Source organism: Ornithorhynchus anatinus, chromosome 11 (genome assembly GCF_004115215.2).
Source record: "Ornithorhynchus anatinus isolate Pmale09 chromosome 11, mOrnAna1.pri.v4, whole genome shotgun sequence".
NCBI classification, from domain to species: Eukaryota; Metazoa; Chordata; class Mammalia; order Monotremata; family Ornithorhynchidae; genus Ornithorhynchus; species Ornithorhynchus anatinus.
In genome coordinates this window covers 55396320-55973035 of record NC_041738.1, presented here as the reverse complement: position 1 = coordinate 55973035, position 576716 = coordinate 55396320, and the positions used below count along the sequence as shown (strand labels likewise).

General features: G+C 49.9%; 5 protein-coding genes, 3 long non-coding RNA genes and 4 other non-coding genes across 17 annotated transcripts in view; 5 read left to right on the top strand and 7 right to left on the bottom strand.

Moving 5' to 3' along the window:
* Positions 1-10826, top strand: part of REXO2 (RNA exonuclease 2) — a 12667-nt gene extending 1841 nt beyond the window's left edge. Inside the window, exons 2-7 of the mRNA XM_001513977.6 lie at positions 2474-2557; positions 6574-6651; positions 7812-7923; positions 8446-8554; positions 9406-9459; positions 10405-10826. Of these exons, the coding sequence (XP_001514027.2) occupies positions 2474-2557; positions 6574-6651; positions 7812-7923; positions 8446-8554; positions 9406-9459; positions 10405-10534 (567 nt within the window). The 3' untranslated portion in view covers positions 10535-10826. The remainder of the gene's footprint in view (positions 1-2473; positions 2558-6573; positions 6652-7811; positions 7924-8445; positions 8555-9405; positions 9460-10404) is intronic.
* Positions 10827-51962: 41136 nt separating this feature from the next.
* On the top strand, positions 51963-55802 carry LOC100073754 (NXPE family member 1-like). Its single transcript, XM_001505429.4, has 4 exons — positions 51963-52639; positions 53848-53909; positions 54342-54557; positions 54880-55802. The coding sequence occupies exons 1-4, from the start codon at positions 51963-51965 to the stop codon at positions 55413-55415; spliced, it is 1491 nt and encodes a 496-aa protein (XP_001505479.2). The 3' UTR covers positions 55416-55802.
* A 2141-nt stretch (positions 55803-57943) lies between these two features.
* Positions 57944-58081, top strand: LOC114815305. The gene has a single exon (XR_003763069.1). It is a non-coding gene; the product is annotated as a small nucleolar RNA SNORA7 (small nucleolar RNA).
* Positions 58082-62906: 4825 nt separating this feature from the next.
* On the bottom strand, positions 62907-66379 carry LOC100073717 (NXPE family member 4-like). The gene is made up of 4 exons (XM_029075726.2): positions 65637-66379; positions 65067-65128; positions 64247-64465; positions 62907-63974 (listed from the first exon to the last, which is right to left on the bottom strand). Exons 1-4 carry the CDS (start codon positions 66374-66376, stop codon positions 63439-63441), a joined length of 1557 nt encoding a protein of 518 aa, XP_028931559.2. The 5' UTR covers positions 66377-66379; the 3' UTR covers positions 62907-63438.
* Positions 66380-71308: 4929 nt separating this feature from the next.
* On the bottom strand, positions 71309-81576 carry LOC120638675. The gene is made up of 3 exons (XR_005660523.1): positions 81454-81576; positions 77241-77353; positions 71309-71444 (listed from the first exon to the last, which is right to left on the bottom strand). It is a non-coding gene; the product is annotated as an uncharacterized LOC120638675 (long non-coding RNA).
* A 4889-nt stretch (positions 81577-86465) lies between these two features.
* On the bottom strand, positions 86466-93114 carry LOC100085134 (NXPE family member 4-like). Of its 2 annotated transcripts, none has more exons than XM_007663888.3 (5): positions 93003-93114; positions 88691-89385; positions 88123-88184; positions 87337-87567; positions 86466-87055 (listed from the first exon to the last, which is right to left on the bottom strand). In XM_007663888.3, exons 1-5 carry the CDS (start codon positions 93096-93098, stop codon positions 86520-86522), a joined length of 1620 nt encoding a protein of 539 aa, XP_007662078.2. In that variant the 5' UTR covers positions 93099-93114; the 3' UTR covers positions 86466-86519. The 2 variants fall into 2 exon arrangements, with proteins under 2 accessions (XP_007662078.2, XP_028930452.2); XM_029074619.2 differs by lacking the exon at positions 93003-93114 and adding an exon at positions 92804-92995.
* Positions 93115-107294: 14180 nt separating this feature from the next.
* Positions 107295-107432, bottom strand: LOC114815295. The gene has a single exon (XR_003763059.1). It is a non-coding gene; the product is annotated as a small nucleolar RNA SNORA7 (small nucleolar RNA).
* Positions 107433-113869: 6437 nt separating this feature from the next.
* Positions 113870-114007, bottom strand: LOC114815274. The gene has a single exon (XR_003763038.1). It is a non-coding gene; the product is annotated as a small nucleolar RNA SNORA7 (small nucleolar RNA).
* Positions 114008-140293: 26286 nt separating this feature from the next.
* LOC114815221 lies at positions 140294-142365 on the top strand. Its single transcript, XR_003762990.2, has 2 exons — positions 140294-140865; positions 142190-142365. It is a non-coding gene; the product is annotated as an uncharacterized LOC114815221 (long non-coding RNA).
* Positions 142366-176543: 34178 nt separating this feature from the next.
* CADM1 (cell adhesion molecule 1) lies at positions 176544-510924 on the bottom strand. Of its 5 annotated transcripts, XM_029074757.2 has the most exons (12): positions 510743-510924; positions 245921-246067; positions 241834-241986; positions 230512-230649; positions 227817-227972; positions 215546-215645; positions 212351-212523; positions 208412-208486; positions 197526-197558; positions 188647-188700; positions 178615-178746; positions 176544-176856 (listed from the first exon to the last, which is right to left on the bottom strand). In XM_029074757.2, the coding sequence occupies exons 1-12, from the start codon at positions 510891-510893 to the stop codon at positions 176738-176740; spliced, it is 1431 nt and encodes a 476-aa protein (XP_028930590.1). In that variant the 5' UTR covers positions 510894-510924; the 3' UTR covers positions 176544-176737. The 5 variants fall into 5 exon arrangements, with proteins under 5 accessions (XP_028930590.1, XP_039769549.1, XP_039769550.1 ...); XM_039913615.1 differs by lacking the exon at positions 188647-188700; XM_039913616.1 differs by lacking the exon at positions 208412-208486.
* On the bottom strand, positions 278576-278713 carry LOC114815339. The gene has a single exon (XR_003763102.1). It is a non-coding gene; the product is annotated as a small nucleolar RNA SNORA7 (small nucleolar RNA).
* Positions 332947-333834, top strand: LOC114815013. Its single transcript, XR_003762800.2, has 3 exons — positions 332947-333046; positions 333146-333282; positions 333480-333834. It is a non-coding gene; the product is annotated as an uncharacterized LOC114815013 (long non-coding RNA).
* Positions 510925-576716: the final 65792 nt, after the last annotated feature.

The window sequence follows — 576716 nt, the reverse complement described above, 5'->3', positions numbered from 1 at the left end:
GCTTACTGTGTGCAAAGCACTGGACTGAGCGCTTGGAATGGACAATTCGGCACAGATAGAGACAATCCCTGCCCAGCAACAGGCTCACAGTCTAGCACTGTTCTAAGCACTGGGGTAGATACGAGGTATTCAGGTTGTCCCACCTGGGGCTCACAGTCTCCATCCCCCTTTTATAGATGAGGGAACCGAGGCACAGAGAATAATAATAGTAACGATGGGTATTTGTGAAGCGCTTATTATGTGGCAAGCACTGTTCAAAGCACTGGGGTAGATGCAAGGTAATCAGGTTGTCCCACCTGGGGCTAACGGCCGTCATCCCCATTTTACCGATGAGGGAACTGAGATACAGAGAATGATAATAATAATGGTAATGATTGTGTAAGCGCTTACTACGTGCCAAGCAGTGTTCTAAATGCTGGGGTAGATACGAGGTAATCAGGTTGTCCCACTTGGGGCTCACAGTCGTCACCGCCATTTTACAGATGAGGGAACTGAGGCACAGAGGAGAATAATAATAATGATATTTGTTAAGAGCTTACTATGTGCCAAACACTGTTCCGAACGCTCCGGTAAATACAAGGTAGTCAGGTTGTCCCACGTGGGGCTCACGGTCTTAATCCCAGTTTTGCAGATGAGGGAACTGAGGCACAGAGAAGTTAAGTGACTTGCCCAAGATCATAAGAACCCATAACCTCTGACTCCCAAGCCCGGGCTTTTTCCGCTAAGCAACTCTGCTTCTGTGCTGTTGATTGTTGTATTGTCCTCTCCCCAGCGCTTAGTACAGATAATTGCTCTCCCCCACTTCAGAAGCAGCATGGCTCAGTGGAAAGAGCCCGGGCTTAGGAGTCAGAGGTCGTGGGTTCGAATCCCGGCTCCGCCACCTATCTGCTGTGTGACTTTGGGCGAGTCACTTCTCAGTGCCTCAGTGACCTCATCTGTAAAATGGGGATTAAGACTGTGAGCCTCACGTGGGACAACCTGATTAGCCTGTATCTACCCCAGCGCTTAGAACAGTGCTCCGCACATAGTAAGCACTTAAATACCACTATTATTATTATGATTATTCAATGCCTTATTGAAGGCACATCCCCTCCATGAAGCCTTCCTGACTGAGCCCTCCTCTCCTCCCACTCCCTTCTGCGCCACTCATACTCGCTCCTTCATTTATCCTCCCTCCTTTCCTCACAGCACAGATGTATATATCTGTATGTGTCTGTAATTTATCCATCTTCATATTAATGTCTTTCTCCCTCTCTAGACTTTGAGCTCATTGTGAGCAAGGGAATGTGTTTGATGTTATATTGTACTCTTCTTAGTACAGTGCTTTGCGCACAGTAAACACTCAATCAATATGATCCTCATTATTATTATTACAGCGCTCTGCCCACATTAAACGCTCAATAAATACGATTGAGTGGGTGAGGAGGCAGGTTACTTGGACACCTGGCTTAGGGGCTCATGCATTGGGAGGGGGACGGCGCTGGGTCGTGGGGTTCCCCTGGATAAGAGGGGATTTCCCCCTCACCTCCCTCAAGCGATCCAGCTTGACACTGTTTATTGCTGTATTGTACTGTCCCAAGCGCTTAGTACAGTGCTCTGCTCACAATAAGTGCTCAATAAATACAGTTGAACGAAATGAATGAATCAGAGCTCTGTCTGGAAGCAGCAGGGAGGTCGAGCTACCGTCTGACCCCTAACCATCCCATGGTGCCTGCAAGAGAGGGGTGGGTGGCCAGTGTCAGAGTCCCCCTTCCCCCCTTCCCACGAAGGGCACAGCCCAGACCCAAGAGTCCGTGTACTTTTTTTTTAAAAATGGTATTTGTTAAGCGCTTACTATGTGCCAAGAACTGGGGTCCATAATGAGAGATGAGAGGCGCTGGAAAGAAAGAAGGGAGAAAAAGATGAACTTGTAGAGAAGGGAAATAAAAGAGGGGAGGAGTGTGAGAGGAAGAATTATGGGAGGCTAGGAAGAAGAATTTAATCCCCATTTTACAACTGAGGAAACTGAGGCTCAGAGAATTTAAATGCCTTCACGTAGGACATAGTCCAGGTCCCGCAAGGGGGTTACAGTCTTAATTTTCATTTTACAGATGAGTTAACTGAAGTACAGAGAAGTTCATTCATTAAATCACATTTAATGAGTACTTACTGTATGCAAATCACCGTACTAAGTGCTTGGAAGAGTACGACATAACAATAAAAAGACATTCCCTGCCCATGTCGAGCTGATCCCACAGCAGACAAGTGGTGGAACCTGAATTAGAACCCAGGTCCTCTGACTCCCAGGCCCAGTCTCTTTCCACTAGGCCACGCTGCTTCTCAATTATCAGTCAACTAATCATTGGTATTTATCGAGCGCTTACTGTGTGCAGAGCACTGTACTAACCTCTTGGGAGAGTACGGTATAACAGAGTTGGTTGACACGTTCCCTGTATGTAACGGGTTTACAGTCTTGTTCTTTCCTTTGTTGCAGATGACCGGATTGGACATAGAGAAGGACCAGATCATTGAGATGGCTTGCCTTATAACCGACTCTGACCTGAACATTTTGGCCAAGGTAGGTGTTGTTAAGTTCAGTCGAGCGGTGCCCAGCCAACAATGCTTTCCGGTCGATTCATGAAATCTTTGGCTCGGTCGGGCAATCCGTGATTTCTGTCGAGTGCTTATTCATTCAGGCGTATTTATTGAACGCGTACTGTGTGCAGAACACTGTACTCAGCTCTTGGGAGAGTACAGTACAGCGGAGGTCGTAGACATGGTCCCTGCCCAAGATGAGCTTTCAGTTTAGAGAGGAAGCAGACATTAAAATAATCGATCAATGCTGTTTTAGTGCAAACTGTGCAGAACACTGTACTAAGCATTTGGGAGAGTACAATACAGTAGGGTCGGTAGACACATTCCCTGCCCGCAAGGAATTTACAATCTAGTGTCGGGGGTGAAGCAGACATTAATATAAATAAATGAATTGTGGACGTAAGTGCTGCTGGCCCGACGGTGGGTTACAGATCCAAGTACACAAGAGGTGCAGAAGGGAGAGAGAGAAGGGAAACTGAGGGCTTAAGGAAGGTGTGACGTCATTTTAGTAAGGCTTTGAAGTCGGGGGAGAGGTGATTCGTCTTTTATGAAGAGGGTGTAAGACTTCCAAATGACTTTTTTTAACCAACCCACAAAGTTAAATAACCTGTGTGGAACATTTTGGATATTCAGGAGATAGAATATTATAATAACCCCCTAGATCAGGTGGTTGGGCAAAACTCCCTGACTTTAGCTGGGCTCTAGCTGCCTTCGTAACCACTGGGAAGCACTAGAGCAGTTAATCAATCAGTCAATTATCAATGGTAGTTATTAAAAAACGAGTGTAAAAAACTCCGTTAAACATTTGGCTGAGTGCAGCAAAAGGAAAACACACATTCCTGCTCTTTAGGAGCTTAATGGGGTGGGGTTTTTTTGTCCTTTTTTAGTGGTATTTTTTAACGGTCAAGTTATCAAAAATGGTGTTGCGTTAACCGTGGTTTCAGGAGAACAGCAAGGCCTGGTGGAAACAGCATCTGGTTTCTAATAGCAGCTCCGCTGCGTATCTGCTTTGTGACCTTGGGCAAAGTGCTTAACTTCTGTGCCTCCTTTTCCTCATCTGAAAGTGGGGACTTAAATACATTGTCTCCTTTCCCCTTAGATTGTCAGCCTTATTTGGGACAAGGTCTGCGTCTGTCCTTGTATCTACGCCGGCTCTAAGCACAGCGTTTTTTTAAAAATGGTATTTGCTAAGCAAAAACTATGCACCAAATACTGGACTGAGTGCTGGAATAAATGCAAGCTCTTCAGGTTGGACACAGTCCGTGTCCCACCTGGGGCTCAGTCTCCCCATTTTACAGATGAGGAAACTGAGTCAATCTGTTGTATTTATCGAGTGCTTACCATGTGCAGAACACTGCACTAAGCGGTTGGGAGAGTGCGGTATTACAATTAATAGACCCATACCCTGCACCACAACAAGCTTACAGTCTAGAGGCCCAGATAAGCTAAGTGACTTTGCCAAGGTCGCCCAACAGGCAAGTGCTGGAGCTGGGATTAAAGCCAAAGTCTCCTGACTCCCAAGCCTGTGCTCTTACTGCTAGGCCACACTGCTTGTCTTGTTAAAGTGAGAGGTAACATTTGGATCATTGGTGAGATTCCACCGTTGATTGAGTTGTTTGCTAAATTCCAGGAACGTGGCGCACTTTAATAAAAATAATGTTGGTATATGTTAAGCACTTACTATGTGCCAAGCACTGTTCTAAGTGCTGGGGTAGATACAAGGCAATCAGGTTGTCCCACATAGAGCTCAGAGCCTTAATCCCCATTTTACAGATGAGGTAACTGAGGCACAGAGAAATGAAGTGACTCACCCAAGGTCACACAGCTGACAAGTGGCAGAGCCGGGAGTAGAACCCACGACCTCTGACTCCCAAGCCCGGGCTCCTTCCATAGAGCCACGCTGATTCCCCATTTTACATTTTGAGGGTCAGGGTCAACTTGGTACAGGGGCTCTGGGCTTTTGGGGAGAGAGTGGAAGAAATGGGGGAGAGAGCGAGCAAAGGGTAGAGGGACAGGATGAAAGGAAAAGGTCAGGAGAGAGAGGAAGGTAAGAAAGTTCTTGACTCTCTTACATCTGTTGTAATCAGTCATCAGCAATGCCATTCTTTGAGCACTTACTGTGTGCGGAGCACTGTACTAAGCGCTTCCTTCCCAAAGTCTCTTAGGCCTCAAGTCTCCTAGGAGACCGAGGCTCACGTGTCGTTTTCGACAGGAGGCCCCATTCTCATCATCAGTGAACTTCGGGATGGAGCCCCCCCTCAGGAATGACTAAGGAGCCTTGATCTCGGACTTCGTACAGGTTCCATAGTGCAGTGCCCAGTACCCAGTGGGCTGCTGCCCTTCTCCTCCTCCTCTTTCTTCTCTTCATCCTCCTCCCCGCCCTCCTCCTCCTCTCGTCTTCCTTCTCGCCCTCCTTCTCATCCTCCTCCTCTTCCTCCTCCTCCTGCACGGCCTAGCTCATCGCCACTGGGCTGCCGGCCTGGACCAGAGCCTGCTCTTGTCCCCAGACCCAGTGTCAGCGGGGGCAGGCCGACCCTTCCGTGCCCCGACCGCCACCCGCTGCTGCCATCAGTGCTCACGGCGCCGCCTTTCCCGCCCGGAGCCCCGCTCACCCACGGCAGCTCCGGCTATCCCGCTCCGCCTGCCAGGCCGTTGCTGATTACCAGTGGTGATAGCGGGCAGATGGTGCCCTGGGCAGGGCCCGGGAGCGGCCTCGGCCTCACCCTGCACCCCGGTGAGGACGACGGGAACCCCACGGACGTCTGGGCTGGGCCAGGGCCCGCATCTCTCCCTACGAGGGGCTGGGGGAGACAAGAAGTGGAGCCTTCATTTCAGCTTCACTTTTAGCTCCTTTTGGCTCCAAGGGGTCGGGGCGGGCTCCACTGGGGGTGGGGAAGCTGATGGGGCAGAGCCTCCATCCCACAGTGGAGTGGAAGTCCACAAACTGAATTCATTGGTGATTCTTTCAGAGGGAAAGATGGGCCTTTTGGTTATTGACTGAGACCCTGCAGAACCAACCCCGAAGGCTTTGGGCGGTCACCCTCTGTGAGGCCGTACTTATTGTTCACAAATGTAAAGCTGTTGAGAGGCATAATAATAATAATAATAATGATTGTATTTGTTAAGCACTTACTATGTGCCAAGCACTGTTCTAGGCACCGGGGGAGATACAAGGTCATCAGGTTGTCCCATGTGGGGCTCATAGTCTTGATCGCCATTTTACAGATAAGGTAACTGAGGCACAGAGAAGTTAAGTGACTTGCCCAGGGTCACACAGCTGACAGGTGGCGGAGTTGGGATTAGAACCCACAACCTCCGACTCCCAAGCCCGTGCTCTTTCCACCTGATGATTAATTAATTGATTGACTCCTGACTCCAGGGGAGCTACCGCCTGAGCCTGGGGTTACATTTTCCGTGTAGCTTGTGGACTCCTCCCCCAGCGATCCCAGACAGCGAAGCGAGCACCCTGATTCTCACCCCCTCTGTAATGGCAGGGTCCCCCTTGGATGGTCCCAGGACCCTCCCTCCTTCCTCCTTCTGCAGACTGTAAGTTAATTGTGGGCCGGGAATGTATCTGTTAATAGTGTACTCTCCCAAATGCTTAGTACAGTGCCCTGCACACAGAATGCACTCAATAAATACAGTCGACTGGCCGACTGACTCCGAAGACCGTGGGCTGCTATCGGTTCCCCCATCTGTTCTCCTCAGAAAACCCCTGGAAGATGAGCCAAGGGCAGATCCCTGTCTATAAATGGGGAAACGGAGGGACAGGGAGGCGGTTACGGTGGCCCAAGGGGCAGCGCCCAAGCTGAAACAACCGCTCGGCTCCCCGGTCTCCCCGCTCAGTTCCCCACCCAGCCTTTCTGCAAGCTTTCAGGCCGTCGTCCTGTTGGAGCGGGAGGCCAGGAAGCAGAAGCTTGGATTCCGTCCCCTTCCCGCCTCAACCCGAATCTATTCCCCGGCCTCTGTCGATGACCACTTTCTTTTCTCCCCCCACAGGGTCCTAACCTGATCATAAAACAGCCCGATGAGTTGCTGGACAGCATGTCCGAGTGGTGCAAGGAACATCATGGGAAGGTAACAGTACCCACCGTGGGGAAACCTGTTTGGCGTAGACCGTGGGTGACCTTGTTACTCAGGTCTTGGGTCCTATGTCCTCGTTGGAGAATCGAGCTGAGGTCTTGCCAGCTCCCGGTGGTGTTTTTCTTCCTGGCGGGCACTTGAGATCAGTTCTCCGTCTTCTCCTCCATTTGGCCTAACTCTAGCACGTCGTGAGCTCTTGAGCTTTGCATCAGTCAGGCTCGAGGAGACAAGTCGGTTTTTGTTGGTGGTGGTGGTATTTCTTAAGCACTTCCTATGTACCAGCCACTCTACTAAGCGCTGGGGTGGTTACACGCTAATCAGGCTGGACACGGTCCATGTCCTACTTGGGGCTCGTGGTCTTAATCCCTGTTTTCCAGATGAGGGAACTGAGGCCCCCAGAAGCAAAGTGACATTCCCAGGTCACACAGCAGACAAGTGGCAGAGCTGGGCTTAGAACCCAGGTTCTTTTGTGACTCCCAGGTCCGGGCTCTACCCATTAGGCCATGCTGCTTCTCTTTCCTCTTAATTTCAGCTTTTAGAGAAGAGGGCCGGCAGTTAATAATTATTTGTCTAGGGCGTCCTGGGTGCCACACACGGCTAGTCACTGGAGTAGATGCAACACAAGTAAATAAGAAACAGATCCTGTCCCATATGGGGCTCACCGTTAAAGCGGGAGGGGAAAAAAGGCCTTTAATCACCATTTCATCAGCGAGAAAGCAGAGGCCCTGAGAAGTAAAAGTGACTCGCCCGGGTTCCCTCACTGAGCTTGGGGCGCAGCTGGGATTAGAACCCAGGTGTGTCCCACTCCCAATCTTGTGTTCTATCCATTAGCCACTCTACTTCTCTGCTTCTGACTCCTGTGACTTTAGTCATGGCATTTGGCTTCCAGGAGGAGCAGTGGAAACACTCCGACCATTCTCAGGCCCTTATTTGTCACCCGTGAATTGGAAGTGGTTCATTAATGCTAATATCAACCGACGATTTAAAAACAAGAGAGTAAGGGTGGACAGATTTGTGAGCTTTGCCCTTTTCGGAGCCGAAGTTTCCTTTTTCACTATTTTTCTGAGCTCTCGCCGGGCGCCTTGGGAAACCTGACTTCATACGTTTTCATATGTTTTTGGTTGGTGGGGGCGGGGTGGGGCTGTGTCTTTCAGTCCGGTCTGACCAAAGCCGTGAAGGAGAGCACCATTACCCTGCAGCAGGCAGAGTACGAATTTCTGTCCTTTGTCCGCCAACAGACACCTCCCGGGCTCTGCCCGCTTGCAGGTAAAGCCCAACCCCCACCGGGTATCTGTTCGCCGCTCCCCGCTGGATAAAATGACCCACTAGATTGCAGGTTCAGAAATTGGCCAGGCACAACCCCGCCCCTCAGTAGCTAGTCCAACCAGTGGTACTTATTGAGCGCTTACTGTGTGCAGGAGCACTGTACTAAGCGTTAGAGCGTTTGAGATTCGTTCCCTGTCTGCAAGGAGCTCACAGTCTAGAGGGGGAGCCAGATATTACTAGGTAGTTCAGAACCTGGGCATATGGAAAGGGTATCTCAGGTGGGAGAACCAGATTTCCGGCCCGGAACTTCGGAGGAGCTCGGTTTCCCGCAGTGAGCTCTGATGCAATGAAATCCGATTTTGTAATGTCGAAGTGTTTGAAGAAGCCACCTTTCCCTTTGGCTCATCTCCATTTTGGGTAGAGGCTCCCGGTTCCACTGATTTTCCCTTGCCCCCCACTCCCTTCACCCCGTCCTGCCCCAACCACGAGGTACCTATTGTGTCGATGCTTGGGTCCCCGTAGGAAACTCCGTTCACGCCGATAAGAAGTTCCTCGACAAGTACATGCCCCAGTTCATGAAGCACCTGCATTATAGGATCATCGACGTGAGCACTGTGAAAGAGCTGTGCAGGTAAGGCCAGGGCCCGGGGGGCCAGATGGGGTCGGAGGAGCTCGCCCCGTGTGATGGGGCGTTATTCACGGGTAGGGGACGGGGATAGTTGCCCTGAATGCGGCGAACGGAAGGGCCGCACTAGGATTTCCTCCCGCTCGTTCCGTTGGGCGGGCCGAAGGCGGAACGCTCGATGCGAGCCTCGAAGCTCGAGCTTGAGCCAGGTGAACCGTGAGCCCCGTGGGGAGCAAGGACTATGTCCACCCTGATTAACCTCTGTCTCCTCTAGTGCTTAGCACATAGTAGGTGCTGAACAAATGCCACGTCTTATGCTGTGGAGTCGTTTCCGACCCATAGCGACTCCGTGGACACACCTCTCCCAGAACGCCCCACTCTTCTGCGATTGTTCCGGTAGTGAATCCTTGGAGTTTTCCACAGTTGTTATTCTTATTAGAAGTCCGCAGCCGGGGGTTGCGGTGTTTATCAGTCCCTTCCTGCATGCCGGAGGGCCTGGCAGACACAAGATTGTAGTCGGATTGGACGCAGTCCCTGCTCTCTACGGAGCTCCCGATCTGTGGTGAGAGCCGATATCTTATCCCCATTTTACAGCCGAGGACAGGCCCAGAGGCACCAAATGGACTTGTCTAAGATCACCTAGTCCGTCATCACCAGTGTATCTTCTCCTTCCTAAAGTCCCTCTGGGTAAATTGAAAGGGGGAAGGGAGGATGTTGACTCCAAAAGGGTTCAGATTCCAGATTCCTTTGCCAGGAAGAGATCCTGCCATTTACGATCGCTTGAGGGGAGCCCCTTTTTAACTCCCCATGGTACGTGAGAACATTGTGGTTGAAAATTCCGTTTCTGTTGCGGGTAGACGCTGGTATCCGGAAGACTATGAATTCGCACAGAAGAAGACCGCTTCTCACAGGTGAGTCCTCAGCTTTTTGGTCCCGGCAGGCAGGCCGTCAGTCGGTGGTCTTGAGCGCTCGCTATGCACTGTACTAAGTGCTCGGGAGAGTAGAGTACAACAGAGTTGTCCCCTGTCTCTGAGGAGTTTACAGTCTGTGAGGGAGACACGTTAAAATAAATCTCATTCATTGGTTCAGCCGTATTTTTTTGAGCGCTTACTGTATGCAGAGCACTGTACTAAGCGCTTGGATTCTACAATTCGGCAACAGATAGAGGCAATCCCTGCCCAACCACGGGCTCACAGTCTAAAAGGGGGAGGCAGACAACAAAACAGAAGTGCTAAGGGACTGAAGGTGGAGCAAATATCAGTCACTTCACCCCAAGAGCCACAGAACCACAGGATGAATGGTTAGTCCCACTCTGTTCTCCAAAACCAAGCCGGAGGGGCCGACAGAGAAAGTTCCAGATGTGGAGGTGAGCGAGGAAATTGCTCCAAGAGTCTTCCATTACTTTCTGAAGTGGGAAGACACGTGACCCACTTGTTGGAGGCTGGGAGACATCTAAGGTTCTGATCCTCTGCTTTCATTTTCTTCTTCATTTCCGTCTCTTCGAATAGATCTGTGGCCTTGAAGTGAGTTTAGGACCCGATTTTTAACATCAGTCAGTCTGGTGTTTATTGAGCACTGACTGTGTGCAGAGCACTGAACTAAGTTCTTGGGAGAGTACACTGTATAACTGTATACTGTTTTGTTGCTGAATTGTACTTTCCAAGGGCTCAGTACAGTGCTTTGCACAGAGTCAGCACTCAATAAATATGACTGAATGAATAACAGACCCATTTCCTTCCCACAATGAGCTTACTTGACCGTATTCAGTGCTGCTAGGCTCCCCCAAATTCTGGGCCCCTCTTGCATCTCTGTCAGGGCTTTGGGGCATCCCTTAAACCTGAGAAATTCCATTTCAGGGCCTTGGATGACATCAGTGAAAGCATCAAAGAACTCCAGTTTTACCGAAACAGCATCTTCAAGAGGAAAACAGAGGAGAAGAAAAGGAAAATCATAGAAAATGGAGAAAACGAGAAGACAGCGAGTTGATGCCACCTCTTCCCAGGCTGGGCCGCTCCCAGAATGCGATATCGGGATTATTTTGGACAGCGGCACCTTAAAGTTAGGATGCAGTTTGTTGGAGCAGGTTTGAGTCTGTGCTCCCCATTTTTCTTCCTCCCCCTCCCCACCGCCTTCCCATTTTAGTTTAAATCTCAGAAGCTCTTTTCTATGGAAGTATCGGGACACTTCCTCTGCTTGGTACCTGTGTGTATCTGCTTTTAGGCCAAAATCCTTTGTTTTGTTAAAAAAAAAAAAAGATAAAACTAGTATTGAAATGCAAGCTGCTGTTTATGCCTCTATTTATTGGGTGCTTACTGTGTACAGAGCACTGTACTAAGCTCTGGGGAGAGCACAAAACAACAATAATCCTTGCCCACAATGAGCTTAGAGTTTAGTAGTAGTAAACTTTTGGGGTGGGGACTTCCTGGGCTTGGTACCCACTGTGTGCCACACAAGCTCAGATCAGGAAGTTGGTCCTGAACCCCAAGAAACCCAGCTCAGAGAGTAGCTAATAAACCAGTGGTATTTACTGAGTGCTTACTGAGTACAGAGGACTGTACTAAGTGCTTGGAGGAGGATAGAGGATGGCCATGGTCTAGGTCTATTGGGCATGTCCCATCACCCCTTCTGCAGAAGTGAATTCACTTATTCAATTGTATTTGAGTACTTACTATGTGCAAAACACTACTTCCTGACCCTGCCTGCCTGTCCATCAAGAGGATAGTGAAAAGGCATCTACAGACCCTTGTTTTATGTGCTCCCTCCCCACCCCCAATCCCATCCTAAACCCATTCGTTGATAATTGGAGCTGATTTTCAGAAACCAACTCAGAGTCAGAGGACCTGACTTCTAATCCCAGCTCTGCTGATTATCCGCTGCGTGACCTTGTGCATGTCACTTAACTTCTCTGGGCCCCAGTTCCCTCATCTGTAAAATGAGGATCAAGACGGAGCCTTATTTAGGACAAGTACTATATCCAACCTGATTATCGCATATCTTCCTCAGCTCTTGAGTACAGTGCCTGATACCAAGTAAGCTTAACAAATACCATTTTCATAAAAATGAGGAGCTGATAATAAGATGGTATTGTTGAGCACTTACTATGTGCCAAACACTGTTCTAAGCACTGGGGCAGATTCAAGGTAAATGGGTTGTCCCACTTGGCACTTGCAGTCTTAATCCCCATTTTACAGATGAGGTAACAGGCACATAAAAGTGACTTGCTCAAAGTCACAGAGCCGATAAGTGGCGGAGCAGGATTAGAACCCATGACCTCTGACTGCCAAGCCCGTGCTCTTTCCACTAAGCCACACCGTTTCTCACCGTGTTCCATCATTGAGGCGGGGCTCAATGATGCCTTTAAAATGCACCATCTCCCTTGAGTATAGCCAACATCAACAGCTTAATACTGAGACATGGAGACATTGGGGTCAAGGAAGAGAATGAAAGCTATTCGGTCTGTAATGCTCCTCAGGGATTTGATCACTTAGGAAGTTTTAATGGGAACCATCCCATGGTTGTCTGTTGCCTGGGTGCTTGCCCTGGATAGGGCCCAATTCCTGATTTCCAAGGATGACTTAATTAAAAAGCAAGTGCGGAGAGGCCCTGGCGGAGAGAATTAATTTAGCGGTGAGCCCTGCCGCCTAAAGTACCCTGTCTGATTTCAGCAAAATCTAGCCTGTCGCAGTACTTACCATTCATTGTGGTGAAAGCATGTTGATTTAATTCATTCATTCAATCGTATTTATTGAGCACTTACTGTGTGCAGAGCACTGTACTAAGCACTTGGAAAGTACCATTTGGCAAGAGGTAGAGGCAATCCCTACCCAACAACAGGCTCACGTTCTAGAAGGGGTAGACAGACAATAAAGCAAAACAAGACAGGCATCGATACCATCAAAGCAGATATATAAAATAGATATATACACATCATTAATAAAATAGAGTAATAAATATGTACAAACATACACAAGTACTGTGGGGTGGGGAAGGGGGTAGAGCAGAGGGAGTAGGAGTGATGGGGAGGGGAGGAGGAGCAGAGGAAAGGGGGGGGCTCAGTCTGTGAAAGCCTCCTGGAGGAGGTGAGCTCTCAATATGATTTTGAAGAGAGGAAGAGAGCAAGTTTGGCGGATGTGAGGAGGGAGGGCGTTCCAGGCCAGAGGGAGGATGTGGGCCAGGGGTCGATGACAGGACAGGTGAGAATGAGGCATAGTGAGTAGGTTAGCAGCTGAGGAGTGGAATGTGCGGGCTGGGGTGGAGGAGAGAAGGGAAGTGAGGAGGGGGCAAGGTGATGGAGAACTTTGAAGCCAATAGTGAGGCGTTTTTGTTTCCTATGAAGGTTGATTGGCAACCACTGGAGATTTTTGAGAAGGAAGGTGAGATGAGCAGGTTTTGGTGACGGATTGGATGTGTGGGGCGAATGAGAGTGGTGTCAAGGATGACACCAAGGTTGCGGGCCTGTGAGATGGGAAGGATGGTAGTGCCGTCCACAGTAACGGGAAAGGCAGGGAGAGGATGATTTGGGAGGGAAGATAAGGACATGTCTTGGACATGTTGAGTTTTGGGTGGTGGGTGGATATCCAGGTGGAGATGACCTGAAAGCAGGAGGAAAATCGAGCCTGGAGGGAGGGAGAGAGAACCAGGGAGGAGATGAAGATTTGTGTGTCATCTGCGTAGAGATGATGGTTGAAGCAGTGGGAGCGAATGAGTTCACCAAGGGAGTGAGTATGGATGGAGAACAGAAGGAGACCAAGAAATGACCCTTGAGGCACCCCTACAGTTAGGGGATGGGAGGGGGAGAAGGAGCCCACGAAGGAGACTGAGAATGAATGGCCAGAGAGATAAGAAGAGAACCAGGAGAAGACGGAGTCCATGAAGCCAAGGTTGGATAACGTGTTGAGGAGAAGGGGATGGTCGACAGTGTCAAAGGCAGCTGAGAGGTGGAGTAGGATTAGGATAGAGTAGGAGCCATTGGATTTGGGAAGAAGGAGGTCATAGGTGACCTTTGGGAGGGCGGTTTCGGTGGAGTGGAGGGGACGGAAGCCGGATTGAAGCGGGTCCAGGAGAGAGTTGGAGGAGAGGAATTCGAGCCAGCGAGTGTAGACGACTCACTCTAGGAGTTTGGAAAGGAAGGTAGGAAGGAGATAAGGCGATAACTAGAAGGGGCAGTGTGATCAAGAGAGGGTTTTTTTAGGATGGGGAGACGTGGGCATGTTTGAAGGCAGAGGGGAAGGAGCTGTTTGAGAGTGAGCAGTTGAAGATGAAAGTTAAGGAGGGGAGGAGAGAAGGGGTGAGAGTTTTTATAAGATGAGAAGGAATAGGGTCTGAAGCACAGTTGGAGGGGGTGGCACTTGAGAGGAGGAAGGAGATCTCCTCTAAAGATATTGCTGGGAAGGATGGGAAAGTAGAGGAGGGGGTCAAGAGTGGGGGAGGATGGAGAAGGGGGAGGGGTGACTTTGGGGAGCTTAGACCTGATGGTGTTCATTTTCCTAATGAAGTAGGTGGCCAGATAGTTCGGGGGGAAGGATGGAGGAGGGAGAGGGACAGAGGCCTGAAGAGGGAGTTAAATGTCCGGAACAGCTGACGGAGGTGATGGGCGTGGGTGTCAATAAGGGAAGAAAAATAGTTATGCCTGGCAGAGGAGAGAGCAGATTTAAGGCAGGAAAGGATAAATTCAAAATGAACAAGTTTGGCTTGGTGTTTAGATTTTCACCAGCAGCATTTAGCATTTCGAGCATAAGAGCGAAGGAGGCGGACAGTGGTGGTGATCCAGGATTGTGGGTTAGTGGAGCGAGATCAACGAAGGGAAAGTGGAGTGAGCGAGGTGAGTTGAGTAGAGAGGGTGGAGTTGAGCGCAGTAATCTGGTCAGCAAGAGTGGGTAGAGAGGATAGGGAGGCAAGGTGGGGTGTGATGTGCTGAGAGATAAGGATGGGGTCAAGAGAGCATAGGTCTCTGTGAGGGAGTAATACAGATTTACAGTGGGGAGGAGTGTGAGAGAGGAGGCAGGTGAGAAGGTTATGGTCAGAGAGGGATTTCAGAGTTGGTGAGGATGGAGATAGTGCAGTGGTAAGAGATGATGAGATCGGGGGGGTGTCCAAGTTGGTGAGTGGGCGAGGTGGGGTGGAGCAGGAGGTTGGCAGAGTCAAGAAGTGATAGGAGGTGGGTGGCAGAGGAGTCACCAAGTACATCCATGTGGATGTTGAAGTCTCCGAGGATCAGAGTGGGCATGGAAAGAGAAGGAAGGGGAGAAAAGGGTCAAAATGGTTAAAGAAGTTGGAGGTGGGACCAGGGGGCGGTAGATGATGGCTACAGGAATCTGGAGGGGGTGGAAGAGGCAGATGATATGGGCTTCAAAGGAGAGGAAGGAAAGGGAGAGGAGGAATAGTGCAAAAGCAGCATTGGGGTGCGAGAAGGAAGCCGGCACCTCCTCCTTTCCCAGTGAGTCTGGGAGAGTGGGAGAAGAAGAAGCCTCTGCTGGGAAGAACAGCAGAAGAGACTCTGTCATCCAGATTGAGCTAGGTCTCAGTGAGGGCGAGGAGGAGGAGCGAGCGGGAAAGGAACAGGTCAAAGATGAAAGGGAGCTTACCTTTAATGGAGTGGGGGTTCCATAGGCCACACTGGGCAGCAGCTGTGGAGGGAGGGCAGAGAGGAGGAAGGGTGAGGGTTGTGGGGAGCATTTACATGGGAATGAGTTGGCGGGGGCTTGGGCGGGGAGAGAGGGATGAGGGGTGGTGATGAGACAGGAGAACTGAGATGGGATGGGGGTAGGGAGGAGGGGAGGGAAGAGGTTAGAAGGGAGGGATTTGGCGGGGAACTGCGCAAGGGGATGGGGATGAGGATTGGAGTTGGTACAGAGGGATTCTAGGGAGGGGGCAAAGAGGAGGGGTAGGGGTGGAGCAAAAGGAGGGAAAGAGAGAGGAAGGGGAAGGTGAGGACTGGGAAGGGCAGATGGGAGAAAGGGAATTGAAAGGTCATGGTGAGGTCAGCCAAGCATGACAGCACTGAGAGCAGTTAATTAACATACAATAGCAACAATAAAATAAGCGGGAGATGCCCAGAGTAGAAGGTTGAATTGTCCATGGGTCAAACAAACCAAAAAGGCTAGTGGCAAGGAGCATCCAGGGGCTCTTGGCTGAGTTGTCTCTTAGGGGGTGGAGGAGGGAGTTCTGTAGATGGCAGATCTGGAGAAGGGTGAAACTGTTATGGGGGACATAGGAGAGGAAAGGCCTGGGGAGAGGAGTAAATAACTAAATAACATGGGTGGGCTGAGTAGGTGCGAATTCAGGTAGTTGCTAAAAGTGACACAGTGAGACCACGGGCATTGCTATCCCGGGGAGCTGGGGAATCAAATGCGATCATAACAGAGGGAAAGAGGGAATGGGGGCTCCCCAAAGAAGGTCGCTTTGGGGGAGGGGGGGAAGGCAGGGGAACACATTGTCCCACGGCCCTGGTTGGCACCTGGATGATAGAGGTCGCTTTGAGGGTGATTCTAGTGATCATGGGAGGGGTCCCAGTAAAGGGGAATTGGATGGTCAGCAGAGAGATCAACTCATTCATTCATCCAATAGTATTTATTGAGCACTTACTATGTGCAGAGCACTGTACTAAGCACTTGGAATGTACAATTCATCTCAAGAGTCATCTGGGAGATATACGAGATTCTCACCGGCCCCGGGGCCTGCGGCAGCAAGAGGGAAGAGGCGGGCCTTGATGTCCTCAACTGGGGATGCAGATGTCTGGGAGGGGGACGACCTCCCAGACATCTGAGAGGGGGATGGAGGCAGGTCATTGGAGCCCAACAGCGGGCTTCTCAGAAAGGGAGATCATGGCATCCTCGGGGCGGCATCTGGAGGGTAAAGATCCTTCCGGGAGAAAGGAGGACTCGTGGTCAGAAGGCGGGTTCCTCAGGAAGGGAGATCTCTATTTCTGACTGTGGAATCAACCTTTTGTGGTTTACAGATTGGCCCTATCCAATCAATAAGTCAATCATTGGTATTTATTAAGTGCCTATGTGCAGAGCACTGTACTAAGTGGTTGGGAGAGTACAAATAATAATGTGGGTATTAAGTGCTTATTATGTGCCAAGCACCGTTCTAAGCAGTGGGGTAGATACAAGGGAATCAGGCTGTCCCACATGAGGCTCAGAGTCTTCATCCCCATTTTACAGATGAGGTAACTGAGGCACAGAGAAGTTAAGTGACTTGCCCAAGATCACACAGCTGACAAGTGGAGGATCTGGGATTAGAACCCACGACCTTAGACTCCCAAGCCCGTGCTCATTCCACTAAGCCACGCTGCTTCTCAACCAAGTTAGCAGACACATTGTCTGTCCATAAAAAGGCAGTGGAAATAGCCTCTTTTAGACAAGGAACCTGAAAGGTCCTTCATCCTAGAGGACTAAAATCCCAGCTCTGCCTCATGCCTACTGTGTGACCATGGACAAGTCATTTAACTTCTTTTAACTCATTAATTCATTAATTCATTTAACTCAGTTACCTCATCTGTAAAATGGGGATTAGGACTGTGAGGTCCATGTGGAAAATGGACTATATTCAACCTATCTTAATACAGTGCCTGGCACATAGTAAATGCTTAACAAATGCCATTAAAAAAAATCTTGTATCAACCCCGGTGCTTTAGTACGATGCTTGCTTAAGAAATACCATAAAAAAGCAAAGGTAATTTTATCTGCTCTTTTCAGATTTTCATCCTTGGTGCTTACTTTGGTGTCCCCTAAGGGGGATATTTGTACTTACTATCTAGGCAGCATTCGTCCTTCCTGGAAAAGAGCAGGTGGCAGTGAAAATATGTGGTAACATTTTGCAAGTTAACGCCACGGGGTTAATGAAAAACACCTGCACTGGAGCAGATGCGGGTCTGGTTGGGTGAAAGTCTCAGTCCTTCCTTTTAAATGGCCTTTCTCTCCCTAAAATTGGACACCCTCCAGAGGGCAGCTGCTGGATATGTCTGATTATCTTGGGTCCAAAAGTTCCAGCTACTTTCAGAGAAGCGGGTAAACTTGGCTTCCAGGGTTGACCAAGTTTCTTTGTCTACAGCGTCATCTGGGCTGGAAGGTGGTGCGAGGCTGAATTGGCCCGTGTGTGTAGATGTGAGAAGCAGCGTGGCCTAATAGAGAGACTGTAAGCTCACTGTGGGCAAGGAATGTGTCTGTTATATTGTTATATTCCCTGCTCACAACAAGCTCACAGTCTAGTGGGGGAGACATACGTTAATATAAGTAAATACAATTGATTGATTGAGAAGGACCTGGGTTCTAATTGAATCTCTGCCCTTGTCTGCTGTGTGATCTTGGGTGAGTCATTTCACTTCTCTGGCCCTCAGTTACCACATCTGTAATATGGGGATTAAGACTGTGAGTTACAGATTGGTCCTATCCAATCAATAAGTCAATCATTGGTATTTATTAAGTGCCTATGTGCAGAGCACTAAGTGGTTGGGAGAGTACAAATAATAATGTGGGTATTAAGTGCTTATTATGTGCCAAACTCTGCCACTCGTCAGCTGTGTGACTTTGGGCAAGTCGCTTAACTTCTCTGTGCCTCAGTTACCTCATCTGTAAAATGGAGATTAACTGTGAGCCTCACATGGGACAACCTGATTACCCTGTATCTACCCCAGCGCTTAGAACAGTGCTCTGCACATAGTAAGCGCTTAACAAATACCAACATTATTATTATGTAGGTCATGAACGGTGTCTAACTTGGGTAGAGCACAGGTCCTGGAGTCAGAAGGACCTGGGTTCTAATCCCGGCTTCGCCACATGGCTGCTGTGTGACCTTGGGCAAGCCACTTCACTTCTCTGTGCTTCCCCTTATTTGTAAAATGGGGATTAAGACCATGAGTCCCATATGAGACAGGGACTGTGTCCAACCCGATTTGCTTGTAGCCAACCCAGCGCTTAGTACAGTTACTGGCATATAATAAGCACTTAGCAAATACCGCAGTTATTATTAATATGTGGGACAGGGACTGTGTCCAACCCAATTATCTTGAGTCTACCCTAGTGCTTAGAACAGTACCTGGCACATAGTAAGTGCTTAACAAATATAGTTATCATTATTATTACAGTACCTAGCAAGGAATAGGCCCTCAATAAATCACACTGATTATCAATCACTTGTAATAATAATAATAATAATGTTGGTATGTGTTAGCACTTACACTGTTCTAAGCGCTGGGGTAGTTACAAGGTAATCAGGTTATCCCAAGCGGGTCTCACAGTCTTAATCCTCATTTTACAGATGAGAGAACTGAGCACTGTTGTAAGCGCTTGGGGGAGTACAATATAATAGAGTTGGGAGACTCATTCTAGAGATTACAATCTCAAATTACTCAGAAATACAACAACCCTCAATTATGCACTTGCTTTGGTGCCAGGTTAATCCTAACTGACTTCAGAGCTTGTAGCCAGAGGCCTTGGGTGGTTACATAATTGTAATAATAATGATGATGGTATTTGTTAAGCACTTCCTATGTGCCAAGCATGTTCTAAGCACTGGGGTAGATACAAGGTAATCAGGTTGCCCCAAATGGAGCTCATAGTCTTAATCCTCATTTTACAGATGAGAGATCTGAGGCACAGAGAAGGTAAGTGACTTGCCCAGGGTCACACAGCAGACAAATGGTGGAGCCAGGATTAGAACCCACCTCCTCTGAGTCCCAAATGCTCTTTCCACTAAGCCACGCTGCTTTTCTATCCTCATCCACAGTCAGTTTGCTTTCATGTCTCGCCAAAGATCATTTCTGAGAATCAATCGGTGGGATTTATTGAACAGCTATGTACACAAAGCACTTTATAGAAGAGCCTGGGAGAGTTCAATACACTAGAACTGGTAGACACAACGAGCTTACAATCTAGAAGAGGCAGTTGTTGGTTAGCTAGAATGTGTGATGATATGCAGCCAGAAATCAATCAGTCAGTGGTATTTAGCATTGGCAGGGTGCAGAGCACTGTGCTAAGCACTTGGGAGAGTATAATACAATAGAGTTGGTAGATACGATCCCTGTCCACAAGGATCTTATAATTTAGATGGGGAGACCAATATTAACATGATTGACAGGTAGGGAAAATGGGAGAGTATAAGGATATCAACATTGGTTCTGTAGGGCTAGGATGGGGTATAATAATGATGGTATTTAAGTGCTTACTATGTGCCAAGCACTGTTCTAAACACTGGGATAGGTACAAGGTAATCAGGTTGGACACAGTCCCTGTTCCACATGGGGCTCACAGTCTTATTCCCCATTTTACAGGTGAGGTAATTGAGGCATGAAGAAATAAAATGACTTGCCCAGGGTCACACAGCAGACAAGTGGCAGAGCCGGGATTAGAACCCAGGTCCAGATGCTTAAGGTGTATCAATCCAAGTGCTTAGGTGATGCAGAAGGGAGGGCGAATAGAGGAAAAGGAGGGTTTAGCTGGGGAAGGCCTCTTGGAGGAGATGTGATTTTAGGAGTGTTTTGAAAGTGGGGAGAGTGGTGGACTGTTGGATGTGAAGGGGGTAGGAGGAGGTCCAGGCCAGTGGGAGGAAGTGGGCAGGGGGTCAACAGTGAGAGAGAAGAGATCAAGGCACATGAGTAGTTTGGCGTTAGAGGAGCGAAGTGTGTGGGCTGGGATGTAATAGAAGATTAGTGAGGTAAATCAGGCTGAGAGAGGAGGGATAAACCAGATTAGAAAAATCTCCATGAGCCATCACTATTTTCCACTCAGGGAGATGAGAACAAAATGAACTGGAATCGGGAAAGGACCTATCTAGACCTCGGGAGTACATTAACTGAGGCAAAAAAATCTCAAAGTTGAAAGGAACCTCCGGAGTTTTCCCTCTTGCTTTTAGCAGGATTTTTTATGGTATTCATTAAGTGCCTACTATGTGTCAGGCACTGTACTAAGTGCTGGGGTAATAATAATGTTGGTTTTTGTTAAGCACTTACTATGTGCAGAGCACTGTTCTAAGCGCTGGGGTAGACACATGGTAATCAGGTTGTCCCACGTGAGGCTCACAGTCTTAATCCCCATTTTACAGATGAGGGAACTGAGGCACAGAGAAGTGAAGTGACTTGCCCACAGTCACAAAGCTGACAAGTGGCGGATCAGGATTCGAACCCATGACCTCTGACTCCCAAGCCTGGGCTCTTTCCATTGTCATTCATTCATTCATTCAATAGTATTTATTGAGCGCTTACTATGTGCAGAGCACTGTACTAAGCGCTTGGGATGAACAAGTCGGCAACAGATAGAGACAGTCCCTGCCGTTTGACGGGCTTACAGTCTAATCGGGGGAGACGGACAGACAAGAACAATGGCACTAAACAGCGTCAAGGGGAAGAACATCTCGTAAAAACAATGGCAACTAAATAGAATCAAGGCGATGTACAATTCATTAACAAAATAAATAGGGTAACGAAAATATATACAGTTGAGCGGACGGGTACAGTGCTGTGGGGATGGGAAGGGAGAGGTGGAGGAGCAGAGGGAAAAGGGGAAAATGAGGCTTTAGCTGCGGAGAGGTAAAGGGGGGATGGCAGAGGGAGTAGAGGGGGAAGAGGAGCTCAGTCTGGGAAGGCCTCTTGGAGGAGGTGATTTTTAAGTAAGGTTTTGAAGAGGGAAAGAGAATCAGTTTGGCGGAGGTGAGGAGGGAGGGCGTTCCAGGACCGCGGGAGGACGTGACCCAGGGGTCGACGGCGGGATAGGCGAGACCGAGGGACGGCGAGGAGGTGGGCGGCAGAGGAGCGGAGCGTGCGGGGTGGGCGGTAGAAAGAGAGAAGGGAGGAGAGGTAGGAAGGGGCAAGGTGATGGAGAGCCTTGAAGCCTAGCGTGAGGAGTTTTTGTTTGGAGCGGAGGTCGATAGGCAACCACTGGAGTTGTTTAAGAAGGGGAGTGACATGCCCAGATCGTTTCTGCAGGAAGATGAGCCGGGCAGCGGAGTGAAGAATAGACCGGAGCGGGACGAGAGAGGAGGAAGGGAGGTCAGAGAGAAGGCTGACACAGTAGTCTAGCCGGGATATAACGAGAGCCCGTAATAGTAAGGTAGCCGTTTGGGTGGAGAGGAAAGGGCGGATCTTGGCGATATTGTAGAGGTGAAACCGGCAGGTCTTCTGCTTCTCTAGATACAAGCTAATCAGGTTAGACACAGTCCCTGTCCAATATGGGGCTCACAGTTTTAACCCCATTTTACAGATGAGGTAACTGAGGCGCAGAGAAGTGAAGTAACTTGCCCAAGGTCACACAGCAGACTAGTGGAAGACTCGGCATTAGAACTCTGGTCCTTCCGACTCCCAAGCTCTTATGCTTTCTTTTAGACAGTGCTACTTCTCCTTATTCTTTGAAATTCCTTATTCTTATATAATCCATTTACACTATTAACACTTCAATCAAAATCTTTGGCCTTTATTGAACAGTTACTATACAGAGTACTGTACTAAGCACTTAGAAGAGTACATTATAACATAAGGAATGGATGTTAAACTGGTGTCCAAAGGGGATCTAACAGTCTAGAGGGTGACAGACATTAATATAAGTAAATACATTACAGATATGTACATAAATGCTGAGAGTGGGTTGAATAGCAAATGTTTAAAGGGTACAGATCCTTAGAGAAACAGTGTGGCTTAGTGGAAAGAGCCTGGGTTTGGGAGTCCAAAGTGATGGATTCTAATCCCAGCTCAGCTACTTGTCAGCTGCGTGACTTTGGGCAAGTCACTTGACTTCTCTGTGCCTCACTTACCTCATCTGTAAAATGGGGATTAAGACTGTGAGCCCCACTTGGATGAAGAATGTGAGCCTCATGTGGGACAGGGCTTGTGTCCAACCTGAATACCTTGTATCTACCCCTGTGCTTAGAACAGTGCTTGGCACATAGTAAGCACCTAACAAATGCCATCATCATTATTATTATTAGGCCTTGCCTCCCCTTTCCTTTCTTTAGGTCAGGAACTTTATCTTTCCTTCTTTTCAATCAATCCATAAACTGAGAGGCAGTGTGGCAGAGTAGAAAAACTCTGGGATTTGGAGAACCCCTGTCTGCCACTTGCCTACTGTGTGACCTTGGGCAAGCCACTGAAGAGAAGCAACGTGAATTAGTGGAACAATCCCAGACCTGGGAGTCAGAGGACTTGGGTTCTAATCTCAGCTCTGCCACTTTTCTGCTGTGTGGGCAAGTTGCTTCACTTCTCTGTGCCTTGGTCTTCTTGTTTGTAAAATTGGGATTCTTCTACTTAGACTCTGAGCCTCACGGGGGAAAGGGACTGTGTCTGACCTGATTCTCTTGGATCTATTTCAGTACTTACTATAGTGGTTGGCACATCAAATGCCATCATTATTATGCTTTAACTCAGAGTGCACAACCAGTACAAACATGGTGCTTGACACATATAAGTGCTAAACAGGTACATGAAAGAGAAGCTGCATGGCCTAGCGGGTAGAGGTCAGGACTGGGAGTCAGAAGGACCTGAGTTCTAATCCCTGTTCTGCCGCCTTTCTGTTGTGTGACTTTGGGCAAGTCACTTCACTTCCCTGTGCCTCAGTTACCCCATCTGTAAAATGGGGATTAAAACTGAGCTCCATGTGGGGCATGGACTGTGTCCAACCTGATTATCTTGTATAATAATAATAAATCCCTCTCTCTGAGCACAACCTTCTCATTTGCCTCCTTGTTTCACACTCCTCCTTCCCATAAATCTATACTCTTCCCCCACAGGTCCGCTCTCTTGGCCCCATCTCTTTCAGTGTTATAGCCTCCATACCACTCTACCCACTCTCAGTGACCAAAGAGATGCTCTCAACTCCACCTTCTCTACTCAACTCAACTCACTCGTTCCCCTGTCCCTTCGTCACTCTCACACCTATAACCCACAGCCCTGGATCACCTCCACTGTCCGCCTCCTTCGCTCTTATACTCAAGCCACTGAACGCTGCTGGCAGAAATCTAAACACCAGGCCAAGCTGTCCACTTGAAGTTTGTCCTTTCTTGCCTAAACTTTGCCCTCTCCTTTGCCCGGCAACACTATTTCTCTTCCCTTATTGACACCCATGACCATCACCAGTTGTTCCGGACATTTAAATCCCTCCTCAGGCCCTCTGTCCCTCCCCCTTCCTCATATGTCACCCCCAACAATCTGGCCACTTACTTCATTCGAAAAATTAACACCATCAGGTCTGAGGTCCCCCAAGTCACCCCTCCCCCTCCTCCATCCCCTCTCCTCTTGACATCCTCTTCTACTTCCCCATCTTTCTCAGCAGTATCTTTAGAGATCTCCTCCCTCCTCTCAAGTGCCATCCCCTCCACATGCACATCAGCCCCCATTCCCTCCCACCTTGAAAAAACTCTTGCCCTTTCCCTTCTTCCCTCCTTAACTTCCATCTTCAATTGCTCACTCTCCAACGGCTTCTTCCCCCTGCCTTCAACATGCCCACATCTCCCCCATCCTAAAAAAAGGTCTCCCTTGACCCCACAGCCCCCTCCAGTTAACACCCCATCTTCTTCCTATTCTTCCTTTCCAAACTCCTGGAGAGAGCCGTATATACTAGCTGCCTCGAATTCCTCTCCTCCAACTCTCTCCTGGACCCCCTCCAATCTTGCTTCCTCCCCTCCTCTCCCCTGAAACCACAGTCTCGAAGGTCATCAATGACCTCCTTCTTGCCAAATCCAACGGCTTCTACTCCAATCTAATCCTCCTCGACCCCTCAGCTGCTTTTGACAATGTCGACCATCCCCTTCTCCTCAACACATTATTCAACCTTAGCTTCACTGACTCCATTCTCTCCTGGTTCTCCTCTTCTCTCTCTGGCCATTCATTCTCAGTCTCCTCTGTGGGCTCCGCCTCCCCCTCCCATCCCCTAACTGTAGGGGTTCCTAGAGGGTCAGTTCTTGATCCTCTCCTATTCTCCATCTACACTCGTTCCCTTGGAGAACTCATTCACTCCCACGGCTTCAACTATTATCTCTATGCAGATGACACTCAAATCTATATATCCACCCCGTTCTCTCTTCCTCCCTCCTTGCTTGCATCTCCTCCTTCCTTCAGGACATGTCTACTTGGATGTCCTTTCGCCTCCTAAAACTCAACATGTCCAAGACAGAACTCCTTATCTTCCCTTCCAAACCCTGTCCTCTCCCTGACTTTCCTGTAACTGTGGATGGCGCAACCATCCGTCCCATCTCACAAGCCCACCACCTTGGTATCATGCTTATCTTTCTTCGGAAACGCTCTGGGCATGTCACCCCCCTCCTCAAAAATCCCCAGTGGTTGCCTATCAATCTTCGTATGAAGCAAAAGCTCCTCGCTACTGGCTTCAAAGCTCTCCATCACCTTGCCCCCTCCTACCTCACCTCCCGTCTCTCCTTCTACAGCCTAACCCACACACTCTGCTCCTCTGCTGCTAACCTCCTCACTGGGCCCCGTTCTCACCTGTCCCACCGTCAACCCCTGGCCCATGTCCTATCTCTGGCCAGGAATGCCCTCCCTCCTCAAATCTGTCAATCACACTTCCCCCCTTCCAAGCCCTCCTGAAGGCTCACCTCCTCCAAGAGGCCTTCCCAGACTAAGCCTCCCTTTTCCTCAGCTCCCCCTCCCCTCTGCGTTGCCCTGACTCTCTCCCTTTGCTCTACCCTGTCTCCCTGCCCCACAACACTTGTGCATATATGTACATTTCTATAATTCTACTTATTTATATGAATGCCTGTTTACTTGTTTTGATGTCTGTCTCCCTTCTTCTAGACTGTAATCATGTTGTGGGTAGGAATCGTCTCTATTGCTGAATTGTTCTTTCCAAGCACTTAGTACAGTGCTCTGCACACAGTAAGTGCTCAATAAATACAGTTGAATGAACGAATGAAGAATGATGGTATTGGTTAAGCATTATGTGCCTACGAGAGGCTCACAGTCTTTATCCCCATTTTACAGATGAGGTAACTGAAGCACAGAGAAGTTAAATGACTTGCCCAAAGTCACACAGCTGATAAGTGGCAGAGCCAGGATTAGAACCCACTACCTCTGACTCCCAAGCCCATGCTTTCTACCCCAGTTCTTAGTACAGTATCTGGCACATAGTAAGAATTTAACAAATATCATAAAAAAAGAAACCTGCATTACTCAGTCCCAGATAGACACAGCTATCAATCATAATCCATGAAAAATTCAGCTCTATTGTTAACTTGGCCATAGATTAATAAGCCTCAGTTTCAGAAGGCAAAACTGAAGGTTGCCAGATGCTCAAACAGCAAACACACCAGGGTTTCAAAAGACTCTTTATACACAAACACAATGGAATGGATTGTTAGCTGCACACTGGTCTTTTAAACCAGATCTCCAACGTGGATAAAATCCCACCACCGACACAGCTCTCCACTCACCTCAGACCACTCCTGTGTGTCGCTAATATAAATTTGTCTTATTTTTGGCTAAGCTCATTTCTCTTATTTTGATTATATCTGGAGATGAAAATTAGCTGGTTGTTCTAGAGTAATCTGTTCTAATTTTTTATCTGTCTCAACCTCCTTGGCTTTAACCTCTTCCCCCTCAGATCCTGTTTTCTTAATGTTTTCATTGTTCCTTTCTGATTCCCGTTCATGGAGTGGATGAACAGTGAGTTAACCTACTTATTGTAGCTCAATCTCTGCTGACCCCTCACCCATGTCCCGCTTCTGGCCTAGAATGTCCTTCCCTCTTCATATCCCACCCTTCCTACCTTCAAAGCCTTATTGAAGGCATATCTCCTTCAAGGGGCCTTTCCTGACTATGCCCCCCTTTCCTCTTCTCCCACTCCATTTCATTGCCCTGATTTCCTCCCTTTACTATCCCTCCCTCAGCCTCATAACACTATGTACATATCTGTAATTTATTTATTTATATTAATGTCTATCTCCCCCTCTAGGCTGTAAGCTCGTTTTGGCCAGGGAATGTCCCTCTTCATTGTCATATTGTACTTACCTAAGTGTTTACTACAGTGCGCTGCACATAGTAAGCGCTTAATAAAGGATTGAATGAATTCAACTGGCCAAACATAAGTCATCAAAAGGAGAAATAATAATAATAATGGTGGTATTTGTTTAGCGCTTACTATGTGCCGAGCGCTGTTCTAAGCGCTGGGGTAGATACAGGGTAATCAGCTTGTCCCACGTGAGGCTCACAGTCTTAATCCCAATTTTACAGATGAGGTGACTGAGGCACCGAGAAGTCAAGTGACTTGCCCAGAGTCACACAGCTGACAGGTGGTGGAGCCGAGATTAGAACCCGTGACCTCTGACTTCTCAGCCCCTGCTCTTTCCACTGAGCCACGCTGCACAACTTTCAAGGACCTGGTCGCTTATTGAAGGAGAACGGGGAAGTTCATTAAGACTGTAAGCATGTTGTGCGCAGGGAACGGATCTACCAACTCTGTTGTATGGTACTCTCCTAAGGGCTTAGTACAGTGCTCTGCGCACAGTAAGTGCTGGATAAAAATGATTGGTTGACTGATTGATTGAGTGGCAAGGGCAAAGAGGAAACTCTTAGGAGGAGGAACTGTTAGGAGGAAACTCTTCAAAGGAATGACAAAGATAATATTAAAAGATTCTTACATTATAGTGCGATCGGGATATTGGCCAGGGAATCAGTGTGGAATCTGATCATCAGGAAATGTCACAGAGGCACTGGGAGGTGGAAAGTAGCTCAATGAATCTTATTTTGATCTTTACTGAGGAAGTTATTAAGGAAAGTTCCAACCCCCACTAAGCAGGGTGGCCTAGTTGTAAGATCCCAGGCCTAGGGGTCAGAGGACATGGGTTCTAATCCTGGCTCACCCACCCACCTACTGTGTGACCTTGGACAAGTCACTTAAATTCTCTGTGCTTCAGTTCCCTCAACTGCAAAATGGGGATTCAAACCTGTTCTCCCTCCTACTTAGACTATGAGCCCCATGTGGAATCTGATGATTTTGTAACTATCCCACTGCTTACAGTGCTCGGCACATAGTAAGCACTTCACAATACCACAATTATTATTATTCATAAAAGGATGTTGTAGCTAACAGGTTACGTAAATTGGATAAAAGTGGTTACCAAACAGGATATTTTGTGTGTGTATATATATATATATATAAAACTCATCTTCTTTGAGTTAGAAGGTTAGATGTTTTTATATATACACATATATACATATATATATACAGATATATACATATATATACACACATATATATATACATACATGAGAGGCAGTGTGGATCAGTGGAAAGAACACACGCTGGGGAGTCAGAGGTCATGGTTTCAAATCCCAGCTCTGCTGCTTGTCAGCCATGTGACTTTAGGCAAGTCACTTAACTTCTCTCTGCCTCAGTTACCACATCTGTAAAATGGGCATTAAGACTGTGAGCGCCACGTGGGACAACCTGATCATCTTGTATCCTCCCCAGCGCTTAGAACAGTGCTTTGCACAAAGTAAGCCCTTAACAAATGCCATCATCATTATTATTATATAGAGAGACAAATAGATATAGCTATAGATATAAAATCTTTGAATTAACTGTCCTTCTGACTCAAAGAAGATTCATTCAATAGTATTTATTGAGCGCTTACTATGTGCAGAGCACTGTACTAAGCGCTTGGAATGTACAAATCGGTAACAGATAGAGACAGTCCCTGCCTTCTGATGGGCTCACAGTCTAATCGGGGGAGAGGTGGTGGTCGTGGTCTAGGCTCGTGGTCTAGGTGGGTCTCAGGACTCCCCACCCTCGGTAAAATGGGATGGGTCCTAATCTGGCTCTGGCCACTTGCTTGCTGTGTGACTTTGGGCCAGTCACTTCACTCATCTGTGCCTCAGTCATCTCGTCTGTAAAATGGGGATCAAGACTGAGCCCCACATGGGATGCCATGGGTAGGATTACTGCATCAGCCTCCTTGCCGACCTCCCAGCCTCCTGTCTCTCCCCACTCCAGTCCATACTTCACTCTGCTGCCTGGGTCAATTTTCTACAAAAACATTCAGGACATATCGCCTCGTTCCTCAAAAAACTCCAGTGGTTGCCCATCCACCTCCATATCAAACAAAAACTCATCTATCTCCTTGGACACTCCACGCTCTGCCAGTGGATGGACTACTTGGTGAAACAAGTCCCAAGTGGGTCTCCCTTTCAGTTTCTGTCTGTTTTGATCTGGGAAGACCAAGCCTCACCCTGAGCCTTGTTCTTCTCCATAATCTCCTCCTCTAGACTAGAAACTCCTTCTCAGAGAAGCAGCATGGCCTAGTGGATAGAGGACTGGCCTGGGAGACAGAGGTCATGGGTTCTAATCCCAACTCCACCTCTGGTCTGCTCTGTGACCTTGGACAAGTCACTTTACTTCTCTGTGCCTCAGTTACCTCATCTGTAAAATGGGAATTGAGACTGTGAGCCCCACCTGGGATAAGGACCCTATCCAACCTGTGTTGCTTGTATTCACCCCAGCACTTAGAGCAGTGCCTGGCACATAGTAAGTGCTTAACAAATACCAATATCATCATTATTATTAATGATAACAACTCGCATGGCTCAGTGGAAAGAGCACGGGCTTGGGAGTCAGAGTTCATGAGTTCGAATCCCGGCTCTGCCACTTGTCAGCTGTGTGACTGTGGGCAAGTCACTTAACTTCTCTGTGCCTCAGTTACCTCATCTGTAAAATGGGGATTAACACTGTGAGCCTCATGTGGGACGACCTGATTACCTTGTATATCCCAGCGCTTAGAACAGTGCTCTGCACATAGTAAGCACTTAATAAATACCAACATTATTATTCACTGATTAGAACAGTGATCTGCACAAAATAAGCCTTCAATTTATCTAATGCTGTCAAGTCATATCCGACCCATAGTGACACCATGGACATATCTCTCCCAGAATGCCTTACCTCATCTGCAATCGTTCTGGTAGCGTGTCCATTGCGTTTTCTTGGTAAAAATACAGAAGCGGTTTAGCTTTGCCTCCTTTCACGCAGTAAACCAAAGTCTCCACCCTCGACTCTCTCCCGTGCCGCTGCTGCCCGGCACAGGTGAGCTTTGCCTTATAAGAGATTGCCCTCATGCTAACCACCTGCCAAGCTAGGAATGGAATGGATATGCCTCTGCTTGACTCTCTCTCCCATAGTTGAGACTGGTAGAGTACTGGAAACTGTCCAGGTGTGACCCTGAGAGGGAAAGCATTCAATAAATATCGTTTATTTATTTGTATTGATGTCTGTCTCCCTGCATCTAGACTGCGAGCTCGTTGTGGGCAGGGAATGTCAATGTTTATTTTGTATTGTACTTTCTCAAGCGCTTAATACAGTGCTCTGCACACAGTAAGTGCTTAATAAATTGATCGAGAAGCAGGGTGGCTCAGTGGCAAGAGCTGGGGCTTGGGAGTCAGAAGTCATGGGTTCTAATTCTGCCTCCACCACTTATCAGCTGTGTGACTTTGGGCAATTCACTTCACTTCTCTGTGCCTCAGTTCCCTCATCTGGAAAATGGGGATTAAGACTGTGAGCCCCACTTGGGACAAGCTGATCACCTTATATCCCCCCAGCGCTTAGAACAGTGCTTTGCACAGAGTTGGCACTTAACAAATACCATCCTTATTGAGGCAGCATGGCTTGGTGGAAAAAGCCCAGGCTTGGAAGTCAGAGGTCACGGTTTCTAATCCTGGTTCCGCCACATGTCAGCCTGTGTGACTCTGGGCAAGTCACTTGACTTCTCGGTGCCTCAGTTACCTCATCTGGAAAATGGGGATTAAGACTGTGAGCCCCATGTGGGACAATCTGATCACCTTGTATCCCCCCAGCACTTAAAACAGTGCTTTGCACAGTTAGCACTTAACAAATACCATCCTTATTGAGGCAGCGTGACTTGGTGGAAAAAGCCCAGGCTTGGGAGTCAGAGGTCACAGTTTCTAATCCTGGCTCCGCCACTTGTCAGCCTGTGTGACTCTGGGCAAGTCACTTGACTTCTCGGTGCCTCAGTTACCTCATCTGTAAAATGGGGATTAAGACTGTGAGTCTCACGTGGGACAACCTGATTACCTTGTATCTACCCCGGCGCTTAGAACAGTGCTTGGCACATAGTAAGCGCTTAACAAATATCAACATTATTATTATTGTTGAATGAATGAATGATTTATTGCCCAGGTAAACAAAACAGTGGGCAAGTCACAACTTCTCTCGGCCCCATTTGCTCCATCCATAAAATGGGAATAAAATGCCTGTTCATTTATTCATTCAGTCACATTTATTGAGCAATTACTGGTGCAGAGCACTTGTACTAAGCGCTTGAGAAAGTACAATACAGCAATAAAGAGAGACAATCCTCCCCACCTTTCTTAGACTATTGGATTTGCATTGCATGTGCCTCAGTGCTTAGTACAATGCTTGGCATACAGCAAGCACTTGACAAATACCTTTGTCATATATTGTTTTTGAAGCTGGTGGTATCGGTGGTGAGATCTCATCCATGAGAGCGGGAGTGAATCGACAGACCGATCCATGAACAACAGCCTCCACAAACCGTGAATGACAACTCCTCCTGCACCGTGACCACAAAATAATAATAATGTTTGTAATCATAACCATAATAACCATGGTATTTGTTAAGCACTTAGTATGTACCAAGCACTGGATTAGATGCAAGATAATCAGGTCAGTCACAGTTCTTATAGCACACGGGGCTCACATTCTGAGAAGGAGAGAGAATGGGTATTAAATTCCCATTTAACAGATGAGGAAACAGCAGCCACTTGAAACCAAAGATTGATGCATCTGATGGAACACCCATGGATGAGGGTTCCAGCCTTGACCCTGGGCAGGATAGACCAGTCTTTCTTCTTCTCTTCCCCAAAAAGCAGCGTGGCTCAGTGGAAAGAGCATGGGCTTGGGAGTCACAGGTCAGGAGTTCTAATCCTGGCTCCACTACCTGTCAGCTGTGTGACCTTGGGCAAGTCACTTAATATTTCTGGGCCTCAGTTACCTCATCTGTAAAATGGGGATGAAGACTGTGAGCCCCACGTGGGACAACCTAATCACCTTGTATCCCCCCCAGTGCTTAGAACAGTGCTTTGCACATAGTAAGCACTTATTAAATGCCATTATTATTGTTATTATTATTCTTCATCCAGCAAACAACCAGTGCAGTTTAGTTTCAGTGAGCCCTTGGGCAAACCACCTGTTGGAAGAACAGTCACCGTGGACTGTTTCTGTATCTTAAAATAATCCTCACTGCTTTCCTGGAGTCAATAAAACATATGGATGAAGGAGAATGGCGTACAAAAAATATTTAGATTTTCAAAGTCTTTGACAAGGTTCCATGCCCAGGGCTTGCAAGTAATCCATACGTAATCTTGAGATGGGAGGGAATGATCCACTAGGAATTGATAATTGCATTTAAAAAAAAGGGGAAACAGCCACCTTGTAGAAATCAGCACTATAAATAGTGTGGTTGTCTAGGGTTTAGTACTAGGATTGTTTTGGCTTAACATCTTCATAAATGAAATGGAGGAGGGAGGAGCAGGCAAACATCCCTGTTTGCAGATGAAACAAAGCTCTTCCGGGAGTCAAAATACCATGAAGACAAGGATGAATGAGAGGAAGAGGTCATGCAATTGAGTGGATGGGCAGAAGAGGTAGAAAAACAGCATGACCTATAGGAAAAAACATGGGCCTGGGAGTCAGAAGGACCTGAGTTCTAATCCCGGCTCCACCACTTGTCTGCTGTGTGACCTTGGGCAAGGCACTTCATTTTTCTGCACCTCAGTGACCTCATCTGTAAAATGGGAATTAAGACTGTGAGCTCTAGGTGGGTCAGGGACTATGTTCAACCTGATCATCTTCGATCTATCCCAGTACTTAGAACAGTGCCTGGCACATAGTAAGGGCTCAAAATCCATAACTATTATTATTATTATAAGGGGGAGTGGCATGTCAATGCTGGTGGTGTGGACTAGTTACCTCATCTGTAAAATGGGGTTTAAGACTGTGAGCCCCATGTGGGACAGGGTCTGTGTCCAACCTGATTAACTAGAATCTACTCCAGCACTTAGTACAATGCCTGGCACAGAGTAAAAGTGCTTAACAAAGCACTTGCATACATATCTGTAACATTTATTTATATTAATGTCTGTCTCCCCCTCTAGATTGTAAGCTCGTTGTGGGCAGGGAATGCATCTGTTTAATGTTGCATTGTACTTTTCCAAGCTCTTAGCACAGTGCTCTGCATAAAATAAGTGCTCAATAAGTACGATTGAAATGCCATAAAAAAAATTGGCTTGGCTGACTGCACCTCACACTCTACGCTGAAGCCATCGGAGCAAGGACTGGGAATCAAAGGCGCCGTGCCCAGCTCCTGCCTCTGGGCTATCTCCAGATTCCTCAGAACCAGCCCAGACATTATACCACGTCAGACTTTTGCCCCTGGACTTCTGCCCGTCATCGGAGACCGATTCCCCTCCACCGGGACTGAAGCGGGATCAATGTCAGGGAAAAGGGGCCAGCTAGGTAAGTGGGTGAAAATAGCCAATTTATCTCTTTTCTAAAGTACAGAGAGAAGAATCTATAGATCTCCCCTTCTAGACTGTAAGGTTGTTGGGGGCAGGGATCGTGTCTGTTTATTGTTATATTGTATTCTCCCAAGTGCTTAGTACAGTGCTCTGCACACAGTAAGTGCTCAATAAATATGATCAAATGAATGAATTAAATGAAGGAATGAAGACTGAGTGCCATGTTTCCTGGCCACCGTCCTTCCCTCCCACCCCCCATCCAAGGTCGGGACCACGCGGCTAGTTGGGTTATGGTGTTAGTTGTATAAATATTTAATAAGCGCTCATTTTCTTTTTTCTTTCCTTCTCTTTCGTTTGAGGCAGCAGAAAGGGTTGAGGGAAGGGAAGCTATAGAATGAAGCAGGAGTGTTGAAAATTGACTTATGACCAAGAATGGGTATTTTCATTTGGGAGTGTACGATGCATCGACACTTCCTTCTTCCCAGGTGATAGACCAAATGGTTAAATGTACTGGAAAATATCATTCATTGAAGGGATTATCACAAGCATGGCTTGATGGAAAGAGTCTGGGATTGGGACTCAGGAGACCCAGGCTCTAGTCCTAGCTCTGCCACTTGCCTGCTGTGTGATTCTGGGCAAGTGTCTTACCTTCTGTGGTTCTCAGTTTTCTCAACTGTCAAATGGGAATGAAGTATCTGTTCTCTCTTCTTCTTAGACTGGGGCTGGGATCGTGTCCAGTCGAATTATCTTCTATCTACCCCTGCATTTAGCAGAGGCCTTAATAGCAAGGGCTTAATAAATACAATAATTAGTAAGTGCTCCCAAACAAAATGATGATAATGATGGAGTTTCCCCCTTGAGAGTGATGAAAGACCCTTTTCACAGGGCTTGGCATATAGTAAGGACTTAAAAAACACTCTTATTATGACTCTGCCTGGGGAGGGATCAGGGTCCAGAAACCACCCCCCCCCCCCCCCGCCCAAGCATGGCTCTGGGTTCAGTTCAGAGCTGAGAAGGAGAGTGGAGACTCCATGGGCTCATTTGCCTTTAGGAGGCTGTAACTGTCCATCAGGGGATGGGGGCACAATTTCCTGAAGAAATCTTGGGCGTTCCTGCAGGGCAATCTCCTGGAAGAGCCCAGGAGGCCAGGGATCTTGAGATGATGACCAAGCCAGATATTTTGTTGGTGGAAACCTCCAGGCTGTTGTAGATTGTTTCTCCGGTCCAGTGCTGGAAGTGACACAGTTAAACCCTATCAGACTTTTCTGACTGATAATGGCCTGTGGCAGTAGAACAAACACATTCAGCTTGAACTTGGCACTGCAAATGCCACCTCACAGGAATCCTACAGCGTTCCAAGCCCCACGCAGGGGCACCTGTGCTACTGGAGTTTTCTCCCAATGGGTAAGAGAGAGACTGGAGAGATAGAGGCAGGTAGGTATGTGAGGAGGCTAATTCGGTAGTCAATTTCAACTGCAGCCACCGTATTGAACTATTCACTTTCCAATGGCTGCTTGCCCGTTGTTTTCAAACATGTATCCCCCTAAAATGAAAAATAACCCTCACTTGATCCCACCTCTCCCTCCAGTTATCACCCCATCTCCCTCCTATCATTCCTCTCCAAACTCTATGAGTGGGTTGTCCGCACCTGCAGCTTCCACTTCTGCTCCTCCAATTCCTCCTTAATCCCCTCCAGTCGAATTTCCACCCCCTTCACTCCAAGTAAACTGCTCTCTAAAAGGTCTCCAATGACCTTCTTTTTGCCAGGTCTAATGGTGTATATTCCATCCTTATCCTCCTTGACCCCATAGATGCCTTTAACAAGGAGGTCCACCCTCTTTTCCTGGAAACATTATCTAACCTTGGCTTCACTGACTCTCTCCTCTCCTGGTTCTTCTCCTATGTCTTTGGCCACTCATTCTCAATCTCTTTCACAGGCTCTTCCTCTACCTCCCACCCTGTAACTGGGAGTTTCTCAAGGTTCAATTCTGGGTCCCCTTCTATTTTCCATCTACACCCACTCCTTGGCGAACTCATTCACTCCCAAGGCTTCAACTGACATCTTTACATGCTAATTCCCAAATCAACCCCTCCAGTCCCGACCTCTCTCTTTCTTCGCAGTCTCACATTTCCTCCTGTCTTCAGGACATCTCTACTTGCATGTCCCGCTGACATCTCAAATTTAGTATGTCCAAAACAGAACTCTCCAACCTTCCCCCCAACCCCATCTTTCCCTTGATGTTCCCTTCACTGTAGACAGCACCACCATCTTCCCTCTCTCACAGGTTCATCACCTTGGCATTATCCTCGATTCATCTCTCTCATTCAACCCACATATTCAATCTGTCACCAAATTTCCCCGAGTCTACCTTCACGGCATCCCTAAAATCTGTCCTTTCCCCTCTATCCAAATTACTATCACATTAATCCAAACATTTTTCCTATTCCTCCTGGACTACTGTATCAGCCTCCTTGCTGACCTTCCTGACTCCTGTCTTCCCCTGTTCAGTCTACCACTCACTCTGCTGCCTGGATCATTTCTCTACAATGATGCCTGTCTTCCTACTCCTCAAGAACCTCCATGATTGCCCATCCACCTCCACATCAAACTGAAACTTTATAAATGGGCTTTAAAGCACTTACTCACCTTGCCCCCACACTCTTACCTTCCTGATTTCCTACTACAACACTTTCTGCACACTTTCTTCCTCCAAAGTCAACCTCACTGTACCTTGATCTCATCTATTTTGCCACCAACAACTTGTTCCCAATCTGCCTCTGGCCTGGAACTCCTTACTCCTTCATATCTAACAGACCATCACTCGCCTCACCTTCAAAGCCCTATTAAAGTCATTTAACTTCTTGTCCCTCAGCTACCTCATCAGTAAAATGGAAAGTAAGACTCTGAGCCTTATGTCGGAGAGGAATCATGTCCATCCTGCTCGGCATGTATTGACTCCAGTTCTTAGTACAGTGCCTGGCACAGGTTAAGCCCTTAACAAATACCATTAAAAAACAAAAATAAGCAGAACTGATTGACTGACTGGCTTTGTGTAGAAGGCCTTGGGTTCCCCGACACGTTGCCATGTAACAAACTTCATGATCAATCAATCAGTCAATGGTATTTATTGAGTGCTGACTGTGTGCAGGGCACTGTATTAAGTGCTTGGGAGAGTACAATACAATAGAATTGGCAGACACCTTTCCTGTCTTCATTGAGGTTACAATCTATAGGGTCTGACCAGGGAAGAAAGGGTCAAAAACAGGAGACCTGAGAGTTTTTTACAGTCCTTTGAGTAACAGTGATAGTTTTGCCTCTAACATGGAATCTGCTTTGTGGGAAAGGTACCATAATGACTGAGATGAACAGTATCTAAAGACAGACTGAATGTGGACGCCAAAGTCAGAAAGCAGGCTCACATCAAGTTGTGAGCTCCTGGAACAGGGAGGATAAATAGTAGTGGTGTTAAGATGAGAGGTAAGTTTAGGAGGAAATATGAAGAGTTTAGTTATTGGCCTACCTGCTGCTGCTATCCTACTGCTATCCTGGATGCAGGAAGTAATTGCAAGATTGAAAGGGGGGAAAGCGGTGAGGGCTGGAAGGTAGCTTAGGGAGTCAATCAAAGAGGAGGAGTAGCTGAAAGCAGGTGAGCTGATGAGCTCCCCAGAAGAGCGAGTGTCAAGTGAGAAGAGTTATGGATCCAGAACGGAGTCTTGTGAAACTCCCCCAGTGAAGGTGAGTAGAAGAGCCAACAAAGGAGATGAGAAGGAGCGGTCAAGGAGATAGGACGAGAACCGGGAAAGTACTGTCACTGAAACCAAGGACAGAGAGAATTTCTAAGTATGGAGTTTGATACACAGTGTTTAAAGGCAGCTTGGAGGTCAAGGAGCATTAGGATAGACTAGACATTATTTAACGTGGCCAAAAGGAGGTCAGTGGAAAACTTGGTGACACAAGGATCTGTGGAGAGAAGCGGTTGAGGCTCAAATTGTAGGATTAGAGAAGGGAGTCAATAGACAGGAAGTGAACAACAGCTTTGCACATTATCATTGGAGGACTTTGAATAGGAGTGCCCAGAGAGAGTTGGGTCAGTCAGGGGAGTGGCATGGTGTCAGGGAAAGACTTCCTTAGTATTTGAGAGACACGCTTGCTTTAAAGCAGAGAAGGAGCCAGAGGAGAGAGAGAGGTTGAAGATCATAGTAAGGTAAGAAGGGAGGACCAGAGAGGTGAAAGGAAATGAAGTTTAAGGCACAGGCAGAGGGGCTAGATTTTAAGAGGGGGTGGGAGACCTCCTCTTGATAGGAAGCCTGGAAAAAGAGGGTGGATGTGGCAGCAGGAGATCATTCAAGAGGCCAGTGGTCCTTAGAGAAATGCAGATCAGTTAATCGGTGGCATTTATTTAACACTTACTGTGTGTAGAACACTATGCTAAAATGCTTGGGAGAATATAACAGACATGATAGATGTGTTCTCTCTCCCCAAGGAGCTGGTTTTAATGTTATTTTAATAAGGTTTTCGAGGTGGGGAGAGTGGTGTTTGGTCATATATGAAAGGGTAGAGAGTTCCAGGCCAGAGGAAGGACAGAGAGAAGAGGTCAGTGGGAAGACAGACACGATCAAAGAATAGTGAGTAGATTGGTTATGGAGGAGTGAAGCGTGTGGACTGGGCTGTGGTAGGGAAATCAGTGAGGTAAAGTAGGAGAGGGTGAGCTGACTGAATGCTTTAAAGGTGATGGTAAGGAGTTTTTGTTTTACGCAGAGGTGGATGGTTTACGCAGTGGTGTTTTATGCAGTGGTGTTTTACGCACCTCAGTAAAACAGAGGTATTTTATTCTGGAGGTCCTTGAGGAGTGGGGAGAAATGGACTGAATGGTTCTTTAGCAAAAATGATCTGGGCAGAAGAGTGAAGTAAGATCTGGAGTGGTAAGAGAAAGAAGGCAAGTTTGTCAGTAAAGCGACTGATGCAATAATAGAGGCAGGATAGAACAAGTGTTTGGATCAACACAGTAGAAGTTTGGATAGAGAGGAAAGGGTGAATTCTGGCAATGATGTGAAGGTAAAACCCACAGGATTTAGTGACAGATTGAATACGTGGTATTTGAATGAGAGAGATGAGTTGAGGATAGTGCCAAGGTGATGGGCTTGTGAGACAGGTAAGATGGTGGTGCTGTCTACAGTGAAGGAAAAGTCGGGGGAAAAAAAGGACTTGTGTCTGAAGATGAAGAGTTCTGTTTTGAACTTGCTAAGTTTGAGGTGTTCGCAGGATATTCAGGTAAAGGTGCCCTGAAAGCCGGAAGCAATGAAAGATTGCAAAGGAGGAGAGAAGTCAGGGCTGGAGAGGAAGATTTAGAATCATTGCCTATAGGTGGCATTTTTTTAATGGTATTTGTTAAGCACTTACTAGGTGCCGGGTATTGTACTAAGCGCTGGGGAAGATACAAGCTAATCAGGTTGGACGTAGTCTGTGTCCCACACGGGGCTCACAGTCTTGATCCCCGTTTTTCAAATGAGGTAAATGAGGCATACAAAAGTGAAGTGACTTGCCCAAAGTCACACATCAGACAGGTGGCAGAGCCAGGATTAGAACCCAGGTCATTTTGACTCCCAGCCCCGTGCTGTATCCACTAGGCCATGCTGGCAATTGAAGCCATAGGAGTGAATGAATTCTCTCCAAGGGAGCGGTGTAGATGGGGAATAAGAGGGGACCCTCTCTAGACTATAAACTCACTCTGCCCAGGGAACATGTCTACCAACACTCTTGTATTGTACTCTCCCAAGCATTTATTACAGTACTCTACCCACATTAAGGCATTCAGTAAATATCATTGATGATGATGATGGTGATGATCACCTAGTCCTGAACCTTAAGGGACTCCCACAGTTCAAATCTTGCTCACAAAGCAATTATCAAGGCTATCAGGGATTGGCTAAGAAGAAGGTGGAGACACTTTGGGAGGGAGTTAAAGGTCTGGAACAATCAGGTGGGGCTGGAGATTAAAATGAGGGGCTAAATGCTGTTACTGAGCAGAAAGAAAGGCAGAATTAGAGCATATGAGAGGGTGAAATGCAGTGGTGGAGATTGGCCTAATTTCTGGATTTCCACCAACAACTCTCAGCTGCATAAGGACAGGAGAGGAGGAAGTGAAGCCTTGGGGTTGCCAGGTAGAATAAAAGAAGGGGAAGGGGTGGGGGGGCAGTGGGGCAAGTGAATCAAGTTTAATCCAGAGGTCTGTAACAGAGCACAGTCTAACGCTCCCCACCTGGTGACCTCTATGGCCATGAGGCATAAGGTCACACCCACTCTGGGCCCCAGTGCCCGTCAGCTTGGTCACAGTAACTACCCTTGACTGTATAGCCCCCAAGAATTTCCACTAGGACAGACCAGTGGTCCACTTGCTCTTGGCACCAACCTGATCCTGAATCTGTGGCCGGTAATTGAAGACTAGCCTGCAAAGCAAACTCCATTTCCTTAACAACAACAATAATAATAATAATAATAATGGCATTTGTTAAGCACTTACTATATGCCAGGCACTCTACTAAGCACTGAGGTGGATACAAGCTAATCAGGTCAGACACAGTCCCTGACAGTAATTCACTCATTCAGTCATATTTATTGAGTGCTTAATATGTGCAGAGCACTGTACTAAGAGCTTGGAAAGTACAATTCAGCTACCAATAGAGATAATCCCTACCCAACAACGGGCTCATGGTCTAGAAGAGGAGAGACAGACAACAAAACAAAACAAAACAAGTAGACAGGCATTAATAGCATCAATATAAATAAATAGAATTATGGATATATATATGTCATTAATAAAATAAATAGAATAATGAATATGTACGTATATACACAAGTGCTGTGGGTCGGGAAGTCCTAATGGGACTCACACTCTTAATCCTCATTTTACAAATGAGGTAACTGAGGCACAGAGAAGTGAAGTGACTTGCTCAAGGCCACAAGCAGACAAGTGACAGTGTGGCGATTAGAACCCATGACCTTCTGACTCCCAGGCCTGTGGTCTATTCAATACTCCATGCTGCTTCCTCAAAACCAACTGGGTGTTCCCAACTAGTTGGTGCAAGAGAACAATGCTTCTTTGGAGAACCCACACTGCCTCCTCAGTCTCAGCAAGTCTGACCGGATTCCAGTTGTTTGTCACATCTTAGGTGAACCCCAAGGGGCTCTGGATGAGTATGGAGCTGGTGCTCGATCAATAATTGATTAAATTACATTTTAAAGAAGAGCGTTTGGAAGTATTAGACTTATTTTCCTCCATTTAAGCAGGTCATTTCATTCATTCATTCATTCAATCGTATTTGTTGAACACTTACTCTGTGCAAAGCACTTTATTAAGCGCTTGAGAGAGTACAATATAACAATAAACAGACACATTCCATGCCTGCAATAAGCTTACAGTCTAGGGGGAGCTTCCAATCGTTTCTATAGTGGCTGATGGTTCCCCATGACACTCAGCTTAATTGTCAGCCAAAACTCAACAGGGCCATCCCTTAGATTGTAAACTTCTTGTGGGTGGGGAACATGTCTACCAACTCTGTTATACTATCCTCTCCCATGTACTTAGTACAGTGTTCTGCACATAGCAAACAATAAATACCATTGAATGATTGGACTGTGAACCCCATGTGAGTCAGAGACCATGACCAACTTGATTCCCTTGTTATCCTCCCCAGGGCTTAGAACAGTGCTTAGTACAGAGTAAGAGCTTAACAAATAACACTAAGATGATATCTGCCATCAGAACAGTAAAAGATTGGAAAACACCAGGTGGAATGCAAAAGTACACAAGAACATGTACAAGCATAAGGAAAGAAAGGAAACCAAGGCAGTCCCAATGACCAAATGCAGTGGAAACCCCAGAATGTGTGAACAATGAAAAAAAAATGCCCTGATGAACCATAAACAAAATAACCCAAAATATAGGAGGTCAAATACAAATCACTAATGATGAATAATTATGGTAAGGGGCAGATGGCACAAAGGAACAGGGGAGTTGAGGAGAACCAATACCAAGATCCAGAAAAGTGATCACCTTAGTCTAGTTCAGGAGGCAGTCTCTTTGCTCTTCTTGTCAGTGGGCTAACCTGGGTTCTTGAGTGTCCACATGAGGGGACAGCTCTCCAGAGTTGTCCATCGAGGTCTGCCCGGTGGCCGTAGCCTCCTGAGGTCAATGACCACCAGGGTTTGGAGGTACTCTCTCCCCTCTCCCCATCTTGTTCTCCACTTGTCTATAGTAGAGAGAGGGCCAGGTCTTCTTTCTGGAACTGGGGAAAATTCTGCAACTGCCATCTGAGCTGAAATGGTTTCTAAATAAATAAGTTTGAGAGGTCAAGGTCCGTGCCAGGGCCCCAGTGACTGCTGGCACCTGCAGATGTCAGCTTCCTAGTCCTGCCAACCCTGGGGAATGCTCCAGGGCCTGGGATTTAATGGCGACTCAAAGACCATGCCTTGAGACCTGGGAGGGCAGAGCACCCCTGAGGTCATGTGGCCCTGCCAGGGACCCTTGCCCATCATATGCAGATTCTGGTGCCCCAATCCTGCCATCCCTGCGATCCCTGCCAAGGATGGGGAAACATGGGAGGCTCCAAGACTGCTCCGAGGGTCCTCAACCATGGAGTGGCCTAGATCGAGGCCCGCAGCTGCACGCGGGGGGACACCACCATTCCTGCTTGTTCATTCATTCATTCAATCGTATTTATTGAGCGCTTACTGTGTGCAGAGCACTGTACTAAGTGCTTGGGAGACTACAAAACAACCGTAAACAAACACATTCCCTGCCCATAACAAGCTTACAGTCTAGAATGGGAGAGACAGATATTTATATAAATAAATAAATTACAGGTATGTATGTAAGTGCTGTTTGGCTGGGAAGAGGGAAGAACAAAGGGAGCAAGTCAGGATGATACAGAAGGGAGTGGGAGAAGAGGAACGGGGGGGCTTAGTCAGGGAAGGCCTCTTGGAGGAGATGGGCCTTCAATAAGGCCTCTTGCTCAATGCCATAGTGCCCTTTGCCCTATATACTCAGCCTTCTGGAAGACCCCCAAATCAGGAAGGGACATACACCGAGGTAGAGAGTGGAAGGAAGAGATTGTGAGACAGAGGGAGACACAGAGAGAAAGAAGGGAAGAGAGACATACCCACACACACACACACACAGATTGAGACAGACTCAGAGAGAGAACACCTGACAGAGAGAAGCTGTATGGCCCAATGGATAGGGTATGTCCCCGGGAGTGAGAAGGACTTGGGTTCTAATCCCAGCTCTGCCACTTGTCCGCTGTCTGACCTTAGGCAAGTCTCTTTACTTCTCTGTGCCTGTTACCTCCTCTATAAAATGGGGTTTCAGACTGTGAACCCCATATGGGACATGGACCATGTTCAACCTAACTTGAATCTACACCAGCGCTTAGTACAGTGCTTGAAAGTAAGCCCTTAAATAATAAAAGGGAGAGATTCAGAAAGTAATGAATGAGGAGGCAGAGAGATGGAGAGCAAGTGAGACACAGGGACAGAGAAGACTAGAGAAAGAGAGATGCCAAGAGATAGAGACCACCACAGAGACACTCAGGACAGGGAGACAGAGAGGGACAGCCCGACCCACACCTGCAGAACCAAAAAAGAGATCTTCTGTGGGAGGGGACCGCCATAACCGGGGATGGGGTGGGGGGACCTGAATGGATGAGCAGCTGACATGCACCTTGGTTTCTTGATCCAACACACGTTGGTAACTCTCCCACCTACAGAAGCCCATAGATGGCCAATAGCAAAGCCTTACCTAGCCATGCCCACACACCAGTAAGTTCACCCACCTGACTATTAATCTCCCTTTCACCAACGAAAATCAGTCAGTCAATCGTATTTATTGAGCACTCGCTGTGTGCACAGCACTGTACTAAGTGTTTGGGAGTGTGCAATATAACAATAAACAGAACATTCCCTGCCCACAAAGAGCTTACTGTCTAGAGGGGGAGACAGACATAATATAAATAAATAAATTACAGAAACAAAACCTTGAAATGCACCTGCAACAAATCAGGCTGGTTTGCCAACCTCGTCCATTTGGGCCTACTGGTCAATCTCAGTCCAAAGGGTAGGCATATTGACTTCAGCCCAGTGAAGTACCCTGGGGGTCCAAAGGCCACACCCTCGAGTCCCCGAAAGGGATGGGCACCCATCGTCATGTGGGCTTTATGAGAACCCTGGTCTACCATTCGCAGTTGCTGACGTCTGGACCCTGCAGCCCTCTGGAATCCTGCCAGGGATTGGGGTTCAGCTGGGTCTAAAAGCTGGGCTTCAGGGAGCAGAAGGGAGGGGGGTCCCTTCCACCAGAACCAATATGCACCATCTGCGGACATGAGGATTCCAGCCCCACCACCCCCGGGGAATCTGGCACAGATCAGAGGGTGACAGAGGCCTAAGGGCATTGCTGCAAATCCTGGAAGGGAGGGGGCCCTCCCACCGTCCGTTGGACGTGCCTGAGACCAACTTCCACCATTTGCATATAGGGATGCTCTAGGTCCATGGATCATGGGGACCCCTCCGAGGACAGGGGTACAGTGGAGGACCCAAAAGCAATGCCACCAAGTCCTGGAGGGGGTGGACACCTGCTGCAGAACTGACCCATTCAGGGCTCTAAACCACCAACCGTGGATGCCGGTCCCCTGAGTCCCATGCTCTAGGGGATCCCACCAGGGATCGGGGTAGTCAGTCAGCCAGTCAATCATATTTATAGAGTGCTGACTGTATGCAGAGCCCTGTACTAAGCACTTAGAAGACTACAACAAAAAATAGACACATTCCCTGCACTGAGGACTATAAGATAATAATAATAATAATTACGGCATTTGTTAAGTGCTTACTATGTGCCTGGCACTGTTCTAAGCTCTAGGGTAGACACAAGATAATTGCATTGGACACAGTCTCTGTCCCACACAGGACTCATAATCTTTATCCCCATTTTACAGATAAGGGAACTGAGGCATAGAGAAGTGAAGTGGCTTGCTCAAGGTCACCCAGAGGACAAGTGGTGGAGCTGGGATTAGAACCCATGGCCTTCTGACTCCCAGGCCCGTTCTCTATCCACTAGACCATACTGCTTTAGGTTTCGTGCCCCTTCCAAAGACCTTCAGCAACCATCTATGGACTCCAGCTTCCTGGCTCCACTACCTCTGGGGACCTAGGCAGAGATTTGGGTACCCCAGGACCCTGAAGCCTGTTTTGCAAGGCCCAGAAAGGAGGTGATCCCCACAGCAGATTCAACCCATCTAGGACACTCATTCATTCATTCAATCAATTGTACTTATTGAGTGCTTATTGTGCACAGAGCACTGTACTAAGCACGTGGGAGAGTACAACTCAACAGTAAACGAACACCCTCCCTGCTCACAATGAACTTACAGACTGTCATAGTGGATAGAACTCGGGGCCTGGGACTCAGAAGTTCATGGGTTCTAATCCCAGCTCTGCCACTTGTCTGCTATGTGACCTTGGGAAGTCACTTTGCTTCTCTGCCTCAGTTACCTCATCTATAAAATGGGGATCGAGACTGAGCGCCATGTGGGATTTGCTTGTATCCACCCCAGCACTTAGTACAATGCCTGGCACATAGTAAATGCTTAATAAATACCATTACAGGGTGGGGGGGAACAGTCTGACGGGGGGCTCTAGACTCTCTGGATCCTGGATCAGAGTGGACCACTTCACCCAGGTGTGATGGCCACTGTGCTAGGCCTCATACGGGAGTGGCCACTTACTATCATGGTGATTTGGGTACATCAGGGGCCTGAACTCTATGTCATCAGGTCCATAAAAGAGGCAGCCCCCAACCTCACATTCAACCTACCTGGGACCCTGGCCCACCATCCCCAGATGCTGGCCTCCAGGCCCCACAGCCCCTGGGACCTGATCCCTGTCCATAGGAGCTTACAATCTCCAGGGAGAGAGAGACATTAAAATAGAAGAAAGAGAGGGGAACTAGTTGAGTAAAAGAATATTTACACAAGTAGTGTGGGGCTGGGGTGAGTATCAAAGTGCTTCATAATACACAGCCAACTTCGTAGTAGACACAGAGGGGAGAGCAGAGAGGGGAAATACAGGGTTTAATCATGGAAGGCTTCTTGGTGGAGCTATAATTTTTAGGAGGGTTTTGCAACTGGAGACAGTGGCGAATTGTTGGATATCATCATCAGTGGTATTTTTTGAATGCTAACTGTGTGCAGAGCACTAGACTAAGCACTTGAGAGAGTATAATATACACAAGTTGGTAGACACGTTCCCTGCCTACCAGGAGCTTGAAGAAGAAGGGAGAGCCAGGCTAGAAGGAGAACATGGATAAGGGGTCAGCAGTGGTATTGACAAGACTGAGGTACAGAGAGTAAATTGGTGTTACAGGAGTGGAGTGTTTGGGTTCAGTTTTGGTAGGAAAACAAAGAAGTTAGGCAAAAGGGAACGAGCTGAATGAGTGCCCTAAGCCCAGTGCTAAAACTATAAGCCCGTTGTGGGCAGGGAAAGTTTCTGCTTTATTGGTGTTTATACTCTCCCAAGTGCTTAGTACAGTGCCCTGCGCATGATAAGCACTCAAGAAATATGATTGAATGACTGATTCTGTTTGATGCAGAGGTGAATGGGCAAGCCTTGGAGGTTTTTGAGGAGTGGGGAGAGAGGGGGGAAGCAGTGAGGAGTAGGGAGATACGATAAGACCTTAAACCAGACTGGGGAAGGTTTAGGTGGAGGGTGTGAGTGGATCCAGGAAATGTGAAGGAGAAACCTGCAGGATGTGGCAATTCTTGAAGGTGAAATCTAGGAGGGCATGGCTTTGCAAAAAATAAGATAGCAATCTGTTATTAGTAATCATTAGTATCAAGGGCCTGGAGAACCAATTTACAAGTGTTTAAAGTCAGTTTCCTAAAAAAAATACATTTCAAATAGTTGCATTTGAGAAGCAGCGTGGCTCAGTGGAAAGAGCACGGGCTTGGGAATCAGAGTTCATGGGTTCGTATCCCAGCTCTGCCACTTGTCAGCTGTGTGATTGTGGGCAAGTCACTTAACTTCTCTGGGCCTCAGTTACCTCATCTGGAAAATGAGGATTAAGACTGTGAGCCTCACGTGGGACAACCTGATTAGCCTGTATCTACCCCAGCGCTTAGTAAGTAGACATAGTAAGTAGACATAGTAAGCGCTTAACAAATACCAACATTATTATCAAAGTTTTTAGAATGCTTTGTACATAAAATGTAATGAGTGTATGAAGAAAGTTTGATTGAGAGGGGCAGTGTTTACAAGCTGTGATGAAATTATAACCAGTCAACAGAGTCCTTTACTCCCTCGTGTTTGTCTCCTCCAGGACGTCCATTATGTTTCCAGACCTGACAACTCGGAAAATGATGTTGGTGCCCATGTGTGTGTTTATTGTTCGTGTGGTTTATATTTTTTCTACCAAATCAGTAAAGGTAATTGACAGACTCTTCTCCACTTTCCTTCTGGAGCAGGGACTTCTCTGGGGGCCGGGATGTGGGGCTGGTTCTTGTACAGGCTCCCAGGGATCAGCCCTCCCGGTCATTGTCTCTGGAGGAGATGGCGGTGCCCCCGGCTGAATCGCAAGCCCCACCGGCCCTAGTAGAAATGTCCTCGGGCTTAGGGTATGTATCCAAAGAGAAGGGTCCAGAATGTTACTTTCCTTAATTCACAGTCCCCACCCCACGTCTGACAGACCATCCCTACATTCATAACCTTCTAATCTTTGCTCCTCCAGAAAGCTTTTCCTGATTAACTTCCCCTCACTCTGAGCCATCTCAACACTTCAGCCATCTCTAACACTGAACTTATTTTAGCACTTACATATATATACATTCACACGCACACATATATACATATACATATATACCACATACATACATATGCAAATATATGCACTCCATTCCTTTTTTGGTCTCTCTAGTTATAAATACTTTTATATCGCTCTCCCACATTAGAATTTTGTTCTGTTTGTAGGCAAGGAATTGCCACTTCGTTATTCTGCGCCGTACCAAGTTTCTGTTCAATAAATGCTCCTGCTACTACAGCTCTTACTATTATTACTAATAACTATTGGGTATTTCACTATATACATAAATGCAGAAAAACCCCAAGAAGTGGTTTCACAGAGTAAGATCCTTTTTATTTTGCTGGTAAAGCAGATGATCTTGGAGCTAATCTTCTGTGTTACCATCTTAAGCTGTCGAGTCGCGGCGACGTCATAGACACATCTCTCCCAGAATGCCCCACTTCCACCTGCAATTGTTCTGGTAGCAGCGTGGCGCAGTGGAAAGAGCACGGGCTTTGGAGTCAGGGCTCATGAGTTCGAATCCCAGCTCTGCCACTTGTCAGCTGTGTGACTTTGGGCAAGTCACTTAACTTCTCTGTGCCTCAGTTCCCTCATCTGTAAAATGGGGATTAAAACTGTGAGCCCCACGTGGGACAACCTGATTCCCCTGTGTTTACCCCAGCGCTTAGAACAGTGCTCTGCACATAGTAAGCACTTAACAAATACCAACATTTTTTTTTATCTTCAAAAATGGAGTAATTTCTCTCTTACCCCCTGTCTCTTCCTCTCTACCTCTCCCCCTTTCTCTCTGACCCTCTCTCACAGTGCTGTCAGCTCTATCTAAGAGCTCCAACGGATTAAAGTGAAAATAGGATAGTAGTTTCTGCCAAAAGAAGTGCCTAAAGGTATATACCAAGAAGGTCTGGGACTCCCAGTGGGTCATCCTTCCCCAGACCAAAGGGTCAGGTGCAGTGGCAACATGGGGTCTTCTCAACTTTCAGAGCACCAGGAAGATACTGGTTGCTGCCGGGACTGTGACTGTGGCCACTGCTGGGACTGTTGGACTCTGAACTGTGACTCTGGGCCCCAAATTCTGCTCCTTGAATCACAACACCCTATTCCTCTTGCCGTGTGTATCGTTGTCCTTGTCTTTGATGCTGTTTTGTGTTTATGTTGTTTCATCCCCTCTTAGGTATCTGCCGCCCACCCCATCTCCCTTCCCTTCTCAGATTGTGAGCCCCTTGAGGGGCCAAGGATTATGTCTGGTTTTTAATCTGTGGATTTTTCCTCAGGGTTTAGTACAGTGCTCTGCCTAGAATAAGTGCTTAATAAATTCCTTTGTTACTAGTACGGTCTTATAATATCAAACCAAATTTTGCAAATAAATGCCTTTGGAATTTTTAAAAATTCAAACCCTGGCTCTGCCTCTTACCCTCTGTATAAGTCACGACTTCTCTATGCCTCACGGCTGTCATCTGTAAAATGGGTATTCAGTACCTGTGTTCCTCATACTTAAAGTGTGAATCGTAGTTGGGGCAGGGACTGTGTCCGACCTGAATACCTTGTATCTACCCCGTGCTTTGTACAGCACTTGGAACATAGTAAGCACTTAACAAACATCATTATTATTGTTATTTTTATCATTATTTCTGTTATATTTCACTGTCTAGCACTATTCAAATAGTAGTCGTATTCCCAGCTAGACTACTGTATCAGCCTCCTCACAGGTTTCCTTGGCACCAGCGACTTTTTAACTCGGCTGCCCGGATCCTCTTTCGGAAATAATTCTATACATACTTCTGCACCAAACTATATCTCCTGTTCACAGACAAGGAAATATTGCCAGTGTACAAGCTATTCATAATATCGCTATCCGATGTTCATACTCCAACTATAACATAGTTGTCTAACCTACTCGAAGAGGACATCACTGATGGCGGAACTCACTTTGGGGCGCATGCATGACTGAAAAAGCCCATGTGGGCCCACAATCCCAGCCCCACTGTCCACATAGAATGGCTGTCATTCAATCAATCATATTTTATTGAGTGCTTACTATGTATTAAGTGTTTGGGATAGTACAACAGAATTGGCAGACACATTCCCTCCCCTTAATGAGCTTATGGTCTAGAGGGGGACTCAGACACTAATATGAATAAATAAGTAATTTATAATATATAATATAAGGATATGTACATAAGTGCTGTGGGGTGGGGGGTGAATATCAAAAGTCCAAAGGTCATAGATCCAAGTGCCTCTAGACTGTGAGCTCTCTGGGGGCAGGGAATGTGTTTGTTTATTGTTGTACTGTCCTCTCCCAAATACTTAGTTCAGTGCTCTGTGCACGGTAAGCGCTCAGTAAATTCAATTGAATGAATGAATGAATGGATGCAGAAGGGAGAATGAACTGGCCAGAAAAGGGCTTAATTGGGGAAGACGTCTTGGAGAAGATGTGACTTGTCCCTTAGTGTGTTGTCACATTTCAAGTTTGCAGGAGCTGGTGTTGTTTTTGCTTGTAATTTTGTCTCTCCGACATTAGGTAACCTCAGAAAGAGTCACTCCTTCCCACACGATGGTCTGGTCCGGTCTTTCTTGACGGGCCGGTCTGGTCTTTCCTTGCCTATAGATTCCCTGATTTCAGTGGGGGGACAGCGTGGTCTGAGACTTCATTTTACCCTGTCCTTAAAAAAGTTCCTCTGCCCTTCTTCCTTGCTGTTTCCCACTTTTAGGTCTCCCTACAGTGCGGGCCTCCTGTTGATGTTCATTCTCCTAACATGTGCCACCCCACATGGGTACTTTGAGGTGAACATAGCTCCGACGCTAGTGACTGCTTTCATTCCAAGACTTCATGCTGGAATGAAATGCCCATGAATGCTGATGGAAATGCCCAAAGTCAAACATGGTACTTGTGCGGGGTTCAGGTCTCACAGCCGAAGAGAAGTCTGCACAGCACCACAGCTCTGTAGGCCTGCCTTTGTAGGCCTGAAGTTTGGTTTGGAGCCTGACGCTCTACTACCCCCACACTCTGACGGTTCTGCACATATTAGATGCCTAGAAATACTATTGATTGATTGATGTTCGTCGCACTTGGTGGCATGGGACGTTTTAAACGGCGCAGAATCAAGGGGAGAGTTTGAACTAGGAAGTGGGGGCAGAATCCAGCTGAGACATCTGGTGCAGCTGTTTCAGGTGCCTGGATTCCAGGGTCTTGAGTGGACTTGAGGGGCCCCAGTGGAATTTCAGGGCAAGGCCCCAGCTCCAGGCAGAACCAATCTGAGATGGTTCCATTTTGGCTGGGTAGTGGGTGAATTGGTATAACTTCTCCAGTGATTGAGCTCTAAACCCCAAAGGGCTATAGGCCTCAGAAGCCCCTGGGGCTGGATTGGGAGGCAGAGTGACCTAATGGAGAGAGCATGGGACTGGGAATTATGGACCTGTATTCTGATCCCAACTCCACCACTGGCCTCCTGTGTGATCCTGGATGAGTCACTTAACCTCTCTGGGCCATTTTGGTTTATATTTTACCTGTGGTTCTAGGGAAAGACAGAGGAAAGACTTTCACCTGACTGTTCAGAAGTTTTTGAAGTATTTATTCCAGAAGCCAGTGTTGAGACAGTGATGAATCTCATCTCTGCCACTGGACTGCTGTATGACCCTGGGCAACATTTAACCTCTCAGGTCTCATCTATTACTGGGGTTTCGATAGCTGCTTTCCCTACTTCTTAGATTGGGAATGCTGTCTGGGACAAAGTCAGTGTCTGATATTGTTATCTTGAATCTACCCCAGGGCTGAGATCAGGGCCTTGTTCATAGAAAAGCAGGATGGCCTCATTGAAAGAGCAAAGGCTTGGGAGTCAGAGGACTTGGGTTCTGATCCCGGATCCATCACGTAAGTGCTGTATGACCTTTCACAAGTCACTTTACTTCTCTGTGTCATAATACCCTTATTGGGAAGCAGCGTGGCTCAGTGGAAAGAGCCTGGGCTTCGGAGTCAGAGGTCATGGGTTCGACTCCTGGCTCTGCCACTTGTCAGCTGTGTGACTGTGGGCATGTCACGTAACTTCTCTGTGTCTCAGTTCCCTCATCTGTAAAATGGGGATTAACTGTGAGCCTCACGTGGGATGACCTGATTACCCTGAATCTCCCCCAGAGCTTAGAACAGTGCTCTGCACATAGTAAACACTTAACAAATACCAACATTATTATTATTATTACCCTCATCTGCAAAAATGGGGATTTGATACCCATTCTCCCTCCTACTTAGACGGTGAGCCCCATGTGGGACCTCATGATCTTGTATCTAGCCCAGTGCTTAGTACAGTACTTGGTGCATAATGAGTGCTTAACCAATACCAAAATTAGTATGTTATTATTACCACTTAATAAATCCCCAAAATACCATAATACCATAAGGACTGAAAATGAAATAAATCTTTCCCCCTAATGGCTCCTTGGGAGAAACCATCCTAGTGGGTGGGCCATTCATTCATTCATTCATTCATCCATTCATTCATTCATTCACATTTATTGAGTGCTTACCATGTGCAGAGCACTGTAATAATAATTATGGTATTTGTGAAGTGCTTACTATGTGCTAAGCACTGTTCTAAGTGTTGGGCTAAGCACTTGGGAGAGTTCAATACAACAATAAACAAGATGTATTCCATGCCACAATGAGCTTACAGTATAGGGTCTGGAGACAGACCTCGAGCTTCCTAGATGTCCTGGTGGATAGTATCCTTGTGAATAGATGCCCTAGTCGATAGATCTCCTGGTGGGTATAGGCCCTGGTGGATCAATGTCCTGGTGCATATATGCCCCGGTAGAACAATGTCCTGGTGGAGAGTTGTCCTGGCAGATAGATGTCCTGGTGGATCGGTGCCCTGGTGGATAGATGTCCTAGAAAATATGTGCCCTGGGGGGCATATGCCCTGATGGATACATGCCCTGGTGGTTGAATGCCCTGGAGGATAGATGACCTGCTAGATATGTGCCCTGGAGGAAAAGAAGACAACACTAAAAGATGGCAATGATGTGGTCTCTGGAAGGTCATGCTCCTCCCATTTGTTTTCAGTGGACACCGCCGCTTTATCAACACTCTGGCATGCCCTCGCACCCGACCTCAGCCACGCCAACCAAACCGCCCACCAAGGTTGATCTGGAAATCCAAGAAATCATCAGGAGGCTGGACCGGCTGGTGCCTGACCACTCATTCACACACGTGAATGCCACCACCAGTGCCCAGCACAGTGTGGCCACCCTCCTCCATCCCCGAGATACATACTGTGTCGGGGAAAGGCTCGAGATCCGGGTGGAGGCCCGGGACCACTGGGGACGCCCCAAGGAGTATGGCGGCGACTTCCTGAGAGCCAGGATCTCCACCCCAGCCAGAAAGGCAGGCGCCTCAGGAAGGGTGGAAGACTTCCACAACGGCACCTACCTGGTCTCCTTCACGCTGTTTTGGGAGGGCCGAGTCTCCGTGTCCCTGCTGCTCGTCCACCCCAGCGAAGGGACATCCGCGCTGTGGAGAGCCAGGAAGAGAGGCTACGATAAGGTCATCTTCACAGGCAGTTTCCTCAACGGATCGTCGTACATCAGAACTGAATGTGGCTTAGTTCCTCTTGCAAACACTGAACAGTGTCGGTACCTGGACCAGCGAGACCAAGAAGCGTTTTATTGCAACAAGCCCCGACTTACGTCTTGCGATGCTTTGACCCACATGATGACCAGGAACAGACCACTTTCATATCTGAGCGTTGAAGAGAGAAGTCTCTTTGTCAGGTAAAAACCTTATTAATTAATTGGCAGAATTAGTAGTGATAGAAGTCATAACTTGCCTATCAAGTGCAGTACACTATGCTAAACACATAGGAAGTCCAAATGAAACAAGAAACATATTCCCTGCCTACAAGGCACTTACACTCTAATGGTGGTGGAATCACATAACCATATTTCAGTATTATCAAGGCATCAGAGTTTGGGGGGCTTTGGAAATGGCTGATGAATCACTACTCAGTTCCGTATTTTTTCAGTAGGTTCATTGGTGGGTTTTTTTTAATGGCATTTATTAAGCGCTTACTATGTGGCCGGCACTGTTCTAAGCACTGAGGTAGATACAAGACAATTGGGTTGGACACAGTGCCTGTCCCACATGGGGCTCACAATCTTAATCCCCATTTTACAGATGAGGCAAGAGGCACAGAGAACTGGTGTCTTGCCCGAGACTGTGAGCCCCAGGTGGGACAGGGACTGTGTTCAACCCAATTTCCTTGTATCCATCCCAGTGCCTGGCACATAGTAAGTGCTTAACAAATACCATAATTATCTCCTCCAAGAGGCCTTCCCAGACTAGGCCCTACCTTTCTTCTTCTCCCATTTCCTTCTGTGTCATCCTGAGTTGCTCTCTTTGTTCTTTCCCTGTCCCAGTCCCACAACACCTAAGTACGTCTGTAATTTATTTAATTGTACTGATGTCTGCCTCCCCACTCTAGACTGGAAGCTCACTGTGAGTAGAAAATGTGTCTTGTTTATTGTTGTATTTTCCCAAGTGCTTAGTACAGTGCTCTGTACACAGTAGGTGCTCAATAAATTCAATTGAATGAATGATTATTATTATTTTTATAATTCAGGTCACACAGCAGGCAAGTGGCAAAAGCAGGATAAGAACCCAGGTTCTTCTGACTGTCAGGCCTATGCTCTATCCATTAGACCACACACTTTCAGGGACTGTTTCTTCCAATGGGCACCATTAGAACCTAGTTTTCCGGCTGCTAATCATGGCTCTAAGAGGTCCAAGAGTGCCCTCTGACCCTGGGACCGGCCCTGTTGGGGGTTTGGGCCAAGCCCTGATGTGGTATGTGGAGGAAACCCATCCCGAGTAGCGAGCATGAAGGGATGGGTCTGGGTGGAAATATAGCAACGAGAGTGCATGCATTGTCTTTGCTGCAACCCTCCTGATCCTGGGGTGTTTTGTGTTCTCTCCACTGAAGATCCAAAATAGGTGTTCCCATCTCGACGACATTTGGCTCGGTCAACGTTCAGAGTTGTGGCAGTGAGTGCCTCCTGTGGCTGATGGGGCATCTGTTGGGGAGGGTTCAGTACCAACCAAGTGCCCACACTGGGCCAGTGGAAGGTCAGGTATTCACCTTAGGGGTTTCTGGGCCCCTATGGCCCGTTGGAAGGGCCCCCTTCCCCCAGCGTGTCCCCCACGAGGGTATGGGCTACTGCAGAAAGTGGGTTCAAGGGCGGAGGCCGGGGGGCATCTCACGGTTGCATCACCCACAAGAGGAAGCATGGACAGATGCTGGGGGTTGGACTCTGCAGCTGGGGAACGAGGGACCTTCATGGTCCACCTCATCCTACCTCCGTCCAAAGGGAGAACATATTTCCGCCTGGGCCGAGGCTTCGGGGTGGAGAAGCCCAGGCAGAAGGTCCCCGCTGGTCCAGTCCCCGGATCTGCCAACTGGATTTCCTTTCCTTTCAGGGAGTGAAACTGTGACGGAGACCTGCCGTGTCGGAATGGACTCCCCCTTCCCCAGTGGCTTCGTCTTGGAAAATGAGTGGAGGTCGGCACTTTGCAGACTGTCCCGTTTAAGCACCCTGAATGGGACTATCAACTGCCTGACGGGAAAACTGATTTACCTCATGGGAGACTCCACGCTTCGTCAGTGGATCTACTACTTCCAGAAATTCGTCACCAGTACGTCCCTCTTGTCTGCTGGGTTCTAAGTTTGAGTAGAAATTGTCTCGACTTTTTCCAGGTGGAAAACTCCGTAACCTCCTGGTTTTAACGAACATCCTCTCTTTTCACTGAGAAATATTTTCCTATAACTTTCAGAGCAAACACTGAACTGTTGCAATGGGTTTTATTTCACAGATTCATACCCTGCTTCTGGGAAAAAATTATTTTGGCTCTACCCCAGTGAGTCTTCCTAAAGAGGTGGTTATTTATACAATTGCTCCCGCTCTTTAAAAGTTCTGTAGGCTTCCTTTTATAATTTATCTTTCTTTTTTTCCACCAGCCCTAAAATTGTTTGATCATCATGGAATTGGAGTTTTCGGGATACACGTACTTATGGATGTTGGGAAACACATAAAGATTCAGTGGAAGAAACATGGAGAACCATTTGTGACCCAAAAATTATATGAAGTGAAAGACGATGAATATGTCACCCGTGAAATTGACAAAGTTGCAGGAGACAAACGTACAGCGGTCGTCTTCACTTTGGGCCAGCACTTCCGGCCCTTTCCCATCAACATCTTCATCCGCAGGGCCATCAATGTCCGCCGAGCCATCCGGCGCCTGCTCCTCAGGAGCCCGGATACCAAAGTCATCCTCAAGACCGAAAACACCAGGGAGATGTTGGCAGAGTCAGAGAGATTCGGCGATTTTCACGGCTACATGCAGTACCTCGCCATGATGGACATTTTCCGGGACGTCCCTGTGGGGGTCATCGATGCCTGGGATATGACTGTGGCGTTTGGCACGAACAATGTTCACCCTCCCGAACACGTCATTGGGAACCAGATTAACATGTTCCTAAATTACATTTGCTAGTGGATTGGCATATAAAAACAAACAAAATGAAATCCCAGCCTGGGGCAGACCATCCAGCTCCTTGCTCTTTTTCCAGCTGTCCTTGATTCTGTCTCTGGCTGTAGCCCGGGAGAACATTTGAAGACCTGATGTATTGGTCACCTTTGGTATCCATCTACCTCTTCCCCTGAGAGGACACAAACTATTATTCATGACTTTGGGAACTCTTCTCAGTCGCTCGATAGATTCTGCCGCCTGCATTCCTGAAGTCCTAAATCCGCTCAGCTAACTCCCTTTTCGGTATAAAAGGTTTTCCTCCTTTTGTCCCTCTTCACTTACCCCCAAATTTCCATAGGTGCCTCAGTGGTTAGGATTTAGTAAGTAACAATTCTAAGGTCACCTTTCCCTCTCTCTACTCCCGATTTTGGAGATGGAAGTGGTGCTTTCTCGCTGGCTGCATCTGCCCAGGCTGAAGCATCCAAATCTTTTCAGCCTATCGACTCACCGAAGCTACTCCCCACCTCCGGTCATTTTGTCTGCCCTTCCCTGTACTGTTCTTTGGACCTTTCTCTACTCTGTACCATTCCTAGTTTGGTGTATCCTTCAACCTAAGGTGTGCCGATCGGAACTGTATATTAGAGGTATGATCATCCCATTACTCCTAGGAGGGGGATCAATCTTTCCTCTTTGCTTCCCTTTCGATTCTCGTCCTGGTGCTGTTGGTTATTTGGCCAAAATTCCTTCTCTAGCAATAGCAGTAAGCAGTGGAAAGAGCCTGGGCTTAGGAGTCAGAGGTCATGGATTCTAATCCTGGATCCGCCACCTTTGGGCAAGTCACTTAACTTCTCAGTGCCTCAGTTACCTCATCTGTAAAATGAGGATTAAGACTGTGAGCCTCACGTGGGGCAACCTGATTACCCTGTATCTACCCCAGCACTTAGAACAGTGCTCAGCACACAGTAAGTGCTTAACAAATACCAACATTAGTATTAGTAGTAGTACTAATCTAATTTATTGACTATAGACTGTGTGCAGAGCACTGTACTAAGTGCTTAAGAGAGTCCAATACAACAATAAACAAACACATCTGGAAAGTACAATAAAAGCACAAGACACATTCCCTGCCTTCAAGGAGCTTACACTCTAATGGGGGAAACACCTGTAAATATACCTTCAGAGAAGTCAGAATTAATAAACTGAATGCTCTGTTGACTAGCATATTCATCCAAAGTCAAGCTTCAGCATGTAGTCCCTTGGATGGATCACTCTGAAGTCAAACTGAGAAGTACCGTGGCCTAGTGGAAAGAGCGCGGGCCTGGGAGTCAGGTTCTGCCATTTGCCCTGTGCCACCTAGGGCAGCTCACTAAAGCTCCCAGTGCCTCAGTTTCCCGATCTGCAAAATGGGGATGAAATGTCAGTTCTCCCTCGTCCTCAGACTGTGAATTCCGTGTGGGACAGGGACTGTATCTTATCTGATCATCTTGTATCTACCACAGGTTGCAGTACAGAGTGTGGCAGATGATAGGCACTTAGCAAGTGCCACAGTAATTGTGTCTAACACAGGGCCTAGTACAGTGCTGTGCACGTAGAAGCAGCGTGGCTCAGTGGAAAGAGCACGGGCTTTGGAGTCAAAGGTCATGGGTTCGAATCCCGGCTCGGCCACTTGTCAGCTGTGTGACTTTGGGCAAGTCACTGAAGCAGCATGGCTCAATGGAAAGAGCACGGGCTTGGGTGTCAGAGGTCATGGGTTCGAATTCCAGCTCTGCCACTTGTCAGCTGTGTGACTGTGGGCACGTCACTTAGCTTCTCTGTGCCTCAGTTACCTCATCTGTAAAATGGGGATTAAGACTGTGAGCCTTATGTGGGACAACCTGATAACCTTGTATACCCCAGTGCTTAGAACAGTGCTCTGCACATAGTAAGCGCTTAACAAATACCAACATTATTATTAACTTCTCGGTGCCTCAGTTACCTCATCTGTAAAATGGGGATTAAGACTGTGAGCCCCACATGGGACAACCTGATTCCCCTGTGTCTACCCCAGCGCTTAGAACAGTGCTTGGCACATAGTAAGTGCTTAACAAATACCAACATTATTATTATTATTATTATTGTTATTTAGTAAGCACTTAGCAAAGGCCACAGTTCTTCTATCTACTGCAGGGCATAGTACAGTGCTCTGCATCTAGCAAATAGCACAGTTATTCAATTGAATGAAGTCTTTATTCTGTGAACCAGTTCATTCATTCATTTATTCATTCAGTCGTATTTATTGAACGCTTACTGTGTGCAGAGCACTGTATTAAGTGCTTGGAAAGTACAATTCAGCTACTAAGAGACAATCCCTACCCACAGTGGGCTCATGGTCTAAGAGGGGAGACAGACATCGAAACAAGCAAACAGGCATCAGTAGCATCAATATAAATGAATAGAACTGATGAATAGAATAAATGATATAGAAATAGAATAAATGGGTATATACACGTCAAACCAAGTAAACAGGCATTGATATAAATAAATAGAATTATAGATATGTACATGTATACACCCACCTCTCGGGGTCGCACCTGGAGAGTTTCCAGTACTCTACCAGTCTCGACTGTGAGAGGGAGAGTCGAGTAGAGGCATCCCCATTCTATTCCTAGCTTGGGCAGTGGCGAGTGAGTGGACGGCAATCTGCTACAAGTCAAAACTCACCCATGCTGAGTAACAGTGGCATGGGAGAGAGTCGAGGGCAGAGACTGGAGTTTACTACACAGGAGACAATGGTAAGCCACTTCTGTATTTTTACCAAGAAAACTCTATAGATACACTACCAGAATGATTGCAGATGGAGGTGGGGCATCCTGGGAGAGTTGTATCCATGGCGTCGCTATGGGTGGGACATGACAGCATAAGGCAACAACAACAACATATATACACAAGTGCTGTGGGGTGGAGAGGGGAGGAGTAGAGCAAAGAGAGCAAACCATTGGGGGAAGAAAAAGTCTTTACAACTTTGAGAATCTCGAGGAGATTGTTGGTGTCTCTCAGCTTCCCAGTGCCCTGGGAAGAGGTCATGTATTGGACGATTTGCCCTCAACCCTCAAGTGGACTCTCCCTCCCTTCTCCACATTTCTGTTCTAGTATCCCCACTGCTCCTCATCCTCCCATCCCCCAAAACATTGTCAGTCCCCTCACCTTGTCCCTGCACACCCAGTCTCCATTCTCTTTCACCTCCTCCCTCTTCTCCTATGACACTACTCCCCTGTGCTCTGGGGAACACCAAGTTCAACAGGAGCACATTACTCTCCATTACTGAACTGATCCTAGGCCCACTCATGCTTCCTTCTCACCACCACCGAGAACTGGCTCTGGCCTGGTGATCCCGTTTTTCCTGTGGCTCTTCCTCTCGAGGGGACTCACATTGTTTCCCCATCTCCCAGGGAAAGGGGGGCCGTAAACCTGTTTCTTGCCCCGCCACTGACGCTCCTCCTCTTTCTCACCCCCCTCCTCTCACTTTTCTTTTCATTTGAAACCCACATCATCTTCCTCTATTACACTCCACAGCTAATAGGCACTATGATTTATCTTCTTCCAGGTCAATCAATTGGTGACACTTATTGAGTGCTTACTGTGTGCAGAGCACTGTATTAAGCACTTGGGAGGGACAATATAATAGAGTTGGTAGAGTCCACAAGGAGCTTACAATCTAGAAGAGGAGACAGACACCAAAATAAATACAGAAAGGAGAAATAGCACTAGTCCTGCTTTTGTATTTCTGCCTGGCTTTGACCCTTCTCTCTCCTTCCAACTTTCATTTCCTTCTCTAAACCTTGGGAACCTCAAACTTCACATTGATGATAATAATAATAATTGTAGTATTTGTTAAGTGCTTACTATTTGCTGGACACTGTACTAAGTGCTGGGGTAGACACAAGCAAATTGGTTTGGACACAGTCCCAGTCCCATGTAAGGTTCACAGTCTCAATCCCCATTTTACAGATGGGGTAACTGAGGTCCAAAGAAATGAAATGACAACCAAGTTCACCCAGCAGACACGTGGCAGAGTTAAGATTAGAACCCATGATCTTCTGACTCCCAAACTCATACTCTAGTCACTACACCACACTGCTTCTCCAACCTCTCCGACCCCACAGCCAGATGCTTCCTCTCACTGCTGGTCTCTGCAGATTTGTCAAACATAGAGCTCTGCACACAGTAAGTGCTCAGTAAATAAGATTGGCTGACTGAAAAGGTGGATCCACTCATAAACCCAGTAGCCTCTCAGGAAGATCACCAAATGGGTTTATCTAGGAGGACACCCTCAAATCATGGAATATCAATAGGGTCGGTGGGGACACAAAAAGAGAAGTGACATGGAAGAGGGGAAGAAGGGAAAATGAACCTTTGGGGACACTTCTCTTCCCTCTGAGAAGCAGCATGGGCCTGGGAGTCAGAGGACTTGGGTTCTAATCTTGGCTCTGTCACTTACCTGCTGTGTGACCATGGGTAAGTCACTTAACTTCCCTGGGCTTCAGTTTCCTCATCTGTAAAATGGGGATTAAATCTTACTCCCTCTTACTTGGACCGTGAGTCCCATTCGGGATAGGAACTGTGTCCAACCTGGTTATCTTCTGTCTGCCCCAGTGCTTAGTACAATGCTTGGCCCAAAGCAAGGGCTTAACAAGTACCATAACAACAACAAAAAAGAAAAAGGAACTGGAGGGAGCAGAGAGTGAAGATTTTGATGGGAAAATAAAGAGACAATGTAAAAGCAATGCAGGAAAAAGAATGCTCTCACAAACTAGTTTCAAGGAGTCAAAAAGGGTGAGTGAAAGCTATAATGTTCAGCAACCTGCCTGTGTCACATCGGGAAGTTATTCTGGCACTGGTTCTGAGAGACTGTCTCAGCATGGGGCACACCTATCCACAAAGCCAGGAAAGAAACAGTGTGGTACAGTGGTTAGAGCCCAGCCCTACCCACTAAGAGGACCTAGGCTCTAATCCCAGCTACTTTACTTTTCTTCTCTATAATTCTGGCTAAATCACTGAATTTTTCTACACCTCAGTTTCCTCCTTTGTAAAATGGGGATCTAAAACCTGCTCTTCCTGCTGCTTTGACTGTGAGGTCCATATGGGACAGGAACTGTGTCCGATCTGATCACCTTTGTATCTACTCCAATACTTTTGTACAGTGCTTGGCACATAATAAGCCCTTAAATATCACTATTACTATTATTATTATTATTATTTAATGGTATTTGTTGAACACTTACTATGTGCCAGGCACTGTACTAAGTGCTGGGGTAGGCAAAAAACTAATCAGGTTGGACACGGTCTTTGTACCATGTGGAACTCACAGTGCCTCAGTTCCCTCATCTGTAAAATGGGGATTGAGACTGTGAGCCTCACGTGGGACAACCTGATTACCTTGTATCTCCCCCAGCACTTAGAACAGTGCTCTGCACATAGTAAGCGCTTAACAAATACCAACATTATATCTTAACCCCCATTTTACAGATGAGGTAACTGAGGCACAGAGAAGTTGTGACTTGCCCATGGTCACAAAACAGACAAGTGGAGGAACTGAGATTAGAACCCAAGTCAATCAATCAATGAATAGTACTTAGTGAGAGCTTACTGCAGAACACTGTACTATGTGCTTAATATAGCAGAGGTGGTAGACCTCTGACTACCAGGTCCAGGCTCTTTCCTCTAGGCCATGCTGATAATAATGATAATGACAATAAATAATAATGAGAATGAGAATACTAATAATAGCAATAACAATATGTGGTCAGAATGCAGGAAGAAATGTTGGAAACAGATCAGCCTTTTGGCCAGACACGCCCTCATGGGTAGGATCTCACTGCTAATAATCCCATCTTCAAAAACACTTTAGATGTCCGCAATTGGACCGTGGATATTCTCCCTATAGTGGGTGTATCTAGGGTGCAGTGGGAAGAGTCATTGGTTTTTTAGTTCTGTGAAATTGTGTGTGTCACATCTCAAAGATGGATAGACAAGGAAGTAGAGGACAAATCAAGGAAACCACCACATCCTCTGGGAGAGTGTCAAGCAGGGTGGGACAGCAGCGTGGTTTCGTGGAGTCAGCCTTCAGACGAAACCAAAGGTCTACAGAACTGCAGCGCTGTCCAACCTTCTCTACGGCTGGCAGACCCTGACTCCGCTCAGTCCCCACATCAGGCTCCTGGAACCTTCCATCTGGCTCATTTCTGGGCCACACTCAACATCAAATGACAAGACAGAATTACAAACAATTCAGTGCTGGAACTAATAGATGGTATTTATTGAGTACTTACTGTGTGCACAGCACTGTACCAAGGCCTTGGGAGTGTACAATACAAGAGTTGGTAGACACCTTTTCTGCCCACAAGGAGCTCATGAAGTCAGTTTTGTAGGATTGAAGGACTACTTAACTCAACATAGCTATGCTGGGTGGGATCCAATGAATCAATTAATCATTCAGTAGTATTTATTGGTTTTTTACTCTGGGCAGAACACTCTACTAAGTAGTTGGGAGAGTACGGTAGTAGTTGGGAGAGTGGAAAGAGCACGGGCTTTGGAGTCAGAGGTTATGGGTTCGAATCCCAGCTCTGCCACTTGTCAGCTGTGTGACTGTGGGCAAGTCACTTAACTTCTCTGTGCCTCAGTTACCTCATCTGTAAAATGGGGATTAAAATTGTGAGCCCCACGTGGGACAACCTGATTCTCTTGTGTCTACCCCAGCGCTTAGATCAGTGCTCTGCACATAGTAAGCGCTTAACAAATACCAACATTATTACAATAGAGTTAACAGGCCTGATCCATGCCCTCAAGGAGCTTTCAGTTTAGGTGGGAAGACAGACAGCAACATATGTAGCAGCTAAGGGGAAGCCAGGGAGAAATGGATTTGGAATTTAAAGGGTCCATCCTGACACCCATCACCCATGCAACTCTCCCGGTCACTTCCTTGTGGACACGCAATGGCCAATGCCTGGATGGTTTGAGGCCACCACAGTCAAGGCCCAGCCCATTTCCCAGAGCCACAGGTGAGGGGCAGGAATGAAACAGCCTGTGGAGTCGGAGGGAGGGACATGGGGCTGGTTCTGGGTTTGGGATTGGGAGAGGGCTGTTACTTCCTGCCCCAGGGATGGTTTGCTCATTGTACATTACTATTAGTTGCCCAGTGGGATGGGGGAAATCCCGGAGGAGGATGGTTTATCCACAGGTTCAATGTTAACATGAAAACTTAGTGGATTGGTATTCCGTCCTCTGGAGCTGGGGGCCGATTCACACCTGTTCCTGACCCAGCCCGCTTAGCTCTAAATGTCGGGAAAGCTCAGTTAGGCTGTTACCCATGAGTGGAAAACCACCACTCCTCAAGTACCCCTGTCGTGTGCTCAACTGCTTTCCTGCTGTGCTCTGAACAACTAGCACCACTTCAATCCAACCAGGCAAGTACACTGCCTCTTCCCCCACCCCAGGGTTGGTTGGCTTTGGGCCTTCTCTAGCCCCTCTCCCCACATCCCAATTCTTCCCCCCCAACAATCTTCCTGCACCCTTAACTACTCCAAGTCTACTCTGGCATCTTCCATTCTAAAGCAACAGATCCCTCCCCTTCCACCACATACCTGGAGTTGAAAGATCAGGTTGGACCAGAATGGGACAAAGGAGAAAAAAACGTGGTGGCTGAGGAGGAAGGGGAGAAAGATTGGAAATCTCCCAATTACCCTGCGCCACTTCCCCCAAGAACCTACATTCTTCTTCTCTTCTTCTCTGGTGCTGCCATCAGCACCAAATGGCCCCTGACCAACTGCAGCCCCCTGAGTTTTTGGTCACAGGGGTGAGAAGCCCCAGGCCAAGAGGCTTGGAGTGAGGGTGGTGACATTGAGGCCCGCCATGGTGGCCAGGGCCAGTTTCTGGACCTAAGTGAGAGAAGTGGCCATCTTCTTGGGCCATTGTCCGAGACATAATTGAGGATGGTTGGAAAAAAAATAAGGAGCTGGATGATATGCCCCAGGCTGGGATTTCTTTTCGAATATTTTTGTGTGCCTATTCATTAGCAAATATAGTTTAGGAACATATTAATCTGGTTCCCAACCACGTGTTCAGGAGGGTGAACGTCATTCGTGCCAAATGCCACGGTCATGTCCCAGGCATCGATGATCCCCACAGGGATGTCCCGAAAAACTTCCATCATGGCGAGGTACTGCATGTAGCCGTGAAAGTCGCCGAATCTCTCCGGCTCTGCCATCATCTCCCTGGTGTTTTCGGTCTTGAGGATGACTTTGGTGTCCGGACTCCTGAGGAGCAGGCGCCGGATGGCTTCGCGGACATTCATGGCCCTGCGGATGAAGATGTCGATGGGGAAGGGCCGGAAGTGCTGGCCCAGGGTGAAGACGACCGCTGTGTTTCTCTCGCCTGCTATCTCGTCGATGACCTGGTCCAGATATGCATTGACTTTGACCGAATAGATAGCTGATCCGATCAAGGGGTAGCTGTGTCTTTGCCAATGAACTTGGATCTTTCTTCCCAAGTCCAGGGCGAAAAGAGGCTGGAGCTTCCCAAACTCGTGGAGACTCATAGGTGTCAGTGCTGATGACAGACAACACCAAGAAAACAAGCGAGAAAACCATCATCTTACAGTCGGGGATCCAATCTCTTCCAACTCCCCTCACCCCTATTTCCCGACAGCAGAAGGACTATTAAATGCTCAGTTATCTCTGGAAAGCAACTCTTTCTCTGTCCCCAAAGCCACAGTAGGGTTTGGGGTTTAAAGGCTTGAAAACATCACTATCTTTGTTTCATTTTCCTGGAGGATGAAGCACCTGGTAAGGAGCAAGGACAGAACTCAAAGGGAAACTCACTGGGGACGTGTTTCACCAAGTATTCCATCCACTGGCGGAGCGTGGAGTCTCCGAGGAGGTAGATGAGTTTCCCCGTCAAACAGGCGTTGATCTGGTCCAGGGTCTGAAACTGCGTCACGAGGCAGGAAACCGGAGTCCACGCGCCTTGCCAGGCGAATCCAGTGGGGAACGGGGAGTGCTGCCCGATCTTGCATTTCTCCCGTGGGCTTGTAATTTGGTCTACCAAAGGAGCCATGGACACAGTTTCACATATCACCCGTGTCTTGACTATCACCTGTCCACTCTCCCAGGACACCTCTACACTGGGGAATGGATCATGGAGAGGGAGGAGGCCTGCTTAGTGGAGGTAGCTCCATGTCTTGGTACAGTGCTCTGCACACAGTAAGTGCCCAACGAATATGATTTAATGAATGTTCTCACTACCATACTCTATGTGGCCAAGTGAATTCTCCAGTGGGAGACACTGAGTCCTTAAGAAATTCCAAACAAACTGCCAAGGGTCTCCATGTGAAGAATTCATCAGATGGACAGCTGGGGACCCCCTGGCCAGCAGCACATCATTTCATAGACATGAGGTGCTGGTCACTCTCCAGACCAATCTTAGGTTCTGTGGGGGCCAAGCGGGAAGGGCTCAGGAGCGATTTGGCGCACTGAGGCCCAGAGCCATGGCGGACCCTATTTCACATGACCTTCAGTTCTGGGTCAAAGGGCCACCCATCCCTCAGGTCAGGAAAGTGGCAGCCAGAAGTAATGTCAGATCGGCATAGACCCACCCCCCCACCTCAAGTCCCAGTTGTCCCCACCCCCGGAGTAAACTTACTGTTACACTGCAACACCTCAATGGCTCCAAATCTTTTCTCAATGGCACCATTCACGTTGGCCCTTCAACAGACAGAAATTCCAGTGGACCACCTGCCAGGCTACATGCCACGCTACACTCTATGGGTGCTGTGCGTTTGACTAAAAAGACTTGATTGGCACAGCCTCCAAGAGACAGGACTTCAGGGCCAGGGATGGGGTGGTGAGAGAAGGGTAGGCATGGTGGGGGTTGTAGTCAGTGGCCGGAGTTCTCTAAGGCGGGGAAAAGAGTAGGTGGAAGGGAGAGCGTCTAGCTGGAGTTGAGAGCGACAACTGTGAAGGTGGGCAGGGACCTCAGTCACACATCACTGGGAGCTCCAGAAGTTCTGAGACCTCATGAGATTTTTCAACCTCCTCAAGAGGCCACACTGCAGCTCTGTGGGGCAGAGATGGGTCTCCAAGCCCTCAGCCTTGAACAACACTTGGGGACATAAAAAGACCTAACTAAACAAGTGTTCCTAGAAATTCTGGGTCCACATCGTGTCTAATTGTACCCTTGCCAGACTGGATAGGATGCAGGGGAGTTCATTACCTGACCAAGAGGCTGTGTTCCTGGGGACTGAGATAAGACAATGGTTTGTTCTTGGACTTCATCTGGAACAGGGCACCACATGGCACGTGCGGTGGCTTCACACAGTAGAATGCCTGCTGCTCATGCCGATCCAGGTACTCACACCACTCAGCCCCTGAGTCGAGGGCGAAGCCACATTCGGTGTTGACGTACGACGATCCATTGAAGAAACTGCCTGTGAAGATGACCTTATCGTAGCCTCTCTTCCTGGCTCTCCACAGCGCGGACGTCCCTTCGCTGGGGTGGAAGAGCAACAGGGACACGGAGACTTGGCCCTCCCAAAACAGCGTGAAGGAGACCAAGTAGGTGCCATTGTGGAAGTCTTCCACCTTTCCAGAGGCACCCGCCTTCCGGGCTGGGGTAGAGATCCTGGTTTTCAGGAAGTCGCCGCCGTACTCCTTGGGGCGTCCCCAGTGGTCCCGGGCCTCCACGCGGATCTCGAGGCTTTCTCCAACACAGTATGTGTCTCGGGGATGGAGGAGGGTGGCCACACTGTGCTGGGCGCTGGTGGTGGCATTCAAGTGTACGAATGGGCGGTCTGGTGCCAGCCGGTCTAGCCTCCTCATGATTTCCTGGATTTCCCAATCAACTTCAGAGGGCAGCATGGTTGGCTTGGCTGTGGTTGGGTGTGGGGACTCGTCGGGGTGTTGGTATGGCTGAAAACAAATGGGAGGAGCATGACCTTCCAGAGACCACATCATTGACATCTTTTGTTGCTGTCCTTCTTTGTCTCCAGGGTCTCTACCCACCAGGGCATCTATCCACAGGATACACTCCCCCCGCCTTCAAAGGCTTATTGAAGGCAAATCTATTCAAGAAGGCTTTCCAGATTAAGTCCCCCTTTTTCTCATCTCTCACTCCCTTCTGCATCACCCTAACTTGCTCCCTTTGCTCTTTCCCCAGCCCCACAGCACTTATGTACATATTTGTTAACTATTTGTATTGATGTCTTTCTCCCCCACTGTAGACTGTGAGCCCATTGTAGGCAGGAAATGTGACTGTTTATTGCTGTATTGTACTCTGTCAGGTGCTTAGTACAGTGCTCTGCACACAGTAAGCACTCAAGAAGTATGATTGATTGAATGAATGAATTAATGAATGAATCCACCAGGGCATCTATCCAACCAAGCATCTATCCACCAGGGCATCTATTCATCAGACATCTATCCTCCAGGAAGCTCAAGGGGAAAAAAAAACCACGCACCATGATGGTTTCTCTCAAGAAGCAATTACAGGGCAAGATTTCTTTCATTTTCAGCCTTCAGTTAGTGCCAGAATTGAGAAGTAGAGTGGGCTAGGGGAAAGAGTCTCAACAGGCAAGTCAGAGGACCTGGATTCTAAACCTGTCTCTCCTTTGCCTGCTGTGTCACCTTGGGCACCTCACTTATCTTCTCTTTGCCTCAGTTTCCTCATCCGTGAAATGTGGATTCAATTCGACTCCCTCCTCTTTAATGGGTGAGTCCCATGAGGGACAGGGACTGCATCAGAGCTAATTAACTTGTATTCACCCCAGCGCTTAGAAGAGTGGTGGACTCATAGTAAACACTTAACAAAAGCCACAATTATTACTATTATCAGTATTTAAAAATTAGTTATAAATGGTAACTATGTACAAGGCACTGGGCTAAACGCTGGAGTACAAGCAACATAATGATTAGACACTAACCCTGTCTCATGTAGGGTTTCCAATCTAAAAGATGGGGAGAGCAACTATCAAAACCCCAGGAAAAGATGAGATCCGAGAGGTTAAGTAACTTCCCCAAAGTCATACAGCAGGCCAGTGGCAGAGATGGGATCCATCACTTTCTCAGCACAGGCTTTTGAGGTAAATTCTTAGGAAAATCATGACCTGCCAGGTGAAAGTCTTTCCTCTGTCTTTCCCTAAAACCATGGGTCAAACCTAAACAGAAAAGGCTCAGAGAGATTAAGTGACTTGTTCAGGGTCAAACAGCAGGCCAGTGGCAGTCAGAATCAGAACCCAGGTCCCTGACTCCCAGGCCCATCTCCCTCCGTTAGGCCACACTGCTTCCTAATATCATTCCAGAGGTTCCCGTGGGCTCCAACCCTTGGTGGGTTTAGAGCTCAGACACTGAGGGAGCTGCTCTAACTTACCCACTACCCAGCCAAAATGCTGCCATCTCAGATTGGTTTTACCTGGAGCTGTGGCCAAGCCCTGGCATTCCACTGGGGCCCCTTGGCCCCCCAAGACTTCAGAATCTGGGGACCCTGAAACAGCCGCTCCAGTTGTCCTAACAGAGTTCTGTCCCACCTTCCTAGATCAAGTTCCATCCTTGATTCAGTAACATTTAAAACTTCCCTTGACATCAAGTAATGCCATCATCAACCAATTATTCCGTGGTATTTTTTAGACACCTTGAGTGTGCAGAATTTTCAAATGGGATGCGGTGGCAATAGAGGGTCAGGCTCCACAGCAAACTACAGACCCATAAAGTTGTGGTGTTATCTAAACTTCCTTAAGACTGTGAGACCTGAACCCCCAGAAGTGCCATGTTTGACTTTGGGTATTTCCATCAACATAATTTCTGGCCCAGACTCAACATCAGATGGTAAGACAAGATCACTAAGGATGAAGTCTTGGAAAGAAGGCTGTCTCCTAGCGCTCAAGCTTTGTTCACCTCAACATAAACATGAAGGGTGGCAGATGCGAGGAGAATGAGCAATAGAAGGAGAAGCAGCCTAGTCTAGTGAAAAGAACATGGGGCTGACAGTCAGATGACCTGGGTTTTAATTCTGGCTCTGGTACTTGTCCTCTGTGTGTGACCTTGGGCAAGTTTCTTAACTTCTCTGTGCCTCAGTTACCTCCTTTGTAAAATGGGGATTAAGTCTGTGAACCCTATGTGGGACAGGGACTGTGTCTGACCTGGTTATCTTATAACTATCCTGGCACTCAGTGCCTGGCACATAGTAACCGCTAAACATTTACCATTAAAAAAGAGAGAGTCACCCAGACAACTATTGTAGGGGTAGCTGAAATTGGGAAACTGGAAGTAAGCCGGTCAGAGGAACCGTTTTAGAACATGGTAAAATGAAGACTCAGGCAATGTTGCATTCTCCCAGAAACCTGGGAATCCATAGCCAAGAACAGGCCAGCCTGACATGGCAGAGAGTGATTCTTTTGAGGCTATATGTTGTCTGTCTCCCCCTTTTAGACTGTGAGCCCGTTGTTGGGCAGGGATTGTTTCTATCTGTTGCTGAATTGTACAATCCAAGCACTTAGTACAGTGCTTTGCACATAGTAAGGGCTCAATAAATACGATTGAATGAATGAACGAAAACCGAACCAACTGCTATAAACATGAAACATGACAACACCCAAAGAGACAGCCATTTTATGTGGACAGTGAGCTGTGGGACCCGCATGGGCCTTTTGCGTCATGGGTGTGCCTTGAAGTGAGCTTCACCATCTGTGCTGTCCTCCCCGAGTAGGTTAGACCACTACATAAATGTTGGAGAAAGAACATCGGGTAGAGGTATTATAAATTGTTTATACACCAGCAGTATTTCATTGTTTGTGATTAAGACATTTAGTTTGGCAGAAAATGTGTACAGAATAATGTTTCTGAAAGAGGATCTGGGCAGCAGAGTGAAGAATGCTGGAGGCTGGGGGAAAGCAGTGAGGAGGCTGACTGGGATAGTATAGCTGCTAATAATAATAATAATAATTGTGGTATTCATTAAGTGCTTACTATGTGTGAGGCACTGTACTAAGCGCTGGGTGGATACAAATTGTGTTGGACTCAGTCCCTGTCCCACGTGGGGTTAACACTGTCAATCCCCATTTTATGGATGAGGTAACAGAGACCCAGAGAAGTGAAGTGATTTGCCCAAGGTCATTCAACAGATAAATAACGGATTTGGGACTAGAACAGATCACTTTCTGACTCCAGGCCTGTGTTCTATCCACTACATCATGCTGCTTCTCTGTGCCATGCTGTGCTAAACACTAAATTATAAAATTGTTCCATTGGCATGGTACTTTTACTTGAAAAATTTAGTTTCATATTATAAGATAATAGAAGTAATGGGGGTATTTATTAAGCACCTACTCTGGGAAGGGCCTTGGACTAAGCCCTGGGAAAAAATCAACAGGTAAAAATCAGACACCAACCTTAGCCCTCCAGGGGCTCACAATATCAGAAGGAAGGAGAGATGGGGTGGGTGGGAGACACCTAAGAGAGGATGAAATACTATCAATGTACAACGATGTCAAAGATGAGACAACGATACTTGCAGCTAAAAGGATAGAGCGCCATGAGTAGAGAAAGAGAATTTGGGGCCCAGAGTCGCGGTTCAGAGTTCAACAGTCCCAGCTGTGGCCACCGTCACAGTCACGGCAGCAGCCACTGGCTTCCCGGTGCTCTGAAAGTTGAGATGACCTCACGTTGCCACTGCTTCTGACGCTTCTGGATGGGAACCCAGTGGAAGTCCCAGTGGCTTCTTGGAATATATTTCTAGGCACTTCTTTTAGCTAAAAATACTATCCCATTTTCACTTTAAGCCACTGGAGGTCTTATATATAGCTGACAGCACTGAAAGAGAGAGAGGGGGCGAGATAGAGTGGAAGAGACAGGGAGAAAAGAGAGAAATTACTCGATTTTTGAAAAAGACACTTCAGATGATAAGCTCCAAGATCATCTACGCTTTACTGGCAAACAGGAAAAGAATCTAACTCTGTGAACCCACTTCTTGGGGTTTTTCTGCATTTATGCATATATTGAAATGTTCGGTAGCAATAGTAAGGGTAATAGTGGTACTGGTAAGAGCAGATGGAGCAGCAACACTTATTGAACACCCACTTAGTATGGTGCTCTCTATTAGGTACTCGGGAAGTACAGAATAACCAAGTGACACATTCCTTGCCCACCCACAGCTTACATTCTAAAGGGGGAGGTCGACATAAAAATATTTACAGCTAGAGAGGTCAAAAGTGAATGAATTGACCACACTTATATACATGAGTGTTAAAGGGAGACTACGCCATAAGTGTTTGAGATGGCTGAAGGGATGAGGTGGCTCAGAGCGAGGGGGAATTATTGAGGGAAAGCATTTGGAAGGAGGAATGATTTGAGGAGGGATTCAAATGTTGGGAGAGCTGTGGTCTGTCAGATGTGGGGAGGGGGATTGTGACATAAGGAAAGTCAGGTTTTGGATCCTTCCCTTTGGATACATATCATTCATTCATTCATTCATTCAATAGTATTTATTGAGCGCTTACTATGTGCAGAGCACTGTACTAAGCGCTTGGAATGAACAAGTCGGCAACAGATAGAGACAGTCCCTGCCGTTCGACGGGCTTACGGTCTGATCGGGGGAGACAGACAGACAAGAACAATGGCAATAAATAGAGTCAAGGGGAAGAACATCTCGTAAAAACAATGGCAACTAAATAGAATCAAGGCAATGTACAATTCATTAACAAAATAAAATATCCCAACCCCAAGAGCATTTCTACAAGGGTTGGTGGGGTTTGCCCCGCCCCAGCCCCCAGCACTGACCTGTGAGGCGGCCGGGGGCACCGCCACCTCCAGAGACAATGCCTAGTGGAGGGGCTGGTCTCTTGGAGCCTGTACGAGAACAAGCCAAATATCCCGGCCCCTCTGAGAAGTCCCTGCTCCAGAAGGAAAGTGGACAAGTATCCGATTACCTTTACTGATTTGGTAGAAAAAATATAAACCACACGAACAACAAACACACATGGGCACCAACAGCATTTTCCGAGTTACCAGATCTGGAAACATGATGGACGTCCTGGAGGAGATAAACACAGGTGAGTAAAGGATATAGTTGACCAGTTACCATTTCATCATTACTTATAAACATCGTTTCCACATCCCACCTTTCTTCAAACAATGCTTTAATTACACTGTGTCCAAAGAGCTCTAAAAGCCTTACACATATCATCTCATTTACACTTTTTAAAATGTATTGTTTATAGAAAACTGACTTTAAAGTGTTGCAAATTGGCCCTCCCTGCCCTTGGTGTTAATGGTCATTAATAAGAGAGATTGTTATTACATTTTTTGCTTAGCCCTGTGCTCCAGGATTTCGCCTTCATGAACTGCTACATCCTGCTGGTTCTTCCTTCACATTTCCTGGGTCCACCCCTCTCTCTCCACCCAAAAAGTCACCAGTGTGGCTCAAGCTCTCATCCAATTTCTCCTCTCCTCACTTTTGCCCCACTATCTCCCCACTCCTCAAAACCCTCCAAAGTTGCCCATCCACCTCTGTATCAAACAGAAACTCCTTAATATTGGCTTTAAAGCACTGTCCTGTATTCTCCCAAGCATCTCCCAAAAGTCTCCCAAGGGACTGTGTCCAACCTGATTTGCTTGTATCCACCCCAGCGCTTAGTGCAGTGCCTGGCACACAGTAAGCACTTATCAAATGTCATTACTATTCCCTCTAGACTGTGAGTTTGCTGTGGGCAGGGATCATCTCTCTTTATTGCTGCACTGTACTTTCCCAAGTGCTTAGTACAGTGCTCTGCACACAGTAAGCAATCAATAAATATTATTAAATGAATGAAAGAATTTATCTCTATCTCCTGTTACCCCTCTCAGTCCATTTTTAATAATGATGGCATTTGTTAAGTGCTGACTATGTGCCAAGCACTGTTCTAAGCACTGAACGCTGTTCTAAACTGAGTTCTGTTTTCACCTGCTGGCTCTCCATTTCTCCCTGCCTCCCAGCTTTTCGTATCTCTCTTGGGCTTTCTGTTTCTCTGTCTCTGTCTCTGTGTCCATCCCTCTTTCTCTCTTTCCCTCTGTGTCTCTCTTTTTCTGTCTCATTGTCTCATTCTTTGTCTCTCTCTTGCTCTCTCGTTCTGTGAATGTCTCTCCCTGATTTGGTGGTCTTCCAGAGGTCCCAGTATAGGCGGCAAAGGGCACTCTGCCACTGAACAAGTGCAGCTGTGGGCCTCGATCTACCCCACCCCATGGCTGAGGCCCCCCCAGAGCAGTCTTGGAGTCTCCCATGTTTCCCCATCCTCAGCAGGGACCTCTGGGGATGAGAGGATTGGGGCACCAGCATTTGCAAATAATGGGCAAAGGGCCATGGGTGGGCCCACATGATGACAGGGGTCTCAGCCTACCCAGGCCGCTTGGCACGGCCTTTGAGACCCCCCAATGAACCCAAGGTCTTAGAGTGTTGTCCAGGGATGGCAGGGTCGGGAAGCTGGCATTTGTATTAGCCAGCAGTCACTGGGGCCCTGGATCGGACCTTGACCTCTCTTAAACCTATTCCTTTAGTAACCATTTCAACTTTGATGGCAGTTCCTGAATTTTCCCCTGTTCCAGAAGGAAGACCTGGCCCTCATTCTACTGTGAACAAGTGGAGAACAAATGAGGAGAGGGGAGAGAGTACTTCCAAACACCTCCAAACTCAGGGGGGCTATGGCCGCTAGGCAGATCTCAATGGACAACTCTGGAGTGTTGCCCCCTTCAATGGATATCCAAGAACCCAGGATAGCCCACTGACAAGAAGAGCAAAGAGACTGTGTCCTGAAATAGGCTTAAGGAGATCATTTTTATGGTTCTTGACATTGGCTCTCCTCGATTCCCTCGTTCCATTGTGCCATCTGTCCCTTACCATTAGTGATTTGTGTTTGACTCCAAAATTTTGGATTATTTTGTTTATTGTTCATTGGGTTGGTTTTTTCACTGTTGACTGTGGCTTTCTTTGCCACTTGGTCAATGTGACCGCCTGATTTCCTCCTTGCATTTCCTCCTTACCCCATGGTTGTAAATGTTGTATGCTTTCAGATGCTACTAGTGTTATCCAAACTTAGATTGTTCCAACGGCAGATATCATCATGGCGGTATGTGTTAAGAGCTTGCTCTGAGCCAAGCACTGTACTAAGCACCAGGGAGGATACAATGTAATCAGTTAGGACACAGTCCCTTTCCCTCATAGGGCTCACAGTCTTAAGGGATGTCCCTTATGAGCATTGGCTGCAAGTCAATTAAGCTGAATGTCACGGGGATTCATCACCCACCACAGAAATGGCCTGCTTAAATGGAAAGAAATGTCTCATACCTCCTCCCAATCCCTTTCTTCTAAAATATAAATTCATCAACTGTTGATTAAGCACCAACTCGACACTCACCCAGAGCCCCTTAATCAATCAATCAATCATATTTATTGATCACTTGCTGTGTGCAGAGCACGGTACTAAGCGCTTGGGAGAGTACAATATAGCAATATAACTGACATATCCTCTGCAAACAGTGAGCTTACAGGCCAGACACGACATCCTGCTGGAATCTGGTCAGGCTTGCTGAAATTGGGGAGGCAGTGTGGCTTCCCCAAATAAGCATTGTTCTCTTGGATCAAGGGGTTGGGAACACCCAGTTGGTCTTGAGGAAATGGAGTTTGCTTTGCAGGCTAGTCTCCAATGGATAATAATAATAATAATGATAACAATTGTGGAATTTGTTAAGCGCTTACTACATGCCAAGTACTGTTCTAAGTGCTGGGGTAGATACAGGGAATTCAGGTTGGACACAGTCCCTGTCCCATTTGATTCACAGTTTTATTCCCCATTTTACGATGAGGTAACTGAGGCACAGAGAAGTGAAGTGACTTGCCCAAGGTCACACAGCAGACATGTGGCAGAGTTGGGATTAGAACCCGAGGCCTCTGACTCCTAAACCTGTACTCTTTTCACTAGGCCACTCTGCTTCCTCTGCCAGATGCAGGATCAGACTGGTGTCCAGAGCAAGTGGGCCACTGGTCTGTCCCATTGGATATGCTTGGGAGCTGTACAGTCAAGGATGGTTACTGTGACCAAGCTGACGGACACTGGGGCCAAGGATATGTGTGGCCTCATGGCTCATGGCCATAGAGGTCACCAGGTGGGGAGCGTTAGACTGTGCTCTGTTACAGCCCTTTGAAATAAATTTGATTCACTTGCCCCACTGTCCCCCTGTCTTTTATTCTACCTGGCAACCCCCGAACCCTGTGCCCCTTCTTACCTCATTTCCTCCTCTCCTGCCCTCATGCATCTGAGAGTTGTTAGAAATCCAGAAATTAGGCCAATCTCCACCACTGCAATTCACACTCTCACAAGCTCTAACTCTGCCTTTCCTTTTGCTCAGGAACAGCACTTTGCCTCTCACGTTGATCTCCACCCCTACAGCCCCACCTGACGGTTCCAGACCTTTAACTCCCTCCCAAAGTGTCCCAGACTTCTCGTTAGCCAATCCCTGATGGCCTTGATAATTTCTTTGTTGGCAAGATAGAGGACTAAAGATAGAGTCTCACATTTGAACTGTGGGAGTCCTCCAAGGCTCAGTTCTGCATTCCCTTCTATTTTCCATTTCCACCTATTCCCTCAGAGAACTTGTTCACACCCAGTTCTTCAACTGCCATCTCTATGTGGATGATTTCCCAAATCTTCATCTCCAGGGCTGATCTCTCTCCTCTCCAGTCTCACATTTCCTCCTGCCCTCAGGACATCTTTACTTGAATATCCCACCAACACATCAAATTAAATATGTTTGAAACAGAATTCCTCATTTTCCCACCCAAACCCTGTCGCCACCCTGATTTTCCCATCACTGTAGATAGCACCACCATCCTTCCTGTCTTAGCCGCCCATAACCTTGGCGTTTTCCGCTACTCAGATCTCTCATTCAACCCACATATTCGAGATGTCACTAATGCCTTTTGGATCTACCTTCATAAAAGGGCTAAATTCCCTTCCATCCAAACTGCTATCAAGTTATTCAAGCACTTATCCTATCCCACCTTGACTACCGAATTTGCCACCTTGCTGACCTCCCTGCCTCCTGTTTCTCCCCACTCCAGTCCATACTCGATTCTGCTGCCCAGATCATTTTTCTAAAGAACCAATCAATCCATATTTCCCCTCTCCTCAAGAACCCCTAGTGGTTGCCCATCCACTTTTGGATCAAACAGTATCTTCTTACCATTTGCTTTAAAGCACTCAATCACCTTACCCCCTCCTATTTTACCTCACTAATTTCCTTCCACGACCAAGCCCGTACACTTCACTCTTCTAATGCCAACCTACTCACTGTACCTCGATCTCATCAATCTCGCCACCGACCTCCCTTCCACATCCTGCTTCTGGCCTAGAACTACCTCCCCCTTCACAACTCACAGACCACCGCTCTCCCCACTTTCAAATCCTTATTAAAATCCCATCTCCTCCAAGAGGCCTTCCCTAAGCCTTCATTTCCCCTACTTCCTCTTTCTTCTGCATCACCCTTGTACTTGGATTTGTACCCTTTAAGTACTTCATATGCACTCCACTTTCAGTCCTGCAGCACTCATATATATATGAGTATATATGTATATATATATATATACATCCAGAATTTACTTTAATGTCTGTCTCCTCCTCTAGATTGCAAGCTCCTTGTGGTCAGGGAAAAGTTTTTTTTTAAATGATATTTGTAAAGTGCTTTTTATTTGCCAGGCACTGTACTAAGCGCTGGGGTAGACACAAATTAATCAGGTTGGACACAGTCCATGTCCCACATGAGGCTCACATTATTAATACCCTTCTACAGATAAGGTAACTGAGGTACAGAGTAGTTCAGTAAGTTGCCCAAACCACACAGCAGACAAGTGGCAGAGCCGGGATTAGAACCTAGAGCCTTCTGACTTCCGGGCCCGTGCTCTATCCACTATCTACCAATTCTGTCCATGTATCTACCAATTCTGTTGCACTGGACTCTTCCAAGTGTTTAGTACAGTTCTCTACACTCAGTAACCACTCAATAAATACCAGTGATTGAGTGATTCATATTTTACTATGGACCACTAACCTCTTCAGTGATCTCCTGCTACCCCATCCACTTTCTCCTTCCCGGCTTCCTCTCAAGAGGAGCCCTCTCATCCACTCCGAAAATCTAACCCCTCTGCCTATGACTTCAATCAATCAATCAATCAACGATATTTATTTAGCATTTACTGTGTGCCGAGCACTTTACTGAGTGTTTGAGAGAGTACAGTGCAACAAAGGGGGTAGACACATTCCCTGCCCACAACGAGCTTACAGTCTCAACACCTCTCATCTCTCTGGGCCTCCCCTCTTACCTCTCTGTGATCTTCAACCTCTCGCTCTCCTTTGGTTCCTTTTCCTCTACCTTTAAGCAAGCTCGTCTCTCACAAGCTAAGAAAGTCTCCTCTTGGCACCACCCCACTCCCCACTGACTGCCCCATCTCTCTCTGGGCACTCCTGTTCAAAGTCCTCCAATGAAAATATAAAGCCACTACCTTCACTTCCTCTCTACTGACTCCCTTTTCTAACCCCCACAGTCTGAGTTTCCCCCGCTGCTCTCCACTGATCCTGCGTCACCAAGGTCTCCCCTGACCTCCTTTTGGCCAAGTTGTCTAACTTCTACTCTGTCCTACTCCTCCTTCATCTCCCTGTGGCCTTTTAACACTGTCCATCAAACCCCACACTTAGAAATTCTCTCTGGCCTTGGTTTCAGTGATAGCAGTTCCCTGGTTTTCTCTCTACCTCTTTGACCACTCGTTCTCACCTCCTTCGTTTCCGCTTCTTCTTTTACTCACCTTTCAGTGGGGTGATCCACAAGACTCAGTTCTGGGTCCACAGTTCTTCTCACTTGACACTCACTCTCTTGGAGAGTCTAATATGCTCACACGTCTTCAGCCACTAGTCCTCTCTTTTTTTGAAAAAAAAAATTGTTTATTTCTTACTATGCGCCAGGCACTATGGCTCATAGAAACAATATGGGGTAGTGGATAGAGCAAGGGTTTGGGAGTCAGAAGGTCAAACGTTCTAATCCCAGCTCTAATCCATTTGTCTTCTGTGTGACCTTGGGCAAGTCACTTCACTTCTCTGTGCCTCATTACCACATCTGTAAAATGGGGATTGAGTCTGTGAGCCCCATGTGGGACAGGGACTATGTCCAACCCGATTTGCTTGTATCCACCCCAGTGCTTAGAACACATAATAAATGCTTAGAGAAGCAGCGTGGCTCAGTGGAAAGAGTACGGGCTTGGGAGTCAGAGGTCATGGGTTTGAATCCCGGCTCTGCCATTCGTCAGCTGTGTGACTGTGGGCAAGTCACTTAACTTCTCTGTGCCTCAGTTACCTCATCTGTAAAATGGGGATTAAGACTGTGAGCCTCACGTGGGACAACCTGATTACCCTGTATCTACCCCAGCACTTAGAACACTGCTCTGCACATAGTAAGTGCTTAACAAATACCAACATTATTATTATAACATTATTATTATCATTACTAAGCACTGGGCTAGATACAGGCCAATCAGTTTGGACAAAGTCCATTTGCCACACTGGGCTCACAGTTTTCATCCCGATTTTACAGATGAGGAAATTACGGCACAGAGAAGTTGACTGACTTGCCCATGATCACACAGCAGACCAGCGGTGGAGCCAAAATTAGAAATTCCTTCTACAAGGTCATGCTATCTCTTCGATTGATTGCCTAATTACTTTCCTCTCTTTCAATCTTGCCTTATTTCCTACATCCAGGATAGCTCCACATGGGTGACTCTCTGGCCCCTTAATCACAGTAGGCCAATAACTAAACTAATAATGTTAATAATAATGTTGGTATTTGTTAAGCGCTTACTATGTGCCGAGCACTGTTCTAAGCGCTGGGGTAGACATAGGGGAATCAGGTTGTCCCACGAGGGGCTCACAGTCTTCATCCCCATTTTACAGATGAGGGAACTGAGGCGCAGAGAAGTGAAGTGACTTGCCCACAGTCACACAGCCGACAAGTGGCAGAGCTGGGATTCGAACTCATGAGCCCTGACTCCAAAGCCCGTGCTCTTTCCACTGAGCCACGCTGCTTCTCCAATCTTCATATTTCCTCCTAAACTTAGTTCTCTTCCTAACTTGACCATCAGGGGTAACACCATTACTATCCTCCCCGTTCCAGAAACTCACAACCTTGGTGTAAAAATTGCCTGCTCTCTGACTTTAGCCTCCACATTCAGTTTGTCTCTAGATCCCGTTCACCTCCATCATTATGGTACCATTTTCACAAACCAGGTTCCAAGTTAGAGACAAGATAAATCGATCATCAGATTTGCTCAGAGTCCCAGCAGAGATCTTGCAATTGGAAGGACTAGAGAGAAAGCTTAGATTTCCTGGTTCTGACCCTTCCTGCCCAGGTCAGACCTTCTACACTGTAAGCTTGTTTTGGGCAGGGAAAGTGTTTACCCACACTGCTCTATTGTACTCTCTCAAGGGATTAGTATAGTCCGCTGCATGCAGTAAATGTTCAATAAATACAATTGATTAATTGCATGTGGGTGGTCCACCTCGTTGAAGGCATCTGAGTGGTTGAGGAGAATTAGGATGGAATATAGCAAAAATGAGGTCTTTGGAAACTTCTCAAAGGGCAGTTTACTTGGAATGAAGGGGACAGAAGTTCAACTGGAGGGGATTAAGGAGGAACTGGTGGAGATGAAGTGAAGGCAGTGGGTGTAGGCAACTCGCTTAAGGAACTTGGAGAGGACCGATAGGAAGGGAGAGAGAACTGGAAGGAGCCATGTTGTCAAAGGAAGTTTTTTTGTTTTTTTTTTAGGATAGGGGAATACATGAGCATGTTTGAAAACAGTGGGAAAGCAGCCTTTGGAAAGTGAACAGTAGAAGTTGGTTGCTGCAGTTTTTTTTTTTCCCCCTAAGGTATTTTTTAAACGTTTACTATGTGCCAGGCACTCTACCAAATGCTAGGGTAGATTTGAGATAATCAGGTTGGACAAAGTCCATGTTCCCCATAGGGCTCACAGTATTAATCCCTATTTTGCAGGTGAGATAACTGAGGCACAGAGAAATGAAGTGACTTGACCAAGTTCACACAGCAGACAAGCAGCAGAACCGGAATTAGAACTCAGGTCCTCCTGAATCCCAGGTCCTTGTTCTATCCACTAGGCCATGTTCTTTCAACGAGGTGGACCACCCACATACAATCAATCAATCAATTGTATTTATTGAGCACTTACTGCATGCAGAGGACTATATTAATCCTTTGAAAGAGCACAATAGAGCAGTGTGGGTAAACACTTTCCCATCCCACAACAAGCTTACAGTCTAGAGGGTCTGACCTGGGCAGGAAGGGTCAGAACTAGGAAACATAAGCTTTTTCTCTAGTCCTTCCAAATAAGTACTCATAACTCACATTCCTCCCCCACTCTACCTCTCCAGTTTCTCTCCTGACAGGAAGAAACTCTTCTAGCACTGTTGCCCTTGCGTTCGGCTTGGAACCAAGCTTATGCTGCAAGCTTCCTGTGAGGTGGCACTTCCTGTGCCAAGTTCAAGCTGAATGTATGCCGAATTGTATATTCCAAGCGCTTAGTACAGTGCTCTGCACATAGTAAGCACTCAATAAATACTATTGAATTAATTAATTAATTAATGAACGTGTTTCCTCTACTGGCTCAGGCTACTGTCAGTCAGAAAGGTCCAGTTCCGGCATTGATCCAGAGATGCTACCTACAACAGCCTGGATGTTCCCCTCTCCAAAACATCAGACATGTTCATCATCTGGAGGTTCCAAGATGCCCAAGCTTCTCCTCTGGGATATTTCCCAGCTGGACCCTCTTGAGATTCTTCCAAAAAAGCATGCCACCAACCCAGATGGACAGTTACAGCCCCGAAAGACCCAGGAGCCCGTGGAGACTCCACTCTCTGCCTCTGCTCTGAGCTGGACCGAAAGCTCTCGGTTCATCTGTGCTTGGAGGGGTTTCTGGACTTGATCCCTCCCTGGACAGAGCTAAGCCCTGTGCTGAGACTCCTCTGTCACTCTCAAGGGGAGACTCCATCATTATTATCATTATTGTTTGGGGAGCAGTGTCCTAAACCCTTAATAATTATGACATTTACTAAGCCCTTGCTGTCCGCCAAGGCCTCTGCTAAGTGCAGGGGTAGATAAAAGAAAATTCAATGGGACACAGTCCCTGCCCCTGTCTAAGAGGGAGGGAGAGCAGGTATCTCATCCCTATTTGACAGTTGAGAAAATGGAGTCCCACAGAAGGTAAGGGACTTGCCCAAAGTCACACCACAGGCAAGTGACAGGGCTGGGACTAGAGCCCGGGTCTCCTGAGTCAATTCCAGGCTCTATCCATCAAACCATGCTTGTGATAATCCGTTCAAGGAATGATATTTTCCAGTACGGTTAACCATTTGGTCTAGCGCCTGCGAAGAAGGAAGTGTCAATGCATTGTACTCTCCCAAATGAAAATGCCCATTCTTGGTCATAACTCAATTTTCAACACTCCTGCTTCATTCTATCTCTTCTCAACACTTTCTGCTGCTTCAGATAAAAGAGAGGAAAAGAAAAAGAAAACAGGTAGGACCCATTAGACTGTAAATTCCTTGTTTACAGGCGGGAAATGTCACTTTGCTTTGTAATGAGCATGGGTGCTCATTAAATATTTATACAGCCAACACTACAACCCAACCGACCGAGTGGTCCGCACCTGGGATTGGGGGTGGGAAGGAAAGAAGGTGGTCAGGAACCACAGCACCCAGTTTTTATTCATTCACTCATTCAACCATATTTATTGTGCCCTTACTGTGGGGGGTGCTTAGTACACAGTACTAAGCATTAAGTAGTAAGTTCTAAGTACTAAGTACAGAGCACTAAGTGCTTGGGAGAGTACGATATAACAGTAAAACAGACACATTCCCTGCCCACAACGAGTTTACAGTCTAGGGGGGGAGTTCTATAGAATCTTCTCTCTATAGATGAGAAAAGAGATAAATGGGCTGCTTTCACCCACTCACCTGGCTGGCCCCCTTTCCCCAGGGGTGGTCCGGCAATTCCACGGTGGAGGGGAATCAGTCGCCGATCATGGGAACCGGCTCCAAGTGCAAAACTCTGACATCATCATGGCACGGTGCCTGCTCTGACTCTGAGGAAACAGGTTAGATCTTGGAGGCAGAAACTACACGCAGAGCCTTTGATCCCCAGCCCCTCCCTGAGAGCTCCAGCTTGAGTGTGAGGTGCAGACCGCCAAGCGGCTTCTGTTCCCAACCACATCCCGGTTCCTCGTCCCACCTCCTGGGACCACTGCAGCAACCTCAGCCCCCGAGGATCCTCAGGTCCTGCTTCCTTTTGTCCTTTCTAGTTCAGATTGGAAGCCCCCTGCCTCCGCACCCCTATATTCCCCTTTCACTGAGTGCTAAAGAGTTGCCATTTAATCAATCAATCAAATAATGGTATTTATTGAGCACTTACTGTGTGCAGAGCATCTGTGCCATCTGTCATCTCCGAAGGGTACGCAGAGAATATGTGCCGCTATAGAGAAGCATTATGGAACAGTGAACAGAGAATGGGCCTGGGAGTCAGAAGGTCATGGGTTCTAAAAAGGCTGAAATCCTCCTCAATGGGTGTGTTATCAATGATGCACTAATCGTAGATTGTGCGTGGGTGCTGTGTGCCCTAGGGGAAAGAGTCTGGGACTAGAATTCAAGAGATCTAGGTTCTAATCCAGACTCTTCCACCTGCCTTGTGTGGGTAACATTTGTTTGTCTTATTTTATGGTATTTTTAAGTGCTTACTATGTGTCAAGCACCATACTAAGCGTTGGGGTACATACAAGGTTGTCAGGTTGGACAGAGTCCCTGTCCCGCACAGGACTCACAGTCTTAATCCCCATTTTCAGATGAGATAATGGAAGCGCAGAGGAGAGAAGTGACCTGACTAAGGTCACCCAGCAGACAAGTGGCAGAGCTGGGATTAGAACCCAGATCCTTTTGACTCCCAGGCCTGGGTTCTATCCACAGGGCCATGCCACGTCTAATGGAACATGACATGCAATTAGGAGCAGGAGGAAGAAGGGAAGATGAATCCCGGCAGTCCCTTTTACAACTGAGAGCAGAGGTTGAAGAAATTTGCTTTCTGGAATATTTGTTTCCCATGGGAGTGGTGTTTATATACTGAATATGATCTCTCATAACTTGTGGTCTGTCTGCCACCTGCCTTCTCACAGTATTTGCCTATGTTATATTGATGAGATGGTCTCTGTGTTATTATGATTTGGGGAATCAGATATAGAAAAGCTGGGTGTAAATAGGGGCTGGGGGGAGTAGAGGGAAGATTTGGATGTGAAAAAGAAGAGCGCTAAAGCAATGCAGAAGGAAAAATAATCCTAGTTTCAAGGGGTCAAAAAGGGTGAGGAAAAGTTATCAAGAACATCGATTGTCCTGCCTGTGTCTTCCCAGAAAGTTATTCTGATGCTGATTTTGTGAGACCGGCCTGGGGTGGAACACACCCACCTGCTCAGACAGAAGCAGTGTGGCCTAATGGATAGCGTTTATTCTTGGGCATCAGAGGACCTAGGTTCTAATCCAGGCTCCACCACTTGTCTGTAGTATGATGTAGAGCAAGTCATTTAACATATCTGTGCCTCATCTGTAAAATGGGGATTTAATACCTGTTCTCCCTCTTAAACTGTGAGCCTGATGAGGGACAGGGTTGTGTCAGAACTGGTTATCTTGTATCTACCTCGGCACTTAGTAAATGCTCAACAAATTTCAGTAGTACTCTTAGTGTTCCCCTTTCAGGGTCACACCTGGAGAGTTTCCAGTACCCACATCCGGCTCCTGGAACCTTCCATCTGGCTCATTTCTGGGACACTCAACATCAAATGGCAAGACAGAATGGAAAGCAGCGTGGCTCAGTGGAAAGAGCACGGGCTTTGGAGTCAGATGTAATGAGTTCGAATCCCAGCTCTGACACTTGTCGGCTGTGTGACTGTGGGCAAGCCACTTAACTTCTCTGTGCCTCAGTTCCCTCATCTGTAAAATGGGGATGAAGACTGTGAGCCCCACGTGGGACAACTTGATTCCCCTGTGTCTACCCCAGCACTTAGAACAGTGCTCTGCACATAGTAAAGCGCTTAACAAATACCAACATTATTAGAATCACAAACAATGAGGTGCTGGAATCAACCAATCAATCAATCAATCCATCAGTGGCATTCACTCAGCACTTACTGTAGACAGAGCACTATACTAAGCATTTGGGAGAGCACAGCAGAGTTGGTAGACATATGCCCGCTCACAAGGTAGTATGGCCTGGTAGATAGAGTATGGGATAGAGCAGGGCCTAGGGTATAAAGCGTGGGCCTACGAGTCAGGCGGACCTGGGTTATAATCCCGGCTCTACTACTTGTTCACTGTTTGACCCTGGGTAAGTAATTTTACTTCTCTGTGCTTCAGTTACCTCATCTGTAAAATGGGGATTAAGAACGTGAACCCTATGTTCAACAGGGACCCTGCCCAACGTGATAATATTGTATCTGCCTCAATGCTTAGTATCTTACTACCTAGTACATGTTGTTGTATTATGCTGTCGAGTCGTGTCTGATCCATAGTGACGCCACGGACACATCTCTCCCAGAATGCCCCACCTCCATCTGCCATCATTCTGGTAATGGATCCATAGAATTTTCATGGTAAATATCCGGAAGTGGTTTACCATTACCTCCTTCCGTGCAGTAAACAAGTCTCTCCCCTCGACTCTATCCCATGCCGCTGCTGCCCAGCACAGGGGAGTTTTGACTTGTAGCAGCTTGCCTTCCACTCGGTAGCCACTGACCAAGCTGGGAATGGAATGGGTAGGCCTCTGCTTGACTCTCCCGCCAGTAGTCGAGACTGCTGAAAACTCTCCAGGTGTGACCCTGAGAGGGTATCTAGCACATAGGAAGCATTTAATAATATAAAAAAAGGAGCTCAGTTTCATAAGGTTGAAGCTCAGTACAGCTACGTTGGGTGGTACCCAACCAATCAGTTGATCAATCAGTAGTATTAATTGATCATTTACTCTGGGCAGAGCACTCTATTAAGGACTTGGGAGAATAAAATAGAGTTAACAGACCTGATTCCTGCCCTCAAGAAGTGTACAGCCTACTGCTCAGTGTGCACCACCTAATTCAATCTTTGTGGTCAGGGAACATGTCTGCCAGCTCTGTTACATTGTACTCTCCCAAGGGTTTAGTAAAGTGCTCTGCATACGGTAAACACTCAATGAATACAGTTGATTGATTGATTGACTTGAGAGAGGTCAATAGAGTTAGTAGACACATTACCTGCCCTCAAGGACCTTTCAGTCTAGGTGGGAAGACAAATGCTAATATAAATTATGGGTAGGGGGAAGTCAGAGAGAAATGGATTTCGAGTCTACTGGGCCTGTCATCCTGCCACCCATCATCTCTGCAATCTTCCCGGTCACTCTCTGGTGGACACACAGTGGCCACTGCCTGGCTTGTCCAAGTCCATCAGACCAAGACCCTGCCCATTCCCCAAAGCCACGGGTGATAGGAGAGAATGCGACAGCCTGTGGAGTCGGAGGGGGTGACCGTGGGGCTGGTTCTGGGTTTGGGAATGGGATTGGAAAGGGGTTGTTACTCCGTGCCCATGGGATGGTTGGTTCATTGTACATCATTATTCATCACTCGATGGACTGGGGAAATCCCCGAGGAGAACAATTTATCCACAGGTGCAATGTTAACCCGAAACTGTAATGGACTGGTAATACTTCCTCCGAAGCTGGGGGCTGGCATCCCATCTCCTTCTGACCCACTCTGTCTCGCTCTAAACATTGATAGAACTTACTTGGTCACCCATTATAGAAAAACCACCTCTCCTGGAAAAACCCCAGAAGTCATGTGCTCGACTGCTTTTCTGCCGTGCCCTGAACAACTAGCCCTGCTCCAACCAGGTATGTACCAGGTATGCCTGTTTCCCCATCCCCACCCCCAGGGTTCGTTGATCTTGGGTCTTCTCTAGCCCCGCTCTCCACATCCCAGTCCTTCCCCACAGAAGTCTTCCCGCACTCCCAAGCGATCCAAGTCCCCTCTGGCCTCTTCCGTTACCTCTCAGTGTTCCAAAGTGACAGATCCCTCCCCCTCCACCACATACCTGGAGTTAAAAAGTCAGGTTGAGCCAGAATGGGAAGAGGGAGATGTGGTGGCTGAAGAGGAAGGGGAGAAAGATTGGGAATCTCCTGCTACCCACCAACAACTTCCCCCAAGAACCTACTTTCTTCTTCTCTTCTCCTCTGGTGCTGCCATCTGCTTTCTCCAGTAATAATAATAATTAATTATGGTATTTGTTAAGCACTTACTTTGTACGGAGCACTGTTCTAAGCATTGGGGTAGATACAAGGTAATCAGGTGGTCCCTCCTAGGTCTCAAAGTCTTCATCCCCATCTTACAGAGGGAGAACTGAAACACGGAGAAGTGAAGTGACTTTCCTAAGGTCACACAGCAGACAAGTGGCGGAGCCAGCATTAGAACCCACGTCCTCTGACTCTCAAGCCCCTGGCCTTGCCACTAAGCCATAGTCCCTGTCCCAGTGGCCCCTGACAGACTGCAGCCCCCTGAGCTTTTGGCCACAGGGGTGAGAATAATAATAATAATAATGTTGGTATTTGTTAAGCGCTTACTATGTGCAGAGCACTGTTCTAAGTGCTGGGGTAGACACAGGGGAATCAGGTTGTTCCACGTGGGGCTCACAGTCTTAATGCCCATTTTACAGATGAGGTAACTGAGGCACAGAGAAGTGAAGTGAATTGCCCACAGTCACACAGCTGACAAGTGGCAGAGCCGGGATTCGAACCCATGATCTCTGACTCCAAAGCCCGTGCTCTTTCCACTGAGCCACGGAAGCCCCAGGCCAAAGGGCTTGGAGCACTTGTGGTGGCATTGATGCCTGCAGTGGTGGCCAGTGGCCATCTCCCTGGGCAACTGAGGGAGACAATAGAGGATATTTGGAAAAATGGTATGCAGCTGGATGGTCTGCCCCAAGCTGGGATTTCTTTTCCTATGTTTTAATGTGCCAAACCATTAGCAAATGTAGTTTAGGAACATGTTAATCTGGTTCCCAACCACGTGTTCGGGAGGGTGAACATCGTTTGTGCCAAATGCCACAGTCATGTCCCAGGCATCGATGACCCCCACAGGGACATCCCTGAAAATGTCCATCATGGCGAGGTACTGCATGTAGCCATGAAAGTGGCCGAATCTCTCTGGCTCTGCCAACATTTCCCTGATGTTTTCGGTCTTAAGGATGACTTTGGTGTCCGGGCTCCTGAGGAGCAGGCGCCGGACGGCTTCACGGATGTTGATGGCCCTGCGGATGAATATGTCGATGGGGAAGGGTCGGAAGTGTTGGCCGAGGGTGACCACAACCACCGTGTTTCTCTCGCCTGCTATCCCGTCAATGACCTGGTCCAGATACGTGTTGACTTTGGCCGAATAGTTAGCTGACCCGATCAAGGGATAGCCGTGTCTTTGCCAATGAACTTGGATCTTTCTTCTCAGGTTCACAGCGAGCAGAGGCTGGAGCTTTCCAATCCCTTGGAGACTCACAGACTTCAGTGCTGATGACAGACACCACCGGGAAAACAAGTAACAAAACTGTCACCTTACAGTCAGAGATCCAACTCTCCCAACTCCCCTCACCCCTATTTCCCCAACAGCAGTGGGAAATATCAAACGCTCCGTTCCCTCCGGAAAGCAAAGTCATTCTCTGTTCCTGGAGTAACAGTGCTAAGAGTTTGGGGTTTAAAGGCCTGAAAACACCCCCATCTTTTTTTTATTATCCTGGAGAAAGACAAAGCCCAGGGTGAGGAGCAAGGACAGAACTCAGAGGGAAACTCACTGGGGACATGTTTCACCAAGTATTCCATCCACTGGCGGAGTGTGGAATCTCCGAGGAGGTAGATGAGTTTCCCCTCCAAACAGGCATTGATCCGGTCCAGGGTCTGGAACTGTGACATGTGGCAGAAAACCGGAGTCCACCTGTCTTGCCAGGCGAATCCACTGGGGAATGGGAAGCGCTGCCCGATCCTGCATTTCTCTCGTGGGGCCGTAATTTGGTTTGCTGAAGGACCTAAGTGGCACAGATTCAGATATCCTAACCCCACCTCCCCCTTGTCTTAACCATCACCTCTCCACCTGTCCACCCAGGGGGTCTCTACCCTAGAGCGTGGTGAGGGGGGAGGGAGGAGGCCTGCTCAGTGGAGGCAGCTCCGTGAGTATGGTGTTCTCACTGCCATAGTCTGCGGGGCCAGGTGAATTCTCCACTGGGAGAGAGTCTTAGAGAAATTCCAACAAACTGCTGAGGTTCTCTATGGGAAGAGATGATAAGATGGACAGCTGGAGACCCAGTGGCCAGCAGTACATCATTTAAGAGTTATGAAGTGCTGGTCACTCTCCAGATGAATCTTAGGCTCTGTGGCGGCCACCCGAAAAAAGGCTCAGATAGGATTCAGCCCGTTGGCGCCCAGAGCCACGGCGAACTCTATTCCAAATAACTTCCTGTTCTGGGCCAAAGGGTCGCCCGGCCCCCAGGTCGGGAGAGAGGCGGCCAGGAGTTCTGTCAGATCGGCATATACCGGCCTCAAGTCCCGATCGCCCCCACCCCAGGAGCTGGGGGAAAACTTACTCTTACACTGCAACACCTCAATGACTCCAAACTTTTTCTCAATGGCACGATTCATGTTGGCCCTTCAACAGACAGAAATGTCAATGGACCACCTGCCAGCTCACATGCCACATCTAATGGGTGCTGCAGGTTAGACACCATAGACACACCTGGAGCAGCCACAGAGGGATGGAACTCCTTGGGCGCTGGGTCAGTTGACCCCTTTGTGTTGGATTTCTTTAATCTCTGGCCAGGGAGAGTACTGGGAGGGAGGCTGAGGTCAGTGGCTGGAGCTCTCTGAGGAGGGTAGAGTGTAGGTGAAGGAGAGGGGGTCTAGCTGGAGATGAGGGCACTGAAAGTGAAGGTGGGCAGGGGTCTTGGGCACAGCACTGGGTGCTTCAGGACTACCCAGACCTCATGAGGTTTCCAAATCCCTTCTGAGGCCACACTGGGGCCGCTTCACTATGGAGAAGAAATGGAGCCCCAGACCCTCAGCCACGAAAAGCACTGGGTAACAGAAGTTCTGGGTCCACATCATGTCTAACTGTGGCCCTGACAGGCCGGTAAGGATGTGGAAAGCTTCACTTACAAGACCAAGAGGCTGCTTTCCTGGGGACTGAGATAAGACACCGGTTTATTCTTGGACTTCAAGTGGGTCAGGGCACCACATGGCACGTGCGGTGGCTTCACACAGTAGAATGCCTGCTGCTCGCGCCGATCCAGGTACTGACAAGACTCAGCCCCTGAGTCGAGGGCGAAGCCACATTCGGTGTTGACGTATGACGATCCGTTGAGGAAACTGCCTGTGAAGATGACCTTATCGTAGCCTCTTTTCCTGGCTCTCCACAGTGCGGATGTCCCTTCGCTGGGGTGGACGAGCAACAGGGACACGGAGACTCGGCCCTTCCAAAACAGCGTGAAGGAGACCAGGTAGGTGCCGTTGTGGAAGTCTTCCACCCTTCCCGAGGCTCCCGCCTTCTGGTGTGGGGTGGAGATCCTGGCTCTCAGGAAATCGCCGCCGTACTCCTTCGGGTGTCCCCAGTGGTCCCGGGCCTCCACGTGGATCTCGAGCTGCTCTCCGACGCAGAATGTGTCTCGAGGGTGAAGGAGGGTGGCCACACTGTGCTGTGCGCTGGTAGTGGCTTTCATCTGTGTGAACGGGCGGTCAGGCGCCAGCTGGTCCAGCTTACCGATGATTTCCTCGATTTCCCGATCGACTTCAGAGAGCGTCACGGTTGGCTTGACTGTGGTTGGGCACGGAGACTCGCTGGGGTATCGATATGGCTGAAAACAAAGAAGAAGAGCATGATCTTCCAGAGACCCCATCATTGCCACCTTTTGTTGTTGTCCTTTGTCTCCAGGTTATCTATCCACAATGGCATCTATCCACCAGAATATCTAACCCCAAGGACATTTATCCACCAGGGCATCTCTCCACTTGAGTATTTACCCACCAGGGTGTATGAGAAACAGAATGGCGCAATGGATAGAGCACAGGCCTGGAAGTCAGAAGGTCATGGGTTTTAATTCCGGCTCTGCCACATGTCTGCTGTGTGACCTTGGACAAATCACTTCACTCCTCTGGGCCTCAGTTCTCTCATCTGTAAAATGGAGATTGAGACTGTAAGTCCCATGTGGGACAGGAACTGTGTCCAACCTGATTTGCTTGTATCCACCCCAGGGCTTAGAACAGTGCTTGGCACATAGTAAGTACTTAAATAGCACAATCATTATTATTATTATATATCCACCAGGGCCAATATTGACCAGGGCATCCATTCACCAACTATCGATCAGGGCACATATCAACCAGGGCATCTATCACTCATTCATTCATTTATTCAAATGTATTTATTGAGCACTAAATGTGTGCAGAGCACTGTACTAAGCACTTGGGTGAGAACAATACAACAATAAACAGACACTTTCCCTTCCCGCAACAAGCTTACAGTCTAGAGGCAGGGAGACAGAAATCAATACACGTGAATAAAATAACAGATATGTGTGTAAGTGCTGTGGAGGTGGGAGCAGGGAAGAGCAAAGGGAGCAAGTTAGGGCAACGCAGATGGGAGTGAGAGAAGAGGAAAGCTGAAGCTTTGTCTAGGAAGGCCTCTTGGAGGAGATATGCCTTCAATAAGGCTTTGAAGCGGAGGAGAGTGGCTGTCGGATTTGAGGAAGGAAGGAGTCCAGGCCAGAGGCAAGGCATAGGCTAGGTGTCGATGGTGAGATAGGAGAGATGGAGAAACAGTGAGAAGGTTAGCACTAGAGGAGCGAAGTGGGTGGGCTGGGCTGTAGGCGTAGAGAAATAAGGTGAGGTAGGAGGAGGCAAGGTCAGGTCCTTCTGACTCCCTATCCATAAGGGCATTTACCCACCATGGCCCATATCCACCAGGGCAACTATCGACCAAGGAATCTATCCACCAGAGAATCTATGGGCCAGAGCGTTCTTCCACCAGAGTATCGACCAGGGCACATACCCACCAGTACATTTATCCACCACAGTATCTCTCCACCAGGGTATCTACCCACCAGGGCCTCTATCCACCACAGATTCTATTCTTTCATTCATTCAGTCAGTCATTCATTCAATCAATCCTATTTATTGAGCACCTACTGTGTGCAGAGCACTGTACTAAACATTTAGGAGGATACGATACAACAATAAACAGACACATTCCTGCCCACAATGAGTTTAAGATTATCTATCCTCTTTGGCACGTATCCACCAGGGCATCTATCCTCCAGGAAGCTCAAGGTAAAAACTACCCACCATTACGGTTTTTCCCAAGGACCAATCACGGATAAAATTTATTTCATTTTCAACTCTAAACTGGTTAGTTATAGGATTGAGAAGCAACGTGGCCTAGTGGAAACGGTCTGGGCCTTGAAGTCAGAGGACGTGGATTCTAATCTTGACTCTGACACCTGCTGCGCACCCTTGGTCAACTCATTTAATTTCTCTTTGACTCAGTTTCATCAGTAAAATGGGGATTAAACCTTATTCCCTCCTCTTTAGAGTGTGAGTCCCATGTATGACAGGGACTGTGACTGACCTAATTAATTTGAACTACCTCAGCACTTGGAATAATGCTTGACACAGAGTGAACACCCAACAGATACCACATTATGACTATCATTATTATTATTCATGGGATTTACAAAGTATTAACTATGTACAAGGCACTGGGCTAAGCAGCGGGGTAGATTCAAAGAAGCAGCGTGACATAGTGGATAGAGCATGGGCCTGGGAGGTCATGGGTTCTAATCCTGGCTTCACCACTTGCCTGCTGTGTGACCTTGGGCAAATCACTTCACTTTTCTGTGCTTCAGTTACCTCATCTATAAAATGGGGATTGAGAGTGTGAGCCCCACATGGAGCAGGGACTGTGTCCAACTCGATTTGCTTGTATCCACCCCAATGTTTAATACACTGCCTGGCACACGTAGTAAGCACTTAGCAAATACCATCATTATCATTATTGTTATTACAACATAATGAGATCAGACACTGACCCTCTCCCACGCAGGTAGAGAGAGCAGGAATCAAAACCCGAGTAATAGATGAGACCTGAGAGGTTAAGTGACTTGCCCAAGATCATAAAGCAGGCTGGTAAAGCTGGTATCCATCACTGTCTAAGCACAGGCTTCTGGGATAAATCCTTAGGAAACTCCTGATCTGCCAGGTGAAAGTTTTTCCTCAGTCTTTCCCTAGAACTACGGGGCAAACCTAAGCAGAAAGGGCTCAGAGAGGTTAAGTGACTCCCCCAAGGTCACACAGTAGGCCAGTGGCAGAGTTGGGATCAGAACCCAGGTACCTACTTAATCCCAGTTCTGTGCTCTCTCACCTAGGCCAAACTGCCTCACAGTACAGCTGCAGGGGCTCTTGAGGGGGTTTACACCTCAGGCACTGTGGGAGCTACACAAATTTATTCTACCCGGCCCAAATGCAGCTGTCTCAGATCGGTTCCGTCTGGAACTGGGGCTGAGACCTGGAATTTCACTGGAGCTGCTCAAGACCCCAGAATCCAGGGACCCTGAAACAGCTGCTCCAGTTGTCCCAGCAAAATTCTGTCCCAGCTTCCTAGATCAAACTGCGTCCTTAATTCAGCATCGTTTAAAACCTCCACTGCCCCTAAAAGGCTTTCCTGCACAAAGAAATAGTCTCAGATGAACTCCTCAACACTGAACTAGAAAATAATGTCAACAGTGCTGAACTTGGATTTCAGAATTTGGTTTGACATTGCAAGCTGACAAATATTACAGTTTACTGATATTCTTGCCAAATGGGGTTTAGTGGAATATATTTCTTAAGACAATATTGGCTATCATAACATTACAGTTTCACTTTTAAGTAGCTGAAGATCTCATCTCTCTCTCTCTCTATATATATATATTTATATATATATCTGTATAAGTGAAAAGGAGAGAGAGGAAAGAGAGAAGGAGAGAGGAGAGGGTTGAGAGAGAGAGAGGGAGAGGGATGAGAGAGAGAGAGAACTTCCTATGTTGTAGAAAATGACAGTACAGACCATTAAATCTAAGATCTGATCCTGCTTTACGGGCAAACGATGAAAATAATCTCTCACGGTAAACCCTTTTCTGGGTTGTTTTTTTTTGTCTCTCTGCAGTGCCCAGCCTGGGGCTGTTTAGCACTGCGACACAACGAGAGTTACATTTTGAACCCTGCCTTTTGGATACATACCTCAATCCCGAGACCGTGGCTACCAGGGCCAAGGAGGTCTGGTCCCCAATCCCAAGCACTCATCCCTGAGGCAGCCGGGGGCACCGCCACCTCCAGAGTCAATACCTCTCGGGAAGACTGTGAGAGAACCAGCCCCACATCCCGGCCCCCTGGGAAGTCCCTGCTCTGAAAGAAAAGTGGAGAAGAGCCCATCGATTACCTTTGCTGATTTGGTAGAAAAATTATAAACCACAGAAATAACAAACACACATAAAAGCACCAACAGCATTTTCCGAGTTTCCAGTTTGGGAAACATGATGGATGTCTTGCTGGAGACAAACACAAGGGAGTAAAGGACAATGTCCACCCACTGGACTTTCATCCATCTGTAAACACCCCCACCATTTCACTCTGACATAACTGTCCTGCTCTTCCAAAGAGAAGAAAGAATTTTACATATGCATCACCCCTCTAGACTGTAAGCTCACTGTGGGCAGGGAACGTGTCTCCCAACTCTTTTGTATTGGGTAGGGATTGTCTCTATTTGTTGCTGAATTGTACTTTCCAAGCATTCAATACAGTGCTGTGCACACAGTAAGCGCTCAATAAATGCAATTGAATGAATGAATGTTGTAATAATAATGTTGGTATTTGTTAAGTGCTTACTATGTGCAGAGCACTGTTCTAAGCACTGGAGTAGACACAGGAGAATCAGGTTGTCCCACGTGGGGCTCACAGTCTTAATCCCATTTTACAGATGAGGTAACTGAGTCACAGAGAAGTTAAGTGACTTGCCCAAAGTCACACAGCTGACAAGGGGCAGAGCCGGGATTCGAACCCATGACCTCTGACTCCAAAGCCCGGGCTCTTTCCACTGAGCCACGCAGCTTCTCTCCCCAAGCACTCAGTACAGTGCTCTGCACACAGTAAGTGCTTAATAAGTAACAGTGATGATGATGATATGATGATGATGATGATAATGGAAATGTCCCAAATGCAGAAATAAAGCAGGTTTCTCTGGGATCTGAATATTCATCTGTAGTTCTATTACTGTTGTTGGAAGCCAACACAATGCTGAGAGAAATACTGTGGCCAAATCACTTGTCAGCTGTGTGACTTTGGGCAAGTCACTTAACTTCTCTGTGCCTCTGTTACCTCATCTATAAAATGGTGATTAAGACTGTGAGCCCAAGTGGGACAACTTGAAAACCTTGTATCTTTCCCAGTGCTTAGAACAGTGCTTGGCACACAGTAAGTGCTTAACAAATAACATCATTATTAAGTGGAAAGAGCAAGGTGCTGGGAGTCAGGAGGATCTGGGTTCTAATCCTGGCTCCTCCATTTGCCTGCTGAGTGACCTTGGGCAAGTCACTTCACTTCTCTGGGCCTTATCTACCTCATCTGTAAAATAGGGGTTGAGACTGGGAGCCCCATGTGGGACAGGGACTGTGTCCTACTTAATTAACCGCGCTTAGAACAGTTCTTGGGACATAGTATCACTTAACAAGTACCATAATTATCATTATTATTATTATTACATATTATCACTACTACTAGCATCCCTAGAGTTGCAGGAGTAAATCTGACCCCTGGGACCAGTTGCCTGCAAATCCAGTTTGGACACAACGTGGCCTTGTAGAAAGAGCCTGGGAGTCAGAAGGTCATAGGTTCTAATCCCAGTTCCACTTCTTGTTTGCTGCGTGGCCTTGGGCAAGTCACTTCACTTATCTGTGCCTCAGTTACCTCATCTGTAAAATAGGGATTGAGACTGTGAGCCCCACATGAGACAGGTTCTGTGTCCAATTTGATTTGTTTGTATCCACCTCAGGGATTAGTACAGTGCCTGGCATATAGTAAGTGCTTAATAAATATCATCATTGTTATCATCCCCCTGGCCATCCCCACTTCCTATCCCTTGCTGGACCACCAGTGGTATGATTAGATCAAACCTACTCTTGAAAAGCAAAGGGCTCTCCCAGATCATCCTTAGAACTTCAGGAAGCAAACAGCAAGCCAAACTTCCCCACCATGCTCCCTCCCACCCTGCCACCCTCTGACCATCGGGCAACTGATAGGTGACAGGTCAATAACAGTAATAATAATAATAATATTGGTATTTGTTAAGCACTTACTATGTGCCAAGCACTGTTTTAAGCTCTGAGGTAGATACAAGGTAATCAGAATGTCCCACTTAGGGCTCACAGTCTTCATCCCCATTTTCCAGATGAGGTAACTGAGGCACAGGGAAGTTAAGTGACTTGTCCAAGGTCACACAGGTGACAAGCGGTGGAGCTGGGATTAGAACCCACAACCTCTGACTCCCAAGCCCATGCTCGTTCCACTAAGCCATGCTGTTTCTCTAAAATGCGTTCAGTAAAATGTGAGAATAGGAAGTGATCCAACAAGTTTGTTGCCCCATGGTGCACCTTGAAGGGCCACCTGTATGAAAGTTCTTGATGGGGTGGAGGTAAGCAGAGCCTTTGATCTCTTCCTCTTGGACAGTCCACCGCCCACTCCCAGTGAATTGATGGTGAATGGGAGTAGGTGAAGGGGGACAAAAGGAAGAAATCTTTTTGCTCACAAAAGGAGTTAGCTGAGGGAATTCAAGACCACGGGAACTCAGTAAGCAGAATCTATCAAGGGATCGAGAAGCATTACCAAAGGCATGAATAATACTCTGTGTCCTCTCAGGGGGAGAGGTTGATGGATACCACAGATGATCAACACATCGGGTCTTCAACTGTTCTCCTGGACTATTGTCGGAGACAGAAGTGAGGATGGTTGGAAAAGGAGTATAGAGCTGATGGTCTGCCCCAGGCTGGGATTTCTTTTCATATGCTTTTATGTGCCGATTCACTAGCAAATGTAGTTTAGGAACATATTAATCTGGTTCCCAACCACACATTCTGGAGAGTGAACATCATTCGTGCCAGATGTCACAGACAGGTTGCAGGCATCGATGACCCCCACATAGACGTCCCGGAAAACGTCCATCATGGCGAGGTACTGCACGAAGCTGTGAAAGTGGCTGAATCTCTCCGGCTCTGCCAAAATCTCCCTGGTGTTTTCAGTCTTGGGATAACTTTGGTGTCTGGGCTCCTGAAGAGTGGGCTCCGGATGGTTCCGCGGACACTGATGGCCCCGTGGATGAAGAGGTCGATGGAGAACGGTCGAAGCTGCTGGCCCAGAGTGAAGACGACTGCTGTGCGTTTGTCTCCTGCTACTTTGTCAATTTCACGGGTGACATATTCCCCCTCTTTCACTTCATGCATTTTTTGGGTCATAAATGGTTCTCCGTGCCTCTTCCACTGAATCTGAATATGTCTCTCTGGGTCCAAAAGTACGTGCTTCTTGCGCTTTCCATTTGCATGATGATCAAAAGCTTTTAGGGCAGGTGGGAAAAAACAAATATTTGAAATGAAAGGATGATCTACAGCACTTTTAAGAGATGGACACAATTGGATTTTTTAAAACCCCAAAAACCTGTTTAGGAAGACTCACTAGGGTAGAGCCGGAATAATTCTCTCCTGCCGGGAGAAGAGGGGGACTAGCCCATTAGGATTAAAATGTGACAAATTTTTTTATTGGGAGATGCAAGAAGGAAGCCGCAGTTCAATGTCTGTTTTGCAAGTTAAAGGAAATTATTTCTTTGTGATAAAAAGAGCAAAACCCGCTAGAATTGAACAGAGCAACCATGGACTAGTGGAAAGAGAACGCAACTGAGAGTCAAAGGGCCCGGGTTCAAGTCCCAGCTCTGCAACTGGCCTGCTATGTAACATTGCCAAGTTCCTTAACCTCTCTAAGCCTCAGTTTCCTCATCTGGGAAATGGGGATAAAATAGATTGTGTGGGATAATAACTGTGTCCGACGTTTTAACACTGTATCTACCCCAGTGTGAAACTCACTGTGAAGATTTAATCAACATCATTATTAACAATAGAACAAAAGACTTAGAAGAAGCTCCTCTTAGAAAACCCCAAGACAATTCCAACTTGACCTTAGCACTGAGTAGACGTTAGGGATGTACTGGTCACGAATATCTGGAAGTAGTGGAGCTACCGATGAAGCGTGGATCCTCCCGTGAGGTATATCGGTTTTCCCATCAGGCAGTCTTGGATCCTATTAAACTGGGACAGTATGCAAAGTGCCGGCCTCCGCTCATTTTCCATGATGAAGCCACCGGGTTAGGGGGAGCTCATTCCAGCCCGGCCTTTCTCCATCACCATTTCACTCCCTGAAAAGAAAGACAATCTGGCAGAGAGCATCTGCCTGGGCTTCCCTGTCCACGAAGCCTCGGCTCAGGCAGAAATGGGTTCACTCCCTGGCCAGGGAGTGGGCTGAAGTGGATCATGAAGGCCCCCTGCCCCCTGCAACCTCCAGTATCAGTCCATGCTGCCTCTCAAGGGTGATGCAGGTTATGCGAGCCCTTCTGTCCCCACCCCCACTTTCTCCAGTAGCCCATTCCTAACAGGTCTTAGAGCACAGAACTGCAACTTTCCACTGGCCTAGTGCGAGCACTCCATGGGCACTGGACCCTCCCCATCCTCCACAGAGGATGCTCACTGACACGACTCTGAATGTTGACCGAGCCAAGCGATTCTGGGCTGGGAACACCCATTTTAAACTTTCAGTGGAGAGAAATATGTGTCCCATAATATCAGAAGGGTCTCAGTGAAGGCAATGCATGCACTTTCTCACTGCTAAATTTCCACCAATCCCTTCCTGTTCACCACCCAGGGCGGTTTCCTCTCAGGCCACGTTAAGGGTTCGGCTCGAGCACCTAACAGGGCCGGCCTAAGGGACAGAGGGGACTCTTGGGGCCATGATTTATATCAGGAAAGGTAAGTTCCAACAGTACCCACTGTGAGACTAATAATAATACTAATGATCGTATTTGTTAAGCGCTTACTATGTGCCAAGCACTGTTCTAATCTCCAGGGTAGATTCAAGCTAATGAGGTTGGACACAGACCCTGCCCCACATAGGCTCACAGTTTTAATTCCCATATTAGAGAGAAAGGAACTGAGGCCCAGGGAAGTGAAGTGACTTGTCCAAGGTCACGAGCAGACATGGAATGGAGCCAGGATTAGAATCCAGGTCCTCAGGCCCGTGTTTTATCCCCTAGGCTATGCTACTTTCCCAATCGTTCCCTGATAGTGAACTTAGTGAGCCACCCAAAAACTTCCACATTTATTAAGCATCCACTGTATGGCAAAGCATCATGCTAAGCACTAAGATAGATACAGGATTATCAGATGGGACTACATCCTCATTCCATCTCGAGCTCACAGTGTAAGTGGTGAGTAGCAATAGAGCAACCCCTACAGATCCTCAGAATGCTTCAAAATTAAACATGGTATTTTTTAAGCACTTACTATGTGCCAGGCACTATAATATGCAGTGGGGTAGATACAAGCTTATCTGGATGGTCACAATCCATGTCCCACGTGGGGCTCACAGTCTTAAATCCCATTTTACAGATGAGGTATCTGAAGCACAGAGAAGTTACCTGACTTGCCAAAGGTCACACAGCAGACAAATGGAGGAGCCAGGATTAGAACCCAGGTCCCTCTGACTCCCAGGCCCATGCTCTATCCACTAGCCCATGCCCCTTCTCATTTAGAGCATAAACTCCCCATGGGTAGGAAATTCAAATCGTGACTCTGTTGTATGTTTAGCGCAGTGCACCGCACTCAGTAGGAGCTCAGTAAATCTTACTTCTACTCCCACTAAATTCACTAGATTTTTCCTCAGTGGGTGGTCAGGCCCTGAAGCTCTGGGATCCCCATTTTCCTCTCTTCAGTTCCCTATGCTTCCCTCCCTTCCCTCCCGAGAGCCTGTTGGCAGGTGGACAGAGGAATGAAATGACATGGAGCTCTGGCGGGGAGCAGTAGTAAGATCCAAAATCTGATCCTGCTTTCCCAGCAAACAATGAAAAGAATCACTCACGGTGAACCGTGAGTGAACCATTTTCTGGGGAGTTTCCTGTCTCTCCGCACGTATTACAAGGCACAGCCCAAGGCTGTCAGTACTGCAACACTATTAAAGTACAGAATGTGCCCTTTGGATACATACCCCGATCCTGAGAACATATCTACGTGAATATATCCGAAATTTATTTATTCACATTAACGTCTACTCCCCCTCTAGACTCTAAGCCCATTGTGGGCAGGGAACGTTGTGTCTACCCGCTTTGTTGTACTCTTCCAAGCGCTTAGAACAGCGCTCTGCACACGGTAAGCGCTCAGTAATACCACTGTTAGATTGACTGGTACCAGGAACAGTGGGGTTTGGCCCCAATCCCCAGCACTGATTGGGGTCACCACCACCCCCAGAAACAACACCTCCGAGGGAGACTGTAGGAGAATCAGCACCACATTCCTGCCCCCTGGGAAATCCCTGCTCCGAAAGAAAAGCAGAGAAGAGCTCATTGATTACCTTTGCTGATTCAGTTGAAAAAAATATAAACCACACAAACAACAAACACACACACACGAGCACCAACAGCATTTTCTGAGTTTCCAGATTCGGAAACATGATGGATGTCCTGGAGGAGACGAACACAAGGGAGTAAGACACAGTCGACTGGTTCCACTTTCATCTCTGTTTATAACCACCCCCCACACTTCTCCCTACCCTGATGTAACGGTCTTTCTCTAGCAAAGAACACAAAGAGCCTTACAGATCCTCCCACGAGAACGGGGTTTCATGTTAGAGGCTAGATAGATTGGCCATCAGAATTGTTCAGAGTCTTAGCACAGGCCTTGCATTTGGAAACTTTGTTAATAAAGCTCGGGTATCTTGTTCCTGACCCCTTTGGCTCCGGTCATGGGAAACGTGGTAAGTGTCCACATTCTGGGGAAGCAGAATGGATAGAGTAGATAGAGTGTGGGCCTGGGAGTCAGAAGACCTGGGTTCTAATCCTGGCTCCACCACTTCTCTGTTATGTGGCTTTGGGCAAATCACTTCACCGATCGGGGCCTCAGTTCCCTCATCTGCAAAATGGGGATTAAGACTGTCAGCCCCAGGTGGGACAGGAACTGCGCCTAACCCTATTGGCTTGTATCTACCCCCGTGCTTAGTACAGTGTCTGGCACACAGTAAACACTTAGTAAATACCACAATCATTGTTATTATTATTAATTACAATAATAATATTAGGCCTTCTGTCCCATTGGATTGTAATCCTTTACAGGGCAGAGATAGTGCCTCGTGCTTCTAGTGCACTCTCCTAGGTACTTAGCACAGGGCTCTGCACACAGTAGATGCTCAATAAATACCAATGATGATGATGATGATGATGATGAGAATGATGGAATGTTCACAGCTTGTCTGAACTGATGGCAGTTGAGTTTATGCCATCAACCCGAGTTACCTGTGAGGAGAAAACTACGTTAGCACAGGTGCTCTTGAGTGGGGAGTAGGACCGAATTTACATTACAGGGTTCCTGTGAGGTGGTATTTGAGGCTTAAGTTGAATGTGTTTGCTCTCCTGCATCAGGCCACTCGCAGGCAGAAAGGCCTGATGAGGTTTATCTGTGGAAGTTCCGATACCGGTCCGGAGATGCCGCCTACGACAGCCTGGATCTTCCCCTCCCCGAACCTTTGGGCTCTGTCGTCATCTTGTGGTCCCCAGCTTCCCAGACCCCTCCAGAAGTGTCTGCTGCCTGGGACACCTAGATTTCTCCGGGATATGGCTGCCGCCTTCCCCTAATGCAGTTACACAGGAACCTCTGCTCCGTTCCTCTCTGCTCTGGGCTTAGAGCTATGTTCTGAGGAGTTCCTGGATCACCCCCATCCCACCAAAAGTGAGGTCACAGCTTCGGTGGCTGGGGAGAACTCAGGATCCCCAACACCCAGGCTTCCCCCACGACACATCACAAAAGAGGAGAAAGGTGTTTGTTTCACTGGAGCTGTGGTAGTCACAAGAGGTGGAACTTGCATTGTCGAATTTAAGCTGAACTTTTAGATCTAAACTCTACTGCCTCAGGCTGTTGGCAATCACAAAAAGTCTGATTCGGTTCAGTGGGCTAAAATTAACGGGCAGGGAATGTGTCTACCGACTCCGTTATATTGTACTCTGTCGAGAGCTTAGAACAGTGCTCTGCACACAGTAAATGCTCAATAAATAACATTGATTTGATGGATTGATTGATTCTTTTTATGTTTGATCTGTTCCTTCTTCAGTAGCTGAAGAAAGCAGGGATCTTGGCACTGTGTCCGACTTGTTTATCTTATACCTACTCCAGCATTTAGTACAGTGCTCTACCCCTAGTAAGTGCTGAACAAATAACACAATTATTATTATTACTATCATTATTTCTGATCGGGGAGAATTATGCAGCCTGTGAGTTTGAATTTTATTTATTCGCGCTGATGTCCATTTACTTAAATTGATATCTGTCTCCCTCCTCCAGACTGTGAGCTCATTGTGGGCAGGAATTGTCTCTCTTTATTGCTGTTTTGTTTTTTTCTGAGCGCTTAGTACAGTGCTCTGCACACAGTAAGCATTCAATAGATACCATTGAATGAATGAATGACTCCTTGTAGCCTCCCAAAGTCTTCCCTGGCTTGGTTCTGTTCTTTCCATTCAGACTCCACCAGTCCCTCCAGACACACTTAAAAAATATTTGTCTGGCCTCAGTCTGGGAGCCAGTGGAGCAGGGTTCTAGTTCCAGCTCAACCCTTGGGATATTGGGTGGCCAGTAGCAAGCCTCAGGGCCTCAGTTTCCTCATCCGTAAACTCGGGATAATAAGATCAGCCTCTACCTAGAAGGAGATGGTGAGGCCCACAAAAGACAGTGATCTAATTCCCCACTGAGTATTCTTTCCCAGAGCTTAGTACCATAAGCTGCACACAGTAAGTCCTTAGTTAACATTACTGCTACTGCTAAAGGTCGGGCAGACAGAATGAGGTAAGGCAGATGAAAGTGCTTTGGAAACATTAAAATGTATGGCAACTCAAGATGTTGTTGTTGTTATTGTTGCTGTCATTATAGCACGTGTTTGTGGAGTTTTACCTCTATACTCATTGGACTTTATATTTGTGCCTCTGGGCCTGTCCAACTTCCTCTACCGAGGGAGTCAGTCCTTTCAAGGCAGACACTTAGTTTCCTCCCCCTACCTGTCCTCAGGGTCGGTATTGTGTGTGTATGGGGGGGGTGTGTGTGTTTGTGTGTGTCCTGTCTCCCCCAACTGGCTATCAGTCCCTGGAGGGCTGGGACCCAATGTCCAGTACGGTGTGATGGTGTGTGTGTGTGTGTGTGTGTGTGTGTGTGTGTCCGGTGACCCCTATCAGACACCCAACTACTCTTCCACTGACCCTTCTGTTCTCTTCCCCCCCACCCTTCTCCTCTCCCTCCCCTCCTCTCCCTTCCCAGCCGGGGGCCGGAACCTATGACCCCTGGACCTCAGCTGATTTCCCGCCTGTCCGGGTCGGTCAGCTGGACAGAGGGCAGTGACCGGCGCCAGCTGGCCGGTCTCTCCCTCTCCCCCACGCCTGCCCTCAAAGCCCCGGCCTCGACCTGCAGGTGATCTGGCTCTGTGGATGGAGCTTCTGCAGCCCCTGGGGGTCAAGACTGTGGGACACGTGGCAGGGTGGACAGGTGCACAGTGCCCAGAGCAGGCCCCGGGCGAGCGGTTGTGCATGTGAGTGTGTGGGTGGAGGTGAGGGGGATTCGGATGTGGGGTGCACGTCGCACGGTGGGCTGGGCCCCACGGTGGGTGGGGGGTGCACAGTGCTTAACATTCAGCAGAGGACAAATAAGGGAAAATTAAAAGGCCGGGTTTTAGCAGGAGATGATTGGTTTCCATTCCCCGTAATTACCAGTGCTTGGGGAACCTGCCCTCGTAAACTCCTCCACCCTTAGAGTTCCCTTTTAATGCCTTTTTAATGAAGTGGCTGTTGGGAGGGAGGAGGGAAGGAGGAAGGAAGGAGAGGAGCGAACTCACCCTCCTCATGGAGGAGCCGGGATTGCAGTGACCCCTGCTGTCTTCCCTTAGCAAAGCCCCTTCCGAAATAATAATAATTGCGGCATTTTTTAAGTGCTCACTAGGTCCCGAGCACTGTGCTGGGGCAGATGCAAGAAAATCATCATCATCATCAACATCATCAATGGGATTCCTTGAGCGCTTACTACTTGCGGAACACGTCAGGGAGGGAACAGTACAGGTGGGACGGGATCCCTGTTTCCCACGACGGTCACAGTCTAAAGGGATGAGAGAACAGGAATTGAATCCCCATTTTGCAGATGAGGGAACTGAGGGACAGAGAAGTCTGTGGCTTGCCCAAGGTCATGTAGCAGGCAAGTGGAAAGAGTCTGGATTAGAACCCAGGTCCCCTGACTCCCTGGCCCAGGCTCTTTCCACTAGATCATGTTGCATTTCTTAAACCCACAAGTTCTCCAGAATCAAGGCTGTATGGGGTTTAGCCCCTCTCCAACTCCCCGAGAAGTCATGCGCCTCATCACCTTGGCTACTAGGTCACAAGATTTCAATCAATCAAACATTGGCATGCACTGAGCACTTATTGTGTGCAAGGTAATCCATAGTACAACGCAAAGCCCTTGGGAGACTACCGCCCTGCTCCCTGGTCTTCCCTGAGCTCCAGGCCCCGCAGAGATGATGGTGATGATGATGATAGTATTTGTTAAGCGCTCGCTATGCACCAAGCAATGTTCTAAGCTCTGGCTCTAGACATCTCTCAAGATTCTCCAGGCCTTCAGCCTTGGGAAGCCTCAGGGGTCGGGACCCAGAGCTGTCTCCCCACTATCCCCTCACTCCGGCCTCCACCTTCTGGGCTGGAGAGAGGAACTCCAGGTTTGTCCCTGCGGATTCCCTGCCTTCTCCGCCCCTCCCCGCCAAAAAACTCACTCTTCCAGACTCCCCAATGGACTCTTCTTGCCCCTCAGCCAGCTCTCCTCATCCTCCTCAGACTCTCCTTGCCCCATTATCAGCTCCTCCAACTACCTCACAAGCTCTCTTCCTGCCCCTCCAGCTTTCCCGTTCCCCATAGACTCTTCTTGTTCCACCACAGGCTCTCCCTGCTTCCTGAGACTCTCCAGGCTTCCCACTCAGCTCATCCTGCCCTGCCACAGGTTCTCTCTGCCTCCTATCGGTTCTCCTTTCTTTGCTACAGGCTTTCCCTGCTCCTCCAGACTCTCACAGCATTCTCCATCCCACCATGGACCCTCTCTGGCTACCACAGGCTCTCCTTGCCCCCTCATCAGTTCTCCCTACTCCCCCACCGATCCTTCCATGCCCCTCTCAGTCACCAAAGCAGAACTCTCCAGAAGCAGGTGATGCCTGCCGGTTTCCCCGGGGCTCAACCTGGGGCACTCAGACCCTCTGCTCCTCCCCCAGCGCTTCCCAGTATCGGTGACCTTTGTCCTGGGGTCTTCTAGGTTGGAGTGAGCTTTGTTGGGTGGTGAGGTCCTGCCTCTGAGGCAGGGGCATGGATGAGAAGACCTCAATGAACTGCAGTTGAGGGGGTTGTTTGATCCTTGGGTGGGTCGATGGGCTCTCATTCCTCTGTCACCTGTGGCGCTGACCTGTTGACCAGTTGGCTAGCTTCTTGGCTAGGTGACCAAAGTTTCTTAGTGGCAGGTGGAAATAACTCAGAAAATAATAATAATTAAAAAAATGACTGTGATAGTTGTTAAGAGCTTACTGTATGTCAAGCACGCTTCTAAGTGCTGGGGCAGATACAAGATAATCAGATCAGATGCTAAGCCTACCCCCATGGGGCTCACAGTCTAAATAGGAAGGAGAATAGGAAGGAAAATCCTCATTTAACAGATGGAGAAACTGAGGTACAGAGAAGTTAAGTGACTTGCCATAGTCTCACAGCAGACAACTGGTGAGCAGGGATTAAAACCTAGGTCTTCTGACTCCCAGGCCCATACTCTTTCCATTATTTGTCTGCTCGCTCTCCCCAGTCCCCTTCCTTCCATATAAACTACCTACAGAAATGGTCCTTCTTGTTCCCAGATTTGGTCTTTGAGAGGGATCGAAAGCTTCTAGAAAATTTACTCAGGAAATCTGAGTCCCAGCACCCCTGGGGCTGTGAGGGTTCAACTAGTCCAGCCCCCTGCCTCCACCTGGGGCCAAGGGGCATCTGTCCCTTCTAGAAGTCCAGGGACCAGAGTGCCTAGGTACTTCCCTCAATCTTCGGTTTCAGTAGCCAATTCCCACTGAGAGCCAGAGAGAGATGGGACCGCTCATCCCCGCTCACCTCTCAAAGACTCTGCCTGCCTGACCTGCCCTTCTCATCTGGCAACTGTTTCTTTCTGCAGAACCGACCCTGCTGGGAGAGGGAAGGGAGAGGAGGAGAAGGGAGAGGAGGGGGGAGAAGGGAGATGAAGGGGAGGAGGGGGAGAAAGAGGAGACACATTCGTGGCAGTCCAAAGGGGGAGCTCCAGGATTAGAAAAAACTCTGGGGTCGTGAGGGAGAAGGCGGGGGGGGGGGGGGGGGGGGGGGGGGGGGGGGGGGGAGAAAGAGAGAGAGGCAGGGAAAGAGAAAGGAGAAAGAGAGCAGAATGAGAGAAGCAAGAAGAAAGAGGTGAGAAGGGAGAGAGAAGGCAGGAAGGGAGAGAGTGGATAGAGTGAAGAGTGTGAGGTGGGAAGGGAGAGAGAGAGAGAGGAGAGAGAGGTGGGAAGGGGGAGAGGAGGGAGAGGTGAGAAGGGAGAGAGAAGGGAGAGGCAGGGAGCTCTAGAGAGGAAAGAAAGAGAGGAAGGAAGGGAGAGAGAGAAGAGAAAAGTGGGAAGGGTTATAGAGAAGAGTGAGGCAGGAAGGGAGAGAGAGGAGAAAGAAGAGAGAGAATCAGGAAGAACGAGGATTGAGAGGTGGGAAGGGAGTGGGAGAGGAGAGAGAAAGAGGAGAGAGATGTGGGAAAAGAGTGAAGAGAGAGAGGAGAGAGAAGGGGGAAGGGAGAAAGGGAGTGAGAAAGAGTGGAGAGAGAGATGAGAGAGATGGGGAGGGAGAGAGAAGGAGAAGGAGGAAAGAGGTGAGAAGGGAGAGAGAGGAGAGAGAGATGGGGAGGGAGAGAGAAGGGAGAAAGAGGAAAGGTGAGAAGGGAGAGGGAGAGAAGAGAGTAATGGGGAGGGAGAGAGAAGGGAGAAGGAGGAGAGAGGTGAGAAGGGAAAGAGAGGGAGAAAAAGAATAGAGGGACAGAGGGAGAGACGGAGAGGTAGAGGGGGGAGGGGGAAGAGGGAGGGAGGGAGAAGGAGGGAGAGATAGACAGGTAGAGACCCACATCAGGCTCAGAGACGGAGAGGTCCAGAGACACTTCCTCAGCACCACAAGTGTACAAGGAACATAAGCTGGTGCCTCTGGCTCTTTAGGTGGAAAAAGTCCTTTGTGGACCCGGGCTTGACGGGCACCCGTTTCCCACTGCCTTTTCCATTTCTGGCTGCTGAGCGGCAGGAAATTGCAGCCAGTGCGACTAGCATGGGAAGGGTGAGACAGACACGGCCCTGCGGCTCCCGGCTCTGGCTCCGGGGGTGCTGAGCCAATTTAGGGTGGGGGCGGGGGATGCTCTTGCTCAGAACCAGTCCCCCAATGGAAGCGAGGAGATGGCGTCACTCCCGGTCTGTGCTAGCAGCTCTGGCAGGCCTCAGCCTACAAATGAAAAGGGTTGCTCTTGCTCCCAGCCCCCGGGCTGCCAGGCGTGTTGGATGTGAGGAAAAGCCTCCTAATAACCTCCTATTTGTTAAGCACTTTACTACGTGCCAAACACTGTACTAAGCACCGGGGTAAATACAAGATCATCAGGCCCCACGATGCGCTCACAGTCTAAGTCGGTGGGAATACGGGGTTTGAATGCCCATTTTAAAGATGAGGAAGCCGAGGCACAGAGAAGTGAAGTGATTTCCCCAAGGTCACACAGCAGACAAGAGGCAAAGCCCGGATTAGATGCCAGGTTCTCTGACTCCCAGACCCCGGGGTCTTTCCACTAGGCTCTGCTGCTTCTTACGCTTGCAAATAGCTTACCAGCCCACATCCACCTTATCAATCTGTCCTCTCCCAGGGTCGGAAATGAATTCTCCTGGATCTTTGGCTGGCCCCCAGGGCCATCGGAGTAGGACCACCTTGGGGGGAGTGGAGGGGCAGTGGGCTGCTTCCTCAAGTCTTCACGTTGTCTGGGGTCTTCCCCTTCTCTAAGCAAAAGGGACCCCCAAGTGTGTGTGTGTGTTGGGGGGGAGGGGAGGAGAGGAAGAGAAGAATTTCAATAAATATGACTGACTTTGTTGAGTGATGATTAGCAAGAAGGGCAGATGGCCCATTTGTTGTTGCTGTCTTATGCTGTCGAGTCGTGTCCAACCCATAGCGACGTCATGGACACATCTCTCCCAGAATGCCCCACCTCCATCTGCAATTGTTCTGGTAATGTATCTACAGAGTTTTCTTGGTAAAAATACGGAAGCGGTTTACCACTGTCTCCTTCTGCACAGTAAACTTGAATCTCTGCCCTCGACTCTCCCATGCCGCTGTTGCCGGCACGGGTGAGTTTTGACTTGTAGCAGATTGCCTGCCACTCACTAGCCACTGCCCAAGCTAGGAATAGAATAGATAGACCTCTGCTTGATTCTCCCTCCCATAGTCGAGACTGGGAGAGTACTGGAAACTCTCCAGGTGTAACCCTGAGAGGTGGACTCATTTGTACCGTGGAGAATAGAGGGGGCTAGAGTGGGGGGAGGGCGACTCTGCTCCCGAACCTCGGTAAATCTCATAGGAGGATGTATGTGTGCGAGTGTGTGTGTGCCTGCCTGTGTATGATTGTATGTGTTTGTGTGTGTGTATGTGCATGTGTCTGTCTTCACGTTTGCGCATAATTGGGTGTGTTTGTGCAACATGGCATAGTGGGAGTCAGAAGGTCATGGGTTCTAATCCCGTATCTACCACTTATCTTCTCTGTGACCTTGAAGTTACTTTACTTCTCTGGGCCTCAGTTACCTCATCTGTAAAATGGGAAATGAGAAAAATGCGAATAGAGACTGTGAGCCCCACATGGGACAGGGACTGGGTCCAACATAATAGTAATAATAATAATAATACTGGTATTTGTTAAGCTCTTACTATGTGCCAAGCACTCTTCTAAGTGCTGGGGTAGATACAAGGTAGTCAGGTTGTCCCACCTGGGGCTCACAGTTTTCATCCCCATTTTCCAGATGAGATAACTGAGGCACAAAGCAGCTAGTGACTTGCCCAAAGTCACACTGCTGATTAGTGGCAGAGCTGGGATTAGAACCCACGACCTCTGACTGCCAAGCCCGTGCTCTTTCCACTAAACCACGATTTCCTTTATCCATCCCAGAGCTTAGTACAGTGCCAGGCACACAGGAAGCACTTAACAAATACCAGGATTATCATTATTGTTATTATTACTATTGTGTGTGAATGTGTACAAACATATAAATCCAACCACACAGTTCACAGATGCCTGCACATGGCCATATTTCCCTTCACAAAAGGACCCAAGCAAAAACACGCATCTGCGGAACCACCCGCTTAAGCAGTTTGACACAGATACAGACACATAGGATCACACAGAACCACTCACGCAGGTGTAATGGATACGGGTATCCACCCCTACACACACAAGGTGCATAGACACATGCACCCTCAGAATTATACTCACTTGAGCAACACACACACAGACACATAAATGCACACACAAACATCACCAGGGTTGTGATGACCTTCCTCGGGCAGCTATGTCTGGCCAAGCCTGCCCGGTGGCTGCCTAGAACCCAGCTCTGCCAAAGACACTGATGGGGAAACAGTAGCCTGGAGGTCAGTCCAGTTAGCGACTAGTGTTCCCAGGCTCCTGGCCCTGCTTGGGCAGCAGCCACTGGCTCAGAGTGGGACTTCTTTAATGGTATTTGTTAAGCACTTATTACGTACCAGGTAAAATAGATTCTAAAAGCTGGGGTAGATATAAGCTAATCAGGTCGGACACAGCCCATGTCCCACATGGACCTTACAGACTTACTCCTCATTTTACAGATGAGGAAATTGAGGTGCAGAGAAGTGGAGGACTTACCCCAGGTCACACAGCAAAGAAGTATTGGAGTTGGAATTAGGACCCAGGTCCTTCTGACTCCCAGGCTCTATCCACTACACTACGCTGTTTGGGATGAAGCCACTTGGTCTCCAGTCCTGGGAAGTGGAGTCGTGTAACCGAAGGGGAGGGTTGGGCCCAGGGAATGGGCCTACACTGCAGCAAGAGAGACTTGGGTTAGACATGAAGAAGAACTTTCAGAGCAGCGTGGCGCAGTGGAAAGAGTACGGACTTTGGAGTCAGGGCTCATGAGTTCGAATCCCAGCTCTGCCACTTGTCAGCTGTGTGACTGTGGGCAAGTCACTTAACTTCTCTGTGACTCAGTTCCCTCATCTGTAAAATGGGGATGAAGACTGTGAGCCCCACGTGGGACAACCTGATTCCCCTGTGTCTACCCCAGAGCTTAGAACAGTGCTCTGCACATAGTAAGCGCTTAACAAATACCAACATTATTATTATTATTATTAAGACAAGCCACAGGGAGCAGGGGATGAGGGGAGGGAACGGACTTGGGTCCAGGAGGCAGAGAACATGTCCCCAGGGGAAAATCCCTGCAAATGTGGTTGGGTGGGGCCAGGACTCTGCTCAATTCCCTTCCCCCGCCCACTCCCCAATTTCCTTCCACCCCTCTGCTCAATTTCCTTCCACCCCAGTGCTTAATTTCTTTCTGCCTCCCTATCCAATTTCATTCCACCCCTCTGTCCAATTTCTTTTTGCCTCATTGGCTGATTTTCTTCCACCCCTCCACCCAATTTCCTTCCTCCTTAATGCCCACTTTCCTTCTGGCCGAGTCACATGTTGGTATAAGGGACCAATGGATGTGATTTGTTTTGGCACATGTCTGTCTTGGGCCACTCTGGAACACGGTAATTGGGACCTGGGATCCGGCCACGGGCCACAACTTGCTGAGGGAAGAAGACTGTGAGCTGAGAGGTGACATCTGGATTCCAGGCCCCAAAACCCTGAGGACACTCTGACCCCAGTATCCTGGGGATGTCCTGATCCCAACACCCTGGGGCCGGTTTGTTCCCCAAAATAATAATAACTGTATCATTTGTTAACCGCTTACTGTGTGCCAGGCATTCATTCATTCATTCAATAGTATTTATTGAGCGCTTACTATGTGCAGAGCACTGTACTAAGCGCTTGGAATGAACAAGTCGGCAACAGACACTGTGGTAAGCGCTGGGGTGGATACAAGCAAATCAGGTTGGACACAGTCCCGGTCCCACATGGGGCTCGCAGTCTTAAACCCCGCTTTAGGGTTGAAGTAACTGAGGCCCAGAGAAGTAAAGTGACTTGCCCAAGGTCACATAGCAAACAAGTGGCAGAGCCGGAATTAGATCCCAGGTCCTTCTGACTTCCAGGCCTGTTCTCTATCCATTAGACCACACTGCTTCTCACAGAGCCAACACCCTGGGGACAACCTGACCCCAATACCCTGGGGAACAAACTGAGAACAAATAATGGTATTTGTTAAGCACTTACTTTGTGTCAAGCACTGTTCTAACTGTTCTAACCCCAACACCCGGGGAGCAACCTGACCCCCAAACCCTGGAAATGGCCTGGCCTCAAATCCGGCCCCGACCTCAGCCCCGGCCCCAAGTCCAGTGAACCCGTGCCCACACCTATGCCCCCAACCGGGTTCCCACCTGGTCATTCAGCAGCATTTGACCCCTCTGCAGTGCTCCACCATGGGCATCCACCCTCTACCCCGTCAACCACTACCCACCCGGTCCATTCGCTGCATGTCCTCTCCATCCCCCGCCCCCTCCACCCCCACTCCCAGGGCTGGGGCCTGCCGAATCTGGGAGCGAGCTGGAATTTTAAAAAAAGTCCAAACTGATTAGTTGATAATTACATGTTGGAACATCTGCTCTGATTTGTTTGATTATTTCTATTTTGGAAAGTTGGAATTCATTGGGGTTTTGCCTCCTGCGATTGTTGATCCAGTGCCCAAGGCACTTCTGGGCTCTCTGACCTAGTCCACGGCATTGTTGGGGTACCGAGTGCCCCATTCCCAACTTTTGGGTCGCCACTTCCTGCCACATCCCCCTGGCCCAATTCCTCTTCCCCCATCCTATACCCTCTTCTCCCTACTTTACTCCATCCCCAGCTCCCCTTCTGCTGTTTCCAGTTTCCCCAGCCCCTTCTTATCCCCTCCCCCTTCCCCTCTTTTCCCACCCCCACAGATCCATCCCACCTCGACTACAGCACCAGGCTCCTTGCTGACCTCCCTATCTCCAGTCTCTCCCCTCTCTGGTCCATACTTCACTCTGCTGCCCAGATCATTTTTCTACAAAATCATTCTTTGTACACCTCCCCACTCTTGATAAATCTCCAGTGGTTGCCCATCCATCTCCGTATCAAACAGAAACTCAGCTTCAAGGCACTCAATCAGCTCTTCCCCTCCTACCTCACCTCAGTCCTCTCCCACTACAACCCAGTCTGCACAGTTTGCTCCTCTAATACCAATCTGCTCTCTATGCCTCAGTCTTGTCTCTCTCACCATCACCCCCTTGTTCACATCCTCTCTCCTGCCTGAGATTCCCTCCCCCTTCATAATTGACAGCCCACCACGCTCCCTGCCTTCAGAGCCCTACTGAAAATCACATCTCCTCCAAGAAGTCTTTTCTGATTAATCTTTCATTTCCCAATCAATTAATCAATCTATCAATTTGTTTTGTTTTGTTTTTAATGTCATTCATTAAATGCTTCCTATGTGCCAGACACTGTACTAAGCACTAGGGTAGAGGCAAGCTCATCGCCTTGGACACAATCCATGTCCCACATGGGGCTTTCAGTCTTAATCTCCATTTTCCAGATGAGGTAACTGAGGCACAGAGAAGTTAAATGACTTTCCCAAGGCCACTCAACAGACAAGTCGTAGAGATGGGATTAGAACCCAGGTCCTTACGGCTCCCAGGCCCATGCTCTATCTACTAGACCACACTTTACTGAGCACTCATTGTACTAAACACTTAGAAGTGTTTAATACAAAAGATTATGATGTTGCTGATAATGGCACTTGTTAATTGTATACTATATGCCAAGCACTGTACTAAGTACTGGGGAAGATACAAGATAATCAGGTCCGATATAATCCCCCTCCCTTACAGTTTAAAAGAGAGAGAGAACAGGTATTGAATCCCCATTTTACAGATGAGAAAACTGAGGCACAGAGAACTCAAGTTTCTTGTCCAAGGTCACACAGCAGACCAGTAGCAGAGCCAGGATTGAATTGGCAGACAGAATTCCTGCCCTCAAGGAGTTTACAGTTTAGAGGGGAAAGCAGACATTAAAATAAATCCCAGGTAGGGGAAGCGGCAGAGTATAGGGATGTGTACATAAATGCTGTGGGGCTGGGGGTGGAGTGAACATCAATATGCTTTCCAAACGCTTAATACAGTGCTCTGCACACAGTAAGCACTCAAAAAATGCGATTGAATGAATGAATGCTTAAGGGGTATGGGCCCAAGTAATAATAATAATAATGTTGGTATTTGTTAAGCGCTTACTATGTGCCGAGCACTGTTCTAAGCGCTGGGGTAGACATAGGGGAATCAGGTTGTCCCACGTGGGGCTCACAGTCTTAATCCCCATTTTACAGATGAGGGAAATGAGGCGCAGAGAAGTGAAGTGACTTGCCCACAGTCACACAGCCGACAAGTGGCAGAGCTGGGATTCGAACTCATGAGCCCTGACTCCAAAGCCCGTGCTCTTTCCACTGAGCCACGCTGCTTCTCCAAGTGGGGGGGGGGAGGAGATGCAGAGGGAAGGGTGAACAGGCTGAGGAAATGAGGGAGGTTAGTCACGAAAGCCTTCTTGGAGGAGATGTGATTTTAGTAGGGCTTTGAAGGTGGGGTGAGTGTTGGTTTGCTGGGCGTGAAGCAGGAGGGAGTTCCAGGCCAGAGGCGGGATTTAGGCAAGGGTTCTGTAGGGAGACAGATGAAAACAAATTACAGTGAGTAGATTGGTGATAAAGAAGTGAAGTGGGTGGGCTGGGTTGTAGCAGGAGATCAGCGAGGAAAGGTAGGAGGGGGAGAGCTGATTGAGTGCTTTAAAATCCATGGTTTTCAACCAAAAGGAGTTCCTGTTTGATGTGGAAATAGATGGACAACCTTTGGAGGTTTTGAAGGAGTGGGGAGAAGTATGCAGAATGCTTGTTCAGAAAAATGATCTGGAGAAGCCAAGTGAAGTATAGACTGAAGAAGGAGAGACAGGAGACAAAGGGGGTCAGGCAGGTTGATGGAATAGTTGTGGTGGGATGTGTCAAGTGTTTGGACTAGTATGGTAGAAGTTTGGATGGAGAGGAAGGGACAGATTTCCTCAACACCCCTGACCCATTTCTAACCCTGAATCTCCCTCCAGTGACCCAGCATGGACCATCCAACACCCCTGACTCTCCTTCCAGGGGTTGGAGGATGGTTATTCATGATGATGATGGTATTTGTTAAGCGCTTACTATGTGCAAAGCACTGTTCTAAGCACTAGGGGAATACAAGGTGATCAGGTGAGCACATGGGGCTCACAGTCTTAATCCCCATTTTACAGATGAGGTAACTGAGGCACAGAGAAGTTGAGTGACTTGCCCAAAGTCACACAGCTAACAATTGGCAGATCTGGGATTAGAACCCATGACCTCTGACTCCTAAGCCCACGTTCTTTCCACTGAGCCACCCTGGGTCATAACACTAAGTCGACCCAGACCTTAGGCACACTGAGGCACACTTTGTGGGAGAGACTTGGAGGGATATCATCTTTAAAGTTGTTTAGTTATTTGTGGTAATTATTCACTTGTCTTGTCTTTTGCTGTCGAGTCATCTGCGACCCATAGCGATGCCATGGGCACACCTTTCCCAGAACTCCCCACCTCCATCTGCAATTATTCTGGTAGTGGATCCACAGAGTTTTCGTGGTAAAAATACGGAAGTAGTTTACTAATGCCTCCTTCCACGCGGTAAACTTGAGTCTCCAGCCTAGAATCTCTCCCATGCCGCTGCTGCCCAGCACAGGGGATTTTTTGACTTGTAGCACATTACTTTCCACTCTCTAGCCACTGTGCAAGCTAGGAATGAAGTGGGCATGCGTCTGCTTGACTCTCCCTCCAGTAGTCGAGACTGGTAGAGTACTGGAAACTCTCCAGGTGCGACCCTGAGAGGGGAACTATTCACTTACCATCTGTCAAACACATGCATCCCCCTTTTTATTTTAACAGTATCTGTTAAGTGCTTATTATGTATCAGGCACTGTATTGAGTGTTGGGGTAGATGCTAGCTAATCAGGTTGGAACTGTTCATGTCCCCCCATACACAGTCTTAATCCCCATTTTACAGATGAGGGCTCCGAGGCAAAGAGAAGTCAAGTTACTAGCCCAAGTTCACACAGCAGAAGTGGCCGATCTGGGATTAGAACCCAGGTCCTCTGATTCCCAGACTCGGGGTCTTTCTACTAGGCCATGCTGTTTTCCAAAATCCCATTTCCTTCAGAAATGTTTCCTGATTAATTCACTGTATCTCAGTTGCTTCAACCCAATGGCCACCCTTAGCACATATGTATTTTAAAGCTATCCTAAGTACTTACATAATTTTATTTTGATTTTCTGCTACAACCCAGCCCACTCCAAAGTAGAAAGAGTAGGTTGGCATTAGAGGAGCGATCTCATCTACCTTGCCGCCGACTCCTTGCCCAAGGCCTCCCTCTGGCCTGGGTCAACCTCCTGCTTCATCCAGGGCAGGCCACCACTCTCCCCAGCTTTGAAGTCTTAATAAAATCACAGCTCTTCCAAGAAGACTTCTCTACCTAAGCATTCCCTCTATTCCTTCTCCCTTCTGCACTGCCTATTCACTTGGATCCGTTGGGGTCGTTCTGAGCTGGGCTGGGTGGGGCTGGATCTGGGCTGCTAGCTCATTTCTAGACTGTAAACTCATCACTAGACTGTAAACGCGTGGGTGGGGAACTTGTCAACCAACTCTGTTATAATATACTCACCCAAGCGCTTAGTTCAGTGCTCTGTACACAGTAAGTGCTCAGTAAATACCATTGATTATGATGATGATGATGATGAGAGGAGGAACGAGGAGAGCAGCAGTGAGAAGAGAAGCAGTGAGCTCTCTTCTCCCTGAAGCAGTGAGCTCTCTTCTCCCCTGCAGTCCTGAATTTCCTCCTGCCTTCAATTTCCTCCTGCCTTCAGGACATCTCTACCTGAATGCACCTCTGACACCTCAAACTTATCAAGTCTAAAACAGAACTCCTTATCTTTCCACCCAAACCCTATCCTCCCACTGGCTTTCCCATCATTGTAGAAAACACCACCATCCTCCCTGTCTCAAAAGCCCATAACCTTGGCATTATCTTACACACATCTCTCTCATTCAACCCACACTTTCAGTCTGTCACCAAATCCTGCCCATTCTTCCTTCACATCTCTAGAATCCATCCTGTCCTCTCTATCCAAACTGCTACCAAACAGATTCAAGGACATATCGTGTCCCGCCTGTACGACTATATCAGCCTCTTCACTGACCTTCTGTCTCTCCCTCCTCCAGGCCCTACTGCACTCTGCTGCTTGGTTCAGTTTTCAAAAAAAGCATTCAGTCCACATCTCCCCACTCCTTATAAACTGCCAGTGGTTGTACATCCCTCTCCTCATCAAACAGAAACTCCTTATCATCAGCTTTAAAGCGTTCAATCAGCTTTCCCCATCCTACCTTACCTCACTAATCTCCCACTACAACCCAGCCCACACACTTCACTCCTCTAACACCAATCTACTTGCTGTACCTCGATCTCGTCTGTCTCCACGACAACTCCTTACTCATGTCCTCCCTCTGGCCTGGAATTCCCTCCCCCTTCATATCTGACATGCCATCACTCTCCCCACCTTCAACCACAACTCCTCCAAAAGGCCTTCCCTGACTATCTCCTCATTTTCTCTCCAGACTCTAAGCTCCTGGTGGGAAGGGAGCTAATCAATCCACTCTGTTATATTGCACCCTCCCCAAGTGCTTAGTACAGTGGTCTGTACGTGGTAAGTGTTCAATAAATATTGTTTATTAATTGAGTGATTGATTTCCCCAACTATTCATCTTCCCTCCGTTGTCACTTTTGAGCCTGGGTGGGTACTACTACTAATAATAACGATAGTATCTGTTAAGCTCTTACTCTGTGTCAGGCACTGTTCTAAGATCTGGGGTGGATACAAGCAAATCGAGTTGGACACAGTCCCTGCCCTGCATGGGGTTCACAGTCCTAATCCCCATTTTACGCATGAGGTAACTGAGGCACAGAGAAGTGAAGTGACTTCACTCCAAGGCCATTTAGCAGACAAGTGGAGGAGCAGGGATTAGGACCCACGACCTTTTGACTCCCAGACCCATGCTCTATCCACTACACCATCTGTGCTCCTTAAGCACTTTGATTTTCACTTCACCCCAGCCCCACAGCACTTATGTCCTTATCCTTATACTCTGCCGCTTCTGCTATATGTACTTTATTTGACCGCCTGTGTCCCCCACCAGATCACAAGCTCCTCAAGGGCAAGAATTATATCTACTGACTGCTTCTCTTCTCTTCTTAGTATAGAGCTCTGCACCTAGTAAGCTCTCAGTAAATACCTGTGATTGACTGATTGACGGGCTTGCAAGTGGTTGCGACGGGAGTCTCTCAGGGAGAGTTTCAGGGAGATTTGCAGACCAGAACTTGCTCCTCCACTATTCCCTATTTCTGGATCCCATGGAGTTCTTTCAGCCCCTCCTAACGTACATACACATACACCACTTCAAAAGACAGGCTCAGGCTTTGAGATTACTGAATTCTTTGAGAGCTCTGTCTTACCTCTTAAGAAAGGGCAGTTTGGGGAATCACTTTAATCTGGTGAGTGAAAGAGAGAAACAGAGACAGAGAGACAGAGACGGACAGGGAGGAAGGCACACTGTGAGCGAAAGGGTCTCTCTCTCACACACACACAGACCCCCACACACCTAAAGACAGAGACACTAAGAGAGAGATGGAATGGAGAGAGCGGATTGTTAATTTCAATTGATTTTCTGATAAGGTTTCATATCCTGAAGTGTGCTTCAAATCTGAAAAGTGACAGCTGCTGAAATGGCCCATCAGTGTCTGAATTCTCCCGAATGTAATTAGATCTGAGACAAGATAGAAGACTCTGTACGGTGGCCCTTAGGGAGAAAATGGTCTTTGAAAAGAATTATGTTAATCAGACTAGCCTTCTTCTCGCATCTGTGCCGCTGTTATTCTGGGTAAAATTAATAGGTCTAAGGAAGGAGCTGATCATATGCACAATCTGGTCTTCCCAGCAGGAGATTTTATAAAGGAGCTGAACTGTGCCTTGTTGAAAACACTTAAAGTAATTAGTAACAGGGCTACTCACTTTCTCTCCTTTTTAATAATAATAACGGTTATTAATGTTTACAAATTAAAGAGTTCCACTCCTGGCAAAGGGTGCAAGGAAGCTGAGATTGCGGAGGATGGGGGGCAGACTTTAGGCATTTCTCACCCTCCACCATCTCCCTGAGATCGGGGGGTACCTTGAGGTGGTCTTCCCTGCTAGATTCCTGCCCTCCAGCCTGCCGGCCGCCGGCCAGACACCCTGGTCTGTAGGAAGAAGGGGAAGGGTCATGATGGAGACTGAATTTCCTGAAGCCAGAGCCCTCCCATCCTCAGCCCTGCCACCCACGTTAATTAATAATAATAATAATAATAATAATGTTGGTATTTGTTAAGCGCTTACTATGTGCCGAGCACTGTTCTAAGCGCTGGGGTAGACATAGGGGAATCAGGTTGTCCCACGTGGGGCTCACAGTCTTCATCCCCATTTTACAGATGAGGGAACTGAGGCCCAGAGAAGTGAAGTGACTTGCCCACAGTCACACAGCCGACAAGTGGCAGAGCTGGGATTCGAACTCATGAGCCCTGACTCCAAAGCCCGTGCTCTTTCCACTGAGCCACGCTGCGGCAAACACTCCCTAATTTAACTGTAAGCTTCCTGAGGGCAGAGACTGGGTCTTCTGCTTTTAGGCATTCAATAAACAATATTGAATAATGAATAATAGATGCGGTCCTCATAAATAGGTAATAATGATTGTGGTATTTGTGAAGTTCTTACTAGGTTGTAGATTCGGCAAAATCAAAGCAGACGTAGTCCCACGTGAGGCTCACTGATAGATTTTAAACTCCTCGAGGACAGGAATTGTGTCTACTAATACTATTCTACTCTCTCAAATGCTTTGTCACTCACACATAAGGTGCTCAATAAATACCACTGATTGGCTCTCACCTCTCTGAGTCTTGGCTTTCTCTATCTGGGCCATGGGAGAACTCAATAGGCATTAGGGGATGGAAGGTCCATTATGTTGAGGGTCTTTTCTAAGGGTGATTTCTTGGGCAAGTTGGTTAAAATCAGGTGGCCACGGTCAGATCGGCCACCAAACATCAACGCTTTCATTATGATCGTCAACCATGCCATCATCATTGATATCATCACCACCATCATCAAAGTCATTGTCATCACTGTGTCATCATCATCCTTAACACCATCAGCGCCATTACCACCATCAATATCATGTCTGTCCCAGTTATCATCATCATCATTTGCTTCCCCATGTTCACCCTCATCATGTGGATCTTCATCATAATCACCCTCACCACCACAGTTATAATAACAGTGATGGTATATGTGAAGCGCTTACTTTGTGCCAACAGCTGTTCTAAAAGCTGGATCATCATGACCACTGTCATCACCACCGTTATCATCGTGATCGCTCTCATCATCGCCGTTGTCATCATGACCACTGTCATCGGCGTCATTATCATCATTCAGTCAGTAGTATTTCTTGAGCACTTACTGGGTGCAGAGCACTGTACTAAATGCTTGGGAGAGTACAATTTAACAATACAACAGACACGGCACAACAATATAACCGTGATCATCATGATCACTCTCATCATGGACGTTATCATCATGACCACTCTTATCATTACCGTTATTATCAGAATCACTCTTATCACCACCATTATCATCATGACCACTGTCATCACCACCGTTATCATCATGATCATTCTCATCATTGTTATCCTCATTCAGTGAGTTAATTGTATTTATTGAGTGCTTACTGGGTACAGAGCACCGTACTAAGTGCTTGGGAGAGTGCACTATAACAATATAACAGATATGACTCAACAATATAACAGGCAATGTAGCAGCAATCATCATGTTTGCACTCACCTCCGCGATCATCATGATCACTCTCATCACCACCATTATCATCATGACCACTCTCATCATTTTTGGTATCATCAAACTACTCTCATCGTTACCATTATTATCATGATCACCGTTATCACCACCATTATTAATTCATCCGTTCATTCGATCATATTTATTGAGCACCTACTTGTGCAGAGCACTGTACTAGATGCTTGGAAAGTACAATTCAGCAGTAATATCATCATGACCACTGCCATCACCACCATTATCATGATCACACTCATCATCGTCATTTTGATCACCCACTCAGTCGTTCAACTGTATTTATTGAGTGCTTACTGGGTGCAGAACACCATACTAAGTTCTTGGCAGGGTAGCCGGAGAAGTAGCGTGGCTCAGTGGAAAGAGCCCGGGTTTGGGAGTCAGAGGTCATGAATTCGAATCCCGGCTCTGCCACTTGTCAGCTGTGTGACTGTGGGCAAGTCACTTAACTTCTCTGTGCCTCAGTAACCTCATCTGTAAAATGGGGATTAAGACTGTGAGCCTCATGTGGGACAACCTGATTACTCTGAATCCCCCAGAGCTTAGAACAGGGCTCTGCACATAGTAAGCGCTTAACAAATACCAATATTATTATTATTATTACACTATAACAATATAACACACATGACACAACAATGTAGCAAACAATATAACAGTGATCATCCTGTTTGTTCTCATCACCTCCGTTCTTATCACCACCATTATCATCATGACCACCGTCATCACCACCGTTAACATCATGATTACTCTCCTCGTCGTCGTTATCATCATGACCACTGTCATCGCCACCATTATCATCGTTTAGTCAGTCAGTCGATTGTATTTATTCAGTGCTTACCGGGTGCAGAGAGCTGTACTAAGTGCGTGGGACAGTACACTATAACAATATAACAGACACAACACAACAATATAGCAGACAATATAACAGTGATCATCATGTTCGCTCACATCACCTCCGCTATCATCATGATCACTCTCATCACGGCCATTATCATCGGGATGGCTGTCATCGTCATGACCACTCATCACCGTCATTATCATCACGACCACTGTCATCACCCCCATTATTATGACCACTCTCATCACCAACACTATCATCATGATCACTCTCATCACTGTCATTATCATCACGACCACTGTCATCAGCGCCATTATCATAATCACCATCCGATCCGGTCCTCATCATTGTCACCGTTATCACCCCTCCCCCCACCATCATCTGGTGGTTTTTCCGAGAGTCCCATTGGTGGTGAAACTGGTCTGGCCACAGCTCCTCGGCCCAAACTGGGGCCTCCAAGAATCCAGATGAAGAGCAAGGGCTTTGGTATGCCAGCTCCTGGGCCACAGGGATAACCCCAGGCCGCCACTGCTGTAGGATTTCTCGCATGGTACAGCTAAACCGGAAAGGGGTGAGAAGGCTTCCGAAGCCAATTCTTCCCAGATGGGGTCGTTCTCCCCACAGCCACCCCAGCCATGCAGTCTCGTGTCACAGGGGCCAGACAGGATGGATGAGAACCACCCAAACTGTGGCCACTTGGCTCTTAGGGGCCCCTGGATGGATGGGGAGGGAGGGAATCAGGATGGCCTTCCGGTCAGCCCAGAGCATTTCCAATCCAGATGCCACTTATCCAGAGACCCTTCCAGAAACCCCAAAGAATCCAGCATCATCTGGGCACCTGGACGGCAGAACAGGAGGCATAGAGCCAGCTGGGTCTTTGGTCCAGTGTCGACACACCCACGAGGAGGAGGCAGTGGTGGCCAAGGGCTAGAGGGAAAGAGTCACCCCTAGGCAAGGCTGAGGGCCATGGGCTGGCGTCCGAATCAACTCTTCAATTCCCTTTTATCAACAAATGACTGGGGCCTCCCGGTTCCGGCCTCCTCTTCCACGTCTGCGGCTGCGGCTGTCATCGTCACCACTGCTGGGACCAGTCAGACCGTCGCTCCCTCCGTCTCCTGGCCGGGGAAGGGGAAGGCTCACTGCAGGAGGTTCAGACCCATAAATATGCAGAAGAAAGACAAATCAACCTGAATTCCAGAAAAATAATTAAAATACTAATAGACTTGTTTGTTCCGAGGGTTCACGGTGCACGTCAACCAGCGCTGAAGATGAATTAACGAAGGGGATAATGCGCTCGCATGCACACGTACACATTCGTACAGATGCACACACACACACATTCATATGCACACATTCGTGGACACGCTTTTGCTTACGGACAAGCATCCGTGCACATACATGACTCAAACCACATGAAGACCCCCACATATATCCACACATGCACATATATATATGCACACACGTGCCGCACACACATATACATAACTCCACATGTTCATATATGTATGCATTCACATGTACCAGACACATATATACCTGCACATGTACACATATGCATGCACATCCACCCACAACCATATGCACCACACACGGCAGCATGACCTAGTAGAAAGAACACAGGCCTGGGAGTCAGAAGACCTGGGTTCTAATTCTGACATTGCCAATTGCTTGCTGGGTGATCTTGGGCAGGTCACTTAATTTCTCTGTGCCTCAGTTTCCTTATCTGTAAAATGGGGGCCCAATACCTGTTCTTCCTCCTACTTAATACTGTAAGCCCCCATGAGGGACAGGGGCTGTGTACCTACCCTAGAATTTGGAACAGCATTTGACACATAGTAAGCGCTTAACAGGTACCATAAAACAAACAAACTAAACACATGCATAGTCCACACACCCACCACACAGATGAGTCTCTGCCCATGTTCCTCCCACCTCTCACCAAATAGGTCGTCAGCAGTGGGCCACTTCCACCAGCTGTGGAGGCCGTAGGATCTCAGAGACGGCGCTGGGTGCTGGATGCTGGGCCAGGCCCAATCCTCTGGGACTCCCCCTTCTCAGAGATCTGACGGAAAGGGTGCCAGGAGAGAGCAGCGCCTCTCTGTCTGGGATGGCCTTGAGTGCAGGGGCATGACGCAGAAGGAGCAGAATTTCAGGCTCCACGTGGCTCCGAGTCCAAAGTCACGATAGCAGCGGCAGCCACGGTCTTCTGGAGGTTTTGTGGAGGCGGGTCCAGGCTGTGGCTGCTTTTCTCCACCCTGCCAGGGTGGTGGGAGTCAGGTAGGGGTAGAATTTCCTAGGCGACGGGGAGGACAACCAGTGCCCCTATGAGTGCTGGGGGGAGAGGAGGTTGTTCTCAGCGGGAGGGGCACAGATGGCCCTTCAGACCAACTGGCCAAGTCCCCTGGGGCATCAGAGACAGGGACTGATGAGACGGGGCTGACCCAGGCCTGGAATCGGATCGGTCCAGCTGGGGGCTCCCAGCTCTTGACCTGCACCGCACCCCTCTCCTCCTCCCCGCATGAAACCAGCCTGTGCAAGCTTTCTCTCACCCACTCAGTGGCTGGAGTTGCTGATCTAACAGTCGATGAGGAGGCAGGGACTGACTGGGGACATGCTCTTTTGTGTCTATTAGCTCTTCAGGACTTAAGGCATGAGAAGCGGCATGGCCTAGTGCGTGAGCCTTCGGAGTCAGAAGGACTTGAGTTGCACTCCCAGCTCCACCTCTTGTCTGCTGTGTGACCTTGGGCAAGTCTCTTCACTTCTCCATGCCTCCGTTACCTCATCGGGGATTAAGATCGTGACCCCACAAAGCCCTCCTTCAGGAGACCTTCCCAGACTAAGCTCCCCTTTTCCTCAGTTCCCTCTCCCCCTCATCACCCTGACTCGCTCCCTTTGCTCTACCCCCGGTCCTACAGCACTTTTATATATATATACATATCTATAATTCTATTTATTTATATTAATCCCTGTTTACATGTTCTGATGTATTACTCTCCCAAGCACTTAATACAATGGTCTGCACACAGCAAAAGCTTAATAAATACTATTATCGCTGTGAAGCAACATGGCCTTATGGAATAGAGCACGGGCCTGGCAGTCAGAAGGACCTGGCTTCTAATCCTGCCTCTGCCCCTCTTCTGCTGTGTGACTTTGGGCAAGTCACTTCACTTCTTTTTGCCTCAGTTACTTTATCTGTAAAATGTGGATTAAGACTGTAAATCCCACATGGGACAGGGACTGTATCCAATCCAATTTGCTTCTATCCACCCTGGCACCTAGTAATAATAATAATCATTATGGCATTTGTTAAGCACTTACTATGTGCCAAGCACTGTTCTAAACAATGGGGTAGATTTGAGGTAATCGGGTTGTCCCACATGGGGCTCACAGTATTAATCTCCATTTTAAAGATGAGGTAACTGAGGCACAGAGAACTTAAGTAGCTTGCCCAAGGTCACACGGCAGACACGTGGGACATACAGTGCCCGGCACATAGATGGTGCTTAATAAATACCGCAATTATCATTATTACTACAACCCGAGGGCGGGGGAGGGGAGGATGTTGAGCTGAGGAATGTTAGGAAGACTACATCAAAGCGGCTGTTAGTGTATCTGCAGACAGACAGGTTCAATAGCGCAGGTCAGAGAGGGGTCGGGGCTCCTGCAGATAGCGAGAACCGAACCCATCAACTCAAGGTTTGCTAGCGATTTTCATGAATCGGGAGGGAAATGTCATCGCGTCATCTCGCAGCGAAGCGGCCACAATCCAGAAAGCAAGTGTTGCGTCTTTTCTTCCTCCTCTGCAGATGATCTCGGGAGTAGAGTGTGGCATGTCCTTATGCAGAGGAGATTGAGATTCCCTGTCCTAACTCTGCCTTTGGACAGAATGTTTTAGGATCCTCTACATCAGCACATCCTTCAGAAAACCTTCCCAGATTAAACCCTTAACCCCATAACCCCGGGCCCTACCGGAGGCCCTCAGCACTGAGGGGCACTTCTGAACAGGCACGTCGGTTGGGTTTCTGCTCTTGATGCGGGCAGAAGTCACAGAGGCCCAAAGAGCACACTCGTCTAGACTGTAAGCTCTTTCTGGGCAGGGTCGTGTCTGCCAACTCTGTTGTACTGTACTCTCCCAACCACTTAGTCTAATGCTCTGCATGAAGTAAGCGTTCAATAAATACCATTAATTGATTGACTCTTCATTCAGAGCAGCAGGCCATATCTGAGAGCCTCACTGGGCCATTTCCCCAACGCTCCCCCAGTGCAACATGGCAATTGGGGTCCTGGGACTGCTGGGTAAGAGCGGAATAACGGAACCATCCTCCAACTCCCCTCCCAGTGCACCACCGGAACTAGAGCCCTGGCGCAGCTAGGAAGGGTGACCTCGCCGGACCATCTGCTAATACAACCATGGCGCAACGTGGGAACTAGGCCCTGGAGCTTCTGGGTTCATTCAATTCATTCATTCAATCATATTTATTGAGCACTTACAGAGTGCAGAGCACTGTACTAAGAACTTGGGGAAGTAACAATAAACAGTGACATTCCCTGCTTACAGTGAGTTCGCAGTCTACGGGGGATAACAAACAGCCACATCTCCGTGGTGGGGAGTGGTCAGTTTTAGAGTAAGGGGGCTTGTCTGGGTGGAGGGCATGGAGGGACCTAGGAGGGACCCTGAGGTGGGAGATGGGTGGACATAGGGAGCCGCTGGGGCTCGGGCTGGGAGCTCAAGTTGGAGGTGTATTTATTGCCATTGTTCTTGTCTGTCCGTCTCCCCCGATTAGACTGTAAGCCCGTCAAAGGGCATGGACTATATCTGTTGCCGACTTGTTCATTCCAAGGGCTTAGTACAGTGCTCTGCACATAGTAAGCGCTCAATAAATACTATTGAATGAATGAATGAAAGGTGTAGTGTGGGTGCGGGTGGAAGACGCTGGGAGAGGGCGGGGCTGGGGGACGGGACACGGCTACGCAGGGACCACAGTGTAATGACCGGATGAAAACGGGCAGTTCAGAGATCTCTATACTGCCTGGCTGGATCGCTCGGACGGCCGCCCGTGGCTTCTGTCACTGGGAGAGGCAGCATGGCCTAGTGGATAGAGTGTGGGCCTGGGACTCAGAAGGTCATGGGTCCTAATCCTGGCTCTGCCACTTCTCTGTTCTGTGAGGACAGGTCATTTCAAGTAGACTTGCCTGTCTACTTGTTTTGTTGCCTGTCTACTCGTTTTGTTGCCTGTTTACTTGTTCTGTTTTGTTGTCTGTCTCCCCCTTCTAGACTGTGAGCCCGTTGTTGGGTAAGGATTGCCTCTATCTGTTGCCGAATTGTACTTTCCAAGCGCTTAGTACAGTGCTTCACACACAGTAAGCACTCAATAAATACAATTGAATGAATGAATGAATGTATGAATTTCACTTCTCTGGGCCTCAGTTACCTCATCTGTAAAATAAGGATTAAGACTTTAAGCCCCACGTGGGACAACCTCATATCGACCCCAGCGTTTAGAACAGTGCTGGGCCCATTGTAAGCACTTAACAAATACCATTATTATTTTTATTACTGTTATTAGTCTGACCTGGAAAGTACTATTACTAAGCACTCACTATGTGTCAAGCACTGCTCTAAACCCTGGGATACATACAACATAAGCAGGTTGGACATAGTCCTTGTCCCACACGGGGCTCACACTCTTAATCCCAATTTTACAGAAGAGGGAACTGAGGCCCGGAGAAGTTAAGTGATTTGCCCGAGGTCACACAGCAGACTCGTGGTGAAGCCGGGATTAGAACGCAGGCCCTTTTGACTCTCGGGCCCATGCTCTGTCCACTAAACCATGCTGCTTGTGGTAATAGTGATGATAATAATAATAATGATACTGTTGGTATGTATTAAGCGCTTTTATGTGCCAAGCACTGGGGTAGTTACAAGATTAGCAGAATGGATAAAGGCCTTGTCCCACATGGACTCACAGTCTAAGGAATGCGAAGAAAACGTATTAAATCCTCATTAAATTATACATTATAAATTATTTATGTCTTTCGCCCCATGTAGACTGTAAACTCTTTGAGGGCAGGAAATTTGTCTGTCAACTCTATTGCATTGTACTCTCCCAATTGCTTAGTACAGTGCTCTGCACATAACAGGCACTCGATAAACACCTCTGATGATGAAACACCATTGCTGATAATGTTGACTGGTGAACATTTTACAGATGAGGGAACTGAATAGCAGAAAGGTGAAGTGACTTACCTAATGCCACCCAGCAAGCAAGCCAGAGGACCTGGGTTGTAATCCCGGCTCTGCCACTTGTCTGCTGTGTGACCTCGGTCAAGTCACTTCACTTCTCTGGGACTCAGTTCCCTTATCTATAAAATGGAGATTAAGACTGCGAGCCTCATGCGGGACAGGGACTATAGGGTTGAGGGGGCTGGTGTTCCACTCACCCTCATTTCAGTCCGCCTTGGCAAATGATAATAATAATAATGATAATTGGTATTTGTTAAATGCTTACTATATGCCAGGCACTGTACTAAGTGCTGGGGTAGACACAAGGTTGTCAGGTTGGACATAGTCCCTGTTTCACATTGGGCTCGCAGTCTTAATCCCCATTTTACAGATGAGGAAACTGAAGTACTGAGTAGTGAAGTGACTCACCCAAGGTCCCACAGCAGACAAGGGGCAGAGCCAGTATTAGAACCCAGATCCTTCTGATTTTCAGGCCGTGCTCTGTTCACTAGGCCGCACCGCTTGCCTGATCTGACTCTGCCCAACAAGTTCTACAGTCGCAGCTGCCCGGTGCAGGGTGAGGAAGGTGGAGGGAGAGGAGGGTCGGGGCAGGAGGGCTGAGGAGTGCAGAGCCTTCTAAGCAAACGTGAGGCTCCCTTGATTAGCCGCCTTTCCGACTCCTGTCTTGTTCAGACAGATAATTGCCGGCTGATTTTTATTTTACGATTTCATCCCCCTCCTCCCCGGGCAAAGCGGCAATCTCGCTCCCGCACGCCCGTCGGCGGAGAAAAACCCTTGAAAATAACTCTTCAGGAGAAATCTAATTTACTTTTTAATCTGGTTCGGAAATTTGCCGGAAACATTTCCTCCGGGCTGGGCTGCGATTGGCTGGCACTTACCCCCCGCCCTGGCGGGCTCCCCTGGGCCCGTGGAGTGATCTGAGGGGGCTTGATTGCTAATCACATAAGGTCCCTTCTGGAGACGCCTCCTCCCTTCTGCCTGTGAGGAGAAAACCTCCATACCTTCCATGGGGTGTGCGGGCCCACACGTACACACACGTGTATGCACATGAGGGTGGGCACGGGCCTAAATGCATGTATGTGTTTGTGTATGCAAGGATGGGCATGTGGAGATGTGGCTGTTTGTCATCACCCAACACCCCCAGTGCTCCAGTTCCCATGATATAGACTTCTGCGTTCCTGTGTGAATACGTGCCCGCCCAAGGGTGAATGTCTGTGTCCAGAGGGTTGGGTATGCACGCGTGCACGCCCGTGTTCCTGTGTGGATGTGGTGCACACCTATGTGTGCATGCACATGTTTGGTTTTGTGTGTGTGTGCTTGCGCATGGCTCTTGTTGCTTTGGGCTGAAAGGTGTTGCGAGCATAGGGAAGGGTGGAAACAGAGCTTCAATGGGGAGAGAGACAGGATTAGAACTCAGATCCTTCTGCCGTCCAGGCCCATGCTCTATCCAATAGGCCATCCTGCTTCTCAGCTTGGCCTTTGTTTGCTGAACCCTCTGCCCAGCACAGCCTGGTCCACTCGGCAGGGGTTAACTCCCTTGAAAAGGCGGGGGGGGGGGTCCATCCTTACCCACCTCACAGGACCTGGGCTTGAATCCCAGCTCTGCCACTGCCTGCTGTGGGATCTTGGGCAAATCCCTTATGTTCTCTATGCCTCAGTTTCCTCATCTGTCAAATGAGATTCCATACCTTTCATTCATTCAGTAGTATTTATAGTCTCTCTCCTATTTAGACCATGAGTCCCATGTAGTACAGGAACTGTTGCTGACCTGATTATCTTGATTTTTTTACTGTATTTACTGGCGCATACTATGTGCCAGACACTATACTAAGTGCTGGGATAGATTCTAGCTAATCAGGTTGGACAAAATCCCTCTCCTATGTGGGGCTCATAGTCTTCATACCCATTTTACAGATGAGGAAACCCAGGTAAAGAGTAGTGAAGTGACTTGACCAAGGTCACCCAGCAGACAAGTAAGTGGCAGAGCCGGGATTAGAACCCAGGTCCTTCTGACTCCCAGGCCGGTGGTCTTGCCACTAGGCCATGCTACTTCTAGTGTCTATCCCAACACTTTAATGCAGTGTTTAACAAGTGTCACAATTACTGTTATTACTCTATTCCAGTGTAAGCTCCTCGTGGGCAGGGAATGTATAATAATAATAATAATGTTGGTATTTGTTAAGCACTTACTATGTGCAGAGCACTGTTCTAAGCCCTGGGGAGATACAGGGTGATCAGGACGTCCCATGTGAGGCTCACAGTTAATCCCCATTTTACAGATGAGGTAACTAAGGCACAGAGAAGTGAAGTGACTCGCCCACAGGCACACAGCTGACAAGTGGCAGAGCCGGGAGTCGAACTCATGACCTCTGACTCCGAAGCCCAGGCTCTTTCCACTGAGCCACGCTGCTTCCTCAGTGGATCTGTTTATTGTTGTATTGTACTCTTCCAACCGCTGAGCACAGTGCCCCGCACACAGTAAGCACTCGAAAAATGTTTGAATGAATTGAATAAGTGAATGAATGAGAAGCTCACATGCCCACTCCCCCACCGCTTCTTGCCATCTCTCCTCTCTTGGTAGTCGGGTGGGCTCCCTCCGAGGTACGTTTGCTGGGGGGTTTCCTCACCCTACTCTCTCCCTCCCTCCTGGAGCTTCCACCCCGTCCCCTCCCCCCTCTCAGGCCGCTGCCCCCTGTGGGAAGGGTAAATATAGAAAAGTGACAAAATGTACATTAGCGCTCGTTAGAATGCCATCATTAGCCCGTGCGCTGTGTCTGCCGTCGGGGTCCCCGGGGGACGCTTAGACAGAAGCAGCTGCTGCAGATTTGTTCCAGCTGACATCTCAGAGAAATGACATTGAGATAAATACGGGACGTGGCTTGGCCTCCGTGGACAGGGGGAAAGGGCCTGGACACCGGGCGTGGGTGGGGGCTGGGAGCGGGAGCCCAGAAATTCAAGATGGGGCCAAAGGGGTGGGAAGCTCGGGACCGTCAGGGGCCTTGGAGACCCCAAAGGGGTACGGCTGGGTGCATGGAGAGGGATCGGGGAAGCATGAGGGATGGGAAGCCTATGGGTTAGAGGGCTAATGGAGAAGTAGCATGTTATAGTGGATTGGACACTCACCTGGGAGTCAGAAGGATGTGGGTTCTAATCCCGACTCTGCCCCCTGTTTGCTGTGTGACCTTTGGCCAGTCGCTTCATCCCGACTCCGCCACTTATCTGCTGTGTGACCTTGGACAAGTCGCTTCGCTTCTCTGTGCCTCAGTTACCTCATCTGTAAAATGAAGATTAAAAGTGTGAACCCCATGGGAGGCAACCTGATTACCCTGTATTTATCCCAGTGCTTAAAACAGTGCTTGGCACATAGTAAGTGCTTAACAAATACTATTATTATTATATTTTCTCTGAGCCTCAGTTTACCTCAACTATAAAATGGGGATTGAGACTATGAGCCCCAGTGATTGTGTCCAACATGACTTGCTTGTACCCCTCCCAGCACTTAGTACAGTGTCTGACACAGAGCCAGTGCTTAACATATACCACAATCATTATTATGATTATTATTAAAGATAACTGCCTCCCCAGACCCCGATCCCCCATCTCTCCCCCATTTGGCCCAGGGATGATAGTAGCCGGGGGGAGCTGGGATCAGAATGCGTGATCAGAGCCAAAGTGGGATTGGGGGGAGAGAGGAACGATGTGGTGGCCGGGGGAGCGGAAGGGGAAGAAGGCGGGAGGATCAGGTCAGACTTCTCAAAGAACCCCTGACCTATCACCGTCCCTTGCTGCAATAATGATTCCATTTTCAGTCATGGTAACATTATTCCTGATGCTAGAATTGTCTGAAGACTGGGGGTGAACTTGGAAACGGGACCACCGAGTCCCCCAAACCTCCTCTGGTTGGGCCCCCAGGAAAGAACGCCAAATCCGGGATCTTCCCGATGCTGATGTTCTGACTAACTTTGTTGCGGGTGATCCTGTTCACTCCCCCAACTCCCCTCCCCAAGCAGTGTGACCTAGTGGATAGAGCAGGGGCCTGGGAGTCAACAGGACTTGGGTTCTGATCCCATCTCTGCACTTTTCTGCTGTGTGACCCTGGGGAAGTCACTTCACTTCTCTGGGCCTTGATCCCCTAATTTGTAAAATGGGGATTAAGACTGGGAGCCCCATGTAGGACGGGAACTGTGTCCAACTCGATTAGCTTGTATCTACCCCAGCCCTTAGAACTGTGCCTGGTACAGAGTAAGTGTTTAACAAAAAGCAGTGTGGCTCAGTGGAAAGAGCACTGGTTTAGGAGTCAGAGGTCATGGGTTCTAATCCCGGCTCCGCCACCCGTCAGATGTGTGACTTCGAGCAAGTCACTTGACTTCTCAGTGCCTCAGTTACCTCATCTGTAAAACGGGGATTAAGACTGTGAGCCTCACGTGGGACAAATGATTCTCTTGTATCTACCCCAGCGCTTAGAACAGTGCTCAGCACATAGTAAGCGCTTAACAAATACCAACATTATTATTATTATTTATTATCACTATTATCAATCGATTTTACTTATTGAGCACAGCAGAGGTGGGGCAATCCCAGAGAAGGTGCCTGTGAGCAGAACACACCATGAGAAATCGACCTGCTCTAAATTCTGAATCTCTGACGACTCCTGGAGTCACTCTTTGACTGTCCATTTCTCTCCCGTCAATGAGACAAGTTGAAAGATACAGGTTTGGGGATTTGCTGATATAAGCTCGTTGTGGACAGGGAATGTGTCTATTTATTGTTACAGTGTACCCTCCCAAGTGCTCAGTACAGAGCTCTGCACACAATAAGCGCTCAGTAAATATGATTGGATGAATGAATGAATCCTCTTTGGCATTCTCTTTCCCTGTTGACTCTGGACTGCCTTCGCCCAGTTTATGGTTTAACCCTCCCTTGTGCGGGACCTCTGGACCACCCAGGATTCCTGATTGACCCTGACGCCCCAACCCGATCGGGTTTCCACTTGGTGTTAACTTTTTTTTATGGTATTTGTTAAATGCTTACTATGTGTCAAACACTGTTCTAAGCACTGGGGTAGATACAAGTCAATTAAGTTGGACACAATCCCTATCCTGCTTGGGGCTCACAGTCTAAGTAGGAGAGAGAACTGGAGAACTGAAGCACGGAGAAGTAAAGTGGTTTACCCAAGGTGACCCAGTAAGCATTTAGTAGAGCTGGGATTAGAACCCAGATCCTCCGACTCCCAGGGCCTTGCTCTTTCTACAAGGAGGCGCTGCTTCACAGCATGCACATTTTGCCCTAGTTCCTGTCCGGAGTGACCTTCCCTAGGTTCAATCCTCATCGTCCAAGTAGGATCATATTGGCCCCTGCTCACACCAGATGTCCCTAGGCACACAAACACCCTCCTGGCAAGGAGACTCTGTGAGGGAGAGAGGGTAATAAGAATAATAATAATTATGGTACTTGTTAAGTGCTTACTATGTGCCGAGCACTGTTCTAAGCCCCGGCGTAGATACAAGTTGATCATATTGGACACAGTCCCTGTCCCACATGGGGCTCACACTCTTATTCCCGCTTTACAGGTGAGGTAACTGAGGCACAGGGAAGTGAAGTGATTTGCCCAAGGTCACCCAAGCAGACATGTGGCGGAGCCGGTGTTAGGACTCAGGTCCTTTTGACTGCCAGGCCAGGTCCATGCTGTGTCCACTAAGCCATTCTGCTTCCCAGTTTCTGGTGACCAAAATGGTAACAGCTCGACAAATGGCGGGTGCTCAGATGAGGTGGGCAGACAACCCCCCCCCCCACGCAGCAGGGTACCCCCCCCGGGCCCCGGACCCCTGTCCTTCAGGGACACCGGAATAATGCTCAGCAGCACAAGACATCTCACCCTAATCCCCCAACACAAACCCTTCTCCGGTCTGTTTGCCTGGACCTAATCCTCTAATATTTAAAGCAATTTCAATCCTGTTTGAAGAGACTTCCCGGCAGTTCTGAGTCATGAGCCTCCAGGGGAGAGAGGGAGGAAAATGGAGAGAAGAAGAAGAAGAAGAAGAAGAAGAAGAAGAGGGAGGTTGGGAGGCGGGGGAGGGGGGAAGCTGGAAGGAAAGAAGGAGGGAGGGCTGGTAAGTTTCATCGGTCTCTCCCTTCTCACAAGCCTGTCGTCGTCATCGTTCCTCTGGAGGTGGGCTGGGCGCTTGACCCAGTCCCTCCACCACCCCCGGGCCGGTCTGTCCTGTCCACTTGAGGGTGAAGGGGGTCACTGTCCTCCCTGCCCCCATCCCCCATCCAACTTCAAAACAGGCCTCAACTTTCAACTCCAAAATGCTCTCCCTCACTGCACCCCGTCACTGCACCCCACTGCCACGGCCTGCCACTGTGCCCCATCACTGCACCCATCCTTGTGCCCTGTCACTGCTCCCCATTACCACACCCCGTCACTGCGCCCCACTGCTGTGCCCCATCTCTGTGCCCGTCACTCCACCCCATCACAGCACCCGTGTGGCAGTTCCTATCGTTGTTAATCACAACCCTCTTCCCTGCCCCGACTCGGTCAGCTTCTTCTCCTCCCCTCCATCACTTCACCATCCCCCAGCACCTGCGATCCTGAAGTCCCTGAAGGCCGGGCTGGGTTTCCAGAAACTCAAACCCCCCCCGTCCCTCCCCCCCGCCCATGACCCTTCACCCTTCCCAACACCCATCCTCTCGCCATAGCCACACTTGGCAAACCTCGGCATGCCCGCTGCTACCTGGTGGTCCAACAGCCACATCCATGTTCTCCACCCTCCCCAGTGGAGGCCACTGCTCACAGCAGATGACCCCAGAGGGAGGCATCTCACACCCCCTATTTATGTCCAACCCAAAGTTATGGCCAGTTGATGGTCACTGGTCTGTGTGTGTTCGTGTGTCTGTGTGTGAATTTAAAATAATAATAATATTTGTTTAGCACTTACCACGTGCCAAGCACTATTCTAAGTTCCAGGGTAGATACAAAGTAATCAGGTTAGACACAGTCCCCGTCCCAAATGGGGCTCAGAGTCTCAATCCCCATTTTACAGATGAGGTAACTGAGGCTCAGAGAAGTGACTTGTCTAAGGTCACGCAAAAGACAAGTGGCAGAGCCTGGATCTGAACCCATGACTTCTGACTCCCCAACCCGTGCTCTCGCCACTAGGCCATGCTGCTTCTCTTAAAAGGGTATGGTGTGTAAAAGCGAATTTATGTGTACGCGTCTGCGTGTGTGTGAAAGTGCATGTGTCTGGCTAAATTTGCAAGAGTGTGTCTGTCTTTTTCCCTGACTACATAACAGTATGTATTGCATTTTAAAATGTGGGTATAAAAGTGTCTGTGTGGGAGTGCATTTGCATGTGGGTGTCTGTATTTTTTCATGTGTGCATGTTTGAGTGTCTGTAGGTCTTCACGTGTGAGGGGCTTCCTAGCCACGTGTGAGTGACTGTGCACGTCTCTGTATCTGTCTGTGTGTGATGTGTACGTGTGTGTCAGAGAGAGGGTGTATCCGTGTGAATTTGGGCACCAATATGTGTGGGGGGGGGGGGGTGGTGAATGTTTGCCAGAATGTGAGAAAGGCTAAGAGAATACCTGACTCTCTATTGGTATATGTGTGTGGGTCTGTGTGTATATACGAAGTCTATCTATATCTACATTCCCGCCAGGCAGGCTGGCAGGTTAACTCATCCCAGGAGGCGAGAGGAAGAAAGGAGAAAAACCAGCTGAAGATGACAGCACTTCCCGGCCTGCAGAGAGAGCACCGACAAATCCATCCCCGGCGATTCCGGAGGAGGAGGAGAAGAGAGGCACGAGCAGATGCTGAGTAAACACATCTGGAAATCCCTGAGGGATTTGGGGTTCAGCGAGGGGAGGGGAAAGGAGCAAGAAGGAGAGAAGATAGATGGTCTCTCCAGCTTCCCTCAGGGAAGCCCAGGCCCACGGGGGACCCCCATATATTCACACAGCCGCACACTCACGCACACTCTCACACCTCACGCTAGCAGCTCCCACATAAACACACACTCTCACACTTCATGCTCACACCTACATACTCGTTGTGGCTAGGGAACGTGTCTACCAACTCCGTTATATCGTACTCTCCCAAGCACTTAGTACAGAGAAGCAGCACGGCCTAGAAGATAGAGTACAGGCCTGGGAGTTAGAAGGTCCTGGATTCGAATCCCAGCTCCACCACTTGCCTGTTGTGTGACCTCACTTCACTTCTCTGGGCCTCAGTTCCCTCATCTGTAAAATGGGGATTAAGACTGTAAACCCCATGTGGAACAGGGACTGTGTCTGACCCAGTTTGCTTGTATCCACTTCAGTGTTTAGTACAATTCCTGGCACATAGTAAGTGTTTAACATATACCCCAGTCATCATTATTATTATTATTACAGCGCTCTGCACATAGTAACTGCTTGATAAATGCCATTAATTGGTTGATTGATTGATTGGTACATGCACACTCTCACACCTTACACTCACACTCACACCTACACTCGCCCCCCACCCAAACCAGTCTCCAAAAGACACTCCCAATCCCCCGGCCCCCACCATGCCTCTAACAAGCACCTAAGCTTGACAATTAGCCTTTGCCTGGGGCAAAGAGGAATCAGATCAGGCCTAAAAGAAATTGGGCAGCTGGTGGTCATGGTGGGGAAGTGGGTGGACAGGGAGAAGCAGAGTCCTGCTGAATATCCTGGAGCCTCTGGCTGAGGCGGAGCCCGGGTCTGGGGCATATGGGCTGACTGGGGGTCGGGGGAAAAGGTGGGAGGGTGATATTCTGGGAATAGGGGCTGTGGGGCTGAATGGTAGATGGAGTGGGGGTGTCACTCCAATACTGGGAGGGCACTGTGCAGAGGCTACGGGAGAGGAGAGACTGCATACAATAGGGCTCATGCCAGTACACAAAGGCACCTTAGCACAGTGTTAATTGCTTACTACAGTGCTCTGCACACAGTAAATACTCAAAAAATACAGATGAATGAATAAATCTTCACTCAGACTCCACCTGTGTGCACCTCCAGGCCGCTTGTGGGTATGTGGAAGCCCATGGCTCCGAGGTCAAGGCGTTGGGCATGGAACTTTCATTAGGAAAGGCAGGGGGGACAGTTGGAGACCCTTTCCTTGCCAGCAAGCACAGCCCCTCTCCCGGGGCTCCTCTGACTTAAGTTGGGGAATAGACAGGTTGACTTGGATTTCCCAGGTCCGGGGTGGGGGGAAGAGAGACAAGAAGAACAGATGCAGAGGATGGAGGACTTTGGCAAGAAAGGAGAAGCTGGTGAGATCAGGGGAGAGACCTGGGCTTGGCTTGGCTTTCTCCAACCCCTCTCCTCTCCTGACTACACTCACAGCCGGGATCACTTTTCTAGAAAAGCATTCTGCTCGTGACTCTCACCTCCTCAAAATGCGAGCTCCATATGGGACACGGATGGTACCTGATCGTACTGTATCTACCCCAGTGTTTAGCATGTAGTAAGGGTTTAACAAATACCACCATCATTATCGTTATTAATAACAATATTACTAACTTTAGGTGGCTACCCATTTCCCTCCACATCAAGCGTACACTCTAACCATTGGCTTCAAGGCTCTCTACCACCTGCTCTCTCTCTGTCTCTTCTCTCTGTCTCTTTCTCTGTCTCTCTCATCTGCCATCTTCACTCAATACCCCCAACCCACCCTTTGCTCTGCCCAAGCAAAACCAACTGCAACTGCAACTGGGAGTCAGAAGGACATGGGTTCTAATACTGACTCCACCACTTGACTGCTGTGTAATCTTGAGCAAGTCACTTCACTTCTTTGTGCCTCAGCTACCTCATCTGTAAAGTGGAAATTAAGACTGAGCCTCATGTGTCCAACCTGATTAACTTGTATCTTACCCCAGCTCTTAGAACAGGGTCTGGCATACAGCAAGTGCTTAACAAATGCCATAAAAAACCCCAAAATACTTGCTCTTCACTTTTCCATCTCAACTCAATCAATCATATTTATTGAGCACTTGCTATGAGCAGAACACTGTATTAAACTCTTGAGACACTACAGTATAACGATACGACAGAGTTGGCAGACATACGCCGTGTCCACAATGAGCTTACAGTCTAGAGGGGGAGACAAACATTAATAGAAATAAATTACAGATATTTATTCAACTCGATCAATGTTTGAATTGAGCCCCTATTGGGCTCAGAGCACTATACTAGGCATTTGGGGGAATACTTTAGATTTGGAAGGTATAATTCCTTCTCTCAGGGAACCTGTAGTCCACCAAGCAATAATATTTACTGAGTGCTTATTCTGTGCAGAGCATGGTACTAAACATTTGATGCTCATTGATTGATTAATTGTTAACAGAGGAGGTGGTGGAGGCTGGTCTCTTTCCTGGACAGCAGCAGGGGAATAGAGGGGAAACTGACTGTTGGGGGAGGGGGCAGTCGTGGTCTTGGCCTCAGTGCCCCCCCAATCTCTCTCATTCCCATAGCTGCCATTAATCTCCAGGGGGTCTCCCCACCCCACCCCACTGAGGCCCCTGACCTGGGAAACAAGATGTAATCTTCCCCTGCAATTCTGCAATGTAATAAATATTTCACTTTCAAACCAGGCTCGGGAGGGGATGCCCGAGGGGAAGGCATAATAAGGTGTCGCTTGGCTGCTCAAAGATACCCAGGCTGGAGCAGGGGGAGGGGGCTCTGGTGGGAGGATGGAGGAGGGGGATAGAGGATAGGAGCAAGGCCAAAAAAGAGGGAGGGGAAAAGGTGGGGAGGAGAAGGGACAGTGGATGGGGAAGAGGGGGTGAAGGAGGAGAAGGAGCTGGGGGTGGGGGAGAGGAGACTGGGGGTTGTTGAGGCAATTAGTCAGATTGGGATCTGAGGGGAGGGGAGGCTGGGAAGATAGGGTAGAGGAGAAGACACTGCGGGGAAGAGGAAAGGAGATGGGGTGAGAGGAGAAGGAGTGGAGGAGAAGGAGATGGAGGTAGGGGGAAAATCAGTGGGAGTGCTGGGAAGACGGGGGTTGGAGAAGGAGCTGGGGGAAAGGGGGAAGGTGTTGGAGGGACTGGGAAGAGGGGGTGGAGAAGGAGCTGGAGGTAGAGGGAGGGTGGAAAGGGGAAAGGATGGAGCTGCTTCTGTCTCACTCCAGAGGGGGTCCCATGCATTACTGTCAGCGCCTCACCTGAGAAGTAACTTTGGGGATTGCTTTCTGCCATCCTCCTCCACTCCCTCTATGCCCTGTGCCCTGTGCCCCACTCCCCACTGACTATCAGCCTAAGGTGGAGATCCTGCAGGAGCCCGGCTGGTTCTTTGCCCCCAGGGGCACCTGCACACACACGGGTGTACCCTCAACTCAGCAGGACATACGGGTGCACTTCCATCCCGGCATGCACACACAAATGTACCCATGTACATTTCTTCATTCATTCAATTATATTTATTGAGCAAATACTGTGTGCAAAGCACTGTTCTAAGTGCTTACTAAGCAAATGATCTTCCCACATCCATGGGCACCCTCAGGGACTCACACATTTTCCCCTCCCGGCCCTTTGAGCCATCCAAGATCATGGGATCGGCCTGCACTTCTGCCTGGAGCTGACTGCTCCTTCCCGGCCCCCAGTCGATACAATTGATCAATTGTATTTATTGAGTGCTTACTAAGTGCAGAGCACTGTACTAAGCACTTGGGAGAGTACAATACAACAGAATTAGCAGAAGCGTTCCCTGCCCATGACGAGCATGCAATCTAGAGGGGGAGACAGGAGTTGGGGGCACCTCCAGCTACTGGACCGCATCCCCAAGTCCCGCAGCGGCGGCCGGAACACCAGACCATAAAAGCTGGACCGGAGGACTAGGGCCGCCCTGGGCCAGGGAATAAACCCCATGGACCCGCAGCCTCCGTAGCCCCGCTGGGCCAAATAGTTATAGCACTTGTCAGAGTACTTGCGAAGCACTTAATGGGTGCAGAACACTGTTCTAATTGCTGTGGTAGATACGAGTTAATCGGGTTGGACACAATCCCTCTCCCACATGGGCTCACACTCTTATCCCCATTCTACAAATGAGGTAACTGAGACACAGAGAAGTGAAGTGACTTGCCCACGGTCACACAACAGACAAATGGAGGAGCCGGGATTAGAATTTAAGTCCTTCTGACTCCTAGCCCGTTCTCTATCCACTAAGTCATACTGCTTCCCTCTTGTTGCCGCCCCCCATGCCCCCAACCCACCTTGACAGAACAGGATGGGTAACTGGAGGAGGGAATTTCATTAGGGCTTATCTTTAAACTATATATTATAAATCACTTACAGTAATGTTTGTCCCTCTTCACTGAGGGCGGGGAATGAGCCCGCTAACTCTGTTGTGCTGTACTCTCCCAAGCAATTAATACATGCCCTTGCACCCATTAAGCGCTCAGTAAATATCACCGATTGATTGGCTGATTGATAGTGCGGCTCCCAGTGATTACTGGGAGGTGATGGGTTGGGGATTGGTTGTTGTCCAGCTGGTCATTTGTCCACGCTGGGTCCATCGAACTGCAGCTGGCCGTGGTGCATTTTTCCCCTGCAGCAAAGGCCCTCAAAGACTTGCCCCTAAGGAGCAGAAATCAGCCTATTGGAAACTGAACTCCCTACCACAAATCCTCTCTTCCCCCTAATTTTCCTCCCTTAGTCGATTCCTTTCTTTTTTTAATGGTATATGTTAAGCACTTACTATGTGCCAGACACGCTACTGAGCGCTGGTATAGATACAAGCTAATCAATTTGGACACAGTCCATGTCCCATACGGGGCTCATAGTCAATCCCCGTTTTACAGATGAGAGAACTGCGGCACAGAGAAGCAAAGCATCTTTTCCAAGATCACACAGCAGACAAGTGAAGGAAGCGGAATTAGAACCCAGATCCTCTGACTCCCAGGTCCATGCTCCTTCTGCTAGGCCACGCGGCTTCCAAGACATATGGTGAAGCTGGACTATTTGGCTATGGCATCAGCCTCTCGCAGATCTCTCTGTCTCTAGGTTCTCCTCTCCCCAGTCCACTTTTCACTGCTTCTTGGATCATTTTTCCAAAAACACCCTTCTGCACACCTCTCCCAAGTCCTCTAAAACCTCTAAAACCATTCCCCTTTGCCTCAAACACAAAATCCTGATTATTCCCTCTGAAGCACTCAATCACCTTTCTCCCTCTCACTCATTCACTCTGTCATTCTGAGGGACAGGGATGCTGTCTTAGTTCACATCTGCGTATTCTCTCCCAAGCCCTTAAGTGCAGGGCTCTGCACACAGTAGCACTTAATAAGCACCATTACGACTGTTACTAAACACCAGAGCTCGCCCACTTTGATCATCTCAAGCAAAACTACTCACTGTGCCTCATTCTCTTCTCCTTTCCCTCTTCTGACTTCTTGCTCATTTCTTCCCCCCGCCCCCCTTCCTTTCCCTTCTCCCCAGCAGATCTCTGCTCTCGATTATTCTCTCCCCGCCTTCTTTCCCCACAACTGCCAATACAGCATTCTACTGGTCCTCATAACCAGCACTTTTGTACCTATCTTTATGCTTATTTCTTTCCTTCTATTTATAGCTTGTTTCAGTGTCTGTCTCCCCCGCTAGATTGAAAATTCCTTGAGGACAGGCACGATGTAAACTAATTTCTGTTGTAGTCTCCCAAGTGCTGTGTACATAATAAATAAATATTAAATAAATGCTACTGATTTGACTGATTGAGCTGAGGGTGGGAGGGGAGAGATGGAAAGAAATGGAGAAGGGGAAGGTATGTGCCTGGAGACTTTTTAACCTCTCTACTCTCAGAAGTGACTTAGAATCTTGCAGAAGGGTTGTGCCAGCTGGTCTCAGAAGGGTTTGGACAGACCGTAGATGAGTGGTCTGTGCGGGGTCACTGAGTAAGAGTCAGGGATGGAGAGGGGAAAGTCAGAGATGTGGGTTGGTCTGTGCTGGGTCACTGGAGGGAGGGTCCAGGGTGGAGAAGGGAGAGTTAGGAGTATTGGATGGTCTTTGATGGGTCACTGCAGGGAGAGTCATGGTTGGGGAGAGTCAAAGCTGTTGGATGGTCCATAGTGTGTCACTTGGGGAGAGTCATAGTTGGAGAGGGGAGAGTCAGGAATGGAGGAGAGGAAGTCAGGGGTGTTGAATGGTTCATGTAGGCTCACGGGACAGAGAGTTAGGGATGGAGAAGGAACAGTCAGAGATAGAGGAGGGAAGATAAGGGTGATGGACAGTCCACACTGAGTCACTAGAGGGTGTGCAGAACCAAACAGTTATACAGAATAGGTGAGCTTGGAAGACATTTGTATCCAAGGAGGGACAGATAGGGAATAACCTAGCTCTACTCCCCAAATACACTGTGGGATTATAGCCAACTCACGAGGAGGAATCAAGCCCGCCAAGGACATCCTGTGCACGGACAACACACAGATGGCCCCATGGAGCAGACGGGCCCACCAGCTCCGCCTCCACCTCGGAGGATGTTACATTTGTAGAACTGGATCAAGCCAAAGATGTCCATCCTCTTGGTCACTGTCGTTCTCCACCCCAACCCCCCCACTACCTCTGCAGTGTCTGGGTGGAGAGCCAGAAATAAGCACATGTAAGACAAGCCTCTGATGGCCACGCTACAGAGGGCCAGACTGCTGAGAGTCATCTGGAAAGCCCACATTTCCCCAAGTATCATGTGGGTAATTATTCCTAAATAATTTTGCTTGTGATATTGATTCTATATCTCTGTCCCACAGCCAGATCCTTGAACCAGACTGTAATAGAGGAAGAGGCGGGGGTGTTGAATGGTCTGTGCTGGGCCATTGGAGGGAGAGTCAGAGATGAAGAGGGGAGAGTCAGGGGTGTAGAATGGTCTGTGCTGGGTCAGTGGGGGAGATTCAAGAAAGGAGGGAGGGAGTCAGGAGAGTTGAGATAATCCACTCCTTACCATGAAGGTGGATGTCCATGAGGGCACCCAGCACACAATTCCTCCAAGATTCCTGGTGCTACTGTCAGAGGCAGCATCTTGGGCTGGGTAGGCCATGGAGCTGACTCTTGGGGACATTACTCAGGGTGTCAGTGGAGAGCTGTGGATGGAGAGTGACCAGGGCTAGTTGTTTGGGGCTCAAGCTGCCTGCTGGCATCCTTAATTCCAAACCCCTCCCCAACCCCGCCCCTCCCTCGGGCCAAAAATAAAATCCAGAGGGCTGTGTGAGCAGCATCTGCAGGGAGACAATAATCACTAATCAAGTCAAAGTTTCACCGTAATCAGTTCCGTTGTTAGGAAGATCCAGTGAGTACTGGGCTGGGTGAATTACCCTTCACCCCTGCCAAGAACCAGGCACCAGGCCCCAGGGTCCAAGGCCTGATGCCACTGTTTCACTGCTTTTCTGGGCACCAGACAAGCTCCAAACTTACCGATCAGCAGTGGGGCAGGGGGAGAGTCAGGTGGAAACTCTCCATGCCCCACACTCCTGCTCCATCCCCCTTCCTCCTCTGTGCCCGTCCTCTCCATGACTAGACTCCTGGAATCCTCAGAGTGGAGAGGGTGGAGTTGGGAGGACAGGGTGAAGAGGGAGAAAGGGAGGAAGAGAAAGAAGAAGAAGAAGAGGGGAGAGAGAGAGTCATATAGAGAAGGAGAGAAGGAAGGAGGGGGAGGAAGAAGGGAGTCAGAAAGGGAGGGAGAGGGAGAGGGAGAAAGAGGGAAAGAGGAAGAGCAAGAATTAGAGAAGGAAATAGGGAGGGAGAGAGAGGGAGAGAGAGGAAGAAAGAGGGAGAGAGAGAGGAAGAGTGAGAAAGAGAGAAGGGGGACAGTGGGAGGGAGAGAGGAAGAATAGAAGAGAAAGAGTAGGAGGGATATAGGGAGGGGGAGAAGGAAGGAGGAGAGGAAGGGAGAAAGAGGAAGTGAGGAGAGGGAGGAAGAGAAGGAGGGAGAGAAGAAAGAGAGGAGGGAGAAAGGAGGGAAGGGAGAAAGAGAAGGAGAGAGAGATCACTTACTCCATTCCCCTGCCTCTGGACAGGTCCCCAGATGAGCCTCCCCAACCGTGGAGAGGATTACATCTGTGACGGCCCTGGTATTGAATAATTGGCTGTGGAGAATATTGGAGAGAGTCTCAAACAGAGGAGGCGGGTACGGTGGGGAGGTTCTGATTTATAACCAACTTTGGAAATGAAATTGAATAAATCTCCGAAGATATATGATCTTTCCTGGGCTTGTTATATGAATTGTTTGTAACCTTTCTTCTTTTTTTTTCTGGCCTGGCCTCCTATTAATCAGAGAGCCTTAGAAAAGGTGGGGGAAGGGACCCCAGATTCCGCTGTTCTCCCGGGCTCTTGGGTCGAGGCTGATCCCCGCCAGGACTGTCTGGGGGAGAATCTGGGGCTGGATGTTGGGAGACATGGTTCCATTCTTGACTCTGCCAGAGTAAGCTGTGTGGCTTTAGGTGAGCCTCTTGCCCTCTCTGGACCATAAGCTCATTGTGGGCAGGGAATGTGTCTGTTTATTGTTATATTCTACTCTCCAAGTGTTTAGTACAGTGCTTTGCACACATAAGTGCTTAACAAATATGATTGAATGAATGACCAGAAGTTAAGAGTGGGTCTTCCACTTCATTCACCCCATGGGCCAACCCTGGGGTGGGAAAGGGCGTTTGACAGGTTTTGCCCAGGTGCCAACATCCCTGGGGGGCTCCATGGCCCTGGAAAGGGGCTCAAGACAGCTGTTCCCTCCCTTCTCCTCCAGACTGGAAGCTCCTTCTGGGCAGGGATTTTGTCTACCAAGTCTGTTGTATTGGACTTTTCCAAGTGCTTAGTACAGTACTTTTCACAGAAAAAGCACTCAGTAAATACTACTGATTGACTGATTCTCCTTCTAGACTGTAAGCTTGTTGTAGGCAGGGAATGTGTTTATTGTACTATACTCTCCCAAGCACTTAGTACAGTGCTGTGCATACAATAAGCGCTCAATAAACCCTAGCTCTACTCTGAGTGTGAGCCCCATGTGGGGCAGGGACTCAGGGACTCATACTATTCTAGTGCTTGGAACAGTGTTTGACACATAGTAAGCGCTTAACAAATACCATTAAAAATACGGTTGCTTGATTCTTATGTCCATATCTGTAATTTATTTCTTTATATTAATTTCTGTCTCCCTCTCTAGACTGTAAACTCCTTGTGGGCAGGGAATGTGTCTATTGTTTTATTGTACTCTCCCAAGGGCTTAGTACAGTGCTTTGCACACAGTAAGCGCTCAATAAATACAATTCAATGAATGAATGAACAGTAAACGCTCAATAAATCCGATTGATGGATTGATTAACGGACTTGGTGACTCGGATTGAAAACCCAGGGCCCTGGGGAAAGAAGACGGCGAGGCAACTAGTGTTGAACAAGTTCACACAGCACAGACCCACACTGCACAGTCCCACACCACAGCCCTGCACTGCACAGGCCCACAATGGATTACACAGTCCCTCACTAAAAGAACCAGCACTGCATTCAATCAATCAGTGGTATTTACTGGGTGTTTACTTTGTGCAGAGCACTGTACTAAGGGATTGGAGGGGTGCAATAAAGCACAGACCCACACTGCGTAGATCCTGGCTGCACTGCACAGGTCCACACTGCTCAAATCCACACCCCATAGACCTGCTCTGCTCAGGCCCACACTGTACCGACCTACCTTCGAGCCCTCACTCACTGCACAGGTCTGCAGTGCTCAGACTTGCACTGCACAGGCCCTCATTCTAAAGATCTTCATTACACAGGTCTACGCTGCTCAATCAGGGTATTTACTGAGCACTTACTGTGTGCAGAGTTCTGTACTAATACAACAGAGTTAGCAGACATGTTCTCTGCCCACGGTGAACTTACAAGTCTAGAGGGGAGTCAGATATCAACAGGTCCAAACCGGTCAGACCCGCACTGCACAGGTCGGCACCGCACAGGCCCACACTGCCTAGACTTGGGCCGTGGAAGCCGGGAGTCCCTCCCTCTCCACTGGGATTCCCTCACTCATGGAGCCTCATTTCCCTGAAAGCCGATCAGGTTTCAGTTTCATCAGCGAGAAGTGGATTTAATTAATGATCCAATTCATTTTGGAGGTGGCTGAGTGTTCCTAGAGGTGTTTTCCCAGGAATTAGATGCCTAATACAACAGGCCACAGTAAGCCAGCTTTGTATTAGTGATCCGGCTGCTCCTTTGCGCACAACTGAATAAATTACCTTTCCCTAGGAATTGCTAATCCTCATCGGTGAACAGGATAACTGCAGTTTGTGAGGTCCACGACAGACCCGAGCAGAACCAGGCCCTGGTCTGGGGAACCAAAGGCCAAGACTAGAGTAGATGGCCAGAGGAGGTTCATTCATTCATTCATTCAATCGGATTTACTGAGCGCTTACTGTGTGCAGAGCAATGTATTAAGCATTTGGGAGACTACAATATAACAATAAACAGACATATTCCCAGCCCACAATGAGCTTACAGTCTAGAGGGGAAGACAGACATTAATATAAATAAATAAATTACAGTTATGTACATAAGTGCTGCAGGGCTGGGGAGGGGGATGAATAAAGAGAGCAACTCAGGGTGATGCAGAATGGAGCAGGGGAAGAGGAAAGGATGGCCTAGTCATGGTCTCTTGGAGGAGATGTGCCTTCAATAAGGCTTTGAAGGAGGGGAGAGTCATTGTCTTTGAGATTTGAGTAGGGAGGGAGTTCCAGACTAGAGGCAGGGCAGGGCTGTGAGTCGGTAGTGAGATAGATGAGATGGAGATACAGTGAGTAGGCTGGCATTAGAGGAATGAAGTGTGTGGACTGGGTTGTAGAAAGACAGCAGCGAGTTGAGGTAGGAGGGAGTGCCCAGGTACAGCAGCTAGAGACAGCGGCAGAGGAGAGAAAAAGGAGCTGAGGAGGGGGGTCACAGAGCTGAGGGGAAGTCAGAGAACTGAGGGAGCATGGGGAGGTGAGTGGCGCTCAGAGATCTGAGGGGAAGTTAGAGAACTGGAGGAGCTGGGAAGCTAAGGAACGGTCAGGGAACTGAGGGAAGTCAGAGAACTGGGGGAGCTGAAGAAGGGTCAAGGAACTGAGGGGGAGTCAGAGAAGTGGGGGGCTGGGGAACTGAGGAGGGGTCAGAGAGCTGATGGGAGGTCAGAGAGATGGTGGGGTCAGGGAGCTGAGGAGGGGTTGGAGAGCTGAGGGGAAGTCGGGGGTTGGGAAGTTGAGGAGAGGTCAGGAAACTTGATGGGGTTTGGGAACTGAGGGGAGGCCAAAGAGTTGGGAGGACTGCGGGGCTGATGGAGGTCAGGGGGTTGAGAAATGTTCAGGAAGTTTGGGTGACCTAGGAGCTAGGGGAGGGGCTGTCTACCAAAGTTGTGCCCACCAATTCTATTGTACTCTCCCGTGTACTTAGTGCACACAGAAAGCACCCAATAAATACCACTGATTGATTGATGGTTGAAGCAGCAAACTCTAGGTGACAAATCTTGGAAAAAAAAATCAAGCCCTCCCCACTAATGTTCAAGCATCAGTCGTCATGATTCTATAGCAAGGCCAACTATCAGTGTTCAATCATCATGAAAATCTGTTCCTGGAGAACAGCGTTCCCCGGTAGACTTTAAGGCCCCTCCCCTAGATGGTAAGCTCGTTGTAGACAAGGAATGAATCTGCTTTGTCGTTATATTGTATTCTCCCAAGCTCTTAGTACAGGGCTCTGCACACGGTAAGCACTCAGTAAATACCATCGATTGATTGATTGGGTCAGGGGTCAAATCCAGAGCTTTGGGTCTCTCTTTGCCTGCCTGGTAATTCTGCATGGTTCCATCCGGTGAGGGGCAGGCTGCTCTGGCCTGCCCTGACTGCCCTGGCCTGGCTTGACTGGAACGGATCCAGGATCCTATTCTGGCGTGCCTGAGTAAAGGCAGGTAGAGTTTGGAGGAGGAAGGAAGCACTGAAGGCTCTGGGGACGATGAAAGGAGGAGGCTCGTTCACTTTGTCACTTAAAACAAGCTGGCATCCCATTAGCATGCAGCCGGAGATGCCGATGGCAGCGAGGAGGCTCTCTGAATAACTTAGGAAACGCTGGGTCTGGGCGGGCTGGGGCTACCGCCGGGGAAGCAGCATGGCTCAGTGGAAAGAGCCTGGGCTTTGGAGTCAGAGGTCATGGGTTCGACATCCGGCTCTGTCACTTGTCAGCTGTGTGACTGTGGGCAAGTCACTTCACTTCTCTGTGCCTCAGTGACCTCTTCTGTAAAATGGGGATTAACTGTGAGCTTCACATGGGACAACCTGATTACCCTGTATCTACCCCAGCGCTTAGAACAGTGCTCTGCACATAGTAAGCGCTTAACAAATACCAACATTATTATTATTACCGCCATGAGACTGACCAGAGCAAGGGGGAATCTTTGGCCCTGAGCCAGCCCACCTGACCCAGCCCATGAGCAGGCACCAACCGCCCAACGGGACTCCTGGGGGGGGGGGGGGTTCTTGATTTACCATGTAAGTGTCCAGGGATGATGATGCTGATTTTAGTTCATTTCCTCCTTGCAGGACCAGGCGTCATCAGCAGCGCTGCAGTGGCCACTGTGGACAGAGTCTTGAAGGGAGGGAGAGGGAAAGACACAATTCCTTCCTGGAGGGATGAGACTATTATTATTAATAGTAATAACAATGATAATAATGGCATTTATTGAGTGCTTACTGTGTGCCAGGCACTGTCCTAAGTTCTGGGGTAGATACAAGCAAATCGGGTTGGACACAGTCACTGTCCCACATGGGGCTCACAATCTCAATCCCCTTTTTACAAATGAGGAAACTGAGGCACAGAGAAGTGAAGTGACTTGCCCTAGGTCAAACAACAGAAAAGTAGTGGAGCTGGATTAGAAACCATGACCTTTTGCCTCCCTGGCCCGTGTTTTGTTGGGAGACAAGACACACACACACACCCTCTTCCCCCCCCAAACCCCATCACCCCCACCAAACTGGGCACTAGGGGAAGGACAGAGGGAGAAGACACAATCTCTGCTCTCAAACAATTATACCAATCAATCAATCAATGACATTTATCGAGCGCTATACGCAGAGCAGTGTATTAAAGTGCTTGGGAGAACACAGTACAACAGAGTGGGTAGACACATTCCCTGCCCACAGTGAGCTTACGGTCTAAAGCGGGGAGACGGACATTAAAATAAATTACAGTTATGCACCTAAGAGCTGGGGCGCCAAGATTGGGGTGAATAAAAGGTACAAATCCTTGTGCAATGGGGATTCAGATGGGGGAGAGGAAGTAGGGGAAATGAGGGCTTTTGCTCCTCATTTGCTTTTGAGGGGTTGAAGTTCTGACTGGGATACGGGACACTCTCTTTCTCCACCTCTCTCTCTCTCCCCCTCCTCCTACCCCGTCCCAACCCACACACTGAGTCTGGCAGGGGGAGGCAGGGGGCATTTAAAATTGACCCTGTCTGGAATCTGACCCAGGAGGGAGGGGGGAGAGCAGGGAGGACAGAGACCCCAGCCCAGCTATAAAGAAAGTTGGACAACACTACATCTCAGTCCACCGTGCGTACTGTCCAGAGCCCGATTAGCTTACCGCCGGCCCAAACTGTTGGACGGTCTTCCAGAGGAAGTTCTGGCTTTTTCCATTCGGTTTTCTGCTTCCTGACCAGGCTGATACCTGGAGGCAGGTGGACATTAAGGCCAAGAGAGGCTGGGCAGGTACGTCACCTGTCCACCCTCTTCATATTCTCCACCGGGTGGGAAGGGTTGGGGAAGGTAAGTGGGGGCGGGGCCGGGGGGGTCCCCGGCTCTGAGAACATCTGGGAAAAGCCCCTCCCTCAACTCATCCTGCGGGGTCGTAGTTCATTGACCGACCCAACAACAGGGCCCTGTCATCCCCCTTCTCCTTAAGGGAAGATTGTCTGAGAGCCCCTGCCGAGGCCTCTGGGGTAATGATAATAATAATAATGTTGGTATTTGTTAAGCGCTTACTATGTGCCGAGCACTGTTCTAAGCGCTGGGGTAGACACAGGGCAATCGGGTTGTCCCACGTGGGGCTCGCAGTCTTCGTCCCCATTTTACAGATGAGGTCACTGAGGCACCGAGAAGTGAAGTGACTCGCCCGAAGTCACACAGCTGACGAGTGGCCGAGCCGGGATTCGAACCCATGACCTCTGACTCCAAAGCCCGTGCTCTTTCCGCTGAGCCACGCTGCTTCTGGGGTGACAGGGGTGACAGGGGGCTTAATGTCCAGTGTCTCTAGACTGTGAGCTCGTTGTGGGTAGGGATTGCCTCCCCTTATTGCTGTACTGTTCTTTCCCTAGCGCTTAGTACAGTTCTACACACGGCAAGCACTCAGTAAATATGATTGAATGAATGAATGGATAAACAGGCAGCCACCCACTCCCACCTCCCCAGCCGGCACCCACTCAGGAAGGGTGGGTGGGTAGAGAAGCAGCGTGGCTCAGTGGAAAGAGCCCGGGCTTGGGAGTCAGAGGTCATGTGTTCGAAACCCGGCTCTGCCACTCGTCAGCTGTGTGACGGTTGACAAGTCACTTAACTTCTCTGTGCCTCGGTTACCTCATCTGTAAAATGGGGATTAAGACTGTGAGCCCCACGTGGGACAACCTGATGACCCTGTGTCTGTGCCTCAGTTACCTCATCTGTAAAATGGGGATTAAGACTGTGAGCCCCACGTGGGACAACCTGATGACCCTGTGTCTGTGCCTCAGTTACCTCATCTGTAAAATGGGGATTAAGACTGGGAACCCCACGTGGGACAACCTGATTCCCCTGTGTCTACCCCAGCGCTTAGAATAGTGCTCGGCACATAGTAAGCGCTTAACAAGTACCAACATTATTATTATTATTACCCCAGCACTTAGAACAGTGCTTGGCACATAGTAAGCACTTAACAAATACCAACATTATTATTATTATTCTCTGTGCCTCAGTTACCTCATCTGTAAAATGGGGATTAACTGTGAGCCTCACGTGGGACAACCTGATTACCCTATATCTACCCCAGCGCTTAGAACAGTGCTCTGCACAAAGTAAGCACTTAACAAATACCAACATTATCATTATTATTATTATTACTTCCGGCAAAACAGAAACCTAGTTTTTTTTGATGGGGCAGATGCTGCAGGCAGAGCCGAAGGAACTTTGGGAAATGCTTTTCCCATTTTAAGGTGGTCCTGCCGCCCTTGCCAATCAATCAATCAATCAATCAACCAATTGCATTTATTGAGCACTTACTGCGTGCAGAGCACTGTACTAAGCACTTGGGAGTTATGGGCAGGAAATGTCACTGCTTAATGCTGTATCGCCCTTTTCCAAGCAGTTAGTACAGTGCTCTGCACATCGTAAGAGCTCAATTGCATTTATTGAGAGTACAGTACAACCAATTTGGTGGGCACATTCACTGCCCACAAAGAGTTTACAGTCAAGGGGGGAAGAAGACATTAATATAAAGAAATAAATTATGGATATGTACTAAAGAGCTGTGGGGCTGAGGGAGGGGTAAATAAAGTAAATTATCCAAGTACGGAGGTATCACAGAAGGGACTGGGAGAAGAGGAAATGAGGGCTTAGTCGGGGAAGGCCTCTTGGAGGAGATGTGCTTTTAATAAGGCTTTGAAGCAGAAGCAGTAATGCCTAGGGGATTGAGCATAGCTCTGGGAGTCAGAAGGACCCGGGTTCTAATCCCGGCTCTGCTTGTCCGCTGCATGGCGTTGGGCAAGCCGCTTAACTTCTCTATACCTCAGTTTCCTCATCTATACAATGGGGATTAAGACTGTGAGCCTGATGTGGAACATGGACTTTGTCCAACCTGATTAGCTTGCATCTACTCCAGCTCTTAGTACAGTGCGTGGCATATAGTAAGTGCTTAACAAATATCATAAAAAAAAGTGGGGAGAGTGATAGTCGGCCAGATACCTCCCCTGGGGTAAACCTGCCCTGTAACCCTCAGGACTTCTGGTCTCTGGATCCTTGTCACTCTTGCCCCACCTCCTAAGTCCCCCCGAGTCTCCCCCAGCCTCTCCCCCAACCCCATCCTCCCCAAGTCAATACATCAATGCCCTCCTCGAGCGGAGAGGAGACAAAGCTGAAATTATGGGGAATGATTTCCCGGGAATTGTTTCTCTAACAATAGCAATCCGTGCTCGGGAGGTCGCTCCTTTGTTTAATATGTTCTCGCTGGAAAGCGGGAAAATGTGACAGCGAAATCACTGAGAAACAGCAGGGAAGAGCCACCCCCCCCCGAAAGGCACACAAGGGGCTCGGCGGCCAGGGAAGCACGAGGGTGGGCATGTGTGTACGTGCTGGAGGTGCGCACGTGTGCAGGAGGATAGGAGGGGAACACCTGGCGGTGAGCTGTGCGTGTGTAGGGGGCGGTCTGGTTGTGAAACATGAATAGTCTGGGGGTTCCCTCTCCAGTCCAGCCACCGCTCGACGTCACCTGGAGGAAGAGCCGTGTGGCCCGGTGGAAAGAGCCAAGGCCTGGGAGCCAGAGAATCTATTGATCAATGGCATTTATCGAGTTTTTATCTTCTTACTTTGGTAAGCATTTACTATGTGCCAGTCAGTCAATCGTATTTATTGAGCGGTTACTGTGGGCAGCGTCCTGTAGTGAGTGTTTCGGGAGAAGACGATATAACATGTTCCCTGCCCGCAGTGAGCTTCAGTGCTGGGGACGATAAAAGGTTAGACAGGGTCACTGTCCCACATGGGGTTTACAGTCTTAACCCCCCAATTTACAGATGAGGTAACTGAAGCACTTAGAAGTGAAATGACTGCCCAGGTTCCCACAGCGGACATACGGCAGGGCCAAAATTAGAACCCAGGCCTGACTCCCAGGCCCATGTTCTATTCACTAGGCCATGCTGCTTCCCAACACTTACCGTTTGCAGAGCACTATTCGAAGCGCTTCGGTGAGTATGGGACAATAGAGTTGGAAAAACATTTCCCGTCCACGGTGAGCCGTCCACGGTGAGCTCACAGTCAGGAGGGGAGAGAGACATGAATAGAAACAGATAATTTACAGATATCCTAGCTCTGCCCCTCGCCCACTGTGTGGCCTTGGGCAAGGCACGTCTCGGTGCCCCTGTTCCCTTATTCTGTAAAATGGGGATTCAAGCTCTTTGTGGGCAAGGAATGCATCCATCCCAAGCGCTTAGTACAGTGCTTTGCACGCAGTAAATGCTCAATAAATAAGAATGAATGGATGACTACCTATTCTCTTTTCCCTCAGTTAGATTGTGAGCTCCCTGTGAGTCAGGAACTGTATCTGACCTAAATTGCAAGATTGCTGTAGGCAGGGAACATGCCTACCAACTGTACTGCATTGTACTTTCCCAATGCTCTGCGCACAGTAAGCACTCAGTAAGTACGACTGATTGACTTGTGTCTACTCCAGGGTTTAGTACAATGCTTGGCACCCAATAAGTACTTAACCAATGTCACAGTTATTTCTATTATTATAATTATTGAGGAGAAATATCTTCCGCCACTCTGTTCCAGGGGCACAGCCCCCTGGCCTCCCACCAAGCAGCTGAAGGAAGAGAGACCCCCCTAAAAGGGGGATGGCTCCCGGCTCTGAGACCCTGGAGCCGGGAAGTTGGAGGATGTGGAGGAGGGGACTGTCCTTGGCAGGACCGAATGACAATAAAAATAATAAACAGCATGGCGTAGTGGATAGAACACGGACCTGAGAAACAAAAGGTCGTAGATTTTAATCCTGGCTCCGCCACTGGTCCGCTGTGTGATCCTGGGCAAGTCACTTCACTTCTCTGGGCCTCAGTTATCTCATCTGTAAAATGAGACTGTGAGCCCCACGTGGGACAGGGACTGTGTCCACCTCGATTTGACTGTATAAAAATAAAAATTAAAAAATGGTGGTATTTGTTAAGCGCTTACTATGTGCAAAGCACTGTTCTAAGCGCTGGGGATACAAGGTGATCAGGTTGTCCCACTTGGGGCTCACAGTTTTCATCCCCATTTCACAGATGAGGACGCTGAGGCACAGAGAAGTTAAGTGACTTGCCCAAAGTCACACAACTGGCAAGCGGCGGAGCCGGGATTAGAACCCACGACCTCTGACTCCCAAGCCCGGGTTCTTTCCTCTGAGCCACGCAGTATCTACCCCAGCACTTAGTATAGAGCCTGGCACACAGTAAGCACTTAAAAATACCATTATTAATATAATAATAATGATAATGCTGATAATAATAATGATAATAATGATTTTTGTTAAGCTCTTACTATGTGCCAAGCACTGTGTTATTATTATGGTACTTGTTAAGTGCTTACTATGAGCCAACCACTAAGCACTGTACTAAGCACTGAGCTGGATGGAAGATCATCAGGTCCCACATGGGGCTCACAGTCTAAGTAGGAGGGAGAACAGGTATTGAATCCACATTCCACCCATGAGGGAACTGAGACCCAGAGAAGTGAAGTGACTTATCCAAGGCCACACAGCAGGTACGCGGCAGAGCTGGGATTAGAACCCAGGTCCTCTGAGTCCTAGGCCCATGCTCTTTCCACTAGGCCACCCTGCATGTCCCAGGTCCAAGATCCAAGATCCGGGTACCATGACGCTCTTCAGATTCCCACCCAATCCAGCTTCCAGGCTGACAGGCGGGGTATAATAATAATGTTGGTATTTGTTAAGCGCTTACTATGTGCAGAGCACTGTTCTAAGCGCTGGGGTATACAGGGTAATCAGGTTGTCTGATTACCGCTCTCTGCCTTCCTTTTTAGAAGCAGCGTGGCGCAGCGGAAAGAGCACGGGCTTTGGAGTCAGAGGTCATGGGTTCGAATCCCGGCTCGGCCACTCGTCAGCTGTGTGACTTTGGGCAAGTCACTTCACTTCTCGGTGCCTCAGTTCCCTCATCTGTAAAATGGGGATGAAGACTGTGAGCCCCACGTGGGACAACCTGATTCCCCTGTGTCTACCCCAGCGCTTAGAACAGTGCTCTGCACATAGTAAGCGCTTAACAAATACCAACAGTATTATTGTCCCACATGAGGCTCACAGTCTTAATCCCCATTATACAGATGAGGTAACTGAGGCCCAGAGAAGTGAAGTGACCTGCCCACAGTCACACAGCTGACAAGTGGCAGAGCTGAGATTCGAACCCATGACCTCTGACTCCCAAGCCCGTGCTCTTTTCACTGAGCCACGCTGCGACCCTCTGGCCACCCCGGTTGAAGCAGAGGCCCCTCCGCCCTCTCCGCCCCTCTGGGCCCAGCTGGACTCTGGGCTCCTTTGCCCCGAAAGTCTTCCCCGTCACGGACCCGCAATGAGCCCGGACACGCGTGTGACAGCGATGCGCCGGGTTGAAGGGCTCATCCTAAAGGCGTGGAGCGTGGCGGTCTCGGGGGTCTGCCGTGGTAAGGGGCCAGTCACAAAAATAACTCGCCGGAACGGACGGACAAGGCAGCGAGAGGGTAATTGAGTTTTTAAACGTCAGAAGCAATCCGAGAGAGAGCTCAGCGGATCGAGCCGGCGCTTCCCCTGCCCCGGGCCACCGGTCGCCTATAACATCCTCCCCGGTTCTGGCCCCAGAAATTCGAGGAGTGGGACAGGGAGGGGGTGGGCAGATGCCCCAGTTCTGGAGGCCGAAACCTCCAGCCTGTGACCTCCATATTTCCTTTGGAAATATGACCGAACGTGCAGCGGGAAGCTTGAGACGGTTCAGTCCAGCCTCTCATTTCCATTTATTCATTCATTCAATCATATTTACTGAGTGCTTACTGGGGGCAAAGCGTTCATTCATTCACTAGTATTTATTGAGCGCTTACTATGTGCAGAGCACTGTACTAAACGCTTGGAATGTACAAATCGGTAACGGATGGAGACAGTCCCTGCCCTCTGACGGGCTTAATTGGGGGAGATGGACAGACAAGAACAGTAGCAATAAATAGAATCAAGGGGATGAACATCTCGTTAAAACAATAGCAAATAAATAGAATCAAGGCGATGTACATTTGTATACTAAGCACTTGGAAGAGTACGATATAACAATAGACACATTCCCTTCCCACAGTGAGCTCGCAGTCTAGAGGGGGAGACATAATAATTACGCTATTTGTTAACGGCTTATTATACACCAGTCACTGTACTAAGAACTGGGGTAGACACAAGGTGATTGGGTTTAACACAGTCCCTGTCCCACCTGAGGCTCACAATCTTAATCCTCATTTTACAGATGAGGTAATTGAGGCACAGAGAGTGAAGTGACTCGCCCAAGATCACACAGCAGGCAAGTGGTGGAGCCGGGATTAGAATCCAGGTCCTTCTGACTCTTTATCCACTGGGCCACACTGCTTCCGTTCCCCCTTTCCTGATAGATTCCCCAGGGACCAAGAAAGCATTCCCTGTCGGGTGGGAAGTTCTACTCTTTCCTGCCGTTTGGGGTTCTTTTTTAGTGGTATTTGTGGATTATGGCAGAGGACAGGACATTCTGAAGAAAGTATATCCAAGGAGTCGCTATGAATTGGAAACGACTCGACGGCACTTAATAAATTTGTTTAGCACTTACAGAATGTCAGACACCGTTCTAAGTGCTGGGGGAGATACAAGTGAATTAACTTGGACACGGTCCCTGTCTCACGTGAGGTTCACAGTGTAAGTAGGAGGGAGAACAGGAGAACTGAGGCTCAGAAAAGTTAAGTGACTTGCCCAAGGTCACAGAGCAAAAAAATTGGCAGAACTGGGATTAGAACGCAGGTCCTCTAATTCCCAGTCCTCTGCTCTTTCCACTATGATAATAGTAGCAATAATAACAATAAGAACTGTGGTATTTTTAAGCCCTGTACTAAGCACTGGGGTGGATTCACGCAAATTAGGTTGGACGCAGTCCCTGTTCCTCTCGAGGCTCACAGTCTTAATCCTTATTCTACAGATGGGGTAACCGAGGCCCAGAGAAGTGTAGTGACTTGCCCAAGGCCACACAGCCGACAAGTGGCGGAGTCAGGATTAGAACTCGTGATCTTCTGACTCCAAGGCCCGTAATAATAATAATAATGTTGGTATTTGTTAAGCGCTTACTATGTGCAGAGCACTGTTCTAAGCGCCGGGGTAGATACGAGGTAATCAGGTGGCCCCAAATGAGGCTCACCATTAATCCCCATTTTACAGATGAGGTAACTGAGGCACCGTACTCTACCCACTAGGCCATGCTGCTTCTCCTTGCTGTTGAAGGAGTGGTTTTTCCCCCCCGATAAACACTGTTGCTCCTCTCGGGTCTCCAGCCCTGCCCCCGCCCGTCCCGTGTGAGCACCGAGGTTGGGGAGGCCGGCCTCTCTGCGGGCATCTGGACACCGGCCGTGTCCTCGCTGTCCGTTTCTGAGTGAGGCTGACCTCCTCTCCGAAGCCCGCAGAGCCCAGACGCCGAGGGAGTCGTGCCCAGCCCCAGCCCCAGCTTCCAATCCCGGCCCAGCCCGAGTCCGGCCCTGCCCGAGCCCAGCCATTCTTCCGGGGAAGCGACGGCCGATCCCCAGCTCATTTCCCCGTCGGCAGTGCCATCCTCGGCCCAGAGCTGCCTCAGTCTGTTGGCAGGCACCATCCAGGGCCAGGAAGAAACTGGGGACAAAAATTCAGGCTGGGCTGGGGCTGGGCTGGACTGGGGCAGGGTTGGGACTGGAGGCTGGGGCTGGGTTGGAGCTCAGTTCCACCCCAAAATCTCTCTCTCTGTCTCTCTCTCTGTCTCTCTCTCTCACACACACACACACACACACTCTCTCTCTCCTGCATGCATCGCCAGAAGCACACTTAACCCTCCTCCAATTTTCCTGCATCTGTACCCACACTCACACCCCCCCATTCTCCTTTCTGTATCCACACAAACACATTCACAAACACCCATTCTTCTGCATATAACCCCAAGGTCGCACCCATCCGTTCTCTCGCATGTAGCCCCACAAACACACCCACCCATCCATTCTCCTGCAGATATCCTCACTCACGCACCCCCATTCTCTTGCCTGTATCCCTACAAACACACACACACACACACACACATTCTCCTGTGTATATCCCCACATACTCACACATCCCCATTCTTCTGCGTGTGTTCCCACAGACCACACACACATTCTCCTGCATGTATCCCCACACTCACACCCTCCCATTCTCCTGCATGTACCCCACAAACACACACTCCCATTTGCCTGCTTGTACCATCACATTTTAACATTCTCCTGCAAGTATTCCCCACAGATACACACACGTAAATTCTCCTGCACGTGTCCCCACACTCCCATTCTCCTACGTGTATCCTCACACTCGCATACCCCCATTCTTCTGCATGTATCCCACAGACACACACAACATTCTCCAGCTTGTACCATTACACTTAAACATTCCCATTCTCCTACATGTATCCCCACAAATACACACACACACACACACACAAATTCTCCTGCGTGTAGCCTCACAAGCGCACACGCACACCCATTCTCCTGCATGTACCCCCACACTCACACACATCCCATCATCCTGTGTGCCTCCTCACGAACACAAGAACGCACCCCCATGCGTGCCCTGATCTTCTCAGGGAGCAGTTTGCCTGAGAAAGGGGACCCTTAACCTTCTGCCATCCTCGGTGAAGGAATCTCTGGGTCACCCTCATCCTCCCATCCCCTTCTTCTCCAGCAGAGACCCCGGCCCAGGGCAAATCGGAGTGGACCCCCGCTTCTTCCCGCCTCACACGCATCCAGGAGCCCGTTTCCATGGCGCCCAGCGCGGCACGTGCCTGGATGGAGCAGCGTGACCAGCGACTCACGGGGGGGCCTGGCTCTCCGCAAAGCTCTTCCTCCCCCTCCCCAGGGCTCATGGCCCTAGACCGGGGGCCGGGGCAGGGGGGCAGCAGGTTTTCTGCCCCATATCTCCAGTTTCCTACCCAGCTCCTCCCTGATCTCAGCTCAGTGAGAAGCAGCGTGATCTAGAGGACAGAACACAGGCCCGGGAGTCAGAAGGAACTGGGTTCTAATCCCGGCTCCGCCACGTGTCTGCTGTGTGACCTTGGACAAGTCACCTCATTTCTCTGTGCCTCAGTTACCTCATCTGTAAAATGGGGATTGAGACTGCGAGCCCCATCCGGGACAGGGATCGTCCAATTCGATTAGTTTGTAGCTACTCGAGCGCTCAGAACAGTGTCGGACACATAAGAAGCGCTTAACAAGTACCACAATCATCATCATCAGCTCCAGGAGAAAAACTGGTGGGCTAGACCGATCACATCCTAAGGGGGTCAGGTTCCTGCCCCTCATTGGCTGCTTTGCTTTCGGGGCTGGGGGAGAGTCGGGGAAGGGAGGAGTTGAAAGGGGAAGAGGAGCTATTCTGGGGAGGTTTCGGGCCTGAGAGAGGTTGAGGAGATTTGAGGCGGCCTTGCGTAGAGGGACTGAGGCTGAACGTATCGCCAGCCTGCACAGGGGTATCTGGGAAGGCCCAGCTTCAACTGGCAATTGGCCCGGTGGTTTGGGGAGGGAAGCGTGTTGTTGGGAGGGAATGTGTCTGCTCTATTATTGTATTGTAATGGTATTTGTTAAGCACTTATTTACGTGTCAAGGACTCTTCTAAGCGCTGGGGTAAGTACTTGCTAAGCACATTGGATACAGTCCCGGTCCCACATAGGTTCAGAGTCTTAATCCCCACTTTACAGATTAGGTAACTGAGGTCCAGAGAAGTTAAGTGACTTGCTCAAGGTCACACAGGAGAAAATGAGCAGAGCTGGAATTAGAACCCGGATCCTTCGAGAGGCAGTGTAGCCTAGTGAATAGAGCTTGGGCCTGGGAGTCAGAAGGACCTGGGTTCTAATCCCAGCTCCCCCACTTGTCTGCTGTACAAATTACTTAACTTCTCTGTGCCTCAGCTGCCTCATCTGTAAAATAGGGATTAGGACTGTGAGCCCCATGTGGGACAGGGACTGCGTCCAATCTGATTAACCAGTGCTTAGAACATTGCTTGGAACACAGTAAGCACTTGGTTGTGGGCAGGGAAAGTGTCTGCTATATTGCTTTACTGTACCTTCCCAAGAGTTTAGTACAGTGCTCTGCACACAGCAAGCACTCAATAAATATGATCGACTGCCTGGCTAACAAGTACCGTAGTTATTACTATTGTTATTATTATTATTCTGCCTCCCAGGCCTGTGCTCTATCCATAGGCCAAATTACTTCACTAGACCACGCTATCTTGTATCTAGCCAGTACCCCGTCCTGAGTCCTCCCAATCCCCCTGGCCAGAACTGTGCGTTCCCCCTGCCTCTCCTCCCTGGGGTCTGGGCAGCTGAGGATCCCCCCACCCCTCCCCAGTGTGGGTGAGGGGAGTGTGCCCACCCCCCGGGCCGGCCTGGAGTGTCCCCCTACTCTGTGCCCCCCAGGACAAGGAGAGAGCTGCCCTTCTGGGATTAAGCTACAGTTTGATTCCCATCAAATCCAACGATTTGTTTAGTGTCGGACCTTCCAGGCCCATCACGTTAACGAGCCCTGACAGCTTGGGCTGAAGCTCAGAAACCAGGACAGATCTGCCGCGCCGCAGGGGCGTGGGGGCCGGGGAGCGCGGACAGACCTACTGAAGTCTGCTGCTTATGTGTGTGTGTGTGTGTGTGTGTGTGTTTGCGCATAGGGGTGGGGGGCTGAGCTCTCCCCAAAGCAACTGAAAGTCAGGGATTAGAAAATGTCTCCCAATTCTGTTGTATTTTAATAATAATAATAATAATGTTGGTATTTGTTAAGCGCTTACTATGTGCAGAGCACTGTTCTAAGCGCTGGGGTAGATACAGGGGAATCAGGTTGTCCCACGTGAGGCTCACGGTTAATCCCCATTTTACAGATGAAGTAACTGAGGCACAGAGAAGTGAAGTGACTTGCCCACAGTCACACAGCTGACAAGTGGCAGAGCAGGGAGTCGAACCCATGACCTCTGACTCCGAAGCCCAGGCTCTTTCCACTGAGCCACGCTGCTTCCTGAGTACTCTCTCCCAAGTGTTTAGTACAGTGCTCCGCACATAGTAAGCACTCAGTAAATGTCATTGATTGATTAGAGGGACTCAGGGGTTAGGGAGCACTGATTTTCATCCTCCCAGAGGAATGTGGCTTAGTAGATAGAGCACAGGACTGGGAGTCAGAAGGATCTGGGTCCTAATTCTTCCTACTCCACTTGTTTCTTGTGTGCCTTCAGGGAAATCACTTCACTTCTCTATGCCTCAGTGACCTCATCTGCAAAGTGGGGATTAAGACCGTGAGCCCTATATGGGACAGGGACCCTGTCCAAACCGATCATCTTGTCTCTAACCGAGGGCTTATTAAGGCACCTGGCACAGAGTAAGCGCTTAACAAATACCATACGGAAAAAGAAAAAGACAGTGATCCGCCCACTGGGAGGATGGAGATCCAACTCCCGCGGAGAAAGACGGTTGAGCCTCAGGGCTGAGGGTCAGGAACAAGAATCTGAGTTGGGGAATGGATTAGAGAGGCAGCAGCCTGCACGGCACCATTTCCACTCTCTCCTCCCTGCCAGTCTTGATTGATCAGTCGATTGATGGATCGAAAAGTCTCTGGGAAAATTACAATGGGGAATACAAATTCCAGATGTGAATATTCCCTCGCTCTAATATTGTAAGTTCTCTACCCGATTCCCTGTGGCTCTCTGCCTGGTTTCATTCAGGCTGCTCATTGCGGACAGGGAACGTATTTACCAACATTGTTGAACTGTACTCTCCCAAGCGCTTAGTACAGTGCTCCACACACGGTAAGTGCTCAATAAATACGATTGACCGATCGATTGACTATGGGTCCATGTAACTTCTCCACCTAAACTGAATCCCCTGCAGGCGGGGAGAGACAGCTGGGAGGAGCCCCAACTTTTATTTTTATTTTGGATACCAAGGAGAACAATGACTTTGTTTACTGGAAATTAATTTTTTGGAAATTACTTTGTCATTTGTTTAACTCTTCTTAATTAAAATGCACTTGATGAAGAGAACACCCCATAAATTAGCTCAAACACAATGGCAGATTAATTAGCACTTAGTTACCAGGCACCGTTCTCTCGGACAGACGGTGGTGTTCCAGGAGGAGTCCCTGTCTGCCTTCAGCGGAGCTGGGGGTGGACTCATTCAATAGTATTTATTTATTCAATAGTATTTATTGAGCGCTTACTATGTGCAGAGCACTGTACTAAGCGCTTGGAATGAACAAGTCGGCAACAGATAGAGACGGTCCCTGCCGTTTGACGGGCTTACGGTCTAAGCTCCGTGATTAACTAGCCCCTGGCCCCGGCACTTCCTTAAACCCACCCTAGAATTCCCTTCCTCAAAAAATGTGTATTATCAATCAATCCATCCATGGAATTGATTGGTTGTTCACTGGATGCAGAGGACTGTACTAAGCACTTGGGAGAGTACAACTTGTGGGCTGGGTGATCCTGGTCAAAGTCACTTAACTTCTTTCTACCTCAGTTTTCTTATCTGTAAAATGGAGATTAAATCCTACTCCTACTTAGGCTGGTAGCTTAAAGTGGGACAGACACTGTCTAACCTGATTAGCACGCAGATTCCCCAGTGCTTAGTATAGTGCTTGGCACATAGTAAGTCGTCAAAAAATACCACTAAAAAAGCAGAGTAAATAGGCATGATCCCTGCTCTCAAGGAGCTTAGAATCTTGTATGGACTGAGTCCCTTCTCTGAGAAAGCACTGTGCTAAGCACTTGGGAGAGAACGCTACAATAGAGTTGGTAGACATGATCCCTGCCTTCAAAGAGAGGGCAGCATAGCCTAGTGGATAGACCATGGGCCTGGAAGTCCCGGCTCCACCATTTGTCTGCCGTGTGACCTTGGGCAAGTCACTAACCTTCTCTGTGTCCCAGTTACCTCATCTGTAAAATGGGGGTCAAGACCGTGAGCTCCATGTGGGACAGGGACTGTGTCCAACCTGATCGGCTTCTATCTACCCAAAATGGCTAATACAGTGCCTGGCACATAGTGAGCATTTAGCCATAAGACCATAAGACTCCCAATCTTAATCCCCATTTTACAGATGAGGTAACTGAGGCCTAGAGAAGTGAAGTGACTTGCCCAAGGACACCCAGCAGACAAGGGGTGGAGCTGGGATTAGAACCCAGGTCCTTTCTTTATGGTATTACAGTCTAGTAGTATTGAGTGGCCCTCTCAGGGTTGCACCTGGAGGGTTTTCAGTATTCTAACAGTGTTGGTTAAGGGAGGGAGAGTCAAGCAGAGGCCTACCCATTCCATTCCTTGCTGGGCCAGTGGCTAGCGAGTGGAAGGCCAACTGCTCCAAGTCAAAACTCACCCGTGCTGGGCAGCAGCGGCACGGGAGAGAGTCGAGGGCAGAGACTCGAGTTTACCGCATGGAAGGCGGTAATGGTAAACCACCTCCAGATTTTTACCAAGAAAACTCTATGGATACACCACCAGAATGACTGCAGATGGAGAGCGGGGCGTTCTGGGAGAGATATGTCCGTGGTGTCACTATGGGTCGGAAACGACTCGATGGCATAAGACAAGTATTGAGTGAGTGCGTACGGTGTGCACAGCACTTCGCTAAGTGCCTGGGAAAGTACACTACAAAAGGCACGATCCCTGCCCTCAAGGATTTACAGTCCAGGCGAGGAGCTTCTAGTCTAAGTATTATGAGGGAATCCTGGGGAAAGGGGAGTCTTGACTGGAGGCAGGGGAATGGGAGAGACCACCTCAGGAGACTCTCTCCTCCCCCTGCCAACTTGGGTGACCAAGGTCCTTGAAAACGCAGAGATGGAGAGCTGACATAAGTCCCTGTCACCGCAGAGAAAATGGGCTGAAATTTCAGCAAGAGGAATTGACTGGATTTTTACCAGCCTTAACAGGCACTGATGTAGCTATGAGATAAAGAGGTTGGATCCAGTCCCTGTCTCACGTAGGACTTCCAATCTTAATCCCCGTTTTACAGATGAGGCAACTGAGGCCCAGAGCAGTAAAGTGATTCGCCCAAGGTCACAGAGCAGACAAGTGGCAGAGTCGTAACAGAACCCCGGTCCTTTGACGTCCAGCCCCGTGCTTTATCCATTAGGCCACGCTGGTTCTCTTAGCACTTGGTACAGAGAAGCAGCGTGGCTTAGTGGAAAGAGCCCGGGCTTGGGAGTCGGAGGCCCAAGATTCTAATCCCGGCTTTACCACTTGTCAGCTCTGTGATTTTGAGCAAGTCACTTAACTTCTCTGTGCCTCAGTTACCTCATCTGTAAAATGAGGATGAAGACGGTGAGACCCACGTGGGACAGCCTGATTACCTTGTATCTACCCCGGTACTTAGAACAGTACTTGACACATAGTAAACGCTTAACAAATACCATTATTACTATTACTTGGGGCCACATCTTTATACTCTCCTATTCCCCCTCTCTGTAATATATTTAAACATCCGTCACCCCCTGTAGACTATAAACTTCTTGTAGGCAGGGATTGCGATTATCAAATTCTATGGCATTTTCCCCAACACGGAGTGCAGGGCTCTGCATATAGTAAGCGCTCAATAAATTCCATTGATTGATTATCTTGTGTCAGAATCAGAGGAAGCTGAAGGTCTGATTGCCATCTCCAAGAGCACCATAGGAGGAAAGGGGTTAACCTCTCCTTCCTCTCCCCTCTTGCCCCTCTACCCTCCCCCCAACCCCCGGCCCCCCCAGGGGCAGATCAGACCATCCAGCCAACAGCCTCCCCGTGTCCACTGAGGGACGGTTCTTCCTTACAGCTAACTTACGTCCCTCTTGTTGCGCTGACAGCCCCATTCCTCCTCAGAAGCCTTCTCCCCGCCCCCGTCCCGAGGAAACGCAGCGGCAAGAAGTTGGGGGGTCTCACGATTAAAAAATTGGCCGGGCGATGTTTTATGCATGCATCTGTTATGCTAAAATAACCATCCTTTCTAACTAGGCCCACCTGCTGTCTTTTTCAATTTTAAGTATTTCTAAGTAGCAATCAAATCAGTATAATTTGTTCTTTATCTCGGCAAAACCATTGTGAAAGAAAAATGTGACCATTATGTTACATCAGGGAAAAATACAAGCCTTTTACTTGCAGACTTCTCTGTATTCTATCAGATCTCACAGTTGTCATTATGCCAGTTGTATTTAATGTTGTTCAAATGAACAGTGCTTTCTTTAATCACTCCAGCCTTCTTTCCTTTAAATGCTTTTTCCAAGGTTATGGTTTTTCGAGATAAATACATAAATACCAGTGTTATGAATACGTTAAGGGTATCCAAGAGACGGCTCTCGGGAATCCAAGTGAGATTTGCCGTCCCCCGAGTTCTGCAATAGCTGGCCGCCGCACTGAGCTTTGAGCTCCCTGGTCTCAGGAGGGGGTCGATGGCTATCTGGAGCCGGTCGTGCTGGCCCTCTCGGCCCCCCTGCTAGCCCCTAGATTGATCACTCATCCCACCTTTGAAACCTTATTAAAAATCTCATCTCCTCCAAGAGGCCTTCCCCGACTAAGCCCTCATTTCCTCTTCTCCCACTCCCTTCTGTGTCACCCTTGCACTTAGATTTGCTCCCTTTAATAATAATAATCATAATAATGGTAGTATTTGTTAAGTGCTTACTCTGTGCCAAGCACTGTTCTAAGCGCTGGGGGGATACAAGGTGATCAGGTTGTCCCACGTGGGGCTCACAGTCTTAATCCCCATTTTACAGATGAGGTAACTGAGGCACAGAAAAGTGACGTGACTTGCCCAAAGTCACATAGCTGGCAAGTGGTAGGGCTGGGATTCGAACCCATGACCTCTGACTCCCAAGCCCAGGCTCTTTCCACTGAGCCATGCTGCTTCTTTATTCACCCCTTTCTCATCCCCATGGCACTTACGTACATAGCCGTAATTTACTTTATATTAACGGTTCAGTGGAAAGAGCCCGGGCTTGGGAGTCAGAGGTCATGAGTTTGAATCCCGGCTCTGCCGCTTGTCAGCTGTGTGACCGTGGGCAAGTCACTTCACTTCTCTGGGCCTCAGTTACCTCATCTGTAAAATAGGGATTAACTGTCAGCCCCATGTGGGACAACCTGATTACCCTGTATCTACCCCAGTGCTTAGAACAGTACTCTGCACATAGTAAGCGCTTAACAAATACCAACATCATCATTCATGTCTTTCTCCCCCTCTACACTATAAAGCTCCTTGAGGGCAGGGAACACGTCTACCAACTCTGTTATATTGTACTCTCCCAGGTGCTTAATACAGTGCTCTGGACACTGTAAGTGCTCAATAAATACGATTGTTTGATTGGTAAGCATAGCTGGCACATCCAGGAACCTACAGTCCAGAAATGGGGGATGCGGTCCATTTCAGGCCTCCCTCCAGCTCTGGGGCTCTCTGGCTCTTTTTGGTGGTCCAGCATTTTTTTTGGGGGGGGGGGGGTGGTATTTGTTAAGCGCTTACTATGTGTCAAGCACTGTTTTAAGTGCTGGGTAGATACAAGTTAATCTGGACCAGACACAGTCCCCGACCCACATGCGACTCACAGTCTAAGTAGGAGGGAGGGCAAAGATTGAATCCCCATTTTGCAGTTGAGGAACTGAGGCACAGAGAATTTAAGTGACTTGCTCACAAGGTCATGCAGCAGATAATAATAATAATGATATTGGTATTCGTTAAGCGCTTACTATGTTCAGAGCACTGTTCTAAGCACTGGGGTAGATACAGGGTAATCAGGTTGTCCCACATGAGGCTCACAGTCTTTAATCCCCATTTTACATACAAGGTAACTGAGGCACAGAGAAGTTAAGTGACTTGCACACAGTCACACAGCTGACAAGCGGCGGAGCTGGGATTCGAACCCATGACCTCTGACTCCCAAGCTTCTGGATTAGGACCCAGTTGCCCTGGTTCCCAGGCCCTTGCATTATCCAATAGGCCACACTGCTTCCCTAAAACACTTAATCCCTGGAGGACAGGGATCATGTCGACCAATTGCACTTCCATCTCCCAAGCACTTAGTATAGTTCTTGGTGCACAATAAGTGCTCAATAAATACGATTGATTGATTGATTAAGGCTCCCATCCGCTGCCTCCCTCTTGTCTGTCTGTCCATTTAATGAAGCAGTCAATCAATTAAATCCTAGATTCTATTTATTGCTATTGTTCTTGTCTATCCGTCTCCCCCGATTAGACCGTAAACCCATCAAAGGGCAGGGACTGTCTCTATCTGTTACCGATTTGTACATTCCAAGCGCTTAGTACAGTGCTCTGCACATAGTAAGCGCTCAATAAATACTATTGAATGAATGATATTTATCAAACACTATATGCCTAGAGCACTGCATTAAACACTTGGGAAGGGTACAGTAGACAGCTCTTCATTGCTAGTTGAATCCCAGCCTGGCTCTTGAAGGGTTTCTCCCAAACGTTGAGTACATTGCTCTGCACAATAATAATAATAATAATGTTGGTATTTGTTAAGCGCTTACTATGTGCCGAGCACTGTTCTAAGCGCTGGGGTAGACATAGGGGAATCAGGTTGTCCCACGTGGGGCTCACAGTCTTAATCCCCATTTTACAGATGAGGGAACTGAGGCACGGAGAAGTTAAGTGACTTGCCCACAGTCACACAGCCGACAAGTGGCAGAGCTGGGATTCGAACTCATGAGCCCTGACTCCAAAGCCCGTGCTCTTTCCACTGAGCGACGCTGCTTCTCAGTAACCGCTCAATGAATACGATTGATTATTGATTGATTCCAGAACCCCAGTGTGGCTTCGGCTCAGATCTCTGCAGCCCGGATTCCGGAAAAATACAAGGAGCAGTACCAAGACCCCTATGTGGTTTTCACAGACGTGAAAAGTAGTCCTCCTCTAGAGAGTAAGGTCACTGTGGGCAGAGAACCTGTCTACCAACTCTGTTGTAGTGTGCTGTCTTAGTACAGTGCTCTGCACACAGTAAGCACCCAATAAATACAACCGATTGATTGACTTGACCAATGCATCTCATAACAATAATATTACCACTGCCAATAATAGTGGTGTTTATTAAGTGCCTACCAAGTGTCAAGCATCGGACTAAGTCCTGAGGTAGATACGATGCAATCAGATCAGACCCAGTTTCTGTCCCTTCCGGGGCTCACAGTCAACGGAGAGAACACGCTTTGAATCCTCATTTTTCAGATGAGGAAATTTAGGCACAAGGATCCCACAGCAAGGAAAAGTGGCAGAGCGGGGATTAGAACCCAGATATTCTGATTCCCAGGCCCGGGCTTATTTCCACTTGGCCACTCTGCAGATGAAACAACTGAGCAACTCCAGGGGACAAGGCCGGGGGGGATTTTCCCCAGTCCAAAGAGACCAGGCAGGGAACCCAGTGGGGTGAGGTTTGGGTGTGGCGGGGTATCAGGAAGGAGAAAAGCCCCCACCTGCACTGAGTTAAAAGTCACTCCCGCCTGGAGGCAGGGGGCTGGACTGGTTGAATTCAGGGAGAGTTCCACATTCTTATTCTGTTCTTCTGAAGCGTCACGTCACGTACACAGCCCTGCACCAACTCAGAGCCTCAAAGCTGCTGTTGCTATCGCCGCTACTGGTTAGGAGTTGGATCTGGGGGCCCCTGCTCCCTCGAGCAAGGGCTGGCCCTGTTGAGCATCCTCCGAGGGGGGGGGGGGGGCTTCCCGCGCCCACCCGCCAGCTCCCTGCTGTGGCAGTAGAGAAAGGGGAGGTTTCCATGGCAACCTCAGGACCACTGGCACCAATTCCAGCTGCTTCTGAAACGGGGAAGGGGGGTTGGCAGGGATGGGCTGGATGTTGGGGTGCCGAGGTCAGCCTGGCCTCCAGACCAACCCATCAGACACACACACACACACACAAACACACATGTGCACACGCGTGCGCTCGTACAAACACCAAGGATTACATGTGGCGCACACATTCTTCAAAGGAAAAGACTCTTACCTTCCTACAGAGAAAGAAAAACAAGCCAAATCAGCACCCTTCCTCTCCAAGATCCTCCCTCCGCTCCACTTTTCCACAACCTCACTACCCTACACCCCTGCTGTCTCCACACCTCCTCTTCCCCGCCCCACCTGCCTGCCACGGAGATGAGAATTTCTCATGGGGGATTCAGAGAACCAGATCATTCTGGACATCGGCCAGAGCAGGACCAGTTCTGGACCCACTCTTTCTCTTTCCAGTTCCACCTGGCTCCCTCTTCCTGCTTCCCCCCCAAACCCTCATCCGCTCCTCCGAACTTGGCCCTCAGCCCCTGGGACCAAGTAGCCAGTGTGTGTGTCGGGGGGGGGAGGGGGAGTGGGTTATCCCTGGGGCGGGACCATACAATCACATCAGACACAGTCTCCGTCCCGCTCTGGGTTCCCAGCCAAAGGGGAGAGAGAACAGATGGGTCTGGTTGGACAGAGAGGGGTCTGGTAACAGCTGGCTTCACCCCCTCCCCCAAACCCAGACACCCCGATCCCCGCCTTCCTCCTTCCCACCACTCCTAGAGCAAACCAGATGCACGGCACAACAGAGAGCTGGGATACAGGGAGACAGATGGGGAGAGACTCTCTCCCTGGCCCAGTGGGGTGGAATGTGGGGAATGCTGTCCTTCCGGTTCCCAGCTGTAGGGTCTGGGCTCCTCTGGGCTCCTGCTGTGGGGTTGAAGCCATTCTCACACCAACAGCTGCCCAGACGGGACTCCCAGAGCGACTCGCCCTAGGACTGTGACCAGTTCCGAGGGCCACCATGTGGGCCTGCATGACTCTTGACCGGACTTGCCTGGGCTGGGAGTTCTGCCCCGCGCCCTTGGCTCAGAACCTCTCGGGCCCTTCCCATCACCTTGGAAAGAACAAGAGGTCACATTTCATTGACAAGCATCTACCGGAAATGGGATCCATCACTGAGAAGAAGAGGACGGAACTAGGAGTGAGAAGGACCTGGGTTCTAATCCGACCTTTGCCTCTTGACTGCTGTGTGACTTCAGGCAAGACATTTCACTTCTCTGTGTCTCAGTTCCCTCATCTGTAAAATGGGGATTAAGATTGGGAGCCCCGTGTGGGACATGGACTGTATCCAACCTGACTAGCTTGTATCATCTACCTCAGTGCTTAGTACAGTGCCTGGTATATAGTAAGCACTTAACAAATACCATTAAAAAAATCTTTCCTTACCCAGGCGTCCTTTCTTTATGGCCCCTGGGAGGAGCAGTAGCGAGTTGCAGTCGGGGCAAGGGGAAAGGTCTCCCTGGAGCTGGGAACTTTTTCTTTTAATGCTATTTATTAAGTGCTTACTCTATGCCAGGCACTGTACTAGACACTAGGGTAGATACAAGCTAATCAGGTTGGACGCAGTCCCTGCTCAGCATGGGGCTCACAGTCTTAATACCTATTTTGCAGATGAGGGAACTGAGGCCCAGAGAAGTGAAAGTGACCTGCCCAAGGTCCCACAGCAGACAAGAGACGGAGCTGGGATTAGAACCCAGGTCCTTCTGATTCCCAGGCTCGTGCTGTAGCCACTAGGCCACGTTGCTTCTCATTGATCGACCCTGACCTTGGGAACAGGCCCAATTTGGCCTGGCTTGGTGTGGCCCAGCCTGTAGGGACACCCTAGGTGTGGAATGATCCCAAGTCACCCCTCCTCCCTTCTCCACATCTTGAATAAAATAATAATAGTAATTGTGAAGTCCTTATTATGCACCAAGCACTGTGCTTAAGGTTGGGGAAGATACAATAGAAGCAGGCTAGGCACCATCCCTGTCCTCCACAGGGCTCCCAGTCTAAGGAACCTCATCTCTAAAATGGGGATTAAGACTGTGAGCCTGATGTGGGACAGGGATTGTGTCCAACCCAATTTGCTTGTGATCCTCCCCGGCGCTCAGTACAGTGCCTGGCACACAGTAAGCACTTAACAAATACAACTAATTATTATTAGTATTACCAGCTGCCCATTATTGGCTGAGCACTCCCCCGGGAGCCGGGAGCCTTCCAGAACAGTTCAAATCTGGTCGCTCCCCCCGGGGAGTTTAAAGTCTGCTGGAGGAGAAGCGAGGTGGAACCCTCGGGGGGTGAAAGAGCAGAGATATAGGGGAGCAGGACAAAAGAAGAGTATCGGATAAACGGGGAACAGAAAGATCATCACGCAAGACTGCAGGAGGCTGGGGGAGATGGCATGGCTGGGAAATGGGAGAAAGGGGTCAGCGGGGAGGCTTCCTGGAGGAGGTGGTGTTTGAGGAGGATTTGGAGGGGGGGAGAGGAGGGCCACGGCCTGGGTGATTTGGGGGTGTCAGAGGTCGGTGCAGGGGGATCCCAGGCAGCGGGGACAGGGTGGACACGGAGCTCACGTCTGAAGGAAGGAGCCGGGAGGCAAGAGCTCGGAGCCCACCTGGCAATCGATACCGCCCGGGGTGCGCATTAGAGCCAGAGGAATCGTGCCGGGCTCGGCCTAGAAGCCGGGATTGGATCTTCAGAAAAGCCCATTAGAGGGTTGTCAGCGCTTCTGCTGATAACGGACGCGCTCCCCGCAATCGATGGGCCGCACTTGTGGAGCGCGGGGCTTTCTAACAGCATAATTGTGTTTTTAATAACTCGCGTCTCCTCCCCCGTCCAACCCCCCTCGTCCACCTTCCTCTCCCAAAGGCGGCTCTGCCGCAGATGTTTCTGGAGGGCGACGAGGGAGGGGATGGAAGCTGGGGAGGTGTCTCTCGCCCCACGAACTCATGAGACACTGGGAGCAGATTCCCGCCCCCAACGCCCCCACCGCCAGACCAAAGGAGTCAAGACTCAGACTCCACATCTGGTCCAGCGCTGGTCTCCGAGAAGTGGCTTGGGAAAAATGGAGGCAGAATCGGTCAGACGAGAGATATGCACACGTGCAAAAACACACACACAGATACATTCAGAGACAGGCCCCGAGAGGCAGACAGAAGAGACGGAGTGAGACGGCAACCCAGATTGAAACACATATACCATGACCGCCATCTTCAACCCAGATTGAAACACATATACCATGACTGCCATCTTCTAAACTGTAAACTCATAGGCAGGGGATGTATCTACCAACTCTGTTATACTGTACTCCCCCAAGCGCTTAGTACAGTGCTCTCCACACAGTAAATGCTCAATAAATATGACTGACTGATGCCTCCGAGACTGAGATATTGAGACTGAGACATTCTTGCAGCCAGAGACACACAGAGAGACCCTTTCGTTCAGAGAAAGCCAGAGACACCCTGGCAAGAAGAGGCTGCGTAATAATAATTGTGGTATTTGTTAGGTGCTTATTGTGTATCGAGCAGCGTTCTAACCGCACAGAGAGACTCTCATGATCATAGACACGCAGAGACACATAGAGACACACAGAGGGATCTTTGCATTCAGAGTTAACCCGGGAGGCGGCTACGGATACATTGAAAGACTCTCGCAGTCATGGACACACAAATACCCAGAGAGATACCATCACATACAGGGGTCCAGATGGGCAATTGCTTCTCCAGACAGGAAAGTGATGGGTATGGACGGCTCTCCTACTACGACCCAGCCCGCACGCTCTGCTCCTCTAATGTCAACCTTCTCACTGTCCCTCCATCTCATGTATCTCGCCACCAACCTCTTGACCCCCGTCCTGCCTCTGGGCTGGTACGCCCTCCCTCCTCACATCCGACAATTATCGTCTGCCACTTCAAAGTCTTACTGAAGCCGCATCTCCTCCAAGAGGCCTCCCCCGACTAAGCCCTCCTTTCCTTTTCTCCCACTCCCTTCTGCATCGTACTGCTCCCTTTATTCACCACCCCGTCTCCCACAGCATTTATTACATATCTGTAATTTAATTCATTTACATTAATGTCCGTCTCCCCATCTAGACTGCCAACTTGTCACGGGCAGGGAATGCGTCTGTTGTTATACTGTCCAAGGGCTTAGTACAGAGCTCTGTACACGGTAAGTCCTCAATAAATACGATTGATCGACCGGCTGACTGATTCTGTCCAGAAACCCTGCCCCATCCAACCCGCTTCAGGACGTGAGTGATTGTGTCCCCCTAGACCGTTAAGTTTGTTGTGCGTAGGGAATGTGTCTGTTTATTGTTGTACCCTCTGAAGCACTTAGTACAGTGTTCTGCACACAGTAGGTGCTCAATAAATGTGACTGACTGAAAGAAATGAATGAATGGTTGGGGGGAGGAGGGGACTTGGGAGAGAGATGTCCAGACCCAACCAGAGAAGCCTCAGCTCCCGGCCGAACATGAAGGGACCGGCCCGGTGAGAGGAGGAGCTTCTTTCCCCTCCAAGTGTTCAGCCTCCGTTAAGGATTTCAATATTTGTTTCCATTAAGTCCGCGTCTCTCCCAACCCAGAAGTTGGGAGATTGGAATATCAATTACAGATCAATTTTCTCCCTAAGTAAACACTAATGCAGGATAAACAGCGTTAGAAGATGCAATCGTAACATTGCTGACTTCGCAATGGACTTCCCGCTGCTAACAGCAAGTTTAAGCTGGTGACTAATTAACCTGAGCGGATAGCACTTAGAGAAGATTTAGGCCTTTCCCTGGGAATTCTGCACCCCAGCGGGGCCTACTGGCTAGAGGCAAGCAGAGTCCCCTCGCAGGCTGATTCCTGGCTCAAACCTCGGCCCCGTTCTGGGAGTCAGGAGATTCGGATATTAATCCCCGGCCCTGTCACTTGCCCTTTGTGTTACGTGGAAGCAGCAGGGTCTAGTGGATAGAGCATGGGCCTGGGAGTCAGAAGGACCTGGCTTCTAATCCTGGCTCCGCCACCTGTCTGCTGTGTGACCTTGGGCAAGTCACTTCACTTCTCTGAGCCTCAGTTCCCTCATCTGTAAAATGGGGATTAAGACTGTGACTGTATACAACCTGATTAGTTTGTATCTATCCCAGTGCTTAGAACAGTGCTTGACACCTAGTAGGCGCTTAATACCCTCATTATTAAGTCACTTAATTTCTCAGAACGTCAGTTTCCTCATGTGTAAAACAGAGATTCAATCTCCATCCAGCCTCCCCGTGATGGACAGTCCAGTTGACCCCCACACTTAAGAGGAGGAGGGAGCCAGCAGAGTCACTTCATGGTGTCCCTCCCTGAGAGAAGGGTAAATGTTTATCCAAGCCAATCGGAGAGAACTGGGGAGGAAGTAAGAGGGCCAAATAGTTGATGGACAATAATTATAATAATAAAAATTGTCTATCGGATATGAGGTCGAAAGGCCAGAGGCAGGGTGTGGACGAGAGGTCAACAAGATAGACGAGATCAAGGTACAGAGAAAAGGTTGGCATTAGAGGAGTGAAGTGTGCGGGTTGTGTTTGTTAGTAGGAGAGTAGCAAGGTGAAGTAGGAGGGGGCAAGGTGATTGAGGATTTTAAAGCCAGTGGTGAGAAGTTTCCGTTTGAAGCGGAGGTGGATGGGGACAATGGAGGCTCTTGAAGAGAGGGGAAACACGGCCTGAGCATTTTCATAGAAAAATGATTCAGACAGCAGAGTGAAGTATGGCCTGGGCCCTACCAGCCGCTTCCGTTAGCTCCACTCAGAGCTTCCCTCTCTTCCCGGGTACTGGGGTGCCCGCCTCCCCTTCCAGAAGGGTTTCTGCTTGACGAGCGGGCATGACCAGCGGGTTTGGCCCAGTTTAGGCTCAGAGCATTTAGCTCCTGCCGAGTGAGTCCGAGGATCCACGGAGGGACGGGGGGGGGGGGCGTTGGCCGAGGGCCGATCCCTGCTCTCTGGCTCGATCCCGACGTTCGGTCTTTCCCTGGCCTCTGGCCCGCGGGAGGGGGCCGGTGCCAGGTTCTGGATGGCGACATCTTCGCAACCGTTCTCCCAGGCTGTGCGGCGGCCGTGCAGGGCAATGCTTCCGCTCCGAGTCGGCGGCCGACAGTGAGGGATGGCACCAATTAGCACCTGCACAGCACCTTAGGGCCCGGCCTGATGGATTGGGGAAACGCAACCAGCCCCGACAGCACCAGCGACTAACAAGCCCTCCGATCGCAGAGCAGGGATTTGCTAACCCTCCCACCGAGTGCCGAGATCCGCGGCTCCTGGAGGCCTGGCAGGATCTCACAGCTGCAAGCCCACACACACACACACACATACACACACGCAGAACATTTCCAAGCATCAGGGTAGCCCCCTTTCCCCCTCTTGGTGGCTGCTTCATTCCCACGATGTAGGGGATAGAGAATGGGCCTGGAAGTCAAAAGCACCTGGGTTCCAATTCCAGCTCCACCACTTGCCTGCCGCGTGACCTCGGGCAAGTCACTTCACTCTTCTGTGCCTCAGTTACCTCTTCTGTAAAACGGGGATTGAGACGGTGAGCTCCACAAGGGACAGGGATGGTGTCCAACCTGATTTGCTTGTATCCACCCCCTTGCTCAGTAAAGTGCCTGGCAGAAAGTAAGTGCTTCACAAATACCATAATTATCATCATTATTGTTATTACCGCAAGCCATACTCAGGGCCACCTTTTGGGGCGTGTCCACTGTGGCCGGCCCTGAGAAAGGTCCCGAGATCAGAAAGCTGACCTCGGAGGTGAGGACCGGGGAAGACTTCCTGTCCACAGCCGGCAGCCGATCGAGCAATCAATGGTATTTATTTAGCACTTCCTGGGTGCAAATCGTTGTACCGGGCTGGGGGAGTCTGTTACGTCCACCGTGCGGTCAGCAGGGAGGACGGGAGGGCTGGGAGGCCACGTTAATATTAACGTCTCTCTCCTCCTCTAGACCGTAAGCTTGTTGTGGGCAGGGAACGGGACTGTTTATTGTTATATGGTACTCTCCCAAGCGCTCAGTACAGTGCTCTGCACGCGGTAAGTGCTCAGTAAATACGACTGACTCCCCAGGGAGACGCCAGATAGGGTAGGAAGCGCCTCAGGTCGACTCCCCTCCACTGGCCGAGGAGTCGGAGTCGCGGAAGGAGGTGGACAGGGCACTCGGTCACATTAATTTTTTTATTAAGAAGACAGATATTTTATAGTACTCCTTTTTTGTTTTGTAAAAATGGTATACATGAACCAATACAAAATGCGAACGGGAACATATGGGTATGTAGCATCTTACACTGTAACTTCGTCCATGTACACCTTAAAAACAGAACTGGCCTAGGGGAGTAGGGGATGTGGGCATGACTAAAGAACAAGCTTATTTGGCATCAATTATACATCCTTCATTGTTTCGACTCCTTTAAAAAAAAAACACAAAAAACAAGTTTGTTCTTTCTTCACTCTAAAAAAAAAGCTCAACCTGTACAAAGTGATACTCAACAATACATTTCCAACAGTGCACTGTATACTTAAGAAAAAAATACATAAACCGATATACAACTAAAATCCAGAATCTCCTGTTTTTTGCGATTTTATTTTATTTTCCAATGTGTGGGGCCTACACTTTGCAATCTACCTGAGACGGAAAACACCAATCAAAACACATGAACCTGAGACATAAAGTTACATCAGTAACACTGCACTACTGTACACTTTTTTTTTTTTTCCAAACCAAGATGAGCAAGTTTCCAAAACAAGATGCCAATTCTGTGAGTGATGTTAACAAAAAAGAAAAATAAAATAAAATAAAAAAAAAAGGACGATCAAAACAACCGAAAAGCCTCTCGACGACATGCTAAATAGTTCCTCACCCTGTGATGCGGCTCTCGCTGTGGTCACAACTGCTGCTAGAGGCTCAGAGCCGCCCGCCACGCAACTGGTTGAAGAAAAAGATCTCGGGTGAGAGCTTTCAATGTTGGCTCCGGGACGAGGGACGGGAGAGGGGAGACACACAATCACACGCACACACAGGAGCGCGCGCACACGCACACACACCCAGACCCACAACACTCCGCTCGGTGACGGACCGGACCCCCGTGGCCGCGGTCCCGTGGGAAGGTTCAAACTCGAGACGAGATTAAGGAAACGCACGATAGAGAACAGAACGACGACACGACGTTGGTTTCGTCCCTTAAAGAAATCGGCGTCGGGTTCCACACGTGATGTAACAAGAGTAAAAATGCACCTTGCAAAATCCAAAATTACTCACCGAAAGTGTAATCTGTATTTATATATTTATAGGGGGATGGAGCGGACCGTTCCCTTGGAGACGGCTCTCGGGGTGGGGAGTGGTGGGGTGGGGAGGGCAGAATCCGGTGCCCGTTTCCGAGCCGCGGGCTGAGTTTTCGTGCCCCGGGGTTGGAAACCTCACATGCTTCCTCGGGACTGAAGATCGGGTGGTCCCGGCTCGGGTTCCTTAGGTGCCCCCGGCCCAGGGTGCGTTGGCGAGAGTCGGGGGGGGGGGGGCGGCGGGGCAGGGGGGTCCGGCCTGGCTCCCCGCATGCAAGGGTCAGGGACTGCTTTGGCAGGTGGTTCTTAAGGCTGAGGAAAGAGGCCAAGGCTAGTGTATGAAAGGTAAAAAGATAAAAACGCTCCCGGCGGGGTCTGGGTTCCAGAACCGAAAGCCCCTCCGTGCTACCGTCCCACCTCCTTCCCCCCCACCGCCGCTGTGACCCTTCCGGGGCTGGGGAGACCGGGCCCTGGAAGGCGGGAAGGGGCGAGGTTCCCGGGGGTCCCCGATGACCCTCCGGCCTGCCAGATATCTGTAATATACAGTACGCACAGGCCGCTCCGCACCGCCCCCTTAGCTGGGCCCCCGAACGAGCCCCCCAGTTCCCTCGGTCCCTCCCACCCCAGCAGGTCCTCCTCTTCCCGATACATCGGGAAGAAGGGAGGCCGGTTGGGAAAGGTGGATGAAATCGCTTGGGACAGAACTAATCGGGGCAGAAGTCCGTCAGTCTGTCTGTCCATCTGTCTGTCTGGCACTCCCCGCCTCTTCCCCTCCTGGGGCAACTCTGGCATGAGCACTTGTACGGAGCATTGGCCCTCAGCTCTCAGGCCCGCTGAAGGTCCAGTGCTCCGATCCCGTTTGCCCGAAGGGGTCTCCCGGGCCCAGAGCCCGGCACGTTGACGTCTCCGCTCTGGGTCCGGGTGGACGACGCTGTCTCCCCAAGGCAGTGGGGAAGGGGTCCCCTCTGGACCACTCGTCAGGACTGGCCCGACCGCAGGTGGGAGAGGATCTCGGACCCAATCCGGGGAGCGGTGGGGGCGCCGACCCGGGCCGGGCTCGGGGGGGGCAAAAGCGAGTCCCGAACAGAAGGAACTAAGCAACAGATGACGGCAGAAGGACACCGGCAGGAGGCCGCCCAGGCCGGAGGATCGGAAGGGGGGGAAAAGAAAAATCAATGCCCGCACGCACACACACACACACACACACACACACAGGCACACACACATACGAAGAAACCAAGGCACAGAATCGTCTGCAATGACTTAACTAAACTAGATCCAAGTTTGACTTGGTGGGAACCCTCCCCCCAACCCCCCTCCCACCCCCCCCCCCCCCGCCAGAAATCGAGGTGTCGAACAGCAGAGCGCACTTTACAAACATTTTTACACAGCAAATTCCAGCCCCTCCCAGCCTCGCACCTCTCCACCCATTCTTAAAAAAAAAATAATAATAAACAAACGAACAAACAAAAACCACGGCTTTTTCGCGGGTTCCAGTATCACTGTCTCTTTAACATCTACACCGTGCCAATCGGCGTCCCCTGGACCCCAAAAGCCGGCCTAGATGAAGTACTCTTTCTTTTCTTCCGAGTTGTTCTGTCCTCCTTCTGCGTTGATGATCGCTGTGTCTGCATCCGCAGCGTCGTCGGCGCCTTTGGCTTCGTGAGTGAAGTATGTGCCTGGAGAACAAGGGAGGGGCAGATAGTGTGAGCGCCTGGCGGTGCGGCGGGGGAAAGGGAGACTGAGGTGGATGCAGCCTTCCTGGGGGCCACCAGCCAGGACTGCTGGGCAGCGGTGAGGGGGGGAGGAGGAGGAGGGGATGGCAGGGAAGGAAATGGGAGCTTGAGGGAACAGATAAATGGGAGTCTGGGGGGATGGGGAAGAAGGGTGGGGAGGGAAATGGGAATTTGGGGAAATGGAACGGGCAGGGAAGGAAATGGGAATTGGGGGAATGGAGAAGGGCAGGGAGGAAAATGGGAGCCCAAGGAGATGGGGAAGGACGGGGAGAGAAATGGGATCTTGGGGAATTGGAGAAGGGCAGGGAAGGAAATGGTAACTGGGGGAATGGAGAAGGGTAGGGAGGGAAATGAGAGCCTGAGAGACAAGGGAAAGGGAGGGAGGGAAATGGGAGTTGGTGGGGAGGGGGAATGGGGAAGGGCAGGGAAGGAAATGGGTGCTTAACAAATAGCTTTAAAAAAAAAAGGCTCAGCCTGCTGGTCTCTGGCCCCACCTCTCTTTTAACAATGCAGAGGCTCTGCTTCAGAGGGACAGAATAGCATTTTGGGGGAATGGAGAGGGCATAGAGAGAAATGGGAGCCTGGATGCAATGTTGAAGGGCAGACCAGGAAATGGGAGCCCTGGGGATGGGAAAGGACAGGGAGAGAAATGGTAAATGAAGCAGCATGGCTTAATGGAAACAGCACGAGCTTGGGAGTCAGAGGTCGTGGGTTCTAATCCCAGCTCCGCCACTTGAAGTGGGACTTTGGGCAAATCACTTAACTTTCTCTGTGCCTCACTTACTTCATCTGTAAAATGGGGATTAAGATTGTGAGCCCCACGTGGAACAACCTGATTACCTTGTATCTCTACCAGCGCTTACAACACTGCTTGGCAGATAGTAAGTGCTGAACAAATACCAACATTATTATTATTACTCGAGTGGTTAACAGTGCTTGGTACATAGTATGCCCTTAACAAATACCATCATTGTTAATATTATTATTATTATTAAATGGGAGTTAAGTTTAGCACTTGGAGCTAGACCCTCTGCATCAGATAGGTTGTCTTCCTATTCTCCTGACCAGCTCCAAGGCCGAGCCCTATCTCGGCAATCTCCCCGGGAAAGAGGAGGCACGAGGGCAGCTGAAGGGGGAGATAAGAGATTATTATTATTATTGTAAGAGGGCGAGCAGCATGGGGTGGAGGGGGGAGCCGAGCGGACGACTGCACATTTAACAAGTGGCGTGATCTGGGGCGATTTAAACCCACTGCTGGATCAGTTCCGGGAGCCCTGATGATGGGGAGATCTGGGGTGAGTCCTCTTGGACTCGGTCCCGGAAATGGCTCCGGGCTGCCCGGTGGGCTGCTGGGGGAGCTGGCTACCAGACTGCTCGGGATGTTGATGCTGCCGATTCCTCCCCTGCCTCTTTCCTCTCCTGCTGGCGACCTGCCAGAAGCAGGCCCATCCCTCCTGGAGCGCCTTCCTACAGGAAGCGGTCCTGCCCTTCCAGCCACCGGGGCCCCGGACGCTCCAGCTCCCCGGCGATGGTGCCCGCTTGAAGCCTCAGTGGAAGAGGTTCCCGCTGCCAGATCCAGCTAAGCCTGGGCTACTCCCTCCTTGCCCTCAGAGGCCTTCGAGCAGGCCCAGGGCCCAGGCAATGTAGCCCAGGTCAAACGGCGGACTCTGGGGCTGGTTACCGGGGCTCGGCCCCGCCTACCTTTATGCCTGGCGAAATACCGGCCGAGGACGATGAGCAGGCACAGCATGGCGAACACCACCACGGCCACGACGCCGCCGATCACCGCGTGGTCCACCGTCTGGATGGAGCTATTGTCGCTCGCCCGAGAATCTGTCAAAACCAAGAGGGACGGGGAGGGATGCGGCGCTGGGTCCCGGGCTGGCTTCTTGGGCTTGCCGGCGGTCCCGCCTCTGGGGCCGGGCCGGCAGCTCTGCGACAGAGGGAGAGTCGGAGAGGATGACCGGATCCAGGGTGGGGGGCCGTGTCCACCTGTCCGGGGTGAATCGTCCTGCCCTCCATGGACGGGGCCGGAGGTGGACACCCTGGCCGCCACAAGGAAACAAACAACTTGGTGACGGGGGCTGGGAACGGGACAGAGGCTCGCCGATCCTGATCCCCTCTCGTTGTGCCCCACAAACTAATCGGAATGGCAACCTCCGGGCATCTCTAGGTGCCGGAGGCGTGGGCGGTGCAGGGAGGAGGAGGAGGAACGGGATGAGAACAGAGGGAGACGGGAGACACGAGGAGGTGTGGGTGGAGTGGAGAGAGGTGAAAGAAGCTGGGAAAAGCGGGGAGAATAGTCAATCGTATTTATTGAACACTTCCTATGTGCAGGCCACTGTACTAAGCCTTTGAGAGAGTATAGTATAACAATTTAACAGACACAATCCCTGCCCACAGTGAGTTTCCAGTCTAGAGAGGGAGAAAAACATTAATATCAATAAATAAATTATAGATAAGTGCTGTGCTTGGGAGGGGGAATGAGTAAAGAGAGCAAGTCAGGGTGTCGCAGAAGGGAGTGGAAGAAAAGGTAAAGTGGGTTTAGGGAAGGCGTCGCAGAAGGGAGTTGAAGAAAAGGTAAAGTGGGCTTAGTCAGGGAAGGCCTCTTGGAGGAGATGTGCCTTAAGGCTTTGAAAGCGGGAGAGTAGCTGTCTGTTGGATATAAGGAGGGAAGGCATTCCAGGCCAGAGGCAGGACGTAAGCAAGAGGATGGCGGCGAGACAGACGAGGGAGGGAGGCCCACACCTCCAAGGGGCTACCGACTCTTTCGTTCTCTTCCAAACACTTAGTTCAGTGCTCTGCACACAATAAATCCCACTGGTTGACAGGTCAACTCCCCAGGCCCTCCAGCTGCCTGGATCGTGCCATCCCAGTGAGCTGCAGGGAGGGCGGCCAGGATTACTGTAGACCCTAAGTTTGTCTCTAGACTGTAAGCTCATTGCGAGCGGAGAATTTGTCTGTTATATCATTAGACCGTCCTCTCCCAAGCACTTAATACAGTCGTCCGTACACAGTAAGCGCTCAATAAATTCGATCGACTGACTGACCGACTGACTGCAGGGTTTGGGCCCGGGCCACCCAAAAGCTGTAGTGAGCAGTCGGCCGGGGCCCGAGCCCGCCCAGTGGGGCAGTGAGGGAGGGCCGTGGCCTGCCTCCATTTCGATCACCGTCATCTGTTGCTGTGCCTTGAGATTCATTCTCTTCCCTAGGTGTCCTTCCCTCCGGACGCCTCCTCCTGCCCGGGGCGGGTCCAGGCCTGAGTGACGGCCTGGTACCGCCGGGGAGCGGCAGTGTAAACAACTTTAATTTAGGGACGTGGCTACATCACCCTCGCTGAAATCCTAACGGCAGGCGAGATTTATAATCGGGTGAAAAACAATTATTCTCCCGTTGATTAATACATTAACATTTTCGAATGAAAGCTAAACCATTGTCTTTTTTTTTTTATTGAGTCAAGTAGGACACCTCCATTAAAATGATTTACTAGCTGTACCTTACAATTTAAGCACAGCAGCAACAGAAACGGTAAAAATCTTTTAACTTTACATGATTTGTGAAGTCATATGTGAAGGATTTACCATTTAAATCTTTCAGAACACGCAGCACATGGCCTATAAATCTGTCCCCCTTGCAGGAGCAGGGCACCGAAGAGAGATGCGTTTCACCGGGAAGACTAAGAGCGCCAAGTCAAGTCAATTTTTAAGAAAGATTTATCTCCGTCTCTCTCCAAAGAACAGTGCAAATCTCCGATGCCTCCACCTCTAATAATATTTGAAGTTTATCGATCAAGTGTGCGGATCCGTGACAGCTCGAGGTAATGGTGCTCTTTTGAGCTGAAACCTGATAGCACGCTTTCAGCAGGAGGGCACGAGTTACTCTTTCCATCGATACGTCCAATTCTGCGCCCAGATTAAGCACCGGAGGGGGGAGGGAGGTCGGCCCGTGGCCGAGGGTTCCATCAGACCACGTTTTAATTAAGAGAATTTTAATCGGGCAGGGAGCCCGCGCCCCATCGTGTAACGTCTGAAGGGGCCGAAGGAGCGCCACCGAACGAACCCCCTCGGTTCCCACCCCCACGGGTCCCCAGGGACCGGGAGGGTTGAATTGAGGAAGGCCTCTCGCTCAGGTTGGGGCTGAGTTGGTCGGCTTGGGGGTGAGGAATCTCCCTCCTCGTCCCCAAAGAGAGGGAGGGCACTCCCCGCCGCCCTGGGGCGATCATTCCAACTCTCACACTGAGCGGGATCATGGGGCACCCAAAGGGCAAGGAGGAGGCGGGACAAGTCACCGCGGAAGTGTTACTGCCCAACGCCCGCCACCCTAGAGCCCTCACCGAGACGAACTGCCTGGGGGTCGGCCTGGCCGACGACGCAGGGTCCGGAACTGCAGGGGTTGCTTTGGGAGGGCGGGGGGAAGCCCCGGCCATGAGGGTAGGGAAGCCACCCCCTCAGCTAGGGCTGCCCGGGACCTGTGAGGGGATCCTAGCGCTGATCCCCGAGGTCTGGGCTGCCCGACTCAAGACCAGTGACTGAGGCTGACCGGATCAGGCTTGGTGGATGGGGTCAAGAGTCACCCAGTCCTCCAACCCAAGGAGGTCCGGGACTCGTGGCGTGGGGATTTTGCAAGGATAACCTCCGCGGACTCCACCGATCTCCACTAGGATCGGGGCCTTTACTACCGCCAGCTCATCCCCCAGGCTCCTGCACCCTGCTCCTCTCCGTGGACGGACACGTAAAGTTACCGACGGTTAATTTACTGGGGAGGCTGCCGGGGAGAGTGCTTTCCCCCCTCCTCCATGGCCCTCCTCCTCCTCCTCCCCCTCCTCCTCCTCCCAGGCCTTCTGGGAAACTCTTAATAGAGCTGTACTAAACACACCATCTGCTCCCGGTGCCGGGCGGCCGCACAGATAAGTCAGATCTGGAAGGGGGCTGAGGCAGCAATCGCTGGCATTGTCCCGGGAAGCGCACAGTTGTATAGAGAGCTGCCCCTGTTCCACTGGGGCTCCCGAGACCTGGGACACATTCAGACTTCCCACTGAGGGGCCTTGGCTGGGACTGGACTAAGACAGAGTCGGGCGCCCGCATAGGAGGTGAGCTCTCTATCTCCAGAAACGTCGCTGGCTTTGGCCACCCAGCTGTAACTGCCCTCCTTCCCCTTGGGACCAACTGGACAGGCTGGACAGCTGGAATCTGGAGCACGTGTCCCCTCCTAACATCTGGGGTCTCCGCCATCTTCCACAAATGGCTCGTGCCTCATGGGATTCCTCCAAATGCAGACTACTTTTTGATATTCGCCCTCGCTGGGCCGCCCCTTGCCTCTACCCTGTTGGCGGCACGAACCGGGTGCCCAGGGGAAGGGCCAGTAGCGTGGTCTTTCAGAGGGGGGTGCACTCCTCTTTAGTGCTTCGCACATAGTAAGCGCTTAACAAATACCATCATCATGTCCCGCAGGAGGCCTCCCGGAAGCCAGCCCGATGACCAGTCCCACACAGCCTTGGTCTCGCTGACGCTGTTCCTTCAGGTTCTCCAAGGTTCTGCCCTCTCGTCATAGGCCGGGATCTGGCCTTGAAAAAGCCCGTTTCCTCTGACCTCAGTGCAGAGTCGGCTCCCAGGACCCCAGGCAGGGGCGCCTTTTGGGGAGGAGCAGATGGAGGAGAAGACGACCCTCCAGGGGGGCTGCGATCACCCCTTTTTGAGAGGACCACAACTGTCTCAGGGACTCTGCGGGGAAAAGTTTCTCCCACGAGGAGGAACTGAAACTGATGCAAGTCCGAGAGCCGCTCGGTCTCAGGAATGCTAAGCTAGTCAGAAAGTCCCAGCTGCCCCAGCCCAGCTGCTTTGGGATCTCAGCAACTGGCAAGGCACAGGAGAGGGGACACTCCATGCAGAGGCCGGTGCCCTCCCAGGCTCAGGCGATGGAACCTGGTCCTTCTTCTGTGGGTGGTCTGGAGGTGAGGCTTCCGGTAGGCCTTCTGGAGCCAGGCTCTGAAGGTTTCTGGAAAGATGGGGGTCGGTTACCACGGCCAGTTGCCGGGCAGACGAGTGGGCCTCAGCTGGTGGTTCTGTGAGTGGTTTGTTTTCCAGGCATCGCCTTCCTCGGAGGAGCCCCGGGTGGCCGTGACCTAGTCGGAGTCCAGGCCTCGGACCCGCCCCCGACTGGATGAGCCACGATCCTCCCCGCCCCCCAACTTCGCCCGGCCACTAGCCTGTCCCCATCGCCCCCTCCATGCAAACAGCCCAACTTCAGCACACACTCGGGACCCCTGACTGTCGGGGGCTGACAAAATGCCACATTATTCGCTAATCCTAATATGTTATTCTTCTTTAAGATTTGCTTTTTCTCAGCACCAATTCAATTATAGATGCTGCAAATCCTTCTGACATTTAATTCCCTCTTGTCAGAGAGTAGTAAATGTATCCAGTACAAGCCCAGCGTTCCCATTAAGATGTTAATATATATTGGAGCGCCCCGGCCTCTAAACAGCACAGCCTTTCTTCGTCCCAGCGGGAGCAGCGGAGCAAGGAGTGAAGAGGAGGTGGCCAGATGGCTTCGCTGGAACCTGCCGCTCCTCTTCAGGCACCGTAGCCTCGGGCCACAGCCTTGGGTCACGGGGACGGTAGCCTCGCCAGCGTTTGAGGAGATGACATCCGTTCAGTGGCTGAGGGTAGGGTTTCTGCTTCTATCTCTGGCCGGGGCCGGGCCCATTCCACGTGGGGCGAGTGGGGTGAGTTGGAAGTTTCGGCCCGCCTCTTAACAACTGCGGGAACGGCAGGGTCATTGCATCCCGTGGGGGGTTGCGGGGGTGGGGGCCCTCGGGGGTCCTGGATGTGAGGGTGGGGACCTTCTCCATCACCCAACGTGTCTCTCCCTTTGAGAGTTCCGTGGAAAGTCACGTTTGCCGGGCCGGGGAGTGGCAATCTGAGTTGCCGTTTCTCGCCTCCTTCATCAGGCTCCAGGCTTGTCGCTGGGAAAGATGGATTGATGGCAGGTCGGACTCCGTGGAAGGATCCTAGTGATTGAGGGGTGTCCTCCTCGGGGAGTTGCTGGGGGGACCTTCCCAGGGTCCTAGTCTTCTCTCCCAACAGCCACTGGCTCAAGCTCAACCTTCTTTACCAGGTCACTGGGGTCTGGACTCAGGCTAACAGCTCCTTGGTACGGCATGCCCAGGAAACTCACTTCTGGGGAGGTGCCAGGAAAAACTTGCGGTGTCTTGGCCTGAGGAGGCAAGGGCTGCTCCTGCTGGGATACCGGGAAGTCCTGTCGTCCCTCTTCTCCATGCCTGGCCTGGAAGGGCTCGAGACTCCTGAGGGAAGGCTTGGGCTCCGCTGAGCAACAACCCATGGGGTGATCAGCCTGACTGCCCAACGCCTCCCCTCTTCCAGGCCCGAGGGGGCCAAGCCCCGGTTCCGGAGGAAACAGGAAAGGTGTGCCCCGTCAATCGCACTCGCGAGCACCAGACACGTCTTCGCCGAACCAGAAGTAACCAAAGCGCGCTGCGTTATGAGCTTTACCCAAGTTCTGCCACGCTACGCCAAGACATCGTACGGAACCCACAGATGCCTTTGACTTTGCTCCAGAGCCGCTGGTTCCCCCGACCCCCGCGGCCCTGCCTACGGGGGCAACCCTTCTGAGCCGGCGGAGAGACTGAGTGTTCAACTACAGATCCCGGGCAGAAAAGCATCTGGTGCCGAATCAGTAGCGGGGAGGGGCCGGACCAGCTGCTAACTGGACGCAGGGCCAACTAACGGCCAGCATTTCTGCTGCACCGGAGGAAGGGGAAAGTTCACCATCAACCAACAATTGTGTGTCTTCTTTCTGGGGTACTCTCCTGAGCGTTTAGGATGGTTCCCGTCTACACTGTAAACTCATTTTGCTAACTCTGTTGTACTGTGCTTCCCCAAGCATTTAGCCCAGTGCCCGGCACGTAGCACTCAATAAATACCTTTGATTGATTGATTTTGAGCCCTCAGTAGCAACTCAATAAATACTGTTGATTGGGAGAAGCGACGTGGTCCAGTGGGAAGGCCGGGACCTCGGCTCTAATCCCAGTTTTGCCACTTGCCTGCGCTAAGACTTTGGGCTGGTCACTTAAATTCTCTTCGCCTCTGTTTCCTCATTTGTAAAATGGGGATTCGATACCCGTACTCCTTCCTATTTAGACTGTAAGCCCCACGTGGAACAGGGACTACTTCCTAACTGAATCTACCCCACCACTTCAAACAGTGTTGGACACAGAGTGCTTAGCAAATACCATAAATTATTATTATTCCAATCTAGTTAACTCCACAGATCTTAAAGCTTTTTTTGGCTCTGTGGGGGGTGAAAGGTGTTTCGGAGGCAGGGGGGGTAGGGTGGGGACATTACTGGTGCTCTCGATGGGCTAATGCTTTCTCTGTTTATGGGCCACATCACCACAGGGACTTTCTCCCACGCAGGGGGAGGGGTCCGGCTAGATGAGGAGGGGGCTAAAATCTGCTCCAAGTGACGCTTCTTCCATAGCATCTGTGAGGCTCGACAGGTTTTTCTGATAGTATGGCCGAGTAGAACGGCACAGGCCTGGGAGTTAGAGGACCTGGTTCTAATCCTGGCCCCATTACTTACCTGTTGTGGAATCTTGGGTAAGTCACTTTACTTCTCGGTGCCTCCGTCTCCTCATCTGTAAAATGAGGATTCGATTCCTGTTCTTCCTCCTACTTAGACTGTGATCCCCAAGTGGGACAAGTACTGTGTCCGATCTGATTAGCTGATATCTTCCCTACACTTAGTAAGGTACTGGGAACGTAGTAGGCACTCGGCCATCAATCAGTGGTATTTATTGAGTGCTTCCTGGGTGCAGAGATCCATATTAAGCATTTGGGAGAGTACAATCCCCATGATTATTATTATAAATGCAGAATGGATTAAACACGGCAACTTCCCATGAATTCTGCCACACTCAGGAAAGGGTCAGCCAATGGCCAGGTGGAGCCAGGCCGCACCCTGATCCTACCGCTCCCCCCGCCACCATCTGGGCTGGAACAGTGGTGTTCGTTAAGCGCTTACTATGCACCAGGTACTGTATTAAGCGCTGGGGTAGATACAAGATATTCAGCTGGAAGCAATTCCTGTCCCACATGGGGCTCACGGTCTTAATCCCCATTTTACAGATGAGGTAACTGAGGCAGAGAAAAGTTTATAGACTTGCCTAAGGTCTCACTTCAAACAAGTGGTGGAGCCGGAATTAGAACCCAGGTCCTCCTGACTCCCAGGCCTCTGCTCTTTCCACTAGGCCACGATGCTTCTCAAGGGGAGAAGGGGAGGGGAAGAGGGCTTTGGGGGCCAGGGGTAGGCAACCAGCAGGCTGGCCTGATCTCCCGAGAAAACCAGCATATGTTCGCAGACAAGCTGAAGATGATTCGCTCCCAGATTGGCGGTAAAGTAGGTAACGCCCCCTCTAATTTATTGATGGACTGTTTAAGACGGGTGTTAACCTGTTTGTCTTGTATTGTAATTGAATTTGGTCTCTGAGCTACAGAGATCTGAGGAGCTCACTCGTCTTCAATCGATACCCTCCCCTTCAGTGACCCATTTCGAGACAGCTTCATAAAAAATAATGTATTTTGTTTTAATAAATTTCAACACTATGACAGCTGCTCAATTTTTATTGTTGTTTTTTTCAGACGCCTCCTTGCTGCGGAGGGGAGCTGGCGCTTCCAGTCAATAGTAATTGATTAATCAGCAGCCCCCTTGAACAAAGGTGCTAATCAGTTTTTGATTAGTTCATCAAGTCTGACACTGAGGCGAGCAGGGCCCCGGGAGGCCAGTACAACGGTGTTCTGCATGCCACTAGCCATGGCGTAGCAAGTGGGTCAGGGCCGGGGGTGGGGGGAGGGGGCAGGGGAAGACAGAGTCCTGGATTAATTGAACTGAACTGTTATGAACCCGCATAGAAAGCTAATTCGCTTGCCGTTCCTGACTGGGGCCCATTGATAAGGCTGCAGCCGTGAAACATGGGAGTCATGTGATGGGGCGGTGGCCAACTATTGGTAATTGTGGAGATCGCGTGGGTAGGCCAGGAATGGATCGGGTCACTGCGCTCCTGAACAGGAGAGTCTGATGCTTTCCCCAGTGACCTCATTAGCCTAGACGGCAAATTGGGTGGGGATCGCGGCGAACTGGCTTTCTGGGGGATGAGGTCGCTCAGGGCGGGTGGAGGAAGGTTAGAGCTGAACCCTAAGAGCACCTCTGAAACCCGAAATGTTTAGCCACAAATTAATGATTCACAGTAATAACTGTGGTATTTATGAAGCGCTTACTATGTCTAGGCACTGTACTAAGCGCCAAGGTAGATGTGAGATATTCAGGTCGGACACAGTCGCTCCCCCACGTGGGGCCTACAGTCTAAGAGAGAGAGAGAAAACTGGTATTTAATCCTTATTTTATAGATGAGGAAACAGAGGCACAGAGAAGCGAAGTGACCTGCTCAAGGAACTCACAGGCAAGTGGTGGAGCTGGGATTAGAACTCAGGTCCCTTGATTCCCAGGCCCGTGGTCTTTCTGCTAGGCCACACCGCCTATGAACCACCAGTTTCTCAGTTTATATGAGATTTCATGGCTCTCCATTTGCTCCCACCATCCATACTGACCAGAGGAAGTCAAGGCCAAGAATTTCTCCACAGGAAGTGAAACCAGCACCCCCGGCGGAATCAGCCTGTTCGGTGCCACAGGCCACACTGGCGGATACCGCGGGCAGTTGGGGCTGGACCCTCCCCTCAGCAGACCGGTCCGATTCTTTTTGCTGAAAATCAGGAAACTGCGACTGCTCCGCCCCAGGCTGGTCCCCTCTTGGCAACTACATCCTTAGGGGCCAGGGAAAAGTATGGGGTGAAATCCCTCTCAGCACTCTGGGCCATGGGTACTCCGCGAATGCTTTGGGACTGATGCTAAACATACACTGAGCACGCTCCAGCGCACATCAGGACATCCAATGACCAAGGGCAACCGTGAGTCCAGACCAGGAGGGCTGCCGACTACTTCGGGTGGGAGAGTCCCAGCCCTGGCCCGCGGAAATGTGGGCGGGTCCCGGCCCCCAGCGGCCAGGCCCCTCGTGCGGAAAGGCACAACTATTGCTTTCTGGAGGGGCGGCAGGTGGGGTGGCTTGAAGCCACCTCTGGCTGATGGAGGGTGAAGTCCTCCTTCTTAGGGGGACATCAAGTCTCCCTCCATCTTACCCTCCTTCCTCAGGACACACTTCCCTCTCCGCCTTAGAAACGCCGATATCCTGGCATCAAGCATGCAACCCACTTCCTCGAAAGGTCCCGCCGGAACCGGGACCAGGATCGGGGAGGAGAGTTAGTTTACCTCGCTCGGAGTCCCCGGACGTGTCCGCTCCAAACCGATCAGACTGAGACTCCCCCCCGGGCTCCCTCCCCTACCCCCACTCCCGCCCCCACCCCCGGGTGGGTGAGCACTCAGATTCAGACCGCAGAGCCCCTGGGCAGACCTCACCACACACAATCCACGATGCTCAACTCGACCGACGCCACAACGCCCGGCAACTGAGAAGCCAAGACCACTCTGGGTCCCCCGGAGGCCGGGGCAGAAAGATGAACCATCTTCTCCCAGTGGGCACGTGGTCTTGCCCGGCCTGAAGCACCCAGGTCGCAAAGCCATGTCCCAGGGGAGGGCAGGTAGGGATAGCCAGATGTCCAGGCTCTGTTCTCACCAGAGCTTCACCTAGTGACTAGACCTTACCTGAGCGATCCTCACTGTCCAGTTCTTCCGCGGAATTGGGCAACCAAGTGAGGCCTTACAAGCAAAAACAAACTCGGTTTTCTTTCCATTCCTCGAGGGACACAAACAGAACACTTAAGCACGGAGGACGAATTTCTCCCAAACATAAGCCGAATCGTTTGCCCTCTCGTTTTTGATAGCTTGAATATATTAAGCTGTAAGTACAGTTCTCCAATCATTTACTTTATTACTGAGAGACAATCAAGACGCAGAGAGATTCCTCCGTCTCCCCCGTTCCAAGCACATGAAAACACGAAGGTGAATGTTCCAAATCACTCATTCATAACAGCATGCAAAAACTAAAACCTGATTGTTAGCTGTCAGGGCTCTGATGCATCCCCTTTCCCTACAATTCCATTTGGATGCGCCATTCCGGCAACTGGATGAAATTGTACCGCAACTTAAGCTACGAATTGAAAGCCTTTGCCAATACTGACAAATGCGGCACTTTATCAATTTGCGATTACCTTGGATCGCGTCTTTCAAAATGGCACGGCATCTGTTAACTGCAGATTGCGGGTTAGGTCTTCATCAGAAAGTCTGATACATAAAATGATTTTTTGGCGGGGGGCGGGGAAGGGGGAGGGGTGGGTTGGGGGCCCAGGGAGAAGGGGGAGATGGGAGGAGGGTGGTTATTTCTTAAATCAATGATATGCTTGAAAAACAGACACTCTCCAAGCTGAAAAAGCAGTTAGGCCAGGAGAACAGCAACTGGGACCTTCTGAAGGTGATCTAGTCCTACACTCCTTCCCCGTTTCTTCTCTCATCATCCCCTTGGGCCCAGGAGGGGAGCCCTTCTTCCAGCAGGGCTTGTGGCAGAGGAATACTGGAGAAGGTAAAAGGGAAGGAAAGGGCGGCAGATTTACTTAGACCTTAGACTATCTCTAGACTGCAAGCTCCCTCTAGACTGTAAGCTCGTTGTGGGCAGGGATTGTATCTGCTCTATTGTTATATTGGACTCCTTTCAGAGGACAATGAGGGACCTGGCCCAGGACGTTGGAGTCTTCAGGTCATAGGTTGCCTCTGTAATGTTCAATCGGATGTCCTCTGGGAGCTACCAAGAAACGGCCATGGTCTGGAGGATGAAGCCTCTGGATAAGTGGTGAGCTGGGCCAATGGGACCCTGGGAGGGAGGACCAGCACTTGCAGAATCTGGTGGTCCACTCAGGGCACCCCCGACCCCATCACTCTTTAAGGAGGTGGGCTCTCCCCGCTCCCTGCTGGGGGCCCTGTGAGACCACTCCCTGGCCCGGGCAGATGTCAGCGGATCCTGGCATTCCCAGACCGCCGCTCTGGCACGCGAATAGAGGTGGAAGCCGGAGGGGGTGAAGGGCTCCGTCTCTTCGCAGATCCGATGGGGGTGGGGGTGAATCTTGCCTCGCTTGATTGGCTCCATCCATTGGAGAGAGATGGATGACTACAATGGTCTGAATAATGGCTACAAATGGGTAATACCAAATCGGCTCTGGAGTTAATTATGTATCTGCAGCTCTCGGAAGGCTAATCCCTCATTCCGCTAGGGGTGGAGGCTCCCGCTCCCATCCGCTGAGCCGCTGTGATAAACAACGCTGTTTTCAGCCGGCGGTTCTGAAGGTTTGCCTCTGGGAGGGGTAGGGGGGAGAGGGAGGCGGGAGAAGTTTTCCTCTCCAGGTCCTCAGAGGCGAGGACGGCACCAAGCACTTAGTACAGTGCTCTGCACAAAGTAAGCGCTCAATAAATACCATTCATTGAACGACAGAGCTGCTTGCAAGAGACCGGTGATCCTCTGAATCCCAGAGGAGGAAGGAGCAGGTCACATATTCGTTGAAGGGAAAACCATCCGTAGCTTCAGAAGGACTGAGTTTAAGAAGCCCCAGTTGGGACCTGAATCCTCAGAGTGGGAGAAGTTTCAGGATTTGTGGCCATCCATTGGTTTTTCAGTCCCAGCAGGAACCGTGGATTCCACCATCTACATTCGAAGGCGGCTGCCCAAGCTTTTATGCCTGCACGACGATTTCACCTCTCCAGAGCTCAGTTGTGTCCGACAGTGCTGCCACAAGAGATCTCTCCCACTTATCACTTGTCTCTGAGAAAAGGATGGAGAAGCATCGTGGCCTGGTGGAAAGAGCACGGGCCTGGCTGTCAGAGGACCTGGGTTCTAATTCCAGCTCTGCCACATTCCTTCTGGGTGACCTTGGGCAAGTCACTTCACTCTCTGTGCTTCGGTTCCCTCATCTGCAAAATGGGGATTCAAAACCTTTTCTCCCTCCTACTTAGAGTGGGAGTTCCAAGTGGGACCTGATTATCTTGTATTTGCCCCAGCAATTAGTACAGCACTCGGCATATAGTAAGTGCTTAACGGATACCAGAATCATTATTATTACTGTTATTGCGTATCAGGAAGCAGGATATAAACTTCCGAGGGAAAGTTAATCGTCGACTCAATTTCTGGTGCAAACCGTTTGAAATAAGTGGGATATGGCTTCTTGATTTTCCTCCTCAAACTTTCTCAACGGCTCCAGAAGCTGTTTCAGCGCTTAGAACAGTGCCTGGCACATAGTAAGCGCTTAATAAATACCATTAAAACAACAACAAAAAAAGCTTTTTCTCTTCGCTCCCAATTGAAAATGGAGTCGCAGGACTCCTTTGAGCTTTGGGGAATGCTGACTGGCCAGCTGGCTTGAATGTCTCAACCATGAACTGACCTGCACGGTGGCAACGTGGCTTCCAAGCCACCCAGCACTGGGCCACTCTGGGCACGGAGATCTCCGAATGGCGTCTGCTGCCTTTCCGGCCGCCTTCGTTGCCAGACGGAAATCATGCCCGCTCTCTCGCCCAAAGCCAGGGAAATGGGGACGACTGGGTGGACGTGATCTCGGGAAGGCAAGGAGCCGCCTGGAAATCGGGCCGACGGAAGCACGTGACAAAGTGTGAAGTTGCAGAGCCCGTTTAAATAACTTCGAGGTCGGGGTTGGAAAAGTACCATTTTAAACGCCACCAGATCCGATTCTTCGGGCGGTCCTCTCCGGAATATTCCAATAAGGAATGATTAAACAATAACAAAAACAAAAACCTGACCCGGGGGGCCCCGGGGGTGTTCCCGTTATTAAAAATGTGACCGGAAAGCTCCTTTCTCCTCCTTAAGCGACGCGCAGCTGATCGCTTGTCCCTATTACGGAACTTATTATTCCCATCATCGGCCATAAGGGTTCAGACGCCCCCAAGTCTTTTTAATCTAAAAGCTCGGTCATCCTGTTCTTCCTGCTTTGTCAGCTTTTGTAGAGTTTTCCCTTCTGCCCATTAGAGGAGATTCGGTGCCCGCTTATTAAACAGTAATACATTGTTTTCCAACTGCATATCAAGGCTGAACAAGGCTGCAGGTCCCGGGGTCATTCCTAAACCCATTTAGTCTTATTCCCATAGAGCACAAATGTCTGTAGAATCCCTAGCCTGAATGACACCCTTTGAGTGCTATTGTCAGGGGCTCATCCAGGGATGTGCAGAGAGGAACCTACACATACGGTGGATATAGCGTTTGTAATAATGCGCACTGCTGGTTATTTCTCTTCCAACTGGTTTCAGAATTGGTGCAGAAATGAATAGAGGCAGATAAGGAAATGGCAAAGCGCTTTGTGGATCCCAGCCTGGCCTTTGTTGCCTGCCCTATTTATAAAATAAGCGAAGAGAAGGAAGGCTTGACCTTTGACAGGAAAGTTAACTCAAGTCTTCCCGGGCTTGGAAGGAAGGGGGCGGTGAGCCTCGCTGTGAGCCGCGGCTTTCTAGAAACCAGTTAAAACTGGCAACTTCATCTCCAACGTGAGAGGGCTGTGAGTCGGGACGGTGCTCCCGCTCGGCCCTGCCCCAGATCCCGTGGGAAGCTGGGATCCGGGGACGCTCCAAACCCGTTAGGCGACAGCCCCTAGAGCAACCGGGGGGGTGAGGGAGGGGAGCAGCAAGCGGGCAAGAGGGTTTGGGAAAGGAAAAAAAAAATTGAAAGAGGCAAGGAAATTAAGAGCCAATCCCAAACATTCAGTAAACCAGCTGACTGCAGTGCAGCACAGAAACAAGCACTATTCCTTGCCCTGGGCATGCTGTTATCAGAGCTCTTGGGGGCCGGGGACAGCTGGGGAGGGGAATGGGCGGTCTAGGAAAAGGAGGGGGCACAGAGATACAGGAAACTCCCAAATTGAAATGAAAAGTCACACGCACACACCCCCACACACCAAAAAAAAAAAAAAAAAAGGTGGGGGAAGGGGAAACCGAACCCCAAACGTTTGACATCACATCCGTGCTCCAAGTCACTCATGCATTTCTGCGGCTGGGCCGGGCCTTCTGGAACCGCTTGACATGCACACGTTTCCCAGGACGCTTTGCTGCCGCCCTCGGGGAGCCTCCCTCGCGGGCCAGCGCCGTCGCCTCGGGTTCCCACCAGTCTCACGTCCCATCCTTACGCTCAACCAGACCCTCGTACCACAAAACGGAAGTCTGAAACTTTGGGGAGGGGGAAATCCATTCGGTTTGGAGTCATGCCCATGCGTTTCTACCCTTCCACATACATGCTTACTCCGATCGGTGGGTGGGGGGGAGGGGCTGGCAGATACAGATGGCCCACATACATAAACATCTGGAGACTTCATACACACTCCAGCAACACAAGCGTGAACAAAACATTTCAACCGGTCTTCAGAGGGAAAGGGCTACTTGGTTTGGCTTCGGAAAAAGGAAACCTGGGACGGAGGGAAATTCCCAAGGGGCTTCGTTTTCGAGACCAGTCCACTGGGAGAAAAACTGTTCGTCTCGTGGGTCTTGTCATTTGGGTTGCCGAAATCAGGGAACCACCGGTTCTGCCCGGAGGCAGGGAGCTGGACCAGATGACCTCCGGAGGTCCCTTCCTGCTCTCGCATCCGAGTTTGATCAGCCCTCGAACCCAGATCCCATTTCTAAGTAGCTGCAGGAAGTGGCCACTGCCTCTCAAGACGGGGCAGGGATTTAGCTGTAGTGGTTGGTTGTCCAAAAGTGGGTCTCTGGCTCTGGGATTCAGCTCCACCTCTGCGTTCCCCTCCTCCCGTCTCTCCCTTCAGAGACTGGACATCCCCTCAAAGACCCTGCCCTTAGGTCCCCTCCTTCAGTCAGATGGCACCTCTGGGCTTCCCTCCTCAGGGGTTCTCAGGGATGGGAAAGGAGCGTATAGCTCCAGGACTCGGACAGGCTTTAAAGCAGTCAATCACCTCGCCCCCTCCTACCTCATGTCACTACGCTCCTACTATACACTTCACTCCTATGCCAACCTTCACACTGTACCTCGATCTCATCTACCTCACCGCCGATCTCTTGCCTACGTCCTGCCTCTGGCCTGGAACCCCCTCCTTCCTCATCTCTGACAGTTACCCTCACTCCTTAAAAGCCTTATTAAAGGCACGACTCCGCCAAGAGGCCCTCCCTGATTAAGCCCTCATTTCCATTCCTTCCATTCCCTTCTGTGTCACCCTGACTTGCTCCCTTTGTTCATCCTCCCTCCCAGCCCCACAGTTCTTATGTAGATATCTGTAATTTCACTTATTTATATTAAAGTCTGTCTCCCCCCTACACTGTAAGATCACTGTGGGCAGGGAATGTGTCTGTCACATTTTACTCTCCCAAGTGCTTAGTACAGTGCTGTGCACGCGGTTAAGTGCTCAAAAAATACGGCTGAATGACTGACAGACTAGGCAGGTGGGTGCCCAATAACGGGTCTCTCGATCCACTTCTTTGCTCTCTGGGCAGGGTCAAATCTTCCAATTCCAGGCTGTGCTCTTCACCTGCTCCTGCTTGGCTTTCTGTGTTTGCTTAGACAACTGAACCGGGACTCATTTCTGGCCTCACAGGGGACTTGGCAGCTACTTCCTCCCATCCGTTAATCCACTAGTTCCTTCCCCACATCTTCCTCCTCTGTTTCATGGTCTCGGAATCCCTTGGGCATCCATTTGGCTCTGAGCTGGGACCCTGGGGTCTCTGCAGCGGGAGGGGTAACAGAAGAGACCGGGCCCTGGCCTGGGATGGACAGGTCACTCCTGAGGCCTCCCGGGTAAGAACTACCCCTGCAGCTCTTCGGCACCTTTCGGGCCACCGGACAGCTCTGATAACAGTGCTTAGTATAGCCAAGCACTGTACTAAGCGCTGGTGTAGCTACAGGATCATCAGGTCCCACATGGGGTTCACAGTCCCAGGAGGAGGGAGAAGAGGTACTGAATCTCCATTTTGCAGATGAGGGAACTGAGGCACAGAGAAGTGAAGTGACTTGACCAAGGTCCCATAGCAGGCGCGGGGCGGAGCCAGGATTAAAACCCAAGTCCTCTGACTCTCAGGCCCGTGCTCTTTCCACTAGGCCATACTGCTTCTGTTTACTGTGGAGGCTCCCTTGGGAAGGAGAAGTTGAGGCTTTGGGGACCTTAGGAAACTGGAAAATGGAAGGGGGAAGAACAATAATAATAAATAATAATTATGGTATTTGTTAAGCGCTTACTATATGCCAGGCACTGTACTAAGCACTGGGGTGGATTCAAGAAAACTGGGTTGGACACAGTCTCTTGTCCCACGTGAGGTTCAGAATCTCAATCCCCATTTTTCAGATGAGGCAACTGAAGCACAGAGAAGTTAAGTGACTTGCCCAAGGTCACACAGCAGACAAGTGGCACAGCTAGCATTAGAATAATAACAATAATTACGGCATTTAAGCGCTTACTATGTGCCAGGCACTGTACTAACGGCCGGAGTAGAGACAAGCAAAGCAGGTTGGACGCAATCCCTGTCCCACTTGGGGCTCACAGTCTCAATCCCCATTTTATAGATGAGGGTACTGAGGCCCAGAGAAGTAAAGTGACTTGCCCAAAGTCTCAGCAAAAAAATGGCACAGTAGGGATTAGAACCCATGACTTTCTGACTTCCAGACCTTGCTCTGTCCACTACGCCATGCCGAGTCTCTATGGTGGGGAGCATCTCCATCCCTCCACATTCGGCCACCCGTTTGGGGATCTTGACGTCCACCTGGACTCCACTGTTCATCTGCTGGCGACTCAGGTTTTAAAAGTATCTGAAAAGCAGCAGGAGCAAAAATCTCCCCAACTACATTAAAATAACCTTAAGGCTCTAGAGTAATCGATAAAAGCCAGGAAGTGCTCAATGAACGATTAAACCTATAAATAACCAAGCTTAATGGAGTGCCGGGGCAGGGTTGGTGTAAGCACTTTGGGGCATTACCTTAGAAATCTGAAGTTTAATACCTAATTGATTTCCCATGATTGCGAGTTTGCCTGACCCTTCGAGTTATTTTACAGCGGATTCTCTCTTCTCTTTTTCTCTTCCTTGTCCCGGCTGGGAGGAGAGGGAGGGGGTGAGGGCCCAAGGAGGAAACGCCAAGACGCCTCTCCTGTGTGGCCCCACTTGGTGGTGGGACAACTGGGTGGGTCAGCGCCTGTCCCGGCGAGGGAGGAGTTGAGGCCAGACTCTGCCTCACGCTCCCAGTGCCACGGATAAACCCCACCCTGGGAAGTCGGTATCGGACTGTCCCCGGGACGGGAACCGATCACCTGCGACTGGAAGAGGCCCGGTAGTTGGAAGATTTGGGATCTAATCCTGCTTCTGTCCCTTCCCTGCTGGGTGACCCTGGGCAAGTCACTTAACCTTTCTGGGTCTCAGTCCCCCCATCTGCAAAACGGGGATGAGACTGGAAACCCCGTGTGGGCCAGGGACTGTGTCTGACTCGATGACCTTGGCTTATAGTGTTCTGCACAGTACTTGGCACATGGTAAGTGCTCAATACCTAACCTGGGTTGACTGCCCAGGAGTGGTTGCTGGCCACTGGACAGCGGATTCCAGGCCCTGTGCCGTGGTCCCAGGGAGGGCCAGGACATCGTTAGCTATCGAGGCCACATGCCCTCACGGTGGATTTTGTCCGAATAACTTGACGGCCAACGGCCGGCCTGGGTGCATCGGACCCGTCCTGGATTACGTTGCAAACTCTGCCGCGATGCACTGCCAGTCGGGAGTTGCAGTGGGGGCCGAAGTGCCAGCAATGAAACGGGGCCATGTTGGGGGGAGATCTTGAGTCCCGAACCTAAGAGGGGGTGATCTTTCCGATCTTTTTTAGGGTCTGACTCCCCCGCTAAACCGTAAGCTTCTCGAGGGCAGGGATCACATCTACTAACTCTCTCGTACTCTCCCAAGTGCTTAGTACAGTGCTCCGCACACGGTGGATGCTGAAGAGATACCAATGATTGACTGATGGATTGACTGGCAGCTTACCGGCTCTGAGGGAGTGGTGGAGGGTCCTGCGCTGTTTAATTACACTCCCCGTGGGCATGAGGAGAGGGAACCCACCCTCTCCCTGCTCCTCAGCCCTACGGTGACCCCCGGAGAGGTCTCCGCATTGAAAGACACCCAGGCCGGGGGCCAGAGATCATGACCCACCTGATCATCCTGCCCCAGTGCTTGGCACCTGGCGTTCGATAAATACCGCAAATAGCGTCAGACAGCCCCCTAAGTGGACTGGAAGTTTGATCTTGCCTCCCCTACTCCCTTCCCCCCAAAAGTTGCGTGGATTCAAAGGTTGGATAACCTCTGGCCCACACGGGCCCCCTCCCCGCTCCAGTCCTCCCGCCCTCCGAGGGTTCTCTCCAGGCCGGCCAGCCGCGACCGGCTTCCCGAGCGCCCAACCGAAATGACAAGACCCGGACGCCCTGGCTCGCCTGCATCGGGGCGGTTGAGTCAGGAGGGGCTCCTGCTGAAAACGCCATTTCCCTCGAAGACTACATTTTCCCCAGGCTTGCCTTGCCTTGCCTCTCAGCAGGGCTGAGAAAATAGATAAACAGTAACGTGATACCAACCGTGAGCTGCTGACTCAGTCGTCGCTGATGTGTCTACACACGGGAACAGAGGATTGGAGGAAGGGGAGAAACAGGAGGAACGGCATGCAAAAAAAGGGAAAATGGAAGAAATGGAACAGAGAATATATGAGCAAGCTTTCGAAGAACATCGCGGGACAAGCAATCATAAATGAAAAGCAAAAAGCATTTGAAGTGAGTTGCACTGTTTTCAGACATGCCTTGAGCTCAAAAGCTTGTGAGCCAGTGAGGGGAACGGTAAATTCTTTACTCCTGAGGAGAGGTGGGGGTTGCCAAGGTCTGTACTGCGGGTTGAGGGGAGGCGGGAGAGGGTGTCAGAGCCGGGGCGACGGGGGGCGGGAGGGGGGCATGCAAAGTGACAGGAGACACCAGGGCAAACCTGGAGGGGGTCGATGGCTCTAGGGCACGGAGACTCAGGTCTGCCACAGAAAACCTGGGCCGGAGGGCCAGCTGGACCACGGCCTCCTCCAGTCAATCACTGCCTTGGGTCACCTCCCCAACCCCCCTCCCACGCTACCCCCTCCGCCTCCGCCCCGACCGTAGCCCGGCTCCTTGAGGTCCAATTAGGAGTCAATGACTCGGTCGGTTTCTCGAGACTTTCCAACCGCGAATGTCCAGACACCTGCGGGTGTTGTCACATGGTTCCGCTTTTCCATCCAGTTCATTATTTCAGCAGCATTGAGCAGGGGAAGTCAGGCAGGCCGGAGACCGGGGGCAAAGGAGACTCAAGATTTGTCCAGATTTGTCCTCTCGCCACCCACTGACAGACACACCCGCAAACACAAACACATACACATGCGAAACCACTAACACACAAAAATCACACCAACACAGAGACAAGGAGATTAAAAATTTATCCGGACTTCATCTTCTCACCACACATTCGTGGACACACCCGCAAACACACACTCAAAACCACATCTACACACACACACACACACACACTCTCACACACAGAGATTCAAAATGTGTCCAGATCTTCCCTTCTTGCCAGAAGTTCCCAGGCACAACCACAAACAAACAAACACACACACACAGAACCACACCAACACAAATACACACCCAGACAAGAAGATTCAAAGTTTATCCGGATCTTGTTCTCTCGACACACAATCACAGACACGCCTGCAAATACAGAAATGCACAAACACAACACAGACAAGCACATACGCACAGACACACAGAGTCAGACTACTAGTTGGGTTGCAGCCCAGACAGACGCCCATCCCAGAAGAGAATGAGCCTTTACCATCTGCTGGGACCAAGGTTACCTCTTCTGCTGCAGAGAACCGCGCAGGGCTGACCACCCCTGGACTCAGGACACGGATCCCCCTCGGGGGTCGTGTACCGGGGACAGGGTGGCCACCATTGGAATTGGAGGATCAACTGGAGGAATGGGGTAAGCCTGCTTCAGGTTTACCTCGAGATCAGGACCGTGGGCTTTTTCATCTGCCGCCGTGTCTTTCTGAGGCAGAGGCCGTCTTTCAGGCCCTGTCCCCTGGCAGTGGAAATCAGTCTCCGGTCCCCCCAATCTCCCGGCCTGACTCGTCTCCACGGTCACTTCTTTAGGGGGCTCCAGGTCAGATTGTGAATTTCATTGCTAGCTTTTCCATTTGGGGTGGGGGTTTGCCTTGCCATTTGAGCATGGGAGTGTGAACAGAGGCAGGAGACCTAGCTTTCTGGCCAAATTCCTGCCCTCCTCCCACCCATTTTAATCTCCCCTTGGTCTCAGCTTCACTCGCTCCCCCTGGCATCCCTTCGGGCTCCCACTCAACCCTCTGGGCTGGAGCGAGGAGGGGAGATCCTGACCCGGGCCGGTTTGTGACAGCTGTGGATCCCTGGGGGTTCTGAGCATCTTTCCCCCTAGGTGCCAGGGAGGCCCGAGGAGGTCCTATCCCTAGTGACGTTTCATTGTCCAGAGCCCAGGGCGGCACACAGGTTTCTGTGGAAGAACCTGCCCCTCGGATGCTTCCCGCTGCCTCTGATTTATTTTAGTGTCCATCCGTAAGCTCCCGGAGGGCAGGGATCGAGTCTACCAGCTCTATCGTATTATAGTCCCACAAGTGCTTTGCACAGTGCTCTGCACCCAGAAAGCACTTAAATACCATCGATTGACCGATCACCTAGAGCGGAGGCCCGTGAGGTCATGGTGGGGGGGGCGTGTCCCCTTGGCCCCCGGCCGGCAGATTGCGATCACCCCAGCAATGGGGAAGTGAGGGCCCGAAGGAACTTAGAGCGGAATTTCCGGAGAGTCGATGGAGACGGAAAAAAGTGAAACCCACAGAGAAATACGCAGTGGTTACTCACAGATGCAAGGTCTGTACGCTAAATAGAGCGGAGGAGAAACAATACAGAAAAAAACGTTCAGTTCGACACAGTCTACACCAAGGCTGACGTGGCGCGGGGGTTTGATTGGTCCCGGGGTCGGGCCCGAGGACCATCGCAAACACACACGGTTCCACTAGCAGCCCAACACCAGCCGGGTCGTTTGTGGAGAGGCGGAGCAGCCTCCCCGGAACTAAAGTCAGAAGAACAGGCTGGGCTGGTTTCTGCGGCAACACTTCCGAAATGCCAAGTGAATTGTTGGTTAGAGAAAAACGGACCGGGAGGTAGGTAGGCGTAGGTGTGTGTGTGTGTGTATATGTGTGAAGGTGTGAAGGGGAAACGGTCGATGGTTCACACCCTCAACGGGGCCGTCTCGGCTTCCACCGACGGCCCCTCGTCTACTGTCTTCCTGCCACACGACAGAGAACGGCTGGGCAGTGAGGGAAAGAAACTGGAGCCGGGAGCCGGGTCCTCGCGGGAAAGCGGGGGAGCTGGAAAGGAGATTGGGAAGGAAATTTCACAGTGCAGCTCCCTTCCCGTCGGCGGGATCCGGGAGGGGTGAGCGGTGAGAGGAGCAGAGGGAGGGGAGAAGCCGTTAAAAGCAAACAGAGAAATCCAAATCAAACACCACAGTCACGGCAGCTGGAATGGGAAAATCAGGATCAGCAATGGGGTGGATGATGGCAGCAGGAAACACAGACCGGCAGAAAAGTCTAGAAGAAGATTTGGAATGGGGAGGTGTGTGTGGTGGGGAGAGGTGGGGAGGGAAGGAAGGTGGAGAGGAGGCGGAGAGACGTTTCCCTCTCATGTCCACGGTTACTCGACGCTTTCTAAATGGACTTGGGGCGATATTGGGCAAGGAAGCGCTGGAAAGGAACCAGGTGTCACGAGCATCGATTAAAACAACCGCCAACTTGGAGAAGAAACCGGAAGTCACGGACACCCACTGGCTGTCGTCTGCTTAGGCCCGGCTGGGTCACATCCTCGGGCCCGCGCTTTACCCGAGCAGAAAAGCTGTTCTGCGGAATGAATCGGCTCCGACGTTCCAGGCCCAGTGAGACAGGAGTCCCCCTGGCCATCTGGAAGAGACCTCGGGGCAGGCGGCTGTGGGCTTCCCTTCCGCATTCATCACTAGTCCTGGGCCCCACGTGGGCGAAACCTTTTGCAACGGCTTAGCCGCTGTCCTTCAGAAAGGAAGTTGTTCACAAAATCATTCTCTGGCAAGGGAGAGGAGCGGACCATGGAAAAACCGCATTTCAAAAGGTTCGCCTCCTGCCCAGGAACAAACACTGTTCCTAGGTGGAGGACAGGGACTTGGTCAGAAAAAACAAACCCAATCGGAGAGATGTCAACAGACATCAACAGGAAAGCAGGACTGGTAGAGAGCCTGAGGTCAGTTAAAGCATTCAGAGATTAAACCCCTCCGGGGCTTGGTTGTGGCTTCTATCCTAATTTTTAATCCCAGAAGAAAGTCCTCTTTTTTTTTTTAAATGGTAATAATAATGATGGCATTTGTTAAGCGCTTACTATGTGCCAAGCACCGGTATTGGTTATTTGCCAGGCACTGTTCTAAGCGCTGGGGTAGATACAAGTCAATCAGGTTGTACACAATCTCTGCCTCATATGGAGCTCACAGTCTTAATCCCCATTCGACAGATGAGGTAACTAAGGCACAGAGAAGAGATCTGCCCAAGATCTGATGGTAGACGAGTGGAGGAGCTGGGAATAGAATCCAGATCCTTCTTACTCCCACGTCTGTGCTCTATCCACTAGGCATTGCTGCTTCTCAACAGACATTTAGGGTCCGTTCATTTTCGGCGGTCTCCGGAAGCAATCCCGGTCTTTCAGACTCGCTTCTGGATCCCGGGTTGTTCCATTGCTCCCAGAATTCCAAAGAGAACGGATTCCTATTCCTCAAAAGTAGCATGTTTCCCACTATCCCGGTGCTTTGTTATACAACCCAGTCCCAAGGGCCGTTTGCCAATTTGAAAGGATGAGCCCCGAATGGGTACAGGTGCACCAGTGCCCCCCGAAAGAGGGGACGGTGTTGCCTCCCGGAAGCACCCCGCTTCCCAGGTGGGAAACGGCTGCCTAATATTAGTTGAAACAGTCATGTGTAAACTCCACTGTGGCCCCTTCTAATCCTTTCATATGGATTCGCTCCAACTCAGACTTGTTCACCGAGTGTGACAGGCTGGGAGTTTAAAACTAATCCATAAATTAGTCCTCAGTCTCAGCCACCACGGGCGCCATCAGTGAATAGGAAAGTCCTGGAGGAAAATGAATGTACTCCCTCTGGCCTGTGAAGTGTTTTTTCTTCCCCCGCCGCTCTGCAGGTTCCACACTCGCCACCCCCTCTCCAGCTTCCTAAGGAATCTGTCCTGTTCCCCCACTTCCAGAGGAGCCAGGTGGGTGGGTATGACCACCCCCCGTCCAACCCAGAATCCGGGATTCATATTCACCTGTTCTGCCCGTCAGGCAAGGCAACTCACAGGGCGCTTACTCAACACACTTCTCCGGTTTATTTTCTTAACCTGAGTCAATCTGGAATCAATAGGTTCTTTGATCAGCGATTAATCAGATTCTCCTTCCTTCTGCTTTATCACCTTGTCTGAAAGCCCGCCTCTCCCCAGAGGATTCCCTTCCCAGAGCCGGGCTGGAGTTAAGTAAGGCCAGGATTTCGGAAGTGCGGGGCGGGCTTTCTTGCCCGGCTCACCAAAATCCCCGGAAGGCGGAAAGAGAAGATCGGAGAACACCGACCCGCCGTGCTCTCTTTCCTCTGGATTCGGGGAGGAATCCTCTCTGATCTGTGTTACGCTTCCTTTTAAACTGGAGTTTCTGGAGGAGGGAGGAGGTGGGCTTGGGCTCCGCTGAGGCCCCTGTTCCCCTCTGTTTTTAACTCTGCTTCTCCCTCAGGAAAGCAGGCAGGTTGTGGGAGGGCAGGGGGTCTGGGGAGGGGAGACAGAGCTGGGAGGAGAATTCCTACCCTGCAATCCCAGAGAAGGTGTTTTGCGGTGATGCTTCCGTTGGTCCCCTAGGTGGTTTGCAGAACAATCGGAATATGTTCTGTACATCGAATATGGAAAACGGTCCCCAGATCCTGGTGCTGTCTCTGCCCTGTGTGGTTGTGGAGAGCAGAAGGAAGCATGAGCCTAGTGGGAAGGGGAGTGGAGGGAAACAGCTTGGCCTAGAGGACAGAGCGTTGGACTGGCAGTTGGGACCTGGGTTCTAATTCCGACTTGGCCACCTGGGCGATTCACTTTAGTTCTCGGTACCTCAGTTTCCTTATCTGTATAATGGGCATTCAAAATCCAGTCTCCCTCCCTCTTAGTGAGCCCAACGGGGAGGAGGGACTGTGTCCAACCTGTTTAAAATGCATCCGCCTTAGTGCTCAGTACAACGCTTGACAAGAACGTGCTTAACACAACTGTTATTTTCTATGTTTAGAGAAGCAGTGTTGAGTAGTGGAAAGGGCACAGGCCTGGGAGTCAGAGACCTGCGATCTAATACTGGCTTCACCACTTGCCTGTTGTGTGACCTTGGGCAAGTCACTTCACTTCTCTTTGCCTAAATTTCCTCATCTGTAAAACAAGCATTCAATACCTGTTCTCCGTCGTCCTTGGACTATGAGTCCCAGGTGGGACCGGGACTGTGTCCTGCCTGATTATCAGGTAACTACGTTAGTGCTCAGTACGGTGCTTGGCACGTAATAAGTGCTTAACACAACTACTATTATTCTCATGCTCAGAAAAACAGCGAGGCCTAATGAAAAGACCACGGGTCTGGGAGTAAGAGGACCTGGGTTCTAAACCAGGCTTTGCCACTTGCCTGCTGTGGGACCTTCTAAGTCACTTCACTTCTCTGTGCCTCCTCAACTGAAAAATGGGGATTCAATATCTGTTCTCCCTTCCACTTAGACCATGAGCTCCATGTAGGACAAGGACTGTGTCTGATTAACTTATATCTACCCCAACGCTTACAACATTGCTTGACACCAAGTAAGTACTTAACAAATACCATAATTATTCTTACTATGGTTCAGGTTGGGAGGCCAAACAGCTCCTTCACTGAACTCCGCTTCTGCCATTCAGAGAAGCGGTCTTGGGTTATTCTGGGAGCTACGGCTTCCGGTCTGCAACTATTTCCTCGTGTCCCTCTACTCCTCCGCCTCAGCCCTTCCCTCCCTCCCTCCTATTCATTCGCGGGAGGGGGCACTCCCCACCCACCTAGTGCTCTCCTAATCCTCAGGAGTTCTCCGAGGGAACAGCTCTCCACATCTCCGGGCTCAGCCGCCTGGTCTCCTGCATGTTCCCAGCAGGGAACACTAGGTAGGGGAAAAGGAATCGGCGGAGAAAAGCCCCAAATCAAATTCATCCTCTCCATGTCAGGGGCCATCTCCCACCCCTGAACCCCGCTGCAAATCACGGGCTCCAGGAACTTTCTCCCATTGAATTTGGCTGGTCTCCAGAGGGACTTCCCTTCTCTGGATGGCAGGCTCGAGCCCGGAGCTGGAGGAGTCCTGGAGGGCACGGCTGAAACGGCCGCTGCCCCCTCCTCTGTCTCTGGCACCTTAAGCGAAGCCAGCCGGGGCTGCCCAGGACTGGGGTGCTCGAGGCACCCCAATGCTGTTGCTGAAGGGACATACTCAGAGCCTTGGGGAGCCTCCGACTGGGCTAGGTCAGGGTTGTCGGGGCCGAGGGACGGGTCCTCTTCAGGCTCGATGCCCTCTGTGACCCCCTCCCCCTTCTCTGGCCAAGCGCGGGGGTTCTGGGGCCTGGAGGCCGCCTCTCACCCCACGGCTCCCACAGCTCGGACTGTCCGATGGCCGAGGGGAAGAGATGTCAGGGGCACCTGTGTGGAGGCGGGGGCTTCCCGCAAACAGGTTCCATTGTCCCTGCTTAGTGGCAGGCTCCCTTACACCGTCCACCCCGGCTCTGCCTCTGGTTCCCCTGCCTGGCCCTCCTTCCTTCCCGGGATGTCAGACCCCCTCCTCGCCGCCTCGGGCTTCCTGCCGGATGCCACCTGGACGATCCCCGAAGGCCCGGCGCCATTTGCAGAGACCCGCTGAACGGCGGCCCCACCGGAGAAAGGCTGCATTTCCATTTCGTCCTCCCAACTGGCTGCTGCCCAAGGCAGCACTCGCCCTTCCTGCACGCCACTCACAACACAAACGGATGCCAGGCACGAGGTACCCAAACTGCCTGGGCTTGCAAGACACTGGGTCCCAAACAGAGGATCGCGAGCCAAGGGTGGGTGGCTTGGCCGCTCTCTTGGGTCTCCTCGCCTATCCCAGAGGGGCCAGATCACTGGACCATGAAAGCCCCAGAGCCATCATGTCGTTACGGTCCATTTGCCCACAGCCGGTGGTTTCCTACCCCGAGAAGCAACATGAAAGTGGCCCTCTGGCCCTGGTGCTCGGTTCATGCTCTGGGGATAGGAAGCCGCCCTTTGGGTGTGACCGGAGTGGGCAGTGATGGCTCTCCTCTTTGGGCTCTGCCGGGGGCAGAATACCTGGGATTTCCAGTCGATGGCCACAATAGGAAAAGGGCGACTCCCTGGAATGGGCTCCTTCTGGCCCACGTTCGGCTCTGAGAAGCTGAGGTGGCTCAGGCCGCCCCCGGCCCTGCCGACAGTACCCCCCCCGCAACCAGATCCGCAGGACCGAGGAGGGAGAGGTGGTCTATGGTCCAGCTGGACACGGGCCTTTGTGGCTAGCTGGGTGAGGGTGAGGGGCAGCAATGGCCACACAGAGAGACAGACAGCTGGACAGACACAGAGTGAAGGAGGAGAACCCACCCTGGGGAAACGTAAACACGGCGGGCTCCTTTTGTTCTCATTTTCTCTGACAAGAGGAGTTTGCATGAGGAAGTTTTATCTCCCCCAAAGTACCAGCTGTCCAAAATCTGTATTTCTACAGAGGACTCCGGGGGCAATTTAAATTATGCAGTTTGCTCTACCATATCATATCGTACATCTTAATGAACAAAGCCACAAGGACAATTTGAAATGATAAAAAGAGGGCTCGCCAGTGATAACAGCTGAGCACAAAGGGATGGCCGGAATACCAACGCACACGCAGGGAACCGCGGGGACTGAGAGCAAACACAGGCCAGCTCGTGGCCGGCACCGGCCCCCGCTGGGAACGCTGCTCCGGAATGGAGGGGCGAGCGAGTCTCCACCTGGAGCTCTTCCGGCCCCGCCGGTCAAGATGGCCGAGAGATGCCCCTCCGGCCCTCCCACAGAACCTTCACCGCTGTCACCACCTGCCAAGATGTCTCCTGGGCTGGGCCTGGTCCCCAGAGGGACAAGACCGGATCGGGCCAACCCAAGACAGCCGCTAACTGCCCCGCTGCTCGGGCCTCCCGACAGAAAAGGTGAGGGCAACTTGGGCTTCAAGATTCCTATGCCCGAGGGGGTGGAATGGGCTCCATACCTCATGGAGAGGACAAGGCCACGGACCGCATCGCATCTCTCCCTGACTCTGGACGCCTCTCTGGTCACGCTGCCTCCCTCCCTCCCCTCCGCCCTGCCCCGGGGGCTCCGGTCCCGTCTGTGTCCGGAGACAAGAAGCTGGCGACGGCGGGCTGTCTGTCGTGGGGGCTTTATGGCGCTGTTGCTGGGATTCGGCTGAGGAGGCTTTTAAGTCTAATGGTGGCTCTAGCGCACCAGCCAGGGAGGGAGAATTAATTTAGAGATCCATTCGTCAAGACGTGGCCGGGAACGTATTTCAGAGACAGATCTGAATCTGCCAGCCGGCCGGGTCCTTTGGTAACCCAACCTGGAATCATTCGGTGCCACGTATCCTCTCATCTATTCGCGGAGAAGAGCAAATGGGAAATTCCGGGAGCGTACAGACCCAGCCTTCGGGGCCAGATAAATACATATAAAGCTGCTTGTTAAGACACAGTAACCCTTGAAGATCTCACATCCATCAAGGCAAGGATCCGACCAAGTTGTTTTAGTAGCAATTTCGGTTTAACTACTCCTCGGTGACGGGGAGAGCTGGCGCGTTCATTACTGCAAATGCGTTTCGTGTGGAGAGAGAGTTCGACTCCACATCAAGAGGGGAAAGTGCACGTGTGAGATCATCTGGCATTACCTAGAGTGGAGATAGCCGACGGCCGGGAGGGAGAGGCCGAGGCAGACAGCAGACTCAAATAAAGAGGCGTCTGATGCGGGAAGGAAACGGCGCTGCTGCTGTCTCGTTTTCCGATTTCCCCTTAGGCGGTCAGTCCGCCTAAGGGGTGGGGGGAACGGGCGAGCTGGGACTGCCGGGGGACGTGAGCCTGGCGTTCAGCTGGCGGGACCGCACAGGGCCCGGGTCGGGAGGGGGATTGAGTGGGAGGAGCCAAATGAAGACGGGATGGACATGTGGGGGATAGCGAGGGGCTTTCCGCAGGGCCCACCGCTAAAGCCAGGTGGCCAGCTCAGGTGGCCGGGCTGCAGACCGAAAACTATTTAAGGGGAGGGATCGTGGCTACCGACACTACTGTATTACACTCCGCCAAGCACCTAGTACAGTGGTCTGCACACAGTAAGCACTCAATAAACACCACTGGTTGAAGAGTGGTGGAAGAGAGAGAGCCCCTTTCCCTGAGGTGCAATCAAAGCGGCCAGTCTGCCCGCAAGAGCTGGCTGAAGGAGCGGGTCCTCCGGCAAAGAGCCACTCCTGGCTGGGAACGGGATGGAGAGCTGTTCGCAAGAGGATCCGGGGTGAAGGGAGGGTAAAAAGGGGGAGGTGAAAGAATTCAAGTCACGCGCCGGGCCTGGTGGCTTCTGTCGGGGAGGCCCATCCCGGACAGCATCCCAGTCGGGTGTCCCGCCTCCAAGACAGATGGCCCAAGTTGACGCGACCCAGAGAACGAAGGGATGGTGATGGTTGCCTCGCAGTGGAGGCAGAGATTAAGGGACACAGATTTTTTGATCTCTGGGAGAAGCCCAGAGAAACCCCCCGGAAGGCCTCAGTGCCAGTCGGCCCCTGAGGGAGCCGATTAGATCTCAACTTTCCCTGGCTTTGGGGGTTCCCGGAGTTGAGAGCGGGCAGAGTCTCTTGCGGGGGGGAGGAAGGTGGCCCAGGCGGCTGGGTGGGAAGGAGCTGGGGCCACATGCCGAGAGTGTTCGGCCCCATCCTCCACCTCGCCGCCTTGTCTGCAAAGGTTGGGAAGAGCCGGGTGACCCCGCTGAGGCGGGAGAGAGGCCGCGGGTCCCGCCACGCTGATCACCTGGGAGGGCCGTGGGCAGCCGTGTCTGGCCAGACGCGGCCCCCATCGGGCCAAGAGGAAGGCCCTGTCCGGAGCCCTCAACGCACAGGGGAAACTGATCCCCGGACTTTCTCCCCTAGTCCGGGGGGATCCAGAAGCACCAAGAGGATTCGATCGGCTGTCCCAGGAATTCCACCGCGTCACGCCTGGGTTTTTCTTACGCTGCCAAGACGGGGAAGACGGAGGTTCTGGGGAAGAACCCGAAATGGATTGGGGACGCACTCGCTCCTGTCAGACAATACACATTCAGGACAATTTCAATGGTAATGAAGGGTACCGTACCTGTGGCGATGATAGGGGTGGTGGTGGTGGTGGTGGTTGTGGTGGTGGTGGTGGGAGGGAGAGTTGTGGGGGGATCTGGATAAAACAAAAAAAGGAAAATCAAAAGGCAAATTAAAACCCCCCACAACGCTGAACACAACAATGATCTCAATCGTGATAAAAACGAAGGTACGGGGACGCTGAGGTGTTGGTTTGATGCTTCCCCCGTTGACTGCCCCCCGGAAACCAGGCTGGAAAAATTCAAGCTGTTTTTTTTAAGATTTTTTTTTTCTTTTAATTGGATCCTGAGGTCTTATTTGGAAAGGCTAAAACAGGAAAAAAGAAAAAGGTTTTGTTAATGATGTGAGACAGCGGGTGGAGGGGGGGAGGAGGGGAGAAGGGAGGGGGAGGACGGGGAGCGGGGCGCCTTCGTAACCCTGAAAACTTCAACAGCCGGGCCGGCTGGCTCCACGCCGGAAGAGCCAAGCCTCGGTCGACGCTTCCGAACATTTGCATTTGCAAACGGGGGACGGGGGCGGGGGGTGGGGTGGGGAGGGGGTACCCCGCTAGGTTAATGGAACACGCATCCACAGCAGACACGCAGGCACAAGCATGCTCACGGCTCTCTTGGGTGGGGTCACGTCATTGCTTTCCCTCCATCGATACATCTCAGCGGGAAGGGAAAACTACTCGGGGAACCAGTAGTAAATACAAAGAAGAGAGAATGTCACCAGTAAATATCAAGTTCAAGGGCATGCGAGATTTTTTACCGAGATGTGATTTTTTCCAAAAGTCAGCGGATCTTTCAACTCATCCATAGTAACAGCCTGCATGACCTCAACAAGACCAAATGGATAAAGCCGAAATGCGACTTTATCCTTCTGGCTGAGATGGGGAGAGAAACTACCTCGACCTTCAAGCCAGTAACCCTACAGGGAGTCTTCAGTTGAATGTTTACTAGAGGGCTCTCGCTCTAGTTCCAAATCTTCCAACCTTCTTGCGGGCGGGATGTATAATGAAAGGGGTAAAATTAATTGGCTCCAACAGAATGAAGTTAAGTAGTCCGCCAGCTTTGAACTAGGTAGTCCTTCTGCTCTGTCAGAGCATAAAATCATTCACGGGCTTTTGACTGGAAATTTTCTCTAAAGTCCTGTCAACTTATCCTCCACGCCGCATCTGGTGTCCTTTTATCACCAAGTGAGTTCTCCACTTCTCTAATTAATACATCAAAACTTTAATTACACGCTGCACCTTCATTGTGTTCGGGGGGAGGACGGGGATGGGCTTCCTGCGACTTTCACGAAAATCCTCACCCTGGTGCCGGCTGGGGGAGGGGACGGAAATGATCCCACTTCAAATTCCCCCTCCTTCTCCGTCCCCCGCGGAGCTGCTTGGGCACACCCCCTCCCCTACCCCAAGAAGGGAAGGTGACACCCCCGCACAGCCGGGAGGCTGGGCCTTTTGGGTTGGGCTTTAGGAGCGGGAGGCAACGGCCGACAGCACAACCGTCCAAAGGGACCTTGCAGATTAGCCCAGGGATGGAACGGCCCACAACTTCACCAGCCCAGAGTCGAGCGGGTGAAGCCAGGTTGTGTTTACTCCTTTCCTGACCCTGTTAGTGTCTGCCTCAGGAGCTCAGTGCTCTGCACACAGGGTTTCATAAATATCACCGATTGATCGACTGAGTTAGGAAGCTTTCTCCATCCTGGTTTTCCTGGGAGAAAACCATTTGTGTCAGGCCTCCCCAACCTCTGAAGTCACCCCTACCATTCCCTGGCACAGGAGGCCGGGGCAGGAAGGCATCCTGACCACATCTCCTCCTACCTCGTGCTGCCCACGAGATTTCCCAGAGGCCTCTGGGTCCGGTGGGCAGGCAACACTCATGGTGACCCTGGAGGAAGATGAGGAGAGCCCTGAGAAAACACAGCACGATCCTGTGACATTCTTCTCGGCTTCCGCACTGCTCTAAGTGACTGACCGCTGTCCAGCGGGGGTCGACAAGCCGACTCGCTGCCCGGGAGGAGCGGGAAACTCTATTTGCCAGCTCTAGTCAGCGTTGAACTCGGGACGAAGGGGCACGGTTTCCTCGGGGGAATTTCCCCGCGGAGTCACTGCCCCAGGGAAACGTCCCAGAGAAGAGAGTTTGAATGAACAAGTTCGGTGGGAAGACCCACCCTGCCTCACTCCCACCAGCTTGGGGTCTTGCGGTCCGGGAGGGGAACAATAATGGTGGAAACCTTTGTCCGGTGACAACGGTCCAGACTGGGCAGCAGTGTTTCCTGCAGGAGGAACCCGGGCTTCGCCTCCCCCTGTGGAAGCCTGGGGTCTGGGAGGATTTTCAGTGGCGAACCTCAAGGTGGGCTGGGTGAACGGACTTCAGCCGGAGCTCCTGACCCTGCAGGCGGCCCGGGCCCCTCACTTTCAATGACCTTGGCCACCACCGAGCCGGCCGTCCTGCCATCTGGTCCGAGTGGCTGAAAGTCACACTACATGGGCTCAGAGTCCTTTCAGCCACACCATGCCTGCGCCCGGGGCAGATGGTGTTGGGGCTAAAGGTGCCAGGGTAGCCGGGCGGGGTGCCGGACAGAATTGGGCTCGGAAACATGTCAGCCAGCCTCTTCCCATCCCTCTGATATTCCAGGAGCTGGGCATGGCACAAAACCCGTCTGCCGCTTCGCTGAGTGGGGCAGCGAGGGTCTCCCTTCGTGGGCAGCTCCGCCCCCCCACCTCCATCGGCGATTGTGTCCCCTCCAGAATCCAGCCCCCACTCCGGGGTGACCAGCCCTCGGGCCCCGGGAGTCAACGCTGATGCCTAACAGATCTCCAGTCACCTAGGGGCTCTCCTGGGATGAGCGGGCAAGCCTGGGGCAGGGAGGCAGTGAGAGGCCTGAGGATTCACCCTCCAGGATCATTTTTAGATGCTCTGGATTGTTGAATGTGTATTTGTTGCGAATTTTACCATGACTGTGCCTGAGCCCTGTGAGGCTGTGTGCGGGGCAGGGACTGTGTCTGAACTGCCGGTCTTGTATCTGCCCCCGTGCTTGTCCCTTAGTGAGCACTGAATAAACACCCTGATTCAGAAATCTCCCCGGCTGGGCAATGGGGGAAAGAAGGATAATAATGATAAAGATGATGATAATAATAATAACATTAGTGGTATTTGTTAAGTGCTTACTATGTGCCAGGCATTCTTTTAAACGCTGGGGTAGATATAAGTTAATTGGGTTGGACTCAGTCCCTGTCCTACATAGGAATCACAGTCTTAATCCCCGTTTTACAGATGAGGGAACTGAGGCACAGAGAAGTGAAGTGACTTGACCAAGTCACAGTGGACAAGCAGCGGAGTCGGCATTAGAACCCAGGTCCTTCTGACTCCCAGTCCCATGCTCTTTCCACTAGGCCATACTGCAAGGCCTGTCCTCTCCAGTCTTCTGCCGGAACAGCACAGTTAGATTTCACGGGGGAGAAATGATTCCTGAAAAGGTCTAAGAGGAAGCTCCCGGATTGTCCCGGAAAACTGTCCTCGGCCTCTCGGGGCATCGGGGAGTGAGGAACCTCCCGAGCCTGCCGTCCTCCAGCGTCCTCCGGGCTCACCGTCCGGAGGTTCCCCGCTTTCCCGTGGGTGAGCCCTCTGAGTGCTGCCCGCAGGGAGCAGAGGGGCCTGATGGGATCGGGGCCCCACCTGCTCACCCTGAGGACAGGGAGAGCACCACTCCTCGCCAGGACTTCACGGAGGCTGCGCCGGAGGACACCGCCCACGGTCTCGACCACGCAGCCCCGGCTGGAGAGGGTGGCGCTCCGGACTGGTCCCGCCGGCTGAGGGGCAGGTCCACCTCCCCCGTCGCCCGCCCTGCACTTTCCCGCAGCGGGACCGGTGGTGTAAGGCAGTGCCGGACGTCAGGGGAGAGAGAGGTCGACGGGGTGAGCGGAAGGGATGATGGGGTCAGGCTTGGCACGTACCGTATACAAAGAGCGTGTAATCCGAATGAGAGGTCCCCACTACGTTGGACGCCTGGCAGCGGTAGGTTCCGTTATCTGTTTTGTTGAGATTGTTAATGACCAGGTTGGGCCCCGACACTACAGCGTGCTGAGGCAGATCGTCATCTACTCTCACCCAAGACACCATCACAGGCCTGTGGGGAGGAGGTAGGGGGGGAAAAAGACAAGTGGGATTACCATCTCTCACCCCACAGTAGCCACATCCAGCTCCCACTCCTCCTCCTCACGCCCCACCATGATGGCTCACACGAGGAGATACGACACATGTGACATTTAAGGCAACAAAACAGTCTTCCTCCTCTCCCCAAATTCCCACTCATCCTCTGAATCACCTTCTCTCCTTCCCCCTCCCGCTTTAGGGAAGAAGCGTCTTCCAGTCAGTGGTGTGCAGGAACCTCGTTATTTACAATTTATCCTAAACAAATGGGAGGGTCAACTGGTGCGATCTACTTTTCTGTCCTGCTGGGCGGTTTCACCCCAATCTAGACAGGAGAGAGCTCGCCCACCATTAACCATCTCATAAGTTAGATGGAAAAAAAAAATGAAACCATACTAGACTCCAGGCTGGTGGTGGATGGAGCGTGCAGTTAGGAATTGAAACTCAAAGATGTTGGCTCATAAGCAACATGGCCCTTTTAACTGGTTTGATGCTTCTCAGGAGAAATGGCTGTCTTTCTCGGCTCTGCCTGGGTGAAATGCGCTCTCAGTTCCTGGAAGATGCAATCGCTCTTCCTCTCCTTCAAACCCCGGACCAACTTCTTTTAATGTCTTTTGGCAAGCGGGTCCTGTCTGGTATTTCTCTCAAGCAAAGGCTATGAGATGGCTTCTTGCCTGGAGGGAAATGGGATGGCCAACGGAGAGGCTAGTGGGGAGGCCTACGGGAAGACTAGTGGAGAGGCCATCGGAGATTGGGAAGGCCACTGGGGAGGCCAGAGAGGAGGTCAGTGGAGGCCAAAGTGGCAGAGCTAGTGACTCACCACGGCATCTGTTGGTCTCCCACAGCTTTGCAGGGCCTGAGGGACAAGGAGTTTGCTTCCCCCGGAGAAGGTGGCCTTGAGGTGACTGGCTCTGTCAATCCAAGAGCCCATGAGATCCCCAGCAGGCCTAGGGCTGTCTTCCCAGCATCTTCAGCGCCTACCTATGGCCCCGGGGAACCTAGGCCACTGCCGGACACCCCAGGGACAGGGTCAGTCTCAGTCTCAAGGCTGGGGGATGTCTGAAAATCCTTGAGTACGGGAGGAGTCCGAGCCAGCTGCAACATCTGCTCAGTTCCCCCAGTGGCTCCAGGGGGGCAGGGACATGGCACCTGGCCCAGTTCTCGAGGCCAATGGCTACCCGGCAGCGCTACTGCGAGGACGGGTCCTTCCGGTTTTCCATCGGGCCGTGAAGATCCCGGGGAATTTACTATTTTTAATTACACATGGGCTCGTCGGCACGACCCAGTAAATTACGGAAAAATGAGTTGCGCACATGTCCTCCTTGCAGGCGGTGGGGACGGGCCTGCGACAGGCTGATCTAACGTCCTGCTGCTTGACAGCTGAAGCCGTCAGTGGGGGTGAGTGCTCACGATATTCCCCACAGTTAATAGCAAGTTAAATTACCATTTTTATGGGCTGCAATTTCATGAGAAAATAAATAGGCGGTCGAGGAGGAGGGGTGAGCCCTCCGTCTTCTCCTCTGTCTGGCTCTCCCTCACTTGGCCTGTGCAAAGCCCTGGCCCTTCAAGGATGCCGGTGGCCCCGGTGCCCGGGCCGACCCCACACGAGGGGCAGCTTCCACCCTGTGACTATCGACCCCTGCGTGGTCAGTCCAAAGGGGTGGGTGATTGGTAGGGGGCCGGACAGGCTTTCGGTGGGAGGGGCGGGTGTCTGTTCGTCTGCGGGGCCTGAGGGTCGCCGTTCAGCTCAAGACTCAAAGGCTCAACAGGCACGAGGGTTCCTGGTTGGTTAGTTGAGGTCCAGAGGTGGGGGAGGTTGTCCGAAGGATAGAAGCCACTCCCCGTTCTCCATCCTCAGCGCCCTGCAACCACAGCCCCGGGCAGTCCCAGGTACTGTCATCGCCACGGCTCAGGGCTGGCTTCTTGCAGGCAGGGAATGTGTCTATTTATTGTTATACTGTGCTCTCCCAAACACTTAGTTCAGTGCTCTGCACACAGTAAGCGCTCAATAAATACCACTGAATGAGTGAACTGCTGGGAGGCCGTGGCGGAGTCGCGATCTCCTGCGGCCAATGAGGAGCAGGAGTGCTATGCCCTCAGATTTTTATTTCTGGGGGGGCACTAGGATGTCCGGGCTCAGTGGGGAGGAAGTTTCCCAGAGCCTCTGGGGAGGCAGAAGTATCGAAAGGCCCCAGGGCATCATGGGGGAAGCTGCCACAGTGGCTGGTTTCAATGGTCAAATGGACCAGGTAATTCAGGACTAGCAGAAACAGGTCAGAGTGAGCCTCAGATGATGACCTCGATGTGGACAGTCCCATCCTCACTGGCTGGTGACTCCTCCATTTGCCAGGAAACCCTAGGAAAGAGCGGAACGCAGCCGCCCACTTGGCCCGAACTCAACTCTCCGGTGGAGCCATCTCCAATTCTGAGTCCCAGAGGCGTAGGGCTGCTGGTGGAGGATGGCAGTGGCCCACGCCGGGTTTAGGGTTACGGTTCGCCCTCAAGCTGGGGTTGGGGCAGGCTCCTGGGATTTTACATTTCATTAGCATCTCGGACTTTTTTTAATATTGTCCGTCTCCCCTTCTAAACTGTAAGCTTGTTGTGGGCGGAGAACGTGTTTGCTAACTGCGTCACAGTGAACTTTTCCAAGCGCTTAGTGCAGTGTTCTGCACACAGTAAGCGCTCAATAAATACCACCGATTGACTGATTTCACCCCTTCCGAGCAGCATGTTGCAGGCTACGTCTGCTCAGCCCTCCTTTAAATTCCCTCCTTGTCGGGAACAGGAAGGAGAGAGAAACGCTTGGAGCTTCATCTGGCGGCGAAAGCAAGAGGAGTTTCCGAGGAGCCCAGATTGGGTGCCTGGGAGTCGGGCCCCACCCACCCCTGGACGGGGAATGGGGGTCCCGGGCCGGCACCCCTACAGAGGACCAGTCCCCCCCGAAACCCGGCCCCACCTGGCAGTGCCTTCTCACACCGGCCAGGGCCCCGAGGACTTACGGGGGCTTCCCGATGACATCACACGTCAGCTCGAGTGCCTCTCCTTCCCGGTTTGGGCCCTGGAGCGGGTTCATCAACTGGATGTGCACCTGGGGCTTATCTGCACGACAACAACACAGAGCGTGGAGCTGAGCAGACGTTCCCTCCTGGCTGCGGCGGGCGCCCCGCCCCACGCTCACCCGTTCCTAATTAGTTCGTAATCCCGGCGTTGGCGCAAATTAAATTGACTAATAACTCTAAAGGGTGAAACGCGGAGAGATAAGCGATTCAAAAGCCAACGGTGCCGCATCAAACATTTCCTGTGAAAGACGTTTTGTTCCACTGAAGTTTATCGCCGAACTCACTCGAGCTAAAGGAAACTCATTTGCCTTCATGCTGAGGGGAGGCCGCGGATATCTGTGGCGCTCAGAACTGATACACTTTATCATATATCAGAGAGTACTGAATGACAACACTTGGTGACACTATTAATACATTGGACTTTTGGGGAGGCCCTAACGTTGGAAGAGGAGAGAGGAAAAAAACCTCAGTTCTGCCAATTAACTTGAAAGATACAATGGAGTCTGACAGACAAATACTCTCCCCGCCTTTGAAGTCTTATTGAAGGCACATCTCCTCCGAGAGGTCTTCCCTAAGTCCTCTTTTCCTTTTCTTCAACCTTCTTACGTGTCACCCTGACTCGCTCCCTCTATTCACCGCCCCCTCCCAGCCTCACAGCACTTATGTTCATATCTGTAACATTTATTTGGAGTAGTTTCTGTCTCCTCCACTAGACTCTAAGTTTGTTGCGGACAAGGAATGTTTCCGTTTATTATATTGTACTCTCACAAGAGCTCTACACACAGTGTGCTCTGTACAGTGCTCAGCACACAGTAAGTGTTCAATATATACGACTGACTGAGTCTACTCGGTCCAACTGAAGCACGGGAAAATCTGCAAAATTGATCAGGCCAGGATGTTCCGACCGATCGGCATTCAGAGACAGAGGGGTCAGGAGAATGCCAGTCCGGGGACCTCTTTTGTGGGAGGTGCCAAGTGATCTCCTTGGCACCTCCAAGGAGTGAGAAGCAGCGTGGCTCACTGGAAAGAGCCGGGGCTTTGGAGTCAGAGGTCATGGGTTCGAACCCCGGCTCTGCCACTTGTCAGCTGTGTGACTTTGGGCAAGTCACTTAACTTCTCGGTGCCTCAGTTCCCTCATCTGTAAAATGGGGATGAAGACTGCGAGCCCCACGTGGGACAACCTGATTCCCCTGTGTCTACCCCAGCGCTTAGAACAGTGCTCGGCACATAGTAAGCGCTTAATAAATACCAACATTATTGATCTGGCCCCGGGCACGCAGGATGTTGCCGGTTGAGGCTCCGCCTCCGGCCAAGTCTTTAAATGAGGGCAACATCCAGCTTTTCCGGCTGGAGATATTCTAGGATTTCACGGGCCTGGCCTCTCTCCCTGTCCTTGGCTAGTTCTCTCCCAACCACCTCTCCTACCCTCCCTGGGGCTCTCACATGCTCCTCTTCCCCGATCTGCCCCTCATCTCCTGGACAAAGACCAGCCGCCCCCCCCCCGCCGCGAATCACAGCCAAAACCACCACCAACGTGCAGGGGAATTAGAGACTTTCTCCAGCTAATGAATCGTTAGAACACACGGACAACAACAGAACCCATCCAAAATGGAACACTGGCTTTAATTGGCAGCCTTAGCTGGAGAGCTAGCAGCCTTCCAGATAGCAACCAGCCTGAGGTTTTATATTGGGCAGGCCGCTAAAGATGCTGGGATGCCCTTTCTTTTCCCCTGCTGCTTCCCCGCAAGAAGGGCATTTTCCGTCACTGTTGGCCAGGCTGACGCCGGAAGGCGCTAGAATCCAACTCTGCCGGGAAGATGGTGTCGGACCCGGGGGACTCTGCGAGCCAGAAGCCCAGATGGTCGCCAAAGGGTCTTCCCACCTGGGCGATCTCGCCTCAGACCCTTCTCTGGGAGGAACACATCGCTTCTGGCCATGTGGCATCAGAAAGGGCCATGGTGAGGACAGTGATGAGGCTCAACTGCCTGGCACTGACTCCTGGCTGAGAGAGTCTGCTGGCCCACCCTTTCGAGGGTCAGCTTAGAGGGAACGTTTGAAGTCACAGATCTCCCCGCCACCCAAAGCATCATGGCAGGCTGTGACTTCGGTGACCATCGGTGGGATCCTGCCTTGTCCAGTGTGCCCAGGTGCTCCCAGGCACCAAACTACGTTCTGGAGAATGCCATGAAAGAGGCTAGGGACATCACCAACCGTGCCACGGATATGGGTTATTATTACTGTGGTATTTGTTAAGCATGTTATGTTTCCAGCACTGTTCTAAGCACTAAGTGAAGATACAAGTTAATCGGGTTGGACACAGTCTCGGGCTCAGAGGTCCAAATAGGAGAGTTCTCTTCTAACCTGTCGCTCTAAGGGAACGTCAGCGATCAGCGGGGGCCAGGGTTCTCTAGACACAGTTTGGGAGCCACAGGAAGGAGGACGGGAAGAGCCAGGACAAAGAAGGCGGGAGGAAGGGGGATGGCTGGCTAGCCAATAGGTTGCACTGAAGACAGTTTCGCCAAAGCGCGGGGCAGCCCTCGTGGGTCTGTCACCGTCGGGTGGCCCTCAAAATCCCACTCGGCTCCCAGGGAAAGATCAAAATGGCCCAAGAAGTCGTGGCAAACCAGGAAGCACGCTGGAACCAGAATCAGATGACCCTGGGGGCAGAGTGAACCCAAGCTGGAAACCGCCGGAACCCTCGGGCTGAAATTTAAAGCTTGTCGTTTGCCTGCAGGTCAATCTCTGACCTGCCGGAGGGTCAGATCTTCCATGTGTTGCCGGACGATGCCCTGATCGTTAAGTGGGAGTGGGCGGCTTCCCGGACTGTCTGTTGGCTATCTTATCCCGTTCATTTACAAGCAAATAGATAGGGTGCATTCAAGGGACAGGATTCACGTGCAAAACTGTCACCTGTACACTTTCCCAGTGGTTAAAATGTTCTGCCTAAGCTTCTAGGGAAGCAGCGTAGGGAGGGTTTTACAGGCTCAGCTTCCATTAATAATAAAGGGTGTTGAAAATCGAATCCACCCTGCCTCCTCAGCAGAACTACATTTGTTTTAGCCAAATGACTTTTTTAGGCTTCTAATGAGCTGTTTACCGGTTGTCAGTGACTTGCAAGAATCAGAGGAGGCTCAGGCCCGAGGTCTCCCTGTACCTGGATCTCAAGGGCGGATAGCGGGAAATCACCCAAATGATACCTTCCGTTTCAACACCTCATTGGACTGATGTTGTTTCCCGGTTGGCAGCGGAGGGAGAGCTGCCCGGTTTGGGTAACACTGCCGTGGCCACAGCCCTTCAAACGGCACGTCAGAAAGGTCAACATTCACATTGGTCCATTCTCCGGGAAGCTGACCTTCTCCCCGCTCTCTCTGCCCTCTGTGTTGATCCACATAGCATTTCTGGGAATGTCGTCAGGTGGGCTCAATCAATCAGTTAGTGGTATTTATTGAGCACTTGCTGTGTGCAGAGCACTTGAGAGAGTATAATATAAGAGAGAAGGTAGAGATGAACCCTGCCCTCAAGGAGCTTTCACTGTAGAGGGGGAGAAAGACATTAAAATCAATTACAGATTTACAGGGCAGCCGAGGAAACGCCTTGCCCTCTCCAGCTCTGGGAGCAGGGTGGCAGAAATTCTCAGGAGGAAGAAAGGGAATTCTCATTCTCGGGGTAATCCAGGGACTCCACAGAGGCCCTGAAAGATGGTGGCTACCACAAGGGCATCAAGATAGAGCACGGGCCTGGGAGCAGAAGGACCTGGGTTCTAATCCTGGCTCCCCTGCCTGCCCGCTTTGGGACCTTGGGCAAGTCACTTTACTTCTCTGGGTCTCAATTCCCTCATCTGTAAAATGGGGATTAAGACCGTGAGCCCCATGTAGGACAGGGACTGTGTCCAACCTGATTAGCTTGAAGCGACCCCAGTGCTTAGTACAGAGTCCCGCACATAGTAAACCCTTCACAAATACCATAAAAAACATAAAAAGATGCTCAAGAATCCAGATGGCCGACGGGCACGTCCCTGAGGTTTTAATTCTGTCCATGAAAGCGGGGTCCTAATCCACCAAATACTTTCTCGAAACGGGTCCGGGAGTCGGGATTTATTTTTAAGTAATGAGGTAGGGCCGAGGAATCATTTTCCGCCTCAGCGGGTGTGCTAAGGCACCAGGCTAAAAGCCAGGTGACACTTCCCACCCAGCTGCAATAACTGTCCAGAAATGTACCACGCAGAGTGGCTTAATGTCATTATAAAACGGAACGGCTGTATAAAAAGAAGAAAAATAGTTCCGTCTGGGCACTTACAGAACATTAACGTCCCGTCGATGGCATCACCAACAGCCAATCAATTAAGCCGGAAAGCTGAATCTCTTTCATAAGACTGTGATTCTTTTTCTTTTATTAAAGAAAAGCGCCGTGAAAGAGCGCCATAAATGATATTTAGCAGGGCAGCCATAGCAGGGAAAACTCATTCTATGGCCAGAGTTATACACAGGGTTAAATACCAGGAGTCTTAAGGTCACACTACAGTAGCAACCAATTTGAAGAAACTTATTACAAAGCCATTCTGACTTGATAAGACTTTCTTTAAACGCACTTTGTCTCTATATAAAGGAAAAATATAAAAAGAAACTCTTAAAGAGGTTAGGCTGGCTTGCTGGCAGATTACAATTGATTTCATGCCAGTTTGACCTCGCACCACTTTCTATGATCTTTTCAGAAGAAGATGAAACTCGGGGCTCCGTAACCTATATTTCAATTTCCTATGTAAATGAAAAGTGGCACCATCTCCTCTCTGGATCACCCTACCCTCCGAGAATATCACTGACTGTCCAGAAAAAAAAAAAATCTTTTGAAAGGGGACTAGGGGAGGCCAAAGCCTTGACGTTGCTTACAGAAGCAGCGTGATTTAGTGGAAAGAGCTTGGGCTTGGGAGTCAGAGATTGTGGGTTCTAATCCCAGATCTGCCACTTGTCAGCTGTGTGACTTTTGGCAAGTCACTTAACTTCTCTGTGCCTCAGTTCCCTCATCTGTAAAATGGGGATTAAGACTGTGAGCCTCGTGTGGGACAACCTGATTAGCCTGTGTCTACCCCAGCGCTTAGAACAGTACTCTGCACATAGTAAGCGCTTAACAAATGCCAACATTATTATTAAAATGGGGATTGAGACTGTGAGCCCCACATGGGACAACGTGTATCTACCTCGTATCTCGTATCTACCCCAGCGCTGAGAACAGTCCTTGGCACATAGCGCTTAATAAATACCATCATCACCACTGACTTGGCGCCAAGCACTGTGCTCAGTGGCGGGGTGGATAAAACACAATTAGATCAGACCCAGTCAGACCCAGTGTGAACAATCAGCTCAAACCCTAAGAGGTAGGGATCTCCTAATTTTTACAGGTGGAGAAACTGAGGCCCAGAGAGGTGAAGGGACTTGCTCCACGCCACCCAGCAGGCCCCTCCAGCTCCCCCCTCCACTTTGTGCTCATCCCTCTCCCCGAGGCGGGGCAGAAGGGGAAGCTAAGGTCGGGGTTTAGAGAGGACTAGGCCAGCCAGAGACGCATTGCAGTTCCTTACACCACAAACCTTCCTTGGCACAAAGTAATCGCTCAGTAAATATCACTGATAGACTGACTGGAATCTGGGGCCTCGTGTTTCCCCACAAGGTGTTTTGGAATGGAGATGGGTAATTGCGCCGAGTGCGGAGGACGGGGGCAGGGCGGGGGGTTCAGGGTTGGGTTTCTGCCGTTGAGGAAGAGGCTGCAAAATGGCACAGCCTAGACTGGCATGGAGTTATCGGGGCCTAACTTTCCAGGCTGGCTGGGAAGACGAGCCCGGGAACGGAGTGGATCTGGTGGGTAAGTCCCGGCTGATCCGTGCCCCTTTCTGCTGTTCCAAAGCCGGCCCCGCTGGAGGCCCCGGTGCCGGGGTCCGGGTATGGCTCGTCGAAGACGGGGGGGAGCGTCTTCCAGGGGAGGGTTCCCGCCGCCGCCACTGTGCCGCAGTCACGGACCATTTTCTTTGCCGTTTGTCCTGTTTGTTTGGGAGGCTGGCGGCCTCCTGCCGGTGCAGCTCTCGAATGAATCTCCACCCTTAACCTTCTCCCGGAGAAAGGCTGGCGTGGGGGTGGGGGAAGGCCAGACAGTCCGGGGACCACGGGCTGTGCACATGGGACACGGACGCGTCCCGCGGCTGTCTCTTGGGGCGCGTCAAAATGACCGTTCACGGGACACAGCGGGATTTGCGTGCGGGGTTTTACGGCACAAGGTCCGGCCCTTCCGCTTTGCCCGCAGAGTACTAACTCCCCCGGCCTATTCTGGCTCTCTCTGGAAATTCTGGTCTAGAAACCGCGCGGGGCATTCTGGAGACCAGCCGGGGCCCGGAGCTACGGCCACTGTCAGCCTGTGAGTCGGCCATCAGTGGGGCCAAGGGACCACTTCCTTTACAGTGACCGCCTGGGGTCCAATTCCGTTCCTGTGGCTTCTCGGCTTCCTCGTCCTTTTTATTTTTGTTTTATGATATTTGTTAAGCGTTTACTAGGTGCCGGGCATTGAGCTAATTTACAAGCTAATCGGGATGGACACAGTACATGTCCCTCGTGAGGCTCACAGCCTTAATCCCGGTATTATAGATGAAGTAACTGAGGCACAGAGAAGTGCAGTGACTCGCTCAAGGTCACACGGAAGATAAGCAGCGTGGCTCAGTGGAAAGAGCCTGGGTTTCGGAGTCAGAGGTCATGAGTTCGACTCCCAGCTCTGCCACTTGTCAGCTGTGTGACTGTGGGCAAGTCACTTAACTTCTCTGTGCCTCAGTTCCCTCATCTGTAAAATGGGGATTAAAAGTGTATGAGCCCAACGTGGGACAACCTGATTACCCTGTATCTCCCCCAGCGCTTAGAACAGTGCTCGGCACCTAGTAAGCGCTTAACAAATACCAACATTATTATTATTATTAGAAGTGGGGAGCCGGAATTAGAACCCAGGTCCTCTGGCTCCCGGGTCTGTGCTCTTTCCACTAGGCCATGCAGCTTCTCTCTGATTTCCCTTGGGATCCAACGCGGCAAACAGTAGCGGTGCTCCTCTTTAGTGAATGCCCAATGGGGGCTAAGCACTGTGCTAAACACTCAGGACAACCCAAACCAATGGAGACGTACATTACCCAGCCGCAGAGATCTTAGGCTCTCTCTAGAGAGGCGGACGTAAAAGATATCTAGACAGTCATCGGTGTAAACAACTGAAAGTACAGTTGAATAAACCAGCCAAAAACAGGCTGGGGAGAGGGGATACACCTAGAAGCGCTTGCGAGATGCTACGACTTGGGATGGTGGGAACCCAAGTCCCAATCGGATCTTTCATCAGACACCACGCCCGACCCGGGGGCAAAGCGGAAAATTCCAATTTCCTCTACTAATCACGGTGGGATTGATTAAGAACTTACTATGTGGCGAAGCCTGTGCTAAGCACTGGGTGGATAGGCAAGTATTTAAGCGGATATAGTTTTTTTCCTACACGGGACTTCCCCATCTAAGAGGCCGAGAGAGGGTTATCTTAACCCCACTGTAGGGAACTGAGGCAGAGGGGTTAAGTGACTTGCCCAAGGTCACCCGGCAGGCTAGCGGCAGAGCTGGGATCAGAGACCGGTGTCCTTGACTTCCAGTCTTGTGGTCTTTTTACTGGACCCCACTGCCACTTGGCGAGGAGGAGGCCCTGGTACCAAGCTCTTCAGGGGTTCAGCCCCTTGACCACCCCCCCCTGCCTCAGCCCCAACCGAGCCCTGGACATTTACTGAAGCTTGGCACTAGATGAGAGGGTTAACAGGCTCTAAGACCCCAGAAGAGAGAAGAAATCTCACACGGGAGGCAAAGCAGGGTAGAAAATCCCTTTAACCGTTAGATCAAGAACCTCGCCCTGGTTAAAGCCAACCCTCTATCTTTCCCAGAGACCCAGCCACCTGTCAAGATCAATCTCGGTCGAGGTGAATGGCTTGTCCACATGACACTTAGATTTTTCAGCCCCTTTGAGTACTCTCCTAAGTGCTTAGTTCAGGGCTCTGCACGTAATAAATGCTCGGTAAATACCACCGATTGATTGGTTGTCAGGGACCGCTGCATGTTTCGCTTCATGGGAGGCCCACTACTTTGTCAAGCGCCATATAAAACCTCGCCATTTGCCAATTCACCTGATAAAGGAAAAATTGGGGGGAAAGGGGAGGAGGAAGCATGGAGAAGTAAGGGAGAAGGGGGAAATGAGGGGGGAGAAAAGAGAAGGGAGGGAGAGGCATGGACCAAAGCTGCAGATGGTCACCGATCAGGTTCTGAGGTGCAGCCCCATGGGAGCCGAGCGGGCCAAGGAGAGGCGCTCTCAGAAAGCTCTACGGCTTCTCCACCCTGAGCCGGAAAGCTGCTCCGACTTCCAGTTTTTCCCTTCCCCGGGTCTACGGAGCTCCTGTCGCTCGGCAGCAAGCGTTCATTTTGGTACCGATAAAGAACGGGCTTTGATCGGCTCCTGCCCACTGAGAGGGGAGTGGGAGACAGCGGAACGCCCTGGGGACGCTGGATGAGCAGAAATATGGATTTCTAAAAACCACGGCTCCAGCCCGTCAATAAAGCCCATTTTCAAAACGACGGGCGTACACCCGACGGGGCGGGGAGCTTGTGCCGGAAAAACATCGCCCATGGAGGAGGGGAGGCTGGGGCGGGGCGTGGGGTGCTAGATGGAGGTCCTGGAGAGCTGTCTGGACCAAGGGCCCCCAGATCGTCTCCCCATATTCCCTTCCCATCGTCAGAGAAGTCCCCGGTGGGATCCAATCTTCTCTCTGGGCTGCGGCTTCTAGCTTGGAATGCTGCTGCTGAGGCGTTGCCGGGACAACAGTGATAACGATAACGACTACGGTTTTTGTTAAGCACTTATTATGAACCGAGCACTGTGCTAAACGCTATGGGGTAGATCCAAGACAATCAGATTGGACACTGTCCCTGCCCCGTGTGGGGTTCACCATCTCAGGGGGAGGACAGACCCCCATTTTAAAGATGAGGAAACGTGAGGCTCAGAGAAGTTAAGGGACTCGGCCAAGGCCACACAGGAAGCCGGTGATGGAGCTGGGATTGGGGTTTCTGTGAGCGCCCAGGTGGAGACTGTCCCAGTCTCGCAGGGCAGGGTGAGGGTGTTCCAAAGCCCCATCGGTGGCCAGCTGGCCACCCGTGCTGGCCGTGGCTCAAGAACCGAGGGCTCCGGGGGATGAAGGGTCTGGGGTCCAAGTGGTCCCCGTGCCCGGTCCCGATTTGAAATCCCAGTCAGGGAGTAGGGTTTTTCGGTCTTCCACATCTTCCCGCATCCCGCTGAGATGCCCTCCCCGAGCCGCAGGACGAAAGGGAGAGCCGGACCTTGTCCCCACAGGAACGGCCCTCTGTCCCCGTCACACTCTTCTAAGGAAGTCTCATTAATGAGCTCGCAAACGAGCACCCAACTGGGAAATGTCACAAACAAGAGTGGCTAATGCCCCAGAAAATCAAATAACTCAACACTTGGCTGCATGTGGGGCCTTTCATATTTACAATGGAAAAAAAACCCGAAGAATAGGAAAAAAATAACAAAAACCTCGTTTGAAATCTCTGATTCAGAAGGGGTCAACACCTCGCTGAACAAAACAACTCATTTACTTATGTTCTGAAATCTCCAGATGATAAATTACATCGATGCTAATCACTTCAATGCATACCGCGCAATTAATATCTGTGCTCGCCAGAAACATACGGATTTTGGAGAGTGTGACGGCATCCACATCTGGCCGACCCCACGGTGGAATTGGACACCCGCTGACCGCCGCCGGCCCCGTGGCCAACAGCTGCCAGAAGGGCCAGGAGGAAACCCGGCTCGGTGGAGCGGGAGGTCGACACCGAGCTCCCCGATGGCCACCTGGAGCCCCGCCTCCGCTGCGGGTCAGCCCTCGGCCCCGAGAGGCAGCCTTGGGCTTTCACGGCTTTGCTCCATTTAGGAGAAGTGGCGGGATCGAATTCCCCTTGGATCTCAAACCATTTCCCGAGGTGGATCCAGCCCCCAGTGAGGAACAGGTGACTCCATCGCTGGGCATTATGGGTCAAGGTGAATTTTATCATTTTATTTTTACGGTATCTGTTAAGCCGTGCTATACGCCAGCCACTGTTCTAAGGGGTGGGGTAGATACGAGCTTATCGGGTTAGAAACGGTCCCTGTCTCACATGGGGCTCAGAGTGTTATTATTAATCCCCATTTTACAAATGAGGGAACTGAGGTTAAGTGACTTGTCCAAGGTCACAGAGCAGACAAGTGATGGAGCTGGATAAGAATGCCCCCTCCCCCGCAATGTGTCAAGCCTGCATCCATGGGGCAGAGTTCTTTCCTGGCTCTTCCTGTTAGTTGGCACAACACCAAGCTGCTCACTCTGCCTCGCTTTCACCTCTCTTGCCATCAACCCCTCACTCACGCTCTCCCTCTTACCAGGAACTCCCTCCCCCTTCACATCTAATAGACCACCCCTCTCCCCCCCTTCCAAGTCCTAAAATCACATCTCCTCCAGGAAGCCTTCCTCAAATAATCTCTCATCTCTCCACCTTATTTTCCCTCCCTTTAAATTCATACCCTGTGTACGTTACAACCCGCCCCATCTCCCGCCCCAAAGCACTGATGTATATATCCTCATTCTCTCCCCCTTTCCCCACCTGTAATTCATTTTAACGTCCGTCTCCACGACGAGACTGTAAGCTCCTTGAAGGCAGGATCGTGTTTGCCTACTCTATTTTACTCTCCCAAGGGCTTAGTAAGGAGCACTGCACAAAGTAAGCAATCAATAAACACAGTTGATTTGACTGGCACATTGTAAGCACTTAACAAATACCATAAAAAATAAAATAAATACGATCGACTGACTGGTAAGACCAGCCCTGGGGCAGGCACGAGTCCCCGATCGCTCGGCCTCTGGGCGGGCACTGAGCTTGGTCACGGCCCCTCGCAGGAAGATGCCCCGGCAGAGGGTTGGCATGACCATCAGGGCCTGGGGAGGGGAGGAGAGGAGAGACAGGATGGATTCGCTCAGGTCTCCCAAAGGGGTGAATGTGTTATTAAAGCTAATGGTGCCCTACACGAAAGTTAATGGAGATTAAGTTTGCGTAAATGAATTACACATTAGCAAAGTCACAAGGAACCTACTATCTGCCAATTGAGGTAATATCTGATCATTTCTGTTTTCCCATTATAGGGACATTTCTCCACATCAGTCTCAGTGAGATGAAAATGATAAGCAGGATGCCCATAACGAAGCACCCTAATGAAGTGGGGGAAATGAACGAACAAGAGCCCGCTGCCAGTTGTGTTTCGGTGTGGCTGGGTCACGATCTGATTGGGAGTATGGGGTCTCGCTGATCCCCGCCCCCTCGGGCCACTGATCCCTCGTGCGGTAATAACATTATGAATTTATACAAATAATGAGGATGATAATAATAAGTATGGTATTTGTTAAGCACTTCCTATGCGCATACTAAGTGCTGGGGTGAATACAAGAAAATCGAGTTGGACATCATCTCCGTCAATTACCTCATCTGTAAAATGGGGAATAAGACCGTGAGCCCTAAGCGGGACAGGGACTGTGTCCAATCTGATTTGCTTGTATCCACCCCAGTGCTTAGTACAGTGTCTGGCACGAAGTAAGCACTTAACAAATACCATCATTATTATTATTACTATTATCCTGCATAGGGCTCACAGTCTTAATGCTCATTTTACAAACGAGCTAACTGAGGCTCACACAAGGGAAGTGCCTTGCCTGAAGTCACAGAGCAGACAGGTGGTGGAGCAGGGATTAGACCCAGGACGATGTGCTTGTATCCACCCCAGTGCTCAGTACAGTGTCTGGCACATAGTAAACACTTAAATACCATCATTATTATCATTATCATCCTGCATAGGGCTCACAGTCTCAATGCTCATTTTACAAACGAGCTAACTGAGGCTCACACAAGGGAAGTGCCTTGCCCGAGGTCACAGAGCAGACAGGTGGTGGAGCAGGGATTAGACCCAGGACCTTCTGACTCTCCTGCATTGACCTCCGACTCCCTCGGGCCCCCAGAGGGCCTTCGGATCCACACCCTATGGGAACGGTAGAACAGCTGACCCCGGAAGATGCTTTCATCCCTTGAGGCCGCGGCCCGGCCCACCCGCCCACCCTCGGGCCCGGCGTACTCACACTGCACTTCCAGGTAGCGCTGCGTCTGCATGTCTTTAACGGCGGGGTGATCCACCAGGCAGATGATCGGGACGCCGTCGTCCTCCTTGTCCACTGTCAGCATGAGCTGGCTGGTCACGGTGTACATGTCTGACCATTCCTCCACCTCCGACTTGCCTGGGGGAGGGGGAAGGGGGGGGACACGGACCCAGACGGTGGGCGTGAGCGGGTCCCGACCTCTGCCCCGTTGCTCCCGGCCACCTCCTTTCTTGACGTGAAGGCCGCGGCCACCACCTCTCCTGGCTGAGCCAACGGGCCCTGCCTGGAGCATAATTATCACCCTCCTTGTCCTTCTCCTTTCCTCTAGGCTCCTCCTCCCCACCCCCCAAACCAAAGAGCGGAGGGGTGAGTCCTCCGGGGCGAGTGCTCGAAGCAGGGGCCGAACCCGAGGCCCATCTCCGCTCAAAACCCCCTAGAGCTGTCATAAGGTTGAAGAATTCCAGGACGGCATCCAAAATCCTAAGCCCTTAAATCAACAGAACTATAAACAATCTCCCCCTTCGCTCCCCTCCATCATCAACAATTAAAAGGGAAAGTGACTAAATGGATTTACATAATTTAAATAGTAATTAAAATGTTTAAACTGCGAGCCCGTGGAAGGCCGGGGGAACGCGGCGGTGGCGGCGTGCTGGAGCGGAGTGTGGCGGGCAGCTCCGAGCCAGGAGGGACCACCTTCCGAGAACACTGAGGGGTGGCCGGGGGCGGGGGGAGACTCCGGGGTGGGGGAATGAGGGGGCCTGCAGGGCGCTTGGGCCGCCCAGTCCCCGAACTGGCCCTAGCAGGGATCTGACAAACCACCAAGTGGGAAGCGGCGTGGCCTAACGGATAGAGCATGGGCCCGGGAGTCAGCGGGACCTGGGTTCTAAACCCGGCTCTGCCGTGTGTCTGGTGTGGGACCTTGGGCAAGATACTTCACTTCTCTGGGCCTCAATTCCCTCATCTGCAAAATGGGGACGAAGACTATGAGCCCCATGTGGGACAGAGACTGTGTCCTACCTGATTAGCTTGTATCTACCCCAGCCCTTAGTACGGGGCGCGGCACGCAGTAAGCATTTAACAAATACCTTAAAAAAACAACTGGTTTTCGGTTTTGGGTCGACTTAAGTGCTCTGCACACAGAAAGCTCTCAATCGATACTACTGAATGGGTGATGACTGATTCAGGGTCCCTCAGGGGTTCACGGCTTGACTGTCCCGGTTCCTGCTGTATGGTTCAAGGGAGAGACCCCCCCCCTTCATTCCCAAACCGGGAGGGGAACGGATGAGGAAAGCAGAGACAACCCTGAAGAACCTCAGCTTTTATGGGCGCCCGTCTGGAGACGCGAGGAGGGGAGGGTCTCAATTCTGAAAGGCCTTTCTCAGCGGCACCCTGGCAGGGGAGGCCCGTTTTAGTCTGACTCTTCCCGGCAAACCCAGCCAGTGACGGTCAGCCTCACCCCGGCTAGGTATGAGCGGGGGGATGGATCCGCACCCAGGACCTCAATGGAACCCGAGGATCTGGGCAGCTCATGGGGAGAGAGCAGATGGAAGAATAGCGGGGAGACTGACCGGAGAACCTGGCGATGAGAAGGAATGGGGAAAATAATAGCTGTGGTATTGGTAGTAAGCGCTTAACAAATACCAGCATTATTATTATTTGTTAAGGGCTTTCTAGATGTCTGTGCTAAGCACGATATAATAATAAAAATAATAATGTTGGTATTTGTTGAACGCTTACTTGGTGCAGAGCACTGTTCTAAGCACTGGGGTAGATACAGGGTCATCAGGTTGTCCCACGTGAGGCTCACAGTCTTCATCCCCATTTTGCAGATGAGGTAACTGAGGCCCAGAGAAGTGAAGTGACTTGCCCACAGTCACACAGCTGACGAGTGGCAGAGCCGGGATTCGAACCCATGACCTCCGACTCCCAAGCCCGGGCTCTTTCCACTGAGCCACACGGTTTCTCTTATAAACAGATCCCATGGGGCTCACAGTCCAACTAGGAGGGGGAACGGGTATCATACCCCCATTTTACCGATGAAGAAACTGAGGCCCAAAGAGGCAAAGTGACTTGCCCAAGGTCCCCCGGGTGCAGCCGGGATTAGAAGCCAGGGTCCACTAGTCCGGGTGACGGGTGGGTCAGGAGAAGGAGTGTATTAACCTCCGGCTGACAGCAATCTCCCAGGTCACTGCTATGGGTGGGGAGAGGTCAATCCCACTCTATTTTCCCTCCAATCAATCGATGGTATTCATCGAGTGCGAACCTTGTGCGTGGCACTTTACTAAGAGCTATGGAAAGCACAATACACCAGAGATGGTAGCGTGACTCAGTGGAAAGAGCCCCGGCTTGGGAGTCGGAGGTCATGGCTTCGAATCCCGGCTCTGTCACTCGTCAGCTGTGTGACTGTGGGCAAGTCACTTCACTTCTCTGTGCCTTAGTTACCTCATCTGTAAAACGGGGATGAACTGTGAGCCTCACGTGGGACAACCTGATTCCCCTGTATCTACCTCAGCGCTTGGAACAGTGCTCTGCACGTAGTAAGCGCTTAACAAAAACCAACACTATTATTATTATTGAGCAGAGGGTCGGAGGTCGTCAATCTGTTGCTCCTTGGCTTCTCAGGCCGCGCTACCCTCCCGCCCTCCCGCCCCCAAGTCCGGTGACAGCACCCATCTACCGGTCAGCTCCTTGTTTCCTTTGAACCATCGGAGGGTGGTGGCAGGTTTGCTGGCCATGGCTGTGCAGTTCACCTCGATCTCCTCGCCCTCCACCGCCGTGTCCTTCTGGATGTCGATGATCAAGTTCCGGGGCGGGACTGCAAACACACAATGGGGCCCGGTCAGAGAAGGAGCAGGTGGGGAATACCGAGGCGCTGAGCGATGCGGCGGGTGGAAGCCCGCGCTCTCGGGGCAATGGGACACCTGCGCTCCTAGGGCAGTTTACGAACGCGTTTCCGGTGCAATGCCCGCACGTAATCCCAGAGCACTGAACACGTGTGCTCCCAGGGCACTTAACGCATGCACTGGAGAAGCAGCGTGGCTCAGTGGAAAGAGCCCGGGTTTGGGAGTCAGAGGTCGTGGGTTCTAATCCCGGCTCTGCCACTTGTCAGCTGTGTGACTGTGGGCAAGTCACTTCACTTCTCTGTGCCTCAGTTACCTCATCTGTAAAATGGGCATTAAGACTGTGAGCCCCCACGTGGGACAACCTGATTACCCTGTATCTCCCCCAGCGCTTAGAACAGTGCTCTGCACATAGTAAGCGCTTAACAAATACCAACGTTATTATTATTATTATGCATTCCCAGTGCTCTCGGAGTACTGGACACACGTGCTCCCGGGGCACTTAAATGCATGCACTCCCGGAGCACTGGACGCGTGTACTTCTGGGGCACTGCGTACACGTGCTCCCAGGGCACTAGATATGTGCATTCCTGGATCACTGGACACGTGCTCTCAGAGCACTGGACACGTACAGTCCCGGTGCACTGGACACATGCACTGCTGGGGCACTGGGTGACACTGGGAACAGGAGAAGAACGCTGGCTCATTAGCTCGCTTGGTCTGGCCGGAGCTTCGCCCGAATCTGGGCCTAAAATGGTCATCCAGACCCTGTCACCCACCACCCCCACTCCCACCTCCTGCCATGAATACGCCAACTGCATTTACTTTTCAAAGCTCTCTCACACCCACCTCTCTCATTTTCTCCTCCAAACATTCCTGGGGGAGAGAGGCCGCTGCTATCGCCTCCACTTTCCGGATGAGGAAACCGAGGCCAGGGAGGTGATAATGTTGGTATTTGTTAAGGGCTTACTATGTGCAGGGCACTGTTCTAAGCGCTGGGGTAGATACAGGGGAATCAGGTTGTCCCACCTGAGGCTCACCGTTAATCCCCATTTTACAGACGAGGTAACTGAGGTACAGAGAAGTTAAGTGACTTGACCACAGTCACACAGCTGACAGGTGGCAGAGCCGGGATTCAAACTCATGACCTCTGACTCCCAAGTCCGTGCTCTTTCCAATGAGCCACGCTGCTTCTCTAAGTGCTTAGAGAAGTGCTCCTAAGTGCTTAGTACAGTGCCCCGCACACAGCAAGCGCTCAGCAAATATTATCGATGATGACTGTGGGCGTACCATTGATTGATGGATGGATTGATTGAACTCCATTTTGGCAAGTAACTCTCCATGCTGAGTGCCGCCTCTGCATTAATAATAATGATAATAATGTTGGTATTTGTTAAGCGCTTACTATGTGCCGAGCACTGTTCTAAGCGCTGGGGTAGACACAGGGGAATCAGGTTGTCCCACGTGGGGCTCACAGTCTTAACCAGCGTGGCTCAGTGGAAAGAGCACGGGCTTTGGAGTCAGGGCTCATGAGTTCGAATCCCAGCTCTGCCACTTGTCGGCTGTGTGACTGTGGGCAAGTCACTTAACTTCTCCGTGCCTCAGTTCCCTCATCTGTAAAATGGGGATTAAGACTGTGAGCCCCACGTGGGACAACCTGATTCCCCTATGTCTACCCCAGCGCTTAGAACAGTGCTCGGCACATAGTAAGCGCTTAACAAATACCAACATTATTATTATTAACCCCCATTTTACAGATGAGGTAACTGAGGCACCGAGAAGTTAAGTGACTTGCCCAAAGTCACACAGCTGACAAGTGGCGGAGCTGGGATTCGAACCCATGACGTCTGACTCCAAAGCTCTTTCCACTGAGCTACGCTGCATTAGATGCCGGAGGAAAGGCATTCTTGGGCAGAAGTCCTGGGGAGAAGCAGCATGGCCTAGAGGGCACAGTAGCAGCCTGGGAGTCAGAGGACCCGGGTTCTAATCCTGGCTCTGCCCATCGTATGCTGTGTGACCTTGGGTGAGTCACTTAACTTCTCCGTGCCTCGGTTCTCCTGATCTCCTTCCTACTTAGACTATGAGTCCCAAGAGGGACAGGGACTATGTCCAACCTACTTCACTTGTATCTACCCAGCACTTAGAACAGTGTTCGTGTTATATTGCACTTCATCTTCATCACCCTATTAATTTTGTTTAATGAGATGTACATCACCCTGATTCTATTTATTTGCCATTGTTTTTACGAGATGTTCTTCCCCTCGACTCCATTCATCGCCATCGTTCTCCCGATGCCCGTCTCCCCCGATTAGACCGTAAGCCCGTCAAACGGCAGGGACCGTCTCTATCTGTTGCCGACTTGTTCGTTCCAAGCGCTTAGTACAGTGCTCTGCACATAGTAAGCGCTCAACACATACTATTGAATATTGCACTCTCCCAAGCAGTCAGTACAGCGCTCTGCACCCAGCAAGTGCTCAATAAATAAGACTGACACACAGTAAGCATTTAATACCATAAATAAAAAAATAACTCTTTAAGTCTGAACTCCCCCCGAGTGTCCAACGTCAACCTCAAAGCCCCCGGGACCGAAGGAGACCGAAGCGGAGAGAGGCAGGGAGCGGAAGGCATGCGAACAAGATGTAAGCGAAAGCCGACGTCGGAACAGCCCGGCTGTTCACTCTGCCTCCGTAAAATCCAAATCAAGAGGAAGTCCGAGACCACCGGGGCGTGCGGAGAGATCCGTGCCCTGACCACTAGGAATAAGCAGATACACGGCTCGGGCTTCTGATGAATGTTTCTCAGCTCAGAAGAGAAACAAGAAATTAAATATGTATAAACATGCCATCTCGATGATCAAGTTGAATAATAAATCTCTGGTTCTGCTTCAATAAATTATGGGATTAAACCACATATTTGGGATCTCCAACTGTTCCAATCCAACAGGAAAATTCTACCTATAGGGACACTAATCACATTCCTACAGGGGGAGGCAGAAAATGTACAAGAAAAATATTTGTCGCATACATGTCTCTCTCCACCAGGCAGTGGGAGAGGAAGAAGGCTTCTCTTCTATTGTCGCCGCCAAAGAGAATAAAAAGAAAACAGGACTCCCGGCAGAGAAGCGGCGTGGCCTAGTGGAGAAAGCACGGGCCTGGGAGTCGGAAGGACCCGGGTTTTAATCCTGGCTCCGCCACTTGTCTGCTGTGTGACCTTGGTCAAGTCACTTTACTGTGCCTCGGCTATCTCATCTTTAAAATGGGGATTAAGACCGAGAGACCCATGTGGGACGGGGACAGTGTCTAACCTGATAAACTTGTATCTAACCCAGAGTTTAGAGAATACCAAGAGATCGAGGGGAAAGAAGCACGTTTGGGAGTCAGAGGATCTGGGTGCTAATCCTGATTCCTGCCACCTAGTTGTTGTAAGACTTTGGGAAAGTCTTCTTCTCTGGGTCTCAGTTCCCTCAGCTGTCAGGGGATTCAATCCCTGGTCTCCCTCCCTTTTAGGGGGTGTCCTATTTGGGACAGGGATCTTCCCTTGCGTCAACCAACAGAACCTCCACCTTCTTATTTTGCATCTACCCCAGTGCTTAGCACAGTAGTTGGCCCTAGCACATGCTTATCAAATACCCCAATTATTATTATTGCTTGCTTTTTAATAGTACTTGTGAAGTGCTTACTACGCTCCAGGGACTGTAGTAAGCGCTGGGATAGACAAACTAATCGAGTTGGACACTGTAAGCCTGATTCTAGACTGTAAGCTCGTTGCGGGCCGGGACTGTCTCTCTTTATGGCTGAATTTTACTTTCCAAGTGCTTAATACAGTGCTCCGCACACGGTAAACGCTCAATAAATACTATCGAATGAATGACACAGTCCCCGTCCCCCAGGGGGCTTACAGACTTTATCCCCATTTTATAAGCTATTATCAGTGAGCTTCTGGCTTTTCCTCCTGTTCCTTCTCTTTGGAACTACCTTACACCTGCCAGTCTCTCCCATTAAACTGTAAGCTCCTTGAAGGCAGGGACTGTTTTCAATTTCTATTATTTACGCATTTAAATGAGCTTCTATTAATTAATTTATATTAATGTCTGTCCTTCACCCTCCTTCTAGAGTGAAAGCTCCTCGTGAGAGGGAAATGTATCTACCCGCTCTGTTATTTTGTACTCTCCTAAGTGCTTAGTCTCCTCTCAGGTTCGCACCTGGAGAGTTTCCAGTCCTCCACCAGTCTCGGCTACGGGAGGGAGAGTCAAGCAGAGCCCACCCATTCCATTACTGGCTTGGCCAGTGGCTAGCCAGTGGCCATCTGCTACAAATCAAAACTCACCCGTGCCGGGCAGCAGCGGCACGGGAGAGAGTCGAGGGCGGAGACTCGGGTTTACTGCGCGGAAGGCGGCAATAGCAAATCACTTCCGTATTTTTACCAAGAAAACTCTATGGATCCACTACCAGAACGATTGCAGATGGAGAGCGGGGCGTTCTGGGAGAGATGTGTTCGTGGCGTTGTCACGGGTCGGAAACGAATCGACGGCATAAGGCAAGTGCTTAGCACGGTGCTCTACCCGCAGTAAGTGCTCGACGAGAAGCAGCGTGGTCTAACGGATAGAGCACGGGCCTGGGAGTCGGAAGACCTGGGTTCTAATCCCGGCTCCCCGGACAAACCTCTCTCAGAACGCCCCGTTCTCTATCTGAAGTCATTTTGGTAAAAATATGGAAGTATTTTGCCACTTCCCGTGCGAAACTCGAGTCTCCGTCCTCGACCCTCTCCCGTGCCGCTGCTGCCCAGCATGGGGGAGTTGATGATGTTGGTATTTGTTAAGTGCTTACTATGTGCCGAGCACTGTTCTAAGTGCTGGGGTAGACACAGGGGAATCAGGTTGTCCCACGTGGGGCTCACAGTCTTAATCCCCATTTTTACAGACGAGGTCACTGAGGCACCGAGAAGTTAAGTGACTCGCCCAAAGTCACACAGCTGACAAGTGGCCGAGCCGGGATTCGAACCCATGACCTCTGACTCCAAAGCCCGTGCTCTTTCCACTGAGCCACGCTGCTTCTCACTTCATTCATTCAAATGCTTTTAATTGAGCACTGTGTACAGAACACTGTACTACTACTATTACTAATAATGTTGGTATCTGTTAAGCGCTTACTATGTGCAGAGCACTGTTCTAAGCGCTGGGGTAGATACAGGGTGATCGGGTTGTCCCACGTGGGGCTCACAGTTTTAATCCCCATTTTACAGATGAGGTCACTGAGGCACAGAGAAGTGACTTGCCCACAGCTGACAAGTGGCAGAGCCGGCATTCGAACCCATGACCTCCGACTCCCAAGCCCGTGCTCTTTCCACTGAACCACGCTGCTTCTTTAAGCGCTTGGGAGAGTTCGATAGGACAACAAACAGACACATTCCCTGCCCACAGCGAGCTTACAGGCTAGAATCCACTCACAGTTCACTTCCCTGTAGCCTGACGGCAATCTAGAAATATCTGCCAAATGGACGCGCCTGCCCAGGTAGGGGGCAGGAATTAAAACTGCTGTTAAGCAAGCCTAGCTCATGGTCCAGTAAACAGTCACAGTGACTACAAAAAGCCTGCAGCCATAACTGCAGACACATCTAAAGAGGAAAATAGAGAAGAGGAGAAAAAAAAAAATACCTAGGAAACAGCAAGGGGGTGTCAAGTTCCTACTTTACTAACCTCAAATCTGCACGAGTGCTAATTATAAATACAACTCCTACAATCTTAAAAAAAAAAAGACCAGTCACATTAATTACAACAAAAGAGGAACCTTAAAAGTGATCAGTAAGTGAAATCTCACTCCAAGACCCTTTAAAATAATTAGATTCTCCTGCTCCCTGAATCTTAGGAGCGAATACTAATCTTAGAAGGGCAGAACTGTAATAATAATATTAGCTATTAACAGCAACCTCCCCGCCCTCAAACACACACACAACCGACAACTGCCCCTGATTCACAGACCTTCTCATCCCCACACACTTTTGCAATTTCCACCCCTAGACCGCACATACGCGCACGAACACACACACTCTATCCCCCCCACCCTCCCAACACACATGGGCTACTACTGCTACTAATAATAAACATTATGGTATTTGTTAAGCCCTTACTACGCGTCAAGCACTGTTCTAAGCGCTGGGGTAGATACAAGGTTATCAGGTTGTCCCACGTAGGGTTCCCAGTCTTAATCCCCATTTTACAGATGAGGTAACGGAGGCACAGAGAAGTGTAGTGACTTGCCTAAGGTCACACAGCAGATTAGTGGCAGAGCCGGGGTTAGAACCCACGTCCTCTGACTCCCAAGCGCATGTTCTTGCCACTGGGATATGCTGCCTCTGTAGGGCTACTGCTCCGATTCACAGACGCGCTTGTCCTTGCACACTCATTGAATTTCCACCCTTAGACACACATACGCACATAAACACAGATTACACATATACACACGCAAATTACAAAAGTACATACTACACATACACACGAACTGCCTCTGATTTATATACCCACTCATCCTTACACATTGGTGTAATTTAATAAGAACGTTGGTATTTGTTAAGCGCTTACTATGTGCAGAGCACTCTTCTAAGCGCTGGGGTAGATACAGGGGAATCAGATTGTCCCACGTGAGGCTCACAGTTAATCCCCATTTTACTAATAATAATGTTGGTATTTGTTAAGCGCTTACTATGTGCAGAGCACTGTTTTAAGCGCTGGGGTAGACACAGGGGAATCAGGTTGTCCCACGTGGGGCTCACGGTCTTCATCCCCATTTTACAGATGAGGTAACTGAGGCACCGAGAAGTGAAGTGACTTGCCCACAGTCACACAGCTGCCAAGTGGAAGAGCTGGGATTCGAACTCATGACCTCTGACTCCAAGGCCCGTGCTCTTTCCACTGAGCCACGCAGCTTCTCAGATGAGGTAACTGAGGCACAGAGAAGTGAAGTGACTCGCCCACAGTCACACAGCTGACAAGTGGCAGAGCCGGGAGCCGAACCCATGACCTCTGACTCCGAAGCCCAGGCTCTTTCCACTGAGCCACGCTGCTTAGTGCACAAAAAAGACATACAGTAGCTGCCCCTGATTCACAGATCCACTCAGCCTCACACACCTGTGCATTTTGCACCCCTAGGCGCGCACAGTCGATCAGACCGTAAGCCCTTCAAAGGGCAGGGACCGTCTCTATCCGTTACCGATTCGTGCATTCCAAGCGCTCTGCACATAGTGAGCGCTCAATAAATACTATCGAATGAATGAACACAGTCACCTTTCGGGGTCGCCCCTGGAGTTTCCAGAATTGTACCCGTCTCGACTACGGGAGGGAAAGTCAAGCAGAGGCCTACCCATTCCATTCCTGGCCTGGCCAGTGGATAGTGAGTGGAAGGTCATCTGCGACAGGTCAAAACTCACCTATGCTGGGCAGCAGCGGCTTGGAAGAGAGTCGAGGGCACCGACTCAGGTTTACTGAGCGGAAGGAGGCAGTGGCAAACCGCTTCCATAGTTTGACCGAGAAAACTCTATGGATCCACTGCCAGATCCATTACAGATGGAGGTGGCGTTCTGGGAGAGATGTGTCCATGGCGTCGCTATGGGTCGGACATGACTCGACAGCACAGGACAACAGCAAGGCGTGCGCACACGTACGACACACGACACACACAGGTAACGTCCACTGATTCATAGATCCGCTCATCCTCACACATTTGTGTAATTCCCACCCCTAGGCACTCATATACAGCAGCGCGGCTCAGTGGAAAGAGCCTGGGCTTCGGGGTCAGAGGTCATGAGTTCGACTCCCGGCTCTGCCACTTGGCAGCTGTGTGACTGTGGGCGAGTCACTTCACTTCTCTGTGCCTCAGTTCCCTCATCTGTAAAATACGGGTTAAAAGTGTGTGAGCCCCACGTGGGACAACCTGATGACGCTGTATCTCCCCCAGCGCTTAGAACAGTGCTCGGCACCTAGTAAGCGCTTAACGAATACCAACATTATTATTACATATACACACATACACATATATATAATATACATATGTACCTGCCTCTGATTTCACTCTTGAGCAATTTCCACCCATAGGCACACACACATTCATTTATTTAATAGTATTGATTCAATAGTATTTATTGAGCGCTTACTATGCGCAGAGCTCTGCACTAAGTGCTTGGAATGTACAATTTGGCAGCAGATAGACAAACCCTGCCCATTGACGGGCTTACAGTGTCTCTCACACACACACACACACACACTCTCGCTCTCTCTCTCTCTCTCTCTCTCTCTCTCTCTCTCCCTCTCTCTCTCTCTCTATAAATATCTCACTCGAGGCAGGGCAGGGAGAAGAGGTAGTGTGGGTCAGACGTATAGACCCCTGGTTGTGGTAGGGAGAAGGAGAAAGCAGCTTCAGAAACAGTCACTTTAATGGAAGAAATGGGCAAAGGGGAAGCTTGCCGATAACATGAAAACAGGGCCAACTTTCGACCCCAGTACGGTGCCGGAGTTTCTGCCGAACGCATCCAGCAACGAAAAGACCTGTGCTCTAATCCTGCTTCCACACACCTGTCTGCTGTCTGATCTTGGGCAAATCACTTCACTTCTCTAGGCCTCAGTTACCTCATCTGTAAAATGGGGGTTAAAACTGTGAGCCTCATGTGGGACAGGGACTGTGTCTGTGTCCAACCTGATTAGCTTGTATCTACCCCAGTACTTGGTACAGTACCGGCACGTAGTAAGCACTTGACAAATGTCATAAAAAACCCAGACACCCACCCACCACGATTAACTCCAACCTCTCAGGAATTCTGACAGCCGGGTAAGTACCCGTGGCTTTCCTTCCGAGCACCGTGGAGACGGCAGATGCTCGTACCAACACAGAGTTCTTCATTCATTATGATATTTCAAAACTCGAAACCTTAGGAGACAAAGGCTCGAGGAGACGGATGCCCCGCTGCAAACTGTCAGATTGCAGAAGGTGAAAGACTGCCACACTGATGACAATTTTCCTCCGTCAAAGAAGCCAGGAATCAATCCAGCAAAAAGGATATTAAATGAATACATAAAAATACCTATATAAGGAACACCTACTGTCATACCCTCTGACTACACTTGAGTCGTGCCCAGGCAGGGATGGTTTTGTCTAGAATTATAAGATTCCTGGAAAGGATCATTGTATCCGTGTCTCCGGACGTCAGGGTCGTCCTGTCGAAAGCAACCGACCCAGTGCTCGGACTGGTTAATCAATCGATCGGTCATTGGTATTTATTGAGCGTTTACAGTGTGCAGAACACTGTACTAAGTAGGTGGGAGAATATAACAGAGTTGGTAGACAGTAAATTCTCTGCCCACAAGGAGTTTACGGTCTAGAGGGGGAGACGGATATTAAAATAAAGTAGAGATACGTATATAAATGCTATGGGGTTGAGGTTGGGTGAATAAAGGGTAAAAACCCAAGTGCAAGGGTGACACGGAAGGGAGAAGGAGAAGAGAAAATGAGGGCTTAGTCAGGGAAGGCCTCTTGGAGGAGATGGGCCTTCAATAACGCTTTGAAGGTGGGGAGAGCGGCGGTCTGTCGAATATGAAGGGGCAGGGAGTTCCCGGCCAGAGGCAGGATGCTATTGATGCCTGTCTACTTGTTCTGCTGTCTTTTTTCCCGCTTCCAGACTGTGAGCCCCTTGCTGGGGAGGGATTGTCTCCACCTGTTGCCGAATTGTACTTTTCAAATGCTTACTACAGTGCTCCGCACATAGTAAGCGCTCAACAAATACGACTGAATGAATGAATGAATGTGGGCAACGGGTCGGCGGTGAGATTGACGAGATTGAGGTTCAGCGAGTAGGTTGATGTAAGAGGAGCCAACTAAAGCTGAAGTAGGAAATCAGTGTGGTAAGAGAGGAGTGGGACAAGGTGACTGAGTACTTGACCAGTTAATCAATAGTGTTGTGGTGGGGATCATGTCTACTTACTCAAAGAGACCCTCCCAAGCTTTTGGTACAGAGCTCTGCACACAGACGGCGCTCAGTAAATACCACCAATAGATTGTGATTGATTGGCTGACCTTACTGAGTAAGCGTTCCCCCTAAATGTAAGCTCCTTGTGGGCACGGTTCGTGTCTACCAGTGAAGCGGCGTGTGGTCCAGTGGATAGAGCACGGGCCCGGGAGCCAGAGGACCGAGGTTCTAATCCTAGCTCCGGCCCTTGTCTGTCGTGTGACCTTGAGCAAGTCAATTTAACTCTTCTCTGTGCCTCAGTTCCCTCATCTGCAAAATGGGGCTTCAATACCCGCTCTCCCTCCGACTTAGGCCGTGAACCCCATGTGGGACCTGATTTTCTTATATCAATTAATGGTATGTATTGAGCGTTTACTGTGTGCAGAGCATTATACTAAGCCCTGGGGAGAGTACAATGTAACAGATGTAATAGACACGTTCCCTGCCCACAACTATCGCAGTGCTTAGTACAGCACGTGGTAAATGCTTAACAAAACCCACGATTGTTATTATTATTGCTATTATTACCCATTCTTTGGTATTGTACCTCCCAAGATTTTAGTACAGTGCTCTGCACACAGTAAGTGCTCAATAAATTATTATGATAATTGCTATAAATATCACTGATCGATTGATTGATCTCTCCCTGTGTGAGGAGGGAAATAACATTTATTAAGCGTTTCCTATGCACCGAAGCCCTCCGCTGACAGAAGCGATCTGTGCACTGGCCACGTTCCACAACATCTGAGACAAGGAGAGCAGGCATTTTACGGAAGAGCAAACTGAGGTTCAGAGAGGTTAAGTGACTTGTCCAAGCTCCCACAGCACGTCTGAGCTGGGATTAGAACCCAGGACGTCTGGTTCCCAGTCCTGGGATCTTTGCAAGGCTGTGCTGCAGACATGTAGGAGACAGAAAAGATGGTCTCGGCGAGAGCATCTAGTAAAGGAGGATATTTAAAAAATTTAGCAGGTGGGGAGGTCGGGGGGAAATAACGCTTCTGTCATAGAGGAGGTTGGGGGGAAACAATGCTTCTGTCAGAAACGTCTGACCGACGCGCTTGACATTAACCTCTTCCCCACTGTAGGAGCCTCTTGGGTCCCAGAAACATTTCCCCTTACCATGGTGGTGGTGGAGGGGGGCGGCGGGATGGGGGTGGAGAGGGTCTTACCAAGGACTGTGATGGTGGTATAGATTTCCTGGGGGGGGTCCGTGTACAGCTGGCAGAAGTACTTTCCTTCGTCGGACACGGAGACGTTGGTCAACGACACTCGCAGTTCGCTGTTGGAGAAATTCACCAGCTGAAATCGGCTGTCCTTGAGCGCTGGGGTGGGGGAGGGGGAGGGGAAAGACAGCGTGAGTGACGGCGTGGGGCGACGGCAGACGGGAGCCCTCCCTCCCCAGGCTGTGCCAAGCCGGATGCCCGCGACGGGTGGGAGATGCCCTGTCTTCGGTTCCCCGTGGTCGGGCTGCTCTAGACTGTAAGCTCGCTGAGGGCAGGGAATGGGTCTGCCGACTCTGATATACCGCCCCTTCTCCCGAGCGCTCTGCAGACAGTAAGCGCTCGAGAAATACGATCGATCAATGGATTGATTGCTCCTATCATTTCCCACTGGGTCACCGTGAACTGTGGCACGGGAGAATATTCATTTTGGCTGGGTGATGCCCCTGCCTTCCCCAAGGGACCACTTCCACCACGGCCGACATTTCCCACGGGTCCCGTCTCAGCCCGGGACGCCGGGCTCCCCTACCAGCGGGCAGGCGGGCGCAAAGGAAAAGGGGACAGGGCTCTAAGATTACTGACCGCGCGTGGTTTCCTAGCCTGGCATCAGATGGGAAGGGGCATCAGTAGGAAATCGGACTCACAGGCAAGAGTCGGATGTGTTCTATTTCCCTTAAGTATTTTCTGCTCAAGGCCTTGTGTTCATTTTGGCCCACCTGTTCTTACTGTATCCGGACAATTAGTGAAATTAAGAAAAAGATATTCCCCCGAAATATTTCCCCCATTTCTTTCCTGAGGCTCCCGGCTCCAATCCGAGCCCCCTACTGCGGTGAGGTTCGGAGTAGCTGGAAGGCAGATGATGGGGGAAATGGGTGAGGACTGATGAGAAGTGAGGTTGACACTGTGGCAAACAGACCCCGGTCCCTTCTTTTTTCTATGGTATTTGTTAAAGGCTTATTACGTGCCAGGCACTATACTAAGCCCTGGGGTAGATAGAAGCTAATCATGTTGGACACAGTCCATGTCTCAAGTGGGGCTCAAAGTCCCCCATTTAACAGATGAGGGAACTGAGTTGTAGGAGAAGTGAAGTGACTTGTCCAAGGTCACACAGCGACAAGGGGCTGAGTTGGGTTTACAACCCAGGTCCCCTGACTTCCAGGCTCACTGGAGCCAATACTCAGCAGGTTGCAATCGCCACCAGAGTAACTCATCTGTAAAATTGGGATTAAGACTGTGAGTCCCACTCGGGACATCCTGATTACCTTGTATCTATCCTACCCTAGCGCATAGAACAGTGCTGGGCACATAGTAAGCGCTTAACAAATGCCATCATCATCATCCATCATCAAATGCCCTTCGTGCTCTAGCCTGTCCCGGAGTATGGACTTCCACCACTTCAATGACCCATGATCTGGTGGTGATGATTAGAGGAAAGAGCACAGCCTAGGGAGTCAGAAGGACCTGGGTTCTGATCCCGGCTCTGCCACTTGCCTGTTGTTGGACCTTGAGCAAGTCACTTTATTTTTTTAATGGCATTTAATAATAATGATAATAATAATGTTGGCATTTGTTAAGCGCTTACTATGTGCAGAGCACTGTTCTAAGCGCTGGGGTAGATACAGGGTAATCAGGTTGTCCCGCGTGAGGCTCACAGTTAATCCCCATTTTACAGATGAGGTAACTGAGGCACAGAGAAGTTAAGTGACTCGCCCACAGTCGCACAGCTGACAAGTGGCAGATCTGGGATTCGAACCCATGACCTCTGACTCCCAAGCCCGGGCTCTTTCCACTGAGCCACGCTGCTTCTCTGAGTCATGCTGCTTCTCACTTCCTAAGTGCTTACTAAGTACCAAGCACTGAAATGAGCACCAGGGTAGATACAAGCTAACCAAATTGGACACAATCCATTTCCCACATGGGGCTCAGTGTAGCAATTCCCATTTTACAGATGAGGTATCAGAGGCACAGAGAAGTGAAGTGAGTTGCCCAAGGTCACACAGCAGACAAGCACCGAAGCCGGGTTTAGAACACAGGTCTTTCTGATTCCCAGGTCCACGCTCTATCCACTAGGCCATGCTGCATCTTCTTCTCTGTGCCCCCGTTTCCTTTTCAATCAAATGGGGATTCAATCCCTGTTCTCCCTCCCACTTAGACTGTGAGCCCCACATGGGACTGTGTCACACCTGTGACCTCGGGAAAGTCATTTCACTCCTCTGTGCCTCGGTTACCTCATCTGTAAAATGGGGACGGCTACAGTGAGCCCCATGTGGGACTTAGATTGTGTCCAACCTGTGACCTTGGGCAAGTCATTTCCCTTCCTCTGTGCCTCAGTTACCTCATCTGTAAAATGGGGACGGCTACGGTGAGCCCCATGTGGGACAAGGATTGTGTCCAATTTGTGACCTTGGGCAAGTCACTTCACTTCTCTGGGCCTCAGTTACCTCATTTGTAAAATGGGGATTGCCACTGTGAGCTCCACGTGGGACATGAATTGTGTCCAATTTATGACCTTGGACAAGTCATTTCACTTCTCTGTGCCTCAGTTACCTCATCTGTAAAATGGGGAGTGAGACTGGGAACCAGAGGTGGGACAGGGACTGGAGTATCTTCTATCTATCCTAGTGCTTACTGCAGTGCCTGGCGCATGGTAACTGCTTAACAAATGCCACAGTTATTATTATTGTTAGCGTCCTGCACACAGTAAGCACCGATGACTACGACTGATTAATAAATACCACAGTTATGACGGTGATTTGTCCCTGTGGCACTGGATTTAGAAGGCCTTCAGCTGGGAAACGGACAGACCACACCGCAGCTCCGAAGTTGCGGCGACGGGCAGATCTCGGCGTTGTCTTTAGGAGAGCGGCCTGGAGCGAAAGCTTCAATCTTCGAGCCAAACAGATTACCTTTCAGAGGGGCTCTAGTTTCCCGGCTCTGCCCTCCCCGACTTGTTTGTGTCGGCTACGGATTTGGCACTCGATTGCAATTCACCTTGAATGACTACAATCAATTCCCTGGCCAAGTAAGACTGTCTTACTTTAAAAAGGACCATCACGCTTTCTATTAAGTAGAAAGATTATGATTGCCTGCCTCATCCACCCTGTGAAGAATCGACTAAACTTTAAGCGCCGAACGTTAAATTAAGAAAAGGAGGGCTCGGCCGTCTCTCTGTCAAGGGGAGAAGTAGGTGGCGAGAAGCGACGCGGTCTAGCGGATAGAACGCGGGCCAGGGCGTCGGAGGACCTGGGTTCTACTCCCTGCTCTGCCCCTTGTCTGCTGTGTGATCTTGGGCAAGTCACTTTCCTTCTCCAGGCCTCAGTTCCCTCCTCTGTAAAATGGGGATTACGACAGGGAGCCCCACGTGGGATATGGACTGTGTCCAAACTGCTTAACTTGTATCCACCCCAGCGCTTAGTACAGTGCCGGGCGCATAGTAAGCTCTTAACAAATACCAACTAGAAAAAAGGGCGGGAGGAACCAAACTCTCTCAACTGTATTTACTGAGCGCTTCCCGTATGCAGGCAGTGTACTACGCACTTGGGACAACATAATAGAGTTGGCAGACACATTCCCTGCCTACAGTTTACAGTCAAGACCGGGAGACAGACGTTAATATAAATGAATAAATTACGGATAGACACATGATTCCTGCTCTGCCACTTCTGCTGTGTGACTTCAGGCACGTCACTTTACCTTTTCTGTGCCTCAGTTACCTCATCTGTAAAATGGGGACTGAGATTGTGAGGCTCATGTGGGACAGGGACTGTGCCCAACCCAATTTTCTTGTACCCACCCCAGCGTTCATTCCGGTGCCTGGAACATAATAAGCACTCCACAAATACCATTATAATAATTATTATTATTCTTATTACGTGCTGTTGGGTTGAGGAAGGGATGAGTAAAGGGTCCGAATCCAAGTGCAAAGGTGATGCAGAAGGGAGAGGGAGAAGAGATGATGACAGCTTAATTAGGGAAGGCCTCTTGGAGGAGATGTGCTTTTAATTACGGTAACGAGACGGAGGGGACAGGAGCTTACGCCTGAAGTCTCTGAAATAAATGGTCTGTCGGTTGGGGTTGAGGAGCTGAATCACGGAGTCGTCGCTGTCCTTGACTCGGCAACTTATGGTGGCGACTTCTCCCTCCACCACCGTCACGTCTTCTGTGACTAAATTCTGTCCATCACCTGGAGAGCCAGAAACAACAACAAAAAAAACCAGGAAAAACTGCTTAAGACAATCAATCAATCCATCGGAGAAGCAGCGTGGCTTAATGGAAAGAGCATAATAATAATAAAAAAGGTACATATTGAAAATGTGCAGAGCACTGTACTATGCACTTGGGAGAGTACTATAAAACAGAATCAGTATAAATGCTCCCTGTCGATAGGAGCTAGAGGTGGAGACAGAAATGACCACCAAAAAACAGGTGATGGGATTCGATTTAAATGCCCGGGATGGATTGCGGTGCTTCTGAAATTCATCCCGGGTGGGCAGAGAGCACTGTTCTTCCTCAAAGCGTCAAGCCTAAAATGATCACCATCCCTCTCCCTGATTTTTATGCCAATATTTTCAGGGTCTGGCAGCCTCATGGTGAAGCAGAAAGGGGCAGGTGGTTTGGGCCCCTTTTTCCACATGGAAGAAAGATGCAGGGGGGTGAAACAGCTGGGTAGTGAGGGCGCTCTGTATACAACTGATGTCCAACAGATACTACTGAATGGGTGACTCCCGTTGCCTAATCTCTCCCTCTTTTTTCTACGGACTATTCTTCCATTTGAATCCACCGGTCTCCCCCACTAGACCATAAGCAACCTGGCCAAGTGGAAAGAGCCCGGAGCTGGGAGTCAGAGGACCTGGGTTCGAATCCCGGTCGCGCCAATTTCCTGGTGTGTTACCTCAGGCAAGTCACTTCACTTGACTGTGCCTCAGGTTCCTCAGCTGTAAAATGAGGATTTGATGCCTGCTCTCCCTGGGAATGTGTCTACCAACTCTTGTTTTGCACCGAAACAAGGCAAAGGCGGGTCCTTCCTCCTTCCCTGGGCCCGTCTGAGCAGAAGGCAGATTAACAGAAATATAAATGGGACGGAGGAGGAAGCTGTGTGATACTAATAATAACGATAACGGTTTTTGTTATGTGCTTAGTCTGTACCAGGCCCTGAACTAAGTGCTAAGGTGGGTACAGGCAAACGAATTGGACAAAGACCCTGTCCCATGAAGGGCTCACAGCCTCAATCCTCATTTTTCAAATGAGGTGACTAAGGCACAGAGAAGTGAAGTGACTTGCCCAAGGTCACAGAGCAGACGAGTGGTGGAGCCAGAATTAGAACCCATGACCTTCTGACTCCCAGGCCCTTGCTCTATCCGCTTCGTCATGCCGAGACGGGACGACCGGATGGAGGCTGCGGAGGGGCCAGGAAAGGTTCAGAATCCCATGAACGGCCCGGGGGCCGAAAGCCCCCAAGCCCACTGGGCGTGTAGGGGGTGGAACGGAAAACCGGCTCCCGCTGGCGCCGGAGCGAGCCCTCGGCCGCCGTAGAGCGCCGACGGAGACCGACAGCCATCGGGAAAACGGAGGTGGGCCGAGCTTCTCCTCGGAGGGCCCGGGACCCGTCTGGAATGCGGGCGGCTGCCGGGAGAGCCCCAAACTCCCGACCTGAGAAAGGGAGGGGGGCGGGGGATCGCTGCCAATCAGCAAGTCTTTTCGAGGCGCTAAAATCCCACGGGGCCGGTCAGAGTTGGGATGTATTTTTCACACAGACACACAAAAAGGACAATAAAGCCCATTGCTTCTGGGTAACCCAATCTACCTGGAAAATTAAGGACAAATTGAATGGCCAGACTCGAATGCTGTCACCGCCTTAAGACCCAAGAATGGCTTGGAGAGGCCTGGAATACAAAACCCGAGGGGCGAAGGAGGAGGGTTTGTTGCAAAAGGAAGTGAGATTAGCAATCCAAATGAGAACTCGGTTTCTCCAAAACGCAGGCGGGGGAGGTGCCCTGCAGCTGGCATCTCTCCCTCCCACACAAAGCAAAGGAACATGGGGTGGGACGGCTATCTCTCCCCAACAGGAGAGTTGAATCACGACCGGCTCCAATTCAATTACGCTCTATCAGGATGCAGTTGCCAAAAATATCTCCGCACCTCAGTGCTGACGGGACCTGGTAACCAAAGTCCCCGGGCTGGGGACGGACAGACACGTCCCCCCCGACCCCCATCCCCCCGATCTCTGTTCGCTCGGACACGAAACAAACTCCAAATTTAAGAAGGGGTCACATTTCTGGAAAGGCAAGGTCAATTTTAAAGACCCTTGATCATTCATTCAATCGTAGTTATTGAGCGCCGACGGTGTGCAGAGCACTGTACTAAATGCTTGGGAGAGTACACTACAATAGACAGACATATTCTCTGCCCACAACGAGCTTACAGTCTAGAGTGTGTTGGGGCGCCTCGCGGGTTGCCGAGAAGAATCATTCTAGAAATTCAAGTCAATTAGCCAATCACATTTATTGAGCGCTTACTGTGTGTGGAGCACTGTACTAAGCACTTGGGAGCATCCAGTATAACAAATAACAGACACATTCCCTGCCCGCCATCAGCTTACAGTGTAGCCAGCCTAAATCTGAAGTGGAATTGTCATCATTAGGATGGTTTCAATCCACCCGTCACTAAGCCACCTTCAAATCCGGCCTTTCGGAGTGAGATTTCCTTGCAAATCAGCCTCGTGGCCGGGATCAGTGGTAAAGAGGACTCCTCCCGGGCAATAATGAAACGGCGAACTCTACCGTGGCATCTGCTTTTTCCAAGTGGCCACCAAATTGTTGGGTTCAACTGGTCAGCACCCCGATAACCCCAACTCTGTGCCTTCAGGAGACTCGGAAGCCTATTACACCACAGTACCGAGGCAAAGGAAGAGAAACGGGATGAAAATTCGGGAGGAACCTAAAGAGTCGGCCCATCCCGATTCCGGCCGCGTTTCTCCTCCACCTGGGTGTGCTGCTTTTGGCTTCTCCATTTGTTTGCTTGTTTCTCTGGTATCTTATATCAATTCCTCTCTGCCCCCAACTGCCGGGCTTGCTAATTACCCAGAGGATTTCTGCTCATCCACCTGATTTTCCTCTCAGCGCTGGCAGGGAGACAGGTGCGTTTAGTTCAGCCCTGGCCATATGGACTGCAGAACTGTTGCCGCCTGAGCCCTGGACGCAACGATCCTTTCTGTGCTGTGACTTATCGATTTCCCCTTGAAATAGAGATCATGACAATTAGGTGGCTACATGCACAACAGGATGTGCCGCAGAAGGATACAAACCAGCCGCTCCGATACCCCTCTGAAACAAACCATTTTCCCACCCTTTCCAGGTTTCGAAAGCTCAATTAACTGGCGTTTGGGCCGGGAAACAAAAATAGCCCTTCTTCTGTTCAAAATAAACCCAACGGTTCCAACGCCCCGTGTGTCTTAAGGAAGGCTGATAACAGTCAGTTCATTCTTCTCCACGGCTAACACGGTCTGACACACTCAGAAATGCTGAGCTGCTCACGGGAATGGGGTTCGGGGCACAAATTAAAATGCAATTTGCACTATTCCTCATGGAGGATGCTGGATCCCTCTAGACTGTAAGTTCAAGTGAACAGGGAACATGTCTACCAACTCTGTTACATTGTACTCTCCTGAGCATTTAGCATAGTGTTCCGCCCAGAGTAAGCACTCAATAGGCCCGCCCACAATAAGCACTAAATAAACACCATTTGATCGATTTTTTTATGGCATCTGTTAAGTGCTTACTATGAGCCAAGCACTGTACTAAGCGCTTGGGTGGTTACAAGCTAATCAGATAGGACAGAGTCCATGTCCCGCATGGGCTCACAGGCTTAATCCCTGTTTTACAGATGAGGGAACTGAGGTCCAGAGAAGTTCAGTGACTTGCCCAAGGTCCCACAGCAGACAAGTTGTGGAGCTGGGATTAGAACCCTATTTATTTTGTTAATGAATTGTACATCACCTTGATTCTATTTAGTTGCCATTGTTTTTACGAGATGTTCTACCCCTCGACTCTATTTATTGCCATTGTTCTCGTCTGTCCGTCTCCCCGGATTAGACTGTAAGCCCGTCAAACGGCAGGGACCGTCTCTATCTGTTGCCGACTTGTTCATTCCAAGCGCTTAGTACAGTGCTCTGCACATAGTAAGCGCTCAATAAATACTATTGAATGAACGAATGAATGAACCCGGATCCTTCAGACTCCCAGGCTTGTGCTCTACCCACTATTCCTTGCTTCTCAACTGATTGATCGATTGGGAAGGCCGACTAGGGACTGGGCCAAGGCGAGAGTGGGCATGGTGCACCACTGCAGGGGGAGCTGCAGACCCTGGGTGGTACCATTCCAAGCCAGTGAAAGGGGCTACTAACATGTTCTCTATAATAATAACGTTGGTATTTGTTAAGCGCTTACTATGTGCAGAGCACTGTTCTAAGCACTGGGGTAGATACAGGGTGGTCAGGTTGTCCCACGTGAGGCTCACAGTTAATCCCCATTCTACAGATGAGGTAACTGAGGCACAGAGAAGCTAAGTGACTTGCCCACAGTCACACAGCTGACAAGTGGCAGAGCCAGGAGTCGAACTCATGACCTCTGACTCCAAAGCCCAGGCTCTTTCCACTGAGCAGCTATCTGATTTCCTTGACCAATGACCATGACAGGTCAGCCAGTCTGGACAATTCAGCCTGGAAACTGAGGGCTAACTCACTTCCACTGTGCTTAACTCATCCAGGTGGGTTCTAGGGTCTGTCTTTCGGCTACTCCCAGGTGGGAAGGCGTCAAATACCCTTTAGGCTGTAAGCTCACTGTGGACAGGAAATGCATCTCTTCTACTGTTATATTTTACTCTTTAAAGTGCTCAGTAGAGTGCTCTGCACACTGTAAGTGCTCAATAAATAGAAAACTCGTCCTCTAAACTCTAGGCTACCAACTGCACTTTCCCAAGTGCTGAGTACGGCGCTTTGCATACATTAAGCACTCGATAAATATCATTGAATAAATACCACTGAGTCTTTCCTCGCTTCTCGAATCCCACCTAAACTTCGACGAGAAGAGAAAACCAGCTCACATTCCAGCTGAACTCTCCTTCTTTGGGTAACTCCTGATTTCTTCTCCTGCTTTTAATTCCTCAATTATGCACACCAAGGTGAAGGAGAAAGCACAGCTGGACATAAAACACCTGGCTTACTACTCCCTTCTTTCGTGAACACTCAACAATTTAGGCCCCGAAGGAACAGCTTTATTATCCCACTCTAGGGCCACTTGCTAAGCCCAAGAATTCTCCCCCAGGCAGCCTGGCTCTTAATAGCCAAACTGTCCATTTGAGCCAGAGGGGTCTCTCTGGTCAGGTCCATAATGAAAGGGAAGGTCAATCAGGGAATGGTATTTATTGAGGGCTTACTGTGCGCAGAATACTATACTGAGTGCTTGGGGAGAGTAGAGTATGAAACAGAATTGGTGGAGACATTCCATGCAAACAATGAGCTTACAATCTAGAGGGGGAGACGGACATTAATAGAACAGTTAACGGTATTTGTGTTCTCCAAAATCTGTAAATATTTTTCTGTTTGTCTCCATCATTAGAATGTAAGCCTCTTGTGGGCACGGAACATCTCACTCCATTCTGTACTTCCCCGGAGTCGAGGAGAGTGAATTGCACCAAATGGCACTCACGAAATACAGCAACTTCTGCTCCAGCTATTACTACTTCACAGCTCTGAACGAATCCTCCACCACCCCGACACAAAATGGCCACCCCTAAGGGAGCCCCGTGCCTTCTGGGATCCGGTTTTCTGCTCGCTCTCTCACACAGAAGGTGTCAGAAAAATAGAGAACTCCTCCGGAGAGTTGCTATTGGTCCCGGAGGGAAAAAAAAATCTTTCTGAGAAAGATTCTAGCCACATATGTTCCCCAAGTTCTAGCTAAACACAATGTTCGCCACAAATCATTAACAAAGCCATTAAGATTTGATTTCTATCTAAGCAATTATTGCCAGCATATTTTGTACATTTCCTTTAAGAGACTCAATCCTATCTTTCAATTCATTAAATTGTTCCCTGCGTTTACCGAGTTCTATATCAAATCAGAAACCTATTGGAATTAATAAGAATTACAGTAAAAGTAATTTAGAAATAAATTATTTGAAGTTCAAGCCACGAAAGCCTTTGATGATGGAATTTTGTCCCATTAAAATGCCCGAGCAATTTCTCCACTGGCCCAGCTCTCAGAGCAGTGAGGTAGGGGATGAGGAGAGAAGTTGAGGGGAGGATAGGGAAAGGAGCGGTGAGAGAGGGAGAGAAGGGGAAGAGAGAGGGAGAGAGTGAACGGGGTAGGAGAGGAGAGAGTTGGGAAAAATAAGGGGGAGAAGAGGAGGGACAGAGGGTGAGGGAGTGGAGAAAAGGAGGATAGCGAGGGGGAAAAGAAGGAAAATGATTGGGGGAAGGGGGAAAAGAGGGGAGGCAGAGGAGGAGAGAAGAGAATAAAGAGGAGAAAGGAAAGAGGTGGGGAACGAGACTGGGGAAGAAGGGGGAGAGGGAGAGAAAAAGAGAGAAAAAGAGCAGAGAGTGAGTGGAGAGAATAATAATAATGGTTTTGGTTACGTGTTTTCTATGTGCAAAGCCCTGTATTAAGCGCTGGGGTAGATACAAGATACTCAGGCCCCATAAGGGCTCACAGTCGTAGTAGGAGGGAGAACAGGTATTGAATCCCCATTTTGCAGATGAAAAAACTGAAGCCGGAGCAATGAAGTGACTTGTCCAAGGTCACACAGCGGGTAAGTGGCCTGGATTAGTACCCAAGTCCTCCGACTCCAAGGCCTGGGCTCATTACACTGGGCCCCGCCGTTTCTCAAGGGGAGAGCCACGGGAGAAAAAAGGTCCACATTTTTGTGAGCGACAGAGAGAAGCAAACACGAGAGTCCTAACTCCACTTCCTTCAGGTGAGGGTTAATGGGGGGCCTGGACCACAGAGAAGCAACTCCTCCGTTTCCCAAACAGCCAGGGCCAACCTGCACGTGTCCCTAAATATATATCGTGAATCAAAGGCATCCCATCTTCATGCTGTTTGCAAAGCTTCCCTTAACCCCGGTGACCCGGCTCCATGTTTCGTTGCCATCTAAAGCGCCTGGTGGACAGGGAGGCCGGAGTCATCTTGGTGAGGGAGAAAGAGTTGTTCTCTCTCTACCCCTCCCCATCCCCTGCAACCGGGCGGCCAAAAAACATAATTAATCTGAGCCGCCCAGATTACAAGCTTGGAGATAAAATCAAACCGACTCTGCCAAACAGCAATCTTTCATTGCTGCTTTCCACTAAGGGAGATACCTTCCCTCCTGACCTCCATCAAATTATTTCCATCACAGCATCGGCGGTGCCCGGCTATTTTTAAAAACAGTGGTGTGTCTAATTGAATTTCATTTGTCATATTCATCCCGCTCTCCCACTGTCAGGGAAATGGGTCAGAGTGTCACCTCTTTCCAGTGAGGGAATTACTGGAGAATAGCCGTGGTTTTCAGAGGCGACCCGTCTTGGTTTTAATCTCATCTTTAATAATCAGTGAAAGGCGCTGGACGAAAAAATTAGGAAGCACGAGGAAGAGAGAAATCTGTCTCTGCTGGCTATTTTTTCTTCTTCAATTAGAATTGTTGATTTTTCATGAATACAAAAACAAAAAAAAATATCATCTGACACAACATTAAGCTATTCATGAATATTCTGTATACACATGTCTTGTTTAGTTGACTAATGGCAAATTAGCACTTTCTATTTTAGTTTAAATACATACTATAGGTACGTTTGATTAGCATTCAATTCTGAACGCTGGTTACTATGCATACTTTGATTATGTAATTACATAATAGACTATAATGGCTCCTTTGGAGTCGTTACGATCTATACGGCAAACAGTTCCAGTTTGCGAGCGTCGGAACCCGCCTTCGCACGATAAGTCCCGAACAACTTAGCCGCTTTTCCGTCTCATCAGCTCAACGGGCATTTCCCCCGTTCATCCTTCCCGTCTTCCTGACACCAATTAAGCCCTATCGTGTCAAGCCGCATCCACTCTGGAGAAATCCCTTTTGTTTTCTTGGCATTCGGAAAAAGGACATTAATTTTAAGAGCCGAATTAAGCCGAGGGCCTGGCAAAAGAGAGCTGAAATTCCATCCTTCATCCGCCCTCTGAAAGGTCTGCAGGAAAGCCCATCGAGTTCATTAATCACCGCTCAGACAGTCACAAGGGGGTTAAGGACCAAGTTTCACCTTTCGCTCCCCGGCTTGCGTGCGGTGGGAACCGCCGGGAATATCGATCCTTGCGATGGGGCGTCCGGCTGAGGAGCCAACGGAGCCGCGGAGGAGGCGGTGCTGGGGGGAAGGGGCTCGCCCAGTGGGGACTGAGCCGAGGGCGGGAGGGAGGACCCTCCGAAGGACCGAAGCCGAGCTCCTCTCCCTCCGGGGCATGGACCGAGCGGGCCGATGTTCTGTGCCGGAAGCGATCGGTCGCTAAGAATAACGGTGTCGGTCTATATGATAACGATGGTTTTTGTGAAGCGCTTACTTATGTGTCAAAAACTGTTCTAACCGCTGGGGTACGTACAAGTTAATCAGTTTGGACACAGTCCCTGTCCCCCGTAGAGCTCAGTCTCAAACCCCATTTTCCATGCTGCTTCATGAGGTGTTTACTCTGTGCCAATAATAATGTTGGTATTTGTTAAGCGCTTACTATGTGCAGAGCACTCTTCTAAGCGCTGGGATAGATACAGGGTAATCAGGTTGTCCCACGTGAGGCTCACGGTCTTAATCCCCATTTTACAGATGAGGTAACTGAGGCGCAGAGAAGTGAAGTGACTTGCCCACAGTCACACAGCTGACAAGTGGCAGAGCCAGGATTCGAACCCATGACCAAACACTGTACTAAGCACTAGGGAAGGTATGTTATAAGCAGATTGGACACGCAATCCCTGTCCCGCTGTGTCGCTGTGGTCTCCTGGGGCTCCTGGTCTTATAAGGAGGAAGAACAGGTAACCTCCCCACCTGACCCCCTTTTACAGATGAGGAAACTGAGGGACAGCATGGCCTAGTGGAAAGGGCACAGGTCTGGGAGTCAGAGGGCCTCGGTTCTAATGCCTGCTCTGCTTTGGGCAAGTCACTTACCTTTTCTGTACCTGTTTCCTTACCTGTAAAATGGAGATTCAATCCCTGTTCTCCTTCCTACTTAGTCTGTGAGCCCCTTGTGGGACAGGGCCTGCATCTAATCTGATTAATTTGTATCTACCCCAGGGCCTAAAGCAGTGCTTGACACAGTGAGCATTTAAGAAATACCATTATCATCATCATTATCTGGGAATCCCACCTCGGGCACAGAGTAAAAAAAGGGGGCACCTGAGAGGGCCGTCTGAGCAGCACGATACCAGTGGGTTCAAGATCTCCCCCAAACCATCAAGTCTCTCGACACCAGCAGAAGGTTGAGCCACTGATAGCCGAAGTTCTCCCTGTCCATCCTGTGCATCTTCCTTGCACAGAAATGAAAGAGAAGATACAGAATCCCCTGGGAGGGATTGAAATGCTCAGCCGCCTGAAAAACTAGTTCTATAAAATGCCACTTGCTCTGTTGATGGACTTCTGGCGAGTTCAGCCTCTGACCTTCACCACCTTGTTCTTGAGATTCTGGCCACCTGAGACCACCCACAGAGTTGATTCCCCACAGCACTTATGTCCATACCTTACCCTCCACGCCTTCCCCTATCTTTTTTCTTTAACGGTATTTAAGCGCTTACTTGGTGCCAGGCACTCTACTTAGCGCTGGGGTAGATACAAGCTCATCAGGTTGGACACAGTCCCTGTTCCCTATAGGGCTCCCAGCCTTTAATCCCCATTTTAGAGATAACTGAGGCCCAGAGACGTGAAGTGACTTGCCCAAGATCGCGGCAGAGAAGCAGCGGAGCGGGGGTTAGAACCCAGGTCCTTCCAATTCCCAGGCTCGTGCTCTATCCATTAGGCTACCCTGCTTCTCTCTGCTTCTTAGAGAAGCAGCGTGGCTCAGTGGAAAGAGCCCGGGCTTGGGAGTCAGAGGTCTATGGCTTCGGATCCCGCCTCTGCCACCTGTCAGCTGTGTGACTGTGGCCGAGTCACTTCACTTCTCTGTGCCTCAGTTACCTCATCTGTAAAATGGGGATTAACTGTGAGCCTCACGTGGGACGACCTGATTACTCTGTATCTACCCCAGCGCTTGGAACAGTGTTCTGCACTTAGTAAGTGCTTAACAAGTACCAACATTATTTATCTATTTATTCTCTGTTCTACGGTGTTATGGGGGTCCGCTACCTCACAGTAGAGATGAGTACCCCACTCCCTCGAAGTCTATTCCTTCCCCAGGCAAGGGAGTGAGTATGCAGCTCTGGGGAAGGGTCATTGTCAGGCTGTTGGCCCCAGTTCTGACCAGCGTACAAGGCAGTGGTGCAGTAAGTCAGTCAGAGGTATTTTTTGAGTGTTTAATGTGTGCAGAACACTGTACTAAGTGCCTGGGACAGTGCAATATGATCACAAGTCGGAACATTCCCTGCCAACAATTAGTTTCAGTCTAGAGGGGGAGAGACCCAGCCTTCACCCACATCAGACAGAGAGTTCTTCCAACCACCTCTTCAACCTACTGAACAGTCAGTGGTATTTAGCAAGCGCTTACTATGTGCAGAACACTATATTCATTCATTCAATCGTTTTATTGAGGGCTTACTGTGTGCAGATCACTGTTCTAAGCACTTGGAAAGTACAATTCAGCAACAGATAGAGGCAATTCCTACCCAATAATGCATTCATTCATTCAGTAGTATTTATTGAGCGCTTACTATGCGCAGAGCACTGTACTAAGCGCTTGGAATGTACAATACGGCACCAGACAGAGAAAATCCCTGCCCACTGACAGGCTTACGGTCTAATCGGGGGAGACAGATGGACTATAATAATGATAATAATAATAATAATGAAAATACTTGTGGTATTTGTTAAGCGCTTACTATGTGCCAGGCACTGTACTGAGTGCCGGGGTGGATACAAGCAAATGGGGTTGGACACAGTCCCTATCCCATATGGGCTCACAGTCTCAATCCCCATTTTACAGATGAGGTAATCTAGGGACAGAGAAGTAAAATGACTTCCCCAAGGTCACACGGCAGCCAAGTGATGGAGCCAAGATTAGAACTTCTGACTCATTCATTCAAATGTATTATTGAGCACTTACTGTATGCAGAGCAGTGTACTAAGTGCTTGGGAAATTACAATATGGCAATAAAAAGAGACAATCCCTGCCCACAAGGAGCTTAGTCTAGAGGGGTGGAGACAGATATCAACACAAGTAAATAGACATCAATACAAATAAATAAAATTACAGATACATACATAAATGCTGTGGGGCGGGGAGACGGGAAGAGTAAAGGAAGCGAGTCAGAGCGACGCAGAAGGAAGTGGGAGATGAGGAAAGTGGGGCTTAATCTGGGACTAAGATTAAACCTGGGATTTAGACTCCCAGGCCCGTGGTTTATCCACTATGCCATGCTTCTTCAGTGGGTTGGGTAGAGAAGCGGCATGACCTAGTGAAAAGAGCACAGGCTCGGGAGCCAGACGTCATGGGTGCTAATTCTGACTCCGCCACTTGTCTGCTGTGTGACTTTGGGCAAGCCACTTCACTTCTCAGTGCCTCAGTTACCTCATCTGTAAAATGGGGATTAAGACCGTGAGCCCCGCGTGCGACAACCTGATTACCTTGTATCTACCCCAGAGCTTACAACGGTGCTTGGCTTTCATTGTACACACTGGAGTAGATTCTTCCTCTTTCCTTCAATTTTCTCTTGCCCTGGTTTTCGTCGAGCTCTCTGCCAAGACAAGCTCTGCTCATGTGCGTATACACTCACACACGCACGCTTCATGCCTAATATCCCCCCACTGCCCCTTTCTTTCCTTCCCCCTCCCCAGGTTCCCCCAACTCGGGGTCTCTCCTGCAAGCCGTGTTTCTGTATCTCTCTCCCAGCCCGAACACTCTACCAGCGAGGCACAAGTATTTCTCTTGTTCCTTTGTCCCCGGCTCTTAAGCAAGCAATTTAATAATGTTTGCCCTTTGGTGAGAAGCACCGTTATTAAACCTGGGTCACTTTATGCTCAGACTCGCTAAATGCTGGGTCCTTCTTCCCATTCGCCTCCGGGGTGTTAAAAGATTAACAATTTGTGTAAGATATTTAAAATCACAAGGCTTAAACATGCGACAATAATTACAATATGCAGCAAAACACGAGCAATGCCACTTGCGGCTTTAGAGACGACGGGAGCGGACCGTTTGGGTTTCAAAGCTTTAGAGAATCTCCAGAAAGAATCTAAGTGTGCTGTCTGGTTTCTCTCTTCTTCCTTTCAGAAGTGGCTTGAAAGACAACTTGCACATAAGCAGTGTAGCCTAATGGGTAAAGCCCGGGCCTGGGAGCCATGAGATTTAAGATCTAATTCCAGTTCTGCCATTTGCCTGTGTGACCATGGGCAAGTCACTTCACTGTGCCTCAGTTTCCTCAACTGTTAAACTGAGATTCAATATCTGTTCTCCCTCTTACTTAAACTGTGAATCCCTATAATAATAATTATGCTCTATCCACTAAACCAAGCTGCTTCCTCTACGAGGGACGGGGACTGTGTCTGGCCTGATTAACTTGTATCTACCCCAGCACTTAGAACTGTGTCCGACCTGATTAATTTATATCTACCCCAGCACTTAGAACTGTGCTTCACACATAGTAAGCACTTAACAAATACCATAAAAAAAAAGACAATTGGTCTTTTCCTTCCAAAGAGTTCACAGGGAGGATAATAAATGAAACTTGAGGCCTCACCAGTATCGTGAAATAAAGCCAAGGTTGTTCTCTGGGCACAGAGCCTTCTTAAAATCGGAGACCGGGGCCGTCGGCGGCATACAGCACCTTCTAATATGCGACACTGATAAAATCAGCCCTCCACCCGCTGCCTAAGTGCCGGGCCTGGTATTTAGAGAGAGTCTTCTGGGTTCTGCTGAAAGATCCTTCCTCTCTAAAGGCCGCAACTCCAACTGGAGACATTTACGGAGCCGGCTTCAAGGGCATTCATTAATACTGACAGTCGGGGGGAATCCAGTTCGACTGCCAGAACTGGTCTCTCTCTCGCTGCCTCTCCCCGGTCGCTTTTCGAGCCAACGAGAGCGAGCCTAAGCAGCCAGGGCGAGGGAGTAAAGAAACGTGCCAGCTGGAACACGGCCGAAAGGGGGTCTGGAGCGAAGATCCAGAGTGCGCACGGGACGGGGAAGGAGAGGCTCGGGGAGCGGGGAGGAGAGGACGGCTGTCAGGACTTCTAAAGCAGCTGCTTAGGGAAGCAGTGTGGCCTATTGGATAGAGCAATCCTGGGAGTCAGAAGGACCTGGGTTCCAATCCCAGCTCTGCCACCCGTCTGCTGCGTGACCTTGGGCAAGTCACTCCACTTCTCTGTTGCCTCAGTGACCTCATCTGTAAAAATGGGGATTAAGAAGGGGAGCCCCATGTGGGACAGGGACTGTGTCCAACCCGATCACCTTGTATTTAACCCAGCGCTTGGTACGGTGCCTGATACATAGTAGGCCCTTAACAAATACCACAATTATGAATTATTATTATTGTTGTTATTAAAAAGGTTTCTTAGCAGGGTGGCTCAGGGGACAGCTGGATCTTTCTGGGCATCACTGCCACGAAATGCTGCAGTGTTGCTGTTACACTTTCTTACCATGAAGCTGAGCACTCGCGGCCTACCATAAGGCAATTTCCCGGCGGGAACCCGGGTGTTGGCGACGATGACACTCTGGATGGGCCCCGCCGACTGTCAGTCAAGCCGCAGGCAGCCTTCCGTAAGCCGAGTCCGGCCCCTTCGAGCAGGAGCGCAAAGCATCCCATCTGGCTAGCTCTCTGAGTGGGCCTACTGGAAACGGAGGGGCCTAAACCGCCATCTTGAGGTGCTTGGGTTTGTGGGGAGCGAGGAAAATCAAGAAGCGAGGGGCCTCCTGCTCTCTCGCCCCTACTCTGAGGGTGAGGTTTGTCCTAGTCCTAGGCTGGCATTCTCCCACCCAACTGATTCCATCCAAGCGGCCACCACCTGTTCGTTCTCGCTCTCGAACACACACACACAAACTCACACTAGCCCTCTCTCTCTCGCTTTAGACTGTACACTCACTGTAGGCAGGAAATGTGCCTGTTTATTGTTATATTGTCCTCTCTCAAGTGCTTAGTTCATTGCTCTGCACACAGTAAGCACTCAATAAATGAGATTGACTGACTTTCTCTCTCTCTCTGTCAGCTCCTTGAAAACGTGAATCATTTCTACCAATTCTGTTGGTAGACACTTGCAAGACAAGGTACGTCCACGGGCACCTGAGCATCTGTTCCGGGAATGTCCATTCTAGTGGTTCTAGTGGCAGGAGCGGGCTCCCTTGCCCACCGAGGCCTCCGACGGCGGTGGAGCAGAAGAGCTTATCCAGACAAGCTGCTTCAATTACACGGCTCTGGCTCAGGGGAAGCAGGTAGCGGGTAGCGGGATAAAGAATCTGTCTCTATTTCCTGCCGCCGAACACGGCTGACCTGCAGGGAGACACTGGGCTCTAGTCCTCATCTGCTTGTGGAAAAAGCGCTTAGTACACTCCCTGGAATATAGTAAATGTTGGAGAAGCAGTGTGGCCTAGTGGAGAAAGCACGGGGCTGGGAGCCAGAAGGTCCTGGGCTCTAATACCGGCTCCGCCGCTTATCCGCCGTGTGACCCTGGGCAAGTCACTTCGCTTCTCTGTGCCTCGGTTACCTCATCTGTAAAATGGGGATTAGGAATGTTAGCCCCATGTGGGACATGGACTGTGTCTGACCTTGTATCTGCCCTAGCGCTTAGTACAGTGCTTGGCACATAGCAAGCACTTAACAAATACCATTAAAAAACCCCCCAAAATAAAACCTTTCCCCTGGAGCCAAAACCCAGCAACGGCCCTCAACCTTCTTTTTCTTTTTTCCAATGATACTGGTTAAGTGCTTACTCTGTGCCAGGCACCTTACCAAGCACTGGGATAGATACAAGCTAATCAGGACTGTCTCAGAGGGGGTTCACAGTCCCAATCCCCCTTTTATGGATGAGGTAACTGAGGAACAGTGGAGTGACTTGCCCGACGTCACACAGCAGACAAGTGGCAGAGCTGAGAAGAGAACCAGGTCCTTCTGACTCCCAGGAACACGCTCTATCCACCAGGCCATGCTGCTGCTCACCTATTTGTCTACAACCGAGAGATACCCCCTACCCGGGGCCTTGGACACCAAGGCAGCGGGGGCAATGGATTCCGGTTCGGTTTCCACCTACTGCAGTCATTTCCACCCATTTTGTTCCAGCTCAGAGGATGGGCCGACACGCAGGAAAGCAAGGAAGCCAAGACTCAGGGGAGGCACTCCAAACGCCACCATCTCCAGTTGCCAAGAGCCCACGCTAGCAGACACTACCTGCCCCAGTGGACACAACCCACCCAGCCCCAGGTGCCCGGCCCTTCCCCTGAAAACCACAGCTTCCCCTGCAAATAGTATTTGTTAAACCCTTACTACGTGCCAGACACTGTACAAAGCGTTGAGGTAAATTTAAGATAGGTTGGACACATTACATGCCCTCCATGGGGTTCCCAGTCTTAATCTCCATTTTAAAGAGGTGCTAACTGAAGCCCAGAGAAGTGAAGTGACTTGCCCGAGGTAACAAAACGGACAAGAGGCAGAGTCGGAATTAGAACCCAGGTCCTTCTGACTCTCAAGCCCGGGCTCTATCCGCTAGGCCACACTGCTCCTCTTCCACAGCTCCCACCACCCACTCTGTCCCGGACAGACGTCCCAGCCTCCATCATGGCCGACCTTCCCAGAGGCCTCTGCTGCCCCTCAGGTGGCTCTCTCAGCCGTCCGCCGCCGTGTGAGTCCGCTGCAGCGGTCCGGAGTGATGTGCCGAGTGTCTGACGTTTTAAAAAAGCTGTTCTATTTATGGGAAGTCCCGGGAGCCACTCGGTGCAGGTAAATTACGCATTCGTTGGAGACGTCGTCCGATCACTACCACGGGGCACGGTCGGAATCGCTGCAGAAAAAGCACCAGCGCTGGCAGAACTTTGATACGACAACTACTCCAATGCAAGGCTGAGAGAGGGAAGCTCCACCTCCTTCGCCTCCCCCTCCCCGCCCCGTGATCCTTGGCGTTTTCTTCCTGTACAAAAGCAAACCCCTAATGGGCTCCTTGCTGTTCTATTCACTTTTTGATTTGTCAATTCTGTACGCCTGCCAACGCCGGGCACTCTTTTGTAACACCTTGTACTCGGGATATAATAAAAACACGAAACTGATTAAAAATACCGGGAGTGCGGCGGCAGCCGGGACCATATATTCTGGGCCCTGAGGAAGACCGTTTCTCTGCAGAATCCAACAGACCCCATTCACGTTATTAAATTGTCGCGCTATTCTCCGCTCCGGCCGCGAGCCGGTGATGTATGAAAGCGCCCTTTGGAAAATTAACCGGGGAAACGCTGGACTCTCCCGGGCCTCGGCGGCTGGGTTTACGGCAGGTCCAGCGAGCCCGCGGAGTCCAGATGAGCTCCAGGTTAGAGATCCGCTCGGCCGATTAGGAGCCAAGCTCAGCCCGCCACCCGGCTCATAATAACCAACGTGGTATTTCTTAAGCGCTTACTGTGTGCCAAGCACTGTTCTCGGTACTGGGGTAGATACAAAGTCATCAGGTCAGACACAGTCCCTGTACCATATGGGGCTCCCGGTCTTAATCCCCATTTAACAGATGAGGTAACCGAGGCTCAGAGAAGTGAAGTGACTTGCCCGAGGACACACAGCAGGCATGCGCAGAGCTGGGATTAGAACCCAGGTCCTCTGACTTCCGGGCTCTTTCCATTAGGCAACACTGCTTTACGATTCATGACTCCACTAGGCTCATGCCCCTGGGGGAGATACATGTCATCTCCCGCTTGGCGAGTGGGACTGCCGAAACAGAGACCTTGGTTTTCCTGGGCATCTCACCCCGCTCTCCAGGGCTGTCCAGGCCTGGGTAGCAGCAGGGGGAAAGCTGCTGGTCTGCCCAGACCTGGTTGGAGCGGGAACTGTCTTGGGCAAAGATGTGAGAACCTGGCTCAGGGCTCTACTCTGGGAGTCTGGAAGTTGGGGAGGCGGGTACTGGAAGTCTGGGAATGGAGGAGGAAATAGTAAATGACCAGAGAAATAGGCAAAGCAAATCATCCCCCCCTTTCAGTCAATCATTCAGTGGTATTTACTGAGCAATGGCTGTGTGTAGAGCACTGTATTGAACATTTGGTGCTTGGCACATAGTAAATGCTTAACAAATACCATAATTATTATTATTATTTGGGAGACACCTGGGAAACAGCACGGCCTAGCGGATAGAGAACGGCCTGGGAGTTAGAGGACGTGGGTTCTGATCCCAGCTTTGCCGCTTGTCTGCTGTGTGACTGAGAACAAGTCAGTTCGCTTCTCTGGGCCTCAGTTCCCCCATCTGTAGAATGAAGATTGAGACTGTGAGCCCCAAGTGGGACAGGGACTGTGACCCACCTCAGAAGCCTGTATCTACCCCAGTGCTTAGTATAGTGACTGGACATGGTAAGCACTTAACAATACCATCATTATTACAATTAAGTAGAGTTGGAGTCACAATCTCTGCCCTCAAGGTGCTTACAATCCCAATGAGACAGGCATTAAAATGAATCAGAGAGAGAGGAAGCAGCAGATTATAAAGTTGTGGATGAAAATGCTGGGGGGCCGGGGTGTATATCCAAGTGTTTAAGCAGTATAGACCTTTCGCTTGAAAGCTCACTTCTACATTGAAAGCTTGAGGGCATAGATTGTCCTTACTAACTCCTTTACGCTCACCCAAGTGCTCAGTGCAGTGTTCTGCACACAGTAAGTGGTCAATAAATGCCATCGATCGATTAATCCGCGCTGATCCACTACACAATACATCAAACGTTCTCCATCCTAATGGATAATAAGATTCAGATCCGAGCCACTAACTGCCATTCCAGCCGACAGATCAGTCAATCGACGGTATTTATAGAGTGCTTCCCTGTGCGGAGAGTTGGACTGGGTTTGGGAGAGTACAACTAAGTTAGTAGATACGATCCCTGCCCTCAAGGAACTACAGTCTAGTTCTCATAATTGTTCTCTTTCATTTTCTCTCTCTCTGTCCCCTCTCCCTAATCTCCCAGGGAAGGCAAGCAACCCTTTCCTGAAGGATTTTTTTTTTTTAATTTTATTTGCCCTGGTCAAACAGTCTTCTTTCCAGCCCAACATTCCCCCGACTTTATCCCGATGTTAATCCTTGTCCTTTTTTTCCACTGCCCATTACCGGGCCCCTATCAGCTCAGATTTATGATCTGTCAGCAGTGTTGTGATTAGATGTCATCCCTGTCTTTCTATTACTCCGATATTGATAGATAAAATTCTATGGTGATGCATCGCCTGCCCTTTCAAAGGTTACCGCCAGCAGATGCCGAGAATCAATACGGCTCTTATCTGTCACAAACCCCAAGAAAAGCCCGGTAAACAAGGCTCGCGGAGAGCCGGAGAAGCAGGTCAGGGAGAGAGGAGTTGATCGTGTGCGTCAAGGCCGGGGGGGGCGACCGGGTAGGGTCGTGAGGTCGCCCTGGTGGGGCTCCGACCGAGCCGGGAGGCTTCGGGGCAGGGAAGCGCTGTGGCCTAATGGAAAGTGCGGGGGGTTGGAAGTCAACGGATATGGGTTCCGATCCCAGCTCTGCCACTTATCTGCTGTGTGACCTTGGGCAAGTCATTTCGCTTCCTTTGCGCCTCACTTACCTCATCTGGAAAATGAACATGGAGCCCTGTGTGGGATATGGGCTGGGTCCAACTTGATTAGCTTGTATCTACCCCAGCGTACAGAGACTGACACATAGTAAGTGCTTAACAAATCCTGTACAAACAAACCAAAAAAGAAAAAAAGAATCCACAATCACGCCCGTCTTCAGGGCAGATTTCTTCCTCCGGGACGGTCGCCCCACTCTCCCTGGCTGGAGGCCGCCTGGCTGCTGAGGTCAACGGGAGGGGGATGACTGTGGCTAATGGTCCCTTTTCTACTGTCAGCTTGTTGTGGGCAGCGACTGTGTCTGTTTATTGGTATACTATACTCTCCCAAGCATTTAGTACAGTGCTCTGCACCTGGTAAGTACTCAATAAATAAGACTGACTAGCCTTGCTAGTCACATCCACAAGATGGCCAGGCCTCCTGAAGAGATGCTAAATAATCAATGATGATGGCATTTATTAAGCGCTTAGATGTGCCAAGCCCTGTGCGATATGCACTGGAGTAGATACAGTACAATCAGTTTGGACACCGACCTTGACCCACCTGAGCCCGTTGTTGGGTAGGGATTGTCTCTATTTGTTGCCGAACTGTACTTTCTATGCACTTAGTACAGTGCTCTGCGCATAGTAAGTGTTCAATAAATACGACTGAATGAATGAGAACAGGTATTTTACCTGCATTTGACAGATGAGGAAATTGAGGCTCAGAGAAGGTAAATTACTTGCCCAAGGTAATACAGCAGGCAAGTGGTAGAGAGCCTGGATTAGAACCCAGGTCTCTTGCCACCTCAAACTCCTCCTCCTCAATTCCCGCCAAAGGCATCAGTGGCAATCAGGGGTACTCTCGGGATTACCAAAATGTTCTCATTCAGACCTCGAGACTTGTAAGCTCCTTATGGGCACGGAACATGTCTACCATCTCTGTTGTATTCTGCTTTCCCAAGTGCTTAGTACAGCGCTCTGCACACCGTAAGTGCTCAAAGAAAACCACTGCTCGATTTATCTTCTTTTTATTGTATTTGTTAAGTGCTTACTATATGTCCAGCACTGTTCTAAGCCCTGGGGTATAAAGCAAGTTAATCAGGTTAGATACAGTCCTTGTCCCACGTGGGGCTCACAGTCTAGGTAGCACTGTATTTACTTACGCGCTCAGCACAGTGGCTTGCACACCGCAAGCACGCACTAAACACCAATGAATAATTGATTCTGTTATGGAATGTGTAGGGGAGGGAAGTTGGAAAGAAAGGGGGAGGCGGTATGCACTATGATGCCTGTGATATTTATGAACTACAAAAACATGGCAGTGGTTAGTCCACACTAGACAACACTAGAAGAGGAAGCCCGGAGTTCATTTGCAGCTCTTCTTCAGAGTGTGCATAGCTGCCACTGATTTACACAATTGGGCTTATTTTTTCCACTCACGTTCTTTTAACCCGGTTCATATACCTCTGCTGGCATCTCCATGAGACCATATGCTCCTCGTGGGCAGGGACTAGGTTTGACTATTGTCTGACCCCTGGTACCTAACTGTGGTATTTTTCAAGTGCTTCCTGTATGCCAGGCACTCTACTAAGCGGTGGGGTGGACACGAGCAAATCGGGTTGGACACAGTCCCTGTCCCACGTGGGGCTCACAGTCTCAACTCTCATTTTACAGATGAGGTAACTGAGGCACAGAGAATAATACTAATAATTATGGCATTTGTTAAGCGCTTACTATGTGCACAGCACTGTTCTAAGCGCTGGGGAGGATACAAGGTGATCAGGTTGTCCCATGTGGGGCTCACAGTCTTCATCCCCATTTGACAGATGAGGTAACTGAGGCACAGAGAAGTGACTTGTCCAAGGTCACAGAGCAGACAAGTGGCGGAGCCAGGATTAGAACTCATGACCTTCTGGCTCCCAAAACCGTGCTCTATCCACTACACTGTGCTGCTTCACCTGATCCGAAGCTCTGCATTAGGTTACATCCAATCAATCAATCAATCAATCTTACTTATGGACCACTTACTGTGTGCACAGCACTGTACTAAGAACTTGGGAGAGTACAATATAACAGAGCTGGTAGACACATTCCCTGCCCACGAGGAACTCACGGTCTAGAGGGGGAGACAGTCATAAATATAAATAAATACATCATGCATCTGTACATAAGTGGCTTGGGGCCGAGGGAGGGGTGAATAAAGGGCACATATCCGAGTGCAAGGGTGACCAGAAGGATGTGGGAGAAGAGAAAATGAGGCCTAGTTGGGGAAGGGCTTAATCCAAGTGAGGAGGCAGAGGATGAAGAACAAAACACGCCCTCACTCTGAAGGTTCTGGAAACTGGAAGATGCTTCCTCAGAGAGGTTTTCTTTTTTTAATAATAATAATGATAATGTTGGTATCTGTTAAGCACTTACTATGTGCAGCACATTGTTCTAAGTGCTGGGTAGATACAGGATAATCAGGTTGTCCCACATGAGGCTCACAGTTAATCCCCATTTTACAGACGAGGGAACTGAGGCACAGAGAAGTGAAGTGATTGCCCACAGTCACCCAGCTGACAAGTGGCAGAGCTGGGATTCGAACCCATGACCTCTGACTCCCAAGCCCGGGCTCTTTCCTCTGAGCCACGCTGCTTCTCCGATGACATTTAGCAATGATGCTGCTTTTAATGACATTTACTAAACACTTACTTATATGTCGAAGGGCTGAGGTCGAAACAAGTCAATCGGGTAACACATCCCCGTCCCATGTAAAGGGGAGAGAGAACAGGTATTGAATCCTCATTTGAGAGATGAGGAAATAGAGGCACAGGGGTGTGACTTACCCAAGGTCACATGGCAGGCAAGTGGCAGAGCCGGAATCAGAACCCAGATTCCCTGACTCCCCGGCCCCGGATCTTTCCGTTAGGCCAAACTACTTGTCAAGGGGCGGGGCGGAGGGGGAACTGCCTGAGAAAGGAACTCCGCAAAATTGCCAGAATGATTCAGGAAGAGGATTAAAGAGTTGCGGGTGTTGGCTACCAGACCCAGAATCTGGGCCAAAGTCAAAGAGGCAAATAACGAAGCCCCACGACCCACAGTAGAATGGCCATAATGAGAGTGAGGAGGGTCTTTCCGGAGCGAAGTGGACTTCGCGTCCAGCCCAACGTCTCCAATCTCCGGTGGGCCCGCTTCAGAAGGGACTGGATTTCGGACGGATTTCTCTCAACTCCTAATTAACCCTTCCCAGGTGTGCCAGGAAGAGGGAGGTCGGCAGGGAGAAGAGAACGTGAACGAGCTAGAGTCCAAAGCGAACCGACTCAGACGGTCCCAGCAGCCAGCTGCCTCCACCCGCCTGTTTAACTAATACTCAATTAGGATCAACACTCATTTTTTATTAATGCCGTTCTAAGACAATGGCTCTTTTATCTCCATTTTCTCTTCCAGCTACATTACTACCAAGGACACTCTCACACTAGATCTAAAGGAGGAGACCCTGATGAATTGGGAGTTTAAAATACAAATGGAATTTCCTTTGTCTGTCTTGACTTGTTTTATTAACATCTGAAGGTTGATTGGTAGCTGGTTCCCCGGGCAAGAGAGCGTCGTGTGTCCACCTGGGGCTTTGCACACACAATTAGCCAACGCAAACACCGCCCGGTTCCCGATCGAGGGGAGCTTATCGGCCGGCTGGCAGGTTGAGCTCCGGAGCGGTCCCTGCCGGGGTTGGGTAGCGCGGGCGACGTGGACGCGCAGGACGAATCCGTCGCCGGAGTTTCCGAGCCCTGGATGGGCCGGGGGGAGGCTGAGGGTCCTTACCCGAGCCTTGCTCTGCCTCTGAAGAGCCCGGTGTAAAGAGCCCAGGGGCGGGAGTCAGGAGACCTGGGTTCTAATCCAGACTCCGTCCCTTGCCCGCTGTGTGACCTTGGGCAACTCATTTTACTTCTTCACACTTCAATTCCCTTAACTGTTCGACGGAGAGTCAATCCTTGTTCTCCTTCCTGCTTAGACTGTGAGCTCCCTGGGGGACAGAGACTGTGTCTGATCTACTTATAATATCTGCTGTATTGTATTCTCTCGAGCGCTTAGTACAGTGCTCTGCAAATAGTAAGCTCTCAGTAAATATCTTTGATTGATATTTTAGATATATTTCTACATGTAATACATATAATTCATTCGTTCAGTTGTATTTTGAGTGATTACTCTGTGCAAAGCACTGTACTAAGTGCTTGGGAGAATACAAAATAATAACAGACACATTGCTGCCCACAATGTGTGTGTATATATATATGTATATATGTATAATACTTACAATATATCAACCCATCACTTAGTCCAGTACTTAGCACAAAGATACACCATACCACAATTATTACTCTTACTATTAAATCAGGAAAACCAACCTCTGCCCCATCCCTCCCATGATGCCTTAGGGGTTGGTCCTCACTCCTCTCCGGAGTTGCCAGCCTTGGTGGAAGGGAGAGCCGGAACCATTCTCTGTTCTGGTAGAAACTACTTTTAGAGATTTTATGATGTTTAATTTTCAATCTAGCTTCGCCCCAGCAGACAGGACTCTAGAAGCCATTTTTCCCATATCCGTTTCACCGGTCCAACTCCTGGGCACCCGTTGCTCTGGCGAGCGAAAACAAGAATAAGGATTGGAGAGTGGTATTTATTAAGTGCCCAGGGGTTGCCCGAGAGCTGGGGAGATTCAAGATGACCACGTGTGGAGGGGATGCCACGTCACCCTGAACATCAGCCTGAATAGTTGGGAACCTTCTGTCGGTTTGAACGTCCAAGTTCACCCTACTCCTGCGACTGAGCCAGCCCTTCTGTGTGCCCATGGATGTTCCCATGCCAACGAGGGCAGCATGAAGCTGTGGCTTCCCAGGGCAGGTGCTGTGCCTCCTATTTAACATTGGAGAGTTACACTCTCAAATTGAGTCTGACATTGCTGCTCCCGGGGCTAATTTCTCCAGCATCTGGCGCCTTCCTCCACGGGGACGCGGGACGCGGCCTGCTGTCGGGGCCCCACTCCCGTCCACCCCCTTCGTGCTCGCCATCTCCTCGCCGAGCCACTAGCGAGGTGGACATATCTAAATTTCTAAATAATAATGATAATAATGATCACAGAGAAGCTGCGGGGCCTAGTGGAGAGACCCCGGGCCTGGGAGTCAGGACGGCCAGGTTCTAATCCCCGCTCCGCTGCTTATCTGCTGTGTGACCTTGGGCAAGTCATGTCATTTCCTCTGTGCCTCAGTTACCTCATTTGTAAAATGGGGATTAAGATTGTGAACTCCATGTGGAGACAATAGCACAGTACCTGGCACACAGTAAGCACTTAACAAATACCATCATCATCATCATCAGCAAGGGGCAGAGCCGGGATTAGAACCCAGGTCCTTCTGGCTCCCAGGCCCGTGGTCTATCCACTGGGCCAAGCTGCTTCTCAGCCAGGTTGGGGGCCGCCTTCGCCTCCCCCGGATACCGACACGTTCGGGGATTTGAGCCTCTTCCAAGAGCCCGGAGCTCCGTTCCGACGGCGTCGACTCGGATGAGGCCAGCCGGTGTGCGGCTCTTGGAGGGATATTTACTTACATATTCAGTACAAATTTACAGTACCTCGCTGGCGAATGAAACATCACTTAGGAAGAGAATACCACATCATTGTGGGAGATAAATCAAACAACCACTTCCTATTTCAGCACACCCAGGGAAAGAAGGAAAAAAAAAATCACCCTTTCTGAAGCAGCAGGGAGGTGATCTGCCCATCTGAAAGTGGTCCCGCCCTATTTCTAGCGAGCTGTTAGCTCCGCTGAAGCCGCTCTATCCAAGCCTCCTAAACCAACATGGCCTCCATATGTTCTCCCTGAAAAGGGACTCTCACTCATTCATTCAATAGTATTTATTGAGCGCTTACTATGTGCAGAGCACTCAGCAGCAACACTAGGCGGGAAGGGATGAAGGGGGTCTCCTGGGAGGGGGGAGGTCTCCCGCACATTCAGTCATCCCCAAGCATGTGGAGAAACCAGGCTGGATACTACGGCTCAATCTTTTTAGGCACTTACTACGAGCTAAGCGTTGTGGTACGTGCCACGTTAGGAGTTAGAACAGTCCCCCTTGGAGCTCGCCGTCCATTTCATTCCCTTTTGACAGACTTGGGACAGTGGGCTGCCTCACCTGAGACCGGCCACGGCTGGCCTTTGGGTTACCGAAGGCACATCTCCTTCAAGAGGCCTTCCCTGACTAAGCCCTCCTTTCCTCTTCTCCTCTCCTTTCTGAGTCACCCTGACTTGCTCCTTTTATTCATCCCCCAGCCCAGCCCCACAGAACTCAGGTAAATATCTGCATTTTTTTATTTATTAATTTCTATTTATGTCTGTCTACCGCTCTAGGCTGTAAGCTCATCGTAGGCAGGGAATGTGTCTGTTTATTGTTATATCGTACTCTCCCAAGTGCTTAGTACAGTGCTCTGCACACACTATGCGCTCAATAAACATGTCTGACTGACTGGATCTCGCTCTAGAGAAGTTGGCCCAGGTGGCTTGGGGGCTGACTTGGGTCTTCCTCTCCAGGTTTGATGACTACCCTCCTGTCCTCTGAAGAGAGGGTCTTCAGTCACAGGAGGTGAAAGATTTTACTACAAGAGCTCCAGGGGCACCTCCTTCTTTCAAACCCCCGGTCCCCCATACCATGCTGGCACCTCCTTGCCCCATGGTAAAACCCAGGGCTCTCTCCTGAACAAAGACTTCCTGCAACTGTTGGGATGGAAGGCGTCTCACCAGGTCAGTCAGTAAATCAATCAATCATATTTATTGAGCACTTTCTGTGCAGAGCACTGTATTAAGTGCTTGGGAGAATATAATACAACAGAGTTGGTAGGCACATTCCCTGCCCACGGTAACCTTACAGTCTAGAGGGGGAGACAGAAATTAATATAAATTAAGGATTTTTTTTGGAACGGCATTTGTTAAGCACTTACTGTATGCTGGGCACTGTACTAAGCGCTGGGGTAGATACAAGCTAATGAGGTCAGGCAAAGACTATATCGCAGCCCGGAACCATTTATCAGATCAGCAGATTCGCTTCCCAGCTCCACTGATGACCCTGTTGGTCTTCATCGAGCCAGAGCCGGGACGAGGTTTTGGATCCATCTGATACGGGGGGATGCCTGGGCTTCCCCTTCCCGACCCCATAGATGATAGAACCCAGACCTGGAAGTCAGAAGGAACTGGGTTTTAATCCCAGTTCCACCACTGGTCTGCTGTGTGACCACCCTCCCCTATGACCACCAGTGGCTAGAGAGCCACCATTGCCCTCCGAAAAGTGGAATCGCCTACATGCTCCTCTAGACTGTGAGCTCCTTGGGAGCAAGCAACGTGCTTACCAACTGCATCGTATTTTCCCAAGCGCTTAGAACAGTATTCTGCACACCATAAGCACTCAATAAATAACATTGATGGATTGGTCGATGCTCCTCGGCCCTGCTGGTGCAGAGAGTTGTTCATGCCATCCTTGCCTTTCTCCATGACCACCACCCGCTAATCGACTCAGGTTTGCCCTTCCGATTGAGGGGGCAACGGAGAGCAGTCCTTTCCATTCATTCATTCAATAGTATTTATTGAGCGCTATGTGCAGAGCACTGTACTAAGTGCTTGGAATGTACAATTTGGCAACAGATAGAGACAATCCCTGCCCAATGACAGGCTCACAGTCCACCGTCCTTTGCCCGGGGAAAGGACTACAGGACCCGGACAAAGAGTGGTCACACCGTTATCTGCTGGATTCTCTCCTTCCAGATCCTGAAGGTCCAGAGTTGGGGCCGGGGGGGAGGGTCCAAGAAAGACCGTAAACTCCCCAAGGCAGAGGCTACGTCTATCAACTCTGCTGTACTGTACTCTCCCAAGTGCACAGTACAGCTTTCGGCATACGGTAAGCGCTCAGTAAGTACCACCGATGGGCTCGGTCTCTCCCAAATCCCTCGGAGAAAGGTGCGCCTTCTATAAAGAGAGCAGGCTGGTGCACTCCGAACGATACCGCTTCTTCCCGTTTACACTTCCCAGAGAGAATAAACAGGTACATAATAACAAAAGCCTTTAGTCCAGATTTCATATCAGACACTTTGATGAATAGGAGCCTAGAGGGCAACAGATTTATAAGTTTTAAGTCTCTCCCGCAACACAAACTGTCCTGATTTATCCTTTTGATAAAGGCGGTTCGGAGTGCTACTTTACCGTATTTATGATTTTATAGAGGGGGGAAAAAATGTTGATTCAGCCCTCAATCTGCCACCGCTGGAATTATAAATGGTGGTAAGAGACCAATACTGATGCCTATAAATATTAATCTATTCCCTCCAAGTCCCGGGCCCCACTCCATCCCTGTTTCTTCCGGAATTCTTCTGCCTCCTTGCTGCATCTTCACAATTTGCTTTATTGGGTAAAACCTGGTGAGGAACAGAAAGGACAGTTCTACAAGGAGAGGAAGGAGAGAAAGCAGCGCGGCCTAGAGGGGCAGGTTGGCCTAGAGAAAAGAACACGGGCCCGGGAATCAGAGGACCTGGGTTCTAATCCTGGTTCCGCTGACTGTCTGCTGTGGGACCTTGGGCAAATCACTTCTCTGTGACTGTTTCTCCTCGTTTGTAAAATGGAGACTAAGACTGTGAACCCAATGGGGGACAAGGACAGTAACCGACCCGATTATCTTGTTTCTTCTCCAACCTTTGGTACAGTGCCTGGCACATAGTAGGTTCTTAAATACCACAATTATTCTTCTTATTTTTATTACAAAGCTCTTTCTGCTGCTGTTCCTCCTCCCTCAGCCAGCTCCGCAAAGTCCCGATTCAATGTTTACTTACAAGTGGGCAAATACTTCTTTCTCACCAACCCAGGGATACACAGGAGCTTCTACTTGTGTGCAAACATTTCTCTCCTCCGCAGGGAAAAAGAGATAGAAGAGTTTACCCAGCTCTCTTCTACTAAAAAGTAAGAATTGTGGTATTTACTGAGTACCTACTGCACGCACTGAACTGCTTGGGAAAGAGACTCGTTCCCCTAAAACCTCTCTGGATTCAATCAGTCACATTTATGAAGTGCTTCCTATGAGCAGATCACTGTACTAATCGCTTGAGAGAGAACAATACAACAGAATTGGCTACCGCGTTCCTCCCTGCCCAAGATGAGCTTATGGTCTAGATTCCTGCTGATCCTCCCATCCAGTCTATCGATAAATCAATGATATTTTTATTTATGATATTTGCTATACGCTTACTGTGTGTCACTGAACTAAACAATGGGGTAGATACAAGCTAGTCAGGTCAGACGCGGTGCCTGTCCCACATGGGAGTAACATTCTTAATCCTCATTTTACAGATGAGGTAACTGAGGCATAGAGAAGTGAAGTGACCTGCCCAAGGTCACACAGGAGACATGCAGAGGAGCTGGGTTTAGAACCCAGGTCCATCTTACTCCCAGGCCGGTACTCTATCCACTCTACCACGCAGCTTCCCTGGTGGTATTTCTGATCGCTTGCTGTGTGACCCTGGTACTGACCTGGGCGAACGGATAGCAAGACCCATTAAAACACACGCACCACCTCTTCATGGCATTTAGCATAATAAATGCAACGATGAAAGTAATAAAAAACAGCATTTATTAAGTGCATATGATGTGCTAAAGGCTAGGGTAGATACGAGATTAAGAGTTAGGAGAGTCTCACAAGGGGCTCACTAACCTATTTTATTCCCATTTTACAGATAAAGAAACTGAGGGCCAGAGAGGTAAAATGACTTGCCAAAAGTCATACATTAGGCCAGTGGTGGAGCCGGGATTTGAACCTGCGTCTTCTGTCCCCTCTAGACTGTAAGTTCCTTTTGGGCGGGGAACATATCTACTGACACTGCTGTACTCTCCCAAGTGCTCAGGACTAACCTTCAATATATACCACTGATTGATTGATTCTGTCTCCCAGACCTGGGCACTTTCCATTAGGCCATACTGCCTCCCACAAGACCATGCTGCCTCCCACCAGGCCAGGACTACTGACCTCCAAGAAATATCACGAGGGGCACAGGCTCTCCCTGAAAATCTTTAGCCTTGTGGAAAAAGCCTGCTGTGTGATCTCGGGCAAGCTGTTCCTCTATTTCCTCATCTGGAAAATGAAGGTTAAATCCCTGTTCTCCCTCCTATTTAGACTGTGAGGCCCGGGTGGACGAGGACTGTATCCGCCCTGATTATCCGGTGCCTATCCCAGTGCTTAGAATAGCACTTGACACATGTAAGCGCTTAACAAATATCCCACTTATCAATACTGTCTACCAGCTGCTTAGTAGCAGGTTGAAGGAGTGGGGCCAAGAGCCCTCTCCTCTGGCCTGCAGCCTCTCAACGGCCGACGAGAGGAGAGAGATGTAAGCGAGTCCTCTCCCAGCCGGGGGGGCACGGCAGGCCCGCGGACAGCTTGGCAGGTGGGCTTCTGGCCCCTGGCTATTGGTAGCCCTCAACATTGGGGCCAGGGGTTGGGGGCTGGGGGCTGGGGGGTGGCGGTCAATACGGGTGTAAAGATTGCCCGCCACCACACCAGGTTTGCTTCGTAGAGGGTAGTTCTGCGACCGGCTCAGGAGCCCAGAGGAGGCGGTGTGGGGAGACCTGCATAGCTACAACTGATGATAATAATAATCTTTATTATTATTATCATGCTATCTGTTAAGCACTTACTATGTGTCAAGCACCGTCAAGCCATGAGAGCAGCGGAGCTTAGTGGATAGAGCATGGGCCTGGGAGTCAGAAAAACCTTGGTTCTAATCTCAGCTCTGCACCTGTCTGCTATGTGATCCTGGGCAAGTCACTTCATTCATTTATTCATTCGTACTTATTGAGTGCTTACTATGTGCAGAGCACTGTACTAAGCACTTGGAAAGTACAATTCAGCAATAAAGAGACAATTCCTGCTCACGCCGGGTTTACAGTCTAGAAGGGGGGAGACAGACATCAAAACAAGTAAACAGGCAGCAATATAAATAGAATTATAGATATGTACATATATAAACAAGTCCTGTGGGGTGAGGAGAGGGGGGTGGAGCAAAGGGAGCGAGTCGGGGTGACATGGAGGGAAGGGGGAGCTGAGGAAAAGGGGGGCTTAGTCTGGGAAGGCCTCTTGGAGGAAGTGAGCCTTCAAGAGGACTTTGAAGGGGGGAAGCGTGATTGTTTGGCGGATAGGAGGAGGGAGGATGTTCCAGGCCAGAGGAAGGACGTGGGCCGGGGTTGACGGCAAGACAGGTGAGATCGAGGCACAGTGAGGAGGTTAGCACCAGAAGAGCGGAGTGTGCGAGCTGGGATGTAGGAGTCACTTAAATTCTCTGTGCCTCAGTTACCTCATCTGGAAAATGAGGATGAACACTGGGAGCATCATGTGAGACAGGCACTGTGTCCAACCTGATTACCTTGTACTTACCTCAGTGCTTAGTACAATGCCTGGCACAGAGGGAGCTATTAACAAATACCATTTAAAACACAACTAAAAAGCACAGCAGTAGAGACGAGTAAGTCAGATCAGACACGGTCCCTTTCCCACAAGGGGTTTGCAGTCCAAGGGGAAAGCAGAACAGGCATTTCATCCCCAGTGACAGATGAGGTGGAGGGACTTGCCTGAGATCACTCAGAAGGGTCGGTGGCGGGGTCGGGATTAGAACCCAGGTCTCCTGACTTCTAGGCTTGGGCTCTTTCCATCGGGCTACGCTGCCTCTCTACCTCTGATGAAAAGGTAGAAAGACGGAACCTAAACCTCCTTCGAGAAGCCCCAAGATTAAAGCAAAATGGCTGCCTACGGGATGAGAATCCAGATCATCGGGAGAAGGCGATCGGGGAAAAGTTTCTGTACTGCTATAAACAAGTCTGAGAACCAAGATGCCTCTGCCTGAAGACAGAGAGCGTGCCAATAGCACATTTGTAATTTATCATTTGCTCCCACATTAAATTTCAGAAATGTCTCTTAAATGTTCCTCATTAACTGAACACATTATTCAATTCGGCACTAAATTTCCAATAGCTCTTTTAACTAGAAAAGGGAGTCGAGGACTCTTACCAGATACCGGGTGGATAATTGAATGAGTCCAGCAATGTTTTCAAAAGTCAAAGAAAGAAAAAAAAAAAAACCTACAGAAAGGCACTGATCTATCTTAGCCTGATTATTACGCATTTAACAAAACTGCGAGGTACCTTTAAACACCAGATACAAAAATAAATTGTGTTTAGTTTTTAATTAAGTCTTTATCTTTCTACAAAAAAAAAAAATTCAGCCCGGGGGGTTTACATTGTCATTTTAAACAAAAGTAAATGGTAAATGCCTTTTACATGCCACGCCATTAGACATAATTATGCAACGGGTAAAGCGTGTATCACGCTATAAATGTCATTTGGTTTTACAGTTATAAACTCATCAACATTTATCAAAACATCGCCTGGAGAAAGAATGAGATAGCTCCAGCGAGTGACACATTCAATGCTGTCTTGGAAAAGTCATGATTTAAGGACAAACTCCTGCACCCCAGCTACACATCTTCTCACCTCACCTATTCCACTGTAACACGACTCTGGACCCGATGCCCTGCAAAGACACTCCTGGCCCACCTCCCTTCTTCAGATGCTGAAAAATGATGGAGGGGGAGAGGCTGGCAGTGCCAGCTTCTCGTAAGGTGGGCAGCGGAAGAGTCTTCCCCTTGGATTTCACCGGCAGGAAGCCACTGTGGTCTAGTGGGAGCAGCGTGGCCTAGTGGAAAGAGCCTGGGACTGGAAGTCAGAGGACGTGGGTTCTAATCCTTGCCACCTGCCTGCTGTGTTACTTTGGGCAAATCACTTCACTTCTCTGGGCCTCAGTGACCTCATCTGCAAAATGGGGATTAAGACTGTGAGCCCCGTATGGGACAGGGACTGTATCAGACCTGATTATCTTTGTGGGACGGGGACTGTATCCAACCTGATTATCTTGCATCTACCCCAGCGGATAGAACAGCGCTTGGCAAATAGTAAGCACTTAAATACCACAATTATTATTATAGTTATTAGCACAGGGTCGGTCTCACTCAAGTCTCAGTCCCAGCCCTGCCAATGGCTTGTTGTGCGATCTGGGCAAGTTGCTTAACTTCTCTGGGCTTCCGACTTTCTGTTCTGGAAGGATGGGGACAGGATGCCTGCTCTTCCTCCCTCTTGCGACCCTCCTCGGACCTCCATTTCCTCACTGTTATAAAGTGTTTAAAATGAGGGTTAAATAATAATAATAGTACTCGTTAGGTGTTTCCTACGTGCTAGGCACTATTCTAAGGGCTGGGGTGGACACAAGCAAATTGGGTTAGACACGGTCCCAATCCCATGCAGGCTCACAGTCTCAATCCCCATTTTTTTAGATGAGGTATAACTGAGGCACAGAGAAGTGAAGTGACTCCCCCAAGGTCACACAGCTGACAAGTGGCAGAGCCAGGATTAGAACCCATGACATTCTGCCTCCCAGGCTCGTGCTCTATCCACTAGGCCGTGCTGCTTCTCTGAAGCCGTGAACCCCATGTGGGACATAGACTGTGGCCAACTAGATTATCCTGTATCTACTCCGACACTTAGTACAGTCTTGTCTTATGCTGTCGAGTCATTTCTGACCCATAGTGACACCACGGATACATCTCTCCCAGAACGTCCTGCTCTCTATCTGCAATCGTTCTGGGGATATATCCATAGAGTTTCTTGGTAAAAACATGGAATTTGTCTACCGTTGCCTCCGTCCGCGCAGTAAACTCGAATCTCCGCCCTCGACTCTCTCCCGTACCGCTGCTGCCCAGCACAGGTGATTTTTGACTTGCAGCAGATGGCCTTCCACTCCCTAGCCACTGCCCAAACTGGGAATGGAATGGATAGGCCTCTGCTTGACTGTTCCTCCTGTAGCTGAGACTGGTAGAGTACTGGAAACTCTCCACGTGCAACCCTGAGAGGGGATTTAGTACAGTACTTGGCACATAGTAAGCGCTTAACAAATTCCATTAAAAAAAATTCCCGCTTGCACTTCCAGTGTGCTGCTGTATCCCCACCTGCCTACTCTCTTGTTGCACCCACTGCCGTAATTCATCAATCGTATTTACTGAGTCCTTAGTGTGTACTGAGCACAGCGCTAAGCGCGAGGGAGAGTACAATAAAGCAGAGTTGGAAGACACATTCCCTGGCCCCGATTAGCTTAAGTTTAGAGGACTGTAACACTTCCAGCAGAAACACTACCGGCAGGGACGGGGGAGCGCGCGTGGTTCTATGCAAAGTACAGCACTGCGATCGATGGATCGATAGAAAACGTTAACCGAGCATCTGCTGTGGGCAGAGTGCCGGTCTAAGCGCTTGGGAGAGTACGAGGGAATTAGTAAAATATGATCTCTGCCCTCAAGGAATTTACAATCTGGTACGAGAGACAGACACTCAAATAAATGGCAGATGGGAAGGAGGAGAAAACGGGAATATGTGCACGAGGTAGCTTTTAAGCAATAGAGTGTGTACGGTCCGTTCCAAAGACCTACAGAAGGTGGTGAGGGCTTCACGCTTAGCTGCCGGAGAATCGCTATAGTGAACGCTGGGGGAATAAAAATGAATCACGGAAGGCCTCCTGGAAGGGATGGGATTTCAGGATTTGGGGATGATGAGGAGAGCGGTGGACGGTCAAAAGTGACAGGTGAGGAGGTTCCAGATGGGGAAGGGGGTGAGTAAGAGGAGAGGAGTGGCAGAGAAAGAATGAAGCACAGCGATTTGATCAGCTTGAGTCAGACAGTCAGTCGATGGTATTTATTGAGCGCTTAGTGCGTGAAGAGCACTGTTCTAAGGGCTTGGGAGAGTACAATACAACAGTAAACAGACACATTCCCTGCCCATAGCGAGCTAACAGTCTAGAGGGGGGAGGCAGACATTAATAGACATAAATTACAGGTATGTACATATGTGCTGTTGTGGGGCTGGGACAGGGGATGAATAAAGAGAGCAAGTCAGGGTCACGCAGAAAGGAATGAGAGAAGAGAAAAGGAGGGCTTAGTCAGGGAAGGCCTCTTGCAGGAGCTGTGCTTTCAGTAAGGTTTTGAAGCGGGGGAGAGTAAATGCCTGACAGGTATGAGAAAGGAGGGGAACAAAGAGTGCGAGCTGGGGTGTAGCGGGAGAAATGAGTGGATACTGAGGTATTTGAGACGGGCCCGAAACTCGCCTGTCCCTTATGACTGGACAGTCCACCCCCTCCAAGACCGTGGGCCTTGTGTGGGACTGGGGACTGTGTCTGATTTGATCAGCCTATTACCTCCCCCGGGGTATGGCCGGTGGATAAACGCTCGGTAAATACCGTAGCCATTTTTATTTGGTTCGATTGCCTCGGCCAGCAACGGCATTCAGCCTAGCGAGCAGCGAGAGTCCCCGGGTTCTCCGGTCACATTTCACACTGAATTCAACTCAGGTCCTGGACCCGATGTTTGGGCAGGAGGTGTGGACTGAGGCAGCACACTGTGTAACAGCTCTCCTTTCAGACAGCCATTTCCCTCTCCCCAGCAGTCTGGCAGTTATCGCCGAGGGAGACTCGTCCCTTGAAGAACAAAACAGTCGGGGACGAGGGAAAAAAAGTCTCCTTTCTTGCTTGGTCCCCAATTGAGTGGTACATGACTCGCGGCTCCGAAGGTCCGGACGCTGGGCCAGCGCGCTATCCGACCCACAATGCTTCCGGGCGATTACCGTCCACCGCGTGGACTGGGCCCCTGTGGAGCACTTTCGGGTCCTCGGGCAGGTTAACAACAGGTCAAGGGGATGCTGATCTTTGCTCTGGATGTCAGCTTTTAGTCCGAGCTCCCACGTGAGCCCCAGGTGGGACAACCTAATTAACTTGTATCTTCTCCATCGCTTAGAACAGTGCTTGGCACATAGTAAGTGCTTAACAAATGCCATCTCCCCATTTAGACTGTAAGCACCTGAGGGCAGGGAACGTGTCTACCAACTCTGTTGCATTATATTCTCCCAAACACTAAATACTCAGTAAGTGTACTCAGTAAATACCACTGATTGATTGATTGAAAGGGAAGCAACGTGGCCTAGTGGAGAGAGCACGGGTTCTAATTCCGGCTCCGCCACTTGTCTGCTCTGTGACCTTGGGTCAGCCAGTTCACTTCTCTGTGCCTCAGTTTCTTCAACTGTAAAATGGGGATACCTATTCTCCCTCCTACTGTGAATCCTATACGGGACAGAGACTGTGTCTGACTTAATTAACTTGTATCTCCCCCTGCGCTTAAGGACAGTGTCTCAGACATTGTAACAAAATAGCACGACACGGTCGATAGATCCCGGGCTTGGGAGTCAGGAGGCCATGGGTACTAATCCCGATTCTGCCCCTTGCCTGCTGTGTGACCTTGGGTAAGTAACTTCATTTCTCTGGGCCTCACTTACCTCATCTGGAAAATGGGGATTGAGACTGTTAGCCCCATGTGGGACAGGGACTGTGTCTAACCCCATTTGTCTGTATCCACCCCAGCACTTAGTACAGTGCCTGGCATCTTGTAAGCGCTTAACAAATGCCACAATTATGATCATTATTATTATCATAAAAAGAGTCTGCCTCCTGCCGTCTAGCTCTCCCCACTCCAGTCCATACTTCACTTTGCTGCCTGGATCATTTTTCTACAAATCGTTCAGTCCACGTTACCCCACTCCTCAAGAACCTCCAGTGGTTGCCCATCCACGTCCTCATCAAACAGAAATGCCTATGGGCTTTAAAGCACTCACGCGACACCCTCCCACTTCATACTCGCCAGACGATCACTTGCCCCACCTTCAAAGCCTTATTGAAGACACATCCCCTTCAAGAGGCCTTTCCCGCCAGACTCTCATTTCCCCTTCTCCCCCTCCCTCCTGCATCACCCTTTCCCTTGGATTTGCACCCTTTATGCACCCCTCCCTCAGCTCCTGAGCACTTATGAACACACCTGCGATTTATTTATTTATATAAACTGTCTTCCCCACTAGACTGTAAACTCACTGTGAGCAGGGATTGTGTCTACCAACTGTTATACGGTACTCTCCCAAGCGCTTAGAACAGTATTCTGCGTACAGTAAGCACTCAATAAATACTATTGAGAAACTGTTAGAAGTCGAGCACCGAACTCATCTGGGACTCCACCTTTTCATCTGGAGAGTGGGGCTAGGGAGACGATCCCGTCTCCACTCCCCGGGACGGCCGCATGAGGAAGTCGGCCGAGAGACGCGGGGCAGCCCCGACTGGCAAGGGGCCCTGAGAATTCGAGGGGTTGTTAGTGTTGGCACGTTGACACCGACGACGTGGTACAGTTGCCTAGCAACCACTCAGGCACGCACAGAGCAGGGCTGAGTCAGGTGGGTTATTGGAGAGAGATGTATTTTGCTTGCAGGTTCATTTTAACTCTTCTAAAAAGGACGCATGCAGCCCCACTCAACTGACAAAACAAAAATACATTAGAAGATAATGGGGCATGTTCCACTTACGGCTCAACATGCCTTGTTTTCCCTCGATCAGAGACGTGGTAGAAAAGAGAAATGTGATCTCATTAGATGTAATTTTCAATTTACTGATCTTGGCGAATATTAAAAAGCATCCACTCACCACCAACAGGTAACTGCCCGAGGATAAGGGGAGAAGGAACTTGGTTATCGCCACTGCCTGTATTTAATTTCAAGCCTGCTAGCTCGACGCTTCAGAGCAAAGCCCGCTGACAACAGGTTATTTAAAATTGATGTGTTTTATCATTACCCATCATTAAAAAAAGATGCTTTTGTATCACTTCAGAAGAGGCCGGGAGTGAATATTTAATGTTTCGGCTAGTATCCATTAATCCGACATTTCCCCAATTTTTTATGGAGTGGCTGTTTGAATGGTTCTGGGTAGTTTTTTAAACACACTCCGTGGCATTTGATTTCTACTTGAGAAGCATTTGTATTTCTGCTTAAAAAATCTACTCGGCAACCGCCGCCGAATGGGAAACCGTTTCAGACAATAAGCACCATAGGGCTTAGGAGGGAAAACATTCTCCTACGACAGCTCAGGCCTATGAGGAGAAGAGGTGTGGCCTACTGGATAGAGCACGGGCCTGGGAGTCAACGGACCTTGGGTTCTAATCCCGGCTCAGCCGCTTGTCTCCTGCCTGACCTTGAACAGGGCACTTTGCTTCTCTATCTCAGTTACCTCATCTGTAAAATGGGGATTAAGACTGTGAGCCCCAAGTGGGGCAGGGACTGTGTCCAACCTGATTATCTTGTATGTACCCTAATGCGGGCACATCGTAAGCACTTAGATACCATTTTTTTAAAAATAAGAAAGGAGATGGAAGAGGACAGGAACAGGACAGGAAACCTAGAGATGCAGGGTGAAATCTTCCAAGACACGCTTTGACCCCGGCGTGAGGTCAGGCCTGGGACACATGGCGATGAAGTCAAATCCGGGAAGGCACCGGAGAAATATTCCTTGGTCCACGGTGGTTAAAAAAGGAGATGAAGATTAGAGGCTGGCAGCTCCCCCATGTCTTCCCCAAAGGCTGCTGGCGGGCAGGTCAAGGGGATCCCGAGAGACGACAGAGTCGTATTCCTTCACATCAGCGGTCTTATGGGCAGCGACAGCTGGGGAGGACACCAAAATGGTGGACGTGTCCAGCAAGGAGGTGGGGATAAAAAAAAATCACGGGTGGCCTGCTGGAAAGTGCCCGGGTCTGGGAGTCATTCATTCAATTGTATTTACTGAGCGCTTACTGTGTGCAGAGCACTATACTAAGTGCTTGGAAAGTACAATTCAGTCGGAGGACCTGGGCTCTAATTTGGGCTCTGCCACTTGCCTGCTCTGCGACCTTGGGCAAATTATTAACTTCTCTGTGCCTCAGCTACCTCCTCCATAAAATGGGGATTAAATCCTCCCTCCAATTTACACTGTAAACCCCCTCTAGGACAGGGACTGTGTTCAACCTGACCCATCAATCATACTTACTGCGCCCTTAATTGTATGCAGAGCACTGTACTAAGGCCTTAGGGGAGGATAATCTAACAGATCGGGTAGACTTGTTCCCTGTCCAAATGGAGTTTACAGTCTAGAGGAGGAGAAAGTTACCTTGAACGAATGAATCTACCTTAGCACTCTGTACACTGCCTAACCTTAGTAAATACTTTACAATTTTCATTAAAAACAAGAAGTAGCATGGCCTAGAGGAAAGGACCCAGGCCTGGGAGCCAGAGAACCTGGGTTCTAATCCCAGCTCTACCAGTTGCCTGCTGGGTGACCTTGGACACGGCACTTTCCTGGGTCTCAGTTTCTTCTCCTATAAAATGAGGATAAAAAACCTTTTCTCCTTCCCTTTTAGATTGCGAACCCCATGTTGGGCAGGGCCCGGGTCCAACCTGATGATTATATATCTGCCCCAGCGCTTAGCTTTTTTTAATGGTATTTGTTAAGCACTTACTATGTGCCAGACATTCTTCTATGCGGTGGAGTAAATACAAGCAAGTCAGGTTAGACTCAGTCCTGATCCCACATGGGGCTCACAGTCTTAATCCCCATTTTACAGATGAGATCACTGAGACCCAGAGAAGTGAAGTGACTCGCCCAAGGACACACAGCAGACAAATGGCAGAGCCAAGAACAGAACCCAGATCCTTCCGACTCCCCGGCCCATGCTCTATCCACGTGCCCAGTACAGTGCTTGGCACATAGTAAGAGCTTAACAGATACCTTCATTACCATCCACGCGAGGGCATGGCAGTCGGAAACCGTAGGGTCGGTCTCCTGACTCACCCAGCCCGCGACCCTGGCTCTGACAGCGGGCCCGGGACCCCCGGAGGAACCGGCCACCGACCGCCCCACGGCTAAGAGACCGGACGGTCCCTCGGCCATCTTGGTGCGACAGAGCCAAATATTCCCGTGCTGAAGAATTCCCATTCCCAACGGCCCGGCTTTCCACACCCCCGCCATGAGACCGGGCCAACCCGGTGTTTGGGCAGGGTTGAAGCAGGTGGCCGGGGGGCTGGAGTCTGAACATCTATTACTGAATGTAATCGTTTTAATAATCCTCATTAGCAATCACAATGCCGCTCATTAGAAGTTCAAAGCCCGCTCAAGGCAGAGCGTGGAGGTAAACGCCGACTCCCCGGTGGCCTCCCCATCTAGATCAGTCACGTGGCCCCCCGGTCACCCGAGCCGCATCCGGAGAGTTCTGTCTCTCCGTCGGAGACCTGGCCCCTGGTGAAAGGCAGCGGGCTCACAGCGATCGCTCCCTCCCTCCCTCTATCCCCGATCGCAATTTCTCTCACCCTCTGAGCCTCCCTCTGCTGCCTCGGCAGTCAATCGATAGTATTTATTGAGCTCTTATTGTGTGCAGAGCACCTATACTAAGCGCAGGTAGAATCATCCCTTTGGATTCTGGCTCAGCGGGTCAGAGATCACACAGAACCAGTCCGCGGCAGAAAGGGTCGCGTGGAAAGAGCACAGGCCTGGGAGTCGCAAGACCTGGGTTCTAGAGGTAAAACACCTGCCTTCAAAGACCTAGCTGACACACCACTGAGCTGGATCGACCGATCTAGGTATTTACTGAGCGCTTACTGTGCGCAGAGGGCCGTACTAGTCACTTGGGAGAGTACGGTACCACAGAGTTGGTAGACACATCCCCCCCTTCCACAACGAGCTAACTCTAAAGGGGAAGATAGCCATTACCGTAAATACATAATAATAATGTTGGCATTTGTTAAGCGCTTACTACGTGCAGAGCACTGTTCTAAGCGCTGGGGTAGATACAGGGGAATGAGGTTGTCCCACGTGAGGCTCACAGTGTTCATCCCCATTTTACCGATGAGGGAACTGAGGCACAGAGAAGTGAAGTGACTTGCCCACAGTCACACAGCTGACAAGGGATTATGGATAACAGATATGGACAGAGAGGACCAGATGACCAAACTGATTCCCGAGCCATTCGGCTGTCATTCGGAGCACCCCAAGTTGGGTCCACTTACCAGGACGGCCCCCTGTTGCCTGGCCCCCTCCCCACCTTAGAGCCTCCCGATTCTCCTCAGGCCCTGCCGAGGCCGGAGCAACTGGGACGCGGCCAGACCCTCGTCATATCACGGTTCCACACCCTGCCGGGTGCGGCTGGGGTCCCCCTGGGTCTTCTCATCCCAACCCCATGCTACTGCCCAGAAGGGAGTCTCTGCCTGTACAAAGCTCTTCTCGGCGTGCTCCTCCAGTCAGGGGTGGCCGGGAGCCCCCCAAAAGCACAACCCCAAACCAGTGTGTGGGTTCCAGTTTTGCCTCGACTCAACTTGGACCGAAAGCTTCCTCCCGGGCTCTCTCAACCTCGCCCTCCCCGCAACAATCCCACAGCTCTCCGCTTCCCTTCCTTCCCTTTCACTCCTGGCTACGCGCTGACGACCCGGACCTTGCCAAAATGCACAAGGATGAATTTACTCGAGTCTATGAGGGGAGGCAGCAGCAGTTCTAGCAGGGAAACAGCCTCCGCTCCCTCTCCCCCATCTCTGCAGACCTCCCAGCCTCCCCCTGCCTGGGACTCCTCGAAGGCCAGTTGCCAAGGGTGTTGCAGGGAATGTGTCCACTAACTCTGCTGTACTGTACTCTCCCAAGCGCTTAGTACAGAACTCCGCACACACAAAGTGTTCGATAAATACGACCGATTGAGGAGCCCACTGCTTGGACTTCCAGAAAGCTGCCAATGAGTCAACGAGAAATCCTACGGTCAGTGCCTAGGAAAGCAGCGCGGCCCAGTAGGAAGAGCCGGGCCTGGGAGTCAAAGGAGCTGGGTTCCAATCCTGCTCCGCCATACGCCCGCTTTGTGACTTTGGGCACGTCACTTCCCTTCTCTCTCTCCTTCGATTTCCTCAGCTGTAAAGTGGAGATTTAATACCTGCCCTTCCTGCTACTTGGATCACGAACCCCAAATGACACGGGGACTTCATCCCGCTGAATTATTTTGTATCTATCCAATGCTCAGTAGAAAGCTTGGCATAAAGGAAGCACTCAACAAATTCCAAAATTAATTAAGTTTTTTATTTAATGGTACCCGTTGAGTGCTTACTATGGGCCGGGAACCGTACTACGCACTAGATGATGAACGAGAACTATAAAAAAAACTGACATAAGGAACAAAAGGCACCACGGCCTCCCAACCTGGTCCACATCCCCCCAGATCCATCCAAAGTGGACTCGAAGAGTCTCCCTGCCAAGCACGGAAGCATTCTGGTCGAGAAGCAGCGTGGCTCAGTGGAAAGAGCCTGGGCTTTGGAGTCAGGGGTCATGAGTTCAAATCCCAGCTCTGCCACTTGTCAGCTGTGTGACTGTGGGCAAGTCACTTAACTTCTCTGTGCCTCAGTTACCTCATCTGTAAAATGGGGATTAAGACTGTGAGCCCCACGTGGGACAACCTGATTCCCCTGTGTCTACCCCAGCGTTTAGAACAGTGCTCTGCACATAGTAAGCGCTTAACAAATACCAACATTATTATTATTATTATTATTACCACTTCCACCACCCATCACCTTTCCTGACGGTCACTTCAACGATAGTCCACACACCAGCGACTCCCACACTCAATCTGCCCTTTATTCACCCCTCTCTTACCCCCACAGCACAGTACCACAGCACAACACTGAATTGTACTTTCCAAGAGCTTAGTACAGTGTTCTACACACAGTAAGCGCTCAATAAATATGATTGAATAAATGAACGAACTTATGAACATATCCATAATTTATTTTTTGTTAATGTCAAGCCCCCTGTTTAGACTATAAACTCCTTGAGAGCAGGGAATATGTCTACCGCTATGTTATAGTAGACTCCCCCAAACGCTTCCTACAGTGCTATGAGGTGTACATCCCCTTGATTCTATTTATCGTGAAAATGTTGTCTTGTTTTTGTTTTGTACTGTTTTGCTCGGCCATCTGTTTCCCCCGATTAAACTGCGAGCCTGTCATTGGGCAGGGATTGTCTCTATCTGTTGCCGAATTGTACATTCCAAGCGCTTAGTACAGTGCTCTGCACATAGTAAGCGCTCAATACATACTATTGAATGAATGAGCACAGTAAGCGCTCAATAAATACCACTGATTGATGGATTGATTCAATCAAATTTATAGAGTGCTTACTGTCTGCAAAGCACTGTACTAAACACTTGGGAGAGGCACAAGAACCTGCTGAGCCAGAATTGATGCTGAGCCAGAACTGGAGCTGATCAGCGAGAGGGAGGTGGGAATCAGCGTGGCCTAGTGGATAGAGCATGGGCCCGGGAGTCAGAAGGACCCGGGTTCTAATTCCGGCTTCATCATTTGTCTGCTGTGTGACCTTGGGCGAGTCACTTCACTTCTCTGTACCTCAGTTACCTCATGTATAAAATGGGGATTAAGACTGCAAGCCCCAGGCGGGGCAGGGACTCTGTCCAACCCAATCACCTTGTATCTATGCCAGCGCTCAGTACAGTGCCTGGCACAGATTAAGCACTTAACAAATACCACAATTATTATTATCATCATTAAGCAGGGTAAGTACAGGAGAAGTATTGGGGAAACTGAGGCTAAAAGGACTGCCCTTATGGAAGGGGGCTCCTCTCCGGCAGATTTGGGGAGGAACCGGTAATGAAGGCAGCCAGCAGTGAGGCTCTGGAATGGGGAAATCGCTGACACTATTGAGGGTCTGGGAGTTGGGGGATGGGGAGGTTGGGGGGCCATGAAGGGACAAAAGAAAGAGAAGATCCTTGGACAAAGCCTCTGTCCTTAAACGAAAGCCACCGGCAACGAATCCATGAATCAGCCTCTCTCCACTGTGGGCTGAATTACCGAGCGCACAGCGCCCTAAAGACAGGCGAAAACAGCTTTTACGGCTTTGATGAATGGCTCTTTCGTTTAGGTTGCATTATGAGAACAAAACAAGTGGCCGTGAATCATACGACTTTACGGGTTTGCTAGTTCTCGGGTTTTTCTAAAATTAAGTCTCTAAATTACACCGCCCCTCATTAAGGGGCTGCCCCAAAAACAGAGCATGGGGGTGGCGGAGGGGGGAAGGGGGGCAGCAAGAGGGATGGGAGTTGGCCTTCATGGGGCACTGAAGGCCAGTTAAACTGGTAAGGGGTGGGGTAGGGGTGGGGGTCCCTTGCCAGCCATTCCACGGAAAGCTCTTGGATGAAAGTAAGGCTCTCTGTGGGCAGCAGGTCGGAGACGCTGGCCCGCATCAGCGTCAGGGGCAGCGGAACATTCTCAGAAGCCCCTGTACTCTGCTGTCCCGGTCCAGATCCTCTCCAGAAAACTCAAGAAAACCCTGGAGTGGGAGCAGGGAAGGGGAAAGCTGCATCTATAATAACGTTGGTATTTGTTAAGCGCTTGCTATGTGCAAAAAGGTAAAGGGGTTGGAGGGGGGAAGGAAACGTGCACTGGAGTCAGAAGGTGGAAAGGGAGGGGGCGGCGACCACTTAGGGCTGCAGTTCTAGGAGGGGTCCCCAGTAAGTTGATGAGTTGGTCCCCCACCCCGAGGGGTGGGGGACTGACGGGGACCACCACCAAGGTCCCCGGGCAAAGGTCCCCTCTCCACATCTGAGGGGAGGTAGTCTTCGTGTGGGGTCCCCGACAGAGTCCAACTTCAACCCGGTGGGCCTGGCTCACCAATTATGTAAAGGTTAGGGCTCAGTCAGACACGATCTGTAGAAAGGGGCGGGGGGAAAGGGAGCCCGAGGAAGATATTCGTTCAGGAAGGAATAAAGGCTAGACCCGTGGGTATAAGAAGGAGTTACATAAAAACGACAATTCTGAGCCCTCAGACTGGAACAGAAAAAGAACAAAAGGAATCGTCGCTTTGGGAAGGACAGAGGCCGCTCTAGGGAAACTCTCAGTTCCCGTGCTGGTGGAGGGGGCTGCTGACACAGCTTTGGATCGATGGGGCCTCTCCATTTCTTCTGAGAGGGTCCAGTTTCCCCAAAACACCCTCCCCATTTCCCGGTTTCAGCAGCCTCCACGAGAGGAGGCCGAGATTCGATTTTGCCCCGGCCCCAAGGGCCGAGGCAGACCCGGTACTTCCGTACCAGGGAAACGAAGCGGACCGAGGCGCCGGAGCGGACAAAGGAGCCAGCGACCCCGGAGGCCCCAGTCCACGCAGTCAGAACCCCGAGCCGGACGGAAGGTTGGGGAGGAGGGAAAGAGGGGAACTCATTAACTGCTTACGCTCTCATCGGCCCTGCCGGAATCCTTGCCCATGAACCGGCCACTGCCAAGGGAGCGGAAATCGAATCTCCGGCCCCGAGAAAAACGGCCCGGGCCCGCCCCCGAGAGAGGACGGCGGCCGCTTTCAGCCTGGTCCAATGGACTTGGGGGAGACAGAGTGGGGGATGGATTCGTTCCCACTCATGGGAAACTACCGAAGGAGACCTCCAGGAGAGAAGTCCTCTGGAGAGACCCTTCTGAGGGAAAGTTCTCCATCTCGATTCTGGGAGGAAGAAAAGTAGCATTTTAAGTAGGAGTCGTGGCCTAGTGGAAAGGACATGGGTCTGGGTAGTGAGGGGATCTGGGTTCTAGTCCTGGCTCTGCCACTTGCCCGCTGGGTGATCTTGGGCAAGTCACTTAACTGCTCTGTGCCTTGGTTTCCTCACCTGTAAAGTGAGGAATCCATACTCTCCTGCTTTCCCATCCTATTAGTGAGATGAGAGAATACCTTCTGTTTTCTATTTTCCCAAGTTAACTACTAGCCTGTTTCTTTTATTCTTCTTTATCCTCACCCCTTGCTTTACCTGCATCATGTATTACCGCTACTACTAATTATAGTATTTGTTAAGCGCTTACTAGGTGCAAAGCACTGTACTACGCACTGGGTTTGGTACAAAATAATCGGGTTGGGGACAGTCCCTGTCCCACATGAAGTTCTTAGCAGGATCCAAATGTGTCACCCTTGCTCTTAGATTTGCACTCTTTATTTAGTCCACCTTCAGCCCCACAGGACTTACATACATATCCGTGATTTATTTATTTATATTAATGTCTGTCTCCCCTCTAGATTGTAAGCGGGGAACACGTCAAACAGCACACAAGTAGTGGAGTCAGGATTAGAACTCAAGTCCTCTGACACCCAAGTCTGTGCTCTTTAGACTAGGCCATGCTGCTTATCTGTTATTAATCTATTCATCAATCAATCAATGGAATTTATTGAGCTCTTACTGTGTGCAGAGCACTGTACTAATAGCTTGGGAGAGTACAATATATCAGAGATGGTAGACACGTTCCCTGTCCACAAGGAGCTTTGTCCTATTTTTTTCTGTAATAGTATTTGTTAAGGACAGCCATTCCACGGGCACTGAACTAAGCGCCGGGTAGATACAACCTTATCAGGTCGGACACAGCCCCTATTCCACATTGGGTTCATAATCTTAATCCCCATTTTACAGATGAGGTAACCGAGGCACAGAGAAGTGAAGTGACTTGCCCAAGGTCACATAGCTAACACGTGGTGGAGCCGGGATTAGAACCCAGGTCCTTCTGACTCTCAGAAGGACCACTACTCACTAGGCCATGCTGCTCCTGGAAAGAGCACAGGCTTGGGAGTCAGAGGACATGGGTTCTAATCCCGCCTCTGCCACTCATCTACTGTGTGACCTTGGACAAGTCACAACCTCTCTGTAGCTCACTTACCTCATCTGTAAAAATGGGGATTAAGACCGTGAGCCCCACATGGGACAACCTGATTACCTTGTATTTACCCCAGTGCTTAGTACAGTGCTTGGCACATAGCGCTTAACAAATACCAAAATTATTATTATTGTTAAGTCCTAAACAGGTTATTGTAGGTGTTTCCAATCCTGCTGAGCTGGTCTGCCCCCAGGCACTTCCCCACAGCCTCCTGTCAGTCAGTCAGTCAGTCAATTGTGCACACAGTAAGTGTTCAATCAATACCACTGATGATGATGATGATGATGATGATTCTCTTCCCTTAAAACATCAGCAAATACGATTTCGGAGCCAGTGGACCCTCCCTGAATCCTATGGACAGACACACATGGGGTTGGTATATTCAGCCTGGAGCTTATGGCTAATTCACGAGGCAGGATGTCAGGGGTCGTGCGTACACAGAAATACTACTCCTATATTACATCTATAAATCAAAAACCATTTATCAATCAATCGATCGTATAATCATATATTACAAATTACTTCTAATAATCTCTGTCTCCCTCTCTTGACTGAAAGCTCGTTGTGGGCAAGGGGACGGGCCTACCAAATCTGCTGCATTGTGCTCTCCCAAGCGCTTAGCACAGTGCTCTGCCCACAGTAAGCACTCAATAAGTAAATATAGATGGTGATGATGATGATGATGGTCTTAGGTTAGCAAAGTCAGCGGACTGGCAGATCACAGGTCGAAAAAATAGCTTCGATCCTGGGCCCGGACTGTCCCTGGAATGGGTTAAGACAGTGAAGCCAGATTTATTCCTGAGCCCAAATGGGCCACTGTCCGATCACTATCATTATCAGAAGTAATACCAATAATTATTAAGTAGAGTGGCTTAGTAGAAAGAGCCCGGGCTCGGGAGTCAGAGGTCGTGGGTTCTAATCCCGGCTCTGCCACTTGTCAGCTGTGTGACTTTGGGCAAGCCACTTAATTTCTCTGTGCCTCAGTTACCTCATCTGGAAAATGGGGATTAAGACTGTAAGCCCCACGTGGGACAACCAGCTTACCTTGTATCTATCCCAATGCTTAGAACAGTGCTTGGCACATAGTAAGTGCTTAACAAATATCATTATTATTATTATCATCAATGGCATTTAATGATGTTCCAGCCCGGGCTGCTTGTCCCTACCATTGTCCGCACCGCTCCGGGCCGCCGGCGATCCATCAGTTCAGGGGCCCGATGCCGGCATAAAACACTAGTCTGGGAGCCCTGTTTGTGGCATTCTGAGGAGACGGACCTGTCTCTGATCAGCTTCCTCTCCCCCAATTAAGAAACGATTTTGCCAATTAGTTTTCCCACAGTCTCGGCCTCACAAAGGGAAAAGGAGGAGGAGGAAGCCGAGGGTGTCAGGAAGGTTTCGGCACCTCCTGGCACATCGCCGCTGATGAAAGGGGTCCTCAAAGGAACAGAGAAAAGTGCATTTCAAGTGCAGGCGAACCTTTCAGAGCAAGCACAGTTCCTAATTGAAAAGCGACTCCGAGGCCTTATTTTTATCCCCCAAAATGCTGAATCATTCTTCAAACGGTTACGCCGAAAAAAAATCAATAACAGGGTGAACTTCAAGAAAAATCGCTCCCCTTTCCTGCTCCTCCCCTCCCCCCGACCGTCCAAGATCCCACCTCCCCCGCTCCCTCCTGGGGAAGCCGTGGGCGAGAACCACAGAGCCGTGATCCATGCTGAGCTCCCCTAATTATGAGTGGCCCCCGTTAGTCAGGAGAGCCGGATTGGGGGTACCCTTCGTTGGGAAGTTTTCTCCCTAAAGTGCAAGCACGTTGTGGTTGTGGGGCCTGGTCAATACCAAGACACCCCTGAGGAGGAATGGAGAGGTCCCCGGGACTTGGGAGGAAGCCCAGCATCCACGTGGAGCAGCTACCCTTTTACTCCTCACAATCCATCCACTCCAACCCTCACGCTTCAAAAATATTTTTTTGATGGTCTTTGTTAAGCGCTTACTACGTGCCAGGCATGGTACTAAACGCAGGGGTAGATACAAGCTAATCGGTTGGAAGGAGCCCATGTCCACATGGGGCTTATTCACAGTGTTAATCCCCATTTTACAGATAAGGGGACTGAGGCACAGGGAAGTGAAATGACTTGCCCAAGGTCACCCACCAGACAAGTAGCGGAGCTGGGATTAGAAGCCCAGGTCCTTCTGACTATCAGGCCTGTGCTCGCTCCACTAGGCGACACTTCATCCATTCAATCATATAAACTGAGCGCTTATGGTGTGCAAAGCCCTGTGCTAAGCACTGCTTCAGACCAAACCATTTTCAGGGTGGGGAGTCGGGGATAAAGAAGGAGAGGAGGGACTATAAAGCCAAGATACAGAAGTGCACAGAGTTGGGCCGTTGGCTCCGCTACTTGTCTGCTGTGTGACCTTGGGCAAGCCACTTCACTTCTCTGGACCTCAGTAACCTCATCTGTAAAATGGGGATTAAGACTGCAAGCCCCACGAGGGACAGGGACTGTGTCCAAACTGATTACCTTGTATCGACCCCAGCACTTAGAACAGTGCTTGGTACACGGTGAGTGCTTATCATATATCAATATTACTATTATTATTATTACCATCATTCCCTCCAAGACCTGTGGCTACCAGGATGGTATGTAGATGGAAGAAAGGGAAAGCTTCGGGATGGGCAGGGGCCATGACATGCTGGATCAGAGCTTTACTGGATGGAGCCCGGGCCTGCGAGTCAGACGATCTGGGTTCTAATCCCAGTTCTACCTGTCGTGTGACTTTGGACAAGTTACTTAATTTTGCTGGCCCTCAGTTTTCCCACCTGTCAAATGAAGATTAGTACTAATAGTAATAATGATGAGAAGCAGAGTGGCCTAATGACTAGAGCTCAGGCCTGGAAGTGAGAAGGACCTGGGTTCTAATTCCAGCTCCGCCACTTGTCTGCTGGGTGACCTTGGGCTTCACTTCCCTGTGCCTCTGTCCCCTCATCTGTAAAATGGGGAGTAACACTGTGAATAAGCCCCATGTGGACAACAGGGAGAGCTTTGAAGCCAACAGTGAGGAGTTTTTGTTTGACATGGAGGTTGATGGGCAACCACTGGAGATTTTTGAGAAGAGGGGTTACACGCCCTGAACGTTTCTGTAGAAAGATAATCCGGGTAGCGGAGTGAAGTACGGACTGAAGTGGGGAGAGGCAGGAGGTTGGGAGGTCAGAAAGGAGGCTGAGGCAGTAATCCAGTCGGGATAGGATGAGAGACTGTACTAACGGAGTAGCGGTTTGGATGGAGAGAAAAGGGCGGACCTTGGCAATGTTGTGAAGGTGAGACCTGCGGGATTCAGTTGCCGACTTGTGCAAGGTCACGAAGCGGGCAAGTGTCAGGGACAGGATTAGAACCCAGGTCCCCTGACTCACAGGCCTGGGCTCTTTCCCTCCAGACTGTAAGCTCATTATGGGCAGAGAACATGTCTGCTAATTCTGTTGTACTGGACTCTCCCAAGTGCTCAGAACACTGTTCTGAACATAGCAAGTGCTCAATCAATACCACTAATTGATTGATTTCCACTAGGCCAGACGGATGAGGATGAGGTAACTGAATACAGGGGAACGAGAGCCCAGAGGGGCTACGGGGATGGGACCCTCCAGGAGGGGTAACAGGGGTCCGGCCGAACCCAGGGGCAGGTTTTACGCCACGATGCAGCCACTCACCTGCTCCCGCTCCCTCCCCGCCCGGTCTCCGAATCCGGTCCACCAAATCACCTCACCCGCCTGCCAGGAGCTCAAACTTAGCTCCCCACACAGGCTGATTGCTTCCAGATACTCCAGGGCCCGATGAGAAAGGATTACTATAGCAACGTCGAAAGCTCTTTTACCAGAACGGAGAAGACAGAGCCAGGTACACCTAGAGGGGGAAATAATGAGAAGAGAGTACCCGGTGTCTCCTCCGCCTTCAGATTTCGAACGGGAGGATAGATGTTCTCTGAAATGATTAATGCTGCCGCAAAAAAAAAAAAACTAAAAAAAAAAAAACCCAAACGGTCTAATTGAACCTACTGTAATTCCGAGTTTTCCCTTTGTGTGCCAGATAAGATATAATCGTTGCATTCCTTTCTCTGGAGGCTTTGTAGCCAAAACCCTTTGTGGAAGTAATATCTTCAGTGTTTGAAAGATAGTCTTTTCATATGAAACAAATTCTGGATTGGGTTACTAAAAGCATCCACCTGCTTATCAATCTGAAAGCTGCATCTTTAAAGGTCACAAGTGAAGGAAAATCAGATAGACTCATTCTAATTCCTAGCAAACGGGAGCCTGCGTCTCCCCAATCCGCCCCGCAGCGCTCAGTAACGTGACCTTTCACTTACAAAGAGAACACCAGATTTCTGTCTCTCGTGTTCTCCTTCCTGCCTCTCCAGGAATTCAATGCGGTTTTGATATTATCATCGCACACTTCCACAGTGAGGCCCCCGAACGGCCCCCATCACGTGACCGTGGCTCATCTTCCCTACCCGGTGGGATCCTTCCCAGAAGCCTCTGGAGCCGAACGGGATGAGGATGTTTTTCCGAAGATGCCGCCCCGACGGGGGCCACCGGGCACAGGAAATGAAAAGGAGAGCCCAACCGCGCACTCCGGATCTGCTCTGCCAACCTGCCCGAGTTGGCACACTGATCCTGGTGCCCCCTTTCTCAGGCGAGAGATGAGACTTCAGAGAGATGTGCTGGTAGGAGGGCACGGCGAGAGACGGGAGAAGGGGAACATCGCAACCGCTCATGGCGATGCCAAGCTACAGCCCGAACGTTCAGCCCAGAAAGACCCATCAGTGGGTGAGGACATGGTCAAGAGGATTTGGGCACCCGGCCCCATCCCCCAAGCAATGGAGGAGGCTTATCGGTGGTAGAAAATATGTTTCCTCTTTGCTTCTAAGAACAGGCCAAGGTCTAAACTGGGGTTACATAGCATAACCTTGTTTCTCTGAAGACGTGTGGCCACATCAGATAATCACTATGGTATCTGCTGCTTGGGAGGCAGCCCCTTTTTCCCTCTCAGTGTCTGAGAGAAGTGAAAGCCTTCCCAAGATAAATGAAAAAGATGATGGAGCGAGATAAGACCCCCATCGCTGGGGAGAGGCGCTGGTCTGACCCCAGACCCGTGAGAAGAGGAGAGCAGTCATGGCTACCTGGGCCCTCCTCAGCCGGGCAGGATATGTGGAGCAGTTTGGTCCAGTGGAAAGAATGAGCCTGGGAGTCGAGGGACCTGAATTCTAATCCCAGCTCCACCGCCTGCCTGCAGTGTGACCCTGGGCAAGTCACGTCACTCCTTTGGGCCTCATCTGTAAAATGGGGATCGAATTCCTGCTCTCCCTCCTGCTTAGACCACTAATGTACACATATGTAATTTTATATTTATTCATGTCTGTTTCCTCCTCTACACTGTAAGTTCATTATGGACAGGGAAAGTGTCCAAACTTTCTCTAAAAAGGGCCACAAAACCACTCCACCTCCCGCCTTTTCCCCCCTACTCAGACTAGAGGACTGCGTCCACACTGCTCAGGTTATTCCGCTTCCAACGCTTAGCACCGTTTGTGACACATAGTAAGCACTTCAACAGTTTGCTTGTTGTGGCAGGGAACGTGTCTGCCAACCGCTTAATACAGCTCTCCACCTATAGTAAGTGCTCAATAAATACCACTGATGATGACGATAAAATACTATTATCATTATTATTATTAATAAATCGAGGCCTCCTCTCCCCTGGGAGCTAATGAAAGGTAAATCTGTGGTGCTAGGACTTGGAGAAGAAACATTTCTTCAGGAAACAGGAACGCAATGAATTCTTTGCCTCCCCCTCCACAGCTCCTGACAAGAATAGTGCTTGGCACATAGTTAGCGCTTAACAAATACCGCTATTATAAGTTGGGCTTGGGGATGTCTCCATCGTCGGCACACTGCCTATAACATTCCCAGCACTTAGTACAGTGCTCTACACATAGGAAGCGCTCAATAAATACTACTGAACGAATGAATGAATAACGTGGACTACCAGAACACCACAAATTCTTTGCCTCCCCTCCGGCAGCTCCTGACGAGTTTGGGCTTGGGTACGGCTCCATCTCCAGCAGACTTCCCGGCCTCCAGCCTGACGAGAGGAGGAATCCCTCTCAGGAGGCCAACGGGCTGACAGGATTGCGCCGCTTCTCGGGAGCACTGAACAGACGATGACATTTGCCAAGTGCTGCATGCAACCAGCTCTCTCATTTCAGCTGCTTTGAGGAAACACGCTTTGAACTGCCCTCTTTGTACTAAGAGCTTAATTACACCTCCTTCCTCCCGGCTGGAGAGATTTCCCCTCCTCAGACATCTCCAAACCTTTAAGATCAGTCAGTCAGGTTTACTGGGTGCTTACCGTGCTCAGAGCACTGTATTAACCGCTTGGGAGAGTACCATATAACAATATAACAGACAAGTTCCTTGTCCACAAAGAGCTTACAGTCTAGAGGGGGAAACAGACATTAATACAAATTATGGAGATGTACATAAGTGGTCTAGAGGATAGAGCACGGACCTGGGAGTCAGAAGGACCTGGGTTTTAATACCAGCTCAGGAATTGTCTGCTGTGTGACCTCAGACAAGTCTCTTCACTTTTCTGTGCCTCAGTTCCTTCATCTGAAAAAGGGGGCTTTAGATTGTGAGCCCCAGGTGGGACTGTATTCAACCTGATCAGCTTGTGTTCACCTCAGTGCTTAGTACAGCGCCAGCCCCAAAGCACTTATGCATATATCTGTAATTTTATTTATTTCCACTGATGTCCGTTTATTTGTATTGATGTCTGTTTCCCCCTCCCCAGATTGTGAGCTCATTGTGGGCAGGGATTGTCACTCTTTATTGCCGTACTGAACTTTCCCAAGTGCTTACTATAGTGCTTCACACACAGTACGTGCCTGATGAATACAACTGAATGAATGAATGAGTAGTAAGAGCTTAGAGAGTCAGCACAGCTTAGTGACTAAAGCACAGGCCTGGGAGTAGAAAGGACCTGGGTTTTAATCCTGGCTCTGCCACTTGTTTGCTGTGTGACCTCGGGTAAGTCACTTCACTTCTCTGTGCCTGTTACCTTATCTGCAAAATGAGGATTAAGAGGGTGAGCCCCATGTGGGACAGCGATTTAGTCTAACCTGATTAATCTGTATCTATCAAGGATGGTGTTTGGCGCACAGTAAGCACTTAACAAGTACCAAACTTATTATTACTACTATTATTATTAACAAATACCATAAAAAAGGCAAAAAAAGAAATCTCCTCCTCCTCCTCCCCTGACACCATCGGCCATGGCCACAATCAAGATGACCACTGTCTAGAGGAAGCAGCAAGGCCTACTGGCTAGAGCACGGGCCTGGAGTCAGAAGTTCTAATTCCGGTTCCACCATTTGTTGGCTGTGTGACTTCGGGCAAGTCACTTAACTTCTCTGTGCCTCGGTACCTATTCTGCAAAATGGGGATTGAGACTGTGAGCCCCATGTGAATCAGGGACTTTGTCCAACCCGAATTCTCTTGTATTCACCCCAGTGCTTAGTACAGTGCCGGGCACACAGTAAGAGCTTAACAAATACCATGATTGTTATTATCTGTGTAATCATTTAAGGTGGCAACGGGGCATTGGCTAGGACTCCCCAAGCCCCAACTGTGTCAGCCGACAGTCTCGCTCAGCCCTTTCGTAGTTCTACCTATCGTCGGCGTTTATAGCCGTGGGGATATTTAATCAGACATTCGATGATTTATTCCACTACTTCATCCTGACATCCTACGACTCCCTGTTGCCTCTTCTTTCTCTTCCTCGATCATCAATCGATCAATGCTATTTCTCGAGCACTTACTGCATACAGAACACTGTACTGAGCACTTGAGAGTGAATGATTATGAACATAGTTGTGTCTTTCCACTAGCCTAGTGGAAAGAGTCCGGGCCTGGGAGTCAGATAACCTAGGTTTTCATCCTGACTCCATCAGGTGCCTGCTGGGTGACCTTGGGCAAGTCGATCAGTTGGTCAATGGAATTTATTGAGCATTTACAGTGTGCAGAGCACTGTACTAAGTGCTTGGGAAAGTAAACTACAAAAGAGTTGCTAGACATGCTCCCTGTCCACAAGAAGGAGTCACTTCACTTCTCTTTGCCTCAGTTTGCTCATCTGTAAAGTGAGGAATGTTTTTCTGTGTGGCATTTGTTAAGCACTTACTTATTTTCCAGACTGTTCTAAGCGCTGGGGGTAGATATAAACTAATCGGGTTCGACACAGTCCATGTCCCACATGGGGCTCACATTCTTCATCCCTATTTTACGGATAAGGGAACCAAAGCACAGAGAAGTGAAGTGACTGGCCCAAGGTCACCCAGCAGATAAATGGCGGAGCAGGGATTAGAACCCAGGTCCCTCTGATTCCCAGGACCGGGCTCCATCCACTAGATCACATTGCTCCCTTGGGAACAGGGATTCAATCCTTGTTCTCCCTCCTACGTAGTCTGTTAGTTCAATGTGGGACCTGATGATCTTGGATCTACCCTAGTGCTTTAGCACAGTGCTTGGCACATAGTAAGCACTTAGATACCACAGTTATTAAATAAAGGCTAGGCAGTGGGGCTGCGCCCTGGGCCGGGCTGGTTTGCAGCTTCTGAATCCGTTCAGAGCTCATCTTGCTGTGGTAGCTCAGGACCACGAGGCTAAGATCGGAGCGACCCTGGCTGAGATGAAGGAGCCACCATCCTAGGCAGCCTGGAGAGCCAGTCCCCCAAGGAGCGGGAGTCCAAAAGTAGTCCCCGCCCCTTGGGGGGCTTCCTTTAGCTGCGCCACGAGTCTGCCGTGTGACCTTGGTCAAGTCACTTCACTTCTCTGGGACTCAGTTCCATCATCTGTCAAATGGGGATGAAGACTGTGAGCCCCGAGCGGGACAGGGACTGTGTCCAACCTGATTACCTTGCATCCACCCCAGTGCTTAGAAGAGTGCCTAGCACGTAGGAAGCGCTAAATAAATACCAAATGATAACAGCGCAGAACCACAGATTACTCTGGATTCCCCTGTCTCCCCCGCTCTAGACTGTGAGCTCGTTGTGGGCAGGGATTGTCACTCTTTATTGTTGTATTGTACTATCCCAAGCGCTTACTAGAGTGCTCTGCACACAGTAAGCGCTTAATAAATACAGCTGAACGAATGAATAGTAAGCGCTTAGAGAAGGAGCATGGTCTAGTGGGTAGAGCATGAGTTCTAGACACACACATTCCCTTCTAGACTGTAAGCTCGATATGGGCAGGGACTGTGTCTGTCTGTTGTATTGTACTCTCCCAAGCGCTTAGTACAGTGCTTTGCACACAGTAAGCACTCAATAAATATGACAGAGGGAATGAATTCATTCATTCAATAGTATTTATTGAGCGCTTACTAATAATAATAATAATGTTGGTATTTGTTAAGCGCTTACTATGTGCAGAGCACTGTTCTAAGCGCTGGGGGAGACACGGGGGAATCAGGTTGTCCCACATGGGGCTCACAGTCTTAATCCCCATTTTACAGATGAGGTAACTGAGGCCCAGAGAAGTTAAGTGACTTGCCCACAGTCACACAGCTGACAAGTGGCAGAGCTGGGATTCGAACTCATGACCTCTGACTCCAAAGCCCATGCTCTTTCCACTGAGCCACGCTGCTTACTGTGTGCAGAACACTGTACTAAGCGCTTGGAATGGACAAATCGGTAACAGATAGAGACAGTCCCTGCCCTTTGACGGGCTTACAGTCTAATCGGGGGAGACGGACAGACAAAAGCAATAGCAATAAATAGAATCAAGGGGACGAACATCTCATTAAAACAATAGCAAATAAATAGAATCAAGGTGATGTACATCTCATTAACAAAATAAATAGGGTAACGAAAATATATACAGTTGAGCGGACAAGTACAGTGCTGAGGGGAGAGGGGGAGGGGCAGAGGGAAAGGGGGCAAAAGAGGGCTTAGCTGAGGAGAGATGAAGGGGGAGTAGAGGGGGAGCAGAGGGAGCGGGGGAAAAGGGGAAGCTCAGTCTGGGAAGGTCTCTCGGAGGAGGTGAGCTCTAAGTAGGGTTTTGAAGAGGGGAAGAGAATGAGTTTGGCGGAAGTGAGGAGGGAGGGCGTTCCGGGACCGGGGGAGGACGTGGCCCAGGGGGTCGACGGCGGGATAGGCGAGAACGGGGGACGGTGAGGAGGTGGGCCGCGGAGGAGCGGAGCGTGCGGGGTGGGCGGTGGAAAGAGAGAAGGGAGGAGAGGTAGGAGGGGGCAAAGTGATGGAGAGCCTCGAAGCCTAGAGTGAGAAGTTTTTGTTTTGTGAGAAGTTTTATTAATTACTGGCCTCAATTAGTGACGGGGGCAGAGGCCAAGCACTTCCTTGGTATGATAAGAATGCTTGGGCCCTGCCTTCAATAGTTGTGATAAAAATAATAATGATGTTATCTGTTACGTGCTTACTAGGTGCGAGGCACTGTAATAAAAGCTAGGGTGGATACAAGCTAATCAGGTTGGACCCAGTCCCTGTCCTCCATGGGCACACAGTCGTCATCCTCATGTGTCAGATGAAGTGAGGCCCTGAGAAATGAAGTGACTTGCTCAAGGTCACACAAGCCTCTTTACTTGCTTCGATGTCTGTCTCCCTGCTTCTAAACTGTGAGCCTGTTGCTGGATAGGGAATATCTCTATTTGTTGTTGAATAGTACTTTCCAAGTGCTTAGTACAGTGCTCCGCACACAGTAAGTGCTCAATAAATACGACTGAACAAGCAGACGAGGGGCGGTGTTGGGATCTGAACCCAGGTCCTTCTGACTGCCAGGTGCATGCTCTGTCAATTAGGCCACACTCTAATATGCATTAAGCACTGTACTACACACTGGGGTAGATGTAGGATCATCAGGTCGGACACAGCCTCCGTCCCACTTGGGGCTCACAGTCTAAGTGGGAGGGAGAACAGGTCTCATTGCTGAGAGGGTGAAGGGAAGACACTCTAAAGCACTTTACTATGTGCCAAACACTGTTCTAAGCACTGTAGTAGACACAAATGAATCAGATTGGACATGCAGCCTGTCCCACATGGAGCTCACAGCCTAAGCAGGAGGGAGGACAGGTAATGAATCCTCGTTTTACAGTTGAGGAAACTGAGGCAACAGAGCAAGTGAAGTGACTCGCTCGGTCACACAGAGGGCAAGTGGTGGAGCCGGGATTGGAACCCAGCTCCTCTAAGTCCCAGGCCCGGGCTCTTTCCACAAGGTCACGCTGCTTCCCTTCACCTGTCAATCACTTCCTCTCTCTCGGAAAAAGCCACATCGTGCATGATGGCTCCATCCCTTCACTCACATTCCCGCTGGGAGGCAGGGGGAGGAGAGGGCTGGGAAGGAGCAGTCCGGACCGGCGGAAACTCCAGTTTCCCGGCACCACTTTGCCAGGGCGAGGGGCAGTGAGGTGCCTGCCCGTCCTCCTCCCGATCGCCAAGACAGATGGTCCACTTTAGCGGCGATCTCTCCTTCTGGAGTCATCGCCTCGTCCCCATATGTTCACAAAGTATTGATCTTCTTGCAGTCCTCCCATGCGACTTGGAAAACGAGACCTTCCCACCGCCAGCCGCGCGGTTCCGGGACTCGGAGGAGGAGAGCGGAAGTGAGGTCGGAGAGCGGGCAGGCCCGGGAGGGCTCCGGGTCCTCTCGTCCTCGTTGTCGGGGGCAGCCCGGCCCTCGCGGCTCCCGGCCGGGACCCCAACACCCCAAACTCCACGCGTCTCTTGCCGAAGTTATCCGTCTCTGCAGCTGGTCGGCCCGACCCTCACCGATCCATCGTATTCACTGAGCGCCCATGTGTCCAGCGTGCTGTACTAGGAGCTTGGAAGGTGATCCCTGCCCCGAGAGAGCCGTCCAGAAGCAGTGTGGCCCAGTGAAAAGAGCATGGGATTGGGAGACAGGAGACCTGGGTTCTAATCCTAGTTCGGCCACCTGCCTGCCGTGCAAGCCACCTAACTTCTCGAACTTCAGTTTCCTCATCTGCAAAATGGGGAATCTCCCTTCCCCTCAGATCACCAGTGTCATGTGGGACGGAGACTGTGCCTGATCCAACTGCACTCAGCACAATGCTTGACCCTCAGTTAACACCCGATAAATACCACAGTTATTATTCATCTGATCGGGAGGATGGCATGGATCAGATCCTTGGTGGGGGAGGGAGAAGAACAGCAGCCAATCCCAGATTGGATCTCCTGGAGGATTTTCCTCTTCACCTCACCCCAAATTACACCCTGACATCTCACCATAAGTGAACACGCTGTGCCCTCCCAAAAGCCCGGTGACGCAGCAGGTCCACTGGCGAGAGTGTGGGCCTGTGAGTCAAAGGACCTGGATTCTAATCCCGGTTCTGCCAGATGCTTGCTGTGTGACCTTGGGCAAGTCATTTAACTTCTCTATACCTCAGTTCCCTCAGCTGTAAAATGGGGTTAAATACCTGTTCTCCCTCCTATTCAGACTGCGAGCCCCATGCGGGACAGCCACTGGGTCCGGCCTAATTAACTTGTATCTATCCCAGCGCTCGGAACAGCGTATGACGTGAGAAGCAGTGCGGCCCTGTGCGTAGAGCACGGGCCTGGGAGTCAGAAGGACCTGGGTTCTAATCGCGGCTCTGCCGCTTGTCTGCCGCGACCTTGGGCGAGTTACTTAACTTCTCTGTGCCTCAGTTCCCTCACTGTAAAACGGGGATTAAGACCGTGCGCCTTACTGTGGGACAGGGACTGTGTCCAACTCAATTATCCGTGTCTACCCCAGTGCTTAGAACAGTGCCTGGTACATAGTAACTGCTTAGCAAATACTACAACTATTATTATCATATAGTAAGCGCTTAAAACAAAGCCCAGCAGGAAAACTCTCTGAGCGCCCTAGGCTCGTGGGGAACACCCAGCGTCCGTCCAAGGCCAAACTCGAAAGCTTTGAACGCTTTGTAAACTCCTTTCCATTTCAGACCGGGAGGACGCATGAAAGGCCGGGCGCATCTGCCCGTGAAGTTCAGCTTGGCGGCCGAGCCTAACGGAAAGGTCTAGGCTGGAAGCGCAAATGAAAGGAGACACACTCTCCCTCCCGCTCAAGTGCGTTACTTAATACAGTCGAGCGCTAGATTTATTTTCATGCCTGACAGTCTCCGAATTGGTCGCCGGCGCCATCGGCAGCCGGGAGCCGTTCGAAAGTAAATGTTGTTGTTGCCGGACTGTCGGGCGCGGAGGCTCCCGTCAGCCCCAGGTCCGGTCTGGCCTGGGCCTCCTCTAGCCAGAGTCCACCAAGTTCAAATCGACAGCTCTTCCACAGTGAGCCTGTCAGTTAGAGAAGCAGCGTGGCTCAGTGGAAAGAGCCCGGGCTTGGGAGTCAGAGGTCATGGGTTCTAATCCCGGCTCTGCCACTCGTCAGCTGTGTGACTGTGGGCAAGTCACTTCACTTCTCTGTGCCTCGGTTGCCTCATCTGTAAAATGGGGATTAAGATTGTGAGCCTCGCGTGGGACAACCTGATGACCCTATATCTCCCCCAGCGCTTAGAACAGTGCTCTGCACATAGTAAGCGCTTAACAAATACCAACATTATTAGTTGATTATTTGTTTGTTCTGATGGTATTTTTTAGGCGCTTACTATGCTCCAGGCACTGTATTCATTCATTCAATCGTATTTATTGAGATCTTACTGAGTGCAGAGCACGTAGTAAGCGCTTGGCAGAATACAAAATAACAATAAGGAGACACACTCCCTGCCCATAACTCGCTAACAGCTTAGAGGACTAGATACAAGTCAATCAGATTTGATACACTTCTTGTCTTACATCAGGCTCACAGTCTTAATCCCCATTTTACTGACGAAGGAACTGAGGGACAGAAGTGAAGTGACAATAAGGAGACACACTCCCTGCCCGTAACTCGCTAACAGCTCAGAGGACTAGATATAAGTCAATCAGATTGGATACAGTCCTTGTCTTACATCAGGCTCACAGTCTTAATCCCCATTTTACTGACAAAGGAACTGAGGGACAGAAGTGACTTGCCCAAGGTCACCCAGCAGACAAATGGTGGTGCTGGGATTAGGATCCACGTCTTTCTGACTCCCAGGCCTGGGCTCTATCCCCTAGGCCACACTGCTTCTCAAGGTTATGGTATTTGCTAAGCGCCAACCGTGTGGCAAACAGTGGGGTAAGCGCTGAGGTCGATACAGACATAACAAATCAGGCCCACTCCCACAGGGGGCAAGCCGTCTTGATGTGGACAGACAGGTGAAGAAAACAGTAATGATGGACTGCTGCTAATAATAATGATAATAATAATAGTATTAGCTAAGCACTTACTACGTTCCAAGCGCTGTACTTAGCGCCGGGGTGGAGGCAAGGTAATCAGGTTGGACACAGTCCCTGTCCCACATGGAGTGAATAAGAGAAGCGGCGTGGCTCAGTGGAAAGAGCACGGGCTTGGGAGTGCGAGATCATGGGTTCGAATTCCGGCTCCGTCACTTGCCAGCTGTGTGACTGTGGGCAAGTCACTTAACTTTTCTGTGCCTCAGTTACCTCATCTGTAAAATGGGGATTAAAACTGTGAGCCCCAGGTGGCACAACCTGATCACCCTGTATCTACCCCAGAGCTTAGAACAGTGCTCTGCACGTAGTAAGCGCTTAATACAAACATTATTAATAAGTGGGAGAGAAGACAGGTATTGAATCCCTATTTTGCAGATGAGGAAAATGAGGCAAAGAAAAGTTAAGTGACTTGCCCAAGGCCACACAAGCAGGGACATGGCAGGGCTGTGATTAGAACCCAGGTCCTCCTACTCCCGGGCCCATGCTCTTTCCACTAGGCCCTACTGCTTCCCTGCTTTCTCTGTTGTTGATTCAGACCACAACTGAGAAAACAAGTCAAGACAACAATGTTCAGGGGAGTGAAAGAATGGATCTGGGGGCAGTGGAAAAAGCACAGACCTGGGAGTCAGAGGGCCTGAGTTCTAATCTTGGCTCTACGTGTCGATGGACAAGTCAATCAACTTCTGGGCTTCAATTACCTCACCTGGAAAATGGGGATTCAATACATGTTCTTCCTCCTACTTAGATTGGGGGCCCTCTGAGGGACAGGGGCTGGATCATATAAGTAAGCACCTAACGGCACAATTATTTGGGGAGAGGGGGTTGATCTCCCTCAGACTCCCACCCGCTCCCCGAACCACAGTGGCAAAAAAGCAGAAGCAGGATTTTGGAGAGAGTTTTCCTTTTCAAGGACTCGTCCAAAGCGAGGAAAGAGTTTATGGAACTCACAGATTCCCGAATACGGACCCCTCTGTGACTTGGTAATTCACTCTCCTCCTCCATGCACGGTTCTGCGGTGTGACCTATTTGCTTTAAGGTTGGGCTGCATTATACATCCTTACGGAGCAGAAGCCGGTCCGAGACGGCCTCGAAAAATCGCCATCAACATTGTAATCAGTCTCTCTGATAGAGGTGACAGGGAGCGCTGACACCCGCCCGCCATTTTCCCCAAATGGCTATTCTCATTCATTTGGGGCCCGGAGCAGAGGCCCTGGCTTGGAATTGACAATTCTGGAGACCGGGAGGCGTCCGCCGTTTAAACGCTAACAAAGGGGCCTTGCGGAAACCTTCAGCGGGAAGAAAGAAATCCCGCTTTGGAGTCAGAACCCCTGAAAATCGGAGAGCAGCGTTGGCTACCCCGAAAGGACGCTTCCAGGACAATAATAACCGTGTTTTCATCCTCACTGATTTCAATTAGGCCCAGAAGCCTTCCCCGACTACGCCCCCGTTTTCCCCCTCTCTGCGTCGTCTACGCACTTGGCTGCGCACCCCTTAAACTCTTTGATACTCGCCCCAGCCCCACGGCATCTAGGTTCATATCCTCATACCCTTCTATTTCTCCTAGCTGTAATTTATTTTAATGTCCCTCTCCCCCTGTAGACTGTAAACTCTTTGTGGGCAGGGAACGTGTCTACCAACTCTATTGTGTTGTACTCTCCCAAGCGTTTAGTACAGTGCACTGCACTGGATAAATACCACTGATTGGTTGATTGATCGCATCTACCGAATGGCACTGTGCTACGTGCTGGGGGTACATACAAGGCCACCCAATGCAGTTTGGGTTTTTTTATGGTATTTGTTAAGCACTTACTAGGCGCCAGGCATTGTACTAAACACTGAGATAGGTTCAAGGTAATCAGGTTGGACAGGTTTCCTGTCCTATTTGGGGCTCACAGTCTTACCCCCCATTTTACGGGTGAGGTAACTGAGGCTCAGAAAAGTTAAGTGACTGCTCACTCAGTGTCCACTGTCTAAGAGGAAAGGAGCTCAAGCTTTCTATTTCCATTTTAAAGCGATTAGAACAGTGCTTGACAGGTAGTAAGTGCTGAACAAATGCCATAATTATTAGATGAGATAATTGAAAGCACACCAAGACTATATGACTTGCCCAAGGGCACCCGGCAGGCAAACGGCAGAGTGGGCACTAGAACTCGGGTCTCTTGGCTTCCAGACCCCTGTTCTCTCCGCTAGGCCGTCTCCCGGGCTACCGAGGCAGGGCGCAGATCTCCCGACTCATCCCATTTCAAGATCTCACTGTCACATGGCCCCGAGGAGAGTTCAACTCTACCAAACGCGACTGTTGGCCTGGGGTCACAAAGGCCCTGGTGCACCACCTGTTTGTTCCTCTCACCCGTCTGTCCGTAATCCCCTCGGTTTCTTATGAACTTATTTATAACCACCTCAGAACTCAGGTGTACCGTATTCACCCGCATAATTGCCACGCGCACAGAATTTCTGCACCTTCCCCATCCACCCCATTTATCCAGCACTTAACAAGTACTCGAAAAAAAAGTTGGAAATGAAATATTTTTGTAAGCAGTGATAGTGGCACCTGCTGGGGTGGAAGGAGGGGAATGTAGGGGACGCGAATTCATTGAGTGGCTACTACATACATACAACACTTGAGCGAGTGTGCGGTGGAAGTGGGAGTTCCTGTCTCAACTTCCTTCCTTCTCCCCTTACTGCCACACTTAATTCCTCACGTAATAGCCTCACCCCGTTGCAAAAATGGAACAGAACACTGGGGCGATTATGCAACTGTGACACAAGCGGACTCGATTATTTATTTCGACCACTCCGGGTGTCGATATTATTACGCTGGTCTCCTCCGTTAGAGCAGAAGCTCCTTGGGGGAAAGGCAGCGTCGTTTCTTTATTCCACAGTTTTTCATAGCCCCGTACAGCGCCGCGCCCCAAAGGGAGGCTCGGTGAATGCCGCTGCTTCGGGATCCCACGCCACCGAAGCTAGGCGCAGAGCCTGGAGAGACGTCTCTCCCCGCCCGACAGAGCGGTCTCGTTTTTCCACACTAGCCCTGTCCTTCCCGACCAGAACTTACGGCCGCCCTTAAAGCCGGCCGTCTCTCTCCAGTTGGGAGGATTCAGGCTGACTGATGGCAGAAGAATCCCCATCTACAGCAGAACGCGGTATTGATATTTAGGGTGATTTTTGTACCGCCACATTAACGGAGAGTCTGGATGACAGATTTCGGCTATTATTCCTGGGGTTGACTCACCCTCCTGGAAGAGCTTCCAGGGACTAAAGAGGGTTTTATGTTTCAAAGAAGAGATGGGATCGCGTTAGCGGGCGGCAGCAAATCAAAACCCGCCGGCCCTCGGGCTCGGGACTCTGGCCGCTCCGCCCGTCGGCCTGATGTATGGTGGGAGGGAAGGATGCAGCAATGCAGCAGGAAAGGAACGGAAGGAGGGGGGCAGTGCGTCCTAATGGAAAGCGCGTGGGCCTGGGTGTCCTTGGGTAGGTCATTTCACTTTTTAAATTTTTTTTAATGGTATTTGTTAAGTGTTTACTATGTGCCGGGTACTTACTAAGCACTTGGGAAAGTACAATACAACAGAGTTGGTAGACACGTTCCTTGCCCAAAAACATGCCACTTGTTCCCTAATAGTAATTGTAGTATTTGTCAATCAATTAATCGATGGTATTCATTTAGTGTTTATTGGGGGCTGACTGTAATAAGTGCTTCGGAAAGTAATAGTAATAATGATGATAATGGCATTTGCTAAGCGCTTACTATGTGTCAAGCACTGTAATAAGCGCTGGGGTGGATACAAGCAAATAGCGTTCGACAGAGTCCCTATCCCACATGGAGCTCAAGGTCGCAGTCCCCACTTTACAGATGAGGGAACTGAGGCACAGAGAAGTGAAGTGTCTTACCCAAGGTCACACAGCAGACATGTCGTAGAGCCAGGACTCCCAGGCCCTTGCGATACGATATGCACTATGTCACGCAGTACAATAGAGTTGGAATATAAGTTCCCTGCCCTCAAGGAGCTTACAGTCTAGTCAAGTACTTACTATGTGCCAAACACTATGCTAGGCGCTGGGGTAGATATGATCAGATCAGACACAGCCCCAGGCTCACATGGGGCTCACAGGCTAAGTGGGAGGGAGAACAGCTATTTAATCATAATTTTACAGGTGAGGGAAACGAGACAAAGAAGTTAAGTGACTTGCCCAGGGTCACACAGCAGGCAAGAGTGAAGCAGTGAAGCCTAGTGGAAAGAGCACGGGCCAGGGAGTCAGAGGACCTGGGTTCTAATCCGGATCTGCCACTTACCTGCTGTGTGACCTTGGGCAAGTATCACAACTTCTCTGGGCTTCAGTTCCCTCATCTGCAAAACTGGTTCAATACTTTCATTCATTCAATAGAGAGGCAGGGATTGTCTCTCTCTATTGCTGTATTGTACTTTCCCAAGAGCTTAATACACTGCTCTGCATACAGTAAGCGCTCAATAAATCCTATTGACTGAATGACCTACCTGCCCCCAGTGTGTGTGTGTGTGTGTGGGGTCAATCGTATTTATTGAGCCCTTACTGTGTGCTGAGCACTGTACTAAAAAGACAAAGACCCATCCAAGGGAGCTTCTTCAACGCCGAATCGCTCCCTGTATCTGTAATTTAATTTACTGTCTGTCTCTCCATCCCTGTAAGCTCCTTGTGGGCGGAGAGCATGAATAGCAACTCTATTATACTTTCCCAAGTGTTTAGTACAGAGCTTGGCAAACAGTAAGCTCCCAACAAATACCACTGATTGATTAATTATGGTATTTATTATGGTATGCATTAAGTGCTTACTATGTGCCGAGCACTGTTCGAAGCACTGGGGTATATACAAGGTAATCAGGTTGTCCCATGTGGGGCTCACAGATGAGGGAACTGAGGCACAGAGAAGTTAAGTGACTTGCCCAAGGTCACACAGCCGACAAGTGCTGCTGTGCCCCGATTAGACTGTAAGCCCGTCAAACGGCAGGGACCGTCTCTATCTGTTGCCGACTTGTTCATCCCAAGCGCTTAGTACAGTGCTCTGCACATAGTAAGCGCTCAATAAATACTATTGAATGAATGAATGAAGTGGAAGAGCCAGGATTAGAACTCACGACCTCTGACTCCCAGGCCCGGGCTCTTGCCACTAAGCCACGCTGCTTCTCAGGATTGATTCCAGGGCCACGCCTCAAGTGGGAAGGATCAGAACAAAACACTGGAGAGAGATTAGGTCCTTAGGAAAAACTGTCCCCTACTTATTTATCCCTTTGCTCTTCCCCCATCCCAAAGCGCTTCTGTACATAGCTATAGTTTTATTTATCTGTATAGATGTCTGTCTCCCCCACTCTAGATTGTGAGCTCCTTGTGGGCAAGGAATGTCACTGTTTATTGTTGCATTGTACTTTCCCAAATGCTTAATTCAGGGCTCTGCACACAGTTAGCGCTCAATAAATACGATTCAATAAATGAATGAACGAACTCCTCCACTCCCTGGCCCGGAGCTCCCTTGCCCACCAAATTCCACAGGCCCCAACTCTCCCCTGGTTCAACGGTCTTCTAAAATCCCATATCTACTATCAAACCTTCCCCAGCTAATTATCATCACTCGATATCACATCATTCCATCCGTCGGCTTCGGCACTGAGAGAAGCGTCAGCTCCTTGGGGGCCAGGACTTCTGTTTTACGCTTCCCCTGTGGATAATACATTGTGCTATAGTGGGCAATCGATAAGTATTATTACTACAACTGTCTGCAGGGAACGTGTCTACCAACTCCGCAGTATTGTACTTTCCCAAGCGCTTAGCACACTGCTCTTCACACGGTAAGCACTCGAGAAATACCAACGATTGATCGATTACTACCTCAATTACATATGTTTATTTCCATCTCCTGTGCTGGCAAATATGCAAATATTATTTTGTATGTTCAACCCTATTTATGCTGATTTTGCTGCTTGCAAATATTCCACATCCGTAGCAGTAAAAGTACTGATAGTATTTATGGAATGAGGCACTCTACTCGATGCTTGGGAAGTCCAAAGACATGACAACTTCCCTGCCCACAAGAAGCTTCTACTCAAAACAACCGGTCCCTCCTCCTAGAAAGTAAACTCCCTGTGGTCAAAAAACAGGTCTTGTAATTCTACGGGTTTTAGTAGGCACTAAGAAAACACGCAATGATTACTACAAGGCAAGAGAATCCAAAGCTGATGTCAACGGGCTGTAGTATGCGCCAAGAGGCTGATTCTTGGACCGGAGAAATAGCCTCCGCTTCGACGTTTCAGACAATCTTCCCTCCAGTGCCCGATGCAATGGGAAGCTGATATTTTTATAGTGTTTATTCACACACTAACTAATTTGCAAGATTGGGTAATTTGCAATGGGTCTCTCAGGTCATTAGTGCAAATTAACGGCATTCTGCAGAAGATACGGAAAGACGGCTACATTGTTATGGGACGGAGGCAAGGTGCGTGGTTAGGGAAGCGACAGGGGTTCGAATAGGGTTGATGCCGGGGGTGGGGGTGGGGGACGACATTTTCCGATCAAGTTCTCTGGGAAGCGCCTGGCGATGTCACCCTCACTGATCACCCGTTTCTGCACACCGGGCCTCGCTGCTGGGCTCCTCTAGACTCCTTATGGGCAGAAAATGTGTCTATTATTACATTGCACTGTTCCAAGTGCTTATTTCAGTGCTCTGCACACCGTAAGGGCTCAATAAATACAACTGAATGAATGAATTCTCATGGATTCGCTTAGCTGGCCATCTCAAGCAAGTCCATTTCTAGACTCCCACCCAAGAGAGATGGGGAAGAGGCAGCGGGAGAGGGGGCCGACTTGTAATTCTGATTAGCCCAGTTGAAAGAGCCTGGAAGTCAGAAGATCTAGGTTTTAATCCCGCCTCTGTCACCTGCATCAATCAATCAATCATCTCATTTAAGAGCTCCGGCCCTCTCTCAAACGGAGATTCTATATCCATTCTCTCTCCCCTTTAGACTTTTGAGCCCATGCGGGACAGGACCTATGTTCCCCCAATGTCTAGTAGAGTGCTTGGGGCGTAGTACACACCGAACATATACCACAATCACTATTATTATCACTTAGGGGGCAGCGATTTTAGTTTTATAGGAAATGAGGGCTGCTAGGGGATACGTTTACGGGTTCTGCTCCTTTTATTCACCCCTCCCACAGCCTCCCATCACTTATGTACATATCCATAATATATTCACTTATATTAATGTCTGTCTCCCCCTCTGGACTGTAAGCTCGTTGGGAGCAATAATAATAATAATAATGTTGTCATTTGTTAAGCGCTTACTATGTGTCGAGCACTGTTCTAAGCGCTGGGGTAGATACAGGGTAATCAGGTTGTCCCACTTGAGGCTCACAGTTAATCCCCATTTTACAGACGAGGGAACTGAGGAACAGAGAAGTGAAGCGATTTGCCCACAGTCACACAGCTGACAAGTGGCGGAGCCAGGATTAGAACCCATGACCTCTCACTCCGGAGCCCGGGTTCTTTTCACTGAGCCACGCTGCTTCCCCTGGCAAGAAATGTGACTGCCAATTCTGTCACAGTGCACTCTCCCAAACGCTTAGTACAGTGTTATGCACACAGTAAGCACTCAATAAATACCACTGATTAAAAAGAATCATCAGGACCCAAAGCCACCACTTTGAGTTTTTGCACCCCGGGATAAGCGAGTCTGGGAGTCCACTCGAAGAGCAGAGAGGGCCATCACCCCAAGGCAGTGGGGTCACCGAAAGGCAGGGACCATAATGGTCCCCCTTCACGGGAGGCTCCACCCCGTTTCCCCAGAAAACCTCTCCACAAGTCCAGCTGCCCGCTAAAGTTTGCAGCAGCAACAAAAGCAATGGAAACGGTTAAGTTTCCATAGAGGTGGGGACTAAATCTACGAGGATATTATGCCCGAATCGTCCAGTTAGGATAATAAATACCGCGTGTGCTTTGGAACATTAGACGTGTACAACATAGATTCGTCTGTGATGGGAATTCCAGATTTTTCAAAAAGGGGTCCTTGCCTGCCTGGAAGATAAACTTAAGTAAATAATGTTTGCCGTCAACTCTAAATGAAGAATGACAGTTAAATTTTATAATCATCTTCACGGCTTCGGGACTTACTTTATATTTTCTCAAGCTCCTGACCCACAGGTTGCCATAGCAACTCGGAAATCCTACCTTATCAGGCTCTTCCATTTACATTCCTTGCAGCCGCTTTCCCTTTATGAATTAAATCCATCATGGTCTGCTCTTCTCAAAATAAAAAAAAAGTTCTTTGGATTATCTTGCAGAAACAAGGATCAAATGCTTTGATTGAAACCCACTACGGCAACGCTAATTCAATTGCGGTTTTCTTTCAAGGGGGATATAACCACAGACGCAAATAAACACCTTATGTCCAAACTTGGACGCTTCGAAGGTAAACAATGGAGACATTAGCAAAGTTAAAAAACAAAAAAAGTGGATGTACTCTCTCCTTTAGGTTAACTATTTTTTCGGCCTGTGCCAGAGGAGGTAGCTGATTGGCTGGCTAGTTTCACCCACCAAGTACCGGGGTTAAGACTATTATTATTATTACTGTATTTGTTAAGCGCTTACTATGTGCCAAGATCTGTTCTAAGCGCTGGGGTAGATACAAGGTAATCAGGTTGTCCCTCATTCATTCATTCAATAGTATTTATTGAGTGCTTACTATGTGCAGAGCACTGTACTAAGCGCTTGGACTGTACAATTTGGCAACAGATAGAGACAATCCCCGCCCAATGACGGGCTTACAGTCTAACTGGGGGAGACAGACTGACAGAAACAAGACAACATAATCACAATCTCAAGAGGCTCACAGTCTCAATCCCCATTTTACAGATGAGTAACTGAGGCCCAGAGAAGTCAAGTGACTTGCCCAAGGTCACACAGCAGACGAGTGGGACAGCCAGTATGAGAACCCACATCTTCTGACTCCCTAGCCCGTGCTCTTGCTATTAGGCCACGCTGCGTCTCTTGTTTTATTCTGAAACAATTTGGGTGGAAAAGCAGAAAAAAAATCAACAAGTCACTAATTTACACCAAAATTGGATGTCTCTCCTTTCTCTGGGTAAGCTCCAGCCTGCAGTCTTTGCCCATGCTATGACAGCCTGTGCGGCATAATAATTATAATAAGATTTGATAAGCACTTACTACGTGCCAAGCACTGTACTAAGTGTTGGGGTTGAGACAAAATAATCAGGTCAACATCATCATCATTAAGCATTTACTATGTGCAGAGCACTATACCGGCGCTGGGGAGAATACAATAGGGTTGAAAGACATATTCCCTGCCCACAACGAGTTTACAGTCTATAGGTTCAGATGCAGTCTCTGTCCCACATGGGGGTCGCGGTTTAAGAGGGAGGGAGAACAAGTATTGAATCCCCATTTTATAGGCACAGACTACTTGAAAGGCTTATCTAAGCTCGCACAGAAGGCAAGTGGCGGAGCTGACAACAGAACCTGGGTCCTGTGACTCCCAGGACTGGCCAAAAAGTATTTGGACTAAATTCAATATCAAATCGCAGAACAAGATTATAGTCAACTAGACTTTTAGACCCTGCATTGAAGCTCTGTTCATTACAACCCAATTTATTCATTCATTCCATCCTATTTATTGAGTGCTTACTGTGTGAAAATGAGCTGGGTGGCACATGTGAGGAGAATAAAGTAGCTTAATGGAAAGAGCAGGGGTCTGGGAATTGAAGGAACTGGGTTCTCCTCCTGGCTCTGCCACTTGTCTCCTTAGCCAAGTCCCTTCCTTTTTCTGTGCCTGTTATCTCACCTGTAAAATGGAGATTAAGACTGCGAGTCCCACATGGGACATGGACTGTGCCCAACCTGATTACCTTGCATCTCCCTCCAGGGCCTTACCCCTAATAAGTGCTTAACAAATACCATTTGAGGAAAAAAATAGGTAAAAGTAGGATATCCAGTCAGTTGCTGTATGGCATGAACCTGTTGTGGGCAGGGATCGTCCCTCTTTGTTGCTGAATCGTACTTTCCAATTCATTTAGTACAGTGCTCTGCGCACAGTAAGTACTGCATAAATACAACTGAATGAATGCTGAAACTGGAAAAAAGGAGCAAGAAGGACGGAGGGAAGGTTTTCAAGGTTCGGCAAACCAAAGCCTCAGACAACGCTGCATATCCCAGCTGAAAACTGGGAGTCAGCTGCCGAAAGACGCGGCTCTTTTCGAGCTAAAGCTTCACAGGGATACTGACACAAGGAGGCCAAAGGGAAAAAGAAAAAGCATCAACTGATACAAGGAACAACTGACACACGAGGGACAACTGATCACATTTATTGAGCGCTTACTATGCGCAGACCTCTGAACTACGTGCTCAGGAGGGTATAACACAGCTGATAACGTATTCTCTTCCCAAAAGGAGCTTCTAGTCTAGAGGGAATCTTATAGTCTCAGCATCTACATTCTCACAATCTTACAACAATCTGTGTGTGTACAATGTGGCTCAGACACTGGATCCCACCCTGGAATTTTTCATCAGTCATGCACTCGCAGGAGAATTCCACTGTCGATGGTGTCACCTTTGAGTCCGAAGCGGCGCGGCCTAGTGGAGAGAGCCCGGGCCTGGGAGTCAGGAAGACATGGGTTCTAATCCTGGCTCCGCCACTTAGCTGCTGTGTGAACTTAGGCAAGTCACTTCACTTCTCTTTGTCTCAGTTACCTCATCTGGATAATGGGGATTAAAACTGTGAGCCCCAAGGGGGAGATGGACTGTGTCCAACCTAATTAATAATAATAATAATGTTGGTATTTGTTAAGCGCTTACTATGTGCCGAGCACTGTTCTAAGCGCTGGGGTAGACATAGGGGAATCAGGTTGTCCCACGTGGGGCTCACAATCTTAATCCCCATTTTACAGATGAGGGAACTGAGGCACAGAGAAGTTAAGTGACTTGCCCACAGTCACACAGCCGACAAGTGGCAGAGCTGGGATTCGAACTCATGAGCCCTGACTCCAAAGCCCGTGCTCTTTCCACTGAGCCACGCTGCTTCTCCAGCCACGCTGTATCTACCCCAGCGTGAAGTGAAATGATAATAAATAATGATGGTATTTCTTAAGTGCTTACTATGTGCCAGGCACTGTACTAAGCAAGTGCCTGACACATAGTAGGTGCTTAACAAATGTCCTTTCAAAAAACTCTCTATAGTGAGAGAGAATAAGTTCCTTGAAGATGAGGATGGAATTTCTGCTTCTGCACCTTGCCCCAAACTTCCTCTTCGTTCCTCTCAAGATAACCTACCTACTGTGCCTCATTCTCATTTTCCCCACCTATGACCCTTGTTCATGCCCTTTCATTTGCTGGACCAGTCTTCTCTCACTTCAAATCCTCCAGACCATATCTCTCCCCATCTGCACAGACTTCTAAAATCCCCTCCCAACCAAGAGGCCTTTCCTGATTCATTTATCTCCTCCCCGATCGTGTTTTCCGCTACTCACCCCAGCCCCTTGGGGCTTATGTAAAAATTCTCATATACTCTCAATTTCCCCTATCCCTAATCAATTTTAATATCTGCCTCCCCCTGAAGACCAGAAGCACCTTGTGGGCAAGGATCACATCACTACTATTTACTGAGTGCTTACTGTGTTCAGAGCACTGTACTAAGCGTTTCGGAGAGTGAAATATCTACCAACTCTCTTGTACTTGATCAAGTGCTTAGTAAAGCGCTCCACCACGTCAGCTCCCCTTGCCAACGGAGAAATAATCGAAACCCTGAAACCCTTGGACATTTCCTGGAAGCTCTTTGAAGAACAAGACTCCAATATACTGTAATGAAATTCATACAGCAGAGCCTATAGCTCCGGACCTACAGGCAAGCAAGACTTTAATTTGGTTAATGTACTTTTTTATTCATTACTGGTCCTCCATGCAAAGCTGATCCCCAGCTTGCAGACGGCATTGCTTAATTACCCATGCTTCACTTCTCAAAATGAGGAGTATTTAAGTTGTCCATCAATAATCCGTGCAGGGCAGAAAGCACGATCGATCGGCGTTGGGAGTGAGTGAGGGATGCACGGTAGGAATGTCAAAGGAAGTTAGCCTCACCATCCCTCTGTTGCATTCAGAAGGCCCTGGGAGAGATTGCCGACCAAACAGTCCAAATCAAGTCGCGAACCATTTTCCCGAAACCTCTGAAACCGCCTCAATCCCCGGAACGCCCTCCCTCCTCAAAATGCGACAATCACTCTCCCCCACTTCAAAACCTTACTGATGGCACATCTCCTCCAAGAGGCCTTCCCCGACTAAGCCCCCCTTTCCACTTCTCCCCTCCCCTCTGCGTCACCCTGACTTGCTCCGTTTATTCATCTCCCTCCTAGCCCCGAAGCACTTACGTACATATCTGTAATTTATTTATATTAACCTCTTTCTCTCCCGCTCTAGAGTGCAAGCTCGTCGTGGGCAGGGAATGTGTCTGTTTACTGTTGTACTGTACTCTCCCAAGTGCTTAGTACAATGCTAAGCACTCAATAAATACGACCGAATGAATGAAACGGGGTGTTCATCCTAGTGGCCCCAGAGCAGATTCTCTTTGTTCGCTATTTGGGCTGGGGTCAGGGCCCAGGCCATAGTTTGAGTGAAATGCCTCTTGGGGTTAAGAAAAGAAAGGCAAAACCTCAAACAGCCATGTCTCGACCAAGGCTAAAAAAGGAAAAACCCAAATCGAGAGTTTCCACTGGGCAAGTCAAACCCCTGAATTTGTGGGTTTCTTTTCCATATTTTTTATTTCTTTGGCATTTGTGAAGCACTCACTACACTGATCTAAGCCCTGGGGTAGCTACAAGTGAATTAGGTTGGACAAAGTCTCTGTCCCACTTGGGTTTACAGTCTAATTAATAACGATTAATAATTATGGTACTTCTTAAGTGCTTACTATGTGCCAGGCACTTTATTCAGCGCTGAGGTGGACACAAGCAAATCGGGTTGGACGCAGTCCCTGTCCCACGTGAGACTCACCATCTCAATCCCCATTTTACAGATGAGCTGAGACACAGAAGTGAACTGACTGGCCCAAGGTCGCAGAGCAGACAAGTGTCGGAGCCGGGATTAGAACCCGTGACCTTCTGACTCCCAGTCCCGTGATCTATCCCCTACGCCCCTTCTTTATAAATTAGGAAGGAGAACAGGAGAACTGAGGCATGGAGAAATAAACTGACTTGCCCAAGGTCACACGGCAAGCATTTGGCAGAACCGGGCTCAGAACCCAGGTTCTCCGATTCCCAGGCCTGTGATCTTTCCACTAGGCCTCAAACTGCTTCTCTGGGTTCTGGCTCCTCAGCTCAGTTCCAGCCCAGGCTGAGTCGGTTGCATGGAAGTAGCGTGGCTTGGTGGAAAAGGAGGAGACTGGAAGTTAGGAGAACGAGTTAGGTGGTCTCGTGACTCCGGGGGAGGCGATGAGGGGAGGAATTTCAAACCTGCAAGTGGGACCGATCTCACAGACAGGAGCAGTGTGGCCTAGTGAATACAGCCCACGCCCGGGAGTCAGAAGGACCTGGGTTAATAATAATAATAATAATGTTGGTATTTGTTAAGCGCTTACTATGTGCCGAGCACTGTTCTAAGCGCTGGGGTGGACACAGGGGAATCAGGTTGTCCCACGTGGGGCTCACAGTCTTCATCCCCATTTTACAGATGAGGGAACTGAGGCACAGAGAAGTTAAGTGACTTGCCCACAGTCACACAGCTGACAAGTGGCAGAGCTGGGATTCGGACTCATGAGCCCTGACTCCAAAGCCCGTGCTCTTTCCACTGCGCCACGCTGCCTCCCCAGTGGTTCTACCCAAGGCCACCACGTGTCTTCTGTATGACTTTGGGCAAGTCACTTTACTACCTCTACGTCTCAGTTCCCTCATCTGTAAAATGGGGATTACGACCGTGAGCCCCATGTGGGACGTGGGCTGCGTCCAACCTGATTACCTCTTATCTACCCCAGTGCTTAGAACAGTGCCTGGCACATTGTAAGCCCAAATACCATTAAAAGAAGAGAAGCATCAGGATTTTGCCTACAGGTTCACATGGGTGGCACCACCCAAATTATCTTACCACTCAAGGCCGAAAATGCATTTTTCCCCAAGTCAGCAGGGGCTCCCACTCCAACACAACTGGGTCGCTCTGGCCTGATCTATCCAGGCACTAAACTGGGAGTCTCCTTGGCCTTGGAGAACGCATCTCCTCTGATCCCATGTCCGGAAAGATCCTCCTTTGGTGTTCTGAGACCAGAGCTCTTTCCAGGCAGCATGAGGAAACCGGCACAATGCTCTCCGGGTTCTGCCCTGGAGCATGCTGGGAATCCCGGCCACAGAAATGCTGTTCTGAAATTCCTTCAAGGGGAACATTTGCAAGGAAGAAAGGAAAGCCCTGCCACCCTGCTTATGGGGGAAATGTAATAATGGGGGCTTGTTCTAGGCATAAAAGGCCACAACGGCGCACAAGAAACCCCGCAGCTCGTTAAAGCGTCCAGAGCCAAGGTCAGGCGGGAGAGCGGCCAACGCCACTTAATGCCTCCTCCGCCCGGTCCTGAAGGACCCGGGGGAAACGAATAAAAGAGCTTTTCAATGGGAGGTTGTTGAAGTCCTTAAAATTCATGTCGTTTCTGACCTACAGATTGGTGTCTCTGGAAAATGGGGGGCGGGAGGCTGTAGGTCAAGGGGTTCCTCAGGCATCGGGGCAGGTGGGACCCCCTGCTCCGTCCCTCCCGAGCCCAGAATGACCCTCCCCAGAGGTCCCGCTGATGGGTGTCAGCTGACAAGTGGGGAAGGGAGAGGGACAGCCCTACTTGCTTCTTCCCTCCTTTCCCAGCCTGGGGAGGAAAGGTGAGGAAAAGAGGCATGACCTAGCGGAAAAAACTTAGCTCTACGAGTCAGAAGACCAGTTTCTCACACCGGCTCCACCGCCTGTATGTGCGTGACCTTGGGCAAGTCATTTCGCTTCTCTGTGTCTCAATTCTGTCATCTGCAAAAAGGGGATTCTATACTTGTTCTCCCTCTTCCTTAGACTGTGAGTCTCACAGGGGACCTGTTGATCTTGAATCTACCCCAGCACTTACAGTACTTGACACATAGTAAGCGCTTAACAAATACCACAATTATTATTATTAGGGGGTCTGAGGCCTGGGCCTTCTCCAAGAACTCTTCCAAACACAGAGATTGCCCACTCTTCCGCCCTTATTTTTCCACCGGGGAAAGCTTCAACCCTTCACACAGAGGGCAGAACCCAACCCTCCCACCACCCCTCGCCGACAGACCACCGTTTTTCCCATTTCCAAAGGCCTCCACCAGGAAGCCTTCCCTGACCAACCCTTTTTTTTTGCATTTTTTAAGCGCTTACTGTGTGACAGGCACTGTACTAAGCGCTGGGATAGATACAAGCAAAGTGGGTTGGACACGGTCTCTGCTCCATATGGGGCTTACAGCCTTAATCCCCATTTTACAGATGAGTTACTGAGGGCCAGAGCAGTTCAGGGACTTGCCCACGGTCACACAGTAGACAAATGGCGGAGCCAGGATTAGAATCCCAGCTCTATCCACTATGCCATGCTGTTTCTCATTTCCCCACCGTGTTCCCCGTCCCTTCCAAGTCACCTATGCGCTCAGGTCTGTACCCCTTTAAGCACTTTGATACTCACTCCAGCCCCACAGCACTTTCGTACATATGCTTAAACTCTGTTGCCTTCCTAATCCGTAATTTATCTTAATGTCTGTCTCCCTCTCTAATCGGTAAACTCCTTAGACGCAGGGAGCGTGCCTACCAACTCCATTTTATTGTACTCTCCCGAGTGCTTAATAAGTGCTCAATAAATACCATTGATTGATTGACAGACAGGCTGATCCTTTTGGGCCCAAATCACCCAGAGGCACATTATGCTCTCAAACTCTGAAGAAGAGAGACCTGGAAAGCCAGATTTCCAGCATTTACTGAGATGAGAGTGGCTGGGATGAAGAGGAGACTTCAAACTCCTTACTCACAAATAATTGTTCTGACAAATGTTCCAGGAGAATTTTGCCTAATAACCATCATCACCAACATCACCAACAAAATGATGTTATGTATTTATTAAGCCTTTCTTATGTAAGATAATAATAATAATGATACTAATTGTGGCATCTGTTAAGAGTTTACTACGTGTCAGGCACTGTAGTAAGCACTGGGGTAGATACGAGCAAATCAGCTTGGACACAGTCTCTGTTCCATGTAGGGCTCGCAGTCCTAGCTTTACAGATGAGGTAACTGAGACATGGTGAAGTGAAGTGACTTACCCAAGGTAAGTGTCACCTTGTCACCTGTTCAGACGTGTCAGAGCAGAGATTAGAACCCATGACCTTCTGACTCTCAGGTCCATGCTCTATCCATTATACCATGCTATATCAAAGCGCTGTGCTGAGAACTGAGGTACATTCAGAATATCAGGGTGGACACAGTCCCTTCCCCAAATGGAAGGGTTAGCAAAGGTCGTATGCCCATTTTACTGATAAGGAGATTGAGGTCCAGAGCAATTAAGTGACTCCCCAGTGTCACATAACAGGCCAATGATAGAAGCAGGATTAAAGCCCAGAACTCCAGACTCCCAAGCCCATGATCTTTCCACTAGGCCACACTGCTTTTCTCCAATGGAGGGATCAGGTGGGCATCTAGGAAGCAAAGTAGAAATATTTTCCTCTGAATAACTGTGTAGTTCATTAAGCACTTTCTCTGTTTTAAGCAGTGTGCTAAGCGTGGGGTAAATATACAGTCTGAACAGACATGACAAGAATAAATGTGTCTACGTAGTTAGTGGATATTAATATCTGGCAATTTGGGGTTTGGGGTAGGTGTTAGTGAAAGGAATATCAGAAGAAGGGGAAAAGGAGTAAAACTAACAATTTCTTTATTAAAATACCAATGTTCCACAACCGAGACTATTTTAGGACATTCCGCTTGAACCCACTAGAAGCATCGTGGTCTAGTGGAAAGGCCCTGGGTGCCAGTGGATCTGGGTTCTAATCCCGACTTCTCCAGTTGCCTGCTGTGACACTGGGCAAGTGGTTTCACTTCTGTGTGCCTCAGTTCCCTCATTTGGAAAACAGGATTTCAATGCCTGCTCTTCCCCCCAGTGTAGACTGTGAGCCCTAAGTGGGGCCCGGACTGTGTCCAAACTGATTATCTTGCATCTGCCCAAGTGCTTACTACAGTGCTTGGCACTTTACAAATACCAGAATTATCATTTATCACCTTTGAGCCACTCGGCAGCCAAGAAGGAAAGCCTCAAGGTGCTCCGCCGTGACACACAATCCAAGTTTGGCGTCCATTCACTTCACGTCAGTCAGTCAGTCAGTCAATCGTATTTACTGAGTTCTCACTGTGTGCACAGCACTGTACTAAGCGCTTGGGAGAGCACAATACAACAGGGAGGTAACGGCTTGAGAAATCCCACTGGCTGACAAATTGCTGGAGGCCCAGGGGTGCTCAGCATTCCCACTGTGGGGATCACTGGTGGCCAGGAAGCCCGGGCCCGCCTTAGCCACCTGCTCCCTCGGTCCCTTGAGCTGCAGGAGAACAACCTCCCTCAAACCCACACACAGCCCAGCACGACCCTCGCCATCCCGGGTAACTAGTTTGACGGCCCCGTACAGGATGAGAACAGAACTCCTCCGAAGCCAAAGCCATTTTGCCTGTGGCAGGATTTCTAACTCGAATCCCTGGCCATCTTCGGGGAAACCTGGCCTCGGAAAGGAAGGAGGGGAATTCATGAAGCGAGGAACGGTTCCCGCCCAGCCCCGACGATGTAAATTGAGTACGGATCCAGAGCTGACAGGTTAAACAGTTTAATTTAGGCCCAGCCCTCACCGGTGCTGGGAGCTTGCACGGAAACAGATGCCTCGAATCGTTTCAGAGGACAATCCTGTCAGGAATGTCCTCTGAGGCACCGAAATCAGTTTCCTTCTTCTTTATGAAGTGCTCCACTGCTCCTCCCCGCCACGCAGATGGGCCTGAGGGGAGGGATTTCCTTAACTTCTGCTCATACTCCGGCGCAGAGGATGTTTGGCCTGGTTGCTCCTCCAAAGCCAACCTACTCACTGTACCCCAATCTCTTCTATCTAATAATAATAACAATAATTATGGTATACGCTAAGCGCTTACTATCATCATCGTTAGTATTTATTGAGTGCTTACTATGTGCAGAGCACTGTCCCAAGCACTTGGGAGAGGCAGCAACATGGCATAGTAGATAGAGCACGGGCCAGGGAGTCAGAAGGTCATGGGTTCCAAACCGGATCCGCTACTTGTCTGCTCTGGGGCCTTGGGCAAATCACTTCACTTCTCTGGGCTTGGTTACCTCACCTGTAAAGTGGATATTGAGCCCCACGTGGGACAGGGACTGTGTCCAACCCGATTTCCTTGTATCCACCCTAGTGCTTAATACAATGTCTGACACATGGTAAGTGCTTAACAAATATCACAAGTATTATTATTATTATTATTACTACAATAGAACAGAGTTGGAAGACATGTTCCCTGTCCACAGTGAGCTTACGGCTTAAAGGACAAGACAGACATTAATGTAAATCAATAATTTAAAGATATGAACCTAAGTGCTGTGGGGTTGAGGGTGAGGTGAATTTAATATTCAATTTAATGTGTCAAGCATTGTTCTACCCGCTGGGGTAGATAGAGCTAATCAGACTGGACAGAGTCTCTGTCTCACAGTCTAGCTATAAGGGAGAAGAGGTGTTTAATCCCCATTTTACAGATGAGGAAACTGAGGCACAGGGAAGTTAAGTGACTCGCCCAAGCTCCCACAGCAGGCAACTGGTAGAGTCAGGATTAGAACCCAGGTCCTCTGGCTTCCAGGCCTGAGCTCTTTCCTCTAGGCCACGCTGCTTCTCTGCATGCTTCTCAGCTGCTTCTATCTCTTCTCCAACCCCCTACCCATATCCTCCACCTGCCCAGGGACTCCCTCCCCTTTCATCCACTCTCGCCACATTCAATAATAATAATAATAGTAATAATAATAATGATGGTACTTGTTAAGTCCTCACTATGTGCCGAGCACTATTCTAAGTGCTGGGATAAATACAAGGTAACCAAGTTGTCCCACGTGGGGCTCACACTCTTAATCCTCATTTTACAGATGAGGTAACTGAGGCACAGAGGAGTTAAGTGACTTACCCAAAGTCACACAGCTGATAAGTGGCGGAGCCAGAATTAGAACCCACGACCCCCGACTCCCAAGCCTGGGCTTTTTCCACTAAGCCATGCTGCTTCAAAAGCATGAGAAGCAGCGTGGCGCAGTGGAAAGAGCACGGGCTTTGGAGTCAGGGCTCAAGAGTTCGAATCCCAGCTCTGCCACTTGTCAGCTGTGTGACTGTGGGCAAGTCACTTCACTTCTCTGTGCCTCAGTTCCCTCATCTGTAAAATGGGGATGAAGACTGTGAGCCCCACGTGGGACAACCTGATTCCCCTGTGTCCACCCCAGCGCTTAGAACAGTGCTCTGCACATAGTAAGTGCTTAACAAATACCAACATTATTATTATTATTATTCAAAGCAATCCTCACGTCACATCTCCTCCAATAGGCCTTCCCTGACTAAGCCCTAGCTTCCCTACTTACTCTCCCTCCTGCATCCCCTACGCACTTAGAACTGTACCCCTTAAGCATTTGATAGTCACCCTACCCTCAGCTCCACAGCATGTATGTACCGATCCCCATTTTCTGCCATTTCCCCCAAATGTAATTTATTCTAATGTCCGTCTCCTCTTCTAGACTGGAACCTTCTTGTGGGCAGAAAACATGTATACCAACTCTATTATACTGTACTCTCCCAAGCGTTTAGTACAGTGTTCTGCACACGATAAATATCACTGGTTGGTGGTATTGGTGAACGGCCCCGTCGCCAGTCCTCTTTCAACAGAAGTTCTAGAAATGGAAAATAGACAATGAGTCCCATGTGGGATGGGGACTTTGTCCCACCTGATTACTTTGTATCTCCCAAGCGCTTAGTACAGTGCTTGACACACAATAAGCGCTTAACCAGTACTTTTTTTTAAAAAAAAAAAAAAAGAACTGTGTATGATCCATCTTCATTACAGGGACTCCTCAAATAACTGGCAGAAGCAACCCCATGGCCTAGCTGGAAGCTCATCTCAAGACTATAAACTAGTTTCCAGATTATAAGATTATGGGCAGGGAATACGTCTGTTTATTGCTACAGTGTACTCTCCCAAGTGCTTAGCGCAATGCTTTGCCCACAGTAAGCACTCAATAAATTCGAGAGTGAATGAATGAACGAAAGGATTGTTGCGGCTTGGCTGTAACAGGGGACGGGAGCGAGGGGTAGGGGGTCGGGGGGTGGGTCCGTCCCCAAGCCCCTCAGATCTATACAGAGTCAGTCAGGACCCGGCTTCTTCCCGGCTGGCAAACAAGCCCAGTGGCCCGCAGTTGGGGAGGATCAGCCGCTCATACTGAAGAGGCGCTTGTACGTCGTGCCCGGACTCGGCTCAGAAATTCAATTAAACCGGCGACTAGTGCGTTTAACACGCACACACAAAAACCCCACCGCATAATCACAAAAAGATCACCCACTCCAAACAGAAACGCCGCTTCTCGAAAACCGCCGGGCGCCCCCTCTTCTCGATAGGGAGAGGCTCTTCACCAAATCCCTGCCTCCAAGTGCTCCCCATTAAAACACAATCCGTTCTTTGTTTCCTCTTCCTGAGGGGCTAACCTAACATGCTCTGGGGAACAGCAAAATGAGAGCACAATGCAATTTTTGGTAAGCTTCTTTTTTAAAATAGTATTTGGTAAGCACCTATCATGTGCCAGGCACTGTACAAAGCGATCATGCCCCAAATGGGGCTCACGATCTTAATCCCTGTTGGACAGATGAGTTAGCTGAGGCACAGAGGAAGGGAAGTGACTTACCCAAGATCACATAGACAAGTAGCAGAAGCGGGATTAGAACACAGGTCCTTCTGACTCCCAGGCCCAGCTTCTATCCACGAGGTCACTACCTCTTTCAGCTGACTGGACCCAAGGACTTTCCCAAATGTAATTTAAAGATCTTCTTTTGAAAGCTAATGTTTTGAAGTTCTCAAGCTCTTAGAATTATTTTAATGGTGGTCTCCCCTGCTAGATTGTAAACCACCTAAGGGAAGTGATCAGATCTACTAACACAACTGTCCTTACCCAAGTCAATACAGCACCCTGAACAGAGTAAGCAATTCATAAATACTGCTGATTGTCTGGCTTGCTACGTTGCACCAAGGTGATGCTCAATAAATACCGCTTCACCTAATAATAATAATAATTGTGTATTTGTTAAGTGCTTACTACGTGTCAAGCACTGATCTAAGTGCTGGGGTAGATACAGGGTAATCAGGTTGGACACCGTCCCTGTTCCACTTGGGGCTCACACTCCTAATTCCTATTTTTCAGATGGAGTAACTGAGGCACAGAGAAGTGAAGTGACTTGCTCAGGGTCACGCAGCAGACATGGGGCAGATGTGTGATTAGAACCCAGGTCCTTCTGACACCCAAGCCCACGCTTTTTCCACTAGGCCACACTTTCATTGTCGTTATTATGGTATTTGTTACACACCTATGTGCCAAGCACTGTTTTAAGCAACTGGATAAATACAAATTAATCAGGTCGGACACGGACCCTGTCCCACATGGGGTTCACCGTCTAGTAGGAGGGAGAACTGCTGTGTCAAACATAGAGGGAAATAGAGTGAGCTTGGGTTTGTGGATGCTTCAGAAAGTAGGCCTGCTCTCACAGAGGTCCACAGGCAACGATTCAATAACAATAATAATAATAGCAATAATAATCATGGTATGTTTTAAGTGCTAACTACGTGCCAAGCACTGTTCTAAGCACTGGGATAGATACAAGGTAATCAGGTTGTCCCATGTGGGACTCACAGTCTTAATCACCATTTTACAGATGAGGTAATTGAGGCACAGAGAAGTTAAGCTGCTTGCCCAAGGTCACACAGCGGACGAGTGGCGGAGCCGGGATTAGAACCCGGGTCTTCTGACTCCCAAGCCCGTGCTCTTTCCACTAAACCACGCTCCTTCTCTTGCTCCCTTAGTGCCCCGAGGGAGTGGAGGGGATGGCTGAGACCTCAGCCTGGTTGCCTGCGGTCGCCAGGTCGGAGGTTTCCGCAGTTGGTGGCTCCCTACCACCTCTTCGCAGACTCCGACAGGCAGCCCCGTGGCCCCGGGGCAGCAGGAAGCGGAGGCCCAACGCCTGACGTCTCTCTGCCTGGAAGTGGGCTGCCGGGAACCAACCAGCCTCCCAGCTGAGCACCAGAGCCTCCACGGCTTGTAACTAGGGCCCGCAATAAGCACTCAGTAAATACATTGATCGACTGAGGCCTGTGAGGTTTCCCCCGCTGGACGAGGGCCGTGACATTTAGAGAAGCAGCGCGGCTTAGTGACTACAGCACGGGCTTGGGAGTCAGAAGGACCTGGGTTCTAATCCCAGCTCCCCCTTACGTCTGTTGTGTGACCTAGGGCGAGTCGCTTGATGTCTCTGGGCCTCGGTTACCTCACCTGTAAAATGGGGATTAAGAGTGTGAGCCCCATGTGGGACAGGGACTGAGTCCAACCTGATTACCTAGTATCTAACTTAGAATTTAGAACAGTGGTTGGCACAGTGTAAGGGCTTAACAAGTACCATAATTATTATAATTATTATTCACTGAGTGCCTCCCAAGTGTGGCCCATTATACCAAGCGCTTTGGAAGTACAAGGCAGAGAAGTGACACGTTCCGTGGCCCCAAGGCGCTCTGATTTACTCAGCTCCTCACTCACAACCATGGGTGCTGGTGGAGCCCTATTCTCCCGCCAGAGGAAGCCCAGGGCACTGCTCAGGCATAGGCTCATTACATGGTGACTTGATAAAAGACTCCCAGTGCAAATTTACAATGTAAAACAACATCTACACACCAAAGAATGAGCCCCAGGGCGCAACGAGTGAGGCTGGGTGGTGGGTAGGGAACATTTCCAATAACTCAGTTACAGTGTACTCCCTCAAGCGCTGCACACAGTAAATATTCAATAAATATGACTGACTGAGTGTTCGACTGATAGGATAATAATGTTGGTATTTGTTAAGCGCTTACTATGCGCAGAACACTGTTCTAAACCTCGGGTAGATACAGGGTAATCAGATTGTCCCACGTGAGGCTCACAGTCTTAATCCCCATTTTACAGATGAGGTAGCTGAGGACCAGAGAAGTGACTTGCCCACGGTCACACAGCTGACAAGTGGCAGATCCGGGATTTGAACCCATGGCCTCTGACACCCAAGCCTGTGCTCTTTCCACTGAGCCACGCTGCCCCTAATGTACTGAGGATGTGCTGCTTATTAATGATATGTATATATCTGTAATTCTATTTATTCACATTGATGCTACTGATGCCTGCTTTGATGTCGGTCTCCCCTCTTCTAGACTGTGAGCCCACTGTTGGGCAGGGATTACCTCTATTTGTTGCCGAGTTTTACTTTCCAAGCGCTTACTATAGTGCTCTGCACACAGTAAGCGCTCAATAAATAGGATTGAATGAATAAATTAATGTTTTGTACATTCAAGATTTCCCTCAGTGCATTTTGTACCGAGCCAGTAGAGAAGCAGCACTGGCCCAGTGGCTAGAGCACGGGCCTGGGAGTCAAGGACCCGGCTCCTAATCCCAGCTCCGCCATTTGTCTGCTCAATGAACTTGGGCAACTCACTTCACTTCTCTGGGCCTCTGTTCCCTCATCTGTAAAATGGGGATTAAGACTGCGAATGCCACGAGGGACAGGGACTGTATCCAACCTGCGTATCTGGTATCCACCCCAGCGCTTTGTACAGTGCCTGGCACACATTCATTCGTTCATTCAATCGTATTTATCGAGCACTTACCGTGTGTAGAGCACTGTACTAAGCGCTTGGAAGAGTACGATATGACAGTAAACAGGCACATTCCCTGCCCACAACGAGCTTACAGTCTAGCAAACAGTAAGCGCTTAACAAACACCATAATCATTATTATTATTTCTCGATATGCCTAAACCCTCAGCCCACCGGTCAACGTAGATTCTATTCCTGCACCCAGCCTGGAGGGGACTGAACTGATCCCCAGTTGCCACCACAGCTCAGGTGAAGGCAGCCAAAAATCCATCGCCACGTGTTGCCCAAGGACAGGCACGCAACACCTGCAGTTGGTCCAAACGGAACGATTCAAATGGGACTGGGTGGGGGTGAGGCGGTAAAGGAGCCGCGAGCCGGGATGCTTGGCGACGGCCATTCGACGATCAGGAGGGGCCTTCAACAGGCCAGGGCAGCTCCTCGGGCAAAGGGGAGGGTGCCCGCCGCCCTCCCCGGGGCTGCCAGTCGAACATCCGCGGTTCCCGCGCCGGGAGATGGAGGACCGGCTTCCGCTTCCCATGTTCGGTTTATTTTTGTTCATCTGACCGGTTCCCCTGGGGCAGAAGGCTAATGACCGTTCTTCATCATCAACAGCCCGGGATGGTTACATTCATCCTGTAACCATGACAGCTGGGTCACTAATTCCCTAACTGCCTCCGCCGCCTGAGCCAATCGGCTGGCGGGGAGCTGCAAGATGGAGTGCCCTGCAGTCATTATTCACCGAGCACTTTCATTAACAAACTGCCCTTAATTACAGAGGTAATTGCAAAATTATTTCATAGCCGCAATTATTCTTCTCAGCCAATCCAGGCTATTTAAGTAGGCCATTGCCTACGAAGATGGCAGAAGGCCAACGCATCTATGACCAAAGACATGTTTTAATTGTACTACAAACTTACTTTCAAAATATTGCATCAGAGGGCTGTCGAAATTCGACAGCCTATTATGAGCAGACAGGCTCACGAAACTGCACACCGACACGTACACACATCGTGTCCTAAAGGAAGAAAGGCTAACCTCCTTCTCTTGTCCTATTTTCAAACACTCAGCCCCCAGGCACCAGGGTGACCTGATGAATGACGTTTACTCCTCGCCCACATCCAGGAGAGTGTCAACAATAGAAAGGGCAGGAGAGTTTACCAACAAGGGGGAGCTGGGCCTAAGTGGGGAGAGAAATTCCAGTAGTGACCAGTACGGGCGTGGAACTATGTCAACACTAGAGTCAAGGGTCAATTCTATTGATTATGGCAACTCAGCAGTCAACTCTATCGTAGTGTACGCTCCCAAGAGCTCAGTACAGTGTTCGGCACACAGTCAGAGCTCAATAAATACGACTGATTGATTAGATGTGTTTCACCCATCCCTTAGAACATGGCTTGGCACACCTAACACACACGGTATAAAAGTCATCATCGTTATCATTATTTTAAGTGAGCCAGACCCTCTCTCTGGGCTGAAAAAATCCATCAGGAGTTTCCACGAAGAGCAACGAGAAACTGTCAGCGTCCCCCATAATAACAATAATATTAACAGTGATATTTGTTAAGTTCTTGCCGGGCACTGTACTAACCACTGGGTTGGATACAAGCAAATTGGGTTGGACACAGTCTCATTATACAAATGAGGCCCAGAGAAGTGAAGTGACTTGCCCAAGTTCACAGCAGATAAGTGGCAGAACTGGGATTAGAACCCATAACCTTCTGACTCCCAGGTCCGTGCTCTATCCACTACACCACGCTGTTTCTCACCCTTCACACCAGAGAGGCTTAGAGAGAACCCTGTTTGTTTATATTCTGAGCCTCTATCTCCTGATCTCGCTCCGCCTTTCTCCATCTCTTTCACCCCTCCGCTTTCTGGCCGCTTTCTCTCAGGAACCGCTCCCAGTTTAGACTTCTGGGTACAGCACCCTGGGTTCGCCAGGGAGAAGGCGTCACATAAATCAAATCAACAGAGGTCTAACTGCTTCTTCCCCAAGGCTATCTATGAGAGGGAGAAATTTCGAGTGTCTGGAAAATGAGAAAATGATTCATCATCTGGGAGCCCAGGAAAGTGGGTTTTTAAGAAAACACCCAAGCTAATCTGTGATTACTTTTCCTTCTTTCTAAAATACCTCTTCTAAATTATTGACTAAGGGAGTGACTTCAAAATCCGATGCCCTACACAGATGGGACACTGCAGACCTTCCCTACACCCTACATTTGACAAGTTCCCCCACAGAACTGGCACTCTGTAGACTTTCTCTAAATCCCTGCATTTGTCAAGTTCCCTCAGAGAGATGGGATTATGCAGACCTTCCCTAAACCTTACACTTGACAAGCTGCTCCAGAGAGGTGGGACTTTACAGACCTTCCCTAAAACCCCACAATTGACAAGTTCCACAAAGAGATGGAATGTTGCTGATCTTCCTGAACTCCATATTGGACAAGTCTTTAGGACATTTGATATTCCACTGATTATTTGATATTTGCCCCGCCCACGACCCCACAGTGCTTATGTATATATCTTTAAATTATTATAAATTACTTATTCTTATTAACGTCTGTCTCCCCCTCTAGACTGTAAACTCATCACGGGCAGGGAACGTGCCTGCTAATTCTGTTGTACCGTACTCTTCCACGCGCTTAAAACGATGCTCCGCATATAGTAAGCACTCAATAAATACCATTGATTGATTGATTGACTGAAGTCTCCCCAAAGAGATGGGGCTTTGCAGACCTCCCCAAATCTCCCGCATTTGACATGCTGCTCTTCGCCCCTCCCCACCCCCAATAGAGATGGGACTTGCCAAGACTTTCCTAAACCTGCACCGGATAAGTTCTCTAAAAAGAGGTGATCTTCCTGGCAGCAAGGAGGTGACAGGGAGGTATCGGAGAGGTGGCTAACTAAGCTCTGTGCATTTTTCACTTTGTACATCCTTTCCCAAGCCTCGCCGAGTTACTGGGAATCCTGAGGAAAGGCACTACACTTAATCAAACATAAAAGGCCTTCAAACAATCTGCAGGGAGGAAGATGTGAAAAGTCAAGTGTTTGAAGGTAGCAGCTCCCCCGAAATCTGAAAGAAAAAAAGAAAAGAAAAAAAAGAGAAGACTTCAGTTCTTCTCATTTGGAAAATTCTCACTGAAAGCCACAGGCTTTTTCTCCAAGATGAAATTTAAGCCCTCCCTGCTTAAAAATTATTTTTTTTCAGACCTCTGGATTTCAACTACAATTCCAACCCAGGCATCCCAGCACAGAGTCGAGACAAATGGGTTATTTTATCTGAAGCAACTGCAGCTATATTAAAAAACCCTCATAGATCATACTTTTATCAACATTACAGCCAGTAAGTGAATGTATTTCATTTTGATGATTTCAAATACTGCATTAATGAGAAAAATCGAACCATATTATCCTGTGATCTAAAATATTGTGCAATTACAAGTTTGTGCCAGGTTTCGAATAACTCACTCCTTCAAAGCTGTTAGAAGGCACAGCACTCAGAGAGTCAGCCTCCGCCCTCCCATCCTAGTGGAGATTCGGATCGACCGGCTTTTTGTCCTAAGGAGCCTGCGATTGGTGGTACGTATGGGGGTATTTCGGGGTTCGTTCCCGGGCCCGTACGCTTCCGATATCCCCCGTCGTAAATGCGCTGACTTGTAAGCACACAGGACTCAAGAAAGATGCTTATTGTCCATCCCTCGCCCGGAGCTCTGCAGCCTTTAAAAGCAAACATAATAAAACAACCTGCCATAAATCCGGTTTTTCTCCATTTGCAGCATCTTCTCGGAGCACTTTAAAACATGCAAATCATATTCCAACGCATCTTTAATGCCGGACCCAGATTACCGGGAAGAACGCGAGGTGATAAAACTCTCCGCGGGCTTGAGAACGGAGCTCCCTGGACCCGGCCGGCTCCCGGCATCCTGGGGGGCACCGTCCCCGGAGCCACCGATGCCACCTGCCAGCTCCTCCCGGGGCCCGGTCACCGCTCCAGTGGTGTTTTCCCCTCTGACCTCCAGAGCACCCCCGTTGTCCAGAGACCGGGTACGGGCATCCGGTCTCCCTGGGAAGCCCGCCGCTCAACGACGCCGTCTCGCCGTTGGCAGCGGGGAAGCGGCACCTGGCACAACCCTCCGGAGGGGCCCGCTCCGTCTGGGGGCGGGGGGGGGGTGCGATCGTCACCCACAAACGCACCATCTGCTGTGGCCTACTGCTTAATTAGACACAAATCGGGAAGTTCTTAATTCTCGCAGCTCGTAAAAATAAAGGTCAGAGCAGTGTGTTGGCTTCGCACATCCTCCACATAACATACAGTCACTGGAATGTGTTTTGTCAACCCATCAGTCAAGGATGAGAGGAAGGAAAGAAAGCGCGAGGCCCAGCTGACGTCACAGAGGAGCAGGATTCTCTCGGCCAGATGTCACAACGGTGGCGTGGTGCTAGGCCTGGCAGCTGGAGAAGCAGCATGGCCTGGTGGAAAGAGTTCGGAGCCTGGGAGTCAGGGGACCTGGGTTCTAATCCCAGTTCCACCGCTTGCCTGCTAGGTGACCTTGGATAAGCCGCTTCACTTCTCTAGTCAGTTTCCTTCTCTAGGCCTCAGTTTCCTCATCTGTCAAACGGGGATTCGATACCTGTTCTCCCTCCTCTCTAGGTTTTAAGCCCTTTACAGGTCAGAGACACTGACCTGATTTTCTTGTATCTACCCGAGCACTTAGTACATTACTTAGCATAAAGTAAGCACTTAAACACCACGATTATCCTAATTATTACTGGAGCAGGGCCCAGGGAGTGTTTTAAGCAGCTGTTTGTTTTCTGCCTCCTTGCCCCAACAGAACCAATTAACATTCTCTTTCCAGTCCTCTACATCCGCCAATCAAACCACCATTTGGTGACCTTTATTCAATCATTTTTACTGAGCGCCTACTCTGTGCACAGCACTGAACTGAGCACCTGGGAGAGTGAGATAGAGTTAGCGAATACATTCTCTGCCCTCAAAGAGCTTACATTCCTTTGGGAGGAACCCAATGAAATAAATTACATGTAGGTGGAAGGACAAGAGTTTAAAGCTTTGTACGTAAGTACTGCCTATGTAAATGGAGGGTATTTATATCTTATTTAAAAAGTTATTCTGGTTTGGACAGTTGACTCATTCAGTTGTATTTATTGAGCACTTACTATGTGCAGAGCACTGTACTAAGTGCTTGGGAAAGTACAATACGACAATAAACAGTGACATTCCCTGCCCACAGTGAGCTTACATCTAGACATCAATACAAATATATAAAATTAGAGATATATGCATAAGTACTATTGGGCTGGGAGGGGGGAAAAGCAAAGGGAGAAAGTCAGGGCAATTCAGAAGGGAGTGGGAGATGAGGAAAAGGGGGGCTTAGTTTGGGAAGGCCTCATGGAGGAGATGTGCGTTCAATAAGGCTTTGAAGGTGGGGGAGAGTAATTGTTGGACTCCATGACTGGTGTTTGAGGATAATGGCTCCGTTGGGAAGCACTTATATCCACATCTTTAAATTTGATTGCTTCCCTACCTGTAATTTATTTTTACGTCTGCCTCCCTCTCTAGTCTGCAAGTTCTTTGAGGGCAGGGATTGTGCTTACTTAGCTCTATTAAATCCTACTTTGGGTATGAGCTTCTTGTGGGACAGGGATTGTGTCCAACCAGGTAATCTGGTACCTGACCCAGCACTTAGTATGGTGCTCGGCACATAGTAAGCGCCTTAACAAACACCATGATTATTAGTACTCTCACAAGTGTCTTGTAGAGTGCTCAGCACATAGTAGGCACTCAATAAATACCCCTGACTGATTGATTGAAAATCTGGAAACCCTGCCCTTGGGTATCAGAGCGGGATGTTTCCAGTCATGTGTCCTACCTGAATTACTCTCCTCACACCGCCGGTTCTTCTGCAGCATAGGGGCTTCCGTTCCTGACGCCCCACTGGGCAGTGGGAAACTCTCACTCCAGAAGGTGGGCCTCGAACACTGCTGGGCACCCGTGGAGACCTTCCTTTCAATCGTATTTATTGAGCACTTACTGTGTGCAGATCACTGTACTAAGCGCTTGGGAGAGTACAATAGAACAATCGAGCTTACAGTCTAGAGAGACATGACGTTCTATCATTGAAGGCACAAATCGAGGGGAAGACCGTTGTCCGATTCCCAGATGGCATTCTACCAGAAGTGTGAAGCCAGAGAGCAGGTTCTGGGAGAAAACTGGGTGCATCTGTCAATCAGTTCATATTCATTGTGCACTTACTGGGTGCAGAGCACTGAACTAAGCACTTGGAGAGTATAATAGACCAATATATGGCCAAGGCAGAGGAGACGGGCATTACACATCAGTTCTTCTTCCCCATTAGACTGTGACCCCTATGCAGGAGAGGGATTGTGTTCAACCTTCATCAATGATAATAACGTTGGTATTTGTTAAGCGATTACTATGTGCAAAGCACTGTTCTAAGCGCTGGGGGAGATAGAGGGTAATCAGGTTGTCCCACATGAGGCTCACAGTTTTAATCCCCATTTCACAGATGAGGTAACTGATGCAAAGAGAAGTTAAGTGACTCGCCCACAGTCACACAGCTGACAAGTGGCAGATCCGGGATCCGAACCTATGACCTCTGACTCCCAAGCCCTTGCTCTTTCCACATGATCATCAACAGTATTTACTGAACACCTACTATGTACCAAGCCCTGTATTAAGTGCTTGGAACTTCTCAACAGAGCTGGAAGAAAGGTTCCCTGCCCACAACGAGCCTACAGTCTAAATGGGGAGACAGACATTAATATAAATAAATTACAGACCGAAGGAATAAGAGAATAGATAGTGACTTGCCCAAGGTAACACAGTAGACAGGTGGCAGAGCCGGAATTAGAACCCAGGTCCTCTGATTCCCAGGCCCAAGTTCTTTTCACTAGGCCACGCCGCTCCTCTATTCTACATACAAGATAATCAGTTTAAACACAGTCCCTTTTCCACATGAGGCTCACAGATTCATTCATTTATTCATTCAATAGCGCTTACTGTGTGCAGAGCACTGTACTAAGCGCTTGGAATGTACAAATCGGTAACAGATAGAGACAGTCCCTGCCCTTTGATGGGCTTACAGTCTGATCGGGGGAGACGGACAGACAAGAACAATAGCAATAAATAGAATCAAGATAAATAGAATCAAGGCAAGGGACATACTTCTTGTCCGGAAAGAAAGCGCACTCTAGCGCAGAAGACAGACATGAAAGTATTGGCAGAGGAAGCTAAATAAGTCATTGAACATACAAGGCCAGGCCCAAACTCATTCCTCCCTCCCTCAACTACAGGAGGAGAACGTCTGAATACACAGGTATATCCAAGTCCGTGGTTATGTGAGTACCTTGACAATCAATTAATCAATGGCGTTTATTGAGCACTTACTACGTGCACAGCACTCTACTAAGCACTTGGGAGACTATGATATAACAGAATTAGCAGACATATTCCCTGCCCATAACGAGCTTACAGTCTAAGAGCAGGAAGGGCTGGGGAGCTCCAGACATACCAGGTCAAGGTGACCACTGGATAATTCAAGGAAGATGTGAGCCAGTCGGATTCTGGTTCAGGAAACGGCAATGGGGAAGATAACGGGGACTGTAGGTCTGGAGGGATATCAGATGATAACGAGAAAAAAGGAAAGAGAAGTCAAACACAATGTTTCGTAGCAGAAAACAGAGCAAAGGTCTGAAGCCAACCCTGGAAAAGAAGCCGCAGATCAAGGTAGCTACAATCAATAGTATTTGCCCTCTTTCCCGTTAGGCTGTAAGCTTCTTTAGGGCGGGGACCATGGCTATTAATTGTACTGTATTCTCCCAAGCACTTAATACAGTGCTCTGGACAGCACGAGATTGTAAGTTCCTTGAAGGCAGGGATCAGGCCTATCAACTCTATTGCACTGTACTTTCGCAAGTGTTTAGTCTACTGTTCTCAGCACAGCACAAGTGCTCAAAAAATACCAGAGATTGATCTGCAGCGCACTATACTAAACACCTGAGAGAATCTAACAGAAACTCGATCCCTGCCCTCAAAGGCCTTATAATAATAATGTTGGTATTTGTTAAGCGCTTACTATGTGCAGAGCACTGTTCTGAGCGCTGGGGTAGACACAGGGGAATCAGGTTGTCCCACGTGGGGCTCACAGTCTTAATCCCCATTTGACAGATGAGGTAAGTGAGGCACAGAGAAGTGAAGTGACTTGCCCACAGTCACACAGCTGACGAGTGGCAGAGCCGGGATTCGAACTCATGACCTCTGACTCCAAAGCCCGTGCTCTTTCCACTGAGCCACTCTGCTTCTCCGATAATAATGTTGGTATTTGTTAAGCGCTTACTATGTGCAGAGCACTGTTCTAAGCGCTGGGGGAGATACAAGGTAATCAAGTTGTCCCACGTGGGGCTCACAGTCTTAATCCCCCATTTTACAGATGAGGTAAATGAGGCCCAGAGAAGTTCAAGTGGCTTGCCCGAGGTCACACAGCAGACAAGTGGCGGAGCCGGCATTAGAATCCACATCCTCTGACTCCCAAGCCCGTGCCCTTTTCACTAAGCCACGCTGGTAGACACGTTCCCTGCCCACAGCGAGTTTACAGTCTAGAGGGGGAGACAGACACTAATATATATGAAGGAATTATAGGGAGAAGGAAGAAGAGAATGGAAAGACGGATGGGTGGATGAGGAAGTACCTAAATAGCAGAGTAAGTCGATATGTACCAGAGCGTTACGGGCGGTTGTTAGGGCCATTAATGCAGAGTTGGCACAGACGTGCAGGGGTGGTTAGGTGGTTGCCGCTGACTTCCTGCTGGAAAATTCCACAGAGCTGCAACCCAGGAAGTCTGAATCCCAGATCTCCTTCGGGGGAGAGGCTTGCAGTACAAGGCCCGCCATGGCTGCCCCTTGCCGATCAGCCTGGATTCGGGGGAGGGGATGGAGGGAGGTTGCCATCAATGGCCCAGGGATTCCAGGGGGGCGGGAAGGCCAGCAGCACAGGAGGGGACAGGGGGCAATGAGTGAGGCGCGGGGTTCACGGAGGAGACACGGGAGAGTCCCATCCCAACTCCCAGGCTGAATTGGGACATCAGAAGTTTTTTATGGTATTTGTTAAGTGCTTACTAGGTTTCAAACACTGTTGTAAGTGCTGGGGTAGGTACAGGTTAATTAGGTCCAACACAATCCCTGCCCCGCACGGGGCTCACAGTCTAAGTAGGAGGGAGAACGGGTATCCCCATTTTGCAGCTGAGGAAACCGAGGCCCAGAGAATTAAGTGACTTGCCCAAGGTCACCCAGCAAGGAATTAGAATCCAGGTCCTCTGACTCCCAGACCCTAGGCCGCACTGCTCCCGATTCATCAGCCAGGGCCCGGACAGCTGCATCCCCGGGACGACGGGAAAGACGGGATTCCACGGCTCTCTCCAGAGCCTCCTTTTAAATGTATCTGGGTCAGCGGGGCACCCCAACGTCCTCCTCCTACCCCCTCCAACCATCCGAAGCTCTGGCGGTGGGTTCGTTTCCCTCCTGCCCTGATCCGGCAATGGTTTCTGAGGATTTAGGGCCCCACTCCTTTCACGGGGCCCCTAACGAACCCCGACTCTCCCTTCCTGCCTGGCCTGCGAACCCAGGAGAGGATGAGGGCCGGACCGGTCCGTCAGGCCTAACGGTAGCCCCCGGCCAAGGGGCCAGCCGGGAGTCCGGAGGGCGCTTCGGGAGGGGCAGCGTCCGGCAGGGCCCGGGGAGGATCCGGGCCAACGCAGACCAGTGCCGCTCACCCTGTCCGGCCGAGGCTGCGGCTACTGGGGGTGGGCGAGCGGCGACCTGCATCTCGTTTCCCCTTATTCCTGCAGATGGAGCCAGACCACTTGAAGAAAGGGCGGGAAGAGGGAGCGATAAGGCCCGGGAGGGAGGTCGAGCTGAGGGGCTGCTGGCTACTTCCCCCCCTTGCCATTCCTAAAAGAGACTCACCCTCTCACCTCAGCTTCAGATGAACTCCGTTTTCAGAGGGCAGGAGGAAGGGCATTAACAGGGCAGTCCTCAACGGTGGGTTCGTCACTGCCCCTGCACTTGGATTCGCACCCTTTATTCACCCCTCCCTCGTCCCCACGGCACTTACGTCCACAGCTCTACTTAATTCATTTCTATTCACGTCTGTCTCCCTGACTAGACCCAGAGCTGGCTGTGGGCAGGGAATCGTGTCTACCCACTCTGTTATATTGTATCCTCCCAAGGAGTTAGTTCAAGGCTGTGCACGCAGTAAGCACTCAATAAATAGCACCGGTTGACTGGCGGATCACAACCGTCACTGTCGTATTTGTTAAGCATTTATAATCCAGTCAGACGCAGGCGGGGCTCACAGGCTAAAGGGGAGGGTAAATCTCCGTTTTGCAAATGAGGAAATCGAGACACACAGTGAAGTAAAGTGAATCGACTTATCCCACCCGGACTAATGCCTCCACCCCCACTGACGGACTCTCCTCTCCATCTCTCCTCTCTCCAGGCTCTGCCGCCAGGATCATTTTTCCAAAAAAAAAAAATTCCGTCCCTATCTCCCCTCTCCTCAAAAACTACCAGTGCTTGCCCACCATCTCCACAAACAGTAACTCCTTACCATTGGCTTTAAGGCACTCAGTCAGCTCTTCCCCTCAGCAGCGTGGCTCAGTGGAAAGAGCATGGGCTTGGGAGTCAGAGGTCATGGGTTCGAATCCCAGCTCTGCCACTTGTCAGCTGTGTGACTGTGGGCAAGTCACTCAACTTTTCTGTGCCTCAGTTACCTCATCTGTAAAATGGGGATCTAGACTGTGAGCCTCATGTGGGACAACCTGATTACACTGTATCTACCCCAGCGCTTAGAACAGTGCTCTGCACATAGTAAGCGCTTAACAAATACCAACATTATTATTACCTTACCTAACTGCTCTTCTACTACAACCCAGCCCGCACACTTCACTCCTCTAATGTCCACCTACTCTCTTTACTTTGATTTAGTCTGTCTCCCCTTCAATCCCTCGTCCACACCCTCTCCTTCCCCGTTCGTGCCCGACAGACCGCTTCTCTTCCCATCTTCAACGCCTTCCTCAAATCACTTCTCCTCCATAATAATTACCATTAGGGTATCTGTGAAGCACTTACTATGTGCCACGCGCTGTACTAAGCACTGAGGTGAGATACGGGATAAACAGGACGGACACAATCAACGTCCCACAGAGGGCTCACAGCCTTCCGCACTGACTCCTCACTTCTCCCTATGTGGGATAGGGACTGTGTCAAACCCGATTTGCCCGTGTTCACCACAGCGCTTAGTACAGTGTACGGCAGATAGTAAGCGCTTAACAAATGCCACAATTATTACTCTGGAAGAACAGGTAGAGGGCCCGGACTTAGTAATAATAATAATACTGGTATTTGTTAAGTGCTTACTATGTGTTAAGCACTATTCTAAGCACTGTGTGTGGGGGGGGATACAAGGTAATCAGGTTGTCCCACGTGGGGCTCACAGTCTTAATCCCCATTTTACAGATGAGGTCACTGAGGCCCAGAGAAGTTAAGTGACTTGCCCCAAGTCACCCAGCTGACAAGTGGCGGAGTCGGTATTAGAACCCATGACCTCTGACTTCCAAGCCCGGCCTCTTTCTACTGAGCCACACTGCTTCTCCGCGATACAGGGACAGAGAAGTGAAGTGACTGGCCCAAAGTCACATATCTGATAATAATTGTGGCATTTGTTAAGCGCTTGCTATGTGCCAGGCACTATACTAAGCGCTGGGGTGGATACAAGCAAATCGGGTTGGATACAGACCCCACATCACGTGGGGCTCACTATCTCAATCCCCATTTTACAGATGAAGTAACTGAGGCCCAGAGAAGGGCAGTGACTTGTCCAAGGCCACACAGTCGACAAGGGGCAGAGCTGGCTGGGGTTCCCAGCTGCACAGCTGAGGAGAGCCCTGCTTTCCTCTGGCCCAGAGTTGGGCAAGTTGACCGCTTCTCTGATATCACTCTGACCGATATGGCACATCGCTACACACTGTTAGGGGGCTGCGCTCAGCAACCAAGGGGAGCCTGTGGAAAGAGTCTGGGCCCACAGTCGGTGAAGGGGCTAGACGTCAGTCAGTCAATCGTATTTACTGAGCGCTTAATGTGTGCAGAGCACTGTACTCAGAGCTTGGGAGCATACAATATAACAACCAACAGACACATTCCCTGCTCCCAACAAGCTTAGATTTTAGAGGGGGAGGCAGACATTAATATAATGACCACAGCCCAATGGCCCAGTGACATTCATCCATTCATTCAATTGTACTTACTGAGCGCTTACTGTGTGCAGAACTCCTAAGCACTTGGGAGAGTACAATACAACAACAAACACACATTTCCTGTCCACTACGAGCTTACAGTCTAGAGGAACTGACCCTCCCCGCCCCCCACCAGCCTGGCTCTGTCATTCACCTCTCCGTCTTCTCCCGCCGCTGCCCTATAACGAGTGCCCCGGACGTCCCCAGGTCCTCGGGGCCCGAATCATCTCCTGGTCAAACTCATAGTCTTTTCGGGGGACCCAGCCCTGCCATCAGGAGGTGCCGATCCCAGCGAAGGAAGGAAACCTCTTTTTAATTGCCAGCGATGCTCCCAACAGGCGTTCATTACCCGCACACCTTAAAATGGGATTTGCTCTTGGCTACCCGTAATTGCATTTCTGTGGCGGTTCAAACCGCCGGAGCTGGAGAGCCCGAGCCGAGGATTCCCATTACCCGGCTATGGGGGTTATATTTAAAAATCCAAGTCGGAGGGCCAGAGCATTCTGTACACGCATATTTAAACAAATTAAAGACTATGCCCAAGTCAGTAGCTTTTGCGTAAAAAACCGCATTAAACTCAATCGGCCCTCAGCACCACGAGAAGAGGCCGTTTTTCCACCAACTCGAGAGGCTGGTTCTGGGTCCCTGAGACTCAAAGAGGCCCGAGCCTAAGGGGTGCCGGAGAACTTACCCATGACGCTCCTGGCGTGACGCTTTCTCCGTCATCGTGATTCCATCGACTGACTCGTTCGAAGGCAAGTCCCTTACGACCCCACGAGTTTACACACACTGCCACAAAGCGCGTGGCTGCCGCATCATGGCATTTACTAAGCAAACAGGGAGGATTCCTCCAGCTCCTTGTGGAAAAGGAACGTGCCACTTCCTCTCCATCTACTTCCCAAGTGCCCACGTCGATGTCCCACCTCAAGTGGGCCCTCAGGACGTCCGGCTACCTGCTGCATCCTCTCCTCCGGGGTCTTCCAACCAAAGTCCGGCTCAACGCGCCCCCCTCTCCCTCCCCAAGCGCCCCGTCCCTCCGATGGCTGTTCCCTCCTTGATTACAACCCAAATTAAATTATACAAATATTTCACTAAATATCTTTTCAAACCTTATAAATATTAATAGGAACTCATTCTCCGATGTGCCCAGCATTTAAAAATCCATTTAAAAATCTGGGAAACTAATTTGAGATTTCCATCTAGAATACCAATTAGCCAGTCCTCTCTCCCCACCCGGTTTTGCTCAACACCCATATCTGCACATTCAGTACTGAATGTCAGTCGGTAGCACTTAGAGATGATGAATATTAAAAGCCTGCCTCTGCCTGCTAACGTATGAGCATCCCGCCTCCACTGGATTTAGCATAGGCTGCGTTTCCAGAAGCCAACCACTGCCTCCAAGATTCCACCCTCCCCCAGCAAGGGAGGGATTTCATCAATTAATCTATCATATTTATTGAGCCTTTACCGGGTGCGTGTGCAGAGCACTGTACTAAGCGCTTGGGGGAGTATAATATAACAGAGTTGGTAGACACGTTCCGTGCCCATGAGGAGAAGTAGCACGGCCTAGTGGAAAGAGTCCGGGCCGGGGAGTCAGAGGACCTGGGTTCTAATGCCGGCTCTGCCCAATGCTTGCTGTGTGACCTTGGGCAAGTCACTTAACTTCCCTGTGCCTCAGTTCTCCTGTTCTCAATCATATTTATTGAGTGCTTTCTGTTTGCAGAGCACTGTATTAAGTGCTTGGGAAAAGCACGATGCAACGATACAACAGAATTGGTAGACACGCTCCCTGCCCACGATGCATTTACAGTCTAAAGGCGGAGACGGATATTAAAATAAATAAATTGCAGATATGTACATGAGTGCCATAGGGCTGAGGGAGGGGTGAATAAAGGGAGAAAAACTAAGTGCAAGGGTGATGTATACTGTGAGACCCATGCAGGACAGGGATGGTGTCCAACCTAATTAACTTGTATCTCCCCCAGTGTTTGACACATAGTATACGCTTAACAAACACCACGAGAAAAGCACTTACAGTCTAGACGGAGGAAGGGGATTTAACCATCCCAAGACAGCAGCTGCAGTTTAGGAGAGACGGAGAAGGAGGGAGGAGCCGAGCATCGTCTCTACTTCCTACCGTGTGGGGACCCCCTCCCTCGGAGCCGATTTCAAACTCTGAGTCTCCCCGTCCTCGGTCCCCTTCCCCTCAGAGGTCTGGCCGTCACCGCGGGCCGTCTCACTGGATTAACTGTGTAAGGACCTGTTATTTATTTCAAATTTTGCTCAGTAAGATAGCCTCGGGAGATACAAATCTTACTTCTGTGACAGTATCCTTTCATGCAGAAGACTGAACAGAAACGTCTAGCTGGCTTTGAATGAGAGATTAAAAAAAAATATGAACCTCACTTAATTAAAAACGGGTTGTTTGGCTCACCCGCCGTGCATATGTTACAGCAGCTGGGTCATTCAGCCCAGTCCCTGAGCAGCAGGCAAAGACCCTCCATCTCAGCAGGCCAGCGTCTACTCGGTCTGAATCGGCTCCGAGCAACAGGCTGCTGTGGCTCCTCTTCCGGCTCGCTTCGCCTGCTAGTCTGAGAGAATTTGCCTTGGCTTATTTTCTGCTAACGGAGACGCGCGCGCACACACACACAGGCGTGCGCAAACATTTGGCATCATTCTTTGGCCTCGGTGAGGTTGGAGGGATGCAAGCACTCTGACCAAATTACGAACTCAACCGAGACGTCCGAGTTGATTCTTTCAGCCCCTTCATCACGTCCGTTGACCTCTGAAATGGTGCCAAACAGCCAGGACCTTTCCCAAGCGGAGATGCCCAGAACTGAACGATGTGCATGAATCATCCGGCTGGCAACAACTAAGGCCTCGTTAGACCTGCCGCCCATTGTCCCCTCGCCCCGAGCCTCCCCATCCTCCGACCGCTCACACCCTCCCTGTGCCCATCCCAAGGGGGCATCCCTTTCTACTACGCAGGGAGGTGTTCTGTTTTGTTTTTGGAATGGTATCCGTTAAGCGCTTATTATTTGCCAGGCACTGTTCTAAGCGCTGGGGAAGATAGAAGCAAATTGGGTTAGACACCATCCACTTTCCACACTGGGCTCACGGTCTTAACCCCCATTTGACAGATGAGGGAACTGAGGCCCAAAGAAGTGACCTGTCCAAGGTCACACAGCAAAGTGGAGGAGTCGGGATTAGAGCCCCATTCTTCTGACTCGCTGGCCCGGGCTCTATCCAATAGGCCTATGCTGCTTCTCACGCTTTTTTTGCCAGATTCTAAAGGGTCGTTCTGGGTGTCCTCCACGGCGGGGGAAAAACCATCTCCCGAATGCCACACAAGGAAGTTGCTTCCTTTGCCCACTGTGGGGGATGGCTTGGGGGGCAGAGCTTGGCATCTCCCAGGTTATTCAGCCGAGCTCTGGGAATCCACGGCTCCGGAGGGCCGGAAGCTTCTGGAATGTTGGTTATGCAATGCCAGTTCAACAGAAATGAAAGGCTGCAAGGGGGAGGCAGGAGGGGGAAGAGGGAGGAGAAGGCGGGGAGGAGGGGAGAGGCACAGAGAGGAATTAAGGCCATCGGAGAGAAAGGCATGGAGACCTGGCCACTTGTTCCAGCTTGGTGTGGAGAGAAAAACCACAGGGAGTTCCACCTTGAATCTGGCTCCAAACAAACAGATTTGGGGAATTGCCTCCTGAAAAGATCTCCTGGACCCCCACAGCCGCTTAAGAGTTACACACACACACACACACACACACACACACACACACACACAAACCACACACCATACACACGCTTGCCGCCCAGTCCGCCCTCAGGGCAGATCTGGGAGGCTTTGCCTTCTTAAGACTCGTTTAATTTTAAATTAAATTAAGGGCCCAAAAGGTAAGCACACTGTTCAGGTTTTCTCCAACTCGCACGCCCCCACCCCCCGCTTCTCGCAATCCCGATGATTCTCCATTCAGCTGACGACTCCGGCTCTAATGAAGAATTCATGAACCATGGAGCCGACTGACAAAAATAAAATAAATAAATATTATTCACAGCTTAGAAGTAGGAAACCAGATTCGCACAGGCGAATTCCCCAGCTAACACAGGGTAAATAGCCTGCGGGGGAGGGGGAGGGCAGCCAGGGAGCTCAGTAGTCTCTACCTGAATAAAAATTCAACACTTAGGTTTCCCTCCTGGAATCCATATTCATCAGCTGAGAATGGTCATAAAATCTATGCCACCACCAGGTTGGTTTGACTGGTTCCAGGAGGGCAAAGTAGAGCACGGGCTTGGGAGTCAGAGGTCATGGGTTCTAATCCCGATTCTACCACATCGCTGCTCTTAGTTGACATTCTGTTCCATTTCAGGTCATAAACCTGGAGAGGTCAAGGCCCCTGTTATTGCATTAAACCGGGATGCATGCAGCACTGAGAAGTGGAAAGAACCCAGGCTCGGGAGTCAGAAGACCTGGATTCTAGTCCCAGCTCTGCCACTTGCCTGCTGTGTGACCTTGGGCAAATCACTAGACTGTGAGTCCTACATGGGACAGGGACAGAATCCAACCTGATAACCTCATATCTGTCCCAACGCTTAGAAGACTGTTTGGCACATAGTATGCGCTTAACAAATATCACAATTAACTTCCCTTCTCTGGGATTCAGTTTCCTTGGTAAAATGGGGATGTAAATAACAGTTCCTCTCCCTTCCCCCTCAGACTGTAAGCCCCACGTGGGCCCTGTTTATCTTGTATCTACTCCAGCAGAGAGTGGTTAGCACACTAAGCACTTAATAATAATGTTGGTATTTGTTAAGTGCTTACTACGTGCAGAGCACTGTTCTAAGCGCTGGGGTAGATACAGGGGAATGAGGTTGTCCCACGTGAGGCTCACAGTCTTCATCCCCATTTTACAGATGAGGGAACTGAGGCACAGAGAAGTGAAGTGACTTGCCCACAGTCACACAGCTGACAAGGGGCGGAGTCGGCATTCAAACCCATGACCTCTGACTCCCAAGCCCTGGCTCTTTCCATTGAGCCACTCTGCTTCCATTACCATTATTATCCTATTATTATTCTTACTTCAGCCCAGATTCCTACTGACGATGACAATGGGTTCTAATTCCGACTCCTCCACTTTGCTGTGTGACCTTGGGCAAGTCATTTCAGTTCTCTGGGCCTCAGTTTCCTCAACTGTAAAAAATGGGGATTCCACACCTGCTCTCCCTCCTACTTAGACTGTGAGCCCCATGTGGGACAAGCACTGTGAGCGACCTGATTAACCTGTATCTACCTCAGCGCTTAGAACAGTGCTTGACACATAGTAAGTGCTTAACAGATACCATAAAAAAAAGTATTTGGCCATTGAAGGTTGGATTTTGCGGAAGACATCAAAGGTTACAGAGAAGCATTGTGTCTATTCATGAGTTACAACCTAATTCAAAATCTGGCGACCTTGAAACAACACATAAAATTATAAATTTATCACATGAAAGCTTTAAAGGGAAACAAGCAATCTCAGCTCTAAGGAGCTAACCACACTGATTAAAATGAAGGGTGATTTGGGTAGACAGTGTGTATTTTAACTACTCTGCCTGACAGGGGTTTCAGTAAGGTCCTCTTTCAAAAGGTGACTTTTTTATTCATAAAAATCAGCGGCAGAACCTCTCTTTCCCGCTCCCTCTCCCCAAAGTTCAAGTCACTAACACCTGCCGAAATGACTGTCAACCTTTATTTATGTAACTTAACTCTTGCAGCAATGCAGAAGCACCAACACAAACTTGCCAGACTCGGTTCCACATTATTCTACAAACCAAAACGAGAATAAATTTACCTCTCGCTTGTCAATTTAAAGACTCGAGCCGTTCTTCCAGCGTCCCAGGCCGTAATGTTATTTATTTATAAACATCCGCATGCCCAATCTCTTCACTTTGTACCAGTCGGCAGAGCAAACAGAAATTACACTCACCGTTGGGCAAAGAGACAATGAAGGGACACTTGGAAAAGCCAGGATTTACCCCGAGAACCAAGACAACATTAAAATACCAATGCTTGTGGACCCTCCATCAGTCATAACAAGAAATTAACTCTTCTTCCAAGAAATCAGATGAAAATAATCACATCGAAACTGGAAACTGAATTCCAATTTGGCAGACTGAAGAGTTCCATCTACACTCTGCCCTGAATCCATCTTCAGTGATAGCAAGAGCAAGCATCAGAGTTCTTAGAGGAGCTAAGAAATCCCAAGAGCAGGTCCCAAGGGGAGATGTCGGAAGAATACGAAGGGAATTCAAGAAATAGCGTGGCCTAGTGGAAAGAGCCCGGCCATGGGAGCCAGAGGACCTGGGTTCTGATCCCGACTCCACCACTCATCTGTTCTGTGACCTTGGGAAAGTCACTTCACTTCTCAGTGCTTCGGTTGCTTCATCTGCAAAATGGGGATTAAGACCATGAGAGCCCCATGTCGGGCAGGGACTGTGTCCAACCTGATTATCTTGTATCTAGTCTGGCGCTTAGTACAGTGCCTGGCTCATAGTAAGTTCTTAACAAATATCATTAGAAAAATAATGATTTTTCCCCATTCCAGATAGACAGGGGAAGGAGAGTTGAGTTCTGCACTGGCCACTGGAGCCCTCAAGACTTATGACGGCACCCTTCCAAAATGTTTATTTATCCTGGGATGCTGTTCCATGGGAGGGCCCCGGAAGTGTGGGGAAAGGGAGGAGGGAAGACAATGGAGAGAGAGTTCTTCCCTGGCACGTGTCTGCTGTGTGACCTTGGACAAGTCCCTTCACTTCTCTGTGCCTCAGTTACCTCATCAGAAAAAAGGGATTGAAAATGTGAACCCTCAACCAAGACCATCATTATTATGCCAAAGTAGTTTAGAAAATAGAACAGTGAATCCAGGGGTAAAGTTTCCATTCTTGTGATTAATAGGCAGGGATCCTGGCTTTTCCTGCTCTGTGCTTTTGAGAGGTTATAATGAACTATACTGGCAATTAGAAATGGCAGGAAAAACGGAGGATGCCTCCAAATAGGAGTCCCATAAAACACTCGGGAGCCCATTCCCGAGTCCCCCCGGCCCGCCGAAGGGAGGGGATGATAGCATACTCAAGCCCCCCGGCTCCCCCGGACCATGGTATGATTCACGGCAGGGATCGGACCCGGGAAAAGTTTTCAGAATCCACCAATTTTGCCCACTTCATTTCTCTATCTCCTCCTCCTCCCCTTCCCGGAAGGAAGCACCATCAAATCCATTAGTGGTCTAGTGGTATTTTTTGAGTGCTTACTGTGTGCAGAGCACTGTACTAAGCGTTTGGGAATATAAGCACAAGTCAGGAACACAGGGCATCCGTCTGAACAAGAGGAGAGCAAACCTGGATTCCCCAGAGTAGGGTATCTCGGCAATGGGGAGGGAGGGGCAGGATTCGCTTCACCCAGGAAACGGCGATGGAAAGACTCCCCGGACACCAGGCTCCCCGCAACGGTGGTCTGAGTCGTGGTGGGGACCGGGAGGAGATAAGTTCTCAGGATCCATGAACCGTGCCCACTTCACGTCTCCACCTCCTTCTCCCCTTTGCAGCAGGAAACACCATCAGATGTGTCGGTGGTACTTATTGAACACTTACTGTGTGCAGAGCACCACACTAAGTGCCTAGGAGAGAAGCAGCATGGCTTAGTGGATAAAGCACGGGCTTGAGAGTCAGAGGTTGTGGGTTCTAATCCCACTCCACCACTTGTCAGCTGTGTGACTTTGGCCAAGTCACTTCACTTCTCTAGGCCTCACTTACTTCATCTGTAAAATGGGGATTAGGACTGTGAGCCCTACGTGGGACAACCTCATTACCTTGTATCTACCCCAGCACTTAGACAGTGCTTGGAACATAGTAAGTGCTTAACAAATACCAGCATTATTATTATTACATTGTAAGCGCAAGTCTTAAACGCAAGACACCTGTTTCGGTTACTGAGATTTGAGCTTCCACTATTAAATAATAATAATAATGTTGGTATTTGTTAAGCGCTTACTATGTGCCGAGCACTGTTCTAAGCGCTGGGGTAGACACAGGGGAATCAGGTTGTCCCACGTGGGGCTCACAATCTTAATCCCCATTTTACAGATGAGGGAACTGAGGGGCTTTTGTTCTTGGGGATTTAGTCTCACATGGAACAAATATGCACCCATTCGATCAATACGGTAGCTAGCTCGTTGTGGGCAGGGAATGTGTCTGTTTATTGCTGCATTGTACTCTCCCAGGCATTTAGTACAGTGATCTGCACACAGTAGCTGCTCAATAAATACAATTGAATTAATGAAAGAATGAACAAGAAGAAAGTCAACCTGGATTCCTCAGAAGAGAATGTCTTGGCAGTGGGGAGGGAGGGGCGGGCCTCTGATCGTCCAGGAAATGGCTATGGAAAGATTCCAGGGACACTAGGCCTCCCCCACCCCCCCGCAACAAGTCTGAGTCGCGGCGGGGACCAGGAGGAGGAAGGTTTTCAGGATCCACGAACTGTGGCCGGCTTCACTTAGCTACCTCTTCTTTCTCCCGGCTGGGTATCACGCTTTGGGACTCCCATCTATGGTGGGAGTGTGCTATGGACTACGCATTTACTCCGGGTAAATGCGTTGTCCTCCCCCTCCTCTTCATCAGGAGCGGGAACACCCTCTTCCAAACCACCGCTGACCCACCGCCCATTCCCACAGGCCCTCCAGCGCCTCCGACCTTGGGAAATCCGCCGGTCCGGGACGGCTCCCACCCCGACGGAAGTTGCTCATCCGATATAAATCAGGCTTCTCACCGGCTCTTTGGAGACCAAAACAGAAACGGAGGACGGGACTGATCAAAGGAATCCAAGGCCGAAGCCAGCGCCGGGAAGACACCCGGAACCGAGCCCCTCCACCGCCATAAATTTAATATGATTTTCTCCGGCTCGGAAAAATGTCAATGCTCGGCGAGGGACAGGAGAAGGTTAAAAGGAACTGACGGGAGGAATTGGATCAAGTTGAAAGCCGGAGTCTTGCGAGTTTATCTACACCAGCAACCTGACTTTTCCTGGCTCCTTCCCAAATGAGCCCGCTGCCCTCCAGCTGCAGTTTAGCATACAGAGCCTGCATTCTGGTCCTGCCACGCCTCGTCACGCAGACGCTCCATCATTTCTAGCCGTGTCGCCCCCACAGGCGTCTCTTCCCGAGAGGCACTTTGTGCTCTCCCTGGCAAGGTTTTTTATTTTTATTAATGTCTCTCTCCCCCTCTAGACTGGAAGCTCGTTGTGGGCAGGGAACACGTACACAGATCCTGTTATACGGCTTGGCCCTCTTCTGTTCTCCATTTACACTCACTCCCTCGGTGAACTCAGTCGCTCTCACGGCTTTGACTACCATCTCTATGCAGATGACACGCAGATCTACATCTCCGCCCCTGTCCTCTAGCCCTCCCTTCGGGCTTGCATCTCCTCCCGCCTCCGGGACGTCTCCACCTGGATGTCGGCCCGCCACCTAAAACTCGACATGAGCGAGACTGAGCTCCTCATCTTCCCTCCCAAACCCAGTCCTCTCCCAGACTTCTCTATCACCGTGGATGGCACGACCATCCCTCCCGTCTCTCGGGCCCGCGATCTCGGTGTCATCCTTGACTCGTCTCTCTCGTTCACCCCACACATCCCATCCGTTACCGAGACCTGCCGGTTTCACCTTTACAATATCGCCAAGATCCGCCCTTTCCTCTCCACCCAGACGGCTACCTTACTGCTACGGGCTCTCGTTATATCCCGGCTAGACTACTGTGTCAGCCTTCTCTCTGATCTCCCTTCCTCCTCTCTCGCCCCGCTCCGGTCTATTCTTCACTCCACTGCCCGGCTCATCTTCCTGCAGAAACGATCTGGGCATGTCACTCCCCTTCTTATACAACTCCAGTGGTTGCCTATCAACCTCCGCTCCAAACAAAAACTCCTCACTCTAGGCTTCGAGGCTCTCCATCACCTTGCCCCTTCCTACCTCTCCTCCCTTCTCTCTGTCTACCGCCCACCCCGCACGCTCCGCTCCTCCGCCGCCCACCTCCTCGCCGTCCCTCGGTCTCGCCCGTCCCGCCGTCGACCCCCGGGCCATGTCCTCCCGCGGTTCCGGAACGCCCTCCCTCCTCACCTCCGCCAAACCGATTCTCTTCCCCTCTTCGAAACCCTACTTAAAACTCACCTCCTCCAAGAGGCCTTCCCAGACTGAGCTCCTCTTCTCCCTCTATTCCCTCTACCACCCCCCCTTCACCTCTCCGCAGCTAAACCCTCTTTTCCCCCTTTCCCTCTGCTCCTCCCCCTCTCCCTTCCCATCCCCTCAGCACTGTACTCAACTGTATATCGCCATTGTTCTTGTCTGTCCGTCTCCCCCGATTAGACTGTAAGCCCGTCAAACGGCAGGGACTGTCTCTATCTGTTGCCGACTTGTTCATCCCAAGCGCTTAGTACAGTGCTCTGCACATAATAAGCGCTCAATAAATACTATTGAATGAATGAATATATTTCCATTACCCTATTTATTTTGTTAATGAATTGTACATTGCCTTGATTCTATTTAGTTGCCATTGTTTTTACGAGATGTTCTTCCCCTTGACTCTATTTATTGCCATTGTTCTCGTCTGTCCATCTCCCCCGATTAGACCGTAAGCCAGTCAAACGGCAGGGACTGTCTCTATCTGTTGCCGACTTGTTCATTCCAAGCGCTTAGTACAGTGCTCTGCACATAGTAAGCGCTCAATAAATACTATTGAATGACTCCCCAAGCACTGAACCCTTAGTACAGTGCTCTGCATACAGTAGGTGCTCAGTAAATACGATTGATAACTGGTGGTGTTTGTTTAGTGCTTACTATGTGCCAGGCGCTGTACTAACCACTGGGCACAGTGTGGTCTAGTGGCTAGAGCATGAGCCTGAGAGTCAGAAGGTCCTGGGTTCTAATTCCCACTCCCCCGCTTGTCTGCTCTATGACCCTGGGCAAGTTACTTCACTTCTCTGTGTCTCAGTTACCTCATCTGTAAAATGGGGATTAAGATTGTGAGCCCTAGGCGGGACAGGGACTGTATCCAACCCAATTTTCTTGTATTCACCCCAGCATTTAGTACAGTGCCCTGCACTCAATAAGTGCTGAACAAATACCGTAAATATAAAGAATCAAAATAGAAAGATGGGCCGAAAGAAACACAATCTTGAGGGGTGTACGGTGGAACCTCTAAACCACGGCCTGTCTTACAGCTAATCCAAGAAGCTGATGTGACAGTAGGTCAGAATGTTGCTGGGGAAAGAATGCTGCGGCTCTCACAGAAAAGGCAAGTTGAATGCCCTTACTTGAGTGCTATGCTACAACAGTTTTACATCCCGGTTATGTGCGTCTGAAGTCAGTTTAAGACCATTCGGAACGTCAATCTTCTATTATGGCTCAGTTTTCACCAATAGCATTGGCCATTACCCACAACCACCACCTTTCGCGAAAAAAGGAAAAAAAGGAAAGAAAAACATTTGACAAAATGGGGCATGAAAAATAAGCGCCATATACTGCTCAGCTGCATTTTACACAATTTTATGTGTTTGAGGCAGTTCTCAAAATTGTACCTGTGAGCTGATTGTTCTTTTTGGGGAAGTTAATTACAGATTATTAGGACTCAAATAACATGGGAAATCAGACCGAGCATCTAGATTGAGTTTCAGGATTAAATATCCTGGGCTGTTGGGGAAAGGGACCAGCCCAAGATAAGATAAAAATCCAGATAAGGTTTCGCATTTCCACACAACTTGGGCAGATGAAAAGCCCTGGTTATGGATACGTTTTGCAAGTATATTAATAAGGATGGCAAATTACCGAGCTGAGATGTGTCGTTTGTTAATCACGTTTTAGAGACGTTCTCTTCCTGTGGACATATTTGGAAGACAAATTATCCATTTCTGAAAGCCATAATGAGCTTGGAGAAAGGTTCCATTTCTCCTAAAGCTTTAACTCGGAGCTGTTTAAATGAGGAGGCTCCGGCCCCAGACGGCATCGGATTGGGGTGTTGGAAATCCTGGATGAGGATCCCCCACCAAAAAAGAAAAAAAAAGCCTGCAAGGTTAACAATTTGAACCTCACCACCTAAACAGTTAGGTTACTCTCACCCCCATTCACAGTACTTAAAATACAGGTCTTAAAACTCTGTTGCTTCTCCTCCCAACCTGTAATTCATTAATAATAATAATAACAATAATGGAATTTAAGTGCTTACTATGCACCGAGCACTGATTGTCCCTCTCCTCCTTTAAACTGAAAGCTCCTTGAGGGCAGGAATCATGTCTACTAAATCCACTGTACTCTCTCATAGATTCAGTACTGTGCTCTGCACAGAGTTAAATACTCAATAAATACCACACAATGATAGAATGATTGATTGATTGATTGATTGACTGAGCAACTCAGACTGCACCCAGACCTCTCTGCTACCTGCCCAGTTTGATGGGGTGGGGAAGGGAAAGAGTGTGTGTGTGTGTGTGTGTGTATGAGAGAGAAACTCAGTTTTCTGGCGATGGTGAGTGAGTATGTGTATGCTTTGAGTGTGTCTCTGAACTCACTGTTTCCTGGCAAAGGAGTGCGAGTGTGTGTGGGTGTGGGTGTGTGTGTCTCAAACTCATTGTTTCCTGGCAAAGGTGAGCGTACGTGAGTATGTGTGTATATGCTTTATATAGTGTCTCCGAACTCATTGTTTCCTGGCAAAGGTGTGTGTGTGTGTGTGTGTGTGTGTGTGTATCTGTGTATCTGTCTCAGAATTCACTTTTTCCTGCTCTGTGTTTTTGAATGTCAGAACCCACTGTTTCCTGGCCGATGGGTGTGTGTGTATGAGTGTGTGTGTGGGAGTGTGTGTGTGTGTGTGTTACAGGACCCACTGTTTCCTGGCAAAAGTGTAGGAGTGTATGGCGTATGTGCCTCAAAACTCACTGTTTCCTGGTAAAGGGGGGGCAGGGTGTGTGTGTGAGTGTGTGAGTTTCAGGACCCACTGTTTCCTGGCAAAAGTGGGGGGGGGGGGGGAGGGGGTGTGGGGGGGGGGGGGGTGTGTGGGGGGGGGGGTGTGTGTGAGACAGACAGAGACAGAGAGAGAACTCACTGTTTCCCCTTTAAGGAGGTGATGCTATATTGAGACAAGTCACAGACCTCCCTGCATTCCCTTTCAGGAGGGACAAGGAGCCCAAGAACTAAAACATTCCTGGTGCTGCCAAAGGAATAAAACAGGATTGATTTTTAGTCCTTTGCAATTAAAAGTGGATGGTAAGGTGGGGGAGGGGGAGTGTCATTTGGGCAATTTAACTGCACCATGCAGGGTCACAGGTCTGTGAAGTTTGAGAAACCCTGTGTCAGCCACTCAGTATATGTATTTATTGTCACTGGAAACATATTAGATTATTAAAAGGGACATGCAAATGTGACATTTTACTATTACAAAGGAAACTCAGTACCAAAATTAGGGCATAAATCAGGCCGATATGCCTCCAGACGTGCAATCAACTTTGCCTTCCACTCGTTTGCCTTTCCGCATCAAGAGGTTATATGAAATTCCATTTTATATTTATTTGTTAACTCTACATATGGCTCCTTTCCAAGTTCACTCCTAGTCCAGAAACCCCGCTGGGTTCAGCTTGATGCAGTTACAAGCAGCCAGTCAGGGTGCCGGAGGAAAAATATACTTAAAAAAGAAAAAAGTCAAAACCGAAATATATACTCTTATTAATTTTGAACATTCCTCCAGATTACATTTCATATGCAAGACCCTCTTCGATAAGGCGGAGCTGATTCTGGACTCACAGAAGCAGTTATAAAACCTCAACTAACCCAATCAGTTTCTTTCCCAAAACAATAGGTAGCCAGGGGGTGGAACTGCAGGAATCGGGCAAGTAAATCACTGCCTGGAAATAATAATTAGAATTGTAAAAATAACCGGCCCGGCCTCCCTGACTAATGCCCGATCTTACATTTCTAGTCTGGAGTCCCGAAAGGAAATTAGCACTTCCACTGGAGGCCTAGATTCAGTTGGTAGTTGGTGCATTTGCCTGGAAGGAAGGGAAAGTCATTTGGTACAGCCTCACTAATCCAAAAGGGGGGAAAAAAACCGAAACAAAAAAAAAACCCACAACAACGAAAAAAAACCTGTCATCTTTATCGCTGGAAGGAATAATGGGAACGGGGAGGGGGGGGAGAGGGAGACTAGTATCAAAATCATGGCACCCATCTCATGCCCTCGGCCCTTCCTTGCCTTCAAATGGGCATCAGAGAGATGAAGGAGGTTCACCCACAGACATTTCCATACAAAACCAACTGGGGTGGGGCGAGGGGTCTGAGAAGTAGTGGGGAAGGGGGAGGAATTGAATTAATCCAGTTGAAATCTACATGTGCCCCTTTTCTAAGAAGTTGGTTACACCCAAATGAACCACAGTTGGAGAGGTAAACACTATATTTCAGGCCTTAAAAGAATTTAGTGCATTAGTAATTAGCATTTTCTTTGTTTTGCATTCAATGAGTTGATATCATCCTTCAACAGTTTAGCTAAAGTAAACAAAAACGGGGGGGGGGGGGGGGGGGGGGGAAACATTATTCTTTCGAAGCCACCGAAAAGTGATCTGGAGAGTCACGTTTAAAATTGCTATCGTGGATTAGCTTAAGGCAATTATTTCACTTGCTGCATTCTTTCAGCAGAAGCTAAAGAAAAAAAAATTCAAGCCTCTTGCCTAACAAGAAAAATGAAATCCCATTAGTTGTGTCTCCAGTGGATATTAGCATTGCTTTTGTTTAGAAAGGTTAATATCCCCCAAATAAAGGCACATACAGGGCCTGTTAAAATAATTACATCATGACATTTCAGAAAGGTTGGCAGATAGGGTTGCCAACAAAGAAACAAACAAAAGTAAAAGTCTTTTTTTTTTTAATTATCCGTGACTTCCAAAGCAGAAACCATGTTGGCAAAGACCTTTCTCTCGGTCTCTCTTTCCCCACCTCTTGTTATCTATCACCCAAACTCAGAGAGACGCGCTTTCCAATCCAATATCGGAAGACTCGTTGCCTCAAACGGAAAGCACAAATCTGACACCAAAACCATTTTCCAGCACATCGCCTTAACAGATAGCGGGAAGTTTCTGCATCACCCCCAATCACTCCTTTGCAACTCTGAAATGAAGTGACTGCTTTCATCACAAAGGATATCTTCTTCTTTCCGAGGCAAAACTGGAACTCGGACTGCGAAACGTCAGCTCGGACCCTTTAAGCAAGAAATAGCATGGCCTGTTGGGTAGAGCATAGGCCCATAAATCAGAAGGATCAGAGTTCTAATCCCGACTCTGCTACTTGCCTGCTGTGTGACCTCGGGCAAGTCACTTCACTTCTTTGTGCCTCAATTACCTCATCTGTAAAACGGGAATTAAGTTTGTGTGTCCCATGTGGGGCACTGACTGGGTCCAACCTGAGTAACCTGTATCGACCCCAGCGCTTAGTACAGTGCCTGGCACATTGTTAGCGCTTGACAAATACCATTTAAAATAAAACAAGAGTGGAAGGAGGGAGACATAATATTTTTCAAAATCTGGAAAACATTTCCTCAGAGAGTACAATCTTTTTGTTTAAGACGAATATCAAACTATGCATTTTTGACTGCCTTGGGCACAACAAATATTAAATAACTGCCCGGGAGCTAGGCCCAACACAAACTTTGTTCTGATTCTCCAAAGTCAAGGAGTTGTTTTTTTCCCCATTGGCATTAGATAGAAACCCATTCCAACCCAATTCATTGGAAGCTTCTACCAACTCTGTCATATTGTTATTTTATACTCTCCCAAGCACTTAGTACAGTGCTCTGCACACAGTAAGCACTCAACAAATTTGGCTGATTGAAGCTTCTGCAGGGCAGTGGTGCTGATTCATATAACTACATTACTCTCTTAAGTGCTCAGTACGTTGGACCATGTTCAGTAGATGCTCAATAAATAGCACTGACGACCATGATGATTTGTACCCTTCATTCCCGCCACCCTCAGCCCTCCCAGCATTTATGTCTGTATCCGTAATGTATTTATTTATATTAATGTCTACCTCCTCCTCTAGACTGTAAGTTTCTTGTGGGTAGGGACTGTGTCTATGAACTCTGATATACTGTACTCTCCCAAGTACTTAGTAGAGCCTGGCATATAGTAAGCGCTTAGCAAATATCATAATTATTATTATTATTTTTACAGTGCTCTGCACACAGAAAGCGCTCAATCAATCCTACTGACTGATTGACACTTCCCAAGCCCCAGTGGCCTGGGTCGGGATCTTGGATGAGCCTGGGTGTGGAGCCCCTGAAGATAACCACAACAAAAGACTGTAAACTCCTCCTTGAGGGCTGGGATCATGCTGACGAAGAACTCTATTATTTTCTCCCAAGCACTTAGTACACCGCTAGACACACAGGATGTGCTTGATAAATACCAGTGACTGATTCATCCTTTGGGAAAAATCAAAAACATTGACCCTGTGCCCCTTGGGAGCAGGCAACAGTTTTTGTGTTCCATCCTTCCACTGTCAAAAACAAAAAACAAAATCCTAATCGACGATCCCTCCCAGGTTTGTTAAAAGTAGAGCTCAAGGACATCCTAAATCCTAGAGAGAGAAAGAGGGGAGAGAGACCTAGGGCAACCACCCTATATAGGTCCAAATGCTAGGTCCCCACCCCAAAGGTTACATTTGGAAGTCAGAAGGACCTGGGTTCCAATCCCAGCTCCTCTACTCGTCCGCTGTTTGACCGTGGGCAAGCCGCTTCACTTTCCCGTGCCTAACTTACCTCACCTGTAAAAAGGGGATTAAGACTGTGAGCCCCACGGGGGACAGGGACTGTTTCCAACCTGGTTAGCTTGTATCTATCCCAGCACTTAAGAACTGTGCTTGACACATATTAAGGGCTTAACATATGCCATCGATATTACTGGATAAAGGTAATCAAACAAAAGAAAAGGAACAGGCTATTTTTCATATCAGCCTAGGGAATCTGGGCAGGTTCAGCTCCCCTCACCAGTGCACTGTCACGGCTACACAAACCAACTCCACAACACAAACAGTTTTAGATTGTGAGCCCCCCAAGGAAGTGCATCCACATCTAATTCCTACCTGGGTATTTTACTATTACCACTATTATTATTACTATCATCATTATCACCACCACCAACTTGCTCCTATCACCCTGATTCTGGGGTCTTTACCCAGCCCGCCACCCATAGTGATGACAATAACCGTTTTTTGTTGAGCGCTTACCATCAATCACTTGCACTTGTTGAGCACTTAATGGGTGCAGAGCACTGGACTAAACGCTTAGGAGAGTACAATACAGTACCGCTTCTCTTAGTACCGTGAAGCAGCGAGGCCAAGTGGATAGAGCACGGGCCTAGGATGCAGAAGGTCATGAGTTCTGCTCCCAGCTCTGCCACTGCAGCGTGGTGAATTGGATGGAGCATGGGCCTGGGATGTAGAATAATAATAATAATAATGTTGGTATTTGTTAAGCGCTTACTATGTGCCGAGCACTGTTCTAAGCGCTGGGGTAGACACAGGGGAATCAGGTTGTCCCACGTGGGGCTCACAGTCTTAATCCTCATTTTACAGATGAGGGAACTGAGGCACCGAGAAGTTAAGTGACTTGCCCAAGGTCATGGGTTTATGAGCCCCATGAGGAACAAGGAGCTGTGTCCAACCTGATTTGCTTGTATCCATCCCAGTGCTTAGTACAGTTCCTGGCACATAGTAAGTCCTTAACAAATACCGTAATCATTATTATTATTATTAACTTAGACTCTGGGTTCCATGCGGGACAGGGACCGTGTCCAACCTAACTTTCATAATAACAATAATAATAATGTTGGTATTTGTTAAGCTCTTACTATGTGCAGAGCACTGTTCTAAGCGCTGGGGGAGATACAGGGTAATCAGGTCGTCCCACGTGAGGCTCACAGTTAGTCCCCATTTTATAGATGAGGTAACTGAGGCCCAGAGAAGTTAAGTGACTTGCCCACAGTCACACAGCTGACAAGTGGCAGAGCCGGGAGTCGAACCCATGACCTCTGACTCCGAAGCCCAGGCTCTTTCCACTGAGCCACGCTGCTTCTCTATGTTCCCTGCCCACAGCGAGTTTACAATCTAGAGGGCGAGTCAGACATTGACAGAAATAAACAATATCAATGTGCTGAAGAGCTACGGGTGGAGCAAATACCAAATATTCTAGCCCTTTTTGCTTACTATGTGCCAAGCGTTGAACTAAGCGCCGAGGTAAATACAAGATAATCAGATTGGACCTGATCCCGGTCCCACAGCCTACCCGCATAACTGGTTAGGATGCCAGGGAAAAAGCGTTGGCTTGGAAATCATTTCCCCCGGCACAACGAACCAGACACAACGTACCACAAGCTTCCTCCGCTCCCTGCCCATCCCCAGCTCATACTCATCTCCGGCTTCACCGTCGGAACACGAAGATGAATGCTTTCTGTTTCCCCGTCAAACCAACAGAGCCCAGAAGAGCCATCGTGAATCGATCATCGAGGCGGCCTCTCTGGAACGCGTGCGCTAGCCGCCCACGCGTTACCTGTTGGTTGGTTTGGTCTTCCGTCTACTTCGCGACAAGAGGCACGAATGTCGGTCTTGTCAGAGGATGACGGAGACATCAGAGATGTTCCCAACCTCTGTTCGGCAGGGGAAACGGAGTGGCCTAGTGGAAAGAGCCCAGGCCTGGGAGTCAGAGGATCTGGGTTCTAATCCGGATCCCCCACTTGTCTGCTTTTTTTTTTTTTATGGTATTTGTTAAGCACTTACTATTTGCTTACCTACTAAGTTCTTAGTACTTAGAAGTGCAGCGTGGCTTAGTGGCAAGAGCCTGGGCTTGGGAGTCAGAAGTCATGGGTTCTAATCCCAGCTCCGCCGCTTGTCAGCTGTGTGACCTTGGGTAAGTCACTTAACTTCTCTGTGCCTCAGTTACCTCATCTGTAAAATGGGGGTGCAGACTGTGAGCCCTACCTGATGACCTTAGAACAGCGCTTGGTACATAGTAAGCGCTGAACAAATACAAACATTATTATTATGTGCCAGACACTGTTGGAAGAACTAGGACTAGAGACAACATAATCAGGTTGGACCCAATCTATGTCCCACATGGGGCTCACAGTCTTAATCCCCCTTTTACAGATGAGGGAACTGAGGCACAGAGAAGGGAAGGGAGCCGCCGACCTTGGGCGAGTCACCGCACTTCTCGGTGCCTCGGTTCCTTCACCTGCAAAATGGAGATTCAGTATTAGTGCTCCCTCTTAGCCTGTGAGCTCCTAGTGGGGCGTGATGATCTTGTATCTACCCCAGCGCTTAGTACTGCACACAGTAAGCCCTTAACAAATATCTCAACTACGCCTTCTGTTCCGGGACTGAAACTCTGCTCCTGCAGAAGGCTCGCCAGCCTCAGACCTCTCAGAAGGGCACTGCGCCAACAGAAGATGGAGCCGGAAGCAGGGTGGCCCACGTCCCCTCCGCGCCTTTAACGCGTCTCTCCACCGCCCGGTGGGCCCACTTTCCCAGCGCAAGGCCCAAACCTTCCTGGGAGTTCTCAGCCCGCCCTCACTCCCCTCTCCTATTTCCCCCCAAAGCTCTCGATAGAACGAGTGCGTTGGAGTGAATGCCGCCTCCAGATGATAGGAGGTTCTTGAGATTCAACCCCTCTTCATCTAAGGACTGAGCGGGCTGCTCTCCAGAGGGCCGCATAGTCTGTGTGAGTGCTCCATTTTGAATTGATCGCTTCTGTAAGCCTGGGCTAATTTAATTGAAATGTAACAGATCGATTGTGTTGGACCTTGCACGCGCGCGCTCGCGCGCACACAGACACACACACATACACTCTTCTCCCCAGTAATAATAACCTTGTACGCTTCCAAAAACAATTTGTCATCCCTGCAGGCTGAGCACAAGACCCAACAGGCAGATCCCACCTTATGGGAGAAGCAGCCTGACCTAGTGGAGAGATCGAGGGCGTGGGAGTCCAAAGGTTATGGATTCTAATCCTGGCTCTGCCACTTGTCTGCTGTGTGACCTTGGGTGAGTCACTTCACTTCTCTGGGCCTCGGTTCCCCCATCTGTAAAATGGGGATTAAGACTGTGAGCCCCATGTGGGACAGGGACTGTGTCCAACCCAATTATCTTGTATCTACCCCAGCACTTAGAACGGTGCACATAGTAAGCGCTTAACAAATACCATAATTATAATTATTATCATTAGTGTTGTTATTACTATGTCAGCCAACCCAAGCTGTCGCCACTGCTAGGCTGTAATTTCCTTGAGGGCAGGGATCATATCTATTACTACTGCTAATAATAATAATGTTGGTATTTGTTAAGCGCTTACTATGTGCCAAGCACTCTTCTAAGAGCTGGGGTAGATACAAGGTAATCAGGTTGTCTCACGTAGGGCTCTCAGTCTTCATCCCCATTTTACAGATGAGGGAACTGAGGCACAGAGGAAGTGAAGTGACTTGCCCAAGGTCACACAGCTGACAAGTGGCAGAGCTGGGATTAGAACCCATGACCTCTGAATCCCAATCCCAGGCTCTTTTTCCTGAGCCACACTGCTTCTCTGTTTGCCCAAGGTCACACAGGTGGCAAGCAGCGGAGTAAGGATCAGAACCCAAATCCTTTGACTCCCAGGCCTCGTGGTCTTTCTACTAGAAGCAGCGTGGCTCAGTGGAAAAAGCACAGGCTTGAGAGTTAGAGGTCATGGGTTCAAATCCCAGATGAGCCGCTTGTCAGCTGTGTGATTTTGGGCAAGTCACTGAACTTCTCTGTGCCTCAGTTCCCTCATCTGTAAAATGGGGATTAAGCCTGTGAGCCCCACGTGGGACAACCTGATCACCTTGTATCCTCTCCAGCGCTTAGAACAGTGCTTTTCACATAGTAAGCACTTAACAAATGCCATCATCATCATCATTATTATTATTACTAGGCCACGTTGCTTCCCGAGTACTTCGTCCAGTGCTCTGCACTGTGCAGGAACTCAAATAACATTAATACTAAAAGCGTTTATAAAGCACTTGGTATGTGCAAAGCAATGAGGACCATAGAAGATTATCGAGATTGGACCCAATCCCTGACCACGTGGGGTTCACGATGTACCTTATTTCCATTTCACAGATGAGAAAACTGAGGCCCGGAGAAGTCCGAGGTCACCCAGCAGGTCACCGGCAGAGCCGGGACTCAAACCCCGGCCTCGTGACTCCCGGTCCCTGAGCTTTATCCCACCGGGACATCTCGCTATTGTCCAATAATAATGTTGGTATTTGTTAAGCGCTTACTATGTGCAGAGCACTGTTCTAAGCGCTGGGGTAGACACAGGGGAATCAGGTTGTCCCACGTGGGGCTCACAGTCTCAATCCCCATTTTACAGATGAGGTAACTGAGGCAAAGGGAAGTGAAGTGACTCGCCCACAGTCACACAGCTGACAAGTGGCAGAGCTGGGATTCGAACTCATGACCCCTGATTCCAAAGCCCGTGCTCTTTCCACTGAGCCACCCTGCTTCTCTGCCCAAATGTCACACAACCCCAATTATGACCCACTGCGGCCTTGTTCCTTCAATCCTAAGAGTCTCTGGGGCAGGGCCATCCCATTCTCCGGAACCCCAAATCACCCCATCCATTCATTCATTCGATCGTATTTATTGAGCGCTTACTATATGCAGAGCACTGAACTAAGCACTTGGGAAGTACAATGTGGAAACAGATAGAGACAATCCCTACCCATCAACGGGCTCGCAATCTAGACGGGAGAGACAGACAACAGAACGAGTAGAGGGGCATCACTACCATCCAAATAGATGAATAGAACCATACATAAATGCACATCATTAATAAAACAAACTGAGCAATAAATATGTACAAATATATACAAGTGCTGTGGGGAGGGGAAGGGGGTAGAGCAGAGGGAGGGAGGGGGCGAATGGGAAGGAGGAGCTGAAGGAAAGGGAGGGCTCAGGCTGGGAAGGCTCAGTGGAAAGAGCCCGGGCTTTGGAGTCGGGGGTCATGAGTTCGAATCCCAGCTGTGTGACTGTGGGCAAGTCACTTAACTTCTCTGGGCCTCAGTCACCTCATCTGGAAAATGGGGATTAAGACCGTGAGCCCCACGTGGGACAACCTGATTCCCCTGTGTCTACCCCAGCGCTTAGAACAGTGCTCTGCACATAGTAAGCACTTAACAAATACCAACATTATTATTATGATTATTATTATTAAGGCCTCCTGGAGGAAGTGAGCTCTCAGTAGGGCTTTGAAGGGGGGAAGAGAGTTAGTTTGGCGGATGTGAGGAGGGAGGGCATTCCAGGTCAGAGGTAGGAGGTTCCCTTTTAGGGGTTCAATCTGTCCCCCAGCCGACACCCACTACCTGAGAAACCACCCCATTACCTCGTTCACTTCCCCAATTCTAATGCTAACCAAACCTGGGTTCCACTTTCCCATCATTTCCAGAGTTGAATAAAAACTCAGCTTCATTTGGGAACGACCACGCCCAGAAGCAGAAGACTGGAATATACCCAGATTTCATTCATTCATTCAATAGTATTTATTGAGCGCTTTCTATGTGCAGAGCACTGTACTAAGTGCTTGGAACGTACAAATCGGTAACAGATGGAGACAGTCCCTGCCCTTTGACGGGCTTACGGTCTAATCGGGGGAGACCCAAACCGGCTACCCAACTTTGTCACTCAACACCACTGTAAATTATTATTTTTTTTTTTAGGTATTTGTTCAGCACCTGCAGCGTGACAGGCACTGTTCTGAGCACTAGGGTGCAAATAAGATAATCAGAGAAGCAGCGTGGCTTAGTGGAAAGAGCATGGGCTCGGGAGTCAGAGGATGTGGGTTCTAATCCTGGTTCCGCCACTTGTCTGCTGTGTGACCTTAGACAAGTCACTTAACTTCTCTGTGCCTCAGTTACCTCATCTGTAAAATGGGGATTAAGACTGTGAGCCTCACGTGGGACAACCTGATTACCCTGTATCTACCCTAGCGCTTAGAACACACTCTGCACGTAGTAAGCACTTAACAGATACCAACATTATTATTATTAAGATAATCAGAGAAGCAGCGTGGCTTAGTGGAAAGAGCACAGGCTTGGGAGTCAGAGGATGTGGGTTCGAATCCTGGTTCTGCCACTTGTCTGCTGTGTAACCTTAGGCAAGTCACTTAACCTGTCTGTGATTCAGTTACCTCATCTGTAAAATGGGGATTAAAAGTGACAGCCCCACGTGGGACAACCTGATTACCCTTTATCTACCCCAGTGCTTAGAACAGTAAGTGCCTGGCACCCGTCATTGGGCAGGGATTGTCTCTATCTGTTGCCGAATTGTACATTCCAAGTGCTTAGTACAGTGCTCTGCACATAGTAAGCACTCAATAAATGCTATTGAATGAATGAATAATAAATACCATAATTATTATTACTATTATAATCAAGTTGGCCACAGGCCAGGTCCCTTACGGGCTCACTGTCTCAGTCTCCCTTTTGCAGATGAGGTAACTGAGGCACAGAGAAGTGAAGTGACTTACCCAAGGTCACACCACAGAAGAGTGGTGGAGCCGGGATTAACTCCCAGGTCCTTCTGATTCTCAGGTCCGTGTTCTTGTCCACTAGGTTATGCTGACTTCAGAATACAAATGAAACCTACCTGGGCACAACATCTGCACTTTCTGCTGACGTGAAGAGATTTTGCGGTTGTAACCGAACAAAAAGAGGGTCTGGTGAAAGGCATTTATACTGCCAATAAAGGTTCACATTCTTAAACACGGATGAAATGGAATTTGCTAAAATCTGCTGCTAACACTGTTTACCGGATTATTAATGGCAACAGCACTTGGGCTCTGCGGCATCAGTAACTCGAGAGAGCGAGAGAGTTGGGGGGGGGGGGGGTGCATTCCAGATGCAATCCTAGAATTAAATGCTGACATCCAAAAGGCATGCACGTTACAAGTCTGCAAAGTATGACAATATTTCCAAGCCAGATAAGTTTCCTGTTGAAAATCCCTTCCATTCCATGACTAAATCATGGCTGCTCTGATGCTGTAGCAATCTCTGATTCTGCTGATGCTCACAAACCGCGCTGGGCCGGACTGCTTCTAGTCATCAGCAGAACCTCTTGTCTGACTCTTTCCCTCTCTGAAGTGCCCGGCGGCCAAGTCAGGGCTTAGGGGGAGGGAGCGGGGGAAGAGAGGTTCCCTGGCGAAAAACCCACCTGGGCCCCGGAATCTGAAGGAAAAAGGCAGTGTGGCCTCGTGGAAAGGGCACAGGGCTGGGAGTCGGGGGCGGGGGGGAGAACCAGGGTCTAGTCTCTGCCCCATCATTTGCCTGCTGCGTGACTACGGCCAAGACAATCAATCCATCATACTTATCGAGCACTTATTATGTACAGAGTAATAATTATAGTACTTGTTTAGCACTTAACAGTGCCAAGCACTGTTCTAAGCACTGGGGTAGATACAAGGTAATCAGGTTGAACACAGTCCCTGACCCACATAGGGCTCACTGTCTTAATCCCTGTTGTATCGATGAGAGAACTGAGCGCTTGGGAGAGTACAAAATAACAGAGTTGATAGACACATTCCCTGCCCACAATGAGCTTTCAGTCTAGAAGGGGAGAGAGGCATTAATATAAATAAATTACAGATATGCACATAAGTGCTTTGGGGCTGAGGGCAGGGGGGAGGGATGAATAAAGGGAGCAAATCCGGGCAACGCAGAAGGGAGTTGGGAGAAGAGGTAATGAGGACCCTGGGCCTCAGTTTCCTCCTCTGCAAAAACAGGGGAAATAAATCCCTGCTGCTCCTCGCCTTAGACTGTGAGTCCCTTGTCGGGGTTGGACTGTGCCTGCTCAGATTAACACATCTTGACCCTAGTGCTTAGTATAGTGCTTCGCACCCAGAAAGTCCTAAAAGTTTTATTCCTCGATCAGGTTCTACTGGGTCAGATCACTGAGGACAACAAAAACCCAATAATAATAAAAATAATAATGATAGTGGTATTCGTTAAGTAAACACTTCCCATGTGTCAAGCACTGCTCTAAACACCGGGGAAGGCGCGAGATAATCACGACAGACACAGTCCCACAATCTAAGTAGGAGGGGGAACAGGGATTGAATCCCCATTTTACAGATGAGGTAACTGAGGGACAGAAAAGTGAAGCGATTTGCCCAGGGTCACTCAGTTGACAAGTGGTAGAGCCAAGGTCATGCTCTTTCCACTAGGCCACGCTCTCCCAAGCGCTTAGTACAGAGTTCCACCCCCAGTAAGAGCTCAAAAAGTAGGATTGAGAAGCAGAAGCCAGCAGGGGTTGTTGATTCGGGGGGAGCCCTTGGGAAGTGGAGGTTCGTGGCTCAGTGGAAAGAGCACGGGCTTTGGAGTCAGGGCTCGTGAGTTCGAATCCCAGCTCTGCCACTTGTCAGCTGTGTGACTGTGGGCAAGTCACTTAACTTCTCTGTGCCTCAGTTCCCTCATCTGTAAAATGGGGATTAAGACTGTGAGCCCCACGTGGGACGACCTGATTCCCCTATGTCTACCCCAGCGCTTAGAACAGTGCTCGGCACATAGTAAGCGCTTAACAAATACCAACATTATTATTATTATTATTACCCTCCTGGAGAGGAGGCTGGAAGGTCCAGCTAAGCTCTGATGGGGATCTGGCCCTCAGGAGGAAGGCCCAGGATCTAAAAATAATAATAATAATAATTGTATTTAAGTGCTTACTATGTGTGAGGCACTGTACTAAGCGCTGTGGTAGATACAAGGTAATTGGGTTGGACATAGTCCCTGTCCCTCATGGGCTAACAGTCTTAATCCTCATTTGACAGATGAAGTAACTGAGGTCCAGAGAAGTGAAGTGACTTGCCCAAAGTCAAGCAGTAGTCAGTTAGTGGTATTTATCGAGTGCTAACCAGGTGCAGATCACTGCACCAAGGACTTGGGAGAGCACAAGCGAACAATAAACAGACAAATTCTCTGCCACAACCAACTCAACAGTCTAAAGGGGGAGATAAGGGTGGAGCCGGGATTAGAACCCAGATCCTCCTGACTCCCAAGCCCGTGCTCTAGTCGCTAGGCCACACTACTGTAGAGCCAGAATCCGCCCTTTGGGATCTGTCTGCCCAGGGAGAAGGGGGTCAAAGGCAGAGGCTGGGGTACCTGGGTGGGGTCAGGGACCCCTCAACCAGCAGAGAGGCTCCCTCTGATCAAGGAACCCGGAGCATGGCCCGAGATGGGTGAGGAGAGGTGGAGTGATGAGGGAAGGCCGGCTGGGGAGGGGGAATAGGTGGGATGGAAAGGGGGAAAGAGGGATGGAAGGGGGGGAAGGAGGGAAGAGGAAGGGAATCGGGGTGGGGGAGAGAAAAAGAGAAGAAAAGAGGGGAGGGGGAAAAGATGGAGAAGAGAGAGGGGAGAGAAAAAGGGAGGCAAAGGGGGGAGGGGGGAGAGGTGGGAGAGAAAGAAAGGATAAAGGTGGAGAGAAAACTGGGGGAGAGGAGAGAGAAGCAGGGCTCCGGCCCGAAGCGGGCTCACTGGGAGGGGAGGGAGCGATCTCCATCACTTCGCACGGGGAAATCCGACCTGCATGAGAGCCCTTGGCCTCGATCAATAGTGATATTTAGAGACACCAGTCTTCGTTCTGACCGTGTCAACAGCGTCGCTAAATTTCAGACAGTGAAACCACCGGGGCACGCTCGCTGCTTCCCTCCTGGACTCCACCAGGCATGACGACTTAGACGTTTCCGGCAGCCCCGCTCCAGGGTGACGTGCTCGCCCATCTGGATGGGTGCAGAGAAGCCAGGAAGCAGGAAGAGAGAGAGAGAGAGAGAGTGTGTGTGTGTGTGTGTGTGTGTGTGTGTTTAAATGGCATTCATTAAGAGCTTACTGTGTGTCAAACGCTGTTCTAAGCATTGGGGTACATACAAGTTAATTTGGTCGAACATATTCCCTGTCCTGCTTGGGGTTCTCAGTCTAAATAGGAGGGAGAACAGGTATTAAATCCATATTTTACAGTTGAGGAAACTGTGGCATAGAGAATAATAATGATGATATTTGTTAAGCGCTTACTATGTGCCAAGCACTGCTCTAAGTTCTGAGCATTGTTCTAAGTGAAATGGATTGTCCAAAGTCACATAGCAAGCGATTGGCAGAACTGGAATTAGAACCCCGGTCCTTCTAACTCTCAGGCTTGTGCTCGCTCCACTAGGCTGTGGGGACGGGGACGGGGGAGAGGGAGAGGGGGAGAGACAGAGAGAGAGAGAGAGAGAGAGAGAGAGAGAGAGAGAGAGAGAGAGAGAGAGAGAGGTGTGTGTGTTGTGTTTTCTGTGCCGGTCACTGGCCTGGGCCCATCATGGAGGGTTGAGAGGAACTGGCCAGGCCACCCCAGGTAGCCGACCTCGGTCAGTCACCTCTAGGTTCATCTCCGCGATGGTCTTGATTCTATTTAGTTGCCATTGTTTTTACGAGATGTTCTTCCCCTTGACTCTATTTATTGCCACTGTTCTCGTCTGTCCGTCTCCCCCGAATAGACTGTAAGCCCGTCAAATGGCAGGGACCGTCTCTATCTGTTGCCGACTTGTTCATTCCAAGCGCTTAGTACAGTGCTCTGCACATAGTAAGCGCTCAATAAATACTATTGAATGAACTTTCTAGGAAACGATCCATCACTCAACAGCATTTATTGAGTGCTTACTGTGTGCAGAACACCATATTAACCGTTTGGGAGAGTACAATATAACAATATAACCTACACATTGCCTGCACACAATGAGCTTCCAGTCTACAACGGGGCTTCCTATTTATCAACGGCTGCTCCAGAGGAAACACAGTCATTCTGCCTCTCCCGTCACCCCCGTCCCGACTCAAAACCCACCCCAACGCGCTGGTCTTGACGAACACATCGGTAGGCAGTCCGTGTGACCAGCGAGGCCCGATGGAAGAGAGGTTCCGGGACCTTCCAACCCGCCGCCAACGTCTCTGCAGGGACAGACCGGCTCTACCTCCATTAGCTCAATCTCGCTACTCCCACACGTAATGGGAGTCGCCAAAGCTGGGCGAATTTAGGGATCTGAGTACAGATAAAATCGGGAACAGTCATCACGGCTGTTCCAATGGGCACCCGAGCCCTATCTTTGCAATTAGACCGCTCCCTAATGGAGCTTTTGCCAGGATCCGGTTTCTCCGTCGCCCTTGTCCAAGAACGGGGGCAGGTCTAGCTGCTCACGGGACGGAAAGTGGCGAGGAGAGACCCAGGGATTCAAAACGGATGGTCTGACCCCACAGCTCTAGCTGGATTGTGGAGGATTCTTCTCTGGGCCTCAGTTCCCTCCTCTGTAAAATGGGGATTAAGATCTGAGCCCCATGTGGGACAGGGACTGCGTCCAATCTGACTAGCTTGTATCCACCCCGGTACTTAGTACAGTGCCGGGCACATAGTAAGCACTAAACAAATAGTACTGAAAGAAAAAAATAGAGGTCCAGTCTCTCTCCAGCAAGACAAAGGGCCAGGTAGAGGCCAGGCATCCTGCCCCGACCCCAAAATCCTCCTCGACCAGTTCCACCTGGTTCCCACTGCCTTGCTCCCCAGCCAGTGACAGGTCCTTAGACTAGAACATCGCAACGAGGAAAGGTAGCCGGCACCCGGAGAGCAATGCATCACTCTGCGCTGCGGGCTAGCTGTCTGGGCCCGACAAGATAAACGCTCACCGACTTCTTCAAATCATCGTCAACTGATGCTTGTCATTTAGGAAGCCAGTCAGCCCCGTCCTCCGCTCACCTCTCCCGGAGGCGGTGAGCGACGCAACCCCCGCAGACCGCCCCACTACCGTGCCGGAGCTACACGGGGCCGGACAAGGGGGGCACCCCGGTGTGGGTCCCCCCTCCCACCAGCATTCATTCATTCATTCATTCAATAGTATTTATTGAGCGCTTACTATGTGCAGAGCACTGTACTAGGCACTTGGAATGTACAATTCGTCAACAGAGAGAGACAATCCCTGCCCAATGACGGGCTTTCAGTCTAATCAGGGGAGACAGACGGACAAAAACAAGACAACATAATCACGATAACGGCTTGGCATGGGCCCAAACTCTCCCACGTGCTCTGGAGCCTCTCAGAGCCACCATGATGACTGACTCTCCCTCCCTGGCTTTAAAGCACTCAATCATCTACCTCACCTTGCCAGTCTCCTACTACAACCCACTCTTCACACTTGGCTCCTCTAATGCCAACCTACTCACTGTACCTCGATCTCGTCTATCTCGCCGCTGACCTCTCGCGCGCACCCTGCCTCTGGCCTGGAGGATGGCCTCCATCCTCATAACCAACAATGACTCTCTCCCACTTTAAAACCTTACTGAAGGCAGATCTTCTCCGAGAGGCCTTCCCTGTCTAAGCCCTTCTTTCCTCTTCACCCACTTCCTTCTCATCACCCTGAATGGCTCCCCTCATTCAGACCCGCTCTCAGTCCCTCGGCACTTTCGTCCATATCTGAAATTTATTTATTTATTTATTTAATTAATGCCCGTCTCCGGCTCTAGACTGTAAACTCGGTGTGGGAAGGAAATGTGTCTATTTACTGTTATATTGTACTCTCCCAAGCACTTAGTACAGTGCTCTGCACACAATAAGTGTTGGATAAATATGACTGACTGACTGACCAACAGGCAGCTGATGCTCAGTGAGGGCCCGAGGGAGCAGAATTCAGCCAGCCGGGCAACCTCTCAATACCAATGCTTCACCCTGAAAAATCAACATAGCATGCAGCATAAAAAGGCAGGATTTCAAAACCACTTTGCCACCGGCCGCAACCTGGCTAATGACGGAGAACAGGCCATCGGCCATTCCTGGCTCATTGAACCCGGCCACGAGGCCGCCACGGTCAGCGGGATCCTAGCGACCACGAAACGGCCGGTCCGGCCACTGACCTCGACCGTGGCGTTCTGAGATCCCATCAAAATGGAGGACAGCTGGAACCTGCTGGCAGCCACAGTCCCGTTTATGCCCAAGGAATGTTCAAGTCCTCAGAGGATTCCCAGATTGCAGGAGGAGGGAGGGAGGGAGAGTGGGAAAGAAAGGAAAATGGAATCTTTTTTTCTGGTGTTTATGAAGCACTTCCTATGTGTCAAGCATGTCTGAAGTACTGAAGGAGCTACAAGATAATCGGCTCAGACACAATTCCTGTGCCAGAAGGGGCTCACAGTCTACACAGGAGGAAGAACAGGTATTGAAACTCCATTTTAGAGTTGAGGAAACTGAGACATAGAGAAGTAAAGTGACTCGCCCATGGTCACACAGCAGACAGGATTTAAAACCAAGTCCTCTGACTCCCAGGCCCGTGCTCTTTCCACAAGGCCGTGCTGCTTCTTTCTCTCCCTGACGCACACGTACCAGGAAAGTTTGGGAACAGGGGCAAAAGCCATCTGGCTCCTGCTTGACACCTGGTTTGGAGGGCAGAGGGCAAATGGAAAGAACAGGCCGGGCACATAGTAAGCACTTGACAAAAATCAATCGATGGCATTTACCGAGCATCACTGCATGTACAGTACTGTGCTAGGCGCTTAGGAGAGTACAATACAACATAGTTCATAGACATGTTCCCTGCCCACAAGGATCTCACAGTCTAGAGGATATCTTAAGCGTTGGAGGGGTTGGTTCTAAACAGCTGCCTGTGGCTGGGAAGAATGGAGGTGGTGGATAGTTAGGCAAAAAAAAATTCAACAGAAGAGACTCAGCTTTGGACCTTTAGGTCTCAGGATGGGCTTCCTGAGACCTTCCCCAAGTTGAATATTGGAATTAGGATGGCTTCAACTCAGCATGGCCTAGAGGAGAGAGCCTGGGCCTGGGAGGCTGAAGGACCTGGGTTCTAGTCCCAGCGCTGCCGCTTCCCTGCTGTGTGACCTTGGATGAGTCACTTCGCTTCTCTGTGACTCAGAGAAGGGGATTAAGATTGTGAGCCCTTGTGGGACGTGGAATGTGTCCGACCTGATTAGCCCGTATCTACCCCAGCGCTTAGCACAGTGCCTGGCACATAGTAAGCGCTCAACAAATACCGTTAACAACCACCACTCGACTGGGCTCCCAGAACGACTGGCTCCAGTGACCTTGACATCTCCTCCACCATCGCTGCCGTAATTCCCAAATTCCGTGCGGGTTGGCTGAGAGTTGCTTTTAATTATGGGATGGCCAAATGGCGTCAAGCAATAAGCGCATTACTGTGGGCCTAAAGCTCAGATTTCTCATTTTCCAAATCTTCCCTAGCTCATCTCAGCTCCTCTCTCCCTGTGGGTTCGCTCCTCATTTGTCTCTTCCCCTCCCTCAGCTCCCCTCCCCCGGGCCCGAGCCTTCTTTACTACAACCCATTAACCCTCGGGAACCTCCCTCTGCTTAAGATGTGAACTCCCACTGCATCAATCATACTTATCAATCATATTAATTGAGCCCTTACTGTGTGCACAGCACTGGAATAAGCACTCTGTTCAATAAGAACAAGTGAACAGAGTTGGTAGACCCGTTCCTTGCCCACAAGATTAAAGTCTAGAAGGGGAGACAATATTAATATAAATCAATGACAGATATGGACATAAGCACTTTGGGGCTGAGGAAAGGGTGAATAAAGGGAGCAAATCTCTCCCTTTCCCCCTCTCTACCCACAGTGGGGTACCTGGCTGTACATAATAAAATAATTGTGGTATTTGTTATGCGCTTACTTTGTGCCAGGCATTGTACTAGCAATGGGATGGATATAAGCCAGTCGGGTTGGACACAGTCCCTGTCCCACATAGGGCTCCCGGTCTTAATCCCCATTTTATTGATGAGGTGACTGAGGTCCCAAAAAGTGAAGTGACCCAAGGTCACCCAACAGACAAGTGGTGAAGCTGGAAGTAGAAACCAGATCCTTCTGACTCCCAATCCTGGGCTCTATCCACTAGGCTACACTGCTTTTCTGGGCTCCCTACAGAGTCCACATTCATCCTTCAGGAAGTCACGCGCCGATACGGAAGTTCACAAAATGGCAGGAGGAGAGTGTTCTGACGCTCAGTCAGTCAATCGTACTTATTGAGCACTGACTGTGTGCAGAGCACCGCAGCAGGCGATTGGGAGAAAACGCTGTAACGGTACAACAGACACATTCCCCGCCCACAGTGAGCTTACAGTCTACAGGGGGATGCACACATTAAAAGAAAGAAAGAAATGACAGATACGCACATAAGAGCCGAGCGGCTGGGGGGGGAGGGGGGTGAATAAAGGGAGCAATTCAGGGCGTCGCAACGTCTCTCCCGGGGGAGCCCCTCTCTTCCTCGTTGGGACGGGAACCTCATCCAAGGCTAAGGACGTCTCCTGACCCACTGACACCAGGCAGTGTACTGGGTGTCCCTCCTCTCCCAGTTCGGCCCCTGGGGCCCGTTTCAGAGTAAGTCTCGGTGGAAGATGAGATGACCACGTTTCAGACTCCCGACCGCTTCACTGCCTACTCGATCCAGACACGGTATTTACGGAGCACTTGTTGTGTGCAGAGCACTACACTGAGCACTTGCGAGGGTACGATACGAGAGTGCCGATGGATGTGATCCCTGCCCCCACGCTGGGGAGGCGGATGTTAAAATAAATTACAGACAGGGTTTGGATGGTTTGTTTTATGGTCTTGTCTTATGCCGTTGAGGTGTTTCCGACCCATAGCGACCCTACGGATGCATCTCTCCCAGAACGTCCCACTCTCCATCTGCAGTCATTCTGGTAGTGGATCCATAGAGTTTTCTTGGTAAAAATCCAGAAATGGTTTACCTCTGCCTCCTTCCGTACAGTAAACTCGAGTGTCTGCCCTCGACTCTCTCCCGTACCGCTGTTGCCCAGCATGGGTGAGTCCCACTCGCTAGCCACTGGTCAACGTAGGAATGGAATGGACAGGCCTCTGCTTGACTCTCCCTGCCGTAGCCGAGACTGGTAGAGTACTAGAAACTCTCTAGGTGTGACCCTGAGAGGGACCGTTTTATGGTACACTATCCTAAACAATGAGGTAGGTACAGTAATAATGATAATTATGGTGTATGTTAAGTGCTTACTGTGTGCCGAAAACTGTTTAAACGATAGGGTAGACACAAGGTAATCAGGCTGGACCCAGTCCATCTTCCTCATGGGGCTTACAATCTTGATCCTCATTTTACAGATGAGGGAACTGAGGCACAGAGAAGTTAAGTGACTTGCCCAAGATAACACAGCAGATATGTGGCAGAGCTGGGATTAATAATAATAATAATGTTGGTATTTGTTAAGCGCCTACTATGTGCCGAGCACTGTTCGAAGCGCTGGGGTAGACACAGGGGAATCAGGTTGTCCCACGTGGGGCTCACAGTCTTCATCCCCATTTTACAGATGAGGTAACTGAGGCACCGAGAAGTGAAGTGACTCGCCCACAGTCACACAGCTGACAAGTGGCAGAGCTGGGGTTCGAACCCATGACCTCTGACTCCAAAGCCCGGGCTCTTTCCACTGAGCCACGCTTAGAACCCATGACCTAACTCCCAGGTCTGTGCTCTCTCCAACAGACCATGCTGCTACACAGTCCTTGTCCTGCATGGGGGCTCACGAGTGAAGCGTGGGCTGCCATCCTCAATGGCATTTATTGAGCGCTTACTGTGTGCAAAGCACTGTACTAAGCACTTGGGAGCATACAATAAAAATAGAGTTGGGAGTCACGAACCCTGCCGACAAAGAGTTGACAGTCTAGAGGGGGAGGCAGATGTGAATATAATAATTCATAACATCTAATTTAGATATTATATATAAATCAGTAATAATAATAATCATGGTATGTGTTAAGCGCTTAACTATGTGCCAGGCACTGTACTAAGCGCTGGGGTGGACACAAGCAGATCGGGTTGGACACAGTCCCTGTCTCACGTGGGGTTCACAGTCTCAATCCCCATTTTACAGATGAAGTCACTGAGACCCAGAGAAGTTAAGTGACTGGCCCAAGGTCACACAGCTGACAAGCGGCGGAGTCGGGATTAGAACCGTTGACCTCTGACTCCCAAGCCCGGGTTCTTTCCACTGAGCCACACTGCTTCACACTGCAGTACCTATATCTGACCAGCCAGACACCTTTCCAAAAACTCATTAGTGCACATCCCTTGCACTGCAAGGCAGCTTATGGGGAAAAAAATAAATAAATAAAACATATAGCGATATATCGTCAGAGGACCCGCCAGGTCAATAACAAAAATATCAATACTGGCAGGTAACTAATTCAATAGACACAGATACGGGACATTTACTTCCCACTCAACAGATGTATTGGGTTTTACCAGGTAGAGGGGATTGGGGGGAGGGAAGGGAGGGTCACCGTGAGGTCACTGGAAAAGTTCAGACGGGGACGACTTTACCTTTAGTTGCTCTCTCTCCAGGGGGCTGGCCACGACTCCCGACTTGCCGACTTGTTCATTCCAAGCGCTTAGTACAGTGCTCTGCACATAGTAAGCGCTCAATAAATAAATACTATTGAATGACTGAATTAAAATCCAAAACATTACCCGAACCTCCGGGGTTCCTTCAAACTGCCCAACCAAGGCCTAGAATCTGCCATTTCAGGAGGACAGCGCTTGGCCAGACCTCCGGTGCTGTGTCACCCCAACACCAGCGCAGCCAGGCCACCAACTGAAGGACAGCGTACGTTCCTCCACGAGCGAGGCTGCCATTTCGCAGCCGAGGTGGAGCCGCTCGCTGGTGGTAACGTTTTTATCCCGATTAACGGCCCCTCTTTGCCGGGGCCCATTTGTTTCCGTCACGGGGGTCACCCTCTACCACCCGACTCTCCGCAGACAGAGCTGGCATTTCCGAAGCACGGTTCGGGTCTCACGAAGCGTGAGCACCTGGAATCCTCAGAAGCAAACACGGCATTTCTAGTCGGCACCAAAACCGGAGAACAAAAAGATTTTTTAAGCAAACTGCCTATCTCCGAGACTCCTGGATGGGTAGAGTCGGGAACCTGCTTAAATATTTATTTTTAATTCCTCCGGCAGAGATTCCGACATGCAAAAATACAAAATGCATGACACCCCGCCAAGCGACGTCCAGAGCGGCAGGCTGGTACGTTTTACAGGGGGGTCACTTGTCGCATCCAGGGCGGGAAGGAAGCCGGTCTTCGCCACACGGGGGGAGGGGATGGGAGCGGCGGTCTTCTGAACACCTCGGAAGGCCCTCAGCTGAATGCCAGTGACCGCTGGGTCTTCTCTCTGGGGCCACGTTGATGAAACTCACACGTACGGCAAATGGGCGACCACCCGGGAGCAGAGGGAAACATGACAAATGAGCGAACAGAGGAGTACAGTGGCTTCTGGCGGGTGTGTCTGCCAAGGAGTGCAGAACCGTGTGCAAATCTCTGGCCTCGCTGAGGAGAATGATAATTATATTTGGTAAACATTTCCCATGGGTCAAATGCTGCACTGGGTGCCGGGGAGATACAAGGTCAGACATAGTCCCTGTCCCCAGGGGGACTCACGGCCCAAAGGAGAGGGAAGACAGGGATTGAATCCCCATTTAAGAGAGACCGACCGGGAAATTATGGCAGATGGAACTCATCGACCTCCTGGAGTTTTCTGTTTTTTTCCATGGTACTTATAGATAATTTACTGCGTGTAGAGCACCATACTACGCACTTGAAGACTAAAATACAACACAGTTGGTAGAAACTTTTCCTGCCCTCAATGAGCTTACAGTCCAGAGGTGGAGACGTACAGCTCCGGCACTTTCCCAGGGTCTAAAAATGTCAGAGGTGAATGCTGAACATCATCTTTTCCACTGTCCATCTATTTCTGTCATTTCATCTTGCCCAGAGTGCCTACCGCCAAGCCCTTCCCCACTTTATTCATTGACCATGAGGCCCCCAAAGGGCCAGGGTCCGGGTCTAATTCCCCTCAGGGTATCCTTTCCCGGTGCTTAGTTCAGCTTCCTGCACACAGTGAGCGCCTAATCAACACTATTACCACTCCCGCTAAACGGTCACCCGTGTAGCTGCCCCGCCGTCACGGCGACGGGATGACTTTCCCTCCACGGCTGAGGAACGGCTGGGAAATCTCCACAGACCAACTTTCACTTTCCAGGTTGGACGCTGACCGCCGCTGGGAAGAAGGGATGTGGCATCTTCTCATTGGAGAGCAGCCGGGCCTTCCCAGAACTGATCCTTATCCAGCAAGTTCACCCTTCCCTCTCCTCTGACATCCCCGCCAACCCGAAAGGAGCTCGAGCTTCCCTCCAGTTTTTTTCTGTCATTTCTTAAAACCCGACTCAAGCGTTGGAGGTTTTCATCTTTGATGGCTCCTCTGATGGGCCCGGGATGTTCTCCAGTGCAAACTCTAGTGGGACCTTGCCAATGGGGAGAGAGCGGTCTCTCTAGCTGAAGTGCCAGCCGGAGACCCGGAGGCGACGGGGACGCATCCAATCCATTGTATTTATTGAGCGCTTACTGGGTGCAGGGCACTATACTAAGTGCTTGGAAGAGTACAGCACTACAGTATAATAGACACGTTGTCTGACTATAACAAGTTTACAGTCTAGAGGACGAGCTTACAGTCTCGAGTCTGAATTCCCTGGTGGCTGGACCCCAACCCATCCCACCCATCACCCCCTCAGTGTCCTGTCTTCCCAGTAGGCCTACCCCTGTCCAGGTAATAATAATGATAATAATAACTGTGACATTGGTTAAGCACCTACTATGTGCCAGGCACTGTACTAAGCGCTAGGGTGGATAGGCGGGAAGCAGTGTGGCTCAGTGGAAAGAGCCCGGGCTTGGGAGTCAGAGGTCATGGGTTCGAATCCCAGCTCTGCCACTTGTCAGCTGGGTGACTGTGGGCAAGTCACTCAACTTCTCTGTGCCTCGCTTACCTCATCTGTCAAATGGGGATTAAGACTGTGAGCCTCACGTGGGACAACCTGATTACCCTGTAACTCCCCCAGTGCTTAGAACAGTGCTCTGCACATAGTAAGCGCTTAACAAATACCAACATTAGTATTATTATTATACAAGTAAATAGGGTTTGATATAGCCCCTATCCCACATGGGGTTCACTCTCTCTATCCTCATTTTAGAAATGAGGCATCTGAGGGCCAGAGAACTGAAGTGACTGCCCCAAAGTAACTGAGCGGACAAGTGGCAGAACTGGATTAGAACCCGGGTCCTTCTGACTCCCAAGCCTATGCTCTATCCACTTTGCCACACTGCTTACAACAGTCCTCCAGACTATAAGCTCGTTGTGGGTACGGAATGTGTCTACCAAATGTGCTGTAATGTTATAATGTACTCTCACAAGCACGCTTAGTACAATGCTCTGCACGCAGCAAGCATGCAATAAATATGACTGATTGAAGGAGACACGATTTCCCTTCTGCAGACAAGCGTCTCAAACTTCCCATTTCACCTGGAGGAACCAAAAACCGCGAAGGGGAGGGTCACCGTGGGCAAGCGGAGCGTGCTTTGCTCCAAGTAACGTCTTTGAAATCCCTGGCCAAACCCGCCAGGCCCTGAGGAGATTTCACTTGATTTTGAACCTTCACCAGGTCGCTGGGGGAGTAGTTAATCCATTGCTCAGGGCAAGTAAAATAAACTCCTGGACACGCAAGAATTCAAAATCCCATTTGCCACAACAAACAGAGAAGTGGAAGACGTGTTCTCCGGTCGAACCTTACAAAGCCGTCCACAGTTTCCTTTTTACACTGTGACGCCACCCAAAAACAGCCAGGGGGAGAAGTGAAATTTCTCTCGGCGGTTCAAAGAAAGGTCAGCTGCTGAGCGCCGGACCGACTCCTGAATGGCGAGGGACAGCCGGCTACCTGGGTTGGAGAGAAGCGGGGCTTGCGATCATTCGGGAACGGGGGAGGTCCGGGAAGGGGGAGGGGAATGTCAGGCAAGAGAAGCCAACCTGTGACCAGCCGGCATCAGCAGCCCGAGAGAAATGAATCCACCTCCCTCGGCGTGGCGCTTTTGATTTCATTAATACCGTTACAGATGCCGCCCCGTCCACGTGCATTGATTTTGGGGAAGGAAAAATAGCACTTGGGCCCGATCTGACTTCGGTGTCGCTAATGCTCCGTCGAAAGAGGGGCATATAAGCAGAATCCGGCCTCGCTATATTATCGTGAAATGCTGCCGCTGCAAAACACAGCCCCCATCTCATCCACTTCCATTTTCTCCGCAACAAATCTGTCATTTAAGACTAAGATGTGAAGATACGACTTATCCTCGTTGAAGCCTTCTTCTCCTTATAAATGCAGATCTCCCAAGAGGCTTCGGTGGGGCTGAGCCGGTTCCTACAAGTTGCTCCTGATTCAAGCAGATAATTTTGCTCTCTCTAATCCAGTGGAAACCGAATAAGTTCTTGGCGTTTCCAGAGGAATTATGGGAGCGGGAGCTGCTCTCCCAGGACCCACACGGGCCAGCCTCCAGCTAACTGATGATCACGTCCCGGCCAGTGGCCCTTGCAAGCTTTCGAGGCAGAGGGGTAGAGTGCGGAGGCCCGATCCAAAAGCGACTCGAGAGGCAGACGGGGGGGTACTGAGATGTGAGATCCGTGCTCTGAGGCCGAGAGACGTGGCTCTGGCCCGCGGGGAGGTCCGTCACGCCGACTGTAACCCCGCCACCTTGAAAATCAGATCCCTCCCGGACTTGGTGGCTTCTCGACCGCCCGTTGAGGGACAGAGAGCCAGAACCCTGGGCTGCAGGGTCGAATCCATCTGACTTAAACACCAGGTGAAAAATAATAATAATAATAATAATAATAATTATAGTATGTCATTCAATCAATCGCATTTATTGAGCGCTTACCGTGTGCAGAGCACTGCACTACGCGCTTGGGAGAGTACGCTATGATAATAAACAGACATATTTCCTGCCCACAACAAGCTTACAGTATCGAGGACTGTATTCATTAAGTGCTTACTATGAACTAGGCACTATACTAAGTACCAGGGTGACTACATGTAAATCAGGTTGGACAAAGTCCCTGTCATTCATTCATTCATTCTCACAGTCTTAATCCCTATTTTTCCAGATAACAAGCCCAGAGAAGTGAAGTAACTTGCCCAAGATCACCCAGCGGACCAGCGGTAGAGCCGGGATTAGAACCAAGGTCCTTCTGACTCCCAGGCCCATACCCTATCCGCTAGGCCAAGCAGTTTGTCAGCGTGAATCCTGGAGTGGGCCGGTTAACCTGATTGCAAGAATTTCCCTAAGCTTCCTGTTGTACTGTATTCTCCTAAGCACTTAGTACAAAATTATTTAGAGGAAAATAAATAGTACTTAGTACAAAATAAATACCATTTTGTTTTGAGGGGTTTTTTAAATGGAATTTCTTAATCACTTACTATGAGCCAGGCACTGTACTAAGCACTAGGGAAGATACAACCTAAACAGGTTGGACACAGTCCAACTCCATTTTACAGAGGAGGGAACTGAGGCCCATAGAAGTGAAGTGACTTGCCCAAGGTCACAGAGCAGACAAGTAGCAGGGCGAGGAATCGAACCCAACCCATTGGTCGACTGCTCCGCCCATGACCGGCCTTCAGCCTGACTTGAATCACCGACCCGGCCCGTCTCGTATCTCGCACGCTCCAGAGAAGGACTCACACTCACTGGCCCACGGGCTCCGAGCATCCTCCGGCTGCTGAGCCCTCAGCCGGACTTCGCGGGCCTTGTCCCCGTCGCCATCCGGCTGTGGGCCAGGTTTGAAAGGTTGCCAATGACTTTATGCGAGGTCAGAGAATTTGCAATCCCCTTGTGGTCAGATGTCTCTTTAAAAATAGAACCTTATGACCAGACGGGATTGCTCCCGCGACTTCCTCGTTGTTTCTTAATTAATACAGGCCAGGAAGTTGGATTTTTCTAACTACCCTGCTGTCTGGAAAGCCGATGGACAGGTGAGAGGTCAGGAGCTTGGCTCCGGCTTGGGTGAAAGTAGAATCGCTCGCCCTGCAGATGGCAGACCCTCAAGTGCCGGGGCCCATGATGTCAACAGGTTTTCAAACATCCCAGGCCACAGCTCTCCTTTTTTATAGGGTATTTGTTAAGCGCTTACCATGTGCCAGATACTGTACTAAGCGCTAGGAAGATGCAAGGTAATCAGGTTGGATATAGTCCCCGTCCCACATGGGGCTCACAGTCTTAATCCCCATTTTGCAGACTATCTGAGGCCCAGAGAAGTGAAATGACTTACCCAAGGTCACACAGCAGACAAGTGGCAGAACAGGGATTCAAACCCAGGTACTTCTAACTCCCGGGCCCGTGCTCTATCCAGTAGACGGTGCTGCTTCAAACCTCTCCTAGAATCCCTCCTCCTCCAATAAGCCTTCTGTGATTGATATAGCACCCCTTCAGCCAACTCTAACACTTATCAAACACAGTAACACCGTCTTTTGCACTCATACAGACCTGTTCCATTTATTTTCAACTTCTCTGGCTGAAAATAAGATTAAATGTGTCTCCTCTATTAGTATGGAAGCTCCTTGTGGGTGGGACATGTGTCATTTTGTTATTCTCTACTTCCCAAGCTCTTGGTTCTGTGGACCGAGATTGGGTCTCCTGACCCCATCATACTGTACTTTCGCAAGTGCTCAGTTCATTCTTGCCACCCAGTAAATGCTCAACAGCACGTAGGTATAAATCCGTCATTTATTTACTTATTTATATTAATGTCGGTCTCCCCTTCTGGATTGTAAGCTCACTGTAGGCAGGGAATGTGTCTGCCAACTCTGTTATATTGTACCCTCCCAATACTCTGCACATAGTATGCGCTCAATAAATGACATCTGTAATTTCAAGCCGGCTAGACATTAAAGTGACAGAACTTTCATTAAACTTTTCTGCTGTGTGACCCTGGTCACTTAACCTCTCTCTGACTCAGTTCCCTCATCTGGAAAATGGGGATTAAGACTGAGGGCCCCATGTAGGGCAGGGACTCCATCCAATCTGATAAGCTCGCATCTCACCCCACTGCTTCGCAAGGCACAGAGTAAGCGCTTAAAAAATTTCATTTTTAAAATAATCAACTGAATTAACTACCTGACACAGTGCACATTTCCAAGTGAAAAGCCAAAGTCCCCGAGACTTTCACTTTTTAACTCTCACTGCATTTTGAAATCTAAGGACTTGTTTGAAGGGATCGTCAAAAAGGCAGGGGCACGCGTGTGTGTGTGCCCACACACACCAGACTTTGTAGTTTCAAAATTAGACCTCCAGTATCCTCTGCGCAGTACAAAACAGAGAACGGGGCCCGCCCTAAAGATGAACACTCCTGAGTTGGCCAGACTGTGGAATTCTGAGAGAGGAACCCTTTGCATTTCAAAGGGTGAAAGGCATTTGTGTCTTAGGTCCCTTTCCCCTCCCAGGCAACCGCAGAGGAGCCAAAAGGAAGTGCTCTTTGGTGGGGAGGGGAGGGCAGAAGAAGAGGCGAGAGGCGGGATTTAAGATCCAGGGACCAAGGTCAGGTGATTGTTCCAGGCAGGAGGGAGGAGAGAGATGAGGAGGATAAAAACCAGAGCAGAGCAAGAGAGCGGGGCTCAGACACCAGGCCGAGTGTGATGGCTCTGAAGTTAACAGTAAGACGCGAGATAAGCACAAAACCAACATGCAATTACTCTAATCGGTTTCAATTCGGGGACACAAAATTGCTCCAGGCCTCGGAGCTTTCACGCCAGGCTGTGCCTCAAGAGAAATTCAACCACAAAGTTTTGGGATGTGAAGGTGTAGCGTTTCTTCCGCAGGAATATCCGAGAGCCCCCTCGGCACCCCAAACTCCCTGGGCCACCTGTCACCGGCCAGAAACGACCCAAAATCTAGGGAGCCACTTGCTGCATCCCCTAGGGGACCTGGGCCCCCCGATCCCTCTCTCGGAGCCCCCACGGGGACCCTCGGGACGGGGGGCTGCTTTAGGCACTTAACGCGGCAGTGTGTTTTGACAGTAGCATTTTTTGGTTAAGCCGTTCGTCATCGGCAAACTTCAGACAAGGTTAATGAAAGTTCTGTCACTTTAATGTCTAGCCGGCTTTAAATTACAAATGTCATGCGCCATGACTAAAGAAAGGGCACTGCAATAAGACCATAAACTATCATCTCCAGGGACACACAGGTAATTGCATAGCTCATTAAAAAACTGTTTTAATTATTAATTGACCGTGTCAGAGTTGTCCTTTGAAGTCAATTTTAATTTTTTTTCCCCCTCGCAAGCATTATGATTTCGAGCTGACCTACAGAACTTTGTGTACCACCTAAAGAAGCGGCGGAGCGTGTGGGGAAGACGGTTCATGACGGAATGGCAATTGGCTTTCGCTTCTCCTAATGTGATTACTTGCAAAATTCAAATCGAAATCGTTTCTTGCGGGCCGAGCCACGCGATGCTTTTCTGAGGAGCTGGATGGTCCCGGGTCACGTGACTGCCGGGGACGGTCCTCAGTGCGACAGGACGTGCTCAGGTGGACCGCCGAGGTTCAAAATGGCAGCCACGAATGTGGACCAGAGCCCTCAACTGAGCTTCTTTCTAAAGTGTCTGAGGCAACGACACCTCTGCCTCCTCCACAGATGATGGTGGAGGCTGGTTAGCGCTCCCCCTGCCAAGGACCAGACCATCTGCAGGATCTTACTCACAGATCTTAAGCTCAACACGGGGAAAGCTCGAAACATCTCTTTCTGCCCGAAGGGGCCGGGAGAAAAAAACGGGGTGAGACGCAGGTGGGGAGGGCCGCCGGTCCGTCCACTCCCAAAGAGGCGCCAGTGGCAAGTTTAAATGACTTATTTTATATTTATAAGAAGAGATCATTCATAATGTCAGCTGACAGACTTCCGACAGATTTATTAGCGAGTTGAACTTTGAGCAGAGGAGAGGGCGCTTCCCAAATCACTGTCTTACGAATTAATAGAAGAATTCATCCAGTGCCACTCGGCTGCCACTGCTCCGAGCCGCTCCAAGCAGGGAGTTTGGCCACACGCGGCCTGCTGAAACCAGTCAGACTCTCTTGATCGGCCTGGTTATGGGCCGGGGGCACAGGTGCCCGTCTCCAGCTGGTGGAGAAATCCACTTAGGCATGTAATGACTGGGGATCGCTTAGAGTGGACGTTGACCTCAAGAGGACCACGGTCAATACTGACAGCAACAGCATGTTTTTCCCACGGAGTTTTCAGCACCAGCAACTTACATCTTAATAATGATAACGATAATAACTGTGGTATTTGTTAAGCACTTACTATATACTGGGCACTGCATTAAGCGATGGGGTGGATACAAGCAAAACGAGTTGGACACTGTCCCTTGTCCCACATGGGACTCACGGTCTTAATCCCCATTTTACAGCTGAGGTAACTGAAGCACAGAGAAGTGACTTGCCCAAGAGGTCACATAGCGGACAAGTGATTCACAGGTCTGGGCTGCTTCTCATGGTTGTTAATAACCACATGCAGAGAGTAGAAAGTGGATGGCAACCACGGGCCCAGTGGATCATCTCTTAGAATGAGAAAAGGAACAGTATGGTTTAGTGGAAAGAGCCCCAGCCTGGGTGTCAGAGGACCTGGGTTCTAATCCCAGCTCCAATCCAGCCTGTTGTGTGACCTCGGGCAAGTCACTTCACTTCTCCGGGTCTCAGTTCCCTCATCCGCAAAAGGGAGATTCAATCCCTTTCTCCTTCTTACTTAGACTGTGAGCCCTATGTGGATCACCTTGTATCTCCCCCAGTGCTTAGAACAGTGCTTGACGCAGAGAAAGTGCTTAACGAGTATGGCAATTATAATAATTATTATTAGTATTATCATCATTGAAATGAGGATAGCCAAATCAGATGCATCATCTGCTCCCAGAGAATTAAACAGCAACAGCCAACTGATAACAGAAATTACTCTCATGGAAGCTGATTCCCTTTTTATCCCATCGAGGAAAGATAGCGAGGGAACCAGAAGGAGGAAAAACTTCCTCTCAACCCCTGAGCCAGGGAAGACGGCTCAAGAAGAGACGGGAAAAGAAATCCATCGTCTCAAACACCCTTGCTCTGGGATTCTGAGGCCACCTCTGTGCACGAAAGACTGGAGGCTCTCTTGACTGCAGGGATGTGATCAGCTAAATTACTGTCTGTTCACTCAAAAAGCTTTATTCTATATCTGTGCATCAATATCTTACGTGAAACTGCCACACATAATAATGATGATAATAATAATCGTAGGCTTTGTTAAGTGCTTACTATGGGCCAAGCACTTCCCTAAGCAGAGGGGAAGATACAAGATAACCAGGTCGGACACACTCCCGGCTTTTCACGGGGCTCCCGGTAAAAGTAGGGGGGAGAATGGGAATTTCAACCCTATTTTACAGATGAGGAAAATGAGGTGCGGGGAAGTTCAAGTGACTTGCCCAAGGGCATACAAGGAGACAAGTGGCAGAACTGGGATTAGAACCCAGGTCCTCTCTCTCCCAGACCTGAGTTCTTTCACTAAGCCACACTGCTTCTCATCTATATGTAAAAAGAGTAGCCTAGTCTTTGTGGTGCTGGCTGGACACTTCGCCGCTGCCTCCGTGGAAGTTCAAACACTAATTTTTGAAGGAAAGGGACTGTGTCTTTAATGAGATTCCTCTATATATACCCTCTTGTTTAAGCCCTCATTCCCCTACATCTCCACTTTCCTGTTTCCTTCTGAGTTGTTGTTTGTTTATGGCACTTGTTAAGCACTTGCTAGGTGTCAAACACTGTTCTAAGTACTAGAGTAGATACAAGTTTATTATGCTGGATACAGTCCCTGCCTCACATGGGGCTCAAAGTCTATTTCACTGCCTGTCTCCCCATTAGATTGTAAGCTCCTCAAGGGTAGGGTCCACGTCTACTACTCTGATGAGTCAATCGATAAATGGTATTTACTGAGTGCTTACTCTGTGCAGAGAATTGAACTAAGCGCTTGGGAGAGTAAAATACAACAGAATGGGAGATCCATTCCCGGCTCATAATGAGCTTACTACTCTCCTAAGCCCTTAGTATAATGCTCTGCACCCACCAAGGGCTCAAAGAATACTCTTAATTGTCTAGCATCTAGCCACCAGGGTCTTTCTGTTTTTCTCACCAAGCCACGAAGCCCCCAGCCCACAGGGGTTCAGAGAATGGTGCCATGATGACATGGAGAATTATTCTGATTTGATCCCTTGCAGATGAAAAGTTCAGTTACTTTCAAAGTAACAGACGCTTCTTGCCTCTATAAGATTTGCCCTTCCCGTAACGGTGATTCATTTCAGCTCCTTCCAGGAAAGCCAAGGCAGAAGAAATGTGAAATTCCACAGGCAAAAAGTCCCTTGGACAGGTCATTCAGTCCATGCCCCTGCCACCGGGCTGATTGACACTTAAATCAACCCATCACATGGGAATCTCTCCCACTTCCAAAGAGGAGAGAAGGGGAGAACCCAGAGTGAATGACACATTCCCCAACCCACGCTAGGGCAACGCCAATCGTGTTCCCCAACTGACAGATAAAGTTCTGTCTTTGACAGAAACATTGAAGTACGATACGGGGTGCAATATTCTAATGAAAATGAAGAATGGCTGTTTCTATTAGCCGGGTCTGATTTGATTTAGCAGTAGTAATGAATGCTGAATCTTGTTAGGGTTGTTAAGTTTATCTGGCTCTGCGAATCTCCTGGAATTAGGATAATAAAAGTGAAGATAGGTAACAGTGAAGACATTTAAAAAGAAAACTCATTTATCTTCAATTAAAAGATCCACAATCCCGACAATAAACTTATTACTCCTTCCCACAGCAAGGTTAGACTTAAGCCAAGAGCACATTAAAAAGAAATTCATTCCAGGGTCGGGGGCCGGTGGGGTTACAGATCAGAGGGGCAAAAATAGGCTGGTTTTCTGGCAATACCCAAAACTTCACACGTTGGGAAAGGGTGGGAGGGGGAACAGGAGAAACACGGAGGCTCGGAATATCCTCTGGCTGGCAAAGTGCTGCGTGAGATTGCAGCTCCAAGAAAGATAAAACCACCTACACCGGGGAGGAGTGAGGGAGGGGAGAACGATCGAGTTTCTTGAAATGAGCAAAATGACTACATGGACCACGATTCACGTGGCGGCCACCGTAACCAGTTTTGACCAGTGGGAGGCAGGGGAGTTGGCCCCATTTCCTCCCAAACAGGAGCTCGTGGTTTCGGTCCTGGCGATGTGAGCGCTGCTGAAATCGTGGCGGGAATAAGATACGGTATCATTAATAACACTGGTTTTAGGCGCCAATTAATTTTACGAGGGAATAATAATAAAAAAAAAAAGCCTCGGGAAAACCCGCCTCAACTCCCACCTGGATTACAGAATAAAGCGAATGGATCTGGGCCAGATCAGTGAAGTGAGAAGTGAAAGGAACATCCAGCTACCTGACCAGTCAGTCATATTTATTGAGCGCTTACTAATAATAATTTTGGTAGCTGTTAAGCAATTATTCTGGCACTGTATTGAACTCGGGGTAGAAACAAACGAATCGTCTTGGACACAGTCCCTGTCCCATGTGGGGCTCCCAGCCTCAACCCCCATTTTACAGATGAGGTAACTGAGACACAGAGACGAAACTTACCCAAGTGCACACAGCAGACAAGTGGCGAAGCAGGGATTAGAATCCATGACCTTCTGACTCCCAGATCCGTGCTCTACCCACATCACTCTGCTTTTTACTTAATGCAAAGTACTGTATTACTTAATGCAGAGCACTACTTCACTCATTCATTCATTCAATAGTATTGATTGAGTGCTTACTATGCGCAGAGCACTGTACTAAGCGCTTGGGATGTACAAATCGGTAACAGATAGAGACAGTCCCTGCCCTTCGACAGGTTTACAGTCTAATCGGGGGAGAAAGACAGACAAAAACAATAGCAATAAATAGAATCAAGGAGAGTAGCAATATATCCCTGCCCACAATAAACTTACAGTCTAGAGGGGTATCTTACCGTCTACAGGAGGAGCCTTACAGTCTAGGAAAGAGGAGCTTACACTCTAGACTCTAGACCAGGAAAACAAGCTGCTGCCAGAGAGATCACTCCTGCTCGTCCCCCTCTCCCTACCCTCCCTTCCCCAGGGAGGACAGGGCTTTGCAGGCAAATATTCCACTCCACCCCTCAAATTTAAGAGTAACTGAACTTTTCATCTGCAAGGGATAAAATCAGAATCACTCGCCATCCAGCCCCGTAACCATAATCCAAGCAATACCCATCTACTTGCCCCTTGCCCACGTCCTCCCTCTGGACTGGAACTCTCACTCCTTTCAAAATTGACAAATCTCCGCTCTCCCCATCTTCAAAGGCTTATTATTATTATTATAGTAAGCGCTTAACAAATACCCTAATTATTATTTATTAAAATTATAATGAATTATTAATAATTATTAATAAGGGTTTTGAGAAGTGCCTACTTTGTGCCAAGCACTGTTCTAAGCAATGGGGTAGATACAAGGTAATCAGGTTGTCCCACGTGGGGCTCACTCTCTTAATCCCCATTTTACAGATGAGGTAACTGAGGCACAGAGAAGTTAAGTGAGTGGCCCATAGTCACACAGCTAATAGTGGCGGAGCCAGGATTAATAATAATAATAATAATAATAATGGCATTTGTTAAGCACTTACTATGTGCAAAGCACTGTTCTAAGCACTGGGGAGGATACAAGGTGATCAGGGGCTCACAGTCTTAATGCCCATTTTACAGATGAGGTAACTGAGGCCCAGAGAAGTGAAGTGACTTGCCCAAAGTCACACAGCTGACAAGCAGCGGAGCCAAGATTTGAACCCACAACCTCTGACTCCCCAGCCCATGCTCCTTCCACAACCCATGACCCCTGACTCCCAAGCCCCTGCTCTTTCCACTAAACCAAGCTGCTTCCCGAAATCCCATCTCCTCTAAGGACTTCCCTGATTAACACCTCATTTCCCCTACTCCCTCCCCCTTCTGTGTTGTCTATGCAGTTGGAACTGAACCTTTTAAGTACTTGATATGCACCCCACTCTCAGCCCCCAGAGCACTTCTGGACACATCCTTGCATTCTGCTCTTTCCCCTAACCACAATTTACAGTACTGTCTCTCTCCCCATCTAGACTGTACATCCTTTGTGGGCAGGAAACATGCCCACCAACTTTGTTGTGTTGTACTTTCCCAAGCGCTTCGTACAGTGCTCTGGACACAGTGAGAACTCAGTAAATGTCACTAACTGACTTCCAACTTCTGATAGCAAAATGATTGTTTCTTTCACCTCCTCTAACGACTGATGACTGGTTTGCACAAATCCACTAGACTGTAATCTCCTTGAGAGCAGGGACTGTGTCTCTTACTCAACTGTATCACTCAATCAATAGTATTTACTGAGCGCTTACCCTGTAGAGAGCCCAGGGAGAGCACAACAGAGTTAGCAGGCATAGGAGACTTACAGTTAATTGGGTGCAAAGCACTGTACTAAGCGCTTGGGCAAGTACAAGAGGGTAAGCAGACACAATCCCTCCTCTCAAGGAGGCGTCCAGTCTACCGTACACAGAGCACTGAACTAAGGACTCAGGAGAGTACAACCGAGTTGGTAAACTTGATCCCTGCCTCAAAGAGCTTACAGTGCAGCAGTGGAGATCTTAAAATACACTACTTTCCCAACTTCATAATATAGTACTGTGCACCCAGTAGATGCTCAATAAATATTCCTGAAGAATTTATTGCTCCCTGACATTCAGGCCTCCCACATTCAAGAGTTAATGACCCCAAGCCAGTCGGATTGAAGACCTAAAATTTCTGGCAAGCCTCGGACGGCGACTGCGCAAGTTGAGTGTCATCGGGCTCCCCACGTCTTTCTTTCAAGGATTTCTACGGGAGGGTAATCTTGGGGAACCACAGTCCCCTCACAGAGAAACTCAAGGTAGGGAGAGGTCAGCTTGGGGGCCAAAAAAGATCTTAAGGCTGAGGCGACTGAGGAGGCTGAGGTGATTGAGGAAGCTGGGCGATTTAGGCAGCTGAGGAGAAGGCGAAGGAGAAAGAGACCAAATGCCCTCTTCTTGCTCCTTGTTGGAAGTCACCTTCCTGGCATCTTTTAATATTCAATGGGCCCCGTTACCACGTTTAACGGCTCTTTATAAATAAATGAGTTTGACAATGGGAGCGCTGAGAGGTAAATGCGGCTAATGGGAAGGTCACTGGGAGGCCTCTGCCCCAGTCTCTGCCGGTCCGGATCGGGCTTCTTCGGGATGCCCGTGAAACCCCAGCGTCTCATTATCAAAGCTCTCCCCTCCGCCCGGCCACCAGCAGATGCTGGGGTGCCAACTGGGTTAACGCTGCTGGCGATCAAGGAACTTGAGTCTGATACAGAATTAGCTCCCAGGGCCTCAAAAATGGCCTGACGATTTAATATAATAATAATTGTGGTATTTGTTAAGCTCTTACTACGTGCAAAGCACTGTTCAAAGCGCTGGGGGATACCAGGTGATCAGGTTGTCCCACGTGGGGCTCACAGTTTGTTTTTTTTATCCCCATTTGACAGATGAGGTAACTGAGGCACAGAGAAGTTAAGTGACTTGCCCAAGGTCACACAGCTGACTAGCAGCATAGCCGGGATTAGAACCCATGACCTCTGACTCCCAAGCCCGCGCTCTTTCCACTGAGCCACGCTGCTTCTCTAATATGTGCCACCCTTCAGATGGAATCAATCAGTCGTCTGAAAGCCGAGGGGGAGAGGGGCGGAGAGATCACGGGTTCGAATCCCGGCTCTGCCACTTGTCCGCTGTGTGACTGTGGGCAAGTCACTTGACTTCTCTGTGCCTCAGTAACCTCATCTGTAAAATGGGGATTAAACTGTGAGCCCCACGAGGGACAACCTGATCACCCTGTATCTACGCCAGCGCTTAGAACAGTGCTCTGCACATAGTAAGCGCTTAACAAATACCAACATTATTATCTGTGGCCTTTGGACACCTGAAATTCACCCCACCCACAACCCCAGAGCACTTAGGTACATATCTTTAAATTATATAGTATAAATTATTTATTTCTATTAATGCCTGTCTCCCTCTAGACTGTAAGCTCGTTGTGGGAAGGGCGTGTGTCTGCCAAGTCTTGTATTAGACTGTCCCAAGCCCTTAGTATGGTTTTCTGCACACAGTAAATGCTCAATAAATACTATTTATGACGATGGTGGATTTACACTAGGAGATGGAAGTCTCCTTCCTGGGGAATGGGGAAGGCAGGTGAGAAACTGGGAGGGGGAAGGAGAGCTCATTAGTTCCAGGAAAACCACCGCCCCATGGCGACTCGAACAACAGGCGGCAGACTCCGACAACTTGGGAAGCGGCACGGCCTAGCGGAAAGAGTCGGAGGGAGAGTCAGAGGGCCCAGATTCTAATCCCGGCTCAGCCAGTTGTGTGCTGTGGGATCGCGAGGGCAGATCGCTTCACTTCTCTGGGCCTCAGTTTCCTCTTCTGTAAAATGGGGATTCAATATCCGCTCTCCCTCCTACTTCGACTGTGCACCCCATGTGGGCCAGGGTCTACGTCCGACCCGATTAACTTGTAACCCCCTCAGCATTTGGAAGAGGATTTGACCCGCTGTGGGCTGGTTCCTCAAGTCCTGGGGAAGGGCCCCTTCCCCTCAACCTGGAAAGTGTCTATCAACTTGACTACACTGTTCTCTTCCAAGCTCCTAGTATGATGCTCATCACCCAGTAAACACTCAATAAATACCATTGATTTACTGATTGATAGGTGACAAGAGTCTCTCAACTCAACTTAATACTAACTGTACGATTTGTTATGGGCTTTTTGTCAAGCACCTTACAAAGCCCTGGATTAGATACGAGATAATCAGGTTGGACGCAGTCCCTATCCCACATTTAATGTCTTTCTCCCCCTCTAGAGTATAATCTCATTGTGGGCAGAGGATGTGCCTACCAATTCTATTGTACTGTACTCTCCCAAGCAGTCAGTGCAGTGCTCTACACACAGTAAGCGCTCAATAAATACCACTGATCCATAGGACTCCCACCCTAAGTTGGAGGGAGACTGGATATTGAATATCTGTGTGACAGATGAGGAAGCTGAGGCACAGGGAAGTTAAATGACTTGCCCCAGGTCCCCGAGCAGGCAGGTGGTGGAACCAGGATTAAAACCCAGATCTTCTGACTCCCGGGCCCATGCTCTCTGCCCTAGAACACGCTACTTGGTGACCTGGGCTTGTTTCCATTAGACTGTCAGCTCTTTGAGGGCAGGAACAATGTCAATTTACTCTATTGTACGTATCTCTCCCAAATGTTTACATCAGAGCTCTGAACCCAGTAGGCACTCAATAAATACCGCTGACTTGAACTCGCTTCCCTCCTCCTCCCATTACCCCTTTTTGCCTCAGGCTTCTATTTTAACAGCAAATCAGGAACATCCTATCATCCACCCTCGCCCGGGAGTGGCTAGACAAACCATTGTCGAGAAAAGCCATTTATAAAGTGGTCCCGCACTCGAGGAAATCCACGGCCCTGCCGTGGGAATCTCCAAAAGGGCAAAACCGAGTGCGAAATGGAAGCCATAAAATAGAGGAAGCCTAAAGAAAAGCAGCGGTGACATTCTCTGGGATGCAATAAGACATGCTTCTGTAGTTAGAACTGTGCAAGGTGAGAGCGTGCTAATGGCTAATTAGGATCCAAATTAACTAATAGGCAAAAAGAAAAAAGCTTCCATAGATCACAGAATCACTTTGTCATATTGGCATTCATTTGGACTGTCGCTACAGCAATTGATTTCCTTCAAAACCCGCCAATTTTGCAACGCCCGTATGGTTCTCCCAATCCTGCCCTCCTGCTCAATGATCCATAGTGACTATGGTATTTGTTAAGTTCTTTCTATATGCCAGGCACTGAACTAAGCGCTGGGATGGATACAAGCAAATCAGGTTGGACACAGTCCCTACCTCACATGGGGGCTCACGGTCTCAATCCTGATTTTACAGATGAGGTAACTGAGGCAGACAGAAGTTACATGACTTGCCCAAGGACCTACAGCAGACAAGTGGAGGATCCATGTTTTGTCATGGGCCCGATGCAGGGAAGTAGGCGGAGCAGGGCAGAAGAAAAGGAGGATTCTTCGTCCTTCGCGGCAGCTGCTTAAGAAAATGACTATGCCTTTATCCTTTACCTGGAATTTCTGTGACTATCAGCCTTCACCTGTAGACTGTAAGTTCCCTGTGGGCAGGGAGTGGGTCTACCAATTCTATTATATTGTTCTCTCCCAAGAACTTAATACAATGCTCTGCACATTGTAAGCGCTCAAGAAATACAACTGATTGATTGTGCCACCCTGTGCCCCTCTGGGGATGTGACTGGTAAAGATGAAAGAGTATCAGCGCTTAGAACAGTGGTTGGCACATAGTAAGCGCTTAACAAATCCCATCATTATTATGCCCCCTCTAGACTGTAAGCTCCTTGTGGGCAGGGAACATGTCCACCAACAGTTATACTGTACTCTCATTCATTCATACGTATTTATTGAGCGCTTACTGTGTGCAAAACACCATACTAAGTGCTTAGGAGAGGACAATATACAATGAACAGACACATTCCCTGACCACAAGCTTACCCTCCCAAGCGCTTAGTACAGTGCTCTGCCCACAATAAGTGCTCAATAAATACCTCCGATTAAAAGTACCACCGGTTCGTACCTCCACTTTTAAGACAGAATTCGGGCCCAGCAGCTGGCCCTCTGACGTATTCTTTATCGTCACTCTCTCAACAGAGCTTCTTGCTCTTTTGCCCTCTGAGCAAAGAAGGAAAAACCTGTTTCCCCTCCCCTCCCCCCCCATCCCCGGGTCCTCACCGGCTACCTCTAAATGCCCCGATGTCCATCCGCGTGGACGCCGACGCCAGGGTCACCACCGACACGGTGAGACCCGCCATCAATTCGGCCACTCTACCTTGACTTCTGAATGTCAAAAATAATCGGGACAGAATTGACTAAGCAGTCTCAGAGGTACTGCCTTTAAAATTTTTAACTTTATGGCCATTAAATATTGAACAGATAATTGGATTTATCCCCTTCAGTGCTTTATGGATGTACAAAGTACCTACCGTCTCCGGTTTTATTCAAATGAATGGTGCTCTTTCCAAGTCCGGCCCCGTGTGCACACTGGGAGCCGAGTCGTTACGCGGAGACTTCGGCGTCTTCCACTCCTCTGCCTCCGCTTTCTCTTCCCCGCCATTTTCAGCAAAGGGGCAAAATCCCAACTCCAGTTTGGAAACTCCACCTGGGAGCCAGTCCTGGAACCCCCATTCCTCAGACACCCGATCTCATCATGACTGGGTGAGAGGGTCCCTGTTCCCCCCCAGCCGCACCCACCCACTGAGGCTTTAATCAATCAGTGGTATTTATTGGGCGCCTACTCTGTGCGGAGCACCGTACTAAGCGCTTGGGAGAGTACCAGACAACAGAGTTGGCAGACACGCTCCCTGTCCACAAAAACCAGCATGGCCTAGTGGACAGAGCACAGGTCCGAGAGTCCGAAGGACATGGGTTCTACTCCTGGCTCTGCCAGTTTCTTGTTGTGTGACCTTGGGCAAGACGCTTGGGCTTCTCTATGTCTGTTCCTCAACTGTAAAATGGGGATTCGATTCCTTTTCTCCCACCTACTTAGACTGCAAGCCCCATGCGGGACAGGGACTGGGTCTGACCTAACTGACCTGTACCTACCCCAGAGCTTAGAACAGTATTTGACACACAGAAAGCATTTAGCAAATAACTTTTTTTAAAAAAAAAAAAGACACAGTCTTTGGAAGTGTTTGGAAATGTCCCCTTACATCACACTACATTTTTTCAATCAAGTTATCAATGTTATTTATTTACTGGGGGCGAGGCACTGCATTAAGAAGGACAGAGTGTGTACAATACGAGTCAGAAAACACTATCCCTTGCCCTCGAGGAGGCTACGGTCCAGTCGGAAGCCCCCAAATATCGGGCTCCAACCTCAACGGTGAGCCCAGGAAGCACCGGCCCCTTGAGGCGGGCATCCACATTCCGATCCAAGAGCATACAACTAAGCGCTTAGTCCAGTGCTCTGCACAGGGTAAGTGCTCAATAAGTACCACTGATTGACGGACTGGATGACTGATACGAGAGGGAAGGAGAACCGAAATAACATTTTCATCTGAAGCAATGGAAACCCACAACTGACGCACCACTAGTCCGTGATTCCCACCCCCGCCCCTTTCCCCATTCCTTGTTCCAGCTATTTGCTATTGTAATTGAAACCTTCTTTGGGAGTCTTTAACTTTCGTTTCATGTTTTGGGAGACGACGCGGCTGGAAGACGTTAACCATCCATCTTTCTTAGCATTCTAATCTAAATAGAAGTGACCCGAACCCACATCCGTGCTTTTGATGGATAGCTCGTGAGCTCGTACAGTGTGGCTAAAAGACATTCTATTACCGTTCTGAGCACCTTTACGGAGCGTGTTTTCATACTCGCTTTCCTTCCTACCGGCTAGCTGGGCATCGTACATATTTACGCCGGGAACTGCGTGATTCAAAACGGACTGGTCTAGCAACACGTAAGATGAGGGTGGGGACACTGGCCGTACGTGATGGACGCAGAAATGATCAGCGCGGATGATCAATCGATCCATCCAATCGATCAATCAAGGGCATTTATTGAGCAAAGAGCGCTGTACTAAGCACATAATAATGATGATGGCATTTGTTAGGCACTTACTATGCGTACTATGTGCCAAGCACTATTCTAAGCGCTGGGGGAGTTCGAGGTCATCAGGCTGTCCCACATGGGGCTCACAGTCTTAATCCACATTTTACAGATGAGGGAACTGAGGCCCAGAGAAGTTAAATGACTTGCCCCAAGTCACACAAGCCAGGATTTAGAGTATTTGACCTCTGACTCCCAAACCCGGGCTCTTTTCCTGAGCCACACTGCTTCTCTATGAGAGAGTACATTACAACAGAGTCGGTAGACATGTTCCCTGCCCACAAGGAGCTTACGGGGGCTGGGGAAAGGAATAAAAATTAAGGAGGAAAGGTTACATGTGGGTAGAGTAGGGTACATCCTCCCCCTCCATATATACCAACCACCCACTTTCCCCACCTTCAAAGCATTACTAAGGTCGTCTCCTCCAAGAGGCCTTCCCCAATTAAGCTCTCTCTTCTCCCGCACGATCTCTCTTCCGCATCATCTCTACACTTGGGTCTGTGATCTTTGGACACCTGATATTCTATCCACCCGCAACTCCACAGCACTTGTGAAGCAGCGTGGCTCAGTGGAAAGAGCCCAGACTTGGGAATCAGAGGTCATGGGTTCGAGTCCCAGCTCTGCCACTTGTCAGCTGTGTGACTGTAGGCAAGTCACTTCACTTCTCTGTGCCTCAGTTACCTCATCTGTAAAATGGGGATTAACTGTGAGCCTCATGTGGGACAACCTGATCACCCTGTTTCTACCCCAGCTCTTAGAACAGTGCTCTGCACATAGTAAGCGCTTAACAAATACCAACATTATTATATCTTTAAATTATATATTATAAATTATTATATATTCCAATTAATGTCTCTCTCCCCCTCTAGATGTAAGCTCACTATGGGCAGGAAGATGTCTGTTAATTCTGTTGTATGGCATTTTCTCAGGTGTTTAGTAGTGCTCTGCAAATAATAACAATAACTGTGGCATTTGTTAGGCACTTACTATGTGCCAGGCACTATTCTAAGCGTTAAATACAGGATAATTGGGTTGGACGCAATTCTTGTCCCACATAGGGACAAGAAGGGTCAAGGGTTCAATAAATACCACTGACTGAATGATCGGTTGTAGAGCACTGTACTAAGCACATGGGAAAGTACAATACAATAGAATTAGCAGACACGTTCCCAGCCCGAGATTGGCTCGTTCCCTGCTAACATTCTTAATATTCTTTCAAATAAATTAATCCGGTCCTTCTGCCTGTCAGTTTATCCAAACTCTACTTGGAGCCCGATACTTTCTACCGGCACAACTTCTCTTGAGAGTTAATTCCCCACGCTCGTCCGTGCTGTAACAGTGGCGTGCCTTTGCCTTCAGATGCAAAGGGCAGATAGATACAAAAATAAATACACATACAAGCACACTTACTCACAAACGGACTCGACGGCAGCCCTCGGGTTCACAAACCACGGCTACCCATTCCGACACCAACTGAGTTGTCACTGTTTGGATCGGGAAGAATTAAAAGGGCTTTTTTGAGTTTTATTGTTTTATAAACTCAATGAGAAATATATTGCTCTGGGGCTACCTTCCTCTGCCGTGTTCCTCTTATTGTTTTTTTGGCCAACGGATTCTGTAGAGTCACAAAGAAAATCCCTCTTCCCAATCCAGACCAATAAACCTGCAATTTCAGCTCCCTGAGGGTAACTCTCGTCTGCAAACAGGGACTCCTCCTTCTAATTCTAGGTCGACTCGTCGGGACTCACGTGATGGCCCCTCGCCCACCCTGCCCCCAGCGAGCCAGAATCTATAAACAAACGTGGGAATCTATAAACGAACGTGGAAAACTTGCCAGGATGCCGCCTGCCCAGCTGGAATCCACTTGGGTAGCAGTCTGACTCCAAGCTTCTGCCGTCCCTCTGTCTTGGCTCGACCCGCTGGAGAAACCCCCACGATCGGGAACTGGCAGAGCACATGCCCACGTTACATCTGACCAGTCTGAGACGCAGCAGGGTGTAAGCTCGTTGTGGGCAGAGAATGTATCCGTTATATTGTATTCTTCCAAGTGCTCAGTTCAGTGCTCTGTACACAGTAAGCGCTCAATAAATACGACTGATCGAATGATAAAGCACGGGCCTGGGAGTCAGGGAACTTGGGTTCTAACACCAGCTCTGCCACTTATTTGCTGTGTGACCTTGGGCGACTCAATTCACTTCTATTTGCTTCAGTTCCCTCAATCTGGAAAATGGGGATTAAGAGTGTGAGTCCCATGTGGGATATGGACTGTGTCCAACCTGATTAGTTTGTGTCTATCCCAGTGCTTAGCCCAGTGCCTGGCACGTAGTAAGCCCTTAGCGAATACCATAAAAAACAAAACCTGTTTTCTAATCCTGGCTCTACCACTTCGCCAACCAGGTGATCTCAGGCAAGTAACTTCACTTCTCTGGACCCCAGTTTCTTCATCTGTAAAATGGGGATTGAACACTTATTACTCTACCACTCATTATAAATCAATCAATGGTATTTACTGAGCACTTACTCTGTGCAGAGCACTGGAGTAAGCAGTTGGGAGAGAACAATACTACACAATTAGTGGGCACATCCCCTGCCCATAATGAGTTGACAGTCTAGAAAGTGTATTATTACTATTATCATTACCATTATCAGTCCATCAGTTAATCATATTTTTTGAGCGCTTACTGTGTACAGAGCACTGAACTAAGTGCTTAGGAGAATACTATATGACAACAAACAGATCCATTCCCTGCCCACAGTCAGCTTACAGACTAGAGACGAGTTTAGAGTCTAGAGACTGAAAGGTATTTTACAAAGCGCTTACTATGTGCTTACTGAAGGTGAATCTCCTCCAGGAGGCCTTCCCAGACTAAGCCCCCTTCTCTTCAGCTCCTTCCACATCACCTCGACTCGCTCCCTAAGCTCTTCCCCTCCCCACCCCACAGCACTTATGTATATATGAATATATCTATAATTCTATTTATCTATATTGATGCCTGTTGACTTGTTTTGATGTCTGTCTCCCGCCCCACACCCCCCAAGACTGCTAGCCTGCTGTGAGCAGGGATCATCTCTCTCTATTGCTGAATTGTACTTTCCAAGCACTTAGTACAGTGCTCTGCACACAGTAAATGCTCAATCAATACATTTGAGTGAATGAATGAAATAATATGTTTCGAGCATTATTCTGGGTCCTGGTGTAGAAATGATTTAATCAAGTCAGACACAGTTCCTGTCCCACATGGAGCTGCCTAAATAGGAGGGAGAACAGGTATTGAGACTCTGGGCCTCATACAAGACAAGGACTGTCTCTGATCTGTTATCTTCCATTAACTCCAGCGCTTAGTACACTGATGAACACATAGGAATTGCTTAACAAATGTCCCAGTTATTATCACTATCATTAGTACTACTAGTATTATTATTATTACTGTTCTCCAGGGGAAAGACATCATCGTCACAATGGCTGCTGCCCTAATTTCTGAGTATCCAGGGTTTGGCCAAGTCCCCTGAGTTTCAGCTGAAACAAACTGAGGACCCACAGGGCCTGGCAGGCCAAATGAGATTAACTATTTCTCTCAATCAGTCAATGGTTTTTGTTTGATTTGTAATAATAATAGGTATGGTATCTGTTAAGCGCTTACTAGAGAAGCAGTGTGGCTCAGTGGAAAGAGCATGGGCTTTGGAATCAGAGGTCATGGGTTTGAATCCCAGCTCGGCCACTTGTCAGCTGTGTGACTTTGGGCAAGTCACTTAACTTCTCGGTGCCTCAGTTACCTCATCTGTAAAATGGGGATTAAGACTGTGAGCCCTACGTGGGACAACCTGATTACCCTGTGTCTACCCCAGGGCTTAGAACAGTGCTCGGCACATAGTAAGCGCTTAACAAATACCAACATTATTATTATTATTATTACTATGTGCCAGGCACTGTTCTAAGCGCTGAGGTAGATACAAGATAGGTTAGGCTCAATCCCTGTCCCACATAAGGCTCAGAGGCTCATTCTCCATTTTACAGATGAGGGAACTGAAGCACAAAAGTGAAGTGACTTACCCAAGGTCACACACAGCACATAAGTGGCAGAGCCGAGATTAGAATTCATGACCTTCTGCCTCCCAGGCCCGTGCTCTATCTGCTAGGCCATGCAGCTTCTTGCAGCACTTAAGTGCTTACTATGTGCCAAGCACTGTACTAAGCGGTGGGGTAGATACAAGATGATTCATTCATTCATTCAATAGTATTTATTGAGCACTTACTATGTGCAGAGCACTGTACTAAGCGCTTGGAATGAACAAGTCGGCAACAGATAGAGACAGTCCCTGCCGTTTGACGGGCTTACGGTCTAATCGGGGGAGACGGACAGACAAGAACAATGGCAATAGTCCACGTCCCACATATAGTCCATATTTAGGGAACATTTCATCTGTGCAGAGCACTGTACCGGGAGCTTGGGAGAGTACGATAGGTAAATGGACACAATCTCTGATTTTAGGGAGATATACAGCAAAATATGTCCCAGATAGGGAAGGCTTCTGTACATCAGGACTGTGGAGGTTGGGGGTGGTGGGAGAACCTAATACAGTCTCATGTGCATAAGAGACGCAGAGAGAGGGAGTTAAGACAGAGAGATGAGAGACTGGAGAAGTGATTTTTGGAGGATTCTGAAAATGGAGAAGACACGGATGGGAAGGGGAGAGGATTATCCTAAATATTCCAAGGGCAACCTTTGAATACCGATTCATTACTTAAGGAAACAGCAACCATCACTATTCATGGTATTTACTGAGCACATACCATTTAAAAGAAAAAAAAGGAGAACGGTATTTGTTAAGCACTTATTAAGTGCCAGCATAGAACTCGGTTATACTTGTCCCTGTTGGTTTGGAATGGGGAGAATGTTTTATTTAAGTGGTATTTGTTAAGCACTTACTTATGAGTCCTAAGCAGCAGGGTAGATACGAGCTAATCCGCTTGGACACAGTCCCTGTCTCACATGGGGCTGACAGTATTAACCCCCATTTTACAGATGAGGTAATTGAGGAACAGAGAAATTAAAGTAATAATGTTGGTATTTGTTAAGCGCTTACTATGTGCCGAGCACTGTTCTAAGCGCTGGGGTAGACACAGGGGAATCAGGTTGTCCCACGTGGGGCTCACGGTCTTCATCCCCATTTTACAGATGAGGTAACTGAGGCACCTAGAAGTTAAGTGACTTGCCCAAAGTCACACAGCTGACGAGTGGCCGAGCCGGGATTCGGACCCATGACCTCTGACTCCAAAGCCCGCGCTCTTTCCACTGAGCCACGCTGCTTCTCTAAGTGACTTGCCTAAGATCACACAGCAGATGAGTGGCTAAGCCGGGGTTAGACCCAGGTCCTTCCGACTCCCAGGCATGTGCTTTATCCACAAGGCAACATTACTTCCCTAAGTAATGTTGGTATTTGTTAAGCGCTTACTATGTGCAGAGCACTGTTCTAAGCGCTGGGGTAGACACGGGGGAATCAGGATGTCCCACGGGGGGCTCACAGTCATAATCCCCATTTTACAGATGAGGGAACTGAGGCCCAGAGAAGTTAAGTGACTTGCCCACAGTCACACAGCTGACGAGTGGCAGAGCTGGGATTCGAACTCATGACCTCTGACTCCAAAGCCCGTGCTCTTTCCACTGAGCCACGCTCCCCACGTGCTTAGCATTTGCAGGAACCCAATAATTGCAGAATGCAATCCCGTTTTCAAGCTGGGACTGACTGGATTGTGTCAACAACCTCTGTTTTATTGTCCTCTCCCAAGAGCTTAGTACAGTGTCCTGCCCACAGTAAGCGCTCAATAAATACGACTGACTGATAGACCGGATTGTGGCTGGCACTGTCTTCCCCTGAAGGACCAGCAGTCAATCTATCCCCAAACTCTGCGTTTCACTGCATTTCGTTTCCTATAAACACCAAAGAGTTAACACTTGTGATTCTACCATGCGCTGTTCTAAATTCGTCCCGCATCTACGAGACTCTCAAAGTGAAACAGAAAGAGTTGAAAATCTAATTGAATTGATCACTGGTCAGTCTGTAATAAAGAGCCAGCCCCAAAGAACAGAGCAGAGGCAGTCAACTTAATCAGGCAACATAATCACCGAGATCCACGGATAAGAACTAAGCAAGGGGACCCATTAAATAAGCGGCATTTAACCTTTCTTGCCATCTTCTTGGTTGTTTCTCGGTCCATCCTGAGGATTCTACTAGGCTGCCAATCCAAGACCGACTGCAAGAAACCCCCAGGCAAGGAACCGCTACGGTTTTGCACGGGTGGGTTTTACAGACCCGCGCCCTCTTCCTCAATCACGGCACCCTGTCGAAATCGGTCGATCAATAGTATCTACTGAGTGTTTCTCTGCATAGAGCGCTATACTCCACACTTAGGAGAGGAGGATAGACACAGAGGATAGATTCCTGCCCTCACGGAGTTTACAATCTAGTGGGGAAATCTGAGAGAGAAATCCAAAGGTCCGCACCTAGAATCCATCCTGCCCACCCGTTTCCAGGGACAACCAACAGTCTCCTGCTTCATCGGTCCCCCTACAGGGGGACTGTCCTGCTTGGGGCTCCCCTAGCTCAAGACAGTCCCTGCTCGTTGTGGGCAGGGAACGTGTCTACGAACTGTTACACTGGACTCGCCCAAGCACTTAGTAGAGTGCTCTGCACATGGTAAGTGCTCAGTAAATCGCACTGATTGATTGAGACTCTCCCCAAGGCATGAGCGGGAAGATCAGATTGAAACAGGTTGCAAGCTCCTCATGGGCAGCGATTGCGTCTACCAACTCTGTTGCATTGTTCTCTCCCTAGAGCTCACTACAACATTCTGCACCCAGAAAGCAGCCACGAAGCACCGTGGCTCAGTGGAAAGAGCCCGGGCTTGGGAGTCAGAGGTCATGAGTTCGAATCCCGGCTCTGCCACTTGGCAGCTGTGTGACTGTGGGCAAGTCACTTAACTTCTCTGTGCCTCAGTTCCCTCATCTGGAAAATGGGGATTAACTTCACAGTGGGACAACCTGATTACCCTGTATCTCCCCCAGCGCTTAGAACAGTGCTCGGCACATAGTAAGCGCTTAACAAATACCAACATTATCATCACTCAGTAAATAGCACCGATTGAATGAAAGAGGCAGATTTCTGCCTGCAGTGACTTGTGAGATGGGGGAAGTCAAAGGCTCCCCAAAAAGGACTGGCTTAGCTCAAACCTCCTCCCCCACAGAGAAGAGTGAATCATGTGCAATATCGAAACTCAAATCAGGGAAGTTTCCTGAACGAAATAGGGACCCCGGCCCAGATTTAGTGGCTCTCTCGCACGGCATCCAACGTGTGGTTCAGTGCGAAAATTTCACCCACATTCTCCAGACTCTCCCGGCCAAGAGCATCATTAAAATTCCCTTGCCGGCTTGATTCGGAGAAGAAGTCAAGCTCTCCATTTCAAACGGGGCTGAGACACATTCGCATAAGAATACGCTCATTTCTCATTCAGATTTCAAATGGAATCAATTTAACGGCTGCCGATAGCCCGGGGAAGGGAAGGCAAAAAGAAAGGAAAAGAAGAAAAAAACGGGCAAACAATTGACCGTCATCCAACGTACCCATCTTGTGTTTTATGAATCGACAATTGTCTCCAAACTTGTGAAAGAAATCAATGTGCATTAGTGTCTGGAATCTATTAACCTATCTGCACTAAACTGTAATAATTGAATACAATTAGACCTACAATTTAAAGAATTCATCAAGATAAATGAACAAAAATGAAGACCACCTCCATTTCATCTGTGGGCCTTTTCAAACGGACCCTACTCTCTTCACCGGCTTAATTTATCCCGCTTCTCCTTTATTATACTCATACCCTATTCTTTACGGTATTTGTTAAGAGCTTATTATGTGCCAGGCACTGTAGTAACTGCCAGGGAAGAGACGAGCTTGTCAGATTGGACACAGTCTCGGTCCCAGGTGAGGCTAACCATCTCAATCCCCATTTAACGGATGAGGAAACTGAGGCAAAGAGAAGTTAAGTGACTTGCCCACAGCAGACAAGTGGCGGAGACAAGATTAAAACTTGGGTCAGAAGGACTCTCGGGCCTATGCTCTCTCCACTAGGCCGGGCGCTACTCTTTATCAGCAAAACAATTACAAAGGACTCTAAGTGAGACTCAGCTCCCACTCTGAAATACGAATGGCCCTAGGCACCTCTGCTCGCCTGAGTTTGGGGTAGGTGTAGAGAGCGACTACCATCGGTGTCGTGAATTCCGGGGTAGAATTTCACAGGCAGAGGCTACCCGGCTCCCAGGCTTCCATGACTGAGAACACTGGAGTGCTATTCTTACCCGCCTTCCCGTTTTCAAAGCCCACATCTCCAGGCTAGGAGAAATGAGCCCGAAACCCGACGTGGACACATCATATCGGTCACCCAATCAAAGCACGTGAGGGAGCCAACGACTGTTTCGGTTCCCTTCCCTGGCCACTGGCACCGGCCACTCAGCTGTGTCACAGCGGAAGTGGAAGAGGCCTGTGATAGGAACAGGGATTATGTCCAAACTGATAAGCAGTGGCCGTTCCCATCAACGCTACCTTAGGGAGCCATACTTTCCATCATCCCTAGCCTCTGGGAGTCAAGTGGATGATCCTCTCACCACCCTGCGGGAAGTGCCAGTGGGAGACTGCCCATCCTCTGCCGTGGGCACCACCATTGCTGTTTTCTCCACCAGAACAGCCCAGATCAATAGCCGCAAAAGAAGGGTGTCCCAACGTCTCCCTGCCAGCCAAGGCCAAGCGACAAATCACCATATTTCAGTCTAACTTTGTCAGTTCTTGGGGAATTTTCCTGTCAGGGAGTTTGTCTCCACTGATTTTTCCCTCCCGGTGGCGATGAAGTTCATGGTTCTTTTTAATGGTATTTGCTAAGTGCTTACAATGAGTCAAACACTATTCTAAGTGCTGGGGTGCATATGAGTAACAGGTACTTAATCTCCATTTGACAGTTGAGGAAACTGAGCCACAGAGACGTGAAGTGACTTGTCCAAGATCACACCGCAGACAGGTGGCAGAGCTGGAATTAGAACTTGGGTCCTCCGACTCCCACGTCCTTGCTCTGTCCTCTAGACCACACTGTTTCTCTTCTGCAGGGAAAATCCCCGAGAAAACAATCTCACGGTCATGTCCTCCTCCACCAATGCCTCCTCTCAGTTCTCAATGCCTGGCCAGGGGCTGGGCAGTGATGAGTCAGGGATGATTAAATGATGTCCCCCTGAGTGACCACACTGCATACCGTAACTCGCGCTCCCTAAAAATCACCCTGAAACTTACTAATGCTTTTTGTTGGACCCTCAAGGAGGCGGGGGTGGGGGGCAGGGATCTTACAATTTTTAGTTTCTTGAGGGGGCACGGAGAGGCAGGAGAGGAGCTCGTCGTGGGCAGGGATTGTATCTATTCCTGTACTGTACTTTCCCAAGCACTTAGTACAGTGCTCTGCACACAGTAAGCGCTCAATAAATACAACTGAATGAATAGGGAAGTCTTACAGACAACCTTTCTTCTGCCTGCAAAGGTACCTTGCAATTATCTTTTCCAAAAGTCAAGCAATTCCCCCAACTTTCCTCAGGCACCTGGTTTGTCCCCAAAACGATGATCAAGGATTTAACCATTTGTAGGTGGTGTAACTGGCATAAATTAATAAGTATAATGGCATTTATTGTTTTTACTGTATGTCCAGCACTGTCCTAAGCACTGAGCTAGATACCATCAATCATTTTTATTGAGTACTTACTGATTGCAGAGCACTGTACTAAATGACTGGGAGAGGGAACAATACAACAGACTTAGTAGACAATTTCCCTTCCCACAGGGAGTTTACAGATCTTCGTAGTGGGAACGGCCCCCATCCTCCAGGGGGCTTACAGTCTAAGAGGGAGGGAGAATGGGCATTTATTCCCACTTGGCTGATGAGGAAACTGAGGTACGGGGAGGTTAAGTGTCTTGCCCGAGATCATCCAGCAGGCAAATGGTAGAGTTGAAATCCGAACCCAGGGCCTCCTGTCTCCCAGTCCCACAACTAGGGCAGGTTGGGATCCAGCCCCTGTAACACCAAACGGTCCTTTGGTTTTGGGTATGTTCAGGACTCCCTCCCACCGTCCTGTGCTACGATTGACCCAAACGCGGCTTGCCCATCCACTTCTATCTCACAGGAAGAAAAATCCATATACTCTGACAGACAACTTGAAGAATGGCCCATCGCCCTGATTAACTTCTACCAGTTGGCGTTTTCTTTGATGTATGAACAGATGGTCTCCATGTTACGAGGCAGCTAGCTGAGCTGCAGGTCAACCAAATCTGGAAATTGAGCTCGGATGAAAAACCGGCCCTTCCAAAATGGCCTCCCAGGAGTCTCCGGTCCTTCCACCTTCTGTGAGTTCGTCTTTTGGGCTATATATTTTTCAGGCCTCCTTGAGGTACTCGGTCAAGTCAGAGAGGAAAAAGAGAGCGAGGAGGTACAGTGTTGGGCAAAAATAATCCATTTCCAGCCTCGCCCTCATTTTGGAGGCAAAGAAGGAGAAGGTGAGTAGCAAGGAGGCCAGTGGGGCCTAGATGGTGTTTTAACTGAAAAGCAACATCCCTCCTTTTAAAACAAAACCCAAGATCCAGGCACTTTAAAAGATAACATAGCAGAGGAGCAGCGTGGCCTAGTGAGTGGACAGAGCACAGACCTGGGAGTCAGAAGGACCTGGGTTCTAATCCTGGTTCCAACACGTCTTCTGTGTGACCTCGGGCAAATCATTTAACGTCTCTGGGCCTCAGTTACCTCATCTGCAAAATGGGAATTAAAACTGTGAGACCCATGCGGGACACAGACTGTGGCCAACCTGATTATTTTGTTCCTATGCCAGCGTCTAATACAGTGTCTGGCACAGCGTAAATGCTTAACAAAACACCATTAAAAAAAAACCCATGAGGCTCCTGTCATCATCCTCATCAGTGGTATTTATTAAGCACTATGTGCAGAGCACTGCAGTAAGCACTGGGGAGAGTATAATACAACAGAGTTGGTAGACGTGCAATGTGTTTACAGTCAAGGCACCCACACCTCACATTTTGAGAGAAAGGGGACACAGCAGATGGAGGGGAGGAAGACTTCCCTTTTATCGGTCAGAATGAAATGCACCTTTTTAATTCCTAACCTTCCAGAGCTTCAAGCTCGCTGCCTTCAATCCCCTCGTTCAGACCGTGCCCGAGACGGAGTTAAAATATAGGGCGTCTATGACACCGGCACCTTCCTGCTTCTTTTCATATAAAATAAAATCTTTGATAATAAATGGACTTTTCCATAGATCAGCCAAATATAGAGTTTCCCTGATCTCGGTGATAAATGGTCCGCTAGCGAAAGGCTGAATTTATAAAATCGTACCACCTTTATGGATGGTTGTAAGAAGGGAGAAAAAAGAGGCCCGGTCTCCAAAGAAAGCTTTTCTTCTTGCAGCCGGTAAATAAGTCATTTCGACTTGTCTCAGATAAACCGGGGAGAGTTTAAGACAAAGAGACAGTGATGTCCACACTCTCTTCTACTCTGTATCATCATGCACCAGCCCAGGAAGTGAATATGTCAACAGAGGGCCACTAAACCATAAACTCCTCGAGGGCAGGGATCATGTCTACCAACTCTATTGTGTTGTACTCTCCCAAGTGCTTAGTACAGTGCTCTGCCCCACAGTAAGCACTCAATGAATACCACTGATTGCTTAATCGATTGACCACGACATCCTTCCCCGACAAAGGTGCGGGCCTGGCGTTGGCCACAGCGGCTCGTGGTCTAGGTGGGGCTCAGGACTCCCCGCCCTCGGTAAAATGGGATGCGTCCTAATCCGGCTCTGGCCACTTGCTTGCTGTGTGACTTTGGGCCAGTCACTTCACTCATCTGTGCCTCAGTCACCTCATCTGTAAAACGGGAATTAAGACTGAGCCCTACATGGGACAGGGACTGTGTCCAACCTGATTAGCTTGCATCTACCTCAGCGCTTAGAAGAGTGCTTGGCACCTAGTAAGCGCTTAACAAATACCATCATCATCGAGAGGGATGAGAATTTGAAGCAGCCCGACTGCTTTCCTTTCGAAGTCGGCTCCGTGTCTTAGGTCTAGCCGTCGGAAGCCAGGTGTTTGGATACCGACCCTTTCCTTTATAACCTCTGCTTGGAATCTGGCTCCAGAGGGAAAGTCCTGAATACCAGAACCACGAGACGCGTGAAAAGCAATAACCGAGGTAAATGAAAAACTGCTGGGTGAAGTTTTAATCAGAACTTAACCACAATGGTACTTTGTTTTATGCTAGGGAGAAATGAACCGTTGCCCACCTCCTCCAGTACCCCACTCTACCCGAAAGTGCTATGCCCTGAGAAAGCCAGGGCACGGCTTAGAGAAAGCCAAAATAATAATCATGAAAATGATAATAATGGTACTTGTTAACGCTTATTATGTGCCAAGCATTGCTCTAAGCACTGAAGTAGATACAAGTTAATCAGGTTGGACACAGTCCCTGACCCACATGGGGCTCACAATCTTAATCCCCATTTTACAGATGAGCTGAGGCCTAGAGAAGTAAAATGACTTGCCCAAGGTCACAGAGCAGACATGTGGCAGAGCCAGGATTAGAACTCAGGTTCTCCCTACTCCCAGGCCCATGCTCTATCCACTAAGCCACACTGCTTCGAGCCATCTGCAGGAAGGCTGAATGCTCTACAGAGATTGAGCCGAGGAGCTGGTGTCAAGAACGGTGACCCTATGAGACTCTCCAGGGGCAGCCCTCTCTCCCCGCTCCCACTCAATCACGTCTCTTATCACAGTCCGGAGCCCCCAAGGACTCCCGATCTAGACCTCCAAACGGAAGTGGATCCTTTCCAAAGGAAGGCTCAGGAGTGGAGTGAAGTGGAGGCCAGCAACTGCCCTGAGACTCAGAGAGTGGAAAACCCTGAGGACACATTCCCTAAATTCACTGTTTTCGATCAGTCTGGTGTTGGGGATCCCGATGACACCAGGCCTGGTCAGAGTCTGCCCAGTGACGGGAGTTGCAGGGGAAATGGCCCACAGCCAGGTAGGCATGTGGCCCTGCCTCACTCACCCTAGCCGGGGCCCCCTCAGGCTTGTGCAAATGGGGAAGGCGGCCAGCAAACAATGCTCTTTCCCGATGGTCCTCCCCATGGCAAGTAGGGAGGACTGGGCAAGAAGGAGGAGGTGGATGCGCTGATCACTTGTTCCAATCTTATGCCACGTGCGGAGACAAACCGAGGGATGAACCCTCCTACTGCTGCTTCTCCAGCCAGCCCCACAAAAGCTAAATGATTACCGGACGGGTCTAGAACTCGGGAACACATGCCACCCATTACAGGAGTGGCTCGGGGGGTGCGGGGAGTGGCGGTGTCCAGCTTCCTGAGTTCTAATCATCTTTGTGCTGTGGGACCCTGGGGAAGTCTTTTCATTTCTCTGGCCCTCAGTTTCTTCATCTGCAAAATGGGGATTCAATCCCTGTTCTCCCTCCTACTTGGACTGCGAATCCCATGTGGGATGGGGACTGTGTCCGACCTGAATATCTGATGTCTACCCTGGCGCTTATCAGTGTTTGGCTCCATAGTAAGCACTTAACAAATACCACCATCATTATGATTGTGACTGTCCCATCTTCTATTCAATCAATGGCAGCTCTCTAAATCAGGATCCGAAAACAACGGCAAGGCTTATCCTCTCCTTCTGGATATCCCCTAGACTGTAAGCTCTCTGTGGGCAGGGAACGTCTCTACCAACTCTATTTTACGGGACTCTCCCAAACACTCAGTACAGTGCCCTGCACAAAGTAAGCACTCAATAAAAGCCTTTGATCGACTGATTGATTGATAGCTGCTAAGGGGGAAGAGTTGCTACTGCTTCTGGGTCCAACAGGATATAATTTTATAATTTCTATAATTTTATTTATTTATTTTGATGCTTTGATGCCTATTTGTTTTGTTGACTGTCTCCCCTCTTCTAGACTGTGAGCCTGTTGCTGGGTAGGGACTGTCTCAATCTGTTGCCAAACTGTACTTTCCAAGCTCTTAGTACAGGGTTCTGCACACAGTAAGCTCTCAATCAATACAACTGAATGAATGAAAAAAGGGATCCTGAGCTCCCTCTCCTCTTGCTACCAATAATCAATCGATCAGTGGCATTTACTGAACACTTACTGAGGCACAGAACACCGTAGTAGGTGCTTGGAAGAGTCCAATACAATAGAACGGACAGACACAAACCTTGCTCTTCAGGAATTAGTTCAGCGCTTATACAGTGCTCTGCAAATAATGTTGAAGATGACGATGGCATTTGTTAAGCGCTTACTTTGTGCCAAGCACTGTTCTGAGCGCTGTGGTAGATACAAGGTTATAGGTGGCCCCATGTGGGGCTCACAATCCTAATCCCATTTTGCAGATGAGATAACTGAGGCAAAGAGAAGCAAAGTGACTTGCCCAAAGGCACACAGTTGGTAAGTGGCAAAGCCAGGATTAGAACCCACGACCTCTGACTCCCAAGTCCATGCTCTTGCCACTAAGCCACGCTGCTTTTTAGGATGAAGGAGTTACGGTCATCAACCACTTCCCTTGAGGGCCGAGGCAGGGGATGGAGAGCAAGCAGCGGAGAACTTTCTTGGCCACCCGCACATCCTGGAACCTAAAAGTCAAACCTACCCCCGACCCCGGCGCCTCATTTTTCTTTCGGCTTCTATCCTGCAGTGAAGTCACGATACATCTGTGACAGAAAACTCCCATGGCAACCAGCTGACATCATAAACACCAGATTAAGACTTGGCTGCAAAGCCAAAGGAGATGATGGGTTGGGAAGGAAGAGGCTGTAATTCAAACAAATCTCTTCAGTAATAGCGCTGGGAATACTGAACATTACTGGCCAAGTAAATTGCTTTTTGTATAAGTGTTCTCCTTTTTGAAGTTTGCCCCAGTGTGAAAGTCTCTCTGTAAGTCAGAACCTTAACATTATTTTAATGTACTGTTCTGTATTTAATAATCTTATGCTTCAGACATTAGTCTGTTACCATGGGAATGACAGCAGCACAAATACAGGATTATGGCTATCAAGCAGAAGGAGAAGAGAAATTATGAATAAGCCTTGTTATGTTCAATAATTACCAACAGCGTGGAAAAAAACAAAACCCCGAATTTAGGTAGATACATTTACCTCAGTGGTGGACGCAACTTGGAGTCCGATTTTAAGGCTTTAGGGAAACAATGTGGTCTAGTGGAAAGAGCATGGGTCTAGGAATCACAAGACCTGGGTTCTAAACCCAGTTCTGCCACTTACTCTCTGTATGGCCTTGGGTAAGTCACTTCACTTTTCTGAGCTCAGCTTCCTCATCTGCCAAATGGGGATTCAATGCCAGTTCTCCCTCTTACAGACGATGAACTCCACCTGGGACCTGATGATCTATCTACCTCAGTACTTAGTACAGAGCTTGGCACACATCAAGTGCTCAACAACTCATTATTATTATTATTATCATTATTCACTCCTTCCTGCATGTCAGGAGCCTGGAAATCTTCCTCTCCTCTCTTGGACTCGCCTTCCATCCGGCAAGAACACCCCTCTCAGACACCTTCCCCATAAAATCCCCGATCTCACCACCCAGAACAAGGGTCAAAGCCCAAAGAACGGCGCTCCGAACTCTCACAGACCGGTCAATACTTGATGGCGCAACAGGGACCCCGTCCCTCCCTCCTCGCCAAGATCCCAGCCTTCTCCGACCCTGCCACCGGCACAACGCATCGCCGACGGAAAGCCATTTTAGAACGTGCTGTCCAAATTAACCGGTCGTGAATAGGCTCTGATTAAAATATAAAGAGCTCTTAAAATAATTTAAAATGATTCACTGGAACTAATTTAGAGATATTCTAATCTCTGTGCGGGCACTGAACTGTGGACTCCCTTGGTCCCCAGTCTCAGCTTAGTATCGGGGGTCTTGGAGGTTGGGCAGGGGGTGGGACAGGCCTGGGCGCTGCCCCTCGAGGTCCCTCCCGCACCTCTCAGGATGCCTGCCAGGCCCTTTCCCGGGATGGGGGCTCACCCGCCTTTGGTGGTGCTGCCCCTGACCACGCCAGGCTCCCCCCCCATTCTCTAGCCTGCCATCCGAGCCAGCCCGGAGAGGTGACGAGGACTTAAAGAATGAGAGGAGATAAGAAACCTCTGTTTACATTCTCCGGGTGTTTGTTTCCATTCCATCTCAAAGTGAGCCGGGAAAGCATTCCCGCCTCTGTACTCCCCACACGAGTCCGGGGGCCACCTTCCTGACCCAAGGAATGTGCCCGGCCCAAGTGGGGTGAAGGCCGGAACGCTGAACTCGATTTCCGAAAAGGGAGCGCTCCGCCCCAAGCCTCTCGGATACCTCCGCCCACCTTCCACTTACCCCTCCCTCTCCTCGGCAGGCGCCTTCCTCCTGCCAAGAGCCCAAAAGTCACCTCTATGAGGGACTCCTCTCCACCCCTTTCCTTGGCCAGTGCGGCTGTGCCTTGGTGTGTGCAGACACGCCACCGAAATGTAAGAAAGCCGAAGCCATCCCGTGCCTAGGAGCTCCAGTTCCTGGAGCCACCAGTGCCATGCCAAAGCCACCCGTTCAGCTGCGACTTACTCCTGCAACGTCTCCCGGAGGAAGACCGGAGGCTCCCCCTTCTTTCCTCTGGTCGGAGTCCCTGGAAACAGGGCTTACCTAGGGAGCTGCACATCCAAGAATTAGAATCACTTACCTAAAAAAGAGAGGAGAGAAAACAAGGACGGTTACTACAGAGATTGGTCATAATAAAAATAATAACATTAGTAATAATAACGGTACTTGTTAAGCACTCACTATGCGCCAAGCACTGTTTTAAACCCTGGAGTAGATATAAGTCCATCTGGTTGGACATGGTCCCACATGGGGCTCACAGTCATAATCCCTGTTTTACAGATGAGAACTCATGGCCAGAGAATAATAATAATAATAATGATAGCATTTGTTAAGCGCTTATTATGTGCCAAGCACTGTTCTAAGCACTGGGGGTAGATACGAGGTAAACAGATTGCCCCACATGGGGCTCATAGTCTAAATCCCCATTTTACAGATGAGGCAACTGAGGCCCAGAGAAGTGAAGTGAATTGCCCAAGGTCACATAGCAGACGTGGCAGACCGGGGATTAGAACCCAGGTCCTTCTGACTCCCAGGTTTATGCTCTATCCACTAAGCCACGCTGTTTCTCTAACCCTTTTGATCGTCTAACACCTTGATTTTCCAAAGCCGATTCGGGTGCCTCGGGTAGTTCACTGAGGCACCAGACCATCCTCCCCTTTCCCCACGATACTGCAGGAGTGAAGGAACTGGGGCCTGAGGTGGTGAGTGGTGACCTGTGCCTTTCAAGGATGGCTTCAGCTACTTCTTGTATCGTTGCTAAATTGTTCTGTTGGTCTTGCAATATATTGGTATTTGTTAAGGGCTTAGAAGGTGTCAAGCACAGTGGTAGGCAGTGAGATAGATTCAATACAATGAGATTAGACTCAGACCCTGTCCTACACTGGGCTCAGAGGGGGAGGGATGATAATGATAATACTAACAATAATCATAACTGTGGTATTTTACTGACCAGGTAACTGAGTGACTTGACCATGGTCACGCAGCAGGCAAGTAGAAGAGCAGGAATTGGAACCCAGCTCCTCTGACGTCCCGGACTGTGCTCTTTCCACCAGACCTCATTTTTACTCCTCAGTCCCCTCGAGTCCCCCAGCCGGTTCCTCCCGAAAGCCACTAGGCCATACTGCTTTTAAGCAGTGCTAAAGTGGGGGGGGCCGGGGTGGGGGCAATGAGAGTTAATCAGGGAAGGCTTCAGGACTGAGATATAATTTCAAAAGAGCTTTGAAGATGAGCAGAGCAGTGGTCAGCCGGATGGGAAGAGGGAGAGAGGGCAGATAAAAAATGATTATGGTACTTGTGCCAACCTCTGTATTAAGCCCCGTGGTGATTACAAAATAATTAGGTTGGACACAGACCCTGTCCCCCGTGGACTCAGTCTAACTAGGAGGGAACAGAACTTAATCCCCATTTCAGAGATGAGGAAACTGAGGCCCAGAGAAACTAAGTGACTTGCCCAAAGTCACAAAACAGACAAAGGTGGGAGACAAGATTAGAACTCAGGTCCTCCAACTCCCAGGCCCATGCTCTTTTCCACTAGATCACGCTTCCTCCCAGCCTGGATTTCACCTAGTACCCACAACCCAGCTTTACAGCAGGTGGGCATCAACGGGTGCCCAAATGTCCACCATCACAGCTACAGAAACGAGGTCATTCTTAACCTAGTATTCACGGGTTGCCCTCGAGCCTGGGGTTTTCTCCAGGGCCGTTCAGAGTGTGAGGAAGCAATTCCGAACTATTAATCAATCAATCAGTGATATTTATGGAATGTTTACTAAGTGCAGAGCACTTACTAAGTGCTTGGGAAAATCCAATACAACAGAGCCCAAAGACCCATTCCCTGCCCACGACGAGCTTACAGTCTAGAGGAACACCCGGCAGGAGCCCCTTTAATCATCGACTTTTAGATCCTTTTCTTTCGTCCCGGATCCGAACGTTAAACGGAAAGTTTCAGCCCCAAGCAGGCTCCCCTAGCCCGACGAAGCCCATTTCAGAAGGAGGTTAATACATGCCGAAACAATCCGCTGCTCAAACCCAAAGGCACACTGTTATTTATAGGCCTATTAGCTGAGGGATTTAAGGAATTCTATCCCTCCGAATCCGAGTAGGAGGTACAGAATAACACTCCTGAGCACTGTTAACTTTTCTCTGCCTGAAGGAAATGGGTCATTTTCAGTTCTTCAAACAACAGACTTCTTCCTGGCATAATAGCTCGCTTCCCTTTGCTACGGACAGTTGGTTGTCCCTAAACCGTTGCAGCCCCAACCCGGTTCAAGATCTGGGACTCGAACCAAGAGGAATAAATCAATGAATGCCTGGATATCCACCCCGCTCTGCAGTACAGCGGGCAGGCACTTTTCTGGGAGATGAAGAGGAGCCAGAAGCCGCAGGCAAGTTCACAGCTGCACTCACCATTGATCTAAAATTACACGACAAAGGGAGGGATCTGAGCCCACCACGGACCAGAAAAAATCGCATTTCACCCTCCCGGACGCCGATATCCGTGACCGGCCCCGATAGCATCGCTCCCCGCGAGGCGGACCCCCCTCCGCTTCGCCGCAAGCCGGGCCGTTCCTGAGCCGTGTCCAGCTCCTTGCGGGGCCGAGTGAGAGGACTCCCTCTGGCTCCAAGGAGAGAGGAAAGAGGAGAAGGGCGGGAGGGGAGACGGAAAGAACTGGCGACAAAATACCTAATCCGCTAGAAAAGTTACATTTTTCTTTATGATATCTGTTAAGTGCCCGCTCTGTGTCAGGTACCGTTCTAAGCGCTGGGGTAGATACACAGTAATCAGGTTGGACACAGTCCCTGTCCCATCTTTGGCTCACAGTCCTAATCCCCATTTTACAGATGAGGTAACTGAGGCCCAGAGAAGTGAAGTCACTTGCCCAAGATCACAAGTGGTGGAGCCGGGACTAGAACCCAGGTCCTTCTGCCTCCTCTGTCACGTCGCTTCTCATTTTGACTCTTTCTCAACATCAGAACATTGGCAGAACCATCAATTTGGGGGCTTTGTGTTGCTTCTGAAGAAAAGCAGAGTTTACTTCCGATTGGCAACACACATACACACATACACGCAAACACACACATAAACACACTCAGGCAAGCAACCACCACCCGGCATTCTACAAAGGGGTAAAAACGAACCCCAGCCAGCTGGAGACACGACCCACAAGCCATTTTTTTTTTTTCTGAAATCCTGAGCCAGAGAGAAGACACAAAGAGTCTGCTTGAGCAGGAGACTTCAAAGGCTGGATCTACCTGGGTAAGGGAGGGGGAGGAGGAGGATTTACTGGGGAATCTTGACAATGAGCCAAGCATGGTTAAACCTCAATTTCTACAACCTCAATTTCTGCCCGAGGGACCGGAGAAGCGTCTGCCCTCCCGCCGCCCGGCTCCCCCCATCCAAAGCCGGGGATTGGCGGGACTCCGTGCAGCTTTGCTGGGTGGGGGGCCCCCGTCCTGACGCCTAGGTTTCTGGCGGGGCCTTGCCTCCTCTCCAGGCCTCATGGTGTTGGCTTTGCTCTTCGGTCTCTACTCTCTTCAGAAGAAACCCAGGCCAAGCCAGCTGGGGAAATAAGCTTTGAGGACCCCTCCTAATGAAAAACAGCAAGGCCTGGTGGATAGTGGACAGTCCTAGGAGTGAGAAGGACCTGGATTCTAATTCCGGCTCCGTCATTTGTCTTTTGTGTGACCTCAGGTGAGTCACTTCGCTTCTCTGGGCCTCAGTTCTCTCATCTGGAAACTGGGGATTAAGAATACAAGCCTTACATGGGACAAGGACTGTGTCTAACTCGTTTATCTCGTATCTACCCCAGCGCTTAGAATGGTGCCCGGCACATAGTAAGCACTTTACAAATACCACAGTTATTATTATTATTATCCAGAGTGGGGCCTGGGCCTTGAATATCACTCAACCAATCAATCGTATTTATCGATTACCGTCAAGGGGACAATAAAGGCCAAGGCCAGATGGAACTGTGGGAACTGCAGTAGGCTACAGCAACATCGTGTCCTCCCCAGGTACAATAAGGAATAGGCCGGAACGGTCTCCAGGGGAGACAGTACCGTTTGGGGGGCCAGACCGACCTCCATGGGAGACAGCATCGAGATGAGGAGGGCGCTGGACCAGCCGCCATCAGTGGCCCGATGGGATGCCCGGAGTATCGGGTAATAATAGCAATCGTAAAATGAGACCAGTTGCTCGTTGTGGGAAAGGAACCTATCTAACAAATTTGTTATATTGTACCCTCCCGAGCGCTTAGTATAATGCTCTGCACACAGAAGCACTCAATAAATACCAGTGCTCGATTGATTTGCTAAGCGCTCACTAGGTGCCAAACACTAGATAGACAATCAAGTCGGACACAGCCCTCATGGGGTTCTCCGTCTGAGAAGCAGGGAGAACAGGTATTGAATCCCCATTTTACAAGTGAGGAAACTGAGGGCCAGAGAAGCGAAGTCACTCGCCCAAGATCCCACAGCAGGCAAGCGGCAGAGATGGGATTAGAACCCAGATGCTCTGGCTCCCAGCCCGCTGCTCTTTCCACTGGGCCGCAGCGCTTACTCCTCGGACCCTTCGGGTCTCCCAGTCCGGTCCTCCCACACTTCCCACAAGTCGCTTCTCCATGCTGGCAGTTCCCAGATAGGCAGCAGGAGGGCAGGGATGGATTTCAGGCTGGCAAAGGTCCAAGCCCAACAGTTGCAGCTGTAGTAGCTGCCTTGTTTACAAAGCAATTCAGGAAGCTTTTAGAGGGCAGAGAGCACCGAACAGAAGGGGGTCTGGAACAAAACCCGGAGCCAGCCCACTGCATTCAGCGCCGAAAACACATCTGTGCCGGCGTGCCCTCCACGAGCAGACTGCGGCGACGCAGGGCACCTTTGTCACTCACAGTGGGTTCGACAAACACCTCCTCAAAGCCCCCCCTCCCCCGGTTTCAGAGGTCCCCCTTCGCCGTCAGTCGTGAGGCGGTCCTCCCCCGCCCAACCGGAATGCCAAGAGGAGTGACCGCACCTGGCCAGAGCGGCCCAGGGGGAACCAAGGCCCGGCCTCCCTTGGAGACGCTGTGAAGGCCAGAGCCACTCCGCCAACCTCCTCAGCCCGGGCCCCCATCAATGGCACTGAGGGGCCGTGCCGTGCCGCGGGGAGTGGGAGCAGGGAGGGGGAGGCAGCACTCGGAGACGGACTTGGTTTCTCAGTCCCTTGGGCATCTCCGGGAGACTCTAGCGCTCAGTCCGCTCTTCGCCCATCTGGCTTCCCGTCCTCTGTGAGGCGTTCCTGGCTGCGTCGATCTGTACTATCTGGCCCCCGCTGTCGCTGGGCCGGGCTTGGCACCTGTCCCGGGGATGCCCCACCGCACCCCTGCCACCAAGGACACACCAAAGGGAGGCAGACTGGAAAGGTACAAGACAACGTGAATGGCTCACCCTCGGGGCGAAGCGGAAACGAGAGAGTCCCTGACAAGGGAGGAGTTGGCATGTCTGTGGGTGGCTGGAGGGGGGTAGGGAGTGGGGGTGGGGAGGAGGAGGGCACGCTAAAGGGAATCACTAGGAGCCATCCCAGTGGGAAGCAGGGCCGGGGGGCAGGGAGGGAGAAGGAGAAATGGCTCACCTTAAAAAGCCCTAGGCCACCAACAGGATTGGGACTGAGGCCAAAGAAATAAGGAAATGGTTCCTCAAGCGGGCTCGGCCCGGGTGGAGAATGGAGAGATGCTAAGCTCCCTCTAGCCTACAAGCTCGCTGTGAGCAGGGAACATGTCTAGCCGCTCTGCTTTACTGTACCCTCCCAGGCACTTCGTGCAGTGCTCTGCACAAAGTAACTGCTCAATAAATACGATTGAGTGGATAAAAGGCTCTTAAAAGGACAAGAAGATGCTCTCACTGCTGCTGTATAGAACAGGATGGAGTTTTCTCTGCTGGGTTGGACTAGATTTTTGGAAACCAGACAAGACATTCTCCAGATAGCAGCATCCAAGCTTCGGTTAGAAACTGCTTCTTTTTTTTCTTTTAATATAGTATTTGTTAAGCGCTTACTGTGTGTCAAGCGCTGTTCTAACGCTGTGGTAGATACAAGATAATCAGGCCAGACACCATTCCTGTCCCACATGGGGTCCACGGTCTAAATAGGAGGGAGAACCGGAATTGAATCCCTCATTTATTTTTTTTTTTTGCAATGGAGAAAATGGGAGTCCCAGAGAAGTTAAGCGACTTGCCCAAAGTCAACCAGTAGGCAAGCGGCAGAGCTGGGATTAGGACTCAAGTCCTCAGGCTCCCAAGTCCATGTTTTATCCACTAGGCCACAACTGCCTTTTCTGAATTAATACCTCCCCAACACCCCCTCAAATTCTGCAACTGCAACAGTCAAACCTATAAAGACGTTCACTCTGCTCAAGCCCAGCCCTCACCACCACACCGGGTAATATTTCAACACTACTTCTGTTTCCCTCTCCAATCCCTTCACCCCACTTAAATTTTCAATTGCGAGTCCCATGAGTGACAGGGACTGTGTTTAAATTCCACCTATGTATTTCCCCCAGCTCAGTAAACTGCTCTGCACACAGAAAGTGCTTAATAATCATAACGATGGTAATAATAATAATAACTGCATCATTTTCAAAGCGCTTACTACGTGCCAGGCACTGTTCTAAGCGTGGGGGTGGATTCAAGCAAATCGGGTTGGCCACGGTCCCTATCCCACCTGGGGCTCAGAGTCTTAATCCCCATTTTTATAGATGAGGTAACTGAGACACGGAGAAGTTAGGTGACTTGCCCAACCTCACAAAGCAGACACGTGGCAGAGCCGGGATTGGAACCCAGATCCCTCTGACTCTCAAGCCCGTGCTCTACCTACTATTATCAATCAATCAATGTTATTTATGCAGTGCTTGTTATGCGCAGAACAGTGTACTAAGAGCTTGGGGAAAGTGCAACATAACAGAATTAGCAGATATGTTTCCCTACTCATAACGATCTTACAGTCTAGAGGGGGAGACAGCCATTAATGTGAATAAGTAATTTGTAATATACGATTTAACGATATGAACATAAATGCTGTGGGGTTGGGGGTGGGGTTAATAGCAAATGTCCAAAGGTCACAGATCCAAGGCATAGATGACAAAGAAGGGAAAGCAAGCCAGGGAAAAGATGGCTTAATCGGGGAAGGCCTCAGAGAAGATGTGATCTTAGTAATGCTTCGAAGGTGGAGAGAGTGGTGGTCTGGCAAATGTGGAAGAGGAGGGAGTTCCAGGCCAGGAGGGAGACGTAGGAAAGACAGATGAGATCAGGGCACTGGAAGCTGGCACTAGAGGAGCGGAGTGTGCGGGCTGGACTGGAGTAGGAGATTAGTGAGGTGAGGAAGAATGGGGCTGGTTGACTGAACGCTTTAAAGCCGATGGTAAGGAGTAGGGAATACTACTTCCAGGGCTTCGAACAGTGCCAGGCACAATGTAAGCATTTAACAAACACCATCATTATTATTAATATTACCAACGGTGACGGCAATGGGTAGAGCTGGAAGGATAGCTGACTTCCATCTCCCCTTCTGGACTGTGAGCCCGTTGTTGGGTAGAGATTGTCTCTCTTTGTTGCCGAACTGTACTTTCCAAGCTCTCAGTATAGTGCTCTGCACACAGGAAGCGCTCAATAAATACGACTGATTGAATGAATCTCCCACAACTCCGCTGGGCTATCGTAAAATAATAATATTAACAATAATAATAATAATAATGGTATTTGTTAAGCGCTCACTATGTGCCAGGTACTTGGGTGGACACGAGTAAATTGGGTTAGACCCAGTCCCTGTCCCACGTGGGGCTCACAGTCTCGCTCCCCATTTTACAGGTGAGGTAACTGAGGCCCAGAGAAGTGAAGTGACTTGCACAAGGCCACACAGCAGACAAGTAGCAGAGCTGGGATTAAAACCCATGACCTTTTGACTCCCAGGCCCGTGTTCTATCTACTACGCCACACTTTTTCTCAGAGTTAGTGTGCTACTCAGAGCGACCAATCGATGACATTTACTGAGCGTGTCCTGGGGGCAGAGCACTGGGCTGAGCACTTGAGAGAGGACGACGCAGAAGAGTCGGGAGGCACAATCCCCATCCACCAAGATGGAGCTCGGTACACAAACTGTAAGCTCACTGTGGGCAGGGAATGTGTTTATTGTTACAATGAACTCTCCCAAGCACTTAGTACAGTACTCTGCACACAGCAGGCGCTCAATAAATACGATCAGATGAAAGACGATTACGTGAATGAACAGCAGGAACCAAACAAATAGCACGTGAAGCCTAGCCGTGTCTGTCCCTGGATGCCGGCAGCCTCCAGTTCCTTTCTCCCCAGAGACCGACCAAGGCCCACACCCCCATCTCCTCCTCCCAACTGGCTGGACCGCCCGCCTCCCACACACACGCACACACACTTCATTCACTCATTCAATCGTATTTATTGAGAGCTTACCGTGTGCAGAGCGCTGACCTAAGCGCTTGGGAGAGTACAATATAAGAAAAAACACATATTCCCTGCCCACAAAGAGTTTATAGTCTAGAGAAGCAGCATGGCTTAGTGGAAAAAGCAGGGGCTTGGGATTCAGAGGTTCGTGGGTTCTAATCCCGGCTCCCCGACATGTCAACTGTGGTCGAGTCACTTAATTTCTCTGTGCCTCAGTTACCTCCTCTGTAAAATGGGGATGAAGACTGAGCCCCACGTGGGACCTCATTACCTTGTATCTTCTCCAGCATTTAGCATATAGTAAGCATTTAACAAATACCATCACTGTTATTATTAGAGAATGAGCTTAAATCTGCACACATATCTTCTCTTTGAAAGCCGCCTCTGGAAGGCCCACTCGATCAGAATAATAACGGTGGTATTTGTTAAGCTCTTACTAAGTACCAAGCACCGTACTAAGCACTGGGCTAGATCGCGACTCTGCCACTTGCCAGCTGTGTGACTGTGGGCAAGTCACTTAACTTCTCTGTGCCTCACTTACCTCATCTGTAAAACGGGGATTAACTGTGAGCCTCACGTGGGACAACCTGATTACCCTGTATCTACTCCAGCGCTTAGAACAGTGCTCTGCACATAGTAAGTGCTTAACAAATACCAGCATTATTATTATTATATAAGATCACCAAGTCAGACACAGTCCCTGTCCCTCAGCTGGTTCACAGTCTAAGGAGGAGGGTATCTGCATTCTACGGATGAGGAAACGGAGGCCCAGAGAAGTGACTTGCCCAAGGTCACTCCACAAGCTGTGGAGCCAGTATTAGAACCCAGGTCCTCTGACTCCCAGGCCCGGGCTCTTTCACCCAGGCCATGCAGCTTCTCCTGTCGATGTCGATACGGCAACAAACTCAGAGCAGGCACGAACCCTAATGCAGCCTCTCCCACAGCCATAAAGACGCCGTTCCCCGCTCTCAGATGAAAAAACATGGACCCTGACTACGGACCACGGCCGACATACAGAGGGAGGAAATGCTCGGCATAAAATCCTAACTACTGCGGCGTCTGTACCATAAATCAGAGCAGTGCGCGGAAGCCACGGCGTGCCTCTCTCTCCCTCCGTAATTACACGTATTAATTACACGTTGAATCGCTATATATTAATATCACCTTAGTACATAATTACAATGTACTCGTGTAAACCTAATCAGGGAAAACTCGAGTATTTGCATAAAACTTGTAATGAAAAATATAATGATTCCACTAACAAGATAGGAAAGGAATGCATATCTGTGTCAAACTGTTTGTGTCAAGAAGAATAGAAAGTGATTTTCTCTCCGGAACATTATTTCAGGCCCATTTAACACAATCTGTAGGACTCCGAAGGCGCAGTTTCCAGCCCACCTCGTCAGAAGCGCCGAATGTTCCCTATATCAGACACAATTTCATTCCTCTATTTAGTTACGGGGTGCCAGGGAGCGCCTGCACATCTCAACCTAAAACCTTGCAGTCTGGTCTGGTGGAAAGAGCCCGGGCCTGGGAGTCAGAGACCCCCAGGTTCTATTCCCCACTCCGCCACTTAATAATGATAATAATAATAATTATGGTATTTGTTAAGCGTTTACTATGTGCCAGACACTGTACTAAGCGCTGGGGTAGATACCAGCAAATCAGGTTGGACGCAGTTTCTGTCTCACATGGGGCTCATGGTCTCAATCCCCATTTGACAGATTAGGTCTCAATCCCATTTGACAGATGAGGTAACTGAGGCACAGAGAAGAAAAGTGACTTGCCCAGGGTCACACAGCAGACGTGTGGCAGAGCCAAGGTGAGAACTAGTGAACTTCTGACTCCCAGGTCCATGTTCTATCCACTCTACCACACTGTTGCATGGCTTTGGGCAAGTTACTTCACTGGGCCTCAGTGTCCTCATCAATAAAATGGGGATTCAAGTCCTGTTTTCTCTCCCTAGCCTGTAAACTCTCTGTGGGCAGGGAATGTGTCTGCTATATTGCTATATTGTGCTCTCCCAAGCCCTTAGTACAGTGCTCTGCAGAGAGCGGGTGCCCAATAAATTCGATTGACCGGTTCCACTTGGGCTATGAGCCCCACGTGAGCCAGGGCCTTGAGTCCAACCTGATTATCTTGCTTCTACGCCAGCGCTTAGCACAGTGCTTGGCCCCTAGTAAATGCTTAACAAATACCACAATTATTATTATCATTATTACTATTACTTGGAACTGGCCCAGAATTAGGGTATCCTCCCAAGCAACTGACCTTCCCCGGGTTACCATCCGCCAAACAAGTGTTCCCGCGGCCAACCCCACGCAGCCCAGAATGTAGATTTCCCCTATAAAATGAACAAATGCAATTGCTTCCGAATTCTTGGGGCCAGCAATAAAAGGAAATCTGATTTTGGAAAAGTTTTGTGAAGGTGATCTTAATTATAAGTACTTTGTGCCTGCAATCCTGGTAGCCTCCCTGGTGAATTGGAACTCCTTTAAGTGGCAAGAGTTTAATTTCCCCGTGCAGGGATGAGAATAGGTGAAATTAATTTACCCTGGCTTGGTTGGGGATGACTGCAAAGCCTCCTCCTCCTCAAAGTACGGCAGTACAATGCTCTGCACACAGTAAGCGCTCAATAAATGTGACTGATTGACCACAAACTCATCATGCATTTAAGGCCCCACCTCTAGACTATAAGCTCCTTTTGGGCAGGGAACATTATTTTTAAATAGTATTTCTTAAGCACTTACTATGTGCCAAGCACTGAACTAAGCATGGGAGTAGATACAATTTACTCAGGACTGTCCTAAATGGGGTTCACAGTCTTAATCCCTATTTGATCGATGAGGTAACTGAAACACAGAGAAGTGAGGCTCATCTCCCTGCAGAAACGATCTGGGCATGTCACTCCCCTTCTTAAACAACTCCAGTGGTTGCCTATCGACCTCCGCTCCAAACAAAAACTCCTCACTCTAGGCTTCAAGGCTCTCCATCACCTTGCCCCTTCCTACCTCTCCTCCCTTCTCTCTTTCTACCGCCCACCCCGCACGCTCCGCTCCTCCACCGCCCACCTCCTCGCCGTCCCTCGGTCTCGCCTATCCCGCCGTCGACCCCTGGGTCACGTCCTCCCGCGGTCCTGGAACGCCCTCCCTCCTCACCTCCGCCAAACTGATTCTCTTTCCCTCTTCAAAACCTTACTTAAAAATCACCTCCTCCAAGAGGCCTTCCCAGACTGAGCTCCTCTTCCCCCTCTACTCCCTCTGCCATCCCCCCTTTACCTCTCCGCAGCTAAAGCCTCATTTTTCCCTTTTCCCTCTGCTCCTCCACCTCTCCCTTCCCATCCCCACAGCACTGTACCCGTCCGCTCAACTGTATATATTTTCGTTACCCTATTTATTTTGTTAATGAATTGTACATCGCCTTGATTCTATTTAGTTGCCATTGTTTTTATGAGATGTTCTTCCCCTTGACGCTGTTTAGTGCCATTGTTCTTGTCTGTCCGTCTCCCCCGATTAGACTGTAAGCCCGTCAAACGGCAGGGACTGTCTCTATCTGTTGCCGACTTGTTCATCCCAAGCGCTTAGTACAGTGCTCTGCACATAGTAAGCGCTCAATAAATACTATTGAATGAATGAATGAGGTGACTTGACCGAGGTCACACAGCAGACGAGGGCGGAGCTGGGATTTGAACCCCAGGCCTGATTCCCAGGTCCGTGCTCTATCCACTAGGGCATTATGCTTCGGTATAAATCAGTATGTCTATCAACTGTCTTATATTGTACAGTGCTACGCTCAAAGTAAGCTCTCAGTAAATACGTTCGACGGACTGATTCACTCCTCCTCAAATCCCTATAACCTTTCCTGCCGGGACTGGATCCCCCTTAGGGTGGGGGCGGAGGAAAGCCAAAGCCAGTTTTAGGAAAGGATGCAGGGATTCTCAGTTTACCACTAGATTGGAAGCTCCTTCAGGGCAGGGATATTACCTTCTAACCCTATCATATTATACTCTCCCAAGTGCTCAGTCCAGTGCTCTGCACACAGTAAGTTCTCAGTAAGTACAACTGATTGACTGGGGAAGAGACCCCAGCTTGATGTTCCCAAAGACTTCCGAGGAAACAGAAGCAGCATGGCCTAGTGGATGCAGCACAGGCCTGGGAGTCAGAAGGAACTGAGTTCTAATCCCGGCTCTGCTACTTGTCTGCAGCGTGATCTTGGGCAAGTCACTTCATTTCTCTGTGATTCAGTTACCTCAACTGCAAAATGGGGATTAAGACTGAGGGGCCCATTTGGGACAGGGACTGTGTCCAACCTGCAAGCTTGTATCTATCTTCCCCAGCACTTAGTACAATGCAAGGCACATAGTAAGCGTTCAACAAATACCTTTAAAATACATTCAAAAAGGCAATGAGGCACAAGGCAGGATAAGCCTTCCCCAGCATCTAGAACAGTGCCTTGCGCTCAACAAATATCACTAATAAAAGGCAATGAGGTGCAGTGAGGCAGATGTGTTTCCTGGGTCCCTGAAGAGTAGACAAATGGCTGCCAGGAAGTGTGCTTCCCTGACTCACTGAAAACCCCTGGTAAGTCACAAGAGCAACCTCGGAGTCATACAAGCTGACCCTGTTCAAGCCCCTCGCTCCATCCCACAGCATTTGTGGAGGGCTGAGCCCACCATGGAAGTACAGCAGCATGGCGTAGTGGATAGAGCACGGGCCTGGGAGTCAGAAGATCATGGGTTCTAATCCCTGGTCTGCCACATGCCTGCTGTGTGACCCTGGGCAAGTCACTTTACTTCTCTGGACCTCATCTGCAAAATGGGGATTGGGATTGTAAACCCAACGTGGGACAGGGACTGTGTCCAAACTGATTTGCTTGTAGCCACCCCAGTGTTTAGTATGGTGCTTGGCACATAGTAAGTACTTAACAAATACCACAGTTCAGTGCTTAGTACAGTGCCTGGCACTGTACACTTAACAAAATTATTATTAACCATAATTATTATTATTAAGAGCACCGTGCATTAAAAGTAACTAAAGGCCAGGGATCTCAAGGAAAGGATGCAACAATTTTCCAGGAGGAAGAGTTTCATCCATCCCAATTACCCCCTCAATTACCATTCATCTGTCCCAGTCACTCCTGAAACTGGGAGTGGATAAATATATTAACGGTATCCACTGAGAGCTTACTGTGCAGAGAGCTGTACTAAGCGCTTCGGAGAGTATAATATAACAGAGTTGGTAGATATGTTCCCTGCCCACAATGAGCTTAAAATGTAGAGGGGGGAGGGAGACAGACATGAACAGAAATCAATAAATTATGGCTATGGACATACGTGCCCATTGTGAGCAGAGATTGTCTCTCTTCTGGTGAATTGCACTTTCCAAGTGCTTAGTATAGTGCTCTGCTCACAGTAAGCACTCAATAAATAAGATTAAACGAATGAATTAATGAATGACTGCTGTGGGGCTGAGGGAGGGGATGAAATCACCCAGAAGACCAATCCTCTCCAACTGCCATTGTGGTCCCACCTAGACAGCAGTGCCAAACCACTCTCCCAGTAGCACTCCGGTAGCCAATCAATCAATCAGTGGTATTTACCGAATGCTTACTGTACGGAGACCACCGTACTAGGCACCTGGGAGAGTACAGTGGAACAGAGTTGGTAGACATGTTCTCTACCCACAAGGAGCTTACAGTCCGGAGGTATACAAGGATAGAGGAGACTCCTGGGTTTTACTGAGGAAGGAGGAAAATAAAGAAAGAAATTCCCACTCATTCCAGGAGCCAGAAGCCAGGGAGGGCATGTGAGAAGCCCAAGACATCTAACATAGCAAGTATCTGGAAAGGCTGGTGGGAACCAGAAAACTCCCGCCAAACACCCACGCCCTCCACCGGTCTGGATCAGGGCACGGGCGAGCCCAGGTCCCATCCCCGGATCGGTTTGGACTTCCACCACCGCAACTGGATCCCGTCTGCCAGCCCACCCGGTCCTTCCGGACGGGCTCTTGTTTGGCAGACATGATTAGCCCTATAAGCGGGCGGCCGCCATCCATCGTGCCCAATCAGCCTCCCGGGGAGGCCCCGCCATGAGTAATGCCAGACAAGACAATCCATACGCAAAGCATGTGTTTCTGGCCATACACTTGAGTGCAAAAGTTAATCTATAAAGTAATTCAATGGCTGCATTCATCTGAAGGCCCTAAATGAACCAAATCATTCACTTCCAGGGCTACAAGCAACATGTCTGTTTGTTCTACGCCCGATTTCGATTAGTCCTACGCTTTGTTTGTCTCCATGACAACAGGGGGGACGGGGGGCGGGGGAGGCGAGGAGCAGTGGGGAGAGGGGATGGAGGAAAAGTCCAATTACTGGACCAAAACTGTCAATGCAGTTGGGACAAAGGAGGCCCTGCCAAGCCATACCATGATTTCCAAAATCCCAACGATTCCACGTGTACTTTTGAATTCAGGCATTCTGTCCCCCAAGCAAAGAAGTCCACCTGAGGAGGGGGGAATCGAGTAGACGGGACGGGCAGTTCACACCTGCTCGTCGGCCAATAACCCCCGCTTCTGCCGTGTACGCCCCGCTTCCCCGAGGATGTGCCCAGAACGATCCAGCTCGGGGATGCACGAGAAAATTATCGAAGACGCATTTTGGTGAGAAGCAAGAATCCCCTTCCAAGCTGGCCGTCTGTAGCCAATTGTTTGCTACTTTCTCGCATTAAGTCTCCATGGTGGAAAAATATGAAACAATATTTTTCTATTTCTGCCCATCAGACCCACTAAACCCTGATAGGGAGCGAACTACTCCATTTGTAAACATGGAATGAATAAATCAGCCGGGGAACAAGTTAGCGAGCATGCACATAAACACACACACAAAAAATCTCTCACCACGTAGTCCGGGTAGACGCTCCTTATCAGCACTTAAGCAGCAGAGATAGCTAAGGCCAGAACCTGGATATAAAGCAGTCCTCCCTATTAAATTCCATCTTGCATTCTCTCGTTATCTTAATGCCCGTCTCCCCCTCTAAACCATAAACGCAATGAGGGCAGGAAACGTGTCCGCTGTTTCTTTTTTACTGTACTCGCCCAAGTGCTTAGTACAGTGCTCTGACCCAGTAAGCCCTCAACAAATACCATTTACTGATTGAACGATATTTGGTCCTAGCAGACAGACACAGACGGCTCATTCTCCATTGCAGTAATGGGCGTTGGGAGGGAGGTGGGGAGGGTTCTACTTCCCCGCTTTGTGACCTTGGGCAAGTCACTGAAGTTTTCTGTGCCTCAGTTACCTCATCTATAAAATGGGGATTAGGACCGCGTGAGCCCTGTGTGGGACAGGGACTGTGTTCTACCTCATTAGCTTGTTTCTAATCCAATGCTTAGTACAGGGCCTGGGCAAATGCCATTAAAAAAACCAAACACCACCACACCATGATGGAGTTTCAATTCACTTAGATTCAGTTCTGCAGAACTCCCAGGCGGCCATGGGGGTGTTTGCTGGCCTTGACGGGAGATGAGAATGATGATGATGGTACTTGTTAAGCGCTTACTCTGTGCCAATACTGTTCTAAGCTCTGGGGGAGAAACACGGTAATCAGGTTGTCCTTCGAGGGGCTCACAGTCTTAAACCCCATTTTACAGCTGAGGTAACTGAGGCACAGAAAAGCTAAATGACTTACCCAAAGTCACACAGATGACAAGTGGCGGAGCTAGGATTAGAACTCACAACCTCTGACTCCCAAGCCCATGCTCTTTCCACTAAGCCATGCTGCTTCTTCACCATGGGGGAGGTGAGCCAGCCAGGATGGGGGGGGGGAGGTGGGGGTGCACGTTGGCCCGGATTGTGGGGGGAGGGAGAGGGAGTCAATCAGGATGATGGGGAGGAGGAGCACATTGGCCAGGATGGGAGGGTAGCCGGGCCGGATGCGGGGGTGAACCAACCGGGATGCAGGGTGCATCAACTAGGATGAAGGGGGGTGCACGCTGGATGGGATGTGGCGGGGGGGCAGCCGGAGGGAGGGATTTCAAACTGTGAGCTCCGGGGAGAGGGCTTCGAAACCCCTCAGGGAGGGACCGGAGATGAGCGGGAAAATCTTAACCGTCGTGCTAACGAACAGGTTCGCCGCGCGGCCACTCGACTTGAAGATGGGAGTTTCCCACCCGGCGCAGGTGCCCGGGCCTGAGCTGGCGAACACCTGCTCCGGAGGTGACGGGATCGACGGGGGCGGTAGTCCCCGGCCTCCTTGATCTCGGTTTGAAGTCCAATTGGCTTTCATGAGATGAAAAAAAAATCTTATTCCTATAAAGGAGGATCTTACCTAGAAGCTGAAAGCAGCGACGTTTGCCTCGAACACCCCGGCACGCGGGGGTCACCCAGAGCTCAATGGTTGCGCACCGTGTATTTTGATAATCCGAGAAGAAAATGGAACTTCTTTAATAGTGTAGCCCCGGGGTATAAAGGAAAGGGGCACTCAAGTGGCTTGGATTATTACCCTTAACAAGAACGGATAGTCCACCACTCCACTGCTCCGTGTGATCTATTTACGGCCAAGATGGCTATATTTAGAAGACTTCTACAGTGCATGAGAACTGAGGGATAAATATCAAACCACTACCCTTCCAGGCTTCCAAAAATTTCTATTAGCCTGCAGGAAGGAATGAGCCAACTGGGGTTTCTTCAGCTAAGAATCATGGCAAACTTGGAGCGGAAATATTCCTCTCCGTTCGGCCCTCAAAAATCCGCTCGCGTGCTGCCCTCCCGCCAAATCGACCGACGGTATTTATTGAGCACTTATTTGGTGACCAGCACTGTACTAAGCACTTGGGAAAGTACACCACAATGGAGCTGGCAGACGCGATCCACGAACCTGTGCTTTATAAAGGCTCGGCTCCCTCTGTGAGAGTGAAATTTGGGGTTGCGTTGGTAGTGGGAGGCTCCAGAGACCCAACACTCCAGCGTACGTGAGCAGTCAAGGCCCATTAGATGGTCAGATCCTGATGGGCAGGGCCTGCTTTGTGGTCTGGAACGGCTCACCCCACCCTCAGTCCCACGGCACTTATGTCCATATACTTATATTCTGCCACTTCCTCTATCTGTAATACACTTTGACGTCTGTCTCCCCCGCTAGATGGTGAGCTCTTTGAGGAAAAGGATCGTACCTATCAACTCTATTGTTCTCTGCCAATGCTGAACACAGTGTTCAGCACACAGTAAACACTCAATAAATATTACTGGCCGATCGAGTGATTGAAAGAATAGATGCCATCTGTCCTGGATGATTTATTCATTCACCTTCCTGGAAGGCAGGGGCTGGAGCAGATGAATTCTCAAGGTCCCTGATAGTACTGGATCTAGTTCAAGAGCATTTTTTTTAATGGTATTTGTTAAGCCCAAACTATGTGCCAGGCACTGTACTAAGCACTGCGATAGGTAGTAATAATAATTGTGGTTTTCATTAAGTGCTCACTCCGTGCCAGGCACTGTTTTAAGTGCTGGGGTAGAGAAGAGATAGTTGTGTTGGACACAGTCCCTGTCTCTCTTAGGGTTTACAGTCTTAATCCCCTATTTACAGATGAGGGAAATGAGGCACAGCAGTTGAGTGACTTGCCCAAGATCAAACAGCAGACAAGTGGTTGTGCAGGGATTAGAAACCAGGCCTTTCTGACTTCCAGACCCAAGCTCTATCCACTAGACCACACTGCTTCTATCAACTTGACCAGTCAATGAAACTTTCCTGTGACCCGTGTCCCTATCGGTCCCCAAACTATCTCCAACCCCTCCAGGGGGAATTTATCAAGCACTCATTCAATGGGAAGAATAGAGAACAAAGAAGCGGCCTGCTTCCTGCCCACAAGGAACTTCCACTCTAATGAGAGAGATGATCAAGGTTGACTTGGTGCGTCAAAGACGGTTTGGATATCGGGAGACCGGATCAGGAGGCAAGAGGAGTAAAGAAGAGCCGAGAGAATATATCTCGGCTGTCCTAAACCTGTTTTGGGTCCGGGCTGCCGCTCCCTGACAGAGCCAGACCCTCGGGGGAGTCAACGGGCTCCCGTCTCTCTCTGCTCTTCCCCAACTAGTGGAGAATATTCAACACCAGGTTCTCCAGGGGTCTGGACTTCACCGTTCCTCTCCTGGAGCTGGCAACCTGGGGAGCCACAGGTGTATTGGTAATTGACTCAGTCTGCTTGGTTTACAAATTTCCTCCCCGACAAATTGCATGTTTCCGCGGATGTCTATCCAATTCAAGACCTTTAATTCCTCAACCGCCGCCTCCCCGCTACTTTCGCCCTTCTTCACCCGTTGGTGTCGACGGCGCCTACCAGACCCGTTCACCGGCCTTGGCGGGGGTCAGTGAGAGGCTTCCGGACACCTGGACCCAGATGGACAGGCCGGAGAGGTCGCCCCCTCGAACAGGCCCCAAGGAGGAGCCTCAAGCAGAGCCACGGTTGGGCTTTTAATTATGGTTTGTGGGTTCTGAGTGATTCACATTTGAGCTGTAAATCTTAATGAGCCGTGCCATGTTCTTCTTGGCTTCCCCGTAGCGAGCCCAGGCGGAGCCATCTCCTCAACCTGCTCCAGGTCGCCGTGGGCTTGGGGGGCCGGAGACATGAGCCTCTTACTGCTCTGCTGTCCCGCCTCGTCCCCTCAGAGCCACACCGCTGGCCTAGATCCCCCGCTGGTTCTCTGGAGAATTGGGTAGAGGGCAATTCCCTTCCCAGCTTCAGCTTGCTCCTCCTTTTATTTATTTCTTTTTCGAATGGTATTTGTTAAGCGCTTACTATGTGCCAGGCACTATACTAAGCACTGAACTAGTATAGGACCAACACATTGGACACATATCCTGTCCCACAAGTAGCTCACAGTCCTAAGTCCCATTTTATAGATAAGGTAACTGAGGCACAGAGACGTGGCTTGCCCAAAGTTACTCAGGAGAGAAGTGGCAGAGGAGGAATTAGAACCCAGGACTGTCTGAGTCCCAGGCCCGGGCTCTATCCGCTAGGCCTCACTGTTTCTCAGTGTGACTCTCGGTGGCAACAGCTGGCTTGGAGTTTCTGAACACGCGGGAGGGTCCCGTGATCCATAGCCGCTCCTTCCTGGGCTTCTCCACACGGGCCATACGGACTACTCCCCTGCCACGGAGGTCGCTTCTGGGGGAGAGCAAGAGGGGGCCACTCACTGGGGTATCCCCACAGTAAGCCCCGAGTCCAGGGGGGGTCCTCAAGGAATTCAATTCCTTCCCAGAAAGGGATCAGTGGGCACATTACACCCATCTACACCCACTGCCTTGGAGAACTCATTCACGGGCTTTGGAGTCAGAGGTCACGGGTTCGAATCCCAGCTCTGCCACTTGCCAGCTGTGTGACTGTGGGCAAGTCACTTAACTTCTCTGTGCTTCAGTTACCTCATCTGTAAAATGGGGATAAAGACTGTGAGCCCCACTGGGGACAACTTGATTCCCCTGTGTCTACCCCAGAGCTTAGAACAGTGCTCTGCACATAGTAAGCGCTTAACAAATCCCAACATTATTATTATTATTATTCACTCCCATGTCTTCAACTACCACCTCTATCCAGAAGATTCCCTAATCTCCATCTCCAGCCTGATCTCTCTCCCTCTCTGTAGTCTCGTATTTCCTCCTGCCTTCAAGACATCTCTACTTGGATGTCCCGCTGTCACCTCAAACTTAACATGACTAAAACAGGACTCCTTATCTTCCCAATCAAACCCTATCTTCCCCCTGACTTTCCAATCACTGCACCACGATCCTTCCTGCCTCACAAGCCCCGTATACTTGGCGTTATCCCGATTCCTCTCGTCACAGCACGTCTGTAATTTTTTTAATCTACATCAAGTCTGTTTTCCCCTCTAGACTGTAAGCTTGTTGTGGGCAGGGAATATGTCTATCTTGTTATACTGTACTTTCCCCAGCACTTCGTACAGTGCTCTGCACACAGTAAGCACTCAATAAATACGACTGACCAACAGACTGACATTAAATTCTCCTCCGGAAGCTGAATCAATACCTTCCTCTCCCCGCCCCCCGCGAATCCCAACGAAAGATCCTCTCCTTCCCCAAGAATCTGTTGATCAGGAAGACTGTGGGGTCGTTGTGGGCAGGGATCGTTACTCCTTACTGCTGTACTGTACTGTCCCAAGTGCTTAATATAGTGTTCCTCACACAGTAGGTGCTTAATAAATACAATTAATGAACGATCAAGCATTGAATGGTATTTTGGGGGCATTTACTGTGTGCAGAGCACTGCACTAAACGCTTGGGAGAATCGGATACAACAGAATTGGTAGACACATTCCCTGCCCACATGAGCTTCCAGTCTTGAGGCAGAGACGGACATTAAAATAAAATAAAATGAAAAGCCTGAGAAATTGGCCTCATTTGTTATTTGATGATTACAGGATTATTGATCATTACTATTATTATTATTTGATCAGGGTCAACTTGGAATCACCACCCTAAACCCCATCTGGGGTGGGCTGAAGACAACTGCCATGACACCTAACTCCCAGAGAGCAAGAAAATTATACTGTCGGGCTTTGATCATCAAAGGCATTCTACGGGGCTCATGGGCTTTCCCCCAAACTCAGAACCACATCCCTCCTGGCCCAGCTTCTGGGAAGGAAACACTTGGGAGAGACCCACACCAAACCTCTTCTCTCCTGTTCGGGCTCAAGGGAATCAATCAATCAATAGAATTTCTTAAGCATACACTATGTGCAGAACACTGTACTAACGGCCTGGGAGAGTACAACAGAATTAGCAAACACATTCCTTGCCCACAGGGTGCCTACAGTCTAGAGGGGGACACAAAGGAGGGTTTTAAAGCTGAAATCCCTAGCGAGGATCGTAGCACAGGCTCGAATGAGCTCCAATACGAGGAACCCGGGGGGACGTCGTCCTGCCCCACCATGGGCCCCATCCGGGCCCAGTGGCTATTGCGGCTGCTCTCACTGGACTCTCCAACCCAGCGTGGCTTAGTGGAAAGAGCACGGGCTTGGGAGTCAGAGGTTGTGGGTTCTAATCCCGGCTCTGCCACTTATCAGCTGTGTGATTTGGGGCAGGTCATAACGTCTCTGTGCCTCAGTTACCTCATCTGTAAAATGGGAATTAAGACTGTGAGTCCCTTGTGGGACAACATGACTACTTTGTATCTACCCCAGTGCTTAAAACAGTGCTTGGTACATAGTAAGCACTTAACAAATACCTTCATCATCATCATCATTATTATTATTATTATTGTCCCAGGCCTGGGAGTCAGAAGACCTGGGTCCTAATCCCGGCTCTGCCATCAGTCTGTTGTGTTACCTTGGCAAGTCACTGCATTTATCTGAGCCTAACTTTCCTCATCTCTAAAATGGGGATGAGGTATCTCTGCTCTCTATCCATCTGAGAATATAAGCCTCATGTAAATAAGAGCTTTGTATCTATCTACTCCAGCACATAGTACAGTGCCTATCACATAGTAAACGTTTAACAAATATCACAATTATTACTACAATTATTATCTAGTAATCGATGTTATCTATTGAGACTTACTGTGCGCACTGTACTAAGCATCTGGGAGAGTCGAATACAAAAGGGTCGGGACATACGATCCCTGCCCAAAACGGACGTGCAGTCTAGCAGGAGCCAAGCTTGGCCGACCTAAAACACTCTCTAACTCTAAAACACTCTAACCCTATTCTGCCAACTCAGTTATACTGTAATCAATCTATTATTGAGCCCTTACTATGTGAGGAGCATTGTACTAAGCACTTGGGAGAAGACAACAGAATTACTTGGGAGAAGACAACAGAATTAGCAGATATGTTTCCTGCCCATACTCTCCAAAGCGTAGTGGAGTGCTCTGCACACAGTAAGCACTCAGTAAATACCACTGATTGATTCAGTGATCCTTCTAGACCGGGAAAGGAGTGCTCTTTTGCTTGGCCCATCATGAGCACAGAAAGCCTCGCTTGCAAGAAAGAGGACGAGGCTCTTCCTGGAGAAGTGAAATCTCAGCCAGGGGCTCTCAGACTCAGAAGGGAAGTCAGCCCGCCCTTCCCCTCCTTCAGAAGCCCCAGGGGGAGCGGCACGGAGCCGTTCTCCCTGGTCCTCGGAAAAACACACGCCAGACGCCACCCCCAGCACTATCAAACGTTCCACTCATCAACCTGATGAATGTGAGTAAAAACCACAAACGTTTCCTTTCATTTGGGCAAACAGTGGCAGGCTGTACATCTCGCCCCCTCAGACCTCACATAGCTATTCTCCCACCACAACCTGGTCCTCACACTTCACTCCTCTAATGCCAATCTTTTCACCGCATCTCAAACTCATCCGCCTTGCCTCCGACCCCTTGTCCACATCCTGCCTCTGGCCTGGAACACCCTCCCTCCTTATATCTGAGAGGCAACGACTCTCCCCCTCTTCCAAGTCTTACTGAAGGCACATCTCCTCCAAGAGGCCTTCCCTAAGCCCTCCTTTCCTCTTCTCCTAGTCCCTTCTGACCTGCTTCTTTTATTCATCCCGCGTCCCAGCCCACAGCACATACGTTCATATCCGTAATGTACTTATTTACTTCAATGTCTGTCTCCCCTTCTAGACTGTAAGCTCACTGTGGCCGGGAAATGTACCTGTTATACTGTTCTCTCCCAAGTGCTTAATACACTGCTCTGCACACGGTAAGCGCTCAATAAATACAATTGACTGACTGACTCTCTGACACGAGCGGCGGGGAGCACGACTAAACATTTGGGTTTTCTCGGGGAAAGGGAGGAAATATAGGAATGTGGCAGAGGCCTGCCATCATCCTCACGTTCCCTCTGGTTCTGCTTGCTCTGACAGGGCGACTTCAGGCTGGAGGGGGCGGGGAAGGGAACCCCTGTAATCGAGCCAGTTTGGAGCCCAACGGATCACTTCCCAGCAGATAGAGCTTTGACAGATGGCTCCCTCAAACATCTCTACCCCGGATTCCTGGCGCCCATGGCGTTCCCGCCGTTCCACATCTTCCCAGGGGAAGCCGCCCCGCGGGGATTCTCTGAGCCTATTGGTCGGCTCCGTCTCCCCGTGCCGCTTCGGTTTGCTGGCGGTCTACATCTGGGCAATTAACTTCGAAATCTTGCTCTCGGCATCGGTTACTCAGAAAACAAATGAACGTGCGTTGGGAAACGCGCTGTGCCTCTCCAAAGACGGACTCCTCTGGCTTCGCGACGGCAGCCCGGTTTCGGTAAACAGCTCCGGCTGGGTTACAGAATTATAGGTGTCGCTGCCTTCTCGTCCATCCAGAAAATTCTGGAAAACCCAGCTGGGTCAGCCTGCTTCCCGGAAGGCCGTGATACAGAACGGTCGTCCGTTTCCACACGATCCTTAGGCCCCTGATTAGTCAGGCGTGGATCCAGCCGTTTGACCCGTATCCTCAACTTTCCGACATCTGATTAAAAGCGAAGGAGGCAGCAGCAGTGACTCCCTTGAAAACCATACAAACGAGAGGCTCCATCTTCAAAGAGATCATCTCCAATCACCTCAGCGAACCGGCTGAAGGTGAAGCCCAAAGCAGAAGTGAAGGGCGACAACCTTACGAGATGGCACGTGGGACAGGGATTGGTCCAAAATGATTATCTTGTTTCTACCTCAGTGCTTAAAACAGTGCTTGATATATAATGAGCATTTAACAAATATCATTAAGTACCTGGCGGCCAATCCATCCGGCCCATCGGAACAGCCCAGGGGACCCTGCGTCTTAGAGAAGGAGCATGACCTAGTGGGTACAGCCGGGCCTGGGAGTCAGAGGACCTGGGTTCTAATCCAGTTCTCCTACCTGCCTGCTGGGAGAGCTTGGGCAAATCGCTTCACTTCTCTGGGCCTCGGTTACCTCATCTGTTAAATAGGGATTAAGACGTGAGACCCATGTGGGAATGTCTAACCTGATTAACTTGCATCTACGCCAGGGATTGGAACAGTGCTCGGCCCATAGTAAGTGCTTAATGAGTACCATAATTATTATAATCATCTTCTCGTGCCCCGGCCAAATTCCCGGTCGAGGCCCATGTATCCAAGCCCTGGCTTAAACCACAAAGGCAGAAATTCACATTTTGGATGGTTCACTGCTCTCTTCAGAAATGTACGGGTGGGAGCGGACTGTAGAATGATCTTTAGCAAGAAGTAATTTGTTATGGTGTGTTTTTTTTAAACACTATGTGCCAGGCACTGTACTAAGCGCTGGGGTAGATACAAGATCATCAGTTTGTACCCAGTCCCTGTCCCACATAGGGCTCACAGTCTTAATCCCCATTTTACAGATAAGGACACTGAGGCACAGAGAAGTGAAGTGGCTTACCCAAGGTCATACAGCAGACAAGTGGCAGAGCCTGAATTAGAGCCCGGATCCTCTGGCTCCCAGGCCACGCTGATTTTAACACATCACACTCTTAAGGGTTCATCGTGGAGTTGAACATTTTGACTTTACTGCATCTTCAAGGTGTCCTGACATTTGGAAGGAGGAGAATGTCAAATGATTTGTGGCTCCCGAACACTTGGGTCTATGTTCTGTGGGGCTGAGAGACACTGATGCTCGGAAGTGTCGGAGCCTGTTTCCCGGACAAGCTCACCAGAGGAAACCAGCTGCCACGTGCCATCGAGACCCTGTCCTGCCAAGCCTCGGTGCTGATGACATCATGCCATGGGGCACGGTCAGGGCTGTGTTGACATTTTCCCTCGATGATGCCAGGAGGTGATCCTCACGAATAATTGAGGAAATTGTGATCTACGGCTCCATTTCCAAAGCCACCAACCAGGGAGGCCGGCAGCAGTGGGCCACTCGGGAGAGCCCCTCCAGGAAAACTGGTTGAGCGGCCAGGAATCCCTCACGGCCGAGAAACGTCGGCCCATAAGCTCATCGTGGGCAGGGAACATGCCTTCCAACTCTGTCGTACTGTACTCTCCTAAGCGCTTAGTTACAGCGCTCTGCAGATAGTACACACTCAATAAATCTCCCTGATTGATGTAGGAGCGGTCCCCAGAGCCATGAGCGCGTCTCAAGGCCATGCTAGGTCTTTGCTTGCAATGAAAAGTCTCAACTGCCCACTTGGGCACCTGAGTTCTTCAGCTGGGATGGAAACCCTGGCACCTGGTAGGCCTTTTAATCCAGGGGAACAGAAAGAAAGGAAAGATCCCAGTACCGACTCCATCCTAAGCCTTAAAGACGTGTCGGCTTCCCGAGGAAGACATACCCGAGTTATTTCTGTGAACCTGTGTGGAACATGTGTGTGTGTGTGTGTGTGTGTGTTGGGGGGTGGGGTGATTGGGGATTCCAGCTTGTTCTTTTTTTGAGGGAGTCTGGGCGGACGAGAACCCTATCACCTAATTCCCACCTGCTTCTAAACCTCCCATAAAAGCCACGGGAACGCAGCCTCGTCCCTAACTATGAACATTAACCAATATTGAATTTTTTTTTTTTTAACTCCAACCTTGGTCGGAACTCCTCTGGAATGCAGAGCGCACATATATTTTACCCGGAGGTTTACTGTGCATATTAATCTTTTATGCATTTTATTCCTCCAAGCGTGAAAGGAAACAAGTTGAGGTAATAGAGGTTGCCAGGTGTTGGTGGCACCCGTTCCTCCATAATGACAGCCATGACTTAAGGTTTTGTCTCGCTCTGCTCTTCCTGTGAATTGCAAATCTTCGGGTTGCCACGGCAACTCGGGACCCTGACAGGTGAACGTCAGGAAGCACCCTGGTCATCTCCGCCATCTCGCTCGCTACACGTCGCAACCCTCCGGACTGGCCGGTGGACCGGGGCGGGTGGAGATGGACACCCCCCGCCCCACCCACCGGGGGGACCCCGGGGTCCAGTCCAGCCGCAGCCTTTAATCACAGTCGCTTCTGGGGCTGACGTATCAGGGGGCAGCGACGTCTTAAACGAGCCAAGCTGATTACCTGGGAAAGCAATTCTTCAAGATAGCACAGCTAATAGCTCCATCTGCTCCACACACACACACACACACACACAATCACAATCCACGGCCCCAGAAGCGGCATCAGAAGGCACCGCGCGGAGCCGGGGCCCAGAAGGGAGATCTCACTTGGTTGTCACCGGGGTTGGACAAACCCGAAAGGCCTTCTGAACGCCTCGTCCTCTCTGGCATAACCCGGACCGGACAAAATTCTTCCACGGAGGTCAGAAGGGAACTGGCAGCTCGATCCGTCTTGATCTGTGGCTCTTAGACTGGACTCCAGCGGAAAGGGACCGAGGACCCCTCTGGTCAGCCTCAGCCGGTCAGGGCAATGCCCCTCATGCTCATCCTGATCGACCCTCACGTCTGGCGGCAGTGCAGGCGGCCGGCCACCGCACGGTCTGTTTTGCCACGTGACATCCGGAAGGGCTCGGCCGCGGGCCTGCTGGCTCGTTGGCTGGATGGTGGGTGCCCGAGTTTCACGGTTTAGCCTTTGTCAAAGGAGGCCATACGGTTTGGCCCGCAAGAAGCAGATCGGTCCAGGACCATTCTCGACAGAGACCACGGAGGAGCTGGCAATCGCTTCTGGCGTTGAACCGTAGGCGTCGGCGGAGCTTGGGTCCCCGATATCCCACCCTCGGGCCGCCGTGGTATTGGGGCAACAGAGGGGGGACTTCTCCTCTCACGTGCCAGGGTCCCGGCCTTTCCCCGCGGCCACTATCTCTGATGGGGGGCGGGCCAGATCCCTCACCGTGTTGGCCGTGATTTTAATAACACGCCGAGCAAAACAGGCTGAGTAATAAGTTTCCTCGCACCCACTTCAGCAACAGATAAGCACCTCATTTTATTCTGTTTCCACTAGTTGCTAAGCGACCACATCATAACGAGACGTCTCTAGACATTAGGCTCGAACGCAGCCTCTTCACCCAAACGTGATGTGCTCTGGGCCTTAAATACCGTTCTTTAACAATGCCTATCACTCAGAACAGTTTAAGCTTCGGGGAGGGCTGGGAGCAGGGGGCTGTGGGATCGCGGAGGGAGGATGGGGGAGACGGATTTGGCGTGGAGAGTCTGTGAAAGCTAAGCTGACTTACCGTCTCTCTCCTTCCTAAAGCCAAGCTGCCCTTTCTATCGGCGAGGCCATCGCCCCTTGCCTCCAGTAGTGATGAAGCAAGACCTCTCAAACGACGTCCCCAGCCCTCTTCCACACGGCAGACGACATGAATTAAAAACTTCCTCACTATTTTCCCCGGGTGGAAAGGCGGGGACCGGGTAAAGCGGGGCTCTTTGTAAGGCTGGACTTCACCCGCCGGCTTCAAACAGAAATCCTTTCACTAGACGCGTCTGGGCTGGAGTAGGCGCTCCACGGCCGACAAAAAACAGCCGGCTTGTCAGCGGAGGAGGGGAGGGCCCAAGGGGCTGGAGGGAAGTGGCTCAAGTGGAAGGTGTTAGATTGTTTTACTGTCCTCTCTCAAGGGCTTAGTACAGTGCTCTGCACAGAGTAAGCGCTCAATAAATACGACTGACTGACCTCCTGGAAGGGAACAGACACCAAAATAAGTGTGAGGCACACCCTCCCAGGCTCCAGCAGTCTCGCTCCGGCTGCCAGGGTTGGGTCTTGGGGAAGCAGCGGTCTAGAACCGAAGGCCACGTGGTCCCTCCAGCGGGGACCGGGACCTCATCTCCTCCGAGAACCGTGCCCTCGGCCCCACTGACTCATCAGCTGAGGCTGTGGAGACACCAAGCTGCCGTCCTCCCCCCTTACCCCCACCCCGATCCTTCTCCCCATTTGCCAATTTCATGACCTTCTCAGCCCACCCGGTCGGGGAGAGAGAGATGTTGGGGTGAGTGAGCCCATGGTGACCGGGAGAAGCTAGGATTCGGTAGCATGAGACCTGCGGCCCAGCCCCCGGCCCAGCTGCAGGAGTACATCGGCTACGCTCTGTTTCCCTCCCTTTCACATCATTTTCCTATTTGCGGCGACATACTAGACGGCCACGGCGCCAATCCAGGCCCGCTGGGCACCGGCGTTTCAGGGACATCCTTGTTGCCGGCTCAGGGCTTGCTCTGCCCCACTCTCTGAGGGCCCCGCGGCCCATCCTTCCAACCCCGGCAGCCCGGACAGGTTGACGCCGGCTCTTGAGCTAGACCGTGACCCCAAGCGCCAGCACGGAAAACCACCTCAGGCCTCCTCGCTCCCTCCAGGTCCTGTGCGACAGCCCAAACTTCCAGAACCTTCCCGGCTCCCTCAGCCTTTCCTGCTCTCCATCGCAAGCCACAAGCAATCCCCACACCTCCGCCTTCTCCCGTCACCCAGTGCTGGCCATGGCCCTGGACAGCAGCCAATCCTATCTACGACCTGCACTAAAATCCACCAGAGAGCAATTCTTAATAATCCAGACAGGGAAGTTGGCTCCCCAGTTTTGGTTTTTTTTTGACTTCATTTTTAATGGTACTTCTTAAGCATTTACTACGTGGCAAGTACTGTACTAAGCCCTCGGGTAGATACAAGATAATCAGGTTGGACACAGTCCCTGTTCCACATGGGGCTTACAGTTTTAGGGAGAGAGTAGGATTCCCTATTTTACGGATGAGCTATGTGAGGCCCAGAGAGGTGAAGTCACTTCCCCAAGGGCACAGAGCAGAAAAGTGGCAGAGTCAAGATTAGAACCCAGATCCTCTAACTCCCAAGCCTGTGCACTTTCTTCTAGGCCATGCTCCTTCCATAACAAAGTAATTATAATAATTATTATTAATAATAATAATGATATTTGTTAAGCACTTACCATGTACCAGGCACTGTTCTAAACACTGAGGTAGATATAACTTAATCAGATTGGACACAGTCCCTGTCCCACATCAGGCTCACACACTCAATCCCTATTTTACAGATGAGGTAACTGAGGCCCAGAGAAGTTATGTGACTGGCCCAAGGTCACAGAGCGGACAAGTGGCGGAGCCAGGATTAGAACACAGATCCTTCTGACTCCCAGGCCAGCGCTCTATCCACTAAGCCATGCAGCTTCTCTGTAATCCATGGTATTCAGTAAGTACTTACTGTGTGTAGAGCACTCTACTAAGCACTTGGGAGAGTTTAACACAATAGAGTTTGTCGGCACATTCTCTGCCCAAAAGGAGCTTCCAGTCTAGATGCGGGGGGAGCAGACAATAAATTACACATAGGAGAAACCCTCTTCATATCCAAAAGACTATCACTCTCCCTACCTTCAAATATTATTGGAGACACCTCTCCTCCAAGCAGTCACCCCTGTCTAGACCCTCATTTCCTCTTCTCCTCCTGTGTCACCCTTGCACTTGGATCTGCATCTTTTATTCACCCCTCAGCCCCACAGAACTTATACCCACAGCCATAATTTATTTATTTATATTAGCGTCCATCTCCTCCTCTAGACTGTAAGCTCGCTGTGGGGAGGGATCGCATCTACCAACTCTGTTCTGTTGTTCTTCCCCAAGTGCATAGTACAGGGCTCTGCAAACAGTAAATTCTCAATTAATACAGTCGATTGATTGGCTGTAAGATGTTCTTAACAAAGCCCTGGCTCTGAGGCCGGAGACACAGATGACAGACGGGGAGTATCAACAGAGGAGAGGCAACACCGAACGAGCGTGGAGGGGGGTGGTCCTATGCCCAGGGACCGGGGGCGGGGGGATGACTCTTGTCCAGTGGGGGCGGACCCCATGTCCTCCCTCACCCGAGAGCCCCTCCAGACGGCCGAAAGGTCAAGCCTCCCACATACCCGGAGAGTGTGCTGAATCAACCGCAGACACGGCCCAAGAAAAACAGATCAAAATTGATTGGGGCCCGCTGGGTCGGGACTCCGCCCAAGGTCGTGGGCTCCTTAAAACAGAGGGCTAACCTCATCAAAAAGGCTCAACAACCAGAGCGCTGGGGACCATCTTTTAAGTGGAAAAATAGTCATAAAAACCATCATCCCGATAGCACTCCGAGGATCACGGGCCGCAGAGGGGATATGTAAAAGTGACTCGGTGTTAAAGGGCATCCATTAAAAATGGCGACGGCCCTTTGCGTCGGGTGAATTTTAAGAGCTTGGAAGCCGGCCTGGAAGTCAGCCGATTCGTTAGCCTGAACCCCATCCATCTGTCATCGCTGGAATTTGAATGACTATATATAGCTCCTACTCCCCAAATCGATCAGCTGCAGGCTCAGGTAATCTTCTCTCCCGTCCAGAGGCCTTGAGGTTGTCCATGAGATCCTCACTTCTAATTCCTTCCTGGCCCGGCTTTGCACTCACTCTGAATATATGGCTGGTGGGATGCGGGGATGTCACCCTCTGGGTGACAGCCAGTCAATCGTATTTATTGGGTGCTTACTCTGTGCAGAGCACTGTACTGAGCACTTGAGAGAGTACAATACAATAATAAACAGACACATTCCCTGCCCACAACCAGTTTACGGTCTAGAGGGGCTTACACACGGAACATGGGGCCCTTGTGTTTGCTCCACAGAACGTGCCCTCAGGGAGTGGGCAGACCCCCAAGATTCGAAACACTGCACCCTCCCTTTTGGGGACGTTTCTCAGAGACGCCCCAGCACTTCCTAAGGAGGGAAGATGAAGGAACAGAAAGTATTTACTCACAGGGTCCTTGACTGTAACCATGGTAAATAATCTGCATGTGATCTGCATAGCAGGGAGGTTTTGGGGGCCTCCCTCTCGCTGTAGCAATCCCCCTCCTCGCCACCACTTACCACCCTCCCCACCAGGGGTGGATATTCTACAGATCCATCGACTAAAGAACTCGTTTTTCCCTCCACCTGCCTCTCTCTCCCCCAGTCCTGTCAGCCAAAGATCTGACACCTGCGTGTTTCCCCACGGAGCCTGGGAGCTTTGGGCATCTTTCAAAGCCAGGAGTGCTTTTTTTGCCAATGCACTTTGCAGACAAACTCTATCACTGTCCGATCACATAGGGTGGACTTTTAAATCCACCAGGTTTAAGGAATTCACCCTGAGCTGCCATCCTCGGGGGCCCCGACCCTGTCTTTCGAGGAGCCAGGAATTCACTCCAACTTTGTGTTTTGGGGAGCCACACCTCCCTGATTCATGGTTCTGACCATTTATGTTCAGCATCAGGGAAAGTGGAAAACAAAAGGGTCTCCAAACTTCGGTAATCAGTAGGGCAATCAGGAGATGAGCTATCAAAAGCAATTACTCCCCCTCTTCAAAGTCTTATTCGAGGCACATCTCCTCCAGAAGGCCCTCCCTGACTAAGCCCTCATTTCCTCTCCTCCCACTCCCTCCTACATAGCCCTGATTTTCTCCCTTTACTCACCCTCCCTCAGCTCCACCGCATTTACACAGATATCTGTAATTTATTTCCATTAACGTCTGTCTCCCCCACAGGCTGTAAACTCGTTGTGGGCAGGGAATGTATCTGTTATACTGTACTCTCCCCAGTGCTCAGTACAGTGCTCCAGACACAGTAAGAGCTCGATAAATAAGATCGATTGATTGATTTTAGAACCTCGATCTCCAACGTCCCAGGTTTCCCGTTGCCGCCGGAGTGCGGAGATTCCGGTAAACGCTTTCGGAAACGAAGGTTGGGCCATTTCACTCCCAAGTCACTCTCCACCTGGGTGACTCGGCTGGAGGCTAATTTAATACTCTCCTCCAGATAAAATAAATTACCCTGGCTTCGGCTGATGAAGGAGAAACGACTCTCCGGTATTTCAACTTGCTTCTGGTAGAGAGGGAAAAGTCCTTTTTGAATTCAAGGGATGGAGATGATTTAAAATCCACGGGAAAAGAGGAGGGGCCCAAGCAAGGCTCTCGCGAGGCGCTTCGGACTCTGAGGAGGGCGGCGTCTTCTGGCCCTTCCCACCTCCGTCCTGAAATCCGCGCCACCACGCGTGGTTTCCGTCAGAAACCCTCGCTTTTCTCAAGGACCCATGGAGACGCTGGGGTGAATCTGACGCGCCCGGAGATGAGAGAGTAGAAACCTGGAGGATTTATTTTATTTTAAGTAAGTCATTACCCGGCCTCTGGCTGGCTCGGATAGTAAATAGATGACTTTTATATAGGGAAGACGTAGGTTGTCACATAATATCATCCTTCACGATGATTAAGGGTTACAGTATTTGTATTGCTCGGGAGTATCAATTACCTAAACTTCCTGCAATGTGACTACAGAAGAGGAGACTTGCTGCACTGAAGATGGCTAGGTTAGCCCCAAGCTAGCAAACATCCTCGACCCCTCACCCCAACATCCTGTCCACTAGATACATCTCCCTTTACCTTGGATCTGGACCCTTTAAGCCCTTGATTATCTACCCCCCCTCAGCCCCACAGCACTTATCAATTATATTTATTGTGCATTTACTTGATGCAGAGCACTGTACTGAGCACTTGGGAGAGTACAATATAACAGAGTTGGCAGACACATTCCCTGCCCCGGAGGAGCTCCTGGTCCACAGGGGGAGACGGACATTAAAGATAAATTTCAGATATGGACATAAGTGCTGTGGGCTGAGGGTGGGGGGAATAAAGGGTACAAATCCAAGTTCACGCACAATACAGAAGGGAAAGGGAGTAGGAGAAATGAGGTCTTAGGTACAAAACCATAATTTACTTTAATGTCCACCTCCCCCTCTATACTGTAAACCCTAGGAGGGCAGGGACTCTGTTTTGGACTCTCCCAAGCACTCAGTAGAGTAATCTACACAAAATAAGCACTTAATAAATACCATTGATTTTCCCTGTATGCCTTTGCACGACAGACCAAAATCCATCCACCTGGGGTTCTGAACAGGAGTCGCTCAGAGAGATGCAGAGAAACATCACTCCCCTTCAGCCAACTCATTCATTCATTCGATCATATTTTTGGAGCACTTACTGTGTGCAGAGCACTGTACTAAGCGCTTGGGAGAATACAACAATAAACAGGAACATTCCCTGCCCACAACGAGCTCCGACCCCACGTCGTTTTGGACTTTGACTTTCGATCTCAAAACAGCCGACGCTTCTTACCGGCCGGAAGCTATGGGGAGAACTCTGTTATGATCGAACGGGCAACTCCAAATCGTAATTGCAGGACCACTGATCACTTGGGATCTAGATCTAGCATGCGACTCTCACATCTGGGCATGTAGATTCAAGCACATCTGTGTTCTCCCTAGTTTGGGGGGGAAGGAAAAACACCCACCCACATAAACACACACCCACACACAGACTCCCACAAAACATCATCACAATATGATGCTCTCTACGTTTATTGCCGTGAAGTGGCTTTTCTTCATCTTCTGAAAAGCCATGTAGATAATATTTCAACAATAACCACACATTTCTCCCTGAGGTATAGACACATACAAAATGCATTAGGAAAAATGCCAATAACTGAAATGCTTTTCTCCGTAGCTCTATTCAAGTGAGTGTCTCCCAGGTGCCACAGAAGTGTACAGCTTTCTGAATGTGGTTCCGAGGGGAGCTCCAAGTCAATAAGCCGCCTCAGCTATCATCCACCATGACTAAATCACTCCAAGGGCAAACCTTTCTGAATTATGTGACCATTTCTTTGGCAGAGTTTTACCGAAAACGGCCTGCCGTAAACCAATTTAATTCAAGGTAACCCAGGCCACTGCATGAAAAGGAACTCAAAGAAGGAAGAGAAAGGAAAACGAAGCAAACAAAAAATTACTGGCACACTTTGGGTTATGCGGATGTGAGATGGGGAAGGTGGACTGCCAGAAGTCTACCGGCATATACACTGCCAGAAGTCTACCGGGATATATGAAGGGTCAGGGGGTTAGCGGTCCATTCTCCCCAATCTCAGTCTCGCTGGGTCTCCTTGTTTCTGAAATTGGGCAAGGAAGTTCTCGCTGAGGGAATGGCTCGGCACAGACACGACGGCCGGCTCAATGTTGAACAAAGGACATTCCAAGACGCCTTTCATGTTGTTCTCTGGTGGGCTGTGGGTGCAAGGGAAGACCGGGGAAGTCTCTCCCCCGAAAATACTCGATTATTTTAATCGGATCACCTTTTAGATTGACAATGTTTAAAACGACCCCCTGAATTTATTACCCTGCCAGCACTTCAGATAAGTCATTTTCATGCAAGGATCTTTTAAGTTTAAGTAAATGACTGGCAGCCAGTCAAATTTCCCCTCCCACCGGATTTCTTCGACTCGACACTCCAACTATCAAACAGGAGTTCATGAACCGAGCAGTAAACCTTTCGCACGGGGTTCCGTGTCTCTCGTATGCCATGTTTTTAAAAGCACGGGTCTCCCTGAACTTACATTTTTATTGCTCCTCTTCGAAGAGCCTCACTGGCTCCAACAGCAGATTTTGGATTGGTTGGGGAAGTTTGGACCAGGGAATGGTGCCATGGCCTTGGGGGGCTTCCCTCTACCAACTCCCCGGCCCCCCCTCAGTGCTGAGTCCCAGTTCCCCCTCCACGCTCTGCCTCGGGTCAAAACCAGCCGTTCATTTCCCAACAGCCATTCACCCACGCCCTCCTCCTTTCCTTCCCTCCTTTACCTTTCCCCACAATCCCCCTCTCCTGAAGGGAGCTTCCCCTAAACGGACAAGGGTTCCCAGTTCCCCCAAACATCTAATCCTCCCCCACCACCTCTATTTGCAACACACAAGCCTTCCTATCGAGAACAGAAAATCCACTCTGGTTGGGTAAGGGAAGTTCCAAGACAGCACGTACTTTGGCTGGACCACTGTGGGCCACCAATAATCCCGTGGGTAAATGGCAGAAGCGGGAAGAGAATCCAGGTCCCCTGGCTCCCGGCCCTGTGCTTTTCCCCCTAGGCCAAAGTACTTCCCAATTCCAGACCAATTTCTGGGCAAGAAGTGGGTGGTGGTCCATGGCAGCCTCCTCTGAATCTGGAAAATAGCATTAGGATGCTACAGAAAGTGACCCATGGACCATTTCAAGAAAACTGAAAATTCCTAGATGGAAGACCTCTTCCCACTCCCTCTGATACTGGAAGGGGGTCAGGAACGACAACCCAGCCTGCACACTACACTCCTCCATCGCCAACCTACTCAGTGTACCTCAATCTCATCTCTCTCACCACCGACCCTCTTGCCCACGTCCTCCCTCTGGCCTGGAATTTCCTCACCCTTCATATATGACAGTCCACCATTCTTCCCCCTTCAAAGCCTTATCAAAATCACATCTCCTCCAAAAGGCCTTCCCCAATTAAGCCCTCATTTCCCCCACTCCCTCTCTCCTCTGCATCACCTATGCATTTAGATCTGTCCCCTTTAAGAACTTCTGCCATTTACCTGACCCCTAGGAGAGGCTCCGGGTGGGTTCTCAGGGTTCAATGGTGGGGGCCGGCCAGTGGAAAATCCATCTGGGCATCAGAGACAGAGAGGAAGGAGAAACACCCCACACACACACACACACACACACACACACACACAGAGCCACCTCCTCTCTGGGCTGAAAAACAAACACTATTTTAATTTAAACTTCCAAGAGGCGCCTGCCAAAAAATGCCAGCTGCTTCCATCTGATTGATTCTGGACTTTGCTAAAAACCAAAACAGCAGAGGGAGAGGAGGAGGAGGCGTTTGTCTCTAGCATGGAGGGATGTAGAGGGAGAGAATGGCGGGAGGTAGGGGGGAGGAGGTGGAGAAGATGCCTAGATGGCCCAAAGCTGGCAGCCTGCCTTAGCCCCGCAGCCCAAATGGGCACAGCCCCCAGACAGCTCAGAGACGCTCGACTCGCCCGTCAGAACTCAAAGCGGGCCAGACGCGGCCCAGTCACAGACTCTGCCAAGGGACCAAACAGAGACGGCTTCCGGCAAGCCTGCCTCCGGGACCGCTTTGATATCCCTTCAGAGTCAGAGCACAGTCCCCTCGCCGCTCCGTTGGAGAATTCCCCGCGCCTCGGGCCCGGGCGGAGGCAGACTGAACATTTAATGAAGGGGGAGAGCGAATGAATTTAATGGCGAGCAAGGCAATCACAGCTCCTGGGCCCCGCGTCGTTTATTTCGCCTCCGCTCTCGAGGAAGGCTCCAGAAGCATCGTTAGAAAAGCCCGACTGCCGAGCGAGGGTCTCGGAGCGGCCTGCTTGTCGTAGGCAGCCTGGAGGACTGCAGAGCGCATTCCCGCTCTGACATCTGGTCTGTAACGAAATGACTATTGATCCGCTGTGAGCTTCCAGCCGAACCGTCTAGCGCGCCTCGGAACAAAAGCCCGTCTACGGAATAATGGACAGGGCTCGCCTGCCCCACCCCGGGAGCCTAGTCCGAACGCCCGGCTTCATCGGGGCCCGATTTGGGCGGGGAGGGAAGGGGAGAAGTAGGGTGATTTTCCAGGCCTGGGGTACCTGAAGTCCCGAGCGGGGACGAGACGGATGCTCTGTCCCTGAGTGCTCAGGTGGCAGCGAAGCCACGATGCCAGGTGCTGACATCTACATCCAACATGCCCCACGGTCGCGTTGCCTAGGCTGGAAATCGACAGGACAGGCATTATTCTCAACAGATGTTCTACGAGCAGTGGAAGGTGAGCATGAAGCAAAATGAGGTGGAGAGTCAGACTTGCTTGGGGAGGTGTTGGGAGGAGGGGGACTTCTCTTTCTTTCTCTCTCTCTCTCACCACCCACACTACACACTCTTTCCTGTTCTCCCCACCAATTAGCCTGCTGCCTGATCTGTTCTCTCAGTTCCATAAATCTGACTCACAACGGCCCAGGAATCATCACCATGGTCAACCTGGAGTGTGAGCTGCCACCGAGACAAGATTTGGGGAAGCTCCCCACCGCATACAAGGAGTCTGGCATGCTGCATTTTGGCAGAGAGAGGCTCCTCGAGGCTGGTAAGCGGCCTCTGGAATCCCAGGTCTTGGCTACTCAGGTTCTTAAAATCATCTCCCCATTGCCTTTCCAGAAAAAGGGGGAGGAGGAAAGGAAAGGATCAACGTTGATTTCTGCTGGCCTGCGTCAGTCAGGACAAAGGAAGACAAACAATCCAAGCCGACTGCATCTGGGCTCTAGAGCCCATTGATCAGTTGCATGTGTGGTTAAATCCCTGTCAAGCAGGTTTTGAGCTGAGGCGGTATCCCCAGAGCAACTACTCGGGAAGAGGGTGGCCAGGAGGCTTAGAGGATCGGTCTCCTGCCTCGGCCCATGACAAATGAACCCTGAAGGAAAGGGTTCTCCAAAGGGGCACCGGATCTTCCCTTTGGGCAAAACGGGAGCACAGGATGACGCCCGCCACCCCCCAGCTCCACCCAGGCTGGAGGTGGCAAAGTGTCAAAATGGAAAGAAAGATTTTGGGGGAGCTACAAGGAAGGCGGGGGAGGGCACTGTCCAATTCATTCATTCATTCATTCAATAGTATTTATTGAGCGCTTACTATGTGCAGAGCACTGTACTAAGCGCTTGGAATGAACAAGTCGGCAACAGATAGAGACGGTCCCTGCCCTTTGACGGGCTTACAGTCTAAATGGGGGAGACAGACAGACAAGAACAATGGCAATAAATAGAGTCGAGGGGAAGAACATCTCGTAAAAACAATGGTGACTAAACAGAATCGAGGCGATGTACATTTCATTAACAAAATGAATAGGGTGATGAAAATATATACAGTTGAGCGGACGAGTACAGTGCTGAGCGGATGGGAAGGGAGAGGGGGAGGAGCAGAGGGAGATGGGGGGAAAAGAGGGTTAAGCTGCAGAGAGGTGAAGGGGGGGGGCGGTAGAGGGAGTAGAGGGAGAAGGGGAGCTCGGTCTGGGAAGGCCTCTGGAGGAGGTGAGTTTTAAGTAGGGTTTTGAAGGGGGGAAGAGAATCGGTTTGGCGGAGGTGAGGAGGGAGGGCGTTCCGGGACCGCGGGAGGACGCGGCCCGGGGGTCGACGGCGGGACGGGTGAGACCGAGGGACGGCGAGGAGGTGGGCGGCGGAGGAGCGGAGCGTGCGGGGTGGGTGGTAGAAAGAGAGAAGGGAGGAGAGGTAGGAGGGGGCAAGGTGACGTAGAGCCTCGAAGCCTAGAGTGAGGAGTTTTTGTTTGGAGCGGAGGTCAATAGGCAATCACTGGAGGTGTTCAAGAAGGGGAGTGACATGCCCAAATCGTTTCTGCAGGAAGATGAGCCGGGCAGCGGAGTGAAGAATCCCAGGTCAGGCTCCCGGCGACATGTGGGCCCTCTTTCTGATGTTCTTTAAGAAATTTATGGGCAGGTGGAGTTGGCGAACGGTGGGGACTGGGCTTCAGGAAGCCACATTCTGGCAAGCAACAGGTATTAGCTGTAGGCTAACAGCTAACGGCAGGGTCAGATGCCGGATGGAGTACGGGCCTTCAGAGCTGCTGCCTCAGTGCTACATTCCGGGATTATGGCTGGGCCCATATCCAAAGGTGCCCACTTTTCCCTCAGAAGCCAGGGGAGAAGAAAGGGCAGGCTTCCAAGAGCTAATAGGTCAGGAAGCGGCCATTTTTGGTGTTGACTGGAAACTCTGAAGACTTGTCAGAGAACTGGGATGAGGGACTAGGAGGCTATGGGAAGCCCTGCAGCCATTTGCCAACGGAAAGGGCACAGGCTTGGGAGTCAGGAGACCTTTATTTAAAGGAACTTGTTAAGCGCTTACTACGTGTCCAAGCACTGTTCTAGCTACAAGTTAATCAGGTTGGACACAGTGCCTGTCCTACATGGGGCTCACACTTTGAGTAGGAGGGGTACCTGGCTTCAAATCCCAGCTCCACCACTTCCCTGCTGCGTGATCTGGGGCAAGTGCTTCTCTGGGCCTCAGTTTCTTCATTTATAAAATGGGGATTAAACACCTCTTCTGTCTCTCTATTAGACCGTGAGCCCTACGTGGAAAAGGAACACTGCCCAAACTGATGATCTAGCAGCCATCCCAATAGATGGCATTAGTAAGTGCTTAACAAATTTGACAAGTATTATTAAAGAAGTCTGGCTTAAAAACCTGTGGGGACCATCGCCCCCATCAGTGGGTAGCCATGTCTGTACTCACCGTGCCCTTCTCTAGAGCACAAGAGCCTGGAGCCTGGCTTAGGAGAGGTCCAGCTTGGAGGCTAGGAGCTGAGTTCGAGTCATCTCGTGAGGGCCCTTATTTTGGATGGTTTTACCAGTCAATCAAATCAGTGGTATTTTTTGAGCACTTACTATGCACACAAAAACGTTACAATCTACTATGAGCAAAGCACTCAGGTAAATACCTGAGAAACCCCTCTGGGAGCTTAGAATCTACTGCATTCAGAGAACTGTACTAAGCACTTGAGAAAGTACAGTGGAGTAGACATGATCCCTGCCCTCAAGGAGCTTACAGTCTGTGTGCAGAACACTCTGCTAAACACTTGAGAAAGGACAAAAGAGTGAGAAAACATGATTCCTGCTTTCAAGGAGCTTATAATCTTCTGCATTGAGAGAACTGTACTAAGCACTTGAGAAAGTATTTAGAGTCAATAGACATGAGTCCTTGCCCTCCGAAGAGCTCCCAGTCTACTGTGAGCACAAGAGTGTACTAAGCACCTGAGGGGAAACACCAGAGTAAGTAGACCCAATTTCTGCCCGGGAGGAAATTCACTCTCTCTGCTTCCGAGCCCAATTTCTCTCCCTGGCCCTGGCAAGCTCTGAAATCCTTGTTTGCAGACACGAAATGACCTGAAACAACCTCCTGGTTGCCCATTCCCGCCCAAGGCCTCAGAGGACACGGTCTGCTGACAAGCCACAGTTGAGAAGGAGCAACTGTTTAAACTAACAGGGCCTTCCAGCACTCCCTCCCGCTGACCTCGGCAATCCCGGAGCCAGGCGGAGATTATGCGCAGTCATGAATTTCCGCCCATTCCGGCGCAGGCTCTGAGAAATCGCCGCATCGGCTTATAATAATAATGATATCTAAGTGTTTACTATGTACCAGGCACTGTACTAAGCAGTGGGGCAGATACAAGATAACCGTGTTGGAAACAGTCCCTGTTCCACATAGGGCTCACAGTCTTAATCCCCATTTTACAGAAGAGGCAACCGAGGTACAGAGAAGCAAAATGCCCTGCCCGAGGTCAGACAGCGGACAAGTGGTGGAGCCAGGATTAGAAGCCAGGTCCTTCTGACTCCCTAGCCATTAGGCCACACTGCTTCTCACAGTGTGGCAAGCGCGACAACCAGATGGCCGCGCGGTTTCCAGAGGACGCCAGCAATGCAGCCAGCAACGCGGCCACCGCCCCCCAACCCATCCGACGGTTTCTCGGTTACAGATACATCACGAACACTGCTGCCGCTGCTTTCAAGTTCAGTTTTTTTCCCCCGCTAAGAAATTATTCACTTTGACTAAAGAATGGCTAAATGAAATCAGACAGGTTTAATGAATTCTTGATTCACCTTTATTATACGTTGGTCACAAATCCATACGTAGCAGACCTGTCAGTTCCCCAAAGCCGACGGCAGTAACTGACAGTTACTGAGCGCTTAGTACAGTGCTGTGCACACAATAAGTGCTCAATAAATTCCACTGATTGTTATGCTGATTTGGGGAAGACTGGTTGTCCCCGAATCCCTGGCATCTGTACCCTGCTTCTTGCAATGACTTGTAGGTACGGCAATTTCTGTATGTTTAGAGAAATAGCATGGCCTAGTGGAAAGAGCCGGGCCCTGGAGGCAGATGACCAAGGTTCTAATCCCAGCTCTGCTATTTGCCTGCTGTGTGACCTTGAGCATGTCACTTAGCTTCCCTGTGCCTCAGTTTCCTCAACTTTATAAAGGGGATTCAATACCTTTTCTCCCTCCTGCTTAGAGTGTGAGTCCCAAGTGAGACAGAGATTGTGACTGACATAATTAACTCATTTCTACCTCAGTGCTTAGAACAGTGCTTGGCTGTTGGTAAGCCCTTAAGAATTACCATAATTATTATTACCATAATTATTGGTCTCCACTAGACTGAATGTTCATCAAGAGCAGGGACAGTGCCTTTATTTCTACTGTACAGTGCCCAGCACCCCACACACAGTCGGAGGGTTCCGGGTTCAAGTTCTGGCTCTGCCATTGGCCTTCTGTGTGACCTGGGGCAAGCGATTTAACCTCTCTGGGCCTTAGTTGCCTATCTGTAAACTGGGGAAAGAGAGTGCTATGTGCAGAGCACTGTTCTAAGCGCTGGGGTAGATACAGGGCAATCAGGTTGTCCCACGTGAGGCTCACAGTCTTACTCCCCATTTTCCAGATGAGGTATCTGAGGCCCAGAGAACTTAAGTGACTTGCCCACAGTCACACAACTGACAAGCGGCAGAGCCGGGATTCGAACCCACGACCTCTGACTCCCAAGCCCCTGCTCTTTCCACTGAGCCACGCTGCTTCTCTATGGTTCTAGGTGGAAGGTAGAAGTTCCCACCGGTGGGAGAAACAGCGTGGCTTAGTGGATAGAACACTTGCCTGGAAGTCAGAAGGACCTGAGTTTTAATCTCAGCTCCACTACTTTTCTGCTGTGTGATCTTGGGCAAGTCACTTTGCGTCTCAGTGCCTCAGTTACCATAGCTATAAAATGGGGACTAGGACTGTGAGCCACATGTGCTGCAGGGACTGTACCCAACCTGATTAGCTTGTATCTACCCCAGGACTTAATAATAATAATTGTAGTGTTTGTTAAGCACTTACTATATGCCAGGCACCGGACTAAGCACTGGGGTGGATACACATAAATTGGGTTGGACACAGTTCCTGCCCCAAGAGGGGCTCACAGTCTCAACTCCCATTTTACAGATGAGGTAACTGAGGAGCGGAGAAAAGTGAATTGCCTAAAGCCACATAGCAAACAAGTGGCAGAGCTGGGATTAGAATCCATGACCTTCTAACTCCCAGGCCCGTGCTCTACCCACTAGGCCATGTTGCTTTTCGCTTAATAAAGTAGCTGGCATATGGTAAGTGCTTAACAAATGCCATTTTTCAAAAAAAGGCAACCTTCAGGCCACCACTGGCAGCCCAGGGAAGGGCAGAATGATAAGGACAGTTCTGGCCACTATACAGCTGCTCTTACTTGCAAGGCTGGGCAAAATAACGTCTTCCTATCGGCCGGAGCATTCTGGATCTCGGGGAAAAAAAGACTCTCTCCTCCCTGGACACAGCAGCTTCTGCCAGGGGTCATTTGTCTCCTTTGAAGCGGGAGTCCACAGGCGTTAATAAGGCCGGGCAGAAAGGGGTTTGCAGCTGCTTCGTCCAACAGCCCCAAGGACAAGATACATGATTTAACACCTTTTATTTAACAAGGTTCCAGCCAAAAGGGAACTTTCATCAGCATGTTTCTACGCTTACTTGCATATTCCAATGGCCCTGGCACCAGATGACAGTTTTACAAGTAGCTACAAAGGGGTCCCGTCGCCCCGCTAAACAGATGCCAAGGCATGTGTCCGAGAGCAACGCCTCATCCATTCCCGCCACGTAGTCCAGGAGGGGCCCTTTCTCTTGGGGGTCCCCGCCATCCTGACCATGGCAAATGAGCAAACCTTCCAGCCTCCTCCCCTCCTCCTCCTCCTCCTCCTTCTGAGCCTAGACCTGGTCTCAGTTGTCAGCTCCTAACAGTAGATGGAGCCCGGGCCTGGGTGTCAGAAGGCCCTGAGTTTTAATCCAGGCTTCGCCACTTGTCTGTTGTAATAATAACAATAACAATAATAATGGCATTTGTTAAGCGCTTACTATATGCCAAGCACTGTTCTTGATTACAAGGTAATCAGGTTGTCCCACGTGGTGGCTCACAGTCTTAATCCCCATTTTACAGATGAGGTAACTAAGGCACAGAGAAGTTAAGTGATTTGCTCAAGGTCACACAGCAGGCGAGTGGCAGAGCCGGGATTAGTCAGAGGACATGTCCTCTGACTCCCAAGCCTGTGCTCTTTCCACTAAGCCTTGCTGCTTCACTTCACTGGGCCTCACTTTCCTGATCTGTAAAATGGAGATTAAGACTGTGAGCCCCATGTGGGACAGGGATTGTGTCCAATTTCATTAGTCTGTATCTATCTCAGCACTTTGATCAGTGCCTGCTACAGAGTAAAAGCTAAACAAATACCATGAAAGAAAACAAAACAAAATAAAAAACTCAAGGAACCGGGAATGGTGGCCCCCAAACCACAAGTTACTTCACTTTTCTGGGCCTCAGTTACCTCATCAGTAAAATGGAGATTAAGTTGGTGAGCCCCATGTAGGACAGGGACTGCGTTCAACTTGATTAGGCTGTAACTAACCCAGCAGTTAGTATAGGGCCTGGAACATAGTAAGCTCTTAACAAATACCATAAAATAAGATCCCTGCTGCTGGTAAATGGGCCTAATCATGCCCCAGGCCCCCCAGAGCTGGGAGTCCCCACCCCAGAAGAGCAGCATGGCCTAGAAGATTGAGCACAGTCCAGGGGGTCAGGAGAAGTGGGCTCTAATCCCAACTCTGCCACTTACCTGCTTTACAACCTTGGGCAAGTCATTTCATTTCTCTGAACCTCCATTTCCCTATCTGTAGAATAGGGATTCAACACCTGTTCTCCCTCTCCTTTAGACTATGAGTCCCAAGAAAAGCAGGGACCACATCCATCCTGATTCTTTTGTATCTACTTCAGCGGTTTTCTACTGTGCCTGGAACACTGTAAGCACTTAAATACCACAATCATTATAACCCCTTCCCTTTCCTTGTTTTTCTTTTTCTGAAAAAATGCCCCAGTGATCCTGCTTCCAAAGGACTGGCAGTGGGGGAGAGGAAGTGCCCAGGGCTGGCAGCAAGGACGGATGCCAACGGTATGCCCTGTTTGCTCTAGGGAACCTCTGATTCCTCCGACCTCCCTTTTATGGTCCAACACAACATTAAAGTCACCAGAAGACTCAGGTTTCTAATGGCCGTTGAACAGTGGTTACTGAACTTCAATCAATGAAGTCTGCCCCTTGCCCTCTGTATGACCCTGGGCAAGTCATTTCACTCTCTGGGTCTCCATTTTCTCATCTGTAAAATGTGGACTCAATACTTGTTCTCCCTCCTAAGCTGCAAACAGATGAGGGACAAGGTTATACCCAACCTGATTATCTTGTATTTGCCACAGTGCTTAGTACAGTGCTTGGCAAATATTAATAATTATTATTATAGTATTTGTTAAGCGCTTACTATGTGTCAGGCACTGTATTCATTCAATGATTCAATTGTATTTATTGAGAGCTTACTGTGTGCAGAGTACTGTACTAAGCACTTGGGAAAGTAAAATACAGATATAGAGACAATCCCTGTCCACAACGAGCTCTTAGTCTAGAGGTGGGGAGACAGACATCAATAAAAGTAAACAGACAGCAAGGCTTCAAAACTAGTAAACAGGCAACAATGTAAATAAATAAAATTACAGATATATGCATAAGTGCTGTGGGCCGAGCGGGGGGTGGGAGGTTGCGGGGGAGAGCAAAGGGAATGAGTCAGGGAGATGCGGAAGGGAGGGAGAGATGAGGAAAAGTTGGGCTTAATCTGGGAAGGCCTCTTGGAGGAGAGGCCCCTTCAGCAGGGCTTTGAGGTTGGAGGTAGGGGAGAGGAGTGATTGTCTGGGGGATTTGAGGAGGGAGGGCGTTCCAGGCCAGAGGTAGGACGTGGGCCAGGGGTCGGCGGTGAGAAAGACGAGATGAAGGCACAGTGAGAAGGTGAGCAACAGAGGAGTGAAGTGTGCAGGCTGGGTTGTAGAAGGAATGAAGGGAGGTGAGGTAAAAGGGGACAAGGTGATGGAGAGCTTTAAAGCTAATAGTGAGGAGTTTAAGCACTAGGATGAATACAAGAAAATCATGTTCGACACAGTCCCTGTCCCATGTGGGGCTCAGTCTCAATCCCCATTTTACAGGTGAGGTAACTGAAGCACTGAGAAGTGAAGTGACTCGCCCAAGGTCACACAGCAGACAAGTTGCAGAGCTGGGAATAGAACCCATGATCTTCTGACTCCCAGGTCTGTGCTCTACCCACTACATCATGCCACTTCCTAGTAGTCAGTCAATCACATTTATTGAGCGCTTACTGTGAGGAGAGCAGTGTACTAAATGCTTGGAAGAGTACAATATAACAGTCTCATTTCCTGCCCACAAATGAGTTTAAAGTCTAATAAACGCTAAATAAAAACCACCATTACTATTATTAAAATTAACCCACCAAAACAGCCTCAGCTGGTGGCATCAAAGGCATTTCAGTTGAACTTCCAAAGGATGTCACAGCAGCGTCACACACTACAACTCTCGGAGCTGGAGGATCTGGGAGTAAAAATCTCCCGTAGTTTTAGCAGCCTGCTAAAACTGACCTCTCTCCTTTTCTGGAGTCTCTCATTTCCTCTTTTTTTATATGGCATTTGTTAAACTCCTACTCTGTGCCAGGCTCTGTACAAAGCCCTGGGGTAGGTACGATCAGGTTGGACACAGTCCATGTCCCACATGGGGTTCACAGTCTTAATCTCCATTGTACAGTTTTAGTGCCTGAGGCACAGAGAGGTTAAATGACTTGCCCATGGTCACACAGCACACAAGTGGTGGAGCCAGAATTAGAACCTACATCTGACTCCCAGGCCCATGCTCTATCCACTAGTCCGTGTTTCTTCTAGGCCTCCTGCCTTGAGGACATCCCTACTTGGATGTACCCCAGACAACTCTAACCACGTGTCCAAAACTGAACTCCTCTAGACTGTAAGCTCCTTGTGGGCAAGGAACATGGCTACCAACTCTGCTGGACTGTACTCTCCCAAGCAATTATGACAGAGTTCTGCACACAGTCATGGCTTATGCTGTCAAGTCATCTCCGACCCATAGCAACTCCATGGACATATCTCTCCCAGAATACCCCACTTCCATCTGCAATCATTCTAGTTGCGTATCAATATAGTTTTCTCGGTATAAAATAAGGAAGCAGTTTATCACTGCTTTCTTCTGCATAGTGAACTTGAGTCTCCGCCCTCGATTCTATCCCATGCTGCTGCTGCCCAGTACAGGTGAGTTTTGCCATGTGGCAAGTTGCCTTCCACTCGCTAGCAACTGCCCAAGCGAGGAATAGAATGGGTATGGCTCTGTTTGACTCTCAATTCCGTAGCCGAGACTGGTAGAGTTCAGGAAACTATCCAGGTGCATTCCTGGGAGGGGTTCTGCACACAGTAAGCATTCAATAAATACCACTGATTGACTGACGGATTCCCATCCAAACCCTGCCCTTCCCATCACTATAGATAACACTACCATCCTCCATCTCACAGGCCAGTAACCTCGGCATTATCCTCGACTTACCTCTCATTCAGCCCGTTCATTCAATTTGACATGAAATCCTGTCAGTTCTAACTTTACAACATCTCTAGAATCCTCCTTTTCCTCTCCAAGCTGCTACCATGCTGATCCAAGCACTTTTCATATTTTGCCCTGACTACTGCATCTGCCTCCTTGCTGATCTCTCTGCCTCTTGTCTCTCCCCACTCCAGTCCATACTTCACTCTGCTGCCCAGATTATTTTTCTGAAACAATTCAGTCCATGTCTACCCACTCCTCAAGAACCTCCAGTGGTTGCCTATCCACCTCTGCCGCGAAAAGAAACTCCTCACCAGCGGCTTTAAGCCAATCAGTTCTCTCTCCACACCTTATCTCGCTGATTTCCCACTAATAACAAGAAAAATGACAATAATCACATTTAAGCACTTATATAATAATAATAATGATCATATTTGTTAAGCATTTACTATGTACCAAGCACTGTTTTAAGCACTGAGGTAGATATAAGGTAATCAGATTGTCCCAAGTGGGGCTCACTGTCTTCATCCCCATTTTACAGATAAGGTAGCTGAGGCACAGAGAAGTTAAGTAGCTTGTCCAAGGTAACACAGCTGACAGGCAGGATTAGAATCCACATCTTCTGACTCCCAAGCCCATGCTCTTTCAACTGAGCACACTGTACGAGAAGCTAGGGTATATTCAAGATAATGATATCAGACATGGTCCCTGTCCCACATGGGTCTTACTAAGAGGAGGGAGAATAGGCCTTTGATCCCCATTTTACAGATGAGAAATCTGAGGTTCAGAGAAATAACTTATTAATAATAACAATAATAATAATGGTATTTGTTAAGCACTTACTATGTGCCGAGCACTGTTACCTAAGGTCACAGAGAAGGCAAATTGCAGTTTTGCTTTGTTGTCTTTCTTCCCCGTTTAGACTGTGAGCCCGTTATTGGGCAGGGACTGTCTCTATCTGTTACCGAATTGTCCATTCCAAGCGCTTAATACAGTGCTCTGTACATAGTAAGCGCTCAATAAATACTATTGAATGAATGAGTAGCGATTAGAACGCAGGTCCTCTGGCTCCCAGGCCTGTGCCCTTTTCACTAGGCCACGGGCTCTGGCTCCTGTTCCTCTGGCTACCAACACCTTGCCCCTCTGGACTTACTGCAGTAAACTCACTGTGGACAGGGAACCGGTCTCTTATATTGTACTCTCCCAAGCACTTAGAACGGAGCTCTGTACACAGTAAGCGCTCAATAAATACAATTGACTGACTGCTCAAACTTCCCCTTAGGCCTGGATCTCCCTCCCTCTCTTTATTTGATAGACTACCACTCTATTCCACCTTCAAAACCTTTCTGAAATAACATCCCCTCCAAGAGGCCTTCCCCAATTAAGCCCTCATTTACTCTTTCTGCCATCCACTCTGCATCGCCTATGGATTTGGTAAACTTACCCCTTAAGCATTCTAATACTCACTCCATCCCCTTAGCACTTCATTCAATCCTTCAATCGCATTTATTGAGTGCTTACTATGTGCAGAGCACTGTACTATGTGCTTGGAATGTACAATTCGGCAACAGATAAAGACAATCCCTGCCCAACAACGGGCTCACAGTGTAAACCGGGGAGACAGACAACAAAACAAAACAAGCAGTTAGCACTTATGTCCAGATCCTTATACTCTACTATCTCCCCATCCCTAATCTATTTAACTGTCTGCTCCCTCTGTAGATTGTGAGCTCCTTGGGGGTAGGGATCATATCTACCAACTCTATTATACTATACTTCCAAGTGCGCAGTACAGTGCTCTGCACACAGTAAATACCACTGACTGACTGCTAAAACTCCCCCTAGGAATTCCCTTTGTCTGCTCCAGAGGGAAATCTCTGGCTGGAAAGAGCAGCCAGCCCTCCTGTCGCCACAGAAGAAATCAGTAAAGAGTTAACAGAAACCTCCTTGCAGACCTAGAGAAAAATATCTCTATAAAAACGTACATGTAATAAGGCTACAGATCATTGGTTAGCTGCCAGGAAAATGATGGAATACGGTATAGTTTACTTATTTCTTTTTAATGGCGCCAACATTCCACCTGAAAAATTGGTCCCGGAGCTGTATAATTGGGGATAAAAATTAAATGACAGTTTCCATTTGTCATGAGAAAGCTGATCACTTCTGTTTTTCCATTTATCCATGCCAGCCATGTGGTTCCGAAAGTTTACCAAGCCAGTCTCTCTCCAAACAGCCGGGTGGGGTTGGGCGGCGGGGGGGGGGGGGGGGGGAGGGGACTGGGTCCTAAAGCAGGTCCTGGATTCCCCTCAAAACTGCTCCCTAATTATAATTACAGTACTTGTTAAGTGCTTACTATGTGCCTTCCACTGTTCTAAGCACTGGGGCAGATTCACGATTACCAGATTTGACCCAATCTCTGTCCCAGAAGGGACTCACAGTCTAAGTAGGAGTTGGAGGATTTGACATTTGACAGATGAGGAAACTGAGGTAAAAAGAAGTGGAACTACTTGCCTACAGTCACCCAGCAGACGAGTGGCAGAGCCAAGATTAGAATCCAGGACTTTCTGACTCCCAGGCCAGGGCTCTATCCACTACGCCATGCTGCTTCTCAATGATGCTGTTTCTCGATTAATGACTCTCTCCTCTTCTAGACTGTAAACTCGTGGGCAGGGAACGGGTCTGCCAACTCTGTTGCATTGTACGCTACCAAGTGCTTGCTTAGTACTGTGCTCTGCATTTAGTAAGCGCTCAATAAATATCATTGATGGACTGACTGAGCCTCAAACTTGCCCTACCTGTAATGTATTTCTCCCTAACTACACTGTAAACTCCTGGAGGACAAGGATTGTGTCTACTTACTTCATCCTACTCTCCCAAGCGTCTAGTACAATGCTCTGCCCACAGTTAGCCCTCAAAAAGCCCTGATTTACTGACCCGATCACTGCCCTTCAAGGATCTTAAAGTCTGGCACAGAACAGAAAACATGGGCGGAGAGATGATTTTTCTGTAATACAATTCCGTTCCTTGCACCCTGCTTGAGTTTCCATTTCAACGTCAGTGAGGTCTCAGAGTATGAGAGGCAGCTGCCTTTTTTTTAAATAGTACGCATTAAGAGCTTACCATGTACCAGGAACTGTAAAGTGCTGGGGTAGATACAAGCTAATCAGTATGGACAGTGTCCACATCCCACATGGGGCTTATGGTCTTCAGTCCCCATTTTACAGATGAGCGAACTGAGGCATAGAGAAGCTGAGTGACTTGGCCAAGATCGCACAGGAGACAAGAAGCAGAGCAGGATTAGAACCCAAGTCCTTCTAATTCCCAGGCCCACGGTCTGTCCACTAGGTCAAACTGCCCTCCCTGTAACCGTGCTCCCACATATATGCACATATACACACTCTCATGTATACACACACACACACACACACAGACATGGAATGAGTGACACCTCTTTTAAGTCCCTCACCCCCTCCTCCAGTGAGTCTTGCCCCTGCATTTCCACTCCAAAATCCCACAGAATTGTCGGCCGGCTAGTCCGTTTTGCCAGTCTCATTAGAAAAATCTTGGCAGCCCCCTTATTTAGCATGAGTACTCTTGGAAAATTCATCCTGCAGCTTCTTCAGTTGACAATGCCACAAAGTCTGAACGTTTCACTCTCTTTCTTGCCAAGGATATTCCCAAAGTGCCTCAGAGAGCCAGACTCATTAATGGAGGAAACTTTTTTTTTTTAATTTAAAGTCAGTAATCCTTTTGCTATCTCATCATCTGAGACCCAAGTTCATAAATCAAAACAACAACAATAACCAAAAAAAAAGAGAGAGAAGTCTTACAGGGAACAGTATCAACTGAAGGGGGAACAGGGTGAGAGAGGGGGGAAAAAATCCTCTTCCAAAAGAAAAGAAAAATATCATATCCTGTGGCAGAGAAAAACACACGTTCCTTGATTTTACATATCTCCTCCCTAATTCTTCTGGAAAAGTGGAGGGAAAAAAATGCATTATTCAAGAAATCATGTGGGGCTGGCTTACGGAGTCAGCTATTATCGCTGCAAAAACCAGACAATTGAAGGTGCATTTCGTTTTCTCTCGCCAAATTCCTCATTTCCCTCCCGGGGAGGTGGCCCAAACCAGCACAGAGCCCTTGGCTGCAGGAGTTCTGGGGACTCTGTACTTTCTGACTTCTAAGGGAAGAGGCGCGTTTTTAAATAGCCAGTTCCCAGCTCCCGTGGCCGGGGAGGCTGCGGGGAGGGAGCCCAGGACCGTGTTGGGATACAGTGGGGGAGCCAGTTCACGAAGCCCCTCCAAGAAGTTCCCCGAAGGTCCCCCACCATCACCCCCACTGCCACCCTCCTCCCTGGCACCCGCAGTGCTGCCAGTCACGGACAGAGGGTCGGGGGAGACGGGATGGTGCCTAACGGAGAGGACTTTTGGATACTTAGTGGTGGTGCTTTATGCCTCAGGCCTTCTCGGGCCTGGATTACATCCCACACCAACAGCCAGCCTGCCCCGAGCAGACCAAGAGTAGGGATCTACTGGGGCCCGCCCGCGTACTCTCTCTCCTTGGCTTTTCTGAGCCCGGGAGTTAGCCGACTGACCGACCGGCTCTTTCCTGCCAAGAGAAGCATCGTGGCCTAGTGGATAGAGCCCGGGCCTGGGAGTCAGAGGGACCTGGGTTCTAATCCTGGCTCTGCCACTTGTCCTGCTGTGTGACCTGCGTGATCCTGGGCAACTCGCTTCACTTCTCTGTGCCCTTGGTTATCTCATCTGTAAAGTGGGATTAAGACTGTGAGTCCCATGTGGGATATGGACTGTGTCCAACCTAATTAACTTGTATTTACTCCAGCGTATAGAACAGTGCCGGGCACGTAGTAAGCGTTGAAGGAATACCATTCAAAAGAATACAAAATAAAAATAAAAGACCAATGAGCTCCCTGCATTTCTCAAAGTGCCCGTGGGGATTTGAATTACTGTGCATTTTGCAGCATTTTAGTTCACCATGGGAATCAATCAAAGGCATTTATTGAGCTCTTACCATGTTCAGAGCAGTTGGTCAATCTATCGTATACACTGAGCACTTACTGTGTGCGGGCAGTGTACCGAGCGTTTGGGAGAGTACAATATAACAGACATTCCCTGCCAAGAGTTTACAGACTAGAGGGGGAGATACACATCAATATAAAAAAAATTACAGACATGTAAATAAGTGCTGTGGGGCTGAGAGGGGGTGGGGAATGAATAATGGAGTAAGTCAAGGTGACACAGAGCACTGTGCTAAGCACTTGAGAGGAGTACAGTACAGCAGAATTAGCAGTCACATTCCCAGCTCACAATCTTAACCCCCATTTTACAGATGAAGGAATTGAGGCATAGAATGATAGTCCAAGATCACATAGCAGACAAGTGGCAGAGCCAGGATTAAAACGCAGGTCCTTTTAACTCCCAAACCCATGCTCTACCCACTAGACCACAAAATACCACCGATTGACATAATAGACACTTAAATAGTACGATATTACTATTTGTCGTAGTAGTAAGTAGCGGCGGCCAAGTCAGAGGAGCGCACTTAAGTCAGGCTCTTTGGCTTCTGTAACGGGAAAGAAAGTAACTTCAGCAAGCCCTTTCCTAGCAAGGAGAAAGTCTCTTTGCCACAGCTTTCTCTAGTAAGGACTCACTCATTTCTTCCTCAGGCCTTCCGACGGGTTCGTTCAGAAGATCGAGCAGCCGTTCAAACCCAGAAGCCGGGGCCCCACGGAGATTCCAGATGTAACACGGGTAGCTGGACTTTGCCCTACCCCCGGGATCCCCCAAAACTGGCCCCTTTTCCAGCTTCAACCCAGAGACTCACTTAAAGTTGTCCAGGGGCGTGTGAGAGGACTTGTTTTCCTCACCCAGAAACCCCTCTGACCAGGACCCTTTCCTCTTCGCCAAGCCCCTTGCTTCCCGACTCCAAGCTCCTCTCTCCGTGCCAGTCAGCCAGAGGGAGGGACCCTCCCACCCACCCCAACCTCCACCGCACCCTGAACGCGGAGGTGATCTTTCCGCTTATTAAATAAGTTTCATTCGAATTGGACACGAGGCAACTTCAAAAGCGGAAAGCGGCCGATTCATTTTCTTAACTGTCGTTCGGGATAGGTTTCCGGCTCCATAACGGCGCACTTTGATTTGGTACATGAGAAAACGTATTTTTCATTACATTCCTTATCCTCCTAATGACATTTCCAAACAGGATTTTAAGGACTGTGAAGCAGAAATAAAATTATGCTCCAGTTCGAAATTGATCTCGTGGACTGGAAAATGGCTATTATTGCCAGCTCATATTAACAGAACTCAAACCGAGCGAGTTTCCAGTTCAAAAATGTATCTCCGCTGACCGACATCATCCCTCACCGCTCCGATCGCGCTGGAAAAACCTTGGAAAACAGAGAACAGAACGTTCCCTCTCGGGCCGCACCTAAGTGTCAACACCGCCGAGATCTGATGGCCTCCTCCTTTACGACAAAGAATCGGGAATAACGTTGCAGTGGCCGAGATTTACACGGAAACCTAAAAGAGCCATGAAACTGCCTCTGTAAAGCGCTCTCGGTGGTGACTTTTAAAGAGGTTCAGGAATAATTTGCAAATAAAAATACCGAACGGCACAATGTTGTGCCTTCCCCCAACTGCTGCAGTAATTTCGCCTCCCAGACAGAGGAGAGGAAGCGAGGCGGCCTAGGGAATCACCGGCCAAATGTGGCCACTGTCACCTTGTATTAATTATCTGCCGGTAATGCACTTCGGCTCCCTCTCCCTCGGCCAACGCCAGGAACCGGCGGAGGTCCAGCACGGAGCCGAGGGCCGGGATCCTTGGACAAGGCTGGTCGGGCCAAATCCAGGATGGTCATGACATCTGAGAGGAGAGGAGAGGAGGGAGGAGAGATGGACGATCCCTGACGGGATGAACACACTCAAACGGGGGAGGCTCGGGAAGACCGCACCATCCGAGCCCGTCTCCCCCGCACTCAGTCGATCAGTGGTATTTATTGAGTGCTTACCATGTGCAGAGCACTGGACTAAGCGCTTGGGAAAGTACAATACTAACAATAAACTGACACATTCCCTGCCCACAATGAGCTTAAAGTCTTAAAGGGTCCCGGGAATTGGGTAGCCTCTATTTCAGGGCACCAGCCAGGGATGGGGGGTAGAAAGCCAGAAGAGGCAGTAGGGCTGGAACACACTGCCATGAGGGGGAAAGGGATCAACCAATCTTATTTATTAAATGCTTACTATGTACAGAGCACTGTACTAAGCGCTTGGGAGAATACAACATAACTAGGAGACAAACGTTCCCTGTCCCGACCAAGGTTACTGTCTAAAGGGGGAGCTTATATGAAGCAAACGGTGAGAGAAGGAGGGTCAAAGGGGTGAGCAAAGAGCAACCAAAGAGTACCCTGGCACCATACTCCGCACCCTTCCCCCAGCTGGCACAGTGAATAATAATGATTATGGTATCTTTTAAGCGCTTACGATGTGCCAAACACTGTTCTAAGCACTGGGGTAGATTTGTTCTGTTTTGCTTTGCTGGCTGTCTCCCTGGTTTAGACTGTGAACCTGTCATTGGGCAGGGATTGTCTCTATTTGTGGCCGAATTGTCCATTCCAAGCGCTTAGTCCAGTGCTCTGCACATAGTAAGCACTCGATAAACACTACTGAATGAATGAATGAATACAAGGTAATCAGGTTGGACACAGTCCCTGTCCCATATGGGGTTCACAGTCTAGGCAGGAGGAAGTAGGACTGAATCCCCATTTTACAGGTGGGGTAACTGAGGCCAAGAGAAATGAAGTGACTTACCCGAAGTCGTCACACAGGGGCAGGTGGCAGAGCCGGAATTACATTCCGAGTCCTCCGACTCCCAGGCCGGTGCTCTTTCCACTGGGCCTTGCTGCTTCTATTAGACTGTAACCCCTTGAGGGCAGGGATTGTGTCCTTAACCTCTACTGTCCTCACCTAAGCCCTCAGTCCAGGACACCACACGAAGTAAGTGCTCAGTAAATACTACTCCTATTTCTACCTCAATTGGATTCGTCCAAACTCCCAGTAGTGCCCCCCCCGCCACCGCAGATACTTAATAATAATGGCATCTGTTAACTGCTTACTATGTGCCAGGCACTGTACTAAGCGCTGCATGGCTCAGTGGAAAGAGCCTGGGCTTCAGAGTCAGAGGTCATGAGTTCGACTCCCGGCTCTGCCACTTGTCAGCTGTGGGACTGTGGGCAAGTCACTTCACTTCTCTGTGCCTCAGTTACCTCATCTGTAAAATGGGGATTAACTGTGAGTCTCACGTGGGACAACCTGATTACCCTGTATCTACCCCAGCGCTTAGAACAGTGCTCTGCATATAGTAAGAGCTTAACAAATACCAACATTATTATAAAAGCAAATCAGGTTAGACACAGTCCCGGTCCCACTGGGCGCTCACAGTCTCAAGCTCCATTTTACAGATGAGGTAACTGAAGCCCAGAGAAATGAAGTGACCTGACTAAGGTCACAGAGCAGGCAAGTGGCAGAGTGGGGATTAGAACTCAAGACTTTCTGACTCCTAGGCCCGTGGCTCTACCCACTACGCCACGAGATGCCCAATAAATGGCCTTAGATTGAGTGGGAAGCGGGGCACAGTCTTCCCCGACCCTTCCCGTTGCCCAAACGCTTCACAGAGCAAGTGTCCTCAGTAATTACATTATTAATTACATTATTTGTTAAGCACTTGCTATGTACTGGGCATTGTACTAAGCCTGTGGCAGATACAAGGCAATCAGGAGGAATACTATCCCACATGGGGCTCACAATCTTAATCTCTGTTTGAGAGATGAGGCAACTGGGGCACAGAGAGGTGAGGTGACTGGCCCAGGGTCACACAGCAGACAAATGGCGGAGCCGGGACTAGAACTCAGGTCCTTCTGACTCCCAGACCCAGATTCTATCCACTAGGCTGCACTGCTTCTCAGGGTCCACAATCCCGCCGGGGTTGATGTGAGCGGAACCACGGCCGTTGGGAACCTGGGAAATCCCCCCGGGCTAGCGACGTTCTTCAGGCTGCACTTGAACCCTGGAACTAGAGGTGAGAGTCAAGGGCTTTATCTATGAGACAGCTCCTGTCCCCACAGCGGGAGCATTTTAATGAAATGAGACTTAAGTGAATTGTTGACCCAGGTATTAAATGTTGTCATTTAATAGCAACAGGGTGTTTGATTTGTACACGGTTATGAAATGTCATTCGGGCCGGAGAGCTATATTGAGGTTTGCCCCGTTATCGGGATGGATTTCCAGAGGGAAGGGAACCGATCGGTCTCAAAATAAAATGTGTTTACATTCACACTTGGGGGAAACCGACAGTCCTGCAAACAGAGATGGAAAGATAAAAATAAGACCCGCTCGGAGCTCCGCTTGGCAGAGAAGCGGCGTGGTGTGGCGGATAGAGCCCGGGCCTGGGAGTCAGAAGGTCATGGGTTCTAATCCTGGCTCAACCATTTGTCTCCTGGCCCTTGGGCAAGTCACTTTACTTCCCTGGGACTCAGTTACCCCATCTGTAAAATAGAGATCGAGACTGAGCCCAACGTGGGACAGGGATTGTGTCCAACCCAATTAGCTTGTATGTACCCCAGCGCTTAGTACAGTGCCTGGCACAGAGTAAGCGCTTAAATACCACAATCATCACTATTGTTATTATTATTAAAACAGTAGCCTCCACTCCAATTCCTGAATTTGGAGTCAAACGGGGTCCGCAATCCACGTTGGATTTTACTGGCTGGACACACCAGCCTGCACAGTTACTAATATTAATGTCTGTCTCCCCCTCTAGACTGTAAACTCATTGTGGGCAGGGAATGTGTCCATTTATTGTTCTGTTGTGTTCTTCCAAATGCTTAGAACAGTGTTCTGCATCCAGTAAGTGCTCATTAAATATGACTGTCTGACATACAGTACATTTTCTTTTTCTTTTATGGCATTTGTTAAGTGTTTACTATGTGTCAAACACTGTACTAAGCACTGGGGGAGATGCAAGAATCAGGTCGGGCACAGTCTCTGTCTCTCATGGGGCTTAGAGTCAAAGTGGAAAGAAGAACAGGTACTGAATCACTATTTTAGAGTTGAGGAAACTGAAGCACGGGGAGCAAGAATAATAACAACAATAATGGTATTATTGAGTGCTTACTATATGCTGGGGTAGATACAAGATAATCAGATTCCACTTGGGGCTCACAGTTCCAAGTAGGATGGAGAACAGGTATGGAATCCCCACTTTATAGAAGCAGGAAATAAGGAATGGGAATCCCAATCCCACAGGAATGGGAAAACCTAGACTGTCCCCTCTAGACTGCCAGCTCCTTGTGGGTAGGGAACTTGTCTACCAACTCTATTGCATCGTTCTCTCCCAAGCACTTAGTACAGTGCTCTGCACACAGTAAACGCTCAATAAATACCATTGAATGAGTTCCTGAAGTCAACCGATTCCCCATCTGCCCCGCAGCCTGGATTAGCGATTGGAATGCAGGCGGAAGAGGGGAAGAATCCGTTTCCTTCAGCCACACCTACATAATTTAATTTTCCTTCTATTTAAATAATTAAGCCATTGCAATTTCCTTCGAAAAAGCACCGGCATGAATCTAAATGCCTGAATCTTCACAAACGGCGCCAATCTTTAAACCCTCCCCCAAAAAACTTGCCTCAGAGAGGGTAGAAAAAAAGAAAAAAAAAAACAAGCCTGAGAAATTTCAGCCTGAAAGGTAATTGTTTTGTAAAATTATCAGCCCCTGAAAATTGGAGTTTCGAATGGAAAGTGTCATCTCAACCATAACTCCAATAAAAACAGCTAATGAATAAGTGCATTCTGGCAAGAATAAATAAAAATTGCAAAGGCCAATGTGGACAGGGCCGAACACAGCAAGGAATCCAAGTGAGTAAACATCAAATGAAGGATTATCCTTATTTGTGGAGAATCCATTCCAGCAAGAAATTGAACTAGGGGCTTCTGCGTCCGTGTGCACAGCGGGACTCTCCATGGAGCGTAAGGAGAAGGCCGCTGGGCTGGGGCGTTCTGCCCGGCTTGTCAGTCACTGCCGGAGAGGCCTGGAATTGGGATCGCAGAATTCCCAGCCCGGTGCCTGGTTCTCCCCGCAGCCGACGGGCACCCACCGGGCCACTCCGGAACAAACAGATACACTGGGGTGCCCCATGCCCCTTTAATGCCCCCCCGTGGGGGCCCAGAGAGGTCCAAGAACCCAAAAGCCTCATTTTCCCAGGCCCTCCCAGTACTGGGAAGGAGCACAGCTTGTTGGAAAAAGCCCGGTTCTGGGAAACAGGGGACCTGGGCTTTTATCCCGGCTCCAACGCGGGCCTGCAGAGTGACCTCAGACGAGTCACTCAATTGCCCTGGGGCTCGGTTTCCTCACCACGTGTCTGCGAAGCAGCATGGCTCAGTGGAAAGGGCCCGGGCTTGGGAGTCAGCGGTCACGGGTTCTAATCCCGGCTCCGCCGTTTGTCCGCTGTGTGACCTTGGGCAAGTCCTTTCACTTCTCTGTGCCTCAGTTACCTCATCTGTAAAATGGGGATGAAGGCTGTGAGCCCCACGTGGGACAGGGACTGTGTCCAACCTGATTACCTCTACCTCAGCACTTAGTACAGTGCCTGGCTCAGACTAAGTGCTTAACAAATACCACAGTTATTAATATCATTACTACAGTGGGCATTAAATATCCATTTTCCCTCCGCTTGGGGATATGACTGTTCTGGCCTATATACTTTATATCTTCCCCAGTGCTCATTACAGTGCTTGACACATAGTAAACACTTAACAAATACCATAATTATTATTATCATTATTATCAGAATATATTCAACTCAAACTAGGCCCAGGTGTCCTTGCAATGGGCCAGCACTTTCAATCAATCAATCAGTGTTATTTATTGAGCACTTGCTGTGTGCAGAGCACTGTACTAAGCACTTGGGAGAGTACGATATAACCAAGTTGGTAGACACGTTCCCTGCCCACAACGGCCTTATAGTCTAGAGGAGGAGACAGACATGAGCATAAATAAATAAATTACAGATATGTATACAACTGTTGCGGGGCTGGGGGGATGAGGCGGCTAATAAATGGAGCAAAACAGGGTGACACAGGAGGGAGTGGGAGGAGAGAAAATGAGGGCTTAGTCAGGGAAGGCCACTTGGAAGAGATGGGCCTTTAGTAAGACGTTAAAAGTGGGGGGAGAGTAATTGCCTGCTGAATAGGAAGAGGGAGGACGCTCCAGGTCAGAGGCAAGATGGGAGTAAGAGGTCCAGCACTAAGCTTCAAAAGTCTACCAGGCCTCTAAATGGGTCACCCCCACCGGCCCCTAACCAGAAGCCCACCACTCTTTTAAAAAAAAAACAAAAAAACCCTTGGTGGTTTCCACTAGACCAATATCAATCAACCGATATTACTTATCGAGCGCTTAATACGTGCAGAGCACTGTACTAAGTGCTTGGGTGTGTACCCCAAACAATAACAGCCACATTCCCCGCCTACAACGAGCTTATAGACCAACTGCTCCTTCACGGCAGGAATCGAGTCTACCACCTCTACTGTCCTCTAGACCGTAACCTCTTCCTCTAGACGCTGTGGGGAGAGAACATGTCTACTGACTTTCTTTTATTGTATCAATTGAGCGCTGTACTAAGCGCTTGGGAGAGTACAGTAAAACAAAATTAGCAGGCACGTTTCCTGCTCATAACGAGCTTACGATCTACAAGGGGAGACCGATATTAATATGAATAAATAACATTATTTAAAGACACGTACGTAAGTGCTTCCCTCTCAGCGCCGCACTTGGAGAGATTCCAGTACTCTATCAGTCTCGACTACGAGAGGGAGAGTCAAGCAGAGGCCTACCCATTCCACTCATAGCTTGGGCCGTGACTAGTGAGTGGAAAGCGACCTGCTACAAGTCAAAACTTACCCGTGCTGGGAAGCAGCGGCATAGGAGAGAATCAAGGGTGGAGACTCAAGTTTACTGCGTGGAACTGCGTTAAACCATTTAAGGATTTTTCCCAAGAAAACTCTACGGATACAACACCAGAACGAGTGCAATGGAGGCGGGGCGTTCTGGGAGAGATGTGTCCATGGTGTCGCTGTGGTTCGGACAAGACTCGACAGCATAAAACAAGACATAAGTGTTGTGGGGTTGGGGAGATTATGAAGTTAATTAATTAATTAATGTTGGTATTTGTTAAGCGCGTGCTACGTGCAGAGCACTGTTCTAAGCGCTGGGGGAGATACAGGGTCATCAGGTTGTCCCACGTGAGGCTCACAGTCTTCATCCCCATTTTCCAGATGAGGGAACTGAGGCACAGAGAAGTGAAGTGACTTGCCCACAGTCACACAGCTGACAAGTGGCAGAGCCGGGAGTCGAACCCATGACCCCTGACTCCGAAGCCCAGGCTCTTTCCACTGAGCTACGCTGCTTCAGATTGAGGTGCATAGATGATGCTTGTACTCTCCCAAGCACTTAGTAGAATGCTCTGCACACAGTAGGTGCTCAATAAATATGATTGATGGACGGACTGATCAGTCTATAAACTCTTCTAGACTGTAAGTTCCTTATGGGCAGGGAACTTGTCTGTCAACTCTGTTATACTGTACTCTCTCAAGAACTTAATTCGATGCTCTGCACATGGTAAGCAGTCAATAAATACAATTAATTGTACTGTATTCTCCCAAGCCCTCAGTCCAGTGCTCTGCACAGAGTAAGTGCTCAATACTAGAGAAGCAGTGTGGCCTTATGGTTAGAGCACAGGCCTGTGAGTCAGAAGGACCTGGGTTCTAATCCCAGCTCCGCCACTTGTCTGTTGTGTCACCTTGGGCAACTCTGTGCCTCAGTTACCCTCATCTGTAAAATGGGGATTAAGATGGGAGCCCCATGTGGGACATGGACCGGGCCTGACCTGATTACCTTGGATCTACCCTGGCATTTAGTACAGTGCCTGGCACATAATTAGCACCTAAATACCATAATAAAATAAAATAAAATACACTCCACTGATTCCAAAACCAACTCCCCCGTCAAAAGAGTCTCCTCTCGCCCACAACGGGACCTTCCCTCCCCTTCAGCTCAAAGATGCTCCACAGAGCAGGAGGTTTTATTTTTTTTTTAATTCATCGGCGTGCCTCCAAAGTTAGCGCCAGAAAGATATCCTTTCACTCCATTTTAGTTTATGACGCCGCAGAGCGAGGATCCACAATTCAGTTAATCACTCATCATGTAAACAAAGAAACCTCTTGAGAGCCAAAGAGCAACATGTGCATGGATTTGCAATGCATAAGGGTTTGTGTTTTTTTTTTTTAATGGAAACAATGCAATCTATTCAGGAGAGAAGAGTGTGCTGTGCCAATTAAATACGTTGGGTTCCATAATTATAACTCAATAATGAATGGAAAGGAGTGTTATTGCTGCACAATGCAGTTTTGTATTCCATTCAGTGATTCCTCTCGGCGGCTTCCAACTAACCTCTAGTTTCTTCTTCAGATTAGATCTTCCTGCAGATTGCTTTCTGCTATAAATATAAATAGAGACATCCCCCTCCCCCCCATCAAAAGCTTGAAATGCAACCTTGTGAATCACTTTGAGGAAAACACACGCAGAGACACACACATACACACCCTCTTTGACAAACTCGAAGCCTTAATTAGATACTTTTTGGCAACCGAACTTCCATTCCAACAGCCCCAGTTCTTAGTGCTCACAGCACTTTGTATCCAGACGGCATCCGACTAAAGGTATTTATTGAGCACCCATCAAGAGCAGAACACTGTACTAAACATTGCACAAATGCGCTAGAGTTACACAAATACCATGGATAGACTGCTTGTGAGCTCATTATGGGCGGGGAGCATGCCCGCTAATTCTGTTGTACTGTACTGTCCCAAGGGCTTAGTAAAGTGCTCTGCACATAGTAAGTGCTCAATAAATACATTGTTTTTACGAGATGTTCTTCCCCTTGACGCTGTTTAGTGCCATTGTTCTTGTCTGTCCGTCTCCCCCGATTAGACTGTAAGCCCGTCAAACGGCAGGGACTGTCTCTATCTGTTGCCGACTTGTTCATCCCAAGCGCTTAGTACAGTGCTCTGCACATAGTAAGCGCTCAATAAATACTATTGATTGATTGGCTGGCTAGGGGATGCAGTGGACTGGTCTCCTTTAGGAGGATGAGTTCCAGAGGGTAAATCTTGACTCTTGTCTTGCTCCTGTCCACAAAACAGCATGGCCTTTGAGATGCAGCATGGCCTAATGGATAAAGCCCGGGCCTGAGAGTCAGAAAGTCATGGGTTCTAATCCCAGCTTTGCCACTTCTCTGCTGTGTGACCTCGGGCAAGTCACTTCACTTCTCTGGGCTTCAGTTCCCTCATCTGGAAAATGGGGATGAAGACTGTGAGCCCCACGTGGGACAACCTGATGACCTTGGATCTGTAAGCCCGTATTAGACTGTAAACCCGTCAATGGGCAGGGATTGTCTCTATCTGTTGCCGAATTGTACATTCCAAGCGCTTAGTACAGGGCTCTGCACATAGTAAGGGCTCAGTAAATACTATTGAATGAATACCCAGTGCTTAGAACAGAGCCTGACACATAGTAAGCATTTACAAATACCACTATCATTATTATTATTCTCTGTGCCTCAGTTACCTCTATAAAAGAGAATTAAGACCATGAGCCTGAGGTGAGACAAGAACTGTGTCCAACCCAATCTACATGTATGCCCCCCCCACTGCTTAGTACAGAGCTTGGTACAAAGTAAGTGCTTAACAAATACCACAATCATTATTAGTACAGTGCTCTGCATAAACCAAGCGCTCGGTAAATAACATTCAATGATGGTTGTTTCTCCGCGACCTTAAGCCTGAAGAAAATTAAGCTGGAAAGAGTCAGGCTCAAACAGAATCGTTTCAAACGGTGCAGTGCCTAACTCCAGGCCAGCACGGCCACCGGAAGGAGTTCACCTGGACACAAAGGGCCATCAGACACTCCCACTGCTGCTCCAGTGGGGTTGATACATTTTTTTTAATAGTATTTGTTGAACGCTTCCTAGGTGCAGGCACTGTACTAAGCCCTGGGGTAGATATAAATTAATCAGGTTGGACCCCATCCCTGACTTACATGGGGCTCAGTGTCTTAATCTCCTTTTTACGGGTGAGGTAACTGAGGAACAGTGAAGTTTAGCAACTTGCCTAAGGTCACCCAGCTGACAAGCGGGAGAGCCAGGATCAGAACCCAGGTCTGACTCCCAGGCCCGTGCTCTCTCCACTAGGTCACACTGTCTCCCTGCCCTTCAAAAGAGGCCCGAGCCCTTCATTAAAGACAGACTCTGGTCCAGGAGGTGGACGTGCACCCGGATCTTAGCGGCCGGAGGATGTGGTGAAACGAGTCAAGGGCAGTCAAGCGGCGGAGGACATGGCAGGGAGATGGCACATCTCTCTTCCCCTCCCCGGGTACCAGAAACTGGAACCGACCGTATCACCTACGCAGCATCCTCTACTAAACACGAGCACCTCAGACCGCCCCTCCTCGGCCTACTACCTCTTCCTTCTCCTCCTCCCCCCTCCGTGGGGGCGCACCCTCAGCTGACCCAGCCTGTTGGGGGTCCGCAGGCCACTGTACCCCGTGCTCAGCGAGGTGTCGGGACATCTCCAGTGGCCTCTGCTGACAAGAGCTGCCTCTCCTCCGGCCCACAGTGAAAATGGATAACATGAGAGCAGAGCCCCGCGAACCTATTAATATTCTGACAGTAATTTATGGTTTGGAAGTGGAGGTTGTCGGGGGGAAGGGGGGAGGAGGGAGGACACATGATGTGAGGAGGGAAAGAAGAGGGATCACAGCAAACCACCGCTTACCGAAACATATCCCGGCCGCGACAGGGCCCGGGTTCTAGCCGCTATGAGCCCCAGTGGCTCAGCCAGGGAAGAGCGTAGAGGGGGATGGAGGGGAATGAGGGGGATGAGGGGGATGGAGGGGGATGAGGGGGATGGAGGGGGATGAGGAGAAGAGGCAGCAGCCTGTTTTTGTGACCTGGGAGGCGAGGAGGGATGGACACGGTGACGTCCGTCTGCAGGGCGATATGCCTCACGCTCACTCCTCCTCTGGTGACGGGTTGCAGGGGAGGGGGATTCGGAAAGCCGCCGAGGAGGGGTTGTGGAGGGAGAGTGAACCACCCGGATAAGGATAGGAAGATAAGTCCTCTAGAATGCAAGCTCGTTGTGGACAGGGAATGTGTCTGCGATACCGTTACACTGTACTCTCCCAAATGCTTAGTACAGTGCTCTGCGCACAGTAAGCACTCAATAAATATGAAAGACTGATGGGAAACCAGCAGGAGGGGGTGGAGGGGCGGGAATCACATTCTGCTCCGCCTCCACGGAACGCTGGCCGATCAGAAGAACTTCACCGCCTTTGAAGTTACTATGTTGGACAACCTTTTCTCTCACCCCTTCCCCGGGCACAGCACCTTCCACTGCTTCCTCTCCTCCACCAGAGGCGAGACTGGCCGGAGCTAAATCATACTAAACTATAATAAGTTAAGCGCTTACTATGGGCCAGGCAGCGTAAAAAGCACTGGGATATCTGACTAATCAGGTTGGACACAGGCCATGGCCCACATTGGGCTCACAGACTCGATCCCCATTTAAAGATGAGGTAACAGGCCTAAGAATTGAAGTGACTTGCCTAAGGTCACCCAGAAAAGTGGAAGAGCCAGGATTAGAACGCAGGTCCTCTAATTTCCAGGCCCGCGGTCTATCCACTAGGCCACGCCGCTTCTCTAAAGGAGCCTTGAACTCTCTTCAGGATGGGGGGCGGTTAAAGTGCTGCAGTTGACAGCATCCAATACAGGTGGGGTCGGCCTCTTCCCAACCTGCTCCCGGGCATCCCGAGGCCGGCGGTCGGGTTCTGTGGTAGACCACCCATCCCTCTGCCAGGCTCCAAGCCAGACGGGAGGGAAAAACAGCATGTCCTGGTAGAAACAAGCATGGGCCTGCCGGTAAGGAGACCAGTGTTCCAATCCCAGCTCCATCACCTGCCCGCTGTGTGACCTTCGGCAAGTCCCTTCACTTCCCAGGTCACCTGTAACATGGGGATGAAATACCTACTCTCCTTCCCCTTTAGACTGTGTTCCTGCGTGGGACAGGGACTGCATCTGACCTGATTATTTTGGAATTACCCCAGGGCAGGGTCCAGCGCTCAGCACATAGTAAGTGCTTTTATGTTTTCTTTTAAGTGACATTTGTTAAGCGGCTACTATGTGCCAGGCATTCTACTAAGCGCTGGGGTAGAGACAAGTAATTCAGGTTGGTCAGTCCATGTTTCACATGGGGCTCACAGTCTTAATCTCCATAGATGAGGGAACTGAGGCACAGAGAAGTGAAGTGACTAATGCTAAGTCACCCAGCAGAGGCAGGGAATGTGTCCGTTACATCGTTGTGCTGTCCTCTCCCAAACGCTTAGTACGGTGCCCTGCACGCAGTAAGCAGTCAGTGTGTGGTATTTATTGAGCGCTTACCGTGCGCAGAGCACTGTACTATGCTCGGAGAGTACAATATGACAATAAACAGACACGTGCCCTGCCCACAACAAGCTAACAGTCTAGAAGGGGGAGAACTCAATAAGTACTTGATTGATTGGACTGACGAGAGACGGAGCCGGGATTAGAACCCAAGACCTTCTGACTCCCGGGCCCGGGCTCTATTAACTAGGCCACTAAGCGCTTAACAAACACGACTATTATTACTGTTATCACCACAGTTACCACACTGGTACTTCCACTCCCTTCTCCACTCCCCTCTGCCTGCAACTTTGAGGAATCTTCCCCGGCCCCGGGCCCCCCCCCCCCGGCTTCAGGCTGGTCTGCTGATCGAAGCCCCCCAGGGATCTAGGCCGACCCACTCTGCCTTTACCTTGAATCAATTAGCGGTGTTAAATATTTAACACATTAGTCTTATTTCACTGAACAAAACAATTCACGAGCGGCCTAGGTAGTCGCGATGCGGGCCAGGAAATGGACCAGAAGTGGAGAAAATTGAATGAAGGGAGAAGTATGTTTTAGGTGAATGTGTATTTAAAAAAAATATATATAAATCTATTCACAATTCACTGAAGATGGATGGCTTGTTTCTTTCCTTCTGCTGACAGGCCTTGAATCTTTATAGAGAACATTAAATTAAACCGCATAATGGGTTTATGTAGCGTAGTGCACATTTGAGACATTAGTCACGTCCCTTAAGCATTTTTCTCATTTTCTAAGCCTGACTTAGCCCCATTTCCCAACTCGAGAGGGGTCTCCGCCAGACCACAAACCCCATCTGCGCCCCGGCAGGCCATCCCATTGGATGCTGGGAAACTTCGTGGGCCATCATGGATTCCCTGAGCTGCAGGACCCTTTCCCAGAAGCCCCGAAGAGGTAATAATAACAATAACGATGGTATTTGTTAAAAGCTTACTACGTGCCAAGCACTGTTCCAAGCACTGGGGCAGGTACAAGGTAATCAGGTAGTCCTACGTGGGGCTCACAGTCTTAATCCCCATTTTGCAGATGAGGTAACTGAGGCACAGAGAAGCGAAGTGACTTGCCCAAAGTCACTCCGCCGACATATGGCAGAGGCATAATTAGAACCCACGACCCCTGACTCCCAAGCCAGTGCTTTTTCCACTGAGGTCATGGGGGTGGGAGCGATTGGGACGTGTCCCCCCCGCCCCCCCGCCCCGCATGCATGGGCACCATCACCCAACAGCCTCCCACCGTCACTCACATCAGCCGGGCATCAGAACCCGGGCCTGAGAGTCAGAAGGACCTGGATTCCGATCCTAGCTCCACCACTTGTCTGCTGTATGGCCTTGGGCAAGTCACTTTGCTTCTCTGGGCCTCAATTACTTCATCTGGAAAATGGGGATTAAGATCGGTGAGCCCCACGTAGGACAGGGACTGTGTCCAACCTGATTTGCTTGTATACATCTCAGATCTTATTGAGAAGCAGCGTGGCTCAGTGGAAAGAGCCCAGGCTTGGGAGTCGGAGGGTCATGGGTTCTAATTCCAGCTCCGCCACTTGTCAGCTGTGTGACTTTGGGCCAGTCACTTAACTTCTCTGGGCCTCAGTTACCTTATCTGTAAAATGAGGATTGAGACTATGAGCCCCACGTGGGACAGGGACTGTGTCCAACCCGATCTGCTTGTATCCAACCCAGTGCTTAGCAATAATAACAATTTTTGTATTTGTTAAGCACTATGTGCCAAGCACTGTTCTAAGCGCTGGGGGGGATACAGGGTAATCAGGTTGTCCCTTGTGGGGCTCACAGTCTTAATCTTCATTTTCCAGATGAGGTAACTAAGGCACAGAGAAGTTAAGTGACTTGCCCAAAGTCACACAGCTAATAAGTGGTAGAGCTGAGATTAGAACCCATGACCTCTGACTCCCAGGCCTGTGCTCTTTCCACTGTGCCACGCTGCTTCCACGCGGCTTAGTACAGTGCCTGGCACATAGTTAAGCGCTTAACAAATACCATAATTATTATTATCTTACTACAGTGCCTGGAACATAGTAAGTGCTTAACAAATACCACAATTATTAGTATATTATTATCACCTCCTTCCCGTCCCACTCCTCACCTGGGATCAGAGAGTGGGGGTGTAAACCTAGGGGGTCACAGGCTTGATGCCCCGGGGAGACCGCCCTCCACCCCCCAACACCTTGCTCCGGCAAGATCTCCAGGTCGTCGAGCTGGCAGTGTCGGAGTGACCCACCTGGATGCTATCGGGAGTGACCGACGACGTTCAGACTCCACTTATCGGGGCCCCTAGGAAAGCCGATGCTAACGAGCAGGAGCCTGAAAAGAATGCGCGGCCTGGCACGTAGAGAGATTTCACTCACGGCAGAGCTTCCCCAGCCGCATTCCAGCGATAACGTACAGACCGGGGCCGCTCGCCTCCACCCGACGGCCCCGCCATCGGAGCCGGGGGGCCGACGTCTGAAGGAGCCAAGGCTCGCAGCCCCAGTCGAGGCAAGACGACCAAAGGCACGGTCCTTCCGGTAGCCGGCCGGAGGGGCGTCCGTCAGACCGCCGTCCTCGCCGACAGGCCAAGGCCCACGCCTGGCTCTGAGGCGCCGCGGGAACTGCCCTTATTAAAACATTTGGAGTTTTTCCATCTCCTCAGGGGCCTCCTCGACTCTCCCCGTTCTGCCCCCGGAAGAACCCAGGTGGTCAGTGTTGGGAGGAAGGGGTCAAGGAAGGGGCTGGAGACCCTCAGAGCCTGATAAGGGAAAGCTGAAGTGCTGGCCAATCGGATCCAAGATTCTCTGGGGTTTCTGCCTGGGATAACCCTTGACTTCGAGAGATGGCATTTTAAACTGCGCATTTGTATTCTGTTTTCCTAGTTCCTCTGGCTGTTTTTACGGGCACATTAGTCTTCATTTCCAGGATAAGCCTCGGTAGCACTAGGTAACAAATAGGTCCGACCGTCTGTTTGAGAGGTGGCTGTGTTTCGTGGCCGAGGTGGAGGGCGGGGGAGTGCCCATGCAGTCTCAAACCCCCACGGAATTCCTTAACGGACAGTCAGTCGGTCAGTCTTATTTACTGAGCAGTTACCGTGCGCAGAGCACCGTACTAAGCGCTTGGAGAGTACAATATAATAGATAAATTTGCCTTGTCGGGTGACCGTGGATCGGTCCCTCAACTTCTCTGGGCCTCAGTTTCCTCTACTGTAAAATGGAGAGAAGATACCTGTTCTCCTTCCCCTTCAGTACGGGAACCCCATGTGAGACGGAGACCGTGTCTGACCCGCTTAGCTCATATCTACCCCAGTGCACGGTACATAGGAAGCACATAACAAGTAACCCAGTGATCGTTATTATAGCAGCTACAGTGCTCTGCCTGCGAGGAGCTACTTCTCCACGGGCCCTGCGGTCTAGTGAGCTGCCAGGATTACAACTCCCAGCAACCTCTGGGGCAACCACACCTGCTTCTGGTTTAGGCTGGGCCTACTCTGGCCCAAGGCGACAGTCGGGTGGCAGGGACGGAGCGGGCACCCGGGTGGGCTCTCCTGGAAGAAGAGGAGGCCAGGGAAGTACCACCCTGGGGAAACCGGAGAGAACGATCCCAACACACCATCTTGATAAACCTGTGGATGGAGAAGCCCCGGCAGCCTCGGCCGGAGACCCCTCCACCCACCGACGTGGAAAGCCACCTCTCGTTGAACGCTGGGGCGTTAAGACGGAGTCCCGGGCGACTTGGGCTGCGTGCCCGCCACCCGGGCACCCTCTCGGCCCAAGCGCACCCCGACGGGACAGCGCCGCCCCCCCCTCCGAGAGGGAGAGCCGAACTAGTTTGACATTTCCTGCTGACTGTGATTAGAGCATCTTTTAATGAAGCTCACTTCAAATCATTTTAAATCCATTTGCTCATGTCAACATCAATGTACTCAGCATTATCTACCAATTAGCAAACCGGAAAATATTCTTTAGATAATCTGAAATCTCAGTAAAATATTCAGCATGCCATTCATTTACTATAAACTGCCCTGTAAAAACAAATTAGCCAAACCAGCTGTCACAGGACAACATAAACATCTATTAGTCCGGCCTTGCTACTCCAGGCTGGGGGCGAGGGTGTGCGAGGAGCCGGAAAAGGCGGCGATAGCTCCTTCCTGCCTTAAAGGGGCAGTGTGCCGAGTACCATCATCATTATTATTTATTACCTAATAATGGTATTTGTTAAGTGCTTACTATGTGCCAAGCACTGTACAAAGCGCCGGGGTGGATACAAACAAATCAGGTTGGACACAGTCCCTGCCCCACGTGGGGCTCACAGTCTCAATCCCTGTTTTACAGATGAAGTAACCGAGGCACAGAGAAGTAACGTGACTTGCCTGAGGTCACCCAGCAGACACGTGGTGGAGCCGGGATTAGAGCCCATGACCTCCTGACTCGCAGGTCCATGCTCTATCCACAATGCCATTTTGCTTCTCATGCCTCGTGGAGATCAGAAATGTGTCACTTGTGTTTATTGAGTGCTTACTGTGTGCAGAGCACTGTAGTAAGCGCTTGGGAGAGTACAACAGAATGAGAGAAGCTGTGTGGCTCAGTGGAAAGAGCACGGGCTTAGGAGTCACAGGACACGGGTTTTAATCCCGGCTCCACCACCTGTCAGCTGGGTGACTTTGGGCAAGTCACTTAACTTCTCGGTGCCTCAGTTACCTCATCTGTAAAATGGGGATGAAGACTGTGAGCCTCACTTGGGACAACCTGATGACCCTGTATCTACCCCAGCGCTTACAACAGTGCTCAACACATAGTAAGCACTTAACAAATACCAACATTATTATTATTATGTTACAAATACATTCCCTGCCCAAAACATGCTTATGATCTAAAGGGGGACAGACCGACATCAGAAATATCACAGAACCCCAACGCCACCCCCAGATGAATTCGGGAGCATATAAGCAACTCCAGTCCCAAGCCTCGTGCCCTGCTTCCATGCCTGGGCAGAACTGGGCACACGCAATTCCCATAAGTCGGGGAGGGCATCATTCAGGGTCCAAGTTCATGCGTACCACAGACCGGCCAGGCTAGACTCTCCGATTTCACTCACTGCCTGCCACTTAGAAGCTTTTTTGGATTTTTCATCAGAACACATTAGTTATAAATAAACTGGCGTGGCAACCACTGAAAGGGATTAGAAACCACTTTTCGGCTCTGACTCCCGAGGGACAGTGGCCCCGGGCAGCTAGGGTGATGGTCTGCTCCGAAGGTATGCTCGGCAGTGATGTCGCCTGGGAAAAATCAATCCCGAGTGCTTACTGGGTGCAGAGCACTGAACTAAACACTTGGAAGAGTACAACAGAGTAGGTAGACACTGTTTTATGTTTTTTTACGGGCTTACTACGCGTCAGGCACTGTACTAAGTGCTGGGGTTCATACAAGCTAATCAGGTTGGACATAGTCCATTAACACCTCAGAGTCTTAATCCCCATATTACAGATGAGGAAACTGAAGCACAGAGAGGTAAACAAGTGGTGGAGCCAGGACTGGACCCCCAGGTCCTTCCGACTCCTAGGCCTGTGCGCTATCCATTAGGCCACGCTGCTTCTCCTGTCGTGAGAGGCCCACAACAAGCCTCCAGCCTGCTGTACCCAGGAACTTCCACCTCGACCTTTCCCACAAGGCGGACACTTACGAGAAGGTGCCCCGACCACAGGCTGCCAGTCAAGAATAAGGCGTAGCCCTAGGGAAGACTGGAGGCCTTCGATCAATCACACCATCAACCGATCGATTGATTCTCTGAGCGTCATCACTGCCGAGCTTCCCGCCAGGAGCTCGGGCCTGCCAGCACCTACCAAGCCGGATCCATAGGTGCCATTTCTACTCTCAGAGGGGGCAGTGTCCCGATGGTCCCCGGCAGGGGATGAAATGGGTGGGCAGCATCCCCAGCTTCCAACACGATGACAACGGAGACAAAGACCATCTCCCAGGTTAGGAACTCCCGCCCGGTGGCCCCCGGTTTTGTCTGGGCACAAGTGCGGGACGCCGTACCCCGGGGACCACATCTCGCCACTCGATGCACGGTATTTACCAAGCTCCCCGAGGGCCAGGGACCAATCTAATTCCAATCTATGTATTCTCTCCCAGTTCCTAGTAATAATAATAATTGCGGTATTTGTTAAGTGCTTACTATGTATGTGCCAGGCACTGCTCTAAGCACTGGGGTCGACACAAGCTAATCAGGTTGGACACAGTCCATGTTACATGAGGCGCACGGCCTTACTCCCCAATTTACAGACGAGGTAACTGAGGCACAGAAAAGTTAAACGACTTGCCCAAGGTCACACAGCAGGCAAGTGGCAGAGCCGGAACTAAAACCCAGCACCTTCTGATCTCCCAGGCCCAGCCTCTTTCCTCAGTCAAGGCCTAATAAATACTATTATTACTACTGGAGCTCTATCCAGTTCTCACAGCAAGACCGGGTCAGAAGTCATCTGGGAGAGAGTGCTCTTGAGACCACCTGGAAGAATGCAGTCCCGCCCCCCACCCCAAACATCTCCCTGGATGTTCAGCAGGTATTTTGTTTTTTTCTTTATTTTTTTTTGGGGGGGGGGTGGTTGTTTCATAATATTTGCTATATCAATCAATGGTATTTGATTGTTTTTTATTAATAATAATAATAATGGTGGCATTTGTTAAGCGGTCACGATGTGCCAAGCACTGTTCTAAGCACTGGGGTTTATACAAGGTAATCAGGGTGTCCCACGTGGGGCTCACAGTCATAATCTCCCTTTTACAGATGAGGTAACTGAGGCACAGAAAAGTTGAGTGACTTGCCCACCCTCACACAGCTAAGTGGCGGAGCTGGGATTAGAACTCAGGACCTCTGACTCCTAAACCCAGGCTCTTTCCACTAAGCCTCACTGCTTACAGGGACTGTGTCCAACCTAATTAACTTACATCTATCCCAGGACTTCAAACAGTGCCTGGCACATAATAAGTGCTAAATAAATGCCTTAATTATTATTACTACTAATTGTTGATATTTGTTAAGCGCTTACTATGTGCAGAGCACTGTTCTAAGCACTGGGGTAGACACAGGGGAATCAGGTTGTCCCACGTGGGGCTCACAGCTTTCATCCCCATTTTACAGATGAGGAAACTGAGGCACAGAGAAATTAAGTGACTTGCCCACAGTCACACCGCTGACAAGTGGCAGAGTTGGGATTCGAACTCATGACCTCTGACTCCAAAGCCCAGGCTCTTTCCACTGAGCCACGCTGCTTCTCTATGCTTCTCTACTATGTGCAGAGCACTGTACTAAGCACTTGGGAGAGTACACTACAACAGAATTACAGAGACACATTTCCTGTCCTTAATGAGCTTATAGCCTTGAGGAGGAGACAGGAATTAATATAAGCAATTTGTAGAAAATAACTTAAACATATGTTCATAAGCATTTACTGTGCGTCAAATACTGTTCTAAGTGCTGGGGTAGGTACAAGTTAATTAGGTCAGACGCAGTCCCTGTCCTATGTGGGGATCCCAGCCTAAGTACGAGGGAGAACGGGCATTTCACCCCCATTTTACAAAGTGAGGACTTGCCCAAGGTCACACAGCAAGCAATTGGCAGAGTCAGGATTAGAACTCAGGTCCTCTGACTCCCAGGCCCGTGCACCTTCCACTAGGCCATGCTGCTTCATCCATCCTCTCAAGAACCTGATTTCTAAGTGCTTCATACATCACGGTCAAGTTTGTCAATTCACCAGCCTTCAGGACCCTTGAATGTAAGCAATTCGGCGCACGAGAATCCGCCTCATTTAAAACCAGCCTTATTGCAGACATAGATCACGGTTAGCAGTATATACGTGTGCCAGTGGGGAGAACACAGCTGTGAAATGGAAAATAAAACTGGAGAATCGGCTGAGAGCCTAGCATTTCCACAGTAAAACTTGGGGCTCTTTCCTCCTGAATGCAGGGCAGCCCGAGAAAACTGGATAACAGATCGGAGGCCGCCGCGGCTTCCGAACTTCGTCCGCTCGCCCCGTCGTGACTAGCCACGGTCAGGGAGGCCGGGTGGGAGTTCGGGGTGGGGGGTGGGGGGGATGGCAGCCATTTTAAGGAGTCGTGTCAAAAGTCCATTTAGCTAGCGTAATTGATTCTACTGGGAAAGGACATAAAAATCTTTCCGAGCCTCTTAGGCGGTGCGCTGCCATCCATTAAAATCGAAAGTCGAATGGAAAAGTTTTAAAAAGCACCGTAAATTTGTCCCAAAGTGATGTTTCTCACCAGGGCACTGAAGTCTCTGTCCTTTGCCGACTCCGTACATCGCCGCCAAACAAAAATCACACAACTCCGGTTCTCGACGCCTTATCCGCGGCTCCGCTTTTAATTATTAAAAGTTAACCGAAGCCTACATATCCATCAAAATCCCGCAGGTTCGCCGGCAGTAGAAAATAGAATTATTCATCGCGACAGAGCTTAGCGCTCACCTCTTACCGAGTTACTAGGATAAAACCATCTGGATGCAAGTCCCACTCCGCCCATCTGTGTTCTTAAATTCACAAATCCCAGCCATTATCTTCCTGCCCACATGAGTAGAGGAGACATTTCTAAGACTATTTAAAATAAAGGACAACCGGGATTTGGCTTTATTGGATTCAGAAAAAAAAAAACCACCTCCCCCCCCCCAAAAAAAGAAAAATCCAAAGCACAGCACTTTGCTCAACAAGTCAGGAATTAATCACTTTGCCGGTCACTGGCCACTGAGCGGGCATCCACACACTTCGTTCCTCTAAAGACCAACCTTCTCACTGTACCTCGAGCTTGTCTATCTCGTCTCCGATCTCTCGCCCACATCCCGCCTCTGGCCTGGAATGCCCTTTCCTTCCTCATATCCAACAGACAAAACTGTCCCCCTCTTCAAAGCCTTATTGAAGACACATCTCCCTAACTTCCCTAACTAAGCCCTCCTTTCCTCTTCTCCCACTGGCTTCTGCATCGCCCTGCCTTGCTCCCTTTATTCATACTCTTTATCAGCCCCACAGCAATTAGGTACAAATCTGTCATTTATTTATAGTAATGTCTCTCTCCCCCTCTAGACTGTAAACTCATTGTGGGCAGGGAATGAGTCTATCGTTTTATTGTAATAATAATAATGTTGGTATTTAAGCGCTTACTATGTGCAGAGCACTATTCTAAGCGCTGGAGTAGATACAGGGTAATCAGGTTGTCCCACGTGGGGCTCACAGTCTTCATCCCCATTTTACAGATGAGGGAACTGAGGCACCGAGAAGTGAAGTGACTTGCCCACAGTCACACAGCTGCCAAGTACTCTCCCAAGCACTTAGTACAGTGCTCTGCACACAGTAGGCACTCAATAAATATGACTGACTGACATTGGGCTGGACAGGCAAGGTCCCCTTGCCACATCTCTTTTGGCTGAGGTATCAGCTCATGGAATTTCTCTTTTCTGTGATTCACATTTTTATTATGGTATCTGTTAAGTGTTTATTATGCATCAAGCACCGGGGTAGATACAAGTGAAGAGAAACAACTGGATGACAGATCACAGGCCTGGGAGTCAGAAGGACCTGGATTCTAAACCCGGCTCCACCACTTGCCCAAGGTCATACAGCAGAAAAGTCATTTGACTTCGCTGTGACTCAGTCCTCTCTTCTGTAAAATGGGGATGAAGACTGTGAGCACTAGACTGCGTCCAACCTGATGAGCTTGTATACCCCAATGCCGCCTGGCTTCTCAAACACCATTTAAAAAAAACAAAAACAAGTTGGCCAACTCCCTGACCCTCTTTGCTCATCCATTTGCCCGGACGGCCACCTCTCTCCAGAACAGACGGGCCCGGTTTCCAGCCCAGAGCGGTCGGCAGAGAGAGAGAGCCGGAGGAACCCTGGAGCGGCGACAGCATGGTGGTGGTCCCCATCCACCTTCCTCCCAATTCAGGTAGTTACAGATAGATCTGGTTTCATCCCGTCGGCACCCAGAATCCCCAGCTGCTGGACGGGGCACAGGGCCTACGGTCCTCAGAGCCAAAGAAGGCCATGATTGCCACCAACGTCAACCAATGTTCCAGCCCGGCCACCGAATACCAGAAGTGAGGCGGGGCCTGTGAGACCAGGAGGAAAATCGGAAAGATAGAAATAATAATATGTTGGTATTTGTTAACTGCTTACTATGTGCAGAGCACTGTTCTAAGCACTGGGAGAGATACAGGATAATCAGGTTGTCCCACGTGAGGCTCACAGTTAATCCGCATTTTACAGATGAGGTCACTGAGGCACAGAGAAGTTAAGTGACTTGCCCACAGTCACATAGCTGACAAGCGGCAGAGCCAGGATTCGAACCCATGACCTCCGACTCCCAAGCCTGGACTCTTTCCACTGAGCCACGCTGCTTCTCATAATAATGTTGGTATTTGTTAAGCGCTTACTATGTGAAGAGCACTGTTCTAAGCACTGGGGTAGATACAGGGTAATCAGGTTGTCCCTCATGAGGCTCACAGTTAATCCCCATTTTACAGATGAGGGAACTGAGGCACAGAGAAGTTAAGTGACTTACCCACGGTCACACAGCTGGTAGGGTGCCATCGAGCTCCCAGATGGGGAATAATGCTGAGGGAGGTCGGGGCGGGGGGCCACAACCGGGCAGTGGTCCTCCACACATCTGGCGAAGGGGACAAAGGTCAAGGTCGGGCGGCCCCCTCAAACCCCACCGAGGGGCCGAGAGGTCTCTGCCAGACAGAGTCGGAGTCTGTGCAATTAGTTTACTTTCCATTGTCTTTACAGCTTGCTGCTTACTCATCGAACATCAATTCTGGAAATCACAGAGGTGTGGAAAGCAAGGCGGAACGTGTTATAAATACTCCGTTTTCAACAGTTAATGCATTTTCTGGAATAGAACAAAACGATCACTCCTGTGAATTCATTCCCCAGAGAATCAGTTAACTCTTTTTGGGCAAGTTTTGCAAAAACGCTATCTGATGCGTCGCTAACCCCGCTGGTAGGGAAATAGATCGGTGAGTTCCAACAACGCCCCCAAAAGCCGTATATCTCGTTTCAGACGTGAACCTCGACTGAGACTCGGAGAGTCGCTGCAATCACGGTTTCCTTTCTGCAGTCCAAAAAAAGAACACACAAGGATGCCCACTGCAACAAATACACATACACACACCTCCCTCTGCAACAAAATCCCACCACAAAAAAATCCAACACTCCCCCCCACCCCACCCGCCAGACACACAAATGACTGCACTGGGAATTTAAACACACAAAAGTCATGACATTCAGAGTGTGAAATCCAGTAAATCACCCAGGATACATTTCAAGGCAAACAAAATACTACATCTCACCAAGAAGGCCGAGGGAGAGTTACCAGGGCAACCAAAACTGACCTTTTGTGTTTTATTTATCAATCACATTGCCGAATTACTCTGGTTCTTAGAAACAAAGAAGGGAAATTTATCATAAGCGATGGAAAGTAATTAAAGGTCCCCGTGGCCGTCTGAAGCCACCGCTGCCCAGGTTGGTTGGAGCCAACAGAGTCTGCTTCGCCACTTCAAGCGGAATCCGGACGATGGATTCCAAGCGGCAAACGGTCCAGAAATCCCCCGACCGAGCCGGTGATTTGAGGGGCTGGGAGAAGGGGGGAGCGGCGGGAGGAGGCAGCAACCGGGCGGGGAATCCAGAAAGGCGTTCGCATCATGCTGCTGCCGCCTCCATCTTTTAGACACGATGTAAAACTGAAGTCACAACCATTTCATCATTCAAAATCCACTTTCCACCGGGCTGGAGATGCCAGTCCAGTCTCCTGGCCGAATTCCAACTCAATTTAGACCAGCCGAACCTAATTACTTACCTCTGCAGACTCAGTTGGATTCAACATCTTATTTGAGTGGTAGAGAGAGAGGTAGAGAGAGGGAGAGAGAGAGGGAGAGAGAAAGTGAGAGTGAGAGAAAGAGGGAAAGAGACAGACAGAGCTTCAGGCGCAGAGAGCCTCCCACAGACAAGGCCATAAAATGGCCGGCCCCCCTCCTGCTCCCGCTCCTTGGCAGCTAGGAGAATGAGACTGTTGTCTTTGCGCTAACAAGGGTTGTAAACAACTCTGGCCAGGGTCTGCCAACGATCCCACGGAAAGTCTGGCCCCGCAGGGTCCCTTGACTTGACCAAGAATCAGAATGACGGCTACACTTCCCCGGGCCCCGGAATGCCATGCCTGGTGCCCCATTTGGAAGATGGAAACAGGAAGTAAGTGGACAGAGCAAAGGCCTGGGATCGAGAAGTCCTGGGCCCCAATCCTGGCTCCGCCACTCGCCTGCTGTGTGACCCTGGGGAAGCAGTGTAGCTCACTGGATAGGGCCTGGGAGTCAGAAGGACGTGGGTTCTGATCCCGACTCCGCCACTTGTCTGCCGTGGGATCTTCGGTAAATCATTCTGCTTCTCTGTGCCTCAGTTACCTCATCTGCAAAATGGGATGAAGACTGTGAGCCCCATATGGGACAGAGACTGTGTCCAATCTGATTAAGTTGTATCTATCCCAGAACTTAGACCAATGCTTGGCATATAGTAGGTGCTTAACAAGTACCATAATTATTATTATTAGGTCACTTAACTTCTCTGGGCTTCAGTTTCCTCAACTGTAAAATGGGGATTCAATAATAATATTAATAACAAGTATAACTATTGTGGTATTTGTTATGCGCTTACTATGTGCCAAGCACTATTCTAAGTTCTACCGTAGATAGAAAATAATCAAGTCTCACATCAGTCAAATCAATGGTAATTATTGAGCTTTTACTAAGAGCAGAGCACTGTATTAAGAGCTTGGGAGAGTACAACAGAATTGACAGACATGTTCCCTGCCTATAATAAGGCTCACAGGCTAAGTTGGAGGAACAACAGCTACTGAATCCCCATTTTGCAGCTGAGAGAACTGAGGCACAGAGAACTGAAGTGACTTGACCAAGGTCACACATCAGACAAGTAGCAGAGTGGGAATTAGAACCCAGGTCCTCTGCCTCCCAGGCCCAGGCTCTATTTACTAGGTCGCATGGCTTATCACTTCAATGCCTGTTCTCCATCTTAAGACTGTGAGCCCCATGAGTGACAGAGACTGTGTCTAACCATTTTTTAGTACTTTTTTTGTGTGCTTTTTTTGTTTGTTTTTAACGGTATCCGTTAAACATCTACTATGTGCTGGGCACTGTACTAAGCACTGGGGTAGATACAAGCTGATCAGGTTGGACACAGTCCCTGTCCTACATGGGGCTCACAGTCTTAAGCCCATTTTACAGATGAAGCAACTGAGAAGTGAGTGACTTGCCCAAAGTCACAAAGGAGACAAATGCCAGAGAGCCAGGATTAGAATCCAGGTCCATGTGACTCTCCAGCTCATGCCCTATCCACTAGGCAACGATTGCTTCTCTGGAAACTTCCTGACAGAGGATAAGCTCGATGAGAAATATGTGCAAACATTCCCCACCGTTCCTCCAGTTGGAGGAGGCCACCCCAGGAGAGCCGGCTGAGCGGGTGTGGCCGGAATATGCCAACGTGCCAGGGAACCGTGCCTGGGCAGGTCGCCGCTGTGGACCGCTGAGCCAGACACGATTTTCTGTTCTGCCTCCTGGAACTGGATACTTCTGCTCCAGCTGTGGCCCCACACCAACATGCTCAGTTCTACCTCACTGCTTCGGGACGTCTTTGTCTTGTCCGGGAGAAGTCCCGTCTGTCCTTCGGGCTCAGGCTCCCCCCTCTGCCAAACCGTTCACCATCCCAAAACCTTCCCTCCCTCCCGTGGGTGCCCAGGGAAAGTTAGAGGAGGCAGCCATCTCAGGGCCTTCGCCCTAACTCCAAAACAGAGTGAGAAGCTGTGTTGCCTAATGGATAGAGCACAAGCCTGGGAGTCAGAAGACCTGGGTCCTGATCCCAGCTCCACCTGCCTGCTGTATGACCTTGGGCAAGTCACTTCACTTCTCCGCGCCTCAGTTACCTCATTGGTAAAATGGGAATTGTTACTGATCACTCAGCTCTCTTTGGCACAGCTGGCCACTCCCTCCACCCTGGGATTTTACCGATGGTAGCTCCATTCTGGTTCCCTCCTACTTCTCTGACCCCTCCTCAGCTCCTTTTGCTGGCTCTCTTTATATCCTCTTCCTTTAACTTTGGGTACCCATCCTGAAGCAGTGTGGCCTAGTGGAACGAGCACAAGCCTGGGAGTCGGAGAACCTATCTTCTAATCCCGGCTCTACCGATAGTCTGCTCTGTGACTTTAGTCACTTCACTCCTCTGGGCTTTGGTTTCCTCTATGTAAAATGGAGATTTGATCCCATTTCTCCCTCCTACTTGGACTGAGAGCACCACGGGGACCGAGGTCTGACCTAATTATTACTATTATTATTATTGTCATCATTGTTTACTATGTGTCAAGCACAGTTGTAAGTGCTGGGATAGATACAAGTTCATCAGTTTGGACACAATCCCAGTCCCTCATGGTGCTCACAGTCTATCTAGGAGGGCGTAGGACTGAATCCCCATTTATTACAGTTGAGGAAACAGACAAAGAGAAGCTAAGTGACTTGCCCAAGGTCACATAGACGAGTGGCAGAGCCAGGATGAGAACCCAGATCCTCTGACTCCCAGGCCTGAACACTTTCCTCTAGACCAAAGTGCTTTTCCTAAACTTCCTTCTCCTCCTAAATTTCCCCCTCTCTGTCGACCCCAATCCGATCCCTCCCCTTCCCAAAAGCTTACAACATCAGTGTCCTCTAGGTACATATCTTTAAATTATCTATTATAAATTATTTATTTATATTAATGTCTGTCTCCCCCTCTAGATGGTCAGCTCATTATAGACAGGGAACGTGTCCACTAATTCTGCTGAACTATGCTTAGTAGAGTGCTTTGCACATAGTATGTATTTAATAAACACCACGGATTGACTAATTGATTCTCTAGACTGTAAGCTCATTGTGGGCAGGGAACGTGTCTACCAACTCTGCCACAGTGTACTCTCCCAAGGGCTTAGTACAGTGCTCTGCACATATCACTCGATAATGCGACTGACTGATCGAACCTTGACATTCCCTCCTTCAAAGCCCTACTGAAAGCTCACCTCCTCCAGGAGGCCTTCCCAGACTAAGCCCCCCCCTTTTCCTCAGTTCCCCCACCCCATTGCCCCGACTCGCTCCCTCTGCTCTACCCCGTCCCCGCCCCACAGCATTTGTGTATATATGCGCATATTTATCATTCTAATTCTATTCATTTTTATTAATGTGTAAATACCTATATTTCTATTTATTTATAATGATGCTACTGATGTCTGTTTACTTGTTTTGACGTCTGTTTCCCCTCTTCTAGACTGTGAGCCCACTCTGTTGCTGAATTGTACTTCCCAAGTGCTTAGTACAGTGCTCTGCACACAGTAAGCACTCCATAAAAACAATCGAATGAATGAATACATCCCATATTGGTTGAACCTAAAACCTCCCAGTTCATCTTCCAGTTCGTGGGTTCGCCCCTTCCTCTCCACCCCTGCGGCCCTCACTCCGATTCAAGCCATTATCACCACCTCGATGAACTCATGCAACAGTCTCCGCTCACCATCCATCAGCCAGCACTCCCGCCCCCAGACTGTAAGCTCCTTGTGGGCAGGGAATGTGTCTACCAACTCTGTTGCACTCTACTCTCCTGAGTGCTTAGTACGGTGCTCTGCACAAAGTGCTCAATAAACGATTGACCGAGAACGATTGAGCATCTACTGTGTGCAGAGCACTGTACTACAGGGCTCAAGAGTACCACAGAATTAGCAGGTATGATTCCCTACCCTCAAAGAGTCTAAAATCTAGCAGGAGGGGGGACCACAAAAATAAATTAAAAATAGGAGGATATAGTAGGAGGTTCACGGTCTAAGTAGGAAGTACTCCCTGCCTGTCCCTCCCTGGGACAGGTACTTTATCCGATCTCATTAACTTGCATCTACCAGCACTTAGAGTTTGGCACAGAGTAAAAGCTTAACAAGTACCCTTAAAAAAAAAAGGTAATACAGTAATAAAGCTATGCACATAAGCACTACAGGGGCAGTGCGAGTTTCCACCACTTGTCTGCTGTGTGACCTTGGGCAAGTCACTTAACTTCTCTGTGCCTCGGTGAGGTCATCTGTAAAATGGGATTAAGACAGTGAGCTCTCTGTAGGACAGGGATTGTGTCCAACCCGATTATTTTGTATCTTTCCCCAGCGCTTAGAACAGTGCCTGGCACAAAATAAGCACTTATCAAATACCATAATTAATTATTATTATTATTATATTATCCAAGTACTTAGGTGGTGCAGAAATTGGCAGGGGTGGAGAGAAGAGAAATGAATCAGTGCTCAATAAAGGCCATTCGGGGGTTGATGATCATGGTGCACCCACAGTTTCAAAAGAGATTCTTTAGTAAGGTCTCCATTCCTCTGGGCTCAAACTATTTTCAAAAGTAATAAAGAATTATTCTATCTCCATTTCACCCTTTTTATATGTACTGCTGTATTATGCTTTCTCAAGCACTTAGTACAGCACTCTGCACATAGTAAGCACTCAATAAAGACCACAGATTAATCGTTTCCTCTTTTACCCACATCGCACCCAACCTCCAAAATTTGTCATTTCTCCCTCAGCACACCATCACAAATGTACCACAACTTTCTCCCCAAACTCTTACCAAAAAAACTCTCCGGAGAAGGTGTTTAGCATCCACCGGTCATGGATTTAAAATAAAAAAGGAGCTTGAAATCCGTACGTTCGGTATAAAAAGATTAGGTGAAGCAATTCCGAATGTATAAGAACTTTAAATCAAGTTAAAAGCAGGGACGATGGACAGACCTCATGAAGCGCTGCTTAAGAGTCACATTAACCTGGCAGTCCAAACTATTTAAAATGAATAATGCTTCTTTCACATTTCACTCACTTTGAGCATCGCCCCCACCTCAAAAAAAAAAAAAAAGAGATAACAATGTGAATTGGCACGAGACGGTGTAGTCATAGAACCGTAACCTTCAAGATTTAGCTTCCTCAGGACAAAGTCGAAGCTATTAATCTGAGCGTTCGGTGAGCTATACCCCCACGAAGGCCAGAAGGGAGAATTCTTCAAGACGCAGGGAGGAGGAAATTAAGATATTCCGAGAGTTTTCAGGAATGAAAAATGAGGGGAATGATTTTTCTATGTCCAACCAAGCCCTCATCGAAGAAGGCCCGGCTTCAACGCCAGTCAACTGGATAAAGGTGAGTGTAGGGGAAGAACCTCTCCGCCTCCATCACCCGGGCCAACCCCCGCCATCCAACCCCAGAAATCTCCACAATCTCTGTGGCTGTACTAAGCGCTGGGGTGACTACAAGCAAATCGTGTTAGACACAGTCCCTGCCCCACGTGGAGCTCACAATCTCAATCTCCATCTTATAACTGAGGTGACTGAGGTACATATAAGTGAAGTGACTTGCCCAAGGAAGTGTTTACTATTTGCCGGGCACTGTACTAAGCGCTGGGGTAGATACAAGATAAATGGGTTGCACACACTCCCTATCCCATATGGAGCTCACAGTCTCAATCCCCATTTTACAGATGAGGTAACCAAGGCCCAGAGAAGAGAAGTGACTTGTTCCAGGTCACGCGGCAGAGAAGTGGCAGAGCCGGGATTAGAACCCAGGTCCTTCTGACTACCGGGCCCATGCTCTTTCCACTAAGCCGTGCTGCTTCTTAATCAGAAGTCAAGCCGAGGAGGCCCAAGGCTGGTGGCCCGCGCTGTCTCCGAGTCACGTGACCTCGGAAGAAGGCTCAGTCATCCACTCTGGCTAATGAGCAAAATTCCCCAGTCATTTGTGACTCCCACAGGAAGGAAGAGTTAAGGAAATGCAGACTAGGTCTCAGCAGGGAGCCATATTAGGCCCCAACTACACTCTCGCTACTCAACTGTAAATCAAAACGCTCCCCCACATCAATTGAATTCCCGACCCCCCGCCGCCTAATATGAGCTAAGGAACCATGAACGGTTTCTCTGGACTTCGCACAGCGTGTCGAAAAACGAGGTGGCAACAATTAATCTGCCAGAAAAGAAAAGAAAAAATGGAGGCATTGTCATGAAGTTGACCTAGATTCCTCCTGCCATTACGAAGCATATTTATCATATTTATTGAGCGCCTACCGTGTATCGAGCACTATACTAAGCACTTGGGAGAGTGCACTACAACAATAAAGAGATACATTCCCTGCCCGCAACGAGCTTACAGTCTAAAGCACTCCCTACCCCGAGCTGACGTCCCGCTCCGATCATCTGGGTTAGCAGCTGCCCTTTATTCAACCCCCCTTTCGGCCCCACAGCACTGATGTCCATATCTCTAATTTATTTATTTATATTAATGTCAGTCTCCCCTTCTAGACTGTAAGCCAATTGTGGGCAGGGAATGTGTTTACTGTTATATTATACTCTCCCAAGCACTTAGTAAAGTGCTCCGCAAAGAGTAAGCGGTCAATAAATACGAACGATTGACTGATTGCCAGTCCCACTCATCCATCTTCCCCAACGCCTCACCAGGGTGCAGCCCAACAAGGCCGCCTTTCCCTGGACTGACCAAAAGGGAAGAGCTGAGAGTTTAGCGGATTAGCCTCTGCTTCACCCAATACCCTCAGGACACTAAACATTTAAACAACATGCTAAACCACACAGGTAATCCCGCAGTGCTCCAACAAGTCTCTGGGCTCGAAGCAGAATTCAGGACTCCCTTTTCAAACCTGCCCATCTCTTGTTTCCTTAAATCCCTCGATCGGGTTTATTGAGCGTTTAAGGTGTGCAGAGTACTCACTAAGCGCTGGGAAGAGAACAATATAATAATAAAGCAGACATATTCCCTGCCCACAATGAGCTTACAGTCTATCGATGGCATTTCCTGGATGCAGATCACTGTACTGAGCACTTGGAAGAGTTCATGAAGCCTTTCCTGGCTAAGCCCTCATTTCCTCTTCTTCCATTCCCATCAGTGCCATCTTGGATTTGCTCCCTTTATTTGCTCCTTCTTCAGCTCCACAGCATTTATGTAAAAAGTGGTCATTTCTTTATATTAATGTCTGTCTCCCCCTCTTGACTGTAAGCTCGCTGTGGGCAGGGAACATGTGTACCAACTTTGTTATACTGTACTCTCCCAAGCGCATATTACAGTGCTCTGCACACAAGTGCTCAATCAATATGTCTGACTGATTGATCGAATTGATGCGTTCACCTTGGACCAAAGCAGAGAAAGCCTCAACATCTCAGAGATGCAAGCATGAAAACAGGGGACTCTCCAACCAGTATAAGGGATCCAATCTCCGTGTCGGAAGTCAATCGGACAATGGTATTTGTTACATGCTTTGCACAGAACACTGTGCTAAGCACTTGGGAGAGTACAACAGGTATGTAGGGCTGAGTTCACTTCCCGAAGACATCTGCTTATCCACTGGCCGGCCACAGAAAGACATGCTTCCCGGGGGGAAGAAAAGGCTTCGGGATGGGATCGGTTCTGTTCCGTGCCTTTCTCCGTTTTCCATCCCGTTGCCTAGAATAATAGAAAGGCGTCATCCTGAAAGCAGAGGCTGAAGCCACCCAATTCTGGATGGAATCGGTTGACTTAATCTCTCCCTCTTGGGGGAAACCACTGAGTTATACCCCATACATTAACACCCTGACAAAACCTGTATTTCAGAAATATAATTTTTCTAACACATCAGTATCAAATCTTTATTTGCTTGTCAGGGGCGCCCAGGGAAACAGATATATTTACCCGAGGTGGCAGCGAGAGGAAAGGGTTTAGTGCCTCTGCCGGGCAGTATTTCTCGAAAGAGATCACCCTTCAGGGAGAATGGCATGGGACACAGGGGGGAGAAAGACCCAGGTGGCAAAGATGCAGTCGTACACCGCTAACGGAAAGTTGCCAGACCCAACAGTTGATCAAGTCCAGCTGTGTAACCCCCTCGGCATCTCATTCCCTGGGAGCCGGTGGGAGAGAGGGGGTAGGAAGGGGGGAAAACAGCCCCACAAACAATAGCAATAATATTTATCAAGCGCTTCCTATGTGCCCAGCCCTGTACTAAATGTTGGGGTAGACACAATGCAAGCTGATCTCACACTTCGCTCCTCTAATGCTAACCTTCTCGCTGTACCTCGATCTCGTCTGTCTCGCTGCAGACCTCTCGCCCACGTCCGGCCTCTGGCCAGGAATGCCCTTCCTCCTTATATCTGACAAGCAATTACTCGCCCCCACTTCAAAGGCACATCTTATTGAAGACACATCTCCTCCAAGAGGTCTTCCCTGACTAAGCCCTCTTTTCCTTTTCTTCCATTCCTTTCTGAGTCGTCCCGGCTAGTTCCCTTTATTCATCCCCCCTTCCCGGTGCCTCAGCTCTTATGTACATACCTGTAATTTATTTATTTACATTAATATCTGTCTCCTGCTCTAGTCTGTAAGCTCGTTGTGGGCAGGGAACGTGTCTGTTATATTGTACTCTTCCAAGCACTCAGAACAATGTTCTGCACACAGCAAGCGTTCAGTAAATGCGACCGACTGATCGGACCCAGTCCCTGTCACACATGGGGCTCCCAGGCTATACTGCAGGGAGAGCAGGTATTGAATCCCCATTTTACAGGTGATGTAAGAGAGGCACCGAAGTCAAACCACTTGCCCGAGGTCACACAGGAGGCAGGTGTTGGAGTCTGGATTAAACAATAATCATAGCATTTGCTAAGTGCTTACTGTGTGCCCAGCTCCGTACTAAGTACTGGGGTAGATGCGACTGAAGCAGATCGGATACAGTCCCTGTCCCACATGGGGCTTCCAGGCTAAATCGGAGGGAGTACGGATACTGAATCCCTCTTTACAGGTACCAAAGTCAACTGACTTGCCCAAGGTTACACAGGGAGGCAGGTGGCAGAGGCAGGATTAATAATAATTATGGCACTGGTTAAACACTATGTGACAAGCACTGGGCTAGATACACGGTTTTCAGTTTGGAAATATATCCTGTCCCAAATGAGGCTCTCAATCCGTCAGAGGGATAGTTGGTACCGAATCCCCATTTTACAGGTGACGAATCAGAGGCACCGAAGTCAAATGACTTGCCCAAGGTCACACAGCAGACAAGTGGCAGGGCCGGGATTAATAATAATTACGGCATTTGTTCAACACGTACTACGGGCCAAGCACACGGTTATCAGTTTGGACACCGTCCCTTGTCCCACATGGGGCTCACAGTCTAGGTAGGAGGGAGTAGGATTTAATTCCCATTTTACAGATGAGGGAAATGAGGCACAGAGAAGTGAAGCGACTTACCCAAGGTCACACAGCAGATGAGTGGTGGAGCTGGAATTAGAATCCAGGTCCTCTGACTCCCAGGCCTGGGCTCTTTTCACTAGGCCACACTGTTTCTCCGGACCCTTCCGCAGCCATCTCCCTCCCCCACCCCGACTCCTAAACACAGGCCCGGTCGCCTCACGCCGTGGGCAGGGAAAACAGAAGGTTAAAGAGATGGATGAGAGGCGGGCCCAGAACTCTTAGCGCCAGGCTATAAAAAACCAGTTCTGAAGGGTCCCTCCTTCCCCCACCTATCCTGCCGGGGCATCGGAGTTACTGATTACGGATCAGAATTGACGGCTTCCCCAAAGTTATCACACGCGGTGACGAGAAAAATAGCTTTTCCGAGAAAATAAAGGCCTCTTCAAGGTCACAAATATATCAGTGTCACCGACGCATTTAAAAAAGTATTAGAGCAATAAACTGTGGTTAGGGAAGGGTTCCTGCCTTCGTGTTCCGGCCCAAAACTCGGACCCATCTTTGCCACAATTCTGAAACAGAGATGCAAAGTGCCCTCTCTTCCTCGCCCTCCACCTGAACAAGAGAGAGATGCTTTCTCCTTTTGGCTCCAGACCATGCGTAGGTGATTTAAAAAAAAAAATGGTGTTTGTTAAGCGCTTCCTGTGTGCCAGGCACTATACTAAGTGCTGAGGTATAAACAAGTTAATCAGGGTGGATACATTCCAATTCCCAAGTGGGGCTCACAGGTTTAATCCCCATTTTACAGATGAGGTAATTGAGGCACAGAGAAGTGAGGTGACTGGCCCAAGGTCACCCAGCAGGGAAGGGTCCGTTCTACCAAAGTGTGATTTACCAGATCTCGAACACCGGACGCTGCTGATGGGGTAAGGTCCTCCCGGGTCCAAGGCCGGACCTCGGTGTAGCCCTGGTAGAACACGGTGGCTTCCTGTGTTTCATCCGATCGCTATGGTCCATTTTTTTGATCCCTTGGCCATCTAGACATCTATCTCGATTAGTACACGGGGGAAAAAGCAGTCATCCCAGGGGGTTTAAATTTCCCCGTTTCCACCAGGCTTCTTCTGAGAATCTATATCCATTTGGAGACGAGCTTCCAGTGCCAGAGAGGAGGGGCGGGGGAGGCAGATGGCAGCGCAGATAGCCTCCTCGGTTCGTGCTTCATCTCAACCAACGCGCCGAGACAACCCCGGCGATGTGTCCAAGTCCTCCAACCTCTAGCGGCTCAGAGCCCGTGGCGGATATGAAAGTTGGAGAGGGTCCCGAGGCGATGCCCCAAGCTGATCCCTACCCCAAGGAGATTTCCTGCCCAACAAGAAGCGCACAGGAAATAATAATAATAATGATGATGATGGTATTTGCTGAGCGCTTGCTATGTGCCAGGCACTGTATTGAGAACCAGGGTGGATATGGGCAAATCGACTTGGACAAAGTCCCTGCCCCATGTGGGGCTCACAGTCTCAATCCCCACTTTACAGATGAGGTAGTTGAGGCACAGAGAAGTGACTTGCCTGAGGTCACACAGCAGACAAGTCAAAGAGCCGGGATTAGAACCCATGATCTTCTAATTCCCCGGCTCACTGCTCTATCCACTACGCCCCGCTGCTTCTCTTAAGCACGACGGTACGGGAGAAAGCCGTGGGAGGGTGGAGGAAAACGAGAGGACCGACAGGCGAGAGGGAGCCTGCTACCCAGCTGGACGAATCTACGACTGAATGAATGAACGAATGAATCCACAGTTGGCGTGTTTCAACTCCCCCTCCACCTTCCTTCCAAAGCCCACCTTCACTACAGTAGGAAGGAGGAAGGGCATCCCCCAAAAAGAACCTCAACCCAGGATGGGGAGGGGGAGAAAAGGGTGGGGGCGGCAATTCCTCAGCTTGACAAAGTCACTTCAAGATCCGCCGCACTTTCCGTCCTTCCCCCAAGAGATCCGGAGGCTGGCTCGGCAAGACCAAACCGTTCAGGCTCTCTCCATTCATTCATTCATTCAATCGTATTTATTGAACGCTTACTGTGTGCAGAGCACCGTATTAAACGCTTGGGAGATTACAACGCCACAATAAACAGACACATTTCCTGCCCACAACAAGCTTTCCGGAGATCCAGGGATCTGGGCCCATTCTAGCCCCTTCCACTCTGCCCCTAAAAAACACACAATAACCATTTCATCGGATCAATGCTCACTACAAGTCCAGCTCTGTATTAAGCACTGGGGGCAGATAGCAAAGCAGCGTGGCCTAGTGGATAGGGCACGGGGCCTGGGAGTCAGAAGGACCTGGGTTCTAATCCCAGCTCCGTCACCCTTGTGCTGTATGACCTCGGGCAAATCATCTCACTTCTCTGTGCCTCATTTCTCTCATCTGTAAAATGGGGATTAAGACTGGGAACCCCTTGTGGGAGAGGAACTGTTTCCAACCCGATTAACTTTGTACCTAGCCCCAGTGCTTAGTACAGTTACTGGCACGTAGTAAGCGCCTAACAAAAACCATAAAAAATACCACTGACGATGATGAGGATTCCCTGCCCAGAGCGAGCTCACCGTCTAGAGGTGTGCCTGTCTCCTACAGCTCGGGCCTTCTTGACCCCCACTCTGGCTCCAATTTACTTCCGGAAAAGGAGGGCTTCCTACCGACATTAATAGGCTTAGCTGCAAAAAATTAAAAAAGAAGCGGGAGAGCCCTCTTCAGTGATGTATGTGCAGAAGATCTGTACAAAGGTAAAGTTCAGTGTCATTGAAGCTAATCTCTTGAACCTTTTTCGAGATAAAACCACCTGAGCAAGTCATTTAGTCCTAAATTAACTGGTTTTCTCGGCTTTGAGGTTTCCATTGTTTAGTTAAGGGTTTTTTGCAAGAGAAATGAAGCAATGGATTTTTCTCTTCAAGAGGGAGAGAGCCAGGGTTGATGGTCTATAACTATGCAGGTTGCTTCAAGCCCAGGGACATATAAACTCTCCTCTACAATAACTAATTAAAGCCCCCTCTGCCCCTTCCGGACCGGTGGCCCTCGGCCCCTCCTCACCCCTCTAAGAGCCAGTCCAACAGCTCTTTGATTATTTCCTTTCAAACATAGAAGAGGCGGGGGTGAGGGGAGTCCTGTTTTCCCCCCAACCTCAGGGAACTGTGAAACCTCTAACTAGCACAGGCAGGAAGACGATAACTCCGACGAATGGAAGGAAAGAGAAAAAGACAAAATTAAAAACCCAAGCGGGGACCTCATGCCGCCTGGGGGAGCGGGCATGTCCAGGCACCCCTGTCCATTCGGCCGCTGTTTGCCAACCATCCCACCTTGCTCTCACCGTTCCAAGAGGCGATCCGTCACTCCCGCCGGGGTGGTACAATCAGTCGATCGTATTTATTGTGTGCAGAGCACTGTACTAAGCGCTGGGGAAGAGTACGCTATAACAATAAACAGACGCATTCCCTGCTCACAATGAGCTCAGTCTAGAGGACTGATATAAGACACCAGCAAGGTGAATCAATCATTAGTGGTATTTACTGAGTGCTCATTGTGCAGAGCAGTGTATTAAGCTCTTAGGAGCTTAGTACAATACCAAAAAGTGGGTAGATATGCGTTCACTGCCCTCCAGGACCTCGGTCTGGGGTGAGGAGGGAGGTAGGCGATAGATATTAAACCTTTCTCTACCACTCCAAATGGAGGCCAACTCCCACTCCTCCCACCTCACGGTCTGTGTTTGGACGGAGATCCGGCCGGGGGGCCGAGAGGCCTTATTCATCCGTACACTGGCTCCTGCGGTCCTTCCTTCAGGCTCGCAGTCCGTCCCTCTCTGGGAGCTCTCTCGACTTGTCATTTTTAAGCCAATTACGGGGTTTGGGGCCTCGGTAAAGGCCAGCGCTCAAAGGCTGCCCGGGCACCGTGGATTTTCACCATTTTCAAGTCGAAACCTTCATTTTTGAAAAAGCTGCACTGAGGGGTCAGAGGAGGGACCGGCTGTGGAATGTCGGCTTTGAGAAAATCTGTTTGATAAACGTGTGAAGAGAGGAAGATCTTCAGGTTTGGGCTACGGGAGATAAAGGGCATTTAGCGCTGATTTGAAAGCTGCAGGGACAAAAGCCACCACAAATATTTACCCTCGGGTCAGGTCGGGGAGGCCTCCTTATCCTCAACCTCTCCAAGGAGCCTGGGCCAAGACCTAAGGGAGGGGGAAGATCAGGAGCTACCGAGTCTTACCTAGGGCTGCTTTAGGGGCTTCTGGGCTCCCCAAAAGAGAAGCAGCAAGGCCTAGTGGAAAGAGCACGGGCCTGGAAGCCAAAGGGCCTGGATTCTAGTTCCCTCACTTGTCTGCTGTGTGACCTTGAGCAAGTCACTTCACTTCTCAGTACCCCTTTATACCTCATCTGTAAAATGGGGGTTAAGACTGTGAGGCCCACTTGGGTCATGGTCTGTCCAACCTGATTACTTTTATCTACCCCAGTATTTAGTACAAGGTCTAGTACATAGTAAGTGCTCAATAAATATCATTTGGAAAAAAAAAAAGGCCATGCCAACTTAGCTGCATTCCCCCACCGAGGTCCAAGCTCGGTGTGGGAAGGGAACAGATCTATGGACAGATGCACTCTCCAAAGCGCAGTATGGTGCTCTTCACACTGCAAGCGCTCAATAAATACCACTGATTGGTTGACTCTGCCTCCAGCCGCTCAGCTCTGCTCCAGCCAGGGAGATTCATTCATTCAATAGTATTTATTGAGCGCTTACTATGTTGCAGAGCACTGGACTAAGCGATTGGAATGTACAAATTGGTAACAGACAGAGATGGTCCCTGCCCTTTGACGGGCTTACAGTCTAATCAGGAGATGGAAGGGATCGTCTGAACCCACAGGGCCCGATCCTCCCCTCACCCCCAAATTCGCCTGTGCACCCCACCGCCGTGCTGCTTCATCCCAACGGGAATTCCAGCCTTCGCTTCCAGGACCGGGACCGAGGGTTTGGCTCCAGGCCTTTCCAAAGTCAACGCCACTGTAGTATCAACTTCAAACACCCAGCAGTTTACAAATTTATATATATATATATATACATACACAAATATACATGGTAGCCTTTCATTTCAAGCCAACTGAACATTTCAGAAATATCCAGATCACACGTTGGGTCATATGACCAGGCTCTAATAAAACATGTGCAGAACACATTTTTTTCTAGCCTTCCCTCACCACCCCCACCCGTCTCCCCACTTTCATGGTAGCAATCAAGACTAGGTCCAAGGCCATTGGCTCCCACCCACTTGAAGGAAGGGAGGGAGAGGCCAAATTATCTCCCCCCACACTACCTCTACTTCCACCGCCCACTCCCAAAAAAGCACCGCTCCTTCGAATGGATGCTAAAACCCACATCTCTTCCTTCTAATTCAGTTGGAAGGCCGGCTGCACCAAAACCTCAGAGCCAACCCTGGAAGATCTTCAAAGAGAAACTGCCCATTAGCCATAACAGCAGCTGCTGGCTCCGGCCTGCTATTTAAACTCCTGAAAAAAGAACTGAGCTTCAGAAATCTAAACAAGGAGGTGATGCTTGTAATTACAAACATTCCAGTGGGTTCCTGCCTTCATTGATGCTTCCCAAACAAAGGTTTGGATTTGATTCTGGGGTCGGAAACCCCACCCCTCAGGCCTCCCCCGACAAGATCCACCGGACCACGTAGTGGATTCTTTGTGACGGGCTGAACTCGGGCCAGTTTCCCCAGGGGAGAAGGAAGCATTTAACATGGCCGCTGAGCGGCCCCTTCCACTCCCTGGCCCCCCAAGACCGTCCCCGAGTAAGGGGCCGCCCGGCCGGGAGACTTGCAAACCTCCGGCGGTAGATTCGCAGAGCCCAGTAAATACAACTCTCCCGAAGACGTCGGCTCAAAATCAACCCCACCCCAGGAAACTGAGAAGACGGAGCCGCGGGCTTTTAGTGGGTTGAGGCGACCAAGTTCGTAAGCTTGAGGCCTTCAGCATTCCTTCCCTGCCGGCCACAGTCAAGGCGGGGTCTTAACTGACTGGATGCAGAGAAGCCATCTGGAGGAAAACAGCACCAAAGCACCGAGTCACCCCCACCCGATTACACCACAGCCCCCGCGAGGCCAGGCTACACCAGATACCCAGGAGGCCAGGATCTGCCGGCCCCTCGGGTGCAAGATGACCCAAATGCTGCAGGGGCTCAGAGTGGGCACTGGACACTGCCGGACCCACTCTAGAGCCCCTCCCGGCGCCCCCCATCCAGGGGCGGCCCCGCCGAGGGTCTTCACGGGAGGCCGAGCCGTCGCCTGGCTACGACTGCCGTGGGCTTGTCTACCTAAGACAAAGCAAATACAGAGTCCTGCCTTGCCTCAACGGTACCCGCTCGATGGCAGTGCCGGTCGGTCAGTCAGTCAGTCGATCGTATTTATCGAGGGCTTACTGTGTGCAGATCACCGGTCTGCGTCCCGGGGACCCCGTGGCTGCCCCATACCCTCTGCATTGGGAATCCTCCGGTTCCCAGACCCTCCCTCTCAAATCGGAGGAGAGAGCGAGTCGCGGGTGAGTACACACCTAATCAAGGTCGCTCTCCCCTAGAGCCTCTTCTCTGCTTTATAAGCAAGATCTGGTCGCCATCCACCTAGGACCCTCCCCCGGGTCTCTCCCCACAGCCCCCCGAATCCAGCCGGCTTCGGGCAGAGATCCAGGGCGGGCCGCCCTCCAGCGAAGCCACTGCGAATCTCTGACCGCTTCCCCCACCCTGGGTGTTGTTCCTCACAAGTCCTTTAGGCTGTCGGCTCTTTGTGGGCAGGGATCGTGACTCCCAACTTGCCGCACAGTGCTCTGCCCACGGTAGGCACTCAATAAATACAACCGACCGATCGAAGTCCGTGACTCACGCTGGCCACACAAACTCCGGACTCGGCCGGCGGAAGACCCGCTGGACAGCCCGGACCTTTTTCCTCCCACAGGTCGTTGAAGTCTCAAGGTTTTCGGGGCCCGAGCTAAGATCCCGATAAGGGCCAACCCGCCTCGGCCTGCTGTTCGTTCCCACGGCCCGGGCCAAGACCAACCCGGACCAAGGCGGCTGGCCCTGAAGGCTTCCTGCCACACCTTGTCAATCAGTGGCATATACTGAGCACTTCCTGTGCGCGGAGCACTGTAATAAGCGCTGAGGAGAGTACAATAAGAGTCCGTAGACGCGTTCCGTGCCCGCAAGGGACTGTAGAGTCCTACAGGACCGCGAGAGCTAAGAGGGACAGACGGGCAAGAGGGTACGCTATCAATCTCCTTTCTTCCTGTCCCCTGAGGCGCACTGAGAGACAGGCAGCCTTAAAATACAGCAACTAAGAGACAGCCATGGGGAGACACCGATATTTTATTTATCTTTTTGCTTCTGATTCACACCATTAGAAGCTTTTATGGAACTAATTACCTCCCAACTCCAAGCAGCAAATTTTCAATTCTGCAACAGATGTCGCTGTGTGATCTCTTCCTTCCTCGCTGGGGTTTCTCGGTTAATAAATGCCCACTGCATCGGTCAGTGATATCCTTCTTAATTGAAGATCTACAGAGTTGGGAGCCAACGGCTGGATGTCTTTGGAGCCCCTCTCTGTCGCTGGTAGGTTTCAAATTCAAACCGCAATGTCGAGGAGCTTGGCTCAACTGAACAGATTCCCTGTATAAAGATGGGCCTTGTGCTTTTTTTTTTTTAAAAAAGGAAATTTTAAAGACCGAAAAAACACCCCACTGATTCTAAGCAGCAGTCGAGGCATTAAAAACATCCCATACTTTAGCTCAGGGGAGAATGGGCAGGTTTCTATTTGCCGGAATATTAGGAAAGTTTTGATTTTCAGGGCCCGAGTGTCGTTTAGGAAGCCAGGACTCGCGGCCAAGGAGTGCTCAAAATTCACCGCGCGTGAAGCCGAGATGGACAAGGGATGGGAAGGCAGTGCTCCAAACCCCACTACAACACTAATGAGACGGAGAGCGGGGGAAAATCTGGGTTTCCCAGGAGGCAGGACCGTCAGCCCCCGTGGTTTTCGGCCCGCGCTGAGCTAATACCGGAATTGGAAACACCTTAATGGCCTGACACTCGCTGTCAGCCGCTCCTTGACAAATGTCAGACCAAAGCGACATCTCTTTCTCCATCTCGGGAAGACGCCTCGTCCAGTGCTCTCGGGGGCCCTTCGGAAACGGGCAGGGATCCCCCTCCTCCGCTCACGGGGAGGTCCCCGCCGGGAGGACGGGGTGTCGGGGCGGCGCGGGGAGGAGGCCGGCGTCTTTCCCCGCTAAACCCCGCGGTACGGTACGGGTCCGAGGAGGGAACCACTAGGGGGAAAGTGACCAGAGCATGTATAAAATCCATATGAATAAAGCTCTTTGTCCCAGGAAGGCCTGCTCTCTCTACTCCCCTCTTTTTCCGTATCTGTCCGTTTCAAAAGATCGCTCAATGGCCCTCTTGTTCCGCCAAAACGTCCCGGGGAAATAATGCAAGCTTGTCTCGTCGCACAAGCCCCTAAAGGAAGTCTTGTGCGTCTCCAGTGACACGCTGTAAATAGAACGTGGCATTAACGAGGGATATTTTCTCCAAGCCATCGCCGACCAGCGCCCGTCCCTCCTTGCGGCCGAGCGGTCCGAGGCGGGCGAGCGCCACGAGAGCGAGACGGCACTTCTGTAAAGTCCGGGGAGCCCCCACCCCCGCGTGAGCCTCCGCGGGCGGCGCCGGACGCAAGGCTCCCGCCGCCGTGGGAATCCACCCCCCGGCCTCCCCAAAGGAGAGGCCGAGAGGTCGGCCACCCGCACCCCGACGACCGCTTCGCCCCAAATGCGGGAGAAGGCGTTCCCGAGCTGGGGCGCCGGCAGACCCGTCTCGTCCACCCACCGCCTGACCCGGGCAGCCGTCGAGGGGAGAAGGCGGGAGTCTCGCGGGGTGGGGGGGGGGTGTTCGGACAAGGTTCCGGGGATGCTCGGACAAGGTTCCGGGGAAGCGGAGTCGGAGGCCTCGTGGACTTTCCCGGGAAAGGTGGGAATGTCGGTTGGGGATGTGGGGGGGGAGGAAGAGGGTGTCGAAACAGCAGGTGGGAGGCAGCACCAACAGGTTTCCGGCGACAACGACAAGCCGTGGGGGAAGGGGTGTCTCCGAGCAGCCTCTGCCCTTGGACTCCTAAGAAAAAGCGGTCCCACCTAGACCGGGACCCCTCGCCCCCCTCCCCATCACCGCTCCTAAAAATGACCGGGGGCCATCTGAGCATCCACAAACGGGCGTATTTATAGATTCCCCTGAAAGAAAAAAAAAATCAAACCACATTAAACTGCAATACAATTTGATAACCAGGGTACGAACCATGATGTGTGTGTGTGTGTGTGTGTGAGCAGCAAGAGTAGGAACAGCAAAAAGCTGCTTCCATGGTAACTGATAACAGAATTTTCATGTAGCTGTGACATGCACGGTTGAGCTCCCAATCGCTCTTTACTGGTCCACATAGATCCCTGGCAGCGAAGGAACTTCCCCAGCCGGAGTTGGGCGCACCACACAGACACACACTCACAGACACACACAATGCCGCCGCTCCTCCTGCCACCGGCCCCCCCCCCCCCCCCCGACCCCGACCACCTTCCAGCGCCACCCGGGTGGGGGGCATCCCTGCTGCCAACCGGTCGCACCCCCCATTCCCGGTCTTTACCCCCCTCCACCCGCCCCGGGCGGTGCATTTTTCCCTCCTTTTCCAGCCGGCGGCAGCAGCCTATTGTTGCCTCTATTATGCGCCACTTGCAGAACGTTTTTGCACAGACGCTCCCGCCGGGCTGACGCTCTTTGCAATGCAGCAGCCCCAGCTCCCCCCTCCCCGGGCACACTCCCCTGGACGCCCCCCCGGAGTCGGGCCCACCCTGCCCGGGGCGGACCCCCTCCGGGCACCCCGGAAAAAGCAAAGGTCAAAGTAGGGGGGGCGGCTTTTAAAGCCTGACACTTTCCGAACGCCCCCTCCCCCTCCGGAGGGCCGGTCCTGGCGCCCAGGTCCCCCGCAGGGCGTGGTGTTTACATAACGGTGCCCCCGACGGGTAAACAACAGACACCGAAAGGAGGAGGGGGGGTCCCCCCCACCCCCCAAAGCGCCCCCCATCCCGAACCCGGGGGGGGGGGGGGGGGAAGGGGAAAGGGACCCTCTCGATCCCTGCCACCACTTGTTGCTCTTCCAGAGTCCCGCCGCTCCGCTTTTGGAGGGAGGGGCTGCGGAGCTGGGCTGCAGCACCACCTCCCCCCCTGTGCAGCCCCCCAGCTTGGTTGGGGGGGGGCTGGCCCGGAAAAGTGGGGGGGGGGTCTCCCCCCATCCGGCTCCCTTTTGTTAGTGCAAAGCCAACACCGCCCTCTTTATCCCCGACCCCCGCCGATGCGCTCCCTGCACGGGGGTCGCCGCACCTCGCCGCACCCCAAAAGTGTGTGTGGGGGGGGTCCTCGACGCTCCCCCCGCCCAGGTGCGGGGAAGGTCGTGGAGATTTCCCGTGTCTCCCTTTCCCCGCTGCGGGAGCTGGGTGGGGGGCGATCGGGACAACTTCGCGGGTGCGGCAGATGAAGGGTGGGCCCCCCCCCCCCGCTTCTTTCATTCATGCATTCGAGAGTCCGCAGCGAGCGCTGCGCGCACAGCACTGGGCGAAGCGCTGGGAGGAGTGGACAGTGGGGCAACAGCCCTGGGGCCGAGGCAAGTTTGGGGGCACCGAGGAGGGGGACGGGGAGGAGGACGAGGAGGGGTCCCCACCCCCGACCCTCGCATCCCGGGGGGTGCAGATCGCCATGGCAACGGTAGGGTTGCCATCCTCCCCCCTCCCCGGCCTACCTGCGGGGATGAGGGCCGCGGCCCCCAGGAGCAGCAGCAGCAGGCGCAGCCGCAGCCCGGAGGGCGTCTCTCCCGCTCCCGCCGCCGCCGCCGCCGCCGCCGCCTCCTCCGCGCCGCACAGGGATGCGCCGGGCAGCCCCGCACTCGCCATGTCGGGCACCTGCCTCGGACTGGCGGCCGCCGCTCCCCCCGCCGCCCGCCCGGCCCGCTAATGACATGCTAATGACATGCAAAGCCGAGGGGCGCCGCCCACCAATGAGAGGCAGGCGCCCGGCCTCGACCACGCCCCCTCCCGCTGACGTCAGCGGCGCCCCCTCCGCCTCCCCGGGGGCGGCGCTATGCAAATCGGGTATGCTGATGAGCTCGGGGGGCGGGGCCTCTCCCCGCGGGGAGCGGGGTCAAAGTCTCCTCCTCGGCCGCGGGCCCCCAAAGAGGACCGACGGACCGCTCGCCTTCAAAGGGGCGCAACGATAAGAATAACTAATAAGGGCAATAATAATCTTAACGATGATGATGGCATTCGTTAAGCGCCAAGCACTGTTCGAAGCGCTGGGGCGGGTAGGGGGTAAGGAGGGGATCCCCGGGGAGGCTCGCAGTCGTAATCCCCATTTTGCAGAGGAGGGAACTGAGGCACCGAGAATAATCATGACAGTAATAATAGTGATGGTATTTGTTGTGCGCTGCCTAGGCGCCAAGCACTGTTCGAAGCGCTGGGGCAGTTAGGGGGGTAAGAAGGTGGTGCCCTGGGGGGCTCGCAGGCTTAATCCCCATTTTACAGAGGAGGGAACTGAGGCACAGAAAATAATAACAGTAATGATGGTATTTGTTATGCGCTTCCTAGGCGCCAAGCACTGTTCGAAGCGCTGGGGCAGATGGAGGGGTAAGAAGGTTGTCCCCTGGGGGGCTCGCAGTCTTAATCCCCATTTTACAGAGGAGGGAACTGAGGCACAGAAAATAATAACAGTAATGATGGTATTTGTTATGCGCTTCCTAGGCGCCAAGCACTGTTCGAAGCGCTGGGGCAGATGGAGGGGTAAGAAGGTTGTCCCCTGGGGGGCTCGCAGTCTTAATCCCCATTTTACAGAGGAGGGAACTGAGGCACGGAGAATAATAATAATGATGATGGTATTTGTTATGCGCTGCCTAGGCGCCAAGCACTGTTCGAATCGCTGGGGCAGATGGAGGGGTAAGAAGGCTGTCCCCTGGGGGGCTCGCAGTCTTAATCCCCATTTTACAGAGGAGGGAACTGAGGCACGGAGAATAATCATAATAATGATGGTATTTGTTCTGCGCTTCCTAGGCGCCAAGCACTGTTCGAAGCGCTGGGGCAGTTAGGGGGGTAAGAAGGTGGTGCCCTGGGGGGCTCGCAGTCTTAATCCCCATTTTACAGAGGAGGGAACTGAGGCCCAGAGAATAATCATAATAATGATGGTATTTGTTATGCGCTTCCTAGGCGCCTAGCACTATTCGAGGCGCTGGGGCAGATGGGGGGTAATGAAGTTGTCCCCTGTGGGGCTCGTAGTCTTCATCCCTATTTCACAGAGGAGGGAACTGAGGGACAGAGGATAATAATAATAATATAAGGATTGTATTGAGCGCTTACTAAAATAATAACAATCGTAATGATGGCATTTCTTAAGCGCTTCCTAGGCTCCAAGCACTATTCGAAGCACTGGGGTAGATACAAGGGAATCAGGTTGTCCCCTGTGGGGCTCACAGTCTAAATCCCCATTTTACAGATGAGGGAACTGAGGCCCAGAGAACAATGATAATAATATAATAATGATGGCATTTGTTAAGCGCTTACTAGGTTCCAAGCACCGTTCTAAGCGCTGGGGTAGATACAAGGGAATCAGGTTCATGCCCATTTTACAAAGGAGGGAACTGAGGCACAAAGAACAATAATAATAATAATATAATGATGGTATTTGTTAAGCGCTTACTAGGTTCCCAGCACTAATAATAACCATCATAATGATGGCATTTCTTAAGCAATTCCTAGGCGCCAAGCACTATTCGAAGCGCTGGGGCAGATACGCGGTAAGAAGGTTGTCCCCTGGGGGGCTCGCAGTCTTAATCCCCATTTTACAGAGGAGGGAACTGAGGCACAGAGAATAATAATACCAGTAATAATAATGATGGTATTTGTTGTGCGCTGCCTAGGCGCCAAGCACTATTCGAAGCGCTGGGGTAGATACAAGGGAATCAGGTTGTCCCACCTGGGGGCTCACGGTCTTAATTTACATTTAACAGATGAGGGAACTGAGGCACAGAGAATAATAATGATGATGATAATAATGATATTAAGCACTTACTATGTTCCAAGCACTGTTCTAAACACTAGGGTAGATGCAAGGGAATCAGGTTGTCCCACTTGGGGCTCACAGTCTTAATCCCCATTTCACAGATGAGGGAACTGAGGCCCAGAGGATGATAATGGTAATAATAATAACGATGATGGTATTTGTTAAGCACTCGCGATGTTCCAAGCACTGTTTTAAGTGCTTACTAGGTTCCAAGCACTGTTCTAAGCACTGGGCTAGATACAAGGGAATCAGGTTGTCCCACTTGGGGCTCCCAGTCTTAATCCCCATTTCACAGATGAGGGAACTGAGGCACAGAGAATAATAATAATAATAGTAATGATGGTATCTGTTAAGCATCGACTATGTGCTAAGCACTGTTCTAAGCACTAGGGCAGGTACAAGCGAATCAGGTTGTCCCACGTGGGAGCTCACAGTCTTAATCCCCATTTAAGAGATGAGGGAACTGAGGCACAGAGAAGAAGAAGAATAATAATGATAGTATTTGTTAAGCACTTACTATGCGCCAAGCACTGGGGTAGATACAAGGGAATCAGGTTGTCCCACTTGGGGTTCACGGTCTTAATCCCCATTTTACAGATGAGGTAACGAGGTACAGAGAGGTGAAATTGGTCGTCCAAAGTCATACAGCTGACAAGTGGGGGAAACGGAATTAGAAACCACGACCTCTGACTCCGAAGCCTGCGCTCTTTCCACTAAGCCACGCTGCTCCCAACTGCTCTAATTGCCGCACATAATTGCTCCTAATATGTGCCAGGCACTGTAGTAAGCACCGGGGTGGATAATAATGTCGGTATTTGTTAAGCGCTTACTACGTGCAGAGCACTGTTCTAAGCGCTGGGGTAGACACAGGGGAATCAGGTTGTCCCACGTGGGGCTCACGGTCTTAATCCCCATTTTACAGACGAGGTAAGTGAGGCACAGAGAAGTTAAGTGACTTGCCCACAGTCACACAGCTGACAAGTGGCCGAGCTGGGATTCGAACCCATGACCTCTGACTCCAAAGCCCGTGCTCTTTCCACTAAGCCACGCTGCTTCTCAGAGAAGTAAAGTGACTCCCCCTCCCCACAGACAGGTGCTGCAGGACCCCAGCGCAATAAGTGGGACACGGAGAGACCGGGAACAGAGGGCAAACCGTACAGACGAAATGGGAGCAGTACTCTCCCAAGTGCTCAGTCAAGTGCTCCACACACCATAGACGCTCAATAAATACGATTGATCGAGTGACCGTCCAATGCGGGGACTTTCCGACTCGTCAATCGGTTGTATTTACCGGGCACCGAACCCTGTGCCGAGCACTGTACTGAGAGCTTGGGAGAGTGCAATGCGACAGAGTTGGTGGACACAGTCGTTGCCCTCATGGAGTCTTCCGAACTCACTTGGAAGCTTTCAGATCTGGTTGGAAACCCCCGGCGGTGGAGTCGGGGCAGAGGGCGGGGTCGGCTGTGCAGCCCAAACCGCCGTGGGCCAACCCCCATTACCCCTCCCCACAAATGGAAACCGGGGGGGCCCCGGCCCACATCAAGTAGAGAAGCATCATGGCTCAGTGGAGAGAGCCCGGGCTTGGGAGTCCGAGGTCATGGGTTCGAATCCCGGCTCCGCCACTTGTCGGCTGTGTGACTGTGGGCGAGTCACTTCACTTCTCTGCGCCTCAGTTCCCTCATCTGGAAAATGGGGATTAACTGTGAGCCTCACGTGGGACGACCTGATTACCCTGTATCTACCCCGGCGCTTAGAACGGTGCTCTGCACATAGTAAGCGCTTAACAAATTCCAACATCCCCCCCTTTCCCTCTGCTCCTCCCCCTCTCCCTTCCCCTCCCCTCAGCACTGTGCTCATTTGTATATATTTTTATTACCTATTTATTTTGTTAATGAGGTGTACGTCCCCTTGATTCTATTTATTGCTATCAAGTTGTCTTGTTTTTGTCCGTCCGTCTCCCCCGATCAGACCGTGAGCCCGTCGGTGGGCAGGGATTGTCTCTATCCGTTGCCCAATTGTACATTCCAAGCGCTTAATCCGGTGCTCTGCCCATAGTAAGCGCTCAATAAATACTACTGAATGAATGAAATCACCGTCACGGATCCATCAACTGTATTCATCCGTTCAATCGAGTACGACGTAACGATAAACAAACATATTCCCTGCCCACAGGGAGCTTACAGTCTAGAAGCTGACAGTCTCACCGTCTACAGTCTACTGTATCGATCGAGCACTTACCGTGCGCAGAGCACTGTACTAGGCTCTCGGAAGAGAACGCTATAACGGAGTCGGTCGGCACGTTTCCTGATGTATACGATGAAACCGACGGGCACCGGTTCCTATCTCCCCCGAGGGGCTGGCACCCGTACGCCAGGAGGGTCTCTCCCTGCTTGGCGGGAGGCAATAAAGCCCTCGTTTGTCTACTTCTTAATTACTTATTCCCTTTCCCTCCCTCAGATCTCTTGGGCTCTGAGCCTCTGCTGCCCAAGCGTCAAATTGAAGGGCAAGCCCTATCAAGTGTAAAGGGTTCTAATGATTTAAGTGTTTGGAGGCTGGGAAACAATGAGATGTAGGAAATCTTATTTGCATAATAAATATCAATATCACAACAGCTAAAACAAACCATAACAAACTCTCTGTGGTTCAATGACCGGGAGATTAGGGGACGGAAACAGCTCCGCTGGGCTGCGGGGATTCCACTCTGCTCAGCCCACCCTCCTCTCTCCCTGGCACGAAGGAAAGGGCCGGATCGGGCAGGGGCCCAGGTGATCCCAGCCAGCCTGGTGTACGTGGGATTCCGGAAAACACCGCCGGGTCTCCTACTAACGGTCCACCTCACTTGGGATTCTGGGATCCTTGGATCCTGGGATTGGGTGGAGAGTTGTCCCTCTATGACTAGAGGAATCCCGTGGGCAGGGAAGATACCTACCCTTCTTTCCTCTTACTCATAATGTTGGTATCTGTTAAGCGCTCACTATGGGCAGAGCATTGTTCTAAGCGCTGGGGTAGATACAGGGTCATCAGGTCGTCCCACGTGAGGCTCCCAGTCTTAATCCCCATTTTCCAGATGAGGTAACTGAGGCACAGAGAAGTGAAGCGACTTGCCCATAGTCACACAGCTGACAAGGGGCAGAGGCGGGATTCGAACCCATGACCTCTGACGCCCAAGCCCGGGCTCTTGCCACTGAGCCACGCTGCTCCATTAGACTGCGAGCCCCATCTGGACAGGGACTGTGTCTGACCCGCTGGTATTATATCTACCCCAGTGCTGGGCACGCGGTAAGCACTTAACCAATATCACAATTTTATTAGTAGTATTTTTCATGACTAACATTCCTACTGCACCTGAAATTATTGTACTGTATCCCATCTACCCCAGTGCTGGGCACGTGATAAGCACGTAACAAATATCCCGGTTTTATTATTAGAATTTTTGATGACTAATATTCCTACCGAACCTGATGCCGTTTCCAGCACTGATGGTGAACGAGCCTGGGAGTCAGAGGACCTGGGTTCTAATCCTAACTCTGCCCCTGGCCTGCTGTGTGACTTTGGGCAAGTCACTTAACTTCTCTGTGCCTCAGTTGCCTTATCTGTAAAATGGGGATTAAGACTGTGAGCCCCATATGGGACAACCTGATTACGTTGCATCTACCCCAGCGCTGAGAAAAGTGCTTGGCACATAGTAAGCGCTTAACAAACACCATTTTTTATTACTACCATTATTATTATTATCAATCTATCTGTATTTTATTTATTTGCTCCTATGAATGTCTGTCTTCCCCTCTGGACTGCAAGCTCACTGTGGGCAGGGAATGTGTCTATTTTTATAGTGTACTCTCCCAAGAGCTTTGTACAGTGCTTTGCACACAGTAAGCGCTCAACCACTGATTGAGTGAATGATTCATCCTGTGGATGGAGTCAAGGGGAGCTGGGACATGGCGTCTAGTATGTCCCTGGAGAGAGCAACCCGAAGCCATCACCAGTCAATCAATCAATGGTACGTACTGAGCATATGCTGTGTGCAGAGCACTGTACTACACACTTAGAAGAGTACACTTCAGTAGGGAAGCAGCGTGGCTCAGTGGAAAGAGCCTGGGCTTGGGAATCAGAGGTCATGGGTTCGACTCCCGGCTCTGCCACTTGTCAGCTGTGTGACTGTGGGCAAGTCACCTCACTTCTCTGGGCCTCAGTGACCTCATCTGGAAAATGGGGATTAAATGTGAGCCTCACGTGGGACAACCTGTTTCCCCTGTATCTCCCCCAGCGCTTAGAACAGTGCTCTGCACGTAGTAAGCGCTTAACAAATACCAACATTATTATTATTATTATTAATCAATCACAAGCAGGGGAGTCAGAGGTCCTGAGTTCTAATCCCAGCTGCAGTGTGACCTCGGGCAAATCATTTAATACCTCTATTCCTCAGTTCCCTCATCTGCAAAATGGGGATTCAACACCTGTTCTCCCTCCTACTTGTGAGCCCCATGTGGGACCTGGTTATCTTCTATCTACCCCAACTCTGCCACTTCTCAGCTGTGTGACTGTGGGCAAGTCACTTCACTTCTCGGTGCCTCGGTTCCCTCATCTGTAAAATGGGGATTAACCCTGAGCCTCACGTGGGACGACCTGAAGACCCCGTGTCTACCCCAGCGCTTAGAACAGTGCTCTGCACTTAATAAGCGCTTAACAAATACCAACATTATTATTATTATTACCCCAATGGAGAGGGGGAAACTGAGGCTGCAGAAAGACAACAGTCAGAATTCCAAAGACACTCCCAGCCCAGCTCCCACTTGGCTCTCTCTCGGTAGTATTTATTGAGAACGTAGTCTGTGCAGAGCACTGTACTAAGCCCTGGGGAAAGTATGAGTCGATATGATCCTCGCCCTCAAGGACCTTAGAATCTCGCAGATTTTTCTACAGTTTAGTACCAAAAAATTCAAATGGAAAACAACATTTATGGGTTTTTTTATGGTATTTGTTAAGTGCTTATTACATCCCATGCACGATTCTAAGCACTGGGGTAGATGCAAGCTAGTCAGGTTGGACACAGCCCGTGTCCCACATGGGACTCACAGTCTTATTCACCATTTTACAGAGGAGGAAACTGAGGTAGAGGGAAGTTAAATGATTTGTACAAGGTCACACAGCAGCGTGGCTCAATGGAAAGAGCCCGGGCTTGGGAGAGGTCATGGGTTTGAATCCCGCTCTGCCACTTGTCAGCTGTGTGACTGTGGGCGAGTCACTTCACTTCTCGGTGCTTCAGTTCCCTATCTGTAAAATGGGGATTAACTGTGAGCCTCACGTGGGACAACCTGAAGACCCTGTATCTACCCCAGCGCTTAGAACAGTGCTCTGCACATAGTAAGCGCTTAACAAATACCAACATTATTATTATTCTAAGTGACTGACCTGGGATTAGAACTCGGGACCTTCTGAATCCCAGGCCCGTGCTCTATCCACTAGACAACACTGCTTTTCTGTGGGCAGGGAACATATCTGCTAATTCTGTTGTTCTGTACTCTCCCAAGTGCTTAATACAATGCTCTGCGCATAGTAAGCACTCAATAAAGACCACCGATTGACTGATCAGACTGTGAGTCGCATGTGGGAAAGAGCCTGTGACGGATCTGATTGTTCTGTATCTACCTCGGTGCTCAGCAGTGAGGCCTAAAGAAGCCGAGTGACCTAGGGGAAAGAGCCCGGGCCTGGAAGTCAGGAGGACCTGGCTTTCAATCCCACTTCAAGTCACTTCACTTCTCTGTGCCTCAGTTACCTCATCTGTAAAGTGGGGATTAAGCCTGTGAACCATACGTGGGACGATCTGTTATTCAATCACTATTATTTATTGAGCACTTACTGTGCGCAGAGCACCGTACTAAGCGCTTGGGAGAGGTGGTAGACACGTTCCCTGCCCAGAGAGACTGTCTCCACCCAATTTGCTTGTATCTCTCCCGGCACTCAGTACGGTGCCTGGCACATATTAAGCGCTTAGCAAATACCACAGGTATTAGCAGGAATGCTTTCCCATCTGGGACCCAGGAGAAAGGCATCCGGCTTTCACCCCAGCGGTGGACCGCTTCCCCACCCTGCACCCACGCTTCTGACTCTTGCGTGGCAGAGCTAGTCATTTTCCGTTTTGCGGACTAGCATGCTTTGCCAACTCTAAGCTCCAACAATTTTTTTTTTCCCTTCCTTGCTTCTTGGGTATAGTGGATCTGGAGGACCAGATGGTGTTTTTGCCATTTATAACCGATAATCAATTGTTTTGTGAATTTAATTTTTCAAGCTAGAAGAGAAATACTTAAAAATCAGAATCCCAATCTGGGTGCTTCCTGGTGTCAGGAAGAATTTGCCAAGAGCCCCTGGAAACCCAGCTCCTTTCCGGGAGAGCTTTAAACTGGAGTTCCTGTGTCGTGCGCCTTCTCTGGCACAGACGGAGCGACGAACAAAGGGAAGGCACTGGGGAGAGAAATTCAGGGGGAGACAGCGAGTGCCCGTAACACTTACGTTTGAAGCTAATCCCAGGGTAATTTCTGTGGGTTCCATTCCAATTAGGCAAACTCATTAAAAATTTAAGCAGGGAGCGGAACGCAAAGAGAGCCACTGAGTCAGACCTGGCACCGTTACTGACCGGTTGGATGATTTGGGGGAGAGGAGCCGTTCCCTAGGAGTCGTGGCAAGGCCACAGTCCTACTCCCCTACTTCCTCTCTGGCCCCACCTCCCTCCTCGCCCTGTCTGCCCCTGTGAGAAATGGGAATGAAGTTCCTTGCCCCCCTCCCAACTTCCTGAAGGTCCTGGGAAGTCGGATCAGATGAGATAATATCTGAAGTATCATCCCTCGTTGAAAGGGCGCTCTATAAATTTGAGATAATGAAGCATTATTATCGTAGATTAATGAGATTTCCATGGATTGCATCCTCTGTACATTTACCAAACAGAAAACCTCAGGAAGCTACGCTGAGAACCGACGGATAAATGGTCTCCCCGACCCTAGCGCATCCTTCCTCTTGCTCGACGAGCGGCTCGAGGCCACCTCCTCCCGGAAGCTTCCCCTGATTCTCCCCTCTCAAGCGCTTGCTACAACGCTCTGCTCACAATAAGTGCTCAATAAATAGGACTGAATGAATACACCCACACCTTCCCCTTCACCTCTCTTCTGCCTTCAGTGGGTTTACTGGGCATGTGCTACTTGAGATCGATTGGTTGCTGGCAGCTGTTGAAAGAGTCAGGCGGGTGGGAGGCAGGGGGGTAGAACTCTGTTCTTGGATCCTGTCAGCCCATCCAGAACTAGTTGTTAAGCACGGGGTTCTTTGGGGAGATGGAGGCCACCTAAATCCATCATCGTACTTATTGGGCGCCTCTGAGTGCAAAGCGCTGTACAAGTCACGGTCAAAAACACCTGTAGGCACAGAGTGCTGAGTGAAAGACTCCAGGGATGATACGAGAGCAGCAAAATATGCTTTCCCTGCCCTCAAGGAGCTGACAATCAAACCAAAAGTATTAACAAAGAGTCTGAGAAAGAGGCAGGACGAGAATATGATTTGTAATAAGGAATCTAAGTATGTTAGGATGAAATGGCTGAAAAAATAATTGAATGGGCCCCCAAATAAGAAGCAGCATGGTCTAGTGGAAAGATCACGGGACTGGGAGTCAGCGAGTCTGGGTTCTCATCCCAGCTCTGACACTTGTCTGCAGTGTGACCTTTGGCAAATCAGTTCATTACTCTGGACCTCAGTTTCATCCGTAAAATGGGGATTCGATCCTACTCCACCTACCTAGACTGTGAGCCCCATGCATCTACCCCACTGCTTAGAACAGTGCTTGGAACATAGTTAGCACTTAACATTAAAAAAAGACTATGTACCGGTTAGGTGACAACAGGAATTAAATAATCGGAGCCAGGGACGGCTTTGAGATGATGTGATTAGAGTATTGTGAGTGAGGAGGGGGGAGTTTTAGGGGTGCTTAGAAGATGGGGGAAGCTGTGGTCCAGCAGATTTGGGTGGGGTGGGATTATGAGCAGCATGAGAAGCAGCGTGGCCTCCTGGAAAGAGCACAGGCTTGGAAGTCAGGGGACCGGGCTTCTAATCCTGGTTCTGTCGCAAGCCTGCTGTGGGGACCTTGGGAAAGTCACTTTACTTCTCTGGGCCTCTGTTTCCTCATCTGTAGAATGGGGTTTCAAGGACTTGCTCTCCCTCCCTGTTAAAGTGGGATCCCCATGAGGAACTGGGACTCTCTCTGACCTGATTGTCCCGTCTTGACCCTAGCTAGCATTTAGCTCAGTGCTTGGCACATAGTAAATGTTTAACAAATACCATGGTTATAATTCCAAGCAAATTATTGGGTGGGGTCGGGGGGGGGGGACAGATCCCTTCAGAGGTAGGGATAAATCTCCTCACAACTTTCCAGAGCAGTAGTTTATTCAATCAATCTTACTACGGTGTTTATGGAGGACTTACAGTGTGCAGAACACTGCACTAAGCATTTGGAAGAGTCCATTACAAGAGTAGCAGGAAGAGTTTTTGAAGGGCCCAGTCCATTGGAGTTCTCCACCATTCAGATCGGGAGGAGCTAGTGAATGGTTTTCCTAATCAGGAAGAAATCACTTTGGACATCTCTAACTAGACGTTGGATTTCATTGACACTGACAGGCAGTCCCGAGTGGGTTGTCTTTTGGGTGCAGTATTAAGGAGTTAAGATTAAAGTCTCAAATTTACCAGTGGAAGCTATCTGGTGGGGGTTGGCGGGATGAAATTTCCCAGGCCTTCTGGCAATGTAATTAGGTTCCCTCTAGACTATAAGTGCCTTATGGGCAGGGACTGTGTCTAAGCGAACGTGTAGGCGCTTAGAACAGTGGCCTGCACACAGTAAGTACTCAATAAATACCACTGATGGATTGATGGGAAGATGGTGGCGTCAGAGGTCAAAGCTAATTACCATAAAGGGACCTTGGTTTTCCTTTCCCGGGGGGAACGGGAGTGGCTGCGTTGCTAAGGAGTCTCTAGCCTTTCTTCCCGGCACTGAAGAGGCAACATTGGCCGGAGAGGATGCGGTAATTGTTAGATCTGGCTCGGTGATATCGCCCCAGCTGGGGAACACAACTCGGGAAGAAACGGCGCTTGGGCAAGAGCCATTAGAATTCCATATTGATAGCTATAGATTCTCGGAGAGCAGCAAGTTTAAAAAGGCCTCGTCATTAGCGGGAGATCGTATCACTTCAGCCGCTAAAATACGACAGTGGTGATGTCACTCTGGGGGAGCGGCTATAAAAAAGATGGGGTCTGACTTGCAATACCCTATCCATTGGCAGGTGAAGCATGGTTTTTGTTGTTGTTGTTGTTAAGTGTTTACTATGTGCCATGCACTGCACTACACACTGGGGTAGATACAAGATAATCAGTACTCACATGAGGCTCACAGTGTAAGTAGGAGGAATTGAATCCCCATTTTGCCGATGAGGGGACTGAGGCGCAGAGAATAATAATAATAATAATTGTGGTATTTGTTAGGTGCTTACTACGTGCCAGGCACTGTACTAACTGCTGAGGTAAAATAGGAGCAAACGGGGTTAGACACAGTCCCTGTCCCTCATGGGGCTCACAGTCTCAATCCCCGTTTTACGGATGAGGTAACTGGGGCATGGATAAATTAAGTGACTTGCCTAAGATCACACAGCAGACAAGTGGCAAAGCAAAGATTAGAAACCAGGTCCTTCTGACTCCCAGGCCCATGATCTATCCACTAGGCCATGTTGCTTCTCTAAACTGGGGTCTCGCTCTTCCAGAGTTGGGGAGAGAGTTCCTCCTGATTCCATTTCCTTTTGGTCGGGGAGGCCTATTCCAGGCTTAATAATAAAGAAGAAGAAGAAATTCAAAAATGTTAAGTGTTTACTCTGTGACAAACACTATATACTAAGCCCCGGGGAAGATACATGATAAATATATCAGAAACAGTCCCTGCCTCACCCGCAGGGATATTGATTAATCATTAATCAATATGATTGAGTGAATGAATACTAAACCTGTAATATTGTACCCTCTCAAATGGTTAGTACAGTTTTCTGCATTCAGTAAGCGCTTAATAAGTACCACTGAATGAATGAATATGAAACCTGCTCTATTGTACCCTCCCAAACGCTTAATACTGCACTCTGCACACAGTAAGCACTTAATCAATACAATTGAATGAAAGAATACCAAACCTGTTATATTGTAGCCTCCCAAATGCTTAGTACAGTGTTCTGCACACAGTAAGCCCTTAATAAATATGATTGAATGGATACCAAACCTTTTATATTATAACCTCCCAAACGCTCAGTACAGCGTTCTGCACACAGTAAGCGCTTAGTAAATACAACTGAACGAATACCAGACCTTTTATATTATAACCTCCCAAACGCTTAGTACAGTGTTCTGCACACACTAAGCGCTTAATAAATATGGCTGAACGAATACCAAACCTGTTATATTGTACCCTCCCTAAACCTTAGTACAATGCTCAGCACACTGTAAGCGCTTAATAAACGTTTGAATGAATACCAAATCTGTTATATCGTACCCTCCCTAACCCTTAGTACAGTGCTCTGCGCACACAGTAAGTGCTTAGTAAATACCACTCAATGAATGAATACCAAACCTGTTCTATTGTTCCCTCACGAATGCTTAGTACAGTGCTCTGCACACGGTAAGTGCTTAATAGATGATTGAACGAATGAATATCAAACGTGTTACACTGTACCCTCCCAGACGCTTAGTTCAGGGCTCTGCACACAGTAAGCACTCAATAAATACCAGTGACTGATTAACTGATTGATTTATGCCCGGGTCCAGGGCGCGGTCACGCCGACCCAGGGCACGGCCTTGGTGAGCGACCCCTCGGCCTCACCCAAGTCCCGGAGTCCTCTTTCAGAGCCCCTTTGGGGGTCGGGAGAGGAATCAACAATCCACTCTTTTGCCGATTTAACTCGGTGGTCTTTTTGTTTCATTGCTTTACCTTCGTCTAAACCTTAGCGTCGGCCTTCCGGGCAGGGCTTCGAGGCCCTCCTTTTACCCGTGCCCATACTGGGAAGAACTGAAGTTCGGTTTGTTTAAAAAACGTGCTCGAGGAAGGAGGTGGGGAGAGAAAAAGTCAGCCTTAATTTCAGTCTTTCATGTGCGCTGACAGCATTGTCACTCGCTAAGCTATTTCTCTAAGACTTGCATTACACTACTAATATCCCGCCATATATTTTATTTATGTGGCTTTGGCTGTGATGAATAACACATTTATGCAAAAATCTCAAATCTATCTACAAGATGCCAATACCCCGGGCCCGCCTGCCATCCCCTACCGCAGTTAATAAAATGCAGTAAGTAGCAAATAGTTTCAGAAGCAATTAGTACAGTTCATGACTTCAATTACATCCCTCCCCCCATGAAGAAAACCCTTGTGATTTCTGATAATTGTTATTTATCTTCCAACGGGAGCGCTCACCTCGCTCCGTATCTGGTGTTCATATCTGTGTGTGTGTGTGGAGGAGGGCTGCAGGGCGGAAGCTTATCATTCGAGGGGGAGAGGGGAAACTGAGGCCCACCCCTTAACCAGGGGACGACGCTAAGCATTTTGGGGTACTGCCATGGGAGGTAGCATTCTGGTCTGGCCAGTGCTAATATAATACTAATACACTAATACTAATAATTATGCTATTTGTTAAGCACTTACTATGTGCCAAGCACTGTTCTAAGCCCTGGGGTAAATACAAGGAAATTAGGTTGGATATAGTCCCTGTCCCACATGAGGCTCATGGTCTTAATCGCCATTTACAGATGAGGTAACTGAGGCACAGAGAAGTGAAATGACTTGCCCAAAATCACATCCAATAGACATGTGACAGAGCCAGGATAAGAACCCATGCCCTCTTATTTCCAGGCCCGTGCTCTTTCCACTAGATCACGCTGCTTCTCTGGCCTTGCTCGAAGCCTTGATTAGAAGCTCCTATTTTCCTGTAAGGACTACAGTGGGTGTGAGCATTTTCTCACTGGATTTGGGAGGACTCAGAATTTCGAAGGCAGGAAATGCCCCGTTCCGGCCGGCCGTATCTCCGGGTTGGGTTGGGAACAGCAACTCTCCTTCTCCAGCCCAGCCCGCACACTCTGTTCCTCTGCCGCTAAATTCCTCACTGTGTCTCGTTCCTACCTGTCCCGCCGTCGACCCCTGGCCCACGTCCTACCTCTGGCCTGGAATGCGCTGCCTCCTCACATCCGCCAAACTAACTCTCTTCCTCTCTTCAAAGCCCTACTGAGAGCTCACCTCCTCCGGGAGGCCTTCCCAGATGGAGCCCCCCTTTTCCTCTGCTCCTCCTCCCTTCCCCATCGCCCCCATTCGCTCCCTCTGCTCTACCCACCTCCCGCCCCTCGGCAGTTATGTATATTTGAACATTTTTATCATTCTATTTATTTTATTAATGATGTGTATACATCTATAATTCTATTTATCTATTTTGATGCTACTCATGCCTGTCTACTTGCTTTGTTTTATTGTCTGTCTTCCCCTTCTAGACTGTGAGCCCGTTGTTGGGTAGGGATTGTCTCTATCTGTTGCCGAATTGTACTTTCCAAATGCTCAGTGGAAAGAGCCTGGGCTGCGGAGTCAGAGGTCACGAGTTCGACTCCCGGCTCTGCCACTTGTCAGCTGTGTGACTGTGGGCGAGTCACTTCACTTCTCTGTGCCTCGGTTCCCTCATCTGTAAAATGGGGATTAACTGTGAGCCTCACGTGGGACGACCTGATTACCCTGTATCTCCCCCAGCGCTTAGAACAGTGCTCTGCACATAGAAAGCGCTAAACAAATACCAACATTATTATTATGCTTAGTACAGTGCTCTGCACACAGTAAACGCTCGATAAATACGAATCAATGAATGAACAGCACCGACCTCCTGATCAGCCGCGTAGACAGTGTGAGCCACTGACACATCTCTCCCCAACCTGGGAACACCACTGGGCAGCTGGTCCAGCCAACTTCCCAACCCCCAAATCATCACTAACTCTTAGGGGCCACTCCCACGCTCAAAAGCCCCTGCCCCTCTCCCTGTCCTGTTAATCTACTTTCTCCCTCCGGGCGTTCCTTTTAGTCTAACCACAATCCCTCCCGTGCGGTCTGAGTCCGATCTCCCTGGAGGACGGGCAGCTAGCTGTTCACAACCAATTAATCACCATAATGAAGACCAGCCTCATCCCAGCCCGGGCAGAGACGCCTTTGTTTCTCATGGCCCCGTCGCCTGATTTCTCCTCTGCAAGCCCCATTGGCCCCGGGCCTCACCGTTCAAAAATGAGAAGTCAAGGGTCAAATTGGAAGCTGGGGTCGGCCTCCGTTTGGGCGACCGCATCCCCTCAAGACAACCTTCACCCACGCGTCGACCGGAACAGCGTTTCCCTGGCAAATTACACGTGTCCAACATCCACCGCAAATAGAATTTCATTCGGATTGACAATTTGCAAAACGATCTCTCCAGCCCCCTCCAAATTAGTGTCCACGAGCTTTTTCCTAGCCACGCGGTTTGCTTCAGAACAGGACAGAGGGGTCGTCCCCCTCCTTCCCAGCCTCCCTCTACCAATCCCCCTTCCCTCTGCTCCAACCACCCTCTCCCTTCCCCAAAGCTCCTTTCTCTAACCCCCCTCCCCGCCACCAAATCCTTCCCACCCCCAGCCACTTTTCCTTCTCACCTAGTCCTCCTCTCCCTCCAAACCGCATTCTCCTGCCCTCCTCCTCCAAGCCCCTTCCCCAAACCCCCTTTCCCCTGCCCCAGGCCCCTTCCCCCAAGTAATAATAATAATTGTGGCATTTGTTAAGTGGCTACTCTGTGCCAGGCACTGTACTAAGCGCCGGAGTGCACACAAGCAAACTGGGTTGGACACAGTCCCTGTCCCACACGGGGTTCGTAGTCTCCATCCCTGTTTTACAGATGAGGTAACAGAGGGCCAGAGAAGTGAAGCTACTTGCTCAAGGTCACCCAGCAGATAAGTGGCAGAGCTGGGATTAGAACCCATGACTTTCTGACTCCTAGGCCCGAGCTCTAGCGTGGCTCAGTGGAAAGAGCACGGGCCCTGGAATCAGGACTCATGAGTTCGAATCCCAGCTCTGCCACTTGTCGGCTGTGTGACTGTGGGCAAGTCACTTAACTTCTCTGTGCCTCAGTTCCCTCATCTGTAAAATGGGGATTAAGACTGTGAGCCCCACGTGGGACAACCTGCTTCCCCTATGTCTACCCAGCGCTTAGAACAGTGCTCGGCACATAGTAAGCGCTTAACAAATACCAACATTAAGCCGTGCTGCTTCTCAACCTCCTCTTCCCTCCCCAAAGCCCCTTCCCCCCGCCTTAGCCACCCCCTCCTCAGCTCCTCTCCCCTCATTCTTTCAATTCAATTGTATTTATTGAGCGCTTACTGTGTGCAGAGCACTGTACTAAACATATGGAAAGAACAATACAGCAATAAAGAAAGACAATCCCTGTGTCCAAAGAGCTCACATTCTCTCCCTTGCCCTCTCTTCTGCCATATCCCCCTCCCCAAAGCCCCTCCCCGCCTCAAATGGGATAATAAAACAAAGTCTTTTGATTTGGGAACGATCCTATTGAGGACCCGGAGGTCTGTCGTAGTGGCCGCCGGGTCCCCTTCTTCATTATCTGATTCTCTTCTCAATTGGCAGCGCCGAGCAGAGACCCGCAGTCTTTCAACGCCCCGATAAAGGGGATTGGAAATAAACAGAGGAGTCCCCAGCCAGTGGCTGCCTCCGATTGCTATGGACTGTGACTTTTAAAGCCTGCTCCTAGGACTCAGCCTTTTTATCTTCAAACGTTCAAAATTAATTTGCCGAGCCACACAGATGGGCTTTCTGCCTTCTCTGAAATCTTCTTTCGCTCCGCTGAAAGCGAGGCCGCGCCTTCCCAGCAGAAGAGGGGGAAGGGAAAAAGGAGGGGGGCTAGCTCCCCCCCACCCACTGATTGATTGATTTCCAATAATCAGCAGAGAGGTCTGGCATCGTCCTCCGGGGTTGGGGCCACGTGGGCAGAGACACCATAGGAGTGGCCCGGGGGACTGGGGGTCCCTACAAGATAGAGGTCCCCTGTCCAGGGGGAGGGCAGGGGGTTCCCCCCCCTCCCAGTTGTGGGGACCTCCACCTGGCCTGAAAACTCTTCTCCTCAGAGATTGGGAGAAGTGCTGGGTTGAGGGAGGTTTGGGAGATTTTTGGGGGAGAGCAGGGGCTTTGGGGGAAAGGTCCAGGGACAGCTATGATTTCCCCTTCCCCACAAACCCTGTCTCTAGCCCCCCCTCCCCTCCCCCAGATCTTCTCACCCCAGACCCTGTCCCCATCCCAAATCCCCTTCCCTGACCCAGGTCCCTTCCCCAACCCCCTTTCCCCTGCCCTCCTCTCCCATCCTTCCTTTCTTTAACTCCTCTCCCTCTCCCCTCCCCACCTCCAGCCCCATCATCCTAAGAGACAAGGGGAAATCGGACAGTCCAGCTGTGGCCCGTGGAGAACTCCTGGAGGCCGAGTGGGCGGCGGAGCCCCCGAAGACAGCCCTCACCTTCGCTCAGCCCAGTCCGAGGACCTGCGTGGCCCGGCCTGCTCCTCCTGCCTCAGGCCTGGGCGCCGCTAACACGAGGCTCCCAGCGCCAGAACAGCCAACCCTGCCCTCACCCTCTCACCCCACTTTCCCGAGACCGCAGCTTTCTTCTCTTTTCCCTTCCCCCAGCCTCCCGCCCAGCCCCCATTCCCACCCAACCCCAACCCCCACCCCTCAGCCTTCCCCTGAGCTCCCTTCCTACCTTTGCTCCTTCAATTCCTGTCCCAGGACCGGAGCCTCCAGGGACTTTGGACTTCATTCCCCCTCCCAGTCCCACGGCACTGGTGTCCAAATCTGTAATTTATTTAGTTACAGTAATGTCTGTCTCCCCCTCTAGACTGTAAGCTCACTGTGGGCAGGAAATGTCTGTTATATTGTTCTATTGTATTATCCCAAGTGCTTAGTGCAGTGCTGTGCACTCAGGAAGTGGTCAATAAATATGAATGACTGACCGACCGTCCTCCTTTATCTGAACTCAACTACAAATTCTCCACGGGCAGGGGGACCTCCCTCATGCCCAGTGTCCAGGAACCAAGGTGCACACTGAGTGCTCAATAAATATTCACAAACTGGCTTCCGCTGGGCACGTTTAGCCCCAATCCCAGGCCCTTGGGCTCCCATACTTGCCCCATGGGCCAGCATGGCCAGCGTGCAGAGACTTGACTAGTTTGGGGCCAGAGGGGAGGTGAGGCTGAAAAGGGGGAGAGAGAGGGAGGACAAGTATGCGGGGAAGCAGCGTGGCCTAATGGAAAGAGCTTGGGACTTTGAGGCAGAAGACCTGGGTTCTAATCCTGCCTCCACCATTTGCCTGCTCTGTGACCTCGAGCAAGTCACTTGACTCCCCCGAACCTCAGTTTCCTTATCTGATAAAAGGGTGTTAAATACCTGTTCTCTCTCCCTCTTAGAGGGTGTCTGATCTGCTTACCTTCCTCAGTTCTTGGCACATAGTGAGTCCTTCACAAATATTATTGTTGTTATTAGTACTACTATTATTAGAAGTTAAAATCCTCTGACCTGGTGGAATGGGCCTAATCGCTCTCCCAGGCATCGGGGCAGGAGAACTGTTTTCCAGCAAGAAGATAAAACGTGAAACTGCAGTCAGTCTGGCTCGGAGACTTGTGTAACCTTTTTACTGTTGGATAATGAGGAATCGGCTATAATTTAGACACGGTCTTCCTTTCGCAGATTACACCGAGGCTGGGCGGGCGGAGGGAGGGGTGGGAGGTGAAGAGGGGAGAGAGAAAATCACTCTCCAGTCTCACAGTCTGACTCTCCAGGTGATAGGTGGAACTCCCCCACCCAAACCCCGGTGCCCCCCACCCCAGAAAGCTCGCCCGAGGCCCCGTGCCCTCTGCCTGTTGTGACGAATTTCAAGTCAAGAGGGTGCTTGAATTGGATTTATGACAATTGGAAGGAAAGGAATTGTAATCTTTATGAGCCAACGACACGGAGTCTTATAACGAGAGAATGAAGGATCATTTTAAATTTCAAGCAAATTAGATTACCGGGGTCAAATCCTCCGGCAGAAGCGGCGAGACTTTGGAGTGTCTCTGAGATTTGACATCCTTTTTCTCCGCCTTTCCCCAGGTTTGGCACGAACATTTAAGTGTTTTTTAAATACGCCTAATGCCCTTTTGGCGGAGCGGCATCCCACGGGTCAGATCCTAAAGAGTGGGGAAAAGGATGGCACGCTCCCAGTGCGTGCAGCCGACCCGCCCACCCCACCCCCTACCCACATCCAACTGCCTCCGTGCCCCTCGTCTGGCAAGGGGCTCTCAGGGGCCAGAGCAGTGGTGGCCCCTCGGGGCAATCCGGATTGCCCACTTGCAGCTGCTTGATCTGGCCTGGCTTTCCATCTTGGTCAGGACTGGTGACATCGTGTGGATTTTTCCTGGAGGAAATGGGATCCACTGTGCCTCTGAAAGCACAGCTCTGGCTCTCCCTTAAGGCCATCCTGTTCCCTCTCCTCCCCACGCGGGCTCAGCGACCTCTGTGCTCTGCCTTGCTCTGTCAGAATAATAATAATTATAATAATGATGGTATTCGTTAAGCGCTCACTTAGTGGTAAGCACGTTTCCAAGCACTGGGGTAGATAAGAGAAGCAGCGTGGCTCAGTGGAAAGAGCGTGGGCTTGGGAGTCAGAGATCACGGGTTCCAATCCCGGCTCTGCCGCTAGTCAGCTGTGTGACCTTGGGCAAGTCACTTAACTTCTCTGTGCCTCAGTTACCTCATCTGTCAAATGGGGATTAAAACTGTGAGCCCCACGTGGGACAAACTGATCACCTTGTATCCCCCCCAGCGCTTAGAACAGTGCTTTGCACATAGAAAGCACTTAACAAATACCAACATTATTATCACTGGTCAAAGCTTCCTACTGCTCTGGGCACCTGCTGTGTGCAAATCTCTGCCCTAGAAGCCTATTGTGTGCAGCCCGTTGTACTAGAGGCTTACTGTGTGCAAAGAAGTACACTGTGTGCATACCTCTATCCTGGGCATGTACTGTGTGTAGACCACTGAACTAGGGACTTGGAAACATACATTAGAAGTAAAGTCACTGTCCCTGCCCTCAAGGACTTTACAAACTAATCTGGCAGAGAGACAGGCCACTTGCGCCAAACCTGCCATAAGTAACCGAGAAGGAGCACAGAGACAAATGGTAAAAGCACAAAGTAGACAAATCAGCGAAGCAAAAGTATGAACGGATATGCACATGAGTGTTAAAGACAGCCGATTGCTTGATGCCCAAAGGAAGGCGGGGATTATTCTCTTCCCCTTTTCAAAGCCCTACTGAGAGCTCACCTCCTCCAAGTGGCCTTCCCAGATTGAGCTACCCCTTTTCCCTCTGCTCCCTCTCTGCTCTCCCTCCACCTTCTGCTCCTCCCCCTTCCCCAATCCTCAGCTAAGCCCCCTTACCCTCTGCTCCTCCCCCTCCCCCTTCCCCTCAGCACTGTGCTCATTTGTATATATTTTTTAATTACCCTATTTATTTTGTTAATGAGGTGTACATCCCCTTGATTCTTTTATTGTGATTATGTTGTCTTGTTTTTGTCCGTCTATCTCCCCCGATTAGACTGTGAGCCCATCAATGGGCAGGGATTGTCTCTATCTGTTGCCGAATTGTCCATTCCAAGCACTTAGTACAGTGCTCTGCACATAGTAAGCACTCAATAAATACTATTGAATGAACGATTAATCGGGGAATGCCTTCTTCTCTCTCTTTTTTTAATGGTATTTGTTAAGCTGTATGTGCCAGACACCATACTTAGCACTGGGGTAGATGCAAGTCAATCAAGATGGAGACAGGCTGTGTCCCACATGGGGCTCATATTCTTAATCTCCATTTTATTGAAGCGCAGAGAAGTTACGTGACTTGCCCAAGGTCACAGCAGACAGGTTGGCTAGAACATGCGCCTGGGAGTCAGAGGACCCGGGCTCTAATCCCAGCTCTGCCACTTGCCTGCTGTGTGAACTTGGGCAAATCACTTCACGTCTCTGTGCCTCAGTGACCTCATCTGTAAAATGGGAATTAAGACGGTGCGCCCAATGTGGGACATGGATTGCGTCCAACCCGATTAGCTTGATCTACCCCAGTGCTTAGTACAGTGTCTGGCACAGATTAAGTGCTTAACAAATACCATAAAGAAACTCCAGCACCGGTGCTTGGCTCTGCCTCAGCACAGGTCCCTCCCACAGCCCCACAAGTGTTAGGAGCATCAACTGGCTCAGCCCTCCCCCAACTCCAAGTTCCCATCCTCTAGAAGCAGCGTGGCTCAGTGGAAAGAGTCTGGGCTTGGGAGTCAGAGGTCATGAGTTCGAATCCCGGCTCTGCCACTTCTCAGCTGTGTGACTGTGGGCAAGTCACTTCACTTCTCTGTGCCTTAGTTACCTCATCTGTAAAATGGGGATTAACTGTGAGCCCCACGTGGGACAACCTGATTACCCCGTATCTACCCCAGCGCTTAGAACAGTGCTCGGCACATAGTAAGCGCTTAACAAATACCAACATTATTATTAAACTGGAAGCTCTTTGTGGGCAGGAATGTGTCTGTTTACTGTTGTATCGTGCTCTCCCAAGCACTTATAAATACAATTGAATGAATGAATGCATCTCCCACGGGGAATTTGGGAATGGGGGGCAGTTCAGGGGGAGGTTCTACAAAGGAGACCAGTAATCACCACGCATCATCAGTGAGCCCATTGTTGGGTAGGGATTGTCTCTATTTGTTGCTGAAGTGTACTTTCCAAGTGCTTAGTACAGTGCTCTGCACACAGTAAGTGCTCAATAAATTGAATGAATCAATCAATCAACGTCATCAAGCAGCATGGCTCAGTGGAAAGAGCCCGGGCTTGGGAGTCAGAGGTCATGGGTTCGAACCTCGGCTCTTCCGCTTGTCAGCTGTGTGACTGTGGGCAAGTCACTTTACTTCTCTGTGCCTCAGTTCCCTCATCCGTAAATTGGGGATGAATTCTGTGAGCCTCATGTGGGACAATCTGATTGCCCTCTATCTACCCCAGCGCTTAGAACAGTGCTCTGCACGTAGTAAGCGCTTAACAAATACCAACATTATTACTTCAGCATCATCAACACCACCATACCATCATCATCATCACCTCCAACATCAGCACTGCCATTATCACTAGTGTCAACAACAGCGTCAACATCACCACCATCACCACCACCACCATCATCATCGTCATCGGTGACCTTTGAGAGGGCAGTTTAAGTGGAGCGAAGAGGGAAGAAGCCAGATCGGAGGGGGTCAGGGAGAGAATTGGAGGAGTGGAAGCAGAGACAGAGAGTGTAGACATCTTGTTTAAGAAGTTTAGAGAGGAATGGGAGGAGGGAGAGGGGGTGATAGTTGAAGGGAGCTGTGAGGTCAAGGGAGGGTTTTTTAGGATGAGGAGACATGAGCATGTTTGAAAGCAGTGGGGAAGAAGCCATTGGAGAGTTAACAGTGGAAGGTGGTGGTCGAGGAGGGAAGAAAGGAGGGGGTGAGCGCTCTGGAAAGCCTCCACTTAGCACCAAGCAAAGGCATAGGGTCGGAGGAACAGGTGGAGGGGGCGGATTTTGAGAGGAGGCAGGAGATCTCTTGAGATACTGCTTGGAAAGCTGGGAGAGTTGAAGAACAGGCAGGGGGAGAGAGGGACTGGGGAGGAGGAGGGTAGATTTTTGGGAGATCACGCCTGATGATTTCAATTATCTCAGTAAAGCAAATAGCCAGATCATTAGCTACAAGAGATGGGGAAGACAGGGAAAAGGGGGTTTGAGAAGGGAGTTAAACATGTGAAACAACTGGCTAGGGCAGGGGACACGGGAGTCAATAAGGGTAGAGAAATAATGTTGCAGAGCAGAGGAGAGGGCAGAGTTAAAGCAGGGAATGATGAGCATTACGTGGATGAGGTCAGCCTGGTATCTGGAATTCTGTCAGCAGCGCTCTGGGGCTCGTGCACAAGAGCAAAGGAATTGGACTGTGGAGGTGATCCAGGGCTGTGCGCTGATGATAGGAGATCAGCGATGGCATAGGGGAGCGAATGAGTTGAGTTCAGTAGAGAGGGTGGTGTCGAGGCCATCAATTTGGTTATCAAGGGAAGATAGTTTGGGTATGTAGACTAAATGGAGCAAGACGACTTGAGAAAATGGATGGGATCAAAAGATCGGAGGTCTCTGTGGGGGAACAGGTCAGTTCTGTGGAGACGGGGTGGGTGAGAGAGAAACCATGTGAGGAGGTTGTGGTCGGAGAGAGGGATTTCAGAGTTGGTAAGGGTAGAGGTTGTATAGTCACTAGAGATGATGAGATTGAGTGTGTGTCCAAGTTAGTGAGGGGGTGAGTTGCGGTGGAGCAAGAGGTCAGTGGACTAGAGGAGTGAATAAAAGCAGACAGAGGAAGTGTTGTCAGGAACATCCACATGAATATTGAAGTCCTCAAGGATCAGTGTAGGGATGGAGAAAGAGAGCAGGAATGTGAGAAAGGGATCAAAACGGTTCAAAACGTTGGTGGTGGGGCCTGGGGGCTGCAGGTGAGGGGGCAGTTTAGAGTCTCTAGGGTGTCTTCTGAAGAGAGCAGCAGGGGAGACGGTGTCACCTGGGAAGAGCCAGGTTCCAGTGATGGTGAAGAGAAGCAGTCAGGAACAGAACAAGGAGGAAGAGAAGCTTTCCCATAATGGAGCTGGTTGAGGGTGCGGGGGAGGGGTTCGAGGGAGGGGAGGAGGGGATGGTTCGAGGGGTGGGGAGGGGTTGGATGGGAGTGAGTTGATGGGGGCCAAATTGTGAGCAGGGGGATGAGGGGCTGCACTGGGACGGGATTACAGAGATAGGGTGGAGGAGAAGGGAGAGGGCCTCCCAAGGAGTGGGGAGGGGGGTCAGATAGAGGGGTCATTAGGAAGGGAGGACATGAATGAGTTCATTGGAGGGAAGGGATTAAGGGGATGTAGTGGGGTCAAAGGAGATTAAGGGTTGTAGGTGAGGTTATCAACAGCAACTTAATCCGGTGGTTGCCGTGATTAAATGGCTGAATTGCGTGCAGACTGCCGGTCCCAGAGTGAAGAGGCCAGTACTGAGGAGTAAACTGAGAGCTGGGTTGATGTGAAGGCGGGCAGCTGCTGCTCTGTAAAAAGCTGGGTAGTTGTCAGCAGGTGTCAGACAGCCACACCTGTCGTGTGTTCTCCACTGTGGATTCGGGCCTGGCTGCGGGGAGAGGGAAAATGAAGGGAAGACGGCTTCTGGGTCTCAACAGATCGGGAGCTAAATCTCTGGGTCCTGGCGGGCCGACGGTGGGCAGCGGTTCCGATGTTCCACATCGTGGGCCGGCCGAGGCAGCTCAGAAGGGAGAGATCTCGGTTTCCTCAGCCCACACACGTCGCTCCTCTAATGCCAACCTGCTCTCTGTACCTCAATTTTGTCTATCTCACTGAGGACCTCTCACCCTGCCTCCAGCCTGGAACGCCCTCCCTCTTCACATCTGTCAGGCAATCACTCTCCCCACCTTCAAAGCCTTATTGAAGCCACATCTCCTCCAAGAGGCCTTCCTTGACTAAGCCCTCATTGCCACTTCTCCCACTCCCTTCTGTATCTCCCTTGTACCTGGCTCTGCATCCTTCACTCATCCCTCCCTCAGCTGGACAGCCCTTACGCACATATCGGCAATTTTTCTATCAGTGTCTGTCTCCACCTCTAGACTGCAAGCTCTTGGTGGGCGGGGAACGTGTCAACCAACTCTACTCTTCCAAGCGCTTAGTGTAGTGCGCTGCACACAGTAAATTCTCAATAAATGCCATTGATCGATCGAATGATTATGATATCACCACCAACACCAGCATTGACATTATTACCGGCATCAACAGCAGCAACAACATAATAATAATAATAATAATGTTGGTATTTGTTAAGCGCTTACTATGTGCCGAGCACTGTTCTAAGCGCTGGGGTAGACACAGGGGAATCAGGTTGTCCCCCGTGGGGCTCACGGTCTTAATCCCCATTTTACAGATGAGGGAACTGAGGGAACCGAGAAGTTAAGTGACTTGCCCAAAGTCACACAGCTGACAAGGGGCGGAGCCGGGGTTCGAACCCATGACCTCTGACTCCAAAGCCCGGGCTCTTTCCAGTGAGCCACGCTGCTTCTCTTCCATCATCATTATCAATTAAAAGTGTGAGCCCCACGTGGGACAACCTGATTACCCCGTATCTACCCCAGTGCTTAGAACAGTGCTTGGCACATAGTAAGCGCTTATCAAGTACCATAATTATTATATTACCACATCATTATCATCATCATCACCTCCAACATCAACATCACCACTATCATCAGTGTCAGCAAGTGTCAACACAAACTTCATCATCGTCTTCATCATCTCAATAGTATTAATAATAATGATGGTACTTGTTAAGCCCTCACTATGTGCCGAGCGCTGTTCTAAGCACTGGGATAGATACAAGTTAATCAGACTGGACACAGTCCCCAGCCCACATGGGGCTCACACTCTTAATCCTCATTTCACAGAAGAGAAAACTGAGGCCCAGAGAAGTGAAGTGACTTGCCCAAAGGTCACACAGCAGACAGATGGCAGAGCGGGGATTAGAATCCAGGTCCTTCTGACTCCCACATCTGTGCTCTTTAGTTGCCATTGTTTTTACGAGATGTTCTTCCCCTTGACTCTATTTATCGCCATTGTTCTCGTCTGTCCGTCTCCCCCGATTAGACCGTAAGCCCGTCAAACGGCAGGGACTGTCTATCTGTTGCCGCCTTGTTCATTCCAAGCGCTTAGTTCAGTGCTCTGCACATAGTAAGTGCTCAAAAATACTATTGAATGAATGAATAAATGCTCTATCCACTAAGCCACACTGAGCCCCATGTGGGACAACCTGATTACCTTGTGCCTATCCCAGTCCCACCTACTCGTCTTAAATCCACCCTGGCAGTTAGTACAGTGCTCAGCACAGGGTAAGAGCTTAAGCCATGCCACAGTTATTATTGTTGAGGTCCTATTGACTAGACCGAGCCTTTCCCTTCATTGGCAGCCAGGCTGAAGCAAGGGTCCCCTGGAGCCCCAGTGTCCTAGGAGAGAACCGGCATCCTTCCCATGTGACTAGGCCTTTAGGACTGTAGCCCCTTTAGACTGTAAACTCACTGTGGGCAGGGAACGTGTCTACCAACTCTATTGGATTTTACTCTCCCAAGTGCTTAATCCAGTGTTCCGCCCACAGTAAGCGCTCACTAGATTGAAAGGACAAAGAGACGGCCCTGACTTTAGTCCAGAACTCTTGATCGACGATGGAACTCTGCATCCACTCCCCGGTCGGTGTCCCCACCCTCAGCTACCCTGCACACACGCACACACACACACACCTCACCACTGTGCTACCTTCAAACACCTTCCCGGACCCCCGCCCGCTCCGTCACCCCTCTGAGGGGCAAACCCACCGCTCGGGGAAGTTCAGACAGTCCCTCACCATAAGCAGGGAGCCCACCAGACTTCCTTCCCCCTGGCCATCCTGAGCCCCAGAACAAAGTTGGAACTCCCTCGCAATTAGGTTTGATCACAGTGGAAGGTGAAATCATTAGATATTAGCGAGGTGCAGTGGAATAAAAATGATGGGTGAGCGGGGTTTCATTACCCTGTATTTCCCGAGCCGGGAAGATCAATGCGTTCATGCATCATGGATTAGGCTCTGGCTGCAGCCTCCTCTACTCTCCGGAAACCCGCCATGATCTATCACCCGCCATCCATCACCGGCCCGGGATTGCACATTAGAGAAAGCTGCAGTTTCCGCTTGTCAGTTTGACCAGCTGCCTCTCGCGCGCTCCGGGCGAGGGCCTGCTGGGGGGTTTGGTGGCGGGGTGGGGGGAGGATCGTTTGTGGAAAAAGATTGAAAAAGGAAAAGAGGTAGGAAGGGAGGGATCAAGCCTGGGCCAGCCTTGGATAGACATTATTATGATTTATTTTTATTTATCGTGGTTAAGTGCTTTCTGCGCACCACTACACTAAGCACTGGGGTGTACAAGATAATCAGGTGAGACATAGACCCTGTCCCACATGGGGCTCGCGGTCTAAGTAGGATGTTCACGTACTTCGGCCATCTCTGCTTCACTTCCAGATACATGACGCTGATGCCCTGGTGCATTCAGGAGACCAGTCTGCTGCTCTCCCTGAGAGGCCAGACCTTTGGGACCATCCCCGGCAGCTCATTGCCCGAGAGGACCAAGAGGGGCAGGGGGGTGGTCTGCCTGCATCTCACTGGGATTGATCAGCACAGATTTTTTTTTAAAGTTCTTTATTAAGCACTTATTACGGTCTAAGCGCTGGAGTAGATTCGAGCTAATCAGGTTGGACAGAGTGCATGTCCCACATGGGGCTCACAGTCTTAATCCCCATTTTACAGATCAGGGAACTGAGGCACAGAGAAGTTAAGTGACTTGCCCAAGGTCACAGCAGACAAGGGGCAGAGCTGGGATTAGAACCCAGGTCCTTCTGACTCCCAGGCCTCTGCTCTATCCACTGGGCCAGGCTGTTTCTTGTAAAAGACGCAGCATCAGCCAGTCAATTCATCCTATTTATCGAGCACTTTCTGTGTGCAGAGCACTGTACTAAACACTTGGGAGATATAACAATAACTAAGTGCTTACCACATAAGAATAAACAGACACATTCCTGCCCACCTTGAGCTTATAGTCTAGAGGGAGAGACAGATATCAATATAAATAAATAAATTACAGATTTGTACATAAGGACTGTGGGGTTGGGAGGGGGATTGAATAAAGGAAGCAAGTCAGGGTGACGCAGAAGGGAGTGGGAGAAGAGGAAAGGAGGGCTTAGTCAGGGAAGGCCCCTTGGAGGAGATAAGGCTTTGAAGTGGGGGAGAGTAATTATCAGATATGACAGGCCCGCGCTCTATCCATTAGACCACACTGCTTCTTCTGAAAGACCCAGTGTCTCCCCACGCTCCCTAAACCCTGCCTCCTCCCCAGCCCTGGCAGCTTCTCTTTCCCTCTGGGGCTCAGGCAGTTCCGATGGTCGCCGTTAATCGGCGTTTATCCAGGCTGTCCATATTTAGTTCTTTTAATCTTGCCTCATCACTCAACCCCTCCAGCCTCTTCATCATCTTTTTTTTTTTCTGATGTGTTGCTCTTCTCTGAGTTCCATCCAATTTATCTACATCATCCTGGCAGTGACAAGCCCACTAGCCCCACGCTCTCCACTTACTGTACCAGTGGCTAGTTTACTTCCCTGCCCTTTACGTCTCTCGTTGGGGTTCTGGTTTGGTTGGAAGATTTTGGTTCTTGGCTCTCTTTCTTCCCCTCTCACCTGCCACTGGGGTACAGGACTCTGTTGGAAAGAGAAAACGAGATTTTAAACCTCTCAGGGCCAGAAAGAGCCCCATGTGGGACAGAGACTACGAACGACCTAATTCACTCGTATATCCCCCAGTGCTGAGAATAGTGTTTGACACATAGTAAGCAGTTAGCAAATACCATTTAAAAAGAAAATAAAGATAAGCAAGCAACCGTATCAGAGTGGTTAACTCCTCTGAGGTCACAATTGGTTTTTAAGACAGCCGTCCAGTAAGAGAAATGTCTGCCCCTCTAGACGGTAAGCTCATTCATTCATTCAATAGTATTTATTGAGCGCTTACTATGTGCAGAGCACTGTACTAAGCGCTTGGAATGTACAAATCGGTAACAGATAGGGACAGTCCCTGCCGGCTTACAGTCTTAATCGGGGGAGACAGACAGACAAGAACAATGGCAATAAATAGAATCAAGGGGAAGCTCGTTGTGGGCAGGGAATGTGTCTGTTTATTGCTATATTGTACTCTCCCACGTGCTAAGTACGGTGCTCTGCACACACTAACTACTCAATAAATACGACTGAATGAACGAATGAGTGACCATACTCTCCAGAATCCCAATTCCACCTCAGCCCGGAACCAAGCTTCATCTGATACCAAATTGCTGTGTGACTTTCCAACCACCTCTGCTGGAGAGACAACTGGGTAGGATACGCTTGGCCGTTAGGTCACCTCTGGGATTTTGGCCTGGCCTGAACTGAAAGCACAAAATCCCAGGGCCAGATCTCCGGGCACCAAAATGGCGTTCCCTTGAACGTTGTGCTGTGGGATTGGGGGAGGGTGGGGGAGAGGGTTAGATAGGAGGGACAAAGAAAAACTTCGTGTGTGTGTGTGTGTTTGCACACCTGGTCTTCACAATCCTGCAGGGCTGCCTCATAATACAGAGCTCTCTAGGAGATGAGAAAGAGAAGAGAGAAGAAGGGAATGGGGATGAGTTTGTTAGTTTAGGTATTTATTAAGCTTTCATTATGTGGACGTGCCATGGTAAATTCTGGGGAGTGCAGTAAGATAAATCTTTAGAAAAAAGCCCTTCTCTAGTGTTTACATAGGGAAAGATGGATCCATAGAAAGAAGATGTAAACTAGACAACATTCTTAATAGACATGGAAGCGCTGAGGAAATTCCCCATCTCCCATTTAGGATTGATTGATCAGAGAGAAGTAGAGAAAAGCATGAGAAGTAGTGTGACCTAGTGGAAAGAACGTGGACCTAGGAATCAGAGGACCTGAGCTCTAATCCCAGCTCCACCACTTTTTTTGCTGGGTGACCTTAGTCAGGTCGCTTAACTTCTCTGTGCCTCAGTTCTCTCATCTGTAATTCTATTTATTTCTATTGATGCTATTGATGCCTGTCTACTTGATTTTTGTTTTGTGGTCTATCTCCCCCTTCTAGACTATGAGCCTGTTGTTGTGTAGGGATTGTCTCTGTTGTCAAATTGTACTTTCCAAGGACCTAGTACAGTGCTCAGCACAGAGTAAGCGCTCAATAAATTCGATTGAATGAATGAATGAATGAAAGGATTCAATACCTGTTCTCCCTCCTTCTTAGGTGGAAAGCCTACTGTGGGACCTGATTATCTTGTATCTACCCCAGTGCTTAGTGGCACATAGTAAATGGTTAACAAATACTACAGTTATTATTATTATTATTATTAAAGCAGTGTGTCCTAGTGGATAGTGGATACAGCACAGGCCTGGGAGTGGGGGACATGGGTTCTAATCCCAGCTCCACCCCTTTTCTGCTGTTTGACCTTGGGCAAGTCATTTAACTTCTCATGCCTCAGTTCCCTCATCTGTAAAATGGGGATTAAGAGTGCAAGCGCCATGTGAGAAAGGGCCCGTGTCTGACCTGATTAACTTGTGTCTACCCCAGTGCTTGGAACAGCATTTGGCACTTAGTAAGAGCTTAATATATACCATAATTATTATTATTACCTAGACTGTGAGTCCTCAGTGGGAAAGGGACTGTGTCCAACCTGATTAACTTGTATGTACCCCAATGCTTAGAACAGTGCTTGGCACGTGACTCTGCCGCATGGCTTAGTGGAAAGAGCACGGGTTTAGGAGTTAGAGATCATGGGCTCTAATCCTGACTCCGCCACCTGTCAGCTGTGTGACTTTGAGCAAGTCACTTAACTTCTCGGTACCTCAGTACACATCAAAGGGGTCACAGTCTAGAAGGGAGAGACAGGCAACGAAACAAAACAAGTAGACAGGCAGCACTACCATCCAAATAGATAAATAGACCCATACATAAATGCACATCATTAATAAAACAAACAGAGCAATAAATATGTACAAATATATACAAGTGCTGTGGGGAGGGGAAGGGGGTAGAGCAGAGGGATAGAGGAGGGGCGATGGGGAGGGGAGGAGGAGCAGAGGGAAAAGGAGGGCTCAGTCTGGGAAGGCCTCCTGGAGGAAGTGAGCTCTCAGTAGGGTTTTGAAGGGGGAAGAGAGTTAGTTTGGCGGATGTGAGGAGGGAGGGCATTCCAGGTTAGAGGAAGGAGGTTCCCTTTTAGGGGTTCAATCTGTCCCCCAGCCAACACCTGAGAAACCACCCCACTACCTCATTCACTTCCCCAATTCTAATGCTAACCAAACCTGGCTTCTACTTGCCCATCATTTCCAGAGTTTCCATTTCATTTCATTTCCAATGAAAAAACTCAGTTTCATTTGGGAACGACCACGCCCAGAAGAAGAAGACTGGAATATACACAGATTCCCCCAAACCAGCTACCCAACTTTGTCAGTCAACACCATTGTAAATTATTATTATTATTTTTTTTTGGTATTTGTTCAGCACTTGCTGCATGACAGGCACTGTTCTGAGCACTGGGGTACATATAAGTAGAGAAGCAGCGTGGCTCAGTGGAAAGAGCACGGGCTTGGGAGTCAGAGGATGTGGGTTCAAATTCTGGTTCCACCACTTGTCTGCTATGTGACCTTAGACAAGTCACTTAACTTCTCTGTGCCTCAGTTACCTCATCTGTAAAATAGGGATTAAGACTGTGAGCCTCACGTGGGGACAACCTGATTACCCTGTATCTACTCCAGCGCTTAGAACAGTGCTCGGTACATAGTAAGTGTTGAAATACCAACATTATTGTTATTAGGAGCTTAACGAGTACCATTAAAAAAAAAAAGGAGACCCTCTGTCTTTGCTCCACATTAGCCTGCCCGTCTGCCCACCTGAGGGCTGGTATCAAATCGCTAGGCAGATGCCATCTCCCAGGATGGGGCTACTCCAACTGCAATAAACCAATCCAAGAGCTGCTACTAGGCTCCCCACCCAGCCCCAATTTATCAATCTATCCGTGGTATGTATTGAGTGCTTACTAGTGCAGAGTGCTGTACTAAACCCCTTTTTCATGGTATTTGTTAAGCGCTTACTCTGTGCCAGGAACTATACTAAGTGCTGGGTTAGATACAAGTTTATCAGATAGGCCACAGTCCCCGATCCACATGGGGCTCACGGTCTTCATTCTCCATTTTACAGATGAGGTAACTGAGGCCCAGGGAAGCTAAATGGTTTGCCCAAGGTTGCACCGTGGACAAGTCCCAGAGGCGGGATTAGAACCCACATCCTCTGACTTCCAGGGCCGGGCTCTTTCCACTGGGCCATGCTGCTTCACCTCCCACACCCCAAGTCACCCTCCTGGGCCTGCTCCCGGCACGTCCCGCTCCCGCCTTCCTCCTCATCCTCTGGGGGAGGATTCCCGGGTCTGTGGCCGCTGGACGTGAGGGTCAGGCAGAAGGGGGAGAGTGAGAGAGGCGGTCCAGGGTGGCGGGGCGGGGGAGGGGGAATCGTTCTCCCGTTGGCAAGAGAAAAGGGTGTTTCTCGACCGGATGCAGGATCCCTCATTTCCCCTCCGAAGGGCTGCACAAGACCGGGAGAGTTAATCATCCCCCGAGCTTTACTGCGCGTCTCTACTGTGCGGCCCGGCCTTGCCCTGCCAGGAACACGGGCTCCCTGTGCCCGGCCCCCTGGGAGAGGACAGAGTGGGCTGTTCCCAGCTCATTACTCTGATTTATTGTCTCCGGGAGGGAGAGGGAGGGACGGGCCAGCGGGGCAGGGTGGCTTCGCTAGGCCCTGGGGAGGGGCGGCAGGAGGCAGTACCGTGCCACTCGGGGAGAGAGACCTCCCCGCCCGGAGTATCGGAAAGCAGAGCTGACGCGCCCCTTGGTTCCAGGCCCAGCTGGCCCCGTGGGCTGGGAGCCAGCCGGACCACCCGGAGAGGGATCCCTTTCCCTGGCTCAGCAGGGCCCAGGGAGCGGGGACGGTGGACCCCTGAAGCAGCATGACGTAGCGGCTAGAACACGGGCCTGGGAGTCAGAGGGTCATGGGTTCTAATCCCGGCTCTTCCCCTTGTTTGCTTTGTGACCTTGGACAAGTCACTTCACTTCCTTGAGCCTCAGTTACCTCATCTGGAAAATGGGGCCTGAGACTGTGAGCCCCATGTGGGACAGGGGCTAAACGACCACTGGATTTGCGTAGATCCATCTCAGAGCTTAGTACAGTGCCTAGCACACAGTAAGTGCTTAACAAATACCATGATTATTATTATGGGTGGGGCTTCCTACCAGCTCCCCCAGCCCCACAGCACTTATATCCATAGCCATAATTTATTTGATGATGACGATTGTGGTATTTGTTAAGCGCTTACTCTCTTCCAGGCTCTGTACTAAGCTCTAAAGTGGATAGAAGGAAATCGGGTTGGACACAGTCCCTGTCCCACATGAAGCTCACAGTCTCAATCTTTATTTTACAGATGAGGTAACTGAGGCACAGAGAAGTGAAGTGACCTGCTCAAGGTCACACAACAGACAAGTGGTAGAGCAAGAATTAGAACCCATGACCTTCTGACTCCCAGGCCCGCCCTCTAGCCACTACCCCATGCTGCTTTATTATTTATTAATTTATTTATTTAGGTGAATGCCTGTCTTTCCCTCTAGACTGTAAGCTCAACGAGGACAGACAATGTGCCTGTTATATTGCTGTTTGTACTCTCCCAAGTGCTCAGTACAGTGTCCTGCACACAACGGATGCTCAGTAAGTACGACCGACCGATCGATCGATCGGAGAGACCGCAGATAGGACGTCGGTCTTCATGCGGATCCCTCCGGTTTAGTATTCAGAGAGAGTGTTGCCGGCGATGAGGCCGTGGCCACATCTGCGGTGGGGCTGAAAAGAACCAAACACGACCAGCGCTCCGATACCCCTCTACTTCCCCTGGGAACCCAGAAAGACGGCCCCTGCTGAGAGGATGCATCGGCTTCCTGCGGTGCCTGTCACTGTTTTCCGATCTCCCTCTTGGAAGGGCAGGGAGAGCAGGCCTGGTCCTGATTGCTGCTGACCTGGCTGGTCCGTCTGCCGCTTTTGTCTCCCGGCCACACCTTCCCCTACCATTCAGGGGGGCCCAAACTAAACACAAGGAAACACTTTGTCCCCCAGCAGAGGATGAGCACGTGGAATCTCTTCCCACCAAAATCTGCAGCCAGAAACATCAACGGGGTTCAGAGGGGTTTGGACGGACTTACAAACAAATGGCTCGGGCTGGGTAACTGGAGGAAAGCCAGGGATGGAGAAGGGAGAGACAGGGGTATTGGATTACTCATGCTGGGTCACTGGGGGAGAGTCAGGGGTGTTAGATGGCCCATGCTGGGTCATTGGAGAGAGAGTCGGGGGTGTTGGATGGTCTGTGCTTGGTCACCGGAGGGAGAGGCAGACGATCCAGGATGGGTCACTGGAGGAAAATTCAGGATTGGAGATGGGAGATTCAGGGGTTTAGGATGGTCCGTGCTGGGCCACTAGAAGGAGAGTCAAGGTTGGAGAGGGGAGAGATGGGGTGTTGGATGGTCCAGATTGGGTCACTGTGGGGAGAGTCAGGGATGGAAGGAGAGAGACGGGGGTGTTGGAAGGTCCATCCAGGGCAATACCCAGCCTTTGACTCCTCCAGGCATTCTGGTGTTGTTGGAGACAGAATTCTGGGATCCAGAGCTCTGAAACTGGCCCAGGGAAAGTCACTCGGGGACTGAAGTTCCCACATGCTTGGGCTGTGTCTTGGAGAGTCAGCTCTGCCCCTACTCCCCAACCCCCCACTCCTCATAAAGAAGCTGCCTGGATGCCCTGCCCACCTCAATGACCAAGCCACACACCCACACACCCACACACACCCGCTCCCTCATACCACTTGCCCTCCACCACTCCCCGGGGCCCGGGGCCTACTACTATGGGCAGCTCCGCCTCCCAGCTGATGGCAGACTAATCCTTGGTCCAAATGGAGATGGTAATCCAGCATAACCCATCGATTCCCTCGGATCAATCCACCTTCTCCACACAAACTCCGTCTGCCCCACCCTGCCCCTCCATGATGGGGTGTCGGGGGTCTGGGCAGAGAAGGGCAGATGCAGATTTATCGGGGATGGGTAGGAAGGACCGGATGAGGGGGTTGCCTGCCTGGCGGCTGGGGGTATTTGAATGTTGACAATTTACCTAGCCTTGTGCAAGGCTGCTGTGAGGCTGGTGCAGACCTGGGCGAAGCTGGTAGAAAGCTTGCGAGGGGATGGTGTGAGACTTGTGCGAGGCCGGCGGGAGGCTGGTGGGAGACCAGAGCATAGTCCGTGAGTCCCTCCGGCCAGCAACTCGGCGAAGTGAACCAGTTCCTGAGCCTCTCTCCCGCTTGTCCCTGCGTATCCCCCAACCGGAGACATTAACTCGATTCAGACACCTGAATTCACTCTGTCAGCGTGTTTGTCATGCCAACTATCCCTCCCTCAGGGCCAGGCACTGCTGATGGCGTCTTCAACGGTCACCGCTCCCGTCCAGCACCGACGCTTCCACCTTCACAACATCGCTTATATCTGCCCTTCCTCTCCATTCAAACTGCTATCGCTTTTCCTATCCCTCCGTGATTACTGCATCAGCCTCCTTGCTGACCTCTCAGCGTCCTGCCTCTCCCCACTCCAGTCCATACTTCACTCTGCTGTCCAGATCATCTTTCTGTAAAAACATTCAGCACGTTTCCCTACTCCTCAAGAAATTCCAGTGGTTGCCCATCCACCTCCTCATCAAACAAAAACTCCTCAACAATGGCTTCAAAGCACTCAATCACCTTGCCCCCTCCTACCTCATCTTGCTACTCTCCTACTACGACCCTGCCCGCACGCTTCGCTCCTCTAATACTAACCTTCTCACTGTTCCTCAATCGCGTCTATCTTGCTGCCGACCCCTAGCCCACGTCCTGCCTCAGGCCCGGAATGCCCTCCTTCCTCAAATCCAACAGACAATTACTCTCCCCGGCTTCAAAGCCTTATTTTAAGGCATATCTCCTCCAAAAGGTCTTCCTTGACTAAGCCCTCCTTTCCTCTTCTCCCACTCCCTTCTGTGTCATCCTGACTTGTTCCGTTTATTCATCCCCACTCCAGCCCCAAGTCACTTATATACATATCTGTAATTTTATTTATTTATATTAAATTCTTTCTCCCTCCCTAGACTGTAAACTCATTGTGGGCAGGGAATGTGTCTGCTTAGTGTTATATTGTCCTCTCCCAAGCTTAGTTTAGTGCTCTGCACACGGTAAAATCATGAATACAATTGAATGAATAAAAAAATCTGGGGGCAGCCTTTGCCTTGGGGAGTTTCCGGGGGTTCCTCTACCTTCCCAGGCTGGGAAGGGGTGGGATTCTCCTGAAGGTCGAGCCAGAGACCTAGAGAGGGGGTGGCCAGGTAGGGCCGCGTCGGGGGCTGGCTTGGGGTACGGAGATTCCGCGGACACACTCTGGGCTTCCTGCCCTGTCACTGGTCACTGGCTTTGTCGCTCCCTTCGCTGAGTGCTCACCCACAGAGTTGTGGTACCAACAATAATGGAATTTAGTAAGTGCCTACTGTGTGCAAAGCACTGTACTAATCGCTGGGAAAAAGTAGACGGATGAGTTGGGAATGACATGGGATGACCCTCAGGCCACTGCTCCAGCCAAATTATAATAATAATAATTTGGTATTGGTTAGGCATTTACTGTGTGCCAAGCATTTCACTAAGTGACGGAGAAGATACAAGATAATGGACCTCCCAGTCTTAGAGGGAAGGAGAAGAGATATATAAATCCTTATTTTATAGAGGAGAAAATTGAAAGGCAGAGAAGGTAAGAGACTTGGACAAGGTTACACAGCAGACAAGTGAAGGAGTCACAATTAGAACTCCTGGCTCCCGGGCCTATGCTCTTTCCATCGGGCCATACGGTTTCCTCAAACTGGCTCACTAGCCCCATTTAACCCTCAACAACCTCTTCACCTTCATCACCGCTCTCCCCAGTGTGCAAAATTCCCACAAACTAAAATGCCTGCCCCCGCCATCATCCTGTTTAGACTGTGAGACCGTCACTGGGCAGGGATTGTCTCTATCTGTTGCCGAATCGTACATTCCAAGTGCTTAGTACAGTGCTCTGCACATAGTAAGCGCTCAATAAATACTACTGAGTGAATGAATGACTCTCGCCGAGATCCTGTCCTCCTTTGCTACTCTATCAAGAGCCCACCACCTCCAAGAAGCCTTCCCAGTGCTCCCTCAGATCACTCCTTTCTCCCTTCTTCCCATGTGCATCTCTTTAATGTGTGTATCTGTTCCTGCTCATGAGTTTATGACTCTCTGACGTTCATTGCCTCTGTCACTTGTGCTTTATGTCTCCATAGATATTCTGTCTACTTGTATCTGCCCTGTCTCTCTCATTAGGCTGCCGGCCCCTCAAAAGCAGAAACCGTGGCATTTCCTTCTTCTGTCCTTTTCCTAGCACCCAGGTCACTGTGTGTGTGTGTCTGTGTGTGTGTGTGTCTGTGTGTCTGTGTGTGTCTGTATGCATGGATGCATGTTTCTGGTCTCCCCCATCAAACGGAGAACCCTTGAAGGCAGGGACTGTGTCTCCTCCTCCCTCTGGCCTTCCCCCATGTCCAATACAGTGTGTGTGTGTGTATTGTGTGTTTGTGTGTGCGGAAAGCGCTCAATAAATACCATCGATTGATTGATTGCAGTTGACGGGATGGCCCTAGGGCATACTCAGGCCCCTTCTCTGGGACTGAACAAGCCCCAGTGGGGAGGGGACAACACAGGGACTGTGTCCAACCTCATTAGCTCGTATCTATCCCAGCGCTTAGAACAGTGCTTGACATACAGTAGCGAGAAGCAGCGTGGCTCAATGGAAAGAGCCAGGCTTGGGAGTCAGAGGTCATGGGTTCTAATCCTGACTCTGCCACTTGTCAGCTGGGTGACTGTGGGCAAGTCACTTCACTTCTCTGTGCCTCAGGTACCTCATCTGTAAAATGGGTATTAACTATGAGCCTCACGTGGGACAACCTGATGAACCTGTAACTACCCCAGCGCTTAGAACAATGCTCTGCACATAGTAAGTGCTTAACAAATACCAACATTATTATTATTATATAGTAAGTGCTTAACAAATACCATTATTATTATTATAAGTAATATTATCAAGAAGCAGCATGGCCTAGTGGATAGAGCACGGGCCTGGGAGTCAGAGGACCTAGGTCCTAGTCCCAGATCTGCCACTTGTCTGCTGTGTGACTTCGGGCAAGTCACTTCACTTCTCTGTGCCTTAGTTCCCTCACCTGTAAAATGGGAATTAAGATTGTGAGCCCTATGTGGGACAGGAACTGTGTCCAATCCGATTACCTGGCATTTGCCTCTGAGCTTAGTATAGTTCCTAACACATAGTAAGCGCTTCATAAATGTCACGTGTATTGTTATCATTATTAACTCAGTACCCTGCAAATTAACAACTGCCAGAAAGCCCAGGGGCATATTAGACTGTAAGCCGGTCAAAGGGCAGGGACTGTCTCTGTTACCGATTTGTACATTCCAAGCGCTTAGTACAGAGCTCTGCACATAGTAAGCGCTCAATAGATACTATTGAATGAATAAAGGAAATCGAGCCAAAAGGACATCGGGTAAGGGTCCGGCTACATCAGGAGGGCTGTCATTTCTCTCTTTCATCCTCTGCTTGGGGCTTCAGGGGTGTCCTGACTGAGCACAGGACTCTGGGCAGGTTCTGTCCCACAGCCTGCCCTTGCAAAGAGTCAGCAGCCTGTTGGCCCAGCCCGTAAATCCCAGAGCACATCACGTTCCCACCGGCCTGGGAACGCCTAGGAAACGAATCTGCAGAGGGGGGTGGACTTCCTCTGCCGCGGGGGTGGAAGGTTAGAAATTTGGGGAGGGGGAAGGTAGGCAGGGGCTGATCCCCAGATCTCTTAGGCTACTGAAAGAGCTGTGTGTGTGTGTTGTGCGGTTCTATCAATGCTCCTGCAAGCCCAGGAGCTGGCTTGGTAGGGCGGTGTGTCCCTGCCTCCGACACCTGGGTCTCAGTGTGTGTGTGTTGTGCTGTTGTATCACTGTTCCTGTGGGCACAGGAGCTGGCTTGGCAGGGCAGTGTCTTCCTGCCCCCCTCACCAGAGTCCCAGTGTGGGTGGGTGTGGGTGTTTGTGTGTGTGTGTGTGCGTGCTCTTGTATCATTGTTCCTCCAGGCACAAGAGGTGGCTGGGCAGGGTGGTGTCTCTGCCCCCCCCCCGACACCACGTGCGTGCAAATGCGCAAGTGAGTGTGTCACCCTTTGTGCAGACGGCAGACGGAGTCCAACCGGGGAGCGAAAACCCTTAACGAGGCTTAACGAGAGCGGAAATGGACGTCCTAAAAATACCGCCAGGCCCGCGGGGCAGTGACCTCATCAGCCACTCGGCGGGACCGGCCCGGGTAGGGGCGGGCAGACTCGGAGAGGGGGCGCAGAGCCCTCCAGATGAGACGTTTTATTTTAGCACACGATGCATCGCGGCCAGATCCATCACCTGTGTCGGCCGGAGCCAGCGGAGCCGGGCAGGAACGGGGACTGGAGCCCATAGAGGAGCCCGGGAGGTCGCCGGAACCACCCTGAGTTTTCAAGCCAGTGCCAGGCTGGCTTCGGGACCACCGCAGGCACCCAGTGGGCTCGGGCGGGTGCGGATCTCCAGGAGGAAGGGTGGTCCTGGCTGCTGGCACTGCTGGCAACCTTCCCCCAGATGGGCAACCTGGAAGGGTCTGGCCCTCCAGACTTGGAGTGAATTCCAGGCCCTGCCACTGCCTGGCTGCGTGGCCTCAGGCAAATGACTTCACATCTCTGGGCCTCTCTTTGGGCAGCACTAGAGGATAGGAGAATGGAGATGAGCCCCTCATCTAAACGCTGGGAGCTACTGTCCATGAAAAGTCCCACATACTATCAAGGGAGAAGTAGTGTGGCCTAGTGGATAGAGCACGGGCCTGGGAGTCAGAAGGACCTGGTTTCTAATCTCAGCTCCGCCACTTGTCTGCTCTGTGATCTTGGGCAAGTCACTCGCTTCTCTCCATCTCAGTTACCCCATCTGTAAAATGGGAGTTAAGACTGTGAGCTCCACAGAGAAGAGGGACTGTGTCCAACCTGAGTAGCTTGTATCTACCCCAGCGTTCAGTACACTGCCTGGCACATAGTAAGCGTTTAACAAATACTATTACATTGTTCAAAAAAAGTTCAGCGGCTGCTCTGTCTTTCTACTGGCATTCTGGTGGGAATTTATGACCCGGAACCTTCATCCGAATACCCCGCTGCGGGGAGGGGGAGGAGAGGGGAGACGGGACGGGGACAGGGAGGTGGCCCGGGATTACCAGTTTCACCACACAGTCAACTCTCCTCAGCATAAGGCACTGGCCGGCCCTCTCGGGGGCCAGGCTGAGCAGGTGGGGTGGTGCGAGGGGAAACTGAGGACGAGGAGGAGGTTGGCTGTAATCTCTTTGTGGGCAGGAAATGGGCTTTCCAACCAGATAAAGCACAGGCCTGGGAGTCAGAAGGACCTGGGTTCTAATCCCTTCTCCCCTACTTTTCTGGGTGACCTTGGACAAATCGCTTCACTTCTCTGGGCCTCAGTTACTTCATCTGTAAAATGGGGGTTAAGACCCCGAGCCCTGTGTGGGACACGGACGGTGTCCAATCTGATTAGCTCGTACCCACCCCGGCGCTTAGTAGAGTGGCTGGCACACAGTAAGCTCTTAACAGAGCCCATCAAAAAAAATAACTGTAGTAGTTTACTCTCCCAAGTGCTTAGTTCAGTGCTCTGCACACAGTAAGTACTCAATAAATGCAGTTGATTGATGTATCAATTCCATAGGGATCACTCAGGATTTGCTCTTGGCTAGCAGGGTTCCCCGAGACACTGTGTCTGCTCAGCTGCCATTTTAGAAAGGTCTTCTTCTCCCCTCCCCACAGACATTATATCTGCTCAGCTGCCATCTTGGAACGGTCTGACTGGGCCTCCAACTTGGGTCAGGAGGTGCCTGGCACCCCTCAGCTATGTGTGCCCTGAGACGGCTGCTTACCTCGCTTCCCGTCAGAAGCCGGCCTTAACTCTCCTCAGGCTGCCAGACTGGTCTTGCAAATTGACTACATAATAGCAGCCTGGCCTAGTGGATAAAGCGTGGCTCTGTCACTTGCCTGTTGTGTGACCTTGGACAAGTCACTTTACTCATTCATTCATTCAATCGTATTTATTGAGCGCTTACTGTGTGCAGAGCACCGTACTAAGCGTTTGGAAAGTACAATTCGGCAATAGAGACAATCCCTACCCAACAACGGGCTCACTTTACATCTCAGGGCCTCGTGGCTCAGTGGAAAGAGCACGGGCTTTGGAGACGGAGGTCGTGGGTTCGAATCCCGGCTCGGTCACTCGTCAGCTGTGTGACTGTGGGCAAGTCACTTCACTTCTCTGGGCCTCAGTTACCTCATCTGGAAAATGGGGATTAAGACTGTGAGCTCCACGTGGGACAACCTGATTCCCCTGTGTCTACCCCAGCGCTTAGAACGGTGCTCGGCACATAGTAAGCGCTTAACAAATACCAACATTATTATTTCTTTAAATGCAAAATGGAGATTCAATACCTGTTCTCCTTCCTTCTTAGACTGTGAACCCCATGTGGGATAGGGACTGTGTCCAGTCTGATTACCTACCCCAGCGCTTAGATCGGCGTTCGACACATAGTAAGCGCTTAACAAATACCATAAAAAAGTGGTCGTGTGGCCAGGACATGAGGCATTAATGGGACAGGGTCATTCTGGCCCTCCTCCATCTGGTCAAGCCCCCAAGAACACAATAGAGTACAGTCACAGACCTGCGGTGATGGGAGGGGCTTGGCCGGGGCTGGACTTGATTGCGGTCCTCTAGTATCAAAGGTCCGGGGCTTTCCTTCCCTCCATATGCTCCCACTCTCCTCTGAAGGCCCCACTAGGTGCTGGAGTCAGATTCCAGGGTAGCGAGCCAGGGCCAAGCACATAGGGAGTCAGGGCCAGGGGTGCTGGAGCCAGGGTCCGGGGGCTGAGCCAGGGCCAGGGGTGCCGGAGCCGGGCTAGGGGTGTTGGAGCTGAGGAGGAAATCACTTGAGGGGGATGGGGCCACAGAGAACCAGGGCTTAGGTTTGGGGGTGGCCCTGGTGGTCCGCGTCTCCGGGAGATAATAACGTTGGTATTTGTTAAGCGCTTACTATGTGCAGAGCACTGTTCTAAGCGCTGGGGTAGACACAAGGGAATCAGGTTGTCCCACGTGGGCTCACAGTCTTCATCCTCATTTTCCAGATGAGGTGACTGAGGCACAGAGAAGTGAAGTGACTCGCCCACAGTCACACAGCTGACGAGTGGCAGAGCCGGGATTCGAACCTATGATCTCTGACTCCAAAGCCCGGGCTCTTTCCACTGGGCCACGCTGCTTCGAGAAGATCTTTCTGGGCCCGAGTGAAAGTGGCTTGATCCTGGCCCTCAGGTGGACCTCTCAGACTTCCCTCCCCGCCCCACCCCAGCCCCAAAGGCATCCACTAGCTCCGAATGAATGCACCCACGGCCACTCCATTTCCTCTGACTCCCGGCTGGCGAAACGAAAGCCATTTCCTCCGATTTACAGCCTCGCAGGGCACTCTCAGGAAGCGTCGGCCTGGGGGAGAGGCGGGATGGGGAGCCAAGAAAATCCATTTTCGGAGACAAAACAGAATGAGCAAGAAGCAGGACAGAAGCTCCTCTAAGGCCTTATTAATGGGGGCTGAGGAGGGAGGGAGAGGTCGGGCTCCAGCCGGGGCCTATAAGGGGAGTGTGGACCCTCTCTCTCAGCTGTGGCCGGACCCAAGATTTTCTCCCTCGTTGTCAGGAGACAAGCAGCCAGCGTGAAATGTCGGTTCCTGTCCAGTGCCTCCTAATGCCAGCTCTCAGTGCACGGGCCTGGGAGTCGAAATGACCTGGGTTCTAATTGCGCCTCTGCCACTTGTCTGCTGTGTAAACAGGGGCAAGTCACTTTGTCTTTTTGGGCCCCAGTTATCTCATCAGTAAAATGGAGATTAAGACGATGAGGCCCACGTGGGACGGGAACTGAGTCCAACTCAGTTACCTCGTATCTACCCCAGTGCTTTGTACAGTGGCTGGTAATAATAATAATAATAAATATTGTTGGCATTTGTTAAGCGCTTACTATGTGCAGAGCACCGTTCTAAGTGCTGGGGTAGATACAGGGTAATGAGGGTGTCCCACGTGAGGCTCACGGTTAACCCCCATTTTACAGATGAGGTAACTGAGGCACAGAGAAGTTAAGTGACTCGCCCACAGTCACACAACTGACAAGTGGCAGAGCCGGGAGTCGCACCCATGACCTCTGACTCCGAAGCCCAGGCTCTTTCCACTGAGCCATGCTTGAGCGCTTAACAAATACCACAATAATAATAATAATACTGCAGGCTCAGAGTTTTATCTTTCCACTTGGAATATGTTCATGGATATGGCCCTTGTCTTTTTCCTTGAGCACTTTCCTGTCTTTCATTTCAGCGTCATCTGAGCCCCAAGAGAGGGGTGACGCTCCCCACTTGCAGAGCGAGGCCAAGGCCCGAAGAGGTTAACTAGGCCGAGGTTATACAGCAGGGGAAGCGGTGTTGCCTAGTGGAAAGAGCCCAGGCCTGTGAGTCAGAGGACCTGGGTTCTAATCCTGGATCCACCACTTGTCTGCTGTGTGACCTTGGGTATGTCACTTCACTTCTCTGGACTTCAATTATGTCATCTGTAAAATGGAGACTAAGACTGTGAGCCCCTTGTGGGACAGAGATTGTGTCCAACCCAATCATCTTGTATCTAGCCCAGCGGTTAGTACAGTACCCGGCACATAGTAAGCACAACATGTCTGCTAACTGCTGAACCATACTCTCCCAAATTCTTCCAAGCACTTAGTACAGTGGGCTGCACAGAGTAGGCACTCAATAAGTACTCTTGACTGCCTGGTTAGCTCATGTGGCTGATGGTGTGGTCTGGGCCTCGCAAGGTGAGGTAAGGGGGCTGGGAAGGTAAAGTGTAGGGGAGTAATGAGTGGAAAGAGCCCGGGCTTGGGAGTCAGAGGTTGTGGGTTCGAATCCCAGCTCCGCCACTTGCCAGCTGTGTGACTTTGGGCAAGTCACTTCATTTCTCTGGGCCTCAGTTCCCTCATCTGTAAAATGGGGATTAAAACTGTGAGCCCCACGTGGGACAACCTGATCACCTTGTATCCCCCAGCGCTTAGAAGGGTGCTTTGCACATAGTAAACGCTTAACAAATACCACCATTATCATTATTAATGAGGGGAAGTCTCCTGGGGTCTTTTCAGACAGTTGAGCTCGAGGTAGGCAGGGCTGGCTAAAATAGAGCCTGAATATGGTCTGGAAGAGGTGTGTATATGTGTGTGTGGGGGGGGGGTGTATGGTGGGAAGGGGCTGCCTTCCTCTCCCTTCTTTCCCCCAGCAACGGACCACCCAGAGTGAGATGGAGACTAATCTCTGCCTAAGAGTCTGGTTTTTCTCCGAGGCAATCAATCAGTCAATCAGTGGCATTTATTGAACATTGACTGTGCAGACTACTGTACTAGGCGCTTGAGAGAGTACAATACATCAGAGTTGGTAGACTTAATCCCTGCCCACCCAGAGTTTACAAGGCCAAGATCCCTGCTCTCAGGGGCCGGGGGCGGCGGAGGGGTTCTGGCGCGGGCACAGCCCTCTGCTGAATTCTGGCTCTAATCAGGCCCCTGTGGACCACCCCCGGCCCACCCAGGTTGGGTCAGAGGCAGTGAACTCCAGGCTGCCACCAGGCCGGCGTTATGACCTTCCCTTCCAGATCGGTGCTGGATAACCGGGACACCGGATAAGAAAGAGGTGGGAATGAGACCTGTCAGTCTCAGTCTTCCCAGGGTATGGCTGGAGAAGGGAAGGCATCCCAGATGTAGACCCCTCCCCACCTAGCCCCAGCCCCTCGACCCCCTCCACACAGCCCTGGGCCCCAAGCCTGACCCTGGACCCCACCCCAACAGGGGAGAAGTCAAAGTACTTCATTTGGCTGACCACGGTCAGTGGGTCGTGGGACTTACGAGCCTGCTGCCTCACTGCTTATCAGTTTGTCATTAAGGAGGTTCAAGTTCCTCAGTGGGGAAGGAATCCCAGTCACCCTGCCATTCCCTGTCTGGTGGCTGGCGTTGGGAGGGAAGTTCATTCATTCAATCCTATTTATTGATACTAATAATAATTAATAATCTTAGTATTTGTTAAGTGCTTACTATGTGCCAAACAGATAGTAAAGCACTAAGCACCGGGTAAATACAAGGTAAGTCAGCTTGGACACAGTTCCCGTCCCACATGAGGCTCACACTCTTAATTCACATTTTACAGATGAGTGAACTGAGGCACAGAGAAGTAAATAGACTTGCCCAAGGTCACAAAGAGGGCAAGTGGCGGAGTCAGGATTAGATCCCACAACCTCTGACTCCCAAGCCCCTGCTCTTGCCACTAGGCCACACTGAGCGCTTACTGTGTGCAGACCACTGTACTAAGCGCTTGGGAGAGTACGATAGAACAATAAACAGACACAGTTCCTGCCCACAATGAGCTCCCCTGTCCATAACAACCTTGTGGTCTAAAGGAGGAGGTTTCTCATTCCCAGGCAGAGATTCAAAGATTGAACTCTGAATCTGGGGAGCGGGGAGGGGCTGGACTGGAGGGAAGGGGCAGGGCTTAGTGCCCAGGATGGAGAGACCCCTGGAAATGGATCTTGGAGGACCCGCCCCCACCTCCCCATCGTCCTCCTCCCCCACCTCCTACCTCTCCACAGGAACAGACACCCCGAGAGCGAGGCCTCCCTCAGATAGGTGGGTGGAACCCCTGTCCTAACAGGGCGCTCCTTGTAATCCCCCTCATCAGCATCAGCACTGGCTGGCTCACCTGACCTGACGTAGGACCCAGGACCACTCGCCCTCTCCAGGTGGGAGAGTAATGGGGTGGGCCAGGTCAGCTGTCAAGGATCCCAGGCCAGAGGCAGGCACCGACAATAATAATAGTGTTGGTATTTGTTAATAACGCTGGTATTTGTTAAGCGCTTACTAGGTGCCGAGCACTGCTCTAAGCACTGGGGGAGATACAGGGTAATCAGGTTGTCCCACGTGGGGCTCACACACTTTTAATCCCCATTTTACAGATGAGGGAACTGAGGCATAGAGAAGCTAAGTGACTTGCCCACAGTCACACAGCTGACAAGTGGCAGAGCCGGGAGTCGAACTCATGGCCTCTGACTCCGAAGCCCAGTCTCTTTCCACTGAGCCACGCTGCTTCTCACTTACTACGTGCAGAGTACTGTTCTAAGCCCTGGGGTAGATACAGGGGAATGAGGTTGTCCCACGTGAGGCTCACAGTCTTCATCCCCATTTTACAAATGAGGGAACTGAGGCACAGAGATGTGAAGTGACTTGCCCACAGTCACACAGCTGACAAGGGGCAGAGTTGGGATTCGAACCCATGACCTCTGACTCCCAAGCCCAGCCTCTTTCCACTGAGCCACGGTCCGACCCTGGGGTTCTTCCTCCAGCCCCCGCCCCTCCCGGCCAGGGCCCCCACACCCCCAGGATGTCTCTGGCCCCCCCGCCTCCTGCCTCATATCTATCCCGGAAAGTTGGGGCCCGGGTGAACTGGAGGGGGGACGTGGCCAACATGGCCCCCAAGTAATATCAAGAAATGCCCTGAGCACACACCGACAGAATTTCGACAATAACCTCAGTGTGGACAGGGAGTATGCCTATCAATCCTGCTGTAGTGTACGCTCCCAAGCTTAGTACAGTGCTCTGAACCTAGTAAGTGCTCAATAAATACCACTGATTTCATTCGTTCATTCATCCTCTCAATCATATTTATTGAACGCTTACTGTGTGCGGAGCTCCGTACTAAGCTCCTGGGAGAATATGAGCGAGGGCCGTGGGGGTGTCACACTCCAGAACCACTCGGAGCTGAGCACAGTGATGTTACCACAGCTCTCCGGCAACTCAGCATCGCCCTGAAAGCATCCAAAATTCCCTGGGCTCTCTGCGGACCGAGCAAAACCTGAAACCCAGAAGGACTGGGGTGTTTTAAGAGCAGGAGAGGGGGCTCTGGAGAAGGAGCAGCTCCTGGAGAGAAGGGACTAGGGGTGTCGATGCAAGAGGTCAATTTCTGAGACACTCCGGTGAGCTTGGGCCGCGGAAGGGGCGTGATGGGGTGCAGGGATGGGGGTCGGTGGAAAGGCTGGTGAGGCGGGGACGGTGGGTCCGGGTTCTGGGTTCAGATCCCACGGGGGTCATACCGGGGCCTGGGTCCGTCCCACGAGCTCCTTGGCTTTCTGCGCCCGGTCCTCGGGGGACACGGCGATGAATCGGGGAAGAACAGCGACAGCAGGAAATTCTCAGCCTCCACCAGATGTTGCTTCTCGGCCGAGGCCCCAGGGGGGTGGCGAAGAGTTGGGGGAGGCAGGGCTGATTCCCCAAAGGAGACACTAGCTCACTGGGCCCACCGGCGGGAGGGAAGAGAAGAGAATTTCGGGGCTGCCTTGTGAGCTCCGGGAGGGAATCCTATATGTCGATTAGGTGGGGGGAAATTGGGATTGAAATCTTGGCGGGATTCATTCATTCGATAGTATTTATTGAGCACTTACTATGTGCGGAGCACTGTACTAAGCGCTTGGAACGTACAATTAGGCAACAGATAGAGACAATCCCTGGGATCCAGCCACAACCAAGGCCACAGTTCTGGTACGGCCACAGTGACGGTCACAGCCACTGACACGGTCACAACCACAGTCAGAGCCAGAGTCACAGTCACAACTGTAGTCACAGCCGCCGCCACGGTTACAGAGCAGTGGCTAGAGCCCCAGGCCTGGGAGTCAGAAGATCACAGGTTCTAATCCCGGCTCTGCCACTTGTCTGCTGGGTGACCTTGGACAAGTCACTTCACTTCTCTGGGCCTCAGTTACCTTCTCTGTAAATTGGGGATTAAGACTGTGATCCCCAGGTGGGACAGGGACTGTGTCCAACCTGATTAGCTTATATCCACTCCAGCTCTTAGTACTGTGGCTGCAACAGAGGAAGTATTTGACAGATACCTTAAAAAAGAGAGAGGGAGAGAGAGAGAGAAGTGTGGTCTAGTGGAAAGAGCCAGACCTCAGAGTCAGAGGACTTAGGTTCTAATCCTGGCTCTGACACACTTGCTGCGTGACCTTGGGCAAGTTACTTCACTTCTCTGTGCCTCAGTTACTTCACCTATAAAATGGGGATTCAATATCTATTCTCTTTCCTATTTATATTGAGAGCCTGTGTAGGACAGGGTCTGTGTCTGACCTGAATAATTTGTATCTTCCCCACTGTTTAGAACAGTGCTTGACACGTAGTAAGCACTTAGCAAATACCACAATTAGAGCGAAAGAGAGGGAGAGATGAACCCTTGTCTGTGTGGCTAGGGGTGGGGTAGGACTGCTCTACCCACAGGCAGGGGGATGGACAAAAAGACTGACTCTATCTCTGGTCACTTTGGAGGTCAGATGTCCAGTTTCTAACAACAGGGTCCCAGCACCCTCAGGACTTTCAGTTAGGGTAGGGGTTCCCGGAGAAGCAGCGTGGCTCAGTGGAAAGAGCACGGGCTTGGGAGTCAGAGGTCATGGGTTCGAATCCCCATTCTGACACTTAATAATAATAATGTTGGTATTTGTTAAGCACTTACTATGTGCAGAGCACTGTTCTAAGTGCTGGGGTAGATACAGGGTAATCAGGTTGTCCCACTTGAGGCTCACAATTAATCCCCATTTTACAGATGAGATAACTGAGGCACAGAGAAGTTAAGTGACTTGCCCATAGTCACACAGCTGACAAGTCACTGCAGTGCAGAACAGTGCTCTGCACATAGTAAGCACTTAACAAATACCAACATTGTTATTATTATTCTCCTGGGGCTCCACTCTAGTGCACCCTGACGTTGCCCCAGGAGTTTTCTGCCACCATATTTATTCATTCATTCATTCCATCGTATTTACTGAGCGCTTACTGTGTGCAGAGAACTGTACTGAGTGCTGGGAAAGTACAGTTCAGCAATAAAGAGAGACAATCCCTGCTCACACCGGGCTTAGAGTCTAGAAGGTGGAGACAGATGTTAAAATAAGACAAGACATAGGTGACCAGTCCTGGAAGGCACGGGAGACTCCTGGGTCCAGCTCGCCAGGCCCGCACCCTAAGGGCTGGCTGCTGAGTAATAATAAGAATAATAATGTTGGTATTTGTTAAGTGCTTATTATGTGCAGACCACCGTTCTAAGTACTGGGGTAGATACAGGGTAATCAAGTTGTCCCACAGGAGGCTCACAGTGTTAATCCCCATTTTACAGATGAGGGAACTGAGGCCCAGAGAAGTGAAGTGACTTGCCCACAGTCACAGAGCTGACAAGTGGCATAGCTGGGATTCGAACCCATGACCTCTGGCTCCCAAGCCCGTGCTCTTTCCACTGAGTCACCTGCTTCTCTAAGTGCCAGCTCTCCCCTGTCCTTCCTGTGCAGCAAGGGCTTATGGAGAAGCAGCCTGGTTTAGTGGAAAGAGCAAGGGCTTGGGGAGTCAGAGGTCGTGGGTTCTATTCCCAGCTCCGCCACTTGTCAGCTGGGTGACTTTAGGCAAGTCACTAACCTTCTCTGTGCCTCAGTTACCTCATCTATAAAAATTGGGGTGAAGACTGTGAGCCCCAAGTGGGACAACCTGATGAGCATGTATCTACACCAGCGCTTAGAACAGAGCTTGGCACACAGTAAGCCCTTAACAAATACCATCATCACCATGTGCCTGGCACTGTACTAAGTGCAGGGGTTGATACAAGATAATCGGATTGGACACAGTCTGTGTCCCACATAGGGCTCACAGTCTTAATCCCCATTTTTACAGATGAGGTAACTGCGGCACAAAGAAGTGAAGTGACTTGCCCCGGGTCACACAGCAGACAAGCGGCGGAGCAGGGATTAGAACCCAGGTCCTCTGACTTCTATGCCCGGGCTCTTTCCACTAGGCACGACTGCTTCTCGGGATCTCTGACACTGCGGACTCCACCCGCCCACACAAAGATTGACTGCCTGCATCACCACCGCGTACTTAGTTCGAGGTTCCGGCAGCAACGACACCTATGACCTTCCCCCAAATCTCTGAGCATCACCATAGACCAGCACCGAACAGTGCTCTATATTTATGTGGAATCTTCAAAGAAGAGCCAGGAATAACCACCTATCTCTGACCTGGAACTATTGAGTGCTTAAGAAATACCATTATTATTATAACTATTACTATTATTACTATTACTGTTACAAGGTCTCTTCCAGGGCTCGATTTCTACCGCTCCAGACAGAGACGGTCCTGCCCTCCGGGTAATTTTCCCTGCCTGGCAGGGGCAGGGAGGGAAAGTGTCTGTTCTCTAGCTGCAGAAGAGACGGGAGAGGTCCCTGGGGATTTTTGCCGGGAAGCTGTGTGCACCAGGCAGAGATCTTAGCCAGGAAAGAGAGGAGCCAGTGTTAGAGTGGGGAGTTCTTACGGCGGAAAGTAGCCCTGCAGATAGTTACTGGCCACTTAGCCCAGGGTCGGGGTGGGGGCTGGCCAGTATGCCATTCACTAGGCTGGTAACCATTTGCAAGGCCATCACGGGTCCCTTGCTCATCAATCCAGACCCTTCTGGCACCTTCCCTTTGTACTGACAGCAAGCTGCCTCAGCTGGGATAATAATGGTAATAATGAGAACAATAATAATAACAGTAAATAATAATAATCGTATTTGTTAAGGACATACTATGTGCCAAGCACTATACCATGCCCAGGGGTAGATATAAGAGAGTAATAATAATAATAATGATGGTATTTGTGAAGCACTTACTGTGTGCCAGGCACTGCACTAAGTGCTGAGGTGGATAAAAACAAATCAAGTTGGACACCAGTCCCTGTCCTATGTAATAATAATAATAATTCATTCATTCAATAGTATTTATTGAACGCTTACTATGTGCAGAGCACTGTACTAAGCACTTGGAATGTACAAATCGGCAACAGATAGAGACAGTCCCTGCTCATTGACGGGCTTAGAGTCTAATCGGGGGAGACAGACAAAACAATAGCAATAAATAGAAGCAAGGGGATGAACATCTCACTAAAACAATAGCAATAAATAGAATCAAGGCGATGTACATCTCATTAACAAAATAAACAGGGTAATGGGTGATGTACATCTCATTAACAAAATAAATAGGGTAATGATAATAATAATACTTGTGGTATTTGTTAAGCACTTAATGTTGTTATTTGTTAAGCGTTTACTATGTGCAGAGCACTGTTCTAAGCGCTGGGGTAGACAGAGGATAATTAGGTTGTCCCACGTGAGGCTCACATTTAATCCCCATTTTACAGATGAGGTAACTGAGGCACAGAGAAGTTAAGTGACTTATGTGCCAGGCACCGTACTAATCACTGAGGCAGATACAAGCAAATCGGGTGGGACATGGTATATGTCCCACGTGGGGCTCACAGTCTCAATCCCCATTTCACAGATGAAGCACAGAGGAAGTGAAGTGACTTACCCAAGGTCACACAGCAGACAAGGGGCAGAGTCAGGATCAGGCCCCACATGGAGCGCACAGTCTAAGGAGGCAAGAGAACAGATATTGAATCTCCATTTTGCTGATGAGGGAACTGAGGCACAGAGAAATGAAACGATTTGCCCAATCGCAGCAGGTACGGGGCGGAGCAGGTATTAGAACCCGGGTCCTCTGACTCCCAGGCCTGGCTCTTTCCACTAGGCCATGCTCCACCGGGGAAGCTCAGGGCTTGGGGGCTATTTTGGGACCAGGATTCTCTCCCTCCTCCCTCTCCCTGGTCAGGCTAGTCCCAGGCTGCGGCAACAGAAGGAGTCTCGGGTGTCAGACACCAATGGCCCGGATGTTGAGGACGGCCTGTGATTGTGGCTGGTGAGAAACACATACCCGCTCATCAAAGCTCACCAGACGCTTTTAAAGTAATCCCGCTCCAGCTTTGCATAACTCTGTAGCCCCGGAGACCATAATATACATTCAAAATTCTCCTTTAAATTGATTTTCAGTAAAGATCGGTCTTTTGAACTGTGGTGGTGGAGGCTTAAGGGGACAAAATTTCTTGCCTTTTTCCAGTTCTTTCCTCCCCCATTCCCCACCCCATGCTCTCAATCTCTCTCTCTCTCTCTTTCTCTCACCCACCTCGGGCATCTCTCAGAGGAGCCCCTGTGGAGATCAGCTCTGTCATCTCTGTGTCCGGACTCTAGTGCTTGTCTCTCACCAAGGATCAGTTCCTCTTAACTGCAACTCGATGAAGATGTTACAGGAGGGAGGTGAAGGAAGATTGGTTAATAGGGAGAGGCAGGAGGGAGAAAACAATGGAGAGGGGAGGAGGGAGAGAGAAAATTCCCTTCCTTCTTCAGTCTGTGATGGGGGTGGTCCTGCCCCAGGCACAGGGGGTGGGGAGTGGGGGGGTGAGAGGAGGCCACTGTTGTAGAGGGACCGCTCCCATGCCCCTCCTCTGAAAACCCACTAAACAACCTCCAGCTCACTCAGACTTTTTAATCGATTAATCAGTGCTATTTATTGAGCATTTATCGTGTCCGGAGCATTGTACTAAGCGACTGAGGGAGTACAGTACCTCAGAGTTGGTTGACATGTTCCCTGCCCACAACAAATTTACATTCTAGAGGGGGAGACAGTAGTACGAATCAATAATAAGAAGAATGATATGATGGTATTTGCTAAGTGCTTACTATGTGCCAGGCACTGTACTAAGCACTAGGGTGGATACAAGCAAATCCAGTTGGACGCAGTTTCTGTCCCACATGGGGCTCACAGTCTCAATCCCTATTTAACAGATGGAGTGACTGAGGCCCAGAGAAGTGAAGTGACTTGCCCAAGGTCATACAGTAGACCAGTGGCAGAGCCATGATCCATGATCTTCTGACTTTCAAGCCCTTGCTCTATCCACTACGCCATGCTGCTTCTAATTTATAATTTACTGCCTATTGGTTATTACTTTTTATTATTTGCTGCGGGTTATGTTGATGACGGTATTTGTTAAGTGCTTACTATGTGCCAAGCATTGAGTATTGGCTTATTTCCTGATCTAAGATAGCTCTCACTAGCTCTCCTCTCTCTCGCGCTTTAACTACTGCAGCTTTGTCAAGCCCACTTACTTAAAAGTCCTTCACTTAGATGGATTTGGTTTTCCTTGACTCCCCTTGTTTGTAATCATTGCCATTTTTGTCATGCTTTTCTTTTGCCCTGCTTAGACTGGGAGCCCCCGGGGGAGGGGACTGTGGGTAGATCTCGTGTCTATTCCGGTGCCAAGTTTGGGGACTGGCATGTGATTGGCACTAAAACAAAACCAAATAATGATAATTACAATTTGCGGTAGTGTCTCTCATTAGAGACCGGAAACTCCTCCAGGTCAGGAACCGAGTTCCTCCCGGCTTCTATGTGTTCCCAAAGACCCAATTTTTTTTGTTGTTGGTTTGATTGTTCGTTTTATGGTATTCGATAAACCTTATTATGGGCCAGGCACCTTACCAAGCACTGGAGAAGATTCAAACTAATCAGGTTGGATCCGGTCCCCGTCCCACATTCGGCTCACGATCTTAATCCCCATTTTACAGATGAGGTAATTGAGGCCCAGAGAAGTGAAGTGACTTGCTCAAGGCCACACAGCAGATAAGTGGCAAAGCTGGGATTAGAACCTAGGTCCTTCTGACTCCCAGCCCCTTGCTCTATCCATTAGGCAAAACTGCTTCTCAAGACCCATTTCAAGGGTTCTCAGCCAGTACTGGTGGTGGTGATAGTGACGTGGAGGATGTCGATGATGGTGGTGTCAGTGATGGATGAGGAAGGTGATGATGATAAAGATCATGGTAACATTTGTTAAGCGCTTAGTATGAGTCAAGCACCAATAATTATAATAATTGTGGTTTTTTTAAGCATTTACTATGCGCCAGGCACGGTACTAATTGCTGGGGTGGGTACAGGGTGATCAGGTTGGACACAGTCCCTGTCCCACGTGGGGCTCGTAGTCTTCACTCCCATTACAGATGAGGTAACTGAAGCACAGAGAAGTGATCTGTCCAAGGTCACAAAGTAGACAAGTGGAGGAGGGGGAATTACTGACTCCCAGGACCGTACTCTATCCACGAGACCAGGCTGCTTGTCACCAGGCTAAGCGCTAAGGTAGATACAAGATAATCAGGTCAGTGGTCCCTGCCCCACTCAGGACTCACATTCTAAGGGGGAGGGAGGACGGGTATTTGATTGCCATTATACAGATGAGGATACCGAGGCCCAGAGCAGTTGAGTCGAGAAGCCAGTATTAGATGAGGAAAAGGAAGGTTAAAAATCTCCCAGGCTCATTTCAACCCCAGCTGCTTTTTCTCTGGTCTACTCCCTTCTCCGTAGGTTGTGCGGAGAGGAAGGAGGGAGGAGGAGAGAGGGAGAAGGGAGAAATGGGTTCCTGTTGCCTCTAGACTTAACTCGTTGTGGGCAGGGAACTTGTCTTCTGACTCTGTTGTATTGAACTCTCCCAAGTGCTTAGTACAGTGCTCTGCACACAGTAAGCGCTCGATAAATACCACTGATCGATTGCTTCTGCCCACACCTGGGCATGCCTGTGGAAGGGCAAGACACACTGGACCTGAGGCATTAGTGACCCCTCCCAGATCATCCCTCCCCCACTACAGTTCTTCCTAAACAACAGGAAACTGGGGGTCAGGGGCAGACTTGGGGGGAGGGGGCCCACGGTGAAGACCCCCCAGACTCTGCCGTGTCTTCCCTCCACCCCCCGGTTACTCCCAACATCATCAGCAGCGGCAGCATGCCTAGTGGATAGAGCACGGGTCTGGGAGTCGGAAGATCATGGGTTCTAATCCCGGCTCTGCCACTTGTCTGCCGTGTGACCTTGGGCAGATCACTTAACGTCTCTGTGCCTTAGTTCCCTCATCCGTAAAATGGGAATTAAGACTGTGAGCTCTGTGCGGGAACAGGGACTGTGCCTGACCTGATGATATTGCACCTATCCCAGTGCTTGGCTCTAGGCCGTGAGCGCCTTGTGGGTAGGGGATGTGTTTACTAACTCGTATTCTACTCTCCCAAGTGCCTAGTACCATGCGTGGAACATTGTAAGCGCTCCTCTTCCCCGCAACCCTGACCTCTCCTGATGTAAGCAGGAGCGATGAGAAGTAGTGAATCAATCAATCGTATTTACTGAGCACTTACTCTGTGTACGATATGCAATACAGCAGTACAATATAAGTACAATAAAACGATATAACAGACACATTCCCCACAGCAAGCTGCTGTCTTAGCTTGTTTTCTCAGTTGCGGTCTAAAGCAACAAAAAAGAAAAGAGGGAAGCAGCATGGCCTAGTGGAAAGATCACGGGTTCTAATCCTGAGTTCTAATGCCGACTCTGCCAGTTGCTGACTGATTGAACTTGGGCAAGTCACCCAGGACCTTCTGACTCCCAGGCCTGTGCGCTATTCACCCGTCAAAACGACTTCTCTACTCTTCTCGCTCTCCCTCTTTCCAGGTTGAATGAGAGTCCAGCACCCTGTTCCTAAGATGAAGCATCTTAGACCGAGGCCCACTTTCAAGAGAGAGGGCCAGCTATTGGGTAGAGATGATTGTGAATAAAAATAATGATAATCATAATAGTTCTATCTGTGAAGCACTTGCTATGTGTCAAGCTTTGTTCTAAGCACTAGGGAAGACACAATATAATCAGGTCAGGCACAGTACCTGTCCCTTACAGGGCTCACAATCTAAGTAGGTGGGAGAAGAGGGATTGAATTTCCATTTTACAGATGGGGTAACTGAGGCCCAGAGAAGTGAAGTGACTTGGCCAAGGTCACAGAACAGACAAGTGGCAGAGCTGGGATTAGAACCCTGGTGCTTCTAACGCCCAGGCCCGTCCTCTATCCACTAGGCCATGCTGCTTCTCAACTGTGAGCCCTGAGAGGGAGGGGGTTGGGAGGAACACCTCTGTACCACAGGGGCTGCCATCTCAGGAAGCAGCCTGGCCGAGTCTCCTTTGCCTGCAGCGGAGGGGGGAGCTCCCCTTGAGGACCCCCAGAGGCACAGTCCGGTGGGGGCTCTGTGTCTAGATTCTGCTCCACTTTCGGCCGGGAGGTTCGATCAGGATGAAATGGACCCGAGGGGTGGTCCCAGGGGAAGGGTCCCCCCGCCAGGGCTCATCCTCTGAAATCCAAGCTGCCCACCATCTGCTCTCCCCGTGCCCCCTCCCCTCCCCCCCGGGGACCTGGGGCCACGGAGGGAGGAGCAGATGGGCTGGGGGGCGGATGGCAAACGGGCCCCATCCGTGGCTAATCGGGATAAGCCCCACTCTGGCTCAGGTTCCCCCCGCTTTGATCTCTGGAATGAAAAACAACAAAGAGCCAAACCGTCAATCACCAAAGACAAGAAACCCACCCCCTGGCCCCGTCCGCACCCCACTCCTGGGCACCTCACTGGCCAATGAGTGGGGAGGACTGCCAATTTGGTCTTGGTCTCTGGAGGGACGGGCAATTCCTTGTGGAGGCAGGGGAGGAGCAAAATGACCCGAGGATGCACTCTTCCTGCCCTGCTGCCCCCGACTCTCTCTATAAACCCGGTTCTGGGGGGGGGGGGAATAAGGCAGCTCTCGGCTTAGCCAGGAGTGGTGGGGGCTCATCTGGTGTCCTGACCCGACCGGGTACGGGGCCCCGAGAGAGAACCGGGGGTCAGCCCGGCAGCTGTGCCGGGCATGGAAATCTGAGATCCTGTGACCTGTCTCCTTCCCGGTGACACTAGGGACTTTCTGACCTGGGAGGCAGCAGCTGCTGCCCCAAGAGACACCACCCGCCTCTCCCTGGACCCCTTGCTGGTCACCCTCTAGGGTTCTGGGGTCCTGGGAGACCAGTGACTGGTGGTATTGGGATGAAGGCCTGGGCACTGGAAGCTCTGGGTCATCGCCGGTGGAGGACCAGGCACGGGCGGACACCTCAGGCCTCGACTCAGGGAACGGAGTGGTGCCAGGCACAGCTGGCCTCTGCCCACCCAGGCCAGTAGGGAGAGAGAGCCAGGTGTCTGGGCAGTGGCAAGGCCAGCATGGGCACCAGGCTCCATGGTGGAAGGATGACCCACTGCACTAAAAGGGGGGGGTTCGAGTTCAGCCTGCAAGGCGGGGGAGCCGGGCTCTGGTCCCAGCTCTGCCATTGACCTGCTGGGTGACCTTGGGCAAGTCACTTACTCTCTCTGAGCCTGTAAAATGGGCATAAGAAAACCACTCTCTCTCTCTCTAAGGTATGGGACAGGATGGTGACTGATCTGGCTTTCTTGAACTACCCGGTGCTTAGCACAATGCTTGGCACACTGTAAGCATTTAATAAATACCGTACTTTAATGGGGGGGTAGGCGGCAGTGGCAGGCTGGCAGGAGTGGGAGATGGATAGGATGTCGGTGGGGAGGTGGGTTCTGAGATGTGGCCACCTCACCTTGGCCCTCATTCCTGGCCCGCTCAGACCGGCTCCAGGGGGAAGGTGCCCAGATTCCACGTAGCCAGTCTGATTGGTTGGGATGAGCGGGGCAGGAATTTCACAGCAAGGCTCTGAGGCAGGAGCGAGGCTGCTTTTGGGGGGGCAGGGCCTTTCTGGCCCAGCTGGGAAACTTTTGGGGCTGGTCAGGGCCAGGGGGAGCATGCCTGGGAGTCCAGCCTGGCTACTCTGGTGGAGAGCCAAGGAGGGGAGTCTGACACCAGCCTCTGTGGGAGCATCCAGGGGATGGCTGGGATTCTGATCCAGCTGCTGAGTCGGGGAGCAAATGAGGGGAGTCCAATTCAAGTCACTTTTGGGGGATCCAGAGGGAGTGAGGCTGGGAGAACGGCCCGGCTGCTGACGGGGGGAGCCGGGGGGAGTGCAGCTCGGAGTCCAGCCTGGCCTCTGAGTGGCGGGACCCAAGAGCGGAATCTGACCTGGCCGCTGTGGGGTCCCTTCTAATAGCTCAGCACATTGTCCTCTCTTTCCACAAAAGCCTCCCCACTGAGCTCCATGAGTTCGAATCCTATATCTCTAGACTGTAAACTCGTCTCTAGACTGGAAGCTTATTACGGGCAGGGAACGTGTCTGCTAATTCTGTTGCACTGTTTTCTCCCAAGTGCTTAGAACAGTGCTTAGAGTGCTTACTGCACATGGCGCTCAATAAACACTGTTGATTGATTGATCCAACTGTAGGAGGAAGCCAGAAAGAGCATGGCTGGGTGCCTGACCCGACCAAGGAGAGTCGGGGGGTGGATCAGGGAGGAGAATGGCTGGTATTCCGTCCCCGGGCGGCTACAAGAGGAGAGAACGATGCCCGTTTCCCATCATCTCCTCATTTGTCCTAAGGAAGTAGGCCCTTCGGAAGGCTGCATCCCCAGCTCCTGGGCCGGGCCACTGGAAGGAGAATTGGGCTTCCTTCAAAGCAGCCCCTCTGGCCCAGCCCCTTGCTTCCTTCTCTTTGGTGTCTCCAGTCCCACCAGCTGGGCCCCTCCTTTCTGGGATGGTGCCCACTGAGAAGGACCCGGGTCCTAATTCCGGCTCTGCTACTTGTCTGCTGTGTGACCTTGGGCGAGTCACATCACTTCTCTGGGCCTCAGTGAACTCATCGGTAAACTGGGGATTAAGGCCGTAAGCCCCATGTGGAACGGGGACTGTGTCCAACCTGATTAGCTTGTATCTTCCCCATCGTGGACTATATCCAACTTGAGTAACTTGTATCTGCTCCAGCATTTAGTATAGTGACTGGCACATAGTAGGTGCTTAACAAATACCTTTAAAAATACATAAACAAAAACAAAAATAAAATAAACAAGAGTGAAGATGTGGGGAGATGGGGCGATTGTGGGGGGGGGGGGGGTGGTCCTGATGGCTCTCCACAAGTGAGGATTCAGGACCCCGGTGACCCGCGACGATGCCATAGCATCAACTCCGACCCCAGTCCCGGCACACTCGATCCAGGACCGCGTCCGACGGGGGCATCGGGCCCGAGACAAACGAGGGGCAGACCGCCCTCGGGGACCCCTCACGCCTGGTTAAGTCTTTAACCAGTCTCAATTAACCCTGTCTTCAATCTCATCTCCTCTTACCCTGCTTGCTCTGATCCCACGAGTCTCCTCCTTCCTCTCCGCAACCAACTCCCCACCACCTCATCTCCCACAACCCCCTTTACTCCGCCCTTAGGCAGCCTGGAGGTCAAAAGGCCAGGACAGAGATAGTTCCTCACTTTGTGTACTCCTGACCTCTGACCCACCAACATATCGCTGTCATCATCATCGATAATTCTTCAGCGTGTGGGACACCGTATTGGGTCCCTACTGGGTTCACAGTGCAGAGCAGTATTTTGGGAGCAGAGTACTATACTGAGTGCCTATTATGTGTAGAGCATTGTGCTGGCCACCTATTATGTGCAGAGTTGTACAAAGCATCTACTGTGAACACTACTAAGTTGCCTATTGTGGGTGTATTATTACTATTATTATCACCGGATGTCTATTATTAGAGAAGCAGCGTGGCTCAGTGGAAAGAGCACGGGCTTGGGAGTCAGAGGTCATGGGTTCGAATCCCCATTCTGACACTTGTCAGCTGTGTGACTGTGGGCAAGTCACTTAACTTCTTGGGGCCTCAGTTACCTCATCTGTAAAATGGGGATTAAGACTGTGAGCCTCACGAGGGACAACCTGATTACCCTGTATCTACCCCAGCGCTTAGAACAGTGCTCTGCACACAGTAAGTGCTTAACAAATACCAACATTATTATTATTAATAGTAGTATTGTACTTAAGCACTTACTATACTTACTTACTGTGTCAAGCACTGTTCTAGGCTCTCAGATGGACACAAAATAATCAGGTTGGACACAGTCCTCGTCTCACTTGGGGTTCACAATCTAAGTAGAAAGGGGTAGGACTTAATCTCCATTCTGTAAGTAAGGAAACTGTCGTATAGAGACATTTTGACTTGCCCAAGGTCACATTGCAGAGCAATGGCGGAGCCAGAATTGGAACCTGGGTCGTCTGACTCCCTGACCCAAGCACTTTCCACTAGGTCTTGCGGCTTCTTTTGATCAGAGCACCATACTGGGTGACTCCTGGGTTTAGAGTTGTACTGAGCATCTACTAAGAACAGAGCACTCTACCAGGTTCCTTTTGCCTATATTAGGTGCCACTACATTCAGAACACTATACTGGGTGTGCCTTCTACGTGCAGGACCCTGTAATGGGGGCCTATCGTGTACCTTCTGTTTTCAGAGAACTAAACTGGGAGTACAGTACTGTACTGGGTGCCTACTCTGAGCAGAGTACTGTACTGTAGGCCTTCTATGAGCAAGACATTGAAATGGACATCTATAGTGTGCAATGTAATGTACTAGGCACGTGGAACAATTCAATGGCATGGTGCCCATCCTCAAGAAGCTTCCATGCCAATCAACCCATCAATCAATCGTATTTATTGAGCACTTACTGTGGGCAGAACACTGTACTAAGCACTTGGGAGAGTACAACTAACGTATTGACGTCTGTCTCCCCGACTCCAGACTGTAAGCCCCTTGTGGCTTGGGACTGTGACTGTTTATTGCTGTACCGTACTCTCCCAAGCGCTTAGTATAGTTCTCTGCACACAGTAAGCCCTCAATAAATATGATTGAATGAATGAATACAATATAACAGAGTTGGTGACACCTTTCCTGCCCAGACAGATGGATATAAATTGCCAAACATAAAATAGGAACAAGGGAACAGACTGTAAGCTCGTTGTGGCCAGAGAATGTGACTGCTTATTGTAGTCTTCCAACTTCTTAGTCCAGTGCTCTGCATATAGTATGCACTCAATAAATACGATTGCATGAACAGACCCAGATGATAAAAAACAAAGTTGAGAATTAAATCCCTTGACCAGGGAATGGGGGCCACGAAGACGGAGGGAAGCTGTTGGGTTGACTTGATCGAGGAGGTGGACAGAGCCAGATGGGAATGCGTCACAGGTGGATCCCAACTTCCGAACTTGTCGGCACCCCAGTGGCAGCAAACTTCCCATTTTATCCCTTTCCAGTTAGACTGGTAGCTCCCTGAAGGCAAGGATTAAGTCTACTATTATTGTGTTCTCCCAAGCACTTAGGTCAGTGCTCTGCACAGAGTAGACACTCAGTAAATGCTATTGATTGATCAACTGACTGCTTGGAAGGGAGAGGATTCAGGCCCCCTCAGGGGAATGTACCTGGTCTGTGCACAGGGACACAGAGAACTTGGTCTCCCCCCGGCTATAGACTGTAAGTTCGTTGTGGGCAGGGAATGTGTCTGTTCTATTGTTATATTACGCTCTCCCGAGCGCTTAGTACATTGCTCTGTACACAGTAAGTGCTCAGTAAATACAAGCAATTGACTGACCTAGGCCCCCGCCCCTCACCCGGCATGCTTTCTGTGGGGTGATGGGGTGTCTCTTTGTGGGTCGAGGGGGTGGTGAGAGGGTGAGCCCTTTGGGCCCCTGAGCCGATCCTTCAACTCATCCCATACACTTGGACCTGGGCCCCCCGACCCCTCTTGGGAGCCTGGGGGTCCGAAGGGGGTCTGGGAGCCAGCCTCCCTGCAAAACTGGTAGTCCAGCAGAACGAAGAGCAGGGAGACCAAGCGGCGAGGCTGAGGGATTTGTCCGGAAGATTATACGGACGCGTGACTCGGGCCCCTCATGGGCGGCCAGCCGGGATCGGGAATAATGACCCTGGGGGCAGAGGTGTCCAAAGAGGCCGTAAGCTGGTTAAGACTCTTAGAGCGGGGTTGGCTGGCATTGTTGTATGGATCACCCAGGGCTGGTCGGCGGCGGGTCGGCTGGCCGGCTGGGCGGCCGGGGGAATTAGCCCATTATCTGATCCTGCCGGCGGGAAACTCTAAGAGAACCGGAGGGACGAGACCCCGGTAATTTCCTCTGGGAGACGCCACCGCTGTTGCCGGGGGGGCCCGGGGTGAGAAGGACATTTCTGCTCCTCCGGGCTGCAGCGGGGAGGAGGGGGTCAGCCCCCTCCACAGAATAGCTGAATCGGTGCCTCCGGCTCAGTTTTCCCAAAGCGCTCGGCCATTCTTCTGCTCGTTCCATCATCCCATGGATCTGGGAGGGAGGGAGCACGATAATAATAATAATAATAATAGTATTTGTTAGGCGCTTACTATGTGCCAAGTGCTGTTCTAAGTGCTGGGGTAGATACAAGGTAATCAGGTTGAACACAAGAGCTTCCCCAAAGTCCTGCTCCCCCCCAGCTTTATAGATGAGGAAACTGAGGCCCAGGGAGGGTAAGGAGGCTGCCCGAGGTCACACAGGAAGCCCAGCAGAGGTCTCTTGACCCCCAGCCTTGTGCCTCCCTGGGAGGTCTCTGTGAAAGGGCCTGGAAGTGAAGCAAGTCAGAGCCTGCAGGGAGGATGGTTGCCCTCCCCCACTCCGATCCAGCTGAGCAGGAAGACAAGCCCGGAGCGGGGAGCAGAAGGAGAGGGTGTGGGCAGACCTGGAATGTATCCGGCTCTCCCAGAGGAAGAGTGTGCACTGGGGCAGCGGCGCGAACGTTTTGGCCTGGGTTTCATGGCAAAAGTAAGGGTACATGGACTTCCACTGCAGTGGGAGGAAGTGAGGCTAGAGTTTGAGAACGTCCTACCTGCAGAATGTGAGATTTCCCTGAAGGGAGGTTGTTGGATCTTTTCCAGGCCCAATGGACACTGTAGTACTTGGTGGACTGGAATGCGTGACTTTTTGCCCAGAGGCAGGGGGATGGATGAACTGGTGCCCCCTTGTCCTTCAAGTTTCTGGAGGGTTGAGAGTCTGGCACAAAATCCCAGAAGGTCAGGGCCAATTCCTGATCCTTCAGCTCCAAACAGAATCGTCCCGATGAGGGGATGGTAGGCAGCGCCACCGCCCTGTCCCCTCCCCACCAGAGACTCCCTCCACCCACCCCCCACCCCCCCAGTCCCCAGCTCTAGTTACATTTCTTACAAAGTCTTTTATCTGGAGCAGGGGAACCCTGTCAGTTTCAAGAGCCCCCTGACCTTTTAATAACCATTTCCTGCGATAGCTGAACATTTCCGAACACATCCCCTTCTGTCCCTGGAAATCTAAATCCTATTTGAGTTAATGCCCTTCATTTTCATTTATAAAGACAGATACAAAATAATTATTTCCTATCTGTACCGTTTCCTTATCTGCTGTCCTGATAATTCCTCACTGTCTCTTTCTCTCATCATCTGCCTTCTACAAAGAAACTTTTCAGTACATTAAAATAGTCTGGTGGTTTAGCTGTTTCCCTCTCCTCTGTCACTCCTCCCTATATCTCACTCCTTTTCTTCTGTCTCTCCTCCCTCTTCTCTCTCTCTCTCTGTGAATCTGTCTAACCACCCGGCTGCCTTACCTGCAAATCCCAATCAAATTTCCTGCATGTCAAAAACTCGCCAGCCAACAAGTCTTACCTGCCTGGCTTGGAGGCAGGGGGATGGACTGGATGACCTTCCAGTCCCTTGTCCTCCCCTCCACCCTTCGGCAGAGACAAAACTGCTTCCTTCTCTCCCTCTCCCTAGCAGTAGCTGCTTAAAGTCAGAGGGGAAAGTTGATCCAAATGGAGCCGGGGACTCAGGAAAGGGATCCGTAATCTCCACACCACTTGACCTGGATCTCACCATCTCACCATGCTAATGTGTGTGTGTTGGTGTGTGTGGGTGTGGGTGTTTGCATGAGTGCCAGGAACGGGGTCAGGGTTGGGGTGGAGGGGTGTTTTTCCTGAAAAGAGGGGTCAGGAAAATGGCAGACGCTTTACGCTTCCCTGCTCTGCCTGTTCTGTGTCGCCTTACCCAGTGGGAGAGCCCCAGGACCCTAGTAACCTCCTAGTAACCTGGCTATTCATAGTCCCAGAAACCCAGAGCCCCAGAGTCCCAGAACCCCAGCAGCTCAGAGCCCCAGAGCCCAGATACCCGAAGTCCCAGAACTCCAGTGCCCTGGCTACCCAAAGTCCCAGAGCCCAGAGCTCCAGAGTCCCAGAATCACAGAACCCTGGATATTCACATTCCCAGAACCCCAGAACCTCAGAACCACAGCCCCAGAACCTCAGAGCCTCAGAACTCCATAGCCCTGGATACCCACAGTCCCAGAACCCCAGCGACCCAGAACCTAAGAGCCAGAGAGGCCCAGAAACCTAGACTCTCAGTGCCCCTCAGCCTCTCAGCCCCAGAGTCCCAGGCTTAGGATGAATAATAAAAATTATAATGGTATTTGTTAAGTGCTTACTATGTACCAAGCACTGTTCTAAGCACTGGGGTAGATAGAGGGCAATCAGGTTGTCCCACGTGGGGTTCACACTTTTAATGCCCATTTTAGAGATGAGGTAAGGGGAAGTAGGTGTTGTTACACTGATCAGTGGATGTAGTTTAGCTTCCATGGGTCTCTCACTAACTTATTCAACCCCCAATGGGCCCCTCACCCCATCACACAATCTCCTCAAGTGCCTCTCGCTCTGTTTTACACAATCCCAGCATAAGCCCATCTTAACCAACCTCCCGAGGTTCTCGTTTCCTCCGCGGACAGGCCAGAGCCCAGGATCCCCCCACCTCCGACCCTCCTGATTCCAACTAGACCCCCGACCTCTCCTTGCCTCCCCCGATCACGGGCTGAGCGCATCCCTGAATCTCCCTCTCTCCCACCCCACCCCCTCACCACCCTTCCAGCGGCATCAGACTATCTACCCCCCCTCCCCAGGATCTGGCGGTGAGCGGGAGAGCAGGGCGGGGGCAGGCGAGCCTGTCAGAGCGACTCTGCCGCTTCCCTGGAACAATTCAAATTGGTTTTTTTACACCTCGCTGCACCGTGCCAGCCCGGACTGGCGGGACGTGAGCCCTCGCTAAGTGCGGCTTATCTGATCCATCACCCTGCACAGCGAGGACAGGGCAGCCGGGCCGGGACCTGCAGCTGACAGAGGGCCGGGCCGCCCGTGAGGAGGCCAGCGACGGCCCAAACTGGGAAGGTGGAGGAGGCCAAAGGCCACAACGGCCAGGGCCGGGTTCCAGCCGACAGCCCTTCTTAACCCGGAAGTGCCGCTGCTGGGACTGGGCAGTTGGCAACCGGGCACAGAGCCCACAGAGGGATGCCCGTGTTGGGGGAGGGGCATGGCAACAAGGGCCCGGGGCAGGATCGGAATCCAGCTCTCCCCAGCATGCAGGTGGCAGAGGTGGGATCAGAACCTGGGTCCCCTGACTCCCAGGCCCACTGGACACTGCAGGCCTGGCCATGAAGGCCGGGCAGGGCTGGCTCTAGACTTTTTGCGGCCTGTTGTGGGACCTAGGCCTAGCCACTCAAACTTTCTGGACGTCAGTCTACCCATCTGGACAGAAAGGAGACAGACTAGCGCCTTTCCACCTAAGGCCCTTACCAGTGTGCGAGAGGGCAGACGGGAACTTGCCGATTCTCAGAAGAGGCAAGCTGAGGGAATCTAAAGACTTCATAGAGGAGTGCTTGGCTGCCTAACTGGGGTCCAGGCACCGGTGGGTTGGGCTAGTGGCCTGAGATCGGAATGGAGACCAGGGTCCTGCAGAGCCGGGCCCACTGAGGGGATGCCATGGCGGCCAGGAAGGTAGCATCCACTGGGCCTGGGGGTCAGCCCGTTAAGTGCCTCGATGGCAGGGTTGTCATCTACAGAGAAACAGCGTGGCTCAGTGGAAAGAGCACGGTCTTAGGAGTCAGAGGTCATGGGTTCTAATCCCGACTCTGCCACTCGTCAGCTGTGTGACTGTGGGCAAGTCACTTCACTTCTCTGGTCCTC

Excerpts from the sequence above, each read along its gene's own strand:
- LOC100073754 (XM_001505429.4), top strand. The coding sequence starts at position 51,963 with ATGCCCTCGCACCCGACCTCAGCCACGCCAACCAAACCGCCCACCAAG. Across the intron at positions 52,640-53,847 it reads GAGAGAAGTCTCTTTGTCAG|ATCCAAAATAGGTGTTCCCA; the intron begins GTAAAAACCTTA and ends TCTCCACTGAAG. Across the intron at positions 53,910-54,341 it reads CAACGTTCAGAGTTGTGGCA|GGAGTGAAACTGTGACGGAG; the intron begins GTGAGTGCCTCC and ends CTTTCCTTTCAG.
- LOC100073717 (XM_029075726.2), bottom strand. The coding sequence starts at position 66,376 with ATGATGTGGTCTCTGGAAGGTCATGCTCCTCCCATTTGTTTTCAGCCA. Across the intron at positions 65,129-65,636 it reads GAACACAGCCTCTTGGTCAG|GGCCAACGTGAATGGTGCCA; the intron begins GTAATGAACTCC and ends TGTCTGTTGAAG. Across the intron at positions 64,466-65,066 it reads TGAGGTGTTGCAGTGTAACA|ACCAAATTACAAGCCCACGG; the intron begins GTAAGTTTACTC and ends CTCCTTTGGTAG.
- LOC100085134 (XM_029074619.2), bottom strand. The coding sequence starts at position 92,995 with ATGGGCTCTTCTCCACTTTTCTTTCAGAGCAGGGACTTCCCAGGGGGC. Across the intron at positions 88,185-88,690 it reads GAAAGCAGCCTCTTGGTCTT|GGCCAACATGAATCGTGCCA; the intron begins GTAAGTGAAGCT and ends TGTCTGTTGAAG. Across the intron at positions 87,568-88,122 it reads TGAGGTGTTGCAGTGTAAGA|GTCCTTCAGCAAACCAAATT; the intron begins GTAAGTTTTCCC and ends TGTGCCACTTAG.
- CADM1 (XM_029074757.2), bottom strand. The coding sequence starts at position 510,893 with ATGGCGAGTGCGGGGCTGCCCGGCGCATCCCTGTGCGGCGCGGAGGAG. Across the intron at positions 241,987-245,920 it reads TTATTTCAGAGACTTCAGGC|CGCTCAAGGACAGCCGATTT; the intron begins GTAAGCTCCTGT and ends CCCCCACCCCAG. Across the intron at positions 197,559-208,411 it reads CACCCCTATCATCGCCACAG|ACACATCAGCGACGACTGAG; the intron begins GTACGGTACCCT and ends TCCCGTGTGTAG.